Source organism: Onychostoma macrolepis, chromosome 05 (genome assembly GCF_012432095.1).
Source record: "Onychostoma macrolepis isolate SWU-2019 chromosome 05, ASM1243209v1, whole genome shotgun sequence".
In the NCBI taxonomy this organism is placed as follows: Eukaryota; Metazoa; Chordata; class Actinopteri; order Cypriniformes; family Cyprinidae; genus Onychostoma; species Onychostoma macrolepis.
In genome coordinates this window covers 22,241,410-22,717,240 of record NC_081159.1, presented here as the reverse complement: position 1 = coordinate 22,717,240, position 475,831 = coordinate 22,241,410, and the positions used below count along the sequence as shown (strand labels likewise).

Here is a 475,831-nt window from a genome sequence, read left to right as displayed (position 1 = left end):
ATTTCTTCAAACAAAACTTTCCTTGTTTGCTTGGTAAATTATGTATCTTAGATGAGAACTATAACTTGAACTGGAGATCAGCAGCGCACATGGCCCTTGGCTGGAAAAAAATGAACTTTTTGTTAGTTAAGGTTGGGCACGAGAACAAGGAACTGATCTAAGACCAGCAGAAAGTGACTAGATGTCCAATGAAGAGCAATAAATAGACTACCAGATGGACTGTGTCCAAGCACAGTAAAATAGATAAGAGGCTTTGGTGTCTTTACGTAATGATCCTCCAGTTGCAAATCGTCAACAACACACAAGTGCAAAGCTAATGCAAGATACAAGCTTAAACAAAGAAAAGTTGGTGTTAAATGGACTTTGTTTTTAATATATCTCATGCATCATCCATTTATTTCAATGTGCGTTATCTTATAACCTTGGAAATCATTCAAAACTCAAACACACACAAAAATAAATTATGAACGAGTTTCCATTTTTCTATTTTTATTTTGTATTAGTATAAAATGTTAAAATAGTGAGATGCATTGCATTCTTCTAAACACAAGCTCTGCGTTAACAAAAACATGAGTCTAGCACCAAATGACAATAGCGTGATTTATGACAGATTTGCCATAGAGGCAGCTAAGATTCAAAATGCAAAAGATGAAAAATGCAATGCAAAAAAATGCAACAAAGTAAAACCACAAGTGAATCAGATATTTCAGATGTTTGATGAGCAACTTTTAATGCTGAATAAACATAGTAAGTGTGATCCTCTTTAACAAAAAAAAAAAATTAGGTAAATTCCATAGTCCTGCCAATGATGTGGTTTTCCAAAAATTCATGTAAGAACTTGTACGTTATACGTGCATTTCACATTTACACAGGTGACTATTAAAATATTCCTCCAGCCCCTGTGAATATATTCACTTTTTTTTTTTTTTTTTTTTTAATTTCAAGCTGCAGTTAATAAGTATTTTTGTTCAGTTCTCTGTGGCTCTTGAGACTCTGCCAGCACTGGGGCCCTCTCCGGAGAGTTGGGAATTTTGCAGGCCTTATAGAGTATGACAAAGAGAATGAGAATAAGCACAGCTACTACTGAGTTACACACAATGGCCACTATGGCAGCTGGGGACAGTCCAGCTCTTAGTTCTGTCTCCATGGTGAGTTGACCTCCAGAATCTGATGTTCAAGTTTAGGGAAGACACATGAAATCACAGTTCATCACAATAGGTTACCATGCTTCAATTTCTGCTGCTATTTTTCATGATTCTTGACAGAGCCAGCAACACCATCTGGTCCTTCAGTGAGTAAGAGTGATCTACTGATCAAAGGTTTGCATCTCTACAAAGGCTGACTGTCTTGTTTATGTAGCCAGATCCAAAAGGAAACGTCCTCAGCCTCTGAATGATTCCTAAAAAAACAAAGACAACTATATTTTCTTAATGCAACAATGTATATTTAGATTTAAATGTCATTAGTTTACTCACTTTTAAAGAAAACATATACATACAGTGGGATCCAAAGATCATGAGACCACTAGTGAAAATGTTTTGCATTTTTTTCTAAATGAATACAACATATTTATTACAAATTATATTGTCAGCATTTCAGTTTGAATGAAAACTTGTCATAGTATTTAGTTTCTCTCTTTTGCTTTAATGATAGCAATGTGACAAAACATTGACATTTTGCAGTGCTGCAAAATACATTTTTAAATAAAAATGTGATGAATGATGTGCAACTCAAACCCATTTCCTCTCATAGACACATTTTTCGGGAAAATATATAAGTTTGGCAGTGATTTACCAATTTTGAGAGTTTGTCCTCTACCTAAAGTTCATGTATCTACAGCAAGACTAGTTTCTAACCTCATCTCCAGTTGTTTTCTCGACCAGTTCAGGTCAGTTCTCTTTTCAGAGCTCAGACTACTGTTGGAGTGTCAATCCAGAGCAATTCCACTCTCATCACCCTCAAATTAAGAGCCCCGGCAGACAGCGGTTATTACTGAGCTTGAAGTGAGACAACACATTTGTAAGATTGATGAGCAACAACCTCTCTCTCTCTCTCTCTCTTCTTGCTCTTTCACTGCCACAGTAGGGAGCTCAGGCTTCAAGTTATGAGAAAAACAAATGAACCGAAGAATAAAGATTTCACAGAAAATTTGAAGACAAATGATGCCTCTTGTTCACTCTTTGTGAAATTCTTTCAATTTCTTTGGCTGAGAAAGAAAGATTCTACTCAACATTAGAACGCAAGTTTAGGCCAATGTTACTCTACTAAACTAAATGGAGAATTTAACCCAATCTTATTGCACTTTAAATGGAGTGAACACCATGTTCCTCATACAGTCTTCAAGGGTTCGGAGTAACGAGGGCACTTAGGGAACGATATCATTTTACTAGCAATATGCTTTGAGTGTCTCTCCAGAAACAAACACCCTCCCTGCATCGGTCCTCTTATCACAGCTCCATGTGCTGTTGAATAATGCAGACCTGATAATGCTTCTATAAAAACTCTTTGCAAATCAGAGGACATAATGTAAGATCTCTGCTCTCATCAAGGCTCCAACTGGTGTTATATATAGGTCTGAAAATGTAAACTGCACTTTGACTTACATACTGTAGTTAAGCCAAGCTAGTCACAATCAGTGACTTTCTAATCAATAATGAGCTGAGTGGAAATCGATGAGCCACAGTCCAACATGAACATTAGGCATCTGATAAAAGCTGTGGAATTTTACTTTGTTTTAATACAGAGCTATAAATAAAGAATAACAAAGTAAAATGCTTATTTTCCCTGCAACCCAACATAGAAAAGGCTGTTTGGAGAATAGATAGATGCTAAGTTTTATTGATTGTTTTATTGATGATAGTTATGAGAGGTGAAAAGTTAACATAAACAGCTAAATTAAAACCACCCACAAATACAAAAGGTTTTGTCAGTTAGCTTTGAAAGATACATAGAATACATTTTATTGTGGGCAGTATTTATATATGCCTGTGCTTCTGTTCCAGATGAAACAACATTCATATGTTCACAAGGCCAAGATATCTTTGAGCATCTGATCTACAGCTATTTGGAGGGAAAATGCAAAGTTGTTGCCAAGTGTTCAAAGCGTTACAGTAATCATGAGAAAACAAAATAGCTGCTTAGTGACAAGAAGTTGTAACAATGTTGTAACAAATACATCTATTAGGTCTACTCAAATTGTGCTAGAATACGGTCATTAAAGTAAATAGTTTCCATTATTGTTGTTTTCTTCTCAGAAATAGGACAAAACAACTAGTTGAAGTCGTCTACTAGTACTAGTTTAACTGAGAAAAACAGCTCTACCCCCCTAAATGAGGGGAACAATGAAACACTTGTCTGTCCCACAGTACTGTGGCAGCACCACCGCTGACTGCTGCTGAATACTAAATACAGCAGATAAGACTACATTCAACTGATTGAGAAAATGGTTATCTAAGACTTTACATCATATTTAAGTAATAAACGCTACGAAACGACGAACTTGCCTGTTTATAAAATGTGAAGATGGTGCTCTCCATTCAAAACAACACGATGCGAGCCGCCTCGCGTCAAGCTGCAGTCTTTCATTTCATCCCGAGCGTAAAATCTGCTGTTATGGCGATGCTGCTTTTGAAAAGTGAACTTACCCGCATCTTTTACATATTTCCAAGCACTTCTGATGCCGACCGATCATATGAATCAAGTTAAGGTAGGATGTGCAGTCGGATCAAAAAGTTTTCGCCAGAGACGTAGATACAGACGGGTCCGTGTCTGCGCGTGTTCAGCATCCAATGAATCGGGTTGATTTGAAGCGTCAGCTACTGAGAGATCTCACTAGTGACATTTGCTTACGCAATATTTACTTTTCAAGTGTAACTAATATGCAGATGTTGTGGCGTTATTCTGAACCTAGAGCTCAGTCTCCCTGCAGTCAGTGCCTGTAGGCGTGGTTGTCATTGTGTTGTCCTGAGAACGAAAACAAACGTTAAACTCTGTAAACCAATAGCAACACGAGCGTCCCAGACGACGTGAATGTCCCCGCGCGCACTGTCTGGAAGGCAGGCGCAGACTGTGCCACAGTATGTCTGGGAGACGACTGCTTCGTGTTTAAATATAATTCTTTTCAGCTTTACAAATGTGCATATTTAGAGATGCAACCAACTATTCAGTTTTGGGAGAGGTTAAACCAATCTATTCAAAGTCCCTACAGACAGGCTATTAGCTACCTTTCCTTATAGCTACTAGGTTTGTTGATTCAAATAATTATGCATGGTTAATGAAGAAAGTAAAAAATGCATTGATGCAGTAATTGTTTTAAAAGAAAGAAAACAACCAAAATAAATACAAAAAAAGCTGTTTTCTTGATGTCATAAGAGTTGTTCCATATGAGTTAATGTAATAAAGTTGAAGATTGTTTAGCTAAAATTAATTAACATTTTAATTAATAAAATGAATTAATCAATGGCCCAAATGGAAAGTTTATTTAGGTCTTGTAGTGGGCCCGGATCTGAATTTTTAGGAATATGTACATTTATAGTCCTGTGTGTATGTAATAAGCTATTGTTGAAGATTTTATACAAGCACATATATTTTATTTATTATGACATGAACAAGAACCATAAATATGTTTGTGTGCTCCTTTAAAGATACAATACAGTATTAAAGGCATTTGTGCTGAAGAATGCAGTTTAGAGCAGCTATTAAATGTTTTCTTTATGGTTTACCACTAACAAGTCAGGAGCCATCAGGAGTCCCCATGGAGCCATTAGGAGTACAGAAAGCAGCAGAGAGAGAGATGCTTCACCCTCAGAATGTCAGGCTCTTTGAGAAGCAAAGAGTTTCCTGTAATTTGCCTCGTAGAAAAATCAGGGATGAGAAATAACTGTAAAGATTCATTTCACATCCCACGTCCCAAAACAATCCTTGTTGCACTCCAATCTTGCACACATAAACACTTTTTGAATTTCAGAATTTACCATTTCCCAAGTCTCATGTGGAGCAAAACGAGGTACAGAAGCATTCATGCAAAGATTTTTGAACCACATTAATGAATCAAAAGCTCTAATCTGATTAGTTTCCCTCAATATCTGTGGTTCTAAATTTTACCGCTGACAGTCACTTAACATTATCTTTAAATTATGTTTGAGAATTTGGCAATGATAAACACACATCTTCACTTAAAACCACAGATCCCTCATCATCCATGTGCTGTTTTCACATGATATTGTTGCATGTCAGCAGGTCATGATTATCATCCCTTCCTCCTACACTTGAGTGGGAAGTGATCATAGATAGCCTCACCTCCTTTGGCCAAATGATCTATTGTTTTCTGAGGTACAGCAATCTTTTAAATACCATATCTGACCATATGCATCATGTTTGACATAGGTGCAACATAGAAACTCTCAGGTACTTAACCGGGAGATGCTTACATTCAGTTAATTGACGTTCAGATTAATATTCTGGCAAACATTTGGCAGTTTGTATTGCAACAGTGTGGGAGAGTGTGAAAGGAAAAAAATGATGGAAGTAGTTGATTCCTTGTTGAGCCAGTATGTATTTATTTACTTTTTCCTTGGTTCATCTTAATTGTTCATCATGACCTTAAATAGACAAAGAGGAAAAGGAATGAAAAATCTATTCTGCATATGTAATTAATTATTCATATGTATAATTCATCACACACTCTTAAAAATAAAGGTGCTTCAAAAGGTTCTTCAAGCGATGCAATAGAAGAACCATTTTTGGTTCCACAAAGAACTATTCAGTCAAAGGTTCTTTAAAGAACCATCTCTTCCTTATCTTTTTATAATCTGAGATGTTAAAGGTTCTTTATGGAACCATTTAGACAAAAAGGTTCTTCTATGGCATCGTGAAGCACCTTTATTTTTAAGAGTGCATGCCAGTCTCTCTAATATTCTTTATGTCATTTCCAAAGCTCAGGGATTTGTTAAACAGAATAGCCTTAGAAATTAAAGAACTGTATTAGTATCTAAACTCTATGCATTAAATCCTACACAGTGTTGTGAATACATTGCTTCTGTTAAAGCATCATGGTGTACCTTGTCGATCCAGTCATTGAAAGCGGACACACGGGTGAAAACAGTAGGCTTCTTCACAGTGTTACAGCCCATACCCGAAACGAAGCTGGCAATACCGTGCACCTCCCAGACACCGGCAGAGTTCTTGCAGTTCAGGGGACCGCCAGAGTCACCCTGAGGGACGTTAACAAAAAAATTACTTATATGTAGTCGACACACACAAAAGTGTGTACAAATATTTTTATCATACAAAAATTTGTTTTAGTATTTGAATTTGACTTGATTTGTGCACGGCGTTCCAAGAGCATTTTTAGTGACGCTTTCTGCAGTTTAAATGGTTTAGCCAATAGGCAAGTGATTATATTTTATACGAGTGAGTCATTGTCAGCTGATTCGTTCAAAAACACAGATTCATTCAGGAGCAAAACAATATGTAGATGATTTCTTTTATGGTTTGGTTTGGAACGATATTCAGAAAGGTTACTGGCAACATTGTGTCTAAAATGTAAGTTGCACAATATCAACTGTTCATTTATTGTGCTGGCACTGTTATATGAAATCAATTACACTCACAATCGCCTGAAAATTTGGAACAAAAACACTCTTGCTTGAGTGATAATGCTCTGTAAAAAGTTACTCTGTAAATATAAGCTAACAGATGTTTAAAAAATGATGTGGCACAAGATAATTTATAAATGAACACAGACAGAATAAATTTACTCACATTGCAGCCAGCAACAACGCCGTCTCCACCAGCGCAGACCATGGTTTCTTTGACACTGGAACCCCACCAGTCAAACCTGGAGCAGGTGGCGTGATCCACAGCGGGCATCAGTGCTTGCTGCAGTTTGTCAGGAAGAGGGCCTCCAGCTGGGACACAACCACAGTATGTTTTTTGATGCTCTGTACAGATTACCTCACAAACACTAAAGCATGGCAAAATTTCAGCTTTGTTTTATACACGAAGAATATTCCAAATAGTTTTACACTCATTTATGTCAGGACTTGTGTGCACAAGCACTTACTGGAGAGTCTCCCCCAGCCTGTAATATAGCAGGGGTAGTTGTTTTCGAGGACGGAGCCAGCAGGAGGAACGCAGCCCAGCTGAACAGTATCACTCAGTGTCACAGGCTCGGACAACTTGATCAGGGCAATGTCGTTTCTGAATGAGCACAAGAATCACAAGTGAGAGCTGTTGTTTACACTTACTGTGTCACACAATAAACCTGACAGGGCGATAATCACAGACTGACTGTACAATATATATAAAGTAAAACTGATTTGAGTTTTTATATAATCACATTTTTTTTTAAATCTACCTTATTTTTCAAGCTATTTCCCGTTGAGTGAGACTTAAAATCCATTATTACTACAGGAATGGAACTAGAAGAAAAATAAAGTGTAGTGAATGATAATATTATTTGCTCAACAAACCATTGTGTTTCTTATTATTATAATAAATCAAAATATAAAAACAACCAACAGTTTGCAATGTCAAGCAGCACAATGGACTGTTTTTGTCCAGCTACAGTAACTGGAAGCAAACGACACTGTGAAAGCTTTGCACATTCAAGTTAAAAATGGCTGTGCCAACATTTATGTTAAAAATATGGTGTAAAAAAATTATTTTATTATGGAAATGAGTTGCCTATCAACAGTCAGTTTTACAGCAATTTTACAGTATAGTGGTCTTCATACAAAAATACTTGACCACGGAATGCCATAATAACCTAATTAATAAGTTCCAAAAATTTTAAATATGTGAGCCTTAACCACAAAAGTCAATTTTTAAAAATTGAGATTTATACGTCATCTAAAAGCTGAATAAATAAGCTTTCAATTGATTTACAGTTTGTTAGTTTTTATATATTTAAGGTAGGAAATTTACAAAATATCTCAAAGAAAAATCGATAATTTTGATCCATAAAATGTATTTTTGGCTATTTCTACAAATATACCTGTGCTACTTGTGACTGGTTTTATGGTCCAGGGCCACATATATGAATTTAACTAATGTATATCGACGCAACATGTTTACCTTCCTATTCACTATTAGTTAGGCCTAAAATGAAATATGACATAATGTAAAGTTCTCCAAAGTATAATACTTACCCAAGAGACACAAACAAGGAGTTCCATTTCTCGTGCACAATGATCTTCTGTGCACTGATGGCCTTTGCGCCGTCCTCGTTTGCTGACAGGTCATGCTTACCAACATACACCCTGTAGTTGCGCTCAGAACTACAGGAGAGAAAATGCATGATGGTTAAAGATTAAAATTCAGTTGAAAGCTATATTAATGTCCTCAAGTTCACAACTTTGAACACAATTAAAAAATGAGTTCATGTTGTTAGTGCTGTTTAATTGAACTCTGTTCCAACCAAAGATTAAAATATTAGATGAACAATGGATTGGACACCTGATGCAGTGAGCAGCAGTCATCACCCAGTTTTCAGCAATGATAGATCCTCCACAAGTGTGACGCCATGAGCTATCGCTCTGATACTGCAGAGAGATCTAATCATGGGACACATAAAACGCTCATTAAACATACAGATGCATGCTGAATTTGATTGCTCAAACAGTAGAGCGTTGCACTAGCAACACCAAGATCATGAATTTGATCATGGGTTTGATTGCCATGGAACATCATCATGGGTTTGAGTCCCATGGAATGCATTAACCTATGAAATATAAACCTTGAATGATGCATAAATGTAATGAAGAGAGGGAAAGGGTGTAACGGCAAAGTGTGGAAAGCAAAACTGTGGCAGAAGGGGTGGCTATTTTTGAGACCAGAGGTAGTAATGGGAGGGAATGAGAAATAAAGACAGACAAAATGGTGCGAGAGTACATACCTGCCAGGGCCAGCTGTGGGACCTGGCTTCCTCTCCATTGACCACACGAGAGCTGAGAGGTTCAATGGGAGGTTTTCCACACCCAAAGGCTGCAGTAGAAATTCAGAATAAAACCTTTATGCCAGGTACATATATAATAGAACAATATCTGTAATCGTTATTTTGCAGACTACTAAGTCTAAGTCTCCTGAGCACTTCTGTTCAGGTGTTCAGACTTCTTACCGCTAGCAATGAGCACTGATGCTAGGATGAGGGCGAACATGTTGACTCGGGTGAGCTGCCGAACACTTGTCCGCTTTTAAACCTTTTCTGTTAGTGATGTCACATTGGCCACACAAAAGTATGAAATACATGCTGCGCGAAGTGTTCCACCTGTTTTGCCTGGAAAAAAATTATCGGCTTTTGAACAGCTGCTTTCTCTGAATCCATTCACACGCCTGTCCTTAACAATTCAGTTAAAAGAAAGATCTTCCTTTGGAGGGAAATAGGTTTTCAGTTTATATTTGTTATGATATTTGAACAACTTCACTTCAAGTGAGTGGGTCTGAGTCTCCTGCCATTGGGCCAAGTAGTCAAAGTGACTGCTTTTTCTTCTGGGAAATAATGTTTGAAATTGTTAATAAATATATATATTTTTAAATTAAATAAATAACAGCTTGCTAGCAGCATATACAAAATTTTTAAATGTTTTTGAAGTAAGCCTTTTATGCTCACCCAGGCTGCATTTATTTGATCATAAATAAAGTGAAAACAGTAATTTTGTTACAATTATTACAATTTAAAATAATTCTTTTAATTTTTAGTGTATTTTAAAATGTCATTTGTTCTTGTGGTGGAATTACTCCAGTTTTCTGTATCACACGATCCTTCAGAAATCATTCTAATATGCTGATTAGGTGCTCAAGAAGCATTTCTTGTTATCAATGCTGAAAACAGTGGGCTGCTTAATATTTTTGTGGAAACCATTAGATATTTTGTAGGATTCTTTGATAAACAGAAAGGTCAAAAAGCAGTAATTCATGTAAATGTTTTGTAACATTATAAAAAAAAATTACGGTCACTTTTTATCAATCGAATGTGTCCTTGCTGAATAAAAGTATTAATGTCTTTATAAAATCTTACTGACCCCAAACTTTTGATTAGTAGCATAAATGAATCACGCACACACATACATGTTAAAACATATTGTTAGTGATTTTTTGTTCTCTTGGTTGCTGTGAACAATGTTTCATTTAAATGTACTGTAAGTAAAACCTGTGGTCAAGTTTGAATGAGGTCAGCAGATGGTAAGGTCTCAGGGAAATGAGTTTAACTTCAGGATTGACATACTGTATGTCCGCATTTACTTTTGCTTTTTTGGGTCAGAAAATTAGGCAAAAGGATATTGCACTACTGTATCCACTGATCACACCTTAGATTTCATATGCGGTATTTATATACTTTTTATGACATAAAAGTAGTATAGTTTGATGGTTTGTCATTCATTAGCAGACTGAAAGTCATGATATCATAAAAAAAAGCATTTTGGCCCCAGCTTGCATTTTATGACAACTCTCTACTGAAGAATAGAACATTTTAATGTAAAAATGCATTAAAGCAAAGCATTTTCGTCTTTAAACACATTACCATTGTCAACAGGTTTGTTTTAAAATTAGATGTAGTACGCAGCTGACTACAGCTGAACATTTAATGTGAACAAAGACACCTGAATAAACACATACACAAACACTGAGTTTATCTGTTGTCCCCTGTTGTCCAAATACAAAGCAGTTACAGCAGTTTGGTCATGTATAGTTTGCACTTGACATGAGGATTAAAAAAGTGGACACAAGTGTGTTTACTTATAAACATTCAGGATTCAACCTCATAGAACCTTTAAAGCTTTAATCTCATCTAAATAACAAGGTATCCTGAAGTCTGTCAAACAGAGGATACGATTGTCATGTCACCCTGCTGCTGATGAGTTAAGGCTTTAGTTATCTTGTGTAAAATATCTTGTAAAAATGACTAAAAAGTAAATCTGTAACTTTATGTTATGTTCATGATGTTGTCATTTTCATCTAAATTATATTCTCTATAGCTACACTGCCATTCAAAAGTTTGGGATCAGTAAGATTTTTAATGTTTTTTTTTGTTTGTTTGTTTGTTTGTTTGTTTGTTTTAATGGAGACTTTTATGCTCATCAACACTGATAAAAATGATTTTGTGGTGAAGTAAATACTACAGAAAAACAAATGTAGTTTTAAATAATTTAGTTCAGGCAAGAATTTAAATAAAAGAGTAAATTCAATATTAGTATTCAATTTAAGCTTGTAGGATTTAAAGTTTGAACTTATAAGTATATTTTACTTGGAATTGTTTGTTATTTTTACAAATATTGTTTAACCTTTTCAGTGGTGAGTTTAAAATATTCCAGTAGCCCCTCACTGCAGAACAAAAGATCCAGGGGGCGGAGTTGGATCCACATCCAGGGGGTGGAGACTGGTAGGTTTAGGGGTGGGGATGGGTGGGTTTATGGATCAGGGGGTGGAGACGGGTAGGTTTAGGTCTATGTAAGGTGGGAGGAGTTGGATCTAGATCCAACTCCACCCCCTGGATCTTGTGTTCTGCAGTGAGGACCATCTCAAATATTCCAGCAGTCCCCCCAGAGTGAGTTTTTTTTAGGCGACCGTTATTTTAGAACGTTTCCCCTTAATGTTTCCATGGCGACGCGTCATGATTGTCACGTGACACACAGCGGCCACAATAACACTGTATGACAGATGTATCGCTTTTATTTCGTTTTTCCTTTTTTATTCAAAATATTCATAAACTTGCTTACCATATAATCAACTATCTGATATTCCGATTCACAAATATGTGCAAATGAGTATGTTTTATCGTTTAAAAACAGTTCTAAATTATCTTGATCGTGATCTGTAATGTGATATGGGCGCCGCCATGTTTGTTCGCGCTGCAGTTCAGAGAGTCCTGTCAGTCCGATTTACATCACGTAAATTCATCAATTTCTCGCAAAATACATGCAAGTAAGTGGCGGGTGAGATGGGAGAAGAATAGAGTGAACTTTATAGTTACTTACACTATGTGTATTTGATCTTAATAAAACACGTCTGAAAATTATATTTGAATGGATTGTTATTGCTGCTTCCATAAACATCTGAGTGTATTTTACGAACTCTATTATGTATTGTTTTACTAGTACTTATGTGTATTTAAATGTCTAAAGCATAAAATAAACATTATGTGGTTAAAAACACTGCATAGATGCGATTATATGACAATTGCTTTTGTTGTTAGGTTAAGTAACTTGCTGTTTTGTGACATCTGGAGTTCATTTTTTACTCAAAATGATCCATTCATACTCAAACACTATTCACTGATTGGCACCGTCATTGTGTATCATGTGCCAAGTATTCAGGTCTCTGTGTTCATTCAGTTAATAACTGTATTGAGTCAACATATTACCTTAAAATGAATAACAAGCAGTCTACTTTTTCACATATGTGCTTGTACAACCTGATCTCACAGAATTCAGTGTAATGTTCACGGACTTAATTAACCCTGAATCTGTGGTGGCATCACGGAATCGCCGAAAATGCCGTGCTGGGCTCACAGAAGGCATCAGCCGTGGTCCATGCACGGATTCACTGATTCAACACCAGCGCTGCATCGGACCACGTAAAAAGAGTGACTCCGATGCAGTTATACTTTCACTGGAGTACCTGACCCCACCCCTACCCTAAACCTACCCAGTTCTGAACAATAATGATGACGATAAATTATCGCGTCGGCATATTGAAAGTGTTGAACCAGTGGATCCGTGCGTGGAGCACGGCTGATGCCTGTCACGGACTTACATTGGTATCACTTCTGTGAGCCCATCACGGAGTTTTCGGCGATTCCGTGATGTCACCACAGATTCGGAGGTTAATTAAATCCGTGAACATTACACGGAATTCTGTGAGATCAGGTTGGCTTGTAACTTAACCACATGCTTTATAGGCGTTTTTTTTTTTTTTTCAGTGGTATGTGTTTTTTTTTCCCAGTGCTATGTACAAACCGTGACTGAGTGTAATGTACTTGAGTATTGTTGGGTAAACTTAAAATAATTAAGTAGAAAGTACACATCAAACTCTACCTGGCCACCTTAAATGTACTTATTTGCTTTACTAATTTTAGATAACTTAGTTAAGTAGATTTTACTTAATTCCGTATTTAAATTTTAATAAAAAAATATTCGTGCAAAAACTTGCAAAATAAAAATTAAGTAAATTTAACTTCTTATTTTTTTCAGTGAAGGCTGTATTCATTTGATCAAAAATACAGAAAAATGATTGCAATTTCTAATATTGGTTTCCTATTTTAATATACTTTAAAATATTATTTATTTCTGTGACGCTGCGCTTAATTTTTATTCATTATTACTCCAGTCTTCTATGTCACATGATCCTTCAGAAATCATTCTAATATGCTGATTTATAATCAGTGTTGAAACTGTTGTGCTGCCTAATATTTTTTGGAACCTGTGATACTTTTTTCTTGATTTTTTTTATTTTTTTTATTTTATTTTTTTGATGAATAACATTAAAAAGAACAGCATTTATTCAAAATAGAAATCCTTTCTAACAATATAAGTATTATTATCACTTTTTATATATTTAACACATCCATGCTGGATAAAAGTATTAATTTCTTTTAAAAAAGAAAGAAAAAATTTACTGACATCACACTTTTGAATAGTACTGTATATTGTAACACAAAATTTATATTTTGAATAAACACTGTTCTTTTTAGCTTTTCATTTATCAAAGAATCCTGAAAAAAACTATCACAGGTCCCCAAAAAATTAAGCAGCACAACTTTTTCCAAGATTGGTTATAAATAAGCATATCAGAATGATTTCTGAAGGATCATGTGACACTAAAGACTGGAGTAATGAGAACTGAAAATTCAGCTTTGCTTCACAAGAATAAATTATATTTTAAAGTTTATTAAAATCAAAAACTGTTACTTTTGAATTGCAATAATATTTCACAAAATGACAGTTTTTTTCTGTATTTTTGATCAAATAAATGCATCCTTGATGAGCTGAAGAAACATCTTTAAAAACATTAAAAATCTTACTGATCCCAACCATTTGAACAGCACTGTATTTATATCTGTATTTTATTTGTCTTTCTATTCCAGTGTTTAAATATTTGTTGATGTTTTATACATTTTTACAAGGACTAAATTAATATTCTACATAGGTATGTATGACTATATAAGACTCTCTTTAGATGACAGAAAAGAATTAAAGAATGTCATTACAGTCACTTTTAACAGTGATATTCTTAAAATGAAACAATCTTTCAGCTTACTTCATCAAGAGGCATGAAAAGCTTGACTTTAGAGATCAACAACCTACCTAACTAAATAATGAAGCAGTTAAACATTTAATGTGTTCACTATGAAGAGTGGCACACTATATTACTTTGACTCTGTACAAGGTCCATTTTGCCCATCCCACCCTGTCATGTGTTTATGGAACGGTGTTATATTGCCAGTATCTTACTTTTATTCTTCTTCTGTTCTACCTTTTTCAAGAATCTTAACAGCCAAAGTCATGTCTAAACCTACACAGGATTCAATGTATAAAGTGTCAGGTAAGCATTTCTATGCTCTATTACTATAGCCTTATCTCAGTGTTATGTAGTCATCTCTTAGGTCTTCATGTTTCGCCACATAGATGATCATAGTATTTTGTCAAACCATAACTTCTGTTGTTACACATTACACTAAGATATGCAAAATTTACACCATTTGTTGTCTGATCTACTGTATGATTAGATATCAGTGAAAATCAATAATCAGTTTTAGATTTTTTTTTTTAGCTCAGTCAAATGCATTGCCTGTAGGCTAAGCTAGCTTAGGCTCTTCTTGTTCCAGTTGCCATTTAGTCAAAAGGAACTGGTGCATTAATGAATTGACTGTGTTAAACATGAACAGCATTCATATAAAATACTTTGGCTCTAAAACTTAACTATTCTTTCAAGTCTATGAGAAGCTATACTTTAAAAGCTAGTAAGGTCGTAAATTATGTATAATATCATCGGAGTGTCTATTTACACTAAGTGCAAATAGCCCGCCTTGTTGGCAGAGGCTATTTAACTCTGCCCACCAACGTGTGTTTGGGATAGTCAACACTGAAGAAAGACACTCATATCAGTTTCAGTGGTGTAAATGGTAGACCGGAGTTCGAACCCGCCTTTTGCCGAATTTTTTTTCTCCCTTTTCAAATCTCATATCGCATCGGAAAGGCATTCATTTTCAATAAAAATTAACGAAATAATCAAAAAGTTGAAAATAAACTATCGGGTAGTGTTAGGGTAGGTAGGGAGGGCTTTATTTACCCAATAAGGTGGCATCCATTTAATAATTTGAATTAAAACTATAATTTTACACTCAATACATGATTATTGCGTACTGTTTTATAATGTGCTACAATGCTGAGGTGCAGATAATTGCCACTATTTGCAGTAGTATAAATAGCAGAAAATCTTGCTATTTTAACATAGTGTAAATAGAATCTAACGTTATCGCTATTTGCACTTAGTATAAATAGTTACTATTTACACTTAGTGTAAATAGCATCTATTGCTATTTGCACTTAGTGTAATAAATAGTATCTCTCGCTAAGAAAATATGCTAGTTGCACTTAGTGTAAATTGAATAATTGCAAACTTAGTGCAAATAGCTGCTGCCATATGCATCATGGTTTGTTGGTGTTCAGGGTTAGGCAACATTTAAGGCAACACACACAGAAGAGATAATAAAACACAAGTGCAACACTTGAGGTTGCCGATATTTCTTTACATCCTCTGTATTAACGCACTCAGTTCATGAATAAAGTAAGATATCATTTCAGTTCCTCATTAACTCTGATGTCCTGCAGAACACTGTACAGTCTAATCATCCGTCACATTGTCTGTGTCACACCTCACACCATGATTTGATTTGTTATGGTGTGATTTCTTCTCAGCTAACAAAAAACGGCCATCTGCCAGTGGTCTGGAGTTCATTGGTCCTCTTGTGAGCTCTGTGGAGGAGACCCCAGACCCCATCAGTACAGTTATTAAAGGTGAAATTCCCTCCTGGATCACTGGCAGCTTCCTAAGAAATGGACCTGGAAGATTTGAGTTTGGTGAAAGCAAGTAAGAGGGCAAAATATTGCTATAATCACAGTTCATTTTTATCTGGTTGTTTTCTTTGCTCATTTGGCATCATCTGCTCCTCCCCAGATTCAACCACTGGTTTGACGGCATGGCCTTGATGCATCGTTTCCACATTAAAGATGGTCAGGTGACCTACAGCAGCTGTTTTTTGCGCAGTGACTCTTATGTGCAAAATGCAGAGAAGAATCGAATTGTAGTTTCTGAATTTGGCACCCTGGCAACACCTGACCCATGCAAGAACATCTTTGCCCGTTTCTTTTCACATTTTCAGATTCCAGGTAATCATCTGTTGAAGGTGACAATGGCATGTTATCATAAATTCAGATCGTTCAGACAATTCTCTGACTGCAGGCCTATAATCTATAAAGATTAGATCAGAATCGACAAGTATAATACTTGTCAAAGTTAATGCAATTACTACAAAACCTTCATCTGAACCTATTCTAATCCTCAGTTGTGTTTGATTTAACAGTTGCGACCGATAATGCAGGTGTGAGCTTTGTTAAGTACAAGGGAGATTTCTACGTAAGCACAGAGACCAACTTCATGCGCAGAATCGACCCTGTGAGCCTGGAAACCAAAGAAAAGGTAAATATGGCTGTTTCACAGATACAGTAACAAAAATATATAACATATAGTCATTTCCTAAAATGAACAGTTATCTCTATATGATTTTGTTTTTCAAAGGTGGATTGGTCAAAATATATTGCAATTAATGCAGCAACAGCTCATCCACATTATGACCGTGACGGAGCAACTTACAACTTGGGAAACTCATATGGCCGAAAAGGTGGGATGCTTCGCTTATTCTTTTTATAACACAGCTAAACTCCAATGCTTTCTTTTTGTTAATCAAACCAAACATGACTGCAAAAATAATGACTCTTTCAAAACCAAACCAACCTACTTATCTGCAATTGGTCAAACCAGCCTCCAAACACAGGAACCAATGTGTTTGAATGGCTTACCTTTTTTTTTTTTTTACATTATTCTGGGATGTAAGAAAATATTTTAACAACAACAACAATGAAAAACACTTAACCTATTCTGTTTCTCAAAGGCTTCTTCTACCATATCCTCCGAGTACCACCAGGTGACGGAAAGAATGATGTTGCTGATCTCTCAGGCGCAGAGATTCTTTGCTCTATTCCTGCTTCTGACCCCAGGAAACCATCATACTACCACAGTTTTGGTGAATTTGCCTGCCATATTTGCATTTTTAGAATTTTTTTCTGCTTCTTTATCGATCTGTAATATTATAAGAAATATTTTGCATCTAGAATTTCACATGGTTGGAAATGTGGGCCACACGTTTGTTCATGTCCAATATATTATAATCTTCACTTATAATCTTTTTATACCGTATGTTTGCAGTCATGTCAGAGAATTACATAGTCTTCATTGAGCAGCCGATCAAACTAGACCTGCTGAAATTCATGCTGTACAGAGTTGCTGGAAAGAGCTTTCATAAAGTCATGTCCTGGTACCCGGAACTGGAAACCATCTTCCATGTGGCAGACAGACACACTGGCCAGGCATGGCAGAATCACATCATACTGACTTCTAATTGTGGGCACTGTGTATTTCTCTCACTTCACGTCTAACATCCATGTTTTCATCCATGCAGCTCATCAAGACAAAATACTACAGCAGTGCTATGTTCACACTGCACCAGATTAATGCATATGAGGAGAATGGATGTTTGATTATGGACATGTGCTGTGGAGATGATGGCAATGTGATTGGTGACTTCACAATGGAGAACCTTCAGGCATCTGGAGAAGAACTTGACAAGGTAACAATCCAAAACATGTCAAATGTCAATAATGCTGACCTCTCTTCCAGTTTCATAAAAGTGTAACTTTAATGCAGTGTTTAACTGTTGGCTTTTCCAGTTCTTCAATTCATTGTGTACAAACTTACCACGGAGATATGTACTGCCTCTGGACGTAAAGGAAGATGAGCCTAATGACCACAACCTCATCAATTTGCCATACACCACTGCCACTGCTGTGAAGACTATAACTGGGGTATGGGAGCAAGTGAGAGGGGCACTGAGAACAATAATATTTACGAATATCAAAAAACGTCATTTCTTTTTGGTAATAGGTGTTCCTGAGCCATGAAGATCTCTACAGTGATGACCTGTTGCAGTATGGTGGTCTTGAGTTCCCACAGATTAACTACACGTATTACAATGCTCGTCCTTATCGGTACTTCTACGCCTGTGGCTTTGGACACGTATTTGGTGACTCTTTGCTAAAGATGGATCTAGAAGGAAAGAAGCTAAAGGTACCGTCTTAAATTAAAATTGAATTTTATGAGATGAGTTTGAGAGTTCAGTTCAGTTGAGAATATAATGTTTGATCTGTCATGTTGTCTGTAGGTGTGGCACCACGCTGGTTTGTTCCCATCAGAACCAGTGTTTGTTCCGGCACCTGATGCTAAGGATGAGGATGATGGTGTGGTCATGTCTGTGGTCATTACACCAAGAGAGGTGAAGTTCATTGTTTCATCATAGCTCCATTGGTTTGATTTTATGACATACGAACATATTATAGAAGTAATACATAATCTTAATTTGGTCAAAGTTCAATCTAAGAATTCAGTCTTGACAGGTGTGATAATGTTGTGTAACTTTGTTTAGAAAAAGAGCAGTTTCCTCCTTGTCCTTGATGCCAAGACTTTCACAGAGCTTGGGCGAGCAGAAGTTCCAGTGGACATCCCGTACGGCACTCATGGACTCTTCAATGAGTTGAGCTAAATAAACAAAAAATCAACTCATAAAAGTAAAACCAGCTATGTAATCTTTAGAATGAGCTTTATTTTGTTTGTATTATATGTTAAACATTTTCTTTTTACCCTACATATTTTGTATATGGCTAGGTGACATTAAATGTTTTGGAAAAACTGGCATGCTTGTTTTTTGATGACATATATTTGCTGTATTTTATCATTAACCGAGAAATGAAATGGAATATTTGTACTTAATGCTGCAGGACCATCCAGTTACAACGAGTTATTTTGTATGTGTAGCCTATAAACAGACATCGGCAGAATATCTAGAGGGAGAGGAAAAAAACATAATAATATCGAAACAACACTGAATAGAAAATAAATACGGTGTCCAAGCATGATCCAAATAGCTTGCTTATCTCCTACTTTTGTGTGTTTCATCAATCCAATAGTCACCAGTGCAACATAAGTCATCTCCAAATCACTAGGTGGAGCTCGTGCTATACAGAAGTGCTAGTTTACACGTATGCTGGGTACACACTAAAAGATTTTTTAAATCTTAGAAGATCTTCAAAATGTGAGAGATCACAAACATGAGGGGGGAAAAAATCCTAGATTTTGCTCCTATAGTGTGTGGTGTCTTCTGGGACTGAAAATAAGGTACGTTAATGACTTTGCAAAGAAGCACAAAACTGATCTTCAAACTGTAAGACCTTTTTTTTTTTAGTAAATTTAATTTAAAATGTACTATTTACATTTAGTAAACTTGCTGTTTTAATTACTTAGTGTGTATTTTGTTCAATTATGTATTTTCAAATAGGTTTTTGCCTATAATTATTATAATTATTAAACTAGAATCTGTACAGGTGAGGTGTGGCTCCAGAGGGCAGTTCTCCTTTTTGTAATGATAAACGCATTTATTGTCTTTATCTCTGTCAGTAACTGTCAGGGTGAAATATGCCCTTATTCCAGCAACTCCAGCACACACCGGAGAGGGTATGTCAGAGGAAAAAAAATGGAAGAATGAATGGACTGAGGACGAACCATTCACACTGATTGGCGTTTGTCTGTGGGCAAAAGATTATGCCCAAAAATACATGTACCAGTATTTTTTCAGATACGTCATGGGTCCTTTCAGCTCATTACTTGAGTACTGCAACATAATTGTACATTTGTGACTTGTACATGTGTAGATATGCGTTTATTAAAATATTTATGTTTCTCTTTCAGCTGGTGAGTTGTTGGGAGAGCTGTTGTGCATCCTGTCCTCTCTCAGTGTTTTAATTTTTAGGTAAGCTTTAGTAAATAAAATACTGTTGTTACACATCTTTTGAATTGGTTGAACACACAATTTATCACAATCATTGTGCAGTGGAAGCCTTCTTTAATTGTTTAATTATGTGCAAGAAAGATAAAGAAAATATATAATTCAGTAAAATAACATTAAAATTTGAATGCTAAACAATCAGAATATTTTTCAGCTTTAATGTTAGATTAAATGTGACAAAACAGATAATAATATATATGAAAAAAAGATGATAAATATATGAAAGTAATGAATGATAGATGAATTAGAGAACGATTAGTCCTTGAACTTCTTTCAAAAACATAAAGTTGCATTTATTTGATTTGAAAATACAGTAAAACAGTAATATTGTGAAATGTTACAGTTTAAAACTTTACTCCAGCCTTCAGTGTCACATGGTCATTCAGAAATATGCTGATTTGGTGCTCAAAAAACGGTGATGCATTTTTCCAGGATTCTTTGATGAAGAGAAAGTTCAAAATGACAGCATTTATTTGAAGTAGAATTTTTTGTAACAATATAAAGTCTTTACTGTCATGTTCGATCAAGGCCAGAGTGTTTATTTCTAAATCTCCAGCTCATGCTTTGATATATTGATTCAATAATATAAGAGGTGATTTTTTCTTGTGCCCTGTGTGTTTTGTATTTTTTAGCAGCTATAATTTGTAACATGTTTACAGTTATATAAATCCAATGACTATTCAAATAACTATTCACAAATGTATAAAATAAAACATCTTATAAAAACATATTAAGGAAAAATGGTAGAGGGAAGAATATTAGCTGAGGAGGAATATTTTATGATTGCACAGATCTTTAATTAAAAGCTTTGTCTTGGAGTCCATTGGTAAATAACAACATTAAGCACATTTCCCCCATGAGCGCAAAACCCACACACACTACTATAGAAAAACAGAGTTATTGAATTGATTAAAATCCGTTTCCACAGATGGTCAGGTGACCTGCAGCAGCTCTTTTTGCACAGTGACTAGCCCCTGACATCTTTGCCCGGTTCTATAAATAACAATAACACCAATAAACTTATTAAACCCCTAAAATAAGTTACAAAGGTAATACACTGAATTAATTCAAATTTAAATTTGAATCCTATTGACAGAAAAAAATGTATGCATTAACTACCCCTTATTTATATACAGTTTAATTTTCCCATATAGCCTATTACCAGGGGTTAAATTGGGATTTGTTATGGGGGGGGGCTCTATGGTATCGAGATTATATACAGGCGAGTTTGCTGGCCAATCAAGCACAGTAACACTATGGTCATTGAACCAGCTTTTGGTACCTTTGGCAGTGTGGGCAGGTGCCAAGTCCTGCTGGAAAATGAAATCAGCATCTCCATAAAGCTTGTCAACAGAAGGAAGCATGAAGTGCTCTAAAACGTCCTGGTAGATGGCTGTGTTGACTGTGGACTTCAGAAAACACAGTGGACCAACACCAGCAGATGACATGGCAGCCCAAATCATCACTGACTGTGGAAACTTCACACTGGACTTCAAGCAACATGGATTCTGTGCCTCTCCACTCTTCCTTCAGACTCTGGGACCTTGATTTCCAAATGAAATGTAAAATTTACTTTCATCTGAAAAGAGGACTTTGGACCACTGAGCAACAGTCCAGTTCTTTTTCTCCACAGCCCAGGTAAGATGCTGCTGACGTTGTCTCTGGTTCAGAAGTGGCTTGGCAGCCCTTTTCCTGAAGACGTCTGAGCGTGGTGACTCTTGATGCACTGACTCCAGCTTCAGTTCACTCCTTGTGAAGCTCTCCCAAGTGTTTGAATCGGCTTTGCTTGACTGTATTCTCAAGCTTGCGGTCATCTCTGTTGCTTGTGCACCTTTTCCTACCCAAATTCTTCCTTCCAGTCAACTTTGCATTTAATATGCTTTGATACAGCACTCTGTAAACAGCCACACCTTCAGTAATGACCTTCTGTGACTTACCCTCTTTGTGGAGGGTGTCAATGTTCGTCTTCTGGATCATTGCCAAGTCAGCAGTCTTCCCCATTATTGCGGTTTCAAAGAACAAGAGATACCCAGAATTTATACTGTAGGGATGGTCATTTATTCAAACTCAAATGTAAATATTCTAATATTTTGAGATACTGATTTTTGACTTTCATGAGCTGTAAGCTCTAATCATCAAAATTAAAAGAAATAAACATTTGAAATATATCAGTCTGTGTGTAATGAATGAATATAATATACAAATTTCACTTTTTGAATGGAATTAGTGAAATAAATCAACTTTTTGATGATATTCTAATTATATGACCAGCACCTGTATATATAGGGGAAATAATAAACTTTATTTCTACTTTTGTGTATTTCATTAAACGACTAGTGCAACACAAGTGATCTCCAAATCACTAGGTGGCGTTCATGCTATTCGGAAGCGCTAGTTTACTCTACAAACGGAGGGAAGACAAATAGAAACTATACTTTCTGCTAATAACCCTGAAGTCTCATACAAAACTGCTGAATCTGACAAACCTGTAAAAATACACGCTGTTGCTGGAGCGAGGGAAGTGTTTGGTGTCGCGTTGCACTAGTTCATCTGTAAGTGACATTGCATATATTCAGTGATTTCTCTTTGTTCCAGCCTCAGTAATATATTTATGAATCGATCAAACGTATGGACTTGTGTTTAGACTGAAAATAAGGTAATGTCTTTACAAAGAAGCACAAAACGGATCTTCAAACTGTTGTTAAGACCTGTTTTTAGTAACTATTAGTTACTTTTGTATAACACTGATATTTTCAGTTAAGACCTGACATAGAGTTCACTTGCTGTTAACTATTTACTCAGTCTGTATTTTGGTCAATAATGTATTTTTAAATAGGTTTTCTCCTACATTTATAAGTATTACACTATTTTAAAAATAACTATACATTGAGCACAGCTCTGTACATGTGAGGTGTGGCTCAATAAGACCATTCTGCTTTATTTCATGATAAATTCATTTATTGTCTTCATCTGTCAGTAACTGTCAGGGTGAAATATGCCCTTGTTCCGGCGGCAATTTGAGAGGGAAGGTCAGAGGAAGAAAAAACAGAAGAATGAATGGACTGAGGATGAGGATGGACCATCCACACTGATTGGCCTTTGTCTTCAAAGCCTAGCTGAGAACATGAAAGAGATGTGGGCAAAAGATTATACCCAAAAATACATGGACCAGTATTTCTTCAGATACGTCATGGGTCCCTTCAGCTCATTACGTGAGAACTGCAAATAAACAACTTGAGTACATGTGTGGCTTGTACATGTGTAGTTAAGTGAGTGTTATCTGTGTGTTTCTCTTTTAGCTGGTGAGTTGTTGGAAGAGCTGTTGTGCATCCTGTCCTCACGTAATTTGTTGACACGTGCTGCCCTGCATCTCCTTCTCCTCCCGCAGCTGAGCTGTTTGTCCCTCACATCAGTCTGCAGCCTTGTCAATGCCAACCTCTGCTCCCTTATCCAGATACGCTGTCAGGTTAAACACACACACACACACACACACCTTTCTAACTTTAGTATATTTCGTATTTGCCCACCGTTTGTTTAAACATACAGATGTGCTTGTAAGGCTTCAGTGAACTAAATTTAAAGTTACCCATATCAGACCGCAAATACCAGATACGGCAATTACTTCCAAATTTCCATCAGTTTAGCAGTGCCTACAAAGCAGCATAATAATAGAATTAAACATTTTTTTAGGTAAGCCATGGTAAATAAAATACTGTTGTCACACATCTTGTTTTCAGTCAGTAGCAATGAAAATTTTTAGTTATTGTGCAGTGGAAGCCATAATGTTTTACTTTTAATGTGACAAAACTACAAAAAGAATACTTTTAATACAATAAAAATAATCATGAAATAATAATAATAAAATTATTAGTAAATAGTCAAATATAATATACTATTAATATAATAAAAATGTATACATATTGTTTAAAAGTTTGGGTTGGTTTTTATGTTTTTGAAAGAAGTCTCTTATGCTCACCAAAGTTGCATTTATTTATCAAAAAAATAAAAAAATATTACTCTAGTCTTCAGTCACATTATATTTTAATATGCTGATTTGGTGCTCAAGAAACATTTCTGACTATTGTTATTAATACTGAAAACAGGTGTGATGCTTAATATTTTAACCAGAATGTTTGCGGAATGTCAGTAAAATGCTGCCTTGCAAACATTTTAATAATATGCATGTGAATGTTGTTAGTCTTGCCTGTTGTCAGTACACACAAAGCTCTCACTATAGTTATGTTCACTCTTTTGTCTCTTTCTTGCACAGAATCTTCAGTCTCTGGATCTTAGTGGCGCACAGAATATATCTGCATCAGTGCTGTGTGAGCTCCCGGGCAGCCAAAGTCATCTTCGTTCCCTCTCCCTGGCTGGAACCCTGTGTGATCAGAGAGTGATATCAGTGGTCTGCCGACAGTGCCCCAAACTGAAACACTTGGACGTGTCCCGTTGCCTTCACCTCACCCCTGCAGGCCTGCTCCCTCTGGCCTACCATGAACCCATCAAACATCAACCCACAAACATCAGCAGCCTGCTAGCTCTGGATATCGGTTTAGCAGAAAATGAGAGAGATGCAGTAGCTGCAGTTGCGTTTCTCCTGCTCAGCTTACCTGGTCTTCAGAGGTTGGCAATGGAGGGATTGGGACAGGCTTGTGCTCTCATACAGAACAAGCAGTTTGAGGTGACTGAGGAGTTTACTAGACGAGAAGGTGTGCCGCTTCTCAAAGACATGTGGGCGAAGCGAACACAGGAAGACCACTTAAAAGACAGCATTTTACTGTGTGCAGATAGAGAGGAAAGTTTTACTTTGGAAGGAAAAATAGATGAATGTTTATCATTAGAGGAGAGTCAGACAGATGCTAGTGATAGTACTGATATAAATGAATGGACAAGGAATTCAGGAGAAGGTTGTGAAAAAGATAGATGTAGAAGTAGAGCTTGTAATGGAAGGGATAGTGTGACAACATCCCTCAGGGATGTACAAGGACCGTCTCTGGATACTTTAGAGGCGGTAGGGAAGGTCTGCCCTGAACTGCGTGTCCTGTCTTTGGACTGTCTCCAGAGCAATGTGGATGATAATGTTGACAGCTTTGAACAGGCAGCAGTTTTAGCCAGAGGACTTGGTAGGTTTTCTGGACAGCTGTGCTGTCTTTCTCTACAGTTTGCTGGTCTTCTGTCTGAACTGGTTCCAGCACTTAAAGCCGCAGGCTCACATCTGCTTTCACTCACCTTGGAAGGCATCAAAGCTGATGGACATATTCCTCTTCTGGAGCTCATTCGTACCTGTCCCAGACTCACTTCTCTCACTGTTTATTTAGACCCACCCAGGAATAATTTGAATGGAGATGAGGAGGAGGAGGGTGAAGACGAAGGCCTTCTTTCTAATCTGCCATGCATTCCACACCTCCGCTCTTTAACACTAAAGCAAGTCAAATTAAGTCATTCTTGCTAAACTTTATGCTGATGCACTTTCCCATTACAATCAAATGTGCTGTTTGTTTACTGTTTTCTGAAATGTGTCCCAACAGTTTTTCCCTGGATGAACGACAAATGAAGCCTGCATTGTGTTGGAGGTCTCTGAAGGGAGTGCTGTGGGCACTACTTAGAGGAGCTTCACTCCTGCAGAAGCTCTCACTAATCGCTGTTCCTTGTCAACTGGACCCTGTGTTCAAACTTGTCCTGAATCATCCGGCCAAACCCCTCGGAGCCCTAGACAGTCCCCCACTGCACTGCCTCAGATCTGCTAGCCTGAACCGCTCAGATATCTCTATGGAGACAGTAATACATATTGTAAACACATGTAGGCGCTTGTCTCATTTGGATTTGAGTGGCTGCTGGGCATTGACTTTGAGCAATATCACAAAGTTACAATGCAAAGCCAAAAGGAGGCGCCATACGCTACAAATTACATGGACTTGAGCTGGGGAAAGAAAAGGCCATGCTGAGATTGAAAATGATTTGTATGTCACTATGTGATTTTGTTGATTTATATTTTTGGCTTTCACTGGCATCTATAATTTTACTGTTTTATACAGGTATTACAAAAAAAGATAAATGTAATGTAATTACATATTCTATGAAACTGGAAAATATATTTGTTGCTGATACAAAGATAAAACTAATATGATTAACCAAAATTACAATGCACTGCTCCTAATCAGATTTGTAAATTTCCATTGTAATTTTCTATCCATATATCCACATGGCCTGAGATTTAGAATTATGTTTACCACAACAGTCTGTATTTCTGAACCCATAAAGTTTTGTTTTTAAAAAGATTTTTTTTTTTTTTTTAGAAAAAAAGTGCCATGCACTTTCTTATATTAAAATAACTGCTGTTTCTATGCAAAAGTAAATGCACTTTTTAATTTTTTATTTTATCACAACCTTTAAACCATCTGCTGTTTTAATATTGCTGGTAAAAGTGTTGGTGCAATAGAATATTATTTAGCAAACAATAATAATAACACGCATATCAATAAAATCTTGTACTCTCTACAATTGTGTTGAGTTTATATATTTGTCTATCCACTACTGATTTTATACTTTACATACATTGAAATTTGATCTATATGCTGCTTTCTGTTTGTGTACTGCACTCTTTCTTCATTGGCTCCTTTCACATTGGCGCGAAGATTTCACAATAATAATATATGCTCATTGGCCAGTTACTAGCGCGAATTTACAGCAAATCAGTTCATCAGCGTCCTATAACGTAATTCATATTCATGAGCCAAGCGTTTGACGTACTTATTCGTAAATTCGCTGGCGGGAGGAAGACAGTGGCGCGTGCTAGACAAAGTGTAATTTGTTTATTACATTCAGGGCAGTTATGTCTCGAATACTCAACTGTATTGTAGCTGTTTGTCCAGACATGGGAATAGGGAAAAATGGAAATCTGCCTTGGCATCCAGTAAGACTAAGGTGAGCTCGAATTTGTTGCTAAATCTCCAGCTAATGCTCTGATACATTGATTCAATAATATAAGAGGTGTTAGTAGTTTATAGTGCCCTGTGTCATGAGTTTTGTATTTCGCAACAGCTATAAGTTGTAACGTTTGCAGTTGTGCAAATCGAATGATTATTCACAAGTGAATAAAGTAAAAGCATCTTACTAAACATGAAGAAAGAATGGTATAAGGAAGAATATTAGCTGAGGTTGTAATGATAAGTTACCTAAGATCGAGTATTTTTTTATGATAGCACGGTTTGACCTTTATCCTGGTGTCCGTTGGTAAATAACAATATTCAGCACATTTCCACCGTGACAACAAAACCCACCCACACTACTATAAAAAAATCTCTGACATATTCCTAAACTTTTTAATGTATCCCAACCAGTCGCTTTGACTCTTTCTTATCTTTTTAGTAATGAATTCAAGCACTTTCAGAAGATGACCATGACCCCGTTAGTTGAGGGTAATGCTGTGCTTACATTGTCTTATTTTTGTCATATTTTATGTGTTTGCTCAGAATTTATTAAATTTTTAAACCAAATCATACAGTCTTTGTGTCATTTGACAGGTAAAAAGAATGTGGTCCTGATGGGCAGAAAGACTTGGTTCTCTATTCCTGCTGCAAACAGACCACTAAAGAACAGGATCAACATTGTTCTCAGCAGAGAGCTCAAGTAATCCTCTTTTAATGTTTACAATTTTGTCATCTTGTATTAAATCACTATCCTGTATAAAAGTCAAGTGCCTGTTTCTATCACTCACAACACAGGACAGCCCCAGAGGGAGCTCACTACCTTGCTTCAGACTTCAGTTCAGCTCTCCATCTGTTAGACAGCAGCGAGCTCGAAAAACAAGTGGACCAGGTTTGGATAATTGGTGGAAGCGCTCTGTACAAGGTTGGTAAAATTAAGAAAGCCTGTCATATATATTGAGAAATTCAGAGAAATGTTATGGAAGTATAAACATATGCTGAATATGCATTAAATCTCTTATAACAGTCATTGATACACATACATACATAGACAACCCGAATTCCGGAAATGTTGGGACGTTTTTTTAAATTTAAATAAAATGAAAACTAAAAGAATTTCAAATCACATGATCTAATATTTTATTCAAAATAGAACATAGATCACATAAATGTTTAAACTGAGAAATTTTACAATTTTATGCACAAAATGAGCTAATGAGCTGGGATGGGGGCATGTTTACCATGGTGTAGTATCTCCTCTTCTTTTCAAAACAGTTTGAAGACGTCTGGGCATCAAGGTTATGAGTTTCTGGAGTTTTGGTTTTGGAATTTGGTCCCATTCTTGCCTGATATAGGTTTCCATCTGCTGAAGAGTTCGTGGTCGTCTTTGACGTATTTGTCGTTTAATGATGCGCCAAATGTTCTCTATAGGTGAAAGATCTGGGGCCCGTGTCAGAAAGGAGATTAAGTGAAAACTCGGAGTATGTTAACCCTGAAATGAGGGAAACTCTGGGTTTTCCGTTTCAAAATGGGAGGTTTGTCAAACCAAAGAAAGCAGGGTAAGTCAAGCCGTTTCTGAAAGAGAGGTAACTTACTCTGTGAACCTAACCTGGGGTGCGTTTCCCAAAAGCATCGTTAGCCAACTATGGTCGCAAGTTCCGTCGTTACCAGCATAGTTCAATGATTTGGTGTTTCCCGAAACCATAGTTCAAACGAACGTTCTCATTCAGCGTCACAAACTTACGTGGTTGGAACTGCAGCTCTCGACCTGTGGTTAGAAGCATAGTTTCTTGTTAATAAGATATATGGGCTTAAATAAATATGCTCTTGGGCACAACAAGCAAGCTAACCTGCAGTACTATCTGTATCTTCCATTCTATCTAAATATAAAATGCATTTTAATTATATATTTTTGCGCGTCCTTTGTAATCACCATTTTGGTAATCACCAAAAGTGCGCATGTACAAATACCTAAGGAATCCCCGGAGTATGACGTATGAGGGAACCTGCGATTAATCAAACATCAAATAAAGCACAATGACAGGGAACAAAAAAATAGTAAATTAGTCAGTAGGTGCAATACAGTAGCATCTTAGAGATCTCTAATCAGTTAAATAGCATAAGTTATTCCTCCATCACATGCGTGTGACGTCATTAACAATGGTCCCATGTTGCTGAACCAATGTGGTTCAAATGACGGACATGCGACCGTTTTCGGGAAACAGTCGTGACTAACTAGTTCGTTTCCAAAACAATGTATCGTCCTATGGTGGTTAATCAGCGAGTTACAAGGTTGTTCGGGAAACGCACCCCTGGTCGGGAGCAGGTTTTCTTCAGTAAACCCGGAGTTTCTTTCCGTCTCCTCCCCCTTTTTATAGTGTTAGCGAAGTTTAATACCTTATTCATTCATTCACGCTGCAAAATTGTTTTCTTACTGAGTATTTTTGTCTTATTTCAAGTGCAAATATCTAAAAATTCTTTATGCATTTTATATATGAAAAATGGTCCATATTTAGTCTTGTTTCCTGGGGGATTTTCCTTTTAAGTGCATATTACATAAAACAAGTAAAATTGTCCGCCATAGGGTAAGAAAAATAATCTTAATGCAAACGGAAACAAGAATATTTTTAATTTCTTACCCCATTGGAAGATAATTTGCAAAATAAGAAAAATACACTTTAAGACAGAGATACAGAGCACATTATAAGTCCGCTGTATGCAGATTTTGAGGAAAGTGCATCCCTCTCACACTCATTCTGAGAATTTTTTCCTGGGCACAAATCCATCAAAGAGAGGTTTCACAGGACTGTAAGTCAGTGGTGTAAAAATCGGTTTAAATTAGGCTAATCTGATAAATGACGTTCACTTGATAACATCTTTCTGTGACGTCTGGAAGTAACCCAATAATCAGAATTTCCTTCAGGATTTTCAGTGTGGTTGGATGCATTGATGACAAGCATATCCCCACCATCTCACCTTCTGAAAATGAAACTGATTACTGTATGGAATGGAAGGATGCCAGATGGAGGGGTAGTACGAGCCGTAACCATCACAGCTGTTAAACAAACAAATTATTCAAAAATTTTTGGTCCTCTTTATTTCCTAATACAAAAGCAAAAGTTATTCTTTTTACTTTTGGATTTTAGAAATCTTCCAATACTTGACCGTCTCCTCTTCATCTGTCAGTGGTTCTGGTGCAGGTTCTCCCTCTGCCTTCTTGCTGTAGACAAGTCAGCAGTTAATTTTATTAATTAAGAAATGTAACGGGTTGTATTAGAGAATATTTAATTATGTGAAAAGAGTGTTAGACTATGTGGAAAAAGCTGCAGCGCATTGAAATGGACAGCGAATGATATTTAATGTCAAATGTTTGTAAATTAATTTAGCCCACACCCATGAACCTTTCATGCTTAAAGCTTTACCTTGAATGAATTGTGTTTTTATACTTCATTTTTAGCTGCTGCCACGTTCTTGTTTCTTTTTTCTGTCTTGTTGAAAACTAATTTACAGTTTTCACCTCTGATATTATAACAGTTATTAAGTTATTGACAGTTATTAAGAATTAAAGTTACACATTGACGGAAGTACGCGCGCTGACGTCTTTTTGGCGGGAGCTGTTGCCATGGTGAATTGTAATTTCGGCGCTCCGCTGATCATGACTTTTCATAGTCATGGTGCACGCGCTTAACTCATTGTCAGCCTACTTAGAGTTGAGTAAACTAACTCAGTTCAGCTGTTCTGTAACCGAAAACTCAAGAGTTTCCCATCTCAGAGTAAGTCAACTCTTGAGTTCAGGTTTAAACTCAGAGTTGGTTGAACCTCCTTATTAAAACGGGCCCCTGGACTGCAGGCAGGCCAATTCAGCACCTGGACTCTTCTGCTATGAAGCCATGCTGTTTTAATGGCTGCAGTATGTGCTTTTGCATTGTCCTGAAATACACAAGGCCTTCCCTCAAATAGACGTCGTCTGGAGGAGAGCATATGTTGCTCTAAAACCTTTATATACCTTTCAGCATTCATATTGCCTACCAAAACATGCAAGCTGCCCATACCGTATGCACTTATGCACCCCCATACCATCAGAGATGCTGGCTTTTGAACTGAACACTGATGACACGCTGGAAGGTCTCCCTCCTCTTTAGCCGGAGGACACGGCATCCATGATTTCCAACAAGAATGTCAAATTTGGACTCGTCTGACTATAGAACACTTTTTCCACTTTGAAACAGTCCATTTTAAATGAGCCTTGACCCACAGGACACAACGGCACTTCTGGACCATGTTCTCACATGGCTTCCTTTTTGCGTGATGGAGCTTTAGTTGGCATCTGCAGATGGCACAGCAGATTGTGTTTACCGACAGTGGTTTCTGGAAGTATTCCTGGGCCCATTTAGTAATGTCAATGACAGAATGATGCCAATTAGTGATGCAGTGTCATCTGAGGGCCCGAAGACCACGGGCATCCAGCAAAGGTCTTTGGCCTTGTCGCTTCCGCACAGAGATTTCTCCAGTTTCTCAGAATCTTTTGATGATGTTATGCACGGTAAAGCCTTTGCAATTTGCCAAAAAGTATTCCACAATCTTTTTACGCGCACTTTCAGTTTGGAGAGCCTCTGCCCATCTTTACTTCTGAGAGACTCTGCCTCTCTAAAGCCCGATTCGGACGGTTATTGTTTCTCATAAGGACATCTGTAAAAATAAATTTACATTCCAAATAACGTTCCAACATTTCCGGGAATTCGGATTGTGTACACACACACACACACACACAAAATTGTATGGCTTTTGATCAGTTCCATGTCTATTTATTTCTTCCTATCTGAATACATTAAAATATTTTTTTTGCAACTTAGTTTTTAAAATTTAAGACCCATCATACAAATGATTTATGAAATTAATTATTGTTTTTGTAATGTGGTTTGATAGTTCCTAATTTGAGGGTAAAATGGGCTCTTTCACCAGTTATATGCATGCAACAATATAAATTATACACCCACCTATACATCAGTTGTATCTCAGTTATAGCGCAGTTTAGTTGGATCTTTGTATAATCAGTTGTTATGGAAACTGCCTCAAGGCAAAATGTACAAAAGACTCCCTCCATACTCCTTCCTCCTCATTCTGTTAATATCTTGTACACTGTAATCACTTTGTGAATGTTGTGCTGTTCTTCAGGAGGTGATGGTGAGTTCTGGTCCCAGGCGTCTTTTTGTAACACGGGTCCTCAAGCAGTTTGACTGTGACACATTCATACCTGACATTAACATGGACAACTACAAGCTCTTGCCCGAGTGAGTGCACATACAGTTGTTTGTATGCTTACATCACATACGTCTATGTAAAGAGAGTTTAGCATTGCAGTTCTTGAAGGCAGCTGCTCAGCTGCATTAAAGTGACAGTGAAAACATTAATAATGTTACAGATGATTTCTCTCAAATAAATGCTGTGGTTTTGAACTTTCTGCACAAGAACACATGAGTAATGCAATATTAGCACTCTAGTAACTACTAGTAACTAACAAGCAACTCTGATTAATGAATTAGTAAGTAATAGTGCTTAGTCCAATGTGGTAGTTCACTATTAGCTAATCAGTAACTATTATTTTTTTCATACCTCCCCAAGAACTACTGTATACAGGTTGATAATTAATATGTATAATTCATTCTAAAGTAAAGGTCATGGTAACCCACTAGTAATGACTCAAGTATTACCAAATCCTTCTAAATGAACTACTAATTACTTGGATCAGTATTCTAAAGTGAAGATCGTGATAACTCCCTAGTAATTACTGAAGTCATTGTAAACTTTTGAGGTTTTTGTAAGGTCCTGGTTAGTGTAACGGGGCTGACGAGACGTGAGACATGCGGATCCAAATGCAAGCTTTTATTTACAGGCATGGTCATCAATACAGGCAGGGTCAAGCAATGGCAAACAGGTATGGCAGGGACAAGACAAAGAGTAATCCTAAAGCAGGCAAAGGTTGGTCGACAGCGAACAGTATCCAAAGGGGCTAGACAGAGAGATAATCCAGGTACATGAGCTATAATCCAGGCAAGGGAAATGATCAGAGTCCGAACAGGGAGACAGGGGTAAACACTAGGAACACAGACTAGAAAACAACAAATGTTCCGTATCGCAGCTAACACTAGGGGAGTGAAAAACTCAGAACAATACAGGAACTGAAAAGAAACACGGAATGGCACAGAAAGGGTTAATCCAGGAAAACACGGGTTAGAAATAAACAGGAGAACAGGTAATGCCAGACTAGGAATACTAACAATGGCTCTGTAGAGTAGCTACGGCTAGGGGAGCGGTAAACGCATACAATACTCGACAATGAGGGAAACGAAGTCCAGGGTTTATATAAGGTGTGTGATCAGTGTGTGCGTGGGATCAGGTGTGCGTGTGATTAGTGCAATGAGTGATTGGTGACAGCTGCGATCAGTGTTGGATGATGGGAATTGGAGTCCATTGTGACGTGTGGTGTGAAAGTCCATGTGGTGAGCGAGTGACCTCTGGTGGCGAATGAACGGAAGTGCAGACCAGATTCGTGACAGTTAGTAATTAATTTAGCTAGATTTGGTAACACTTAAATCATTACTTGTGGGTTACCGTGATCTTCACTTTAGAATACTGATCCAAATAATTAGTTTCTTCAGAAGGATATAGTAACACTTGAGTCATTACTATCCAAAACCTTACATATATCTCAAAAGCTCACAATGACATCAGTCAATATTAGGAAGTTATGATGATCTTCACTTTAGAATACTGATCCAAGTAATTAGTAGTTCATTTAGAAGGATTTGGTATTACTTGAGTCATTACTAGTGGGTTACCATGATCTTAATTTTAGAATTAATTATTCATTATGCATAATTCACAACAATATGAACCTGAATAAAGTAGTTCTTAGGAGTTCTCAGGATATATGAAAAAAATAGTAGTTATTGGTTAGCTAATAGTGAACTACCAGATTCAACTTAGCGCTATTACTTAATAAATCGTTAATCAGAGTTTCTTGTTAGTTAATAGTAGTTACTGCAATGTTAATAGTGCATTAGCCATTTGTTCTTGTGTAGTTATTCATTAACGATGGAACAGTATTCTAAAGTGTTACCGATGTTAATTTTTCACTTTAGTGTTAAACTTCAAAAGGCCATTTGCCAAAGCTAAAACTCTTCAGTTTTGAAATACATTTTTTTTAGGTACAACCTTTTTTGTACGTACAGTATCTCACAGAATTGAGTACACCCCTCACATTTTTGTAAATATTTTATTATATCTTTTCATGTGACAACACTGAAGAAATGACACTTTGCTACAATGTAAAGTAGTGAGTGTACAGCTTGTATAACAGTGTAAATTTGCTGTCCCCTCAAAATAACTGAACACGCAGCCACTAATGTCTAAACCGCTGGCCACAAAAGTGAGTACACCCCTAAGTGAAAATGTCCAAATTGGGCCCAAAGTGTCAATATTTTGTGTGGCCACCAAGGATATTATAGTTTTGAGTTTTTAAATTAGTTTTTATTTTAATATCGTTTTCAAATTTCCTATCATTTCAGTTTAGTTTTAGTTAGTTTCATTAATGGTTTTGTTAGTTTTAGTTTAGTTTTTATTTTGTGAACACATTTCTATTTAGTTTTTATATATTTTAGTTTCAGTTTTAGTAATTATAGTTTAACAGAGTTAATGGAACACTTCCAGTGTAGACCAAACCAAGACATTTAATTTTAGCAAAGTTGAATGTTTTCAGTTTACAGTTAACTCTTGTGCAAACCTCTTAATAATGAAAATAAAAAAATAAAAAATGCAACTTATGTGTATACAATTTATTAATTCCTCGTGTTCATATTCATTCATATTAAAGATGTAATCTTGTTTAATATGCCAATACTTTACAAACAACAAGCTAATCAAGGTTTTCAGAGTTACTAGACATCATCAGGCAGTTGAGTATTTATCAGGGTTGGAGCTAAATTCTGCAGGACAATGGCCCTCCAGTGCTGGATTTGAGGAAACATGCCCTGCATCACAATGTGCATACTATCCACCCTATCTGCCCTAAATAGTATTAAAAATGACTAATATCACATAGAATTTAGCATGGACAGTGTGCACATTGGGATGCAGGCATGTTCTTTGCAATCGTCATTGACACTCTGTAAACTTTTGCCCATCTGTGTTTTCAATGCATTCATTTGTTGGATTTTTTGCACATATGAGCCACCGGTGCACACTACTGTATGTCCTGTCTCCCTCTATGAACGTATACAATAAGAATAAACAATCTAAAATGGTTTGAAACCTCATACTACTCAAAAATAAATGCGATTATGGCGATTTAAATGATGTTTGCACTTTACTTTGACGAGCCGTTCCAGCGCACATGTGCTTCAGATGAGCAACGGAGTCAATCCCAGTTCTAAAGCCCCTTTTACACAACACAGCAAGCAGTGAAAACACAGCGTGGCTATCGCTTTCTCTCATTTTGGATGCGTTTTATACAGTCAAGGCGGTGCTTGTGTCATGGACTCAAGGCGGACGTTACCATAGTAATCGCAAAGCGTGACAAAATGACTATTCACTATAGTCAGCTCATCCAAAACTTTTAATTCAGTGTCTGTTAACTCACTCTCATGTTGTTCTCGCACGTCAAGCACGCTTTTAAACCAATAGTTTTAGTCTTAGTTTCAGTTTCCGTTTACCAAATAACCTTGGTGGCCACCATTATTTTCCAGCACTGCCTTAACCCTCTTGGGCATGGAGTTCACCAGAGCTTCACAGGTTGCCACTGGAGTCCTCTATAACTCCTCCATGACGACATCACGGAGCTGGTGGATGTTAGAGACCTTGCACTCCTCCACCTTCCGTTTGAGGATGTCCCACAGATGCTCAATAGGGTTTAGGTCTGGAGACATGCTTGGCCAGTCCATTACCTTTACTCTCGGCTTCTTTAGCAAGGCAGTGGTCATCTTAGAGGTGTGTTTGGGGTCGTTATCATGTTGGAATAGAAGGGAGGGGCTCATGCTCTGCTTCAGTATGTCACAGTACATGTTGGCATTCATTTACATTTACATTTACATTTATGCGTTTAGCAGACGCTTTTATCCAAAGCGACTTACATTGCATTCAAGTTACAGTTTTTACATTTTATCAGCTCTTGCTTTCCCTGGGAATCGAACCCATGATCTTGGCATTGCTAGCGCCATGCTCTACTATTTGAGCTACAGGAAAGCTTTCATGGTTCCCTCAATGAATTGTAGCTCCCCAGTGCCGGCTGCACTCATGCAGCCCCAGACCATGACACTCCCACCACCATGCTTGACTGTAGGCAAGGCACACTTGTCTTTGTACTCCTCACCTGGTTGCCGCCACACACGCTTGACACCATCTGAGCCAAATAAGTTTATCTTGGTCTCATCAGACCACAGGACATGGGTCCAGTAATCCATGTCCTTAGTCTGCTTGTCTTCAGCGAACTGTTTGCGGGCTTTCTTGTGCATCATCTTTAGAAGAGGCTTCCTTCTGGGACGACAGCCATGCAGACCAATTTGATGTAGTGTACGGCGTATGGTCTGAGCACTGACAGGCTGACCCCCCACCCCTTCAACCTCTGCAGCAATGCTGGCAGCACTCATACGTCTATTTCCCAAACACAACCTCTGGATATGACACTGAGCACGTGCACTCAACTTCTTTGGTCGACCATGGCGAGGCCTGCTCTGAGTGGAACCTGTCTTGTTAAACCGCTGTATGGTTTTGGCCACCGTGCTGCAGCTCAGTTTCAGGGTCTTGGCAATCTTCTTATAGCCTACGCCATCTTTATGTAGAGCAACAATTCTTTTTTTCAGATCCTCAGAGTTCTTTGCCATGAGGTGCCATGTTGAACTTCCAGTGACCAGTATGAGAGAGTGAGAGCGATAACACCAAGTTTAACACACCTGTTCCTCATTCACACCTGAGACCTTGTAACACTGAGTCACATGACACCGGGGAGAGAAAATGGCTAATTGGGTCCAATTTGGACATTTTTACCTAGGGGTGTACTCACTTTTGTGATCAGCGGTTTAGACATTAATGGCTGCGTGTTCAGTTATTTTGAGGGGACAGCAAATTTACACTGTTATACAAGCTGTACACTCACAACTTTACATTGTAGCAAAGTGTCATTTCTTCAGTGTTGTCACATGAAAAGATATAATAAAATATTTACAAAAATGTGAGGGGTGTACTCACTTCTGTGAGATACTGTATGTTTAGGAATATTTGTCTGGTCATGTCCTTGAATAAAGTGGGATTAATGGATTTACTGGCACTGGAACAGATATATTCTGTATTGTGTATCCAGAGAGAATAGTGAAGAGAGTTACATTAATGAGGAGAAAAAGCTCTCTTGTTATGTAAAAATGGCATCTAGCATCAAAGGTGGGCCGCACCAAATGTCACATCTCTCAGGCACACAATAAACATTTAAAGAGAAGTTAAATGCACACAGAATGTTGACACAGGTTCATCACTGCCACTTCATCTGACAAAGAGCAAAATGGATCTTTTGTTATTCGCGTTCTCGGATTCATTTGATTGGTTTCAACAGTTAATTGGCACAATGAACAAGAGTCTATACCAGTCTAAAGTGGATAAAAGTTTATGAAAGTACAAGCATGTAATTGTGTATGTGTCTGCATTATGTTTTGTACTGTAGGTGATCTTTTCTTGTGTTCTTAGTTGAAATGTGTGCTTGTAAAATCAGTCCATAGAAATGTGTGGGTAATGTCTTATTGTTCCTTCTATTTCTCTCTCGTTTCCTTCCGGTCAGATTCCCAGGTGTAGCTACCGGCTTGCAGGAGGAGAATGGTCTTCAGTATGTATTTGAAGTATATGAGAGCACCGACCACTAAGAAGATCCTTTAAGTATGATGCTAAGGTCGGAGAAGTGGCCTGGCCGGGTACTGCGAGTGCTCTGACATGTTTGCGTGGCAGTTTTTAATGGGAGACTGGTTTTTAAATCAGAGTTTTGTAATTGCCTGACCACCATTACCCCTTTTTCTCCCTATCATTTGTTTGCCACTTTTCCTTAGTAATAAAAATGATTCTAGGACAGTTTAAATGTTATTTAATGGTTTTATTCTAAAGTTTTATGTGTGGCCTTTGCAACTTTATATACAAGGTGGAAAGTAGAAAATCATGAGAAGACAGAGGGTGGGTAAAAGGGTGAAATTGATAGGATCCAATCTCCCATGAGCACAACAGCTCAACATGTTGCAAGAGTGCTGACCATTAGGTTTCTGCTTATTTGTGGCCTTTTCTCAGTGATTTTTTTTTAAATAATCAAAAACGGTTGTTTTCCCAATTTCACTGCCATAATCTTATTTTATTAGTATCAGGTTTAGTTCCTTGATTATCATTTCAAATATTCAGAAAACAATGTACCTAATTTTGATAATAAATTTTCTTTTCCACATCTGCTATCCACTTAATTATTCTTCATCTTGCCAACTGCAAAAGACAACCTGCTCATCTCCATATCCAATAGCAACTGAAGTGTCTGCTCTTAAGCCAGCCTGAAGATCTGACTGCTCTCATGAATATGCATGTTGTGTTTGGTCTTCAGACTGGCTGATTGACAAAGGTTGTCATACAGTTTAGAGAAGGGTCACAATGCTAGCACTTTCTCTCTCACCCACACAGACTCCTTCATGACCCCTATTTTAAAAAGCCAAATGCCGCAATCAGGCAAAACCTTTTTAAGCTGATATGTCAGCCTAATGTACTACGAATGTTTACGACTAGCCTGAAATAAACCTGACTGGAATTCCAATTACCTAGCACATGCACCTTGTACGCACCTTAAGTAGCACTTGTATTTCTTTTCAGGGTACAAACAGTATCTAGAGACTTGAGAAGCGTTTGCATTTTAATTATTTTATGCAAGCGAGTTGCCATTTCAGATCAAAAGGTAAAGGAGGGCAGTGGACTTGTTTATTCATTTATTTTAAGTTAGCATCTTTTTGTCCATTATTATTCCATTAGGAGCCTTATTATTGTCCTTTTCTTTAGTGCCATCGTTACAGGCTTATATATAGTGACTGCATCACTCAAATGGATCAATACACACCCTGCACGTCCCTCAGGAGCTGAACTGCTGCCTCAAAGGCGAGACAGATGTGTCATAATGATGTAACTGCACCATAGGAGTCACGATCATGTGAGCGTGTTGACATCAGAGTTAGAAACAAATGAATATCTACGCACAATCTCAGCATATGAGTTCAATAACCCTCTTTCGCAATGTGAGAATAATAGAGCAATCGCTTACTGACGCTGGATGTGTAGGGACTGGCGTCACCTTGCTCTATTAAGCTTGACTGTCCTGATACACAGGGACTTGGTCTGTGTTGAGGTTGGTAGCTTGTTTCCAGACATGAGAGCACAGGCACTTGTTCTCTCCGTCTCTCTCTATCTGTGCCACTCTTTCATTCATCCTCAGTGAATGCACATCTGCACACGTTCATCTCCCACTTCAAGCTCCAGCTTTAGTCTCATCCCTGGATTACTCATCTATTACAAAGATAACATGCCACAGGAACAAGCTATTGGAAAACTAGAGCTGCAACTGGTTTAAAAGAGGTAAGGATCTAATCTTATCTCCTTATGTATGAATATTTTTTTTTTAAAATGAAATAAGCAACTTTACATTTTTCTGCATTTTGCATTTTTTGTGTTATTTAAGATTTCTTGCATTTTTTTTATTTATTTTTTTAGTTTTGTGAAGCTGCTGGTCTTGGTTTTTGACACAAATCTGTGCAAGACTTTATGATGTGAGTGAATAGAGGTTTTTTTTTTCATTAGAGTTGACCTTGGCTCTATTCGTCTGTAAAAAAAAAAAAAAAAAAAAATTATAAATAGTTCACACCAAATAGCATTTCACATCAAAGATGATGTGAGATTTTTTTTTTTTTTAAACGTACTTTTACAACTACAGTATATATGTGTATATATCTACATGTAATATGAATTTAAGTAAAGTTAATTTAAGTTTAATTAAAATATTTCTTTAAAATAAAATGACAAAGTATAAAAAATACACACACGTTATGTAAAATTATAATATCAAGTCTCTAAATGATTTGAGTATAAAATTGTTTAAAATTATCAACTTTAAATACTTAGTCCTCCATGCAAATAATCATTTTCCAAATGAATTGAAAAAGACATGCAAAGTAAAGGAACTTTTGTTTGCTGCTTTCATTTAGCATATAAACGTATTGTATGGACATGGAAATGTATCTTCGTATCAGCTGAGGAGGCTTATAATTTATTCTCCCGATCCTGGCAAACCTCGAAAGCACAGCGAGGAAGCTTTCATTACCCTCATTAATCAAGACATACAAAAAACTATTCTTATTCAGTTATCAGTTGATGTCACAGAGAGTGGGTTTTCATTTTCCCTGCAGGTGTTTTGAGAGGGACAAAATCAGCCCACTATTTGCGAGGAGAATTAAGTATTGCGTGATCTGGCATGAATCACAGATGCATACAGGTGCGTCAAGTGGTCTGTTTGGTGCTCCACTTCAGCGCTGTCACTGCAACAATCACCACCCTCGTCTGTTTTGGGTCTCATTTGCTCCATGCTTTTTAGCACGAGGCAGCGACAGAGAGAGAGAGGCCTGTCATTAAAAATTCTCTCTGTTCCCAAGGGCGATTGAAGACTACGGGTATGGCACACAAAGCTGTGCTTTTAAATGCCAGCCCAGGGAGCTCTAGGAATTAGCAGCTTGAACCGAAATGTCCTGCAGGCATCAGGCAGTGTGCTTGTACCAGACCAATCAGGACTTCAGCATGTCTGCACAACTTGATTTAAAAAGCAAAAACTGTCACAACAAAGTGCTTTATTAGCATACAAATCATAACACGTGGAGAAAGAAAGATGAGGATGTCCTTGTTCAGGAAAGGCAGACATAATTAAGGCTAATATTAAAGTTAGGAACATAAAGGTATTATAATCCACTCATTTTCCTTTGAATTTTTAACCAAGGTGCTGACGCAGTCTCTCATTTAGCATTGTCACATGCTGCCTCCACTTCCAAGAAAAGCTGCAGTTAAAGCATCAGCTCAGATTTTCATCCTTTTTATTGTTATTGGAGGACACAAAAAGATTAATTCTCTTACTCATCTTACCTCAACTCCAGTAAATTCACATTTATGAACCTGACTGAGACAGTCTCGCGCCTGCTCTTTGTTAAATAAAGAGTGCACTGCGACTGCGCTCTAAGTTGAGAGAACAAGGCCACATACACAATAGACTGCATAAAGGAATGCCATCGTTCAATGAGGCAAATACAGACTGCCTCAAGCTATTGAATTTCATCCTACTGAAAAACTATTGCTCTTATAAGAATAGACTGTGCATGTCTGGTGCAGGCCAACATGTTAAATACAGCACTTATACTGCAGTACAGTAGAAGTTAAGATTGTGTCAGCATCATAAATGTGTCTCTGTCCTTTTTCTGTTAAAAAAGCAAACACCAAGGTTACAGCAATGCACTCAAAATGCAAACAATGGGGATTTTTTTTTTTTATTATTAAACCAAACTGGTTTTAGCTGTTTGGTCACCTGGTCTCCCAGCCTGATCAGTTAAAGAAGTGGTTAAAAACCCCTCTAAAACCAGCCTGCTGACCAGCTATGACCAGGCTACATGACCAGCTAAAACCAGCCAACCAGCCTAGGCTAGTTTTAGCTGTTTTTTCAGCAAGGTTAATGTTAAAAAAAAAAAAAAAAAAAAAAAGACAGGTTGAAATTTGAATTTTATGCCCAAAGTGCTGTTGATTTAGCTTAACTTTGTATTAAACCCAGAATACTGGTTTACACATGTTGCCTAATTGCATGTTGGGAACAGAAATATTCAGTAAAAATTAAAAGAATATAAAAGGGGAGTAATTAATCTTATGTAAAGGGGATTAGATAACTAATTCAGTTTTCTTGTGTCTTCTTGTGAAGTGCCACCTAGACGTGCCACCTACATAGTCATCATAACAAACATCTTTATATTAGTGTCTACCTGGTAAATGGCGAGAGACTCTAGATTAGAGCAGGAAGCCTCTCATATTATTCTGAGGCAAAGAGGGAGAGAACATTTCAATGTCAAAGAGTTATCAAGTTTGCTTTGATGCGAATGAATTAGATAAAAGGCAGACACTTAAGTAAAAACCTTGAGAAACTGTGGTTCTGATGCAGTGTGCTCACTTTCTCTTGCCTGACAGAAGTCAAAGAAGAAATCAGCTCCTATGATCCACTGAGCCGATGCAACATTAGCCTCTCAACGGTCTCACCACTTCAACATGGAGGACTCGACAGAGGTGCGGACAGATGGAAACTCTTTGCTTAAAGCAGTATATCTGTGCCGCCTGAGGTTGACGCGTCTGCTGCTGGAAGGAGGGGCTTACATTAATGAGAGTAATGAGAGAGGAGAAACTCCACTGATGGTGGCCTGCAAAAGCCACCATGCTGATGCTCAGAGTGTGCCAAAACCCAAGATCATCAGGTGGGTCTACTGTAATTTAATTACACCAGCTGAATGTGCCATCAAACGTGGATATTAGTTTATAATTAAGTACATTAAAAATGCTATTCATACACCAGTACAGTGACTCTTGTGTAATGAGCGTGTTTTAATTTCTGAAATGAAATTCATTTGATGTTTTTGGAGGAAGCATTAAGTGCAAAAAAGAAATAAAAAATCTGGGTGGAGATGTGTGTCCTAAAATAAAATAATTAAGAAAAAAAAGTTAAAGTATTTTGTAGTTTGGCATAAACTTTTATTTTTATTTCTTAGAAAATATATATTTAAAAAAATTGCTTCACTACAGACCTGCATAAATGTGTGTCAAGGCAAAAAAAAAAAAAAAAAATCTTAAACTACAAATAATTTTAAAAAGGTTTTGCCATTAAATGTACATTACTGGTAAGATTATTATATATATATTTTACATTTATAAAATAAAACATTACTTAATACATTTATACTTATTCATTCCATTGCTAAAAAATGATAGTAAAGACATTTGTAATGCTACAAAAGATTTCAGATAAATGCTGTTCATTTGAACTTTGTATTCATCAAAGAATCCTGAAAAAATGCATTAGGGTTTCCACAAGAATAAGCAACACAACTGTTTTCAACATTCATAGCAAAAAATGTTGAAAATGCTCACCAAGCAATTTCCTGAGCACCAAATCAGCATATCAGCATGATTTCTGAAGAATTATTTGACACTGAAGACTGGAGTAATGGCTTGCCATCACATTTTAAAAGATGTTAAAGTAGAAAAGTATTCTTTTTAATTGTAATAACATTTTACAATATCACTGTTTTACTGTATTTTTGAACAAATAAATGCATGAGACTCCAAACTTTAGAAATGTAGTGTAATGTAAATTTTTTTGTGTGAGTGTGTTTACACTCTTCTTCAAGGGGTGAAGAAAATCTAGAAATTTTGTCTTGCATTGCTTAATGCTAACAACTGAATACATTCTTAAAATTGGCATAAAGGTTTATAAATATCATTTGAAACAAACATGAATACCAAAAGTATATTTCTTGGCACACCACATTTTTTTTCTATTTTTCTTTATCATGGATACTCTGATATGCCATTGATCTATTCCTTTATGAGCTCACTCTGACGAATCAATCTTCTCAACAGGTATCTTCTTGAAAATGGTGCGGACCCCAACATTCAGGACAAGTCTGGTAAGACCGCCCTAATGCATGCCTGCATAGAGCGGGCAGGAGATGAGGTGTTGTCACTTCTGCTCTCCAGTGGAGCTGACCCTAGTTTGGAGGACCACACTGGTTCCTCCGCTCTGGTCTATGCAGTTAACGCTGGAGACAAGGATGCACTGAGAGTACTACTAGATGCCTGCAAGGCCAAGGGCAAAGAAGTTATCATCATTACAACAGACAAACTACCATCCGGAAGACAAATGACCAAGCAGTATCTGAACGTACCACCTCCTCCAAATCTTGAGGACCGGTTGCACTGTGCCCCTGCGTCATGTATGTGCCCTTCTGAAATTAAACTCTCTACCCCTCTTATCTCACCACCCACCAGTAACCAATCTGAGACCCTGGGATCCACACCAACACTGCCTACATCCAAGCCAGGATCACCGACTCAAGATTCAAGCCCTTTGCAAGCAGCTAGTGTGGCGAAGCTGTTGCATCTACAGAGGCTTCACTCTGAGCCCTGGCTGAAGATCCCTCCATCTCTGCTCCTACAGCAAAGCAAGTCCTCATCCTTGACCGAGGAGCTTCTAGATATCACTTCCGAAGAGGAGCTCTCCTTTGGGTACAATGGTTGCAGACCTCCACTGAGAGCGACTGTAGCTCGGCACCAAAGCTTCGACGTCAAGGACTCTACTGGTCTGCTTAGAGCCTTTGAGACAACATCTGATGCTGAAAGAGAACTAACAAAAGAACAGAAATGGCTCAGTAGAAAAATGTCCTATGATGGGGAGTTGCTACCACACTCTTCCTCACATCAGAACCTCAAACAGGCATCCATCTCAGATGCTGCCCCTGTGGCCCGGGACCCAGACTGTCTTCCCAACCTGGCCGTTTCAAGCCTACGCAACGTGTTTCGCCGGCGCAACATCGGAATGGACCACTACAGTTCTGACTCTCAGTTGCCTCAATTTGGGAGCCAACCCTCTGAAGACCTCGGGAAGACTGGAGGAGGAACCGGGGGGACGGAGAAACGCAAGCTTGTTACCAGCCGCTCCTCCACTCTCTCTGGATCCAGAGAATCTCTGGAGAGTCTCGTTCAGAGGAGGAGCCCGGCCATGCTGGAGCGGAGGGGATCCGGAGCCCTGCTCCTAGATCATATCTCACAGACCCGGCCTGGTTACCTGCCACCTCTCAATCCGCATGCACCCATTCCAGATATTAAAGTCAATACCAGTGTTGGAGTGAATAGTGGAAGCAAGCCTGTGGCAGGAACTACACCCATTGTTTCTGGATCGAGGCATTTTGTGCCCTGTGCCCCGATCCATCCCAGAGATCACAAAAATAAGAAGAGTCTGCTAAGACGACACTCCATGCAAACCGAGCAGATCAAGCAGCTGGTCAATTTTGAAGAGATCTTTGGGCAGTAAACACCCCAAAGGTAGGTTGGGGTAAATATAGAGATTTAATGTCATGTCAGTCTACACTAAGTCTGAAATCTGAAGCGAATAAATGTTAGATTGAAATACGATTCATAATAAACATCTCAACCACCTCCTTTATGCACTTTCCAGACTGGACAATGGGAGTATATGTTTGTTTTGATCATAAACTTTACTGCACTTTACTTCTGTTCTTTGTGCTCTCACTCATTAGTGTACTGAATCAGAAAATTGACACTTTGTTGCTGTTTAAGGCACTGCTTTCTCTTTGAACCTGATTCATATCTGCAGTGTCTTAATATTTACAAAACAAGAAAATATTGTGACCTTGTATTCACCCATTGACTAAATAAATTCAGTATAAAACATTGCTTTCATTTTCTTGCATATATAAGTGTTGTATGGACTTAATTCTGCATGCAATTACACGTCGAGAACATTTTCTGCAAAAATAAAACATTCATTTAACAAATAACACTTTCACTTTTCTTGTGAATATAGATAGATATCTGTTATTCTAATCTTTTTATTTATCAAATACACCTGAAAAGAAAAAAATCATGATTTACCAAATATATAGCACAACTGTTTGCACTTGTGATAATAAATGGTACTTGAGCACCAGATGAATAGATTAGAATGCTTTCAGACGGATCATGTGACACTGAAGACTGGAGTAATGATGGCTGAAAATTCAGCTTTGCCGTTACCGGAATAAATGACAATTTTCTGTTTAAGACAGAAAACGGTTATTTTAAACTGTAATAATATTTCACAACATTACTGTTTGAGCTGTATTTTGAGCATACTTCTTACAAAAACATCAAAAATCTTACCGACCCCAAAATTTAGAACTGCGGTGAATGTTAGAGGCATAAACATTTTTTTCCATAAATTTATTATGCATGTGTGATTGACAAAATTCAAATATACAAAATTGAAACGTAAATTACAAAAATATAACATTTCTCTGAGAGTTGTATTTGTGTCTCTTTGTACTTTAGTGGGTAATTAAGCATGACAACCAATGAAATGCATGTTTAAACCTTACTGTATAACTCAAATACAGAGTACATGTTTATAGATGAATCCCAGTTCAACTGGAATTTTTTTTTTTTCATGTGTTTTGTTATATTACTTATATATTGTGTTTTATTGCTGTTTTACATCTCAAAGACAACATCAGTAAGTGTATTTGTTTTTTTTAGGTGTAGCCAGTTAGTCCTTTAAACTGTTTGATCTGAGATTCTAACAGATCATAGTAGATCCTGGTTTTGCTGAAGTTTTGCCTGTAAAGCAACAGGTCCTCCACTGTAAGAACATCATGTTTGCCTGTCCATACAGTCATGCTGTACCTGAGAGAGAAGATGAGATGTTAAACAGAATCTCATTTACAAGGCTGACATTAAGGCAGAAAACAATCAACTTCACCAGTGAATAGAAATGTATGAACGGTCCTTTAAATTTGGCATCTTAATGTCAAATAATCCAAAGCACAAATAACATTGTCATTAAAGAATTCCTTCTATTGATGCTTTTTCATGGTACAAATAAAGACCATACTTCCCATTCACTTGTCTGAGTAGTTGAAAAAATGTACTTGCACAATCGCCTTTAAAACAGCTGTTGAAGAGCAGCAGAATCTCTGTAGAGGAGGCTTAATACCTCAGAACTGACCTCCAGTAAAGCAATGAGTTGCTATTCCAGTCACAAACAAGTGTAATGGACAAGACAGAACCAAATTATCCAGCAAGAAATTACTGAGCATTAGAATGAACCTGATTGTGTCCTTGCTTATATAACACAAATCAGTCACCGAGGTAATAAAAAGGCTCCGTCACACAGATGTGTGGCTTAATAGCCTCTATAATAGTAAATATGGACATACATTTAAATAGACTGATTAATGGAGAATTTCTCACCGGTCTGACTGCTTCAAGAGCCACTGGAACTGTGGGAAGGACACAGGAAGGAGAGCTGCTCGGACTGGAAATGTGACTGGTTGCTTTAGAGATCTGCATAATTCTTCCATCTGATGAACCATCTCCCAGCTATAACCTTTTTCCCAAACAACACAAACAACAAATAATAATCAAAGTCTGAATAACAATAATAATCGATTATTAAGACTGGAATACACCAAGGGAAGTCGAAACAAAAAGCTGGGGGCAAAAAATTAAAGTACTTTTATTTTCATACAAGGACAGACCAAATAGAAGCTCAGCTGCTTTTCATTGTGATTTTGATTTGATTTAAATGCTAAATAATCTGTGTGTGTATATATACTGCCATTCAGAAGAGATTTTTCAATGTTTTTGAAAAATGTTTTTTTCCTCACAAAGATTGCATTTTTAAAAATAAAAATACAGTAAAAACAGTAATTTTATCAAATATTATTACAACGTTTAAATTTTCTAAAACTGTTCTCCGTTTAAATATTTATTTTAAAATCATATTTTATACCTGCTATGGCAAAGCTGAATTTTCAGCAACCATTAATTCAGCATTAAAGATACTTTAGAAATCATACTAATATGCTGATTTGATGCTCAAGAAACATTTCTTACTGTAATGTTGAATACAGGTGGGCTGCTTAATATTTTTGTGTAAAATGTGAGCATTTTTCAGGATTCTTTGATGAATAGAAAGTTAAAATAACAGCATTTATTTTATATAGAAATGACTTGTAACGTTAGAAATGCCTTTACAGTCACTTTTGATCAACTTAATGCATCCTTTCTGAATAAACATCTCACTTTCTTTACATAAAAGAAAAATCTTACCGACCCCAGTCTTATATATAGCTCACTTCTGATTGTCAATAAATACAAAACTTTAGTCAACTTAGTGTAGTAACATTCTTACCGGGATTGTCTGCATCTACATCCCATCCAGTGGTCCAACCCAAAGAGAGAACATCATTTTCTGATTTTTGCGCAACTTCCTGTAGAAACACATGAGGGTCCAGAGGGGTGGCTGTGCCTCTAGGGCCAGGGACAATATCAGCATTGATCCACACGGGTCCCTGCAGCTGATCTCGGACATCTTCCAGTAGAGTCATGGATGGGGATACAGCTGCGAGACTGTGAATCAAAATCCACTCATTCATCAGCAGCAAAGACAGTGTGGGAGAAATCAAACTAAACAAGCATGACTAGTGTCAACATGAGCATTATTAAAATTTAAGAATATAGAGCTGTGCTGTGTTAAAAAAAAAAAGAAAAAATCAGCCACCTTTTGAAATCCAATTTTATTCCTTTGCCTGATTTCACAACTTCTTTAAGCCAGTCCTGCAGAGTTATATCACTGTCATTGTCAGGTGGGTGGGCCATAATAGGCACTTTTGGATCTTGACCCCTGAGAAATACATCTGCTTCAATCATCTGTGCAGAACCTCAATGAAGAATCAAATCATGTAACACATTATTTCTTAAACTCGATTATGATATATGGTCGTAAGAAAAACGTAAGAGTACTGTAGGAGCAAAGCAAATGCTGCTTCATATTTGTACTCACCTTGTAGAGCCTCTGTGAGTTTGCTTTTACTGTTTGCTGCATGATACCACTCAATATCAGCAGCATCTTTTCTTTGTATCGTCCCCTTGTTGAGGAAATATTCCAGTGTATGTTCGCTCATTGGTCCTACGAATATGCAACATACGAATTTACACTGATTCTTTTTCATCTGAACCAATGCAATGATAGTATCTGATTGGACAGCTAGCAAGCTAGCTTTCTTACCCTTGGAGTTTGACAGTGAGTGTAATTTGAGGTAGCAAACGACCAAAGATGCGATGACTGTTGTACATAAGACAAAACGATACCATTTATGTTTAACTAACCCCATATATTGTTATAAGTAATATACTTTTTCGACCATAACATTTACGTTACGACTGCTAACTTCCTAAACCGGTAGCATGAAGCATTGTGGGATATGTAGTTATTCAGTCCTCTGTCTCTTTCACTTCACCAAAAGTACAGTGCCAGTCAAAGGTTTGGTTATTATGAATAGTAATTAATTATAACGTCATTAATAACGATGAAAATACGTTTTAAAGCACAAAAAAAGTATTTATTCCCATTCCCTGTGTGAACCATGATATTTAAATTTTTCATTTTGTAAAGATATTTATTCATGCGCACTTGTAATTTCTAAAAAAAAACTCATTTGGAAGTATAAACTGTTGGAAAAGGCAGGCTATATAATGTTTGTCCAAATATTTGACTACAAAATTTTCAATATCTATTTAACATTATATAACTGTTGTGAAGCTGTAGAGATAAAAATGAAACGGAGATTGGTGACACATCGTTTTCGTTAGCACTGTCATTCAGTTAAGACTTTTTTATTTGTTGGCTTTTGATGCATAGATGAGGGAGGATTTAATTTTATAATCCATTTAGCTGTGCATTATGCATATTAGATCCTATCAACTGTTTAGAATTTTTGGTTATTTTAAGTTCTGTTATTCTAGGTTATTCAGGGTTACCTGATGTTCTGGTTCATCCTATGTAATGGCACAAAATATATGAAAACATTGCAGGTATTTGTCTTATGAAATAATACAACATGAAACTTCATTCTTTTCTCATTCTTTTAAACATCTTTATTGTCAGTTTCTTTCATTTCAGTGGAGGGTTGATTTGGCTTAGAGGACTGCTCATCTTGAGCTGCAGAGCTGTCAGGAAAAAAGAGATGCTGTGATCCACAGCCGTCTGCAGAGCATCTACAGTCTCTTCCTCTGCTCCATTCACTCTCCTCAGAAGCCTCTGTTTTTGTTTTACGGTCTTTGTGTGAGAGGCCCAGTTCCTCTAGCTGCACCTGGAGACGTTTTTCCAGATCTTCGGTGTTTCGCGCCAACATGTAGCTCACCTTCCTCTGATGTGCCAAAGCCTCCTCTTTGTCATTTAACTGGAGAGGGAAGACAGCCAAAAAGTAGTAAACTCAAAATGTATAGTGAAAGTATATAGAAAAGTATATCAAAATTTTGAACATAGGTCATAATTAAAAGTTCACTGACCAGATCAAGCAGCATATGTAGAGTTTCATTTGAATCGGCTGTTATCTTTCCTTCGCTTGTTGTGGGCAGACATTTCTTTAGCCTTTCACCTACACTGAGAGACCCTTGCTTCCCTTTAAAAAATAAATAAATAAATACTAGAAATAAAGAGAGTGGCATTGTAACTGTGCCACATGAAACTGCAGTAATGGTGTCTAGCAGAGAGAGTACAAGGAAAAGACGGACCAGTTGTAGAAATGAGCCAGTGGTCTTCTTATTGGTTAGAGCAGTTTTCCGTTTTTGGTCCAGAATATGCATTCACATTTTATTATTTTTATTTTATCCTATTTGATTTTATTTGATTTCATCCTATTTGATTTTATCCGATTTGATTGCATGAGCCAGGTCTATCATCATAAACTAGACCTATTTGAAAATTTTTATTAAATGTAAATAAAGCTTAGGATATTACATAAATATTAGATGAAAAACTTAAACAGTTTGAAGCAGTACAATTGCTGGAATTAAATAAAAACTAATACTTGAACTATAACTAAAACAGAAAATAAAAATGAAATCTGATAATGTCATATATATATATACACACACACACACAATTGTATATAAACAATATTGAAAAATCTAGATGTTAATAAAAACTTTAATTAATGATTTATGTGACCCAAGACCACAAAACCAGACATAAGGGTAAATATTTTGAAATTGAGATTTATAAATCAGCTTTCCATTGATGTATGGTTAGGATAGGACAATATTTGGCCGAGATATTTGAAAATCTGGAATCTGAGGGTGCAAAAAAAAACAATAACAAAAAAAAAACGCCTTTAAAATTGTCCAAATGAAGTCCTTAGCCATGCATATTACTAATCAAAAATTATGTTTTGATATATTTATGGTAGGAAATTTACAAAATATCTTCATGGAACATGATCTTTACTTAATATCCTAATGATTCTTAGCATAAAAGAAAAATCAATAATTTTGACCCAAACAATGTATTTTTGGTTAATATACCCGTGCTTACCTATGACTGGTTTTGTGGTCCAGGGTCACATATGTAAATGATACTAAAATTACACAAGGCCCTAACTTGAGCCAATAAAAAGCACAATTTACGATATCATTTTTGTCAGATTTTATTGCTGATTTTACATTCTTTTTAAACTAAATAGTACTCTAGTTTTGGAGATTTCTGTGGACAGTTTTAATGAAAGTGACATATGTTACACTGCATGATTTTTCTCAGTTTTAGCTATACAGGTGAGCAGCACTTTACCTCTCTCATGTCTTTGGTAATTTGGCTGGTGTCTGTCCGTCTCAGCCTGCCGGAGCACGTTCTCACCAACTCTCCTTAACTGCTGCTCAAAGGCGATGCGGAAAGCATCCATCATGACGTAAGCCTCCTCCTTCCTCTTCTGCTGCTCCTCCAGCTAATGCAGACAAATGCATTGTGTTACAAGACCCTCAAAGACAAATGAGCAAAGCCAACGCTGTAATGGATTTAATACATGTATTGGCTGAATAGGAGGGTTAATTTGCAAGGTAATGGAACAGAAGAATTGACAAATACAAGACGAGCACCTCTTGCTTGAGCTGGAGAACCTGTTTGCGACTTGCAACAGCACTTCTAGCACAAGAGCACGGCTCACCCCCATTAGAGTTACACTGACATGCCCCATACACTGCCAGCTGAGAGATAAGAGGACAGAGAGCTGTTTAGTCCAGAACAAAGCTGTTTAACACAGACTACAATTCATCAACATTACCTCTAGTGCCGAACCGTCTGTTCTCAGGCTGCATGGAGGCTGAGTCCTCTGGTAGTCCCTTCTTTCCTTAGCACTGAGCATGGACAGGAGCTCCAGACATTTCTGGCTCAGAGCTAAGACACAGAACTCATAATTATGCACTGGAAACAAACCAGCAGTTGGGTCCTGAAATAAATGCAAGAAATATGATGTGACTTACAAGCATTCTCTGTCCTTTGCTCCTGATGCTCTCTCATTTTCTCCTCGAGTGCTTTCTTTAGGGCTTCGTTTTCTGCCAACACCCTGAAGTGGTACAGACATGAACCAGTGGGATGTGGGCATTTTTAAAGTGACATGAATTTAGAATGTCGACAGAGTGAAGATGCCAACTTTAAAGGCGTCTTTTTGCATGGGTATACCTCTCATACTTTAAAATCCATGAGTTTTCCACATTCTTGAACTGCACCTGGTTGAAAGTGATCTCCCATTGCAGTGCATTAACCTCCTGTGTGGAAAAGAATTCAAAGAAATGAGATCATATTTGTTAGGAAAATGCTTGAATTAAAAATGATTAAAAGCGATTTAGTTATTGTTTGAGCAGGACACCTTTTCTAGGGCCTTGTTCCTCTCTTCACTCTTCTGAAGCAGTATTTTAGTATGACAAGTTGCTTTGTCCAAGATTGCCTTAAGGGACAAAATGTAGCACAGGGCTTTAAATCACTTCATAAATGACCTAATAAGTAAATTAATAATCAAAATATTTTGAAATACCTGTCCTTGCAAGATCCTAAGAGCCTCATGTTTTCCCTCCAGGTGGCGATGAGTGACCTCCAGTTCTGTGCGTAACAGCTCCACTTCCTGATACAGAGCGAAGATTTGCATACACCTGAAGCATGTTCATATGTGAAGATGTATATCTTTTCTTTACTCCGTTCAAAAACTCACAGGGGTGCTACTTTTCTTCAGCTTGTCCTCTATTGTGTAAGACATGGAAAATATTTTGTTGGAAAATCTCATTAGTAAGTTTACCTCTGTGACCTCCTGTAGTCTTCTCTGCAGCTCTTCACTTGTGTCCTCAGAAGAGCTTTCTACAACAGAACGCAGTTAGATGTAAAAACCAGAAAAAAAACCCACTTGTTTTTTGCAGGTCAGCACATGATTTCCTAGGTTTGCCAACACATCATATCCTGGTAGTAGTGTGGTTCTCAAATGACTATTGTTGAATATTTGTTTAAGTACAGAATTGCTCAAGGGAGTATACAAAGTTCCCTCCCTGATAAGAAACAGCAGGTGTTGACTTCACCAAATAGGCTGCAAATCAACAGAACATGCACATCAAAAACCCCTGGTCAGACATTACCAGGAAGTTATCAATAGCTTTTAAACATGAAAAATAAACTCTATACAGTATAGCGTAGTCTGCTCAGTGTCCAAGAAAGAATCTAAGAGGTCTGAAGGGGTTTAAATGACTTTAGATACCAGTCCAGAAGACTAACCCGACTGTCTTTTCTCCCACTGTGCAGCTCGTTCAGCTTCCAATTCTTCCCTAAAAACAGCATACATGGCTCTGCATGATGTCCAAGAGAAGGGTCCATTGCTTCTTTCGCTGCCCCCTTTGATTGGTCGTGACTGAGACAGGAAGCCCAGAAACTTTCCCTTACTCTTCATTTGTGGGAGATGGTCATGATGTCCTCTGGATCTGGCCCCCATGCCATCACCTAGATCCCCCTCTCTCATGTCATCTTCTGTGGGGCACTGAGGGCATAAACCCTCACCTTGCATCACAATAAACTAAAAAAAAAAATAAAAAAAAAGTCTGAGAGACGAAAAAGTATAGGCTATCAGTTATGTTTAGTACTACGCCTAATTAAAGACATTAAAACTGAAGTATATGTAAATATCATGTTTGACAGTCAAAACAGAAGACATGGAGATGTTAAATCGAGCTTGATACTTTCTGTGTAGCTTACTGGTGGTCAACTCGAAACGATAGCCTACTTTTATCGTTCCTCGAAAGTAGAAGTTAGAATAACAAGGTTAGACAATAAAAATATAACCATTACAAACCTTTAAGAAAACCTCGGGGGGCGAAAATTCCACCTCAAGACTTTCCGCTGACTTCGTGACGATGTTAAACTAGTAAAGGGGCGTGTCTGAACCAACAGGTGCTTTATTACAAAAGTACACACTATAGATCGTGAAATATGTCGCTCTAAAGCGGAGTTTTCAAGTGTTTCAGTTCCAGGTACCCCCAATAAGATAGCAGCAAAAATAACCTTCATTAAAATCATTTATAAAAGCTACTAGTATTTTCCTTTCCCATTTTGAGTTTCCACATGAACGACTGTCTTAACCAATAAATAAAATAGAACAAGGACAGATAAACTGTATAAAAACAAAAAATAAAAAGATTGTTTCTTTTAACCATCATATATAAAACTGAATCTATTTTTTATTTTGCTATACATTATATACAAATGTAACCACATTTATACACCTAAAATATACAGAGCATCTATTTTAAAACATATACAACAACAAATACCTGACACATACCTTTCCACTGACTCCCTGCTGTATCTTCAGCCCCTCAGCAACAGTAACAAATATGGATTCAGAGATTTAATAAATAAATAACAAAACAGCCATCAAAGTTGCAAACATTGATTTATTGCAGTCACTTACTTGACTGAAGTGTAGATTGTCTACTTCTCAGTCCCAGAGCATTGTTGCACCGTGACAACATAAAACATTAATTATGGCTGTAAACTGTCATACTATGTTCTGTTTTAGAGATACTTTCACTAATATCCTCTGGGAAAAAAAAAAAAAAAAAAAAAAGTTGAAACTATACAGAACACGTACATTTCAACAAGTAGAATATATGAACATTTCTCTACAGCAACATACTGTGTTGAGGCACATAAATATCTACAAATAATTAGCAAGTTAAAACATTAAACAAACAAAAGCAAAAACCTATGACCTAAAGGTACAACATCTGCATCAGGGCAAGTGATAGTAAATATGTCCATGGCATGTGATTAGTCAATCACTGTCATATTCCTCGATTAAGAGGTCTTCCTTATCCAAAAGGGCTTCTGTGCTTGTGGGCTGGGGCTGGCTGGCAGAAAGTTCCCCTGGAGGATCCTGGCTGTTTGGCAATGTGGGCTCAGTTGTGGCATTTCCTGCTGTGGATTCTGGGTCAAGGGACTGAGCAGCAGCAGAATCTTCATTTTCACTGTCAGCATCCAAAATGCCAGGGTCTTTGTCATTAAGTGCTTCAAGTCTCAGCCTGAAAATAAAGACATGTATTAAACCATTTGAGAAATCTTTCAAATGCAATAACACTTCAAAGTTTTGTTTATCTCACCTTCCAGGAAACCTCTTTTGAGAAAGATGGCCAACATTCTGGATGAAGGCTATTTGAGCTGAAAGATGAAAAATATTAAATGGAATAAAAAGACAAAGCTGAATTATGTATGAGGAGAAATGCACCATTCATTTTTGACCAGAGTCATGCATACTTGTGTAGGAGGCAGGAAAATAATAAATATTGAACTTGAAAGATTATGCAGTTTGATTCCATTTTTTAAAATAAATTTAATTGTGTATTTGTGTACTTTGTGAATGCTAAGGTCACATGTTCACCTTGATTTCTCATTGGGTTGGTGAGCTTTGCAAGGTAAGGCACCAGTTCTGTCAGGAGGCTCACAGGAGTAAGGCAGAAATTTAAGAAGAGCGACTGTGCGGTCAGGTAATTCTCTCGATACTATCACAAAAACAGGGTTAAAATATATCAATATGATACATTTAACAATTGCTTAAAATTCTGAATAATACAAAAGTACAACAGATAGATAAAGTAAAATTTAAATATACCATCTTGTTTATGTGTAGCCAATGCGGTTTATGAAGAGGCCTGAATCCAGCATTGGACTGGCAGCTGGCTTGTGCTCGAGAAGAGTTTGAGTGCATAAGTCCTCTAGTGGCCACTGATGAGCCATATTCCAACATAGTCGACCTTGACTGAAAAGATGAACACCATTTCAACAAATTTGTTGCTAAGATACTACATAATGGTAGTCCTCAGAAATCAAATGTTACATTTGCAGTACAATCAGAGCAACCCTGCATATCCCTGTGTGTGTTATTATGGAAATCCAATAGCATTTGCACTCACGCTCCATTCTGCTGTCAGGAAGTCTGCATCAGAGAGGTACTCGCTGGCTCGTGCTATATCCTCCACATCCGAAAAGAAGTCAGGGTAGTTTTGATGCAGGTAGAGGTTGAAGAATTCCCCAGACATATGGGAACGTTCAATGACAATCTGAGGAAAATATCACAATCAAAAGATTGTTAGAACATTAAAGCAGATGAAACTTTTTATATAGTGAAATTTACAACATAAATTAATATTTACTTCAGGATCAACAAGTAGTTTGTCCCTCTGATGATCTGTTAAATGTGGAGGCAGCTTGGGTGCTTGAGAGCTTTCATAGCTTTCACCTAAAAATCACATGCCATCCATTGGAATAAATATGAGTGAATTTCATAGTAATTGGAGAAAAACAATTTGGAAAGAAAGATTTAAAAATGGGAGTTGAAAACGACTAACGTTTGCAGTAGAGGATTTTCCCTAAAGCTCTGAAAAGGAAAAGTGAAGCATCTTTGCCTCCAATAGCTGGGCTTTCATCCTGCATGTCTGTTGATTTTGAAGACTTGCTCCTGCCCTTTGTCCTCGCGACAGGTTTTGCTATGGATTTGCCCTTCTTGGAAGCCCAGAGTCTTTTCTCCAGGCAATTGTCTGAGAATTGAAAAGAATGAATGCATAATTACAGCTACATACTTATTTTAAAGAACAACAGAATAAATTACTTGTTATATACTAAATAAACAGGTCCAGTAACTATTTTCTCACCAGTAAATGAAGAAAACTGCAAGCTGTTGATGGCACTGCGAATATCTCCTGAACTTCCTGAGCAAAGAAGATCTAGAGCACCTTTATCAGGAACAGAGATCCTGCCAGAACTCTGCAAAGACCATTTAAAGATATAGATATGCTGAGTGAAGTATTATGGATATCAGGGTTAAAACTATCTACTCAGAAGGCATAGAAAAACAAACCACACAACCCACCTTTCCTGCCTCAATGGTTACAATGCGACTTAGGACCTTCATCGTCATGGTGGGGGCCACAGGGTTAAAACTGAAAAAAAGAGATGTTTTACCTATGACAACCTTGGGTTCGAATATTTTTAACTAAAGATTTATGAAAAATGAAATTGTTGTATTTGTACCTTATGTTGTGAATTTCAAGTTCATGCAGAACATCCTTAAAGAGAAGTCTGGAGTTCTTGTCCCCGCTGAGACTATCAGACACAATCAGCACCAGTGGGCACCGGCCAGTCTTAATAAATTTCCTAAATGAACAAGCAACAAAAATAAGGGCAATGATATACAAGATACCAGTGATAACTAATTATTAACAATACTTCAAAATATAGTACTGGTGCTCACCTGAGTATATCGTGCAAGCACCCTGGTTGCCTATAGAACTGGTTTGGAAATTCCTGAGATAAAACAAAAAAAATAATGGGAAAGTGTCACTCAGCTTCTCAATTTTAATTTAATATTATTTACGTTCAGTTTCTCATCATCTTTTTCATCAATTGCTTTTTACTTGCCCAGCTCTTTCTCTTTTGTATAATGCGTTTCAGATTTATGCAACAAAAAACAAAACATCAACATCAGTGATATCTTTGAAGAGTTCTGTGCAGCACCTCTATAAGAATTATTTTCCTGTCTTCAGTCACTTTCTCTCCGCTCATTTGTAGACGGTTGTATTTGTTGGCTCTTAGCAGGAACTCTTGGAATAACCCTGTCTGTGAGCTGCCATGGAAACTGTTAAACCTTGAATCTGTTAGAATAAAAAGGTCAGAGGAATAAGCTAACAAAAACATTTCATAATATACAGAGAGACTGAGATTACTTCATCCATATATGATTCTGATATGTGATAAAAATAGGGGTGCTAAATAATTATCACTGACTAGATATTAAGCATGTTGTAACAACATGAACATCAGTCACGACTAGTAAGAAGAAGATTCCTGACCTGGATCAAAACTTTGTGTGAACAAATCCTCAGTTTTGTACTGAGTGGTGGTGGAGGGATTTGACCACTCTTGGATCTGAAAACCCAAATCCTTGGCAAGGACTCGAACAGTTGCTGTCTTCCCACATCCTGCAGGGCCTGTGAGCAACAGAATGGCGCCACCCTGTGGAGCCATAACCACAAATACAACACAGGAGTATGAAACAATTCCCAAATGATTCAATAAACATACATCACCCAAAATACATGTCATACTTGTCAGACCTTTTTTGATTTGTCCAAAGCAACTCTCAACCAGCTTTCAACTTCTTCAATTTTCTTTTTGTGGACTGCCAATTCGGCCTGGCAGAGAGAGAGAGAAAAAAAAAGCATTTAAGCAACAATGCTTGTAGACTGAGATAAAAGCGATATGAAAATGTAAAGTAACAGACAAATGTGTTCTTAGGGGCACAATCCATCTCAGAGTAAAATAGTTTGTATGACCTAGACTAGAGTACTCAGCCCTACTCTGTGAAATCTAATTTACTGCAGTTTTTAGATCAAACGCATCAAAACACTCTTGAAATAGTCATAAGTCAGCTTTACTTCAATCAAACACCTAAAAGTGTTAGAGAGGCATTGGAACAAAACTGCAGGAAGGTGAATTTTCCAAGAATTATAACAAGCACCTCTGAGCCTCACACAATTTGTGTACCTGTGATTGGGGAGCATACATATCCACCCAAGGCTCATCCTGGTCTGCTTTATATGCTTCATTTGACACACTGATCTGGTTGCTGGACAAATGAGGATCTACTTTCCTCTTCCTGGATTTTTTCTCTGCTTGGTTCCCAGTAGATGGCCAGCGGGTAGTTTTGCTTTCCTCTGAGAGAGGCCCCTTTTTCAGGGACCTGTTCACTCCTCCCAAAAGTTCACCAAATGATGGTTCCACCCAGCTGTTTATCTTAACAGGAAATACAAGCAGAACACATATAATACATCAGTATCAGGAAATTAAGAGCATCCACATCCAGTGCGCAGAGGATCTTTTTGGATACGAAAAAAGAAATAATGATTAAAAGTACTTTCAAGGATGTTACATACTTTTCCAGAGGACTGCTTTCCTCCCAGAGACAGCTTTGACATTATCAATTCTGACGTCCCATTCAGTTACTCCATGCAAAACTGTGCTGGGATGAAAACCAAATAATTTGCGTAATTTATAAAATTATGGGATAAAAGATAGGATTCACCTTTGCGAGCTTACGAGAGGAGGACAGCAGTAAATGTTAGTATAATTACTTGTATAAATCACAAGTGGAGCAAACATAAAGTAATATTCTGCTGCGTGCTACCAGAGCAAACCTTACTACAAAACATGTTTTAGAAAAATTTTGGCCAAGTTTATTAATCAAAGTTCTGCAAGTTCGCTCCTGACCGTTAGCTCGACATAACGAAAGCTAGCAGTCATTGTCAAGTTATCAGGCCAAATAAACAAAACCGTGGCTAGTACACTGTTTAGGCAATACAGTATTAACTTACCCTGGTCATTTCTGCAGATGGTCTTTGTAGAACAACAATGCCGACTATTTTTGGTTGAAAGTAACAAGTAACATTGTGCTAACTATCCCTTTAAAGCTGTGGCGAACCGCCCCTCTGCTGGCGCACATTGATGACGTCATCACGAACACGACACGATTTTGAACACGTTTTTATGTTGATCTATTCTGTGACAAGCACATAAGAAGATATGACCAACGGGTTATTTACATATCTTATGTTTTTGTGTGCTTATTGATACTGAGTATACATCTGAGATTTGTGGAAAAAGAGCTGTGTTATTAATTGCATTATTTCCACGTGCGATACCTTGCAATGAAAATCATGAAGAGACCAAACATTCTTCTTACAGGTAACGTTAGTCTACATTTTATTAGGTTGTTCCTAGTAATAAATGTAGTTTGAATGTATTAAGTAGGTACAGCAATGATCAAAATAGTAGTAGTAGTAGTAATAATAATAAAATTGTGTTTTGTCATGATTGCTAAACATTGATATGCTTCCTCATGAACGGGCAGGAACCCCTGGTGTAGGAAAGACCACTCTAGGCAAAGAGCTTGCTCAGAGGACAGGACTAACCTATGTGAATGTTGGTGATTTGGCACAGGAGGGTAAGTTATTGTTCTTTAAAATAAAAGTTTGTTATTTTTAAGAATTGGTTTTAAAAATATATATTTTTCTCTTTAGGTCAGTTGTACGAAGGATTTGATGAAGAATACCAGTGCCCTATATTGGATGAGGACAGGGTATGCACTATTGTAATGGATCTAAATGGATCTAATTGTTCCTCCTTTAATTGGATGATGTAGTCACATAATTTTTACAGTGTAATCTTGAACAAAATACATTTTATAGTGTTTTATTAGATAGGGGTAGGGTATTCAGCAGGTAATTGAAACCGCACTGATCACCAGTCAAAAGCAAATCCAACAGGCTGCATATAATAAAACAAAATGTTAATGACAATTTCATTGTTTTAGGTTGTGGATGAGCTGGAGGACAAAATGGGAGATGGAGGCATCATTATTGATTACCATGGCTGTGATTTCTTTCCTGAACGCTGGTTTGACATTGTTTTTGTCCTCCGCACAGACAACACCAATCTCTACAATCGTCTTGAAAGCAGGTTTGTGTTTATAACGGTTAACACTAATGGTCATTACATATGTGATATTTTAGTTTTGACCTTTTTGACTATTTGAAATCTTTAAAACAGATCTGGGATGAGCAACACAGTAAACATTTGAGGAGAAAAAATCATTTTAAATCATCCTAGGGCAGAGAAAAGTTTCCCTTATTGGCAAATCATCCATATAGCATATTCAGACAGTCTTCTGTGATTAAGGGCCTAATGTACTGTTCAGCAGTCATTTACGTACTGTGTGGCTGTATGCTTCCTGTTGCAGTGATTTAATTATATCTTTCATATTCAGAGGATACACAGGAAAGAAGCTTCAGGACAATGTGCAGTGTGAGATTTTCCAGACTATCTATGAGGAAGCCATGGAAGCCTACAAGGAGGAGATAGTCCACCAGCTCCCTAGTAACACTCCTGAGGACCTGGAGAGGAATCTGGAGCAAATTGTTCAGTGGATTGACCAATGGATGAAAGACAACAATTGACATGGGACATTATATTATATGTCAAAGTAGACAGACATCATATTTCATAGTTATTGTTTGCCCAGGCAGTGTTGTTTTTTTCACTGTCATTGAGCTAAGGACTTAAAATGCGTGGGGCTGTTAAAAATTACTCTATTTGAAATGTTAAACTTGCTTCCAAAATGAATGGAAGAAATAAATATTTTTGTACAGTATTTAAAAGAGCCTCTTTCTGTTGACTAGTTTTATTTTTTTTAATAATTAAATAATTAAATTATCAAAGAAATTAATTCTTTGATAAATGATTTTTTAGCTGCCACCAAATACCAGAAACATTTTACCTCTATTAGTAAGTGGAATTGAGGATCAAATCTAATTCACAAAAATAATGGTAAATTACATGGGCGTTTCTCCTCAAAAGATGGATCACAAGTACATAATTAGTTTATACTTAATTAGATTAATTTGGCAACTCTTAAACCAGTGGTCTCAAACTCAATTCCTGGAGGGCCACAGCTCTGCAGAGTTTAGCTCCAACTCACACCTGCTTGGAAGTTTCTAGTGATCCTGAAGACCTTGATTAGCTGGATCAGGTGTGTTTGATTAGGGTTGGAGCTAAGCTGCAAAACTGTGGACCTCCAGGGATTGAGTTTGAGACCACTGCCTTAAATGTAGCTACACAAAGCCTGCGTCCCAATGTGCATACTATCCATCCTAAATTCTATGTGATATTAGTAATTTTCAATACTATTTAGGGCAGATAGGGTGGATAGTGTGCACATTGGGACGCAGGGTAAGTCTTATTTCTAGTAGGGAAAAAGTCACTCATGATGGAGAGTCAGTTTTATTCACGTTTCATCAGTCATTTAAAATTGCTGTTTCTATTTTTGCTTTATAATTTTATTTTCTCTCTTATTCTCTCCGTTAAATCAAACCATCATATCTACAGGTGCTGGTCATATAATTAGAATATCATCAAAAAGTTGATTTATTTCACTAATTCCATTCAAAAAGTGAAACTTGTATATTATATTCATTCATTACACACAGACTGATAAATTTCAAATGTTCATTTCTTTTAATTTTGATGATTATAACTGACAACTAAGGAAAATCCCAAATTCAGTATTTCAGAAAATTAGAATATTGTGAAAAGGTTCAATATTGAAGACACCTGGTGCCACACTCTAATCAGCTAATTAACTCAAAACACCTGCAAAGGCATTTAAATGGTCTCTCAGTCTAGTTCTGTAGGCTACACAATCATGGGGAAGACTGCTGACTTGACAGTTGTCCAAAAGACGACCATTGACACGTTGCACAAGGAGGGCAAGACACAAAAGGTCATTGCAAAAGAGGCTGGCTGTTCACAGAGCTCTGTGTCCAAGCACATTAATAGAGAGGCGAAGGGAAGGAAAATATGTGGTAGAAAAAAGTGTACAAGCAATAGGGATAACCGCACCCTGGAGAGGATTGTGAAACAAAAGCCATTCAAAAATGTGGGGGAGATTCACAAAGAGTGGACTGCAGCTGGAGTCAGTGCTTCAAGAACCACTACGCACAGACGTATGCAAGACATGGGTTTCAGCTGTCGCATTCCTTGTGTCAAGCCACTCTTGAACAACAGACAGCGTCAGAAGCGTCTCGCCTGGGCTAAAGACAAAAAGGACTGGACTGCTGCTGAGTGGTCCAAAGTTATGTTCTCTGATGAAAGTAAATTTCGCATTTCCTTTGGAAATCAGGGTCCCGGAGTCTGGAGGAAGAGAGGAGAGGCACACAATCCACGTTGCTTGAAGTCCAGTGTAAAGTTTCCACAGTCAGTGATGGTTTGGGGTGCCATGTCATCTGCTGGTGTTGGTCCACTGTTTTCTGAGGTCCAAGGTCAACGCAGCCATATACCAGGAAGTTTTAGCGCACTTCATGCTTCCTGCTGCTGACCAACTTTATGGAGATGCAGATTTCATTTTCCAACAGGACTTGGCACCTGCACACAGTGCCAAAGCAACCAGTATCTGGTTTAAGGACCATGGTATCCCTGTTCTTAATTGGCCAGCAAACTCGCCTGACCTTAACCCCATAGAAAATCTATGGGGTATTGTGAAGAGGAAGATGCGATTATGCCAGACCCAACAATGCAGAAGAGCTGAAGGCCACTATCAGAGCAATCTGGGCTCTCATAACACCGAAGCAGTGCCACAGACTGATCGACTCCATGCCACGCCGCATTGCTGCAGTAATTCAGGCAAAAGGAGCCCCAACTAAGTATTGAGTGTTGTACATGCTCATACTTTTCCATTGGCCAAGATTTCTAAAAATCCTTTCTTTGTATTGGTCTTAAGTAATATTCTAATTTTCTGAGATACTGATTTTGGGATTTTCCTTAGTTGTCAGTTATAATCATCAAAATTAAAAGAAATAAACATTTGAAATGTATCAGTCTGTGTGTAATGAATGAATATAATATACAAGTTTCACTTATTGAATGGAATTAGTGAAATAAATCAACTTTTTGATGATATTCTAATTATATGACCGGCACCTGTACTGTCCCTCTGCCATATCAAGTGCAAGGATAAAAATAAAACCGAATGATGAAAGAAACTAAGATTTTTGGTGCTGTGCAATAAATGGCTTGTTTTTTTTTTTGCAAATTCGAAAAGACTGCAAAACATCTAATTCAAATAGACTGATCCCTTGTATTTGGAATAAGGTGGCCACATTAACAATATTGAGTGAGTGATTAACATTAAGAAATGTCAAATTCTCAAATCATGTTAGGCTGCTGTGTTTTGCCTAATCCACTTCATTACTACATGTTTAGTAATCCAGATGAACAATTATAAGATTTTCTGAATTCTTAAACGAGCAGTAAATAACCGTTTATGCTGTCATTAATGACATTCTGTATACACACACAGTACAAACAGTGCCATTCTCTAAAACCCACACAATTTGTGTTGATAGATCAACGGATTTTCCCTAATCAAGTGTTTAATCTAGTGTTTCATCGTTTTCCTGTCAAACTGGTTTGTATCGTGACATCACACACTGGGGCAGGACAAGTCACGTGATCGATTCCCCTTCACCTGCAGCACCAGAGGCGGAAGACAGGTGTAAGTATCGGTACCAGGTAAGAAAGCGATGGTTTTTAATAATACATACATACATATATATATATATATATATATATTAGGTAAAAATATGTAGTCAACACTCCCACATATTGAGTGTAGATAATAAATACGCTCTTGCAGTGCAAAATTAGTTTGCGTCTATTCATTTTGGATGACTTCAGATCTTGTATGCATAGTTCCGTTTATTTCTTACTTGTTCTTTGTTGACAAGCTGGTTTAAAACCGCGTTAAGATCGTGTCATGCAACGCAGACTTTTTGCCGTCGTTTATAAAGTCACATTTTTGCTAGTTTTTAACTCGATTTTTAAGCTTGTTTGACCAGTGTGTAACTCGCTTGTTTATTTTTATTTCAGGTTGCTTTGTAAGGGGAAAAACACGGTTTTAAATTCACCCTGTAAGGCAATGTAACTACCGTACCCAGGTAAGACAGTTACTGACTTCAGAGTTTTGTAGTAGCCTATAAGGTTTGCAATTTTTTATGTAGAGATGCACGATATAACCTAATCGTGTTTGCACATATCAGGATTTGAATTGTGCATTTTTCAAAACGTAGATCATAACGTTGTAATTCCTACATTGACCAAAATATTTAAAACAATCGATTTGAATTGTTAAATGTAGTATAAATAATATTCATCATGTTGGTTATAATAGGCCATGGCATAACAGTAATTATTGGCTTATTGATATTAGGTAGAATTTAAATATCAATTAATCCTTTTATGTTGGTAAAAGATGTGCAAAGGACATGATGTCTGTATGACACAAGACTCTATAATAATGTAGATAACTTTTCTGATCCTCAGTTCACTCAGGCTGCTAGAAGAACCATCCCCATGTCTTTTGGAAACGGGTCAGCGTCCCACTTTGATTGGGTCCGCGATATGCCTCACTACGATCAGGTGCCCATCGGTTCACTGCCGTGGGGTCAGCAGGCCCCTTACCCACTTGGCGGTGAAGTGGCAGCATCCAGCTATGACAGTTTACCACCACCGCCTCTCCCCGAAAACCCTCCTGTTGGCCCAGATTTCTACCCGAGTGATGTTGAAGACCAGGTAGATGATGCCATGGACATCAAACCCGTCCGACGCTTCATTCCTGACTCTGTGAAGAACTTCTTCAGAGCCAGTGGCAACCAAGGCAGCAAGAAATGGACCTTTCCACCACCACCACCTGATGTCAACACCACCACCGAAGGCGTCCTGTGCTCTCCTCCACACTCACGTGCACCCTCACCTACAGCCCCCAGCTCTTACCTAGACCCTTATGGAGGGTCTGGAGGCAGCTACAATTCAAGGAAGGAGCAGGCAACATTATTAGGGGAGCCGCTGGAATCGGTTTCTGGACGCTCTTTGCAGACGGCTATGACTTACAGCGAGAAGGTGGAGGAATACAATCAGCGCTATGCGTATATGAAGTCCTGGGCTGGACTTTTGCGCATTTTGGGATGCGCAGAGTTGCTTTTGGGGGCTGCTGTTTTTGCATGCGTCTGTGCGTACGTGCACAAAGATAATGAGTGGTTTAATATGTTTGGTTACTCCATGCATTCGGTGTATGGGGGTATGTATGGGGGAACATCAATGGGTGGGATGTATGGAGGAACTGGAATGTCCTACTCGGGACCCTTGACTCCTTTTGTTATTGTGGTGGCTGGAATGGCCTGGATAGTGACCGTCATTCTAGTAGTGTTAGGCATGACCATGTATTATCGTACCATTCTACTAGACTCCAGCTGGTGGCCAATCACAGAGAGTGTGATAAACTTGGCGTTAGCGTTGCTCTACTTGTCAGCTGCAATTGTGTATGTGCGAGACACAGTCCGTGGAGGTCTCTGCTATTATCCACATTTCAATGCTGGTCCCAATGCAGGGTTTTGCCGAACAGAGGCTGGGCAGAATGCTGCCATCATCTTCCTTTTTCTCAACATGCTGTTGTATCTCGTGGGAGCAGGCGTGTGTCTGAAGCTGTGGAGACATGAAGCTGCAAGGATGCGCCGAGAGAGAATGGGTCAAGATGTAAAGTTCAAACCATTTGTTCTTTGATGCTGATGAACATAAAGTGAAATATAAAGCTCAGATGATTCAGTAATAGCGGTAAATCTAATTTGTTTGTTTTTCTGTTCTCATTCATATTTAGATGAAATCAGAAGGACTTCCACTCAATATGGTAAGCCATTGAATTTTAATAGTAAGAAGAACATGTTCAGATTTTAAAATCATTGTTGTAATGTACTATTTGTAATCTCAGATTGGTGCCGGCTCAAGTGTCTCTGTGCCCATCCAAACCGCTCCAGTAATGGCCAGTTCAGAATCTTATGATGGCAAACCTGTCAACCCAGTTATGATGGAACCAGAGATCTTAAGGGGGCATATTCCTGCTGGCCACATCCCCAAACCTGTGGTCATTGCAGACTATGTGGCGTGAGTTTCAAAGAATAGTTATGTTAAATATATTAACTCGATTTGAATTAAGTTCAGACACTAGCACGCATATATAGGACTGGTTATTGTTACCTCATGCTTTTTAATCTCTTATCGCTTTTCTATCTGAATGTTCGGTCTAATCTTTCTCCTCACAGGAAATATCCCACAATCCAGTCTGATGAGGAGAGAGAGCGATACAAGGCTGTGTTTAATGATCAATATGCAGAATATAAAGAGTTGCATGCTGAGGTTCAGGTCTTAACGCAGAAGTTTGAGGAGATGGATAATCTGATGAGGAATCTACCACAACAGCCTTCTAGCAAAATAGTAATTGTTTTAAATGGCAAATTCTTTCATAATTATTTTACTTGCGGGTTTTATGACCTTATATTATTTGAGAAACTGCATGGAATATTTGTAATTGAAAATTCATTTGTCACATCACCATTAAAATTAATTAGTTAAGACTCAAAGATGATTAAAACAGTGAAGAGCTGGTGACCAACCACAGTACAGTTCCTTTATACATTTATCTAAATATATTTCTCTAAAATCTTTTTATTAAAACAGAAATATTTTAGATATTAATCTTGGTTTTCCTCCCACAGGAGCAAGAGAGAATCAATAGCATTATTCAAGATTATAACAGAAAAAAGGCTGTAAGTACTGTTTAATATTGTTATCTATTCTACTTCTAGGAGTTTTAAAGTAATATACAGAATACACGTTAGGTATTTTACTTTTCCCAGAAAAGGTAAGCCATAACCTATGTCCTACAAGTTTCTTTGACCCATTTTAAAACCTTCATCTGCCTGTTGCCTTTCTACATTCTTTAGTCATTGCAAAAGACTGCGTTTGAGTTCCACAAACAGTAGAAACTGAAAAACTGGAAATGTTAGGGGGACATAAATGGAACTATTGACATGTCTACATACTTCCTGTCTGTGTGCGAGTGCACGCCAAAGATTACTTTACCTGTTTCTGGTTGTAGGACCCGACATACCAGGAGAAGAGGGAGAGATGTGAATATCTGAAGAGCAAACTTGCACACATAAAGCAGAAAATTCAGGAGTATGACAAAGTCATGGACTGGAATGATGGTTACAGCTAAACAGAACTCCTTTATACTTTATTCACAGAGGTTCCCAGAAAAGAAGCAACTGGCCGAAAGAAAATTGTCCATGGCTATACATTCAGGAATTAATGGAGTTTTTGGTTTGGTCTTGGTTGGTATTGAAATAATTTCATATTGAATTCAATAGAGCAGAAAAGTACAATGAAGTACCACTTCAAACCCAGCACTGAAAATGTTACCTTCTTTATTACTGATATATCATGTGGAGCAACATCAGCAATGTTTTAATCATATACTGTGTATTATATATGATATATATTTCTATATATACACTTTTTATTTTAGAAGTAGGTAATTTGAAGGAAATCACTGGAGTCTTTGAGCTTCCTGTAGTTAAGTGGAGATAAATAGCTCTCAAAATGGTATTTGTTTAAATAGCAGTATCTCTATAATGATCCTATTTTGCTTGGTATATTTATAGTTTTCCTAGTTTCATTTTCACTTTTTGTGTATTTTATACTGTACAGTCATGTGTGAGTCATATGTACATTATTTTTTTGTATTGCCATGTCCATCTACCTTCGATTTCATTATTTTTTTCATTGATACTGGAAGTGGATAAAATAAACAGGCCTGCCTCTACATTGTACTGGCAAGCATTTCCTTTTTGACAAAATAATTAACAAAATAATATAATACATGGCTCAGAGCATTATAGGTCTGCTGTTATAGTTGAACTGTAGTAAAGTAATGTACACTTTTACTGGCTTGACAGCTCTGAAGGTATCAGGTTACAAGCTGCAATGCACTCCAGTAAGAAAAGGTGCTCATATACCTTATGCCTCATGAATATTGAATACGGTGTGTAATAATCTAGAACAATCCTGCATTAATCATTGTTATCATTTGTATGGCAATTTATGGTAATTGAAACCATAATTACAGGTCTGAGCCATGTTGCACTAAGGAGATTCTGTCAATTAGCAAAGCTCTTACGAACAGCTTGCTTTTCATTTCTAATTAAATGATGACTGGGATGGATTTTAAAGATACTTCCCAGATTACAAGTGTGTGATTTGAGCAATCAGAAATTCCATTGGTCTTATACATACCTTGCAATTTATGCGTATGTTTTCGAATTATTACAGGCGTCTTAAGATAAATTTTTCCTTTGGTGTAGGGTAGAGATGGAGCAACGACTCCCATAAAATTTTGCAAAGCATTTAATTACTGTATATTTTCTGTTTTATTATATATATATATATAATTTTTTTTAAATGGCATTAGAGACAGAAATAACAGAAATTGTCTAAACTTCTAGTATAAATTATCTAACATAAAATTAACACAGTCTGAAAAGTAGCTAGTTTTAAACATAAAATGCGTCAAGACAATATTTTTGTAAAGCTATAGACGATATGTATTGTGAAAGTAGCTATGCAAATGAACCTGGCTCGTGACTCCGAGCCGCGCGCGCACAAGTTCAGGGCGGGGCTGCACCTGTGCAGGTGAGGATGGGGGGTGGCTGGATACACTGATGTGTTGTGATAGAAACGGCAGATCTATGAAACTCTCGGTATTCAGCGGGCGTTTCCTGGAGGCTGAGCGTCTTGCAGGTCCGTGAAATACTCTTGTAAGGAGCGAGGAAGGGTTACATCGCAGCCTGGCTGCGTCAAAATACGTTTTGACATTTACCAGATTTGACTGCTTTGGTAAGAGAGAGGGTGAGTTTCCGCGTTACGATTAATTTATTTTCTATTTTGTAATTTGTTTTTAAATATTCCCAGCTGCAATACCATAGCCCATTGTAGCCGATGTTGTTGTGTTTACTAATACGCAGCAGAACTTTAGGAAATTTAAATAATTGTACGCTAAGCGTCTTCTTTGTGTTTTTTGACAAACATGTTTTTCTGCAGACCTTCGTAATGTGGTTATTCATGTAAAGGCGTCAGGTGTCCTAATTCTGAGAATATTATGACGTATTTTTAATTTTTTTTTCGAATGTACACAAACTGAAGTAGCCTACCTACTGTAGGCCTACTGCTTTTTTTCACTTGACCTCAGCGTCGTTATAATATTCTCATATTTATTTGCTACAAATGAAAGTATGTTAGAAATCTGCAACTTATCCATACACAAAATAAATAAATTAAAAGTACAGTGATATTAAGTTGTTTTGCTACAACCTACTACAGCCAGGCTGCCATGTAACTCTAATTGTAAGCAACTGGACACATTTAAATTTAAACCAGAAAAAATTATTCATAGAAAATTCATAATACAGACTGAAAACTCTAAAAACGTTTTTAATCTCACAATAATATATTGAAAAGCATTACAATGGTCAGCCATATTTTTAATTAAAATTAAATATTATTATTATTTGTTTTTAATCCTAAACATTATTTTAGTGGTCATGATAGTGATTTTATATATCTTACTAGCTATACTGATGGTATTACAGGACAGCACTTGGTCCCTTTTTACAATTATGTAAAAAACAAATCACATTCTGATTACAGAGCCATTAATAACTAATGTAAAAGCCACTTTGTATCTGAAGTTGTATCACCATCTCTGTAGGCTATCTATATTAGATCAAGGCTTTTTGTTTTTATTTCCTCAACAGTGCATTATTATATCACATTGATTCATCAATAATGTTTTTTTCATTCTTACATTAGATTTCACCCGGATAACCCTGTGAAGTTTGTCCAGAAAGCTAACATCATGCCGAAAAAATCAAGTCGCCCTCCTGCATATGGCGGCAGACAGTAAGTTGCATATTAGAGAAAGCATGTAATCATCCATTATCAGTACAGACAAGTTTTCTTTATTGACCCTTTACTGCCTCACTGTAATGGTGTTATGACCTAAGCAGTGTTGTTTTAGTATCATTGATGTTTTATTATAGTTTTTGTTAATATTTTGAATTAGGTGAAGTTAGGTAGGTAAGTTAATTATTTTATTTCAAGTAAAGTGTTTTTATGGTTTTAGATTTAGTTTGAGTTAACTATAATAACCCTGGATCTGAATAAAGTTTTAAAACATAATTAGTTAATAGTTTTCCTTTTACTCATCCATATTATCTCACTTTGTCATTTAAGTCACCACCGATCCTCCCATCGCACACCTTCTTACCATCCTGATGAAATGCTTCACTTTTACCGCTGGACGTCACCCCCAGGTGTCATGAAGATTTTGTGCATCATCATCATCATTTTGTGTGTGGCTATGTTTGCCTGTGTAGCCTCCACACTGGCATGGGACTATGACGCCAGCGCCATGGGCCTCGGGGGTCTAGGGATGGGCAGTGGAGGCAGCTATGGCGGTGGAGCGTACGGTGGTGGAGCGTACGGCGGTGGGCTTGGTGGATATGGAGGAAGTTACGGTGGGGGTTATGGAGGTGGCACATACATGGACCCAAAATCAGGCAAGGGTTTCATCATAGCAATTGCGGCAATCACCTTTATCGCTGTGCTCATCATCTTCATCCTGGCGGTGTCGAGACAGAACGCTGCACAGTCTCCCTCATTCTATCTGGCCTCCATTATTATTTGTGCCATTCTGGCTGCACTCATGCTCATCGCCACCATCGTGTACCTGGTCGCTGTTAACCCCACCTCTCAGACGTCTGGATCCATGATGTATAATCAGATCTTGCAGCTGTGTGCACAATACCAGAACCAAGATCAGGCCTCTGGCATCTTCATCAATCAATATTTATACCACTACTGTGTAGTTGAGCCTGAAGAGGTGAGCATGTTCTCCTGAGCGGAAACCATTTTTATAATAATATTTGTTCAGTTCAGGTTGGCTATTATCAGACGCAACTTTTAATACCTTTTAATATCTTCCTTCTAGCTGTGATTCATACAAACACAGAAGCCAATCTGTTGTTGTTTATTTACAGTGCTATTTAAAGTGTTCTTTCTTTCTTTCTTTCTCTCTCTTCAAGGCCATTGCCGTTGTTCTTGGGTTTCTGGTTGTGGTCGGATTGATCATCTTACTTGTGTTCGCGGTGAAGACGCGAGGGCAGATCAGGAGATACGGCAGGGAGCGCGTTCTGTGGTATGACGTGAAGACCATCACCGACGGCCTCACGTCTCAAGGCATTGGGGAATGGGTAAGAATTTTCACTAGTAAATACCACAAAAGATATTTTTCATTTCCTGTTTCTGTTAGTTTTGTGTTTTGGATTTTTGATATCATGAAATTTAATACTGTTTGTAGCACTTAGGTTGTACTACTACTACTACTACTATATAATTACCAAGAATGCTTCTTGTTTTATTTTCAAGAGTTGCTATGTGGCGCCTGTAATTTCTCCACTGTTTTTAGGAGTATCGTTGGTCTAGAGCATAGCTATTAAGACTCTTCCATGAAGAGAAGTTTCAGAGCTAGATTTCCATGAAGCGGTGTTTTTATGTCTAGTTTCTGGGTGTGTCCTCTTATGCACTTTCACTTGATGGAAAGCATGATTATGACCAAAAATTCCATGATGAAACACGTGGAACAATTAATAGTGACTTAAACGTTTATAAACTGGTAGGTGGGAATTGTTAGACCAAAAACATTAGTTATTAGGTCACTTTGGCTTTGTTCTTACACAAATCACCATGTAAGCAGTGGTAGTTTTGTCCTTTGTGTCACGATGGTATTTGTGGAAGTGGTGGAACCGGTTTCGCCTGGCTTTAATGTTTGTCCAGACTATTTACCATACAAAAAGACGGCTGAGTGCGTTGGGGAAAAAGAGAAGCTCAAGTAAAAGAGGCCTACAGGACCACTTACAGGAGTTACAGACTACCAAATGATGAGTGAAAATGTTTTGAGACTACAAATGTTGTCATGCTGACTGTATGGAGCGGTGGGGTATTAAAAAAACACTTTGGAAAAACACCTTTTGATGCAATGTTAAGATTGCTACAAACAGGACTTGTAACAGTCAGTTTTTTTTGTTTTTTTTTAATTGTTAAATGCACATGATATTTCCAAACCATAAAAATGAAATATGAAACAGTTGAAGGATGAACTAAATATTTTTTTATATGGAATTGCCTGCATTAAAGTTATTTATTTATACAAAATGTCTAGATATAAACTCAGACTTGTTTTTCTTCAGGTTAACAATGTGTCTGGAGATCCAGAGGCTTTTGTCAATGACCGCAATGACCAAATCGGGGTTACACATCCAATGGTTCACAGCCAGAAACCAATTTATCTTCCAAGGTAGGTAATCTCAGTGCTTTTAAAGATTTTATTGCCAAAACAACAATACTTTTCATCCTTCTGTAGACTTTGTTCAGTGATTTTTGCCTTGATTGGGCTTGAATAAGTTTGATTAAATTTAGATATGAAATACATTTGTAGTGGCTGACTATAAAGATGATATCTGACTGTATGCAATTTCATAATCATGAATAAAATTGTAAGCAGAATGACCACATCTGTTAATCAGCTGACTCAAAATGATTGGTCTGCTCAATATTAGTCTGTCACTAGACTAGGTGCCACAGAGTGAAGGAATCCAGGAAATCTTGTCCCTGTATGAATAGGGCCTGGTGTATTTTGTTTTGTCATGAACGCGAATAACCAGTTTCACAAACAAACTATTGTGATCAGAAAGCTATTCTCACTCTGTCAGTTACAATCAAAATTGTAATAATATCACACCCAAGTTATTAACAGAATTTCTGTTGGTGTTATTGTTTTTTTAATTTAAATCAAAAGTGGTTCTGACGTGACCAGCTCTTTAAGTGGACTGAAGAGTAAACTAAGAGACTATGACACTGGAGAGTCTGGAGATGAGCTGGACAATAACTATCAAAGGTGAGGAAAATCTTTGAGTTATAGTTGGTAGTACTGGAGCACTTTAAAAAATACTCAGCATTTGTGAATTTTTGTAATCAGTAACACTCTTGTCATATTTCCCCCTTTACCTCTATTTTGTGCTGCCATGCTCTCAGTGAGTATCCTCCCATCATTAATGAGCAGGAGAGGCTCGAGTACAAGAGAGAGTTTGACAGAGACCACATGGAGTACAAGCATCTTCAGGCTGAGCTGGATGATATTAATCAGGGCTTGGCAGAAGCGGATCGAGAGCTGGATGGCTTACAGGAAGGCAGCCCACAGTTCATGGTATGTAATCTATAAAGTGAAACAAAAATTCACATGCTTAAGGTTATTGGTGGCATGTCTTGCAGTATAAAGTCACTTAATCTGGTTTTCACAGCATCTCTTTCACCTTTAAATAAAAATAAACTTCTTTAACAATATTAAGTATTAATTTAATAATATGTCTCCTGTTTTGATAAAATCATTGTTATTCAAATATGTTACATTCATATATATATATTACTCTTGTTTTTTCCCCTAAAAAGGATGCCATGGATGTATACAACAGGCTCAAAAGTTTGAAGAAGGTAAACTCTTTCAGATTAGAATATTGTGAATTGCATAATTTGTCACAGCTGTTAAAAAGAACTAATGTTTATAGTACATGATGATTATGACTTAAGTGTATTGGTGCAAATGTAAATGCTGACCCGTTTCCTTTCTCACAGTCTGCAGACTATCAGATGAAAAAGAAAAGGTGTAAACAGCTGAAGACAAAACTGTCCTTGATCAAAAGAAGGGTCAGCGACTATGACCACAGACAATAAATCGTGGCATTGGAAACTCAGGAGAGTATGTTATGTCACATGATATTTTTGGGACTTTACTGTATCTGTATTTCTGTATTAAAAATCTGTATCACTGTATTACTATCAAGAACTGTATGGCTGCTGGATGGCAGGTTTGATCCACTAAGCTTGATCAAAATATTGTGGTATCAATGAAGTATTTTGTTTTAATTTTTTTAAAGCTAGATGAAGTCTCCTTTTAACCTTTTATCTTTTGCCGCAGTCAAGTCAAAGTTAGTGTATCTTATATATGAGCAAGACTGTGACCACTGTTTGTTGTAGTTTTAGGGATCTTCAACCAAAGACATTCCAATGTTGATTGTTGTAATAACTTAGTGGATTTTCTTTTTTTTTAACTTTCATTTTTAAATTAATCTGTCACAAGAATAGCAATCTAGTTTTTTTTTTTTTTTTTTTTATGTACACACTTATAGAATAGGTGTGAATTCAATTTCAGTTATATCATTTGGTTCTTTAAGTCAATTCAGTCAAATTTATAGAGAATTCAACAATTTTATTATGGTGAATGTACAGTACATTTTTTGCTTGTTATTTGTGTACATAGTAAAATAAAGCCATTCAATTTCCAAATGTCGTCTTTTGTATTCATTTCAGCTTCTGAAATTAATTAAAGTGGGCAACTAAAAGCTAATCATAAACTGGTTTTATGGATCCATATGTGGAACATGTAGGCCCTCCCATAACTCGGAACTATTTCTCAGTTTTTGTACCGGAGGACATAACAAATCGACGGACAAGGGTTGCCCGAAAGTAAATACCGGGTGAATTGGATGGCTTTTATAGTCCACTGAGCAAGTTACATATTAAAATGTAATTAATTCAAAAATACAGTTTATAGACATTTTCCTGTATTTGCTGTTATAAGTTTAAAGTACGAAAATCTATACAACGTATAAGGGAGTCTCTGTGCGGAGATCAAATGCTGTTGAAACTGAGAGTACAAACGTTTCCGAATAACTCTACAACATTCCCCTAAAGAAAGCTTACTTTGTCTGTTGAAATTATAAACATGGATGAAGAACCAGAGAGAGCAAAACGCTGGGAAGGAGGATACGAACGAACATGGTGAGAAGTTGAGCTTTATGCTTACTTTAACTTGTGTGCGTTTTCAATTGAAATGCATTATTTATCTCAAATTGCCACCAAAAAGTGGTCATGGTTAATAAAATATATTTCCTAAATTATTATTTATACCGTCAATAATTGTATAAAACAGAAAGGTTCAGAAACTATGGCTAGTATGTTTGTAAGCGGCATCACAAGACGGGACATTCTAAAACGCTTAACGTGAAAAATGCTTAACGTGACTTTAACAACGACCGGGGAAAACCAAATTTCTGTCAAATTTTACTTATAATAAACACTTTCTGCTGTCAAAAAGAGCTCTTATTCCGCGTATAAAGTGAATAACTTCATGTTAAGCGTTCTCCACCCCTGCTGCATAGAAGTCTATTATAAGGAAACAGCTTAACGTAACGTACCTTAACAATGACCGGGGAAAACAAACTTCTGTCAAATTGTACTTATAATAAACACTTTCTGCTGTCAAAAAAGAGCTCTTATTCATCGTATAAAGTGAATAATATCACGTTAAGCTGTTTCCTTATAATGGACTTCTATGGGAGAGAAAACACTTAACGTGAAATTATTCACTTTATCTGTGGAATAAGGGCTCGCTTTTGACAGTAGTTAGTGTTTATTACAAGTAAGGTTTGACAGAAATTTGGGTTTCCCTGGTCGATGTTAAGCCACGTTAAGCGTTTTAGAATGTCCCCACAAGACCGTCAGACACTGACATTTATTAAAGCACATGAGAAATGAGAACAAAACACGTTACAGTGTTGCCAACCTAGCAATTTTGTTGCTAAATTGAGCAACTTTCCAGACTACCCTAGCAACTTTTTCTTCCAAAAGCACCTAGCAACAAATTTAGCTATTTTAAAAATTTATTTGGCAACTTTTAGCAACTTTTGATAAGTGACTCAGACAATAAAAAGGCACACATTTTCCATCCAAATTACACAAAAAGAGGAAACTAAAGATGCCTAGCAGTACACACCTCACATGAATTGACTTAGCTGCTATTTGCAATCCTTAAATTTTACAATAATAACAGTTGAATAATTGAATAATTGTTCATTCATGATGGACTTTGATAGACTTTGTTAGTAGCTTGTACCTGCGAAATTAATATTACACTGTAAGAAAGATAGAAAAGATACTAGTAATTTTCCAGGACATTATTCATTGTAAACCTGTTACCCGAAAACACAATATGTAATTTAAAATGCAGGTAAAAAACCAATACCATAATTCTTTCATATTGACATAGTAGATTGTGCACTATTTTTACAGACGTTTCTTAGAGTGTAGCATACTAACTAACTACTAATACACTGCTTAAAGCCCAAATCCTTGAAAGAGACTTTGTTAAAGCATAATTGTTGAGAATGTGTAGTATTTGTAGTTTACTAGCTATTAAAAAAAACTTAAATTGTAATCATTCAAAAATGTGTAAGTGTTCAATAATTCAATGTATTAAAAATACAGTTATTTATATTTTAATATTATACTATGCATATTATTTAAATAATATGCTAAAATAAACAAATCAAAATGAACATATTTAAAATATATTTTTTGCTGAGATTTGATGTTGTGACACAATTTTGCGTCATGATTACGCAATGACCATTTAGCAACTTTTAGCAACAAATCGACTTTCCTTTAGCAACTTTCTCTGAAAATTAGTTGGCAACACTGCACTGTAATGAGCAGTTGACATGTGTCTCTCTAGGGAGGTGCTGAAGGAGGATGAATCTGGATCTCTCAGAGCTACTGTGGAGGACATTCTTTTCCAGGCAAAGAGGAAAAGGTACAGCACTCAAATGCAAAATATAAATACCAGTTTGAGCTGATTGCATATTGCTTTGATATTCACTTGCAGTCTCTGTCACATTACAGAGTGTTTGAGAGTCATGGACAAGTTCGACTTGGGATGGTAAGATGCATTTTACTGTCCTCCATAGTTCTATCATTATTTTTTGTTGTCGGAGACGACTTATAATCATGCATATAATTTCCACCAAACCAGATGCGGCACCTCTTTGTGATCATTGATTCATCTAGATCAATGGAAGATCAAGACCTGAAGCCCAATAGGCTGACCTCAACCTTGAAGGTTAGTAGCACTGCATCCAAAGTGGCGTATGGAAGCTTGACATTATATGAAATGTGTCCGAACTGATTTCATTTTGCATTCTTCAGCTGATGGAGTATTTTGTAGAGGAATACTTTGACCAGAATCCAATCAGTCAGGTAATGCACTTGTATCTGTATCGGTCGGTGAGTGTTTACAGCGTGTGCAGCTTCTGTTAACTGTACCATATTGTCACAGGTAGGAATCATTACCACCAAGAATAAGAGGGCGGAGAAGCTCACTGATCTTGCAGGTTGATGCATTAGTATTATTTTTGTATGGTTTGAGAAGTTTTCTTTATTGTTATCTTCACTTGACATTATTTTACTCTTACCAGGGAACCCTAAGAAGCATATAGCAGCTCTGAAGAAAACCGTGGACTCCACATGTGTTGGCGAACCGTCTCTCTACAACTCTTTGAACTTGGCTATGCAGACTCTGAAGTAAGGCACATGTTCAGTGCGCAACACTTCCATCTGGAACTGAAATGTAACAGTGTTGCATACAGTGCTTCATAATCTACATATCCCTTTACCGCAGTGACCATATTTCTATTTTCATGCAGACACATGCCTGCTCATACAAGCAAAGAGATCCTGGTTGTTTTCAGCAGTCTTACCACCTGTGACCCAGCCAACATCTATGAGCTTATCAAAGTGAGATTGAATGATGTTAATGGCTGCATACCGCAATGGTTAGAATGTTTTGATGAACGCTGATTTCTTTGTGGTCTTGTGTTTTATTAAATCAACAGACTCTGAATGGTTTGAAGATCAGAGTGTCTGTGATCGGTCTGTCAGCAGAAGTTCGGGTGTGCACCATTCTCACAAGAGAAACTGGAGGTTGGTAGTCTTACTTTAACATGATTTTTCACTTGTATAATGTTTTCTAAATTCTGTTTGGCCCAATAGGATCCTACAATGTGATTCTGGATGAGAGTCATTTTAAAGAGTTGCTGATGCTGCATGTGAAGCCGCCTCCAGCCAGCTCCTCCTCAGAGTGCTCCCTCATTCGCATGGGTAATCACACAGTCATTGTCACCACATTTAAACAATTTAAATGGAGTAAAATGTTGAAAGTACAAGACCTACTACTGGTAGCTAAAAGCTTAGTCAAAAATTAGCCAACATGTTTAAGAAATGTGTAGAACTGGGAATATTCTGCTGTTTGTCATTTTATTTTGTATATATTTTTTTTATGTCTTCACTGCACTGTAAATGTAAAGCAGTCCAGGATTATTTTGTATTAGTATAAGCTACAATATATAATATGTATTCTTCCACAACATCTTTAATGTGCATAATAATTTGCTTAGGTTTCCCCCAGCATGTCATAGCCTCCATGTCTGATCAGGATGCCAAACCCTCGTTTAGCATGTCGTGAGTACAGTTTAAATCTTATGTTCTTACGCTCATCAATGCTGCATTTATTTAATCAAAAATACAGCAAAACGTAATCTTATTTAAAATAACTGTTTTAATATAATGTAATACAATATAATGGTAAAGCTGACCCTTCAGAAATCATTCTAATACGCTGATTGGGTGCTCAAGAAAGAATTCTTGTTATCATTAAAAACCGTTGTTCTGCTTTATATTTCTGTGGAAACCATGATATATATTTTTTTTCAGAATTTTATTGTTGAAAAGAATTTCCAAAAAATTAATTATCTTTACTGTCACTGTATCATTAATGTATAATTATATTATTTATAATTTGAAATATTTAGTATAGTTCATTTTCTAAAATATTTTAGGCACCTAGACAGCGCTGGTGAACCAGGACTCACTCTTGGCGGCTACTACTGCCCACAGTGCAGAGCCAAATACACTGAGCTGCCAGTGGAGTGTAAAGTGTGTGGTATGTTCTCAGCATGTTCCTGTTCTTCAGTCTGTACACTAATCTTCAGTGTGTTCAGTTCTCACAGTCTGTGTCTTCTCTCTGGTACAGGTCTGACTTTAGTTTCCGCTCCTCACCTGGCCCGTTCCTTCCATCACCTCTTCCCCCTTGAGGCCTTCCAGGAGACCCCACTGGAGGAGTATGAGGGCGAGAGGTGAGTTACACACTCACTCTGTCTCATTACAGCGTATATCATAGCATTAATCTATGTCTTTTCAGGTTCTGTGAAGCTTGCCAAGGAGAGTTGAAAGACAAAAGTGTAGGTTTTCCCATCTAAAATCTTTTGCATGGGAACATTAATGGTTTCTTGTTTAAATGACATTTAGCCTCCATGTTTTCTCCTCTCTGCAGGTGTTTACTTGTCTAGCATGTAAAAAAGTGTTCTGTGTGGAGTGTGATCTCTTCATTCACGACATACTGCACTGCTGTTCTGGCTGCATGCAGACTGACAGGACGTCCTGATGTATGATGGCCTCACTACAAGACATCTGTGAACTTCAGTACAAGTAGAAAATGAGAGATGCAGAAGAAAAAGAGGCCACAGATTCAGATTCTCAATGATTATTGAGGGTTAGCGTAACGAAAGCCAATGCTTGTCAGATCTTTGGCATCATATAGTTGTGCTCAAGCTGTAACTGTATGAAAGGGCGCCCCCTATGGGGAAAAGTGTCTCACTGGACCAAATGAAACCAGCATCAGAGAAAAACATTTTGTGCTGTTTTTTTCAGTGTCCTGTTTCTATTGAAGCCACGTGGTTGTAATAGATTTAACATGACAACTGTTTCTATATTTTGTTTCCTACATACCATGTTAATATACTTGCCTGTGCTCAATGACGCAATTCAGTTTTTTCCTTTTAAAACCGTACTGACTTTGCATGACTTGTTTTTGCAAACTAAATAATTATATATATATTGTATAAATGATTGCCGGTATATAAGTTTAAGGTGCTGTAGCAAAATGTCTTGATTTCTAGAGTTTAAAGAGTTGATTGCAAGGACAAAACAGTGTATGACAAAAATAAAAGATATTACAAAAGTAATCCAATTGACAAGAATTTCATTTCTATATGAAAGGTTGGAGACAGATGAGACTCTTAAATATGACCTTTACAAACAATGGTACAGCTATTCAAAAATATTCACCCCATATTCACAAATTCAGAATCACTTATTTCACACACTTTTAGCATATCAAAGTTCTTCTCAAAACTCTTACATATTAAACTGCGTAATAAAATGTATACGCCTATGACTTTGACATTCACAGTATAAGTGCTTCACAGTTCTGTATTTTTGTGCTGGTCATAGCGTCTGTGCAGCCAGGCCTTCAGTAGTGGGAGGTTCTTGTCCATCCAGCGAATGTTCTCTTCAATGTTCTCCAGGGCTTGCTGAATACATCTCAGTTCTGCTCCTGTCTCAGTCCGCAAGGAACTGAAGAAACTACGAATCTGATGAAGCGGAGAAACACATCGTGTAATGAAGGATCAGATTTGTTTTAGGTCAAGACCAACTGATGAAAGCTCCTAATTATTTGTTGTCCTTATTATTTGTATAAAAACCCCAATACCTACCTCAGCTAGCATTTCTCTGGTGGAATACTGGTTGGTCACTCCCACTACCATGTGCGCTATAGAGTGTGAGCCAAGATCAAACCTATAAACAAATATCTGTAGTCATTAAAAGGCTCAGAATATAACACTTATGTGTGTCTAATTAAATCAGTATCTTACTTCTTAATCAGGGAGTCCCAGTTAGCTTTTAAAAAGTCCCATGCGTGTTTATAGGCCTTAGGATTTTTACTGACTGAAGTCACAACATATGGCAGATCCTGAGCCTTCATCACCTCTCCCACCAGACTCTGCTCCATCATCCTGACGCAAATGAAGGTCGACATGAGTAACTATTCTTATTTTCCTAAACTGATGTATATCTGAATGTCTCACCATTTCAGCTTGTGATCAAGAGGGCTGGTCGTGAGGGCCATCTTTATCCTACTCTTCATCGAGACGTACATGGACTCCTTGTACTTCTCAAACAAGAAATCCCAGCCATCCTCAGTCCGGGCACCAACAGAAAACACAGCCATAGTAACATCATTAGGAAGACTAGAGGCAAAAAATTCATTAATTAAGTGAGGAAAAAAGAAAACATGCTATTACTTTTCCAGAGTTTTCAATGGTAACAGTGTAGACCAAAGTTTTCATTGTTTCCGAAAGGAAAGAAAATGATGACCTCTCACCTCATATTCCCATCCGAATCCCTCCACTGGTTGAAGAGCTGTGTAGCGGTGCTGACACAGTGAGGATGACCCCGCACACAGCCGAACAGGAGCAGGTAGCTGCGCAGCATCCTCTGAGACACAGAGCCATCATCAGTCCACGACTGCTGGTCTATGAGCTTCCTGAACAGCTGCAGTATGTAGCCCTGGACCACAGCGAGAGAACCAGCATTAGTTACACATCTACAGCAGGGAACAAGGCATGGGGAGTTTATTTATACAACTCCTTTCATGCAAAATGGTAATTTAATATGCTTTACATAATCACAATAAAGAGTTGATAAACTTTTGAAAAACAAACAAACAAAAATAACTAACAAGGGCTTTCACACTTTTTAAACAACACATTTCCATGACTTTTCCAGTGGTCAGGATTATTTAAGAATCACATAACAAAGAGAACTTTTCTAGCCAGTTAAATACTTTAGAAATTAGCATAACTAGAAAACTCTATATTAATTACAGAAATTGTCCATGACATTTTAAAAATGTATTTAACTTCCAGGATGATCTGGAATTCTCTAGGCCAGAAATCACAATTGATGACAATTTTTCCATACCAAATTTCATAATGTATACTACTGTTCAAAAGTTTGGCATCAGTAAGATATTTTGAAAAAGTAATTAATACTTATAATGCACTGGATTGATTAAAAGTGACAGTATAACATTTACACATTATCTATTCCAAATAAATTCTGTTTCCACAAAAATATTAAGGAGCACTATTGTTTTCAACATTGATAATAATAAGAAATGTTTCTTAAGCACTAAATCAGCATATTAGAGTGATTTCTGAAAGATCACTTGACACTGAAGACTGAATGGCTGCTGAAAATTCAGCTTTACAATCACAGGAATGAATTATTCTATATTAAAACAAACAAACAGAAAGGTTATTTTAAATTGTAATAATATTTCACAATATTACTGTTTTTACTGCACTATTGAATTATTTTTACAGAGTGTCTATTTACACTAAATGCAAATAGCCCGCCTTGTTGGCAGAGACCATTTACACTAACTTCGCCCACCAATGTGTGATTGGGCTAGTCAAGATTACAAAAGACAGTCAGCAGTCATTAGCTCTAGTGGCGGAGATGGTAAAACATGTGTTGTGCTCATTTTGTCGCGATCGACCCAGGTTTGAATCTATAAATCTATTTATTTTCAATAAAATAAAAGGAAATAATCAAAAAGTTGAAAATAAAGTAACGGGTAGGGTTAGGAGGGCTTTATTGTCCCAATAAGGTGGCATGCATTTAATAATTTGAATTAAAATGAAAATTTACATTAAAACTTATTGCATAATGTTTTATAATGTACCACAATACTGAGGTGCAGATAATTTGCCACTATTTGCAATAAGTAGTATAAATAGCAGAAAATCCTGCTACTTTAACATAGTGTAAATAGAATCTATAGCTATTTGCACTTAGTGCAAATAGCCGCTGCCTTTTTTTATTGAATTATCTATTATTAAATGTCAAGATACGTTTCAGTTTTATTCTCTGAATTGCACAGACTGAAAAGAAGCTGATTTCAAATCTGAATCCTGAATGAATTAATCCACAAGCTAGGATGATCACCGTGTTCACTGACTGACCTTCATCTGGTTCTCCAGCTCCACCATGTCTCTCTTCTCCATCAGTTTGTACAGAGGTACAAGCTCACTGAAGCCCTGTGTCACTGGCATAATCTCAGTTTCCTTGCTTAGGTACAGGGTCAGGTCTAAAGCCTTATCCAGCGGAAGCTTACCAACACTGTCCAGAACACATGGAGGGAGGATGATTTTAAATCATTTTTATTGTATGATCTGCAGTACTTCAAATTTACTTGTTTGACTCCTGAGTCTTGATACATTTTCATCCCGCTGACCAATAAGAGCACATACTGTACGCAGATGAATGAGGACTGACCTGACCAGCTGGAAGGCGTTGTTGATGAGGCTGGCCCGGTCATTGCTGCTGAGCGCTGTGTGATTGTGTTTGAGCAGCGTGATGAGGTCATCCCAGCCAGAACCCTCATAGTGCACAATGTAATATCCACTCATGTCCACATTAAACTTGATCCAGTCCACCTCCTCCGGCAGATACAGAACATCTATGACGACATACACACAGAAATCTACAGTGCTACAGTGTTCTATGGATGATCTTTCAGTCTTTGTGTTGATTAGAGATGTGTAAACACTGACATTAAAAACTTTAAAACAAATGAATGTAAATTATTATCAAAACAATATATTATAAAATATGATTTAATAATATTAGCACAAAATGTGTAATATTATTCAATAGTTCTATTAAAACAAATACCTGTTTTGGTCTTAAGCAGGAAGCGGTGTACTGTGGTTGAGTCGCTGGTAATGTAAGTCAACGGAACGTGCCACAGAAAGCTGTAAGATCAAGAATTTACAACCAAGTGTATAAAAAAAAAAAAAGAGTCTGAAAATAAATCAATAAATCTTTATAAAGCCTTGTACACAAAGAGGGCCTTGCTGTGACAAAGCAAATGGAAATTTATTCATTTTCAGCAAGAGTTCACGATCACTGGCAATGTGTCTCCTGTGAGATACTGTTGTTGAATATCTGCATGGCAGAGACATTTGTTATTGTGAGTGATTTTACTTGGTAAATTATTTATATCTGTACACACACACGGATATAATCATAAAAAAATGATGTGTGGAAAACCATGTCAAAAATTGAGTGACTTGGATTCATACATCGATAATAATTCATCTTGTTCACGATATGTATGATTCACTGCTGCCCCACCGTTTTAGCTGCAAGAAAACTCACATCTTATTTTGACTGCAATACATGTCAATTGTGACAGCATTTTTAACCTCTGGTGTTGCTGGTGGTCAAAAATGACTGTTTTTTTGTACTATATTTCAACTTAAATTGTGGTAAATCTCGAATGCTTTGGACGCAGACTTAAGTTTGGTCTCTTTTTAAATTAGACGCCTGACCAATTAGTGCTGAAATGAGAAATGTTTAAAAAGTGAAAAGTGAAAAATGTACAGAAATACTATTTTAAAATGTTATATCAAATATATATTTTCCAAAACATGTTTTACTCTGAAACTGCTAGAGTTGTGTTCCAAATTTGAGGTTGATATCACCAAAAAAGAAAAATTTGCGGTCATTTTTACCACAAACAAATACATGTGTGACTATTTTTTTCAGGACCATTTAAACTTTTCAAATCATGGCCATGATTTTTTTTTTTTTTTTTTTTGGTGTGTGTAAATGACTGTACAGCACCAGAGGGCTAAAAGTATAAACCCTGAATAAATCATATAAAAAATAAAATCACTATCAGTATCAGTATCACAGGCATAGAAATTAAGAAACGGTCAAAAACCTGGATGTTTGTGAGGGGTCATCACTCTTGAGGTAACGCTCTTGACTTAGTCTGACTTCGCGACCTTTGACCTCCACCGTAATGAGTGGAAAGCCCTCCTGCAATGTCCATGTCTCCATCATAGCCTTAACATCCAGCTCATCCTCAGAGTGCCATTTCTAAACGATAAAATATCACAGAAGTACATGACGACACCACTTAAAAACAGGGTAAAGAGAGTTCAGATTAATGATTAACAAAGTAACCCACAGAAGCTCCAGAGTGTGAGACTGAGCGCTGGCAGGACTCATCACCCTTCAGTCTGCCTTCATCCAGACCATCAGAGTCACACACCTAGAACAGAGAGAGACACTCACTACTATATCATGAGACAGTTTGATCCTGTACTCCTAAAAACTTGGTGAAATTTTGTGAGCAAAAAAGGTCCATTGTCAGTACTAGTGTAGCAAGAAGCACAGCTCACAAAGAAGTCTTTTTTTAAATGAGCAGCTTTCTTTTGGATAATGTGGCAAATTTGCTTAACTAACTATGGTTGCATGGAATGATGACTGATGACTGGATTTCACCTGGGAAACTTAACAGGTAAATGTTAAGCATCTGCATCACACATGTCATTTGTACTCACATTAGTCAGACTTTCCCACAGGTTACTATTGACCGTATTCTGGTAACTGTAGCGTTTTAGGTATTTCACAATGCCCAATTTAAACGCATCCGGGGTCAGAAACTCTCTCAGCATGTTCAGAATACAAGCCCCCTGAAATGACATTAACAATTGTAAAATGGTTTTAAAAGCTTTTGAAAGAGTATAACATCTTGCAGAGGAAAACTCTCCAAAGTTTGATTATGCACCTTGTCATAGGAAACATCATCAAACATTTCCTGTATCTGAGCAGGGTTCTCCACCGGTGTGGACACTGGGTGAGAGGAGCTCAAGGAGTCTACCTCCATGGCCTCAAAACACTTGCCTAAGAAATAATCTTCCTGTGGCACAAGGAAAATTGGGCTTTATATTAGCAAAGATCTTCATCCAGCTCATGCTAAGTGCTTTTAAAATTATGATCATGAAAATAAAAAGCTTTTTACAAAAACGTACAACTTGCAGTTCAGGATTGGTGATGTTGACAGACACAAACTCCATGAACTTGGCAAAACCTTCATTCAGCCACAGATCATTCCACCACTGCATGGTCACCAGGTTTCCAAACCACTGACAAGAACAAGACAAAGAATTAACAATTCGTTCATTAACCACAGCAACATAATAATAATAACTAGAATACATCCCATAATAGTTAACTGATGTCATAAGTTCACCTGATGGGCCAGTTCATGGGCAATAATCATCGTGATGCCCAGCTTGTCAGAAGCAGAAGACTTGTGGGGGTCAAAAAGAAGGCCTGATTCCCGGTAGGTGGTCAGACCCCAATTCTCCATCGCTCCAGACTGGAAGTCTGGGATAGCAGCAAGATCTACAGAGCAGATTATATAAATGGTGAACTCAGAAACATGCCTTTTGCATTTTAAGTAGTAGACGAAATGCCCATGTGGAGCTAACCCTGTTTAGGTAGAGGGTATGGAATGTCAAAGTAGTCGTCATAGAAGTCAAGCAGTTTCACTGCAGCATCCAGAGCAAACTCTGCCTGGTCAATCTTCTCTGGCACAGCATACACTGAAATCTGAATTCGCATCAAATAAATACATTTATAGAGTATCACAAAAAGTGATAATTGGTGGAGGTGGGATATTATAGTACATAAGGGCTTGGTTTGGTTTAATGAGATAAGACGGATCATCTTCTAACCTGGACTCCATGCTGACTCGTCTTGCTGATAGATAGAAAGTCAGAGACAATGAAGGCCACCAGGTATGTGCTCATCTTAACACTCACATCAAACTGGTCCTCAAACAGGCCGCCTGGCAGCTCTAATGTTCTAAGCTGGAGTAAAGAAAAAAATAAAAATAAGAGTAGGCTCAAAAGAAGAATCTGAGTCTCCAATAGCAGATTAATAGTTCATGCACTTTATGATTTATTCAGGTTTTAGTCAGAAAACAGCAGGATTGATCAATGGAGGTTCTATGGATATTATAACAACACCTTAGGCATGTTTGAGAGGGCAATATGCTTTGCTTCTCTGCGAATCCGCACGGAAAAGTTGGCTTTGAAGGCAGGTTCGTCAAAACAGGGAAAAGCTGCCCGGGCACTAGTCGGCTCAAACTGTGTGGAAGCCACAACCCTGGGAATGTGAATGGCACAACATCAGATTATTACTTCTAAAACAAAAAAAAAAGATAAATCACTTTCAGAGCCACTCAGAGAGATATTGGCTATGCTTACATAAGGGTTCTCACCTGAGGTCTCCCTTACTGGTGCGATATGTGCTTTTGTAAAATCCATGAAAGCTCTCAGAGAGGTTGGCGGCAAACTCCAGTTGAATTGAATATACATGGCCTCTCTTCAGCAGTGCATGCTCAGATATAAGTGCAATCTGTTGGAAGTATGGGTACTCTAGCACCTTTAGGGCCTGTAGCTGACCTATGTCTGATGCTAGCAACCTTGCATTGGAGATATGAAGATCCTTGCTGTGCAGTATGATAGTCTTGGTGTTTTCGAGAACCTCAATTTGGATCTGCACCATTCCAGTAAAGTCTAAACTTGTGAGGTTGGGGTGGATAAGGAGATGGTAATGAAGGGGAGATACTGTGTCTGGAAGCCTCATTTTGTTCCATGGGAATGGTTCTCCATTGGTTGATGTGGGGAATGAAGTGGACTTTTGAGTGACTGCAGCCCAGAGATGAATGGGCAAAACAATGAGATTCACAAGCAGAGCAAAGCGAATCATGACTGCCCAATACTACACTGTAGGGGAAAAGGGAGAAAAAATGTATTATAAGCCCTGATAATACAACACAAGCTCATAAGCTCAACATGGGCTTGATTACTTTGGACAAGTTCCGTTTTCGTCATTGTTTAAAAATAATTTAGTGAGAAAGTGTATAATGCACTTATACACTGCATATCCCCTCTTGTAGAAATCTAATTTCTCCGAATCGGTTCTTTCGAACAATTCGTTTAGTCATATTCTGTTTAAACCATCCAACTAAAGCCATATGTTGCACTTTTACTGATTATGTAATTAATAAGAGTGTCTATTGTAATTTCACATGTCCAATGTCTGTTAGTTGCGCATATGATTCTGATAAAAAAAAAAAAAAAACATCATTTACAGAAAAAACGCTTTTTAATATTATTTGTTAAAACCAACGCCGTTTCGCACGTGTTAAGAATGTCATGCAGCAAAATGCTCTACTTAGCTAACCGGTTTCCAACTCATTAGGCTACTACATGTTAAGAGAGCGACAGTTCAGACATTGTTGACCTGTTTTGTGAACCATTTCAACAGAAATTAAAAAGATCCGACTCAAAAGAAAGGACAAGGCGAATGCGTCAGACATTTGTCTAACAGCATTTGTAGTTGGAAATAATCTTTTGATCAAATTCGCGGTAAATTTAATGAAAATTCTACATTCGGTCATGCACTACGCCAACGTCTTGTACTGTGATGTAAACCGAAACAGCACTGCGCGTGCAATGAGATTAACCAAAAGTCAGCTGTACGGTATTGTCACGCCAGAATTAACGTTCAAGTTTATTTTCATATCACAGAATACTTACGACTACGAACTACGCTTTTCAGTTAAAATCCTCGATGTGTTCAAAATGAATCCAGGTTTGGTTTAGCTGAGCATTCAAATCAATGAATGTGAAAGTGAAAATACAATTCTTCAACATTTGCATCATGGGAAGTTGTTTTTTAAATTAAAGGCGCTGCTCTAACCGATTAGCTGCAAGACAATTTAAATGTAAATTTAAGGTAACACTATAAAACAAATATAATCAGTGTATAAAGTTGCATTTCGAGTAACCATGTAGACGCATGTTGCCAGATCCTCCCCCACAGTTCCCCAGTCTTCAACCTGAACCTTCAAATGCCATCAGGAAGACTGTACTGTATACTGTGATATTGTAATTGAATATATGAATGAATAATTTATTTTGTTTTAAAATAATTTATATATATATATATATATATATAATTATATATCTATATTAGGGGTGTCAACGTTAATGCATGCGATTAATCTAAAATTATTAATGCGTTAATATTTTTTTTAACGCAAATTAATCATTTGATAAGGTTAGACCCCAACTTCTTCCCGTCATCGCAGCGCTGAAGGTTATCTATTATTGTGTGATGAGGGTACAGCGAGCCAGTGTTGCCAAGGTAACGGCACAAGTGGGCTATTTTGAAAATACAGTCGCGGGAGAAATTACAGAGCCGTGGGTTGCGGTTTTTTGGGCTACTTTAATAATGTACCACGACCGCCCAAGGTGTATGTAGACAAATAAAAATTAAAATAGATCCTTTTACTAATGTGTATTATACTTGGAATGTATCCCTGGCAACCCAAGAATGGAGAGGCGGTTGTAAACATCATAAACAATGTGAGTTTCAGCAGAGCAGCAGATAAACATGGCAACAGCCACTAGATTATATAAGATAATAAACACGCAATTACGATAGGATATTTGTATGTGATTTTCTTGGTATTAATGTGTTCATCTGAAATGCTAATTTGTGCAGCCATATAAAAGGCTGTAAATAGCATATTTTAATAACAGTAAACGACCAAATTCCACATGTGATCATAAAAGGATGTTATTACAAACACTCGATGGTGGTTTGAAGTGAGTTCTGAGTAAAAGCTGAGTGCTGAGCCTGGTCAGTACCTGGATGGGAGACCTCCTGGGAAAACTAGGTTGCTGTTGGAAGAGGTGTTAGTGAGGCCAGCAGGGGGTGCTCACCCTGCAGTCTGTGTGGGTCCTAACGCCCCAGTATAGTGACGGGGACACTATACTGTAAAATAGCACCGTCTTTCGGATGAGACGTTAAACCGAGGTCCTGACTCTCTGTGGTCATTAAAAATCCCATGACACTCATCGTAAAGAGTAGGGGTGTAACCCTGGTGTTCTGGCCAAATTCCCTCCACTGGCCCTTGTCTATCATGGCTTCCCAATAATCCCCATCCACTTGATTGGCTCTATGACACTCTCTCCTCTCCACCTGTAGCTGGTGTGTGGTGAGCGCACTGGCGCCGTTGTCCTGTGGCTGCTGTCGCATCATCCAAGTGGATGCTGCACACTGGTGGTGGTTGAGGAGAGACCCCCCACATGATTGTAAAGTGCTTTGGGTGTATTGCAATACACTTTAAAGCGCTATATAAATGCCTCATTCATTCATTCATAAAAGTGCACTATTAATCTCATAAATGGTTTTATGAAGCATGATGCTAATGTTAGCTCTAATGCACCTGCAGAACAGGTCCAATTCTTCTTCATAATGCATTTTGTCATAATACTTCACGCAAGGTCGCAAGAAAATGTTTTGTTGTATTTATTTAGAAATACTTTTGATAATAGTTGGGTAAATGTATACTGGGATTGAAGCCATGTGGCTTGGTAAACGTTTTATTGCCAGTATAAAGACTGATAATGGCTGAATAAAAACAAAAGAATAATGATAAAAGAATAATAAGGATTATCTCATACCTGGCGGAAGTGTGAAAGATTCTGTTTCCTTAAACTAGTTTGTCATGCATTTCTTTATTTCTAGACATTTACAGGTAAATCCTAGTATTTTAGATTTGACTGTGATTAACGCGATTAAATTTTTGAATCGATTGACAGCACTAATATATATATATATATATATATATGTGTGTGTGTGTGTGTGTGTATGTATATGTATGTGTGTATATGTATATGTACATGTATGTATAGGGTGAATTCGGGTAATCTGGGACACCTAAACTCCAGTGTGTTTATTTCCTGTTCTAATCAAATTTAGTCAACAGGACTTTTACTATAATTTTAGCATGGATGTCATGTGACAAAAATCACATTACTTCATGGGGGTGATTCCACAGAAAGGGGCGGGGCACTTGTCAATCAAGAAGCTCCCCTGGGAATTGCATGACAAGGTCAATGACACAGGATTCTGACTAGATTAATGTTAAGGACATAAAGCTGTCATAAATAAGACAATGTTCCTAATCGTCGTCATATTATGCTTGTGATCTATTCAAGCAACAAAATATGTATTAAAGTGTTGAAAATGTGTTTTAGATTTTTTTCTTTCAAACATTTTTTTGTTGTCCCACATTATCAAATATGATTGAGAATGTGGGACAGCATGCGTTGGGTAATCTGGGACAGTGTTCAAATGGGGGAAATATGCATTTAGGGACTTTATAAATCTAATGACAAGGGTTAATATATGCCATAATGAGAAATGGGTGTTAATTCTGGAGGTTATAACATTAGCACAAGTTCACAGTATGGTAGCAGCTAGCTAATGCAGCTAGCTAGAGAGATGCTCCAGAGACGGAATCTGGGAAACGTATTCCAATAGCAAGCAAAGGTATCAGGATGAAGTAAACCGTTAATTTCATTTTCCAAATTCCCAGTTAGTTTAGTATATACAACGGTTCAAATCACTGAGCAGGAGGGGGATCTGTGTCCAGGCCAGTTCACAATGTTCTGTTCACAAACGCACGCACGCCCCCCTACCCCCGATTGATTGAGTCAGTGTGGAAGAACTTGACTGGTCTGCAGAAAGCCAAGTCCTAATCCAAGCTGAACACCTCTGGTGTGACTTTAAATGCAGATCTTGAGCCAAAAACTCTTTACCAAACACCAATGACTTGTACATATGGGTACAGTCGTTTTAGACACTTCCAAAACTGTTGCAACAGAGATGGGAATACAATTTTTAAATACATGAATCGTTTCCATCTTTGTTGCCACAGTTCTGGAAGTGCCTTTTTCTGTTCTAGAGAAGGGGGTGTCCCAATACGTTTGTCCATATAGTGTATGTACAAGTCATTGGTGTTTGGTAAAGAGTTTTTGGCTCAAGATCTGCATTTAAAGTCACACCAGAGGTGTTCAGCTTGGATTAGGACTTGGCTTTCTGCAGACCAGTCAAGTTCTTCCATGCTGACTAAATCAATCATTTCTTTTTGAACCTTGTCTTATACACAGAGGCATTGTCATATTAGAATAGAAAAGGGTCCTGTCCAAACTGTTTCTTTAAAATTAGAAGCACACAATTCCCTAGAATATCATTATATGCTTAAACATTAATAATTATACTCATGGAAATTACTAAAGTAGTCAAACCTGTTCATTAGAAGGGGGTGACCCAATACTTTTGGCAATATAGTGTATATATGTTGGTAGTTGTCATCAGTTGTGCATAGTCCTTATACAGTTTTGGACACATTAATTGCAAACATGAAAAATTGCAGCATGGGACAAAGTCTTTAATCATAACGTGTGACAGTCAATGTAGATGCATTCATGTAGATGTATGACTAGAACATGTTTTATAGTCAACCCGGAGATAAAGTCCAACATAACATATCACTGAAATCATTAATGAGTAAACTTTATGGTTTAGTTGAATCTCTCTTATCAGGAATAGGAATTTTGGTGAGCAGAACAATGACCTTCATCCATATGATCTTGACACTTAAGATTTTTTTCACACCCTCCCACCTACCACTCATCACAGGCTATATTAGAGGAGGACAGGGCTGGTTGAATGCATTCAGGAGGTGCACTGAGGCCTTCGACAAACTAACATTATGCTTAAGGAGGTGTTGTTGGGTCTCCTCACAGGAGCAGTGGCTTTGACTGTTGGGATTCTGCTGGGACACTTTGCTATTGACAAGGGCAGTTCGGTGCCAGACTGGGTCCGGGATGCATCTCGTGATGTGGACGAAAGTATCATTGAGAAATTCCTTGCAGAACTGGATACCAATCAACTTAAAGAGAACCTCAGGTGAAGTATTTATATGTATGAGTACACTAGTAAGAGATTCAAAGACAATTAAATGGCCAGCCTTGTAGAACAGCTTTGTTTGTTCCAGCTAAATTGAGAATTTACTTGGTCTCCTTCATCCAAAGAGAGCTGACTAAGGTTCCCCACATGGCCACCACCCCTGGAGATGAAGCAACCGTAGATTTTATGCTGAAGAGATGGCAGGACCCCAACACAGGCTTGGACAGTGCATGGAGGGAAAACTACAAGGTGTATCTGTCATTCCCAAACAAAACAAGCCCCAACAAAGTCTCTGTTGGTAAGACAGCATAGGATATCTAGTCAATTGGTTTCAAAACAGCTTTGTGACATTTTGCTTATTTGCTTTTAGCACACTGAATGCATTCAAAATCATATATTATCCAAAAATATCTCAATGTATAAGAAAATTAAGAAAGAAAAACTGTTTTATTTAGTTGATCCAACAAACACAGTCCGGTTTGTGGCAAGAGAGCGAGAGAAGGCATACAAACCAGAACAGGAGGATCCAGAGGTGGTCCAGCCATTTGCGGCATATTCCCCTGCAGGAAACGTCAAGGTGTCCTTTACAACCTCAATATACTTCACAGTTCATGCATGCTTATATATTATTCGTCAAAGAAACATTGTTTTTAGACTTTTTCATTTCAAGATTTCAATGTTGCTCTTTTGAACTTTCTAATCGTGAAGAAATGTACCATGTTTTCCACAAAAATATTAAACAACAACTGTTTTCAAGATCGATAATAATATGAATAATAATGAGAATAATAATTCTGAAGGATAACGTGACACTAGAAGACTCAAATAATGGCTGCTGAAAATTCAGCTTTGCCATCAGAGAATAAATGACATTTTAAAATATATTAAAATAGAAAAGAGTTATACATTGTAATAATATTACACAACATTAAATTTTACTATATTTGAATCAAATAAACATAGCTTTGGTGAGAATAAGACTTCTTTCAAAAGCATTAGAAATCTTACTGACACCACACTTTTGAACAGTAGTGTACATTCAGTAAATTAAATGAATTCTTATGTTAAATATTTTAATTTTATATTACATGAATAATTGCCTTTTCTCATCTGTAATCATCTGTAATCACCTCTGGTGGAGGTGTTACCATGACAGAAAATCTATTATCTTAAAACATATTGTAATGACACAAGTGTAACTTCTGACATAACTTAGCAAGAGATGAAAACGAATGTCTTTATTGCACTTGATTGTTCTATCTAGACAGAAAACAGAGGGTGTGGTGACCTTTGGGGCTATCAGACCATATGACACCGTAGTAAACTCATCTACTGATAGCTATTTGTTTTTTCTTTCACTGATGTTCTACGATTGACTTCATAAACAAGGGTTCATTGTTAGCATATCTTGCTATCACTAACTTTATCAAAGGCTGATAAAATTGTCATTATTAATAAATAAATGATATTTATGCCTGAATCAACTGATACAGTCCAATAAAGTGACTCATATGTTTTATATGCAGGGAAAACTTGTCTATGCAAACCAAGGTAAAATGAGTGACTATGAGCTGTTAAACAGAACGCTGGATCTGAGAGGAACCATCGCCATCACCAGATATGGAGGAGAAGGGAGGTCTAAAAAAGTGAGAACACACAAGTTCAATCTCTCAAAACCTTTATCAAGATATATCTCTGACAAGATCTATAGTATAGTTTTATTGGCTTGAATGCATAAAAACGTTTTTACTCTTCTGTGGCATGAATATAACAGGCTATAAATGCAGCCAAGTTTGGAATCGTTGGGGTGCTGGTCTATACTGAGCCATATGACATGAACGATGGCCTGGTGTCAGAAAGTGAAACCTACCCTCACTCCTGGTATCTCCCACCTTCTGGCGTCGAGCGAGGCTCATACAGCATTGACTTTGGAGACTTGTTAACACCTTACTTAGCTGCAAAGGGTAACTGGATCTTTTTGATATTGAAACACATAAGGTATACAACATTTGGCACATAGACAACATACTGTATGTAAATGTTTTCCTTTGTAGATGATACCTACAGAATACCAAAAGAAGACATAACAGGCATTCCACCAATTCCAGCACAGCCAATAGGGTTTGAGGATGCTGAAAGATTAATCTGGTAAGTGTAACTGTTTAAATACACCTTTACTCACTCACTTTTTAGAAAGTTTCCTTCTAATACTTGATTGAACTATGTGTGACAGTGAGCTTGATGGGGACAATGCCCCTGATAATTGGCAAGGCTCATTTAACTGCTCATACAAACTTGGTGGACCAGGGTTCAAAACCACATCTACCTTCAACAACAGGTAAATGCTGCATATTTGTGCCCAATCTTGTAATGTCTGAACAATTGGTTGTGTGTTGAAAGGTTATAATGTTGGTCAGAATTAAAAGAATGTTTTGTCTGTCAGCAATGTGCACTTGGACATTTATAACACTGAGAGGCTGGAATATTCAGCAAATGTTATGGGAATAATCCGAGGCAGTGTGGAGCCAGGTAAGTTGGATTTGTCATATCATTAACAGGCAAAAATACATGTTGTCCCATTATACACAGTTCCCAAAAAGTATTTATACACTTAAGTTACACTTGAAATGTCTAAAACGTTTCTTGAACACCAGATGTGCATATTATAATGATTTCTTGAGGATCACGTGACACTGAAGACTGGAGTAATGAGAAATAAATCACATTTTAAACTATATTAGAATAGAAAAGTTATTTTAAACTGTAACAAAATTTCACAATGTAACTGTTTTTACTGTATTTTTGACCTAATAAATGCAGCCTTAGTGAAGCAGTTGTTATAGTTACATTTTGTTAGATATTACCAAATACATCTTAAGGAACTTAAATAACAAATTGCATTTGCAAACTGTATTTTTGTATGTGTGTTGTTCAGACAGGTACGTGATTTATGGGAACCACAGGGACAGCTGGGTGCACGGAGCCATTGACCCCAGCAGCGGCACAGCAGTGATGCTGGAGATCACCAGAGTGCTGGGGAAGATGGTGAAGGAAGGTCAGACCAAATGACATCCACACAAAAACTGCTTTTGCCATTAGATGTGACTGTAGGGCTGGTTGTAATGACCCAAATGAAGTAATCTGCTATGGCACTAGGAGTGTTATGGAAGTAACACTGTTCTTAAAACTATATGAGTGCTGGGTAGCAATAAAAAAAAAAAAAATAATGCATCAAATTCTAGTGTCAGTTACAAGCTGAAAGAATAACAAAAATCAAATCTTTTCCGAAAGGGAAATGGCGACCTCGGAGGTCCATTATCTTTGGCAGTTGGGGAGCTGAAGAATTTGGCCTTATTGGATCTGCAGAATACACAGAGGTTTGTTGATGAAGACACCAGTAGCATTACTATAAAACTGTAATTAGATCATAAAGGTGTTAAAAGAAATGTTCATTCTCAGGAGTACTTCAGTAAGCTGAGCGAACGCGCTGTGGCGTACATCAACGTGGACATCTCAGTATTTGGTACCACTTCCTCTTTTCATCAGAATATGATTTTCATCCTGTTTTCTACTTGCTGAAATGTTGTCTGTCCACCACAGCTAATGCGACTCTCAGGGCTTCTGCTTCTCCAGCAGCACAGAGTGTGATATTCACAGCCTCCAAACAGGTGAGGAACAAGTCCTCTATCTGTTACCTTATCTGAGATGTGACTTTCATAATGCTTTAAAGAGTCATGTGCTTTCAGGTAAACGCACCTGGAACAACCACAACAGTCTATGAGAACTGGAAGCAATATTCCAACAGAACCAGTCCGAATTATGGGATTATACCAAAGTACGCTCGCAATATACCTCATGGTTTGACGTTATATTTTAATACAAGGTGATTATTCTCAATACTGTTCATTGTATTTTCAGTGTGGGCTTCTTGACAGGAGCAGGAAGTGATTATGCTGGTTTTATGCACTACCTTGGAATAACGTCTATGGACATTTCCTATTATTATGACCGGGTATGTGGTCAGCAGCGCTGATGCAATCAAGCACACGGCATCATAAAAAGTTGGTTAATATTAAGAACACATTCTCCATCCCTTTGCAGAGCAAAACAAGAGCACGAATCTACCCAGCCTACCACACGTCCTATGACACGTTTGACTACGCATCTACATACATTGATCCAGGTTGAACTGAACACTGAGCTTCTCAAATGATCCAATACTATAATCTCTCTTTTAATATTTCTCTGCCAGTTCCTGTCTGTTCTATTTGAGATTCAAATGACTTTCCATTATGCAGGTTTCACAAGTCACCAGGCAGTAGCCAGGACAGCAGGGAACGTGCTGCTGCGATTGGCTGACAGTCTTCTGCTGCCTTTCAACTGCAGTGACTATGCAGAAAGTCTAGAGCAGTACCTCAGTCAGGCGGTAACAGCCTTTGAGGAAAAACTTGCGGCTAAAGGAATCTCAATGGGTGAGCTAACAAGATTTTCTAGACTGCCCTGGATGAGGGAAATGTTAATCATAAGTGAATTTTGCCAAGCTAAATGTTTGTACAAGGTGCGAGAGATGGAAGTACATAAGTGTCAAAGTGGCAATGAGAATGAACACTTTTTCATATCCCAGAATCCTTGAGGAAAGCTGTGCAGCTATTCCGTGACACAGCCACCAAACTGGACCGTTTGATCAGGGATTCAGATCTTGCAAAAGAAACGTAAGTTATTACTATAGAGCCTGACATATGAAAATAATTGTCAGATTGTGACAAATAATTGTGTGCGTTTTTTTTTTAATGAAACAGCTAATTGAACCTTTAGAAAAATATAAAAGAGCTTTTATGGCTTACATAATATTACAGAGGAGAACATGGAGCGTGTGGAAATACCTCTGAGCAAACTTGGTGCTGATATTTATATGGTCAAAAAGTAAGATGAAATTCTGATAGCTTGTAATTCAACAACTTTTTAACACTATAAAAATATGTCAGTTGCCTCTCAATTGTGTCTTAGTAAGATTATTTTGAAATGCTTAGTTTTTAGTTGTGTGCAAAACACTGCGATATAATGATGATATACAAACATTCTTCAAAATCCTCACTTTTTAACATGATTTTTCTAAAAAATACTAAAAGGCCTTTTACTTGCTAAAAAGTAAAAACTATCAAAACAGATGAAAGAAGGCATGTAGAATAGTGTGTACAAAAGGTCTTTTAGCAGAGTTTGCTAAAAGATATGTGATATGTGTGTATCAAATATGATATAGTAGGTTTTAGTGACGTAAAAACCACCTGGTGTGGTGATATAATGGAATAAACAAAACTTCTGTCTTCACAACAGGCCCCTGAAGGCTCGCCAAATTAATGACCAGCTCATGCTGCTGGACAGAGCTTTCCTTGACCCGTTAGCATTCCCAGAACAATATGGTTTCAGGTATGAAGCAGCATCATTAAAACGTCCTGCTACTAATGACCAGTCCCTTATGAAAATTAATCAGCATTCCCCTTACCACTGTCCATTTGCTCATACGATGTCACACCTGTTTGCAATCACTTGTAACGCTGTCTGGCACCACACAGGCATGTGATATGGGCGTCGAGGTCATCAAGCGTGCCCACCTTCCCCGGCCTAGCAGATGCAGTAGAGAAGGCTGAGAGCACCGGGCTGAAGGAAGACTGGGATCAGGCTCACAAACACATATCCATCGTCACACAGGCCATCGCAGGAGCTGCACACACACTGGATGATGTGATTTAATGCACAAAGGAAGAAATATTTGACTGTTTTTGCCAAATAAAATTCTTGAAATGAATATTCAGCCAGAGGGAGTATCAAAGTTTAAATCATGTACAAATGTAAAAAATGGAGAGATTTCTGGAGGAACTAAATTATTATGACTACCATTCCCAGCAGATTCCTAGCGCACTATGAAACAAAAACCTGAAAAATCATTTGACAAGAGGTTTATAGTAAATATATCATATGTCTGAAATGAAGATAGAAAGTGCCTTGTGTATTAAAAGGATGGTTCACCCATAAATGGAAATTTTGTCATCATTTACTCACCCTTAGGTCATCTGTATGGTTTTCTTTCTTCTGTGTAACGCGAAAGAACATTTTGAATTTAACAAAAAAAAGAACAACAACTGTTTTTATCCATACACTGAAAGTCAATGGGATCCAAAACAACAAACAAATTCTAAATAAATATACTAAAATGTATTTCATGCTAAGTACAGTATACTACAAATACATTTACACATTTATGTGCTTAATAAAAATACGTTTAGTATACTAAACTGGTATACCTAAAGTCTGCAAGCAATTTTGTGCTTAATACCCTTTACTTGTATGGAAGTAGTGATGAAGTCCAACTAAAATAAATGAAATAAATGTATTTTAATGTTCACTAGTCAACATTTGAAGCGGATCAAATGCTTTCATCAAAGTCGTTCTTGTCTTAGGACAACTTTGATTCATTTTTTGATCCACTTCAAATATTTTAAATATATTACTTTTTACTAGGGAAGTTTGGGGGAAGGGAAAAGAAACAGACAGAATATGCTCTTTTCAGGCATGATTTATTGAAAACACACCAAAGTGATACTCTACAAACCTGCATTTATCTTTAACAAGAGCAATTCTCTCTTCTGGGTATTAGTAAAATTAACAATACATTCGGTCACTGTGGCATTGTTCTTGAGTGCTAGGAAAGCATTAACAACTATATAATCAAACCCTTTTAATGTGTCTATCTTTTAAAAGTTTATAATACAATGTAATACAAGGCAAAACCCACCACCAGTCTAGACTACATTGAGAACACAGAGTGAGTGAAAGTGGGAGGAGCCAGAGAGAGAAGGAGTGTGTGTGTCCGAGACAGAGAGAGAGAAAGAGCGGTTAGGGAGCAATAAAACATATAAAACACACTTATTTTCATCTAACATGGAAAAAGGTTAAGGCACATGATAGTTACAAACACATTTGCTACCAAGTTGTACACATACTGAGTTTTGATGCTTTGAATTAGTGATATCTACAAATGTAGGTTTCTCTTGAATCCAGTTCAACAACCATTATTTTTCTATAAATATACAATCTGATGCAAATTCACACTCTGGGAACCTCTTGTACTACACGGTACCAAAATCCTTTGGTTGTTTTCTGCAAAAAGGCAGTCAGGAACAGACAGTCAAATATTAATAATGAACCTACACAAGGCTAAAGATCTCGATGTGAACGTACACAACATTTCCTCTTTAAAAATGAAATCATTACACTGTTATTTTGTTATTAGGAGTCTCTGTTAAAACACTATGGAAAAAACCTTGCTATAGAGAGTTAGATATAGAGTCACATGACAGAAATCAGATGATAAAACAGGTGTGTGCTGCATATTTCACATTATGTATGGTATAAAAACTAAAATTTGTTGGTCTACTTGGTGGTGTGTCAGTGTTTACCCATTTTTGTATAAAGTATGTATATGTATAACAGGATTTCTTTACACTGACAGTGGCAAAAATTTGAGTGTCCACAACGTAAGATCCAAATTGCAATTACGTAAAACTAAACGAATGAAAACAGCATTACAAATTTGTCATGCTTTTTGTTGACGTGAAAGTATTTTGGCTTACATGAAAGGAAGTATCTATCCTTGCTTCCTCTTCTGAAATTAAAGTCAGATCATTTTGAACATGTTTTCCAATTGAAAAAGGAACACTGAAAATAAATGCTTCCATTTAACACAAGATGTAAAAAATAGAAAATATAAATAGACAATGACTCTACAGCCTTTGACGCACATTTAACTAAAGCAATGATCTGTTTATTATATTATTAATCATTTTTATACAAACATGGCCATGCTTTATGTACGGAATACTGAATGTGCTCTGAACAAACTGTTATGGATTCACATCTATCAATGTTATAAAGACGATTGTGACCTTTTTGCCCTCTTTTTTCAATATTTCAAACCTAATATACATTTATAAAACAACAAAAATATAAAATGCTTTTAAAATCTACTTTTATGACAACAGGAGCAAGTGAATCCTCCAACTATCCCTCATACCGCAATCTACATATTAACAAATATATTTTTTTCCCTCATTACCCCTTATTAAATAAACCAAAGCAATAGCTGGTAAGTGCCAGTGTTACCCAGCATGCCTCTGCAGCTCAACATGTCAAAGGGAATACGGGATCAGCAGACCAAATCCGGCTGAAGGCGTAGCAGCTCTCCTTCTTTCAGCTCCGCTATGAGCAGATGTCATTGTGCAGGGTAAATCCCTGCTTTTGAACAACAGTTCTCAGTGAGAAGAAACAAACACAGTGATAATATGTCTTTAAAGTTGCTTTATAAAGCCAGCACACAGAAATTGCGAAAGCGTGCAGTTCAATATAGACCCCCCAGACTTTGTATGTGCCCCCACACCGTTGTAATGAACATCAACAACAACAAAAAAAAAACTTTTTTCTTCCTTTCACAAGTGTCCTTAACTCCTTTAGAAAAGCCAAACTTTCATTAAAATGCTACAAAATAAAAAAAAAAATAATAAAAAAAAAAAAATAATAATTCACAATTCACTGCACTTCTGGGGAAAACAAATCCACAAAACAAACAGTAATCAGGCAGAAACATACAACAAAAATAATATAGGCAAAAATTATATATTTTTTTTGTTTTGACATAAAAATAGTTTTTTCTTATTTCCTTTTACCCCTCAATCCAATTCTTTCCAATACACGTCCACGTCCATGACAGCACTTCCTGTACACTCAAATCAATCCATCATTCCTGCTCCATGACAGCAAATCCTCAGTTCTGGGTACACTACGTCCAGTGGGAATGCACATATGAGAAGTGTTTTTTTTTTTTGTTTTGTTTTTTCACTTGTTGAGAAATCTCAAAACATTGGCTGTTGAATGAAAGTTTGCATTTTTCTCTCGCTCTTTTAGGCAAAAGTCTTCAGATGAGTCCACATCACGGTGAGCTCTGCGGTTAATGGCAGTGGTGACTTGTGATATCCTTGTGTGGTAAGATGTGGCGCTGTTGCTAGCTAAGCCTGCGCGGAGAGGGCAGGAAAGCCACAGACATCAGATGACATTAATTAATATGTGTTCTAATGAGAGATATTTCAATTATGTTCACAAACAAAGACATGATTACATTTCTAAACATGTACAAGATGATGTCTGCCAAATGAAAGTGAGCATGTTAATTGAATGATGGATGATTTTTAGGATGTCGAAACAAATGACACGTTTTTTTCTATATAACTTACCAGATTTAAACAACACTTAAAAGAAAATATGATATTACATCAAAATAAAACTTTAGTCTTCATGAATGACAAACTAATAAAATCCATTGGACATGACCTAATTCTATAAGTTTCTGCATGACTCGAATTCAACTGATGATGCTTTTCTGCCAGACAGATACAGTATGGGATGAAGAAAGCAGGGATGATGAGCAGATATTTGGCAAGCATGAGAATGAAAATAAACACGATGGCGATGCAAACCCAGAGAAGTCAACACTGCCTATGAGAACATGTATGACACAAAGTGTCAGTAAAGAAATTTCAAACGCTGCAAAAATGTATCATGGTTTCCACAAACATATTAAGCAGAAAACTGTTTTCAACATTGATAACAATAATAACTGTTTCTTGAGCACCAAATCAGCATATTAGAATGATTTCGGAAGGATCATGTGACACTGAAGACTGAAGTAATGATGCTGAAAATGTAGCTTTGGCCATCACAAATTCGCTTTTAAACTATATTTAAAAAGATTTTAAATTGTAATAATATTTAAAAATACTACTGTTGATTCTTTAAAAAAACTCACCAAACTTTTGAACAGTTGTGTACATGCACTTAATCATGTTCCACTTTTCAAGAAATCTATTCTGACTCACAATCCACTCATCAGATTAGAGTCTGATTCAGACAACACACTTCTCTGGGTTAGACAGAGCAAATGATAACAAAGGGTGGGTGTTATTTCATAAACAGGATGGGTGAGAGCAAATCCACTACTATAAAACATCCAGATCAAACATGTAAAACCTACCATGCATGCATTTAGACCCAGGAGTCAACAGGCTGAGGTTTAACATCACAAGCATCCACCAGACTGACAGTTGGCCTGTTGCTCCTGATATAGTGTTTCCTATTTGTGTCATTCTGCAGCAACGGGAGAGGGGTTCAAATCAGCAAACCAACAGTTTAAACACACAGAGAAAGGCCAGAGTTAGTCTTTGCAACAGGGGAAGCTCAAGGGGAAAATAAACAGTTTGAAATGATAGAAGAGAGAGGTCATTGAAGTCAATGCATGCAAGATCCATTCCGAAAACAACAAAACTTTGTTTGGCAAGACATTTAAGAACAAAAGCATGTTGTGCCAACAAGGACCCCTAGAGGGAGCAACTTCATCGTATTAGACGGAAAATAACCCCTTAATGTCTGCCAAATATTGTGGCAATAGAAAAGAATGAATCTGTTTGTTCGCTTGACGTTCTGACAGTCGCAGCGACAGAAATCTGAATTTGTCATGACATCTATTAAAGCGTCTGGAAAGCCTAACAAAGAAATACGGCAGGCAGCTGTTGAGATACAAAGCCCTGTCACAATGCTGAGATGGACTACAGATGGTACAGAAATGTAGTCGTCAATAATGCAGCGCTCATCTATGAGCACAGTGTGGCCTCTCTTGAATGCAGACGCAGAAAAGTGAATCACTCTCACGCTGGGCTCTGATAACACTCATAATATGAGATGACTCCCTATAAAGTCAAGAGGGAGTAAGAGAACTCAATCTACTGCTGCAGAGGCACTTGATATGCAAGTCGACCTCTCCTGTAGATGCCAGTCAGAGCGGGAAAACAGCAGCACCAGGCAGATCCTTAATCATCTCTACATTAATGACTTTAAAAATCACAAAGCTGATGTTTAATTATCTATTTAAGCACTACATGGGGCTAACAACAGAACTGTATGAGGGGAAGCCAAGTTTAAATATACTTAATATGGACAGATATGAGTATATCTTACACATACAGATATAGACTGTAATCTGAAAGTCTGCTATAGTAACTGATTACATGTAATCTGGATTACGTAATCAGATTCCAAAAATTAAGTAGTTGTAATTAGATTAAATTACATGATTACATATTATTCACACAATAGCAATACATTATTCATAATTCTTCTTTTTCATCTTTTAAGTTTTTAAAAATTTGTGTCATTTCTTATTTACATGTAATGCAGGAATTTTTTTTTGCAAACTTTTTTGGGAATATATATATCTATATATATATATCTATATATATATATATCTATATCTATATATCATATTTAATTAAAGTACCCTAAGATTTTAAAATAAATATTTTAATAATTAGGTATCACATTTGCATGTTCATGGTTTTCTGACGTTGGTTAATGGTCACATGACATGCAGGTAAACAAATAAAATATTTAATAAGTGTTTTATTTTGATTGATGTTATTTTAATTTTACATTTTTATGATTTAATTAATTTGAATTTGCTTTTCATTAAACTCTCAAACACTCGGTTCCCTTTTGAACTAATGAGTTTGGAAAGCCGTGAGAATGTAATGTAATGTTTAATACACTTCATGTTCAATAACAACGAATGGAATATATTTTCATTTTCTTTGCATTTTATATCGGTATGGTAGATTAGGATGATTATCCTATTTAAATCAATGTGATAAACGAGTTAGGTCAAAAGTAATCTAAAAGTAATCAAAAAGTAGCCTGATTATATTACCTAAAATGTGTAATGTGTGTATGTATATATATATATATATATATATATATATATATATATATATATATATATATATATATATATATATATATATAGTTTTGCATGACAAATTATATTATCAACGAAATCATTTGAATGGAAAGTTTAATTTAAAATGTACTTTTTTGCATTTATTAATAAATCAAATTCTTTTTTTATTTATATAGATATAACATTGTATTGATACTCTTCAGTACTGAATAAAAAGAAGATTTTTCTTGACTATGTCTGCCATCTTGGATGAAATTTTATTTCTTGCATTTTACAAGGCAGGAGCATAATAGTTCTACAGTACCTGCTGTTTTTAACTGCCATCATACTGGGGTCATCTATGATGCCATAAAATCAGTATTGCCGTGTCCACTTATTATAAGCGACTTTAGGATCTTTTTTTATTAGGGCAGTCATAGGTCACATTTCCAATGCATGAAAAGCACTTTGGTTTGTTTAGGTGAACCAAATCGCTAATTTTGGCTCAGATTGCTTATTGTTCTACAGATCTGACAACACTGTTTAGCAGCCTTCCACTAATTAGACAACTCACCACTTCACCGTGGCTCCAACACAAATTCACTGTTAATATATCATTTCTCTTTCTGCTGCAAAACTGCAGTGTTGGTGCCTGAAGCAGCTAATGAGACGGAGAGGATATTACCCCACTACCACAGACAGCACTGTCACGCAGTGTGCCTTCTCAGATTAAACAGATGTAGAAACGTGTCTCGCTTCTGACACTTCTGCTCTGACCTTTAACGGCTCCCGCTCCTGCAGATCCGACGAACCGTCGCTGCTCTTGTACTTGGAGTCTTTGTCTCTCTGGTCAATCGTCGAATAGCCATCTAATGAGAGGGAAAGAAAGCAGAAAAGCTCTGTTATCACGATCAGTGTGTCAGCACCCTCAGCATGGCTCTTCAAACAAGCAGCGACAGATCCCTCAACCTTCAGCTGGGAGCATCCCGTACGTGCTGCGTTCACAGATGTTCTTGTGCTTGCAGCTGAGCGCGTGATGTGTGTGATTGCTGTGCGGGTTTTGTGTTTGTGTGCACGCGGGCCGTGTGTATAAGCCTTCCCCCATAGGCACCGCATTTCATCACTTCCTTTTACCCACTCAAGCAGCACCCCATCCTCAGCCTCTGTCCAATTATTGTCAGTCAGGCTTGGAGAGGATGCTGCTTCAATGGAGAAGATCAGAGAGACGGCACCATAATGAAGAGGTGGTACTCTGTAGAGAACAAGCAATAGTGCTTCTGTTCAAATTTTCATTGGCCCAAAACACACCAAACACAACAACACTACAAACATCTTATTAAAAGAGGGGTATTGCAGACAGCGTTGGAATGAAACTCTTCAGGGAAAAAGAAATGCAGTTAGAATTAAATTACTTTTAAAACTAAACAACGTTGCTCAGGAGGAATTTTAGGGGGAATGGAATTAGAGGGATTATGGTTTTGTATTCTCACAAAACCACATTAGTCTGTAGGTTTTTTTTTTTTGAGGGCATGCCGACATTGTCTTACCTGGACCGAGTTCGTCCATAGGTATCATATCCCCAGCGCTACACCCTCTGTTGCCTGCAAAGCATTTTACAGGCTGGATTTTTCACACCACTAATACTCACGATCACTTTTAGAACGTCAATTTAAGTATAAAATCTCGAAATATTGAAAAAGTAACTTAAATACATAATTCTCTGTGAAATCCTAGACTATCCAGAATTGTGAAGCGAAAGACACCAATCAGAGAAGACACAGGAAGTGAGAACAGTGGCAATCTGACTCAAATAACCACCCACTGCCATAAAGCACTAGAATGAAATTCAAATCAGTCATATTACACGCTCAGTCAATGTTTATATTACCTTACACTATCGTTCAAAAGTATGGGTCCAGTATGACTTTTTTTAATGAAATTTCACAGAAAACTTTAAGCAGCATAACCGCTTTCAAATATGATAAGAAGAAATTTTTTTTGAGCACCAAATCAGCATATCAGAATGATTTCTGAAGGAACATGCAACACTGAAGACTGGAGGAATGGCTACTGCAAATTCAGCTTTTTAAAATATATTAAATCAGAAAACAGCTATTTTACATTGTAATAATATTCTTTTTTTTTTTTTACTATATTTACATGTAATATTGACTTTTACTGTATTTCAGATTAAATAAATGCAGTCTAGATAAGCATAGAGAGTATTTCAAAAATATTACCGTCCATTAATTTTTGAATGGTAATGCATACGTATTTGAATATTTAAGAATACACTTAGAACATAATACAATGATTTTATTGTTGTGCTGATTCAGTAAAATCCTTCACAATCGTTCACGGATGAGTAGTTTATAGTGGTTAATTTGGTTCAAGACCTTTTTATAGATTTTTAATGCAGCTATAGAGAAAATGAGTGAGAAAAATGCTTCTGAAAAGGTGGGCGGTCACTCTTGTGCTCTATTCTCCACAGTAAGGCAAGCAGGGAATGGCATGGGACTGATGGAAGTGATCAAATGTATCACTGTCATGAGCATCCATGCTAACAGCAGTAATAAAACCAGAAAAAAAAGCCAAAGCTGTCATGCTAACTCCTCTCTCAATGAGATGTGCCCTGGGTGGACGGATGGTGCTTTTTATTGCAGCACTGCAGTAATTTACCATCATTTTACTTGAGAGTGAATGAATAATGAGCTCCTACACCGAGGCCCATTAATCTGCTGTCTGATCCTCATAAATCATTCTGTATCATATGAACCGCTCAAATGACCGATTAAAGCACAAGAGATGCGGCAGCCGCACACACCAGCTGAGCAGCAGGGGTGAGAGATCAAGCATTGTGCCACGTGTTAAAACACAGAAAGTAGTAGAGTTCACAAGATATGCTCGCTCAGGTGCACCTGAACCTCCGGAACTCCCCTGAGCACCCAGATTTGCTGCTATCAGGGTGTGTAAAGTCTCTGTTTGGGGTCTTACGCTAACCTTGGTTCTTCTCCATCAAGGGGAGTGTAGTATCGTCGTAGCCAGGCTTGCAGCTCTTGGATCCTTTGGGAGTTCCAGCTGCTATCGGCTGAGAAGGATCAAGAAGGGAATGTTTCAGAAACACAGGCCAGAATGACAAACCTTCACAAAAAAACAGTTACAACAGAACTTTCTGAGTGAATCTCACAGAAACCGTCAAGAAATGAATTGGAATAATATTTCAATCTCTTAGGAAAACTGTATTGTGCATCAAGGAAATGAGATCTATTGTTTCAACCATTATGATTTTTTTTGCATTCTGAAATAATTTGACTGGCAACTAGGTACAATAAATAAACTTAAAAACATTTGATCTCATTCAACAACAAAAACAAAACAAAAAATACTGTGAAGTGAAAAATATGTGAAACATTTTCATAATAGAATTAATGTACATTTTTAAAATACAGCAAATATGAAGTATACATCAGGGCAGTATTTGTTTCCTTGAATATATTTTTAATAATTATTTTGATGACCTGTAATATAATTTTATATCATATTTGTTTTATATTTTAAAATGCAAACAAAATCATTGTGTCCAGACAGGAATGTATTACATTAATGAGAAAGATATTTTTTTTTAAATAAGAGCTTTGGGTGGATAATTCTGCTAGATTTTCACGAAAATAACACTCGTTATGCAAATATTTTCTTATTAATTTCTTTACATTTTGAAGTGAAGTGTGACCCGGACATTTCTTTACAAGATTAACCCTTCTCCACTTTACAATTTGGTATAACTGATAAATCAGAGTGTTCGTGTGTGTTTATGCTTGGCTCTACCTGGAAGTGTGTTTTATTCCAGCCATCCTTGGTCAGGGCGTTTCTCAGCTCCTTGTAGCTCCAAACCGTCTGTAGTACATGGGAAGCAGCTTTGGTCTCCCTTGCTGACTGGCTGCAATACATAAACATGGAGGGAAAGAGAGTTATGAGGAATCTAGAGCCCAGTGGAATAACTCTTAAATTCAAAGTCATCTATTCCCCTCCCAGCATCGCAGAGTCACTATGGCTCCAATCTCCAACCCCTGTGGCCACAGATTTCTCTCTTTTCACTTCATTAGCTTTTCCTGTGATCCTCACTTAATTACCAGGAGCCTACAACTTCAAAGCCGCATCTCCAGAGTCAGAGAGGGATAGAGAGAGGTTGTGTAGCCACTCTCCAGTCTAGCATGTACTCTTTAAAAAGTTAATCTCTCACAATCAATATTTAGTTTTGGGTAAAACCATGCTAAAACTGTATAAATGATGTGAAGATTTAAACGAGGTCACATGTGGAAAGGATGGAGGAGGTTTGTTTAAAATATGGCTTACTCTCCGGAGGTCTCTGCTGCTTTTGATATCTACAGCACTACACCATTTAATATTCAGTTTTTCACACGCATATATTAACGATGACATGTGTGGTGATAAAAATAAGACACTTCAAAGAGTAGCAACTCCTGTTACTGTTTTTCTCTGCGAGTTGAGGAGGACCCAAACTAACATAAGATGTTTACACAGATCAAAAACACGTTGTTGGTATACAAACAGAACTAAGCGAGCCTTAAGAAAGGTAGCAAGAACATCAGTAAAACAGTCCATAAAATAGCATCGTGGTACTCTCCTGAAAGCATGGTGAAGACTGACAAGCAAGAGAAGAATCGATGAAATGAAGTCCTTGTTTTTGTTTTCTTTGCACTCAAAAAGTATTCTTGTAGCTTCATAAAATTACAGTTGAACCACTGATGTCACATGGACTATTTTAACAATGTCCTTACTACCTTTCCGTGCCTTGAACGTGGTAGTTGCGTTGCTGTCTATGTAGGGTCAGAAAGCTCTCGGATTTCATCAAAAATATCTTAATTTGTGTTCGGAAAATGAACAAAGGTCTTACAGGTTTGGAACGACATGAGGGTGAGTAATTAATGGCACAATTTTCATTTTTGGGCCTTTAAAATGTTAAAGCTTTTTTGATTTAATATTCTAGTTTCTTAAAACATCTGATTTGAGCAGAAATCAGAAACTTGCAATGTGAATATAGCTAACTCTGATCAATGGGAGACCATATATTGTGCCACTAGTATAATCTTGGTCCGTTCTCTGGTCCCTTCTTACCTGGTCCTGTTGATGGCAACTAGCTTGTCGATTGCTTGAGCAGTAACGAGAGAGCGGGCGTTCTCAGAGCTGTCAGTGATGATTTCATGGATGGTGTTGAGGATGGCCACCACTGTGTCTTCCTCCAGGTTTTTGGCTGGCCGCTGCTGTCCACTGGGCAAGTTGCTGACCAAGTCCCTCATGGCGTAACTCCCTGAGGATGATAATATAAAAGAATGAAAGATTCAGCTCTGAAAGAACGTTAAGCAAGTTGCAATCACCCTGCCAAACCACAAATATAGATTTATATTCAAAATTAATTTACATGTTAAATGAATAGTTCGCCAAAAAATGAACATTTAGATTTTTCTGATTCTGAATTACTCAACCTAATGTCATTCCAAACCCGTTAGACCTTTGTTCATCTTCCGAACACAAATTAAGGTATTTTTAATGTATGTTCAAGGCCCAGAAAGGTAGTGAGGACATTGCTAAAGTAGTCCATGTGACATCAGCGTTTCAATCTTCATTTTATGAAGCTACAAGAATAATTTGTGTGTGCAAAGAGAGCAAAAGATGATCCGAAGATGAACAGAATCACAGAATTTTCATTTTTGGGTGAACTATTCCTTTAAGTTTATTAACATTTAATGTGTGTAAAAATCAAATACCAAAAAAAAAAAAAGAACACCAAGTAAAAAAAAAAAAAAAAATGTATAATGTCCAATGTACTGTTTTAAAGTGTACTGAAATGGAAAACAATTATTATAAGTTGATAAAATATTTCCTAATAATACTGATTTTACTGTATGTTTAATAATACAAATAAAATAAAAGCCGCCTTTCAAAAATATCACAAAATCTTACTGACCCCAGATTTTTGTGCAAAACTTAAGTATTATGGAAATATGTGTTTAACATTATGGGTTCTAATGATCCATAAATACTGCTCTTGCCTATCAGGTCTTTGTTGCGGCGGTCGATAGACAGATTCCTCAGAGCGATGGCCACAGCTCGCACCACCTTGTCAGAGTCCGAGCGCAAGAGCTCGACGAGGATAGGCAGCCCTTTCTCCTTACGCACTGTCGCCCGGATATAGTTCGACCACTGTAGAAATGAGAGGAACAGACTGTACTAAGCCAGTGATTCTGACATTTTTCCACTGCATTCATTTCATTAAGTCAAGTCAACTTATGCTCAGCCAGATATGCAGCTCTGAAATTTTCCAGAATAGCAATATGCCTGTCTGAGTATTTGCGTGAGAAAAAGCTCCTCTATTCTGGGAAACTGCAATCCAGTAAATAGCCATTTGTCCCTGTTAGACTTGTGTGCATTTGTCGCTCCAACCCCATGAATCACAAAACCTTTATGTGACACAAGACATCTCTATTCCCCAGCCAGTGCCCCTGAGACAGTAATTAAGTTATTGCAATGTCACACTATGGCCACTAGGAGATGATAGTGAGCCTAGAAACACATTTGCAAAAAAAGTTGGAAAAAGAATAAATTAATAAATAAAATCTCTCAAATCCTCTTATAGACCACAGACGTGACATGCCCATCTCCCTACAGCAGGGGTTTGTGATGTGCTAGGGACTCTGGATTCACAAGCACGCGTGCGTCACCAGGCATAGAGATGAGGCAGGTCTGAAATGGTGTAACCACACAGAGAAGCTGTGAGCTTATGCATGACTGCACTTCAGGTAAGACATGGAGAAAGAAGCAGGGTCAAGGCAGTGCAGTTTAATGGGATTTACTCTTGCAATAGGTGTATAGGGAGATGTGTTTATTAGGGGCATTTCCTCTTGACTCAAGAGAGAAGAGAGCCCCACATGACACTGTGGAACAGACGTGTCAAACTCGTAATTAAGTATTGACTAGGAATGTGTTCAAGGAGCACTGCAAGCAGACAAAAACAAAACATTACAAAGTAAGCTTTATGGATTTGCATAATGTATTCTTGCAGGCCAATCAGAGTTCTGCGGCCGTCTTTGTTTGAAACAGCCATTAAAGTGATGAAACTGGTAGTTTCAACTTCATATATATAGCTTTGAACTCATTCTTTAGTCATTTTGAGAGAATGAATAGCCAATGCTTGGAGAGCAGTTGTTATTGCTTAATCTACCCTTACAGGACTGTTGTCAACAGAGATTTTTTGTTTTGTTTTTAGATTTCAGCAGGACAGTAATAAATCAGATATAAATTGAAATAAATTCTTTAAAAATATATTTGAAACATTCATTTCATGTACAATACCATGAAAAATATTTGGGCCAGTAAGATAAGAAATAGAAAAAAAAGAAAGAAATTAATACTTTTATTCAGCAAGAATGGATTAAATTGATGAAAAGTGAAGTGAAGACTTTCACATTGTTTCAAGTTTCCACAAAAATAATATAAAATGTGAAAATCAAAAATAGGAAAAGATTCTTGAGCACTAAATCAGCATATTAGAATGATTTCTGAAGGATCATGTGTAAATTACATTTACAGTTATTTAAAAAAAATAATTCAAAATATTACTGCAGCCATGGTGAGCATAACATGTGTTTCTTGTTTAAACACACACACACACAAATCTTACAGGCCCAAACTGGTAGTGTATACCACAAAAAGTCATATTAAAATCACAATAAATAAACTATTTGCTTATAAATTCTCAAAAGATTCACATGGACAGCTGACAGAAAATAAGATGAGTGATGCCATCTTGACAACGCCTCTAATTACTGTATGTTTTATTTCTATATTTTGATGTCCATTGACATAAGCCCAAGAACAGAATACACTATTCTGAATCTCAAATGGAACCAAATAATCATGAATATAATTCTGATCAGGGATTGTTTTTAAAAAAAAAACGGATCTAAATAAGAATCAGTTTCCAATTCCTGGTGCTTCCAAATTTATGTGCAGGAATGTTCTGAGAAGACACTTACTGTCCACTGTCCAGCGCTGAGGTTCTGTAGAGCCCCGGCCGCTGCTTCTAGCGTGTTATAGTTCTGGCTTTCTGTAAGCAGGGACAGGTAGAGTCGGACCACCTCCGGCTGATACAGTAACTCAAAACCTGCACACGTATATGACAGATAGACAACAGAATTACACATAAAACACTGGTGAACAAAGTAGACACACGTACAGATTAGTTATGGGGCGGTAAAAATTGATTGCATCTCCTTCTTTCAGTGTTGTTATGCACCTGGCGAAATGAAAAGTGGACAAAATAACAGGGTAGGACAAATGCATGATTATCACAACAGAGAAATAGAGACAGAAAGTCAAAGACACTCCACTTTCACAGATACATTGAGCAGTTCAATAGACAAACTGCCTTAAAAAGCCAATAGCCTGATGGACGCTTGGGTTCTTGACAACAGCAGCCCAATCTCAGGCAGTGCAATCAGGGAGTCTTTCATTAAACATGACTCGAGGTCAGAAACCCAAAAGAAGAAGCTCCTACTTGCTGATTCAGGGTCAGATCCTTCAACACAAAATACAAAGACATTTTGAGAATACCCAGTTAGGTTGGAGACATTTGCAGTGATAGTGGGGAGTGAATAATTAGCTTCCTCCTGCCTAAATGCTAAACGATGCCGGCGGACATATGAATCACTGTATGCTACTCCAGGGATGTGACTTTTTGTGTGTGTGTTCCACATTTTCATACATAATCTGAGACTCTAAGAATTGCAAGATCCACTGATCTAACAAACACAAACAGAGAAAGTTCTCTTGTGTATTCCAGTGGTTCTCAATTGGTTTTGCTTCAGGAACAGATTTTACAGGAAATTATACACCAAGTGGTGACTCAAAACAGTACCACATTTGTTTATTGCACAAAATAAACAAAAATATTCATATAAAAAGATATTACAACATTTTAATTATCTATTTATTTTGAAGATGAGGTCATCAAACAACCTGTCCATGTCCGCACTGACCTAATTTGACACTTCTACCAAGTACAAAAATGTGTATTTTTGTTCTAAAATACATTGTGTTCTATTCTATTCTATTCATCTTAAAATGATCTCAAACTAATTTGTACATTTGCATTGCGATAAAGAAAATAATCTGGGCTATTTTTAAGAAATTTAAATTAAAAAATGAAAATTCTGTCATTCTGTCAAATTCTGTCTTTTCTGTTCCGATTAATAGAGTTTTGGAATGACATGATGTTGACAATTTTCATTTTGGCGTGAACTATCCCTTTAAAATCAATTAATATGCACTGAAAGTTTCAAGTTTTGTGAGTTCCTGTCTGGGTATGAGGGTAACCATTTAGTTCAAGTCTTCTACAGTGCAACCACCGCACATCCATCATGTTCACTTGAACTCTCTTCACGACTTGGCCTGGGCAAGCATTTAGCCAAGACTGAGCATGACGGATGTGTGGTGGTTCAACAGGCCGCCTTCTTTTTCACTGCCACGTCAAGATCGAGGAGTCTGGAGAAGTTCAAAGGAACCTGAGCAATGATATTCGTACAAAAGCAGCAAAACTGCAACAAGGTGTAATTCGGTAACATGTCTGAAATGAGTTTGCACTGTGGTGGAGAGCAGAAAAAGATGGAGGAGCTGCCACACTAATGCTTGTTTGCTGGTGTGTGACTGCATTAGAAAAGCTCAGCCACTGCCTGGCCCATCTGCACTTTCCAAATGTGCACCTAACACCTATAATTTAGAGAGGGAAGAGTGGCCTTCAGGATGTGGGCTGCTCACTACACATTTTTATTTCTGTCTGACTGATGGTTTGAGCGAAAGAACTGTCTTCGACTTTTTAAAATTTTTAGCAGTTTCCACACATTCATGACATCAATTACCATTTAAGGATATTTTAAGTCTTTCTCCTCCTCACTGCTTTAAAATTCTTCTTGAATGTGTTACTATGATAAAAGAAATCAGAGCAGCCTTAGAGAGCGGGTGTATGTACAGATTACCTAATGCATGTGGTCACTTCAGTATTATGCTTTTTCACACAGAGCTAAGTGGAAAGTCATAAGTCATAGTCGTTCAGATACAGAGCTATATTCTTTCTTTGACAATAATAGCACACCATAATCAAAAATTGAGTCAACGTCGAAAAACAAAATGATTTATATTGTGGAAAGATGATTGCCTGCTAAACCAGTCAATACACACCAAATCAGCTAATAAAATCAGTTTTTGTCTTGTGGAGAAACGGCAAATGGAGGTTGTTCTCTGTATACGACTGACGTTGGTGTTAAACCCTACTGCAAAATTCCTGTCGTATTCATGACAGCACTTTGATATCCGGGAGTCTGTAAGTCCACATTCCCCTCCTTGTGCAATTCTTGGAGGCCGGATTTGCCCCTGAGCAGTAGTTACGAAACAGCACATTTTAAGCTGTGATTAGGAATTAGTTACCAAAACGTTCATCTTTCAGAGAGAGATCAAAACATCTCAGCTCTGCAAATATCACTGATTCCTGCCGGGATCCAAAGGCCACTTCTTTAAACAAAGCAAGAACCGTGCTGTATTGTTAAATACACTAAATGAGCGGTCACACACACAAATGTCAAAGCCACTGTAGAAACATCCACATGTCACCCCTGGTGCCTTATTATATGAATGTAATTTGCAATTCCAAGTGAAAAAGGGGAGGAATCATGAGAAGGATTCAGAGAGACATGCTCTTGCTTTTGTAGTGCTACTCTCTTTTGGTAGGTCAATTAAAATTAGTAAGTGACACTAAAACAAACAATGCGACCCAGCTAAAAGGGAACATTTCTTTTAAAGTTACAAAGGAACAACCTGCAGTACCATTAGTAGACTTCTGATTATCAAAGGAAAACATTCTCAAAACATTTAAAACTTTTAGAAATAATATCTGGAGAAACATTCTTTAAACAAAATTCTTATGCAAAAACTCCTAAATTACCACATACTTGGCTCAAATCAGCGTTGTTGTTGTTAAATACAACTATACAATTTTTCTTTTGATAATTGAAATAAAAATAAATATTAGATTACAAACTTAAACTTATTTCAGTTAGTATTTCATTTTGATAACACTTTAGTGTAGTGACCAATTCTCACTATTAACGAGTCACTTATCAACATTAATAACAAATTGGCTGTTTATTAGTACTTATAAAGGATGACCATATTGTACATCCCCAATACCTAAACTTAACAACTACCTTACTAATTAAAAATAAGCAAATTAGTAGTTTATTAAGGGAAAAGGCATAGTAAACGGTTTGTTAATAGTGAGAATTGAACCTTGAAATAAAGTGTGACCCTAATTTTTAAGTGCTAAAGTGACTTAAACAGTGAAAGCTAAAAATTAAAGCTAAATAGAAATATAAAAACAAACAGATAACAAAAAAGGCAACAGCACATATAAAATAATAAAACTAAAATTAGAATGAAAACTGATAATAAATAAAAAGCTACAAATCCTAAAAGTTATAAAATAAAATTATTGTTGCTGGAGACACAAAATTGGTGGTCTCGGTTATAATGTACCGGAAATATAATTTAAGGCTTCTCAGTTTACAATAAAAAGTATGAGAAAGAAAGAATGGATTCTCCCCTGAAGCGTCTCCAGAAGGAAAATGAGCCATGTCCATTGAACTCCAAGCAGGCCTGAATGACGGTCTACCTTTGGAACAGACTCTTTATGTGATGCCTTGTGAGTTGAATCCACAAAGTGGCAGGAACTTCAAATGCCAACAGACAGCACCAAAAGGAAGGTGGTAATGGCTTACAGTCAACATCACAGCATCCGTGCTCGTATGGGCTACCCGCAGAGACAGGAAGTAGGGTAGTCTGCAGGGAATAGGATGCACCAACAAAGCACCTTTCTTTTCTTTCTCATTCTGCACCCCTTGTCCCTCCACAGGCCACTGAAACAGCATGGACAAGCCTGTCGAATATTTGATTTTCTCTGGAAATGCTTCTTTATAGATTGAGAGCCTCTGGCCGGCTCTTCAAATGCTCTGGTTCTTCCTAAAAGTGGCATCTCCCTCTCTCCCCTGTGCTCTGGCTGGCCAAGTCCCACTGTGACATTCCATAGCAGATCCTGGCTGCTCAGACCAGCTTGTCACCGCTCACCCAAGGAGGTCTTTTTGATTTCTACTTACCCTCAATGGCTCGTATTATGTGGAACGTCAGACTTCAAACCGACCTTCCTAACAAGAGATTTTGCCTCTCTATTCATCCACTCGCTTCACCCCATCCTTCAACTGACAAAACTTTTCGGTTTAATTACTTTTCTATGTGAATAATATTGAGCCTGTAGTACTGAACTAGAATCACTAGAATTATTCCTCCAGGTTTGTGTGGGTCTTAAACATGATGGGTCTCTGGGTGAAGGAGATGTTTATTTGAGGCACAAAGCTTGCCAAGAATGGATTTTCTGAAGTTTAAAATCATTGGTGTACCCGTAAGCCAATCACATAACTTTTGGTTATGACGTATGTTATTCGCCGGCTCAGCCGCCTCGAACTTCCGCTGTAAACACAGGTATGTGGCGAAAACATTGAGCGAAATACCGGAGTGAAGATGGCTGTGAACGACTTTTGCAGATTATGTGAAGTAAATCTACACATCCACAATTATCGACTTGCCGGACTTTGGCCACCCCAGTTTCTCGCTGACGATCGGTAACAGTTGATAAATTAAACTTTTCCTAAAACCTGTCGGGAGTAGGGCCACAACATCACCTCCATTCAAAATGTGAACCAAACATTCTTCTTGTTCGGGCTTCGGTTGGCAAATGCCGGGAATATTCTCCACAACAGAGCGAATAGCATCCCGTGTCCATGTCCGCTGTCGTTTTAGATTTCCCTCACCTAAACTTAAATTTAGGCGCTTAGTGTCTAAGTCACGGCTCTCAGCCCACCCTCTGTTCATTGTTTGGACGGCTGCTGTGGAGCCGGAGATAAACTGGGAGCTGGTCTTCTATATCAGACTGAGTACAGAAGCGAACTGAAATTGAGCGGGAGTATGAAGTCTGACGTAGTCAGGCTAGCTAAACTCGTTCCAAGAGATGCATTGAGATATCAGTGCGAGAGAGAGGGAATTTAATTGCATTATTGAATTACTAAAGATCTAGAGGTCAGATAAAGTCCAGAATTAACCCTGCATCTTTTTTTTTAAAGAATACTACTAGTTGAATAGCCCAGGGTTGAGGTGTGTGATTGAAGAGGTAGGAGGAGATGAAGCAGGCAGAGGAGGAGATGATCATAGACCAGCACTTCAAAACAGCCATCGCTTCAATCACCCAGGCAACCAACCGTCCAACCACACTAGCAAATCTATTCATTAATAGATTTTTAAGAAAGAGAGAGAGAGAGCGAGAGAAAGAATAGAGACAAACATCTCTAGGTGACAAAAGACTATAAAATACTATATAAATGCTTCATTTAGCTCTGATCCAAACCTACTATGCTGCCTACCTAGAAAGCATTTTAAGCCATCAGAGGTGCACTTTTCAAAAATGCCTACTATATACACTAGTGTTCAAACGTTTTTTTAAGCTTTTTGTAAGTCTTATATGCTCACCAAGGCTGCATTTACTTGACTCAACAGTAATACTGTGAAATATCATTACAATTTAAAATAACTGTTTTATATTTTAATATATTTTACAATGTAATTTACTCCTGTGATGGCAAAGCTGAATTTTCAGCAGCCATTATTCCAGTGTCACATGATCCTTCAGAATAGAATCAAAAGCATTTATTTGAAATATATTTTGTAACTTTGTAAACGTCTTTACTGTCACTTTTGATCAATTTAAGGCATCCTTGGTGAAAAAAAATATTCATATAAAAGAAAAAAGTCTTGCTGAAGTAAAAAATAGGCTGAAGATGGCAAGGCAGCTCTCTAGGTTTTTGTTTCTGTCTAGCTAAAAGCATGAAGGCTGTTCCATAGCATCCTGGGGAAAAAAACTCTTATGGAAAATAAAACCTAATTTGGTGTTGTACAGGCTACATCTTTGAGCCATCTTCCACTAAAACAGTTTTTGGATTCACCTTTAGCTCTGGCTCATTTAACTTTCACACAGACACAAGGGGCGGCTCGTGCGATGCATTGAGAATGAAGGGAGCAAGAGATGGCATGCAGAACACACAGCAAAAGCACTTAACACGAGCTGCGTTGTGAGGTGCGCTGCAATCTCACAGCACAGGTGTTATGATCTCACTATATGATAATGACACTTTTAATTCAAATGGTTAGCAACGCAAAAGTACAAATTGCCCAGTGAATACCAAGTGAATAAATCTAACAGATTAAATAGGACAGAGGCATTAAACATACTGATATCAAGAAGTAAAAGAGAGATGCCTACAGGCTAAATGCACACGGCTGATGTAGATTGTGTTTTTATGAAAATACACAGTTTTTTTCAGAATTTTATCCACTGAGAATTTTTTATTGTCTATCTTGTCTGACAGCCATTTCACCCAGGACAGAAATAAATATTGAGTTTCAGTGGTACAAGACAAAAACCAACCATGTTGTTTGAACAATCTGTTCTGAATTCTGGGGACAGCATCTGTCAGTTTTTGATGCTGTGAATGACTACACACACACACACACACACACACACACACTTAAACTTTCTTCCAAAACCTAGTGGGCTGCCTTGCCACCTACTACCTAACACAGGGAGCTGTCTAAGACGGCATCCTAACTGTCATCAAAGTCTCACGAGTGACCAAAGTGGAACGTGCTACATGTGAAACTCCAGATGCAACAAAAATGGCGCTCCACACAGGAGACTTGCAACTGATTTCAATGCAGTTTGGCATTAGCATGTTGCTAAAAGACTTAATAGGACTTAATCGACTGTATTGTGTAAAATATATCATATAACTACACTGACTATTTTGGTTGCATTTTATTTTAAGGTTCAGTTAGGTCCATGCGGCCTTACAATTTTTTTTTCAATTCAATTTTATTTATATAGCACATTTAAAAAACAACCATGGTTGACCAAAGTGCTTCACAATGTCTGGAAAAGCTCACACACACAAACAAAATAAATACAGTAAAAACATCACAATGTCTCAACTCAACTCAAAAGAAAAGCCAAGGAATACAGGTGTGTCTTAAGAAATGACTTAAAAATTCCAACACTGAGCAGTTCTTATGTGTACAGGTAAACTATTCCACAAATTAGGTGCCACCACTGAAAAAGCTCGGTCACCTTTATTTTTTAATCTGGCTCTAATTTGGCCAAAACAAGCTGTTGTTTACCTTTTGAAACAGCATTGGGTGTGTGCCAATGATGCCTTAAAATGCTGACTCTGTAGGCAGCTTACTTAACAGTTTAAATTGTGTGTATTCACAACAGCGGCAGTCTTACAAATTCCTCTCACTTTCTATTTCTTGTATGCAGTCCTCCTCCTCTAACCTTCATCTGTTTTCTCCCTCAGACTCTCTGGCTGACACTCTCTCTCTTCTAGCTGCATAGTGTCTTTGTTAGGCTTGTTTGAGTCATTGCTGGGACGCCGGTAGCGGATGATATGTCTGATCTGCTTTGCCTGGAGAAGGATGTCCTTTTGCAGGCTTGATGTCATATCCCATTCTTCACGACCCACCTTCCTGCCATCCCATGCTCGAGCACATGATAAATAATCACAAGCTCTCCGTTTCTCTCTCTCACACGCTCCACATCTTTTCTTTTCTCCCTGGCTCTTCATCTCGCAAACACAAGTCCTCCGACGCCTCATTCTTCACTGGCACAAAAAAACCTGGCTGGTGTGTGCCACAAATTATAATCTCAGGAACGGAGCCCAGTCTTCAGACAGGCTGTCTACATCTCCTCACTCCTGCATTTTGCAAATGACAGTTTTCACTTTAAAAAGTTCATTTATAAAATGGCATGTTTGCAAAACAGGAAACAATAAACGCTGGCAGCTCTTTGTGTAGATGCCACTGACGGCTTGCCTAGTAATCTGTGCCTAATTGCATTCAAGTATGTGTGTGTGTGTGACTAAAGCATCTCTCTGAGAAACAGAAACATCCTCTTCTGGCTGAAAAGCAGCACACAAAGGCCCCGATGGGAGGGTAAATCTCACTCTATTCCCTCCCGGTAGTTTAATTCAGCCCTGTAATTATTGCCTAAGCCATTAGGCCAGTGAAGAATGGTTTGCTGCATCACGTACAGATGCTGGGTAATATTATGAAAAAGCCCTCGTCTACTCAGCCAGTACAATAATAGAACAGCAAAAGTAATAAACAGAACTATTATTAATAGGTTTTAGTAATAGACATTGAAAAGCAAGTCCAAACAAATGATTTACTGATGAGGTTTTATAGTGGACAATGGCTGCTTCGGCTGGCTCATTTTCACATGCGTTGTACCTGCACCAATCACATACCCATTAGACGCTGCCTAACAAACAATAACACATGCGCAATGATGCATATCATCCATTACATCCATCATTAAGCTTTCATGGCTTTCTGGCATCAAGTGCTACTTGCAAGCTCTTTCCAAAGACCCTTATGGAAACTAGCATTTTAGACTGATCTGGGATCAGATCATTGCCCAAGTCCTAAATCGGAGAGCCATGACAGAGGATCCGCCCTCATTCAAACGATAATGGACTCTGCACGCCAAACACTGACCATTGTCCATTGTCCAGTGGCCCAAAAGTGGGGCGTGAAAATGTAACACTGCTGAAAGAGCTTGATCAGATTCACATGAGTAGTAATGCTAGTATGCTGTTCTGAATTCAGCCAAGTTATTTTTCTTCTCTCCTTAGCGAAGACTGCTATTTCCTGTATTACTGCGCAAAAGTACTTTTTAAAAAAAAATAAAGTAATAATTTTATTCAGCAAATAAAGTGAAGACATATATATATCTCAGAGTCCTGAGAGAGAAAAAAATTCAGCAGCAACCAATTCAGCCTATCAGATTGATCACTGAAGGATCATGTGACACTAAAGATTAACGGATTAATGGCTGCTGAAAATTCAGCTTTGCCATTTTACATTTTTAAAAATATAAAAAAGTAAACAGTAAAATGATTTTAAATTGTAATAATATTTCACAATGTTAGTTTTCACTGTAATTTTGATCAAGTAAATGCAGCCTTGGTGAGCATAAGATACGTCTTTAAAACACATTAAAACATTACTGATCCTAAATGTCTGAATGATATAGTGTTCAACATTGACCAGGGCTGTGTTCAAAAGCTTTGGTCAATGACTTAACAGACATTTTTATAGTAAGGAAACTGACTTCAAAGACACTGTAAGACATGCATAAGGATCTAGAACAAATTCAAGTGAGTTTGAGATATTCCCAATAACATATTTCATGAATAAAGTGCCTATTTCTTGGTAGAAACTGCTCATATTTTTCATAACTGTCCAAATTATAAGTTGAAAAAATTACATTTATGAATTCACATTTTTATTTCCAACAGTTTCATCAGACTGGATATTTGTAATATTATTAATATAATATTTAATATCCCACAAAGTGGGATGTGTCACAAGTAATGAAAGCCTTCAAAAATAACCCAAACATTTTGAGTTGGATGCGACGTGGTCACTCTCTATACTGCCTGTTTTACAAATTATTTTTCAGGTTTTGGACAAAACCCTGGTGTTCTAAAGGCCTAGGTATGGTATGATATTACCTGGTCATCACTAGGACAATAAATTTTATCAAAAAGGGTCATAGGTCCCTTCCAAATATTACCTTTTGTGTATGCTTCCCTTCTCATAATTGTAATAAATATGATGCAAACTTGTATAAACACAACTTCATATTCAAATACACAGACCAGCTAAGAAAGACTAAGAACATGTTGATCTTCATCCTTCTCATGACTCTATACTCTCTCCAGGCTTGCACTGCCTCTCAGCACCATGCCACATAAAAGCTGCTGGTCTTTTGTTGATCATGAGCTGTGGTACAATAGAATCAATATTGTCAGCAGCAGGTGGGATAATGACTGGCAAGCGACAGGATGGCACCGCCAGTTTTCTTTCACAGACTGGCACCTCCCTGGGTGGTACACCCAGAAAATTCTGATTTTATCAGTACCCCAAACTCAGAACATGAAAGACGAGCTGCCAGGAACATTCTACAGGTGCATCTCAATAAATTAGAATGTCGTGGAAATTTATTTCAGTAATTCAACTCAAATTGTGAAACTCGTGTATTATATAAATTCAATGTACACCGACTTTAAGTAGTTTAAGTCTTTGGTTCTTTTAATTGTGATGATTTTGGCTCACATTTAAAAAAACCCCACCAATTCACTATCTCAACAAATTAGAATACTTCATAAGACCAATAAAAAAAACATTTTTAGTGAATTGTTGGCCTTCTGGAAAGTGTGTTCATGTACTGTATATGTACTCAATACTTGGTAGGGGCTCCTTTTGCTTTAATTACTGCCTCAATTTAGCGTGGCATGGAGGTGATCAGTTTGTGGCACTGCTGAGGTGGTATGGAAGCCCACGTTTCTTTGACAGTGGCCTTCAGCTCATCTGCATTTTTTGGTCTCTTGTTTCTCATTTTCCTCTTGACAATACCCCGTAGATGCTTTATGGGGTTCAGGTCTGGTGAGTTGCTGGCCAGTCAAGCACACCAACACCATGGTCATTTAACCAACTTTTGGTGCTTTTGGCAGTGTGGGCAGGTGCCAAATCCTGCTGGAAAATTAAATCAGCATCTTTAAAAAGCTGGTCAGCAGCAGGAAGCATGAAGTGCTCCAAAATTTCTTGGTAAACGGGTGCAGTGACTTTGGTTTTCAAAAAACACAATGGACCAACACCAGCAGATGACACTGCACCCCAAATCATCACAGACTGTGGAAACTTAACTCTGGACTTCAAGCAACTTGGGCTATGAGCTTCTCCACCCTTCCTCCAGACTCTAGGACCTTGGTTTCCAAATGAAATACAAAACTTGCTCTCATCTGAAAAGAGGACTTTGGACCACTGGGCAACAGTCCAGTTCTTCTTCTCCTTAGCCCAGGTAAGACGCCTCTGATGTTGTCTGTGGTTCAGGAGAGGACAACTGTAGCCAAATTCCTTGACACGTCTGTGTGTGGTGGCTCTTGATGCCTTGACCCCAGCCTCAGTCCATTCCTTGTGAAGTTTACTCAAATTCTTGAATCGATTTTGCTTGACAATCCTCATAAGGCTGCGGTTCTCTCGGTTGGTTGTGCATCTTTTTCTTCCACGCTTTTTCCTTCCACACTCATGAATGTTTGTGGCTTACCCTCCTTGTGAAGGGTGTCAATGATTGTCTTCTGGACAACTGTCAGATCAGCAGTCTTCCTCATGATTGTGTAGCCTAGTGAACCAAACTGAGAGACCATTTTGAAGACTCAGGAAACCTTTGCAGGTGTTTTGAGTTGATTGGCATGTCACCATATTCTAATTTGTTGAGATAGTGAATTGGTGGGTTTTTGTCAAATGTGAGCCAAAATCATCACAATTTAAAAAGAACCAAAGACTTAAACTACTTCAGTCTGTGTGCATTGAATTTATTTAATACACGAGTTTCACAATTTGAGTTGAATTACTGAAATAAATGAACTTTTCCACAACATTCTAATTTATTGAGATGCACCTGTATGTGTATATTTTATCTTTGAGAAGAGCTGGGTAGCTGTTAAACTATATCAAGGCCACCTGATGAGCACAAAAGTAAGCCATTCCGGTGTGTCTCCAACCAAACTATGATGATGAGCAGCAGCAGTCATCTTCTGGAAATTTAGTTTTTACTTACAGTCCACTATCAAGAGCATGTGATTTCTAACACTGTGCCGTTTGAGACATTATCTGGGTGCTACATTCCATGTGGGCGAATGAAGATGCTGCAATAGGATGGAAGCTCGACACCAGGTGGGATGGGATTGTTCCTGCATGATGAGTCGCTCATTCTGTCTTTTTTTTCATATTTTTCCATGAAGCAAAACTGCATAAAGATATTTTGTTTTGTTTTATGCATTAAACCAAATTTAAAATTATGCTTAAAACAAGAAAAATAAAATAAAAAAAAAACAACTTGCAAATGGGGTAAAAATAATGAATAAATAAAAATATTAAAATATAAATAAATGACTACATTCTATTTCTATATTATACATTCTCTGAAAATAAATCTTATCATCTGAAGACAAATCAACAAAGGATGTTTAGATATTTTTACTGGAAAACAAGACTGAAATACTCATATAAAATGCATTTTTTTCAGTGCAAAGTCAGGAAAAATATTTTATTTCAAAGTTACAGAGGCGTCTCCCAGCATGTGGGAGAAAGACATTGTTGACAGAACGAGAGCCAGATGAGGCATGTCAGCATAAATGTGAAATGTACAGCTCTGATAAACAGGGACGTCGGTAGAGAACTTGAGTTCATTAACAAAACATCAGTGAAAAATATGGCAGCTTCGGTTTTAGAGCAGAATACCTAATCCCAGCAGAGACAGTTTCCTAATAGAGGACTCGAATGGATAACAAATGGATTTCTCATGTGTAGATTGCTGTAAAACATCCCAATTAAGAATGTTGTTCCTGTTGTTAAGAAGCTCTCTAAATTCAATGGAGGGTTCAACAACACAGCCACCAGGCACGGATGGGAAGATGCTGTTCATAAGTGAGCCGTCTGTACCGCTCCGCTCTGTTTGGAGAACACGTACATCTCCATACAGAGCGAACTGTCAACAGGCAACAGAGACAAATTAAATGAGATATGGAGCAATGCAATGAAAGGCACACACAGGAGAAGACTAAGAAAGCATATTATCTGTACCTGCTGCATAACCTTGGGAAAACTTGTTTAATGTACAAACAAGCGCTTGTATTTTTGTGACGACAATTCTACAAAGAAAAAAGATTAATCTCTATAATTAAAACTCCTAGAACTGGGAGCTTCAAAAGGTATTACCACAGTCTAATCAACAGGCAAATACACAATTATTAGAAACTGCCGAGTTGGAACTGAGCAAATTCACTAAAGAGTCACTAACATTTCAGGTGCTAAAAGCATTGAAAAAAGTATATTGGGAGTTTATCACGTCTGTAGTCTTAAGGGAAGCAGGCAGGAAATTTTTGAACATGATTATGCTGCCTTCTGAGAGCTCAATTTAGGCAAATTGTCTTTTAAAAAATAAAGACTGTTTTCCTCAATTTTTGTGTGCACTATGCATTTATGCTAATTATAGTGTAGAGTCATTATCTTAACTTGCTAACCTCAAATTCTATTGCAAACAGTTGCGAGTCACCTCGCCTGTGCACTTCGTGTAAGCTCCTCCCTATTCGGTCACTTAAAATGTTCCTTTTCAATTAGGATATTGTCTTTATATCTACCAATGTAAAAGGTAGACAACAATTCGGCTCACTAGGCTTTGGAATAGAGCTTAGGCTTTCATTTGAAAGGTTTCACAAGTTGGAGTCTGCGTAAAATGTGCTGCTCAGGGACAGGAGGAACCACAGCAGAACGAAGTAAACATGATTCATCATCATTTCCTCCACCTGATGTCATTATGTTACGGGAATCAGAGGGCTAAAAAAGGAATAAGCCAGAGAGAGAGGGGAAAAATGACTTAATTCATAGTGTCTTCATCTCTCTGGACACCGTTTTTTATGAAACACAACAATGGCTTCACTGCATTGTTTGGAATGAGGGCTAAGAAACACAATAGGCGCACTAATAGCTTCTCTACATGAACTCCACATTCTGTGACCTCTAGCACAGCAAATGCCATTTCAGTTAACACCAAAGAACATGCACTCATTAGCTCTGCTCCAAAACCTAGTGAGCTGCTTTTAAGGCATCACAGGCACCCTCACGAATCTAGAGGTCACATTAAGGTCCACTGTCTATTGTCAACAGTGTAGCCATGTATGAAGCACTGCTCACACAAACCAAGCTGTTATTTTATTTTCATTTAAACGTTAGTTAGTTACTCACTCAAACTTTTGAATGGTAGCGTATCGCCGTTTCCACAAAAAGATTAAGCAGCACAACTGTTTTCAATATTGGTAATAATACAAAATGTTTTGTCGGCACCAAATCGGAATATTAAAATGATTTCTGAAGGACCATGTAAAATTAAGAAAAATTCAGATTTACCATCATAGAAATAAATTACATTTTACAATATTTTAGTTCCTTTGCATTTTAATATTATTTCAAAATATGACTAAAATATTTTACTTTTGTCATTGAATACATGCAGTCTTGTTGACCATATTTAAAAATCATAATTATTATTAAGTATTTATTACTCAGACGGCCCACAGACCCACAGTCCCCTCACTGTCAATCTCATCTCCATCAGAATCCCTAATTAATTCTCTCCTGTCTCTTGCAGCGAGGAAGCCTTCACATCTTTCATGGCTTGTAGTTTTAAAACAGAAATTCTCTGAAACCAAATGCTTGAGGCATAAAATGCAACAAAGATGCTTGGTGAATAAACAATGTCTGTGTGTCTCAGGTTCAGCTAAGCGACCAAAATCCCTCAATACTCTAAGCTGTCACAGCGGCCTCTCAAGCACATGTTGATGTATGGATATACTGTATCACTTAGAGAGGAATCAGGATAGAAGCAGTCCCATTGCACACTAACCTCTGTTACCCTGATCTTTTTATTGCATATTAATCCCCCGGTGCCAATCCCATCTGAAATCAGACCAGACTTACTATTCATCTGATCTCTCGGACAAATGTGAATCCTTTTCTAGCAAAAAGTCAGGAGAGGTTATTTTTCCTGTTCCAATAAGTGCAGGTTTGTCTAAAACAAAGCTCAGTGCTTTCAGAGGCCTATAAATAAATACCCTTTTGTCTCCATCAGATCCATTTTTTATACAATATAATGGGTTAGAAATACAGTTAAGAGTCAATTGGAGTTAAGATACAGTTAAGAGTCAAACTTCCTGTTTAAAAAAATATTTTTTTTTTATTTGTGATAGTTAAAGCGGATCAGGAGTCTTTTTAAAAAAAAATGTTTATTTGTTGCCTCGAACCATCCTGTAAATATAACATAGCACAAGACAAAAAAAAAAATAAAAAAAATACACTTTTTTTTTTTTAAATGTAAAAAATATAGTTTTGTATAAAATGTATTATTCAGGTCAATATCATCCCCATTCTGCATGTTAACAAGAAAGAGGCTAATTAAAGAGAGACATGAAATGCTATTGACTTTGAACAGCTGCCATTAGAACTTTATGAAACTGCTCCCTGAAGCTCCTGACCAGCATCCATTATTTACTCAAGAACAAGGCCTTTTGAAACTTTTAAGTAATATGTGGCTGTTGTTCGTATCTGGAAGGTCAACTTGTCTCAAAGCTGTGTGAGCAAAGTGAAAATACACACCAGTAGACACACACACAAAAAACAAACATGGCTTTGTTGAGTTCTGCGATAGTCAGCACATTCTCACACGGATGCATCAACATTCTCACACACACTCTGTGTCCACAGAGAACTCTGCAGATTTCCGCAGGATTGCAACACCTATAGAGTCAAGATGTACTAAAGTGTTTTAAATCTAAATACTGCAGAAACGTATACTGCTGTTCAAAGGTTTGATGTTGGTAAGATGTTTTAATGTTTTTGAAAGACACTTTCCAACGCTGCATGGATTTGATATCCATTTTATATGTTTTTGTGAAAAAAGTGAGAACCATTATTTTCAGGATTCTCCGATGAACAGAAAGTTAAAAAGAGCTGCATTTATTAGAAGGGTTTGACTGTCACTTTTGATTTAATTCAATTTAATGCATTCTTACTAAATAAATGTATGACTAGTTTACCATTTTTATTTTTATTTTCTATTTCTCGGTTTCAAATCCTATATGCGACTAAATATATGAATTAGTTTGATAACTAAGCTAATCTCTAAGCTGCTCACTGAATTCCATAGATTTCCCCCCAAATCGAAATGTGGCAAACTCTGCATATTCCTTGTGGGTTTGTCCATGAGCTACTATTTTTACTCTGCCAAGCAAAACATTCCACCAGCAAACACATGTGGACCACTCTACTACAGCCTTATGACTACATTTGATTTCACATTATTCCTATTTATTCATTCACCTTCATTTTTCTCTTTTAAAACCCGACAACACACAAATGATGGTCGTCTCATGAGTGGAGATCAGTAAACAGTATTTATCTTCTTTAATAGGATGTCCTCACAAGCCTCACAGATTTGTAGAAAAAACAGGTCATCTAAAAATGATATATTTTTCTCTCTCTTTGTGGCTCATCTATAGTAATACATAAAAAATGAGCCTCAATAAAACATCTTCCTCTCTCGCTAAGTGGAGCTCTGAGGTAAAATGATCTTAGATCAGTCAGTTAGAAGGGAAAAGGTATCGAGTCGCTCCCTGATGACTGTTCAGTGGGTGTAAATAGAGACCATTGCCACATGGACTGATGCTTTTCAGCATGTCTAGTCTCAAGACCCCCGTTCTGTTTCACTGCATTAAAACATGTCTTGTCTGAATTCTCCCTATGCCTGCATCCCTTATGATTAATTTGCAGACAATTACAAGCTAAAGGTCTGAGCATCTCTCACACACAGATGGTTTAACCCAGCACAGGTCTCAATCTGGCCTGTTTCTGAGAGTAAATCAACCTCATTCTATTGGAATAAGCTTGGTCAGGGATATCAATCGCACTAAAACACATCGTGTATTTAGCACTCTGCTGCTGAGGATTATGGCTGTGTTTGTCATAATGATAAAAGGCCTAGGCAGAAGAGTACTGTTACCTGATACCTGGGATTCCCAGAGGATCTCCGTATGCTGATGTGCACTCAGTGCACTCTGTGCAAACAGAAGCTCTGCTCCAAAACCTAGTGAGCTTGCTGCCTACTGCCTCCTAAGGCAACACCCTAACAATCATGGAACCTTATAAATGACTTGTCTGGAATCAGCAGCACCTCTAATGCAATAGTTATTTAAAAAAAAAAAAAAAAAGGACTAATAAAAACGTTGTTTTTTACATTTATTTTTATTTACTTTATGCAATCTCAGTACTAAAGGTGCTAATATTGTTTTTTATTTTTTATTTTAGCATATTTAAATTTTTTCTCCAGTCCTCAGTGTGACGTGTTGATTTAATGTTCAAGGAACATTTCTTCTTAATGTTGAATATTTTAGTAAAAACTGTGATGCAATTATTTATTTTTTTGTAGGATTTTTTTATGAGCGGAAAGTTGAAAAGAACAAGCATTTATATGACAAAAATCTTTTGTAACATTATAAATGTCTTTACTGTCAATTTGAAATGGTAGTGCATTTCTTCCATCTCGTCACCATCTTTATTTTATCACTGAGCTTGTCACAATGCACTCTGGGATGGCCTTTACAGTAAATTTGTCAGTATTGCCTTAGCACACTGCCTCAGTAGGCAGCTCACTAGGTTTTGGAACAAAGCTACACTTCCCATAAATCTGTGCACTACAACCCTCAGTAGTCTAACAGTTTGTTGGCCATACAGTATGTGCTATTTTTAGACTGCATCTTAATGGATTTGACTTCCTTAAAGCAATGCACCTGCCTTTCATAACTAGATTTTTTCTTTTTGAGAGATACCAAAGAGTTGGGTCTTTTCCTGTCCTTTTTTCAAAAGAGTGACAGCTTAAAGATGTAATAATTCTGCGGTGTCAAAAGAAGACATACCTTTAGTGGGTTCTGTGCGCTTGGGTAGGTCCAATGTGTCATAGTTTTTGTCATGCTCTCCGTTTTTCCTCCCTAAGTGAAGAAGGGGAAGACAGAGTGAGAGGGAGCGTGAGGGAACAAGACAGAAAGAGCAGCTGTAAGTGTCATTCTATGAGAGACGGAATTTACTGGTATGAAAATGTCAAGTAGACCCAAGTCTCAGACACACACACACACACACACACACACACACACACACACACACACACACACACACAGTCACAGACGTGCTACACATAAATCTAGCTACTACACAGATATGCAGAGACAAACTCTTGACACCAGCTCCCAAGAGTGGGAACCCCCATTAAAAATGCAGAGCCTTTGTCATGGTGGACAACTCTCTATAACAGAGTGAAGTAATGAAGACCACTATCACACATAGAGAACATGTCATCTACAAATGAACATTCTGCCATTATTTACTCACCTTCATATTGTTCCAAACATATTTGACATGCTCCAAAAACAACAAAAAACAACTTAGAAGTAGTCCATATGACTCACATGCTGTATTTCAAGTGTTCTGAAGCCATAATATTACTTCAGAAAAACACCAAAGCCATTTTTTCTTATCTTATTTGTGCAAATGACATATGCACATATTCAAATTTGGTGAATTGCTAAAAATGGCAAATGTCATAGTGTCATAGTGTAACTCAATCACAATGCACCAAATGTTAATATGCTAACCTCTGCAGTGGAGAGGAAGATTTTGAATGAAAATTAAATATCCAAATGAATTAATTAAGTAGATTAAACCAGGATGCATTTACTTGAGAGGGAACACTGTTTGAGATATTGGCATGATACTGGCAGATTTTTAACTTGTTTAAAAGCAAAAATCTTTTTTCAAAATTTGCCAGTGAATTAATGACAACCAGTCTTAATATCTTACGCAGTGTTGCTTCTGATGTAAATTTATCTTATTTAAAGATGATAATTAATAAACAAGACAAAAATCCAAATTTTGTTTTTGCAAACAAAGCTATTGCATGCTTTCAGAACAAAGTGAACACTTTTTATGGATTGTACTATGTTACGTTTTGTCATTTTTAGCCCTGGGTCAACAATCACTTTTGTTATGAAAAAGGACAATGTGAACATTCTGCCTGACATCCCCTTTTTGTGCTTTCTAAAAGAAAAAAAAAAAATCATACAGGTTTGGATCAACATGAGAGTGAGTAAATGATGACATTTTTCGGAGAACTATCCCTTTACAGAAATGAGCAAAAGGACAGAAAGCAAAAGCCAGGCCTCGTTAACAGATAACAGCAGACACACAGACATCTATGCCAGCTGAAAGGGGCTTTCAACACCAGCTAAATTGGCACAGGTTTGACATTTCCTTGAGGAGAGGAACACTGGCTAGTCGTTAAAGAATGGAAGGCGAAAGAGTGAAAGAGAGGCAGCGATGAAACGTTTATTCTGATGAAGATAGAGGGATGCATTTTATGTGAGTGTGTGCCGAGAGAAACAGACAGACAGAGGAAAAGCAAGAAGAGACACTCACCTTGATTAAACCATTCCTCTACAGTTAGCCAACGCAGGAACAGCAGCAAGACCAATGAGGGAAAAAAAGCAGGCAGGGAAGAAGAAAGGAGATTCAGAGAGTGTGTGTATTAAAGGAGACAGAACTTATTTGTGAACCACTTAAAAGTGAAAGGAGATAGAGATTAAAAAAATGAAGCAAGTACAAAGTAGTGGAGAGAGTCAGTTCCATTAATTCCCTCAAGTGAAGATTCCAGAAAGAGTTTGCACAGCTTTTTCAACAAATTCACTAAATGGTGACAAGAATCTTAGTATATTCACAGACTTCATGCATCATTGTGTTCTGCAATGCTGTCAGTACAATTCATAATGTAATACTATATTCTCAGCGTGGCTGCAGGGCTGCTATACTGGACATTAGCATAATCAGTCTTCCACGGTCAGTTTTAAGGCCATCTACTGTGATGGTAGAAGAGAATCGGGCTGAGCAATTTGCTTAGTGATCTAAACCATCAAAAGGCATGCTATTCGGATAGCCACCTGAAAAACAACACATTTGGTTTAATAGCACAGATATTTGAAAGTCTATCGCCCCTTTGAGTGCAGAGCATCGCTACTGTTAAGTGGAAACAAAGAAAGGGAAATATTTAATATGTTATGTTTTTGGCTTCAGATATGTACACTACCATTCAAAGTTTTGGGGTAAGAAATGTTTGTTAAAAAGCTCTCTTATGCTCAGCAAAGTAAAATTGATTTAGAATGAATGAAAACAATTGTTTTCTATTTTAATATATTTGAAAATGTAAATTATTCTTTTGATGCAAAGCTAAATTTGCAGAAGCCATTAGTGTCACATGATCCTTCAGAATTCTTTCTAATATTCTGTTTTGCTGCTCAAGAAACATTTCTTATTATTTTAAATGCTGGAAACAGTTGTGTTGCTTAAAATTTTTGTGGAGACCGTGATTTACTGATTTTGATCGAATTAATGTGTCCTTACTAAATAGGAATAATTTTTTTTTAAAACGGAGAATATCTTCCTGACCCCACCCTTTTGAATGGTAGTGTCATTTAAATGACAGTAATTAACGTATTCTAATAATTAAGAATAAATACAGCATAAACCAATTTCCAATCATGTCTAAAATAGTAGCAAAATAATAGAAATGATACAGAAAAATTATAGAAATGACACATTTTCTGCTTTAGTTTGTAGCAAACCAACACGGCAACCTAAACTTTTATGTGTTTATAGTGAGAGTGTCAAGAGTTTCATGTGCAAAACTAAATTATGCCTTTTAAATCAGGTAAGTGTCCAAACAGCTCGCTGGGAAAGCATCCCTTAATGCTTGTTAGGGGCATTTTCTGGTATAAATATAGGTCACTTGCATCTTCAAAGTACATCTCCAGGGCTGCTGACAGATAAACAAACCTCATTAAAAAAGGTCCATGAGGCACAGCATGACATCAATGCTGTCATATTTGCTATTTACCCACATTCTTGCTTTTGCTCCATTGCCTTGTTTATTGAGTTCACTTAAAGGTCTGTTCGAGAATCAATTCACTAACTGAAGTCATCAATGTATTCAAGAGCTCTCACATCAGTTCATATAAGAGAGAACAAAAAATAACTAGTTCAAGAAAATGATAAAAAAAATAAAAATAAACTTTAATCAGCTCTTTTGGCATTATGTAAAGAATGAATACCCGAACAACACTCAGCAGTTAAAAAGCAAAGTGTTTCGAAGACCTGATTCAACTCATACATATAACAACATAGACCGTGAACCTACACCCACTTCCATTTAAAAATGAATATTGATTCAACATTGATACTCCAGACACATACTCTAGTTATGAATCATGAGCCACAGGCCACATAAATAGAGACTCAAGCATCATTTAGCTTCCTAAAACAGTGTAAAACAGTGATGTTGTGTAAATGCTAGGATCATACTGCTCTCTGTGAAGAGCATCAGGCTGCTGATGATCAAGGCTCAGTGTTATAAATGTACTCAGTACTGTTTTAGAAGTATAAAGCACATAGATGAGATGAAGAAGAATTCAATAATGACCTTTGGCCTTCTTTCCTCCGAAGCAGCCTGCGTCATCTTTCTTCTTCCTCTGAGTGCCAGCAGAGCCGGGGCCCTGAAGAGCTGAGGGGTCCTGGAACTTCTCAGCCCCTGGAACCTCCTTGTGCACGTGGTAAGACAGGTTCCTCATGATGCAAACACAATTCTCCACAGACTAAGAGACAGCAAGAGAGAAAAACAGAAAGAATGAAATATTTTTATACAATAATAATGGCATTGTATGGTCAAATATTTTTGTATAATGACCATTAAACTTTATAGCTGACCGTTGTGCCAGGCAAGTGATTACTTATGTAGCTGCACTGGTTTTATGTCTCATAATACAACTATTTACAAGCAAATCAATATTTTTTGTCAATTCAAATATTTATATCAGAAGTATATCAGAAGTAATATGTGGGATAATGTACAGCCAGGCAGTCATTATTGCAAAAATAAAACCTTTAAGATGACAAGACCCCTCTGCTTTACATTACAGTCCTGATCAATTGCCTGTGTTTGTTTTGTGATATTGACAAGCTGACACCCATTTATCCCTTCCATATTTATTGCAGTGCTCTCTGAAGTCTGTTTTTTTTTTTTCTGTGTGTGTGTGACCTACCAAATGTAAATGAAACTCAGAATACAATGATAGATACAGGCTCCAGCTGCTCTCTCGGCTGAAGACACTCACTTTGTTGTCCATGTCCTTCTTTCCAACAGCCGACTGCAGCGCATGCAGCAAAGCATCAACCAGCCCCTCACACTCTCTCAACCGTCGGCGCGCCTCTGCACCGTCTGAGCTCACATTCCTACGGCAAACAGCAAAAGCATGAGTAAGCACAAGTAATTTGAACTAATTATACAACATAAGCTGATACATTAAAATATTTTGTTGATGAAGCTACTTTGAAACTGTAATTTGCCAAGCTACAAACTAATCATAATTGAATTAGTTAAACTTTAGCCAAACTGCTCTTGTAGAAGTAGTTAGATACAAGATACCAGCTACTGGCATCAAGAAGGTAAGAAACTGTACCAATATCTTTGAAATATGCAAAAATAGATATTATATTATTATAATAATACACAATTCACAAACATTATTATTATAATTATTTATAATATATATGTAATATATAAATTTAAACAAAAATCACTTAATTTTTTTTTTTTAAATAGCCAATTTACTGTTTTTATGAATGGATTCACTTGAATGAGCCTGGTAAAAGCTTGACAATAAGGGAAAATCATACAGACACAGACATTGCGTTTATTATTTTTTATTTTTTACAAGCAATGTTATTACTTTATTGTGGTAATTCACAGATTTTGGTTGGAATGTGTATGATAAACAATATACAGTAACCCAATCCAATTAAACCCACATTCAAGCCTCAGACCTGTTAAAATGACCAATTTAAAAAATGAATGGACGACAGATTAAATTATAATGTTACACAGTTAGCATTACAGAAGAAAAAAGAAAAGAACGTCAGATGTGTCCACAGCCCGAAAAGGCACCAGGAGCCATCTGGGTTCTTCATCCTTTACCCTGAAATTTCTTTCCTACCAGCTGTTCAAGCTTTAGTTTTTTATAACTAGATTGCCGAGTTAAAATCCTATCCATAAAAAAAAAGTCTCACTCCAGAGTCATCACTATCAAACAACAACTGCAGAAAACATAAATTAAACTAGCACCCTGCCAAACAAATGGGTCCCTTTCTAGCAGAAGAAATTTAAACCCATTTGCAGTATAACACCCATATGGAATGTAACATTTTCCAGCTGTACATCTGTTGTGGCGGCAGTCCAGATATAAGAGAGATGGATTGCGTTTTTACTGCTACCTGTCTTTTTCCTCCTTAATGCCTGAAGGACAGTCAGCACAATATTGAATGCTGCCTGCAATACCTGAAACCAGTTTGAGAATCCAAGATATCATTTTGTAGCAAAATCTAATAGACAAATAATTGTAATATATAATCTGGTGGCACTTCAAGCTTTAATTACACAGATGCCAGGCATATCATTATAAATGAATGTGCAGGTCTTTTTTAAATAAATTATCTTAATTAAAAATCATAAAATATTAGGAATGTATGATTCTTTGACTGACACAAGAGATTATATCCTTGAAATATTGGAAGATAAATTGAATCTGTCACTGAAAACTCTTCATCGCTTAGCTCTGCTCTAGTTATTCCAAAATAAAACTTTACTTGCTTTAAAATTTACACACCCTCAGGCCATCCAAGATGTACAGTAGATGAGTTCATTTCTTCATCAGAACAGATTTGGAGACATTTAGCATTACATCACTTGCTCACAGTGAATGGGTGCCGTCAGAATGAGAGTCCAAATCTGAGTAACTTTACAGCAATTTTCATTTTTGGGTAAAACATTCCTTTAAACCTTTTAAGACATAAAACCTTCAAAAATCTCAAAAACAATCAGGACACGGATGCAGTACTTAATCAGGAATTACAAATGTGCACATTTGTCCCAGTGAGCAAAGAAATAAATAAAGGGTGCTTTCCCTCTGTCAAAGAGAGACAGGAAACAAAACTCTGCCTCCGAGCAGCTTACTAGGCAACAGATGTCACTGGATACAGTTTCCATGGATACAGGCTGAGCTGAGGCTAAAAAGACAGGATGAGGATGGAGTGGCGTTGTGTACAACCGCATGTCTGCGATGACCTGCTGAGAGGTGGCAGCGCATGGAAACACATGATGTCATGATGGCTGTACTGCCACCTTTCCCTGATACATGATTTAGACCCGCTGTGGCACTGGTTAACCTGATCACACTGATTGACCTGTCACAGGGAAATAACCAGTAAGAGCCTTGGCAAAGGAGAAGGAGCTAAAGAGAGATAAGGAGGTTGAGAAAAGTAAAAGAGTGCAGAGAAAGTAAGAAAAGGGACATTGTTTTAGGAAATGTTCACATATCCACAATGTTCCTCTTTACAATGAAGAGAAAGAGGACAACCAGTACTGGAATTGGCTTGCTTTGCGTTGCATTAAAAAAAACAACAACAACAAAAAAAACAACAAACACATTACTGATTAATTCATTGATTGCAAAAAAAAATAAAAAAATGCTTTGATTAAACAATCCCAATTAATGTCTCACGGTTTCCACAAAAATATTAAGCAGCACAAATGTTTTCAGTAATAACAATAATGACTGGTAAAAATTCAGCTTTGCATCACAAGAATAAATTACAGTAACTTTAAAATAGAAACTAATTGTTTTAACATTTCACAATAATACTTTTACTATATTTCTGATCAGTTTTTTTGAAGTCAGCATAAACTCAATCAGTAATAGATGCAATGCAATAGTGCCCATGCTTCTTTATTTTGCAGATATCAGAGATCCAGTAGGTCTATCTCCAAAAAAAGAGTGTTTTATAAAATGGTATACTTGAAATGAAAGGGAACAGAGGGAGAGACTGAGAAGAGTGGATGAAGGCAGGGAGGTAGAGGCACATACACAGAAGCAAGCAGAAGCTGGACTTGGCCCAGCGGGTTGCAGCACAACCAGCAGCAGCAGCTGGAGATTAGAGGCCTGGCTGCTAAAGAGGAAACAGAGGGTGGAAACACAGCCCCGTCCCTCCGGAGCTTCAGCGCTGAGATCACACACAATACAGGACAGAGCTCAAAAAGAGAAGAGAGGGAGGAATTAAATGCAATACCACATACAATTTCTGAAGTGAATTCTTGTAGCATCCAAATCCTGCTTCTGAAAGACCACTGATCTAATCAACAGTGCATTATAATGTAGCATGATACACCAAATGTATCATAATTGCAAATTTATGACAACCAACACAACACTGTGTTCGAAGTACCTACTCATGCAATCACAAGATAAAGGACTAAAGAGAGCACTTGAGGTCAGCAAACTGAACTACTCTGACCTGCTTCTGCCGCTAGCAAGCTGATTTAGACAATCAGACCTGTGTGCCGAGGCTTATCCACAACAGCCACAGAAGTCTAGGTAGGTCAAACAAGGATAGTCACAGCCAAACAAGGCAAGAATAAACTGGTTTAATGCCACAGTGTCAAGAGTGCAACAACAATATGTGAATCTTGAAAAGGATGGGTCGCTGTAGGCACCATCATGGCATTATAACACATTGTTTAAACAGAGGATCAATGGGGATTGTTTTGACAGGTCAGTGATGGTCAAGGCATAACAGTTTATGCTAGAGATTTAAAACATATTTATTAGTATACATGGATACAATATCCATTTACAATTGCTGAGACAGGCAAAGATCACACTGAAAAAAAGAAAGACCGCCAAAGAACAGAATCACCCTGGACCCCTCTTACACAGCAATTTTCTCAGGAGTGGGTGCAAGGGGAAACGTACTCCATTTATTGTGGCAGGATGCATGGTAACCATGGAGATATAAAGCCCTTTAGTGACTGGATATCTTAATCAAAAGCTGAGCTGCTAGAATGACCCCCAGAGGAGAGGATCAGTGTCTGCAGAGAGGCTCGGAACATAATACCGAAAATGGTTAAATATAGAACAGACAGAGGCTATTGACTTTTGCCTTTAATTATAATGTGAAGATGTTTTTTGTCAGAAGACAAATAAGTTCAATCTATACAAAATCATCTGTTCCTGGTTTTGTTTTCCATAGAGATCGGTTATCGGTCGCCTCTCTATATAGCAAAAGCTCATTTTAACAGTTGTTTCCCCCATAGACAGAAATGATGATCTCAAACCTAAACAATAAAATCTGTTATTTTTTTTTACAGATACTCAGTGAAAATTTTACTCAATTAAAAGTACAAGTATCTGGCCAAAATCATACTTGAGTAAAAGTAAAACAGTACAAATTTAAATTGTACTCAAGTATTAAAGAAGTATATATAGATGTGCATTTTGTTTCGTTTTCTCCCTTTAACAAAACGTCTGTATAGGTCAAACACATACATCTAGTGCAACAACAACATTTAAAATGCAGCACAGTGGAAGTATATATATTACTTTCATTTATCAGATGAACACAAACTAAGAGTTTTAGAAAAAAATAAAATAAAATAAAATCATCTCTCTTTGAATAATGCAAGTGTATGGGACAGTCCAAAAATGAATATGACAGCAACAAATACAACCCTTGTTAATGAATCAGTGTCTTCTTAAGTGAAACGATAAATACAAAAATCAATATTTTAAACTTGACCGTCGTGTTCACTTTGTGTGGTTTCCGAAGTGGTCCTGTCCCCTTGCATTATACAGACTAAAAATATTTTCTTGTGTTCATCTGAAGAAAGAAAGTAATAAACATCTGGGATGACATGAGGGTGAGTAAATGATGAGGGAATTTTCATTTTTGGGTGAACTATTCCTTTGAATAGCAAGATCTAATGCAGAGGCTAAAACATATTCCAGACAGAATACAACAATGTGTTGAATTAATATGAAGAGTAATAGAATTAAAACATACAACATTAACGTTTTTGTATGTAATTATTAAGATTAAAAAATATTAATTGAAAGTCCTAATTGGTACTCAATGTGTCATATGATGACATTATAAATACAACTTATCTACTACCTGGAAAGAACATTACTAAACATAACTTAAAATTTATTTCACATACAATGTCCATTTAAACACTTTTTTGGAGATTTGTATCATTTAATAATAACAATAATAATAATAATAATAATAATAATAAAAAATCATTCCCACAAAAATATTAATTGTATTTAAATTCTCATCACTGATTTATTTGCACTCAATCTTGTGCATTCAGCCAATATATTACACAGCTAATGGCTCTAGCAAAACAGAAAGAATAATGAATAAACTTTTTTGGGGGGGAAACGCAACTTTGCTACCTCAATATGCTTCCAAAGATCTGATGGTGTACTTTTGAAGCCTGACATTTATCTGATGAATGTCACAACTGAAGTAGAAATGTGTGTGCTTGATGCGTGAAAACAATGATCATTGGTTCTCACGTCAAGCATGCACATTTGAACTTCCGTTTACCATATTCATTGTGCATAAGATAAAATAAAAATGTAATGTACTTTTTAAGATGAAATTAAATTGTAAGGAGTAAAAAGTACTTTTTTTTTTTCTCCAGAAATGTAATCAAGTAGAAGTACAAGTAACCAGTTTAAATTGTACTTGAATGAAGTACAAATCCTCCAAAATAATACTTAAGTAAAGTAATCAAGTAAAATTACTCAAGTATTTTACACCTCTGGCTATTAAAATTCAAGTTTTATTAATTGAAATGAAGCTGAAATAAACAATAAAGAATACTAAAACAACATTGCAAAAGACAGACCATCTTACCGGATTAGCTCACTGCCAGAACATTCCAGGATTTTTCTCTATATATTGAATTTCAATGGGAAAGGTCCAAACTGCAGTTTCAGTGCTGCTTCAAAGGGCTCTACACGATCCCAGTCGAGGAATAAGGGTTTTATCTAGTGAAACGATTAGTAAGTTTCTAGAAAAATAATAAAAAATTATATACTTTTTAACCACAAAGGACCACAAACCACTAGCTTGACCTCATGCATTACAAAATCATGCTGGTAAGGTCACAGGGGTGATGTAGGTGGAAGTACCGACCCAATGTTTACAAAGAGAACATGCAAAGAAAGTCAACCGCTCTTTACAAAAAAAAAAAAAAAAAGGTAAAACGATGTCGGACGATTTTGGAAGTTGGAGGATAAAATGAGATGACCCTACCCTTTTGAACCGAAGAACACAGAAGAAGAACTAACCACGCGTGACCTTTCCAATGTGATAACGTAATGCGTGAAGTCGCGAATGCGCATCGAAGAGCTAGTGCAAGCCGAGCATTTGTGGTTAAAAAGTATAGAAATTGTTTTTTTAGAAAATGACAGATCGTTTCACTAGACCCTTATTCCTCGGCTGGGATCGTGTCGAGCCCTTTTAAGCTGCACTGAAACTGCAATTTGGAACTTCAACCTGTTGGGTCCCATTGAAGTCCACTATATGGAGAAAAATCCTGAAATGTTTTCCTCAAAAACCTTAATTTCTTTTCGACTGATCTTGGATGACAGGGGGGTGAGTAAATTATCAGGAAATTTTTATTCTGGAAGTGAACTAATCCTTTAATATACGCAAATGAACTTCTTTCATTCATCTGAAACCTTTTAGCAAATCCAATTAAAATAGAATAAACACGTAAAAGGCATTTGCAGAAACCCAATAAGACTTGCAAAAACCGAAAGACCATTAAAAGGTTTCATTGTCATTAGACTATAGGTCAGCTGACAAGGATGTGGAGGATGCTGTCAATCAGACCAGTGTACCTTAGACATCCTGATGTGTTCTTGAAGACGGTGGTCCACTCTGCATCCCGTGGCTTTGAGTCCTCGTTTGGCTCATGTTCCCAGCCCGAATGAGGGATAATGACCTCGTTAGTCATCGTCTGAAGCCCGTGGTTAATTATCACCATCTTCAGCGGCTCATAGGAGGACAAGTTCCAAAGTGTTCCTAACAGGTGGAATAAGACAGAGAGAGAAAATAAACAGGAAAAGAAAAAAGGACCTGTTACACTTCTTAACATGACACGAGAGCTACAAACAAAAAGTGTCAGCGCTGTTAGGTCTGTTGACATACCACGCATTACAAAAGCATTGATTCTGAGTTTTCAGACAGGAACCTCCATTACAGACCACGACTAAGAAGGATTGGACAGGAAAAAAGGAAAGGAAAAGCAAAGTTTGAGAAAAACTGCTCCAAGTAAATAGAACGTAAAGGGGCCAGGCTGTTATTTTCTAGACAATAAAACAGAGAAGCTTGTTCTATAAGCCAGCAGACGTATATACGCCTACACAGCTAAGACTGGCCTTTGTTTTATTAACGTGGCAAGCCCCATACAGCTACTGCTACCCTTGGAAATGTACAGTGAATAAATAAACAGCCTTTTCTTGGGTTAGTAAAAAAATTCTCGCTAAAAACAGAAATAGCATAGCGGACTACAAACTCAAACAAAAGTACATCCTTAAACAACTCTGAATTGTTTTTTTCTGCCCTTCATACACATCATCACTCCATGTTCTTCTCGCTCAGCAATTACTTCCAGATTCATTTCTGCTCACAAAAACTCCCAACAAGAGACAAGAGGTCTATAAACACATCGTAGCTCTGTGTAAAATGGGCTCGGGTTCTTTTAACTACCAAAATAAATCTATTTACCCTCGGATAATAACCAAATTTGTACTTCCATCTGCGAGGAGGCTCCATCGCCATCACCTCTTAGGCGCTGAATAGCCATTAGACCCCGGTTAAAGTCCTGATAACAGACGCCGTACACATGGCCCTTGCTGAATGTGGGAATGTCTATTTGGTAAAGTGGAACATTAAGGAGCATGGATCATTACCGGCCAGCTCATGCACTCGTGCATGTGTTATTGTGTCAGATGGGCTTGTAGTCAGAGGAGATGTAGAGGTCTATACATAGCACATGCTGATTAACTTCACTTTACTGGCTTTAATAGGAGGCAGAAAACTGGAGCAGGTTGAAGCAGTCAAAGGCTATTACAACTGTTGATTACAACTCGTGTGTGTGTGTGTGTGTGTGTGTGTGCATGTGCGTGCGTGTGTGTGTATGTATGTATGTGTATGTATATATGATGAAATACTGAAACTTTTGAATGATGTTTATATATATATATATATATATATATATATATATAAAAACACCATTAAAAAGTTTCAGTAAATAAATTTGTAATATTTGTAATATTTATAATGATCATGTGACCCTGAACAGCATTAATTAAGATTTAAAATATATTTCACAATATTGCTGTTTTACTGCATTTTTGGTCAAATAAAGACCAAACAGTAATAGCTACTTTTGCCAGATGTATTACCAGTTGAGCTAAAGTAGTATAAATATTTATATGAAATATTAATATATTAATATTAATTGTACAAAACAGACACTATACTGTGTTATTTCAGAGAGCTCTAGTGTCGTAACTGCTCATCAATCTAATACAGAAGGAGCCAATGAAACCCACATGAGAGAAGCTGAACCTTGCAAGAGGTGCAGCCTGATTGAGTTTACTCCTTCCTGCTTGTCATTGGAGCCTTCCAGCTAATTCAATTTCCTGGGAGCAGCAGACATGCTGTTCTAACAGGCCATTCACTTAGGGCTATTACAGTCCCATCCTGCCCCCTGCCATTCATCATACACTGATTGGACAGCTGAGTCAGAGAGAAAGAAACAGGAAAGAAGGGTAAACGAGGTAATCATCTCAAATGCAACCGTACTCTGGACTTCTGGAATTTCTGAACAAATGTCATTTTGTTTGCTATGTTTCGTGTCCTTTTTCTAATTTCATTACATTTGTTTTTTTTCATATATCATCAGGTGATTTGAGTACGCAATAAGGTGCATAAGTACGCAAACAGTAATCGACACAAGAACAAGGAATCATTCAGACTGTGAGATTCAACAAAGGAGGAGACAAATGGAGACAAAGTCAAACACTGACATTTCGTAATTATATTTCTAAATGGCTCTATGTAAAGTAAATTGATAAAATAGTGCCAGTTACTTTATCTTTTTTGCTCCGCCAGTGAAAAAGAGTTCCAAATATGCAATGTCTGGAATGTGCCAAAAACACGGAGAGTCATAGAGTACGGATTATGGAAATAGGAAGTACGCCTTAAATCTGTTTCTTCTAAAAACTTGCTTGATCAGAGCAAAACAGACAGAGAATAAAGAGAAAGAGAGAATGAGGGTGAGATGGAGAGTTGAGGCAGATACAAAGATACAGAATGCAGACATGAAAGCAGAGGTTCATGGCTAGTGGTATAAACACACTGCTGTAGCTGGTTGGTTGTAATTAAATGATAAATTTGTTCAAAAGACTTTTAACATTTAAGCTGGAGAGCTCTGAAAAGGAAATTATGATGCTTTGAAGTTGTATCAATCTTGACCACCTTCATTTAAAAATATTAATACGCACTGCTAAATATTCACAGCATGTGAAGAACATTTGACACAGGGTCAACAAATTAAACCAGACAGTTTAATTAAAAATAATGCTGAAAAGTGGAAAAGGTAATGAAAATTTCTAAGACGACACTTCTAAGTAGAAAAAAAAAAAAAAAAGAACAGAAAGAAAAAGTAGCAATAGCCACACAATAAGTTTCTTGGTTGAGGTGCAAATAAGTGCTGCTGACAAGTATGGTGTTCAAGAGCACATGGTGAACCTATTTTTAAAACCCTGCAATTATTTTTAATTGTAGACAAAACATTCCCAGTTTTCCAGGCTGCTGAAAGACTACTGTAAGGGGAGTGTTTTTATAGGGGCCTTGCAGATAAACCATAAGGCTGTCCAGGGCTCGGTTCCATCCTGTAGAAAATACCTATTTTTAACTGAGATTGAAAGCAACAGTGTGCTGTAAAGTTAATCATTGAGTCAGGCTGCAGAGCTGTTATACGTCACTATTTCACACTCCAGGATTCACTTAGGTATTTCACACACCACAAACTTTTTGTCATGATCTGTGTAAAAAACTGAATGCCAGGTCGGAGAACCATCAGAAAAAAATCATTATCTTTCAGTAGTTTCACCAAACCCTAGTAATGGAAAGAGCTGCACTCAATATTGTTTAATACTTTAGTTCAGCAGGCATGCATTAATCTGATCAAAGTGACATTAAAGAAACCCCCAAAAAAATCTATTTCAAATAAATGTTGTTCTTTTTGAATGAATGAATGAATGAATGAATGAATATTTTTAAAAATAGAAAACAATTATTTGAAATGGTATATTTCACAATATAATCATGACAAATCTTGCTGACCCCAAAATGGGAGTGTTTATAATTATTTCATACACAAATGTTTTCTTAAGATTTTGTAAATCCTTTATTGTCTGTCAGTGACACAAATCCCCTGTTCCAGTAATAAAATGTCTTGTGAATGCATGCAAAAATGTGTCTTTGGTCTTTGTGCATTAAGTGTCCGGTCAGATTCCGGACCTCTTTAGCATTCTCCACATTCTAGTAAATGTGTGTCAGGTCATGGAGACCAGGCCGAAGGATTAAGGTCCCAGGAGGAGACACATAAAGCCCAGCAGGTCAAGACCCTGCTTAGCGGTCCCCCATTGACCTGGATTCAGTCAATATCAGTCCGGACTCATCTAGTAATTGAATGGACAAAACATGAAGAGAGGCCTATGGCTTGTATTAGTAGGATGCTTGCCAAGCATGACTAGATGAAATGAGAAAAATACAAATGAATGAATCATAGAAGATTTAGGACAAACAAGATAAGAAAGATGGAAGGTTATTGTTGTCATTGGACTGAAAATTACTTATATTGGTCAGGCTGTCACACAGAAGAAAGCCTAATGAATCTGGAATTGAATTTCGAGCAGTTGCCGTAACCACCATAAACAAATTTCAGATTAGCATTCTTAAAATTTTGACTATTTATACTGTTCAAAATTCGATTAAAAAAAAGAAAGAAAAGTTTTTGTAGTAGGTCTCTTGCTAAAACACCAAATGATAAAATATAGTAATATTGTGAAATATTACATTAAAAACAACTGTTTTCTATTTTATTACATTTTAAAATATAATTTATTGCTGTGATGGCAAAGTTGAATTTTCTGCAGTCACTACTCCAGGCTTCAATGTCACATGATCATAAATATTACAAAATGATAAATGTCTTAACAGATGGTTTAAAGTGCCATTGCTGAATTAAAGAAAAATAAAATATCCTTTGAACGGTACTGACATGTTCTACAATTCTTAACTTTTTTTTGTTTTGTCATGTACATTCTTTGGTATCAAAAGATCAAGAAAAGGAAAAAAGAGCCCAAAATAGCCTAATAAATTAGGTGGGTGAAACCTCTCATACAACCCACTTTACAAAGTTTGTAGTATGGGGTAGAGCAGCTGGATATAGATTTCATCTCATACCTGTGATAAGTTCCCGAACTTCCATGTCATTGGTTTTCCTCAGCAGACGGATGAGAGCAGGAATCCCATCACAGCTCTTGATGGCCACTTTGTTATCGTGGTCCTTGCCGTAGGAGATGTTTCTCAAAGCTCCGCAGGCCTTGCGATGGACTTCAGGTTTAGGGTGGTCCAGCAAGCCCACCAGCACGGGGATCCCCTTCAGCTGCCTGACATCCTTCTTTATCTTGTCATTTTCATAGCAGAGATGCTGCAGGTAGGCAGCTGCATTGGATTTGACCGGATCGATGGGGTGACCTAGCATGGCGATGACCTCAGGCAGGTCGGGGTCCCTCCACCGTGGGTCTTTGCGGATGCTGTCAATCGAGGGTGAGCGACGGCCGCCCATGCGATCTAGACTGGCCAAGCTGCCTCTCTCGGGTTGGGCAAGAGGTGCTGGGTACATGCCATGGATGTAGGGGTGTCTTTCATCAATTAATTCAGCCTCGATGGGGTCCTCGTAGCCTCTGTAACAAGTGAAGAAAAAGAGAGAGATTTATCAGTTATCCAACGGTATTAGCACCACACAAAGAGCAGGAAAGAGTGAAAATCTTTATATTTCAGATATGGTTTAGAATTCTTCAAAAAAGAAAGTTGGCTATAGTCATGCACAGTATGATTTCTTTATATGATATTAATTTCTTTGTTTTTCTATAAGCAGGCCTAGTTGTTGGTTATATTCACAATAGCCAACGATACTCATCTCAAAAGAAAAGAAAAAAAAGAGGAGATCAAAATACGTAAGACGGAGTAAGTACGACAGAGACAAAGAAAAAGGTGATTGCTTTAGTTATTAACCAAATCCACAGCACGTCAATAATAAAAACTGCTGCCATTTCCCTATTAATTGTGTCTGTCAGGACACAGTGATGTTCTCTCTTTCTTTAATTAATGATGGATGGGATACAGCATGAGGGAAAACAGAGAGCCCGCATGGCCCAGAGCAAATATAGAACAGAGTGGAAACAAAGAGAGAGAGAGAAAGAGAGACAGATGGATAGGGAGCGATGGATGGCTTCCCTACTATGAGTAATCTGAATAGTACAGCATCACTCCCACTGGGAGAATCCCAGCTCTGGACTTTCCTGAGAGCTCCCTGTCACAAGCAAGCAATCAATATGTTGGGATAGGAAATGAAATAATCAATGTGCATTTCTGAAATATTCATTGTAAACTGACACTGATGATTTGAAAATTTACAGTAGAAATAAATAAATAAAAATGTCATACATTTTTACTATTGGTAGCACACAACTGTTTATGTTGCTACTGCGCTGTCTTAGAAACTGTAAATTAACCTTTTCATGGTATACTTCTCCACATTTGCAGAGAAAAGGCATAAACTTTTCTCTGCAAAAGCAGACGAAAAAAAGACTTAATGCAACAGAGTAACCATTAAGCCAACAAAAGAACCCTATAGACTGAAAACACAGTTTGCAAACAAATGCTTAGTGTGGACATTTACTGGTACTTAAGACACCTTGGAAATTAGCTGTTGTATCACTTCATTAAAACCAAAAAGTGCTGTTTGTGGTGTTCAAAACTGACCCTTTGCTCCACAGGCAGTAGCAAGAGTTTTGCCTTTCTCTGAGGCATCACACAAACCCTGAAGTGGCAATGGCTGATTTTAACTTCTAAAGAGAAACAGTGGTTTAAAAAAAATAGATATGTACTACCATGCAGAAGTTTGGGGTCAGTTTTTTATTCGGCAATACACAGCTTTATACATTTGAGACTGTGTATTCAATAACCCAAAATACTTCCAGCAAATTCAAAGAATGAATGAAGTAGAAACTGATTTTGTTTGTTATTCAAAAAGAATCTACACGTCATCATCGCTGTATGCCATATGGGTTATTTATGATCATTTATATTAACATGAACATTCTTATTCTGCGGGGGTGACTGTAGGCGGCTGGAGGCTCTCATGAGCCCATATAATATTTTACTCCAACATTTCTTGTTCAATACAGTGTAGAAGTTGGAAATAACATGTCTGGGGCTGTGCTGTACACATCAGGGAGGTTACATCAATCTCAGATAGGAGTCTCAGCATGCTTCATTATCAGTGTGAACAAAACAGAGATGTCCCTGTGGTGGTACTCCTAAATTGGCATAGAAATATTAAACCCCTGTGCCACTTACTCACCATCACTCTTTCTTTCCATTTCCAGCTCATTTTCTGTCCTCATCTCACTCTAGCTGGGAAAAAACAAGGTGTACCAGAAATTCAGAGCACTAGGGACCAAATGCGCAAATATAAAGCCACCACAATAATCTGACAGCATTCATGAATCCACAGAGGAAATGTTTTTGAGATCTTAATCTTTTGCTTGTAGTCTGAACAGCAAGAAAAAAAATTCTTATATATATATATATATATATATATATATATATATATATATATATATATATATATATATATATATATATATGATAAAATTTCATAACGTCAAAAATGATAGGGAAAAAGACTTAAGAAAAGACTGCTAAAGACCAGATTTGAAAAACAAATCGGATTTACTCACTGTGTGAACAAAGTCTTTGATGTGTGACTTGACAAAATGGGCCACAGCTGAGAATGTTGGCGGTTGTGGAGGGATGCACTTTTAATGAGAGTTTTATGTTAATTATGTACTGCAACTTTGGAGGTGATTTGAGGGCACATTACAGAGGGAAGAAATCTCAGCAAGCTGTTACATGGCAGCGCTTTAAATGAGCAGTTCATACATCTGACATCTTAAAGAGATGATATGGCCATGAAATGGGGCATTAACTCTATGATGGAACATGAGGAACACACCATCTGATTGGTCCCAGAGGAAAAAGCGTTTAAGCACACTAAAGGAACGTACTGAGAATGACAGAGCATGTTGTCAGGTGAGACGTCTCCTCTTGTAGCATTTGCAACTTTTTTGGATTTTTTAAAAATAATTTTATTCAAGGACATTCAATTTAAACCATATTAAAATATAAAAGTTATTATGATCAAATAAATGCAGCCTTGGTGAACATAAAAGACTTTCAAAGTTTGCTTACTTTAAAATCAATTCTTATTAAATAAAGATGAAAAATATGTTTTTCTCACTTTCATTTCATCTTGGGTATAATGAAGCTATTTAAGTTAAGTTTGCACAACACGACTAAAATAGCAAATCTATTCAAATAAATTGTTGGTTGTTCAACAGGCTTAAATGTAATTGTTTGGAAAAGTTTTCCTCAATTTAATTATCCTTGTTAGTTATTTTCAGAGTTCATAGCTATGTTTTTCTAAAATTTTTGCTCTAGCAGCAATTAGTCCTTTAGTAAATTAAAATATGACCAATTATGCCAATCATGGTTTAGTCAAATGTAATCAGAGACAGTCAAAGTTGTAAAAAAGTGAATGGGAGAAACTGAAACGCTAAGTGTGGTACATATCTCCTAGGTGGCCACTGAGTCAAATGACTTTTGACATAACGATAAACTACTACTCTCTACTTCTCAATTCTAGTGTTGGTTTGCAGTTCATAGAACACTGCTGCAAAGCCCAGCTCTGGTCACCATTCATTACAATCATCATTTGCTTTATTATTGTAACATGCCAACAGATTTCATGCAAATTAAGAGAGTGGTTACTGACCACATGGTAAATTTGGAAGCATTTTATTGCTTTGGAAATGCCATCCAAGTGCTATTCAGTGTCAGAATGATGAAATAATCATTAACTGACGTAATGTCTGAATGGCAACCGGTGCCAGACCTGTTGGGAGCAAACCAACATTAACACGGCTGGCACTCAGGATACATTATTTCTACTTGAGTTAAACAGTTCAATACTCTTCCCACCAAGACTCATGCTGATGCAAATAATTAACCAGAGCAGCTAATATAGAAAGGGCAGACAGGCTTAGGCAGCATGACTCATGTTTGATGGTGTGTATGACCAAGTATAATAGGATTTACAGAGTGACTTGCTGTTTCTTTCATCCACTAGTCAAGCTAAGCACTGGATAACTAAAAATAACTCTAGAGCAGCATCTTATTTTAAGGTCTTTTCACCCAAAACTAAGCTTGAAATTGAAAAGATTGGGTCAGCTTAAACAAAACGGTATTCCTCAATTTATACAAATCAGAATGAAAGATCAGACGGTGTTCAACTTGATTCAAACATCTGTTTACTATTATTTCGGAATTAACAGCTAGCTGGAGAGAAAGATTATTTTGTGAATAATAACCTTGGATAAATTTTGCTCACACAAAGGTATTATTCTATTAGCTTTTGGCTATCACGCCTGCTTTTATCATGCTTTCTAACAGCCATGGCCAATGTAATTGCATAGACAGTACCAGACAAAAGTATTAAAATAACCATATTTTTGTACCACAAAAGAATATGGGTTTGGAACCGTATTATTTACGAGAGTAAATAATGAATTTCAGCCAAAAAAAAATTTTGTGCCAAAAAGCTTCTGCCAGAACTCATCAGAAAGATGGCACAATGGTGTCAGGTGCAGACTGAAAAGATCACTTTGAGACACTTTGAGAGGGCTCAAAACGATTGTTCATAACACTGCTATTGTACAGATAGTTTCATATCTTTCCTTCTCTCTCTCTCTCTCTCACTCTCTCCCTCACACACAAACAAACACACACACACAGAGGGCTTTGCAAATTGAAATTATTTAAACAGTTCAGATGCATGCTAAACCCTGTGGACTGAGCGATGGGAATGTCAAGATTTGCATTTAAATTGCCGCCATTGTATATACGAGTGTATTCATAACACATGAAAGCACTTCGACTACACATGATGCTCTTCCACTAGATGTGGTGCTCTTATTACAACAGATTCTATGCCTCGATAATGAGCCAAATGTTCTTCCTTTTCCAGAAATATGCGTGTCTGTTTTTGTTCGCTGCCAGCAAAAACCACATAGTTATGTGCCCATTACTACATCCGTTTTGTTCTCCCATCATTTCCTTTCTCTGAATTATTTATTTCCAGATTTTTTGGATAAATGCCTTTGCCTCCAAACAGAAAGAGTTTCATATTATTCCAAGAGTCTCACGGTATCTCACAGTAGATATCACTCATTTGAATAATCATTCGCTCCACTCTTATAATGAGCAATTACTTGTTACTTGCAATTACTTTCACTTCATTTGACAAATCTACACATGATGAAATATTTTATAAATAAATCACAATAAACAGTAATTAAAAATCACAGGTGCTTTTGCACTTATACTCTATGGTACTTTATAGAAATGCCCCAAAATGGTACCATGACAAAAAAAAAAACACACTATAGTGTATTAAGCAATTACTGTACTGTATATTTTTGAAAATACTGGGTGTAAAACTAAACTTCAAACACTGTTTAACAGTTCTATTAGTGATTCATCCAGTACTTTTAGGAAATAAGTGCTTGTAAAAAAAGGAAAATTCCATTTTCATTACAGGCATTTCTACTTGAAACGAACTACTGTGGTTGTGCTATCAGTCTTTGATTGTCTAAAATGAACCAGTTCATAAGCATCATTCTTTCGAGAACCGAACTACACTGTTGATTAACTAGAAAGAACCAATTCATTCAAATAATTTGTTCGGGAATCAGTCGAATAGCACGGTAAATGTTTGAATCACTAAAAACAACCAACTCACTGCAATGATTCGTTTGAGAATCAGACTACACTGGTAGTGCTGCAAGTTAGTAATTCACTTAAGAAAAGTCTCACAAGATTAATTTGTTCGGAAATCAGACTACACTGATTGCTATGTGTGCTTTGTGCTGTATTTTAGCATGATATTCCGCTTCACAAGAGGAAGAATGCATGTGTGAAAACAATGAACTCAGCATTATTTGAAAACAAAACTGGTACTACCAGTAAATAAGAACTTGATTCTGCTCTACATAACTATATAATACTTTTCACCAATTCAGTTTTTCAGTCTTTAGTCCCATGCCCATACTTCCATATAAAGGATGGAATATTTTTCTCTTTCTGCCTACACTATATAACTGTTGTCAGTTCAGCATGAGCGCATAGGAAGTGGTCCCTGGTGGTCTCTAGGGAGATTTCTGCATGACGACCTTATGGCTGCTCTGCTGTGGCACTGGTGGCAGGTGCGGGGAGGATCAGCCAAGGAGAGATGAACCATTAGAGATATGGCTGGAGACGAGACGCCCCCTTTGTCTGGCAGTGTTCACCAGAGACTATTAATCACTCTGACAACAACAGCTCCACTGAGATAGAGAAAGAGAGATAAAGAAGAGACCTAGAGTCGGCTTAACAAATTAAATGCACAGTAACCATGCAAACAAAGCACTGGCAACCATTTCTTTGCTAAATGTCGCAATTTTGGCTGTTTTATAATTGCGGGTTTCCAAACTGAAAAGCAATAAGCTCTAATTAACATATTCATTTTACATTCATTAGCGAGATTTTTGTCAGCATCTGTTATTATGGGAATGCTAATGATGGATGCAAAACGCAAGACTTTGACATTCGGAGTAAGAGGGGTGACATCACTGCTAATTACACTATAATTTTGGCACGGATGTACACAAATACATTATGGGCTGAAAAAGAGGAAGTGGTCAAAAAGTTGTGTATGTGTTGCTGTATATGTGTGCGCATCCTAATTAAAAAGAAACTGTGTTCCCGCAACACACAGGACTGTCAAAACTGCTACAGATCCTCATAATGAAGAATGTGCTGATATTGACTAGAGGAGTATGACAAGGAAAACATGTTTCATGATAACGACATCTCGCCTTTCCTCCCTGTTCTGTCTTAGAAGATAAAAATACTGTAAAAATGTTCTATCTTCATCTGCCATATAGAAAGAAATCACTGATCAAAAAGAAGAGCTCTTCTTTACATATACGCAGCCATCTGCTTTATGTCAGCTGTCATTTGCCTTGCATTTTCTAATCTCTGGAAAGAGTAAACTGGGGTCAGAACAACAGAAAAATGTGTCCTTTTTAAGGAGGAAAATAGTTTTCCACTGTCTTTGGTTGTGAAAGCAAAGGTCGCTCAGCTCAAGAGGGAGAACATTTAGGGGTGGAGAGAAAACCGAGCCCTCACTTAACTAGCACAAACACATTAGCAAAACAATAAAAAAAAGTGCAATCTCTAGTTTCAACATCCATTCAATATCAGACTGTTAGTTAATTTTGTCTCATGCCACCTATCATGCCATTTAACAATAATATTAAATAATAATAATAATACATATCTTTCTGGTTCTCGAATCTGACTGGCTAAGAGCCTTTTCAAGAGGTGTGAAAAGTTAGAGCAGAACTCCAACTGTTTCACTGTTTGTATAACTGTTTGTATCGCAGCCAACAAATGCGCTGTCATTGGAAAATTCTCTCTCACAATAATCAACATAATACAGTGAGTTTTAATACAGTAATACAAACTCAGATTTGAATCTTTGGCAGAAGGAATGAGCAGGGGCGGCGTTTCCGTATGACAGAGTATGGAAGTCGCTATACCCTAGCCCAGTCAGGTGTGCCGTGGAAAATTATCTAATATTAACTTCACATCTCTATAATATTTCGTTAATATCAGTGCTATTAGTCTTCCTTATGTCTGTTTCAGGGCTTTACAAATATTTAACCAATGAAAAGCAATTAAAAGAGCTTGTCAGTAAAACTTCATAATGCCATTGGATCCTCAAACTATCAACGAAACCTCGTAACTTCATATGCCTCCATTCAGAATGAAGCGCCGTGCACAGCCTGGAGGAGACAGATCGCCGCTTGTTCGCAATGCAAGGGTAAATAAATAAATTATGTTTGAATAAGAACAGCGTTTTCTTTACGTAAACACTATGTCTGGCGAATTAAAGGCAAATTTTTTGTGTGTTTGAAGAGTGGAGAAGAGTTACATTTGCCGTCTAATTGTAGCCAATATACATTTGTACGTTTTAAATATCCTGTGCATATAGCGCTTCATATCAGAGATTTTGTCTGAGTGTATTAAACAACAAGAAAAGCTAAGCGCCCATACAATAAACGTTATAACCTGTAATGTTAAGTTGATGAAAGCATAATGTGATGCACTCAGATACAGCCGTTCTAAAGACAGACAAAACACAGATCTCCGTCTTTCGCTGGTCAGAAACCTTAACTCCATTTGAGCTTTATTTTCATATAATGTTAAGTGCAAGTGTCTGATAAAACCACAATACCAACTCTGACGACGCAGTGTTTATTACTGTTTTGAGCTCAAGTTCACAGAGACCAAGACGGCAGAAAGTGCATCATATTTGCTTTCATTATTTTACAAAAGTGCGGCATTGTGAGTGCACACAAGTAAACGTAGAGTCTACACAGATTTGAAAGATGTATTACTCTTATCTGTACGAGCAAAAATAACAGGGTATTTTAAGAGCAAGTGAGCACACCGGTGCCTCCATCTGTCCTGCAGTGAGCGCGCTACAGTTCAGCTCCACACTCCGCACAGACACTTGAACAGCACACATTTCTCTAGATTAACATTAGATTGAGCGGCCATGTAAAGCTGCTAATACTTACATTTTTCAGATGATAAGCCATATTTGAGGTCGTTGAATGATGTATTGTATTTCCCGATGTATTGTATTGCCATAGACTAGCTGTTAATGATCTGTCTGTCACAGACTGTGTGACCTCGCCTGTGGATTTTTTTTTTTTCTGCGACTATGTGACTAATAAAATTTTGGTCGACCAAGCCTCTTCTGGTCAACTAAAGATTCAGAAAGCTAGGCAATAACCTTCCATTATGTGAAAGAAAAACTTGCATCTATGTGCTTCTCAGGAGCTGGACCATTGAATCTCTCCAATAGGCAATCACATCAAAGCTGCTTACAACCATGTACAAAAGACAGAGCTAACCCACAGTGGCACAAGCAAACAAACCAATTCAACTGTACGATTCTTACCTCACGCGGGGTCCGTTGCGCAATGGCTCTCGAATGGTACGTCCAGGCAGTGTGCGGCGGTTAGCCGTGGAATAATCAGGCTCTAGGTCATACGGCTCTTCGTCATCTGGGCCTAGACTGCGGCGGTCGTCTTCCAGGCCGTAGGGTTCAGCTTGAAAACGCTCCGGCTGAGAACGATTGAGATCCACAGTGCTACTTCCCATTGGGACTTGAGGCTGGGCCACATGGCCATAGTCGTCCTTGCGGATAGGGAGAGTGTAGCTGTTCTCCGGCCGGTATCCACCGGTGGGCATGTAGGGCCGATAGGGCCTGTAATTGACTCCGCGGGACAGACTTCCGTAGTTGTCGGCTACGTCTCCGTATCCATCGTGAAGGGCGTAATGGCGAAACTGACTGTCTGGAGTGTCATTGTAGGAGTCGCTGTAATTGTTGTACGAGCGTGTGAGGGTGGAAGTGGCTTGGGGTGTGATGAAGCGCTCGCCGTTTTTCATGTAGCGCCGATCAATGGAGTCAGTGTAGCTTCCCAGTGGAGATGAGCCCTCTGGAAGAGGAAGGCCATCGGGACCCAGCGGCAACTGTCGAACTGTCCGTGTTGTCACTGTCTTGACCATCTTAGTGACCTAAGATGACGGAAATAGCAACACAGTTAGCAGAATTTCAAGTCGTAATTATTGAAGTGAAAGTTTGTTTTTTATGCAGAACTAGAGTGAGCCATTTCCCGTATTTTATGCCTTGTGCATGGCCTATATGTGATATGAGGGCCATTCAAAATGCAGCTGTTATGTCAGATTGCTCAAATCATAGCAGCCAAAACAACCACAGGCATTTATGAGTGAAATGCAGCACACTGACTCAGTGGTCTAACATCAGCAGGGAAGTGGATGTCACACTGTGAGCTGGCTGAGTAGCAGTGAAATGACTGAAGATCTTTTCCAGTGTTTTAAAAGGCTTTGTGTTCATCAGTAACTATATAGCTACAACTGAAAATATAAGGATTGTGGGTTCTTGGTTGTAGTTGTTAAAGTTTCTCACCATAAAAACAACAAACTTACTTCACAACTTAAACTAAGGGACTAATGTTATATTTAGCTATAGAAACTTTTTACATGCTATATTATTTTTACAGGACTTGTCAGCATTTGTCAACATTAAATGCTGTCCAGTTGTCATTTTGGAATTTTTTTTTAAAATAAATTATTTTTTATTCATTAAGGATTTAAGCATTAAATTCATCAAATTAATTCAATCTATCTGACAGTAAAAACTTTTATAATGCTACAAAAAAAATCATTTTAAATAAATGCTGCTCTTTTAAACTTTCCATCCAAAGTATCCTGAAAAAATGAGAATGAAATTGAAATGAAAGTGAAATACAATCAACATTTTTGAAGTATGTCAATGTTACATTTCATTTTATTACTAGTTTGTGTAAAAATATATTAACTTTTTCGAATGTGATCAAAAAATAAAATGTGTTTACAAACTCAAAATAATTTGCCATTTCAAACATTAGTTCTTATTTTAACTTTCTTGACTGACGGGGTAGCATTTCATTGTCAACAAGAACTGCTGCATTGTTGCACATATGATAGCTATTGATTTGACTTTTTTACTAAATGAGGGACTAACTTTCATTACACCCTTTAGAGGAATCTTCAAGTAAACCATTACCACATACTAAGAGAGAACAGTGTACATGACAACAGTAAATCAATCAACATAAGAACTGCCACGAGACTACATGGACCTGAGTGATGTTCTACTTCTCTGTGTCTATCACAGGGCACTGGCGTCTTTATGACTCAACTTAAATAAATCACTATTCCCCTCTGAGTGCTAATCCAGTCCCTTATTCTACAAAATGTCTGCCTGTCAAGAGGATGGAGTGCTGCTGCTCCTGAAGGTTCAATGCTGATACAGAAACCAATTTGCTGCTCAGTGAATTCTGCAAAGCAATTAATTGGCTATTTTGTCCATGGCTGTAAATTCATCTTGGAAATTAATGAGCTTGATAAAAATTAATCGTCATTGGAGATGAACCATGACTGCTTGAATTTGAGTGTGAACCCTTACAAGCCACATGGCCAGTTGTCAGTGCGTAATATCACAAGGGATGTGTCCATGTCTAAAGGGGGAAAATATCTGTAACCACAGTCACAGCTATTTCACCTTTACAGACCCCAGTATGGGTTTAACCAATGGAGTGCGCAGCTTTTTTGGGGAACTGCAGTTACTTTCAACAAACATTATTAAGATAAAAGCAGCAATCTCACTGATGGCAATTTAACTGGGGGAGGTCGACAAAGTGCTATACGGTTGTTTGCAGGTAGGCATTTACACTCGATTGCAGTATCCAACTGTATTCATGAGGCGAATTACTTGTGCAGCTGTTAGGTGAACTATATGCAACCCTACTGGTTGTTGCGAGTGTTACTACTTTATTGCATCGCCAACTGTCTCTGTTGCTCATGCTGTCTCAAACCGGCAACTTATAATAAATGACTAAGCTGCTCCGTTTCTACAAGTCGCTGTCAGTGTGAACACCCCTTTACACCCACACATGAAGTTAACATGTTAAAACAGACACCAATGTGAGATGAAGAAGAGATGCAGAAATCATGCTTCAAAAAGAAAAGGGGTTGTTATTATATTCTTTTCATGATTTTTCTTGATGGAAATGATAAAATATCATAGTTGTGTTCATTTAGTGAAATACTGTTTCAAACATAAATATGCCTTTTTACTGGGAACTTGGATTAAAAAACTAAAAGTTAATCTAAATATGTGTGTTCGTAAACATACACACACACACCTATATTACATTATACTTTATAATGGGTTGCGATGAGCATTTCATGTTGACTTTAAAAGGATTACTGAAATTGTGTGTGAAACATAGGTGAGTTTAAAGATCTAAAAAAGATAGAAGGACACTGAAGCTTATATTTAGACTGAGCTTATATTTAGACTGACCACAAAGGCTACTGTTGCCTCTAATGAAAGGCGTCTATCTACTGCGATGGCTGCGTTTACTAATGTTCGCCTGTTTAAGGTGCATGCAGGCGTCATGGCCAGATTTTACAGTTCTATATATGTTTTATGATCTCCCTGGTATTTAGTTTTACAGACCGCTGCCACACCAGCTGTGAGTTACAGACACACTTAGTGAGATGAAAGACGGGAGGCAGAGACACGCCAACCAGAAGCACTCTTTACTGGTTTTGTTTCAGATGGTGTTGGTGTAGATGGAGGTATGAGAGTAGATGGTTTGAACTCTGTCAGGATCACTGGCTGGAAGGTTCGGCGTGTGATGGTTTTAACCACCTTGGTCACCTACAGCGAAAGCATGTTAATTCAGGAGGCATGAGTTAGAAAAGTATACAGCGATATAGAAACGTCAAGTCTTATAACAGAAATGAAAGGGAAACAGTTAAATGAAAGTAGGACTATTCCCATGAAGCCTTGTTAATAGTCCAGAACAGTCCAAAACACAAATTGGGCCAGAGAATTAATATTTGATGTGAATTATCTAGCAAAACAAGAAAACATAAGAATGCCTTTGAGACAAAATATTTTTATTGTCTCATTTTGTCCCTCACAAAAGAGTAATTCCAGCATTTAATAGAAAATTCCTCTAGCAGGAGGAAGCTGGACGGTTTCCAAGAGGAGAAAACACAGAAGCAGAGAAAGAAACACATCTGAGGCTTCTACACAGAAGCTGTTTAACTTTTCAACTAAAGGAATGCTCAAAAATTAATATTTATTTGGCTACTAAATTTATTAGACACAATTTTACATAACCTTTGAGCATTACATTAGTACACAAGTCAGTCTGATGTTTCTAGTCTCTAATCTACCGATTTAAATCATTATATGTTGCTAACTAACCATTCACACACAATTACAGATATCTTAACATTATGTATAAAGCAATTTCGCTACACTAAAATGTTTTTTTTATACCAATAAAATCTGCAAAATGATGCCTTCATAAGCAGTATACTGCATATCTACAGTATAGGCACAGCTGTATTCAATGTTTGAACATCCCGTGCCTTCGGTTTTAAAATAAAAATGCCTTCTGATGAAGTGACTGAATTAAGTAAATTAATTCATCAATATCCATTTTTTTTTTTTTAAATTTTTTATATAATTCCATTTCTATCAATAAATAAGCAGTGTAGCTCTAATATTTTCTTGGTTATCTCTACAGCTCAAATGAATTTGATCAAGATCATTAGATGTAATGAAATGGTGCCGTTTCTTTAGGAAGTAAATTGATGCTGACTGTGAATGTAAAGGTACTTCCTTTGGTTTCAAATACATCCAGAGTGTAACAGAATGCATACACACCCAGAGCTCTGTGGCTGGAGTCGATGTATTTACGTGTATTCTTGTCTCCGCAACTCCAATATCAGCCCAAAGACAACAACATGTGACAGAAGGACCCACACATCTGTACATACATGCACCTCACGCTCTGTGATGTTATTCCTTAAGTGTGTTTCATAGGTTTGGCAGTGTGTGAGTGGTGTGATGGTGAGAAACAGTGCAGCAGTAAGACCATACTTTACCCTTCACTTCCTCCCACTATGCATCAACTGTCAGTTGCGTTACACTGTAGGACACTGTAGGAGCTGTTTCTATGTGCACATTGGTTAATGCTTGTGCATGCCTACAGCTGCTTGTTTTCGTGTGCACACTGATATGTATTGTACACTTTACATAATCCCTTTCTCATAAGTTTACATGCCCTTTGCAGAATGTATAAGATGTTTTGAATAGATAGAGATCACACGTTTTCATTTGCACGCAGCATAACAGCTATTTAAAGTTGTAATGTAATCAAAGTAGTGAGAGATCGTTTCTTCTAAATTGTGACATACATTGGTGAAAAAAACAATAGGGTGCAGAGTTGGTTTTATCTATCAGTTATTGATTAGATGGAGGTAGATTTAAATACAAACTTGCAGTCATTTGTAAGAAAGGGAAGGGAGGGTAAATGATTGGGGAAATCTGGCAAACATAATCAAAGAAAAGTCTGTTGTTTCACCAAAGGTCAAGTTGTGATATTCTGTGATTCAAATTTTGTGAGCTAAAAAAAAAAAACCATGAATAGATAAACCATTCACAACAAAATCAATAAGATGCATTTAGAAAACTGTGTGAAGTTCCATTTAATGCTAGTTTTAAATTTATTTTATTACAAAAGACAAAATAACGATGAAAATGACAAATCTTGTTCAAAAGTTTTCATACTCTCAGTTCTTAATATCATGTAGGTGTCCTTCAATTGTTCTTAGTGACAATTAGATCTTAACATCGAGTCACCTGCTACAGTATGTTTATATACTGTATGTTTTTCCTCGATTCAAATTCAAAAATGCAATCCAAATGTAGTGTACCTTCAACTCTGCAATCAAATAGCGTATGTGTTCCAAACAAAGGTTTTGCGTTCACACAATACAATATTTAGTTTCAATGTTTCCATAGCAACGAGAAGCTGTCAGCACTCCTGTCTAAAAAAACCAACAACCTAATCAGTAATTGGCATGTTTAAATTTCGACATACTGCACCTAACAATATTGCAAAACAGCTGTCTGCTCATTTTAGCATCATCATCACTATCAGAGCAGTATTTTATTTTTAAATGCAATTTGTATGATCTCTCAGATTTTATTTTATTTTTTAGAAATGATAAACATTTAGCAGAATCTGCAAGGGGTATGTAAACTCAAGAGCAGGACTGTAGCAGTAAAGGGCGTTAAGAGGTGACCGCTCTGCCAAATGAAGCTTTATGCAGTGATTTCACACCAGCGCTGAGATGCTGTGCATTGCTGAGCTTCAATGGGCACAAATAATGGTGACTGACAAGAGGCGTGTGTGAGAAAGCGTATGTGAGGGAGAGATTTTAACTCACCTTCATATTAGTCACATTGTCCTTTTACAAACAACAAAACAAAAGCAAAAGCAAATCAAGACCATGTGGCTTACAAAACTACAACATAAATGAATAGATCTAAACAGAGCTATTACTATTACTGAGAATGTTTCTCTTTAGGATCATTTTTATATCCTGAAAGCCCTCTACTTTTGCCTTTTAAAGTATTTTGTTATGTGTTTTTGCAAACTCTCAGGTTCAATACAGCTGAGTTGTGTTACTGGTAAAGAGGCACTAGTCTGCCATGTTGATCCCCCTGTCTGATCACTAAAGAGCTGACTGGGTAAAATTGAACACCAGCTTGTTCTAGAACCCTCTGACTACTGTAAACCACCTCCCACTAATCTGGACAAAAGGTTTATACCAGTGTTGTTGTTTATAAATAAAACTGCTAAAAAAATTTAAAAATTAATATTTTATATATATATATATATATATATATATATATATATATATATATATATATATATATATATATATATATATATACAATTTTATATATATAAAATTTTAAAATTTAGATGAAAATTTGAATTGACAAAAACTGTCAGCTAACTAAAATAAGTTTGAAGTTGAAGTAATAGAAAAGAAAAATCAAAAACAAAATAAGAAAAAATAAAAATGACAAAAGTACATATGTATACAATTTTAATTCAAATTTAAAAGTAAAATAAAAAAAATACAAATATGAGCTACTTCAAAATATTAATAAACACTACGATAGCATACTAATAATACTAAAATAACACTGATTTATACAAATAGAGATTTTATTTTCCATTTAAAAATGTCAACAAGAAGAATATTAATATATTTCTTCTTGATATATTTCAAAATTTTATGCAATGCATGAATATATTCAGTAACTTCTGATATTAAATTAGCCTATTTCTTATATAAAACAGCTCATCTCTTAGGAGTTTTCCATTGAATCTCTTTATAGTACCTCACTAAAGAACATCACTATGAGATGCTGCGAGCATGAATGAGCACTTGTGTGCATTTGCATATCTAATAATGTCATAATAAGTACAAACAAAAGACATTTGAAAATGTGGCAGATGTAAGCAGGAGTACCTTAGTCTCAGTACGGCGTGTAGTCCCATCATCTGAGGTAACCACAGAAACATGAGAGGTGGGTGTGCCGGGGTCTTCCTCTATGGTTACAGTCTCCTCCACAACCTCCTGGGGCTCCTGCATCATGGCCAGTGAAGTCTGGTTACTGGGGCTCTGCTCCTGTGGGACAAAGCAGAGGGTGGTGGTTCAAGGTCAGAGGTCACTGCTGTGGGATAAGCTGAGTGTTCAGGAAAACCTTTTTACAGCTTTGAATAATAGATGAGGGAATATTTTAATATTGCTAATCCTTTCTACTCATAAGAGAGCATATAGCAAAGGAATGACTCGAGCAGGTACTCAATGCAAGGACTTGTCTGATTCAGTTTAGTGAATATAGTCAGAAGCAGTCTTTTTTTAATGAATCATTGAAGAAGACTCATGAATTTGTGAGTTAATGATGAATCAGTCTGACAGTAGCAACATCTGTTCCTGAATCAACTCACTGAACCAAATCAATGTGACACATTTCAGTGATGTCCATCTCGAAATGAAAGCAAAGTTTATGTAATTAGGTTACGAGAAACTTAAATGAGTATCATTACTGATTGGTTGTTCATACAATAGCATTATATATATATAGAAATAAAAAACACACACACTACATATATATACACATATACATATATATGTTTTTTACAATAAGTCATAAACTACATTTATTTGTATTTTATGTGTGTGTATATACAATAATGAATTAATGAAATGCACAAATACACGCGTATAATATATTGTACTGCATATATATTCTACTGCAAAAAAAACAGAACTATATTTAAAACTCTGGAGTGTTGAATCTTCAGGGTACAATAATATAAGCGGGCTCAACATGTCTGCTTAAGAGAGAGAAAAAAGAAGGCTCTTGAGACCTCATATCATCAGGCAAGATGGTAAAAAACAACAAACAAACAATCAAAAATAAAATGCTTCCTGAAGCTATAGCACTTGTAAATGAAAATATGAAGCAAAGTTGGTTGAGGCAACTGTAAAAACCCTACAAATGACACGCAAAAGAAACAACAGCAAATACTACAATCAGTCTGGGGAGAACTGTGTGTGTGTGTGTGTGTGTGTGTTGGCAGAGGCCCCAGGAGGGCGATGAGGGATGATGCCAGAGGTAGCCATTTATTTTCCATCCATCTTTGAATGCATTAACGAGCAGGCAGTTTTTCATTGATTAGCATAGCGGAAGGCTTCAAAGTCTGCGCCAGGCCTAAATTGATCCGTAGCCCGTCTCGCTAATCATTGACTTCTAGCCTTTCATGTGTCAGTATCATTTCTCTGCGCTGGCAGTTCGAGCCGCTGCCTGTCCAACCTCAGAACTATATTCTTCTAAGAGAAACTGAAGTCAAAAGAAACTTTTCCTTCCTTCTGGAGTGATTACGTTTTAATTGTTCCATTAATTGGCCTAAGACAGGAGTGTCAGCACATGAATTGATTGAAACCGAAGATTGATGAGGATAAAAACATCTCAACTGAAGTGGCTCACTCCTAATAGCTGAGTGCCACATGGATTATGCAGGCGTACCGCACAGAAACAAAGCTTTGATTAACTTTCTGACAGCCCAGAAGCAGACTTGAGCAGAATTCAATATGAGAAAGTAATGAGAGAGTTTTAAAGAGCCTATTAGCACCCCTGTGAAAGTACAGATAAATATGCCTCTTTTCAGCATGGATTTTTATATGGGAATCATGGCATAACATGACAAATGAACAATGAACGTATCTGTTTCTAATGACATTATGTTAATGAGAATCATATGCTGGTTGCACTTCATGGTCATTTATTGTCAGCCTGAAGGAGCAAAATATAGTGCTAATCTTTTTTTTTTTTTTTTTTTTTTATGCAATTACAAACACTGAAATTTAGTTCTCAGTGATATTTTTGAAACTCATGAATTCTTACTAACATTCTTGTAATTGTCCGCTATCTGTAAATCATTAATATTAACATTAAGGGATCCTTTTTTTTTTTTTTTTTTTCAGAAAAAGCTGCGAGAACTAAAACAAATTCCAAAATTGTTGAAGATAAACATTTAAAAAGTAAAGAAAAGTGCAAAGAAAATATCTATGATGTCTCTGGGGACATTATTGGTTGAATTATCATCAAACGGAGGCTACATCAAACCACCAGGCACTGTCTAGAAAAGGTCGTCCCACAAAACTGTCTGCTCGAAGGAGGAGGATACTCTAGGGAGCAGCTTCAGAGAGGCCAACGATCACTTTGAGGGAGCTACAGAGTTCAGAAGCACGGAATAACAGAGTTTAAGGCAAATAAGAGTGAAAAGATGTTTGAGGGAAGTAAATTACTTCTCTATTGCAAAATAGCTCCGGATATTGTGCATCACTGTTCATTGAATATATATCTCCATCTATAGCTATCTATCTATCTATCTATATATATATATATATATATATATACACACACTGATACACAATCTATTCTATATATATCAATGGCAGATATTTTTTTACAGGTTTTAAGGTACATTTGATTCTTATAGAAGCTGGAAATAAATTTTTTCACAGCATTTTTAATGTATTTTAACTCACAATTTTTCCAAAATTTAAGATTGTAAAAACAAGTGAAAAAAGAAATCTGCCGATGAAAAATGCTTTGCAATACTTCAAGATATATTCTCTGAAATTAAGTCTTGGTCTCTCATGCGGTCTTGCTTCTAAAGTAAAACGACCTTGTTTTAAGGACGTTCAGATATTCTTGCTGAAAAACAAGATCCACATACTGATTATTTATTTTTTACCATTGACTGGCAATCTTTAGGAATCCTTTAAAGCACTGATTTTCTGTACTACTATAAAAGTTCCTTACATTTGAACCTTATGATTAGCACAGTACTGCCACTCACCCAAGCAGGAACCCTTATAGAAATATACAAAAGCAAAATGAGATCTGTGGGAGACCTGGAGCCAGATCTAGTTTATTTACAGTATAAAAATAAACACCTGACCATTACATCAATACCTTTCAGGATGTAAAAGTTTAATGTTCACCAGCCATCCATGATGTTTGCTTTTCCAGCGAAAATTCCCCTTAAATGATAGGGCAAAAGCCCTTAAAAAAAGTCTCCTCAGTCAGCGGACAGAGATATAGGCCAAAAAGGCAGGCTGAGGATTTTGAAACCAACCCGAGCATCATTCAGTAGCGTCTTTATCACGGATGATCCGCACCACATGGAGGAAATCTGCTGCCACAGATAGCAGCTTTGCCTCCATGACAACTACACAGGTGAACTCCTGAACCCACCGTTGCATTTGTATGTTTTTGCGCTTGTGCTCGCATAACATATCTTGCATAACTGAGAGACGAGTTTCTGGGCAACCCAACGGGCTTTAGAAAATGAGCCTCTTTTAATGAATTCTATTTTTAGAGAGAAAGGAACACCTATAATTCCTTTCTTCTGGAGAAAGACAGTAGACTGACAATAATTATAAACATCTGGGGCATGTCTAATAATACATTAATCACAGGTTTCTTTACACGTCCTTCTTACGGTAGTTATGCATGTAGTAAACCCCTCAACGTGAGAGTCTCTGAGCACTGAGAACAGATTCAAAGCTGTGGGAGAATTGGGTGTTCCTTAGCAACGTGCCAAAGAACGATTGTTCACAAGGACTTTGTTAAGGAAACAAGCTAGAGAAAAACCAAGACCTCAGTTCACTTTGGGTTTCTGCACGAGAAATGCAGAGGCCATTTTCATGAGCGTTATATCATGTTTCAAAACCTCTTGTGTCGAATCTGCACATAATTGAGGGTTTTGTAATTGCACAGCATGGTTTCTTACGCAAAAGAAATACCAGGTGGGTTTTTATTTAATCTTTTTTTTAGCTAGGATTGACGCAGAGGTGTGTGAGATAAACATCAGTCTTCCACAATGGCAAATTGAGACAGAGCTGGAGAAGATAATATGAGCTGGAGCAAAGAGAGCAGATAGGCAAATGAGAAAAACGATTGGCAATTAAAAAGCTTCTGAATAGCGGAGTCAGTCTGCTATCAGGCCTGTGCCTGATCGACACTGGATAAAAAGACCACCTGTCTGCAACATTTGAGCTCTCCACACTACACACCTCAAACACAACCACCAACCAATGCCTTTCTAATTTCTTTAAGGGTGTCATTTTTTTTCTTTTTCTTTTTACCTTTGATGCATAATCTAGAAATATAATGTGTGGAAATTAGGATTGAAGATTAGAATGTCATACTACTCTTAATACTGCTGCAGTATTTGGTATGGAAAAGGAAAGGACATGACGTGTGGCCAAGTATTGTAACCCATACTCGGAATTTGTGCATTTAATCCACGCACGCACACACACACACACACACACACACACACAAGATATGAGGGGGGAGAGAACCCACGACCTTTGGGTTACAAATCCGACTCTCTATCCATGACTGCCCCTGCATGTTGAGTACACTATGAAATTTTTCTATATGCACATAATAAGAGAATTTTTTTTTAACAAAAACTGTACTTTTAGCTGGTCACTGGGGCAAAACACCTGTGTTTTAGTACCTGACACACAACCTTTAGGTCTGCGGTGTCCAAACCTGTTCCTGGAGGGTCATGGTCCTGCAGAGTTTAGCTTGAACCCTGATTAAACACACCTGAACCATCTATTCAAGGTCTTCAGACTCACTAGAAACTTCTAAGGCAAATGTCAGTGCATTCCAAATGGGACATATCGCCCTCCGAAGGGCACTTCGGAGTGAAAACAATCATGGCTGCCATATTGAAGGGTCGTTCCAAACCGAAGTGCTCAAAACTAGTCACTTCAAAGGGCCCTTCGGAATGAAGGATTTCGAAGGGTACAACTGATGGACACTTCGGGCTCCCATGATCCTTTGCGCAGATTCTTTGCATGATGACGGCGCCTCCGCGTGGGCACGGGATGATGCCGCAGAAGGGCACTTCAAGAAACAGTTGTTTGGTCTACATCGCTGCCTGTTTAGCCCTGCCCACCGATTCGCATGTGTAGTGAAAACGAGAGATGCAAATGCAGGTCTAATCAAAACCCAAGCTTTAAATATGGCTCCGAAGATAAAAAACACTCTGCTGTGCCAAGTTGTGGAAAAACACAGTTTTTGCATTGCCTTCCTTCTGATCCCAATGTCAGGAAAGAGTGGATGAACTTTATTTTTAATGAAGATCCAGACCTCGTCAGTAAGAACTTGGTCTTTTGTTCACTTCATTTTACCACAGATTTGTTTACAAACAAGGCACAATTCGATGTGGGATTTTCAGAAAGATCATAACTAAACAATGATGATGTGCCGACTATATTGGATCTGACAGTAATGTCGCAACACACAAATGTGTATTGCTTTATCTGTTATTACAGATCATTTGATATGTAGTGAGTATTTATGCATTTTCAACATAAATCACAGCAGCGTCCATCTATAAAGGATGTAGGCTGTCAAACACACACAACTGTTTGCCAATCATAGCCAATTACTTCTAAATTATGATGGCTTTTGATGTAAAAATCTTGATAAGATTTTAAGTGGACCTCAGAGAACAGTACAAAATAATAAAAAAGGAAGTCCATGACCCCTTTAAAACACTAGGCATCACACACCAGATTTTCATGTAATTCTGAGCACAACAAAACTCACAGAGGACCATACACCTTGTTGCTAGGAGACACATGATAAATTAATACAATTTGTGTTTTAAAATCAACTCCAAATATCAAACATGTTTCATATCCTCTAACTGGAAGAAATCATGCCTTGTGCCCATAATACACTACACAATTTAATGCAAAATATGAGCAGACTTGCTCTGACCGATCAGGGAAAAGTTGTGAAGTGTATTATAGCCTTTAGATTCATTTGTCTCCAATGAATCTTTCCTGTTTCATTAACCTCTTAACTGTCACCGTCCTCTCTGTGGGACGCCTACGTTTACTTCACTATTTTACAATTAAATCCTAATCTAATCATGACAAACTATATATTGTTGGAAAGGTCTAAGACTCCTAAATAGGTATTTTACCACTTTTTTTGTAAAAAAATTATGTAGGAACAGTAATAGATTAATTTATGACAAGAGTGCACCTGAAAAATCTACATCATAACAGGAGTTCTGACCTTTGTCACAGAAAGTCTTCTTATTTGCCTTTTTCTCTATCACGCTTTAGAAATCATAAGAAATTATATATCAGTTGAAAACTTAAAATCTCAAAATTCATCCTTTGAAACCCATTTTAAAATCAGACATTGCATTACCATGGAAATGGTACATCAAAATCACATTGGAAAATGTTTTCATCCATGAATTATAAAAAATAAGTTTGGATAGTGCACTATGATGTCTGTGTTCAAACTGTGAGTGACAGTTAAGGGGTTAATGTTTAACCAACTATTAAAAAAAAACAGTATCTATTAAAAAAAAAAAAAAACAGTATACACAGTGTACCCTGCACAGTATCCATTGAGTAGTAAGCTAGCATTCCATTGAATGAAAAACGTCTCAAATTTTCTTTCGATTCATTTGTGTCCGATTAATAGATTCATAACCATTAGCACAGTGTGAGACACCATCAACTAACTTAATATCCCTCCGGGAGAAGGTCAGAAAGATACAGAGAAGATTAGTTTTCTCACCTCCACTTTGTTCATTATAGTTGCCATGCATCACCTGGGCCGCGGCCTCACCGTCAGTAATGCATTGCGTTCTGGCTAACAGGATTTCAGTCAGACCTCATGACTGCAATCATCTGTAAGATCTTACACAATTAATCCCTCTGCCAAGAGCGTTTGTATAACCTTGGGTCAAACCAGTTTCCCATCAACTTTTCCGCATCCATCTTCATGACCGTGAGTCACACCCGCCAGGCCAGGATGCGACAGCGAGCAGGAACTGGCTTTCATTTCACTGCGCTGCACTTGTGGAAAATTGAGCAAATAAATCAGACAATTTAAAAAACAAATAACTGAAAAGAAGGCACACAGATCTCCTCCAGATGACTGAGCGGAAGTAAAATGGAGGAGGGCAATTGGTCGGAGGGGACACAATGAGTGACGAGAAAGCAGCTGAAGCTTCTGAGTGCGGCTCGCTCAGGAGCAGCTCTGCTTCAGCCAGGCTTGAGCCAACGGTTAGATGTGACCCAATCGGGCGGAAAGATGCAGGAAGAGGGGAGGAGGGGTCGGCTGTGGCATTCCACAGAGAGCCACAAGTAACGGATGGTCAAAAGCGCTTAGAGACGACGGCTGGCAGATAAGCTTGACTAAAAAAGGGATGGAAGAACGAGGGATGAAAGAGAAAAGGCGAGGTAGAGAAGCTAGCAGGCTGTAATGGCTCTGCTAATCTCTTTGTCCTCCCGAGTGATCCAGTGCCAAATCTCCATCCTCTCATCGTCCCCGAACACGGGGGCCTCATTTTAGACATTCCTCACACTTTGGCCGCAGCCGCTTCTCTAACAACAGCTTTGGGATGGCGTTCTCTCTCTCTCCCTTGGCCACCCCTTTTGTTCTTTTGTTCCAGATTCCCAGGTCTGGACCAAAAAAACAAAAATGGTGAAGAATCTCAAAGGAGACCCTCTTTGAAAAAAAAATAGTATTTACTCAGCGAAGCACAACTTTTTGTCTGGCACAGGTTTTCAAGCTTTGTTTGCATAATGAATAAAAATACATGATCTACGTGATTTCCATTAACCCCCCACCAGACTTGTTAGATGCAAAATATTTTTGCGATGGTAATTTTGAACATCTGGAAAGAATTAGTCTCGTATCCAAGTTACACCCTTCTGAAAGATTTCTGGCACAGCGTGGCTTTACAGCGGGGCTTGAAAAAGCACACAGTCGCCCGCACTCTCACACTTTCACTCATATAATTCAGCTTATGGTCAAGCGCTCCCTTTCTGGAATGCAACCCTGACAACACAGCCAGAGCATATATCACTTCTGTTTGCCTATAAAACTTGGTAAACAGAGTAAGAAGAAAGCAGTGGGCTAAAAAAAAAAAAAAAAAGAAAGAAAGAAAAGAAAATCCGCAATTTTGTTTGCTATAAGTAAAATCTGTTAAAAACAAAATATAATGCAAAATATTCAAAACAGATAATCAAAACATTACACAACAATTACAGGTTAAAAGTAAAATAAAGTAAAGTAAAATAATAAAATAAAATAAAAATCTATAGTAATTTATATTTATAAACCAACTATTTAACTAACTAACTAACCAATCAAAACATTACACTATGATCATATGCTAAAATAAAATGTAAAAAAAATAAAATATAATTTATATTTATATTTATAATCCAACCAATTAACTGATTAACTGTAATAGATAATCAAAACCTTACACTACAATCGCAGACTAAAATAAAATAAAATATACTAAAATTAAAAAATTAAAAATATAATAATTAGTGCTATCAAACGATTAAATCGCATCAAAATAAAAGTTTTTGTTTACATAATATATGTGTGTACTGTGTATATATATTATGTATATATAAATACACACATACAGTATATATTTTGAAAATATTTACATGTATATATTTATATTACAGATACATATATTTAATATATAAACATAACATATTTTTCTTAAATATATACATGTATGTGTGTCTATTTATATAGACATAGTAAATATACACAGTACACACATATGTATTATGTAAACAAAAACTTTTATTTTGGATGTGATTAATCGTTTGACAGCACTAATATAATCTATATTTATAAACCAACCAACTAATTACTTAACTAAAACAGATAATCAAAGCAGATTTTCAAATTAGCAGGCTAATCAGTTAACGTATGCTACCACAACAGGATAATCACTTGGTATGCTAATCTAAATCAAAAGGACAAATGTATAATGTACAGTCCTTTTAACTGACAAACGCACTTTGCAATCCAAGAGGGATAAAATTTTGCATGACATCAGACTACAGGAGGAGCAACGGCCTAGTAGGAGCTTGTTTGTTTGATTAGAGGATGTGAAAATGAGGGAGTAACTCACAGTGCCCCTGCATGAAATGGGTCAAGCAACTTCAGGCTATTACTATCCAGGGCGAGAGCCCATATAGACGTACATCAACAACAGCACGCACCTCAAACACTGTTTTTGTATGATACTTCTGGCTGCCAGTCAGCAATGTGGTCTCTCCAGGGAGAGCCGCTGGGAGCCTTTGCCAAGAGATCAGTTCACGCGGGGTCTTCGGGCTGTGGCCATGTGCAGGGCAGGAAAGACATGTGTTTGACTTCCTCCTGTCACTGAACTTGCTCCCGCTGTCCTGTTTGCTGCTTCTACCACCGAAGGTCCAGCTGTTAACAGCTCAAATATCAGGCCTGGGGACCAGCCAGCCTCTGAAACACAGAGGGCTGGAAAGCGGCGGTGGACCGTCATGGACACTTTAACAGCCTGGTATGAGGGATTGCTCAGTTCACATGTTCTGTCTGTCACATCCTTATCTCGTCCTAATGTGCAGCCACTCAGAAGTGATTAAATCAGCGATAGACTTTATGATAGCATGTGTGTGTGTGCGAGCGAGTGAGCGGCCACATAAAGTCACACCAGTGAGCGAGCTGCCTCTCTAACACATGCTTCATCAAAAGGAAGGACATGCTGTCATGGAAACCCTTGATTTACAGCATGGCTTGTACTGTGCAGTCAGATAAAGGCTGTGTAATATATCCAGTGACTTGAGAGATGCATACACATAGAGCTCTGGGCTCAATGCAATCTATCCTGCTCTGCCTTGACCTGTTTAAGGTGGTTATATTCGTCACAATTCTAAATTTATGAAGCCTTATGCATCACATACATAAATTTATACTGAATAGCCATGTGAACTGGTCTTATAGTCATCCATCTCGCAGCGAAAACATTACTTACCCATATCAAGGGCCTCTCAGCACCTGAACTATACTTCACAATTGCTAAAAGCGACTGGCATTTCATGGCCCATTGACTAATGCGTTGCAGTGCTGTTCAGTGTATGCATGCAGTGCACGGCTGGAGCGTTCAGGAAAGACGTCTGGGAGCTTGATCAACCATCTGCACGTTACGGCGTCACGGAGACGGTGCTGTGAAATCGAGGAGCGGCCGGACGATCCATTAGAAACCCACCCGGTCCTGTCTGTGCCGCCGAGATGTGGCTATTCATACCTCAAGTGAAAGGCCCATCTGTAAGCAATATTCTCTCAGGATCCATATGAGCCCTAAAAGCACAAGCTACATGAAGAAACTGGATCTGATCCTCGGGGCTTTGGAAGCAGCAGAGGAGAAAAGCTCCACGGCATCAGCTATTGTTACTTGTATATTATGATACAAGATCATAATATACAAGTAACCAATACAAGTAACTTTCAGCAAACCAATGTGTGTTTATTAAACAATGATTATTTGGAATAAATTGATAAATGTAAATGTTTCAAAAACTGTAATGAATAAATATAGTAATATATATTGATTAAAAAGTATTACATTTAATACAGTATAATAATATTGTGAAATATTACAACTGTTTTCTATTTTAATAATATATTACAACATTTTTAAAAGGTAATTTATTTCAGAATTTTCAGCACTCTTCAGTGTCATATGATCCTTCAGAAATCACTCTAACATGCTGATTTGGTGCTTAAGAAACATTTCTTGTTATTATCAATGTTGAAAACAGTTACAGTGCTTATTATTTTTATGGAAAGAGTTATACATTTTTTCATGATTCTTAGTTGAATGGAAAGTTTAAAAAACGACATTTATACTTTTGATAAATTTAATGCATCCTTGCTGAATAAAAGTATTAATTTCATTTCAATAAATAAACTAGTCTTACCATTTTCTATTTTTGACCAAAAAACAAGAACCACCCCATCCACTTCCCGCCTGTGAACTGCGCATATTTTAAAGGTAACAGACTTCTAAATTCTCTCTGTGTTTGTCCATAAACTCATGCACAAGTAGCAAACAGAATGGGTTATGTAGTGTCCAGAGACTAGACAGTGAAGAGACAGGCTGAAAGCAATGAGGCAAGATATAAAGAGATACACACAAAGAGAAAAAGAGAATAAAAAAGACAGAGAGTTATACTTGGGCATCATTAGTTGTAATGTATTCCAGCCCACTGCCATTCAATTTCAGCGGCCCACTACGAAGGTGTGTTTGATTAGTGGCAGATTGGATTTTGATTTCTGGAATATTGCCTCCTAATTGCCTGTTTAGATTTCTAATCATAGATTAATGGCACACAACAAGAGAGCTTGTGGATAATAAACCAATAGCTGAAGCGTAGCTAATTCATTCCCCCTACTCTGCTATGGAGAAAGAGTGCTCTTTCATTACGCAAAAACAAAGGGCATTATTGTGCGTGACTTGCTTTTATAACAATCAACGAGTCTCTGTCGAGTGTTGCACAAACCGTGACCTGTAAAACATAGTCTTTATGAAAGTATCACTGAATCTGGTTTCATAAAATATGATCGTTTTAAACGCAGCTCACAGAAGTTAAAGAACGACAACCAAATATTTCTGTAACAAGCCTGAGATGTGCCAGAGAGACTCAGTCTACACTGAGGCATCAATCACTTTTGTAAAAACAAAACCAAATCTATAAATGCAGCTGAGGTGAGAACGACCAGTTATACTGGTATTTGTTGTGCATTCTCTTAATATCTCATGAAGAATTATCAATAAATAAACCTACAGAAAATGTTTTATTAAATAATAAATGTAATTGATTGAATTACTAATTTATATTTTTTATATACATTTTATAATTTAATTAGTATTGTTAATTAGGACATAATATTCTACACACGTCTGCACGAAAAAATAAGTATCTTTGATAAACTCGCTGTGCAAGCAACTGATTTGAATTATTTTCAGGGTCAGAACATTCATTATCTGATGTTCCAATAAGTAGATCTCCGAGAGATATCACAGCTGCCCACAGCCGGCCTGATATCAAACCCTCATTAGTCCAGGAAGGAAGTGGCAGTGCTGAGAAAGATGGCTTGTTTGTGTGATTGTATCTGTGCATACATCCACGTTTGTGTCATGTCCAGAGATATCCAGCATGCTTCATCTAATCACAGCTGGAATCCTGGAAGTGTGACCAACAGTTCAACCTTACAGCTGCCAAAACCATTTAGTTTCATTTCAACACCTCTACATTCATCAGCCAAGTCACAATAAAACATCCAACATCTGATTTTCTTTTGAATAAATTGCCAAATCTGAGCTTTCAAAGCAGTGGCACTAAAAAAATAAAAAAATAAAAAAAAAAAATAAAAAAAATCAATCACTACTGCAATAAAATGCCACACACTCAACCAAAATAGTCTAAGCTGAAATAATATGCTTACACTATTAAGTTTGAGATCAATTCAATCTTTTTTTTAATGAAATTTATATTTTTATTCAGCAAGAATACATTGCTCACAGTAAATGCAAAGTGACAGAAAAGACTTTATATTGTTACAGAATATTTGTATTTCAAATAAATGTTGTACTTTTGAACACAAAGAATTCAGGGGGGGAAAAAAAAAATATATATATATCACAGTTCTTACAAAAATATTAAGCAGAACTGTTATCAACATTGATAATAAGCATTGTAAGCATTGGAGTATTGTATCAGTCCAGGAAGGAAATGCTAAGGAGCTCTCAAAGCTTTCCTGTCCTAACTGCCTGGAATTTAGTTCCACCCCTGCTGAAGAGGAAGTCAGTTAATCTCATTGTAATGAGAGTGTAAATTATAAACAAAATGACTCACTATAGAAGAGTCACAACAAACATTTGAACAGCTTTGATGAGATACGGCTAGATTAGTATGTCTATGTTCATTCTGAAATGTGATGACTAATTCAGGAAGGTGGTTAGAGAGTTTAGTCATAAGTAATGCATCCGTCTGACATGTCGTTTTTAAATAGTGAATGAGGTAAGAGCAGGCTGGTGGATCTGCAACACATTTCAGCAGAATTAAAGGGCTGCTACATCACTGTTCCACACTGACCCAAAAGTAAAACTGTGGTACTAAATGCAGTAAATACAAATACAGGCATACGTATTATAATATGCACTAGTTCTGAAAAAAGTTGCATGCAGAAACTGCAATATTGTAAAATATTACAATTTAAAATAATTATTCATTATTCCAGTCTTCAGTGTCACATGATCCTTCAGAAATCATTCTAATATACTGATCTGGTGCTCAAAAACATTTCTTATTATTATCAATGTCGAAAAATGTAATATCAATGAAAGTAATATTTTTGTGGAAACTGTGATACATTTTTTCTGGATTCTTAGAGAAGCAAAAGCATAGCATTTTTAAACAATTTTTGCAAATGCCTTTTACTGACACTTTTGATCACTTTAATGCATTCTTTCTGAGTAAAATTTAAATTAATTGAATTTACAAAAATATTTCTGATTCCTATCTTTTGAACAGTAGCGTATCAATTAAGTAAATCAAGAGCTTTCAACTTTTTGATGCCAAGGACCCATAAATATGATCTTGTTGCAAGGGATCCCTTCTTAAAATAAAAAGACAGCCATTTTTTTTTTCATGTATGAACACCCATTAATGCTAAAACACTAAGTGTGATATCATAAAGACATGCTTTTTAAAATGAAATACCTGTGTATATTTTATATATAGGCATCGTATTAAAATTCGAAATAAGATTAAAGATCATACAGCTTTGAAATAACCTGCGGATGTGTAAATGATTACAGACTTTTTCATTTTTGGCTGAACTATTGCTTTAACCTGAATGGGCTGGAGTCCAAATTAAAGCCGCCAATCCAATCTATGTGCAAATCAGCTCTGAGGTTCTCTCTAATTTTCTTTGAAATGTACAGCCTACACAATTCTGACCTTTCTGAAATTCTGATTCTGAAACTTCCATCCAACATCATACACTGAACAGAATGCAGAAAGGATTATATAAATGAGAGACTGAAGAGGTCAAAGTCAAGAAGGTTCCTATAACTTGTACGCTAGTGTGAGACACACAGCACATCAAACCATTCAGTGGTTCTTACCATGTCTTATAGTAAAAGCAGCCCCAAAAAATAAAAACTCGACAACAGGGAAACGTGCAAAGAGTTCCTCTTTGATCATACAAGCTTATTTCCTGTTGTATTATTTTTCTCACGCTCTTATTTTCACTTCAGGGCAGTGAATGTGAAGTCACAAATGGAAAATCTATATGTCAGCAGCACAGACGTGACAGGCCCAAGTGTGAAGTAAAAGAGAAGAGCCACAACATGTGGGGCCACGTTAGGTAGTTAAAGGGATAGTTCACCCAAAAATGAAAATGTTGTCATCATTTACTCACCCTCATGTCGTTCCAAACCTGTATGAGTTTCTTTTTGTTTTGAAGATTATACTATGGAAGTCAATGGGGACCATCAACTGTTTGATTACCAGCATTCTTCAAAATATCTGCTTTTGTGTTCAACATAAGAAAGAAACTCATACAGGTTTGGAACAACATGTCAATGATGACATTTTCATTTTTTGGGAGAACTATCCCTTTAAATCACATGAGATACATCAGCAGTGTTTATATGTGCACCATATGTGTGGGGACTGTGGGTGGGGAACTCCGCAAAACTAATTTGATTTCTCATAAAGGTCCACCTGCTCTGAGACAGACAGGAGGCAGACAGCGACATGTGGGTTGCGTCCTGTCCGTCCCCTCTCATTGCACTGACACTGACATGATTATGTTGATGTTACATCTTGAGTGGCACAGTGAGCCAGACCGTGTCTTAATCTGCGCCAGCATTCTCCAAACATCTGTCCTTTTGTACACCTTAGACACTTTTAAACACAAGACTCTCACACAGCCCAGCAGCCATTTCAAGACACCTCTCTGTATAGTAACAGAACCATAGCAACACAGGAGCTGTGAAGTGTACGGGTAACACAGGTTAAGGTTGGTCTGGCAGATCTGAGTAGCACTTATTAAAGGTGAAGTATGTCATTTCTGTGCCACTAAAAGCACTAAACTAAATTACAAAAATAACTTGATTTGTACCTTTTCTTTTTCCAAGAAAATGTGTGGTGTTTTGTTTACAGGTTTAAGTAAAGTGAGTTGACCACCAAGTGTCAGGTCCCTCCTTCAATGCAAGTCCACAAAACTTCACACAATCATTCACCAAGCAAAAAGTCATAGTGTTATGAAAAGTAACAACACAAAATCTGCATATAAGAACCACATCAGCCTCTCACAACTAAAATTGTTGAGAAAAATTGCTAAATTATTATTACAGCATTACATTATTTTTCATCAAATAAATATATATATATACAGCGCACACACACACACATTATAATATATATATATTTATGAAGAGATGCAAAAGCCTCTAAGTGCCATCTGAAATTTTCATCTAAAATTTGCATTTTTATGAGGCTCCTATGTCTAGGTTCAGTAATTTTACTCTAATGGCAATGTATAGGTTTATTACTATGCAATTAAAGTGAAAAAACTAAACATAAATATAGGAGCCTGATAAAAATGCTAATTTTAGAAGAAAATTTCAGATTTTCAGAGTAATATTTTGTATTATACAAAATTTCAGAGGCTTTTGCATCTGAACTCTTCATATATACACACACACATATATAAAAAATTAATTATATATATATATATATATATATATATATATATATATATATATATATATATTAGTGCTGTCAATCGATTAAAAATGTAATTGCGTTAATCACAGTCGTGGACTGTGATTAATCATGATTAATCACAAATTTAAAATACTAGGATTTACCTGTAAATGTGTTGAAAAAGAAATGCATGACAAACTAGTTTAAGGAAACAGAATCTTTCACACTACCGCCAGGTATGATTTTATCATTATTCTTTTGTTTTTATTCAGCCATTATCAGTCTTTATACTGGCAATAAAATGTTTACCAAGCCACATCGCTTCAATCCCAGTATACATTTACCCAACTATTATCAAAAGTATTTCTAAATAAATACATCAAAACATTTCTTGCGACCTTACATGAAGTATTATGACAAAATGCATTATGAGGAAGAATTGGACCTGTTCTGCAGCTGCATTAGAGCTAATATTAGCATCATGCTACATAAGACAATTTATGAGATTAATAGTACACTTTTACTCAGAACTCACTTCAAACCACCATCGAGTGTTTGCAATAACTTCCTTTTATGATCACATGTGGAATTTGGTCGTTTACTGTTGTTAAAATATGCTATTTATAGCCTTTTATATTGCTGCACAAATTAGCATTTCAGACGTACACATTCATTTAAAAAAAAGAAATCACATACAGACCATAACGTAATCGTGTGTTTATTATCTTATATAATCTATAGTGGCTGTTATCAAGTTTATTTCTGCTGTGTAAAAGCCTTAACATGTTTGCTCTGGCTGAAACTCAGGTTGTTTGTGATGTTTACAACCGCCTCTCTGTTCTTAAGTTGCCAGGTATACATTTCAAGTATAATACACATTAGTAAAAGGATCTATTTTAATTTTTATTTGTCTATATACACTTTGGGCAGCCACAGTACATTATAAAAGTAGCCCAAAAAACCGCAAACCACGGCTCTGTAATTTTTCCCGCGACTGTATTTTTCCCGTGACTGTATTTTCAAAATAGCCCACTTGTGCCGCTATCATTACCCTGGCAACACTGGTTCACTGTACCCTCATCACACAATGATAGATAACCTTCCGCGCTGCGATGACGGGAAGTTGGGGTCAAACCTTATCAAACAATTAATCTGCGTAAAAATTATTAACGTGTTAAAATTTTTGATTAATCGCATACGTTAACTTTGACACCTAATATATATATATATATATATATATATATATATATATATATATATATATATATATATATATATATATATATATATATATGTGTGTGTGTTTTATGACTATATGAATGCTTATTTACAACTGTTTTTGGGAATTAAAAAAATTCTAGAGTAAAAATTATTTTAAAAGTTATTTAATAAAATGAATGAATTAAATAAAATTATATATATTTTTTTCACAAAACTCTTTGTATGTAAAACTTAAACATAACTTAAAAATACTAGTGTAAAAGTTATTAAAATGATAAAAAAATGTATATTAATATTTCCCTTTTTCAATTATTTTTTAAAAATGACACTGGGCCAGATGCATAAACTGCTTAGACTAGTCTTAAAAGTTAGTCATCTAATGAGTTTTCTTAAAGACTGGTCATAACTTCTTAAAGTCTGTTACAAAAAGATACATTGACCTATTTTGAGTCAGAAAAGAAAGACTGATTACCTCTTGGCTAACTGCTAGTTGGCCAAACTATTTCTTAAGACGCAGTCTCAACAGAGTGGCTGTGTTTATGCAACTGGCCCACAGTGTCTTTAAAAAGTAAAAACTTTAAATTCTAAAGTTTAAAGTATGCGGATTGTGTGCAGCTAGCTGGCTGGCAAGCATACACCAGCCAATACAGCTAAATGAGATAGGACAAGTCTGCATTTGTTTTTCTAGCCTCTCAGACACTGATATGTTTATCGGTCTGAGAATCTACCAAATTCTCAGTAGATCTGCAGCTTACCTGAACTTTTCCACCATGACGAACATTTCATATAGTGTACAGCAAATTATTGGCTGGGACACTGAGGAAACAGCTCAAGCCAGAGGTTGAAGTATATCAATCTTCATGGCTCTAAAATGAGACACTCAAAATATGTTTGTCCAACCACAGCGGCTGCATTTAAGAGTGACGGGAGTGTAAATGTTTACCGAAAGAGCCTTAATCGTTGGAATGTTCCCAAAAGCTTGAGGCGACTCAGTGGGATGGTCACGGACATGAAGCGCTGCCAAAATCCGATGGCATAAAATTTCGGACTCACTTAGATCATGGACTGAAATTATATAGACCAAAGAAAACAGTCCTTTGTTGTGATATAGATGGATCACGGAACTTTCATAACCCTTGGCCATCTGCAGTCGACAGGCATAGGAGATGTGCCAACGAGATCTGCCAAAGTTTGTTCTAGCAGAACAAAAAACAATATCCGTGAGCTTTGTAAGATGAAACTAGAACTACACGGTGCAATAAAGACTGAAAGACTTCATATTGGTATCATATTGAATAAATCCAATATTCTGTCAAGGTTCTCTCAGAGGTTCTCTTAAATGGGAGGGGGGGCTGGAACAGGACGATGACTGACCGAGCATGCAATAATACAAGATCCTGAAAGCAATACTGTTTAAGAATCACTAAGAGCGCCGTGATAAAAGGCAGCTAAAAAATAATCGAAGAATTGCGTTGGAGAACACAAGCACAACAACAGCAACCCTGGAATGTAACTGTATTGACAGCAAGGCATTATGCGCTGAATGAGCTGTCACAACATAAATAATGTTGGCAAACCCTATAAACAAGCCAGGAAAATGCTATTAGGCCTGGAAAGGTCTGTTTAGCCAAGGATAAAGGCGGCTTTGAACTATTGGCAGCGCTCAAATCACTTCTGAAAAGGCAACTCAATACAGTAGCTGGTCTTAATCCCGCTCAAATTCAAGGGAGGAATATCTATACGCGCTCATCTCATTGGTTAAGGACAGCCAGAACCAATTTTTCCACTCTCTTCCCTTTCCCTTGCCTCCATTTACTGAAGAAGCGCAGCATCAACAGCTATGCAGAAAGCCACACTGGACTCCTATTTTGTGTCTGAAAACAAGGCCCTCAAATTCAATCCATGTTGAGAAGATTAAGAGGCTCTTCAGTGGCGTTCCTGCTCCATATGGCTACAAGGTGCTTGCCTCTCTCCGGTCTGAAAGGGCTTGAAATGCCAAGCCAAGGGACTGGAGTACCTGCCTCTAGGAGATAAAGGAAATGCTGTCTATTTTCAGTTAAACATACATCAGTGGCACAGAAATGGATTAAACTATGAAATAGGTAGTTGCCTTGTGCTCTAGGACTGATTCGTTTGCATAAAGGTTTGTAAAGTGCATTGAAATAACACATGGGAACAAATAGGAACGAAGATCTATTCTGAGCCATTCTGGTACAGGAATATCACTGGTTCCTCTGTCAGTTCCTATATTAAAATGATTCAGGTCTTTAAACAGGGTAACTTCCTAAATCTTTCTTTAGCTTCATTATTCAGAAAATAAAATAAAATAAAATAAAATAAATGCCTATTCTTAATACCACCTACTAGCAATAGAAAGTAGCAAATCATTGTTTTGCTGAATAAGGATAAGCCCTTTGATATGCAGGGGGATCTATTTTGAAGCATTCTGGAACAAGGATATCATTAGTTCCTTTGTTAGCTCCTATATTAAAATGACTCTGGTCTCAGGGTTAACTTCCTTAATATTTCTTTAGCTACATTATTCAGAACCTCAGTTACAACCTATAATAAAGCTTCAATGGGTGCCACAACAACAACTAATGTCACAGATTCGCAGATTATCATAGTGGAGGCTTAAATAAAAGCTTAAATGAAATATAGTTCTTTTATATCCCAGCTTTTTGTTTCAATAAGAAATCAACAAAGAAAAGTGGGTTCATCAAACCAAAATCTGAAGTAGTTGTAGAGTCTGGGTTCACCTTCAAGGCTCAGAAAGCATGAAAGGGATCTGTCCTTTCGCTGGAGCACTATCTGACCCGTGTGATCTGTTTGAGGGATGCTGCTGGAAGAGCCTTGCATCAGTGTGCCCGTCTTCATCATTTCAACACTCCAGGTTTGACACCGATGCTGAAATCAAATGCAACTCCTTATCTTAGCCATAAGCTCTGACAGACAAGTGGAGAAGAGGACGACGAGCAGCCATTATCTGTTTTTCAGATGGCTGAATTTTAATCGACTGAAATGTAAGACTAGCACAACATACACAGTGGAAAACACCCCACAGGATTTCACTATAAATAGCTGCCATCACTCTACTTCAGAAACGGGATTCTTCATTCATGACTCCACCACAGGCGCTTCCACACTCCTGCATATAGTATAACACAGCGCACGCAGGAAAATCAATTCAAACCTCATTTTACGTCTCTTCGCATTGCACAGTCTGACATTCGACATCCTGTTAGCAAAATGGGTATTTTCCAAATCATTAATGTGCAATAATAAAAAGCAGCTCAGGTGGAAAAGTGTTTCATATTGCTTCCACAGCATTCTGCATTTGCCAAGAAAAATATTTGTTAATCACTGAATAATCAACCCCTCACACTTCAAGCCATATCAGCAATGTCTCTGCTGGCTTCTGTACACTTTATCTCCATGAAACATGACAAGAAACTAAAAAACGGGATTCTCTGAAAGCTTATATCATCCCCAGCTTAAATATGCGCACCATACCAGATGCTAAAAATAGTCTTACGCTAGAACCTTAGCAGGGGAGATTGTGTGTTATCCTATACTCAGACTAGAGGAGGATCAGTGAGAATAACTGAACAGGGGCTGCTGACCCAATTCAGGCCAAAAACAGGCAGAAAGCAACGCTGTGGTGGGTCCAGTGTAAAAGCGCATAATGCCTCCATATTTATACATCCCCAACACACAAACTGAGGCAGAGATATGAAGGTTTAGCATTGCATAACACCCATCTGCAAAGTATGAGTTGTATGGAGGACCAAACCTGCAGAAATTAAAAATAAATACATAAATATACAGATAAATAAATAAATGTAGTAATAGGATTTTTTTATTTTATTTTTTACTTTAATTTAATTATTCTTTCATCTATTTTAAAATTAATTTTATATTTATTTTTTTATACGTTCATTTACTTATTTATATATATTTAAATTGATATATTTTGTGATTTACACTACTGATAGACCTTGTAACTATAATTATCATGCTAGAAAAAAAATCTGAACTATAATGGCATGGGCCTAACAGATTGATGCATTTGTTAGCCAAAGATTGTACATCAGGTGGGTCAGTATAATTATAATAGAAAATAACTATTAACCTCAGATTAAAACGTAATGCAAATCTCCCAAGCGCCAAGTAAGGTGCACCAATCAGAAGACTCTTTCTGACAGCGGTAATCATTTAGCACAGACCTCCAGTGGGAAGCATAAGCCTGCTGGGACTGTCTGTACCGCGGTAGAGGTGTACTCACATTACTCTGCCCTCTTCAACTGCATCCATTATTCATTCTCATTAGCTTTACATTTATTCTAGCTGCTCCAAAGAGGTTCCCCTCTCTTTAGCCGAATCAAAGGAATGATATGTCCTTTATGTATCATTGATGATTACCCATGAATACTGTATGTTAATATGTATTTCCAAACAAGATACTTCAAAATAGGGCTGCACAATATTTTGCATGCGACGAGATGCGCATGACTATCGCATGCAAAATATCGTGCAGCCTTACTTCAAAATGGATTTCTACTTTCAATCGATATATAGCATGTACTTGAACAGTGTGCTCTTTTATCACAGAAGTGGAGACCAAAAGCATGATGATGAAAAGGCTCTCAAAAAGCCATACGGGAACAGACAATATTCAAGGGAAGTTCTGTTTCCTACTTTGATTACAGCAGAGCCAAACATAATTCACTACATTTTTTTTTTTTTTTAAAGAAATGAATACCTTTATTCAGTAAGGACACTTAATGATCTATATTCATATTAAATAGTTCAAAAGACACTTCTAGATTCATATTAAATAGTTCAAAAGACACTAATAAGATTTCAATTTCATTAATTAACATTTTTATTTCAAAGTGAACACCGTTTTAGAACTTCAAAGAATCCTGAAAAAGGATTATATATATATATATATATATATATATATATATATATATATATATATATATATATATATATTATCGTTCTTGGTGTGAATGGCCATGGGGCTTACCTATTTTCAACACTGATAATAATAAGAAATGTTTTTGAATCATTAGAATGATTTCGGAAGGATTAAATATTTAAATTTATATATACTGTATATATACTGTATATATAGATGGAAAGATATGTATCCTAAAATTTTTTTTTTTTTACCTAATATATACACACACACACACACACACACACACACACACATACATATATATATATATACACATACACGTACACATACATATACACATACAGTGCCCTCCAAAAGTATTGGAACAGTAAAGGCAAAATTTCTCTGTTGGCTGTGGAGTCAAGACATTTACAAATATGATTAAAAGATGAATATGAGACAAAACTACAGAATGTCACATTTTATTATTGGGTGATTCAACACAGATGTTTTACCAGCTAAGAAGTTCAGCACTTTTAGAGTTTCATCCCTCTATCTGACGTGAGCATAAGTATTGGAACAGTTGCCTCACAGGTCTTTCTGAGTGATCAGCTGTGTCCTGTTGCATTAATTCTTCGTATATTAAAAGCAGGGAATGTGTCGTATCAGTTATATCCATTACTTCTGCATTCTGAATCTTGCATTTGATGATGACACACACAAACCAGGATGAAGATGAGGGAGCTGACTTTGAGCAAGCAATTTGGATGCTAAAAGAAAAGAGGAAGTTAATTAGAGCTATAGCAAAAACAAAGGGCATGTAGAAATCAAGAGTTTGGAAACCACTAGCGACACCAGCAACCAACCATGACCTGATCGGCTGAGAAAACAAAAGTAGTTGATGACAGACAAATCATAAAAGCTGTGAAAATGAATCCTAAAAGATGTGTCTGTAAGATCACCAACAACTTCCAGAAAGCTGGGGTGATGCTCTGACAATCTACTGTCCTCAGGAGACTTTGACACAGAATTACAGATGCTACACAGCAAGATACAAACCTCTGACCAGCATCAAAAATAGAAAGGCAAGATTAGAGTTTGCAAAAAAGCACAAAGGTGAGCCAGAAGAGTTTTGGAACTGTGTTTATGGACCGATGAGACAAAGATGAACCTTTATCTAAGTGATGGGAAAGCAAAAATGTGGAGAAAAAAAGGGAACTGCAATGATCCCAAGCATACAGCCTGACCTGTAAAGCATGGTGGAGGTGGTGTCATGGCATGGGCATGCATGGCTGCCTCTGGAACAGACCCTCTCAACTTTACTGATGACTTAATGCATGATGACAGTAGCAGAATGAATTTGGAAGGGTACAAAACCATCTTGCCTACTAATATACAAGAAAATGCCACCAAATTCATTGGTAAGTGCATCATAGTGCATCAGGACAATGACCCAAAACACCCTGTCAGAATTTATAAGGGCAAAGAAATGGAAAGTCTTAGATTGCCCAAGTCAATCTCCAGATTTAAATCCGATTGAACATGAATTTCACCAGCTGAAGAGGAGAGTAAAGGCAGAAACATTAAAGGCTGGGAAAAGTATTTCAAAGGATGAGACCAAGAGTCTGGTGATGTCTATGGGTCACAGACTCACTGCTGTGGTTGTGCACAAGGGATCTGCAACTAAATAATAGCTTTTAATCTTTTACATCTGCCTTATATTCAACTGTACCAATACTTTTGCTCACATCAATGAGTGGGATGAACTCTAAAAGTGCTGTTCTTTTTATTTGGTAAAACATATATGTGTTGAAACGTCTAATAATAAAATGTGACATTCTGTAGTTTTGTCTCATATTAATCTTTTAATCATATTTGCAAATGTCTTGACTCCACAGCCATATATATTATATATTATATATATATATATATATATATATATATATATATATATATATATATATATATATATATATATATATATATATAAAACATGATGTTTTTTCTTGGAACTACATTTGAAAAACGCAGATGTCTTGTATTCAGGGTCAAAAATTTGAAATGTCAATAATACACCCACAGGTGGTGCCAAATACACATAAAACAAGTGTGCCATGAAATAACTTAATATAATGTGTGTTGTAATAATGTTAGAAGATGGCGAGTGAAAACAAAAGAAAAAGAAAAGCTTACAGCGGCATGAGTCGTGACTGTCATGTTAGCCTGATGGGAACAAACTTCCTCTGTAAGTGATTTTAAAATGTAAGACAGTAGCCTACCCAGATTTGAAGGCTACAATAAGATTTCACTTGTACTGATAATGAAATTTTGTTAGGCTACTATGAGATGGATAGACTAAGGGTGAATCCCATTTCTCTGTCTTACCCCTTCCGCTTAGTTTTGCGCGTTCACGTGAGAGTAAGGGCTATCCCAATTCTCGTTTTGATCGAGGGTAGGGCTAAGGGAAGGGTAGATAGCCCTTAAAACCAAGCATTTTCGCGAGCTTACTTGAAACCGAGGGTACCCAGAACACACTGCGCAACCGGCAACAATCAAGTATTTTCGGCTTAAATAATTTATTTAAAAATTACGACAGTCTTGTTTTGTGCTCTAGACAGTCCTGTACATATATATTTGCAACCATGTTCTTAATTGAAACGTTTTTTAAAAAATCGCTAGTTTGCGACGCTAACGTTACATTGCTGATTTGCACAACAGTCCCGCAGACTAGCCTTGAATGGACTCCATGCATGTCTACAGTTTTAACAAGTTTGTAAAACGATCCAAAGTTTGTGATCAACACTTGTCGGCTCTGATAACGTAGCAGCCAGCTAGCGACGGTGTATGATGACGTAACCGTAACCAAGTGGTGTCTCATTTCATAGGGTATGTTTTCACCCCTAGCGCTACCACTCGGTTTCGAGGGACAAGGGCTAGGGTAAGACGAGGGAAGGGTAAGACAGAGAAATGGGATTCACCCTAACTGTTATATAATTCAGATGGGCAATCTGTTATTTTTATGGTATATCAAAAAGTGTATATTTTAAATGTGATTGTTGGTACATTTTACCAATATTTACCATACATTCAAAACAAAAATTAAAATAGGAAAAAAAAAATTGCAATATGAAAATAAGAAAAAAAAATTTTCTTAATAAAACATTTGGTTTTTAAAAAGCCTTTTCCAAAAGGTACGTCTTGAAAAAGGGGGGTCGTCTTATAATCAGGGTTGTCTTATATTCGGGGTGAATATGGTATATACAGTATATATATGGGTGATTCTTAGACTATGGGCACTTTTATGTTCTTTGGTCATATTTTTAAAAATACATATAATTTTGGACAAATTCCTCTTTCTTTGTCAAACTAACAATAAAACCACCTTAAAAACTTTTTACTACCTTTCCATTATGATTTTTTCATACTTTTCAACCTCCTTATAGGTGTCAAAATCACTGTTTTCTCCTTGTCGCACACCCAGACTTTTAAACTTCAACAATGAAAATACAGTTTAAAAATATGACTTGTCTGGTAACTATTAATGTTCCTGAATAATTAAAGCACATTATAGTATTTAATGTGAGACCACTATCAATATTACTTTTTATACAAAATATAGCTGTTGCACAGTATTGGTGTCATTTCCACCACAACACTGTAATGTCCCTTTAAAAAGTTTGTGTGAAAGATTGTTTAGGTGGTTTCTATGGAAATGTTCAGTGACATCAGAGCACATGTTGGACATGGAAGGAATTTAAATTTTCATCAACAACAAATAGAAGAAAAATCGAGGTAAATATTGCTTGATCAGTTAATATATTTATTCTACATCATTTCCAAACATGCTGTACCTTCAAGCGTGTTTTTAAAAAGCTAAAAATTTTAAGTTAAATAAGAGTACATGAAATGCTAAGTATTACTTCAAAGCTAATCAGTGAAGCTATCTTTCACTTTTTCACAAAAAACTACAGAAATGTCATTTCCACCACATTGCCTCTGTGGTGGAAATGACATTTATGGTTACAAAGTACAATTGATATGTTTAATGACTTTGTGAATTGAGTTTAATGATTGTGATGAGTTTAAGACTTTTTCTAATAAATATATCTGCTGTTTCTCTACATTCACGTTAATTCATTGTCATTTCCACAACACCCTGTCATTTCCATCACCACACATTTTTAAAAATATTTAAAAAGTTCTCATCACACATTAAAACTGTATACACAATTTATGAGATCATGCTCTACTTAATATAAAAATTCAAGTTCTTACCCAAACCAATATTAAATTTCAGAGTGTGACAGGTGTACAGTTCAGCATTTGGTCCTTAGAGCAGTTAATTTATCTCATTGACAAATGTATAATTATTGTACATTGTGGAAAAACTGGGAAAAACTAGTTACAAAAATGATCTTAGACAATTCTTGAGTGGCATATGTTATTCTAGATTTAAATAACAGCTGTATATTGAGATGTGGCGGAAATGACATTTGTTCATAGCAGGTCGGAAAAATGTAAAATATTAACAATTTCTCTTATAATCTAAGTTTGTCCTCTTACAGACCTTAAAACTAGACAAATTATTTAAACTTATGAGACTGTGTTACGTGACTTTTGAACAAGTTTTTTTAAATTCAACTTCACAAGGCTAAAAGTGCCCCTAGTTGAAGAAACGCCCATATATAGCCTACTGTGTGTTTGACTGAAGAAAGAACATGAAGAAAGAGATGAACACCTCTTGTGACTCATGAATCTAAGCCAAGCGAGACTAATGCAGGGCACGACGTGCACAAGAGGTCATTTACACTGTCCCTCTGCACTGCCATTACCAGAGTTTATGGCATAAATTAGCTCCAAATGGCCTCCAACAGAATAGTAGGTTTAATATGGGGCACTGTTGAGGCAGGAGGTGTAGGTGTAGGAGAAGAATGGGTTATACTCTTAAAGACTTTGGTAATGCAAACCAATATGGCTCACCTAGGTCTCTCTCACTCTCTCTTCAAAAGCAGGAAGAGCAGATGTAGGAGCCGTGTCTGAGTGGTCTTACTGGATTAAATCGTTCTGTGCTACAGCATGATACAGAGAAAGTGAAGGCCTGTGAACTGTACTTTTTTAAACTCTGAGAACTTCAGCATGGCCTCGATCTTGCTCACGCTGCATTTTGAAGAAAAATATTGCTGTTTGCTTCTTGAACTCTGTGCTTGACAAATCCACACTAAATCCTTACTCAAGCCCTTCTCCATCCCCACATAAACTCCAGACACACACACAAGGCACATTCTCAACCTTTAATTTTGGACAGCCAAGCGAGTGGATTGGATTGGCTTGCCTTGCTGCGGGGTACCACAAACAATAGTCCAAGAGAAAAACAAAACATACCTCTCTGTGATCAAAAGGGCTATAATGTCATTAGAAGGTCCTAAACAATCAAGTGGAGAAACTTGAACCTCATATGGTGAGGTCGAAGGGTCTCTTTGTCCTGGTGGGAGAATGCTTGTTATACATGGCAATGATTTTCTTTCATCTTAAGGTTTTCCCTCAGTGTCATCTCTATGTGTGATACTTCATCCATAGCTGGAAGCAGAGATGAAAGCTTTCGTGCCCCTTACAAACAAGAGCAAAACATGATGTTGCACCTCATTAACACAAGAAATGCAGAAGGGATGAGACAAAACAAAAGAATGAAATAATACTAGATTTATGATGCTTGTCCATGTTAAAGTCGCCACCATGATGCCAAGGGATTCTCACTAGAGCCTTCTGGGTGGCCCCAAGTCAAAAGATCCCACCCCCAAGTCTTTATATGGCTATGTCTATTATTATTTTTGCCCATTTTATCATCTGCTAGGTTAAATAATTGTACACAACTCAACAAGCCCCGTATGAGGTAACATTACATTCACAGCAACAACCCGTGCTGAAGTTTAATATTTAGTCTAAGTATGAACAACAGTAACGAAAAGGCTAATGAAAAAGCCTGCTGAATGAACAAATAAGAGAGCGGCAGTTATCCTGGCAGCATCAGTCAGAGGTGCATATCTAGGCAAGGTTCATTAAAAAACCTTGCGTCAACGCTGTGCTTTGCACTATTGTTCCTTCTGAACCCCAGTGTGAACAAACGGCTCATACATCTACAGCAGAAATGGATGACATGAGTAACAATACTGAGCAAATGCAGCTAACAGCATATGACAGCTTCCCCCCTGCAGATCTGAACTGCACTATTGTTAAACCCGTTTGCTCTATTGTTTCTGTGACTTATGGAAAAACTTCTCCGAAACTCTTCGGAGTGAGCTGAGTAAGACTGTTTAACAATGTTAAATTGGAGATGTTGTTCACTCATAAGTTTGCTGCATTCATCACTCACTTGTATGTATGTATGTATGTATGTATGTATGTATACACACACACACACACACACACACACATACATATATAGGCTATATATACACATATATATTATATTATATTATATGTACAAATTTGATCAGTCTTTCTAATTACTACATGATCATTAACAAATTCACTTTCAAATCCCCAAGAATACATAAAAATTAATAATATAATAAAATATAATACTATACAACATAATATAACGTGGATTCCTGGGGTTCATGTAAAAGTATATTTATTATCTTAAAATTTAAATTTACTAAACTTAAATAAATTAATAACTACCAAATGTACATTTCATTCTCTGAATAAGTTACTTGCGTGTTTTTACTAACCAAGTTCCATCGTTACCAATAGAGATCAATAGAACTAACAACCTTAGTTAGCTAACGATGCTTTTGGGAAACGCAACCCAGAATGTAAATGCATTCTGAATTCATCTGAGTATGTTTGCATTAACATCAAAACATTGACAAATTGCTGTAGTGCATGAGACTCCCAAAAACAGAAAAAGCATCCAGGAAATTGCCACCCCTCCCCAAACTGTTAGCACTAATCTGGCATGCCTGTATGTGGTGACTAGCACACGCTAAAGAGCTGTCAGAAGACATCATTAATCCCTCAGGACCATCAAAGACAGATGGCATGATGAAGAACCAGCAAGCTACTTATTCACTGAACAGAGACCATCTTTGCCATTTCTTTTCTCATTAAAAGGAACAAAACTGAACAAAGCTTGAACAGGTCCTGGAACAGTAAAGACCTTTACCAAGAGCTCAAAATCAATACTCAACCCCCAAACCCAACCTTCCCATTGGAAAACATGATTAGATAAACCTCCTAAAGAAAACTGCAAATGTAACAGACCAGAAAATGGCACAAATCGCCATGTGGTCCACTTTGGTACAGAACAATATTGCAGATGCAGGGGCGGGATTTAAGGGACATGACCTCCCTCTCAGGGGCTCTTACCTTATCAGTGGGGCACAAAACAGTCTATACATTACCGTCAATGTAGCCTGAAGACTTTAACAAGGACAAGTGTGAACTGAAGGAAGTAATGGGAACGTAAGGGGGGAGAGAGGGAGCACTGAACTTGCATTGAAGCTCTTAATCGATCCTTGCAGCCAATGGTGGGATAATGTCTCCTAAAGAACGCAGAGACAATTAGTCTATCAATTTGAGGCAGTTACAACAGCTTCAGTGTGTATGAGAGGATTTCTCAGTCAAAGCTGTTTACATACAGCATATCGTCTCTCAACAGCAGCCCTGTTGTAAAAATATTTCTACGCAGCTGAAAACACAAAAATCTATTCCGTTATCGAAGTCACTATTCCTTTCCCCAATGGCTAATTCTTCATTCAAGCTGGGCTGGACTGTGTTATGTGTGTGGGTATTTCAGTTGACGGGCCGAAAAAACTGCCATTTTCTCAGTGAACTAATGAAACAAAAGCAAACACACAGTGGTACAATGATGTCCGCCAGCATCCAGCAGGCCAATGTCATTAATCATGAGATCCAGGGGCAGAGGGCTCTTCATCCAGAGCTGTTGCCATGGCAGACCCTGCAAAAGTGTCACATATGCACCTTTCCCTCTTTCCTATGGCCTCGCTGGCTGGCCGCCAGCCAATTACAGCCGTTATTCTTAAAAAAGGGGAAAAGCATACACAAATACTGCTTTGCACATGCATTTTTACTCTTTCACCTTGCCTACTCATCGTTGCCTACAACAGTCGTTCGGACAGTGCTGAGAGAGGAAGAGATTCGCCAGAGCTAGATATAGGAGAACCCAAGCAATCTGAGATAGCAGTCTGGGGCTATTCCCACTAATCCGGTGTCGTCACCTGTTATCCTCCAGAGCGTCACCCTTCTGCCCTCTATGTTTACTGACAGGATTGTTGTGGTGCTATCATTCTAATCTAAACTATTTCGTTTTTTTGGAAGCGTCCATACAAACAGAGAACTACAGGAGGATGGTCCACCTAACAAGCTAGAGGAAAAGAAACATTACCAAACAAACAAGACACTGGGGCTGAGTAAACAGGCACAGGAAAGGCATGATGGTGCTACTGTGTGTGACAGAGAGAGAGGCCTGGGTTCCCATGCAATGGTTTAGCCGAAAATAAGCAAGCGGCAACACATTTAGAACTTACTGTGGGGATCTGATTTGGTGGTTAATGATACAGGCTAGCTTAACATTTTAACTTAGAATTTTTTGGTACGAACCTGAGAAACATCAAACCGTAAATTACTTGAAGCCCATAAATAAACACAAACTTTACCAGCCAGTCAGACTTTTTACCAGATAGTTTACTAAAGAATAATATGTTAAATGTATCATTGCAATGTAGACATTGTGTGCCAAAAAATTCATAGGTTACTACTAAATTTTTATAAACAAAATATTAAGTAATATTATAAATATTTAATATTTATGTAATTAATTATTACTATTTTTTTTTTTTTAACAACACATACACACATACACACACACACATATATATATATATATACATATATATATATATACATATATATATATATATATATATATATATATATATATATATCAGTGGTGAATGGTGATTTTTTAACGGGTATGCTGAGTGCTAAGATTAAGGACTGAAATTCATCTCCAATCCAGATCCAATCCATAGTCATTCGAATGCTAGAAAACAGCTGATTTTCCAAGTAAAAACCGCCAAATAACGTTTACACGTAGTTACGTTATGGTACGTAATATTCAGAGCGTGGGGAGATGGGGGATTTCCCCGGTCTACGTCTCTGCATCAACTGAATGAATCTTTTTTTTTTTTCCATTTATTTTTTATTCCCAGTGAATAGGAGTTAAAACTCCCACCCGGATGACAATAATAGACCATGCAAAATACAAAAAAATAAAAATAAAATAATAATAATAATAATATATTTAAAATATTGCCAAGTAACGTTGCAAACAACAATAAAATCACAGAAGGACTTTAACTGTAAGCGACATGTATACGGAAAACAAAGGTATTGTTTCCTATTTTTTCCTGATGTTTGTTGTTATTTCAAATTTTGTATACATTTTTATAAACTTTTTTTTATTTATTTACTACTTAGGCATGTTGACAATAAATAAATTTTCGGCAATCGAGATCTGGCAGCAAAAGCGCATTTTTCCACCTGGGCGAGCGCTTCGCGGACAGCTTACCCCGCTCATGAAATCACGTGCATAGCAGCTAAACACTGAGAACACGCTACAATCCTGACGAGTCACAGCCACAGAGCGGAGGCGCCAAAGCTGCGGAGAATCCGCTTACCCGGAAGCTTCCGTCACTGTCTCACTGACGTACATTTACAGAAAATGACCATTGTTTTCAAATAAATAATTTTACATACTTATTCCCAACACTTTATTAAGCTTTAAGTCACATCTCAAATGACAAGAGATCAACTTATAATCATGTTTATATTCATTAGTGAACTCATTCTCTCAGACGGCCTGGGTATGCGGCGCATTCGCAGCTTATATGGACAGAACGCCACTGATATATATATATATTTAATGTTTAATAGTGGATGGATGGATGGATGGATGGCTGGGCGAACGGACGGAATTAATGAATTAATAAGTTAATGAAAGAATGAATATATAATGATATTAAAGGCCCGTCGAGGGTTATAGAGGCTAAATGCTTCATGCTAACAAATATTCAGCTCATTAACACACAATCTTCTCGATTAGCACATTTGGAAACAGCTTACTGAGTGTGAGAGCAGACATCCATCTGAAAGGGTGTCTGACTGAATAAGATTGAGTGAGCAGCCAAGAAGCAGAGGCAGTTTGACAGGGGTGTTATGGAAGGGTCAGCTGGTGCTGCTCTGCATTGCATGAGAAGATGCAGGCAAGTAAGGCAGGTCTATATCGGGCACATAGTCAGCATGCCAACTGGGTTACTGGACAGCACAATGTGATGGACGTTCTGATAGCATGCCAATCTTTCACGGCATGTCCAGTGTGACACAGGTACCCGTGAGCCAGCACAAGCGTGGTTTGGGCTGCTAATCCAAAATCAGCTGCAACTTGGCATCTAAAGGGCACCATACTTAGCGGAGATGAGTGGTTAGGAGGCTCAGCTATTATCTTAAAGCCATCACCTCATCCAAAACTCTGGCACCCACTTGAGAGGTGGAGCAGATCTTTGTTCTGTCATGCCAGCGATTCTGAAATGCCCTGATTTGGGCAGCACAGCTGCAGTGGGACATCTGGAGCCTCCTACTCCATCCCAGCCCAATAAACCTGATGGCCTGGATGAGCCCCAGCACAATTACTCAGAGATCTTTTGGGTCATTGACATTTACAGCACCATTCACAGTCACAATCAGCCTCTTCTGCTCTATATGTCTTCAAATACTGATCCATGCCCTGGTACAGTGAATGGCCAAGGCTTTATAAAAGCGAGGCCTGACAGGAAGGTGAATCAAGAGGAATAGACAGAACCACTGAACTAATGGAGGTTAAAACAGTTCACTGAAGTTTGCACACTCAATTTTCCCCATAAAATAGGCAAATAATTTCTGGAAATACCAGCAAAACTTAAAATAAGCACTCTGGGGATAAGCAAACACCGTACAATTGCTGTGGATGTCAATAGTCTCAGTCTAAATGAAATGTAAATGTTTTTTTGAAGGAGAAATTATTTTTCTGTCTAGAGATGGCGGGTTCAGTTTTGATCTCTTTTGCAGTAATGGCACTGCCTCCCTCCGCTAAAGTATCAGACATTTATATTTAACTCCGACTCGGGCAGGCTGATTCACCCCATGGTAATTGAGGGCTGAGGACGGTAAGCTCAGCTGGATTGGGAGTCACTGTAACACGGCCGCAGTGCATGTTGGTTAGGAAAAGACATTGTGGGCATTTACTTTTGGTCTCATGTGTGTAACACGTGTGAACATGAATGTGTTTCATTTATAGAGATGTCTAACTTCACACTCAAGATGCACTGCAGAGTGCCAAAGAAAAAGCGCATCCAGAAGCGATCAGTTGTAAAGCAGTCAGTATATAATACATAAAAAACGTGACAGGCCACAAATAAAAATAAATTAAAAAAGCAAGGAAAGAAAATATTTTTTAAAGAACACCATTGAAACGGACTTTCATTGTATGCACAAAAATAAAATGAAATAAAATACAATTTCAATATTAAATATAAAATAATTTAAATTAAAAAAATATATTTTGCATTCCATAGTAGAAAAAAAAAGTTCAAATAAAATTATGACAGAATTGTTATTTTTAGGTGAACTTGAAAAGTTAGAAAAAAAGAATTTGCTTCAAGAAAAAAAAAAATCAGATTTCACCTACAGTGAAGAAAAAGCATTAAGCTTTGAGACTTTCTGAGATGTTTTGAGACATTAAGCATGTTCTTTAGGAATCACAACAAACAGGATGTCACACTCTGCTTCTAATAAAAAAAAGTGGCGCAACTGTTTAGTGAACTTATGTCTTCACACTCAGTGGCTTTATCTAACAACCAAGATGACAGACAACAACATCAACTGTGTCAGACACTCCATCCAAAAGCAGAGCCTCTTGATCTCCAAGCCCTTGTGTGACACGTCTGACCTCACCGAAGCAGGTGCAAGTCTTAAGGAATGCTCTGAGGTTAGCCGAGGTTAGATAGAGCATGCGGTGAACCCCAAAGAATGGCAGGAATGTCCGTCCTGTGGAGGTAGGGGTTCACGGATGGAGACGCTACAAATTCGGCGTCTTCAGACTTTGTTATGCTTAGCGTATCGAAAAATACAGCTGCCTCTCCTGTGCCAGTTATGTAGCAGCAATCATCCGTGAGACAGCCGTGAACAGATTAACGCAGCCAAAGGGATGGTTGTAAGAATGTCTTTCGAAAAATTCATTAGCTCAGAACCCATTTCAGTACAAGGACTGCTTGTTTGTTTCAAAGCCTGTCCCTCTTCGTCATTCACATGTCCTAACTGTCCGACCTGGCACATTTTTACGGTATGGAATGACATAGCACTCTTTCGGGAATGAGTCTTTAGAAAATCCCTGCATGCTGATTAAAAAGAACATTCCTTTGACCTCTTTGCAGCTTTGCCAGGCAATGTGGTAGCTCCAAAACAAAGAAAACAAATAGTTGACCACTGATGAGTCCAGTGCTGGGGAGGAAGGGAGGGAGAAGAGGAAGCAAAGCAGTAAATCTTCAATCCCGGCTTCTTTTCATCAACTTTACGGACTATTTTGTCTCTTTCAAATCCTGTAGGACTCCTCATGTCTACCTCAGATTAATTGTTAGATGCGTCCACATGCTGCGTTACATTATGGGAATGTTACTGACAGCTGAGCACAACTGAATCTGAATCACCTCTGGAAAGATGTATACTGAATGTTGACAGTACGCAGCATGTGACCAAAACAGTACTCAAGATACGACATGTTGATATTCTACATCAAATTGTAAGATTAGAAACGCAGGAATTTTAAGGGACAACTTAACATCCAACACAACCAAAACCCAACCACAAAAGAGCAGGAAAACTGAGAGATAATTTAAAAACAATACACTCAAGCAATTAAAAGCAAACAGAAGAGAAAGAAGGATGAGAGCGAGTGAATCCCCAAACTGACCTGCTTCACTTCAGCCGGCATCACGGAAATCCTGTTTGGTTAAGCCTCTGGGAGAAATGCAAGGAGAACAATATTCTCTTGTGAGTGGAGTTTGTCTGTCTGTCAGTCAGTCTTTCGTTCCTTATTATGTGAGTACGTCCTGTGAGAGCCGAGGCAGCTCAGAGCCACACAGCCATCCTCTCCCGACGGTCACATGCACGAATATACTCCGTCTCTCTCGTCTTCTTACGTCTTCTGTCTCTCTCTCTCTCTCTCTCCTTCACACACACACGCTCTTTCTAACACATGCTCGTAATCCTCTCAGGGACAGAAGAAACCCGCCTCCACCGTCGCCGAGCGAGGATGCTGCAAACGTTGGGGTGAATAATGATTTCAAAATGAGGAGAGATGCTCTAGACAGTCCAATGAATCCTTCAATAAATTCAGGAATCCGGCTGAAGAGAACCAAAACAAAACAGCTCACACACAGAGAAGTGGAGGGGAAAAAAAGTTGCCCGATGCTGGAACAAAACCCTCTGGGTAGACTAAGTGAGAGGGGGGCGGACGGGGGTAGAAGACGGGGAAAGGGGGGTCTGTGTGCGCGTTTGAGTGAATAGAATCTTCCCAGAAGGCAGTTGCCCTGTTCACAGCGTAGAGTTTTGTACTCTCGTTCTCTCCCTCTCCTCACCGAGCATCTACGCAGACAAGGGTCAGACAGATTGGAGGGGGAGGGGGCTGACAGACAGACGCAGCTGGAGTGGAAAGAGAGAGAGAGAGAGAGAGAGAGGAGGCTCCACCCAGCCAACATGCCAAAAGAGCATGAGCCCTGAGAGGGGGGCAACTCTCCACAAAACTTTGTTATTTTCAGGGTTTTTTTTAACCCATACGCTCTCTCTCAGCCCATTCTTTTCTCTCTCAGCTTTTGTCCTTTTGTCCTTCCGGCATGCTAAATATAAGAAGGAAAAGGAAAGAGGTTGCAGAATGATTTCAGACAGCATTCAGTGACTGATAATGTGAAAGAATTTTAATCCAAATCTATGAATGGCTTTAACACAAAGCCGGACGGAGGGAGAGTTCAGGGATGGCCACTTTACACCCTAGGTGTGAAACTCCTTTTAGGTTGTGGGCCGGATACAGGAGTGCTATTTTTATTTGTTGGACATTGTCGTGCTTGTGGAGATAATAAAGTTTAGAATCAACTGCCTGCTTAATTAACCTATACTGGGGTTAAATTAAAGGGTGCATGTTAAGTTTCTTAATTTCATACACCAGACCTTTTGAACGGTAGTGTAATAAATAATATGCCAGTATTCAGAGGAAATAAGTATAAATGTTAACACTTTAGTATATAGGAAACAATTCTCACTATGAACTAGTTGCTTATTAGCTTGCCTATTTTTAACATATTGCCTGTTTATTAGTACTTATAAAGCACGTATTCTGCATGACCATATTCTACATCCTTAATCCTAAATCATCATAAAGTTTATTGAGGCAAAATTTGTAGTTTAAAGGCTTTTTAAAAGCGAGAATTGGACCTTAAATAAAAATAAATGAATAAACTTCAGAAGTCTACTAATTATCATCAGTTAATTTAAACAATCTTTGTGAACACCTACCCTAACACAAAGTTAGGTTTCAAAAAAATAAACCATAGGCCTACAACTAATTTGTAATTACAAGCCTGTGTCTTAGTCAAACGTAACTTTATGAACTTATTTGACCAAGAAACTCCAGATATGAGTGCAAACTCTGAGAAGAAATGCTTCAATAAACTGTCAAAGCTGAAAATATTCCACATCGGAGCTCGCACACTCTTTTACTTAAAAACCAAATCCTTCTCAAACTTCGAACAACAGTCAGCGCAAACACACCCCCGTACTGAAGAGCATCATGTCTTATCTAGCAGTAACAGCCTGAATCTGTTTGCAGTCGGCCTGAATGAATTTGCTTCTTTTTCTGACACCAAACAGACTGCAGAACGCCCTGTGGTCGCTAAACAGTATAAACATGTCAACAGAAAAAGTGTTGATAAATAAATAAACTGAAAGTAATCAGAACGTTTTAGTGGATTCAGGCCCGAGGAGGTACTGCAATGGAACAGACGCCGGGAAAGGTTAACGTGGACTACTGCAGAGAGAAAGACAAAAAGAGAAAACAACAGATAATAAAACATACAAGAAAGGATAAGAAAGATACGCAACGTACATGCGACTGTTTTAGTCTCATAAATATATTTATGAGCGCTGAATATTTGAGAAGGCTTTTGCTCAAGAGGATGTGATGTTTGCTTAGGGTTGCAGCACTCCCAGATTTGGAATGGAATGAATTTCATCATTAGAAGTTTTCAAAGGTGGCGACTCAGCAAAGATCACATTTTAAACGCATCATCACCTCTGTAAACGAGCACTGATTATATTTAATACAAAAAAAAAATGTGGGACTGCAGACTGGGAAATAAACATACAATATAGTTTCTCTTGATATGCATGATCAAACACAAAAATGTCAGTCTTGGTTCTTAACAAGAACACAGATCTGGTAAATGAGATCCTGAGAGAGAATATGAAGAATCAAAACTAAAAAATGGAAAATGCGGAGCATAAACTTTAGCATTAAAGGAATAGTTTCACCAAAAATATAAATTCAATCAATATTTACATAAAAGGTGAATTCCTGAAGAATATCCAGGCCATTCTTTTCAATATAATGAAAGTGAATGAAGATGTTGTTAAGCTCCAAGATGCAACAATCACCATAAAAATAACATAAAACTAGTCCACATGACTTTATATTCCAAGTTTCCTAAAGTCAAACCAAAATACTCACTGAAAATTTCATTTGCTCTCCGTGGTGTGTTCATATTACAATCAGCAATGCCAGATCCATGAAGAATCACTCTGTTGAGTTGGATCTTTTCGATTAATCCATTGATCCAGTTCACAAAACAGGTATGAATGATTTGTTCATGATTTTTTCGTCTTATTCAGGTCTTGAGTTCAACCCACTGTTTCAATTATTCAGCTTCAACCCACTGGAGGGGAAGATTACCAGGGAATAACGTCATAAATGTAAATTTGCTTTGTTCCTCACACAAAGCTATCACATGACTTGAGAATACTTAGAATATACTTCACAACTCATGGTACCTTTGATACTTTTTTGTCATTTTGGAGCTTGAGAATGCTATACAGGTAAAGGTGAGTAAATACTGACAAAAACTATTTGTTTAACTAGTAACACTTTACAATAAGGTTTATTAGTTAACATGAACTAAGAATGAACAATACTTCTACAACATTTATTAATATTAGTTAATGTTCATTTCAGCATTTACTAATGCATTATTAAAATCACAAGTTGTGTTTGTTAACATTAGTTAATGCACTGTGAACTAACATGAATAAACAATGAACAACTGTATTTTCATTAACTAACATTAACAAAGATGACTAAATAGTGCATTGTTTATTGTTTGTTCGTGTTAGTTAATACATTAACTAATGTTAACAAATGACACCTTATTGTAAAGTGTTACCGTTCAACTACACATCTCACTATCATGATAACCACCTCCTTCAAAACTACCATTAAATATCATCTCCGCACCACTGCTTTCAGTCTGAGCTGTCCTACTGTGTCATACCGACATTCTCACACAGTAGCTGCTCTCCAAACACTCACTTACTCAAAGCTCATTATCCAGTCCTCTGCTCGAATCAAGTCTTGTTATGACACAACATGTGTAAATAGACCAGGGCCCTGGTAATAAGGTAAACGACTGACAGCCTGGACACACACACCAATCTCTAGATAAATATAAAGAGAAGAAACGAGTCTTTCCATGCACACACAAAGTCAATAAAGCCACCAGAGACCAGACAGAAATATTACACATTTCATATCAGTGGGAAAACAACAGGAGAATAAAACAAAGTAATTTAGCTGATCCTATAATGTGCTACCTGCCATACAGAGTGATGACTATTTAAATCCTTTAGGAGAAAGTCAAATAAAAATATCAATACTTTTTGCTTTCATTGTTTAAATGTCATTTTAAACAACATTTCTAACTCTATATATTGGAATAAGTTGTTAAAACAACCCATTTCTGTAGAAACATACAGGTAATCATCAGCTATATCTTCGATCGTTATCCATCAACAAGTTTGCAGCACACAAATGATTCAACTGTGGTGCTAAACCACTTTAAGACAACCACTATATTAAAAGTCAGTGTTGAAGCCTCCGAACGACTCTTTCAAGTAAACAGTGCATTTTAAACGCTTCAGGTGGTTTCAATTTAGGCTCCCAATAAGAAGGTCAATCACACATACTTGTTTTGTTATATATGAACATGCCAAGTAAAGGGGTCACATTCCTGGAGTGACTCGGGGGGTCTCATAAAGCAAGAGATTCTTATTTTAAACACATGAGTTCAGAATCCACTGAGTGAACAGCAGTTGGTCTTTTAAGTGGTTCCAAAGTCACTCCTGCTGGTACGGTTAAGAATACGGCATAATCAGGAGACCTTCAACCTCATTCAGTAGCTGATGAGTTAGTTATATAGTTCAATATTATAGACCGCTAGACTACCAACAGTGTCCCGGATTGATAAGGGCTGGGCGATATACTGAACGTTCACAATATAATGTATAAACACAAAGATTTTGCTAATACAACATTGTGATTATCACTGTTTGCCAATGGCTGTTTGATGATTATTTAAAATATATTAAAAATATATTAAGAATACAGTTGTGCAGCTTAATATTTTTGTGGACACCATGACATGTTATTTTTCAGGATTCTTTGACAAGCACTTTATATCAATTTAATCTTTGCTGAATAAAAATATTTATAAATTTCTTTAAAATGACAACAACAAAAAACTTTTTTGAATGATTAAAAGTAACTTTCCCCAAAACTACAATGCTACCTGGGCCAGGCTTGCTCTTTTGTTTTGTTTTTTTAATAATAAAAACCCAAAAGTAACATTTTGGGCATTTTTGACATTTTAGGCTGAAGGAAGTGCCTCTGCACCTCACTCACAATTTCTCTCAACACGGGTACAGAAGAGGTGTCAGTGAATAAATGGGAAAACAAAATAACTTGTGTGACTTATTTAAAAAAGTAGCTCAGACATTTCATTGTAAACTTAAAAGTAATGTTTACTAATTCCTTAAAAAAAGTAATCTGATTACATAACTTGCGTTGCTTCTAATGCTTTAACCCCAACACTAATTATATAAAACCACTGTCAACAAAGTACAAATCTAGCTGTTCTACCATGTTTTTCGGTAAAGGTAATTATAATACATTATTATTATTATTATTATTATTATAAAAAATACTTTTAAGCTATTAGATGAACTGGTTACACTTTAAAATAAAGTTTCATTTTTTAATATTACATAAATTATTCAAAAAAATAAATGGAAAATTATTGTATTCTTTTCACTAACATTAACAAAAATGTATTGCTCATTGTTAGTCAATGTTAGTTAATGCATTAATGTTAACTGATGGGCCTTATAAAACTATTAAAGTTGCAGTAGGAGATCTTGGAAAATGCTAACTTTAGCTTGATAGCACAGAAAGCGAACGTCCTACCCTCCCTGCAAATCGCCGTCAAAAGCCACGCCCCCTAAACGCATATACGCACGCAGACCAGATGACCAAAGACAACATTACTACAATACATCATGTGTCATTCACCAGTGAGAAAACTTTATAGTAGAGTTAGTAACAATACTACAATACCCGGAAGGAAGATCAGGTTGTTTGCCTGCCATTCTCGCTCTGTCTGCATAGCGTACCTGATGACGTATCCTGGCTGCACGAACAGGGTGCACAGAGATATGCATACAGGTGCATCTCAATAAATTAGAATGTTGTAGAAAAGTTCATTTATTTCAGTAATTCAACTCAAATTGTGAAACTTGTGTATTAAATAAATTCAATGCACACAGACTGAAGTAGTTTAAGTCTTTGGTTCTTTTAATTGTGATGATTTAGGCTCACATTTAACAAAAATCTCAACAAATTAGAATACTTCTTAAGACCAATAAAAAAAAACATTTTTAGTGAATTGTTGGCCTTCTGGAAAGTATGTTCATTTACTGTATATCTACTCAATACTTGGTAGGGGCTCCTTTTGCTTTAATTACTGCCTCAATTCGGCGTGGCATGGAGGTGATCAGTTTGTGGCACTGCTGAGGTGGTATGGAAGCCAAGGTTTCTTTGATAGCAGCCTTTAGGGCATCTGCATTGTTAGGTCTGGTGTCTCTCATCTTCCTCTTGACAATACCCCATAGATACTCTATGGGGTTCAAGTCAGGCGAGTTTGCTGGCCAGTCAAGCACACCAACACCAAGGTCATTGAACCAGCTTTTCGTACCTTTGGCAGTGTGGGCAGGTGCCAAGTCCTGCTGGACAATGAAATCAGCATCTCCATAAAGCTTGTCAGCAGAAGGAAGCATGAAGTGCTCTAAAATTTCCTGGTAGATGGCTGTGTTGACTGTGGACTTCAGAAAACACAGTGGACCAACACCAGCAGATGACATGGCAGCCCAAATCATCACTGGCTGGACACTTCACACTGGACTTCAAGCAACATGGATTCTGTGCCTCTCCACTCTTCCTCCAGACTCTGGGACCTTGATTTCCAAATGAAATGCAAAATTTACTTTCATCTGAAAAGAGGAATTTGGACCACTGAGCAACAGTCCAGTTCTTTTTCTCCACAGCCCAGGTAAGACGCTTCTGACGATGTTTCTGGTTCAGAAGTGGCTTGGTAGCCCTTTTCCTGAAGACGTCTGAGCGTGGTGACTCTTGATGCACTGACTCCAGCTTCAGTTCACTCCTTGTGAAGCTCTCACAAGTGTTTGAATCAGCTTTGCTTGACAGTATTCTCAAGCTTGCAGTCATCCCTGTTGCTTGTGCACCTTTTCCTACCCAAATTCTTCCTTCCAGTCAACTTTGCATTTAATATGCTTTGATACAGCACTCTGTAAACAGCCACACCTTTCAGTAATGACCCTCTGTGAGGGCGTCAATGTTCGTCTTCTGGATCATTGCCAAGTCAGCAGTCTTCTCCATTATTGTGGTTTCAAAGAACAAGAGATACCCGGAATTTATACTGCAGGGATGGTCATTAATTGAAACTCAAATGTAAATGTTCTAATTTTTTGAGATACTGATTTTTGACTTTCATGAGCTGTAAGCATCAAAATTAAAACAAAAAAAACTTTTGAAATGTTTTACCTTACATGCAATGAATCTAAAATATATGAAAGTTTCACTTTTTGAAATAACTTACAAGAAAAAATGAACTTTTTCACAACATTCTAATTTATTGAGATGCACCTGTATATGCTACAAACTTCTTCAACGCCTTCAACAGAATATATAAGTACATTTAGACCACTTAAATTAATGATTGCTATGGGGATGTGAAGAGACTTTCAACCAGCATAACAAAAAATGTTCCTGAAGACAATAACCTATTGCACCTTTAAGACAGACATTAAATATATTACCCAGCACTCAGATTACAACACAGGAAATGCTGGACACAACCTTATTTATTATACTCAGAGAGTGAGAAAAAAGATTAAGCAACATTGTGAAAAGAAAAAAAAGCAAGAAAACTCTGTTCTTCGTGTATTTTAGGGCTTTTAGAGGATTAATCATTTGATGGATTGTGGAATGGGGATGAGAGCGGTCCGAGCAGCCCTCTGTAGAATATGAATAGCTGTGGGCACCTGCAGCTGCTCTGAATACAAAGAATGCAGCTATTCCCACTCCTCAGTGAGAGCGCCTGTCCTTCAGTGTGCCAGCATTATGAAACACGCGAGCAGATTCACCTTTCTAACACCTGCAGACATATCAAAAATAGGGATTACTCACAGGATTACAATTTTGAATGTATTATGAAAGAAATATAGCCATATCCCTGGAAGTGGTTCCTGAAATGACATATACTATATGGGCTTTACAGGTAACTACCTGAAGCTTCACGCTCCACTTCTCATCACTCATCCACAGCAGTTTTACTCTCCATTCTGTCTGCACTTCTTACTGAAAATAAAGTATGACCTAACAACAGGTAACTTCTTCCAAGCAGCTTTGTGAGGCACATGCCCATGACGATCACATGCCCAGTGACTCTCTCACATGATAAAACCATTACCATTCATGTAGCTTTCAAGACACACAACTGAAAAATACTCAAATGCAAACTTCAACATTTTCTAAAATGTGCAGTTTTACTCATGACATTTTGATGGTATAAAGATATTAAAAGACATTTAGGCAAAAAAATTAATAATAATATTTGCGCAAAAAATATTTGTAGTCATAAGTGCATACACAAACGTTCCACATTCTTGTGGCACATTCTCTGATTGCCCCATATTTTTAGTCACATTTGTAATTTTCAAAGGAAAACTTCTGAAATCTAAAAGGAGAAAAAAAAGCTCCGTAGAAAAAACTGCAGAAAAAAGCAAAATGAGAGGTGAGAGAGAGAAAATAAGCAATGCAGGCAGTTTCACTGCTGCTTTAATTATAGTTTTACAAGAGCTTTGACTTTTCCTAATGCCACTGAAAGCGAGGTGGCATGGGAGATTGTTTATGTGTGTGAGAGGAGGGTGAGAAAGTCATTGTTAAGCAGGTGATTTACAAGACTGTGGGCCTCCCAGGCACTGACAGGCTTTGCGGCTAACCCTATGTGTCCACAGGCATTGAGGAAATGCACCCAAAACACTCCAGTAAGGACAAGCTTTACAGGGTATGTCTGAAAAATTTACATCCAGTATGTATAGTCTATGACTGCTTTCAGTGCACAATTAATAAACGACCATTTGAAGATTTGGGTCAGTAACATTTTATAATCTTTTTGAAAAAAGCACTCTTAAGCTTATCAAGGCTGCATTTATTTCTTTAAATATTCTTCAAATATCTTAAAAATACAGCTTAAACAGTAATATTGTGAAATATTTGTTAATTTTTCAGGATTCTTGATAAACGGTTTTTACAAAACAATGGATTGCAATTTAATACAAACCAATTCAGTGCATCCTTGCTGAATATTAATTTTTTTCAAGAAAATAAAGAACCCAAACTTCGGAACTGTAGTGTACTGTATATACATGTGGGAAAAATAAGGCCATATAAAAACATATGAATGAACTGATTAGATCATCAATAATAACAACAAATTGAAATAATGACATATACACATTTGTTCGTAAATGTTATTTGTAACATAAAAGTAAAACATATTCTATTACAATGAAGCCTGGAATTTTTCACTTCTCTTTTCTCAATGTTTACAGAACAAACTGAAAATGTCAGCTGAGCTCCTCACACCTGTGGACCTGTACAGTAAACTGAGGAACCTGAGCAGTGGTGTATCATACCATCTCTGTGTGTCTTATCACAGACAGCACTGATCAAAGCAGCAACTTTTCTTCCAAAGCTCTCCACAGGCCTTTCAGACTCAAAACATTTAGACAGAGCTAGCAAAGTTCAGCCACAGGAACCAAGCTTCAGTCCTCCAGGCACGCTTCCTGAATTTTAAATAGTGTTCTAGATTCCAGGAAGAAATACTGTAGCTGTGATGTTCCTCGTACTGCCTCAGGTCACGACCTCTGAACATTACTTACACGTGGGACAGTTGAGGTTACTTTAAAGAAAAGCTGTCTATGGTGTCAGAGTTGCTGTGAAAGGGTCTGCCATTGATGGAGTCCTATTGTGTGTCTCTGTCACTGTTTGACCTTTTAGGCCTTGTGAAGAATAATAAAGGCTCAAAAACAAAATAAATCAATGTCTCCACTCAGTCAACAGGCCGAAGATAAAACCGTGAATGAGGTGAGTCCTTTCATTCTTTGGGAGTCAGATCTATTAACACTTGATCCACCTCCCAATACAGTATTAATGAGTACAAGACATAAGATGAAGGAGGCACACATGCAGAACAATAACATCCGCAACAGTGCCAACTATTCATACAACAGTCCAAGAAACTGCATGGATATGGACAGTTTTCAAATCACAAAAATATTGTTATAGTGTCATGAGCGTGTTTTAACTATAGGGGGGAAAAAAAAAAAAAAATTGCAGAAGGTTAGCAAACATGCTAACCCAGGATACACTTGTTCACATTAGCTAACACCACCAGCAACATCACCTCCGGTAAGAACATCAGCTAAACCCACCAGCTTTTGATCCCAATCACTGTGCGGTTTGTTATCTTTAAGCATAACTCTCATTGAGAAAGGAAGTGACACAGGATATAAACAGAAATCTAGACAGAAGATACCAGTCAGTTTCGGCAAACTGTTTCTGTGACATGCAAGGCCTTCTGACAGTAACCAACATGTAAAAGGGCAAGCTAATTTTCAAGCTGTCATGTTAGGCAGAGAGGAGTAAAACACACAAGCTTTATGGGCAGGTGAGGGCAGCACACAGGCTAAAGGCTTAATGGAAGAGACAGATAATCAGAGTCTAAGCAGTGACAAGGGACCTGGCTTTTTTCTTTGAGAATTACACTTTTCTTTGACTGGTTGTACAAAAGAGAAAAGTTCAAGAGTAATGTAGAGTAAAAATATTTCACCTTTTGACAATGACAATGAAGGAACTCTACATATGCACCTCCAGAGTCAGTCAGAAATAAATGATATGGTGTCGCCATAAAACAGACATGTAGCGTATGAATCCACTACCCCTGGAATTATCCACTACTGATTGCTAACATGGAATGCATTTTATCAGCCTTATTTCCCACCAGCAACCCACAGAAACTTAATTGAATTATGCTTAGGGAATAGAATAGAATAGAATAGAATAGAATAGAATAGAATAGAATAGAATAGAATAGAATAGAATAGAATAGAATGAATCAAATGAATCAAATGAATCAATCAATCAATCAATCAATCAAATCAATCTTGTCTGTTGTTGATCTGGATACAATCCAGTGGAGAACTATTATTGTTTACATATATTTCGCAATCCAGTGGCATTTGAATTGGTTGATGAAAGGATCTTGCAAATGTAACTCAGTTAACAACAACATTACAAGTTTTCTCAGTCGCTTTGGTGCATTTCTCAGATCAGAAATTACATTTTCAAAACTACTTGTTCAACCTCCACATCATCTAGTCACATCATAATAGCAGTTTCTCATTCTTTTGAACAAGTTGCGATTGCTTTGGCACATTCATGCAACTGATTATGTACATTTCTCTGCACTGTAAAAAATCCAATTAACAAAATGTTGGAAGGGCAAAAATATTTAAGTTGAGCTACTTTTATTGCTTGGCCTTAGCTGAGAGGACATATTATATTAAGTCTACACAAATATATTTGAAAAACACTGAATGAACGGTTATTTTCAAATCCAGTCAACAATTAGCTATGCTAATGTTGGCTAAACTAATAAAAACTAATCCAGCCAACACTGGGATCATTCCGCACGCGCCTGGCCTGAGTGACTTCGCGGGAGAAACAGCACCGCCATCTTGTCACGTTCACACGTCAGGTAAGTGCCACTGAATTAATGAAATTATTTAGACTAAATTTATTGACAAAAACATACAGCATTTCCAATGTTTCATGTGTTCGAAGAAACATTAATATTTAGGCTATGTTAAGTCAAGTGTATGTCAAGTTAATGCGTCAGAATTTGTACTTAGACTGAATTTTTCAATTTGTATATTAAAAAAAAGGTGTAAACGTATTATTTAAAACGTATATATTTATACACAAACGTACAACATATATAAAAACATCGAATAAGCCTTGTATGAATGTCTGAGGGAAATGAACTGTTTAAAGTGAAGGGAATGTGGTCTTCTTGTTTAATACATAAAATACGTAATGTCAAAAGCTGTGTTACTAGAATGAATTTTTGGTCTAATTTTGGCGTGTTTTATGATATTTTTGTGTTTCTGTGAAGTGAAAAGATGGCATGAAGAGCTCACGGTCTTTCTCTTTCTTAATATGAATACTTAATTCTTTCTCATGCTTAATACGACGAAACGTGTAATGTTAATGTAAGCCACAGTAATACGCTTATTTGAAGTTAACATGGGCGTGTTGAATGAGTTTTTGCATATGTAAACTTTTGCAATTGTCCCATGAAGTTAAAAGACGACATTAAACGTGATGAACAACCAGCCACGCTGAAATCTCGCTTTTTCAAACGGGGCTAATTCCAAAAGGCGTTTCTGTTCTCATGAATGAAGGGGAGTTCATCGTTCCGAACGAGAATAAACAACTGAATCCTTTCACAAGCCGTCATTCAAAGCAGGGAACGTCTCAGTCAGTTCCCTAGGTAGTGAATCACTAAATCGTGCACACGAGTAGCTGCACTGGTAAAGAGACCATGGCTTAGTAAACATTGGGACAATTGATCAATCAATTTGTAACACGTCATCACTGGTATTTATCAACAGACAGGACCGTTATATTTTGATATTATTTTTATGTTGTTTAAGGTAGACTTACAGTGGGGCAAAAAAGTATTTAGTCAGCCACCAATTGTGCAAGTTCTCCCACTTAAAAAGATGAGAGAGGCCTGTAATTTTCATCATAGGTATACCTCAACTATGAGAGACAAAATGAGGAAAAAAAATCCAGAAAATCACATTGTAGGATTTTTAAAGAATTTATTTGCAAATTATGGTGGAAAATAAGTATATGGTCAATAACAAAATTTTATCTCAATACTTTGTTATATACCCTTTGTTGGCAATGACAGAGGTCAAACGTTTTCTGTAAGTCTTCACACACTGCTGCTGGTATTTTGGCCCATTCCTCCATGCAGATCTCCTCTAGAGCAGTAATGTTTTGGGGCTGTCACTGGGCAACACGGACTTTCAACTCCTCCAAAGATTTTCGATGGGGTTGAGATCTGAGACTGGCTAGGCCACTCCAGGACCTTGAAATGCTTCACGAAGCCACTCCTTCGTTCGGGCGGTGTGTTTGGGATCATTGTCATGCTGAAAGACCCAGCCACGCTTTCATCTTCAATGCCCTTGCTGATGGAAGGAGGTTTTCACCAAAATCTCACGATACATGGCCCCATTCATTCTTTCGCTTACACGGATCAGTCGTCCTGGTCCCTTTGCAGAAAACAGCCCCAAAGCATGATGTTTCCACCCCCATGCTTCACAGTAGGTATGGTGTTCTTTGGATGCAACTCAGCATTCTTTGAGTTTTTACCAAAAAGTTCTATTTTGGTTTCATCTGACCATATGACATTCTCCCAATCCTCTTCTGGATCATCCAAATGCTCTCTAGCAAACTTCAGACGGGCCGGACATGTACTGGCTTAAGCAGGGGACACGCCTGGCACTGCAGGATTTGAGTCCCTGGCGGCGCAGTGTGTTACTGATGGTAGCCTTTGTTACTTTGGTCCCAGCTCTCTGCAGGTCATTCACTAGGTCCCCCGTGTGGTTCTGGGATTTTTGCTCACAGTTCTTGTGATCATTTTGACCCCACGGGGTGAGATCTTGCGTGGAGCCCCAGATCGAGGGAGATTATCAGTGGTCTTGTATGTCTTCCATTTTCTAATAATTGCTCCCACAGTTGATTTCTTCACACCAAGCTGCTTACCTATTGCAGATTCAGTCTTCCCAGCCTGGTGCAGGTCTACAATTTTGTTTCTGGTGTCCTTTGACAGCTCTTTGGTCTTGGCCATGGTGGAGTTTGGAGTTGGACTGTTTGAGGTTGTGGACAGGTGTCTTTTATACTGATAACGAGTTCAAACAGATGCCATTAATACAGGTAACGAGTGGAGGACAGAGGAGCCTCTTAAAGAAGAAGTTACAGGTCTGTGAGAGCCAGAAATCTTGCTTGTTTGTAGGTGACCAAATACTTATTTTACCGAGGAATTTACCAATTAATTCTTTAAAAATCCTACAATGTGATTTTCTGGATTTTTTTTCCTCATTTTGTTTTTTTTGCACACAAAAGGTATTCTCATAGCTTCGTAAAATTATGGTTGAACCCCTGATGTCACACGTAATAATTTACCGATGTCCTTGCTACGTTTCTGTGCATTGATTGTGGTAATATCCTTGCTTGCAGAATTTTCATTTTTGGGTGAACTAACCCCTTAAGCAACCTTCAAACAAGGGGTGCAGCTACAGGTGGACAATGTCCGACCAAAAATAATTTACTACAATGATTGAAGTTCTTAGCCTTTTACATTTTTCTTTCTGTAACTTTTGGATTGCAATCCAATTTTCTCCACCAAAAGAATAAATAAATGTACAAAATAAAATTAATGCTGGGAATCTAGAAGCTTGTTTCTAGACCTACAATTAGTTATTTTGTAATTCCCTACTACTACAACTCTAGAGAATAATTTTGCACTGTGAAGGTATTGTAAAACTGCAATAGTATTAATTTTATTTCCTCTCATATCGACTTTGGTTATCCATCCCAGAAAGGCATCCTCATAACTCACTGCCTCAGAGACACATTTGACTCCCATAAGGGACCCAAAGCAAATGGTATGGTCTGTGACATACTACGAAAAAGCACATGGTGCAGAGACATGGGAAGATAAAAGAGAGTAAAGATGACTGATCCTGGGCACAGATGATGAGTCACTGCAGAACAACACCCAGAGCAATAGCTCAGCACAGCCAAACACAGCTCAAGCTAAATGAGATACAGACAGACTGATTTCATGAAAACAAGGGAAATGATGCAGCATCAGCATGAGGCGAGGTACGGGGCTGCTTTGTTCAATCACACAGACTGACGCATGACTGGCCAAGCTGGAATGGTTTACCTGCATGACCATCTGTTGCCAGGCCAGAGGTTGGTTGCTCCCGCCTGTGGTGCCGCCCACCAGTCGATCAGAGGGCAGACTGCCGCGTTCCAGCTGCAAGGAGACATTGCGGCGTTCCTCTTCAAGGGCCCTGGTCAGACGCTCGAAGCGCGCCTCCTGCTCTTTGACTGATGCCAGGATACTGGCGGCTGATGGCACGTCATATTCTTCCATGGCAGCACCCAAAATTATATGCTGATTACAGGGCAGGGTAAATGGGGGAGAGAGAAGGATCCAGGACAAAAGAAATAGCCATTTAAAGGGACAGTTCAGCCAAAAATCTTTAACTTTACACACTATCTTTACCTTTTTCTCTTCTGTGGAACACAAAATATCTCAGCTTTATACAAGTCAAAAGATTACTTTTAAAATACAGTCCTAATAAATAAATAAAATAAATAAATGAGACAAGAAAAACATAAACAGGGTTTGTCCCTTTAGGCTTTCCATAGTCCAGTCAGCGTTTATTGTAGAAAGTGTTTGTGTTCATAAGACGGTTTCAATGAGTTTTATGAAAAATATTCTAAGCTTCAATTTGGAAGCCCACCCTTAGCCCATGTTCCCCACACAAATAAGCTATCAAATGACCACAGACCACTAGTAAAAATAGAACAAGTCATATGGACTTGGACTTGAAGTTGTATGCGTTTTTGATGGCCTCTGGTCCCCATCCACTTTCACATTCTCTTTTTGTGTTCCACATAAGACAAAGTCATACTTACTTGGAATGACATGAGGATGAGCAATTTCTGGCTTAACTATTCCTTTAATACTGACTATGTAACCCTCAAACCTAACATTGCATCAGTATCCATGCACCAAATGCTGCAGAGTCACACTGCACTTGCACTATGAGCAGCAATTCCTTTACTTACTGCATATAACAACCATAAATAGCCAAAACATGCATATGCCACAAAATAAACTCATTATGGTTCCAGACTAAATTCACCACACGTTGACACAATACAGGCCATCACCATGATAACATCATTCATGCTATGCAGGTGACAAAATGTAGATAATGAAAGCTTCACATAGAGCATAAACAGTTCACCTGCATACACACCTAGCAGTTAGTGGAGAGAGGCAGTTAGAGGACAGACATCCCCCTATAAGGACAGACGGGAGGAGATGTGCCCAGCGGGAGGCAAAGAGAGAGAGCGAGAGAGCGAGAGCTGGCTGCAGAGGAAAAGAAAGACAGAAGAAATCACAGGTTAGATAACACCCTGACATTATAAACATAATAGACAGAATTCTACTGTTTCCTGGGGACTTAAAGAGGATGAAGATAAAGAAATGAATGAGAAGATGCTAGAGAATGATAAATGACTATTGAAACCTCACTCGCTGACTTTGAGCAAAGTAGATTGGATTGGGCTGTCAGGGGACAGGTGTGCAGAGACGAAGGGGGCCAGATTGAGTATGGGATGGAAAAGGGGGCTGGCGCAGATTAATATTTACTAAGAACGTTATACAGTTGTTGTTTTTCATTCTCCATTAAACCAAAACCACAAATGGACACACACACAGTAACACAAACACACTATTCTCTGCAGAACAGTCGGTGTGAAGGTCCCATTCCCTTTGAAGCGCAGCACAGTACACACACAGGCTTTGATGTTTGTTTCTGGCTGATCATTTATTTATCTTAAGCGCCGTTCTGACACAGCTCTAACGGCAAGGCATTGTACTGCAGTCTTGTTCTGGGTATAAAGAGCAACTGCACAAGGCCTAGCAAAGGGAGCCTATCTGCCTCTACTGTTGCTCCTGCCTCTGGAAAATAACTCAAGATTAAATTTATCTGCTAGATAAGACACGTTTACAAAAATGTGATAGCTTATCATGGAAAATTTAAGTCAATAAAAATGTGGCAACAATGTGAAAATGGATAAACTTCCATTATCTGAGATGTAAACGGTTAGATGTGATTAACAGATAACTTTTAGCCTTTCATGAAAAATGAACTGTTCTCCCGGCTGGGTCTACAAAATGTTATGTATTAAATATAGTTGAATATATAAGAACATATCGGCCTGGCATCTTATCTATCCAACCAATTTTATCTTGACAAACTTTGCATTTCTAGTTAAAAATTCTACTTTCAAATTCTAATTACAGTTCTGCATCCTGCAACCTCAATTCAAATTCAGGAACTAATGGATCTATCCTTCAGTGCAAGTGTAAAAGATTTTAGACTTTTTTTATTGTCGACTTTTTTTATTATCTGTCAATAGCTCACTCCTCCTAAAAAAGCAGAATGATGTATCATTCACATCTGTACCACAAAAGATCCAGGATGATTTACATGCCAAAGGGGTTTGGTCAAATCCCTAACTCCAAGGCTACGTCTACATTAATGTGGATACATTTGAAAACAGTCAGTACGTTTACATGGACATCAATACTCCGATTTTAATACGATTAAGGCAATACTCTGATTACGAGTCTACCATGTAAACAGAGATTTTTGATTGCCTTAATCCGGCTAAAGTCATAATCGAAGTAAACACAAATCGAATTAAGACATGTGGAGTATTCCTATTTTAGTCGCATTATTGAAGGGCAGTACAGACATGTAAACACCTTAATCACACTATTACCGTTGTGTAGGACTTTTCGCCGCATTTTGCGACAGAATACACACACGGCAGCGGTCAACCGGCAAATAAAAGAGCTTCAACACCGCCATCGTCTGTATGCACGTACAAATAATTAACTGCACTTGAAGCGTTCATAAAATTAAAAATGAAACACCCAAAACTGTATATGGCATCATAACGAAGACGAACTATATGTTTATATGTGAAATTCTGGAGGAGACGTCAGATGTCGTTGCGTGGTGACGTAATGACGCATGCCATTAATCGATCTATGAACATAACATGTAAAACGGTGTTGTGCCCATTTTCGACTCCCTGCCAAATTATTACCCCCCTCATTGAAATCGCTACCTGATTGCCTAATCCTAACCCCACCCCTAATCCTAACCCCTCCCCCACACCTAAACCTACCAATATTAGGGGGGTAATAATCTGGCGGGGGTCAGAATTCGGCACAACAACGGGAACATGAAAGGATTATTCTAAAAGCAACTCATGTAAACACCTTAATCATAATATTGTCTTATTCAGAATAAGGTAAATAATTAGATTACTGATGTCCATGTAAACGTAGTCAGTGTTTTCATTTTAAAACGCTCTCCGTCTACACTAGCAAACAAGAGTTTGTCATCCACACTGAAACGTCAGAAAAGGTTAAATTTGCTTTACTGTGCATGTGTAAAGCTTCAAAAAATCTAACTGTGACGATATAGACATCACAGACGTGATACTTTTTCATGCAAGTTTTCTGGCAGGATCATTTTATTTAGGAAAATATCTCACCATTCACTGATGCGTTCAGGTCACTCTCACTCAGGATTGTGTGTCAGATCTAAAACTCAACTGCCCACATGTTTTGCCGCAAACAGCAAATCGTGAGTAAATTTTCTGTCATCTTTGCAGGACTGTGATATGAAGAGTGTACAAAGTAACACATCTGTAGCAATAGTGTGAAAGCGAATAGCAAATAACAGGCACAATACCAATATAAACACATATCTATTGGTAAAATGTATGTCACGACTAAACATGCATCATCATTTTCAATAGCTTCCGTTTTCACAGTAAACACTACAGCGCGAAAACAGCGTTTTCAAATTTATCCACTTTGCGGAGAGTTTTCAAAAAGCTCTGTGAGGGCAAAACGAAGCAATAGTAATGGTGACTTTCCTTAGCAAACACTCCACCCCAAAATGAAAATTTTGTCATTAATCACTTAACCCCATGTCGTTCCAAACCCGTAAAAGCTTTGTTCGTCTTCAGAACACAATTTAAGATATTCTGGATGAAAACCGGGAGGCTTGTGACTGTCCCATTGACTGCCAAGTAAAGTAAAGGCCCAGAAAAGTATGAAAGACATCGCCAAAATATTCCATCTGCCATCAGTGGTTCAACCGTAACGTAATGAAGCTACGAGAATACTTTTTGTACGGAAAGAAAACAAAAATAACAATTTTATGCAATAATTCGTCTCCCCCGCGTCAGCATAGCGCCATTTTAGAGAGTATCCGCTGGACACAAACTGCGTACGCTGTTCTGTGTCAGCCGAACCACACTGATACATCTTCTACATTTATTTACACTTTGATTTGAATGAAAACAGCATATCCGTGTGGTGCAGGTAAGTGATTAATGACAAAATTTTCATTTTGGGGTGGAGTAACCGTTTAATTTCAACAACTAACACACCTTTTAAAAGTTTTACTACTCAAGATTTATATCTGAATTGCTGTAGTGCTATAGTATTAGTACTATTCAAAATTACACACAGAAATAAAATAACATGTTAAGAGGTTGCCCAAACCCTCATTTAAGAGCAGCTATCAAAATCTTTACAGCATCAGGGCACAGTGCTCTCATCATGGGATTAACTGAGCTATGATGATGAGACAGTTATGATGATGAACCCCTGCTTTAGGATTACAGAAGCTATCTGTCCCATACTCCCTATTTCAGGGAGTTCAAGGGCTGATGGGAAACCAGTCCCTGCCTCTCTAAGTATCAGCAGGAGAATGACAAGCATGTCAGACATGCCCACTGCACTTATGACCAGAGTCCATCGGACTTTGCTTAAAATAGTCCAAAGTAGTGAAGCATTCCAGTCCTGGTTTGGACCGTTCATTGTCAATTTACTGTTCCGGCAGGAACATCCCATGTGTACCCTGCATTAACCTTACAAAGGGATTTACTGGACTGATGGCAATATCTGATCTAATGATTGTACTATAGACTAACAAAGATGAATGAGCCATTTTGCCAACAAGGCAGGTACATTTAAAGGGATAGTTCCACTATTAACATTCAATTGTTTACACACCCTACTAATATTCACAACCTGTATGACTTCCTATCCTCTGACGAACACAAAAGATATGTGGGTCCAAATGATATTGGGATCCAAACAATATTTATTTTCATGGCATAGAAGAAAGAAAATTACGGAGGATTAAAACAGCATAGGGATGAGTAAATAATAATCCATTTAGCAGAATGAACTTTTGGCTAATAGAACCTGCTAATTGAGAAATCTGTAATAGGTTATGCAAACAAAGTCAATAAAACAAAACAAAAAGGACACAATACATAGGGTTTCATAACAATTACTAATGGGCAGAACTGGCTTTACATCACATGAACTGTGCTCATGCTGGCACAGTATTTTTCCTCAGGGATAAATACGTTGCAGCATAAACCCTGGTGCTAAAAATAGCTGTGTAATAAATTTACAAACGCAGTTGGAGCCTTCTGCGTGGTTCCAGAGATGAGATGCAGCAGCAGAGGCACATTTAAAAGCCTTGACTTGAAAAAAACCTCAACAACAAATCCATCAGGGGTTGGGGAACACCTACGGTATATATCCAAACACAGGAAACATCAACTTTACTTCTGTTCAGGTGAGAAAACATTGAGACAATTGTGTTTACAGTGCAAAACAATTGTTACATATCAACCCAAGAAACCTGGAACAATACAAGCTTATGAAACACTGAGAAAGGCGGTTATATAAGGCAGCATAGGAAGTATAAACTACAGTTTTACCATCCAAAACTCACCTACACAACGTTGAAGTTGGCCTGGCAATTTCTGAGCAACCATCATAGGCCCAATCACTAAGAAGCTGCACTGTTTATCATGTTTTCATTGATGTCTGTAGTGAAAATGACTTATCAAAGGGATGAGTAATATTACCATAGCAAAGCAATACTAATGCAGGATTTCTGCAGATGGATGAGGAGTGGCCAACTAGACGGAAAACTGGTTGGAAAAGAAACGCCCCCCAATTAGAGAATGGTCTCATTTCATTAACCCCAGCCAATCCCTTCTTCAAAAAGATAAACCCTCTAATTTCTCCTCTGGGGGCTAGAGGTCAAACATAAATAAATCACCAGTCCAGCTCCACCTGAGGCCCATCTGTGTGTGCAGGGTCTGTAGAGTAATGAGAATTGGCCATTTGGTGCTGTTCAGAGATCAGTTTTGTGGGTTCAGAGCATGACAGAGAATTGGGTAGAGGGAGGTTAATTCTGGACCAGGAGCTCCTGCTAAAAGTAAAGAAGACCAAAGAAACAGCCCTCAGTAGCACCTGATCCCATTTTTACACTCATCTGCACCTCTCCACCTGAGTTCAAATACCAAATTAAGGATGCATTAAGTTCAATCATACAGATTTAAACAAAGGGACGTTAACAAAAAAGGTTGAGGGCCCAGAGGCACTTATGAGGAATGATGGGCCGGTGCTTTTAGGTAATCTAATATATTTTGTTTCAAGCACAAAGAGTGTCAAAAGGTGAACCCTGAGAAGGAATGGAAAATCGCTTGAATCAAAAGACTGTATGTTAGAGAAGTTCTCCAAGTGTCACTGTGGAGTATCTGCGCAGGAGATTTACTTCAAATGACACTCATTTAAAATGTGTGAATGATTGCAGATACTTATATAACACAGCTAAAAACATGTAAGTACTAGCTCAATCATTCATATGGATTTCTTATTCCTTCTCTTATTCTTTCTTATATCTGTATTCGTCTTTCAAAGATGAACAAACATCTTGTGTAGGGCTGCAGCTAATGATTATTTTTATTGTCGACTAATCTCTCGATTATTTTATTTTAATTTATTTATTTATTTTTTCAATTAGTCGACTAATCTATCGATTATTTTTCAGTTAATCTATTTATTATTTTCTTATCTTTGATTAATTCTTTAGTTAAACTATTAATAAATAATAACAGTAACTTCTGCTATATCTTTTAATATTTGATTCAAACATTTTCTCATAATACTTTACAAAAAATAAATAATAAAGAAAGAAAGAAAAAGAAAACAACAATAAATAAAAAAACAACAAGAAAAGAGAGAAAAAGAAAGAAATAATAATAACAATAAATAACTAATAAAAAAATACAAATGAAAGAAAGAAGTCTTAAGTAGGGATAACTGCAGGCCAGTGTTGCCAACTAATTTTTAGAGAAAGTTGCTAAAGGAAGGTCGATTTGTTGCTAAAAGTTGCTAAATGACGTCATTGCGTAATCATGATGTAAAAATTTGTCACCTCAAATCTCAGCAAAAATATATTTTATATGTTAATTTAGATCTGCTTGTAAAATATGCATAATATAAATAACTATTTTTAATACATTGAATTATTGAACACTTACACATTTTTGAATGATTACAATAATTTATTTTTTTTAATTATTTTTTTTTTTTTATAGCTAGTAAACTAGAAATACTACACATTTTCAACAATTATGCTTTAAAGTCCCTTTCAAGGATTTCTATAGTCTTTGGCTTTAAGCAGTGTATTAGTAGTTAGTGTGCTACACTCTAAGAAACATCTGTAAAAAAACAGGGCACAATCTACTGTTAATATGAAATAATTTTCTACCTGCATTTTAAATTAAGCATTGTGTTTTCAGGTTGCAATACAGGATGATAATGGATAATGTCCTGGAAAATTACTAGTATCTTTTCCATTTTTCTTACAGTGCACTAACTGATCAACAATCACAGGTACAAGCTACTAACAAAGTGTGTCATAAATAAACAATGTTTCAATTATTTAATTATTATTGTTAAATTGAACAATTGCAAACAGTAGCTAACTAGTTCACGTGATGTGTGTACTGCTAGACATCTTTGGTTTCCTCTTTTTGTGTAATTTGTATGGAAAATGTCACTTATCAAAAGTTGCCAAATAAATTTGAAAAATTTGTTGCTAGGTGCTTTTGGAAGAAAAAGTTGCTAGGGTAGTCTGAAAAGTTGCTAAATTTAGCAACAAAATTGCTAGGTTGGCAACACTGCTGCAGATTCGCGCAATGGGCGTGGCTAAAAAGTGTGATGCATCGACGCATCCCATGCTAATTGACGTATTTTTATAATCGACGTAATCGATGACGTCGACGAATTGCTGCAGCTCTAATCTTGTGGGTTTGGAACAAAATGAGGGTTAGTTATAACTTTCATTTCTGTGTGAATTTTCTGTTTAATAAAGTGATAAGACAGACCTCGAGTCTGTGTATGCCTGCTATATAGTATGCCAAATGCATTATGTCAAATGAGTATTGTGTCCAAATACACAGTACTTATGAATCTACATATGAATCTACAGCTGAGCAATTAACAAACAGTAACTCAGTAGGACAAAGTAGCCAATAAAATCACCTATATGTATTCAGGACAAAACTAGTGCATTCAGACTAAAACCATCAGACTCGTTTTTCATTATTATTAATAAAGTGTATTTTAAATTAATTATGCAGGACTGGCTTTGAAAACTGCTTTATCATTTTGCTGAGAAAAACTATATTGTCATAGTCAATATTGCCTCAAATTTGGATTTCAAAGCAGTTTCCACCATGAAACGCATAAGAGAGATAAGTTTGTTTTCTAGGAGTAGGAAAGAACGGGGAAATAAAGCCATTGTTTACCCCTTATTTTTTCCCTCGTCTTTGTTCTTTGAAGTGACGCTGGATGTGAGGAGCCTTTCTGAATGAACCAGCAGTGAGAGAGTCAGAAGAATATCCTCAGTTGCACTCAGGTTCCAAGTCCTTAAATAACGCAGTGTGTTATGGGTACAGTGAAACAAATCAAAGGAATGCCATGCTGTGACGCCTCTCAAAGAGGATGCTCCCTCATTGTATTTATTTACATACAGAGTTTGCACATTTCACACAGAATTATACATCATCTTCACCAACTGATTATCCTGAGAGAAAAAAAGATACATCATGCTACGTGTGCACTGGACCAGGAGATCTTAATAAAATTTACATTAAAATACTTATCTGGCATGCCATTTTCATTGTGTAGTGTTAGTTAAAAACTTTAATGTAGTGTTGTAGTTTTGTAGATACTACTTTCATTATCAGTGTATATAAAAATTGGTTCTTCAGCGGTTCTTTGTGGTAGTTGAGGTACTATATAGTACCGCTAAGTGGTTCTTTGGCTCGTAATCATAGGGGAACCAATTTAAGTGCTGTATAGCACCTATAAAGAAGCTGTAATGGTTCTTCAGTGGTTCAGGTGCTATATAGCACCATCTTTAAAGATATAGATGCTATGTAGCACTTAAAGTGGTTCCCCTATGATTACGAGCCAAAGAACCACTTTTAGTGCTATTTAGTACCATTTTTTTAAAGAGTGTACTGGCTACAGTACATTGAAAGCAAACATCATAACTTGTAGAAAATCCAAAATAATTCCAAATCACCAATGGTGGAACCCCCAGGTCATGTTTCATGGCACAGCCATTTCCATGTGGCTGTGTCACTACACATACACAACCAATTCAAAGTTTGGGGTTATTTACCATCAGCAGATTGTAAAACTATGACAGACGTCACTGCCTTTTCCTCAGTGATTGATTGCTATTTGTCATTTTTGCCTCTCATTTGCATCGAATTGAGCATTTCAAACTTTATGACACTTCGCTGTTATTCCCACAATCCCTTGTGTGATCCTGCCACTCATCTCCCAAATAAAATTAATTGAAAACGGCCGCTCATATCCGCTCGCTCAACACATGCTCAATACACATATGGTCAAAGAAACGAATAAATTGTTTCTGAAACACAAATAAATACACAGCATCATTTTAACGCCTGACGTCCTCACCTACATACCTTAAAATATAGTATAATCAAACTAATTTATAAATATATGGATTCATTCAGCTGCATTATGAGTAATCTGCGATCAGTGTTACAAAAGGAAAACATCCATGACTTAACAGTATATTTTCATAGGATGATGACGAAGGAACAGATAAAGTGGTGAAATGACGTGCAGTAATGAAGGGGAGAAAGGGAAGGCAGACAGACGGGTTGAGTGTGTACCTTTGATGTCAGCCGGGCAGTCGGTATGCGTGTAGACGTGAGGGTTAAGGCTGTTAGAGAGGGCTGACTGGAACTGGAACTGGAGCTCTCCTCCCAAGAAACTCGGCTTGATACAGCAGCTGCAAGAGAGAGACGACAACACACACGAATCAAACACATGCGATGGGGCCAATCCACGCTGCATCATTAGCAGGTTTATTTACATATTACAACTGTGAGTCGGTGCAACCACACACTCCCCAGGGTTCAAGCTGAGAATATGAAGAGCGGCTCTGGATTGTTTACTTCAGAGTTATAAATAGTTTCTCGTTTCCTCATTACAGAGTAATGCCACGGCATTGTATTTACTCATAAGCATTTCACAAATTAGGGTGCATAATGCCGTACCTCTATTCAAGAAGGAGTTTGGTCGGAGTTGTGGCCCGTTGGGACACGTGCAGAGATGCTCATGCAGGTGACTCCCTATCATTTTGTCTCAGTTACTGCTTATAAACTGGTAAGAAGGCCAAAAATAAACAACCAAGGTGCACTGATTTTGGTTTTTCTTCAGCTATGAATCTTCAGTTTAGCAGTATGTTCAGTTCATGCAGGGAAAGCACAGGCATCAAAAACTGGATTTCTAAGTCAAAACCATCTGAACATTAACATCAGAATCTTAAAAGGCAGACTGACCCAGGCGAACCCATTTAAAACTTGAAAATTTGGGGTAATATTTTCATTTCTCTATCGTATTTTCTTTATTTCTCTATGATCTTTGAGCGGCACTGCAGAGACTCAGGGGTAATTTCTGAAACTCTTTCAACAAAACAATTCTTCAACACACTTATTCTTATTCTGCTAAGGATTACAATATCTTTCCCACAAGGGACTCTTCTCTGCTTCGACTTCAAGGACAGGCATGCTCAAAGCACCTTGGATTTGTGGGACTGACATCAAAGGTGAGCTAAGTCGGAATACATTTGTTATCAGGTCCCTCTTTCTCTCTGTCTGAACTGAGCTTACTGCGTTCTGTGCAATTGTGTGTTGTGTTAAATCCATGTCAGCGTGTAGCTAAAATGTCTGCAGTTACTTCATGTTGAAGAACATAAACAAAGAAGATGTGCGTGTCACGAAGCTTTAACTCTCATGCTCTAAAACAGATTTATTTTTTTACAGTACATAGGACTCCTGAAGCATAAATGTTTTAGTCCTAAAAACAATAAGAAAAAGTTCCATGGAATTATTTTGTCTTTTTGGATATTAAGATGTAGGTGCCATGATATTTTTCAAGTATCCAGGAGAACCATGTACTGTATGCACCATGTTAAATGAACATAGTATTTATTCAGGACAATGGTATGAACTACAGTACCTCTCACTCTACCATAAAAAGTGAAACTAGCTGCCAAACCATAAGTAATGAGCAAAAAATCTAATCAAAGGAAGAAAATGTTTTGTTTCAACTAATAGCAGCTGTGGAATACAGTCCTCTCTCATTAGAACAACCAAATAGATGATGTCACGCAATTTATTTTCTGGGCTGGATGACTTAAGGCAAGAAACACATTGCCAAAGTAAAGAAGAAACCAAAGAAAATTTAATTAAAGGAATAGTTTCACCAAAAAATGAAAATTCTGTCATTATTCACCCTCATGAAGTTCCAAACCAGCATGCTATTATTTTATTTTATTTTATTTTCCCCCGTGGAACAGAAAAGTAGAAATGTTTGAGGAAACTTAATGCAGTCCATTGTAACCACATCTGTAAAGTTTCCAAAAAATAAAAGTCAGACTGCTGAATCCCCAGTGCTAAAAATGATTTTGTGACACTATAGCTAGTTGTTTTCAGTGAATAAAAAATGGAATAGGAGCAATTAAATGAATTGTGTTACCAAATTAATGTTACTGTGCTCAAAGCTTGTATGATCAACTGACCTTTTCTCTATTAACAAACCATTAACTACAGCTTTTGCCTCAATAAACTCCTTATTTGCTGCTTATTATTATTAATAGTTAATAAGGTACGGAATATGTGCTTTATAAATATGAATAAACAGCAAATATGTTAATAATAGGCATGCTAATAAGCAACTAGTTAATAGTGAAAATTGGTCCCTGTAGTAAAATGCTACCAAATATTTTTCCTCCTCCTTATTTGATTAATATTTTTATTGAATGTATAGGTAAAAGACAATTGACTGTATCTAATCCACTTCATTAAAAACTTTCGAAAGAATCTGATCCCAACATTTGACAATAAAACTGCATTTTTTTCTGCATTTACCCCTTAAAATAATTAATAATTAAATTAAAATGTTAATGGTTCTAGCCAAAACTGCATGTCTTGCAGAAAAACATTCGCTCTGTTTATGTATATGATGAGTCACACAGGTACTGGGCTACTCTGCAGTGGTCTAAAATAGTCAAAATATAAACATTTATTATAGGCATACCATAGCGATTCAGGACAAGACAAAAACGTGTTTCAGAAGATGGATTCATTATGTACTGGCTTGTATAAATTTTTTTTTTTTTTTTTAAACAAAAAAAAGTTACATAGTGTACCTTTAAAAATAACACCAAATAGGTTTGGAATGACATGAGAGTGAGTAATGACAGATTTTTCACTTTATATTCCTCATGTGGGGCAAGTGAATATCTAGAACCATCGTTATTCAACATATCGAGTCCACATCAGAAGAAATAAAAATGTAATCACGTAACCGATCTAATAGTTTCGTAGAATTCTTGCTAGGAAAAATCTAATTGATTGCGGTGTCTTCAAAGAGATTGGCTCAGGAATGGATTTTTCTCCTCGAGACATAACCTGTGTGAACAGCAGACAATGTAGCTTCCCTCTCTGAGGAGTGAGGGGAGGGAAGAGCGCTTATGCACAGTAATGCAGGCAGCATGCCCACAGGAGCATCTTAATTAGAGGAGGGAGAGAAAGAGAGAGACTGTATGCTATGGAGAGTCTGAATCACTACTGCAAAGGTACAACTCTTCTAGTTTGTGGTGGCAAGGTCAGGCCGACCTGAAACATCTGTACAAAGTGTACACAGAAAAATAAGGGTTTAAAATTGTACCTTTTTGGGTACAACAGCTTGTCCCTGGAGCAGTACCTTTAAAAGGACATATTTGTACCTTTTTTACCCCTAATAGGTACATATTAGACTAATATATTTGTACCTTTTTTACCCCTAATAGGTACATATTAGACTAATATACTTGTACCTTTTTTACCCCTAATAGGTACATATTAGTCTAATATGTACCTATTAGGGGTAAAAAAAGGTACAAATATATTAGTCTAATATGTACAGTGAGGAAAATAAGTATTTGAACACCCTGCTATTTTGCAAGTTCTCCCACTTAGAAATCATGGAGGGGTCTGAAATTGTCATCGTAGGTGCATGTCCACTGTGAGAGACATAATCTAAAAAAAAAAAATCCAGAAATCACAATGTATGATTTTTTAACTATTTATTTGTATGATACAGCTGCAAATAAGTATTTGAACACCTGAGAAAATCAATGTTAATATTTGGTACAGTAGCCTTTGTTTGCAATTACAGAGGTCAAACGTTTCCTGTAGTTTTTCACCAGGTTTGCACACACTGCAGGAGGGATTTTGGCCCACCTCCACACAGATCTTCTCTAGATCAGTCAGGTTTCTGGCCTGTCGCTGAGAAACACGGAGTTTGAGCTCCTCCAAAGATTCTCTATTGGGTTTAGGTCTGAGACTGGCTAGGCCACGCCAGAACCTTGATATGCTTCTTACAGAGCCACTCCTTGGTTATCCTGGCTGTGTGCTTCGGGTCATTGTCATGTTGGAAGACCCAGCCTCGACCCATCTTCAATGCTCTAACTGAGGGAAGGAGGTTGTTCCCCAAAATCTCGCAATACATGGCCCCGGTCATCCTCTCCTTAATACAGTGCAGTCGCCCTGTCCCATGTGCAGAAAAACACCCCAAAGATGATGCTACCACCCCATGCTTCACAGTAGGGATGGTGTTCTTGGGATGGTACTCATCATTCTTCTTCCTCCAAACACGTTTAGTGGAATTATGACCAAAAGTTCTATTTTGGTCTCATCTGACCACATGACTTTCTCCCATGACTCCTCTGGATCATCCAAATGGTCATTGGCAAACTTAAGTCGGCCTGGACATGTGCTGGTTTAAGCAGGGGAACCTTCCGTGCCATGCATGATTTCAAACCATGACGTCTTAGTGTATTACCAACAGTAACCTTGGAAGCGGTGGTCCCAGCTCTTTTCAGGTCATTGACCAGCTCCTCCCGTGTAGTTCTGGGCTGATTTCTCACCTTTCTTAGGATCATTGAGACCCCACGAGGTGAGATCTTGCATGGAGCCCCAGTCCGAGGGAGATTGACAGTCATGTTTAGCTTCTTCCATTTTCTAATGATTGCTCCAACAGTGGACCTTTTTCACCAAGCTGCTTGGCAATTTCCCGTAGCCCTTTCCAGCCTTGTGGAGGTGTACAATTTTGTCTCTAGTGTCTTTGGACAGCTCTTTGGTCTTGGCCATGTTAGTAGTTGGATTCTTACTGATTGTATGGGGTGGACAGGTGTCTTTATGCAGCTAACGACCTCAAACAGGTGCATCTAATTTAGGATAATAAATGGAGTGGGGGTGGACATTTTAAAGGCAGACTAACAGGTCTTTGAGGGTCAGAATTCTAGCTGATAGACAGGTGTTCAAATACTTATTTGCAGCTGTATCATACAAATAAATAGTTAAAAAAATCATACATTGTGATTTCTGGATTTTTTTTTTTAGATTATGTCTCTCACAGTGGACATGCACCTACGATGACAATTTCAGACCCCTCCATGATTTCTAAGTGGGAGAACTTGCAAAATAGCAGGGTGTTCAAATACTTATTTTCCTCACTGTACCTATTAGGGGTAAAAAAGGTAACAAATATGTCCTTTTAAGGGTACTGCTCCAGGGACAAGCTGTTGTACCCAAAAAGGTAAAATTTTAAACCCTTATTTTTCTGTGTGTGTCTTAACAAGCTCAGCTGAAGAAGTTGTGTGGGTGAAGGAACAGACTTAAAATGCGAATACTTATGTCACTTAATGTGGGCTGCCTTGTTAAATACAGTCAAGGCGGTCTCTGCTAGAAAAGTCATGTTGGAGCTGTGGCATAGGGGTCGATGTTGAGCTATGGTGAGGTGAGCTTCACATAGGAGATGTAGGCTTGTTGGTACCATTCCTGTCCTCAAAGCAAAGCAAAAAAGTAAAGCTTTGAAAGGGTAAAAACCTCAAAATATAAATTTTTAATGCGCTTTTACTCACAGCTTCAAGTCATCAGATCTAATTCTCATCCACTGCCAAAGTCAATTGCTCTCTAATGATGATAACAAACCCTCACTAGCAGTTGGTAACCTTCACACACCCTTCAAAAGCTGTCTTTTATGTTGCTTTGACTTTTTGCAGTTCAACACTTGGCGAGACACTTCAAATATCCAATTGTCAACTTCAAGCAGCCGTGTAGGGTAAACCTATTAAGCTCACCAAAATCTACATTGAGATATTTTTAGTGCACAAGATATTGGTTTCAGTACAAATAGTTATGTTAAAATAAAATACTAATCTCTCACACAAAAATATTTCATTTTATTTTAAATGACAAAAGCATTTCAATTAAGATATACATCGTTAATGTAACGGGGCGAACGAGACGCGAGACGTGGCTTTTATTCAGAGACGAGGTCATAAACATGGGCAGGGTCAAAACATCAGCAAACAGGTATAACACAGACAAGGCAAAGAGTAATCCTAGGGCAAGCGTAGGTCTTTGATCGGCGAACAATTTCCAGAGGGCTTGAGAAAAGGGTAGTCCAGTAACATGAGCAATAGTCCAAACGAGGTACAAACAGAGTCTGAACAGCGAGACAAGGGTTAATCCAAGATACACAGGCAGGAATAAGGAAACAAGGCAAATAAACTAGATAAAATAGACTTAGACTTAGAAAACACGGAAGGGCTCCGTAATGGGAGAGCGATATATGCTAGACAATACTGGAACTAAACAGAACCACAGAATGGCTCGGTAAGGCAGCTAACACTTGGAGAGCGCTACACGCAGAACAATACTCAGCGACTTGAGCAGGATCTGAGTGCATTTTAAATAGAGTGTATAATAGCTCTCAGGTGAGCGTGTGATTAATGACAGCTGTGTGATCAGTGCAATGGATGATGGGAAATGCAGTCCAGTGTAACGTGCAACAGTCTGTGTGTCTGAAAGCCACACTGTTTGAGAGGGGTCTCCTTTCACTATTGCATTGTGGTGAGGACAGCTGTGTGTGTTACTAAGCGTGAAAGTTCTGAAGCTGTAGAACGTGATGACACAGAAGAACTCATCCACAATATCCACCGCCCGATGCCATCAGCTCCCACGTCTCACACACAGGAGCGCGACTTTAGCACTATATTTAGCAACTTTCAGACCCTTTTAGCGGCTTTTTTCCATAGAATATACAAACTGACAAACCTAGTGACATTTTGGATAAACCTTTGGATAAAAAAAAGATGTCGCCAGTGCTGCCCCGCGAGCGCAAGATCTGACACTCTCTGCATCTGTTCTGTGCAGTGAGTGGCAGAGAAGCAGTGCATTCAGTTGACCATACTGCAGCAGATTCGTCAATAAATGAGTACAAAACAGCACTTCCAAGTAGGGCTGCACGATATTGGAAAAAACTCACATTGCGATATTTTGTATTTCTGCGATATATATTGCGATATGAAAAAAAAAAAAAAAAAACTCCAGATGACTTGAAAAGCTCTATTTGGAAAATAAATATTGTAGATGAGTAAATCAGCATAGAAAAATGAACAAATTACAAACATAGATAAATATAATAGAACAAAGATATAAAATAAATAAATAGTGCTTTATATTTTTTCCAGTAAGTCTAAAAGTATTCGGGTATACTGGTTGAATAATCAAATGTAAAATAACACTGTATAAATTAAATCTAATAAATCTGTTAAAGCTACAAAAGTGATTTTTCTCTGTGTGATTTTTCTTTGCTGTTTGATTAACATTCATGACACTGAAAGCCTTAGGAACATTAAACTGCTCTGAGCCTATACTATCCATTTTCTTTATCAATTTTTTACCTTCACCTAAGCCATAAGCAACTGTGTTTACAAGGTTACTTGCAGAGACATGCATTTTGACAGTTTCACGCGTATGTGTCATTTCAGGCACAAATAGACACGGAACTGAATGGAATTCAGTGTTCACATATATCTGAGTGACTCTCACCGTGTCTACAAAGGGCGCTGACAAAATACAATAGAACCCATTATAATCAGTGATGCCGTCTACACTGGATGCGGCGCGACACGGCAAATCCTTGCGAGGAAATCCCTCATTCTTTTTATGACGTACTGACACAAAGTTCAAAGGATTTGCAACGGTCGCTTTTTCGCGTCCAGTGAAGACAGTGCGTCGCAGGGTGGCGTGATGCGATAGCTGTCGCGAAAAAGATCAGTATAAATATAACGGTCAGTATACTAAAAATCGCACATCCTGCGATGTGACTATCGCGGATGTGCATATCGCGATATCGATGCTGAAACGATATATCGTGCAGCCCTACTTCCAAGCACTTGCTGCTAACTGACTGTTTGGGATCATAAATATGAGCATAGTTCGTCTGTTAATATTATGCACTTTTTTTTTGTTTATTTTTTAGTTTGTTACTCGGACACAGGCAGTGCGCTGATATGGGACAAAAAAGTAATATAGCCAAAACCACCGCATAGCCGCTCTTTAGTATAACGTTAGATGCATGTTGATTTTATCAGACGATGTCGCGATTATAAATGAGAGTGACTCCTGGTTAACATGTATTAATGAGTCGTGTTTAGTAACTATTTAGTGTGGAATTTTTCTACAATATTCGCTCATCATGCTCATCATCTACTGCAATTTTTCCTCCCTCGGTCAGTAGAAAATGCAGTTAACACCCGGTCATGCATGAAAAAAATAAATACCGTCATATACCATGAAACCGGTATAATTTTGAAAAATACCGTGATATAAATTTTTGGTCATACCGCCCAGCACTATGAAATAGCGATCTCTGGTGACTACCAGATTGAAGTCCAAGAACCAGATTCATGACAATTAAATTCAAAAAGTCTGTCTGTACTTAATGGGTACATTTTTGTACCCTTTAAGCACACCCCTGTTCCCATTAAGCTCACATCATGTTTTATTAAAAATTCTTGTTTATTTTAAGGAAAATTTTTAAAGAATAATTGTACAAATATTTTTTGAAGGTTTTTTAAAAAAAAAACAGAACACTAAAATCAAGCAATAAGGCATTCAATTTGATCAGTTATATATTCATAGTGAAGTGTCATTTAAGCACATTGCAACATCTAAATTTCATGTAATATTTATTCAAATGAAAGGATTTTGCTAAATAAATTGTCTAGGTCATGTATTAAGATCATACATATTTTAATATGACCAACTATTATTAAAAAAATTTCTATGAAATTATACTTTTCTTATTGATGTCACACTGATGCTGTGTGGTTTTCTTAGAAGTGTACCCTTTAAGCTCACCTTAAAATAATATGAAATCTTTAAAAATTACAGCACTGTAAAACCACAGACCAGCAATAAACTGTCAATTTATAATATTATAGATGTAAAAGAACAAGTCAGTAATGCCTGTGAAGCAGAGGCATCATGCCCATTCAAAGTGAGGAGGCACGTGCCCAGTTTCACAAAACCATAGGGTATGGCGGCGGCGGCGGGGGGGTTTATGGGAGGGAGAGAAAAAAGGGCAAAAAATTCAATAATTAAACAACACTGCATCGTTAGCGTTGGTATTGTATCAGACACTTGCACTTAAGTTAACAATGTTTTGACCAGAGAATGACGGAGATGGAGTGTTTTGTCTGTCATTAGAACAGCTGTAACTGTTATCTGAAGCAGCAAGTGCATTGCATTATATGCTTTCATCAACTTTTACAGGTTATATAACTTTGATTGTAGCTATATGGGCGCTTAGTTTTTTCTTGTTGTTTAATACACTTGGCCAAAATCTCAAATTAAGCGCTTATGCACAGGATATTTAAAATGTAGCCTACACAATAGACTGCAAATAACATTCTTCTCCACTCTTCAAAAACACAAACACATTATCCTTTACAGACATAGTGTTTGAGTAAAGAAAACGCTGTACTATTCAAACATCAATTATTTATTTACCCTTGCATTACGAAAAAGCAGAGATCTGTCTCCTCCAGGCTGTGCGCGGTGAGTCAATCTGAATGGAGGCGGGGGGTGAAGTTACGAGGTCTCGCTGAGAGCTCGATGATCCAATGGCGTTACGAAGTTTTACTGACAAGTTATTTTAGTGCTTATCATTGGTTTACTATTTTTAAAACTCTCCGATTTAAAATAATAAAAACGAATTATAATCGACTCAAGTTTGGATTAGGGCTGGGCGATATATCGAACACGATATTCATGCGCATATTGTCAGTAAAGCCGGGTCCGTGATTAGCGCTAAATCTCCATCACCTGTTTTCAAATAGAGCGCCATTTAATACTATACTGTATATATATATTTAATATATATACTGTTATGTTTCTTAAAAAAGACGGTTGCTAACAAGTTGATAAATGGGACTAGAGGCACTGTCGGAGACATTAAACGTCATCACGCCGGACAGTTTATCAATTTAGTATTTTGCAGTTGTAGTATAATTTGTAATACAATTAATTTTAGAATAACCAATGAATAGTTTACCACATTTTATATTGTTGTTCGACAATGTTTTTTTTTTTGCTTTGCCCTGAAATGCGACACACGTCTTCGGCTGGAAGAAGCTCGTTTTATCGCTTTCCTCCTGATACAGAGACTCTGGGTTCGTACTAGAAGGTAAACTCATATTACGATTATTACATGTAAACGCCACATTTACCGGCTTTCTGTGGTGAAAGTGAAACTTTAATGATGCATAGTGCTTAAAGCCACGTTAAAATTAAATGTTTAAGGCAACATGAAGCTGTTAGAAAGCATATAGATTGAGGATTTCCTAGAAGCAAGGATAAAATTACATTTTGTGTATCCACCCTAACAAAATGATAGCTGAAATGTGGTACTTTGTTCACTAAAATAAGTTTAATCTTACCATATCCAAAAACTCACTCACTCAGCTGCTATTTAAAAGATTAAATACGCGGGGATACGTTTTAAATTAAAATATTCATATTAATCAAGGATTTATTCGCTTTTAATGCACCTTATTTCGAAATGTACAGAAATACGTGCTTTAAATGTCCTTTAGTTAAGATTATTTCATTTATTCACTATACTTATTACTAATGTCTAATTTCAGTTCCAATTCTCAAGAACGCAAGTACAGAGGACGCATGAAAGTTCCCAGATGTGTTCTTGATATCGGGAACTACTATAATAGTATGAAATGTGTTAATAAGTTATGACATTTGTTTGTAATGTTATGTTATATTTATTGTTCATTGGCCGCTGCTTATGCTGAGACTATGCGGTCAGTTAAGCAAGAGCGCAGCACATCTCAATTCTCACAAGGATGCTGTTCTGTGTTCTCGCGTCCTTTCGAGTTCGCTCTTCCAAGGAAGCCTTGCAAGACTGGTCTCCACCAGAACACAAGTCTGTTCTCTGCGTTCTTGGAATTGAGAAACAGCCTTTGAATTGGAACAGTACTTGGGCGACGACTGATGACGTTTCACAAGTCCACAAGAACACAAGTACAGACAAGAACGCATATTGAGAAACGGCCCCGGTGTTTTCTTCACTCGCTCGCTGACTGAATACCTCTTTCTGGCGAATTCTCTCGTCAGAAACAACAAAATGCAAATGTGTGTACAAATCTTTAAGTAAGATATTAATTTCACAGTGTAAACAGCTTCAGTGATTTTAATGGGAGTTTTTGAGAGCGCTTGAACTCTAGACTGTCAGTAAAAATGTTCTTTGATAATGTAAATGTTCTTTGCTCTCTTTCTGTACAATGAAGTGTTATGATTAGTAGCCTAACTGACAATGTTTTTATTCACATTAACTTTCAATGTTAAATTCACATTAAATATAAAGTCAGTCGTATTAAAATATGTTATGGCTTGACACCCATATCTGTTAATTAAGTAAACAGACAGGTTTTTATGCATAGTTAATAGATTACATTATTAGGTTACTTTGACCATCAACTAACAATCTATAAAGATGAGAATCAAGATATTTCATGATATAGTTAATATACGCTTGGGAATGTTTCGAATAAAAAGGAAAAAGTAATTAAAACACAAATGCTGTTGTGGCTGCTAAGTGTCACAACCCCCCTTTTTATAATCTGATCTCAAAAATGGAAGTGTGCTTAATGGGTACGTGAGCTTAATAGGTACATTTACCCTATCTCTCACACTCCACCATACTAAATGTTAAAGAAACTTATTAGGCTACTTGGCATTGAACACAGCGGTTTTTTAACCAATTTTTCTGTCAAGGTCTTCACTGTCTTAGAGATTATTCAAGGTAAATTATGTTTATTAAACAATTATTACTTGTTAGCATTATTGCTTTGCCTTTTTCATTTCTGGAAAAATATACACATATGGTGGAATGTTGTGACCTCATATACTGCTTCATACCATCAGGGTCTGAAATCACATGTAATGAAACTGATGTGGAACAAGCAGAGAAGCGGTTTTTCTGCCAGAGTAATCCAGTCATCTCGCTGCTTTAATTGGAGGCAAAGCCAGAGACACATTGTGTTAAAATGCCCTTTCATTCTCTGCTGCCCACAGCAGGGCCAGGATACTAATTGAGAAAAGCTACTGAAAATGACTACCTATCATTCTTAGACCTCTCAATGTAGTGATCATCTTCAGAAGTGGTTCAATTTGCAAGCCGCAAGTACTCAAGACCAGCCTGACCTTTATAATGCCATTTTTTCAGCGAAAAAAAAACAAAACACTTCAGAACTTTACATAACTAATCCTTCAAGACTCAGCATCCTTCCATGGAATGATGAAATACATTAGTTGGAAAGCTTCAGGAACAAGGTTTTAATGTGCAAATCAACAGCACAGATCTGCAGCCAAAAATATCCCATCTAATGACCTGTTTAATAAAAGATAATTTGGCCATGGCTTGCATGATCCTCTGACTTTTGATTTTTAATACCATAAATGACAACATATCAGCAGACATCAAGTCATCTGAGTCCTAAGACCCAACTGAGTCACAGTTGCATCCAATGAAAATGAAATTGCACAGGCACATAAATATCGCCCAAAGGCATCCCTTACAATGCTGAAAATGTCACCATCCCCCTTGTGGAGTGAACGTGCACATCCATGGGCAATGTCAACCTTTTACTGACAGACAGAATGATAGATAAATAAATAGAACTATAGATAGATTGAATGATGGATGGGGAGATGGGATGATAGAACGATAGATAGAATGAAAGAACAACGAAAGAGAGAGAGAGAGAGACTTAAACAGCAAAAACTAATTGTGCATTCAAGTCTAATAGTCATACATGGTCTGGATAAGTAAGATCTACCTCACTGATGGAACTTTTCAGTTTTCATGGGCCGCCGGGCTGAATAAAAGATAAGAGGATCAGAAAATGACCAGCGCCATAAACCATGTACTGATCAATTATGTAAAACCTTTAGAAGAAAGATAGGAATGATGCTCCTCTGTCCTCTCTAATCAAAAACCTACAATTGAACACAATTCAGAACCTGATTAAAGTGAAAATAAAGGACAGAGAGTGAGAGAGAAAGAGAGGAGGGGAACAAATGTGTTAAGAAGAAACAAACAGGCAAAGAGATTTGAAAAGCAGCTTGAGGGGTTTTTGTCATGGTGCTAATGGGAATTAACCACTGGAGGTTATTACTCGCCTACTTAAACATTACAGGTGCACTTGTATTAACATTAAAAATCAGGGAGGTCTAATAGCAACTGCAGTTTCATTTCAGTTTAATTCAGCAAAAGAACATGAGCTGTAGTACACACTACACTCTGTGGATGAGCTCACAGAGACTGTAACTTCATACATCAGTTACTGTGAGGATATATGCATTCCCACCAAGACTTATGTAATATTCAACAATGATAAGCTATGGTTTACAGCAAAACTCAAGACACCGTCGTCAGGCCAAAGAAGATGCTTACAGGAATGGGAACAGAGTCTTGTAAAATCAGGCCAGGAACACACCGAATAAGGAGATTAGAGTGGCTAAAAGGACCTACGCTAAAAAGCTGGAAGATCAGTTCACTTCCAATGATTCCGCTTCAGTGTGGAAAGGCCTGAAAGCCATCACCAAGTACAGGACACCATCCCAAGCACCAAGGTGAATCAACAACTTGCTGAGGACCTGAATGAGTTTTACTATAGATTTGAAACCCCCTACACCTGTCCTAACCAACTCTCTACACAACCGTTAACACCTCCAGCAACCCCCCTCTCCCCCACTCCTGTACTTCAGATCAGTGAAGAAGATGTGCGCCAGGTCTAGGGCTGTGACGGTGGCAGATTTTTACCACCCTGGTGGTAATGGACCAACTACCGCCGGTGGTGCGGTGTTGTGTATGTTGTGTATATATATATATAATTCTGAATTGCAAAAATAAATAAATTAGGCTCAATCATCTATTAACAAACGTGCGTGTTTACTTTAGTACTTCCGTCAGTGAACACTCAGCCTGAAAAACACTAAAATAAATATCAAAGAAATAATACAGTTAAATAGGAAAGTAGCCTTAAATAAGAAAATTAAATACACCCTGTCTACCTCACGCGAGTGGCGTGGCGAGAACCCATTATAATCAGTGATGTCTACACTAGATGCGGCGCGATACGACACGACAAATCCCTCACAGTAAACTGCCTCGTCCTATTTATGATGTACTGACACAAAGTTCAAATATCCTGTAGACAGACTCAACCTGTTGTGCTGCGACGCGGCGTCCGGTTTAGACACGGTTCCACCACCAAGCAAGTGGGTGCGTTAACTCCTAGTCTGCACGCGCTCTCTGTGGAATAGGAATCGCGGCGTATGTTGCCACATTTCGTATTAGCATCTTCCATTTACCGCTGTCTCGTTCGTATTTGACCAGTTTGGAGAAAGCCTCACCAATACAAACCTGACCAGCCGGGCGTTTGCGATCACGTGAACTTGAAGACGCATGTACAAACGCAGATGGGTGACATGAATGGAAATGATTCCAGATCTCCCAAAAAGGTCCATCGCTCATCACGAAATAAATTTGCTAAATGCAGAATAAACTGTATTTTCCTGCGCTCAAACCTGCCAATCTAAAGGAAATTCCGTGCATGGCGTTTGAGGTAATTAGTGAATTAGCATAGATTTATAGTCTAAATAAAACAATCTGCAACTGTATATTATTACACTTGTATAGAAAACTTTGTATTATGCTTGTTATAGAGTGTGTGACGTCACGTGCACTACCGGGGTGACAACCGACCATCGCGGTGATACGGTTGTCACGGCGACCGTCACAGCCCTAGCCAGGTCTTCAGGAAGAACAAGAGAAGGAAGGCACCAGGCCCAGACGGTGTGACACCAGCCTGTCTGAAAACCTGTGCTGACCAGCTGGCCCCCATCTTCACACAGATCTTCAATAGATCTCTGGAGTTGTGTGAAGTCCCTTCCTGCTTCAAACGCTCCACCATCATCTCTGTTCCAAAGAAACCCAAGATAACAGGACTTAATGACTACAGACCTGTGGCTCTAACGTCTATCATCATGAAGTCATTTGAAAAACTGGTTCTGGCTTATCTGAAGGACATCACTGGACCCTTACAGCTAGTGAGACTGGGGAAATTCATGTCAAACAGCCGCTCCACCAACACTGGTGCCCCTCAGGGATGTGTTCTCTCCCCACTGCTCTTTTCCCTGTACACCAACGACTGCACCTCTAAAGACCCCTCTGTCAAGCTCCGGAAGTTTGCAGATGACACCACACTCATCGGCCTCATCCAGGACGGTGACGAGTCTGCCTACAGACAGGAGGTTAAAGAGCTGGCTGTCTGGTGCAGTCTAAACAACCTGGAGCTCAACACGCTCAAAACTGTGGAGATGATCATGGACTTCAGGAGAAACCCCCCTGCACTCCCCCTACTCACCATCATGAACAGCACTGTGACTGCAGTGGAGACATTTAAGTTCCTGGGATCCATCATCTCTCAGGACCTGAATTGGGACACTCACATCAACTTCTTTGTAAAAAAAAAGCCCAACAAAGGTTGTACTTCCTTCGCCAGTTGAGGAAGTTTAACCTGCCACAGGAGCTGCTGAAACAGTTCTACTCAGCTGCCATTGAGTCTGTCCTGTAGACATACATAGATTCTCTATGGGGTTCAGGTCTGGTGAGTTGCTGGCCAGTCAAGCACACCAACACCATGGTCATTTAACCAACTTTTGGTGCTTTTGGCAGTGTGGGCAGGCGCCAAATCCTGCTGGAAAATGAAATCAGCATCTTTAAAAAGCTGGTCAGCAGAAGGAAGCACGAAGTGCTCCAAAATTTCTTGGTAAACGGGTGCAGTGACTTTGGTTTTCAAAAAAACACAATGGACCAACACCAGCAGATGACACTGCACCCCAAATCATCACAGACTGTGGAAACTTAACACTAGACTTCAAGCAACTTGGGCTATGAGCTTCTCCACCCTTCCTCCAGACTCTAGGACCTTGGTTTCCAAATGAAATACAAAACTTGCTCTCATCTGAAAAGAGGACTTTGAACCACTGGGCAACAGTCCAGTTCTTCTCCTTAGCCCAGGTAAGACGCCTCTGACGTTATCTGTGGTTCAGGAGTGGCTTAACAAGAGGAATACGACAACTGTAGCCAAATTCCTTGACACGTCTGTGTGTGGTGGCTCTTGATGCCTTGACCCCAGCCTCAGTCCATTCCTTGTGAAGTTCACCCAAATTCTTGAATTGATTTTGCTTGACAATCCTCATAAGGCTGCGATTCTCTCGGTTGGTTGTGCATCTTTTTCTTCCACACTTTTTCCTTCCACTCAACTTTCTGTTAACATGTTTGGATACAGCACTCTGTGAACAGCCAGCTTCTTTGGCAATGAATGTTTGTGGCTTACCCTCCTTGTGAAGGGTGTTAATGATTGTCTTCTGGACAACTGTCAGATCAGCAGTCTTCCCCATTATTGTGAAGCCTAGTGAACCAAACTGAGAGACCATTTTGAAGGCTCAGGAAACCTTTGCAGGTGTTTTGAGTTGATTAGCTGATTGGCATGTCACCATATTCTAATTTGTTGAGATAGTGAATTTTGTTAAATGTGAGCCAAAATCATCACAATTAAAAGAACCAAAGACTTAAACTACTTCAGTCTGTGTGCATTGAATTTATTTAATACACGAGTTTCACAATTTGAGTTGAATTACTGAAATAAATTAACTTTTCCATGACATTCTAATTTATTGAGATGCACCTGTATGTTCAATATCATGAAGTACTGTAGAAAACATACGTTCGCTCATGTATTTAATGAAGTCCTACTCACTTGATGGTGATACTCACTATTCGTCCTGACTCACTTGCCACTGTGATTTTGGCAGGTTGAAGAAATCTTCTTGAAGCCATTATATTACATCTACACTAAAGACAGAACTGTTTCCCAAATAATTGAGTACCTGTTTTTCTGGTTTAAAAGGGGATAATTACAGACAGTCTGGCAGTTTTGAGCTGTGTAATTTATTGGCTTCTGCATGACATAGGAATAAACATGCTGAGGCCACTTTTTCTCCTTTCTTCGCGTTAACACCTCCTTTATTAAAAATCCTCTTCATGGGAGGCTCAGATGCAATTCAAGGGATACTTTCACATTCAATTATTTGGGCTCTGCCTTCCAATTCTGAGAGATGCTGAAGAGCGGAGTGCAATAATGAAATTCCTCTTTCCAAAAAAATGTTCAAAAGAAAAGGTGTCTTTAATAAAACCCATTTTTCCTTATCTGCAGATAGCTGCGACACAATTACTTCATGCTGCACCATATCATAGGTCTATCTTTTGAGAAATGGGTCTAGAAATGTTGGAAGCAGCTGGCAAACATTGTGACTTCACTAAAATACTTACAGAACCTATAAGAACAATACTAAAACCATACTGATCTGAATTAAGCTGCTATAACAAAACTACAGAGCATTACATATGCTTTATCAGAGACCATTATATCAAATTATGCTAGTGCGGGTCCACTCCACCTTCAAAGCCATGAAATAGGCAGATAAAGTATTAATGTTTGGTGCCTGGCCCTGGATTTCTATCAGGAGTTTCAAACTGTATTTCCCCACCAACTCTGTGCGACTGTGATGAGGGACAACGGCCTTTGAAGCCAAAAGCTCAGAAAAAAAAGAAAGTTGAAAGAGAATGAAGGTAAGAAACATTAATATTGCATCAGGATTATTTCATGCAGTGGCTTTCCATCTCAGATGGTGGAAGGTCGTTGGGATCTTTATGGGGAAAAGACACAGTGATAATACACTTCATTATGTGTCTGACTCATCAGATACTCAAGGACAAGTCAGATTTCATCAGCCAATGGCTGAGTGGGCACACAGTATATATATCAGGGGTGACCCCAATTGCTTCGATAGGAGGAGCCTCATTCAACTACCAATCTTACAGTCGAATATTCGCTGGGGTGTTATGATCATTCCATTTTGGCTATATGGGGGTGCTCAAATGTCTGATTACACATAGAACTACCGTTTTTCTCCCAATAAGTTATAAACAGCCTATTAAGATAATGCTGTAAATAAGAATCTGAAAAGAAAGAAGCTTTAAATAAATATTTTAACGTGTGTGAATAAATCCAACCACCCCTATAGATTTAAGTTTCACTTTCCATAATCCATAACCAACAGAGGAGCGTTTTGGCGGCAGGGATTTAAAACTTTAACAAGGCTCAAACTGACACAGGCAGAGTGAAAGACTGGATTTTTTTGATCAGGTAGGGTACAAGTGATTTCAAAACATTTCAGCCGATTTATATAGATCGTGTATACATTAGGCTATTTATCTCGTAAAGGATGCATTTGGTTGAGTTGCGCTGCAGTAATTAAAGTGCTTTATTGTAGTACTACGGTGATTATCTCTTCAGCGCGCAGCGCAGGCAGGGGCCTACAAACAACAATGCAGAATATTAATAACCATGACTGGGACTGTCATATACATAAAATTATAATGAGAACACTATTATAATAAAATGCTGTAAATTTTTAGAGTTTAGTTGAATGTTGTTGGGTGATGAACGCGTCCACAAAAGGAGTTCATTCAGAGCCACGTTCAGAACAATTCAGACACGTTATGTTCATTCGGGGCATTTTGTGCAGATAGCCTATAAGTCGTAATATTAACGTTATGTTGTATAAATAACAAAGCATATTCTATAGGAGTTAAATTATGAGTTAAATCCCATTGATTAAAAACCTGCTATCAAATGCTTCATTCTACTGGTCATCTTCAGCGTGCGCAGCTCAAAACAGAAATGCAGAACATTAATAACTACTGTCATATACATAACGTTATAATGAGAGCACTATTGTAAAAATGTTGTGAATTCTTAGGGTTTCGCTGACGTTTTGATCCTTTAATCAAAACATATAACTTTATTTTTGCATCTACGAGGCATCCGTTACACATTTTCCCTGTATGTTAACGTCAGTAATTATGACTGTCGAATGTCTGACTTGACTCTTTTTGCCCCCGCCCCAAACATATGATTCGACTATCAGTCGACTATCAGCAAGCTTCGATAATTCTGATTGAAAATACTTAGTCGTGGACACACCTAATATGTGTGTGTGTGTACTTGTTTTTCTGTTCAGGTGGGGACTTAAACCTGAATACACACAGACTCATGGGGACTTGTGTCACGGTGGAGACCTAAATTGAGGTCCCCATGGGCAAACAAGCTAATAAATCACACAGAATTAAGTTTTTTGAAAATCTAAAAATGTAGAAAGTCTCCTGTAAGGGGTAGGTTTAGGTGTAGGATTGGTGTAGGGCAATAGCACATACAGTAAGTACTGTATAAAAACCATTACGCCTATGAATGTCCCCACAAAGATAGTGAAACAAGTGTGTGTGTGTGTGTATGTACAGGTGCTGGTCATATAATTAGAATATCATCAAAAAGTTGATTTATTTCACTAATTCCATTCAAAAAGTGAAACTTGTATACAGTGTTGGGTGTAATGCGTTACTAAGTAACGCGTTACTGTAATTAAATTACTTATCCACTGAAAAAGTAAAGTAAGGGATTACTGTTCATTTTTAGGTAATTTAATTAGTTACTTATAAAGTACTTGCGTTACATACACTAAATAATTTCAACAGTTCTAAAATCAATATTGAATTTGAAATATAAATTTACCATCTAAAGATAAAATTGAATGCAGCGGCGTTAACCCTCCACGCGCCGGTTCGTTCACTTTCAGATTTCCCTGATTCACAGAGAAACCTTAAATACTCAAATACATAGGGTTGCCAACCGTCCCGTATTAGCCGAGACCGTGCTGCCACGACTGAGAGCGGCTCGACGGTGTTTAGTGTCCCGCAGCAGCAGCAGCGAGAGCAAGTGCCTTCAGCGCAGCTGAAGAGTTCTGCGTTCAAATGCACGCAATAGGCTAAAGCTTGCTGCAAAGCCCCAGCAAACATGACCATGAATGTGTCCGCGGGAAATAGTAAGGACACATTTGAATTATTTAATAAACTATGTTTTCTGAGTCAGTGTCGCAAGGATGAAGTTGCTGACCCTGACTCGCCGTCTCCTCATTAGACGCGCCTTTAGAGAGAAATGCATCTTTATTGATTATGATTAAGATTATAATAAAACTTTGTTTTCGATTTTTTGTTTCGTTACGTGATAATTTAAAGCTTTCTATAGATATATTTATCATGTCTGTGAGGCATGTATTCGCTCAGCTTCGGTTCGTTTTTGTGAAGCGCTCCTGTTCAAGACGAGACGGCAGAAAACGCATCATGTTTGTTTTCTTTGTTTAATAAAAGCAAAACCTTTTGTTGATATTGTGAGTGCACACAAATAAAAGTAGACCCTTTACAGTTCCGAATGATGTATTACTCTTACCTTTATCAGAAAAAAAAATAAATAAATCAATAAATTACGGCGTAGGTTATTTTAAGTTGTTTCCACTGAAAAAATGCAAGTGATTTCCCTGGTGCCTCCATGTCCTGCAGAGCGCGCTTTAGCTTCCACTCTCCGCACAAACTTGGATATAGGCTAGCACACATTCTTATTATAGTGCAGGTTTAACGTTTAAACATTATTATATGCTTGAACTGTTTTAGTATATCTATAGATTTTATTTTAGGCAAGTTGAGATGATTTGAGAAGGCTAAATTGATCAAACATAGGCTATGATCAGCTCACTGTATGCTGCTGGCCGCTTGATCGTTATACATTATATAAAACTTCTATTTTACGAACAAAAATACTCCAAACGTTTTTCTAAATTAACTTAATGAAAAAAAAGAATTTATTTTTACATAAACCTGTATAGATTTTACTAGTTGGGCTTTTCATGAACATCTTACCAAACTGAAATGTATTGTTTAACTTTTAAGCTTTTTTGTTATTCAGATATTTTGCAGAGTATTTATATTTGTTAACCAAAGAAGGTTAACATTTTTTATAAAAATGTTTAAGTATTAAAGTTGTGTTAAATCTAAAAGGCTAAACTATTCTATGTTTGACTCAAATTGAAAGAATAAACAGTTTAATTTCTATTAAGGTTTATAGGGATTTTAAGATGTAGCCTAATTAGCGATTTGAATAATTAAGTTACTTATTGAGTAACTAAGTTACTTTTCAGACAGAGTAATCAGTAAAGTAATTTAAATACAATATTGATGATGTAATTAGTAATTGTAATTAATTACTTTTTGAAAGTAACTTACCCAACACTGCTTGTATATTATATTCATTCATTACACACAGACTGATATATTTCAAATGTTTATTTCTTTTAATTTTGATGATTAGAGCTTACAGCTCATGAAAGTCAAAAATCAGTATCTCAAAATATTAGAATATTTACATTTAAGTTTCAATTAATGACCATCCCTACAGTATAAATTCCGGGTATCTCTTGTTCTTTGAAACCACAATAATGGAGAAGACTGCTGACTTGGCAATGATCCAGAAGACGAACATTGACGCCCTACACAAAGAGGGTAAGTCACAGAGGGTCATTACTGAAAGGTGTGGCTGTTTACAGAGTGCTGTATCAAAGCATATTAAATGCAAAGTTGACTGGAAGGAAGAATTTGGGTAGGAAAAGTTGCACAAGTAACAGGGATGACTGCAAGCTTGAGAATACTGTCAAGCAAAGCTGATTCAAACACTTGTGAGAGCTTCACAAGGAGTGGACTGAAGCTGGAGTCAGTGCATCAAGAGTCACCATGCTCAGACGTCTTCAGGAAAAGGACTACCAAGCCACTTCTGAACCAGAAACATCGTCAGAAGCATCTTACCTGGGCTGTGGAGAAAAAGAACTGGACTGTTGCTCAGTGGTCCAAAGTTCTCTTTTCAGATGAAAGTAAATTTTGCATTTCATTTGGAAATCAAGGTCCCAGAGTCTGGAGGAAGAGTGGAGAGGCACAGAATCCATGTTGCTTGAAGTCCAGTGTGAAGTTTCCACAGTCAGTGATGATTTGGGCTGCCATGTCATCTGCTGGTGTTGGTCCACCGTGTTTTCTGAAGTCCACAGTCAACACAGCCATCTACCAGGAAATTTTAGAGCACTTCATGCTTCCTTCTGCCGACAAGCTTTATGGAGATGCTGATTTCATTTTCCAGCAGGACTTGGCACCTGCCCACACTGCCAAAGATACCAAAAGTTGGTTAAATGACCATGGTGTTGGTGTGCTTGACTGGCCAGCAACTCACCAGACCTGAACCCCATAGAGAATATATGGGTATTGTTAAGAGGAAAATGAGAAACAAGAGACCAAAAAATGCAGATGAGCTGAAGGCCACTGTCAAAGAAACCTTGGCTTCCATACCACCTCAGCAGTGCCACAAACTGATCACCTCCATGCCACGCCGAATTGAGGCAGTAATTAAAGCAAAAGGAGCCCCTACCAAGTATTGAGTACATATACAGTAAATGAACATACTTTCCAGAAGGCCAACAATTCACTAAAAATGTTTTTTATTGGTCTTATGAAGTATTATAATTTGTTGAGATAGTGAATTGGTGGGTTTTTGTTAAATGTGAGTTTAAATCATCACAATTAAAAGAACCAAAGAATTAAACTACTTCAGTCTGTGTCTATTGAACTTATTTAATACACGAGTTTCACAATTTGAGTTGAATTACTGAAATAAATGAACTTTTCCACGACATTCTAATTCATTGAGATGCACCTGTATATATATATATACACAGGTGCTGGTCATATAATTAGAATATCATCAAAAAGTTGATTTATTTCACTAATTCCATTCAAAAAGTGAAACTTGTATATTATATTCATTCATTACACACAGACTGATATATTTCAAATGTTTATTTCTTTTAATTTTGATGATTAGAGCTTACAGCTCATGAAAGTCAAAAATCAGTATCTCAAAATATTAGAATATTTACATTTGAGTTTGAATAAATGACCATCCCTACAGTATAAATTCTGGGTATCTCTTGTTCTTTGAAACCACAATAATGGGGAAGACTGCTGACTTGGCAATGATCCAGAAGACGAACATTGACACCCTCCACAAAGAGGGTAAGTCACAGAAGGTCATTACTGAAAGGTGTGGCTGTTTACAGAGTGCTGTATCAAAGCATATTAAATGCAAAGTTGACTGGAAGGAAGAATTTGGGTAAGAAAAGGTGCACAAGCAACAGGGATGACTGCAATTTTGAGAATACAGTCAAGCAAAGCCGATTCAAACACTTGGGAGAGCTTCACAAGGAGAGAACTGAAGCTGGAGTCAGTGCATCAAGAGTCACCACGCTCAGACGTCTTCAGGAAAAGGGCTACCAAGCCACTTCTGAACCAGAGACAACGTCAGAAGCATCTTAACTGGGCTGTGGAGAAAAAGAACTGGACTGTTGCTCAGTGGTCCAAAGTCCTCTTTTCAGATGAAAGTAAATTTTACATTTCATTTGGAAATCAAGGTTCCAGAGTCTGAAGGAAGGGTGGAGAGGCACAGAATCCATGTTGCTTGAAGTCCAGTGTGAAGTTTCCACAATCAGTGATGATTTGGGCTGCCATGTCATCTGCTGGTGTTGGTCCACTGTGTTTTCTGATGTCCACAGTCAAGCAGCCATCTACCAGGAAATTTTAGAGCACTTCATGCTTCCTTCTGTTGACAAGCTTTATGGAGATGCTGATTTCATTTTCCAGCAGGACTTGGAACCTGCCTACACTGCCAAAGGTACCAAAAGCTGGTTCAATGACCATAGTGTTACTGTGCTTGATTGGCCAGCAAACTCGCCTGACCTGAACCCCATAGAGAATCTATGGGGTATTGTCAAGAGGAAGATGAGAGACACCAGACCCAACAATGCAGATGAGCTGAAGGCCACTATCAGAGCAACCTGGGCTCTCATAACACCTGAGCAGTGCCACAGACTGATCGACTCCATGCCACGCCGCATTGCTGCAGTAATTCAGGCAAAAGGAGCCCCAACTAAGTATTGAGTGCTGTACATGCTCATACTTTTCATTTTCATACTTTTCAGTTGGCCAAGATTTATAAAAATCCTTTCTTTGTATTGGTCTTAAGTAATATTCTAATATTTTGAGATACTGATTTTTGACTTTCATGAGCTGTAAGCTCTAATCGTCAAAATTAAAAGAAATAAACATTTTAAATATATCAGTCTGTGTGTAATGAATGAATATAATATACAAGTTTCACTTTTTGAATGGAATTAGTGAAATAAATCAACTTTTGATGATATTCTAATTATATGACCAGCACCTGTATATATATATATATATATATATATATATATATATATATATATATATATATATATATATATATATATATATATATATATATATATATATATATATATATATATACACACACACATACACACACACACACACACACAGTATATATGCATTTTTTCAGTATATATATATATATATATATATATATATATATATATATATATATATATATATATATATATATATTCAATAGTAATATTAATCTATATTAAATATATAATATTACAGTGTAAAAATGTCTTTCCTGTCACTTTTAACACAATTCTGATCAATTTAACATGGCCTTGCTGAATAATTATTAATTTATTTTTAAAGAATACAACTTTGCCATCATAGAAATACATTACAGTTTAAAATATATTAAAACAGAATCATTTATTTTAAATTGTAATAATATATCACAATTTTACTGCACTGTATTTAATATCAAATAAATGCAGCCTTAGTGAGCATACAAAACTTCTTTCAAAAACTTTTAAAATTTTCATTATTTCAAACTTTTGACCAGAGTCAGCTAACATGAACTAACATTTAGAGAAAAATTCAAAGCATAAATTAATCTTAATGTTAATAAAAAAAACATAACTGTTCATTGTATACACACACACAAGTTAAAAATATCCAAAGTTAAATTAATTCCTTTGTGATAATAGCAGGGGAACTGAACCAACAGCCATTAATATTTTAGCCTTGATGCACCAGTAGCTCTCTATCTCTCTCATTAATCTATTCATCCAGCTATGCTTCTCATATCGAAATAGAAATTAAGTACCTCAATCAATCATGAATACCATTACAGTTCAAGCAATGTACATTTCCATTACATATTATTATACCTAGAGCTCATTTCTCACTATTGGCATGAAGTTTTCAATTGCTAATTTACAGGACATTCTTTCCTTCAGTGCTCCCCATGAAGTTATGTGTATTATTAAAGACTCCATTAGACAGTATCAGAACATACCATCTGAACTTTTATCCCCACTGGCCTCAACAATGTGTTTGTCATACAGGCTGGTACACTGACCCAGCTGCTCTGGGGGCATGGAGAGTATCACTCACACTCCAGTGGAGGACGCGGTTATCTGGGTCAGTGCATACCACATTCAAAGCACACTTGTTTTGCTGTTTGGGGGGTTACGCTCATAAGGCCTGGGGGATGGGTGGCTACAGCACAATGAAACGGAATAAACACACTATAAACATTACTCCATATGTAGTTGAGGCCTGGTACAATGTCAACATCAAACTAAAGGAATCCAGTTGTGGTCAAAAGTTTACATACTCCTTGCAGAATCTGCAAAATATTTATAATTATAGAGGAGTAACAACCACTAGAAAAAAAAAATTTCTCAACCAGTTTCCTATTACTTTTGTTTACCAGATATCATTTTTAATTCATAAAAATCATAATGATTGAGATGATTACTCAGGTGGTGCCTTAAGCTAATGAAGTTGTCAAAGATGGAAGTGAGGTGGATAGAATTAAATTAGTATGTTTCCAAACAAAAAGATGAAATTTAAATATATTTGAGAAGTATATGCAAAAACAACCTTTGCAAATATTTTTTTAATTCTTGTTAAATGTTTTGTAGAGGTTATTCTGGAGCATCATAATGTTTTTTACATATTAATTGAGGACATTTTGCCAGCTATCTGAGCAGAAAAAAAAGAATCAAACACAATGAATCATACATTACACAAAGTAAAATAAGAGACTACAAATTACATGCCATTATACTGTTTAATGATTCTTAGATTAATTTAGAAATTAGATAAAACTGAGCATCACTCATTATAATGTTTCAATGGGACTAATTGGTCTTAATCTTTTTAGTTTTGTTTTTATTTGCATCTACAATGATCATGCAAATGGTCAGCAAATTTTCCTCCTCATATCTACTTATAATCAGTCAAGGTTTTTTGTTTTTTTTTCCAGGAGAAGCTGTTTTCCATGGTTGTTTTCCACCACTTCTCTGACTATTAAACAGGCTTTTTCTGACACTAAGTCTTATGATTGGCTAACTTCTATACATGAAAGGAATTCTGTTCAATATCTTTTTGTGAAAGTGACAGTGACCATGAAAGTGAAAGTGACGTGACGTGGCCACGCATGGTGACCCATACCCATACCCCTTTTCAGAAGATATTTTACATAATAACAATTTACATTGATCGGCTGCTTCAAAAGTTCACATCCTTTTGGTTCTTCATACAGTGTACTGCTTTCTTAAGCATCAATGAATGTTTCCACAATAAATTAATGAATGTTAAATCAGGGTCATTCTAATTCATAAAAAATGCAATCACATGCTCTATGCAGGTCCTAACAATCAAAAAGGCCTCTTTGGTCTAATGTAAACACACAGACAAAGCCAGCCGGTAGTGCACACATTTACCTGCACAGTATGTGGGAATGAGAGGAATTTGCATTTGTTAATTATGGAAGTGTCTTGCTCTGGTTTACAGCACTGCATGTTTATGTCTGTAAGTGTGTATACAATAACAATTGCAAATCCCCTGTGGAGACACTGCCATAATTAAATCCCACCGTGATGATATTTCTATTTGAGTTTGGAACAAACCTGCTGGCTAAATCGAACATTACAAAAACTGTGTTAATTATCCCTTATGAAATTACATGTGATGAAAAACTGTTACCTGAGATATTAAACTCGAGGGCCATTTCTGAAAACAATATATAATAACCCTGATTGCTATATACTGTCATTGTTTCCTGGAGTTCTTGACAGCTATAATACAATAACTGAGCACAGACACATAATACATTATCACAACTGAGTAAACACATCACAGTAATTCTAAAAATAGAGAGAATACTCATGTGGTCCCCCATCTGTTTACACACCCTGAGCAAGTGTGAATACGAACATGCTGATGGAAGTAAGTCATCTTTGCAAATTTGTTGTTAAATTATTGCAATATTTACTCAGGGGGTTCAAGGGAATATTTTAGGTCAAAGGTGTTCAGCTAACCAAAACAAAAGTTTGAAAATCTCTGCCACAGTGGCAATATTAAATATTTTAATATAATCCTATTAATAGTCACTGCCTCGTGTTCCCACTCATTTGCATAAAGTTAAACTTTGATGCATCGCCAGGGGCCACCATGAAAATGAACACCCCTGTTTTCTTTCTCTAAACTTTGGAAATTTATTGATTTCTGGTTAGAGATGATGACATTGTTGCTTCAAAACAAAACAAAAAAGGTCACACTTTATATTAGGTGGCCTTAACTACTATGTACTTACATCAAAAAATAAGTACAATGTACTTATTGTGTTCATACTGTATTGCAAAACACTTTTGCTGCTTTTGAGGTGGGATGTGGGTAAGGTTAGGGACAGGTTTGGTGGTATGGGCAGGTTTAAGGGTGGGTCAACAGTGTAATTATAAATGTAATTACAGAAATTAATTACAGATGAAATTACATATAGGTATTTTAAAAAAATATAAGTACAATGTAAAAACTTGTATGTACACAATAAGTGCATTGTACCAAATTATTAATTTAAATGCAAGTACATATTAGTTAAGGCCACCTAATATAAGGTGGGACCAAAAAAACAAAAAACAAAAAAAGAACAAGACATGACCAAGAAAGTCATTCCATTCCCTAGTTTGACACAGTGAAAAGTACTCAAGAAAACAAATTTGGGCACCAGCAAGAACCATCATACTCAAGACAACAATAAAAATGGCAGAGTCTTAAAAATGGCTGACTCTCTGGACATGTTTTTAATCTTGAAACCTGCTCTTTTCACATAACCAAGTGTGTCATTTTCCTCTCTGTGCCCTACAGCTCAAGAACTTGAGAATAATCACCCGACTATTTGCCATGTTCACCATTTCACACAACACACTTCACAGAGAAGGTGCTGAAGGTGGCAGATCAATCAGGTGGAGTTCCTGAAAGGGGAGGACAGAAAGAAGGAGGGATCGAAAGAGAGGAGAGCTACCAGAAAATGAATCCTGCAGAGTCAAGGTCAGAACACAAGAGGCACAGCCGAGAATGAATTGTCAAGGATGAGTGCGTGGTGAGCTACGGGTCCCAGACACGTTTCTTCCTGCAGGATGGGTGGTCCTCCATGGGGTCTAGATGGCATTACGGCCCCAGAAACAACCCAGTGAACAGGGAAATTACTCTCTGTACAGACACCATTCACAAAAAGATTGAAGGGGGAAAGTGATCTGAATGTGACCTGTCTCTAGCATGAGAATGCCTGATCCTTTAAAAAACGTTATGAGCGAGGCCCAACTATTCACTTCCACAATGGGGCGATATTGAAATTACTGTACCATAACAAAGCACCCACAGTGTGCCGACTAATTTGGTTTAAACTGATCTTTTCCCAAAGCTGAGGCTATAATGCAGAGATCTTGCTCAAAGCTGGTTTTCAACACTAGCTAGCCTTTTATGCCCCCCAATAAGAAAATAATATTTCCACCTTTTTGAACATTCTGACAATTACAATGATTGGAAATGACGCACAATAAAAAGTGAGTGTACCTTGATTTTTCGGTTTTTGTTACACATTACATCATGTCTAAATATTTCATCTCAGGCATGTTTGTCCCTCACAAAGTACACTAAATTTTTGGAGGAAGAAAAAATGTTTGGCAGAAATTGTTGCTTGGTCAGAGTTATTTTCAAATTTAAATACTGATTATTAAAATCATTACTATGTTTTAAGAATTAAAATTAAAAACTAAATAATAAATGCAATCTTCATGGAAAAAAATTTCAACCCGACACCGCATGGTGATCATAGATGTAGAAACAGTTATAACTTAGAGAGAATAAGTAATGGCATAAAAAATGAGCCACACAGCCATGAGCTTTGTGTATATTTCATTCTGATGATTCAACATCATCTACAAGGCCTTCAAACACCGGAAATGTCTCTGAAACCACTCACACGTGACTGTTTAGAGCAAGATTATGCTGACTTTTTCCAAACAGATGATAAGAGCCAGATTGTGAGGTGTGACGCTGATGTGTCATCATTTTGTAACAATTTTAGTTATGTGCTCTTTCATACTGGTCTCTTTTAAGAATGTAATGGAGGGGTTTCTTTTTATGGAGGTTGTGTCATTGAGACTCATCATGTATAAAAAGCCACCTGTGGTTTTTGGCTGCTTTATCTACAAAGCAGCCTTGTCATAGCAATTAACATTCTCAAACACTTTCATAGTTCCAAAATAAGAACAGGAGACTCTCTCCTCTACACACACTACACACACACACACACACACGCACAGAGTCTCAGACCGACTGCAGTATGCAAAAATAGTCTTTGTATAAGACATACAATATTGCTATATAAGAAGAATAAGATTTGTGCAAATTCCTGAAATGTATTCAGCCCTAAAATATTTCTCTAGTGATCTCACTGTTGGCTTGCTTCACCTTCAGTGGGGGCAGAAAAATATACAGAAAAACAGATGTCCTGATGGTGAAGCTGCCAGGTAAACTGAAATGAATAATAACTGCAGAAAATTTCAATAGTGTTTCTCTGTGAAATACTTGTTGCAGCGATGCCATGGTGTTGTGAGCATTTTATAAGTTGCTAGGTGTTTTGGGAGGTTGCTTACCAGCCAAACAAACACATAATTAAATACATTTACCCCCAATGAATATTCTTTTTCCTAGCTGCTGTATTTAATAAAAACCTAAGACTTTTTGCCCATTTTATCATCTGCAGGTAAAATCACAGATCTAATAATTTTGTAAAATATAGTTTATTTTTGGTATGAAACAGCTTTCAAATTTTGTCATTTTTCAAGAATTTCAAACAAAAGAATCCCGTTTTGTGGCTCTTTAATGTGCTGTGACAGATCGCTGTAGTATCTCAGTTTAAGTGGCACGATCATCTCACCCTCTTTACTAGTTATAGCACAAAATAAACATGAATGAACATCAGAAGGTATTCAACTGCACAAAGATGTCAAAACACCATTTTTCAAGTTCAAGTCTTTTGCAAATCTGATGTTGTAAATCTTCATTTTTGGTTACTAACATTTTAATTAAGATATGAAACTATAAATATATTTTAAAAAGTTTAGGACTTATTGGTGAAATAAGAACCTGCAGAAATTTGCTGAGGCCCTGGTTAAAAAAAAAAAAACACTGCTTTTTGCAACTGTAAAAAAAGCAATGCCAAGGACAGCTCCTCCAACTAAAAACACATATTATGAAGTAATCAGCAATTTTTCTGCAGAAATATTTTCAAATTGCAATGTATTTACAGAGCAATCCTATTTCGTCTCACCCTGCCAATTAGAATATTAGCATATCAATACCAAAATGAAACATACCGGAACAAAACCCATTTGGGACTCTCTCTGAGAAGGCAACAGGAATTTCTCCAAACCTGTTAATCGGAAACAAAGCAAAGCTGCTTTACCCTGACACGCTAATAAATCCACATTTCCCTGCTTTTACACTAATGAAGCCGTGCCATTGTGCAGCACTTTCACAAAAGGACATTATTAACATTAAAGAGTTTTAATGATTGAAGAAAATGACTATTAGAAAGGTCATTTCTGCGTCCTCCTTCAGAACATTAGCTGATAAATCAGAGTCACTGTCCGGAGCTCATAAGCCACAATGGCTAATCGTAAAACTATAACAGATTGAAAGTACATACAAAAGACACTTTGAAAGTCATAAAACTGTTACAACAGCCATTAAGATGCACCGACGTACGGACCGTGCACATTTTACTGCATAATTCTGCTGTTGTTTGGCTTGGCATAAGAACTGATGCCTCTCTGGATTTCTGAATATTTCATCTGTGTGCATTGGACGTGTTTTGACTGATAAAACAGCTTGGGAAACCAGCACAAAGGATATTAAATTAAATACACCTTCAAGTCTTTTTATTTTTCAACTAATATTTATTAATTATAGTACATAAACTTGAATAAAAAAAAAAACCCTTTGTTCATCAGGTTGCAAATTAAAGTCTCCATGCTGTCAGTTTCAAATATTGAAAGTGGTTCATGTTGCACATGGTTAGTAAAGGACAATAGAGGCAGATAATTTCCTAGACAGGGACACGGAGGAGACCAAGCAGAGCAGTAAAATGAGGAACAGAAATTGATAAGCAATGCTAAATCAGTGTAGACATGAAAATTGAATTTACCATGCACCAAACATTTTGAAAGTGCTCCCACATCTTGAACACAACAGGATTTTCTTATTGAGTTCAAATGGACTAATCACCTATATCATACAGCCTAGCAATGTTTACTTTGGAATTGGTTTAATTTTACTGCCAACTACGTGCCTTTTTCATTGACATGTTTCTCCAAAACAGCCCAGCAAGCTGGGAGGACGCTAGGCATGTAGTCTCATCAGCCAGGCGTGAAGGACAGCCCAAGCCAGTCAGCCACACACTTCACAGGAGATCCCAGAATTAGTCACGCTGCTCTAACCCTCAGCTCGCCCTGCATTCCAACACATTCATATTCACAACAGCATGGGCAGCACTGAAACCACACAGCTTAATAGTTTCATAAGTGCAGTATACAGCACATAAGTCTCAGCTATGTGCCTCTGAGACAGCTAAGAACAGTGCTTTTTAGAAAATAAATGAGTGCGCCAAAGTAAATAAGTCCACATACCGCTGAGAGTTAGCTGTAGCCCTTTACCGCAGCATACTAACAGGCGAAGGAGTTTCCAGTCAACAAGAACTCAGAAAAAAAAAAAGAGCTATTCTCTCATAACAACAACAAAGTCAAAGCTATAGCGTTCATACCTTTTAAATACATACTTGGAAATACAGCAGCATTTACAACTCTGTGTGTGTATGTGTGTGTGTGTGTGTGTACAAATATATTTAAATAAATGGCAACACTGAACAATAAAGGTTAACTTTTTTGCCATTGCTTAATGCAACAAGTATCATGAACGAATTATAACTAATCATTTGCAGCACTTATTAAAATTCATGTTTTTATCATTTTTATTTATAGTTTTTATAAATGTTCTTTGGTTCTATAATTTTCTGTTACTGTTAATTCATGTTCATTTACAGTACATAAAAGTTAATTAATACAGCTTTAAATGTTAAACATATGCAGAAATTATCACAATTATTCACGTTAGATAACTGCATTAACTGATGTTAACAAATTTAACTTCATTGTAAAGCGTACTGATAAAAAAAATTATACTATTACTACTAATGATAATAATATATGAGAATATCACAGATAAAAAAAAAGACAAAGCAGAGAAAAAGATCAGGGGAATATAACTTTAAAAAGAAGGGTTACAAGACTGGAGAGACTTTTAAGGGGTTGCTTTATTTCTTCTTGATTTCTTCTTGGCATTATTAATGTTTTTTTCTTTTGGTTCCCCTTTTAATGATTGGTATAAGCCCTTAATCGTTGCCTGTGTTGTATAGAGTGTACATGAATGTGGGTGCGGAGGAATCAAAATAGTGGTGGTGTGTTCCTTTCGGGTAGGAGCATGTTTGTTTTGGTGATTTCAAATATCAACAACGTTTCCTAGAAATCACTTACTGCACCTTTAATGAAAATTAATACTTTAATAGGGAATATCCAATCCTAGACCAAATGCTTTTTGAAAGGTTCATACATTATACAGATTTCATAAAGAAACTTGCATGTAGAAATAATTTGGCACTTAAGAGTGCACCATACAATTCTTGGCGAGTCTTTGCATGAAACAGCAAACCACAGTTTACATAGCTATTTGCAACACAACTTTGGAACTGCATTTCTAATTTAATTCCAGAACTACTCCATCAAATCACAGTAATGAGATTAACTGTAAATCGACAGTTAAACACATTTGGATCGGACATAAATGTCAGAATCATGACTCCAGTGTTAATAAATCACTGAAGAAACAAAAAAAAATCAACACATCAACAAGGACCAGATGTAATGCCTCAAATTAGAAGTGCGGTGACAACAACATTTTTTACTGGGCTGAGCTTAACAGGATATTATTTCCAAAATGCAAAGCCAAAATAATTAAAACAAGCATCTTGTGAAGCAGAGTAATTTATCATTGTTTATCAAAATGGAAAGCTAAAGTATATTTCTTAGAATATTTGAATAAACTGTCACAGAAACACAGTCATGAATGGAGCCCTTGCATACTCGGAGATTTTTCTAGTTTTCACTGAATTTTAGTCTAACATACTCCTAAACAAAAGTTACTTAATTTTTTATAACTGTTCCAAAATGACCTTCATTAATTCTCTTAGATAACCTGCTTTGCTGCAGTCTTTTTGTGGGAGTCTCCCTCTTGCCTTTACTTTTTTAACACTTTGTTAAAGTTACTTCTCTCCCAGTGTATTTGAGAAGAGCATTTAAGTTTAATGATGCATAGTGCCCCTTTTTTAATTGTTTTAGAGTATATTGCAATTAACAAATTTGAGCCAAAAAGTTCAAATAAAGAGGTATTTATGTTGGGATTTCATGATGCAACTAAAGTTCCTATTCTGATGTGAGGTTAATTAGACCCAGAAAACAAGAATAGTTTCTCAAAAATAGACAACCAAAGTACATTCTAGCACTGCATTTAATAAGGACGTTACACAACAGCTGAAGCTCATAACTGAACTGAGGTTGATTTCTATCCATCCATCCATCCATCCATCTATAAACCTATCTAAAAACTTGTAATTCTGCACTAAGTTTCCCAAAGGACAAGGTCCATATTACCAAGCATGTTGCTTATATTCAGTACCAATCAGAAACATCCCAATTCATTTTATTTTTACACCAAAGCACGAAACTTAAGCAGTGCCCAAAAAACATTCTGTCTACATTAAAGCTTTTCGCACTCTTTTCATTCTCTCACCCAACCTCATAAGCTGCACCTCTGATGCTTTTAAACAACAGTTTTCTAATGGAATAAGAAACTAATTCAAACTTTTGACTGGTAATACAAGTCAGCATTCTTAAATCACAGGACATACCCTTTAAATGTGGAAAAAGACCCATATAAAATGTCCCACATCACCCACAGTGGGTCTTTATTTACTTTATACACTGTTACACCTGAAACACACAAAACAGAAGACAAACTGATTTAGACAGATTTACTCTCTGGGTATTCACAAAACCATTCCAGCATAATTAATATCCCCATGTCTCTGGATTTAATTTTCCTTGCATTACTTGAGCAGACCATCTATTTGTTTTGGACTAATGGTGTATGTGAGATACAGAATACGATAATGTCTTGATGTTGCTCCAGTGGATAATTTACTGCCTCATTAGGAAGGATGTTTGAAGACCAGCACACAGCTGCAGCCACACTATCCAGACAGGTAAAACACATTAATATTTTCTGGAATACTAAATTCTGATTAGACTGTAGCATGCTGCAGTCAAAATCGTTGTATAATGAGTGCTAAACTATATAAATGAGCACAGTCCTTAGCAACCAATATCCTATTTCATGTCTCTCACTCTGCAATTTATTTTTCACACATAATAAAATAATTTCAAGTCAATAATTCATCTCCATTTATTTATTTATTTATTTGCTAAGAACCCATGTAATAAGCAGGACATTTTAGAGTCATTCATTTTATCCCTTACATAGTATTGGTTTATGAGAGTCCCCATTAAAGAGAGTACTTGGGAAACCCAGACAAGTATCTCACAAATCTAATTTATTAATATGAAATTCTTGTGTTTGTTCCCAAGAAACATGCATTTAAAAATGTCAAGTGGGGAGAGCCAGAAAGGACAGACAATATGCAGTTATATTCCTGCAGACAGGAAAATTATTATTATTATTTTTTATATATATTTTTAATATTTCTACCAGGAAAAAAAAAAAAAAAAAACACAAATACCATTAGAAAAATTGGATAATTAGATTTTTCTAAGTAAAAAATAAAATATATTTATTAAATACTAATTCAAAATTTCTGATATTTTGGGACTCAGTTGCACACGTAGAGATCAAATGGCTTCAGTGAGTTATAATTTCTGAAGACCCTTTTATTGAGCATTTCTGTACTTCATTTAGTATCAGCTAAAGATTCTAGACTGTGAGCCAGAATGAGACAGACAGTAATTAACAGACACTCAATACGATCTATTCTGACAAATGCTTGATACTAAAAACACTCCAGGGACATACCACTGATTCACAAACACACATGCAATGCGAGAATGAAGTTTGCATTGCATATCGGAAGGTCAGGCAGTGTATAACACGTCAACTGCTCCCGCTACAGTATGTATGTCAATAGGACAGATATTCTTCCGTGCTGCTAGCTTCAAACAAGCTTATCGGGTCAACGGATCATTAGACACACACGTAAAGTGGAGGACGGTCCGTACACATCTGTCAATCTCAAACACTGTTTGCAGCGGTTCAACTGCAGATTACAGATTAAAAGAGAAACAGTGTTTTAGAGTGGCACCAAGTCATTTCATTCCTGCTTTTCCATCTCTCCCAATGCCAAATGGAAGAGAAATGAGAGTCTCGTATTTCAGGAGCAACACGGACAGAAAAATATTGCTTTTGGGGTTAAAGATAAAAATGCCACCTTAGTTTAAATGTGATGACATTTACAATGCCAGCGAGAATTATAAAGGATATGAGTCAACGGCAGAGCCCTTGTCCACAGATGCCCCATGCACAATATATTCACAATACCATCTCAAATGCCAAAAATTGCTACTATTTGAAACATTTAGAGTGAAACTTTGATAACAGAGCTATTGAATTTTATTCAATGCAATCAATACTTCTTTCAGAGCTCTAAAATGAGAAAAAAGCCCAAGCCAGGACAGACCATTTTAGCCAAAATGCAGAGAAAAAGCCAAAAAAGCATTTATTTTCTATTTCAAATCTTTTGGTTTTAGTGCTATATGTAGTTATTTGCATTATTCAAAGATCGAATGAGAGGTTTCGTAAGCCAAGAGAGAGAAATATGAGGCTCAGTCCAGGGAGGAAGCTTAAGTTTCAAGCACCGTACACACAGAGCAGCATTCTTCTGCTAGTCTGTGGTCTCTCATGTTATTTTTGGGCAACAAGACTACAAGCCTTCATGAAAATTCAGACGTGAAGAATTCTTCTCCACTGGGATGCATTGATGCACACACACATTAACTCACACACACGTATTCTTCAGCTCAAAGGTTAAGCCTGAGGAGAGCCGAGACTTCCTCCACACTTCCTTACATGGGGCTGTGCACAGAAAAGTTGTGGAGGGTGAAAAGGAGGTTGAGAAATATGGGCAGTTGAGTGGAACTGATTCAGGAAATGGGGGAGGGCACAACATTTATGAGGCATCAATCAATTAAAGTCAGTTGCTCTAAGGGTCCGACCAAGTATTGTTAAAATGACAGCCCACTAACAGAGACGGAGCAGAGAGGGGTCAGAAGCCCTGGCAAACATTGTTACAGTCTGGTAGGCACCTGGGAACTCCTCAAGCGTGTAGACCAGACACCAGCAGACAGACAAAAACCTCATTGGCCCACATGTGAAATGAACCCCTCCAACTGAGGCGAGTGGAGGGATTCTCACAAAACCTGTCAAGAACATGGTCAAGACATATTTCACCCCCAAAATAAAAAAGGCAAAATAACAATATTTAACAAATTAAAATATATACCCCATTGGGACAAACTATACATACTATATTGAAAACATTGTGCTTTTTAAAAAGTTTATTTTTCTTTTTTTTTTTTTTCATTGTAACATTATTTTCAGAACATTTAAAGGGATAGTTCACCCAATTTAAAATATTTTTGAAGAGGTATTTTTCAAATCAAGATATTTTTTATGAAATCCGAGAGCTCTTTGACCCTCCATAGACAGCTTTTTAACGTTTAACCACGTTTAAAATACAGAAACATATTAAGGATGTTGTTAAAATGGTCCATGTGACGTCAGTGGTTCAACCGTAATTTTACGAAGCTACGAGAATACATTTTGTGGGCAAAGAAAACAGTCCTTCTCCATTATTAACGCATGCGGTTGAACCACTAATGTCACATAGACCATTTTAAGAACGTCTTTACTACGTTTCTATGCCTTGAGCGTGGTAGGACCCTTGCTGTCTATGGAGAGTCTCGGATTTCATAAAAAATATCTTAATTTGTGTTCCGAAGATGAACAAAGGTCTTACGGGTTTGGAACGACATGAGGGTGAGTAATTAATGACACAATTTTCATTTTTGGGTGAACTAACCCTTTAAGCTTTTATTATTACTGCAAATCTCTTTCAGTAATGCTAAAATAATACTAATAATAAAAGTAATACCTTATTTAAACTAAAAAGTATGGTCAGTGTTATTTTGAAATAAATCTATCAAAAAGAGTTTTCATTAATTTAAATAAATCTGAAATAAAATATAAATATTAGATGAAAAACCTTGTCAACTAAATAAAATAATTACTAAAACCAAAGTAAAGCCAAATAGAATGTTAAACTAAAACTAATAAAAATGACAAAGTAGCCTACTTATAAAGTAATTATATACAAACTAAAATGAAAAACTAAAAATATATAAAAGTTAATAAAAGAAATGCATATAAATAATATATAAATAAATTGGTGCTGTCAAAATTAGCGCGTTAACGCAGGCAATTAATTTTTTCAGTTTAACGCCTTAAAATTATTTAATGCCATTAACACAGGGGCGGAGCCTAGACTTGGCCACCCCACTCATAACTGCTGTTTCTGTCAGTTTTTTCCTTGACAAAAAGTGCACTTATTCAGTCGTAGACCGTCTTTACGATCACATCAATCCGGAGACATTTCAGACGCGCGCTCCTCCAGCTTCACTTCAGTGGCAGGCGCGAGTCAAACAAGCACAGAAAACAGCGCGTGCTGTAGCCTGTATCAATTCATATCAAAGCGTGAAATACACTACGTGCATGCAATGTCGTGGTCAGTAAAGGCATGAAGTTACCACAGGGTTTCTGCAGGATTTTTAAGCTCAAATTTAAGACTTTTTAAGACCTTTTTTAAGACCTGCACAAATAAAATTAATACCATATGAGCAGGGTAGGGCAATGTCTATGGTAAACTATTAAACTGTAAAATGACTGTAAAAAGCATGATTTACAGTTCAGATACAAGTTTTCAGGAAAACAAAAAGTTTTATAAAATGATACACTTCACATTTCAGCCTTTAAACCATTTTTTTAAAATGTCAAAAATATTAATTACATTAATTTAAACAATTATTAATCAATAAATTATTATATTAATTAAATAACATACAAACACATTTTACTGTTTAGATTTTTATAATGAATTATCTTCTTATTGACCCACCAGTTCACATTTACAGCTCTGTGTGTTTGCAAGGTAAAAACATGGGTTGATTTTCATATTGGTCTGAACAAAAAACCTAATGTTCCTGCAATACCGGAGGCTGCAGTTCTAGGACCCTATTTTTTGGGACAGCGCTATCTACTCCAACAGAGGAGACCTGATTCAAACATTAAACAAACAGATGCAAAGACTAGATCCATGGAAACTATTCATTTTTTATCTTTCCATCTTTCCATTATTTTTAATGTAAGAGCTAGTGTGAACCGTTTGAGGGGGGAGTCAGCAATCTCCATTTAGCCTTTTTAGCTGTGCAAAACAGTTCATTGTGATGCTGGATGTTGTAAATTAGTATTTGTATTCAAATTATTTTACATTTATTAAAGTACTAATAATCACACCAATTTGTACCGCAAGTGTTTTACCATTTACTGCACTTTAAGTTTGTCACACATCAAACGTGAAGCGCTGCGGCTAATGAACTGAAGTCTCTCACAGACACAAGTCTTTCTTTCCAAGAAAACTGAATTTAAAACCAGAATATATAGAATATATTGAAATAAATTAGGTTAAATATTTCAAGAGGGTTACCAACGTGTATGTTTAGGGTTAGGAGTTGGTTAGGACAATAATTAAGTGTATACAATTAAACAACTACATAATTCCTTAAAAAAATAATAATATACAGAATTGAATAGCAAGTGCTATAAAATAGTATGAGCCACTAATATTTGGTCATTTAGCAGATGCTTTTATCCAAAGCGACTTACAAATGAGGACAATGGAAGCAATCAAAATCAACAAAAGAGTAATGGTATGCAAGTGTTATAACAAGTTTCAGTTAGCTTAAAGCAGTACACGTAGCAAGGTTTTTTTTTAAAATTATATATTAAATAAAAAGAAAACAGATAGAATAGAAAAAGAATAGAGTAAGCTAGTGTTAGAGGCTTTTTGCTTTTGTTAATTGTATAATAAATGAAAAGAAAAGGAACAGACCGAATAGGAAAATATATATATATTTTTTTAAGCAGTTAGTAAATGAATAGAGTGCAAGTCTAAAAGTGGCATTTTTTTTTAATGAATAGAATTAGAATAGAGAGTGCTAGAGTTAGAGGGTCAAATAAAGATGGAAGAGATGTGTTTTTAGCCGATTCTTGAAGATGGTTAAGGACTCGGCTGCTGGGATTGAGTTGGGCAGGTCATTCCACCAGGAGGGAACAGTTAATGTAAAAGTCTGTGAAAGTGATTTTGTGCCTCTTTGGGATGAACAATAAAGCGACGTTCACTTGCAGAACGTAAGCTTCTAGAGGCACATAAGTCTGAAGTAATTGATTTAGGTAAAGGGGTGCAGAGCCAGTGGTCGTAGCTATTGGTAGCCAGTGCAAATTGATAAACAGAGATGTGATGTTCTTCATTCTTTCTTACATTATTTTTGGCTCATTAAAAATTAATCTTGCTGCAAGTTCTGGATTAATTGTAAAGGTTTGATAGAACTGGCTGGAAGACCTGACATAATACATACATACAAAAAATAAATAAATAAAATAATAATAAAAAAAACCATTAAAAAAATTAAAAAACTATAGGGTCCTAGAAATCCGGTTCTGAAACTACAGCCTCCGGTATTGCATGAATACACTAACAACAACAGCCTTATTGAACATGCACATTGATTCTCTGCCAGCAGGAGGCGCTTTCGAACGGTTTCCGCGGTAACAACAGAACACAAAGCAGCACTGGACTTTGAAACGTGCAGCGCTCATATTTATTTATAGCTTTTTGAAGTTTAATCGTCACATTAAGCACATTTAAGACCTCTTGAAATCATAATTAAGACTTTCTTGTACAATTTAAGACGTTTTAAGACTTTTTAAGGACCCGCGGAAACCCTGTACCAAAAAGGCGATTAAAGCTGCCTTAAAACTGTGCGTGCATGTAATATGTTATATATGAGTTTGGTAATACTTTATTTTAGGGTCATTAACTATTTGCTTATTAGCATGCATATTACTACAATATTAGCCATTTATTAGAACTAACATATTAATGCCTTGTTCTACATGACCTTCTACATCCCTAATCCTACCCAATAACTAAACTTAACAACTACCTTACTAGCTATTAATAAGCAGCCAAATAGGAATTTATTGAGGGAAAAGTCATAGTTAATAGTGAATAAGTGTTCCCTATTCTAAAGTGTTACCATGAGTTTCATTAAGAACATGTCTCTGAAATGGTTTTCAAAACTGTCCTGGAGCATCCCAGCACTGTCTCCCTTATCTAAAACACCCGATTCAACTCGTCAGCTCATTATTAGAGACTGAAATGGGTCAGAAAAGGTGATGAGAGTTAAGAGAAAATACGATGCGCGTCAGATCAGCGTTACGTTCAGTAGCGGCAGCTCTTAAAGAAATAGCAGCCAAAACAACCTAATAACCAGCTGCTGTGATGTCTGTTCATCAAGAAGAAAAGAAAAAAAGAGGAAATCAATAACTTTCATATAGCTGTAAGTATTTCATTTAGAATTTAGTGTTTGATAACTTTATTCAGTTTCTGTGTATTTCTGCTGAGGGGCACAGGTAGCCTAGCTAAATATAACATTTATTGATGAAGATTGTTTTAAGTTATTTTTAAAGTCTAATAAATGTTAAAATTGATGGCTCTTAATTATAATGTAATCTTTAATGGCTATAGTCAATGGTTAAATATTAAGGGAATTTTTGTTTATAGGGAAATCAGTACTACTTGGTATCAGTGATACTGGCCTTCAGTCATAAAAAAGATGCCATTAAACAAATATAAAAAATATGTTGTTTGTACATTAATTTGAAGATTGAATGTGAAATTATTGCAAGATAAAAGTATATTTACAAACTTTAATGTTAGGTGGAATTAATCGCGATTAATTTCAGAAGAAAATTGCGTTCGATTAATTAGTTAATATTTTTTAATCAATTGACAAAATAAATAAAGAAGAGAAAATAACACTAATAATGGTGTATGTGAGAATGTATCCATATGGCTGTATGTGCTTGACTGAAATAAACAAAAACACGTTCACAACACGTTTGAACACGTTCCTGTTCAAAGTTTTTAGAACGGTTTCTGTGCTGAGAGGGAAAGTGTGGGACCATTGAGGGCAGAGTTAAAGGGTTTAAATAAAGCTCAGGGCTGATGGCAAGGGTGAGGTGGGTTAATCTTGACTGACTGCTGTGGTGATACAGAGTGAAACCGCACTGGTCACTGTGAGAGGGCAAGAACTGCAGCTTTGTGCTTTGTCACAGAAGAGTGTTGAACTCTTCAAACACACACAGATGGGCTTATGGAAAGCATTTCAATGGGTCCCTCTACACGCAGGACCGACTGAATAGATGCCAGTTATGTGCAAAGGGGGAAGCAGATTTATCCCCGTCCCATGAGCCCACTGGACCAACTGCTATTATCATTTACAGAAGCGTTTCAGTCTGGCAGGGAGCTGAGATTAGTTTCACTGGTTAATTATATTACCTTTCAACATTACAAAAACAAATTATAACGTTAATTGTTTAATACTGGCAGTGATCCACATCGAACGCGCTCTATCCTTCTGTTTTCCCTCTCCATCTTCCACTTTCTTAAACAGCTTGCATTCGTTATCCACTGACGAGAACTGGGAGAGACGACTTTCAAACGGTAACGCTCAAATTCAGCTCATAATCAAATTTGGCATGTTCCTTCTCAGAAGTCCAGCGTTCTGGTTGAAGGAGGATGAAATAAGGATTCCAACAGAGCACAAGTTTTTCACAAGATGCCAGACTTTTGCATGTGTGTGTGTGTGTGTGTGTGTGTGTGTGTTGGGTAGATGTCAGTTTCTCGCATCTGCAGAGACCAGCTGATGCATGACCGAAGACACAAGCGCTGAATTCAACACTGTCAGATATGCCTAATGAGCTCCGGAATGAGGCTCAGCCACGGTCCTTTACCTCACATGAACTCGCGCCCAGCCCTCTACAACAGTGCAATTCTTCATTCCACATTCATACTAAACGAAGGAGTCTGCACAAATCAAATAGAACTACAATACTGAATGTAACAAATTATGATAAATTACAATATTGTTTTATGTCACGCAGACATGAAAACTGCAGTTTGTTCATTTTGCAGTTCATAAACACCAGCCTTTTTCTACACACACAGACCAGTGCACAAATCATACATATTTCATACATTTTTTAAAAAGTAATTCTTATGTTATGGTCCATTTTGCATATCCCAAATTGTGTTTTGCTGCCACTATCACAGTTGTCACCAAACGGTGACTTAAAATATATTAAAAAAAACAGAATAAAACAAAACAATAGCGCTTTTAGTTTTGCGATAAACATAAAAAGTGCTAAATAATGAACTTAGGTACTAATATGTTCTTGATGCATCGTGCCGCAAACTGATTCTAATCAATAGGTTATCATTACTATGGATACATTCTTGTGCATAATACTTTCATTTCCCATTTTAATTTTCTCAGTTGGCATTTTAAAAAAGATTTGATTCCAAAGTATTTGAAAATCTGGGAAAAAGGTATTATGAGGGAATGAATTCATCACATGAAGCACCATGAAAGACAATCAAATTAAAAGACACTACAATAAAATCTAAATTGTTTAACTAAAAGTCAATGACCATAAGTTTGAGGTTTATTGCAAGTATTCAAATATGTACAAATGCACAAAGAGGCTGATTAGATGACATCATTTTCCATGGAAATAGCAACTTCTCTGATCGTAGATCTTGCTTTATTATAAGGTTATTATGGTAGGACTGTTGTTTATGCATTATTATTAAAAATCAGTTTCTTTATGGAAAAAAAAAATTAAGGGGAAATTATGATTTTAAATGATTCTGAAAATAGTCTCTTGTGCTCACCAAGGCTGTGTTTATTTGATAAAAAATAGTAAAAATAGTAATATTGTGAAAAATATTTGCAATTTTTATGTTGTTATGACTAAGCAGAATTTTCGGCAGATTCAGTGACACATGATCTTTCAGAAATCATTCTAATATGCTGATCAAGAAGCATTTCTTATTATCATTTATGTTAAAAACACTTGTGCAGTTATCAGCAAGTTTAAAAGAACAACATTCATTTTAAATAATATTTTTTTTTTTGTGATAATGTAAAAGTCTTTACTGTCACATTTGATCAGTTTAATGCAGGGGTCACCAAACTTGAACCTGGAGGGCCAGTGTCCTGTAGAGTTTAGCTCCAACTAGCCTCATCACACCTGCCAGGAAGTTTCAAGTATACCTAATAAGACCTTGATTAGCTAGTTCAGGTGTGTTTAATTAGGGTTGGAGCTAAACTCTGCAGGATACTGGCCCTCCAGGACCGAGTCTGGTGACCCCAAGTTTAATGCATCCTTGCTGAATAAAAATGTTCAAACTCTTTTGAACAGTGATGTATTTCCGCAACCTTATCACTGATATCAAGTAAAAATACTTTGTTTTAAAATCCTGTTGACAAATATATGTAATACATATAGAATTAAAAACGGAATATCAAACAACCCTATACCCATCTGCACCTTGTTCTCATCCCCTAAAAACAATCCATTGCAGCCGAACCCACACACACACACACTTTCAGAAAAAGCGATCCAAACCTGAACTGATCCATTGATGCAATGCACCCAAACAGCTTCATTTGGACAGTGGCAATGATGTCTGCTAACTCAATGTAAACAATGCACCGTGTCAAATCTGCATTTGTTGAGGTTTGAGACAGCGTCTCACAAAGTAATAAGAGTCGAGCAAGGAAGGAAATGCTAATGAGTGCTGCTTTTATTCAGCAGTGACAGATACAGTCTGAAAAAACTGGTAGCTAATGACAAAGAGAGAGAAAGATGGGAAAACAGACAGTGGAAATGCAACGGTGCTTTGGTAAAAGCGGTTCACGAGCAAAACGAATAGGAACCCTCATTGTTTCTGATTCTATCCTTTTAACTTCAATTCAAAACACTTGGCACACTGGAACTCTGATTAGCGGAAGAGCATCTGTATGAACATCATTCCTTAACGTCCCTTCTTCACTTCCAGCAACATGAGAGAATGAGAGGAAGCAGCAACAGCCCAGGAAGTTGAAGAGTTTCTTTCCTCTTCCTCTCCTGCCGTTGGAGAGAGCAGCCTCATAGATCTCTCTTTGCTCAATGCCTCAGTGATGAGTATGCCTTAATGGCGCTGTCGATTGGCCCACTTTGCATTTATCCAGTTCGCTGTGCATAATTAATCTGCAGTGCAGTATAACTCTCTAAGTTAAAGGCCATTGAATATCTGGATTGGCCTGCAGAAATCTCCTCCTGCCTGCTTTCATACAACTGGCAAATGTGCATTAATTTGTGATATTGTAGCAATTAGCAGTTGACAAGTCAGATTTGCTGGAGCAGCAGATAACTCAATAATTATCTTATGGAGATTTTGAAAGAGGCCAGTGAATGGGAGTACATGCAGAGCGACAGGCCAGCACAGCAATTGGAGTCATTACTGGAGGACGTTGGGCAATAATGTGACACTGTTGTTTTATTATGAGCTCGAGTACGTGAGCCCAGTGTGTGGTAATTACAGCCAATCTGACTCACAGACACTCTCTGACAGACAAGAATGACAGTCATTCATGCAATCAATCACTCGCTTACAAACACACAAACAAGGTTTGTAATAGCTATGATTTTTTTCATAGTTTTGTAAAAAGTCTTTTATGTTCATCATGGCTGCATTCATTTGATCAAATCAGTAATATTGTGAAATACTACAATTTAAAATAACTCTTTTCTATTGCATTTCATTTTAAAGTGTAATTTATTCCAGTGGTGGAAAAGGTTTCAGCAGTTATTACTCTGGTCTTTAGTGTCACGATCCTTCAGAAATCATTAATATGCTAATGGAATGCTTTTTTTTTTTTTTATTATCAATGTTGAAAAAGTTTCAATGTTGGAAACCATAATACACTACCATTAAAAGTTTGGAGTTACGGAAAAAATATAAATACTTTTAATACTTTTATTCCGCAAGGATGCATTAAATTGATCATTTGTAACACTAAAACTTTATAAATTTTACAGGTTTCTATTAAAAATCTATGATTTTTTCCCCCTGAAAAAAATCTCTGTTTTCCTAAAAGCATTAACTGTTTTCAACACCGATACTACTACTACAACTACTACTAATAATAATAGATCACTAAAACAGAATATCAGAATGATTTCTTAAGGATCACAACTAGAGTAAGCCATAACAGGATGGAATTTAAATCAAATAAAAAGATTTGAATTTTTTTGAATATTTCAAAATATTACTGTTTTTACCGTATTTAAAACAAATAAATGCAGTCTTGGTGAGCATAACATTTTAAAAATCGAAATTATTCTAAACTTTTGACTGGTAGTGGATATATAAAACATCTACGACACTTCTGATCATGACCATTCTCTCTGGTTTAAATGGAAAAATGAAATCACACAGAGAGAGAGAGAGAGAGAGAGAGAGAAACTAAAGAGTATAAATGGCTGCAGTATCTTCTCCATTAGCTCCAGCTCATGTTAAACATCATTAGGGTCCTGCCATCTATCTTTCCACAATACAGCAGAAGCAAGAAGGAAACACAGTGATTTATTTGGGGATCGGCACCATGGCACTGCTGAAAGAAACAGACCACTGACCAGAGTACTGTCAGCCCATTCAGCATTCTTGATAGAGAAAGAGAAAATCAGTTACAGAGAGTGAAACTGCCCCCTATGGGTGAAAAAATGAACGTTAATGCAGAGAAGAAATAAATCTCTCTCCCAATTCTGAGGTTTTGCTGCACACTAAAAGAAAAAACAAAACAAAACAGCAATTCATTGTAGTATCTTCTTATCTTGCCTCTGCAAAACAAATATACATACATACATAAAGAAAAAGAACAAAAAAATCGATTACACTTTCTTGCTGTCATCAGGTTTTAACAGCTCTTGCTGAGTTACCATTACCCGTGCACGCTTCACCACATTCATTTTAACCACTCTCTACAAATTAATGAAGCCAATCTTAATGTAAAGTATCATGAACAATGTGCTTACAATAACAACCTTATGTGAGTGTGTTCATCCCAAATCTACAAGCAGCAGCACTATTTGCTTTGCTTTTTCAGCTCTTTGTGAGATCCACATTCCTTCGACATTCAGCAGTGAAAAAAGATGAAGAAAGAGACAGACAGGGTGAGAAATAAATAGAAATGCCTTCTGTTATAGATTGACAGAGCTTAACAGTACACTGCGCGCTTTCAAAAATGAGTCTGGAACTGCAATTTAGCAGCGTTCCACAAGTAAATAAAAAGGCTTTTGCTGTGGTTCAGTTGGGATGATGTAGGACAAGCTCTGAGTGGCTTTCATTGAAAATCCAGGCTAAGCTGAAGCATTTTTTATGATGCTAAAATATGTTATTGTCTCTCAGTTTAATATGCAAAGTTAATTATAACTCCAGCATGCCACAACAATTTCAATTTTATTTTTATTTATTTACTTATTTTAAAGTAAGAGGCCCAAGGAGCCCATAACCCCTATGCTTATCCAAGGGTTGATCCGTTTGGACAAATATGGGAAATGGGGAAATTGGGGAAAAAGTCTCTCCACATCCGAATATACCTACTTCCCTAGTATTATACTAGTAGTATATACTGTGTGAAAAAAAGTAGCATACAGTACGTCAAAAAAGTAGTTTGTTCAAAAATGCATTATCCACAAAACACAGATGACCTTCTACTTCTCAAGTGTGCATAGACACTGTACTAACTCATGAGACCATGAAAAAGTTGATATGTTCAGAAATGACTGGGAGCAGTGACACGACTGACATCGTCACATGGTAATGCCAATATGACAAATGTAGCAAATTTGGATTTTACTCTTCCTACATTATTTATTGTCTATTTTCTTTATTATTAGTGTTTTTATTGTTGTTTATTATGTTTACACTTTCTGTATTGGAAGCTCCTAACACCAAGACAAGTTCCTTGTGTGTGTAAATACACTTGGCAATAAAGCTCTTTCTGATTCTGATACAAACATTTGGGGTTGGAAAGATTCTTTAATGTTTTTGAAAGAAATCTCTTCTGTTCACCAAGGCCACATTTATTTGAAATATGTCATAAATGACAAGTTAATTTAAAATATTACAATTTAAAGTAGGCTAACTGTTTCTATTTGGATATAACTGTTTCTATTTCACATGATCCTTCAGAAATATTTCAAACTGTTGTCAAAAGTACCAGTAATTTGGTCCCAATCAATACTTACATTTTAAATACTGGCCGTTATTTGTGAGTGTCTGTGAAGAGCATCAAAGGTCTCAATTTACAATGTGTTTTTGCAGCACTGAGCATTGTAGCCAATGGCCAAACAGAGGTGTCAGAATCACCAGAGTTCATTCAACTTGAGCCAACAAAGTATAACCAACAAAGTACGACATAAGAGATTCATTGTACAGTATAGACAGATTATTTTGATTATAACAGGAGTTTTCACTCAGTCAGTGTGAGCCTGTGCTGCGGCTGGTTTTATTTATTATTTGAAGGCCAAGTGCCACTAATGTTGTGTTTTTGTAATGTTAAAGGGTTTAAATAAAAGAGTTATTGTTTAAGCATCATTGTTCTTTTTTTGACATCAACTTGTGTATCGAATATTGTGTAAGCCTACTTTTGGTGGTATCAGTACTGACTACTATTTTTGTTCTCATGACATCATTAATTCAAATATGATAATTTGGTGCTCAAGAAACATTTTGGACACAGAAATCACACATTATCTTTAGCAGTGTATCAACCAAACTTCTTAATAACCACCAACAAGCTCATTAAAAGCGCCAGTCTTTTGATTTCAAAACATGTCAATAAACAAAAGACACGCAGCTGAGATGCTCTCAAATAGTGTTTATTTGTCGAGCATTATACTTTCAAAATACAGAGCGAATCCTCAATCACTTTTACAATCGGACGTGAAGCGAGCATCGTTATTCAGCAGCATGTATGCAGTGCCAATGATTAAACAGATGAGTGGCCAGAGCTGTCAGCTGCGCTCCTCTCTTTGGAGAGGGGAAGAGAGAAAGGAAGAGAGCGAGGAAAATAGAGCACAAATTGGCAGAAGCCCAGACTCATTTGCATACCAAGATGTGGTAGGGCTCTGTAAATTCCCCTCGTGGTGTGAGGGCAAAGTAAAATCCCACATTAGAGTACAGGCTACACACAGATTATTTATTAACGCTACAGCTGGAAAACTAAAGGGATTCCTACTGTACCTGGATACCTTTCTTAGAGCAATGTATGCATCCTCTATGAAAGAAAGATGAAGGGGGAACGTCTGTAATAAAAAATAGATTGATTTGCAGACGTGCACACTTACTAGACCGTCTTATTCTAGTGTTTAATGCTGAGCAGGACTTTAGCCTTGAAGCCTCAGAAGGATTGAAGTAGGAAGGATGCATCCTAGGATGTAGGCATCAAACACTTGTTAACTTTGTAGGTGGTTACAGAAAAAACTGGGCATCAGTGACACACATAAACACACCTTGCTGCTAGGAGAGGTATAACACATGAAAACAATGTGTGTTCTAAAAATCAGCAATATCAAACATGTTTGATATCCTCTGCAAACATGTCCACCATCCTGGAACAGTCAACATTTCAGACCCATGAGGTTTCCAACATACCACAACACCGTACAGCCTCTATTGGTAAAGAAACTGGAGATTGAAATTCCTGAAGAAACAGACTTACTTTTCACAGGTGAGCATGTTTCTCAGTTCACTACTTTCATTAGAAGCTAAGAGCAATTTGGCTGAAGGGTTCTCTGAGGAGCAGTAATATTTCTTTTTAACAAATGCAGAATTATCTAGCATTAGTGATAAATGAAAGCTTATCAAAATTGTCTGCTTAAGTCTACTGCAGATATAGATAATCATACATGTGAATAACTATAGTTACAGACAGTCAACTTGCTCAAAAGTGCTCAGGGGCCGACTTTGACTGCTCGATTATGAAGGATGGCTTGCGTGTAAACAATCAGATTCTGTGTCCATCATTAACAGCATTGCATCCGAATGAGCAATAATCAAACGTTATATAATCAATAATCAAAAGACTGATCAATTTTAGTGACTCAACCATTCTGGTGAATATTAACCATTCCAAAAGAATCAGTTAATGTAACTGAACCAGTTCAGAGAATTGAGTATCCGCACTGTTCTTTAACAACTTAAACTAATTCATGAATAGCTTGTAGCTTGGCAAGTCATTAGGAAATTTTTTTCTTTTTTTATTAATATGCAAACATCTCATAAACTTCTTTAAAGAATGAAATATTCATGTCATAATCATTGGGGGGGAGGAAATGTTGTAAAATCTGTATACAAAAAAAAAAAAGTGTACGCGCAATCATATCCGACAGGATGACCGTGCTTGACCAAATGTCTGGCTGGGGTCAACACACAGTGTGCAATGATGGGATGGAGCTGACACCACAGGAATGCGGTCGAAAGCCCTTGAAAGACAGGCTCTTAATGACATTTATACACTGCTCCTCTGACCGCTGCAGGAGCTCGGTCACAGACCCATGGAAGCAACGTGAACTCACTAGCAGCCTTTATCGCACTAGTACTCCTGCCACACTAATGCTCGTCACCTTGACAGGAGCCATTTGGCAGCTCAGACCTAGAGCCTTAAGGGTGACTGTTTGTGAGTGAGTGAGTGAGTGAGTGCGTGTGCGCGTGTGTGCAAGTGAGTGTGAGTGCATATATGTCAAAGGCTCCATGAAACTGCTTTCTGACATACAGACATACAGAATTTAAAATACATATATTTTGCAAAGGTAAACTTGCATCACATTACCCAATAAATATGGATTAAAAGCCACAAAACTTGCATTCTGATTTCACAAGGTCTATAATTGGATGAACAATGATGGGAGACAGACCAAGGAAGTGAGAGGGCTAAAACGGGAGCACCATGGGAGACTTCTGACTTTTTAGTTTGTTAGTGTGTGCTGAAGTTGCGAGTCGTATTTCTGCATGTGTCCGAGTCAAAAAAGTCCATTGCTGTATGCATGTCAGATGTGTTACATGCCAGCCCTGGTTGGTCAGGCTGGAGGTTGTCAGGAGGACTTTAAAAATAAACATCTCTGAAGTGCCTGTAAAGAAAAGAGACACCAGCATGCTTCTCACAACAAGAGTCACCCCTGCTGCTGGCCATACCGCAGGAGTTGCGGTCCTGTCTGCCTGGGATCAGGTCGATAGCTATGAACGCATATCAGCTCACTTACAAGCCTTTTGCCAATGAAATCACTCAGCTCCTTAAAAGCTTCTCTTCACTCCCAACCACTTCTCTTTGAAGGGCAGAAGCAGAACTGTAGGGCAGAAACCAAAGGCCTCAAAGCAGGACATGGGGTCTGGCAAGAAAGCAAGAGGAAATGGCTATATGAAGGTGTTTCAAAGAAATAAAAAAACAATATAACTAAATAGTACTGATGCTACCTTACTAAAGGAAATAAAATAAATATTGTTATACAATGATTACAAAATGTAATTTAATAAAAGCCAGATAATTGTTTCAGATGTTTTAGAACATCAGTTAAGGGTCATTCCGTGTCAAAATAATCCAAATTTCTGAAACTTCCCCGGCCCAAATTTGTACATTTACATTGTTTTGATCGAGGCTAACAAGCTACAATTTTATCTTCAACATTATTTATTCTTCAGACATTGTTTTTTTAAATAAAATAAGTATCAGCTGTATACAAAGTGACCAACATTTGGTTTTTAACCACTGAATATGGGTAATATTCAACAATCTGAATATGGTGCAGCATTGAGATTCCCATATCTCTGGGGCTGAATAATATAGGACCTTGAAAGATGAATGATGATGTAATAAAGATTACAAAAGAAAAGTTTATTAAGAACTAGAATCTAATATTAAATTGAGATATCTTGACTACTTCTTGAGTTACGGGCATGCAAACTTTTGAAAAAGAATATTTATGGCACTTTGTTCAATGCAGTTGTTTTGACCAAAAGAAAACAAGATACATTTCTAGTTTCAGCATTATTATTTATCAGACATTCCTCTTTAAAAGAAAAGTATCATATGTATGCAAAGTGACCCGCATTTGGTTTTTGACCAGTGTGTACAATTTAGGGCTGCAACAAACAATTATTTTGACAATCGATTAATCTAAGGGTTATTAGAACGATTAATCGACTAATCGTCGATTATTTCACTGATTAATCAGTAGACATTGACTGATTATTCAGCTTTTGCAATTAGTTAAACTGTTGAGGTATGCATATTCTAACAAATATATAACGGTAATCACTTCAGCTTTTGAAAGTCATATTATGTAATTACAATTATTATACAATAATTTATGCAAACATATATATTTGGCACACAAAATAGATGACCGACAGAGAAACTCTCTCATTCACCATGTAATTAGCTATATGAAAAAGTAACTGAATGACACATCATTCTGCCTAACATCTCCTTTTGTAAGTCATATGAATAAGAAACCAAATAAAGGTAAATAAGAAGACGTTTTATTTTTGGATAAACTATTTTATTCACAAAATAATCTCTCTTAAAATACCTTATAGGGTTATGATAATCAAAACAGTCCTGAGCTAGATCAAGCTTTGATCTTTGCAAACCAAACTATCACTTTAATGAAATAATATTTTTTTCCCACTAATAAAAATATTTTATCACTAGCTAGCTCCACACTGGAGAGATGCTTTATAACAGAAAATCAAGCTGTAATTCTAACTGAAATCGACACTGACTCTGGTTTTTCATGTTTAATACTGTAAAGCTGCTTGATTTAAGGCTATCTATTGCATAAAGTACTATATAAATAAACGTGACATCACGTGACTTTACTGCAGAGCTCGTGCAAACATCAATTTTTAACTGCTGCGTTCACACTGCTGTCAGTTTTTGTTGTGTTTATTTCGTTACTGAGAGGAAAGTGCACAGCATATATTTACATATTCATCCAAACGCCGCTCAACAGCTTCAGGTTCGTTCGGCTGCATTTGCTATGAAGCGTTGTGTCTTTTTCTCTTGAATTGCATACAGGAGAGCTGAATTACAGTCTTGTGCTACAGCGCCACACTGGTCAAACCGCACTATTGCAGGCTCTTACATTAGGTCATATGAGATCATACGACTACACGACAACAAAAATATTTGTCGACGTTGTCGATAATGTTGACTAATCGTTGCAGCCCTAGTACAATTTACCGATTTTCTCCTGGAGCCATTAAAATTCCAATATTTCTGGAACTGAACCATTTAGGGCCTTAAAAATGAAGATGCCAAAAGGAAAGTTTGTTAAGACCCAATATCAAAAAGAGCATCAAGATATGTTTAATACTTCTTAAGTTACAGGTCAGCAAACTTTAGAGAAAAAAACTTGAAAAATGCTTTTCCCCCCATTTTTGAATGGTCACCATTGACACATTATGCAACAAAGACTGCTAAAGTCAACAGGTTTTACTAATAGACCTACCAATTTCTGAAAAAAATAAATAAATAACAACGATGCTGCCATCTTTCTGGATTTGGCTCTGAATCTCAGGTGAAAATTGTCATTTTGACACTCCTCTACAAAACAGCGGATTACTCAATAAATATGACATTTAATATTTGGGGTATCTTCTTCATTTATGTATTTCTTTCATTATAACAAACTCTGGACCTCTGGTTGAGTTGACACATGTAGCCGTTCCATTCACTCTAGATTAACGCATATACGGCACTTTTCATGACGTAGGCTCAACTTTTCTTTTTGAACCGGAAGAACGAAATTGCTAAAAAAATAAAATAAAATAAAAAATAACCACTTTTTCCTTAATAACAGACATAATGAGTGCTATTGTTGTTTTCACTGATGTGCAACCTGTTCATATATGTTAACATCTCAAAAAATGTGTTTTAGGGTTTCATGACCCTTTAAGATTATATAAGACCATTTAAATAAAAAATATAGATTTATTGCACTTATGAATAAAGCCCCGTTCACACCAAGAACTTTAACTATAAAGGTAACTATAAAGATAACGATATTAGCATCCACACCAGCGGACGATATCGTCTGTTTATGCTGCAGCTTTAACTTCTCGAGCTCGTTATAGTAGGATTGATTCTGATTGGGTGTCAATGTTTTTATCGTTCATTAGCTGGAAAAAAATCGTTCTGAAAGTGATTCCAACAATATCGTTTCTCTGTGCCTTTATGGTTATAGCTGTGGTGTGATCTCTGCTATTCTTTAATATTGAGAACGGTTTTTAGAACTATATCTTTATCGTCCTTGGTGTGAACGGGCCTTAACATCTGCCTTCCATGTCCTGACAAATCCAAAACTCTTGCTCAAAGCGCTCCAGTTGAAATGCTGAAGTGATATTTTGCAAAATTATATTGATTCTCACTGCAGTTGTGGGAATGCCTTCCTAGTATAGAAAGTATAGAACAGGTGCTGAGAATGGATGGGAAGACACACAGTTGCTGGCACAGGGACTGAGTGATGGATGGTCCTGTGGAAGCTCCCAGCGCTTGGAGGGAAGTCAAATGAGGCCTCTCATCCTCTATCTCTCTTTTTCTCTCTCTAAATCTGTTGACTGGAGAGCACCTCCTGTCACAGACAGACTCTGAGAGGACACAAAGGTGAGAAAATCACTAACAAACATACAGGAGGCCAACGGCATGCAGACAGGTCTGAAAACACCACGCTGAGAGAACGCCGTTCAGCCAGGCACCAAAGTAAACAGACAAAAAGAGAGAAATCACACTTAGATCACCCAAAAATTTTAATTATGTCATTCCATATGCTGTTAATTTTTTTTCCAATGAACACAAAAGGAATTTCTAATTCACAATAATATTTATACAGGCATGCAATGTCATGAGAGTGAGTAAATGATGATAGTTCTTGTATTTTTATGGTACAATACACATTTGTAACCTTCCCTCTTGAAACTCTCGTGAAGGTTTAATGGCCATTCAGTCTTTCTTATTCTTTATTCACTACCCTCAGCAGAATGTCTCCTCAAAAAAATAGCACTCATTCTCAAGTACACACAAAGCAGCACGCTCACAATTCGGAATCTCAAAAATATTCTGGAATAGTAACTAATACAGGAAGCCAATTTGCCCTTCTAAAAAGGTTTCTTAGGATAGTACTACCATTTGTTTAGAATTGCTTTGGTCATCTTTTGGAGAGCTAGGCAGACATGAAAGCTGGTAACATCCTAATGTGGGCTATTTGAGATGGATGTTTCTCATTCACTGATGACAAGCATTTTACTATTTGCTGCTCTTTCTAATGAGATCTTCTCAATTTGTAAACTGATCAAAAGTGACAGAAACATTTATAAAGTTACAAAAATCTTTTTCAAATAAATATTGCTCTTTTAAAAATTTCTATTCATCAAAGAATCACGAAAAAAGTATCACGGTTTCCACAAAAATATTAAGCAGCACAACTGTTTTTAAATGTGTTAATAATAATAAGAAGAAGTGTTTCTTGAGCACCAAAAGAGCATATTCGAATGATTTGTGAAGGATCATGTGACACTGAAGACTGGAGTGATGATGATGAAAATTAAGCTTTGCCATCACTGGAATGAATTTTAAAATGTATTAAAAGAGTAAACAGTCATTTTAAACTAGCCTATTAATTATTTTGATCAAATATAATCAGCCCTGTTTTGCATTTGACAGCTACCGAAAATCTTACACCAACCTCTGCTAATTATCTGCTAATCGTTACAGAATGTAATAATGTTTGCTAAAGTTGTAAATTAAAGTTAAAATTCTAAAGTGTTAATGATGAAGATCATACATACAATGGTCTGTATCAGTTGACAAAAGCCTACTTCTCAAGATCATGTGATGAAAAAGAAGAATTTCCCTGCAAAAACATCGAGACAGAAATAGCTCCACATATCTGTTTTGTAAAGAGAATGGTTGTACCTAACCTCACCAGGTCTGTGTGCTTTCTGCGTTTCGCACGGAAACATTAAAGCTCCGTGAATAATTGTGTGGGATATTATAGTACCGTGAAAATGCCTCCACTGCAGGGCCAAATGCTTAATCCAAATGAACTCCAGCGAGCCACTCCTCCACCTGTCCGCATGGTCAAGGCTGGTGTTCCAGTCTGCCTGCCAGCTCTCTTCAAAACACAGCTTCAAAAGAATGGCGCCTGTGTTTGTCTGAACTTTGGAACACTGTCTAAAACAGGAGTTAGGAGAACACTTCAAAAACCTCCACACTCAGCAGATTTAGCCCACAAAATAAGCATAGAAAGACTTATGAGGATGAAAAGGCCACAGAAGTGTTGACATTTAAGAGGATCAGGTGGACATTAAATCCAGCTCTGACTGACAATAATGCTTTTTAAAACACTCGGTTATTACATGGAGTACATTTCAGAAACACTGAGCTGGCCAGAACATACTAGGAAATGTGAAGGTGATTTAGTGGGAATCTCAAAGAGAGGTGAGTGAAACAAAGATCATCCAAACACAGAACCACATACAACCCACTGAAATCCATTAATCGATGAATGTTGAGCAACCAGTTTCTTATAACACATACACATTCATATTCACTTGTACATATCCACTCATGTTCATATATATATATATCTTAGCTTATGTTGTACAATATGTGCTTCTACCTATGTTTTTGCAACTGCAAAAAATGTACAATACATACAATTTACTACAGTTTCCAGCTGAGATGAACACTAGAGGTAGTAAAACACCAACAACTTTTAATCCTTTTTTGCACAAATTATGCTGCGCGATCCGTACTACAAAAAATAAAACACTGCCGGATTCATGTTCATCTGTTTCATATTAAAACCGAACATATTTTTAGCAACACTTACTGAACATTTCGCTTGAAAGTGCCGAGAAAAGGCTGTAAAATACCATTTTGCGGAAATTGATGAGAATTAATCACACTTGCGCAATATAAACTTTCAATTATGAGAAACAAATTTGAAGTGGCTCAATTTCCCCAAGAGTATTAAAAAATAAAATCCATTTAATCCTATCTGATCCTGTCCTATCCTATCCACCCAGACATCAGAGTATTCAAATTTGCTTAATTACAGAAAAGTAACTTAAATTTTGCTTGAGATACTTGGACAGCATTGTAGGAAATGAAGACAGGGCCGGAGTCATCACTGTCCAGCATTCTACTGATGTATTAAACTCTTGGCCTTTCCTCTGATGTGTTCCATAATCCAAATATAAATGCCAGACAAGGCCTAGGAAGTTCTATAAGACCAAATCAGACCCCTGAAAAACAGTCATCAGTTCATATTTAGCCGCTTTATTTGATGATTAACACGCTTGCTGTGAACAACTAACGGCTTGTGGATGGGCATTTAACAAGCGTCCAGTGCTCTTTGAAAAGCAGGATCTCAATTCATGAGAAGTATTAATTTGTGGCCTTTAGAGTGATGATAAACTGAGAGCCTGCTGCGTATTACAACCGAGCAGGAAGCGTAGAGATGGAAACCACAGTCTCTCAAAAGCCGGAACAGCGCGCATGACATTAACATATATAGAGCCATACTATTTATGCTCTCGTTAAATTGAGCCACGATTCTCTTAAAATCTCAGCTGTTTAAATAACTGTCCAGAAGTCGGTTGCAAAGGCTGAGAGGGTGAGAGTGGAGTGATAACGTTAAACGTAAGCTGATTACAATGTTATGTAAAAGGCTACAAGCTTGAGCAGAGGCTATAAAGTCAAAATGTGGACATAAGGAGATTTTTATTAGATGAACTTGCCATGTGGGTTTTTCTAAGACCTTATTCGTTGCTCTAACTGTAGCAATTGATACGCTCCCTAAAACATTAAATATACTGTAGCTGGAGCCATGGCTTAGTGGTATGAGAACAATCTTCAGACATGAACAAGCAGTTTTAAATCCACCATGTCCTGATCCTATTTCTCTTTCTTTACCCAATAATTCCCAGTCCTGTCTCTAACATCGACATCAATAAAAAGTTGCAAAATGAGCAAAAACAAACCTCCAAATCCTGAAATTCTTCAAACAACTGACAACTGCCCCCAAAACTGACAAATTCATAAATGTCCATATGGCTATGGATAAGGTGGGAAAATAATTTACTGTCAGGGATGATTTTGAATAAAATACTTTTTATAGATGTTGTTTTCCACACAATAAACTCATCTGAAATAACTAGCCATGAAATGCTGAAGAATTGTTTTCATACTTTGTATGTCGTACTTGATTTCAGAGAATATAAACTTTTTTATTTCAATTATTTTTCTAAGCATAAACCTTAATGAATGTTTAGCTGAAGATATACTCTCGAAAAATAATTGGCTTTTTACCCTAAATTAAATATATCCTAATTTAAAGATGTTTATACATTTAAATAAACAATTAAGAAACAATTAAAAAACAGTGCGCTGTGTTGTAATGTGGATGTGCTCCAGACATGACCTTCATGTGGGTGATGCAGATTTGAAAGACATTTGAAGACTAGTCCTCGGGCTGCCAGAATATTGGCTATTTATTAAAATCAACAGCACTATGCAGTATGCCAGCCACAGCACAATGAGAGATTTCAATCATGCTCAACGTAGTAATTAGTCATACATTTTTGGGAAAATATCAACAATATAGACACTTTAAAGAAAAAAAAAATCTGTATAGGGAGAAGGAATTATACAATGTTTTTTTTTTTACTAGCAATTCTATATTGGCTGAATTTTATTTGGTCTGTGTTTATATGGGGAGTGCTGACCTTTATGTCATGGTAATGTTCTTAAAACTACAGGATCAAAAAATAATTAAAACAAAAACATGTTTACATGCAGGAAGTCAACAGGCCAGTAGGGCCATGGGAAAAGAGAAAAATCAATGGGGACTTTGCAATGATCTCAATGTGGGGCATTTACACATACTGAGTGCAGAAAAAAGAGCTTTTGTGAGGCACAGTGCAATAACCGCTTTGAAAAAATAAAATAAAATAAAAAACATTGTAAATCAGACTAAGCTGGTTTGCTGGTCTTAGCCAGTTCAATCTGGTCTTCCAGCCTGAACAGCAAACAAATGCCAAAAAGCTCTATAAAATAAAGCAACAGGAGAGCCAACAAGACCAGCCAATGCACTGGACAGAGTTGAACCAAATAATGCCGTCTCCTGCAATAATTACTTTTCTCAGTCACAAGAAAAAATGTAAATATTAAAAGCAGCACGCAAAATGATAAATATTTTTTAACTTTTTTTTCTCTGTTTTGACTCGAGTGTGCAGATAATTTCATAACAAGCATTAATTTATTGAATGAATCTGTTCCTAACATGATTTTATTATATTATTCATTCATTTTTTTGTGACCAAATCAAATATTCTTGCACAGTCTCTGAGGTGCTCGTCTCTTTGGTGAATTGTTGGTTTATTATAGGGCTGGGACGATAAATCGATTCGTGCATGGATCGATTCTCAGATTTTCCGAATGCATCGTGATTCCTCTGGAATCGATTCTGAGTTTAGATTTTAACAGCAGATGGCACTGCATGCTTTAGAAACAGCCGTAATCTGCTTGTTTCCAAATCCTTACACACACACTTGAACCTAAAATAATCATTCATAAAATTCAAAAAAGGTTGAAGCGAATTACAAGGGTGTTCACAGTGGGCTGTGTTTATGTTAATCTTGCGTCATAAAAGCATTCTGAGCTGAGGTGAAATTGCATGACTCGGCCGAACACACAAGCACTCTTCTTCATGAGCATTTAAGTTTGCAGATAAATATACTACAGTATACTAGTGTAGAGCACCATCTGCTGTTAAAATCTAAGCTCAGAATCGATTCCAGAGGAATCGCGATGCATTCGGAAAATCTCTGAATCGATCCATGAATCGATTTCTGCATCGATTTATCATCCCAGCCCTATTAATACATAATTTCTCCCTGTCACACACACAGTTTACAGGTTCACAGGTTTGTTTAACTGTGGCCAGATAAGAACACACACATGCACCTTGTTCCACCTTGTCTCTCATCCAAGAAACAAACAGACCAAATGGAACATAAATCAATGCAAGCGTAAACGATAACTGCATACTTGCATTTATGTGCACTCAGATGTGCAAAACTGAAACTCAGTTGCTATAAAACTTTGGAAATCTGCATCAGAGCAGCCAAACTGCTATAGGAGATTTTGTCATGGGGGAGAAAGAGATAAAGATGAAAAGAGCAATGTCCACCCATCTTTTCCCAGGGCTGTTACGGCCCCCAAGTCCAAAAAGAACAAAGGGTCAACTTTTCTGTAATCACCTCTTTTCTCCTCCAGATTGCATGACCTCTGAAGCTTGCGCGAAATCTGAGCAAAACCTGAAAATACCCGAGGTAAAAGAGGCAGAGATCTTAATAGGAAATAACCTTGGACTCAGAGGTAATTGGGTGCCCTTTAAATTCTCTTATCTGGAAGGAGTATGTGTGTGTGGACACTCAGATAATGTGGTAAACGGACTAATGACTGCTCCGGCAATCTGGGATATTTCAGTGGCTGAATGTAGTCCACTGAGCAGGCCTTTCCAGTTCATACTCTATAGGGACTTAGGAGATTGTGGGATCGACATTGGATCAGAGCAAGTGGTGAAACAATGTAAACGAGAGCTGAAAAACGGCTAGTCCTGTCAAACTGTTACAAGATAAAGGCAAAAGTCTGTGACATCTGTTCCATTTCCAATCAATTTATGCTTGAGTCACAATGTCACATATGTATACTTTGATAACTCAGAAATAAACTCTGTATTTTAACCAACTGTAATCATGTGCATGTATCAAGGGTCCTCAGCAGGGGGTCTGTAACTCATAGGGGGTCCGTGGTGGCACCGTGGGGTGTCTGGCAATTATCCTTTGATCCCAAACTAATTTTTGTGAAGAAATAAAAATGTGTTAAATAAAAAAATAATAATAGTAACTCTAACCAAAGCTTAAGAAGCTGAAGAATCATTTCTCACATTTTTTTTTTTTTTACATAATATTAAAACTCTGTATATCAATAGCACTGATTATTTTAATGGATTCAGTGTAGGTTGCAAGAATCAAAGGATGTGAATACAACAAAACTGCAATCTTAAAATCTTACAGAGCGTGCTTAAAAATTAGCCCTGCCCTAAAAAAGGTTGAAGACCCCTGATATATAAGAGATTTTATTGAACGTATATTGAAGTAGTCAACAGTCATACTAAAGACAACCACATTTTTGGTACGGTTTACAGACACAAAAGCCCTCTGGTATTCTGGGTGGCATTGAGTGGATTTCTTCCGCACCAGCAGACACATAGTTAGAAAAGAAGAGAGGAAAATGAAAGATTTTCCTGCAGTCAATGAGGACAGCACAAAATATAAAAGACATCCATTTGCCAGAAACAGGCAAATAAAACCTCAACTTACTCCAAGCCTGTGAGCTGCTGGTCAGCTGAAAGGCTAAAATAATTCATAATCTTTATAACAGTCTATAATTAAGTTAATAACAAATCCTCTCATCCGCTGTAAAAAAAACAACCCTACAACTCTATTCATGCATTCCAATTGATTTGCCTCTTCCCAGAATTAAATAAAAAGGAGAAACAGGTAGTTTACCCATCACCATGTAATTACCGTATGCTGAGCCGCTAGTAGAGGTGAGCTAATTTACCCGCAATAAACACCCATGAATCCCTGCACTCACAATAACACGGGCTGAGAGGGATCAGGCTGCAGAATGTGTGTGTGTGTGTGTGTGTGTGTGTGTGTGGCTACAGGGGGTGCAATGGACACACAGAGAAATTTAATAGGTTTAGCAAAAGAAATGGAAAGCAACCTAGGGTCAGGTGCTCAGTCACCTTTCAAACCCTTGTGAAGAGCAACAGAACGTGTAAATAGAGCACAGCGAGGCTGCTATCGCCACCAGGGCTTTCTTTCCAACATAGCTTAAACACACACTCGTACACATACATCCACACACTCCATAGTATGGCAACAATATAGTGCCCTATGAATGATTTATTTCTTTTTTCAGAAATCTTGTGTTATTTGTTTTAATTTTTCCAGATTCTGTGTTTTATAATCTCTACAAATTAATACAAAGGTGGTAATTAAATGAATGCAAACTTAAAACCTTAGCAATTTAATTAATCTTTTAAAATGTAATTCAAGTGAAATTTGAACAATTTCTTTCTTTTTTAGCAAACAAAGTACTGCACAACAAAATAACGTTTTTAAAATAACTTTTTATATAGGCTAAAATACATTTTTATTATTACTGCAAATACTTGAAGTTTGAAAAATTGTACTGTACAATTGTACAGAATTTGTCAAATTCATCAAGTGAAAGCACACTTTTTGCAGGATGTAGAAAAGACCTTGTTTCTATGCATATCTAAGAAAATACCAAGAGTGTCATGTGTATTGAGTATGTGTAGTAGACAAAACATCATCCTTTTGATTTATTCATCCAAATGTTGACAAATTCCATGATATTTTGAACCAATAGAGATGAGATGACACACCTGAGCAATTACTTGTAACCTACATAATTATAGAAAATTCTGTAACATTAAAACATATTTGCAACTAAAATGTAATTTTCTCAAAGTTTCAAGTAAGTTTCTAGTAATTCTATTAAGTATTCTGCATATCACCTTTATACACACACACAAATGCCATTTCTAAAACGTTTCTAAAAAACTGAACTATGAAGTTATCTAACGGCAACCTAATGTTTTGACTTGCTTGGTTCTCCCACATTGTTTTATTCGATTTCTACCATTTACACATTAGAAATGCTCTTTCAAATGATTTTCGCACAGCCTGATGCCAGCCTCAACAACACATGCATTTTGTGGCTGTCAACGTCTTGCCAGTCATCTGTGTCTCAGGAGAACTAAGAAGATTGAAATATTCAGCATTTTAGGGAGCGGTTATATCTGACTATAAATCCATCACATCTATTCACAGGAGGAGGAGAAGGTCACACATTCAGGGTTCTATCCCCTCAGTACATCAACCCACTGCAAACCCAATGAATAGAGACCTATTAGCATATGCATACTGTATTACTGCCGGGACTGCAGCGAGATGGAGGCCAAATAATGCATGAGGTGCTGCTGTCTCCATGATAAAATACATCACTGAATTATATAAAACAGCAAATTTAAGCAGTCAAATGTATTTAGAATGTGATATGAGACAGGAGAATTATGCAGTCGACACTGTTCCACCAAGACAAGCTCTGATCTAAAGTTATTCTGGTGATCAGCCCTGCATAGACGCATTCATTTATGTGCTTATAATCCACCTACAGAGCGCATACAGCAAATACCCATGAATTTACATTGCTTCAACTCTTTGTAAAAGATTGCCTATTACTAACACCATTTCTAAATGGAATTTCCATTTAACACATTCTGATGCCATTAAAACTCAGAGGGAAAAATATGTCAGGTAATTAAAAGGCAAGACGGCCTCTCTTAATGAAATGCAGCGGATGGACCATCAAACCTTTACATTTGACTTGAGATAATTGAGGCTGATGCTATAATTTTTTTAATGGACTTTTCAAAAGAGTTCAGATCTGGTGAGCGGAGGGCTGAAATTACATGGTACAGATGCACATCATCAGTCTGGAGGTGCATAAGAGCAAACACAAAAGACCCATAATGCAACAGAAGAAAAATCACTTAAGGACTTTCTGAAGCAACTTCACCGATAACTTTACTGCAAGCATTAATATATCAATATGGATTTTCCCTGTGAATTAACAAGCATTAACAGATTCTTTTTTGTTTAATTTGGATTTAACATTCCCTTAAAAAACACAAAATCCCTTTTTAATAATAAACCAATCACTGAATAATTTGCACACTGCACTATATTAATCGAGAAAACAATGGTCTTTCTGTTCCCACAGTATAATACCTAGAGTCTACGTTAAAACCGTTAAGGCAGCTGAAGCGAATAAAAGGGAGAGGAAGAGAGAGCATGAGAGAGAGGGTAAATGAGAGATTTCACTAACAGGTCCATGTTTCCCCCCTGTCATAAAGGCTAATTCACAGAAGGTCCACAGACTCTCCTCCACTTTGAAGCATGAAATTCAGGGCCATCCATGCTATAAATTGCAGGGCTCTAATGAGAGCAAAAAGAGGCTCCCCAGACACCAGCCATCACAGAACAGCCATTTCACATGGCACTCTAATACCAAGACTGAATAGAGGCCATGCTGGTCCGCTACCCGGTCGGAAATAATGTGCGGATAGATAATATAACTTGGGGGGAAAAAAAGCCATGCAGACCTCCTCTGAGTGGGTAAAACTCAAATGTTAGCTTCACTGGTCTCTATCAAAGCCAGTTTTTGAGGTAAAATCAAGATTTGACTGTGGTGCTGATACTATGATGGCAAATGTAAGATAAGCTGGGAATCCTTTGATACTGCTCTTTCCCCGAACTGAAACAATGGATACCAATTTAATGTTACAATTCATTCAATTCAAACTTAATCTTGCCATTTATATGTAAAACTTATAAGTCACAATTGTAGACAAACCCAATCTGACAAAACTAATGACAATTTTTTGGTATGTTACAGAATTTTATTGAAGACACTAATCATTGACAGGCGAGCTTGGAAAAAGTATGTGAAACTCTGTTACTACTTCTCCAAAAGCTAACTGGAGTCAATTAAGGAAATGAGAATGAAAGTGTGGGTCACACAGGTGCCCTGCGCTTTAAATAAAAGCACACAAAGCTTAGTTACTGACAATTCAGGTTTTCTTAGGAGATGCTGAATAGTCTAAACCATGTCTCAAACCTAAAAACACATTACAGAGATGCACAAAGCAGAAAAAGGCTAAACACTGACCCTGTCTACAAATGTGGAAAATTCTGGACTGTTGCTACTCTCCCTAAGAGCAGGCATCCCGTAAAGATCATTTGAAGAACACAACAGGAAACCCTGTAAGAAGTAAGAAAGAACCCAAGGATAACAAACAACCGCCAGAAAACTCTACACACTCAGAAGTCCACTATCACCATAATGGTTTTGGGAAAACGTTATGTGGACAGCTGAAAATTGAAATTGACAAAACCGCACAATGTTTTGCTTAGAGAAAAAAGGGCACTGCACACTATAGGAGAATATCAGGACAGAAGTTCAAGATTTCAAGCTTTAGAGAGGCTGGGTGATGCAACGAGACTATGACCCAAATCATACAACCAACACCAACTAAATAATGGCTGGAAAAGGAAAAAGAAAAGTGTGTTTTCCTGAGTCCTGTAGCACAACCTAAAAGGAATGTGACGTGTGTGTGTATATATGTAGGGCTGCAACTAACGATTATTTTAATAATCGATTAATCTGTCGATTATTTTTTCGATTAATCGATGAATCGGATTTTAAAAAAGAAAAAGAAAAGCATTCATTTCCAACCCTTTATTCAAAAACAGAACTAAAATCTTTAGAAAGTGCACAACATGTTGCTCCTTGAACATCCCTGAGCTGTTATAATAATAATAAAATAAAATAAAATGGACTAACACAAAAACATACACATGTATGCTTTACATCTGCCAAATATATAGACTTTTTGGGGTGCAAAAATTAAATAATTTAACAACACTGCGTCGTTAGCGTTGGTATTGTATCAGACACTTGCACTTAACATTATATGAAAATCAAGCTCAAATGGAGTTAACAATGTTTTTGACCAGAGAATGACGGAGATGGAGTGTTTTGTCTGTCATTAGAACGGCTGTAACTGTTATGCAGTGCATAAGTGCATTAAGTGCATTATGCTTTCATCAACTTTTACAGGTTATATAACTTTGATTGTAGCTATATGGGCGCTTAGTTTTTCTTGTTGTTTAATACACTTGGCCAAAATCTCAAATTAAGCGCTTATGCACATAATGCACAGGATATGTAAAACTTATAAGTCACAATTGTAGACAAACCCAATCTGACAAAACTAATGACAATTTTTGGTATGTTACAGAATTTTATTGAAGACACTAATCATTGACAGGCGAGCTTGGAAAAAGTATGTGAAACTCTGTTACTACTTCTCCAAAAGCTAACTGGAGTCAATTAAGGAAATGAGAATGAAAGTGTGGGTCACACAGGTGCCCTGCGCTTTAAATAAAAGCACACAAAGCTTAGTTACTGACAATTCAGGTTTTCTTAGGAGATGCTGAATAGTCTAAACCATGTCTCAAACCTAAAAACACATTACAGAGATGCACAAAGCAGAAAAAGGCTAAACACTGACCCGGTCTACAAATGTGGAAAATTCTGGACTGTTGCTACTCTCCCTAAGAGCAGGCATCCCGTAAAGATCATTTGAAGAACACAACAGGAAACCCTGTAAGAAGTAAGAAAGAACCCAAGGATAACAGGATAACAAACAACCGCCAGAAAACTCTACACACTCAGAAGTCCACTATCACCATAATGGTTTTGGGAAAACGTTATGTGGACAGCTGAAAATTGAAATTGACAAAACCGCACAATGTTTTGCTTAGAGAAAAAAAGGGCACTGCACACTATAGGAGAATATCAGGACAGAAGTTCAAGATTTCAAGCTTTAGAGAGGCTGGGTGATGCAACGAGACTATGACCCAAATCATACAACCAACACCAACTAAATAATGGCTGGAAAAGGAAAAAAGAAAAGTGTGTTTTCCTGAGTCCTGTAGCACAACCTAAAAAGGAATGTGACGTGTGTGTATATATGTAGGGCTGCAACTAACGATTATTTTAATAATCGATTAATCTGTCGATTATTTTTTCGATTAATCGATGAATCGGATTTTTAAAAAAAGAAAAAAGAAAAGCATTCATTTCCAACCCTTTATTCAAAAACAGAACTAAAATCTTTAGAAAGTGCACCAACATGTTGCTCCTTGAACATCCCTGAGCTGTTATAATAATAATAAAATAAAATAAAATGGACTAACACAAAAACATACACATGTATGCTTTACATCTGCCAAATATATAGACTTTTTGGGGTGCAAAAATTAAATAATTTAACAACACTGCGTCGTTAGCGTTGGTATTGTATCAGACACTTGCACTTAACATTATATGAAAATCAAGCTCAAATGGAGTTAACAATGTTTTTGACCAGAGAATGACGGAGATGGAGTGTTTTGTCTGTCATTAGAACGGCTGTAACTGTTATGCAGTGCATAAGTGCATTAAGTGCATTATGCTTTCATCAACTTTTACAGGTTATATAACTTTGATTGTAGCTATATGGGCGCTTAGTTTTTCTTGTTGTTTAATACACTTGGCCAAAATCTCAAATTAAGCGCTTATGCACATAATGCACAGGATATTTAAAACGTATATAGACAGCAAATAACTAATTCTTCTCCACTCTTCAAACACACAAAACATTATCCTTTACTGACATAGTGTTTGAGTAAAGAAAACGATGTACTATTCAAACACCAATTATTTATTCACCCTTGCATTGCGAAAAAGCAGAGATCTCATCTTCTCCAGGCTGTGCGCGGCGCGTCAATCTGAACGGAGGCGGGTGAAGTTACGAGGTCTCGCTGAGAGCTCGATGATCCAATGGCGTTACGAAGTTTTACTGACAAGTTATTTTAATGCTTATCATTGGTTTACTATTTTTAAAACTCTCTGATTTAAAATAATAAAACGAATTATAAGCGACTCAAGTTTGGATAATTTTTCACAGCACCTGACTGGGCTAGGGTATGGCAACTGCCATACTCTGCCATACGCAAACGCCGCCCTGCTCCCACACCTTGGATGACTTGGGTCGCACGGATTTCTCTGCCTCCGCCATGTATCTTTCCTCTACCTCCGCTCGTTTTTTTGTTTTTTACTTTTTTTTTTTTATGAGGCGCCAAACTCTGCTACCATCCGTGCGCGAGAGACCGAGTGTGTTCACTCCGCTCCACGCTCAACTAAAGTTTTTTTTTTTTTAATAATCAAACGTCTCCGCGTCGCGCGACACAACGAATCGATTATGAAATTCGTTGCCAACGCTTTTAGTAATCGATTTTTATCGATTTAATCGATTCGTTGTTGCAGCCCTATATATATGTATATGTATATGTATATATATATGTATATATATATGTATATATATATGTATATATATATATATATGTGTATATATATATATATATATATATATATATATATATATATATATATATATATATATATATATATATATATATATATATATATATATATATATATATATATATATATATATATATATATACACATATACACACACACACATACGTATACACACACGCACGCACACAATTGTGTTATGGATTGACAGCTTTCAAGGGCAGCCAAGGCAGGCGGCAGCAAAAGCAAGACAAAACAAAAAACACCAATGTGCACTGAACAACAGATGATACCTGCCTCTCCAGTGAGATATGAATGCGTGCAGGCATCAATCTCTACCCATCTGAGAGCAGAATTCCAAATATGCCACAAAAACGTGAAGGATCAAAGAACTCTAGGAGAGGAAGTACAAGAGAAACCCCCTTTTAATCTCTCGGCTTCTCCCTCTCTTCACCATCTGCTGGAGCTGGAGCGCTCACTGCGAAAGCCAGAGGCATCTATGTAAGCTCAGCTTAGAAGTCAGAAGAAGTGTGGCTGGTGCAGAGGAAGTAGAGGAAAAGGACAGCCATTTGAAGACTGAAAAGTGGTTTCTGATATCGTTGTTAAACATCAAAAACTAAGCACAACACAATACAACGTCAGTTTATTGCATATCCTTCCACTTTTAAAAAAAAGCTAATTCGAATTAAAATTCTGTCATTTACCCCATATGAGCCATTCCTTCTTGCGTGGTACAAACACAAGGATATATTTATAACAGAATGTCCAAGCTGCTCTTTTTCAGGGTGCTGTTTTGTCCTTTTTAGAACCTGATAGCCACTGGTCAACATCACTTTGTACTCGAAAGAGTTAAACTTTTGAAACTTTGTGCTCCAGCTAAGAAAGAAATACAGGTTTAGAGCGTCAAGAGGGTGGGCACAGGATTTTCATTCTTGGATGAATTATTCCTTTAATCTGACATTTTGACAGAAGCTAGATTTCTCTTGACATATCACTGGTCAAAATTCAAAGTTGGATTGGTTACGTCAGCTTCACCCTGCTTTCAGCGAGGACAAGTAAAAGAAATAACCTGGCACTCAAAACGTGATGCATCCCACATAGTTAGGGCAAGTTAGTAAGTTGTAGCGAAACCAACAGCCCTGAGATGTGCACACGAAAGCATTACACATATCTCAGTAACAGTAACAAGCGGTGTCATGTCATCCTAATCATGTCAAGACCGAGAAATCAAGTGTCACAGATCTAAAACAACCCGACTGACAGATACTTGTTCGCTTCGGTTTGACGCCTCTAGTTTCTTCCACCATTTTGACAGGAGAAAGAATTAAAACAGGAAAGCCCCAAGATGTTTCTTCACCCGCACTCCCACACACCCTTAAAATGTTCATTCCTCAAACCGAAAGCTCAGTTGTTCTCTCTCTTCATCTTGCCCATGTTGTCACGACCACAACGGTACGAGATAATTGGGGTCGCATCACTTGTCGCAGAGTTTAATTATTTTCTGATCCACTTCCTGAATATTAAAAAGCAGCAATAAGAGAACATCTGGACCAGAGGCCGGGGAGTCGAGCGTTAAAGACTGCAGGGAGAATTGTTTGTAGTGGAAGCTGCGAGGGATTTGCAGCATATGGGAGCGGATTATTAGCGCAGCAGTGGGAGACTGTTGAATTAATGCCACCCTACAAGGTCAAACAAGAGTGTATTCATATGAAAATCATGCCAGACAGTTTTTATTCAACTCTTTTCTCGGAGGCTTTCAAAGGTCAAAGTTGGAGATTTCAGGAAAGATAATTGAGGAAATAAAAAATACGAGAACATTGACGAAATTCTGAATTTTTCTTCTGAAAGTTTCTTTGAAAACAGCTTAGGAGAAAGAGAATCTTGGAATAATCGGAGGCCTGGAACTGGCTGAAAACCATTTAAGTTAAAAAGCGCTGTGTCTCAAGTCATCTGTGAGACTGAACTCCGTTACAATTGAGGGGACATTTAAAAGCCATTTAGAAGGACATGACAAACAGCTTTGACATAGAAAATACATTAAGCTTGTAGCTTAAAATCCATAATTCACTGTAAAATAGAGTTTATTCCACAGTTTTCCATTCCAAGTTATTTACCTCTATTTGGCCACAGATATGAAGTGCAGTCTCTGTAATAGCTGAAGAGAAAACAGACCGAGCGCTCAAAAATTTTTTTAAATAAATTTTTTTCGCTCCAACCCTTCACAAAACTTCCCATCAACCTTTCCCTCTCATTTGATACATCTGTGAAAAACTGTATCTCAGAAGACTGTGTGGTGAACGTGACCACGAGGAGGTCAGACTTTCCATATTTCCACAGATCTTCTGCATTGCAGACACCCCGCAAGTGTGGGAGGAAATGGCAGTAGTTTGATCAGAGCTTCACTACAATGCACCTGGCTTACAGTACGCCACACAGCTGGCCTTAATGGGCCCCGTAACATTACTCACAGGTATGTCATGGGTTATGCTCATAAATGCCTCAGGCTTGCTGACTTGTAATGCTTTCCGCTACCGCAGACAGCCTTGGAGAGTTCAGTTACAGTCCCATCCTATCTGACGGTTCCTCTGAGCTTTCGATGCATATTTGTTCAAAGGGCTGTGCTCTTGCCCTGTTTATGAAGCATGGTTTATTTAAACGATGACACCGTCTCCGATGGGGTGACAGGGGTAGAATGTAGGACTGAAAGAAAAAAAAACATAGCTGCAGTCTAGGAATTAACCATGAACCATGGAAAGAAGGGCTCAACATATAACACACAAAACATCTGGTGACAGACATGATTTGTCAAAAAACAACAATCATGACCGGGAAAAAAATATGTCCATATAGACTACCATAGACTTGTAATGATTATCTTCGGATGAGATCTGTGTAAATGATCCTTAGGAAAGCTGTGTCAGATTTTATCCACACACGTTGGAGCTAATAAGAACATCGACTCATCGTGGCAGATAAAAGAAAGGCACTCTTTTATCATGTATACAATAAATTAGAAGACAGATGGAATATTCCATTCAGCAGATGGATATAAAATGTGGATATACATAAAATATCTCTCAATGCATCTCAATCAGAGATCAATCTCAATCTATTAAATGGATAGCTCACCCAAAAATGAAAATTCTGTTTATGAACGATATATAATTTATGATAATTACTAAAAGATTTGATAGAGAAAAAGGACAGCAACAAAAAAGAGCGCCAAGCGTCCCACAGGTGGGACGGTGACAGTTAAATGTGCAATTTCTTTAGATGTTTAAGCCTTTATTTTGGGTAAATTTCACTACTTGTTGTAAAATTAAGAGATTAATGTTCAGACTTTTGCATATTATAACCTGGAACTTGGATGTGGGAAATAATTACATTAGATCCAAAAGATAGTTTTAGCAACATAGCGCAGATGCTACAGAACACAGTTAGCTGACTAGCTTGTGTGCTACGCTAACATATTACTTCACATGCATTACTGGCTTGTTCTTTTACATCCATAATATTATAAATTGAGTTTATTGCTGGTCTGTGGTTTTACAGTGCTGTAATTTTTAAAGATTTCATATTATTGTAAGGTGAGCTTAAAGGGTACACTACTATGAAAATCACACAGCTTCAGTGTGACATCAATAAGAAAAAGTATAATTTCATAGATATTGTTAATAATAGTTGTTCATATTAAAATATGTACAAACTTGTTACATGACCTAGACTATTTATTTAGCGAAATCCTGTCATTTTAATAAATATTACATGAAATTTATAAAAAATTGTTGCTGCTCCAATTAAGCTCAGAGTGCTCTCTTTAAGCTCTTCCACATTGAATGTCTATGTAAAAACTTCATAAACAAACTTTAAATATTAACTGAAGGTTGTCACTTTAAGTTAAGTTGATCAATTTTCTATGGATTCTGTCAACTCAAATCTGCAGACTGGCTCTGATCTTTGGCAACTAGCATCAACTTTTCCAGACTGTAAATCTGTGGAAAATCGGGGGGCAAAAATCATGTAGTGCAGGGGTTCCCAAACACGTTCCTGGAGCCTCCCCAACACTGCATCCTTTGTCTGACACATTTCAGGTCTTGGAGTTGCTACTAATGAGCTGAAGAGTTGAATCAGGTGTGATTGATAAAGGAGACATGCAAAATGTGCAGTGTTGGGGAGTGTATTTGGGAACCCCTGGTGTAGTGTATTCCATCCATAAGAGACTATAGATAAGTTGACATCCATTTAAAAATCGGTTTCATAATGAGGCTAGTGTCTGTATTCATCCCCATGAATGAAATGTTTTATTGGTTTGTTTTATTTGATTTTTGAATGTGTTACTTAGCTGAACGTGGACTAGATGTTGCAATGTGCTTAGATGACACTTTGAATATTATTTATGACATTATGAATATATAACTGACCGACTTGAATGCCTTTGTTGCTTGCTTTTAGTGTTCTGTTTTTTGTGATTGACTTTGTACCTTCAAAAATATATATTTTTACAATTATTCTTTAAAAATTTTCCTTAAAATAAACAAGAATTTTTAATAAAACATGTTTATGATGTGAGCTTAATGGGAACAGGGGTGTGCTTAAAGGGTACAAAAGTGTACCCATTAAGCACAGACAGACTTTTTAAATTTAATGATGTATATCTTAATTGAAATGCTTTAGTCATTTAAAAAAATTAAATATTTTTGTGTGAGAGATTAACATTTTATTTTAAACATAACTTTCTGTACTGAAACCAATATCTTGTGCACTAAAATGTCTCAATGTAGATTTTGGTGAGCTTAATAGGTACGTTTACCCTACGTGCAGGGGTATGATGCTGAGTTTTCTAACTTCTTTAAATCAGCTGACTCAGTGGCCTTTTCTGTTATGGTTTACCGTTATGGTAACATTGACAATAAGTGGTCAGTGCCTATTTTCGGTGACTGAACATGTTAAATCTGCACTTTTCAGGTCTGACCATTTCTGAGAAGTGGCATACTGTAATCTCTTGATTGTCAGTATTAGTCTATGTCTGTCAGTGCAGTGTGAACTGGCCTTTAATATGCACACTATTATTCCTTTCTCTATTATCATAAACCTTATAATAAATCTATCTTTCAGCCTCATCGCTCATCTTTTGTCATTTCTCTTCCAATGCTTATAGTATTCTGTTCACTGCTCCTCTATCTCTGCCTACCCTCCCCTCTCCAACTCTCTTCTCAGCTTTGTGAGTTTGAGTTCGAAAGCTTCTGATCGGGAAGCTTTCTCAAACAATCCTTCAACCGTACTGGGAGTAAACTAAGCTATGTTGCCCTAAGACTTGTGAATTGGCTAATGGCCTTCGGAACACACGGAGAAAGAAAGGTGAAGATATTAGCCTCGCCGTAAAACAATATTTCTCTCAATAATGCCAGTAGAATGAGCCCACAGGGCTGACTTTTACATAATGCAAAAGCTAGGAGCTACAGCCAGGATTCACAGGCTGCAATCAATGGTGCCTCATCATTACATTGCTTTATTTATTTATTTATTTTTCAAAAGAACTCAAACGATAAGATAACTGCTTTCCAAAGGACAAAAAAATATACAAATGACTTGAGTAAATAACGACAAACTATGCTCATCCTTAAGATACGAGTTCATATTTGTTCCTACATATTAACTGACACACTTGCAAGATCATAAAATAGGTCCTAGATGTGTCCTGTATATGGTTCTTCTGTGCACCAATAAGGCAGCCAACAGACTATATTATGATTCATGATCTGAATCTGCATACACATGCGCATATTCCCATTCCTCCATTCTAATTTACCATGCCTCAAAAGCTACAATGCATTTCATCAGTGTTTTGAAGTAACACACTCTCAGTTGGTTTGGCTGTAAAGGAGAGAAATGGTATGCAGATGACCTGGAGAGGATTTGGCTAAATATCCGACATTGGGAACACGGTCATCTTGACAGAAGCTTAAATAGTCTCGCAACCCCAGAAAGCAAGAGTCATTTCCTGTGGCAACATGAAAGATGAGGTCTCTAAACCGCTCTCAGTATCTTCACTTTTCGACATGCATGTCTGTCTTTAAGTGAAGGGTGATACTACTAACTTTCTTTCGATCTGATATAAAGCACCATCAAGGCCAATATTAAACTATCAATTGCCAGTTTTAAATAGTTTTTTTTTTTTTTTTTTTAAATGGGTAATTATGTCCACTGAACATTAAAAATCCATTGCCATTAAATAGACCTAAAACTGCAAATTATCCTTTTTGGTTTTTCATTCCTTACTAACATTTATAGCAGCGTTTGGGAACCTACACTGTTAGACATTTCAAAGGGTTGTTGCCAGTAAGTTACTGTAATTAAGATTTACAGTAGCAAACTGTACTGTTTTACAGTAAATTACTGTAAAAAAAATCCAATTCCTCAGTATACTACTGTAATTCATTCATTTTATCAATCTAATTTAATTAGATTTGATTATTTTTATATAGAATTCATTTTACTATTACTCTACATAGGTACTGCTGGCATTCAGTTAAAACAGCCACAATAATTACAAAATATCAAATTCTTTATTTAAAACATTGCATGTATAACTCTTAAAAATATAGTCTTCCAATGCTGGAACAGTGCACCTTCACCATTTCTCCTGTCTTAGGACATTTTGCAGTGCATTATGTTGTGTCCTTCGGATTTATCCTCACAAAGAATCTTTAGGCAACAGAAACATAATGGGGAAAAAAGACAAACAGCCAAAGACAAACATCTGCAAAACCCTGCTGCTGCTCCAAAACGTGGCCACCACCTTTGCTCACCATCCACTTTGTTAGCGACAGAAATGTCTTCTCTGAAAAACAAGTAGAAGAAATGGCACACTTTTAAAAGGCAAATTCCATATAGAATAGACAAACCTCTCAAAACCAAAGTTGTTCTCTTACCGTGAATTATCAGTCTCAGGGTGGCTGGCGCTGCTCCACATGTCTTTCTTGATGCTTCATTGCAGTTGCCTTTAAAACACAAATATAAAAAAATGCAGTAAATCTTAAATTCCATTAAAAACTATAACAAACTAATTCTAAAACTAGAAAAGGCAGCTAGCCATAAAACTTGTTTAACTTAGCTGACATACGATTTAATTTTCTCAATAGGCAACCGGCCAACATTAACTAGCCTACCAACACCTGAACAAAATGTCACATTAGTTAACCTAATGTTAATATAAGATAAGCGTTGCTCGTTAAAATTTATTTTAATTCGGGAACTTAATTCAATAAGCTGACAAACGTTGTTTGAAACGACAGCGCAGTTTACCATAGTAAGTTTGTTACCGCCATGTTGACGGGGAAATGTTACTAACGTTAGGTAAACTGGTGTGCAAAAATCTGACAAACGTACATATATTTTTACCTTGCTTGCAGGTCTCGTAAGGTGAATCGACACACGGCGCAGATGTTCTCCGGAGCTCTCCCACTCTCGCGACTCGATAAAAAACAATATACAGTAGAACCCATTATATATATATATATATATATATATATACACACACACTATCTACAGTGGAAGCGGACAGTAAAGTGATGCCCCGGTATATTTCTGACGTACAGATGCACTCCAAGCGCTAGCGCTGTTTCTGACACTAAGTACAAACGGATTTTCCAATCATTACAAGCCACGTAAAACATCCAGTGTAGTGAGTCCCAAGCTGTTGTGGCGTTGTAGAAATGGTGCAGGGCAAATAGTGTCAATTCAAATGTAAGAAATGCGGAAAATAAAACAACCTCAATAGAATGGCGCCAAAGAGGCATTACAGCAAATACAGTAGTATACAGCAATTTTTAAAAATACAGTAAGTCTCTGTATGTGGGGTCTGACGTCACAGAAAATTCCCATGATGCAAAGGTTATTACAGTCATTTACTGTAAAGGGGAACATACAGTGATATACAGTAAATAACTGCAGAAATTACAGAAATGTCTAACAGTGTATGGCTAGCCAGATCTCTCACCCTACCAACAAATGATCTATTACAAAAATTAGACATCAATAGATATCAGAAATTCCTTTGTTGTAGAGCCTACATAAGCTGATAAAAGGCTTAAAATAATAATATTTTTTCGTACCGGCAACAGTGCGCGTTCAGTACTCTTCGCGAGAGTCACGAGTCAAACCACTGACGCAGAGCTCCTGCACTTATGCTGCGTTCACGCCATATCGTAATTACGAGATGACAACACGTGATGTTCAACTCGGGGCTGTTCACGTCCTCCAACTGGGGATATCTGTTTCTATAGCGACAGTCAACAAAATGAGCCCGCGAAAGAATGTTGAGAACAACAACAAAATAACAGTACGAACACGGTATGTTTTTTTATAGTACATTATAGTATCTATATACATGCATCTATTTTCCGCTTTTTTTAGAGCAGTAATATAGCTTTCTTTGAAAGCGCCGGCATTTTTCTCTGGTTCAGCGTTAGGTGTAGCGGTCACGTGGTACAAGCCGTAGCTTTCAGAAAGCTCCCAGTTCACAAGTTGTAATTACGAGTTCTGCGAGGACGTGAACGCTTTTTACAAGTTGGTATCTCGTAATTACGGTTATTACGATATGGCGTGAACGCAGCATTAGATTCGTAACTTGTTTGTGGTAATAGCGAAAATAAAGATTTTTTGAACAGCAGAAAAAGTATAAAAGTATGTAAAAAAGTGACAGGACTGAAACATATACTTTGTTTTATTTATTTTGTACTTTGATTTGAAACATTTCGCCGGTTACTTTCGCTTTTTCCGTGCAGCTTTCAGCGGGTGGGACTGTTAGCGTTATTAATAAAGGAACATGAATAAATGAGACAGTAAAGAGCGAGACATTCAAAACGGAACTCATTCCACTTCTGACGGGATGTTTTCTGCACGTGAGGTCCGAGTGGAACACTACAAGCAGAGTAGCCTAATCTTCGGTGGCGTGCCTAAAACGGTCAAAACACGGAGTGTCAAAATGCCTGCACTGGTGAGTATTCACATAAATACGGTCGACATAAGCACCGTGCATTATTTTTCACTCACTCGGTCTCTTACACACACACACACACACACACACACACACACACACATAACTCTGAAGAGAATTCATCCTCCTCAGGTTGTAAATCAACCTCACAGTAAAAGCCCTGCACAATTTCTGACTGATTGCTGCATATTTGTGTAAAAAAAAAAAAAAAAAAATTAAACCCACACACATATACAGTCATGGCCAAAAATATCGGCACCCTTGGTAAATATGATCAAAGGCGGCGGTGAAAATTAATCTGCATTGTTAATCCTTTTGATCTTTTATAAAAAAAAAAAATTCACAAAAATCTAACCTTTCATTGGATAATAAGAATTTCAAATGGGGGAAATATCATTATGAAATAAATGTTTTTCTCAAATACATGTTGGACACAATTATTGGCACCCCTAGAAATTCTTGTGAGTAAAATATCTCTGAAGTATATTATTCCCATTCATATTCACAATTTTGAGCACTCCAGGGCGATTATGAACATGAAGTTATCCAGCCATGGCTTCCTGTTTCACAGAAATATAAATAGGAGGGAAAACAAAGCCCAAATTCCCTTAATCATCCATCACAATGAGAAAAACCAAAGAATATATTTCTGATGTGCAGCAAAAGATAATTGAGCTTCACAAATTAGTGAAGTGGCTTTAAGAAAAGAGCTAGAGCAGTGAAAATTCCCATTTCCACCATCAGGGCAATAATTAAGAATTTCCAATCAACATAAAATGTTATGAAACTGCCTGGAAGAGGACGTGTGTCTATATCGTCTTAATGCACAGTGAGAAGGAGAGTTTGAGTGGCTAAAGACTCTCCAAGGACCACAGCTGGAGAATTGCAGAAAATAGTTGAGCCTCAGGGTCAGAAAACCTTTAAACAAAAAAATTGTTGTTTGGGAAGGTTTCAAGAAAAATTCTCCTCGCTCATCCAAAAACAAACTCCAGCATATTCAGTTATCAGACACGACTGGAACTTCAAATGGGACTGGCTTCTATGGTCAGATGAAACTAAAAAATGAGCTTTTTAGCAGCAAACACTCAAGATGGGTTTGGTGAACACAGGGATAAAAAGTACCCCATGTGTACAATGAAATATACTGCTGTATTGATGTTGTGGGCCTATATTTCTGCTGGAGGTCCTGGACGTCTTGTTTAGACACATGGCATCATGGATTCTATCAAATACCAACAGATAAAAAAATCAATAAGTGACTGACTCTGTTAGAAATCTTATAATAGGCCATGTTTGGATCTTCCAACCGTACAATTATCCAAACACAAACCTCAAAAACAACACAAAAATGGGTCACTGAGCACAAAGCCAAGCTTCTGCTGGCCATTCCAGTCCTCTGACCTGAACCCAATAGAAAATGAGTGGAGTGAACTGAAGAGAAGCAGCACCAACATGGAGCTGTGAATTTAAAGGGTCTGGAGTGATTCTGGATGAAGGAATGGTCTCTGATCTTGTCAGGTGTTCTCTAACCTCATCAGGCATTATAGGAGAAAATTTAGAGCTGTTAAACTGGAAAACGGAGGTTTCAAAAAGTATTGAATAAAAGGGTGCCGTTAATTGTGGCCAATGTGTATTAGAGAAAAACATTTATTTCATAATGATATTTCCCCCCATTTTAAATTCTTGATTTATAGAATATGTGCAGTAATTTAACATCTTCTAAAGTTTAAACTTAAATCAAACATCACAGAAGCCTATTAGCCTATGATAAATGTCACATTTCTTCCACAATTCAGACAGATCTTCCACTTTCTATTTCCACTAACCAAAAGTCAAAGAAACAGTCGGGTTCTGCAGAAACAAGACAATGACTCTAAAAAGGACTAATCATTTCAGCAATGTCATTTCTTGAACACCAAATCAGCATATCAGAATGATTTCCAAAGGATCATGTGACACTAAATAGTATAGCAATGGCCACTGAAAACGGAGCATTGCCATCACAGGAAAAGTTATTTTAAATATTAGTAACATTTCACAATGTTTTCACTGTATTTTTGATCAAATAAAAGCAGCCTTAGTGAGCATAAGCGACTTCTTTCAAAAACAAAAAGGTCTTACTGGCCTCAAACCTTTGAATAGTACTGTATATTGCGAATTTTCAGCATTTTATCTGATGTACTGTATTTTCTGTGTTAATTTAATCCTTGTATATCCAAGCAGAAAAATAAACTTCAACATTTATCTAGGTTGCTATTTAGCAGAGTCAGATGATGCTTCTTTTCTCCGTCATGACCTCTGGCAGACACCACTCTCTCCGTTTCAGTGAGTTCTGTGACGGCTTGTGCTTTTCAGCATTTCTGTTTGTGTTCAAATGAGCGGAAGGAGAAATAGTTGCTCAGCCATTTAAACTTATTTTTTCACCTCAAAGATTGTAATAAGTTGTCATGCAGCATGAAAACTAAACCATTTATCTTTTAAAAAATAAACACTTGGGATCAGTGTTTTCATGTGTGAAAGCTCTTAATGAAACATCACTATTTTAAGTACCAATATACCTCAAGATTGATCGCCCATCTCTACTCCCAGACTGTCCCAGCCTTGCCAGGTTTACACTTTCAGCACACACTGTTCTGGGGTGGACGTCTCACCATCACAGATGCGACACCTCTACATCCAGTCATCCACTAGAATTCAAGTCCAGCTGGTCCAGCGTCCTTCATTTCCCCCTCTCCTCGGCACACACTGGACCAGGCTTCAGAGTTGGCTGAGGAGCCTGGTACATGCATAAAGACACAGTGATAGAAACGCTGGCAGTTCATCCTGCCACATCCAGGCTCTGACAGAGGCTTCCTTTTATTTCCTGCCCAGTCTTAAGCATTAGCAGAAAAACATTTATCTGACAGCTCCTTTATTAGACCATTCAGGCAAACCTGCATGTAGCTCAGCAATCCTGTCTCTTGCTAAAGACTTCAATGGCCATCAAGAGCTCTTCATGTCCCTGAAATACAGTGGGAAGCCACAGATCCAACAGGGGAGCGATACGGTAAACTTTTAATTTCCTTTCATTAAAAAAATTACTTTCCTCAAATATAGATTTAATGTGAGGCAGACAGTGTTCAGGCCTTCACTAGATGCATTTTAAAAGAAAGAAGCTACAATAAGGTGTCACACTTAAAACTATGCTTTTCAAACTTTTTCTTACACTTTTTGAACTTCAATGCAAAGAAAACAATAGTATATCATTGGGTTTGCATGCAGTGCATGTGATGGAACGGTGTCAAAACAGAAACAGAAATGGGGGAGACGGAACAAGAACTACTATTTGAGATCGCAGCAACCCGAGGTGGTCAAGAGACAGTGTTGCTGGACAGACATAATGAAAACATTGGACAAAGATTAAACTTTTAGTGTGCATGTGTTGACTGCCTGTGTTCATGAACAATATCGAATTTCTGAAAGAAATGAAAACGAGGCTTTGATGGATGAAAGTACAGTGCATTCGGATGACAAAACATCTTTTTTTGAAAATAACTTTGAGTAGACAAGAACACCAGAAAGCGATTTTGAAAATTGTGAAAATTATGTGGTTTTTAGAGATGCACCGAAATGAAAATTCTTGGCCGAAACCGAAAAAGAGGAAACCAAGGCTGAAAACCGAAAAAAATTATGCCAATTATTAGTACCATTGCATTTATGGCTATGACTGTGTACTAACTTTACTAAAATCAAGGCATTGCAATTGCATAAATTAATATTAAAGTTTCAAAGAATAAATCAATTACAAATTATGCAAATATTTATTTAGCACATTGCAACAATGCACAGTATAAAATAAAATTCAAACTAAAATGTTTAACTTGACCCCACTCATGTGTACATTAAATAATAAATGTACAGGCCTACTGGCCTGCTGAAAGGTTGTAAAATTAAATGTTCTCTCATAAAAACAAAGTGCATTTTAAATTTTTCCATTGTGCGGTTAGACTGAGCATACTGGTAATGCTGACGTCTGAGCTCCATATGTCTGCCGTGAAACTGATCGCTGAAATATCTGCAGCAATATGCTCATGACCGTGAGTTGCAACAACATTAAACAGCTCAGGTAAACACACCTCTGAGAAATGTCGTCTGCTCGGCGTGACATAACAGGGCTCAATGTGCTCGATCAGCCTACGATATCCCACATCTTCTACGACTTCCACGGCTGATCATCTAAGGCAATGAATTCCATAATCTTTTGTGTAATGCCCTTTGCCTTGACACCATCACTGGGAAACTTCCTTGCCTTTTCAAAAACGTCCGCCACAGACGGAGTGGGCGTGCTCGGAGGCATTTTCCTTTTCTGTGCCGCGTTCCTCTCATATTCAGCGTAGCGATCGGAATGTTTGGATTTCAGGTGATAAATTAAACCCGACGTGGAGAAAGTCTGCAGATCTCTTGAAATTTCGGCATTACATGTTTTGCAAATCACAGTCCATGGGTCTTTCTCAGATATACTGAAATACGTCCACACCGCAGACATGTTGCTTCAGACAAGCACGTGCAGGTCGCGGTTTCTGTTTGCGTCATCACAACATTTAGGCCGCATTGTTTCGGTGATAAAAGTCTTTGCAGTGGCCGAATATTCGGTGCATCCCTAGTGGTCTTGGACCTTTATAATAGTGCATACCATTGTAAGTCTGTACGTCTATCCCTCACAGCCTCGTTTTCATCTGCGTAAAATGCAATATGGCGTCTAACCTGACTAATGTCTATGGATGACACTTTGAAAGGCTACACATTTGGCTGTTAGCAAACGCTTAGCATTCACATCAAAACCAAAGTATTAAGCTGCAAAAACAACTTGCAATGGACCTCTTTAAATTTCTGAGTCTAGCTCCAATATAAGACTGTCCAAAATTCATACTCATGTCAATAGTCTACTCAGTGTTTACAACCTTGGACCACCTATTCACTAGGAAACAAGAAAGTAGTAGGATAGAAAAAATAAGATGAGAATGTCTGCAAATACTGTTCTGTTCCTAGCTGCCAATCTGCATATCCTTATGAAAGATCCCGACGAGGAAAAAGCACCTGCAGTCTTTATATTTAAACAAGGCCCCTGATCATTTCAAACTTATTAGGTTCATTTTAGAGTGGATAATTTCATTAACCTGTTACAGGCTTTGCACAGCGGCTGCTATTGAAAGATGGGCCAACGGCAGCTATATTTGACCCAACTGCAAACCTGCAGACCATGAGTAGGCACAGCAAAACACTGTATTTCATTTCACAGGTGAAGACGTCTGGAAGGCACAGCAGCAAAAAAAAGCCTGTTTAATTTAAAGTGTCAGAGAGAGGGAGGAAAAACTAAATTACGACTATATTTGGTGCAAAAAAGGACTTAATAAATAAATATATTAGGAAATGACCTCTTTAGGAAAGCTAGTTTTTGAAATGTATTCAAAATGCAGTCTTAGCTAATCCACAGCAATTCTGGCACAGCCACGGTGAGTTGGAGAGAGCGTGGCTTTGCAGTGTTGAGCAGAGTGTTTTTCAGGGCACTGCTAATTAAACAAACCTTTCCAAAAAGTCATTTCTCACATCATAATTGCATTCGGTACTCAAGGAGGAGACACCAGCTATAAATAACGATACAACTTGAAAACGTGAAAGTAAGATTTGACTAATTATTGGGCAGATACAAATGGCACACCACTGGGAGTAGGGAAAGCGCTCATCTCAGCTCTGAGTGAAGATCCGTTTCAGGGAGGGCTGAGATCAGGCGAACCACACTGGGGCTCTGGGTCATGATCCAACAAAGCAGAGCGGATCATTAGGACATTCTTTTCCCACAGCTCTTCTTTCAACAGACACTGCATACAAACACAGAAATCGCAAAAAAAACAAGAATTCCAAAGAAACAAAACAGGGGCAATCAATCTAAACTCAGAGACGGATGGCATGTCAAACTTTGTCAAAAATTGGCTCTTGAAATTATACTTTAAATTTAAACTTGTAAATATTTCATTACATTGTATTTTATCCATTAAATGGATAGTGCAAACAGTTGCTGGCAGCTAGCCACATTCCTCAAAATATCTTCTCGAGTGTTCAACAGAAGAAAGAAACTCAGGTTTGGAATAACTTGAGGGTGAGTAAAGGATGACAGAATACTTGTTTTTGCATGAACTATCCCTAAAAGACCATTCAGACGTCACCTTTCCTGAAATATCAGCATTTGCCACCCTCCAGGTGCCTTCTCTGGCATAGCCAGGTCAACTAGAATCAGCTATTTAGCTCCTGTCCTGAGGCACACACTGCAGTGTTTAACCTCCCTGGATGTTCCAGTGATTACAATTAAGCAGCTCTTATCCCTGGACATAATCAAGCCCGGGTTAATCCACACACACCATGACAACCACCACAGGACAAGTCCCACCAGCCTGCTTGGACGGTGTCATTGTTGGAACAGGGTCAAGTATGACAGGAAGTGTCTCCTCAGCCAACTAGGATGTGGAGCGAGTGACGGAAGAAAGGGTTGGGAAATGAGAAGGGCATTGGGAAATGGCTGGAAATTTCCACCAGATCACATTTTCATAAATCAAGCCCTTGTCCCGGCACAGTGCGGAGCAGAAGGGATTGGGAAAAGAGGATTAGTTGGGTGCAGCCCAAACACAGGAGTTACAATGTTATCCAATATCATTCATACGAGAACGTGAGGACAGACGAACGATGACTTTGCTGTGCAAGAGCAGAACTGTGAAGCTGGGGAAGTCTAAAATGAAGAATTAAAGAATTTCTCTGTATTAGCTTATAGCCTAACATGAAGACACCACTGAAAGGCAATGAATTACATAGATTGAATGTCAAATATATCCACCATCATATCTAGTTCAGGAGAGGCAGATTTCGTGCTACCCATCTCTCAACAGTTCACAACAATTTATTTGTATTTGTTCAGAATGAGTGAACTTCTTAACCTCCAGCAAATGTCACTGCACAGATTAAAGCCGAAGTGTGTATTTTTCAATATTTTCTCCTGTCTCAGCTTACCATCCACAAACAACTAAGTCATTTGTATGTTGATTTCACCAAAAAAGAAAAACAGTATTCTATTTGCATAATTATCCTGATCAGCGGCACACACCAACATAGGTCAACCAATGCTGCGTGCTTGGGGCAGAGCTACATGTTTGCCTGACCAATTGAAGACAGGACAGTAGGGAAAACTAATTTTTGAAGATGACAGTCACACGAAAATTAAACACTTTAACTTTAAACATTCATCTCAGAATATTGTAAATAACTGCATCCCTGCTCTACACACTATATAGAAAACAGTACATTTAGTTCATAAAATTATTGTGTAAGGTGAATCCTCAAAGCCTAAAATGTCCATTTTTTATGTTTAAACTAATGAGAATGTGATATCTAATGTTCATTAGCATCTTCTTTTTCCATCACACACTGTTTACAAAAATTTACTGTAGAAAAAAGAATTATTGTGAGCAATATGTTCATATAGTAAAGTCAACAATATGGGACAGTCTTCAAACCTGCTTTGGCAGAGCACTGTGGAAATTGAATTAGCATGGAGTACAAAGTCACTTAGCAAAGGTCACAAAAAAAAAAAATCACTGAAAAAAAATAAATAAATAAAAACATAGAAGGACATGGGAAACAAAGCAGCAAACTTTATACTCGCACCATTCTTCAACCTAAAGTGGGCCTGACATTTCTCAGACATTCTCAATCAAACAACCAGTCCCACAGAAGCACAAACAAAAGGAACGTGTGCTCTTCATACTAATTTCCTGCATCCTGGAAATATATACAAACACTTTTACATGATTTATAAGTTGATAAACCCAGATTAATGATATTTAGGACAATGAAACATCAAGTCTCTGCCCTGAAATGCCACCAAAAAAGGCTATTTAGCAGGAAGGATTATTCAGAGCAGGTGCCACAAACTGTGCCAAGGCGAGTCAGTATCGGCCAGTCGTGGATTTTTGCAGCATACCAAATGGCCTGGGAGAGACGGGGCAAGCAGAGCTATCAAGCAGGTGTGTGGCCATAAAGAGTCATTCACCCTCACACGGAAACCTCTCACTGTCCTTTCTTTTCATCCTATGGCCATTTCATTCAAAGGTGTCAAACAAACCGACAAAACTATTCACTGTTATCATGCCGGATCATGATATATGTATAACAATGAGGTCATTGTTTGGTACGACTATTGCCACAGATACGATTTGCTTACATTTTGGTACACTTTCCACAGCTGTTTGGATACATTTCCAACTACAAACCCTGAACAGTTTAATATGACTGCAAACCAACACTTTTAATTGGCTTTGTTCAGAAAGGCAGCCAATTTTAAAAAAAATTTCTTCTACTTCATTTATTTATCTTATGAAATCCAATTAAAACCTTTTTTTGTAACACATCAAAGCCTAAACGGCCAAATCAGATTTCAAGCTTTTTTTTGTTTGTTTTTTTTTTTTTTTTTAAATATCATTTAAAATATATGCAATATCGTCCAGGGGTGCCCGAATACACTCATTTTTTTGCTCACCATGTAGTGAATAGTGAATGAGTGAACGAGTCAGCGGTTTTAAACAAAATAAACACATGAGTGCGCAAAATGCCTCTTATGTTCTCTCAAGCGACTCGTGAGTTCAGCACTGTGGCGAGATGTCATGATAGACATGAGCAGTTTTCTGTCATCGCTTTGCATGTTGACAGCTACTCTCTTGGCATCACACTGATGCTTACATCATTACTATAGCAACCAATGCAGACACACCGGATATTAACTACAATGTCTGAACAAACGGATCAGATCACATGCAAAATGAAAATGCGGACCATCAGACCTAAAGATTGGATTTGAAAACCAAATTGAGTTTGTGTATGGAGTGAACAAATCCTTCGTGTATAAGTGTACAAAACAGAAGCAGGCCTGAAATGAGATTCAGTAAGAGAAAAGCTTACATAATGAAGACACTTCATTAACATATGAAATGAGTTCCAGGCAGGAGGGACTGCAGAACTCACATTCCACATGTTCCAAAGAACTGAAGGAAAAAAAAAAAAAATACTATAGGGGACTGATAGTCAAGGCCAAGACAAAGATGGAAAGAGAGGCGAGAGAAAAAGAGAAGCTTTAGAGACTACCCATCAAAGCAGAGCTCAAACTCTAAAACTTTCACAAAGATTTCCATATTCTAAAAGTGAGATATGAAAAGTTTATCAAAAAGCCACTTTATGAAGAGTTCCTTCACACAGTTCCTCTTATTAGGCACCTCAAAAGGCAACGGACCACCCAGGCAAAATAAAAAGTACAGTTGTGGTCAAAAATTTACATACACTTTGCAGTATCTGCAAAATGTTAATTATTTTACCAAAATAAGAGGGATCATACAAAATGCATGTTATTTTTCCTGAATAAGATATTTCACATAAAAGACATTTACATATAGCCCACAAGAGAAAATAATGGTTGAATTTATAAAAACGACCCCATTCAAAAGTTTGCATACGCTCGATTCTTAATACGGTGTTGTTAACTGGATGATCCACTGCTGTTTTTTTGTTTGTTTGTTTTGTGATAGTTTTTCATGAATCCCTTGTTTGTCCTGAACAATTAAACTTCTTCAAGTAAATGCAGGTCTACAGAAACCAAACGATAAATATGGCTCTGAAGACAGCAAGATGCTGTACAGTGCCAAGCTGTGGAAAGACACAGTCTTTGCATTGCCTTCCTTCTGATCCCAACATTAGGAAAGAAAGGATTAATCTTGTTTTTAATGAAGTTTCGGACTGCATCAGTAAGAACTTGGTCCTTTGTTCACTTCATTTTACCGCGGATTTGTTTTACAAACAAGTCACAATTCAACACAGGATTTTCAGAAAAACTGAAACTAAAAGACGATGCTCTATTGGATCCAACCGTAATGTCGCAACACACAAGTGCGAGTAACTGTTTTTATTATGTGGTCACAATTGCTTTGTCTGTTATTACAGATCTTTTGATATTTGGAATGTGTATTTATGCATTTTTAATCTAAATGACAGCAGCATCCATAGAGGATGTTAAACATACACAACTGTTAGCCAATCATAGCAGTGGGCGTTTACTTCCGAGTCTAAAATCCGCCTCGCCTATTCAAACACAGCGGTCCAATCAGGGGGGTTAAATAGGACAGAAAATAGCCAATCACTCTAAATTATTATATTTTGGCAACATAATGACATAGCACATCTTGACAACATTTTAAGTGGACCTCAGAGAACAGAACTAAATAGTAAAAAGGGTAGTTCATGACCCCTTTAACATTTTGCAGATACCGCAAAGTGTATGTAAAATTTTGACCCAAACTTTAGATGCTACAATTAATTTGTTTAACAGAAAAGTGTTAAACCAACACAGAACAGCAAAGGCATACTACACATTAAGCAAAGGATATCAGCACAAGTTCCCTTAACAAAATTAATATTAAAAAACTAAATAATAATAAATGTATTATTTGTAGATATAAACATCATACTTTGATATATCAAAAAATTACTATCCATAAGAAAACCTGAAAAAAATGTATCACTGTTTCCATAAATATATTAAACCAGCACAACCTTTTCAACTGTGACAATAAACTTTTTCAGTAAACAATTTTCACCAATACAAAACTGCTTAGAAACCAAAACTGAAGTCACCATGGTGCAGATGAAGCTGATTAAACATACCAGACTCTCGACTCTTTATCACTGAGTTTATTTTAGACAAATTTTGTGTCTTTAGGAGGTCTGAAATTACTGATACCTAAAAATAAAAATTTTCAATACCCACTTCCAACAAGCCTATAATGTATTGTGTGCTTGATCTCCAAGCACTTTACGCTGCCCTTCGGACTGTGAATATACATGTACAATCCCTATAATTTGACATCTCATTTAAGATGGACAAACACCCTGATAAGTCTACTTCGCAGGGAGCTACCAGCCAAAAGGAAACATACCCCAAGGCTCATCCTGTCTCCTCTGTACGAGAGCTCTTTTTGCAAACCCAAGCTCAGCTCTGTCAGCTCTCATCCATCTGACTAAAGCAACATCACAATGTGATGAACTGCAAAATGCTGAAGAGCAATAAAAACACAAGCATACAGTATGCTCCCACTGGCCTGCTTTGCAACTCTGTTTGTTGTTTTATGAATCTATATAAATGCACCAAAGTCTCCTCCTGATGAAAGAGGCAGCAGAAAAGACTTTGACAGCATCCATCCTTGAATCACATTAAAACAAAGTTTTCAAAAACATGTACAACTTATTTAAATTATAAAACAGAACAAAGGGTAGCTCTTTGCATAAAAGCTAAAATTCTCCTGACAAGCAAAGCTGCTCAATGTGCCATGAATGACAGCGCTGCCTAATTTAACAAGCTCCTCATCTCAGCTGGGGTAAGAGTTTTAAAAAACAGAAACTTTAATATTTCAGGGAATTATGTTAACATGTCATCAATACGACAATGGGCCTTGCCAATGAAAAATTACACGTAGTAAATATGATTTGCATGCAATTTCAAGTAAAGATGAGTATTAATTAATCAACATGCAAAAGAGGGTTGTGCAGTTATACATCACATCAGGCCTAACTAAAAGGTGAAGGGTTAAAGAACATGGTGCATGCTCATCTCACCTGTCTGATTTGTATATTGCTTATTAAGTGAAAGTATATCAGAAACGTATCCCAAAAGTATAACCTTATAATTCATAAAGATACTGCAAATGCACATCACACTACAAAAAAAATCTCACGCCAGCTGTTTTCATTCTGTAATTTGGCTTTCACACTGCACTTAACCCCTTTAAAAAGGAACGATATCTTTGGAATCGCTCCCAACACTTTATTTTTAGCAGATGACTTTAAAGCGCAGTTATGTTCACAGGATTCGCTATTATTGTAAACAAGGTGGCAAACAACAAGGTCGTTGGTGTGAACGCTTATTTTTACAGTTACCGTATGGTTAAAATGGTTTAAAAAACTAGATTATGAATCGAATACCACGAGTATGGTTCTGCAGAGAATTGAAGTGCCAAGAGTAACTTAACGTTACAGTGTGAACACCGGGTTACAGTCTAGCAACGTCCACCCAATCATAAACTAAACAGCGCTTACCTTATTAAACATTTATGTGTTTTGTACAGTCGCAGAAACTTTCAAGTGCCGTTTAGAATCAGCGTCTAGATTTCACATTTTTCCTAAACACGCGTTACCAAAATAGGTCACGTGCATGTCAACTTCGCACACTTTGTTGTCCAATCAGCTTTACTGACTCATGAATATGCAAAAAGGGAAGGTTCATCCGCTGTTTACAAACGTACAGTAGCCTATAAATTTACCCATGATTTGTTAATAAGGCAGTCTGAAATGTGAACAGTGTAAAAAAAATTAATAAATAAATAAAAAACATCATTACGTTTATTGGGTTTTGAGTGACACTTTAACAAGTGACATAAAAACGAAAAAAGAAAGAAAACACATTAATATTTGATGGACGCAGCTGCAACACATATTTTAAATCGCTACAGTAATGTAGACATGTTGGGATTCAGTCAGTAGATGTGCCAAAACGTGCAATTTCAATCAAACACGATGATCCCCAAAGAAAACACTTGCCCTGACAAGTCCCAATAAGCAATGAAATAAAAAGCAGACATTTAAGATCGTGACTACTTGATGTATAAAATATAACAAGACCAACTCTGCCAGTAAGCACTGTATCTTTGCTACAACTTAAATTGTATCATATGCACTGACACCAGGATCACCCTTTCTTTTCTGACGGATGCCGAAGCCTCTGGTCGTATTTTAAATTGTCAATTCAGTCCTCGTGAGTAACCAAATCAGAAACACTTTATTCAGATTTGTGCGCATTATTCCAAATAATCCCTTTAATTTGCTGCTCTGGGTGTGAGAACACTGATAAACGCTTCCTTCTGCATCATAATCATAATCAAAACGACCACGGTCAAATTAAAGGGCTGCATTTCACTAGCAGCTCATTGTGCGCGCGTGTTACTATCAAGCATGACGCGCTGCCTCAAAACAACGCAGATACATATCAATTGTAGACAAGTGATGCGTCTTCAAATGCTTGAAAGTAAACGCTCATGATGAGATATCTACAAACGCACTAAAGCAAAATGTATATGTAACTACGACCAAGCAACTGCTCTCAGTTGATAGACGGTAAATACGCGATTCGCTCGATCAGATGAGATACGCGTGAACGCGAATGCAGTAGTAGGCTACACATGTAGCCTTTTGGGGTTGCAAAGGAACTTTCTAAATGTCGAGTTTAAATGATCATAGATAAAGGATACAACGGCGAAGAAGAATGAGTAATCTTACCTGTCTGCTCTCTGTGAGTGAGTTGTAGGGAAAGCAGCAACAACAGCAGCAGCAGCAGCACACTCGTTCAACTTGTCAACAGTATCAGCGGATGATTCCACGATTAGCTTCATGCATCTCCGCGAAAAAAATCACTGCTTACTTTTTTCGAATCAGTCGTGTTATCATTAAAAAGAAATGCCTCAGCTTAAATGTAAAAAAGGGACTTGTAAAATGCTACGATGCTTTCCAATGTAGACAGCAAACCCTCTCAGTGTTATTGGATTCTTCCAAGGCTGGCTTTGTACACTACTACAAGTGTGCTGATCACAGCGCATCTCTCTGGTACAGACTTTACAGAGATATTGCAACGTTTTTAAATAGACAAATCCATGTATACTGAACAAGCAAAACTGCCAAAAAAATAAAATAAAATCACTATCAACAAATATCTCTTCCATCATAATCATATTCAGTAACATTATGATTAATGCTAAACAGTGAACACCAGCACAGTGAATTCCAACATTGCAATTCAAATCGATTACAAAAATTGTAAAACTTAGTTCATTCTTGCGCCAATATAAAAACTGATTATATTATTATTAATATATTTTTTCCTCACTTTATTTCGATTTTCTCCACCTCAGCAGGTTACACCCATTGATCTATAATAGGGTCATTGACATAAGGATTTTCGACAGGCAAATTTTATAATACAAAAAAAAAATAATAATATCTTTTGTAGTTGTTCAAACATTAAGAAGGTTGTGTACACATAAATTCATATTAAAATTTTAAATTAAGTGATTTTAGTGTTTTTTCATCTAGATGAAACAGCTGTAGCCTTAAAAAATGTCATGTGGTGCGACCATGATTTATATTAAAATTAATTCACTTCCTTAACATGCTTAATGCTTTTTTTTTTTCGATCTTCTCAGTAATTGAAGCGTTTAGAAACAAAATGATCTCATATTTTTGCTCTATAATTTCAGATTATTGTAGTTAGCAGACTTATTTTTTCTGTAAATTGCATAAAACTGATAAAAATATTTAAAAAATATCATTCACTTAAGCATACTATAGCAGTGATTAATATAATTAGATAATTTATTTTTAATTTAATACAGTTATTGCTATTATTGGTCGTACCACATGATGAGTGGTCACTCCAAATGACACAAAGACTTTACATCATTAAAAATCTATTTAAAGAAACGTGTGAAAAGTTCACATTAATATGGCATTAACTGCAGTAATTTTTTTTTTTGGACCCAGTTATTTCTAAACTTTGCCCAACCTTGGCTGCTCAATTGACCCTTCGCCGGGAGTTTGATTAACAGGCAATCTGAGCAATCACAATGCCAAATCTTCCATTTTTGTCCGACAAACAAGCCAGACAGGAGAGTAGATTAACGTTGGTGGACTTGAATTTGAAAAATAGTGTTTATTGACATCTTTTCACAGTTGAAACAAGATACCTTCTGATGTTCATACATGTTTATTTTGTGCTATAACTAGTAAGAGATGATCGGTCACATACCGCTTGAACTGAGGTGCTACAGCAATCTGTCATGACACATTAAAGAGCCACAAAACAGTATTTGTTGTTTCAATTTCTTAAAAAAAAATTAGACTTCAGATGATATTTTCAAATTCAGTCAAAATTTACAAGCACAGAATTAGCCACCTAAACAAAACAAGCTAGCTTCCCATGAAAGGTCACTATGCAATTTATAATAAAAATAAATGCTTGTAGAAATAACTTAATATTCATTGTTTTTTTTGTTTTGTTTTTTGAGGTCATACCACATGATATCCAAATGTGGTGCCAGCCATTAAAAAGGTTATTTTTTTCCAAATTTGAAAGATGAAACCTGAATTGATGCTTCTATGGGTCCTTGGCAAATTGTTATGATGTAACGTCCTATCTTTGAATGGATTTCAACATAAAAGTACCAAAATGGTAGTTTCTTTATGAAACTAGAAGAATATATTTTATGTTTACCTGCACGCCATATGACCATTAACCAATGTCAGAGAACTGTGAACATGCAAATGTGATACTTAATTATTAAAATATTTATTTTAAAATCTCAGGGGTACTTAAAAGGGTAATTGATTATGATTTCACTTTTTTAACTTTAGTTAGTGCGATTGAGCACAAACAACATAGTTACGATGCTCAAAGTTCAATGCAAAGGGAGATATTGTCTTTTACAGAATTGCTGATTGACCACCCCTTTAAAGTAAATATATTAGGTGAAAGAGGTTCAGATGACTAAAAGTTTGAGAATGTCTGCAAATAAGAAAAAAACGAGAATTTGTGCATTTTAATGAGTTTGAAAGACAAAAGCCTTTCAATAATACATATTAATTAGTGCTGAAATTAATCGCGATTAATCCCCCCTAACATTAAAGTTTGTAAATATACTATTATTGCAATAATAGTATATATAAAAAAATATTGCAATAATTTCACATTCAATCTTCAAATGAATGTGAAAACAACATAAAGACAGTATATTTTTAAATATTTGTTTAATGGCATCTTTTTTCATGACTGAAGGCCAGTATCACTGATACCAATACTGATTTCGCTATAAAAAGAAATATAGAGAAGTTGCCTCATATAAAATATATTAGGGTACGTGCACGCAGCCACGCACAGTTTTAAGGCAGCTTTAATCGACTTTTTGGTAACATCATGACTTAACTGACCACAACATTGCATGCTGGTAGTTTATTTAGCGCTTTGATATGAAACGATACAGGGCACACTACAGTGCGCGCCAGCACCTTTGTGCGTGCAATGGAAGAGCACGCGCCGCGAGCACAGTACCGTTCCCGCACTCGTTTGACTCGCGCTAGTGATGGGAAGTTCGGATCATTTTACTGACTCGGACCTTTGAGTCTCGTTCAGCAAAATGAACGAATATTTTTTCCGAGTCATTTCGTTCATTTTAGCAAAATATAATTAAAATGTTACGTGCTACACATCTACTACTTATGCAAACGTTGATCACACTACAAACAAAACAAAACTAATGCTATAAGAAACAGAAAAGATTAATTCATTGTTTACCTGGGTCTTGATTAGCTCACCTCACCTCTTATCTGACAAGTCTTCGTGTTTGAGTCGTTCGTTCATCACGTGACAGCCTCATAAACTAAACCTATGCAGTCAGAGCCGGAAAGAGAATTGATTAGTTCATCTCGAGTCTTTCGAGTCGTTCGTTCTTTTGTCACGTGATGACAGCATTGGACAGAGAAATTAGTTCATTTACAAGCTTCCTTACAAACGGGTGCATAGTTGTTGTTGTTGTTATTGTTATTATTATTATTATTTACTGTTACAGTTACCGGATGCGTTTCTGGTCTCAAATTGTAGCTTTTAATTACAGTTTATAAATGTGAATTTCTGTCATGATGGTTCTTTTCCATAACACTGAATGTGGTAACAAAGGTAATAAACTAAAGAGTTGGTTATTATTATTATTAGTAGTAGTAGTAGTAGTAGTAAGTCTTTTTTCCTCAGCCTGAATAGGTTTAACTTATGAGGCTGTCACGTGATGAACGAACGACTCAAACCCGAAGACTCGGGAGACGAACTAATCAATTCTCTTTCTGGCTCTGACTGCATAGGTTTCGCGTATGGGGCTGTCACGTGATGAACGAACGACTCAAACCCTGTTTTTATACAGTCTATGCTCAAACCCGAAGACTCGAAACAGGTAAACTAATTCAGTGCAGAACCTATAGGATGTTGCGCATGCGCGACTGAACGAATCACTCTCTGAGACGACTCGTTCTTCCCGAGTCACATTAAAGATTCGTTCAAAAAGAACGAATCGTTCAAGAACGACCCATCACTAGTATCTAACTGTTCAAAGTAACCCTGAGATGTGCTGAAACTCGCGCCTGGCGCTGAAGTGAAGTGGAGCGCGCGTCTGAAACTTCTCCGGTTTGATGTGGTCGTAAAGACGCTCTGAGACTAAATAAATCCACACAGAGAAAAAGTGACAGAAACAGCAGTTGTGAGGAGTACTTGTGGTTGTGAGAGGGGTGGCGAACCCTAGCTCCGCCCCTGCGTTAATTGTGTTAAATATTTTTAACGCCTTAAACTGAAAAAAATTAATCGCCTATGTTAACGCGCTAATTTTGACACCACTAATATTAATACATAGGCATAGTTAAATAACCTACTAATTCAAATAAAAATGAATGTGTTCATCAGTTGATGCAATGTTCAAACACTTAAACCTGAAATGATTTTTGTAAATCCATTGGTCAAATCCTCTGTTGCCACCGGAATAATGACTGATCTCTGTATGAAAGTCCACAAAACTGGACTTTCTGAGTGTATATAAGCGGTAAACTATTTTAGAAAGGAACTTTTAAAAGATAAAAAAGAGGAATTAGAGAGAATCAATAAATTATAAATAATTTATTGCTATTGTGTGAATAATATGTAATCATGTAATCAATAAAAAGTAACTGTAGTCTGATTACGAGTATTTTAAAATGTAATTTACTCTAATTACAAGTACTTAATTTTTGGAATCTGATTACATAATCCAGATTACATGTAATCAGTTACTACCCAACTCTGCAAATAACTAATGTTTTTTGAAAAATTTAATTGGTACATATGTGGGAGAGGTACTATATGGCATCTTTTTTATGCATTTAAACCAATTTTTAACTGAAAAAAACAAACAAACAATTGCAATCAGATATAAAATCAGACCTATTGACCCAATAGGGAATTATTATAGATCAGTGGTTACACCATAATGTTACACGGAACAATGATTTATTATTAATATCAGTCTATATCTGATATTAAAATATCGGTTAAAATGAACATCTCTACCCCAGATATATCAACCAAAAATAACAAAATAACTAAAATATAATAAAATACCAAACTACATAATACTACTATTGTTAGAAATTGCAACAAAATTAAAATAGAAATATAAACTTTTGAACTGCGGGTTTCGTCTGGTCAGAGGAGAACTGGCCCCCCGACTGAGCCTGGTTTCTCCCAAGGTTTTTTTTTCTCCATTCTGTCACAGAGGGAGTTTTGGTTCCTTGCCGCTGTCGCCTTTGGCTTGCTCAGTTGGGGACACTTAATTTCTAGCGATTATCGCCGATTTTATTGCACAGATACTATTTAAACTAAACTGAGCTAGACAATGACATCTCTGAATTCAATAATGAAATGCCTTTAACTGAAAATTGAAAATTGAGTGTTTAATCTTATCATTATACATTACTGACACTCTATCCTCCAATTTGATACTGTTAAGTGATTTGACACAATCTGTATTGTAAAAGCGCTATATAAATAAAGGTGACTTGACTTGACTTGACTATATCTGAAGAGTTCAGATGCAAAAGCCTCTAAGTGCCATCTGAAATTTTCTTCCAAAATAAGCATTTTTCTCAGGCTTTCATGTGTGGGTTCAGTTATTTCAATTTAATGGCAATTAATAGGTTCTGTTCATTGTCATTACAGTTTTTTTCAACTGCTTACACACGTTTTCAAAACAATGTCACCTTTTTTCAAAACTCTACACACAATTCCCAAAACTGCACACACAAAATGCAAAATCAGAATCATATGTAAATCAAAAGAATATTCTGTAGAATACAGTAAAGAATACAATTGTGTGTGTGGGGTCCCGGGGGGGCAGTCCAGGAATTGGCGGGGGGGAGGGGGGGGGGGGGGGGATCAGTCACCAGTGCCAAGCTACGCTTCATCTCTTCTCCGGGCTGGGTCTGCCACAATACTTCGTCCACATCACAAGATACGTTTTCTCTTGCCAAAAATCGAGGGGAGTATCTCCTAGCATGGCGTATCCAACCTTGGACAGAGGCAACCTCTATGTCCCCACATGTGTCCTCCATTGCCTGGAGAAACGCCATGCAGGCATAGGTTTGGCGATCATACACTTTCCAGCGCCAGGCTGAGAAGAATTCCTCTATGGGATTTAGAAAAGGTGAATATGGGGGTAGGTACAAAACTACAAATTGTGGATGGGTGGCAAACCAGTTTTAGACCAGAACAGCCTGGTGAAAACTAACAATTTACAAAAAAATGTAGTACAGCATGATAACCAACCTCATTCATTCAATGCAGTGCAGTAAATGGATGGCTTAGAGTTACAAATGTTTATGCAATACTATGCAGTCATACGTATTTTACTGTACATTACTGTGATGCTAAAATAGTCATTAGATAGTTGCATAGCTGTTCTCATTTCTGAAGGTTCGAATTATGGACGCCACTGTAAATCGACTCAAGTTTGATGCTGGACTCTCAGTGGTTGATCAACAAGTGTTGCCCTAATCTCATCAGAGATGGCAGTAAAGCAGTGATTGGTTAGTGATCAGTTAAGCAATTGGTGTTTGCACATGTGAGGAGTGTGTGTGTGTGTGACCTGGTGAGACAGTGTAGCATTTTGATTGGTTGTGTTTGGAAAAGGAAAGCAAGTCACTTCCTATTAGATTTTTGTGTTTTAGGTAGAGAATTGTGTAGTGTTTTGAAAAAAGTGTTTTATGCAATTGAAAACTAAGTCAAAGGCTGAGAAATAGCTTATGGTTTTGGAGATTTGGTGTGTAGTTTTGCACTTTGAGTGAGAGGTTTCAGAAATCGTGTGACATGAAAAGATTTTGTGTGTACAGTTGGAAAAAACTGTAAAGTGAAATAACTGAACATAAATATAGGAGCCTGAGAAAAAAAATTCTCATTTTAGAAGAAAATTTCCGATGGCACTTAGAGGCTTTTGCATCTGAACTCTTAATCTGTCTTTTATAATGGAATATTGAATCTATGTATTAATTTAATAATATTGAATATTATTTGCATATTTAATAAACAATAATTAGAATATAAACGTACTCATTTTTTGATAACAGTTGATAGGTGACAGCAAGCGAGCGTGACTTGATCCGGGTTCAGTTTCTTTTAACTTCTAAATGTGATTATAGTTTGAAAGAAGAAAATAAACTGTTTTGTGAACAGTTGCAATGCTGTGGGCGGTCCTGTCCTTGTTTTCAGGTCCAGTTTCAGCCAATCAGCGCCGGACCTTCTCTGCACACGTCAATGCGAGGTTGGTTTAGCCCTTTGTACAGTGTATTAGCCTGTGCTCTAAGTTGCCTCTTAAAGTAGCGGCACAATGAATTGTGATCATTGACAACACATGGATCCGTAAGTAATATATAACATGACCTGTTAGAAACTAAAGAGAAAACAAGGTTGATTTTTTTGTTCGTTTTTGTTCGCTGTCTTCAAGTTATTCGACCAGTTAGCAAGCTTGTTAGGCTACTGCTAGCCTGCTGTCAGACTGCATCTCAGTTGACATAAGCCTGACTTTAAACCTACTGGATCATTCTCTATGAATGAAGCACACTGAGGAACAAAGACATCAGTTTAAAGTTAATCTATGCCTTATAGCATACATTTATACACATACTGTTATCTTTAAAATGCTTATTGTTACCGATTGGCTTTGTATCTGAACACTACCTGTCAGATTATGCCAAAAAGTGGAAGATATGATTTGTTACGTGACTGTGTATGACTGTTTTCATGTCTGTGTTCATAAGCTAAGATGTTTTCAGTGTAAAGTGGCTGGATTCTACAATGTTCTTCAATATCGATTACTTCCACATCAAAACAAATGTGTATTTCATGTCTTCATTGCTGCTCAGCACAAAACTATGTTTTGTAAGACAAATAGGAGCCCATGATTATATTGTTACCATGTGGTAATAATGTGTGAAATAATAATACGGTTTCTCTATTCGATTACTGTTTCATTTTATCCTCAGACTGAGTTTTTGTTAAAGTTAGAAGTCTTGCTGGAATAGTTTGATTGATCCCCTTCAAGGTCGTCCTCTTCTGTGCTTACAGCGTACAGCGCAGCTTTTGTCTCCTCTTATCCAAAATTCATTGTCTCATTCTCTCTTTCATCTCTTCGTCTAGCACTTTGCACGTCCCAGCTCTGACCTCTGACCTCACTGTGATTGAAAACTCCTGCCATCAGTAACCTCCTCATGTGCATCATCTTCTTGAAGTTTGACCCTCGGCCTGCATCCAAAAATGCCTACAGGTAGTGCACCTGCTCCCAGGAGCTTTACTGTCTATGTGTTCAATGCAAACAGTTTTGCATAAATGCTGAAAAAGTATGAAGTGTTGGCATGTAAAGCAAAATCTTTTGGCCCGTATTTCACCTTTTGAAGGTGCACTCATTTATTGTTGCGCTGGCTAATGCGGTGGTATTTGACTTGTTTTGACATTGTCCAGTGGACGCTGAATCATGGAAAGCAAACGTTTTCAGTTACCGATGACATTGTATAAATGCTCACAGTGAGCCATGATTAATTTATTCCTCAGATGGAAGTGTCCAGGAAAAGAGGGGTATTATTCAGCTGTTCATGTGATCTCAAAATGTTGGTACCCTTGAGGCGACCTGTTCCATATGTAATAAAACGGCTTTTATTGGGCTGCTGATAAGACGTGTTTTTTTATCACAAGATTTTAATCATTTTTCATAAATAATGGTAAATTTAATGTAATAATATATCTTAATATAATACATTTCTTATAAATCCAGTCTCTTTACGTTTAGAAGAATCAATCTAATAATATACAAATTAACTAATACATACATACACACTACTGGTAAAAAGTTTGAAATAATTCAAATTTCTTAAAAGTAGTTTAAAGCTGAATTTACTAAAAATACAGTAAAAAGAATAATATTACATTTTATATTACATTAATATTTAAAATTTAAAAACTGATTTTTTTTTTTTTTGTTGTTTTTTTTCAGGATTCTTTGATAAATAGAAAGTTAAAAAATGATTTGAAATAGATCTTTTGTAATAGTTTTTACTGTAATTTTTTAAAATAAATGTAATAAATCCTTGCTAAATAAAAGTAAAATCTTACTGACTCCAAACTTTTGAACGGTGTCGTTTTTGTTTCAGGAAAATGTTTTGTTTTATTTTATTTACATTAATGTTACATTTAAATCCCAGGTGGCTTCATTTCATAATTTCATTTAGGCTAACCTGTAATTTAGTTTAAGCTGTGGTGTGCACTTACTGTGAAAGGCCATAAAAGCAATGACTGTGCAGCAGTACAATAGTGTTGTGGAGTACCAAGCTGACAAACTAGACCCAGGTGACCTCTACCACAATTTTAAACTCTCAGTCCCTAAAGGATATGTCTCTAGGTCAGGGTTTGCCAAATGTCTCTAAAGAGCTGAGAGAGCCAAGTCCGTATTTTTTTTTTTTTTGTCAATAGCTGTTGCCTGGTGACCTGCGAATCGTGTTTATGTAATCAATTTGCATGTGCTAGTGTTCTCTGTCTTCTTTCCCCTTCACTGCAGAGAGGTTACCTTTGTTAATACTGTCAGATTGTAACATGCTACGCTAATCAGGATTATTGCCCAGCAAGCTGTAATTTGATTATCTAATATTGAGTCAGTCACAGTGGTTCAGAGTCACAGATGACTCAACCCAGGATGTAAAATCTAATCAATGACACTGAGTCTTGAAGGTTGTCTTGTGGTGCATCGGTTCCTCTGATTTAGGGTAGCATCAACTTGTTTACAAAACAGCGCCAAAATGTACTGTACTTTAAGTACTATAATCAGGTAAATGTGTTAATAATATTACAGAATACAGAGTGTATTTCTGTTTATATTGCATCCTGTAATTTAGCAACATTGCAATTTGTTTGGATCCACCTAGACCAGTGGTTCCCAACAAAGGACCGAGTACACAGAGTGGGGTGCTTGAGTAGACCTAAGGGGTATTTCAAAATATTTTCATTTTGTGTATTGATAAACCTGTAGAACATAAATGTGATTTATAATATTAGGGCTATGTAGAACGTGATGACACAGAAGAACTCATCCACAATATCCACCGCGCCGCCACCAGCTCCGCGTCTCACACACACAGGCGTGACTTTAGCACTATATTTAGCAACTTTCAGACCCTTTTAGCGGCTTTTTTCCATAGAATATACAAACTGACAAACCTAGCGAATGTTTTGGATAAACCTTAGCTATGGTTCAGTTGGAAGATGTCGCCAGTGCTGCCCCGAGCGCGAGATCTGACTCCCAGCGCAGCGTCGCGTCTCTCTGCGTCTGTTCTGTGCAGCGAGCGGCAGAGAAGCACCGCATTCATTTGGCCGTACCGCGACTGTTTGGAATTATAAATATGAGCATAGTTCGTCTGTTAATATTATGCACTTTTTTTAGTTTACTCAGGCGCGGGCAGTGCGCTGCATGAGACAAAAAAGTAATATAGCCAAAACCACCGCATAGCCGCTCTTTAGTATAACGTTAGATGCATGTTGATTTTATCAGACGATGTCGCGATTATAAATGAGAATGACTCCTGGTTAACATGTATTAATGGGTCGTGTTTAGTCACTATTTAGTGTGGAATTTTTCTACAATATTCGCTCATCATGACAGTAAAATAGGGCATTCTAAGTCAATCTACTGCAGTTTTTCTTCTCTCAATCAGTAGAAAATGTGGTTAACACCCGATCATGCATGAAAAAAATAAATACCGTCATATACCGTGAAACCGGTATAATTTTGAAAAATACCGTGATATACATTTTTGGTCATACCGCCCAGCACTATTGCAATGTTACAATTTACCAATTGAATGCATCCTTTTGGAATAAAACTTAATTTTGTAACTGAAAACAAAAACTTACTGACCCCACATTTTTGAACGGTACTGTATATTATATTTTTAATACTTTCAGCAACAGTGCTGTTTTGCTGTTTAGTAAAATAGTTGTACTTTTAAATTCATTCTCTGGTGCATCTATGTGTATTCAGCCGTACATCTTTGTACATTCTGCCAGCATTTGTAAGATGGCATGTCAAGGTATATATAGTCCATCTTAATTGGCCAAATTGCATCTTGAGTCTTCTGTCCAATCTGTTTTTGAACTCAAGAATGCATCTTGTGTAAAGACCCTTGTAAGGGAAACAGGTTAATTTAGCTCAAAAGGAAATAATTATGATATTTATGGGGAATTTTGACAGAATCACTGTTCAGGTGAAGCAAAACATCCTAATTATACAAGGTTTTCATGACCATGTCATCTGATTTTAAAAATATGTAGTTTTACATGTCCCTTATTTCAAGTTTGGTGTTTATGATGGTACGTACTGATGGGAGTATGTGGGTACTTGAGATAAAAAGGTTGGTAAAGCACTGACATAGGCTTCAACTAATGTCATCATTAGCACTGACCTCTTGAGCATATTTTGCTGACAGAAGCTACAGTTTGGCATCAACCCCCCCATGCACTATGATTCACCTCATTCAGGTCAGTGGCATTAATCCATCTTAAAAACAGAAATGCCTTTGAGATTAATGAGGATTTCTGTCTCAATACCCAGAAGAAGTGTACAATTATTGCAAAGTTCTTTACAGTTCAAAACCAACATCGGATGTGGTTAGTGGAAATAAACGCCTCTTTTTGAAACATTTAATCTTCATCATGTTAACCTCTGACCTCACATTCCCAGCCAGCAGCTCTAAAATCCCTTTTAGAGGAAAAAGGCTGGAGGTCTGGGTTAGTTTACTTATATATATGGTCATGATGACTTTGATGTCACTAAAATGGATCGACTTAGCGGTAATATTTTATCTTCGGAACAGATGGAGCCTGTCAGAGAGGCTAAAAGATTCTGAAATACAACATAGTCTAGAATTTTAGCTAGAGATCTTTTGGATAAAATAAATTTTGTTTCTGCTAGTGTACAGCTGTTTGAGACATAGAGCTGATATTCATGTCTAAAACTTCTGCTCTTAACATATCTAAGCATTGCTATGGTGCTCATTTCTCTTTCCTTGATGACGTGGAGGTTAAAAATATGACATTTTTTCAGTCGCATGATCATCATGATGCTTTGCTGCCATGATACTAACACGAACATAAGATATGGAACAGACACTGAACTTTAGAAGCACTCGCTGTGTGTATTAAGAAAGTAAACGGTGAAATTCCTGTTCATATCGGAGTCATAAAAATATTACTTTGAAATGCAACATACGGAAGTATGCTTGGCATTTAAGTCTATTTCTGAAGTATCTAAATTCAAAGAAACCTTTAAAGGTGAGTTGTGCCATTTCCTTTGTCTTCTTAAAGTCAGCATGAATTGCTGTTTGTATCCAATTTTACTTCCATAATGTGACGTATATCTTAACGTTTCAAAACGGGGTCAGAAAACCTTTGCATTTGGGCTGTGCAATTAATCGCATGCGATTGTCGTGCACATCTCATCAGTAAAGCCGGTTCCATGATTAGTTGTAAATTTCCATTATGTGCTTTCAGATGGAGCGGCATTTACTACATAGAGCCGTAGATCACTGACAAGCTACGCAATATCGCGTTCATTATCGCAGATGAATCGCCGGTTTTACTGACGAGATGCACATGACAATCGCATTCGATTAATTGCACAGCCCTACTTTGCATTTATACTGTTTATATTGTTCCAAAGATAAATGTTGTGTTTTTGAACTTTCTGTTCATTAAAAATCATTTAAAATGTATTATGGTTTCCACAATATTAAGCACTGATAATAAAAAAAATCATGTGACACTCATAACTGGAGTAATGACTGCTAAACATTCAACTTAATTATATTAATATAATGTGAATTACATTTTACAATATATATAAAAATATAAAAGTGAATTAAATTGTAATATTATTTCACAGTGTTACTGTTTTACTGAATTTGTGATCAAATAAATACAGGCTTGATGATCATAATAGACTTCTTTCAAGATCATTTTAAAAGATCTTACTGACCACAGTTTTTTTGGTCTGTCTACATCTCTCAGGGACTCCCTTCTGCTCTCCCATAACTGCCTCTTCATCTGCCCTTGACTTCTTTTCAGGTCTTGCTGTGTCCAGTCATCTTTTTGCCATTTTTCTGTTTCAGTGAGAAAGAATATCTCTCCATTTAGGCTGACAAAGAGGGTGATAACCTTGCCCAAGGTCTGGCATAATTGACATTGTCAAGCCAGTAAGTTGTTTTCAGATGAAGAGAAGTTTTTCTGCTTTGCAAGCTGTCTCCAGTACAGAACACCTATTCCTGGGGTGCATCAACCACTGCAGATCAATCTGCGAAGCCTCCAGGATATTTCATCACTCTTTGTCTCTCCAATTTCTTTCTTCTCTGTCATCCCATCAGGTTTCACAGGCTGGAAATACAGTGGACATTTGACTGCTGTTGCTAAGCAGTTAGTGCAAGTCTTGCCTTTTCTATAAGCATGGCCAGGAAGGCAGAATGATAAACCTGTGCCCCTGAAAAATGAGCTGCGTGTTGACTTCAAGGCTTAACGCACAGAACTTTTGACTTATGTTTTTCTTTGTCCTGACAGTTCACATTTACAACCAACTATGTTTACATTAATGACCCACCAAGGTGCATAAGTTGACAGTCTGCTTAATCTAGAGTTTTATGAAACTTTAAAGGATGGCCCACTGGCCCGGAGCCAGTGTTGAGAGAGTTTTGGGCCATTTTACATTAGTTGTTGTACTTCCATTGTTATGCCTTGCAAGCCTAAATGTGTGGTAACTGTAATGTGCTCTGCATTGTTGTTTTATCACCAAGAGAATGTTATGCCATCGTTTTTCTTTAAAAGTTTATTGTGAATTTATGGAGTTACATTACATTTAAAGTGAATCTATGGAGTTACATTATAGCTGCAGAAGTAATGTTGCAGTGTAGCAGTACTGATGATAGCTGTGCTATTTAAAAAAACAAAAAAAACAAAATGAACTCTTGATATCATGTTAAAGGGATACTCCATATTATCCACTTGGCAGCTACAGTATGTCATATTTGTGCAATCGTGTTTATTTTCAGCAAGTGATTTAATTTAGCAAATATTATGTAAAATGAATATAAATTTAATTTACATTTCATACTTCATTTATATAACACATTATGTACTATCTTTAAATTAAATATTGTGTTATCACATATAAAGGCCACCCTGATCTCTAAAATATTGACATCAGTCATCAATATTGAAATCAGTATGGATCGAGCACTACACTTTCCTGTGGATTTATAATTCTTAAATTCGTTTAAAGTTTGTTTTAAAAAGGTATCCTTGCAGAATGTATGGTTGACATTTCCCAGCTGCGTGACATAAACCCCAAATTACTTAGTTCAACATGAAAAGATATAAATGAATATTCCATTACACTGGATTTTAATGGCAGAGAGGCATCTACAGAGCATCAGGCCTGAGCAGAGACAATAAAGCCACACACAGCAGCTTTCAGCATCACAGCTGAGCCTTCTCTGGGCCTTAGGTGTGGAGCTGGCAAAGCATCCATTGCTCTCCTGGGATCAGCCTGAGATAAACACATTTAGGTGCACATGTGACCTATGAGCCCATTCAACAGTGCCAGCCTCCATCTCTCCCCCTCCCACAGGAAGTCTGACTGAAAATCAGACCTTTATTGGTTAACACCAAGTCCATTACACACAGCACAGCATTGCAGTTTTTTTATTTTTATTTATGATGCTATAAGGAAGGATGATTCTAAAGGTGGTCTGTTATAGTGATGTATGCTATTACAGAAATGATATGTTATCAGTATGATTGTATAGGTAGAATACTGTGTGAGAGATTGTGTGATTGTTTTTTTTCCTGCAGGCTTATTCTGGCTGCTAACAGAGATGAGGTCTACAGCAGACCGTCCAAAGCTGCAGACTTCTGGGGCAGCAACAACGAGATCCTCAGCGGTAAAGATCAATCTTATTTTTTCAGTTATTAGACAAATATTTAATATCCAAAGTCCAGTTTTTATCTCACCTACATTTTGAGAATCATTGGCTTCGTTGTGTCACTAAGGAATTCAGATGTTGATTTTTATATCAGCAGAGTTAGTCTGAACTGCATATAGCTGAGTTCCTACAGTTAGGATAAACAAGAGTTTCTTCAAGAGTCTTTTTATTGTGTCGCACAGAGCCAGACATTTGACTATGAGCATGATGTCTAGGATTCTGGTCAAGAACAGCCCACTTAAGGTCTTTGCACTCTGAATCCAAAATTTTCGTATGCGTTTTTTTTCGTATTCGTCATCCTAAAAATTCGTCATGCACAGAAACCTTGAACACTGAGTCCGATGCGTATTAGTTAATCCGTTGTGAAAAAATTTGCAAAACAATACAAAATGGAGTCTTCAAGCAGTGAGGATGATTTTGTTGTCCTCTCTCTTCTTAAAAAGAGAAAAAGAAAGAGGAAATATTGGGTCCATCTAATGCTGAGATTGCGTAGAAATGAAGGAGAGTTCTACCTCATCAAGGGTTTGAATCCATCCTGAAGGATTCAAAGTTTACTACAGGATTTTGATGCTTTGGTAGCAATACTCGAGCGAGTCGAGCCAACAGTCATGGCCAAAAATATCGGCACCCTTGGTAAATATGTTCAAAGAAGGCTGTGAAAATTAATCTGCATTGTTAATCCTTTTGATATTTTATTTTAAAAATCTAACCTTTCATTGGATAATAATTTAAAATGGGGGGAAATATTATGACATAAATGTTTTTCTCTATTCACATTGGCCACAATTAACGGCACCCTTTTATTCAATACTTTTTGAAACCTCCATTTTCCATTTTAACAGCTCTAAATTTTCTCCTATAATGCCTGATGAGGTTAGAGAACACCTGACAAGAGATCAGAGACCATTCCTTCATCCAGAATCACTCCAGACCCTTTAGATTCCCAGCTCCATGTTGGTGCTGCTTCTCTTCAGTTCATCCCACTCATTTTCTATTGGGTTCAGGTCAGAGGACTGGAATGGCCAGCAGAAGCTTGGATTTGTGCTCAGTGATGCATTTTTGTGGTGTTTTTGAGGTTTGTGTTTGGATTATTGTACGGTTGGAAGATCCAAACATGGCCCATTATAAGATTTCTAACAGAGTCAGTCACTTATTGATTTTTTTTTATCTGTTGGTATTTGATAGAATCCATGATGCCATGTGTCTAAACAAGATGTCCAGGACCTCCAGCAGAAATATAGACCCACAACATCAATACAGCAGTATATTTCATTGTACACATGGGGTACTTTTTATCCCTGTGTTCACCAAACCCATCTCGAGTGTTTGCTGCTAAAAAGCTCATTTTTTAGTTTCATCTGACCATAGAAGCCAGTCCCATTTGAAGTTCCAGTCGTGTCTGATAACTGAATATGCTGGAGATTGTTTTTGGATGAGCGAGGAGAATTTTTCTTGAAACCCTCCCAAACAACATGTGGTGATGTAGGTGCTGTTTGACAATTTTTTATTGTAAGGTTTTCTGACCCCGAGACTCAACTATTTTCTGCAATTCTCCAGCTGTGGTCCTTGGAGAGTCTTTAGCCACTCAAACTCTCCTCCTCACTGTGCATTAAGACGATATAGACACACGTCCTCTTCCAGGCAGTTTCGTAACATTTTATATTTAATTGGAAATTCTTAATTATTGCCCTGATGGTGGAAATGGGAATTTTCACTGCTCTAGCTCTTTTCCTAAAGCCACTTCACTAATTTGTGAAGTTCAATTATCGTTTGCTGCACATCAGAAATATATTCTTTGGTTTTTCTCATTGTGATGGATGATTAAGGGTATTTGGCAGCTGGAGTGCCCTGGAGTTCTCCAAATTGTGAATATGAATGGGAATATACTTGAATGGGAAGATATTTTACTCATAAGAATTTCTTGGGGTGCCAATAATTGTGTCCAACGTGTATTTGAGGAAAAACATTTATTTCATAATGACATTTCCGCCCATTTTAAATTCTTATTATCCAATGAAAGATTAGATTTTTGTGATTTTTTTTTTTTTTAAATAAAAGATCAAAAGGATTAACAATGCAGAATAATTTTCACAGCCGCCTTTGATCATATTTACCAAGGGTGCCGATATTTTTGGCCATGACTGTATTTAAATGAAGACCTCCAATTTCTGTGAAACAATTGTTCCTGAACAGAGACTGGCTGCAGTATGTCTAAGGTATGGACACACACGCACCAAACTTTGGCATCGGAAAGGTGCGTGCCAGGCATTGAAACCAGCATACAATTTTGGCTTTCACTTCTATGGTGGCTCTGAGTTGTCAAAACACCTCTGAAAATGCTTGCTACGGATGCGAAAAATGCAGAAAATCGAACCCTATCTGAATTTTTTTCTGACGGACAAAAGTTTCGGATGCAGTGTGTAAACGTGATTGACACAACGTGAGTTCGTATTTATTTTTTAACATGCGAAAATTCTGGACAAAAATTTCGGACTCGATATGCAGTGACCTTTAGACAGAACAGAGTGTTTCATTTTTGCCAATTATTTTGCTACTAACCAGCTAATAAAGTAGTGTGGTTGTCTAGTTTATCAAATTTTTTTGGATCAATATTTTTACTATTTATCCAACTAGCTATTCGAAAAGTGTAGCTGGCTAGTGTATATAGTTTTTTTTTCTCGTAATATTTGTTTAGGTTTAATATTTTGACTGTTTGTCCACTACCTAACTAGTCAAATGGTGTGGTAGGCTAGCTTGTCTACAATTCTTTCCCTAATTTTTATTTTAGCTGTACTATTTTAACTATTTTTCCACTAACCAACTAGCCGATTGGTATAGTTTTGCTAGGTTTTGTATTTTTATTTTTTTTCCAAATTTTTGTGTTAGCTTTGATATTTTTAGTACCTTTGCACTCAAGAGGTAGATCTTGTGCTATTTAATCTATTATTTAATTCAGAAAATATAAGAAAATTGTGGATATCTAGATTACTTGCTACTATGTGTTTTACATTTCAAAGATTTGATGCCACTGAAAAATGGCAAAATCCAATTCCTCAAACTACTTCATACTGGTTTAAACTGCATCATCTTATGAGTCAGTGATTTATTATTTGTCAGAACATTCAGTTTGGAGAGAACTATTGAAGATTATTTTTTCCTGAGGAAACACCGAATCATTTAGAAGATAAGCTGGTTGCATCTACTGCTTGAGGGGTTAGAATTACATTTACGTCTCTTGCATCACGCCTCAGTAGTGGGAATTCAGTCATAATCAATCTGACATTAGCAGAGGAAAAGGTAATCATCGACGTTTGATTAAGTGTCCATTGTCAGGATTCAGCTGACCACCCTCAAGGAGTAAGAAGTCTTCAATTGACTGATGACCCACAGTCTGCTAAACAATACATCTCAGAACAGAAATCAGTCATTCCCCTGGCTCCACAAGATCACGGGGCTTTTGTTTTGTTTTGTTTTTTCTGTTCACGTTTTGCCGTTCAGTCAGGCAGAATTGAATGGTTGATGGGTGTTTTTATGTGTAGCTGTAGAAATAAATTCTGCTGCTAACGAAGAAGCCCTTATCTGTCTGGAGGAGTGAAGTGTAGGGTATGGATGAGAAATGTTGAAGTCTTTAGGCGAAGATGAGAAGGCCAGGTATTTTTAAGGATACTAAGCTAAATGTTACCATTATTAATGGGGTGTTACTAAATATGAATCACTCTGTGGTTTTGCTGTGTAGTTTTGCATGAAACCACCTAGCACTGTTGTTTTTGGTAGAATTGAGTTATTCAGTTGTTCAGAATTTCTCCTCTTTTCAAAGCACTAGACTGATCAGTGTGCTTAGGCCTATAAATTACTTTGTTTTCTTTTCAGTATCAAGATGAAAAATATTATTCTTCACTTTGTTCAGGTCATTCTCAGTGAACATTCCTGAGCTGTTCGGTACATCTAAATCTGATCTCCTGCTGGTTTTATTATTATAGCCAGCAGACAGGATTTAATGTCACTCTGACATTAAATCACAATGTGACTTTTTGTTTTCTGTCATTAGGTCTGGACCTGGAAGAGGGGAAGGAAGGCGGATCCTGGCTGGGAATTAGCAAACGAGGGAAACTGGCGGCACTGACCAATTACCTGGAAGCACGGCAAAATCCAGACGCTCAGGGGAGAGGTAGTGCAGATCTTTCACCCATTTGTATTAATGTACTCTACTATTACTGAGCAGTTGACTTGACACACTTAATCAATGTATTACCCTGACAAATTACTCTTAATAGTAGAATAATTCACCTTTGAAAAGCCTTCATCGTCCATGCACTTTCTGTTTCTGTTCTGAGATTATTTTCCTGCATTTTTTATATATATATATATATATATATATATATATATATATATATATATATATATATATATATATATATATATATATATATAGCTTGAGCAGATCGAGTCTCTCATCAAAATTGCTATATGTTTCAAATCAGCAAAAGAAATAACAAAAACTAGATTTTTACATTTTTCTCAAGAAAATGTGAGTGGTGTTTGCCTATGCAAAACTCACACATGATGATAGAAATGGCCACATTTTTTACAAGTTCCTATAATAGTTCTGTAATATTCTAGATATGGCTGGGGACTGTACTAGAAATTTTTGTCCATCTTATCAAGATGTTGCTATATGGTTGTTAATGCCTTCTTACCGTTTTTTAGCATATTGCTATTTTTAGGGTAATGTGGGTGGTGGTTAGGGCATTGCTAGGTGGTTTCTAGGATATTGGGTGGTTTTTAAACCATTTTAATCGCAAGAGCCCATGACTCTGGAAGTGTCTGGTCCCTGGATTTTCCCTCCATCCATGTTGATGGAGATTTTCATGCTCAATAAAATGGCATTTTTAAAATGGTTGTTTTGAGTGACATACACAAAGTAATGACTCATAGCTCCAAAACTAGCAATGAGAGTCAAATGTTAGGCATAGTTGCATCTGCTGTGTATAGAGGTAGGCATTGCTAGAACTGACTCAAATATACAATTGGTAGAGTTTCCAAAATATTTACAATGATGTTGAAAAAAACAAGCATGGACGGTTTGCATGATTGCATCCCGGAAAGATGAGAGACATGTCTTTAGCCATGTACACTCTCAGAAATAAAGGTGCAAAAGCTGTCACTGGGGCGGTACCTTTTCAAAAGGTACATGTTTGTACATAAAGAGTCCATTTTGGTACCTTAAAGGTACATATTAGTACTTAAAGTGTACATATTTGAACCTAATAGGTACAAAAGTGTACCTTTTGAAAAGGTACCACCCCAGTGACAGCTTGTGTACCTTTATTTCTGAGAGTGTAGCATGTTACATCACTCCGTGAGGTATATCTCATGATTGATGCAATGGATTATGTTAATTTTAGGCTCATTTCAATCAGGAGCATTCACTGTAAGCAGTGGTTGTTTTTAATGCCATTTTCGATCTGTGTGTGTTTGATGAAGTTCTAAGCGGAAAAGCCACACGAATGCTACATTTGTATATACTTGGCCACATGCGTGTCTGTGGGGTTTTATGTGTTATGACTCCATGAGGAATCAGATCTTTCTGAGTGTTGGATTATGGTGAGTTTGTCGTCTTTATAATTAGGACAGTCTGCTTAAAATAATGTCTCATATTCAGGTTTAAAGGGTTAATAGATGTTTCTTTAGATCAGTTGAGATTAAAATGGCACCTGTTTTAACACATTGCAATTTTTTTTACATTTTCAAATTTCAGTGCTCCAATAGAAACCTTATTCTAGTGATGTAGTTTTAGTCTGTTTACATTGTTAACATTCTTCCTCTAAGGACTTTACTCATAACCCACAATGCTGAATATTAAGTGGGGTTGCCTTAATTGTGTTCTTCTTAATGATTGCTGACATGTTCACATAAACGCACGCATATGGGTTGTGAGGCCGGAGACGAGAACAGCTGTTCACTGCAGATCTCCACTCAAATGAACTAGACTACTCACTGTCATCACTCCAATGTCTGTTTAGGTTCTTCAAGGCCTCTTTATAGGCTGACACCTCACTAGCACTTACCATCAAAAGCATGTCGAACACACCCCACCCCTCTGTTCCTAAGCCATGCCACTAAATATAATGCAAACAACCCAGCTGTTATTTGGATGGCTGTACTCAACAGCTGCGTGCAAGAGCTGGAGAAATATGTCTCAGTACATGTTGTTCAACAAATTGCATTAATTTGAGCAATTAGTTCTCTAAATCTGCCTAAATTACATATTTGAGAGTGGACAAAATGAAATGACCTTCGCCAAGCATTTCACAACCCATTCCTCCTCTTTCACAATCCATGGTTGCTGTAATAAATTGGATTATTGATACATGCCTGTCTTCATTTATCATTTTTACTCAGGTTTCCTGGTGTCCAACTATTTGACAGATAACTTGGACAGTTTCGCGTACCTCCGTAAAGTGTCTTCAGAAGCTCATTTATATAATGGCTTCAATCTCCTTACTGCTGACTTCAGGTGAGTGGTGGAAGGCAAATCTTGTTTGGTTCTTTCTAAATATATATATAACCTTGCTTAAATGGTGAATGCCTTGAATAAATCAAATGGTTTACTGTTAGTGATTTCCCTCACTTTGAGAAAGCAAGCTCATTCAAACTTAATAGGTTCAAATAATACCTAGATGGTGTTTTGATCGTTTTCAGAGGTGAAGTTGTTGTATTTGTGAAGGTTTTTGGTGGCAACTATGCTCATAATTTAGTTTTCAAACAGCTACATCAAACTAATTATTTATATATAGATATTTCATGATACAGTTTTGTTAAAATCATCTTATTAATTAAAATGTTGTCAAATAATAAAACCTGAAATGCCTTTGGTATACCGTTTCACAGGGAAAAAAAACAAAACAAAAAAACAATGATAATGTGATGCATTCTTACAGAATCTTTCATTTAAATCCAATTAAATCATGTACATCTCAGCTGTCAGTTCACTAATTAAAACCACTTGGTGCCACTGTATATCAAGCCTATATAAAGAGACTCAAAGTTTTGAGAAGTAGCTCCAAAATTACTACAAGTGAAGTGCCAGTCTTTCATGATCTCGCTTTCTTTATCATTTGTTATGAGGATGACATGACAGTGATGATACTGTCTAAGCTCTGGAGTCCTTAAGAGGGACAGCAGGCACTGGTGCCACCACCTGCTCTCCATATATCGAAGCTCAAGAAGTCTATTTAGGATATAGTCTGAACAGATGGCGTGTTTCCAGCAGCGTGACTTTCTCAGAACATAGTAATTTGAGGCAATTTAAGAAGATGGGTTTCATGATTCCACATATTAAAGGTCAAAAATAACGACGTTTATTGAAATAATTCATGTTTTTTGTGTGTATAATACCATAATATTGGTGTGTAGTGTTTTGCGATTCAATTGACGCTGCAGTGTATTTAGCTAGATATTAGGATATCCTTAAAAATAGTCATCATCACCTTATCTATACTTTAGCTTGCTGAAAGGCTGTCTGCTAATGTAGTGATGTATTACTTAAGTCCATGCTGTCATCTGAGGGACTTGGAGGGATAACATTTGTCCATTCGTCTCTGTCTCTTCAAGCGAATATTTACAAACAGAAAATACATTGGAAGGCCACTCAGACTCCCAAACCCAGTAATGAAACAGAAAGCCATAGCCGTGGGGAGTGTTATTCATTTGTTTACCCTTTTAATAAACAAAATCATTATTGAGCTTATCGGACTCTCGCTTTCTTTCCGCGGCCACAAAGGACAAAATGATACATGTCCAGATAAACTCTGAGGAATTACAATGGTCATTTTGTGCTGAAATCAATACAGCTGTCTTCTGTAAATGGAGATGGCCTTTCTAAAAGAAAAAAGAGGTTTTGTTTGTTCCTCTACAGAGATGTGACTGACAACAATGATAGCAGCCTTATGTTTTATGCGATATTTCAGCCCAATGAAAAGATTTCTGCTTATTTAGATCAGGTTTGGTATTAAAATTCCTCTCTGAGTGTGCTGCTCACAGTTTTTGCATAATAGACTATATAGATTCTTTTAAGGGCTCATTTCATGAGGAATCAAATTTTCCTTGATCTTTGGAGATGAAAGTGTTCTTACTATACTTCTGCAACTTTTGTTTGGGGTCAGCAAGAATTGTTTTTAAATGTTTTTATTTTAATTTTTTTTATGCTCACCAAAAAATGATTAAATTATTTGAAGTTGTAAAAAATTAAAATAGTTTTCTTTTTTAATGTATTTTAAAATTTAGTTTAATTCTCTGTTGTTAACTGAATTTTCAGCAGCCATTTCTTCAGTCTTGAAATTATTCTAATATGCCGATTTGCTGCATAAACTTTTCAATGCTGAAAACAGTTATGCCACTTAATGTTTTTGTGGAAATGATTAATATAATGTTAAAAAAAAAAAACCTTAAAGTCTTTTTAATCAATGTAATGCGTCCTTGCTGAATAAAATTTCTTTGAAAAAATCTTACTGAAGATTTTCGAACAGTAAACCCATATTAATCCAACTTCAATCAAACTTTCCTTGACCTTTGGAGGTTAAAGTGTTCATTTTATAAATGTCAGAACTTCATCCCCAGTGAGAAAAGACCATTCACTAAAACGGAGCTGCAAAAATGACTGGTTCTGATGTCAGGCAGTCAAATTTATTTGAACACTTGCACTTGTCCACCACCGTTTGCATGTCAGTGATGCCTATTCAGTCAAGGTAGAGTAATGTAGAGGAAGTAAAATAGGTACTATATGTGACACATTTCAGCATGTGTTGTTTTGATCCTGTCAGAATGTAATGCATGTTTTGCACAGAGGTGTTAAATGTGTTAAAAACTTGATTGGAACAGACAGCAAGCCTGCAGTTCACAAATAAATGTTTCTCATTTCATGTGCAAGTACTGAATTTACACTGAAGGCACAGCAGTAACTACTTAAACGAAATATACAAAAATACACAAAACTTTATAAAAATTCTAACAACCAGACATTATGAAGATAATAAACAACAAAAATAAGTAGACATAAAAATGAATAGTAAAAAAAATCATGACTATAATAAAACTGATTTTTAACCATTAAGTTTTTTTCTGTATATTATAATTATTAAATTATATATTGTGTATGGCATTCATGGGTGTAGCTGGATAGTGTTACTGTTATGGGTGTAGTTAAAATTAGATCCCTGAAAGTTGGTATGATAGATGAATGTGAAAGATGGGTGTGTAACCCTAAAATTTTTGTCTGTTGACTGGCTGTTTTAGCTGAGTAAAGCTTGGTCTTTCTGATCCAAATCTCAAAATGCAATAACCTTGGCATAATGCTTAAAACTTTTAACTGAAAAGTTTGCTATTTGAGTTTATTTTGTGAAAATAATATCAGTGAAAGCATGTCTCCAGTATAAAATTCATTTGTAACTTGAGCTGATTGTTGGTTTTCTAGCAATTAATGTACTGCATTAATACATCATTAGAAGGCTATTTGGCTCTCATGCTGCAGTCTTTCAGTGCAATTAATGCATTAGTGGAGATAGATAAGGCCATGATTAGAAGGTATTTTGTTTGTGCCAATGTAGTTTGCGCAAATTAAGTACTTTTTATAGACTCAGCTGGTGTAATTGGGAGTTATGTATATTTAAACAAGAAGATACAAGATATAAACAGTAGCTACAGGTGTTTTTTGTCATGGCTTTTACTATTTTATGTTTTTTTTTAGCATGTCTGGAATGTTACATTGACCAGTCATCATCCCGGACCAGAACTAATCAATTTTGACTAAATAATATAAACAATATGTTGCACATGTAGATGAATGAAACCGAATATAGAGGGGGAAAAAAATGTAATTACATCAGCTCAGTGAACTTAATCCTCCTCCTCCAAAAAAAAAAAGTAGAGTAGTGTAGTTCAGCAAAACGCCATTAATAAACATTCATTTGAAGATTCCTGAAACAGATGTGGTTTTACTGAAAGTCAGCATTCTGCATAATTATTATGCATACTTATTTTATCCCTAGTACATATACAACAGGGTCTAGTCTCCAGAGTTCTGAAGTCCTTTCATTGCTGTCTGTCTTTCTCTTCTTCACGGTTTGCCATCACTGCCAAACTGTTCCACCAGCATTATTGATGTCTCTCTCAAAGTGCTTTCAAAAACCCTAAATTGGCCATTTCTCCTTTCATAGCCATCCTCCTTTGTCTCCTGGGCCAATAAAATGCCCTCTGGAACACACAGCTTTATCACCATAGTTCCATCAGGAGTAATGAGCTTCACTGAGGATCCATCCACAAGATTCATATGTATGAAAACAGGAACATGTCTAATCAGATAAATTAATGATACACTGACTGAGCTCATATATACAAACTGAAAGGGGATTCACTCTCCTCCTTAATTACGGCTGATTTAGGAAGATTTCTTTATGAGCCGATGAAGGACAGAGACTGTCTGTCTATATCTGTCTATATATCTAAAGGGGTCACCCCCTTCTAATGAACAGGTTTGACTATTTTAGTAATTTCCATGAGTACAAAGCTTAATGTTTAAGCATATAATGATATTCTAGGGAATTGTGTGCTTCTAATTTTAAAGCAACAGTTTGGACAGGACCCTTTTCTATTCTAATATGACAATGCATCTGTGTATAAGACAAGGTTCAAAAAGAAATGATTGATTTAGTCAGCATGGAAGAACTTGACTGGTCTGCAGAAAGCCAAGTCCTAATGCAAGCTGAACACCTCTGGTGTGACTTTAAATGCAGATCTTGAGCCAAAAACTCTTTACCGAACACCAATGACTTGTACATACACTATATGGACAAACGGGGGAAATATCATTATGAAATAAATGTTTTTCTCTAATACACATTGGCCACACTTAACAGTGTTTGCTGCTAAAAAGCTAATTTTTTAGTTTCATCTGACCATAGAAGCCAGTCCCATTTGAAGTTCTAATCGTGTCTGATAACTGAATATGCTGGAGATTGTTTTTGGATGAGCGAGGAGAATTTGTCTTGAAACCCTCCCAAACAACATGTGGTGATGTAGGTGCTGTTTGACAATTTTTTTTAAAGGGGTCATATAATGGTACATGCACTTTTACAAGTTGATTGTACTGAAATGTGTGTTAGCAGTGCCTGTACACAACCATCATAAAATGATAAAAATCCATCCAGTGTTTTTTTTTTAATCTCCTTATTTGTCTTACCCTGTCTCAAATCAAGCCGTTCGACCGTGTGGCGCCACACGGTCGGACGCCCCTCCCACGATGGTTGATTGACAGCAGTGTTTCAACACAGACCCGCCCTTGCTCGTGAGCGAGCTGTCAATCATAGTCCGCAATCATGTCAATCATAGTCATTGTTGATATACGCTGGAGCTGTCTATGAGCAGAATGGCGTCTAAGCGATTGTGGTGTTCTGTTCTCGGGTGCAATAATGAACACAGCAGTCATTTTGATGTTCCTAAGTCTGAACCGCTGAAGACACAGTGGCTGAGTTTCGCTTTTGAAGGGAATATTCCCCACGAGCAACGTCAATGTTTTCATGTTTGCGCGAATCATTTTTCACCAGACTGCTTTATAAATGAAGGTCAGTATAAAGCTGGTTTTGCTAAGAAGCTGCTCCTGAAAAAGAATCGGTACCAACTATTCGTGTTCCTGCTGAACCTCCAGAAGAAGTGAGTGTAACGTTTAATTAACCTTTATATTAACCTTTATATTAATCTTTGCAAATCGCTAGCAAGCTTCACGATGTATGTGGCTAATGTTTACATTCAGGGTACATGCATGTTTTCTATTCTGACGTTCTCAATATAATTAATAATCCCACGTTTATAATGAACAAAAGCGTTATGGTTATTGTGTTATTACAAACTGTATGCAGGTATTAAAGTTAACATGATAACACTACACTAAGCTTACTTTTGTAGATGGTTTATAACGGTGTCTGTTAAGTAATGTAAAAATTTAAATAAATAAAAACAGTTATAACTGCATGAAAATTAATGGTTTCCGCCCTGAGAGTTGTACCTAACACTGCATAGATAACGTTACGCATCACTGACAAGCCTACATTTACCGAATTTATTTTTTATGACCATTAGCTGTAACATCAATCTGTCAATGAACTAACGTATCAGTAAACACATAGCGTTCGTATCTCACTACTCTACCTGACAGTACACACAAAAATAGATAAAAGTGACATTACGTTAACCAACCATTCAGTAACGTCCCGTTCGAGCCTTAATTGTTGAACTTCTTCGGGGCCGTCATCCTGTTCCGGATCCGACTCCGGTTCGAATTGATAAGGTTGCACAGTATCCTCAGAGACTCCCGCTGCCATTCTTCAAAATATACCCTCAACTGTTGTCAAGGCAACACTCCACGTGTGTTGTGTCAAAAACGCCCCACAGAACAGAGGGGCGGGGCGAGCAAAGCTCATTAGCATTTAAAAACACACGCACTAAAACGGTGTGCTGAAAACAGAGCTGTTTTTGAGCAGGTAAAATGAGTGTTTTCTTACAATACTAATGAGAATTTTTAATTAAAGTATATTACAAACTTTCAATTTAGACCCTAAAGTATCATATTAGCTTGTACAAAAATGGCATTATATGACCCCTTTAAAGGTTTTCTGACCCCGAGACTCAACTATTTTCTGCAATTCTCCAGCTGTGGTCCTTGGAGAGTCTTTAGCCACTCAAACTCTCCTTCTCACTGTGCATTAAGACGATATAGACACACGTCCTCTTCCAGGCAGTTTCGTAACATTTTATGTTGATTGGAAATTCTTAATTACTGCCCTGATGGTGGAAATGGGAATTTTCACTGTTCTAGCTCTTTTCTTAAAGCCACTTCACTAATTTGTGAAGCTCAATTATCTTTTGCGGCACATCAGAAATATATTCTTTGGTTTTTCTCATTGTGATGGATGATTAAAGGGATAGTTCACCCAAAAATGAAAATTTGATGTTTATCTGCTTACCCCCAGGGCATCCAAGATGTAGGTGACTTTGTTTCTTCAGTAGAACACAAACGAAGATTTTTAACTCAAACCGTTGCAGTCTGTCAGTCCTATAATTCAAGTCAATGGGCAAACAATCTTTGAGAGTAAAAAAAAACATGCACAGACAAATCCAAATTAACCCCTGCGGCTCATGACGATACATTGATGTCCTAAGACACGAAACGATCAGTTTGTGTGAGAAACTGAACAGTATTTTTATCATTTTTTACCTCTAATACACCACTATGTCCAACTGCCCTTATCGCGTGCACGGCATCCGGTGCGTGACGTCTGTATGTGCTCTGGCGTAGTTTACGCAAGCAAAAAATTCCACGTTGTCTGATGATACATCAAAATCGTCTTCTATTGTGATGACCTGTACTTCTAAATATCTTTAGATCTTCACAGTGGGAGGGAACACTTCCACAATCTCTGTGCACTGTGTAAACAATGAGTGACGCATACGTGCAACAGATCGCTTCCGGCGCTTGTGTAAACTACGCCAGAGCACATACAGACATCACGCACCGGACGCCGTGCATGCGATCAGGATAGTTGGACATAGTGGCGTATTAGAGGTAAAAAATGATAAAAATACTGTTCAGTTTCTCGCATAAACCGATCGTTTCGTGTCTTAGGACATCAGTGTATCATCACGAGCCGCAGGGTTTAATTTGGATTTGTCTGTGCATGTTTTTTTTACTCTCAAAGACTGTTTGCCCATTGACTTGCATTATAGGACTGACAGACTGCAACGGTTTGAGTTAAAAATCTTCGTTTGTGTTCTACTGAAGAAACAAAGTCACCTACATCTTGGATGCCCTGGGGGTAAGCAGAAAAACATCAACTTTTCATTTTTGGGTGAACTATCCCTTTAAGGGAATTTGGGCTTTGTTTTCCGTCCTATTTATATTTCTGTGGAACAGGAAACCATGGCTGGATAATTTCATGTTCATAATCACCCTGGAGTGCTCAAAATTGTGAATATGAATGGGAATATACTTCAGAGATACTTTACTCATAAGAATTTCCAGGGGTGTATTTGTGTCCAACGTGTATTTGAGAAAAACATTTATTTCATAATGATATTTCCCCCCATTTTAAATTCTTATCCAATGAAAGGTTAGATTTTTGTGAATATTTTTAAATAAAAGATCAAAAGGATTAACAATGCAGATTAATTTTCACAGCCGCCTTTGAGTATATTTACTAAGGGTACCAGTATTTTTGGCCATGACTGTGTGTGTGTGTGTGTATATAATATCTGTCTTTCTATATATCTGTCTGTATATCTATATATCTGTGTGTCTGTCTGTCTATCAGTCTAACGTTCTTTTTTATCTGTCTATAACAAAGCATGTGGAAAATGTGTATACATTTAAATATGTATGTGTATATGTAAAATATGACTTGTGTTTGTGAGTTTTGTTTTTGTGAGTGTTTTTAGGATGTGTTGATTTGCGTTGACTTCCTCTACAGTTCTATATGTATGCATTACATAACAATGGAAATTGTTTCTGTGTTTACAATGACAAATGATGCAAAAATAGCTGTAAATGTGTTTAATTGTGTTTTAGCAACTTGTGTTAACTCGTTTTATTTATTTTTTTCTCGCTGTGTTGTTTTATGCAGGGCCAATGAAGACACATTGTGTTACTATGGAAACAAGGGCAGTTCAGAGCCCATTCATCTCAAAGCAGGTTTGTTCAATCCCTCAGTTAGCGCTCTGTGTTCAGACGCCAGTGGTCTTGCATAAAGCACTGCTGTGTGCAGTGTTACACCTGCCGTCTGCAATACAGACCACTTTCACTCATTCAGCACCAGATTGGTGGGTGTGTCTCACTCAGAGCTCACAGGAAGTGATGGATGATTGTGTTTGTTTCAGCAGGAATCTATGGGTTGAGTAACTCTCTTTTGGAAACTCCATGGAGAAAACTGCAGCACGGCAAACAGCTGTTTACCAGTGTAGTGAACAAAACACTGCCCCCTGATGGCTTAGTGCAAGAACTGCTCCATATCCTCAATAACAAGGAGCTGTAAGTGTGCACACTCCTTCATTATGGAAATTAGTATACTCTTGCTTTTTTTCTTCTGTTTCTCTTTATCTTCCATCTACCTTTATCTTTCTTAAACAATCAAACCAGCATCCATCCTTTTTGATCCTCAAGGAGCACTTGAGACACAAAGCAAATGGATTTTTAGTCTTGAAGCACAAGCAGCTTGATTTTTGAAGTCTAATTTCTTCAGGTTTTACAAGGTGAATGCAGGCAGCATATCATAATGAATTTAGATATTAAAAAGCAGCTCTTCAGAGTCATACACTGAATGAGTCCAAACTTTACTTCCATGTTAAAAGGGTCATCGGATGCAAAATTCTCTTTTACATGTTGTTTGCACCGAAAAGTGTGTTGGCAGTGTGTGTACACAACCATCCTATAATGATAAAAATCCACCCAGTGTTTTTTTTAAATCCCGATAAATGATAACCCCTTTCTTAAATCAAGCCGTTCTCAGATTCCTGGATGTGTGACGTCACACAGACCCAGGCCGCTCCCATGATTGTTGATTGACACTGGCGTTTCAGCATTGACCTGCCTTGAGTGAGCTGTAAACAGTCATCATTTACTCCCGACATCTGAGCTGCTGAAGTGGATTACGTTTGTTTTTGAAGGGAATGCGCCCCCAGATCTACCTAAATGTGTCTGTTCGCACAAATTATTCGTGATCCAGCTTCACCTACAGAAGAAGTGAGTATAAGTTTTTTTTTCTTTTAATGAAACTTTGCAAATCGCCTTTCCTAATAATGTGCAAGTTAGCAAGTTTCACGATGAATGCGGCTAAAGTTTACAGTCTCTCAGAGAACAGCTTGTCACCCCATGGAAGAGAGGGGCGAGGTGAGCAGAGCTTATTAGCATTTAAAGGGACATGCACCGAAACGAGTCGCTGTGAACAGAGCTGTTTTTGGCAAGGTAAAAAGGGTGTTGTTTCACACTACCATTGAGAAATTTTAACCAAAGTATGTTATAGTCTTTTCATTAAGACCCTGAAGAATCATCAACTTGTGGAAAATGGGCATCCGATGACCCCTTTAAGCTTCATTGCAACACATGCTGAGCTTCTTCCCTTGTAATGACTAAACATTTTGTCCAACAACAAAAAAGAACATTATAACATTCTTTTACTGCACAACATCAGACAAATGTTTAAAATAATTTGCTTCTTGATCTGATGTGGCTTCTTATCACAGAATGACGCAGAAATATATTCTACACTGGAATAACAGCTAAATCAGTGGATTATAAATATAACGTTAATTATTAAAATACTTGAGGTGGTTTTAAGAACACAGATAAACATTGTCGCAGTACAGTGTTTATTATCTTAATGTTCTTTTGAATGTCATCATTCAAAGCGTTTCTGTCTTCTTTCATTCGGTTACAGTGATATCTGGATGCTTTTGTTCATATTTTCCTGGAGCCTCCTGAATTCTATCTATCAGATGTGTGGATTTTCTGCGCGAGGGCGCCCTCAGGCGTCCAGTGTGAATAAAACACACATTACATGTGTTCATAGCACTAAATAATGGCCAATCCATAAAAATAATACTTCTAAAAATATATATTTTTAAATAGCATTTAAAAATAGCAAAAAAGAACTAAACCAAAAACTGTGGTTAAAAAAAAACAAAAAAAACCTGGTTAAAAAAAAAATAAACATAACTGAGGTATTTATTGAACCGTGGGCTAACTGTTTTGTTGCATCCCTACTGTTTACTCTAAAATACTGTATAACAGGAATATCACAAACTGAGTGCAGACCCTGAGTATTAACCTATAAAAAATATTTAACATTAAATCTTGCACCCCCCCGGTCACACTGATGGTACTAAAAAAAAATGTCCAAGGTTGGCAGGTCTTGAAGTGAGAGCGATGGGTGAGACACAAGCACACTCAGCTTTTGTGTAGCGATTGTCTGCAAGCTGTGACATCGACATTAACGATTCCCTTAACATTGAATTCTTTGGGAAGCTAAACAAGGTTATCTTTCCCTCGCAACCAAAAACAGACTTCTTTGGTGACATTATTGATTTTGTAGTCAAAAACAAATAGTAAAATCCTTCTCGAGCAAGTCCTGTGCAGCGCTGCCGATGACTTGCGTAACCCGAATGAAGCACGTTGATTGGCATGCTCTTGCTTTTGCTCTGGTTGATTTGTGCATGTGCTTTTCCTGGTGAAGTGCCCATACAAGGAATTCCATCCTTTATGACATCATACAGAGCCATACTCAAACAAAAAACTTTCCAAAACTTTACTTATACAAACCCTGAACCAGTGTATTTGGCACAGAAATACTCTGTTGTATGTTTTGAGACTTGAAACTCATTTTTTGAGACTTTGGTCATGTTTAGCATGAGAACTGATGGGGGGGCAGTCATGGCCTAATGGTTAGAGAGTCGGACTTGTAACCCAAAGGTTGACCAACACTCTCTTCCACCTTCAATACCACGACTGAGGTGAGACCCTTGAGCAAGGCACCAAACCCCCAACTGCTGCCTGGGCGCCACAGCAAAAATGGCTGCCCACTGCTCCGTGTGTGTGTTCACGCTGTGTGTATTTGTATTCACTACTGTGTATGCACTTGGGTGGGTGAAATGCAGAGCACAAATTCTGAGTATGGGACACCATGCTTGGCCACACGTCACGTCCTTTCCTTTCCTTTTTCGTTTCAACTCTTTAGCAGTGTAAATAAGTCAGAATGCATGAAATGGCATTAGACCTCACCTTTTAGAAAATCACCAGCATGATTTGTCACACTACTAGAGTCATAAGAATCTCACCTCTGTTCTTTTCAGAAACACCCCCGACCCCGCGCAGGAGAGTCAAGGTGTGGGCTTCAGTAAGGCCATACTCCAAGCCCTGTCTGGAGTGTGTGTGCGCTCACCAGGATACGGCACAAGGTCCCATCATGCTATTCCAACTTTTACTTTTTTCTCTCTCCATAGAGCAGGGTCACACTCAACCAATTTGTGCTGCACTTTCTATTTTACCTCCAATTTTGAAGTGTCATATTTTTGTCTGTCTATCCCAGGACCAATACAGTCATCCTCATCGACCGAGAGGGAAACGTGAGCTTTACGGAGCGTACCATGATAAACTGTGACATCACCCAGTGGAGCACAAATAGCTTCCACTTCAAACTGCAAGAATGAGAGCCAGATGCCAGGCCAAGGGTAGAAGACTTTCACGCTGTGCCTTTATCCAGCCACTGTCTGCTCGAGCCATGCAGCACCACTGTTTCTACCAATATGAATATCAAGACTTAGTTCGGACTTTCCAGTTGAAATAGGAAAGCGGTTGATTTTTGCTACTGCTCTGTTCTGAGAGGAAGCTTGTTTGCACGTTCTTGTTTTCTTGGTAATTCTTCTTTCTCATAACCAATGGCTCATGACAAGGCTCACATTGAATCTGTGGCTACAAACACCAGATTTCCATAGTTTCTTGTATTGAAATCCATCCACAGAATTCTTTCAGATCAGTTCAGAAAGGTGAGCGGATTCCATCTGAATCTACTCATGAGGTGTTATTTTTGAGTGCATGTCATTCAATCTGATAAGTAAGAAGAATGTAAAATCCCATATCATCTACTGAATCCCATTTTATCACAAACTGTCATTGGCATGAAATGCTGTTGGACAGTCGTTTCAGGTGCAAGATGTCTACTGCCAAAGAATATTTGTGTCAGTCACAATCATTATGAGAACACAAGAAAATAAAACATGTTCATAATCTTGCACAATGTAAACTTTACTTGCTATTCAGTGCATTTGTTATCCACTGTAATGCCTTTCACTCAGGAATATGCTGAGAGCTACTGCCAAAACAATGAAGGAGAAAGTTTTCTTCTTTCTTTTTAACATTAAACAGCTTCTTAAATTGAAAGGACTTTTTTTTTTTTTGTCATATTAAATGAAACCATTTTGATTTCACTTTGAAAGTGTTCAGAGTCTGCAGTTTGTATGGTTTGATATTTCCATTGCTGCTTTTTTAATGTTATCTGAATTCTAATAGCAATGCATCTATGCATTTTGTCAGCCGCCAGTTATCCGATACCGACTTGTCATTTGATGTCAGGTCTTTAGTTGTGCCTGAAATGTAGAATTTGGCTTTTAAATGACAGTTTTCCACATACCTTCCCATATGTACAGTAGCCTACTTGGTTCTTACAGTATAAAGTGTGTGTGTGTGCATGATTATGTGGTTTATTAGGACACAAATTTGTATAATGACGGGTATGACATAAGTATAACAACATGAAGGTGATTTATGAGGACACTTCGGTGTCAAATCAAATTAGGCTTACAAATCATACAGAATGAGTTTTATTTTGAAAATCTAAAACTGCACAAAGTTTCCTGTGAGGGGTAGGAATAGGTGTAGAAAATACTGTTTGTATTGTACAGTATAAAAACCATTACGTCTATGGAGAGTCCCCGTAAACCATAAAAACCAACGTGTTTGTGTGTGTTTCTTGGACAGTGAAGGACGTACACATTTTAGCGGACCCAGTTAGCTTTTACAAGCTGACAGCAACATTTTACTCCAAAGGTAACGGAAATCAAAAGTGCGAGCTCAGGCATTCTGTTGAGTGCAGTGACCTGTGTTCTCTTGTCTACATGTGCGTCAAGAATAAAGCATTTACAATGCTCATTAATAAAGATTGCCTCAACATAAAACTGTCATGTTTGTTTAAGCTATTTCAGCTGTTATTTAATATTGAGATGTAACTGATTGTGGTGTGCTGCCATCTAGTGACGAGTAACATTTTTAAATCCCACATGGAGAAGCTGGTGCTAAATTAAACTATTTATTTGTGAAAATTGTCTTGAATTATTTAGACAAAGACAATCATCACATAAAATCGAACGTGAAACATATAAAAAGGAAACCAATAGTCTAATAAACCACTTTTAATTAAAAATCCCAAACACTTAAGAAATGGTTTCAGAATTAGAATTACATTTCCCTCATCCTGTGCATTCTTACTATTCAAATTTCATAAAAGTTAGTCAGTTCATTCATGACCATGATAATAGTTGGATTTAATGTTCTCAATGTCTCTATCCATTCTGCATTTTCAAAGAGTGTAAATTTAGAGAACATTTTAAAAAGCAGTTCTTCTGACCCATTTATGATTAGGTGTCCTAAACTCAATTACACAATGCAATGGAAGAACAAGTCCTCCATATTCATTTTCTTTTGGCTGTATTGATGATATCTTAATGCATATATAAAAAAGTAATTTGCTGCATTTAGGCAGACACAACAAACACCGAATCAGTAAATATGCTTCATGAAAATACCTTATTAAAAACACATAACACAAAGATGCAAGCAGTCTGAAAAGAATTATTTTTTTCAATCATAACTTCCAATATGGACAGGCATGTTATTACATTTATATTCTTTTTATACCATGGTTATAACAAGGAAAATCATTGTTCTGGCCAGCAAATATTGGATACATGACATCTCAAGTCATTTTTTTTTCTTGCAATTACGCTGTTTGCCTTTGAACGTCGCTGTATTACCAAGCTTGACGATTTCTTTCGAACCCCTCGGCTGCCGTACATTGGCATTGTGGATGAAGTAGTCCAGCGAATGTTGCGACACCTTGCAACACATTCTTTTTAAATAGACAAAGAACTACAATTACAGTGAGGCGCGAGGAGCAGCTTTAGCATCAGTGCCTTATCTTAAAGCAACAACCAAGGTTGAGTGAGGTTGGAAGCAGGGAGTAGCAGGACTTAAGGTATGTAAATATGAACGCCTTTTTTGCTTGTTAAACACATAATCTCCACAAATATTTCAGGTAGAACTGTGAACTCGCTTACAAGGAATAAAAATGTGCTTTTTCGGAGGCAGCAGTCGTTTCAAGATTTCGGTGGACTGTGTGACTGTATCAGAACCGAGTGAGCTGTCTACCTAGACAGCATTTTGGGACATCTCAGCTGCGTTTGAATGTTTTCCGAAATGCTGTCTATGAAGGCAGCGTACCAGGTTTCGAAACACAAACCAGTGTTAGCTTTATTGCTAGTGAACGCGGAATTGCTGCCTAAGAATTGAGACAGTCAGCCAGTACATTTAGAAACGAACCGGAAGATTTGCCAACTCGTTTTGGTAAACGTTATACAAAATATTCAGTGAGATCGACGAAGGCCACCTGTATGACACTTTAGTTTTAACTAATGCAAATGAGTGACACAGCAGCACATACACCTGCCTGGCTAGTTGATGTGAACATCAGTGGCAGCCTTTTATGTGCTGATGCATGAAGTGTACTGTGCTTGAAAACCTAGTGGGCTGCCTGTCTAGACAGCATTGTAGTCATCGTACCACTGCTCATTAGTGGTCAACCACTTATCAGTATTGCTTTCCAGGTTTTCAAACAGCATCATGTGGCAGTCATGTGTTTCAGAATTCCAGTAAAGCTTATGTTTTTACAACAAAGTTCACTGCAGCACACACACTCAAACTGCAGGATTGACTTTGGACTAGAAGTGCTTTTAGTTACTTAATCAATGGGTCAAAAGGGCAAATTGCAAGTGGAATCAAGCACTTAAAAACACTGAGACTGACAACTAATACTTGTGCATGAACATTTGCTTGGCTGCACTAGTTGACGTCAAAATCTCTCTCTTCTTAAAGTTGCCATGAAATTAAAAATTTTTGAATCTATTTTCTGTTTTCTGATCTTATGCATTTGTTTCTTTTTATTATTATTATTTATTTATTATTTTGACTTAATAATTTTAAACCAGAAAATAACTGGATAAACTGGACCTTCCAGTGAAGCGACAGACTTCTTTCTGGTGACGTATGCTGGACTTCTTCAATCATGTAGTCCTTTTAAACCCCATCTTTTTCTTACAAGTGACAATCCAATCAACAACCAGATAGAACCAAGACCCCATTTTTGACTTTTTGATAACCTGTCGCACTTTGGATGTTCGTCATAACATGAAAGAAAAGATCTCTCGCTAAAACATGAAAGAAAAGATAGTCTCTTTGTGACTTTAATGCACGTTCATGGTCTTAATTTTTGGAATGATTTATCAGTGCACATTATTCCATTAAAAAGTAATTTAGTAATATTTCATCAAATTGTAATAACTGGCCCCACCCCGAAAGCACTTTTTTATGGCCAATGTCACCAATCCCTCATCTTTTGACCTTTTCTTTCCACTCACTTTTTTGTCTTATTGAACATTCCGTCTCGCTCTGCAAAATGTCACGTTATGGAAGTAAAACGGATTGCAAATTCTGTTCCATGCCTTTAAAGTGGACTGTTAAAGAGGTTATTTCAATTGAAGAATTTCTAATATGGTTTGTCTAATTCTCTCTCCCCCGTTCACCTCCTTTGTTTCCTGAAAACACTGATTAGGCCTGGATTTGGCGGCCGGAAGGAAGGAGCAGCGTGGCATCCCTCTCCTCCTCTCATGTCCCCTCCCTGTGTGTCCTTGCATGTCAGTGCCCCCTCGTCATCCCCCCTGTGTCTCCCCCTGCCAGCCCTCTGTGTTCCTCCCCCTCATGCTTGGGACAGACTGGCCTCACTGTCAGACCAATGACTGCCTGGATCATACTGCCTGTCAGCCTGGCTGCCTTTTCTATCACTGGGATATGGATAGTGTGAGTTTTAATAAGCTGCCACCCATGATTCAAATCCATCTTAAAATGCATTAATTATAAAGTGTTACATCCGATAGTTTTTAAAAGTTGAAATCAGAGCTTTTTTTCCCACATTTACAAATTCAAATATATAAAATTGCAAGCACGTGCAATACAGTGTTGTTTTGCTGTGTCCTCAGATATGCCATGGCTGTAATGAACCACCATGTTTGTCCTGTCGAGAACTGGTAAGTTGGGCTTGTTTCACTCAGTCTGTTTAAAGCATGTGATGTTTATGTAATTTGATAGTCAATGCTGTTTTTAAAGGTCATACAATGTAACATGCACAGAGGAAACGGCCAAACCGGGCTTCCCAAAAACATGCTGCACCATTCAAGACATCCCCCTCATCAGGTAGTCATGTGCGCTTTATTTTGAGCTCTTCCTCTTTATTTCGAGTCTGTGTTTATTTCCAGTGTGATCTGACAGTGTCTTTGTCTTCACTTTGATTCAGTAAATGTGGATCTTACCCTCCCGAGAGCTGTCTGTTCAGTCTCATTGGTAATGTGGGAGCTTTCATGGGTAAGACTGCTCGTTCTCATATTTCCACATGTTCTACACGGGCAGTGACGTATCAAATAACATAGAAGAAAAGCGTGAATGGAAGCATTCAGGATTCAGAGCAGCAGAGGTGTCGCAAAAACAGATACCTGCATTAGACTTGCAGACATGCTCCTTATTGCGTCATCTCTAATGGATGTTTTCCTGTGTCACTTCATTATGTGTTGTGTTATGAGTGAGCTGATATGTTGCGATTATGTGATTAGGGGTTTGATTGTCCTTGTCTTGTTGAAGGTTGGATGTCATCTGTGTCATGACATGAAATCAGGGGTGTTATTAACTTTTATACACCACACTATAACTTGAATAATAAATCTTATAAATAGAAATAAAAACCATAAGATTTGTGAAGGCAAGTACAGCTAAAATCTAATTTTAAAAAAAGCATTTGGACACTGAAGACATGTATATGTAGCTCACACTTCAGGTTTCTAACATAAATGTCTGTTTTGCTTTTTGTTTCTGTTCATGAACAAAAAGGAACTTTGTAACCACAAGTTGTATATGTGTAAAATGGCCTAACTTATTGTTTCTGTTCTCTTTTTATGTGTAGTGGTGTTGGTGTGTCTGCTACGGTATGCTCAGATCATCGAGCACAGGAACCACTGCTGGCTCAACACCAGCGGACTTGTCTCTGGATGCACCAACGCTGTGGGACTGGTCATGGTGGGCAACTTCCAGGTCAGTCACACGATTCTGCCTACACACGGTTCCATGTATGATTATCATCTGATAAACACATCTCATAGTAGCTCATAGTAGACTGCCGCACTCACCATTCACAACAAAAGTGGTTACAAGCATTTGGGTGTCTGTTAGTGCTGTATGAGAGGATATTAAGGGGTGATGCTTCACCCGTAGTCTTTCCACCGGCCATAAATTCAGTGCATCAGACTGATGCGTTGATCAGCATCAGAGTGTTTCTCTCAGACTGATGTTCTCAAAGTGATTAGTATTGATCCATGCGTGCAGCCATCTCATTCTTCAGAATGGATTTTAGAAGGCATTTTACTCCCTAATCCTTAATAACACTTCCATCCGTATGCTGAGTGTGCAATAGGCAAGTTTCTTGTTTCAGTCCACTTTTTCTAGGTTAGATGTCACACAAGTGTGTCTGTCATCAAGTTTCGAAGTCCTGGTCTTTTATTTTCAATGCTTCGGTTTATTATAACTTGAGTAATACTCTACTGCTTTTTGACTAGGTGGACCACGCTAAAACACTTCACTATGTAGGTGCGGGCGCCGCCTTCCCAGCAGGCATTCTGTTCGTGTGTTTGCAGTGTTTGCTGACCTACCGGGTGGCTGTTACAGCTCTGGACTACTGGATGGCTCACATGCGTGTGGCACTGGCTTCTGGTGCTCTCATCGCACTGGTTCTCAGTATCCTTCCTTGTTGAATGAGTATGACTGGAATAATTATTATGAATAAGTGTGTGTTTATAATTGTTCTTGACATGGATTGCTTATTTGTCTTGTTTATTTAGACAATATCAACTGTGTGCAATATAAAGGTAATGTTCACCCACACTTTATCCTCATGTCATTCCAAACTGATGGACATTCTTTCTTCTGAGGAATTGCACTGGTTGCTCTATTCTCCCTTTAGGCTTTCAAAAGGGATAGATCACCAGAAATCATCACGAAGTCTGATAATCCATCACACTTGCATCACAATGCAGAAACCAAATTTGAGCTATCATATGGCTCTAGAAGACTTGCAGTACATGCACAGTTTGTATGAACTGGTTTTATGATATTCTTAGTGTATTTGCAGACTACTTATGCATCATAATTGCATGGAAAAGAACAACATTATTTAATAATATACCTTTTTATGTTCCTCACGTAAGTTCTACAGGTTTTTAACAACACGAGGATAAGTAAACGATGACAGAATTGCCATTTTTGGAGAACTATCCCATTTAGCACCAGCTGTTAATAATAAACCACCACAAAATCGAGGCAAGGAAAGGTGTAGTCCTGAGCTTTTATCTGTTTCTCTTCCTGCTGAGGCCCTGGTCACGATCAAGAAGCCCCTGACTCATATAATAGTGGACGTATAATCTAATTGCTTTGGTGTAAATGTCGCTGAGGAGACGGATGAGCCCAGCTGGAGTCTCCCGGCCTTCCTGCTTTATCGCTGCTGTGTTCATCAATGATTTATGAATAGTTTTTTCCCCAACCGGAGGAAAAGGGAGTGACTAAAGAGTTACTGGGTGATATAACTATGAGAGCAGCTAATTAACCAGTATCTCCATAAATAATCCTTGGCTTTAAGTAAGTTAAAGGGATAGTTCGCCCAAAAATGAAAATCCTGTCAATAACTCACCCTCAAGTTGTTCCATAACTTGGTAACCAAACACTTTTTGGTCCTTATTAGGGGCTTTTGCACAGAAGAACGTTTCATAGTTCCTACAACTATTGGTGGAAGTACCCGCTTCTTGTCATGTTCGCACCCGGGACCTGAGAATGATTGTAGTTAGAGGAACGACATTTGGGGCTCCTACTTCAGACAAACCCAGGATAATAGGAGCTACCATGTAGCGTAAATGTACACTGATTGGCTGAATGCATGCCATTTCGAAAGAGCTGTTAACACAAAGTTTACTTATATTTGCTCCACAAACGTGAAAAACGGTGATAGATCGACTATGAAGTCCAGGCACTTCTCTGTCACCCATTCTCTAGTTGTTGAATTTTGCAACCAGGAAAATTGCACTAGGGGAAGTTCTCAGCACTGGTGGCTAGTTTCTATAACTTCCTGGTGTGAAAGCCTCTGTTGATTTCAATAGCCTTTTTCTGTTTTGACAACAGCATTTAGATTTTTGAGTGAACTACCTCTTTAATTCCATAGTGGGCCGCTGTGCCTTTCATTCTGGAAAACGTTTGAATCCTTGATGGTTCCTCAGGTGGGATATTCTTCATCCACGAGAGCTTTGTCTTACAACACGCAGCGGCCATCTGTGAGTGGGTCTTCACTGTGGTCATCCTCGTGTTCTACGGGACTTTCACCTATGAGTTCGGCACTGTCACCACCGAGACCATGTTGGCCGGCCTCCAGCGGAACCTCTCGCACGGGCCCGGCATCATGATCGGAGACGATGTCCAAGCAGACACCCTGGGAAGCGCCAGCACAAAGGGTTTGAAATCTCCAGGAGGAAGCAGCACCTCCACACATCTGAACTGCACTCCTGAGAACATCGCAATGCTTTAAACACATCAGCACACACGGTCACATACTGCCAGGTGGGAAGCCTCACGATGGTGCACCCTGCGTTTAAGACCACACTTGGGCTGAGATTAAAGTGATTTAGAGGAACCGTCCAGTCTGAGTCGAGGCAGGTTAATCGGGTTGGTTAATCGAGTTTACAAGTGTGACTGTTGTATACTACCATTTCATATTTTACGTTTCGTCTGATAAATTTGTCTTTATTTTTAGTCCTGTTATGTCTTGCGAGAAGCTTCTGTTGGGTTGTTTGTGGGTGAGAAGGACAGAATGAGCATTTTTTTTTTTTTAAAGAAAGGGGATTTTAGCTCCACTTTAAGGTTGTTGTTAGCCTGAAGTGTTGCACTGGGCGATGGGGTCAATTTTTACTGTCACGTTTGCACATGTTTCAGGGGTATCTCTTTTAGAGCTTGCTACTGTTTGCCCACTTATTGTTGCAAATTGATGATTTGCACGTAACACATCGAATGAACTTTGAAGATTTAAGTTCGTTTCACTTTTATTTGGAATTGCAGACTATCAGGATCCGAGTATTCTCATTTTTGGAACGTGAATGTCTAAGATATGGATTGAACTATATAGCCTTTGAGCACCTAAGAAAATACTTTTTAATTGAAATCTAACTTATAAAATTAAGTCTCATTCACCCATTTTTTTTGTAATGGTGGCCTTTTTAAAGATGCAGTGGGTAAATGTTTCGTCATGCTGGCTTTCTTCTGTCCTGTTTCATGCTTGTTTTTAGTCCCTGACGAGGTGGGTTTTGTAAATTTCGAGCAGGAGGAAGTGATGTAAGGTGACACCAGCTCTATCCTTGCCTTCCTGGTCAGTTGATTAGTTGTGGAATAAGTATATTCACATTGACTGTACATGTACTTTTTTATATATATTTTTAAATCAAATTTGAGCTTTTTTTCTTCTGTCAAGGGCCATATAACCACTCCAAAAATGCCACATCTATTCAGCGTTTTACATTGTAGTTTTACTTACATATCTTTGCTGATTGTTTTGTGAATCACGGTGACATAACCAATCCAACTGGTGTGAAAAGTGATTATTTTATTTTTATTTTTTTTACACATAAGCAGTGCATCAGTTTTTGTTTTTCTCTGTTGCCAAAGGATGCATTTAAAAATATGTACTGTATGCCTTTGATTCATTAACTTTGATTCATTGTTTTTTGTGTGTGTAGCAGGACACATAGCCACTGAGAGACAGTACTGCAATTTAAAAAAAATTGAAACGATTAAATGAATGAAACTGATTGGTCTCCAGGCTGGAACCTAGGAAACCGCGTTTAAACTTCCTGAGGGTTGAGTGGTTATGGTGGCCTTAATGTTGCTGTAGTATTTGTGTGATGTTTATAATTCAGGCTGTCAATCAAAGGGGCTGTATTGCTTTTAAAGTGACTCCAGATTTATTGTGCTTTAACATTTATATTTTACACAGAAATGTGCCAGTTATGGTCTGTTTGTTTGTTGCCCTTCAATGGGACAGGTTTTCATGCCAATGATTAGGTCTCTAGGCATCATACATGTTTATCTCTGTTGACTCCACTATTATTGGAGAGCTATTTGAAATATTGTTTCTTCTTTTCATGCAAGGGAATATTCACAGGGCTGCACTGTACAACAGCAACCATTCGTTACATATAATTTTGAATGTTTTTTTGTATTGCTACATCCACATTTTATTAGTTGCTCATTACAAAATACATTCAGCTCAAACCAAACTGCACATAGAGGTAGAGTAACATAACGGGTCAAGCTTAAACAAACACAAAAGGGCATAAAATCTTGGGTAATATAAAGCATGTGCAACAGTTGGTATAAATTACATGCAATATTTGTCAGTGAATATAATGCATATTATATTATCAGAATAATAGATCAGTCATTTATAGGTCACCTGAGAGCAAAAGGTTGAGCAAGGATTGTTTATTGATTATTTGTTATGTTACAATTTGAACTGATTTATTTTGAACACTTGGTCTTAGGCTTGGTCAAAGACTCTACATTTTGTTGTCATCTTTTGCAATGCATCTGTGCTTGTGAGAGAATGTTGTAAGAGCCTACACACATTGAGTCCTAACAGGATTGAGGATCCCCCACAAGGACTATCTGAATCTCCTCACATGAAAATGGTTCAAATATAATGTGTTTTTGGTTGATGATGTTACATGACTTTCAGCTGTTGTCTGGATAGAAGTTATTTTTCTGATGCCTTTAAATGATGTAATCAAAGTATTTTTATTAACACATTGCGTCTGTTAAGAACACAACAAAGATGTGAGGTTCACACTCCAAAATCGAAATAAAAACAATGCAGAGAATATTTTTATTTTATAAATTACTTATGTAAATAAGTAAGATTTATGTATAATTTCAATGATTTTCTTTGACAGAGGTTTATATTGAATTACCAAAACATTCGATGGAAAATAAACAAGTGTATCTGTACGTCTGTGTAATCATTCAAAGACAAATTCAACACACTTGAAATAATAATACACACTACGTTAGAGAAGTTCACTTTTTATTTCAAAAATATGGAAATGACAGCTTAACATTTTATGAATTTTTGCTCCATCATTAGTAAATAATAGTCAGTATAAGTCTGTCTCAGCATGTTGAATCTTTACAATAATTTACGCACCTAAAAATCACACATTTTTCATGAGGTAGAGGTCTACCGTATTACATAAGGAGGGTTTCATTTCCCAACTGGGAAAGTGTGTAATGTAGAGTCCACTGATAAAGTCATGCCTACAGTGAATTATTGTATAAACTATGGCGTTCATTGCTTATCAGCACAATAATGTTTTTCAGCACTTAAAGGTAAAAAATCTCTTCAGGAAATAAAACAAATGAATATGAAATCATGGAGTGAACAAATACAATTTCACACTAAAACAAAAAAAGCAACTGCTTTATTTAAAACATTTAATGAAATCGGAAATGTCTATAAGGCTACATTACAGTTCCATACAAACAGTTCTCAGTGCATAGCCATACAAAGCAGTCTTAAAAGTGATAACATTAAAAACTTTGCTGTTTTGTTTGTTTGTTTTCAAGTACGCACAAATGCAATGATTTCAAAGCCTGGTCCCTGCGCATTAAACTCTCACTTCCAACAAACTGAAAGTTGAATACATATTCAAGTCTTGAAGGTGCTGAGGTCATGTGTACATGGCTCCATGTAGATCCTCTAGTCTGTGTTCTCTTTGCTTTCTCCGTTCCTGTAAAAACAAACAAACACACTAAATGCTCTGGTATATTCTTAAGGTGTCTCAAACGAATACAATGAATGAGTTACAGAAACAATAACGGTGCATGACATTAAAAAGAAAACAGATATTGCACTCTTACCTTGTCTTTTTTGAACTCCTCATAGTCTGGATTGTCAGTGGGTAGCTCAAGTCGACACAAGGGACATGAGTTGGTCTGTAATGTTATGTAGAAACACTTATGATTATGATCAGCATACCTAAGTTTGGGGTTGGTAAGATTCTTTCATGTTTCTGAAAGAAGTCTCTTATGCTCACCAAGGCTGCATTTATTTAATAAAAATACAGTACTACTGTGAAATATTATTATAATTTAAAGTAAGTGTTTTCTGTTTTAACATATTTCAAAATGGTCTCTATTCTAGCTCTATTCAAAGCTGAATATTCAGCATCATTACTCCAGTCTTCAGTGTCACATGATTCTTCAGAAAGCATTCTAATATAGTGATCTGCTGCTTAAAAAAACACTCAGAATTGTTGAAAACAGTTGTGCTGCTCGATAATTTTTGTGGAAACTGTGATAGGTTTTATTCAGGATTTGATTGATATAGCGAGTTTGATTAATACAGTTTACAATCCAATCCAAATTAATCTCTGTTATTGTCCCTTGTAATAAACTGAATGCATTTTTGCTTACTGGAGGATCATAGAGAAGACAAAATCACTAAACATACCTTACTAAGCCATGGCATGATGCATCCCGTGTGGAACAGATGTTTACAGGGCATCTCTCTCACAGTCTCTTGCTCCTCGAACTCCAGTAAACACACCGGACACTTCAGTGCTTTATCTGTCAAATGAAAAAAAAGAGCTTGAGGATAGCTCAAGAAGAATGATAGTCATGGACACCAAGGATTCAAGACCGTCTAATTCAATCAAACTTGCTGCCAATGCCAAACACAATAAAACATCTAAATTATTACCAATTACCCAGTTGCTAATGTTCCTTCGTGCAACAATGTCTTCTATGAATGTGTTTGCAGATGATTTTGAAATGAGCAGTCTGTCACCTGCTTGTTCTGGGGAGATGATGACCACAGGAAGACTCTGAACCACAGCTTTGGCTGCAGGAGGCGGGAGACGCTGGTCCCAATCCGACAAATCAAATGAACCCGAGTCTATGTCAAGGCCCTGCATCAGAGACCTATAGCCGCATAATTGTTAAAAATGGTTAGCAATATCATTACGTTCTCATCCACATAGCTGACAAAAACTATAAAAAGGTTGGTTTTAATACAAATACTAATCAACTACTATTATGCTAATGCTGTTATTTAACAGAACATAATTAAGCAAATCAACAGTAACATTCAAAAGTTTGGGGTTGGTAATTGGTATTTTTTATTTAATGTTTTTGAAAATCTCTTTACTCACCAAGGCTTGTTTGATCAAATACAGTAAAAATTTTGAAATATTATTACAACTTAAAATAACTGTTTTCTGTTTTAATATATTTTAAAATGGAATTTATTTCTGTGATGGCAAAGCTTCAGAGTCACATGATCCGTCACAAATATGCTGAATGAAACAACATTAAGTGCTGCTGCTTAGTATTTTCGTAGAAACCGTAATTTCATTTTTTCAATCCTTTGTAATATTATAAATGCCTTTACTGTCACTTTTGATTATTTTCAATCCTTGCTGAATACAATAATTTTTTTTTTTTTTTAAATCTTACTGACCACAGACTTATGAATGGTAATGTATATGTACACACACACTGAAAAGAAAGAAACTGTGTAGACACTGATTAAAGAAATGAGTTTGAGTTGGTCTAGAGAACACTGTCCTGCTAGTTACCTGGCAAGCTCCAGCAGGGCGTTCTGTCGGTACTGTTCTTCTGGATTTGTGGGCTCACAGTCATGCTCATCAAAATATGAGGCCATTTTCTACTTCACCTGATAAACACATAGGCCATCTGAATGACATTCAACGGAGCGGTTGTGGAAACCTGAAGGTTCAGGATCTGTTCTAACAATGAAGTTGCTAATTCACTCTCATATAACAATAGTTGAGAGTTTAAGCAACTATTTTTATAGCGAATGTTTATATTTTCGAAACCAGTGTTACACTGATGCAAATAAGTAACATTTAAACTGGTTACTATCCAAAAACAACCATGGTAAATTGTCAGGTAACGTTAGTCTTTCTCTTCTCAGACTTACTGACAGGCAAAGAGACAAAATATGAGGTGGACATAAAGTACCGTTTGAGATCCAATAGCTTTTAAAAGATACAGGCTGCTAACATCTCTATCTAAAAACAATAATAACGTTAACGTACCCCTGCTAGCTGGCTAGCATAATAATTCAAAGTTCTAATTTACCAAACATAAATGAATCCCAAAAAGTACGTAACGTACTAACCTTATTCTTCTAAACGTCTAAAAAAAAAAATCGTAAACGAAATTCGACCAACTGTAAATTCACCCACAGTTATGAAATTGCTAATCATCAGGATGGAAACTTGTTTCACTGCACTGTCAGCGCGGACACAACAACTCTATCGCGATATTTGCGAGAGGGCTGGGGTTGCCAGAGTGTGGTTAAACAAATCCACCAGCATTGTCATTGCAATTATTAAATGTGTACAGCGGGTGTTTGAGACTGTTAATTATATATATTTTTTTCTTTTTCATTTGAAAACTTAACAACAAATATTGATTTGATAAAAAAAAAAAAATGCTTTGCATTATGCACAAACAAAAATAAATCTCATCAAGTTTCTAGTCCTGCAGGCAGTTAGTGGGTGTGTGTGGTTGCCATGACACTGATGGCCATGGATGCGTACATGTCAACCAATTTCTGCTGTTCAGACCATAGACTGTAAAAAAGACCCGTGTCTAGAGAAAACTTCGAGTGGAAACAGATTGACGTAAGTGTAAAAACCTATTTTAAAAACTCGGCCAAATCATGCGTAAAGTTATGTTTGAGAGTTCCGAAACAAAGCAAAAAAAAAAAAAAAGTTTTAATTACTGTTAATTCATTGAGAGCTACAAACCATGCTGCACTATGTGTGTAGTTTTTCTTCAGAGCAAGAGAGAAAAAGTATTTGTAAATTTTTCTGTTAAAATACAACTGCAAATGTACCTAGCTATTAATTAGCATAAATACACATATGTGAGATATGCAGCGTTGCATTATCCTTGTTTGAAATCTGTGAAGTGTTGTTTTTTATTAGACTTTATGAGGTTCTTTTTGTATGGTCCCTAGTGTTTGTTGAGGACCCTTTCTGCTGCGTTTCCTAGGCAACCATATAACCAACAACTCCCCTCTTAAAACTCTCTGCTTCCATTCTAACTCAAATTCTCTGAATTCCAAAGAGGTATGTTAGTTTTGTATCTCATTCTCATGCAGAAATGAACTTTCTCATTTTTAGAACAATCATGGAAAATGAAAGATCTGGAGAAAACACTGATGAGCTGCTCTCTGCGGGTCAGAAACCATCGAAATTTTCCTTTCATGCTTATCCTGTATCTGCTGCAGTACGCACTGCTGTATATCTCTTTTCTTCTCAGATGTGGACGAGGGGGTTGATGTTTATGGGCTTATACCTCTGGCATTGTCCCATGATCACTGTGATGTACTGCTGGATGCCATAGACACACAACTGAGTCATCTACAGGTCAAGCACTTACAGTCTGATGAAATATTTATAAGCATGGTGTATTATTTTTGTCATTGCAAGAGTAGAATTTTGTCCTTACTTTGTGTTCCACCAATAGATCCACAGCCAAAGCCGAATGCATGGAGGAAACTCCAAGAGATATGAATTTCCTTTCTTGGGCAAGCATGAACCATTTTTCTTCAATAACAGTCATATCGAATTTTTAGTAGATTTTTTTAATGTCATATTTATTTATTCTTATTTGATTTGATTTATTTGTTATTTGTAAATGCAGTTGTTTTCCTAATGTTCTACATATTCCAGGCTATCTTGATCGGAGTCAGTCTCTAAGTAAAGACACAGGCTTGGGAAGCACTGTTCCAACCAATGATAAAACACCATCCAACCTTGACGGGACTCAGTCAGGTAGTCCATGCAATTGCTTCCCATATGTAATAGAACATAGAACCAAATCATTGTCCAAAGTAGAACAGATATGAATATTAGGCATAGGTGTAGCTTGACATTTGAGCTCGAACCAAGCCAGTCGATCTGGACAGTCAAACTCATTTTAGCTTTTCTATAGTACACCTACAAATTTATACTTCATGTACCATTTACGTGATTTTACTATGATTACACTGATCAGCAGAAAGCATGTGAAGATTGTCACTGCAACCAGATAAACTGTATGGAAATAACTTAACAATTATAAACACATTGAAAATAATGCACTATGAACATGTTTGTCAACATGATGTCAAAGTAGACCTTTATTAAGCAAATCAAGGAGAAAATAACCTACCCACTGCTTTAAAACAGACATCTGATTCAAGTCCGCCTAAATGGCAGGCACACAAACCCTTTTATATAAATATCTTTATATTTGTTACAGAATTCCAAAAGAAATGCACAAGATAAGTGTTAATTACTTCATGTAATCTTATGTTAGGCCTATTATATATTTTATTCCATACCCCTACTTTAATTCATGTAATCATATTTTTTTAATCTATCACCCCTCTAGTTTAGTTAGTTATTTTATGACTTATTCTCTCTCTACTTTTTGTTAATCTAGTGTTATTATATTTCTTACACTGGCACCCCTCTACTTTAGTTAATGTTATTGTATAGCATAATAGAATTTAAACTTTACAGTTTCTTACAGTCTGCTTATTGGTGTTCTTTTTGGTGGTCTTCTTAAAATCCACCATCATTTCCTCTTCAAAATATCAAAAGGCAAAGATGACAAAACAGAGCATCAGACAATGGAGATGATAAAGTTTGGCGTCGCAGCTACAGATGTGTGGCATCCTGAGGGAAGTGGCAGCTTGAGCTCTGTGTCCAAGGTAGAGCAGTGTTGTTGGAGACTGGAGAGGCTTCTTGGGAGAAATGCTGAGGTGGCAGGGATGGGAAACGAGGAGGACGACGTCACGATGGACAGCGTCTGCACTGAGGACTTCTCAACACGCTTTACAGAGGAAATGTTGGTCCTGCCAGCCTCAGGTACACAAACTTAGCAAGGAGAAGTAAGCAGTTACCTCTAGTCTATTATCTGATCTTGTGTGATAGGTCAGAATGAGGAAAATGATAAAAACCACTGATAAATAGCACCAAAATAATCAGAAATGTGGCAGCACAGCACTGTAGAAGGTCTGCTATTGGATTTTCCCATTCATATTTGTGACCCTGGACCACAAAGCCAGTCATAATGGTCAATTAGAAAAGCTACATGAATAAGCTTTCCATTGATGTATGGTTTGTTAGGATCGGACAATATTTGGCCGAGATACAACTATTTGAATATCTGGAATGCGAGGGTGCAAAAAAATCAAAATATTGAGAAAATCGCCTTTAAAGTTGTCCAAATGAAGTTCTTAGCAATGCAAATTACTAATCAAAAATTAAGTTTTGATATATTTAAGGTAGGAAATTACAAAATATCTTCATGGAACATGATCTTTACTTAATATCCTAATGATTTTTGGCATAAAAGCAAAATCGATAATTTTGACCTATACATTGTATTGTTGGCTATTGCTACAAATATACCCGTGCTACTTATGGCTGGTTTTGTGGTCCAGGGTCACAAATAGAAACATGAAGAAAGTTACTAATAAATGGGAAATAAATGTAATATTCACTTTCTACTTTCATGTACATTTCTTTATTCCAAAAGGCGTTTTTGTTTCAGCGATGCCATAGAAGAAACATTCTGTTTCCCAAAGAACTTTTAGGTGAACGGTTCTAAAAATAACTATTTTTTTCATAGTGTGAAGAACATTTTAATAATCTCAATAACCTTTTAACACTATAAAGAACCTTTTGTGCAATGCAAAGGTTCTATAGATGTTAAAGGTTCTTCATAGAACCATCAATGCCAGTATAGAACCTTTATTTTTAAGAGTATACTTCATTGATGTGTAGTCAGTGTATTATAGCATACACAGTAGATGTGTAAGAGGAATTTCATGTTTTTAAAGCATGCTTGCCAAATCTTCTAAAAGTCACCTCAGAGCTCACTGAGCCCCACAGGAGCCCTTACCATGAAAGATCTATGAATGATCCAGAACATCCATGCAGAACACCTTTGAGGCACCTCACAGGTACAGCAGCAGTGTTTAAGCTGTTATGGTTATATCTCCTTTGTGAATCACTGAAGCAAGACTAAGAAGTGCAACAGAAAACATGCTCAAATAAAACCTTGTCCTCTGATAGGAATCCCCATGCAGAGTTTTGATTCAGTCACCATAGACACTGATCTGGACACAGTGTGCTCAGAACAGGTTCAACAGCACCTGAAATCTGCAATCAGCAACAGGACAAGTACAGGTGTGGGCAACATATTAATTAATGTATGTCAAATGTCATGTGTTCTATTTGTGTGCTGAATGCATGTGTGAATTTATTGATGCTATAATCCTTTTTTATTTTGCATGCATGCCACAGGCACACGCTTCGCAAAATATGCAGATAGAGTAAACTCTGACTAGGAATATAATGGCAAATATGGTGTTATCTTTCTTTGCATTCCTTGTAAACTACAGCGAAGGGGGTTTATTTGAATTCCCTCTTATACATATATTACACAGTGAAATCGCATTGTTGTGATGTGTAATGATGCAACTAAATTACGCTACTCTTTGAGTTTGGTAAAAATAATAATAATAATTATATTTTTGAAAGAAGTCTTTTATGGTCACTAAGGCTGCATTTATTTGATCAAACATACAGTAAAAACAGTAATATTCTGAAATAGTACTACAGTTTAAAATAGCTATTTTCTACTTTTAAATATACTGTAAAATGTTATTTATTTATGTCAGTGTCACATGATCCTTCAGAAATCATTCTAATATGCTGATTTGGTGCTCAAGAAACATTTATTATTATTATTATCAAAGAACTACTGTGATATTATTATCACAGTAGTGTATATGTCACAGTAATGTTAAAAAATAATAATTTTTTTAGATATTTAAACTGCAATTGGTGCATAATATATTAACTTATCTTGATTTAAAAAAAAAAAAACATTTGTCTGTTCTTATGTGTGCCACTATAGCCTTTCATCTGAGCAGAGGAAATGGATACTGTACAGGACAAACCAGCCCAATTCAAAACAATCTTCAATCCTTCAGGTATTTCTCAAAAATTTAACTGGAGAACAATTTAAGACTGGAGACAATCTTAGGAAGAGCTTATGACAGCTTGGATAATGTGTCCTGTGGTGGTGTTTATTCCATGCTGCTGACTTTAGCTGCCTGTGGGCAAAAACCCTCATTACTGCCATGTTTGCGTAGTTTCATTGGAAGTTTTTATGAAGAGATATGTTGTGCCCTCCGATTACTAAAGTTGCATAATCTTTATAAGAAACAATATATATGTTCATGAGAAACATTATGCGAATATTTCTAATTAAAACCATTCCTCGCTATTACTCTGTATGTGTTGTAGCTCTGATGATGAGAGAACTGTTGAGGAGACGAGTAGTGAAGGTGCTGTGTCAAAGCTTGACTGCAGAAGAAGGAGACATTCATCTGGCAGGAAGGGGAAGAGGAGACGTTTATACCGAAGCAAACGGAATGATTCCCGCATTGTAAGAGACCTCAATGCATTCTCTAAACAATTACTGTATTAATCAGTGTCAGTAGAGTTAATGGAGATTAATGATATATCATGTGCAATTATGTTTTTAACTGTTTTCAGAGCACAAAGAGAGATTGGGACCAGAGCAGAGTAGATGGAGATCAACACAATGAGCTGAGCATGTCACTTATTGAGCTTCAACGGCAAAAAACAGTATGAAAATCATATGATCAGTCTGTAATTTATGGAGCGAATTTTGTGCCGATATTCATCAAACAAATCCAGCGTTTTGCAAATAAACACAATCTGCTTTGCAAAGAAAAACTCGACTTTCAAACAAACGCAAACTGATTTGCAAATACAAAACTCTATTTGAGAGAAAATGCAGAGGTATGGACAAATATGTATTGTGTGTTACAACTGTGAGACTCATTTGCCTTTTTATGATGAAATGCGACTTGATTTTCTCACAAATGCGTGCAGGCAGATTTTCTCACATGTATGCAAACAGATTTTCTCACAAATGCAATCCAAAAACAGCAGATGGAGCTGTTGGTCAATTTACGCTAGTCTCTCGAGACCCGAAACACCTCTTTACCTTTTTAGGGACTACAGCAGACCAACATGAGTGGGGAACGGGTGAGTTTCTGTCTTACTATATCTATAATTAACCATTTAGCCTAGGTGTTTTCACAAGCGTCCCCACTACAATGTTAGTGAAATTCACAATAAGTGCTGTAAAGTTGTTAACATGATCAATGATGTTGTTTCTGGTTCAGAAGTGGCTTGGTAGCCCTTTTCCTGAAGATGTCTGAGCGTGGTGACTCTTGATGCACTGACTCCAGCTTCAGTTCTCTCCTTGTGAAGCTCTCCCAAGTGTTTGAATCAGCTTTGCTTGACAGTATTCTCAAGCTTGCAGTCATGCCTGTTGCTTGTGCACCTTTTCCTACCCAAATTCTTCCTTCCAGTCAACTTAGCATTTAATATGCTTTGATACAGCACTCTGTAAACAGCCACACCTTTCAGTAATGACCTTCTGTGACCCTCTTTGTGGAGGGCGTCAATGTTCGTCTTCTGGATCATTGCCAAGTCAGCAGTCTTCTCCATTATTGTGGTTTCAAAGAACAAGAGATACCCAGAATTTATACTGTAGGGATGGTCATTAATTGAAACTCAAATGTAAATATTCTAATATTTTGAGATACTGATTTTTGACTTTCATGAGCTGTAAGCTCTAATCATCAAAATTAAAACAAAAAACTTTTGAAATGTTTTACTTTACATGCAATGAATCTAAAATATATGAAAGTTTCACTTTTTGAAATAAGTTACAAGAAAAAATAAACTTTTTCACGACATTCTAATTTATTGAGATGCACCTGTATTTGTCCATACCTCTGCATTTTCTCTCAAATAGAGTTTTGTATTGATTTTTGGCATAAAAGAAAAATGGATCATTTTGACCCATACAGTTTATTTTTGGCTATTGCTACAAATGTACCCCTGCGACTTAAGACTGGTTTTGTGGTCCAGGGTCACATATGCACTATTTTCTAAATCAGTCAGCTGAATGTAAATAAATGTATTATAAAGATGCTGCTTGACATTCAGTGTGATTTGATGATTTTGTTTATTGTCAGTGTGTAAGCCACAGTGTATCTGTGCTGGAGAGGGAGGAGATGGACAGACTGCTGGATAATGCCAAATCTGAACTGTTCTCAGAACAGAGACGTTTCAGACACATACTGGACTCTATGCAGGAGGTAGATCACTTATACATACTGCACTATTAGATGTGGAACTTTAGTTTATTGAATTAAATACATAGCCAAAGTCAATATTGTAGAACAGTTCTACACTATACCTTGAAAATATATTCAGACTAATTGTCCTGTTTTACTGAATTATAATTTATATTTGAATCTAGTCTTTTAATTGGCCATTTTTGTGTTAGAACATTTGGGAAAAGGAGAGATGAACAGGCACGAAAGTAGTTCTTAATGCCCAAATAAAAAGTGCATTAATATGTTGCATAATAATGAAAAACATAGATTAATCTCTTTGTCATTGTCTCACTCAGACGCTGGATGAGGTGAATCAGGAGCTGGAGCAGTCGGAGGAGGACTGCAGGGCTCTCCGACAGAAATGCACTGAGCTGGAGGAGCAGCTGGCTAATACGATCAAAGAAAAAGATCAAATAAAGGAGGTTCTCACTTTTGTTACTTCTTCTAAATCTACAATAACAATGTTTTCAGTATCTGATACAGTTTGCAGATCAGTTTCAGAAACTGTACAACATGTGTGCAGTCTTTACAAAAAGATCTAGAGCAACAAGTGAAGCGTTTTGGAGTGCTGGAGCGAATCGTTGCCCAGAAGGAGCTGCTTTTGCAGGGGACCGAAGAAACAAAGGAAGCCCTTCTTCAGGAGCTCTGTTCACTGAGAGAGGAGCACAGCTTTAAACTGAGAGAAATACAGAGCAAGACAGTAATATATATTTTTTAAAGAGATTAATATTTATTTAGCAAGGATGCATTAAATTGATCAAAAGTGTCTTTACTCTCTATTCATCCTAGAATCCTAAAGAAAGTATCACTGTTTTCACAAAAATATTAAGCAGCACAACTGGTTTCAACATTGCTAATAATAAGAAATGTTTCTTCAGCAACGAATCAGCATATTAGATCGATTTCTAAATGATCATGTGACACTGAAGACTGGAGTGATGATGTGTGATGCCAGTACAGAAATAAATCACATTTTACAATATATTCTGAAAGATTATGTTGATGAAAAACATTGATATGCTGGTTCACCAGCTAGACCAGCATCAAATTATCACTAGTCACCTTAAACCAGTCTGAACAATGTGTGCTGGTCTTTTCAGCTGGGCATAGTGTTGTTTATTACATGTGATTATCAATCCCTTTTCAGGTGCAAGAAATTGAGCAACTAACATTACAGTTAACCAAAAGCCACAAACAGGAGCTTCAAAAGGTAATATGGTTTATTTACTGAGAGATTTATCACAGATTATTCATATACATAATGCCAATCTCTGAATCTGTTTGGTTTGAATGTGTGAATCCAGATGCATCAGCAGGCGGATGAGTTGAGGTCAGCTGCTCTCAGTGAACAAGCTCAGACCCACAAACATAGTCTGGACTCCTTACACAACTGCATCCAGGTCAGCTGTCACACCGTGTGCTCTGACAAGACTGCAGTTCAGTCTTATATACACATTCATTTCTTTCTCTTTCAGATGAAAGATGAGGAGCTGAAGAGACTCAGAGAGGCTCTAGAGCAGCATGAGGAGAAGATGAGGAGGCAAGCAGAGGAACTCAAAAGAGAAACTCAGGAAAAGGTTCCCTCCCTGTTTATCTGTTTTACAACAACTCTGAAGTGCTAATGACAGATTTATCAAGGATGTATGCTCTCCCATGTTTAAATTCTTGTTCACTCTAAAGAGCCAGTGCATCTCTTGTCATCTGATCTAACAGATTCGAAAGGCTGTGAAACGAGAGGAAAGGAAGTGGGAGGAACTGAGAGAGAAGGCTCTTAAAGAGCAGCGTGGGACTCTGGAGCAGCAAATAGAGGAGGCACTGAGGAGAGGGAAAACACAAGTGGAGAAGGAGAGAAGGAATGCACTGGCCTTACAGAGCAAAGTGACCGAGCTTCAGAAAGTAAGTGGTATCAGAAGCTGTCTTTTTATTCTTTGCATTTACACTTTTATGGTTACATTGAATACATTTATATTAATAAATATTTAATAATAGACAATAAATAGGTGAATGTCACAGAATGACTCAAGAACATGTCAGGGTCATATATTGTTTTAATTGTATAGTACATTTATGCATTAGCAGACTCTTTTGTCTTCTTTGCAAAGAGTTTTTTTTTTTTTTGTATTTCTATCTATACATCATGGTAGTATTTGATATATTGCTTCTAGGGACGTAACGATTCACTTAACTCACGGTGCGATACGTTTCACAATACGATTTTTTTTTATACAAATTGAGATTTAATACAAATCTAAGACAATGTCAGAATTAAAAAATGTGGTTCTAAACATAGGCTTCATTTATCCATGCAAAATATCATTTGTTTCTGGTTAATTTCTGGTTTCTTGTTACAGGAGTCAGAGAAGGAGGTGGTGCGCCTGAAGCAAACTTTGCAGCGGGCTGAAAAAGAGCTTCAGGAGCTGAGGACAGCCCTCTCTGAGAAAGACCAAAAACACAAGAGAAGAACAGCCAGACTTGAGCAGCAGAGCAAACTCTGGGCGCAGGACATACACAGCGAGTGTGTTTGCTTGCAGGAGTTACTTAAACACAATGGCCTAGCTGTTGAAAGCAAGAACTCATCAGACAGGTGTGCTCACTTACTTGTAGTACATACAGTATGTTCATGTAAAATAGACTTCTACCCAAGACATTGTGCACTGGTCCTACTGTAGGGAAATGCAAGTTCAAATCCAGCCTATGTCATACTCTGATTCTGCTCTCTTTCCAAATAATCTACTATCTCTGTCAATTTACATTGCATTTACACACATTTGTATTAAGCTTCTGTCCAAAGCAACTTACAAATAAGGGACGTAAGACTATTTTGCAAATAAGTCTAAAAAAATAAAATAAAATAAAAATACTAAAATAAAAAAAATTAGGTATTTTTAAATTCGGTATGCCGTTCCGAATCTAACGAGACTGATCTGAACTACTCATGTGCCCTCAGATAATGTTTGTTATAATACATAACAACTTTGTTCCAAATCCACTAAAGTGTTGCGAAGATATAGCCTCATGTCCATTTTTGCGCAAATTTAATCAAATTTGTTAACACGCTTTACGAAAACGCAATTTTGGTGAAAACTGAACAATACATCTAGGACTAGTTCAAAAAGTAGATTTTTCGGATAATTCAAAATTGTGAAAAATCTTGAACCATAGACATTTAAATTTTGGTATACATTTGACTCTGTATGAGCCATGGAATCAGGAAAAAATTATTTTGCTTTTAGACCTTATGTTTCAAAAGTTAGGAAGTCATAAAAGAACCCAGAACAACATCTAAAGAACTGCAGGCCTCACTTGCCTCAATTAAGGTCAGTGTTCATGATTCAACAATAAGAAAGAGACTGGACAAAAACAGCATCCATGGGAGAGTTCCAAGGCAAAAGCCATTGATGACCAAAAAGAACACAAAGGCTCGTCTCACATTTGCCAAAAAATATCCTGATTATCCCCAAGACTTTTGGGCAAATATTCTTTGGACTGATGTGACTAAAGTTGAACTTTTTGGAAGGTGTGTGTCCCGTTACATCTGGCATAAAACCAACACAGCATTTCATAAAAAGAACATCATACCAACAGTCAAACATGGTGGTGGTAGTGTGATGGTCTGAGGCTGCTTTGCAGCTTCAGAACCTGGATGACTTGCCAAAATTGATGGAACCATGAATTCTGCACTCTATCAGAAAATCCTGAAGGAGAATGTCCAGCCATCAGTTTGTGACCTCAAGCTCAAGTGCACTTGGGTTCTGCAGCAGGACAATGATTCCAAACACAGCAGCAAATCCACCTCTGAATGTCTCAAGAAAAACAAAATTAAGGTTTTGGAGTGGCCAAATCAAAGTCTGGACTTAAATCCGACTGAAATGCTGTGGCATAACCTTAAACAGTCCTTTCATGCTCGAAAACCCTCCAATGTGTCTCAATTAAAACAATTCTGCAAAGAAGAGTGGGCCAAAATTCCTTCACAGCGATGTGAGAGACTCATTGCCAGTTATCGCAAACACTTGATTGCAGTTGTTGCTGCAAAGGGTGGCACAACCAGTTAATAGATTTAGGGGGCAGTTGCTTTTTCAAGTAGTGCCAGGCAGGTTTGGACAGCTTTTTTTCCTTAATAAATGAAATCATTATTTCAAATCTACATTTGTATTGACGTGGGTTATCTTTGTGTAATATTACAATTTTTTTGATGATCTGAATCATTCAAGTGTGACAAATATGCAAATATTTTCACACCACTGTATACTGTTAGTGACACTGTATTTTGCTTTATAACCAGGTATATTTAAATATTTTCTGGTTCAGTCCTACAGTGAGTGAAACTCTTCAGACCCTGCAGTCCTTCACAAAGGCCCTACAGCAACATATTAATGATTTAAAAAATGAGATCAATTCACAGAGACGTGCTGTACTGCAGCTCAGCCGAGAAAAGGTACAAAGTTTTAAACAAAATACACATAATCACAGCAACACAGCACTTATGAGGAGATGCTGCTCATGTGTTTCAGGAGCAAGAGCTACATCTGCAGAAAAAGCAGCTGTTGGAGGAAAAGCAACAAGCACTGGCTGCTCTAAAAGATAAACTCATACAGGTATACTACCATTTGCACATAGAATATATACTATTTATTTATAATTGTAAAGCAACTAACACTGTGAACTAAATTCCTTAGAATGTATTAATATCTTGATTTATGTCTCTGTTTTGTTTACTGCTGTGTGTGTAAACCTAAGGAGCACATTGAGGAAATGAGCAGCATATCTCGAGCACAGCTGTGCATGAACAATGATGATACAGACAAACCGTGTGTCCATCTGCACAGGCAGCTGCGGTCTAAAGATAATGAGCTCAGACAGGTGCAGAACAACAAGGCACAGTGGAAAGACAAAACCACTGCAAGACTTGCACACAAATTTGAGCTGGAGCTTAGTGCAGAGCTGGACAGGTGCGTCATACGCTGTTTCTTGAATCTTAAAAGCTTATTTTTATTTAACTTTCACAAGTTGAATGATTAGGTCAGTATTCAAAAAAGCACCACTTTCATGTAGAACAACACTACATTATTAAAACATGTCTTTTTTTTCTTAAGTCATGCCTCATTTCACCTATGGCACCAAGTGAACTGCTCAATAAATAAATGAACGAACTGGCTACCATGGCTCATGATTTTAAATTGTACAAAATAACATTCAAATCTTGTTGGAACATCCACCATAACCTTTACTGTATTAAACAGGAGGGTCCCAAAGCCCAGAGCAGAGCAGCAGAAGAGACTGGAGAGACTGGAGAATGAGATGAGACATCTGACTGGGGTATATGCCAGTGTTTATTTTTGTATTCATTATTGCAAAATTATTATTTATTATATTTATTTACTATTATAGTTTTTTTATATACTTTGAAGTAGCTTTTATTTTCATGTTTTTAGTTTCATTTTAATTTTAAATGTGAACTTTTTTTAGTTTTTTTTTTTTTTAATACTATTTAGCTTTAATTTTCATACCTGAGCTTAAACTTGTTTTATTTCACTTAGTTGCCAAGGCAACATTTCATTTCATCCAACATTTTATATTTTATTTCAATTTCAAATTACAGCTCTTATTAATAATTTTAATAAAAGAAAATGTATACTGCTGTCATGCTGCTGGTATGAATTTTACCATAATTACTTCTATTCAGAACAACAGCACTTGTATCATATAGCTTAAATACAAACTGAAAACGTACTTGAAGCAACATTTGCATGCTTACTCTCTCTGTAATTCTTCATGATTGTAGTAGAACACATAGTAAGTTCATCTCCCTGATTCTCTGTTTTATCTGCAGCAATGCCGTGACTACAACGAATCCCATTCGGCACCCACAGCTCTTCAGGGTGACACAGACTTCCAAAACTCTCGAGTCACCCAAGACCTGACCTCTTATAAACTTCTGCGGCACCTCCAGAGTCGAATTTTTCAGCTTCAAGCAGAGAGCCAAACCCGCTGCCCCAGCCCGGTGAAGTGGGACAGGGATCCCACAGACCTGGGTGGGTCTTATTTGGACACGGTACATCAAGTTTTTAGATTATTAACACAGTTCAAAATATTTTACAGTTTTGTTTCAGTATTATTATTATTTTTTAATTAATATTTAAATTGGCTTTTATTTTTTAGCTTTTTATTTTTCAGTTTTCATTTTCATTTTTTGGTTTAATAGTTAACCAAAAGTTATTGACTTTTGCTTTTTAAATATTCTAACATTTATGTTTTAGTTTTTTGCTTTATTTCAATTAATCAAAATATTTTTTAATAGTTTGTTTAATTGTAGTTAACAATAACAACACTTGTATGCTGATGATACTTTTTATTTAAAAATAAATTTAAGTGTATGATTTTTTTATTTTTTTTATTTTACACAACACTTTTCAAGGATGTGAAACTAGGTTTCAAAGCTTCTCTTTTTTTTCCAGCAGATTGCTCCAGCCCAGGACAGCTATAGGACAGAAGATCACTTACCAGCAAAGACCATCTCCAGTTAACATTTACTTTCAGCACTAGAATTTGTTTATAAATTGTTGATTTTATAGGAAAACCATGTACAAGTAAAAAATAATTATTAATGGGATAGTTCACCCAAAAATGAAAATTGTGTCATTAATTACTCACCCTCATGCTGTTCCAAACCCATAAGACCTTTGTTCATCTTCAGAACACAAACAAAGATATTTTTGATGAAATCCGAGAGCTTTCTTACCCTCCATAGCCGGCGAGGGTACTACCACGTTCAAGGTTCAGAAACATACATTATTAAAATAGACATTATATAAACAGACATTATTAAAATAGTCCATGTGACATCAGTGGTTCAACCATAATTTTATGAAGCTACAAGAATACTTTTTGTGCACAAAGAAAACATAACGTCTTTCTTCAGCAATTCTCTGCCGCATGTTCACAGGAGTTACCACAATGCATGTAAAGTCATGTAAAGGGTTTGGAACATGAGGGTGAGTAATTAATGAAAGAATTTTCATTTTTGGGTGAACTATCCCTTTAATACTACCTCTGCGGAGCTCATGAGAGCTGTTCGTGGTCTGGACAGACAGACAGAGTCCTTCGCTGTAGGTGAACGTTTCAAATAGGCCTGTTAAAGACCAAAAGATGAACTTTGATATAAAATGAATAATTCTTGATCTTAGAATTGTGTTTGAGTTTGAACGGATGCAGTGTGTAGCTAACAGTATTTACAACTGGTCATTTAACTGTTAATTGTTTTTTAATGTGATTTTTATGAATTATTATTATTGTATTTGAACAACATTCCTTAAATCAGACAATTCATGACTGTATGAATGTTTTTTTCTGCATAAATAAAATGTCACAAGCAGAGAAATATATTGCCAAACTGATTTTATTTAAAAAAACAAGTCTGTCATAGTGTGATATAGTCAATATTTACAAATTTTATATTTTGACATTTGGCAAAATGTATAAATTGCAAAAAGGTGAAACAAAACGTTTAAACAATTTAGGTCAATGTTTGCAGCTTATTTTACTGTTGTTTAATAATTACAGCCAGACTTAGAAGTGCTATTTGTTCTTCAGCTAGAAAAACAGAACCAGGTAATTTGAACAACTGAAATCAATAGATTTGTATGCCCATGCATCTCCTCCAACAATCATATTTCTGTTGTGTAGATATTTAAACCGGTTACAAAGATTAGTGCTGCTATCTCTGTCTGTCCAGTTCAAGAGCACATGGTGACCCTTCCTACATCAAGCTCCCATTCATTTCATCAATCGTGGCTTTCCATAACTACAACATCTTTAAAAAAAAATAAAATAAAATATGGACACCATGAAGAAGAAAATAAAAGGAGTCTCAGGTTTTGACCAGTTGAATCTCTGCAAAAAAAGCAAATATCACGTGTAAATAATATGGCAGATTGTAACAAATCAAGCGCACTGAATTTGTATACAGTATACGACTACACTGAAATAATAGTAACTGCATGAAGAAAAACCTAAAATATTTTGCATTGTCAATCAGTAACGTGTTTTAATTTTCACAGCTATCAACAGCAAACAGAGTGAATATGAATCATTCAACCAATGTACCACTGACCACGTTCACATAGGATACTTCCCATTTAGTCTAGTGCAAATATGGTCCCACCTACAAAAGCAGCTCAGGTTGAAACAAAGAATACATGGCACAAGAGAAATCTCATGTGAGCATTTGTGAAGTGCTCATTATGCTCTCCCCTTATGGCAATTCCTTGTTTGCACTGATAAAGTTCAAAGCTTTTTTCCACACACAGGATTTGGTAAAGATTTCCCTCTATAACTCCATGTCTTCCTCTCCAGAGTTGAGGAGCGCAGGGCTGCTGAACAGCGGGCTGAAAGTCTGCTCACTGGGTGCTGTGAACTGGGGTTGGGGTGGGGGGCTGCTGATAGGCGGTACAGGGGTGGGAGTCTGTCTGCTCACTGCCAACTGCTTGCGCTGCTGTTTCTGTAAAGAGTCCTTCAGCCTCTGGGTGAGAGGGTCCTCTGGGGGGCGCCACAACACCAATTCCATACAGGAGCAGCTCCTGCAGAGGTGAGTGAAGAAGAGCGTGCTAAGCTGGATTTCTTTCCAATGAGGTCAGTGCTGTTAGTAGAAGCTGATGTTCTGCTGCTGGTTTGGGAACGTTTCTGTTTGTTTTCATACAATGATGAAAACAATAAGAATCCATACAATTTCATATAATCTGCTTTGACTTGCTTCAGTCGATCAGAATTGGTCATTTAAAACCACAAGAAATCAATTCTATTTACTCTCTTAATAAATGTGCCTTGTCTTATTTAGGCATTTTAAAAGTTCTTTATCAGAATCAGTTCTTTATCAATACACCAAAAATAAATACTTTTTTCATGTTTTGTTTTAACATTATTGTTCAAAAGTTTGGGGTCGATAAAATTTTTGAAAGTCTCATATAGGCTGCATTTGTATGATCAAAAATACAGTAAAACAGTCATGTGAAATTAGGGGCCAAGCACCGAAGGTGCGTAGGCACCTATAGTAACCGTTGGCGTTCTTATTATTCTTCTTCTTCCTCCGCTGTGGAAGACTATGGCAGCCCATAGAACCGCTTGCGGGAAATTTGTGAAATTTGGCGCACTGATAGAGGAGAGTCTCAGCATTAACCATAGAAAATTTGATGTCTCTAACTCAAACTCTCTAGCGCCACGACTTGTGCAAAGTTTCACTCATGTTTATGCTAATAACTTTTGAACCGTAAGCCACAAAATTAAAATTATTTTCCCTCTGATTCCTTGGCTGATTCAGAGTCAAATAGACACCAAAATTAGGTTTAGTTTTTCGCTATTTTTAATTGTTCGTAAAACCTACTTTTTCGAACTTGTCCTAGACGGTTCGTCCAATTTTCACCAAATTTGTCTAGGATCATCCGAGTTATAACATGCATGACCTGAGGCTACCTGCAGTGTTTCGGGCGCTGTGCCACCTAGTGGTCAGGAGATATGAAAAATGCATATTTTTGCTTATAACTTGTGAATGGTTTGGCCAAAAATCACTTTAGATAGGTCTCTTTAGATTCGGTGCATCATGCCGAGTCGAACCATATCCAATTTTCCCATGTCAGCCATTTTGAATTTTGTCGGAAAATGCTATATTTTATGAACACATTGACATATCGTTACGAAACTTGGTATGCTTCTTCGGCACCATGCCCTGATTTTACTCAAAACGTTTCGGGACAGCGCCACCTGGTGGTTAAAAGTTATAATGTAATTTCTTACATTAGCATATAGTAATCAAACTCATGTTGCTAGATTCCTTGGTTCATGCCGAGAACATTAATACCAATTTTGCCCTAATTGGCTGAACTTCCTGTCCACCATTTTGATTCATGATGAAAACCTACTTTTTCGAACTCCTCCTAGACCGTTAGTCCACCAAATTTGACTCGGATCATCTTCAGACCATGCTGGCAAAAAGTTATGGATCTTGCGTCGATATATGAAACGGTTTTCGTTCGGTGCATCAACTAATTTGCTGGAAAGATGCCAAACTGCATCTGAGGCTGTATCTCAGCAAAACTTTGACATACAGGTGCATCTCAATAAATTAGAATGTCGTGGAAAAGTTCATTTCAGTAATTCAACTCAAATTGTGAAACTCGTGTATTAAATAAATTAAATGCACACAGACTGAAGTAGTTTAAGTCTTTGGTTCTTTTAATACTTCATAAGACCAATAAAAACATTTTTAGTGAATTGTTGGCCTTCTGGAAAGTATGTTCATGTACTGTATATGTACTCAATACTTGGTAGGGGCTCCTTTTGCTTTAATTACTGCCTCAATTCGGCGTGGCATGGAGGTGATCAGTTTGTGGCACTGCTGAGGTGGTATGGAAGCCAAGGTTTCTTTGACAGTGGCCTTCAGCTCATCTGCATCTTATGGTCTCTTGTTTCTCATTTTCCTCTTGACAATACTCCATAGATTCTCTATGGGGTTCAGGTCTAGTGAGTTGCTGGCCAGTCAAGCACACCAACACTATGGTCATTTAACCAACTTTTGGTGCTTTTGGCAGTGTGGGCAGGTGCCAAATCCTGCTGGAAAATGAAATCAGCATCTTTAAAAAGCTGGTCGGCAGAAGGAAGCATGAAGTGCTCCAAAATTTCTTGGTAAATGGGTGCAGTGACTTTGGTTTTCAAAAAACACAATGGACCAACACCAGCAGATGACACTGCACCCCAAATCATCACAGACTGTGGAAACTTAACACTAGACTTCAAGCAACTTGGGCTATGAGCTTCTCCAACCTTCCTCCAGACTCTAGGACCTTGGTTTCCAAATGAAATACAAAACTTGCTCTCATCTGAAAAGAGGACTTTGGACCACTGGGCAACAGTCCAGTTCTTCTTCTCCTTAGCCCAGGTAAGACGCCTCTGACCTTTTCTGTGGTTCAGGAGTGGCTTAACAAGAGGAATACGACAACTGTAGCCAAATTCCTTGACACGTCTGTGTGTGGTGGCTCTTGATGCCTTGACCCCAGCCTCAGTCCATTCCTTGTGAAGTTCACCCAAATTCTTGAATCGATTTTGCTTGACAATCCTCATAAGGCTGCGGTTCTCTCGGTTGGTTGTGCATCTTTTTCTTCCACACTTTTTCCTTCCACCCAACTTTCTGTTAACATGCTTGGATACAGCACTCTGTGAACAGCCAGCTTCTTTGGCAATGAATGTTTGTGGCTTACCCTCCTTGTGAAGGGTGTCAATGATTGTCTTCTGGACAACTGTCAGATCAGCAGTCTTCCCCATGATTGTGTAGCCTAGTGAACCAAACTGAGAGACCATTTTGAAGGCTCAGGAAACCTTTGCAGGTGTTTTGTGTTGATTAGCTGATTGGCATGTCACCATATTCTAATTTGTTGAGATAGTGAATTGGTGGGTTTTTGTTAAATGTGAGCCAAAATCATCACAATTAAAAGAACCAAAGACTTAAACTACTTCAGTCTGTGTGCATTGAATTTATTTAATACACGAGTTTCACAATTTGAGTTGAATTACTGAAATAAATTAACTTTTCCACGACATTCTAATTTATTGACATGCACCTGTATTCACACCAAATTTTGTATGTGACATTGTCACCTCACACGGACCACGCCACGTCAGTTTGGTAACAGTGCCACCTATTGGTCAAGAGTAATAAACCATTCATCAATTATCAATTATGAAATTTCCAAAAATGCTAATAACTTTTGATTGCATTAGCCTATTGTAATGAAACTGGCCTCAAATTATTCCTTGGGTCATGCCGGCAACATACATACCAATTGTGTCACAGAAAGCCAAACTTCCTGTCCACCATTTTGATTTGTGTTGAAAACCTACTTTTTCGAACTCCTTCTCAACCGTTTGTCCAATTTTCACCAAAATCGAATCATATCATCTTCAGACCATGCTTAGAAAAAAAAGTTTTGCATACCACAGCAACGAATTTGAGGCATGATGCCAAAATGACACTTGAGGCTGTATCTTTGCAATGCTTTGGCATATTGACACCAAACGTTGTGTGTGCCATTGTCACCTCACACAGAACACACCACATCGATTTGATAACAGTGCCACCTAATGATAGTTTTCACGTGACGTCACACCCTTATAGGAACGCCCACCTGGCGGGCAAAACGAAGCTTTGCTCCACTGACCGCCAGTTACTTTTACGCAGATTGCATCAAGTAATAATGTAGTAAAACGCAGATATTAAAAGGCGAGATTCAGTGGACACCTTATTGATGATGTATATTTTGTACAGGCAAGAAGATGAAGCCAGAATATAAACGTAATGTGCAAAGTTTCACATTAAATGGCTTCCCATAGAAAACCATTCGAAGGAAAACACTGAACCGTTAAGCGGACTGCGTTCATATTCCGGCCTCATCTGCTTGCCTGTGTAAACTATGCATCATTAATGTGGTGATTACTGAATTTGATCTTTTAATATTACTGTTTTAAATATATTAAGGCACTTTAAGTGTTTTTACAACGTTTTGTTGCACTGTTTATGATTGAAATATTGCCACGGGTGCTTAATATGGATTGCAAATGGCCAAAACTTGCATTTTGTTCAGAAATAACTTTGTTTTATTCTTTTGAGAGGTGATCTAAATATTTGCAGCTGGGAAACAGATGAAAAATTGACACGCTTGTGTAGCAGTTCTATGGATGTTTTGCCCTTCAAGTCTTCGAGCCGGTCACGTGACTGAAAACTATCAATTAGTCAAAAGTGAAAAGTCATTCAATCATATTACTAGTAGTTTTAAATGATTTTTCAGCCATTTGTACTACAATAATCTTAAAATGGCTTCAATTACTCATTGCTGCAGTAGGTCTGATGCTTGCTTCTGTAGTGCTTGGCCCGTAATTGCTGCTTGCAGCTATATACAGGTGCTGGTCATATAATTAGAATATCATCAAAAAGTTGATTTATTTCCATTCAAAAAGTGAAACTTTTGATGATTAGAGCTTACAGCTCATGAAAGTCAAAAATCAGTATCTCAAAATATTAGAATATTACTTAAGACCAATACAAAGAAAGGATTTTTAGAAATCTTGGCCAACTGAAAAGTATGAAAATGAAAAGTATGAGCATGTACAGCACTCAATACTTAGTTGGGGCTCCTTTTGCCTTAATTACTGCAGCAATACGGCGTGGCAAGGAGTCGATCAGTCTGTGGCACTGTTCAGGTGTTATGACAGAAGTTATCACAGAAGGTCATTACTGAAAGGTGTGGCTGTTTACAGAGTGCTGCATCAAAGCATATTAAATGCAAAGTTGACTGGAAGGAAGAATTTGGGTAGGAAAAGGTGCACAAGCAACAGGGATGACCGCAAGCTTGAGAATACAGTCAAGCAAAGCCGATTCAAACACTTGTGAGAGCTTCACAAGGAGTGAACTGAAGCTGGAGTCAGTGCATCAAGAGTCACCATGCTCAGACGTCTTCAGGAAAAGGACTACCAAGCCACTTCTGAACCAGAGACAACGTCAGAAGCATCTTACCTGGGCTGTGGAGAAAAAGAACTGGACTGTTGCTCAGTGGTCCAAAGTCCTCTTTTTTGTATGTAAATGTAAATTTTACATTTCATTTGGAAATCAAGGTCCCAGAGTCTGAAGGAAGAGTGGAGAGGCACAGAATCCATGTTGCTTGAAGTCCAGTGTGAAGTTTCCACAGTCAGTGATGATTTGGGCTGCCATGTCATCTGCTGGTGTTGGTCCACTGTGTTTTCTGAAGTCCACCGTCAACGCAGCCATCTACCAGGACGTTTTAGAGCACTTCATGCTTCCTTCTGCTGACAAGCTTTATGGAGATGCTGATTTCATTTTCCAGCAGGACTGGGCACCTGCCCACACTGCCAAAGATACCAAAAGCTGGTTCAATGACCATAGTGTTACTGTGCTTGATTGGCCAGCAAACTCGCCTGACCTGAACCCCATAGAGAATCTATGAGGTATTGTCAAGAGGAAGATGAGAGACACCAGACCCAACAATGCAGATGAGCTGAAGGCCACTATCAGAGCAACCTGGGCTCTCATAACACCTGAACAGTGCCACAGACTGATCGACTTTAAATCTGATCGACGAAAATACAATACTTTTTATTACAATACAAAAGTTATTTTAGGATGCCTTGATGAATAGGAAGTTTTTTTCTATTTGAAATATAAATATAATCTAAAATATAGATAATGAAATATAATTTTTTTTAAACATTATAAATGTAATTTCTGTTAATTTTGATAAATTTAATGCATCCTTGCTGAATAAAAGTATTAATTTCTTTTAAATATTTCCAACACCAATGGTAGAACAGGCTTATTCTTTAACACTTGAAATGAAGCTTATTTATGAATTTCTTTATTAACTAAAATTTAAATGAATGCGTTGAATTAAAGAGCCAGCAAGTGTCAAGCATATATGGAAACCTGAAAATAAGATACGCACACTGACTGCGCTACTGTTTGGGGTAGAATGTCACCAATCCCCCGCTGTAGCCCCTCTCTTAAGCTGTCGGACATCACCAGCACTGGTCTGCGCTGAGCCGGTTCCACATCAAGCTCTTCTTCATCACTATCATCCTCCAAAGTTATCCTGTACCAAACATACACAATATATCAGGAAGACTGCCTATAAGAATCTACAATTTCTAAAGGTAGCATAACATCAGTTTGAACTTTCATGCATATCATGTCTGAACAATGACTCTATAAACACAAGCAGAGATACAATCAGTTTGAAATCAAACTAATAATGTGTTCATTTCTGTCTCACCTGTCTTCTATCTCCTGCAGTCTCCTCTGAGTGGCCTCCACCTCCATGCTTGAGCCTTCTGTGGGAACTCTGGGTAATGGAGACGGAGTGGATGTAAAGGGCAGACCCATCTCCTCTGTCCTGGGTTCAGTCTGCAGTTGAACCGGGCTGGCCTCAGAAGGGGAAGTGGTGATAGACTCCACAGACCATCTTTGGCTTACTTTAGGACTTGGATACTCATCTGCTCCTTCCTCTCCCATCACCTTTCGCCGTTTAGGACTGCAGCTTCTGTAGGGGAAAAAGGTCATGAAAAACCCACTGCAGCATAGAGCAAATCTCATGAGTGGAAACTGTTTACTCACTCATCATCTGTCCTTCTCCTCTGTTTCCTCATGCATCTTCTATCCCAGCTTTTAAGATGAAACGCACAGACAAATAAGATGAGCAGTCTTCACTTTATTGCATAAATGAGGACTGTATAAAAGCACAAGACCATAATACTTACGTATTCGGCATAGATCCACCTGTCAGATGACGCAAGTCTCTGGTTGGCCCGCTGAATGTGGCCAAATCAGGGTTACTAAAAGGAGCAAGGGGGGGAAATGTGATGAACTCCAGCTCGATGCTTCCTGACCTGGTGCTCTGCATCATCCTCCAGACGAAGATGTGCTGAAAACATTAGAATCAAATAGCAACTGCAGTCACGCAGTGTGAATGGAAGTATCTGGAAAACAGAAAAATGAATAAATCAATGGTTCAACCTTCAGAACAGGTCATGCAGAGGTTCAGTACAACATGACCGGAGTTATACTAAGGCACACTCAAAGATTTTATCTTTACCTTCAAAAAACATATATACACAAATGATATATACCTAAATAATGAATGGCTATTGTTTTAAGTAGGACAAACTGTCATTTGCAGGTGTGAGTTATAGATGTAATAAGCTAACTGGTCGCTAACTCGTCACTAACTTGGTAAATTCATATTTTCCTTCACAGTAGGCCATGATATTGGTAATGCTCTGAAAAAGTAAATGTTGTGTTTTTTTTAGTTTTACTTGTAATGATCTTCAATACTTCACCATTAAGAAATATTTTGGTTCTCTGGATAAGAATGACTTGAATTAATCGCTGGCTGCAGCTTCAAATATCCTCCAGTCATACGCCCCACAACATGCAAAACAAAACACAGTCAGTTCTTGCATTAGGAACACAAACACTTACCTTTCACACGCCCCCCAAAAGCGGAAAGCCAGCTGTGGAAATGTGGAAAAGTGTCTAAAGACAACTAGCACGAGAAGTTGTAAGAGCCTGAATTTTAAGACGCGTTTCTAGAATAGTGTGAAAATGAACTGGACTTCACGGGATTTGTAGTTCGTTGGTTTTGTAGTTCTTTAACCGGAAGTGCGCTATAATAACAGTAAACAAACTCACGTTTGGGAAGGAAGAGGAGACGTTTTCTTGCTGTTAAACATTAGAAAATAACCGAGTGAAGAAAAGAAAATAATTTGAGACGAAAATTGAAGAAAACAGATAATCTAGAGCACAGGTCAACAATAAGTTGCAAAACTACAAACTCTGTAGATGAGTAACTAACTCCGCCTCTGCTCACTGCCATGATGTGTTAGTGTCAGTTATTCATTTTTAACTGGATTTAACAGGATACCTAACTTGGCCTTAAAATGGTAAGAACCACTACAGCTTTGACTAAGCACATTGATCGACTTTGCGTTAGTGTGATACAGAATGTTCAAGCTTAATTAGTTTACTGCTAGCAAAATAATAAAATGTTAATATTTTGTTTTAATAAGAGATTTCACCATTTGTCTGTATTGTTGTCACTGACAGATTACTTTAGCCATCGTGAGTGCGCTGCTGGCGCTGGCTGCTGGAAAACCTTGTGGTAAGATTTAGTACATCGTTTTTTTTTTCTTTCTGTTTTTCCCCCTTTTTATTTCTTTATTTTTGTGATTTTGATTTGTAGTCATCATTTGGTCATGTGGTGGGGAAATGACATAAATCCCGTCATTGCGCAATATGCTTGTCCTATTTCTACAGCAATACCTTTACAAAAAGTACTGTACCAGTACCATAGTACAAATGATGGACGTAGATGGTATATACAAATATACTGAATCATTACCATATTTATATATTATTCAGGTATTTTAAGTTAAAGATTGCTACAGAATTACAATATGTTTAAAAGAATAGTAGTCTATAACTTTTTGGTGTTTTTTTTCTCTCGCTATTGTAGGTTTAGATGTTTTTCCAGAATGTTTTTATTGATTTTTTTGTTTTGTTTTTATCATCCTGTTGTATGGATTTGTTATCCTGTATAGTCAGCAATTATAAAGTCTATAAATAAATTATTCTGCGTGTATCATAATGCTGTAACCAATTCATGTTACCAATAATGTACTATTCTTTAACCCAATTCATAACATTCATCATATTCTTACTGTCATTTCTGTTTGTCCAGAAGTTCTGCTCAGAATACTTGGAATCATTTCACTCTGTTCTTTGCCCTCTCTTTTGTGACTGTGACAATTCTAAGACAAAGTGTATTTTATGGGTTGAATGAATGGTGAAAAAAAGGCCGCTGTGACCTGTATTGCTGAGACAGCAGTGGACATAAATCAACTATACAGTGGCACTTAAAATAAGCAAAAGTGATCAACGAGAACAGTGATGCAAAGTTTATGATAGTCTGCATTTAATTTCATGCTCTCTGTTTTCTTGGTATCATCTTTCAGCATCAGATCACGAGGCTCTTCTCCTGTCCTTCAATAAGCAGCTGCTGCAGTCAGTGGACACGCGAGATACCCTACCCAATCCCAGTGTGCACATCGCCCTGCGGCTCTCAACACACCATAATCTAGCTAAAGAGAGCGAACATCTCATCCGTCTCAAGGCAGAGTTTCATGATGATATTGAGAAGTATGGAACACATTTCACATCTTTCTCATTAAACTTTAAAACAACTGTAAATGACTTCAGAAACGATTGTCACTGTAGTGGAAATAAATTCTCTATTCTAGAATATTGTTCTATTTCAACTGATTTTGGTTCTGCTTGTATTATTACTATTTTATATATCTGCTTGCAGATCTCTCAGAAATAATGAGTTGGTGGTTGGCCGTCTAGCTCTGTACATCTTGGCTCTAAAGTCTTCCTGTCATGATCTGGAGAGTGTACATCTCACTCATAATGAGATGAAGGAGTCTCTCCTCATTCACCTAAAGAAAGAGATGGAGGAAGAAAAACAGAACATTGCATGTAAGGGGCAATTTTTTTGTAATAGGATTCGGAAGATGCTTACCAAGGCTGCATTTATTTGATTAAAAATACAGTAAAAACAGTAATATTGTAAAATATTATTGCAATTTAAAGTAAATGTTTTCTATTTGAATACATTTTAAAATTCAGAAATCATTCTAATATGCTAAATGGCTGCTCAGATAACATTTAATCTTGTTATTAATGTTGAAAACAGTTGTGCTGCTTAATATTTTTGTGGGAAACGGTAGATTTTTACACAGAAAGTTCAAAACAACAGCATTTATTTGAAATAGAAATCTTTTGTCAAAGCAATTTTAATGTGTCCTTGCTGAATAAAAGTATTATTTAATATTTATATTAAATATTTTATTGTACTGTAATTCTAATTTTAATATTATTTTCTGCAGTCGGTCACCGTCCAAAGACCAGCTATTACCAGTACTCTCTGGGCATTCTGGCTCTATGTGTGAGCGGTGTTAGAGTCAGCACACATGTCAGCCAAAAACTCATCCATGCTGTGGAACATAGACAGATAAAACATGGAGAGTCCTTATGTGTCGGTGAGTTTAAATCAACTCTTTTTTTTGTTTTTTGTTTTAAAGAAATGGTTCACTGTAAACCCAAACCCATATGACTTACTTTCTTCTGTGTTACACAACACATTTTACAAGCAATTACAATGAATGAAAACTGAAGCCTTCACACTTCAAAAAGGGTGCAAAATACCATCAAAGTATCCCATATTTCAGATTTGAAGATTCTGAAGCCATACAGCTTTGTGTGGGAAACAGACAAAATTAAAGTGTAATGTCCAGCACAGCCAAAATTTCTTCTTTTGTGTCCTCCTTTTGTATTAAATTTAAGGAAATATGTTAATTTGGCCTGAGGTCACTAACCAATATGACTTCCTCCTTCACCCTTCAGACTCGCATGCAATGGCAGGCATGGCCCTGCAGTGTCTAAAAGACGAGGGAATTGCTGTTAAAGATGCTGCAGAGCTAGACAGGGCTCTTGCCACCATTAAGCAGAGGCTTCTCGACTCTAAGAGAGCTGATGGTCACATGGGCAATGAGTTCAGCACAGGACTGGCGGTGCAGGTAAGAATGAAGATATTAAATATTTGGTTAAATGAAAAAGCCTTATTTGAGTGACAGGTTCTCATGGTTCTCTGTCTTACAGGCCTTGATGGCTATGGGCAGTCAGATGGAGGAATGTGGCTCTGCTATTGAAGCTTTAAGGGCAGATGTTAAGAAAGGAACATACCATAACCCTATGGCCATCTCTCAGGTCCTGCCAGTGCTACACCAACGCACTTACCTTCATCTGAAGAGCCAAGAATGCCGCAATGAGGATGGTATGTACAACAGACATGCAAGCTCAATCAGCAGAATTGTATTTGCAGTCCTAAAGTTTGTTTTTCCAAAGAAAAATAAAATAGGCTGCATTTTTATTTCTGTAAAATAACTTTCATATTTAATGTTTAGCAGTTTTAGTAAGATATTTTAATCTCAAAATAATTTTTTCCTAATAACTTTTGTGTTTTCCATGTGCTCCATGATGTCCCTGCTTTAGACACTTTGACCACTGATGTGGATTCCCCTTCAGAAGTCCTCCCAAGTCACGGGCAAGTGTCACTACAGGTGAAGGTTATTAAATCAAACGGTGCATCGTCTGTGTTTTCCATTCATATACCCAGGGGCTCCTCGCTATTTGAAGCCCTCAACCTGCTCCAAGACAAACAAACTGGTTTCACGTGAGTTTGGATTTCTCAAGATGCTTTATTTGAACTATATTGTCAAAATATTTTTTTTTTACTGTATTAATTACAACTCTTTTTTTTTTTGAATGAATGAATTTTGAGTATGAACAACCCTTTTGCTCCATGTATCACAGCTTTAGCACAGAGGACAGCTTGTGGGGACCCTTCCTCAGTGTGGTCAATGAAGAACAAGCACGTCAGACTGATCGTAGATACTGGCATATCTCCTCAGACGGCAACTCTCTGACACAGGGTGAGAGAATTCTACGCTAAATAGGTGTAACAATGCACTTGTCTATAAAAATGTATTGCATGGTGTCTATCGGACTGTTTTATAGTCTCTATCTATCTTATATTAATTACTTAAATGTTCAATGGTGTGCTTTTCTCCTCAGGTATCAAAGACTATAAGATTGATGCCGCTCAAAAACTCACCATTAAGAACACTGGATATTGATTCCTCTACTGGATGCAAGAGAAGAGACGAATGGGATGAAACCTTAATGTTTATGAATCTATGGATATAATTATTTGATTTGATTTTCTTGTCATAAACAACATTGAAGGTTGCCTCACTGATTGTTGCCTCTTCACACTGCCTGAATGTTTAAAGGTTCATAAAAACAAGAATCAGAACATATTAACATTGTTTGTATTTTAGAGATTTAATACATATATCTTTTGAAATCTAACATATATTTTTGTGTCATTCTGCAGCTGCTACGAATCTAGATGAACAAATATAAAATAAATATTACCAATATTTAAAAAATGTGTGGCTTTATTAAAACCATATCTCACATCATGGTGATAAAGTGTTCAATGTAGCATGTAGTTGCACTACATTCATGAAGAAATAATGACAATATTGTTACGGAAAACGTCTTAAAAAGCACCAAACATATTTCCCCTAACATGATTTTTCATGTAGAACCAAAACCAGCAGAACACAGCACTTTGGTACATGCTATACATTGTTATGGCCAGTAGATGGCTACACCGTACTCCGTATCGTAATGCTTCGAGTAATGAACCCTTTTGTACAATATTATCTGTCTGCAATACCGGACCTTCAGGACCGCAGTTGTAGGACCGCACTTCTAGGACCCTAGTTTTAAAAATGTTGAGTAATTATTGGGTCTAAGTAGCATAATATAATAACTCAAGTAAAATATACAAGGAATCATGGTATAGTCTTTTCAGTCACTAGATCAACCACATTTTCAAGTACAGAGGGAAGACACAAGGATGACTCTGGGGGTAGATTTAAGATTGTGTATATTTTATAAAATAATATATTACAACAGTTGAACTTGAACACACACAAAAACAAATTTGTTCATGACATGAACCACATAGAAAGAACTTCATGGACAACGTCTTCACTGACTCCTAAGAGACAGAAAGAGAGAAGTGAATGAAATAAGGAACATTTAGTTGAACATGTTCTACTCTCTAATTTTAAATTTCATATTTCTTCATGCCAATTAATGTTCATAATACTATTATTGCATAGCTACTGTTCAAAGATTTGGAAAAAATTTATTTTGATGTTGTGGGAACAAAGGTTCTTGAAACATTCATGTCAACAAAGCCCATCTGAACTGAGAAAAAAATAATAGAGAGAGATGCAAGAAATCTGAATAGAAATAACATATTATTGACATGACTTTAAATATTTAAAGCACACATTGTGATGTATGCAGCAGCACTACCTACCACCTGGATGCTCTCCCCTCTTTTCTCAGTTGTTTCTCTATAACCCTATTAAATTCTTCCACTTCACTGAAATAGTTAATGGAGAACATAATCACTGCTACGTTAACAGAAATACTGTTAACGCTTAAAAAAAGGATACATTGGACATTGTGTAAAAACAATTCCAATACTTGACCAATTTATTTATTTATCTGAGAGAGAGCAGGCGCAAATCCTGGCAGCGGCAGGTCGCAGCGCCACTTCCGGTGGCATCCCCAGATGCCACGGCAGCTGCCAGAGTTCGTGGCAGCTGCCACGGTTTTTCTCGCTGTTTTTGCTGTTTGCTCGATAAAAACTACACTATTCTCAGTGGCGTGCGATGGTGTTTTTTTTTTTAAAATGATGCAAAGTTCCCACAATTGTATTACTATTATTATACATTTTTATGTATCAGCTGTCAGATTTTGTGCCAGGAGTCACGATCGTTTGTCGCCGTTTCTGCTGTAAATTACAGTTTTATTTCTAACTAAAATATTTGATGATGCATATTATATACCAGCAAGCAGATGCGATCAGAATATGAACCCAATAAGCTAAATTGCATAAGTATTATCCCATAAAGAACATACACACAGATAAAGAGTGCCCATTGCCGCTAGCCAATACTGTATACGCACACACGCGCGGGCATACACAAACATTTTTTTTAATGTAACACTTTAGTTATTAACTAGTTGCTTGCATATTACTATATTAGCTGTTTATTAGTACTCATAAAGCACATACTATGCCTTATTATGCGTGATTCTACATCTTACCCTACCTGAACAGTAAGGAGTTTATTGAGGCAAAAGTCAATAGTATGGTAACAGTGAGAACTGTACCCAAAACTAAAGTGTACACACACACACACACACACACACACACACACACACACACACACACACACACATACACACATATATATATATATACAGTGAGGAAAATAAGTATTTGAACACCCTGCTATTTTGCAAGTTCTCCCACTTAGAAATCATGGAGGGGTCTGAAATTGTCATCGTAGGTGCATGTCCACTGTGAGAGACATAATCAAAAAAAAAAAATCCAGAAATCACAATGTATGATTTTTTAACTATTTATTTGTATGATACAGCTGCAAATAAGTATTTGAACACCTGTCTATCAGCTAGAATTCTGACCCTCAAAGACCTGTTAGTCTGCCTTTAAAATGTCCACCTCCACTCCATTTATTATCCTAAATTAGATGCAACAGTTTGAGGTCGTTAGCTGCATAAAGACACCTGTCCACCCCATACAATCAGTAAGAATCCAACTACTAACATGGCCAAGACCAAAGAGCTGTCCAAAGACACTAGAGACAAAATTGTACACCTCCACAAGGCTGGAAAGGGCTACGGGAAATTGCCAAGCAGCTTGGTGAAAAAGGTCCACTGTTGGAGCAATCATTAGAAAATGGAAGAAGCTAAACATGACTGTCAATCTCCCTCGGACTGGGGCTCCATGCAAGATCTCACCTCGTGGGGTCTCAATGATCCTAAGAAAGGTGAGAAATCAGCCCAGAACTACACGGGAGGAGCTGGTCAATGACCTGAAAAGAGCTGGGACCACCGTTTCCAAGGTTACTGTTGGTAATACACTAAGACGTCATGGTTTGAAATCATGCATGGCACGGAAGGTTCCCCTGCTTAAACCAGCACATGTCCAGGCCCGACTTAAGTTTGCCAATGACCATTTGGATGATCCAGAGGAGTCATGGGAGAAAGTCATGTGGTCAGATGAGACCAAAATAGAACTTTTGGTCATAATTCCACTAAACGTGTTTGGAGGAAGAAGAATGATGAGTACCATCCCAAGAACACCATCCCTACTGTGAAGCATGGGGTGGTAGCATCATGCTTTGGGGTGCTTTTCTGCACATGGGACAGGGCGACTGCACTGTATTAAGGAGAGGATGACCGGGGCCATGTATTGCAAGATTTTGGGGAACAACCTCCTTCCTCAGTTAGAGCATTGAAGATGGGTCGAGGCTGGGTCTTCCAACATGACAATGACCCAAAGCACACAGCCAGGATAACCAAGGAGTGGCTCTGTAAGAAGCATATCAAGGTTCTGGCGTGGCCGAGCCAGTCTCCAGACCTAAACCCAATAGAGAATCTTTGGAGGAGCTCAAACTCCGTGTTTCTCAGCGACAGGCCAGAAACCTGACTGATCTAGAGAAGATCTGTGTGGAGGTGGGCCAAAATCCCTCCTGCAGTGTGTGCAAACCTGGTGAAAAACTACAGGAAAGCGTTTGACCTCTGTAATTGCAAACAAAGGCTACTGTACCAAATATTAACATTGATTTTCTCAGGTGTTCAAATACTTATTTGCAGCTGTATCATACAAATAAATAGTTAAAAAATCATACATTGTGATTTCTGGATTTTTTTTTTTTTGATTATGTCTCTCACAGTGGACATGCACCTACGATGACAATTTCAGACCCCTCCATGATTTCTAAGTGGGAGAACTTGCAAAATAGCAGGGTGTTCAAATACTTATTTTCCTCACTGTATATATATATATATATATATATATATATATATATATTAAAATAATCATGAGACCATTTTAATTGAGACACTTAAGTTTTTATTGATTTTATGTATTTTTATCATTAACTGATTTTATATTTATGATCCTGAAGGATCTTTATTCACTCTTTATTAATCCTTTCCTTTGAACTGTATACAGTGAACTGTTGGATCCTGAAAGATGAAAAATTCTTAATCAAATATGGCGACAGTAGCCCACTTGTTTTTATCCACAAGTTCTGTCCAGAAGAAGAAGAAAGTATGGTCAAAATATTTGGTGTATATAATAATGTTACAATTAATGCCTCAGACTTGTAGGCCTAGAGCATACAGTACATGACATAAATGCTATTTTCTAACAATGAATGCTTTCTATTAATATTATAAATGTATTATTACTGTTTTTCATTATAAAATAACAGTAAAAATTGTTTGCAACAAAACTTACAAAAATTACACATAGTTTTGCAACGCATAAAAAAGGTATTACAGTTAAAACATTTTGCTACACTCACCATAGTTTAAGCATGCTATTTGTAGTAAAACCGTGGCTATACAAATTGTAATAAATAAAAAAAACATTTCATTTCTCGGTGATCCCACATTTGCCCATTTTCATTTTTGTAGCTATTACAAAAATGCTATACTTAATTGAACTGCCCAATTTTCATTCATCACTTTATTAATTTGCATGCATGATATGAATGTAAAATAACCTGCCAAAATTTACATAACCTCAAAGCCGCAAGGATAAGATTACTGAATTTCTGATGTTAGTGTGTTGTACGGCTTTGCCTGCCATCAGTCAAGGCAAGGGAGGCAGAGTCTCATTAGAGAAAAGAAAAATAGATGCGAAAATTATCGATATTACAAAAATAAATCAACGCAAGTATTACAAAATATGACATTAAAAAGTGTAAAAGTTACTACTTTTTATAAAGTAATTCTGTCCAACAGCGACACCCACTGGTAAAGTTAAAAAGAACAGCTGAACATCAGTTGACATATAAAATATGTTTGTATTGTTACTGCCTTTTGCTATTATTTTGGAATAAATGTAAAAATACGTAAAAACACTTAACTTGATGAGATTTATTGGTTTTGATGAACAGAATATTACACAGTGTAAAAATACAAAATATAATTGTATTTACTTTTTAATGTAATGTTTATTTAACCAGGGAAGGTAAAGTTTTATATATTTATAAGTCATACACGAAGCCGGACGGTGCAGAAAGTGCAAGACGGACTCATATAGAAGTAATAACTTACAACTTACCAGGAAATCCCTAATATGGACAAAAGCGTCCAGCTATCACTGTGTTTTCTGAAGACATTAAACACACGATTGCCACAATATATGGTTTATTTGTGCTTTTTTCAGTCATCTCCAGGTAATAAATAAAGTATATGAACAATTCAGTGCTACTTGACATAGCATTTATTACAGTACAGAAACTATTCTGCCTTATATGTGATAAAAATGAAAAAAAAAAGTGTTTGTAGTACATTAACAAATCATTTATTGTTTATTGTCCAACAGTGTATCTGATTTCTAAGCCAATTAAAAGAAAGAAATAAGAGAAAAAAATAAAGTTTCCTATATTCCTAGTATGTATATATACACTGTATATATGAAATGGTATGAATACTTTCGCAAGGCACTGTGTGTGTGTGTATATATATATATATATATATATATATATATATAAAACATTTATGTCCCCCTCACTTCTGAAATGATGGGTATGCACCTGTATATAGTATACACGTGCTTATATACTGTCTATACAGCTAAGCACTTCTTATGTGTATGTTCTTTATGGGAAAATGCTTATGCAATTTAGCTTATTGGGTTCATATTCTGGTCGCAGCAGAAACGGCGACAAACGATCGTGACTCCTGGCACGAACTTTGGCACCTGATACATAAAAATATACAATAATAATAACAATAATAATAAATAACACACCTGTGGGAACTTTGCCTTAATATTTTAAATCACCACCGCACGCCACTGAGAACAGTGTAGTTTTTACCGAGCAAACAGCAGAAACGGCGAGAAAAACCGTGGCAGCTGCCAGAGCCGTGGCACCTGGGGATGCCACCGGAAGTGGCGCTGCGACCTGCCACTGTCAGGGAGAGCGCCAGCTCCTGCAGGTTTATCTTTTGTCATACTATTGCCTGCCCTGAGCTGTGTCCTTGAAAACACTTCATATAGAGTACAGTACACAGTAAATGTCACAATCTAACACGTGGTATTTTAACAGTCAATTATTATGATGGCCTCTCTTATGTCTGACTATTAAAATGTTATATTTCTCAACCAACATTATAAAACCATGTCAAAATGAAGAGACGTACTCATAACATGTATTGTGGGGTAACGTTAAACAGGCTGACTGTGAGCAGTTAAAACATTAAGATTATTTTAACTTAATTAAAATGGAAAAACAATGAGTAATTAACAAGCTTTCACAACGAACGTGCTACAGTTTATTGTGCTGTCAATAATTCATTACAGGCTTATTATGCTAACAATTCATTTTACAGCATTAGAGGCTAATATATGATGGCTATGAATTCAAGACTATTTAGCAAATCACGATCACTTCGGCTACGTTAACTTTCCAATGAAATGCATCACAATTGTTTTTAATGTTAAACAAATAAAAATGTATTCACATTTGATACTCACACTCTGACTGTCATCCATCTTCGCTGGTCCTCTAATTCGGTAGGTGGCGTTGTCACTAAAAACCTAGTGTCCTAGAAATGCGGTCCTAGGACTGCGTTCCTGAAAATGCAGCCTCCGGTTTTGCAGGCAGATGCTACTCCCCTTTTGCGATACAGTTGAGAGGAATGCGTCGCAAAGTTCGTTTATTTTATGTTCAGCTGTGATATTGCTCTGCTATTTCAACCTTCAGACTCTGGTCTCACTGCAGATTCAAATGAGCTTTTTTAGGTAACTCTGACGCAACACCTGTGTAGTGCATGATTTCTAATGAAAATAAATTAAATAAACTTTCAACACTGTATAGAGTTTCTGTTTTACTGTCCAACATCTGTATGTGATATATGTGTCATATTGACAATCTCTCAATTTTCAGTGAGCTTTCGTTTTTCAGCCGAACTGGTATCGAGACTTTTATTTTGAAATGTAATCTTCGTGAGTGTAGCTAACCTTACCACTACGTACTTCACGAATACACAGAGAAACATTTTAAAGATTTCATTATTCATAGGCTGTAGATGTTTCAGGATGAGCACATTGCACAGCAAGTCCCAAATTTAAGATGTGGAGCTTCGGATCCAAGCACTCAGTTGGTCTAGTATAGACGACAATACCACTGTAAGTACAAGAGCATCACAAATCTGAGAGAAATACAGTTAGTCAGTTCCGCGTTAGCTGGCTAGTATGTACAAGCAGCTGTCAAAAATCTGACTTGACAGCAACCCACAATAGTACGTTAGTTTATGTACAATTTGCGTTTTTAAAACGATATTTTGAAGATATGTTCTGCTTTTTGCATACACTATTTTCTATTAAATAAACACCACGGTCCTTTCTATTATGGTACCAGTATCAGTTTGTGTCTCAAACTTAGCGAGCTGCTTACCTAGACAGCATATGTGGACGTCATTTTCCACGCGCTTATGATGTGCTAAAGTGTTGTCTAGGTAGGCAGCTTACTAGGTTTTGAGACACAACCTTAGGCATCGCTGCAAATTGGAGTTACTGCAGTGCTCTGCAGCATATCAATCCATGAAAGAGGGTTGTTATGTGTGTCTTCATATAATGCATTTCAGCTTCATTCAGTTCAGTTGTTTTTTCTTGTATGTTGTAGTAGCAGAAGCTGATCAGCACTTGAATGAGGGTCTTGTAATGCTGGACTGCAGTGGCTGTGTCATTCTTTGGAAGAGGATCCAGAGATGAATATATTCTGAGATATTATGCTGTGCCAAAGCAGGACTCATTCACCTCTCAAACTAGTGTAGAAATGCTTCATGAGCATTGCAAGAAAACTGTCCACTCACAGACAGACAACCTGGGGACATCATAGAAGCCTATTTGAGACGAGAATATTCAATATCTATAATATACATCTAGAGGCATATCATTTGGTCAAGATGTTTTCTGCTCTGAAGAAACTCGTTGGCTCTGAGCCGACTGGTCAGGTAAAGGACAAGAACATCCCTGCTGGCCTGCAGTCAATGAACCAGAGTCTGCAGAGAAAATTTGCTAAAGGGGTTCAATACAACAGTAAGTCAAATGCCTGATGAGTTAAAACCCTCAGGGGAAATGTATTATTAATGATAAATAATTAGAACGTGCAAGTTTTTTTTAGATTGGTTATAGTTTATTTAATTGTTTTGATGTTTCTTTCCTTTGCCTCAAATTCTTACCAAGATTTAATCCATAAAAGGCCTACATATTGGACTAAATCATAACACACACAACATGTCACAACAAATCAAGTCTTGTGTTGCTGGAGCCCATGGGCACTGTGTTCTAGAGATAAGACTATTAACGCAAGCTCTAACATGTTATGTGTGGTCTTTCAGTGAAGATAGTTATTCGAGGAGATAGAAACACTGGAAAAAGCACCCTGTGGCATCGGCTGCAGGGTAAGAAGTTCCAGGAAGAGTACATTCCCACTCAGGAGATCCAGGTCACTAGTATTCACTGGAGTTACAAAAGTAAGCTTTTTTTTTTTTAATAATTTTAACAGGCTTTTGTACTAAAGAAGTGAGTTTTATTTTTATCTAATTAATTATTTCTTTCCATTTATGCATCTTAAATATGTCAAAATAGATTTACATCAAGGTAAATATGCAGTCTGTCAGGTAGAGGATAAGTAGATTAGTTGTACGGCTTTAAATGGCCTGTATCAAACGTTAGAGGCCTAGTAATTGATCTAGAGTTTGCTTTCCATCTGTAACCTGTTGGCTGTAATTTACTCTGAGGCATCCTGCTTTTGATAGTGGGCATGACTGTACTTGTATCCAATATGTTACTTGTGCTCATTGCAAAGCACTTCTGGCAAAGTAAAAATGAAAGGAATATTCCTCCCAAAAAATGAAAATCCAAGATTTTGTTTCTTTATCAGAACAGAATTTTTTTATCAGCAATTTGAACCCTGATTCTGATGGCAGTGGCACACATTCACTGCAGAAGATCCAGTGGTTAGCAAGTGATGTAACGCTAAATTTATCCAAATATGTTCTAACAAAGAAAATGGATGGTCTGGGGGTACATTTTTATTCCTTTAAGAAAAAAGTAAAAATCAACCAGTAAAATTCTGAGGCTGTGGAAATTTGTATTTGTACTGCCGTTACTTGGAATCACTGCAAAAGAAATGCATTGAAAGCAATGTAAGGAAGCGACCTCAGTTTTCCAGACCTGCTCAAATTCTTGTCATTTCTCTTCAGCTACTGATGATGTGGTGAAGGTAGAGGTCTGGGATGTGGTGGATAAAGGTGAGTTTCCTCCAGTCTGTTTCAAATAAGTTCTCAGCATTCAGATCAGGTGACTTTGTAGATGTTATTTTCATATTTATCATAAGGCTGGAACACACTACAAATGTTTTGCATGGTTTTGCAGTCTGGAGGAGTCAGTGCTAATTGTCAGATTTTAGGCAGTCAAAGTTGACATTTATTTTTTGCTTCATCGTGGAGGACACTTTAAACATGTTTTATATTATAAGCAAATTTTAAAACAATGTTTTCATTTGTCTCATGCGTCTTCTAGCAACAAGGCACATGTTTGTGTGTGAGCTTTGGAATGACTTGAACGTCTGCTAGTGTGTGACACTCAGCTGTTTATTGTGTGATGTGTGTAAGTCTGGAAGTGTAGTTTTCAAAAATCTGTTTTAAAATTCATGTAGTGTATTCTAGCCTTTATGCAAGTTTAGTGTACAGGTACTGCATGTCATTGTTTAATAATTCACGTACTCCATCTCATTCTGACGGTCATACATGAAGCCATTTCATCCAGCCCCCCTTCATCCCCAGTCATATATATATTAATGGTATTTTTCTTACTTGCTGTCCAACCAGGCCAAAAAATCCCCCTTCCAGAAGGTGTAGGTGAGAAACTTCAGAGATTGTAGACTTTAGGCTGTGACTTGCCTGTGCTTGATCCGTTTGTTCTGTTATCTGAGTGCCAACATTTTGTGTTGACTGACTTTTCGCTCGCTGCATTCTGGCAGACTAAAAATGTAACTAGTCTAACATGTTTGCTGATCTAAAAAACGGAAAGTGAAGATGTGCACTGGTGATACCCAGATACCACAGAACACCAACTCTTGCTAAAGCCACTAATGTCGCTTCCTTTATGAAAAGGAAGAAGCCACAAAAACAACTGTTTTTGATGCTGTTTTTGAAGTTAGTGAAAGTTGTCAAATTTGATGTATTCTTACAATATTTTGGCTTTGACATTCTCTAGGAAAGGGGAAAAAGAGAGGTGAAACCTTGAAGTTGGAGAATGAGCCTCAAGAGGTAAATCTATAGTGATAATCTATCAATATCTATCAGGTTTTTACAGTTTCACTACTATTTTCAAGACTAATAATAATGCAAAATATACCCTGAGCACCAAATAAGCATATTTGAATTATTTCTGAAGGATCATGTGACACCGAAGACTGGAGTAATAACTGCTAAAAATGCAGCTTTGCTGCCACAATGAATAAAAAACTTTTTCAAATATATTAAAATAGTAAGCAGTTATTTTAAAGTATAAAAATATTATAAGCATACGAGAAAAAAAAAAAATAAATAAATAAAATAAGCATAAGCATTGTCTCTGTGCCTTTAGCAGACGGAGAGTGAACTGGCCTTAGATGCTGAGTTTTTGGACGTGTATAAGAACTGCAATGGTGTGATCTTGATGTTTGACATCACCAAGCAGTGGTAAGTGAACAAAGACAATCAGCATCTCTAATTCTGCTTCTCCATCATGCAGAACTCACAACAAGCACTTTGTTTTTCAAATCTATGCTTTTCATGATCCAATAGGACTTATAATTACATTCTGCGGGAGTTGCCTAAGGTACCCACTCATGTGCCTGTGTGTGTACTTGGAAATTACCGGGACATGGGAGAACACAGAGTCGTTTTGCCTGATGAAATCCGTGACTTCATTGTTGGCCTTAACAGGTAAGATCATTGCGGTCAACAAAAATGAATAAATTGACCCTTTCTACTGTCTTATACATTTCTGATCTTTTTGAAAACAAGTGATCAGTTTATCCATTATTACAAAGAGAAAAATATCAAATGTCTTCATAGACTTTCTTTAAAATAGTATTTGACATTTGCCGCTTTGTTTTTAACCACTTAGTTTCACGATCCATTCATATACGTTGTTTATATTTTGTAATGTTGAATTTAAGGTTAGAAAATGGACTTGTATTATTCTCAGTGGGCTTTATTAATTTTTGATGTCTCTGATTTTGTAGACCCCTTGGCTCCTCTTACATCCATTATGCAGAATCTTCCATGAAGAACGGTTTTGGTTTAAAATATTTGCACCGATTTTTCAACATTCCATTCTTGCAGCTTCAGGTAAGCAGGTCAATTTTCTAGCCTAGAATGTCTCTTCAAGGCTAAAGGTTTATTCAAATCAAACCTCAACCAGCTACCAGACAAAGTTAGTGGTCATTTGTAATTGTTAATATCATCTAAGCTCAATAATATGTCATGTGCCCAGCACAAATGAAATCAGTAATCACAGAAATCTTTCTCTGCATGTTTGCCTGTATCTCTGTTCTCATTATCCTAGTCGTTACAGCTTTCATTGAAAGGATAGTGAATGAAACTTTAATTTTAAGTTCTACTGCCAACTTCCACAGAGAGAGACCCTGTTACGACAGCTAGAGACCAATCAGTTGGACATTGATGCCACGCTGGAGGAGCTAACGGTTCAGCAGGAGACAGAAGACCAGAATTATGAGATGTAAGAACTAAAGAACACCCCACATAAACTTCCTGTGGTTTAATTCCATCTGCTGGACAGTCAAAATATTATTCTAAATCAAATATCAGCAACAATCCATGCAAATACAGCTATGCAACTGTTCAAAACTTTGGAGTCACTGAGTTTTTTTAAATTAGTACTTTACACTTATACACTCATTTTAAGAAATGTTATAATTAGTTTAATTAATAACTGCATAAACCAAAAGCAGCTGTAAAGACATTTTTATATTCTATATTAAAAATTCTTTCTTTTTTTTTAAATAAAATGTTCTATTTATTGGAGGAAAAAAGGTTTGTCACGGTTTCTAGAAAAATATTAAGCAGCACAACTGGTTTTAACATTGATAATAGTAAATTTTTTTGAGCACAAAAACCTTTGCCATCACGGTAAGAAATTACATTTTAGAATATATTAAAATGGAAAACATTTTTTATTGTAAGTGTTTTTCACACTATCTTTTGATCAAATAAATGCAGACTTGATGAGCATAAGAGACTTCTTTCGAAAACATTCAAAAAATCTTACCAACCCCAAACATTTGAACAGTAGCATACATTCCTTCACCAAAAATTACTTTGTTGGGCTGTTTATGAGAATTATGAGAACATCCACAACTGCCTATTTTTAGGTTTCTGAACTGCAGCCAGTGGCGTCTGACTTTTATGATACAGTAGATGTCTGTTATAACTTTCAGTTTCCTGGAAATGAAAGACTGTCGTAGTAAAGGCTACAGCTCTCCCGGCCCTGCTAACGGACAGAGCCCCTCCTCAGGCTCGCAGTCTCCCATCATTCCTCAGAGTGGATGCTCCACCAGCAGCTCCAGCCCCTGTAGCCCCCAGCAGCCTCCCATTCCCTCCCAGCCTCTGAAGTCTCCATCCCCCTCTCCGTCCCCTCCACCTCCCCCTCTCTCCTCAACCCAGGCGGCTGTGACCTCTCCCTCCCCTTCCCCTGCTCACCCCGGCCCAACGGTCTCTGCTCCAGCTCAGGCTTCTGCCTCTGCTCCTCAAACCCAGAAACGCAGCTTCATCTCCCGGCTCTTTGGCTCCACTCCTGCCCAGGATCCACCAGCAGTCGCCCAGGGTGAGTTTTAGCACGGTGCTTCTACCTGCAGTGATTGTAAGCTCTTCAACCAACAGCATTTTTGACATTCTCAAATTTTTCTTGGATATTGTGCCATAAGACAGCTGTATTAAATTTTCAGTGTGCTTGTCGTATTAGAAAACACTCAAAACAGAAGCATCGAACTTTTATATGGGACTAAAAACAGCTTTTATGTATTTCCTCTTCAAATGTTCAGTGTCTCAGTGACTCATTGTTAAAGGACTGCTCTAATGCTATGAACTGCAGAAGAGATTTGAAGGCTAACAGGAATTCACACACACACACTCAGAGAGATTTTCCCTCAAGCGAGACCCACAAAGCCGTGAAAAATGGGGAGGATTAGGACTCGTGCACATCATAAGGATGTGTTGTGGATCAATAGAAAATCACAAGACCTTGTGCATTCCTGAGTTATGGAGAGGGTTTTATTAGCTCTTGCACACCACCTAAAGGAGCTAACAGTATCCATTTCGAAAAAATAAGATTTTATTATATCAATTTTTTTTTCGTGCATTACCGTTCCTCTTGATTGGACCTTATTGTAATTGCCGCTGTTCATATATTTTTAATGTAAGATGTTTTTGCCCCAGATCATGTGACCTCTTCTTGGATTTCCACAGAGCCAGATCCAGTATCTGCAGCGGCTCCGCCTACAGTACAGAGCGTGGATGATTTTGTGCCAGACGAAGGACTAGACAAAAGCTTCTTGGAGGACAGTCTCCCTTCTAACCCAAAACCAGCTATGAACACCCAGCCTTCTGCTGCGGGCCCTGCAGATAGTGACAGGTACATCAAGGGTATACTAAAAAAAGGCATTCTTTGTAAACTTTTATTATGTGATATGCTATTTACAGTATGCACTATTCAAAAGTACACTATACCATTCAAAAGTTTGGGATCAGTAAGGTTTTTAAAATGTTTTTGAAATGATTATCTTATGCTCACCAAAACTGCATTTGTTTGAGTAAAAAGAGTAGTATTGTGAAATTGAAAATAACAGTTCTAATATATTGTACAATGTAATTTATTGCCGTGATGAAAAAAGAACAGCATATATTTAAAGTAAAATTTTTTGGTAACATTATAAATCACTTTACTGTCACGTTTTTGATCATTTGCTGAATAAAGGGTTTTATGAATTCTTTAAAAAATTAATAAAATAAAATATTCTCTCCCCAAACTTTTAACTGTTGTGTACTGTTGCATGTAAATTAACTCTTACATGTAATGGTTTCTTTGTGATTTTGTCTGAGACAATGTAGCTGATCAGTACAAAAAAAGTTGAATTTGTGAACATGTTTATTTTAGTGATGGGGAAGGAAAGGACGGGAACCCCATGGTCGCTGAGTTCCAGGATGATTTGGACCCTGATGATGCAGAACTTGAACCCAGAGCTTCTATCCCGACTAAAGACTTGGACATCACTCTCTCCAGTGATGAGGAGGGTCCAAACCCTTCTGTAGCTCAGGATGAAGATCTGAACCCTGAACCTCACCTGTAAGCGTAGAATCCTGGCTTTCATTATTGATAAAATGAAACCATATTAATGAGTGAGATCTTAATGAACTTGTAAATAGTCGCTGAAGCAAGTTTAGAATTTTGTTTGTGTTGTGGGCAACATTTATTTTGTTTCCTGAACAGAGTCTGGTTTTCATGGTGATTGTTTATAATATTTGTTTATTCAGGGTGGCTATGGATTCATTATCACTGGAGGACAAACCAAAACCTATCCACAAAGAGCCATTGATCCAGGCCCAGGAGAGTGTCAGCAGTCAGAACGTAGAGGCTTCCATTCTTAGTCCCACTCCGGTACACAATATACAGACACAGCAGACAGCGTCAGAAGCAGGAGCCCTGTCAGATCCCCAAGCACAGGTTGTAAAACAGAAAGAAAAATCGGCTCAGGTGGAGTCCTCTGACACAGACCCTGACGAGCTTGTGGCCAAACAGATGCTTTCATTTGTCATGGATGACCCTGACTTTGAAAGTGAGGAGGAAGTCATGCAGAAAGTGAATAAGGTAATGAGTTGATGATGATGAGCTTTGTAGTTCATGTTTTTGGTGACTTGTCTGGATGGATTATTTATAAACGACCTTTGCTTTTTTTGTTTTGTCCAGGAATCTTTCCCAGTCAGAGATGATATTCCTGATCTATCCGATGATGACATCACCGCAGATAAAATTCCTGAGCCCGTGAAACCTACTGTACTCTCCTTTAAAAGCAAGAATGACAGTGACCTCTTTGGTCTAGGAATCGAGGAAAAGTCCATCAAAAGCAAAGACAGCAGCGAGGAACAAGATGGCAAGTCATTGGAATAAACCAGTTTTTTGTATGGAGAATATTAGCGATAGACGATATAACAGTCAATATCAGTTTTTCTAGTGATTTTTGAATGAATATATTCAAAATATTTTATGAATAATAGATCATTAAAATTACATTATATGTAAATATTATGTTAACACATGATTAAATATGTTAAATATACACACACATATTTGGAGTCATTAAGATTTTTTTTTTTTTTTTTTTCAATCAGTAAGGATGCATTAAATTGAAGAAAAAAGTGAGAGTCATTTATCATGTTACAAAATATTGTAACATTATATTCTATTTCAAATAAATGCTGTTCTTTTGAACATTCTATACATCAAAGAATCCTGGAAAAAAAACGTTTTCACTTTTTCCACACACACATTAAGCTGCACTGCTGTTTTCAACTGTGGTAAGAAGCAAAGTTTCTTGAGCACCGAATGATGATTTAACAATGATTTCTGAATGATCATGTGACACTGAAGACTGGAGTAATGGCTGTTGAACATTTAGCTTTGCCATCACACAAATAAATTACATTTTAAAATATATTAAAACACAAAACTATACATTGAAATTGTAATAATATTTCACAAAATTACAGTTTTTACTGTATTTGGATTAAATAAATGCAGCCTTGGTCAGAATAAGAGACAATCTAAGAGAAAATTTAATGTAGTGTATATTTGCATCAATAAACGCTTTCTACTTTTCTTCTCGTAGAAAACGAAAGCAAACATTCCAAGGAAAAGAAGAAAAAGAAAAAGAGGATTAAAGAGGTGAAATATATTCGATTACAATCATTCAAAGATGAAATTGCAGACTCTTGTTTTATAACTACTTTGTATTTCATCTCAGGATGATGACAAAAGCAGCAAGAAGAAACACAAACACAAGAAAAAGGAAAGAGATGAGGCAGGTGTGACCGCAGATGAAAAGGAAAAGAGAAAAAGGAAGTCGCGAAGCAAGAAAACTGATGATCTTGAAGCTTTTCTGGCTGGAGAAGGCGGCTCAGCGAAAAGAGAGGAGGGTGACTATGAGGAACTGTGACACTCTGTCTCTGCTAAAGAAATGCATTCGTACCACAAGCTTGAAAATGTTCTCGTCAAAAACCACAAAAACTCATGCTTTCTTTAGCAGCCCAACACGTGACGATGACTGACAGGTTACAAATCGTTTCATACTGGTTTTCCATGTGCTACAAACACTTGCCAATCCACCTTCCATTCCTGAAGAGTTTGGAATGGCCGGCGTAGTTCACGCTCTTTGGGCTCAAACTGCAATAAGTGAAAAAGCCATGCAAAATTGTTACTTGCATGTAATTTGACCTTTTACGTTTTTTGGATTGAAATGGACCACTTTCTGTCATAACATTGTGTTTTCTGAATGTTTACATGCTCGCTTTTATATGGTTGCAATATTTTTGTCATCACATATGTGAACCACTACCACTCTGATACAATGTTTTTCATTGATTTTATTGCATTATTAGTTGCCTTGTATATGTGGATGAATTGGTATTTATGCTCAATAGATGTTCTGAGAGCTTGGCTTTGTGTAGTTTTGCCGCGTGTTTAGTGTTTGAAATAAATATACTGTATTTCATGGTAGGATTATTTGTTTTTCCAAAATATATCAAGAAAAATATTTTAGAAATATAAAGAATTTTGGTCAATACATGCACTCATGATGGGGGAGTAGTTGCAACTTTAGCAGACTTGACTATTTTTTCGCAATCTTTAAATCAGGAAATGCCTTAAAGGAAACTATGGTGAAAATGCAAGACTTTAAAGAGCTCAAATAGACTAGTTAAAAGTGTGCTTGTATAAAACAATGACATCTATCTACTGTGTAATTATGCAAAATTGTGTTTTAGTTTTTTTATTAGTTTTTTTTGTCTGTAATTATGCCATTTTGAATTTTTGCACTCCATCATTTTTGTCTACCTTATTGTTTTATGATGGTAAATTACAAGAAAATATATATAATGCATTGTCTCATCTGAGTTTTTATTTTTTGGCCTAGTTTTTGATGAAATCACTGTTGATTAAAACTGTGCAGTTGCTTGAAAATTGAAATCAATACAAAAATACTAGAATATTTTTTTGCAATGTTGCTGGGTTGTTTTTTTCTCTTTTTTTCAGTGAGGCTATATTGCATTTTCGAAGTTTGTTTATTTTTTATTTTTTCTCTTGTACCAGTAATGAAAGAAAGTTAGCAAAGACGGCAGACAATGTTCAACTTCATTTTAGCTTCAAGTCTGATACAGTGTGTGCAGTGATTAAAACAATGAAATGGTTGTTATATATGCATCCTTACATCAAAATTGTGTTGAATTGTGTTCATTGATGCTTTGTTACATTGACATTTGTTGTTTTTTATATAAATAAAATTTGATCAGTTCAGGCATATTATTTAAAGGAAGAAAACATACACGTGTGTGTGTGTGTGTATATATATATATATATATATATATGTATCCCTATAAGATAAACATTGAATGACACATGCAATAACAATAAGGTTATTTATAAACACCAAATTGTAAATTTATTTACATAACAAATGAAACATTATATTGTCATGCTGCTATTGTCACTGTGAACCTTTTTGTATTTAAAAGAAAAAAACAATTATAAGGAATTACAACAACAGAAACTACATTTACACTCAATGGAGGCTTAAGTTAAACAATATTTTGTTTATTCTTCAGTAAAGGTGACGGCCTCATTCTTCCACTGCTTTTCTTTGGCATGTGACATCATGTAATGTGTTATGTTGTCTGCAAATTGGATAATTTCAGTTAAAAAACACATTTTGATGTTATTAGCGGAGACTAAATGAGATAAAAATGAACCCGTGCGCACTTACCTTTGTATCTCCATGTTTTCCTATGGTCAGCAAAACAGAGTGATGTAATCAAATAAAAACAAACAATTACAGAGGTTAAAGATTTTTTAGTATTGAGGTTTTTAGTTTTGAGGTGGTTTGTGAGGACTTACGGTTTGAATAAATGCGAGTTGAAATGATCGTCAAAAGGAGCAAAATAAATAAAATCCAGCGGAGGATGGACCAAACAAAGTTAAATTGAGCTGTAATTGAAATGATCATAGATTAATAAATTGTAAAAAATGATCTTACTTTTAGTAAAAGACAATTAAAATGCTGTGGTGAAAATCTGTTAATTAGTTAACGTTACAGTGAAAAACAGTAAGAAATCTAACGGGGCATTTCATGTACTTAAACAGTAAAATACCCTTAAATTTACAGTTGTTGGATGTGAAAAAAGTTGTCTGAAATTCTCAAAATGTGCTGTGTGACACTTCACATTTGATATCTTTGAGGAACAAAACAGAAGTCCATCTGGAAGATGTAATATTAACATTAGCTTATATGGATTGATGAAATATAGCCTATGATTTTTACTACTTAAATCCTTAAAACCTTAAATGTTGCTACCGTAGAGTTTCAGTTACCGCAATTGCTTTTTTTTCTGTACCGTAAATTCCAGAGATATTAAAAAAAAAAAAAAAGCAATTTTAGAAATTTAAAATTAAAAACATGCTGAAAGTATTTTTTAACATGGTGCTCTCTTACACTCAGTAAACCATCTAAAGAGAAACGGAGAAGTAGTATTTCGTCTTACTGTTGGTAAAGTAATCCTCGGCCAGTTTAACGATGAAGTTGCCTTCAGTCATGAACCCACACCAGTAGACTCCATCCCCTTGGGTGAGTGTCTTTACTGAGACGGTGAAGGACTTTCCATCATCCTCCACAGCTATGTTGCCTTGGTCCAAAGCGTTGACACCTGGATGGAAAGAGAAGCCCGTACAGCAGTTTTCATCCTTAGCATCTCTTTTGCACCACACCCTGGGCCTGTTAAGAGATATATTCTTGTTCTCATAGGAGCAGATGAGTTTCTGCATATATTCAGATGTGCTATGTCCTGTGGAGAAAGATAAAGTTGACCCTCTGTGAGATTTTTATCGGGTATAAAATCTGAACAAATGTTGGACAAAAGCTGTCCTTAGAGCCTTTGGATTGTTTATGTGTGTTTTGACCTTACCTGTTAGAATCATTAGCAGAAATGCGGTTATTAGATTCATGATGACCGATGGACGACAGTGCTGTGAGTCTGCAAGGAGGTACTGGTCTTAAATGTTGTAGAAGAGGAAACACATACAGGAAATAACTCACCACAAACACATTTAGAAGGAACATGCCACCAGTTCTCTATTTTCATTACGCAGCCAGCAGAAATCACTCTAATGGTCATTTGTATCATTTCATGGACAATTTCATAAATTGACATCTTGAATTGTTTGTTTAATTTTTGTTTTTCTTTAGTTTTTAACGCTTAAAGATTTTTAGGTCTCTTATACTTCTAATGCTCACAAGCTGCTTTTATTTGGAGACAAAAACTGTAATATCAGTAGGCCTAATAGGTCTATTGTGAAATATTATTACAATTTAAACAGTTTTATGTGGTGGCAAAACATTTCTAGCAGCCATTTCACAGTCTTCAGTGTCACATGATTCTTCTTAATCTTAAATAATTTGAATATGCTGATTTGGTCCTCAAGAAACATTTTTTATCAGTCTTTCAAACAGTATTTTAGTATTAGTATTATAGTAAATATTTAATTATATTACAATTTTGGTGAAACCGTCTTACCTTTCAGTGTTTATTAATTGATTGATTGATTGATAAATTGAAATGAACAGAAAAAAACTGCATTTACTTGAAATCAGAAAACCGTTTCTGCTATTGCTCCTCTCCAAAGACTTAAAATATAGGCCTACTGGGACTGTCTCGTCGCGTATAGCCATAGTTGAGGCTTGTTATGACCAGAGCCGCTCTGGTTATGACAAAAACTCTGGTAAACAAGGAAAAGCGTATAGGACACAGTGTTAGTGTCACTACTGATCAATTTAATGGATTCTTGCTGTAGTTTCTATCTATTATTGGTGATTTAAAAAAAAAAAAAAATCTTTCATACTAGCAATTACTAGCTGTTCCCAGAAATGAAAGACCCCAAGTTTGCCGCTTTCTGACACGCACCCACGGGGCAAGTTAAGAACTTTTATTTTGAAAGGTCGTGACACATTTGTTCGTTGTCAGTGATTGGATGAGCGGATTGACCAACAGGAAGTCGTGATAATAGACTGTAAGGCTGAATTGTCACGTGTAGTTGTTCAAAATGGTAAGTACAACATAACGCGTTTAAATTATCCTGATAAAGTCAAATTTGTTAGACGTATTTTTGTTTTGCTTGTAATTCTTTTAACGTGGTTTAATGTTAATTCTCTCGCGCTACATAGAGCAGTAGTTTATCAAGCCAGTCATTGCTTTCATGTTTGTGTTGTAGTGCTCCATAAAGTGTGATGGATAGATGAACACACAATAACAGTGTTATTTGTTATAAAAAATGTCAACCAACTTTTTAAAACTAATTGCCTAATAAACCTAAATATTCTTTGGCCATAGCCACATTGTGACTGTCTGGTTCGGTGGGAATATAGTACCATTTGCCATGTCTTGGTAGCTAAGTTACGTTGCTAACTATTATTTATCTTTCGCAGTTTAATGTTAGGGCATAAATGTAGGTTTGGTCATTTTTATTTTTTTAATGGAAATTATTTTTTATTTAACAAGGATGCAATTTATCACAAGTGACTATTCATTTGTGTTTTTATGGGTACGTACGTGTGTGTGTGTGTGTGTGTGTGTGTGTGTATATGTGTATAAGAGCATTTATGTTGAAAGTTTTTGTTACTTTTTGTTATGTAGAGTTAAAAGCAATAAATGTCAAGCTTTTCACAAGTGTATTAATCAGCTGCTTTCAAGATTTATAATAATGTTTCTTGAGCACCTAAACATCATATTAGTATGATTTATGAAGGATTAATTGATACTGAAGCCTGGAGTAATGACTGCTGAAATTTGGCTTTGCTGTCACAGGACTAAATTACATTTAAAAATAATACAAACCCGATTCCAAAAAAGTTGGGACACTGTACAAATTGTGAATAAAAACAGAATGCAATGATGTGGAAGTTTCAAGTTTCAATATTTTATTCAGAATACAACATAGATGACATATCAAATGTTTAAACTGAGAAAATGTATCATTTTAAGGAAAAATAAGTTGATTTTAAATTTCATGGCATCAACACATCTCAAAAAAGTTGGGACAAGGCCATGTTTACCACTGTGTGGCATCCCCTCTTCTTTTTATAACAGTCTGCAAACGTCTGGGGACTGAGGAGACAAGTTGCCCAAGTTTAGGAATAGGAATGTTGTCCCATTCTTGTCTAATACAGGCTTCTAGATGCTCAACTGTCTTAGGTCTTTGTCGCATCTTCCTCTTTATGATGCGCCAAATGTTTTCTATGGGTGAAAGATCTGGACTGCAGGCTGGCCATTTCAGTACCCAGATCCTTCTTCTACGCAGCCATGATGTTGTAATTGATGCAGTATGTGGTCTGGCATTGTCATGTTGGAAAATGCAAGGTCTTCCCTGAAAGAGACGATGTCTGGATGGAAGCATATGTTGTTCTAGAACTTGGCTATACCTTTCAGCATTGATGGTGCCTTTCCAGATGTGTAAGCTGCCCATGCCACACGCACTCATGCAACCCCATACCATCAGAGATGCAGGCTTCTGAACTGAGCGCTGATAACAACTTGGGTTGTCCTTGTCCTCTTTAGTCCGGATGACATGGCGTCCCAGTTTTCCAAAAAGAACTTCAAATTTTGATTCGTCTGACCACAGAACAGTTTTCCACTTTGCCACAGTCCATTTTAAATGAGCCTTGGCCCAGAGAAAACGCCTGCGCTTCTGGATCATGTTTAGATATGGCTTCTTTTTTGACCTATAGAGTTTTAGCTTTAGTTTTTATACCCAATCATGTTGCCAATAAGTTGCAAATTGGTCCTCCAGCTGTTGCTTATATGTACATTTAACTTTTCCGGCCTCTTATTGCTACCTGTCCCAACTTTTTTGGAATGTGTAGCTCTCATGAAATCCAAAATGAGCCAATATTTGGCATGACATTTCAAAATGTCTCACTTTCAACATTTTATATGTTATCTATATTCTATTGTGAATAGAATATAAGTTTATGAGATTTGTAAATTATTGCATTCCTTTTTTATTCACAATTTGTACAGTGTCCCAACTTTTTTGGAATCGTGTTTGTAGAAAACAGTGTTAATTTGTAATAATATTTCACAATATGACTGCTTTTTTGGACTGTAATCTGTAAATCTATTTTCTGGACAGCTCGATGAGCATAAAGACTCCTTTTAAAAACAGAAAATCTTGCTGACAGTAAGAACAGTAGTGTATTTCCTACAATTCATATCGTTTCTGAACTATATTTTGTGCTGTAGCTGCGGCGAGAGGTGAGACTGAGAAAGGAATACCTGTACAGGAAAGCACAGGAGGACAGACTGTACACTATTGAAGAGAAAAAACAGAAGCTCAAATCAGCTTTAGATGGTGAGACTCCAGCCATATCTTAATCACCTTATCAAACTCACCTATCCTATCTGATATATATTGCGCTTGACTGCTTCTCATTTTACGCTGTTCATATCTTTTGCAGAAAATCGTCTTTTACCCACCGAAGTTCGGAAGGAGGCTTTAGACTTACAGAAACTGGTGGAGTTTGATGATGAGGGTGGAGAAGGTGACAATTTTTTTCTGTCACTTATATTGGAATCCAGTTTAATCTGCAACCATATGTAAACACATTTTGTGACATTATATAGGTGTTAGTTCTCATATGGATGATGAGTACAAATGGGCCGGAGTGGAAGACCCCAAAGTTATGGTCACAACATCCAGAGACCCCAGCTCTAGACTCAAGATGTTTGCCAAAGTATGTTAAATCTTATTATTCATATTCGACAGTAAGGATAAAGTGTTTCTTTGTGTGAATGCATGTAGTTTTACGTCGTTAACTCTAATCTGATGTTTTGTATGTTCATGTTACCATAATGATGCAAGGGAAACCGTCGACTATCAGTGGTTGTGGTTTATTTAGGTGGCATTCTTTTCTTTTTTTTTTTTTGCAGGAAATGAAGCTGATGTTTCCAGGGGCCCAACGTATGAACAGAGGAAACCATGAAGTTAAAACATTAGTACATGCGTGCAAAGCTAATAATGTCAGTGATCTTGTCATAGTTCATGAGACCAGAGGCCAACCAGGTATGGACTGTTATAGTTTTCATCTGTTTCCTGTTTTAGTGCACAGTGTATCAATACCTGGTAAACATTTGGTATATTATGAAAGTTTTTTTGAAATAGCTTTAATTGCATATCCAGTTTAATGTGCAGTACATTACATCTTTTATTTCATTACATTACATCTTTCTTCTGTAGATGGTTTGGTGGTGTGTCACCTTCCTTTTGGACCGACAGCCTACTTCACATTGTATAATGTGGTAATGAGACATGATGTTCCAGACATTGGCACCATGTCCGAGGCCTTCCCTCACCTCATCTTCCACAACTTCACGTCACGTCTTGGCCGAAGGGTGAGTTATACAGGAAATAATTTCTGGTATTCTTGGAAACAATAATAAAGTTAGTTTCTCATCCACACTACCATTCAAAAGGGTCAGTAATATTTTTTTAAAAAATGTAATGCTTTTATTCTTTTATGTAAAAATGCATCAAATTGATTGAAGGGCCAGTAAAGACATTTATAATATTACAAAATAATTCTATTTCAAATAAATGCAGCTGTACTTTTACATTTTCAATTTATTAAAGAATCCTTAAAAATGTAGCTCAGATTCCACAAAAATATTGAGTAGCACAATTGCTTAACATTGAAATGTTTCTTGAGGACAGAATGATTTCTGAAGAATCATGTGACACTGAAGACTGAAAATTTAGCGTTTCCATCAGAGAAATAAATTACATTTTATATTAAAAGAGTTATTTTAAGTTGTAATATTTCACAGTATTGCTTTTTTTACCGTTTGATCTAATAAATGCTGACTTGGTTCGTGTAAATGACTTCTTTGAACAGTAGTGTAGAGTGTTTAATATTCAGTTTCCTGTTTTAAAAAAATAAACAATTATTGTCTTACCATATGTGATAGAGAGAACGAGACTAGGCTTTACTGATTTTTTTTTTTTTTTTTTTTTAATTTCCGTGTGACTTTCTAAAAGCTTCTGAAAAGCTTCTTGGTTTAGTAATGGAATTTATGTGTTAAGATGAAAGCAAAATATTTTTTTCCTCTCTAGGTCTCTAACATCCTAAAGTATCTGTTTCCTGTACCCAAAGAGGATAGCAGACGTGTTATTACATTTGCAAATACAGATGATTTCATCTCTTTCAGGTGAGTGATGGTCTGTTAGAACTGTTGTTCTAAAGGTTTTGAGTCTAATTAAGAAGATTGGTTTTAATGACTTTGAAATGACTTTGTATATTGCAGACACCATACCTACAAGAAAACCGATCACAAGAACGTTGAGTTGACAGAGGTTGGACCCAGATTTGAGATGAAATGTAAGCAGCTCTGTTTTTTGGTTTGGCGAAGAGGCACTAATGTTCTCTGCTCATTATTCATTTGTGTTTAATCTTCCTTTTTCAGTGTACATGATCAAGCTCGGCACACTGGAGAACGAGACTACTGCAGATGTTGAATGGCGACTCCATTCTTACACACGCACTGCCAAAAAGAGAAAATTTTTAAGTGTGGAATAGCCCAATGTACTCATGAGAAACCTGCGTTGTTCTGTCAAAATGGACATTTTCAATGTAATTCCACCGATAAAGCGGTCTTTTTTCAATTTAGTTGTGACATTTAAAAAGATGGATGAATTTCTTTCAGTATTATGTTGTCACTTCCGCAAATTAAATGTTTTGTACAGAGTCACCTGAACATTAAAAAACGTTCTTTACATTTGTATGTTTTGTTTTATGCTTTTATTGTTTATCATTATTCCTTATGAATAGGCTTGTATTGAATATTTAAACGGAGTTTTTGCTTTGAACTGTTTTGTTTGATTCTAACAAACATATAAACATTTTGAACAATATATTTAGAATGTTATAGCAGCTTTGTAGGTTTCTTTAATGCTTGGAAAAACTTCACATTCGTTACCCGCAGCACACACCCCTTTCTCATTCCCTTGCTACAAAGTACCACAATAGTTGACCAATCAATGGCTCGTTTCACAGATCTCGACCAATCAGAGCGCGAGCTTTCGCTGTTCCGCTTTCCCTGAAATTCTTTGCTGATCCGACTTGAGACTGAGAGAATTCAAGATGGCTGTCTCAGGTGAGTATTTACTCTGAAGCGAAAAATGCTAAGTGAGTCTCACGAACGGGCTGCGTAGTTTGCAGAAATATTACTCGCAGGTGTAAATCGCCTTAATTCATACCGCCGCGGCTACAAAATTCAGATTGACTAATTTTTCAACTTTTAGACAGCATTAGCAACACTACGTTAGCTAGCTAGCAGCTAGTCGTCTAATCCCTTTCCGCCTTATGAAAACAGGATTCCCTCCTTCAGCACGAAAAAGGCACCTGACAGGACTTAAGGATCCATATTTAGCTAATATGCTTTTATTCTTCAGTCATAATACTGAGTAATGTCTTGGTAAATTGAACAAGCTAGGAGTGCATGGCCTGTGATATAGTAAAAGCAGATCAAATGATCAGGCACATCACTCTTAGCTAAACCCAGCCAGCTCATCTTCATTGCAGGCTGCTGCACATTTCTGTGGTTACACTCTATACTGCAGATGTGACATGAAGTGATGGGGTGTTACTTTGCCTTTCTAAGCGCTTTTGAACAAGGATTGATCACAGAGGACTGGTTTAGACATGGGATTTTTTGCAGCTATAATTTCTATATATTTCTATATATAAATAAATAAGGTCGTGAATGATTCTAAAAGTGTGTGTATATATACATATATTTGTAATTATATTGGGGGATGTAAGTGTAAGATCTGTATTTGGTTATTACATGCTCTTTTGGTGCTGTAATATATCTGTTCCACACCAGTGAAGGTTTGCACGATGGTGCAACTGCAGTGGTTTCCAGTATGCACAATACTTGTGGTTTAAGGTTGCGAAGACTGTATACTGCATTAAAAATCATAAAACGTTCAATCTGAAGTACTTGTTCCTACGTGTCTGGATTAAATGGCTTCATTTCAGAGTTTGATAGCCTTAAGACTTAAATTATAATCTATAATTATAGACTAAAATGTTGAAAGGAGTTTGAACGACGTCGGATATCTTTATTTGGGGCATTTCCTTCTACATCTGTTTCATATAGTTTTTATCACACTAAATGACCTGTGTAAAAACTAGTATTTCTTTACGCACTTACAAGCTCCACTGACACATGATTCAGAGTTATCAGTTTGGTTTTTCTCAATACAGTGTAATTTCAAATGACCACGCCTGCAGTGTTTTTGTGCTGAATTTTGAATTGGAAATTCAACTGGCAACCAATTTAGAGTGTATTATTACCAGGTTGTTAAATACTTTCAGCTTTGAAAAAACATTTGAATGAATTCTGAAATTGAATAAATGTTTGAAAAAATTTGAAATTTGAAAATGTCAAATATTCAGCAACAATCACATGTAGGTGTGAGGGAGGTTTATATATATATATATATATATATATATATATATACACACACATACATACACACTGTTTTCCATCCCAGGCTCCAGATGAGGGCTTCTTCCTGCTTTGCCCTGGTGTGTAACTCTTTCTTGCGGCCGACTGAGTGTCAGTGCTGCCAGTCCCTCACTGCCCCTTTGGAGACACCATGTCCAACACCTCCTCCTGTTCCTCTTCGGGGGAAACCAGCCCGGATGACACACCCCGAGGTGGGGGCACCATTCGTGTCTACCTCCCCAACAAGCAGCGGACGGTGGTGAGGGTTCATTTACTGGAGTCTGATTTGTTTAAAATGCCTTTTATTGTTGTTAATGAAGATTTGGAATAGCTAATATAACCTGTGTATGTATATATTGGTAATTAGAGGTTGTGTGTTTGTGATCACACATTGATAGCACTATGTGACCATGTGTTCAGGTAAATGTTCGGCCTGGACAAACTGTCTATGATAGTCTAGATAAAGCCCTGAAAGTCAGAGGCCTAAGCCAGGATTGCTGTGCTGTCTTTCGCCTTCTTGAAGGGTAGGTATGCCTAAGAATTTGGCTCTTAAAATGAAAAAATTAGTAAGTTTGTTGTAAACTTAGTAAGTTAGTAAGTTGTTTTGACTTTGTTCTTTTTTTGGCCAGCCGGAAGAGACTTACAGAATGGGACACTGACATCACACCCCTCGTAGGGGAAGAGCTTCTGGTAGAAGTGCTGGATGATGTTCCTCTTACCATGCACAACTTCGTAAGTGTACTTGCACAACAGACTCAGAGTCAGCGAAGCTAGGTTCTCATTTTTAGGCCCTCATAGTTTTTTTTTGGGGGGGGGTACTGTTGATGTACTGGAAAATATTTGCAGCAAATAATCTGGAAAGTGTATGTGGGATGATTATGACGAGCAAGTACAGATTATTTAAACACGGATCATGCTCTGCTACTTACAAAAAGTTTAAATTTGTAACATTAGAAAATTCATTTGTTATGATGAACTAAAAATGAACAACATTCCAAAGCAATTATTAATCTTGGTTAATATTAATACATTGTATGCTTATTTTTTTATATATTTTATTTTGCACCACAGCTCTAACATTCTAATAGATTTAATTTTTAGCTAATTTTAGGTTAATTTCAAGTTTGAGGTTAACATTAATTATGCTCAGTTGTTGCATTTAAAAATAAATAAATAAAAGGCAGAATTTATTTGATTTAAAAAATAGTACCATTCTGAAATATTATTATGATTTTAAAATGACTATTTTCTAATTTTAAAATGTAATTTACTCCAGTGATGGCAAAGCTGAATTTACTTCAGTCTTCAGTATCCCATGAGCCTTCAGAAATCATTCTAATATGCTGAGGAAGATTTATCAATGTTGAAAACAGTTCTGCTGTTTGATATTTTTGTGGACACCTTGTTACATATTTTTTTCAGAATTCTTTGATGAATAGAAACTGAAAGAGTAGCATATATTTCTTTACTGACACTTTCGATCAGTTTAATTAAACCCCTTTGAGTAAATGTATTATTTAAAAAACCATACTGACCTCAGACTTTTGAATGGACATGAACATGAACATATCAACATGAATTTGCGAGTCACCAAATCAGCATCACACTTAAATGGCACAATCTTGTTTTCACAGGTACGTAAAACATTCTTTAAATTAGCTTACTGTGACTTCTGCCACAAGTTCTTGTTCAACGGCTTCAGGTGTCAGACGTGTGGGTATAAATTTCACCAGCACTGCAGCAGTAAAGTCCCTACAGTATGTGTGGATATGGACACCGTGACAAAACGGTATGTTCCGAATGAAATTTTCTGTTTATGTGTGCTTGTCATCATTTTTGTAACTCAACTGGCAGTGGTGGATAAAGTACCTGAAAGCCATACTCAAGTAAAAGTACAGATATCTTAGCAGAAAATGACTTTGGTAGAAGTTGAAGTCACCGTTTAGAATATTACTTGAGTAAAAGTCTTAAAGTATGTGATATTTATGGTACTTAAGTATGAAAAGCATTTTTTTAATGTTAAACATACTTAAGTATTGAAAGTAAAAGTAAGAGTAAATGCAAAATGGAAAAGGAGCGCATATATATTACACATACATACATACAGTCATGGCCAAAAATATCGCCACCCTTGGTAAATATGATCAAAGAAGGCTGTGAAAATTAATCTGCATTGTTAATCCTTTTGATCTTTTATTTTAAAAATTCACAAAAACCTAACCTTTCATTGGATAATAAGAATTTAAAATGGGGGGAATTATCGTTATGAAATAAATGTTTTTCTCAAATACACGTTGGACACAATTATTGGCACCCCTAGAAATTCTTATGAGTAAAATATCTCTAAAGTATATTCCCATTCATATTCACAATTTTGAGCACTCCAGGGTGATTATGAACATGAAATTATCCAGCCATGGCTTCCTGTTTCACAGAAATATAAATAGGAGGGAAACAAAGCCCAAATTCCCTTAATCATCCATCACAATGAGAAAAACCAAAGAATATATTTCTGATGTGCAGCAAAAGACAATTGAGCTTCACAAATTAGTGAAGTGGCTTTAAGAAAAGAGCTAGAGCAGTGAAAATTCCCATTTCCACCATCAGGGCAATAATTAAGAATTTCCAATCAACATAAAATGTTACAATACTGCCTGGAAGAGGACGTGTGTCTGTATCATCCTAATGCTTGGTGGGGAAGAGAGTTTTAGTGGCTAAAGACTCTCTAAGGACCACAGCTGGAGAATTGCAGAAAATAGTTGAGTCTCGGAGTCAGAAAATTGTCAAACAGCACCTACATCACCACATGTTGTTTGGGAGGGTTTCAAGTAAAATTCTCCTAGCTCATCCAAAAACAAACTCCAGCATATTCAGTTATCAGACACGACTGGAACTTCAAATGGGACTGGCTTCTATGGTCAGATGAAACTAAAAAAAAAAAAGAGCTTTTTAGCAGCAAACACTCAAGATTGGTTTGGTGAACACAGGGATAAAATGTACCCCATGTGTACAATGAAATGTACTGCTGTATTGATGTTGTGGGCCTATATTTCTGCTGGAGGTCCTGGACGTCTTGTTTAGACGCATGGCATCATGGATTCTATCAAATACCAACAGATAAAAAATCAATAAGTGACTGACTCTGTTAGAAATCTTATAATGGGCCATGTTTGGAGCTTCCAACCATGCAATAATCCAAACACAAATCTCAAAAACAACACAAAAATGGGTTACTGGGCACAAAACCAAGCTTCTTCTGGCCATTCCAGTCCTCTGACCTGAACCCTATAGAAAATGAGTGGGATGAACTGAAGAGAAGAAGCACCAACATGGAGCTGGGAATCTAAAGGGTCTGGAGTGATTCTGGATGAAGGAATGGTCTCTGATCTCTTGTCAGGTGTTCTCTAACCTCATCAGGCATTATAGGAGAAAATTTAGAGCTGTTAAACTTGCAAATGGAGGTTTCAAAAAGTATTGAATAAAAGGGTGCCGTTAATTGTGGCCAATGTGTATTAGAGAAAAACATTTATTTCATAATGATATTTCCCCCCATTTTAAATTTGTATTATCCAATGAAGGGTTAAATTTTTGTGAATAAAAAAAAAAAAAAAAGATCAAAAGGATTAACGATGCAGATTAATTTTCACAGCCGCCTTTGATCATATTTACTAAGTGTGCTGATATTTTTGGCCATGACTGTATGTATGTAATGTGTGTGTGTGTGTGTGTGTGTGTGTGTGTGTATATATACAGTATCTCACAGAAGTGAGTACACCCCTCACATTTTTGTAAATATTTTATTATATCTTTTCATGTGACAACACTGAAGAAATGACATTTTTCTACAATGTAAAGTAGTGAGTGTACAGCTTGTATAAAAGTGTAAATTTTCTGTCCCCTCAAAATAACTCAACACACAGCCATTAATGTCTAAACCGCTGGCCACAAAAGTGAGTACACCCCTAAGTGAAAATGTTCAAATTGGGCCCAATTAGCCATTTTCTGTCCCGGTGTCATGTGACTCGTTAATGTTACAAGGTCTCAGGTGTGAATGGGGAGCAGGTGTGTTAAATTTGGTGTTATCGCTCTCACTCTCTCATACTGGTCACTGGAAGTTCAACATGGCACCTCATGGCAAAGAACTCTCTGAGGATCTGAAAAAAAGAATTGTTGCTCTACATAAAGATGGCGTAGGCTATAAGAAGATTGCCAAGACCCTGAAACTGAGCTGCAGTACAACGTCATATCCAGAGGTTGTGTTTGGGAAATAGACGTATGAGTGCTGCCAGCATTGCTGCAGAGGTTGAAGGGGTGGGGGGTTAGCCTGTCAGTGCTCAGACCATACGCCACACACTGCATCAAATTGGTCTGCATGGCTGTTGTCCCAGAAGGAAGCCTCTTCTAAAGATGATGCACAAGAAAGCCCGCAAACAGTTTGCTGAAGACAAGCAGACTAAGGTCATGGATTACGGGAACCATGTGCTGTGATCTGATGAGACTAAGATAAACTTATTTGGTTCAGATGATGTCAAGCGTGTGTGGTGGCAACCAGGTTAGGAGTACAAAGACAAGTGTGTCTTGCCTACAGCCAAGCATGGTGGTGGGAGTGTCATGGGGCTGCATGAGTGCTGCCGGCACTGGGGAGCTACAGTTCATTGAGGGAACCATGAATGCCAACATGTACTGTGACATACTGAAGCAGAGCATGATCCCCTCCCTTCTATTCCAAGAAGATAACAACCCCAAACACACCTCAAAGACAACCACTGCCTTGCTAAAGAAGCTGAGCATAAAGGTGATGGACTGGACAAGCATGTCTCCAGACCTAAACCCTATTGAGCATCTGTGGGGCATCCTCAAATGGAAGGTGGAGGAGTGCAAGGTCTCTAACATCCACCAGCTCCGTGATGTCGTCATGGAGGAGTGGAAGAGGACTCCAGTGGCAACCTGTGAAGCTCTGGTGAACTCCATGCCCAAGAGGGTTAAGGCAGTGCTGGAAAATAATGGTGGCCACACAAAATATTGACATTTTGGGCCCAATTTGGACATTTTCACTTAGGGGTGTACTCACTTTTGTGATCAGCGGTTTAGACATTAATGGCTGTGTGTTGAGTTATTTTGAGGGGACAGCAAATTTACACTGTTATACAAGCTGTACACTCACTACTTTACATTGTAGCAAAGTGTCATTTCTTCAGTGTTGTCACATGAAAAGATATAATAAAATATTTACAAAAATGTGAGGAGTGTACTCACTTCTGTGAGATACTGTGTGTGTGTGTGTATATATTTATGTGTATATGTATATATGTGTGTTCATACACAGCTTGAGTAGCAAGATTGAGTTCTGTTTTAACTCTTTCTATCTTTGGGTAACAATAAGAAGTACATCATCTGGTACTTAGTGTCAAAACATTTCTGGAATCTGCATCTGAAATGGCATTTACAGTTTAATGTATCTCAGAGGGGACATGGATGCATTTAATGTGCAGTTACAGATGCATAAATAATGCTTTATTTTAAACATAAAATGTTGAATACTGATCATTTGAAATGATTTAAAACATGAAAAAAAAGTCGAAATGTGAAATTAAAACTGCCAGTAGGTGGCAGCAAGTGACTGTTAATGAATGAGTCATTGAGATTCAACCAATTCATTCAAAAGATCGATTCAATCAGGAACAAAGCATTTGACTGTGTTAAAGGAATAGTTCACCCAAAAATTCTGTTAATTACTCACCCTCATGTTGTTCCAAACCCGTAAGACCTCCGTTCATCTTCGGAACACAAACTAAGATATTTTTGATGGAATCTGAGAGCTCTCTGACCCTCCCATAGACAGTAAGGATCCTTACACGATCAAGGTCCAGAAACATAGCAAGGAGAGTGGTAAAATAATCCATGTGACACAAGGGGTACAACCGTAATTTTACAAAGCTACGAGAATACTTTTTGTGCACAAAAGAAGAAAAAAAAATAACTTTATTCAACAATTTCGTCTCCTCTGCGTCACCTTGCTGCCATTTTTTTTTCTTTTGCGCACAAAAAGTACTCTCGTAGCTTCGTAAAATTACATTTGAACCCCTGATGTCACATGGATTGTTTTACCGATGTCCTTGCTACGTTTCTGGACCTTTATCGGACACTTGCTGTCTATGGGAGGGTCAGAGAGCTCACTGGATGCATCAAAAATATCTTAATTTGTGTTCTGAAGATGAACGGAAGTCTTACGGGTTTGGAACGACATGAGGGTGAGTAATTAATGACATAATTTTCATTTTGGAGTGAACTAACCCTTTAATGAGTGAATCACTCAATCGTTTATTCAACCGATTCGTTCAAAAGCTGATTCATTCAATAAGTAAACACGGTCAATATTGTGTATAAAATGTAAGTCATTTAATGCTAACTTTATTAAACTTGTATAAAATGATTAAATTTGTTATGCTGATATCTGAAGAAAAAACGGCACTCTTTGTGTGTTAACAATTAAGTTAACTATATTTAAATTATATAAATATAAAAAGCATACAGAAGCATTTTTGTACAATTTAGAATGCCTTAAATTTTAATAGATGTACAATTAATCACGTGCGTGCACTCTGTGTGTGATTTGGTGATATACTCGATAACGTCAGATCGCTCATCATTACAACAACACTTACCATATTATCGCAGACGATATACTGTATATCTCACAACACACCCCAGCCTCGACTTGAGTGGAAATAAATCATCCGCAGTTGTATGCTCACTTGTTTGCACGTGAGCAAAGGTGTTTTTAGGAGTCTAACTTGCAAGCACCAGACCACTGATTCATCAAACCTGCTTGCTTGCAGTCTTCCCGACGTTATTTTGTAGTAAGTAACCAAGATGCTTTGGGGAAATGTATCGGAGTAAAAGTGAAAGTTGGCAGAAATATAAAAACTCAAGTAAAGTACAGATACTCCCAAAAAATACTTAAGTACTGTAACGAAGTATTAATACTTCGTTACATTACACCACTGTCAACTGGTGCTCTGTTGCTCTCAGGTGTGTTCCTAATACAGAAGACTGCCCTTCGATATTGATATATCCGGCCACCAATTCCATTTCACAGAGCGACATTCCCTTAACTTCAGATTCTCCTGGGTACTCTTTAACTTCACCTATAAATACATTTACTTGTTGATCCCCTAGGGGAAATGTAGCACTAGCCGACATGAATGTTTTTTTTGTTTTACCCCTTTTAGAGAGGAACTGCTGTCTACCCCATCAAGCTTCCGTTTGATCATGCGAGGAGAGGACAGTCAGTCTCTCCAGAGGCATCGCTCCACCTCAACCCCCAACGTCCACATGGTCAGCACGCTGGAGCCTGGCGCTGCTGGCCTCATGGAGGTTAGAGATCAGACTAAAGGATCATCAAGTCCACGTGTTTTCTCATTTTTTGTTCCCAAGAACAGTTCACCCACAAATGAAAGTCAACCTTTTTCCCTCCAAAATTTTCTTTCTTCTGTTGAACCCAAAAGGTGATATTAGACAAAGTTTTCACATTGCTATTTTCCATACAATGAAAGTGGCTGTCAGTATCTGAAACCAGAAAACCAGCATTTAAAAGGTTTACATAGAAAAGAGCAGTGTCAACATTCTGCTACACTTCTGTTTTTGTGTTCCATGGAAGAAAGGAAGTCATGCAGATTTGAAATTAAAAGAGGGTGAGGAAATGCATTTTTGGGTGAACTGTCCCTGTAATAGTGTATTAGCCTGGCTAGATATCAAATGTCAAGATATGTTACTTCACAGAATATGACAGTGGAGGTTCTGCATGCCTCCTTGATCATCTGTCCTCCATCGCATGTATTTATTCATTCTTTTTCCCCCCACTCTCATTCAGGAGTCATTCAAAATCAGCACAATGGGTGAGTGGTGTTTTTTTTTCTTTTTGTATTTTTTTTCGCCCCTCTCATTTTTTCCACTTTGACTACACGTCTCTCACAAGAGCACACATTCATTTTTTTTATGCACCCACATTACACTACATGCATTTTTGTTTCTTATCCATCTCTGATTACAATGACACAAATAACTACACATCTCCATGTGTGTAAACTGGCCCTCATATTCTAGTGTTGTTCACAGGGCAAGAGTCCTCTCCCAAGCCTTCCACTAGCCCACCACACCTAGGGTCACCAGGAAGAAGACCCCCCAAATCCCCTTCTGAGCCCAAGGAACGAAAGCAATCTTCATCTGATGATAAAAAGAAAGTGGTGAGTGTGTGTCTTATTTGATAGGAAGCCCAGATGACGTAGCTACAATCAGTTTTATTTATTTTTTTGAAAAAACAATTTTTGTTTTTGTTTTTTAGCACCGGGGAGGTTACAGAGACTCCAGTTACTACTGGGAGGTGCACTCACGGGAGGTGTCCATGTTAAAGAGGATTGGAGCAGGTTCTTTTGGGACCGTCTATAAAGGCAAGTGGCATGGAGACGTGGCTATCAAGATTCTTAAAGTGACAGAGCCCACACCGGAGCAGCTCCAGGCCTTTAAAAATGAGATGCAGGTTTTACGGTGAGTCGTCATCTGCGCGATCCTAGCATCAAAGACTGCCGATGATAACAGTGTAACAGTAGCTCTCATTACTAATGCAGTAAAGCAACATTAATGTAATCTGCTGCTACCAGCTAATCTCCAGCTCAAATCTTCTATTCAGTATGACTAATTTGAGATCTTTGCTCCTCAGAAAAACACGCCATGTCAACATTCTGCTGTTCATGGGCTTCATGACGAAGCCTAATTTTGCCATTATCACGCAGTGGTGTGAAGGCAGCAGCCTCTACCGCCACTTGCATGTTACTGAGACCAAGTTTGACACCATGCGCCGTATTGATGTTGCTCGCCAGACTGCACAGGGCATGGAGTAAGTTTATTTATTTATTTATTTTTATTCATATGCTACGTGCTGTGCCAATTATATGATGTTAATATAACAAAACTCTATAAAATGTTAATGTACACTACTGTTAAAAAGTTTGGCATAAGAAAACAATCATTTTAATCAGCAAGGATGCATTAAATTGATCAAAAGTGACAGTGAAGACATTTGTAACAGGATTTCTTTTTCAGATAAATACTGTTCTTTTGAACTTTCTATTAATTAAAGAATCCTGAAAAACAATCATGGTTTCCACAAAAATATTAAGCAGCACCACTGTTTACAAACAGGGGTTCGCAATTCTGGCCCTCGAGAATATGATCAGTACTCCACCCAATTACAATTGTAATTGTAATAGTGGAACACTGTTTATAATTTGGACTTGTGGTAACAAAGAATACCTGTAACCTCATAAAAAAAACATCTTAAGGAGTTGCTCACACCAGAAGACAGTGCACTTAATGGCACTCTTTGTTCAACTCAGAGTCACAAGGGTACACTCCTATGGGAAATGAGCACATCATCTTAAATCCACCAATGTTATATGATTGTACTGCCTATTAGTAATGCTTGGGTTTATAGAGTGTAGATGAAGTGTAGAAAATCAAAATTTTGTACATAATTTGCTACTTATCTTTCCCCAACAGTTATCTTCATGCCAAGAATATCATTCATCGGGACTTGAAATCTAATAGTATCCTTTCTATAATGTATTAGCAGTGCTCTTGTCTGTATTGTGAGAGATATCTGTTGCAGGATAGATCAGATTTAACTAATTTGCTGCCAAGCTGCTTTCGGTCTTAATGCTTGTAAATAAAGAATTGTCTGATTTACCTAAATTACTGGCATGAAGATGGGAGTCTAAGGTTGATGATTTACTGGAATAATAGTGCTAATGCCTTCTCTCTAGTGATGTTGTAGTCATTCTGAGTTCTGCATGATACTCCTGAGCTCATGTGTCAGATATCTTCCTGCACGAAGGCTGGACGGTAAAGATCGGTGACTTTGGGCTGGCCACAGTAAAGTCTCGCTGGAGTGGCTCTCAGCAGGTCGAACAGCCCAGTGGCTCCATCCTGTGGATGGTGAGTAATCATCACCCAGCTCAGTACCTCATTCATCAATGAATCTAATAGTAACTAACAGTAGCTTACCACTTATGTGATGTAGTTTAATCCGGAGTTTATTATTGAGAAGTATATTTGTACTCTGTTGTTTTTCAGGCCCCTGAGGTGATCAGAATGCAAGACACTAACCCATACACCTTCCAGTCAGATGTATATGGATATGGAGTGGTGCTCTATGAACTGATGTCTGGGACTTTGCCTTATTCGAATATCAACAACCGCGATCAGGTCAGCCATACGCCACCACTCTGATAGATTGTCCTTTTCTGTTCAAGCTTTAAATAGTTGAACTTTGTTCAGCCCAAAATAACAATTCTGTCATCATTTACTCACCCTGATGTTGACGGTATGACTTTCTTCCTTGGAGCACAGAAGGAGAAGTAAACTATGATTTTTGGTTGTTCTCTTCCTGTAGATTATTTTCATGGTGGGTCGTGGCTACTTGTCTCCAGACCTCAGTAAATTATACAGTAACTGCCCTAAATCAATGAAGAGGCTCATCATCGACTGTCTAAAATTCACACGCGATGAACGGCCTCTCTTCCCACAGGTAAGAATAACCAGAGCCCTTCTCTGTTTTCCAGCACTGTTATGTCAGATTAAGTAATAGCCTCATGTTTCATCCCTGCTGTTCTTCAGATCTTGGTGGGCATCGAGCAGGTCCAGGATCTGTTGCCAAAAATTGAGCGGAGTGCCTCTGAGCCCTCTTTACACCGTGCTGTACACGCTGAGGACCTGAACCCGCTTCTCCTTCACACCACACGCCTCATGCCTCTGTGAGACTGCCGGAGACGATCCGCTCCTCTCGCAGATGCCGTGCAGCATCATTCCCAGCATGGAGTTCCTCAGAGTTCCACACATTCCTGAGAGCACCCTAATTACTTCATCGGTCACACATATAGTCAAACACATTACATTTACCTACTCGTTCATGCTCCCTTCCTCCTCTTTTCCATTCCAGCTGCTCCTCCGTAAAGCTGCCTTTAGAGAATGTCAGATTTCTAAAACAGAAGCAGCTTTTGAATAAACCGTGCTCTCTTACTACACTTAATGGATTTTGAAATCCAAGCATCATATCAGCAATGTATCGGCACAATCTTAATGACCTCCTTTTTTGAGGTATATTTCAAAATGTGTTATGGTTGCTTACACGTTACCTTTTTTACTTTAAGATGAAAGTAGTGTTTTACTTTAGAACAGGCAAACTAGCTTGGAGATTTTCTTTTTTCCTCTCTCTGTTCTCTTTGCTTGAACTTCATTGGCCAACAATAGCACAGTGTTGATGATTATTAATCTACATCAGTCACAGAGACTCTGCTCGCAGATTGGTTCGCAGTCAGTTCATGGTCATAAACATGATCATACGCCCATTGCAGTTTTGGCATCTTTTTAATTCCGTTATTTTTCAAATGGAAAACATTGGTCTCAGAGTTGGTTGGATATACATGTGACTTGTGCCCTTAATAATTGTGCTGTGCATTTGTGATATTTAAAAAAAAAAAAAAAAACGCCTCTGATTTGGCTCTACCTTTGTGCTTTCTCTATACGTCGGTGAGCTTTAAATTGTGTAGCTTAATGAAATTCCAAGAAAATGGCACAAAGAAGTGGTGCACTTCCTGAAGTGATGGGGAAGGAAAATGATACACTCTCTTTTTTTTTTGTTGTTGCTTTGAAATGAGTACATTTGCTTTCTGGATTATAACGCGAATGATTGTTTGTTTTAAAACGGAGTAAAAATTTCACAAACTAAACTAAAATGGCACATGATGACCATAAGCAAGACAGGTATACTAGTACTGACACTTCATCCCAGTCTGACTTGTAAACTAATGCATTGTGTTTGCATGTAGTGGTGTTAAGCGGTCGCCTTTGCGGCCCATGCTGTTGAACGTTTGTACTGTAGCTCACACTTGGAGATACTGAAGTGCAGAGGTTCTTAATCTTGGTCCAGGGTTCATAGAGCTCCCTCCTAATCAGCTCCTGAATCTGGTGTGTTAAATAATGGTGACCTCCAAAATGCACAAAGCAGGGGATCAGCAGGACAAGAATTAAGAACCAATGCTGAGTGATTTTGTTAACAGCTCTACATTCAGATAGTGTTGAGCGATAGTTTGGTGGGTGTTGATTGGTTTTGCTTCTTGAAACATTTTTGAGTGTCTGAGAACAATGTCCATAAATGGTCTTTATTTCCCAATCACACAGCAGCTTTAAGGAGGAGTTCCGGTTGAAGCCCTTGAGCAGGTTTCAAAGAAAATACACTTCTTAAATAAGGCTGCTAAGTTTAGAACAGCTGCTGACCCCACTTAATCGACTAGTTTTAGTTTTGAGTGAGATGATCAAACTTAAGAGATGGTCTTACCCTTCTGCAGCGCCCAGAAACTTTGTAACATTTCCTTCAGATCAAATTTGTGGCAGCATGGGGTGAGTGAGTGCTTCTGGATGCTGTATTCTTCTTTCAGTTAGTTTAGTTTATGCCATACACTCAAAAGTATGTCTTTGCAAAACAGTCGTGCTGTTTAATAGCAATATTAAAGTTCCTTTTCCTCCCATTCATCTGGTTTCAATAGGACTGAATGAAACCTACAATGATGGGGCCTTATGTGATCTACATTTTCCATCTGTCCTTTTAATGGAGTCTTAATATATGTAACTTATTGATTCATAACTGACACTTGTACTAAAGGCAGAGCTTTGGTTCTTATCTAGCAATATTCGAATGGGGCTGGGTCCCCCATTGAGCTGTACTCATTCCAAATACGATGCCTATGGAAGATTCACTAGGCGATTGATTATGTGTCTCTTGTTCATGAAAGATGGTTTCACATCCCCTCAGTGACTAATGGAAATGAATATGTTGTAGTTTCAGACAAACCTGGCTATCTCTATATATTTCTGCTTGATTATGCACTTCCTCTGTGATTAACAGAGCTGAAGTGCTTCTGGACTCTTGTAGAATGATGATGTGGTACTCCAAGTGTAGGATTTTCTTAAGAAACCAGTGGTAATAATATTACTCAGTACAAAAGGAGGTAATTGCGTTATCAAGCATTTGTAGATGGCACTATATGCTCTTCTCTGTTCGTAACGGTTGAGAAAGCAAGACTATCGGTTTATTTTTGTACAGATTTGGATGCACAGCAAGTCCTATTGAGATGTATGATACAATTAAAGCTATAAATGAATTATGTGGCTTTAAAACAACAGCCGAGAAACCTCTATAGAATTAGACACTGGTTTAGGAACTGTTTTCCCCACCAAATTCCAGCCTTATTTGTTGTATGAGAAACCATAACTGGTCCTAGATCATTAGAACAGTTACTACTTCTGCCAACTTTGGATATTTGCAGCATTGCCTTAATGGCTTTAACGTCCCTCTGGATACATGTGGGACAAATACTTCTCCCACCCCCTTGTATCTTTGCAAGCACCTCATTTGTTCACACTTTTATAGTTTCCATTAAGCCCAAAATAAGATAATCAGTATATGAGATTCAGTTTCTGCTTTTGCACAAGGGCACTAATGCAAAAGGGTGAAACTTTAGATTGGTATACAAGCCACCGTTTTAAAGAACAGAAAATATAACGAAAGATCAATTTTGTTTAAAAAGATTAGTTTTGCATATTTTAGGTGAACTGCAATAATGTGTGTGTATAGTTGAAGAGGTCTAAGGGGTGTTTGCGAAAAATGGTGTATTCTGCCGTGTACAGTTACTTTTTTTTTTTTTTTTTTTTTTTTAAGAAAAGATTACTTTAAATTGTATTTGTTTCTATTTTTTGTGTGATGTTCAAAAAGAACAAAATTATTTTAAAACATGTAAAGGAAATCTTAGTATTTTTTAGTTTTTTTGGGTCTTAAATATTGTGGAGACAGGATTTTGTTCTAAAATAAAACTGTTGAATTCTGATGCTTGGTTTCATTAATTTTTTTTTTTCAATGCTGTTGACCACCTACATTTCAACTTCCGTGAACTTTAAATGCAATTTCATAACCGAAAGCATTGTTGCAAGCCACCCATCATGACCATAACACTAGAGGAAGTGTTGATTTGCTATTGGGTGGTGCTTCCTCTATCCACCATAAGCATAATTCTGGTATTTGCCTTAATGTTTCAAAAAGGAGATAAAACATTTTCATTCTGTTTTAGTTTAATTTACATTGGTTTGCAGAGAAAAGAAAAGGGAAAAAAACAATATGCATTACAAATGGTGTACATGGTTTTAAATAAGCATACGTGGTTTCCACCGTGTGCATATTCTGGGAAATCACATGGTTTAGTCACTGCTACAGCTACTCAGAAAAGGAAGTGATCAGAAATAAATGCTTTGCATTGTTCTTCTATAGTCTACATAAGTCAATTATAGTTATATAACGAGTCAATTACAGGAACATACTTGGTCAAAAATAATTATGATCTGAAATAGAATCGGTACTTATATACAGTGTAATATGCCATTATATTTTTGTGTAAAGATGATTCATCATAGAAAATCTACCTTACCCTCTTTATAACTTGACATGCAGATGAAAGTGGGTGAATTCAGCGTCTAAAACCCCCTAAACCCCCTTTTAAGCTGTGATGGCAAAATAGTACTGCTGAGAGTTTTTCCTGATTTAACTGCTCTAATAACTGTAATTCATACATGCAAAATAATAATAATAATAACAATAATGCAGTTACAGTCATTTTGGATTTGTACCACTGTTTTTTAGAGGAGGACACATACCGTATACATATTATAGAACCAAGCATCCATGTAAGAACTGTTGGCCATCTTGTCTTTTACTGGCTGTCTTTGGGTATTTGTGAGACAACAGTTATCAAAAACACAAACTGTGAAATATGGAAACATTGTGTTTGATCATTTGTATCCTAACCCACTTCGACTTATGTGGCAGAACAGGGTCATTGAGAAACACATACCCAAGACCTAAAAGAGGAGAGATTATGTTTAGTCAAGGTTATAAAAATACCTTTAATTATCATATTACACTAGTTTAGTGCTGATCTGCATTAAGTGTAAAACAATAGCTGCTAAACAAAACATGTGTTATGTCCTATAAATGATAATCATTTAATAATTTTTAATCTGTTATGTGGGGTCTCGTACAAGTTATTTCAATTAGCTAAGACAAGACATAAAGCCTCATATGGAAACTCATACCTCAATAACGCAGACAACAATGACGCCAATCCCTGTATTCAAGAGGTTTTTTTCAAATGTGTCCTTCAGTTTTGTGAAACAACCCTAAATGCAACAATCAAGACAATACATATAAGATTGAATCAGCAGCACAGATGTGTATATTTGATGTGCATCTCCATATATCTGTGTTTCATTAATATTGTTTTGCTACATAGCTCATATAGAGATGGATATAAGTTCAGTATTACCTGCGGCCAATAATGCGTTTCATTTGTATTGTTGATGCATGACTTCGGTACATGTGTCCCCCATTCTGTATAGTTATTGATTCCACAGCAAAGAAACTGTTGATTTATAAGAAAAACTGTAATTGTTTTTTTTTTTTTTAAGAACAAATGTGTGTTTGTAAAAAAGAAAAAAAGAAAAAAAAAAACAGCATAATATTCTGATGCTCTTACAGTCATTTGCACTTTGTCCCAGTCATCTGCAACAGTTGTTCCATTTTCTCTGCTCTTTTTGGATGTGTCTAAACCTTCCTTAAGATCTTTATCAATGAATTTCTCAATCTGTGAGTAAAAAAGCACAGTCTGATGAACTTTTCCTCACATGTACTCTGCTTCCATATACAAATCCTGTTTCTTACCTGTGTCTCGTACATCAGCAAAAGGCAGGCAGCAGCCAGCTCAGCCAACATTAGAATGAACAACAGTACGAAGAACTAAACCAACCAAACAAAGAGAGATACTGAGTTTTTTTTTTTTTTTAAAGAACCCAGAAAGTTAAACTTAGGCTGATGATACACGGGGCAGCTTTTTTAGCAATTTTGCCAGTCAACTTTTTGTCAGCAATGTTTCCTGGGCACTTTCCCACTGAGAATGGGTAACAAATTTCTATCTGGATACTTTAAATCGGTCATAGGCCATGTGTCTCACCTGGTTGCCTGTTGATTGCAACATTAACAAAAGTTGCTCAGCAACATTGCTCAAAAAGTTGTGCAGTGTATCGTCAGACTTAGTGGACAACAGAGAATATGCAAGTGTAAGTGATGGATGCTAACAATGTTCTGCTTGAGACTCACAGATATAAGCAGGCAACGATTTTCCTTCAGGGCTCCAAGAAAGCCCAAGAAGGAGACACAGGTGATAATGATGCCAGTGATGAAAAGTGTGTTTGCGATGTTCATATCCTGAAGACTGGGGAGTAGAGAAGAGAACCTGGAGAATGTCATCAAATAGATGCCCAGTCCAAAGACGGTAGCCCCACAAACCTGTAATGGTAATTTCAACCAAACAAGAGAGCGTCAAGACGTGTGTTTCTTATATTTTCAGTATGCCTCGTGAGAACAGACAGAAAGGTCTTTGTGCTTTATTCTTTTCCAGTGTAATAGTGTTGTGGTGTAAATAGCTACTGGACTCTTCCCTCTGCTCTAATTCCAATTAAAACAAAGTGTCACAGTTGTGATTTTAAAAGAGGGTTAGCACAGTCACAGGTTATTTGACTCTACTTCGAATAAGTTAGCAAGTGTCAAACGTAGTATAGCCTACCTTGGCAAACAACCAATCATAAACTGAACAGCGCTTACCTCACCTCATTAAATATTTATACAGTTTTTACGACAACGGAAACGTACACGGCTCACGCTGGTCTGAGGGGAAAATTAACAAGTCAAACTTATAAAACTGCTTTATTCCTAATGTTTGACCCAAAAATTGTCCATTTGTCTAACTTATTCAGGGAAAACTGGTGTACAGACTGCAAGAAGCCCAACTGATGTCCATTATTTCAACAGGTCTTTTGCTGTGAATTCGTCCAGTAATATTTTGATTATAGGTAAGTTTTATTTACAAAATGTATATTTGTTTAATTGATTGTAGGTTTAAATTTTTTTTTACATTTAATTTTAATCCTCAAAGCATCCGGAAAACAAAACAAAAAACAATTAGCCTAATATTTAATCTTTATTAGACAGAAGATCTCTCCTTAAGTTTAATTTGTGTTTATATATTTAGGTTATTATTATTTAGTTTATATATGAGACTTTCCCTTTTTTTTTTTTTTTTTGCTTTTGCTTTTGAGGTAAGAGGTTTCATGAAGGTCAACCCCGCCTCTACCAGTAAGTGAAAATATGCAAATAGGAACAATAAAATGGGATTTACCAAAGAGAAACCTTGAAAAACCTTGTAAAGTCTGAACATTTTAAACATTTCAAATATAGGCCAAACCCGGAGTTTAGAATGGTCTGAGATGAACAATTCTAAGTGTGAAAAGCCATATATTATAATGAAGAGACAATCTGAAAATGGATACATACAAAAAAGATGAAGTTCACCACACACATGGTGTACTTCAGGCACTTCAGGCACGACATCTTCCACTGCGTTCTGCAAAGTTATCAAACACACGGAGCTTAGGTTAAACTGTTATCTCACATTAAGACCTTGTGTTCTTTCCCAAACTGCTTGCATCCACAACATAAAGATCACTGACTCAGTGAAGTCAGAAAAAAAGCTTTCCTGTTCTTCCCCCAAAACTGAAGGTGGAGCTGACATAGTGGAATAATATCTAACACATGAAACTGTTAAATGGAGCCCCGTGTTTGATGGGCTGTCATGCATTTCCTGTGTAACTTCCTTCACCAGAACAAACAATAGTTTACTTATTTCCAACACTACTTGGTGAAAACAGACACAGATTAAGATGCACAGGGACAAGACTGAAAAAAAGTGAAATTATGCCTCTTTCAAATACTTTTTTTTTTTTTGTACTTTTATCAGGTAAACAAGGATTCAAAAAAATTATTAGACTACCCAATATATGGGCATACATATACATAAAATGACGTAACATAAACTGGACATTTCATGAAAACATGTCTATGTTATAAAAGGCATTTTTACAAAGACCCTATTTTTAATAAGCAACAATGCGAGTACAATAACAAAAGTATCACTTACTCAAATTAGAATGAACATAAAAGTCAAGAAAATTTCATAGTCTTACTTTTAATTTACTCTGTAAAGATGCTCCAAAGAATAATCCTCAATTAAGACAGTTGGACTCGCCCTTTGTGACCGTGTTGTTCATAAAATCTGTCACTGGCAATGGGAGTGCATCAGGTCTTACTTCCTCTGTGAATGACGCAGTGTCTAACTGACAGTGCAGGGGTGTTTAAGAAGGCCAATGGCAAAAAGAAAGAAAGAGGCGCTATGAAAAAAGTGTGATTCACCGTCATTATACCACATGGTTCATATGCATGTGCCTAAAATATACATCTGTTAAAGAGAAGCATGGGAAACAACTCAACTTGTACTGGTTTGGTGCACACATAGATGTTGCGATGCTTCATACTGAAACCACATAGGATCACTTTACACTTTACCTTCACTAATAAAACGGAACAAATAAAATGTGCACCAGAAATAAATGTAACATTTTACTAGCAATTTCTAAACATTACTAGATATCTGTTGCACAAATAGTAAAGGTGCAATTGTAAATTCAATATAATGGGCCAGCACATATGTGTTTGTTTTTACACTTTTTAGGGACTTTTTGTTACATTCAAATCGGAAGCCCCCCATGCTGTGTTACATTGTTTCGTTAAAAATGTGTCAACAGTCACCCACATTTCTTGGTAAACAGTGTTCTCATTAAAAACACAGCATGAAGGCTAAAACAAGTGAACAGACAACAAATGAAGTTCTTAGCAATGCTAAGCAAAGTTTTTATACATTTACGGTAAGAAATTTACAAAATATTTACTTACTTAATATCCTAATGATTTTTGGCATAAAAGAAAAATCGATAATTTTGACCCATACAATGTATTTTTGGCTATTGCTACAAATATACCCCTGTGGTTTTGTGGTCCAGGGTCACATTTTGTCTCTTGATCAGTGTTGGGGAGTAACTAGTTACATGTAACGGAATTACGTAATTTAATTACAAAATAAATGTAACTAATCAGTTACAGTTAGTGAGAAAAAAAAAGTGTAATTAAATTTTCTTATGAAAATGTTAACAATTACAAAAGGGGTTACATGTGAATTTTTATCACACACACACACACATACACATCGTATAGATTAAATTGATTTCTTTCATAAATTGCAGTGACTGCTCTAAAGTATGAGACGCCGTTTCAGGAGTTTCACACACAGAATAGGACACATGCTTATCTGATAACTGTTTTATTTCCTATTTGGGTTTATGAATGCTCTATTTTTTTTTTTTTCAAGCCATTGTTAGATTCCAGTGTTTCCTGTCATAGCTATGCAAAGATTTGATTTCAAAAACAGTATCATAGCTATTAAACAATTCCTTGTTATGATTTTAAATATGCATTTAACCTCAGAACAATCTCAAAGTAAAAATAGGTGCTAAAGTATTTTTTGGTGGCTGTTCTTTAAAATTAAATTATTATAATCGTAATTCAAGTGATGAAGGATTTTAAAATTCTGACAGTAATTACAACCCCAATTCCAAAAACGTTGGGACGTTTTGTGAAATGCCATAATATCAAGAATATGTTATTTGTTCATTTTCTTTAACCTCTTGTTTAATTGACTAAAGTACAAAGAAAAAAATTCCAGTGTTTTCACTGGCCAACTTAATTTTATTTTGTAAATATAAACAAATTTTGATTTTGATGGCTACAACACCCTCAAAAAAAGTTGGGACAGAAGCATGTTTACCACTGTGTCACATCAACTTTCCTTTTAATTACAATGTTTAATTGGAATACTAATTGTTCAAGTTTTGCGAGCACAATTTTTGTCCAGACACAATAAATGCATAGAAACTGAAGAAAGGGAAATGAAACACAAGCCTGATGAGAAAAAATTCATATTTTGGCCCAGTAGTCTGAAATAGTCTGACAACCCTGAGAATTGTGAAACGATTATCAAGAACCAAACACAGGGTATTAAAAGCGAGAAATACTGATGTAAAAACACTGCAAAAATGATCTACACACCATAATCAAGTTATAGGGTTATATTGTAGATTACAGTGTACTTAACCAAATATGCTGGAGAAAGGTTGTTATGTCTTATTCAGTTAAGTCATATCGTTTTAGATCTTCGTATGTGAAAACACTGACCAGGGATCATCATCCTAAAATAAAGAAGCTTGGGTTGCAATTTAATCACACCTCGCTTGACTTGAAGGTGATGCACTATAACATTGTTTCCCATTAATAAAATAAATAAATAGTGGTGTGATGGATGGAGATAACACAGGAGAAAAATATATCTGGAAATGAGTCTCAGCTCTCCTCCCCCTCTCAGCTCATTATCTTGCTTACATTAGCACATTGGTACTTGTCCTCAGTTTTGGTTCCTCAGACTGAAATGAGCCATGAACTTCTCCCTCATAGGGCAAATAAAAACAACACAGGGAAGAAAACTGACTCAAGCCATTTCATGGACTCCTTTAGAATGTATGAACTAAAAAAGTACAGGGGACCTAGTAGTAGCATAACTGAAATAAATTGTGATATATTGATTTATTTCAAATTTAAGTTGCAAACATTAAATGACCTTGTAATTTAACCTCTTAACTGTCACCGTCCACCCTGTGGGACGCCTACGTTTACTTCACTATTTTACAATTAAATCCTAATCTAATCATGACAAACTATATATCGTTGGAAAGGTCTAAGACTCCTAAATAGGTATTTTACCACTTTTTCTGTTAAAAAATTATGTAGGAAAAGTAATAGATTAATTTATGACAAGAGTGCACCTGAAATAAATCTACATCATAACAGGAGTTCTGACCTTTGTCACAGAAAGTCTTCTTAGTTGCCTTTTTCTCTATCACGAATTAGAAATCAGAAGAAATTATTTATCAGTAGAAAACTTAAAATCTCAAAATTCATCCTTTGAAACCCATTTTAAAATCAGACATTGCATTACTATGGAAATGGTACATTAAAATCATGTTACAAAATATTTTCATTCATGAATTATAAAAATGTAAGTTTGGATAGTGCACTATAATGTCTCTGTTCAAAACTGTGAGTGACAGTTAAGGGGTTAAGCTATCAAGCAAGAATTGTGTGCTCAAAAAAGAAAAAACAATGAATTATCAGGTGCGTAGAACAAAAAAAGAGGAAGTTTAGTTTACCAGGTGGCTGAAATTGTCCGCACACTGGAAAAATACAGTCAGACCAAAAAAGGTCTATCAAAAAATATATTTTATTTTCCATATGCAAAAGTGAGAAAAGTGCAGTGTCTTAAAAACAGACCAAGGAGCAGACATTTCAGCCTATGCTTTCTTTAGTGCTCCATCATATGGAAATATGAAAAATAAAAGCTACCTGGTTGACTAAACGTGTAATTTAAGCTAAAACGTCTGTGTTCATTTTCTTTAAATGAAAATTCCTAGTGCATTAATGAACTTGTCTTGCTAATTTCTGCTTCCCAGCAGGCTTTGCATATAGGATAGTTTAAGGAAAATAAATGTTGACATTAGACTGATGTTCTTAATAATGATCTGTTAAGTGTTAAAAGCGGTTATGTTTGACATTTAAAAGAGTTTCTGTTATGTTCCAAGTTTTTATGGTTAGTCACCATTGTGCTGAAGAGTAGAGCTTGTGGTTAGGTTGTGAATGGCTACATCAAGTTATGTACAACACTGACTAGATAAACTATTACTGCACTAATGTTGATGAAAAGTAATTCATTACTTGTTTATAAAAGTATAAATGGCAGATAAGCTGTTAATTTAAACTGGAATAGATCAATTTAGTTTGTTTCAGGGCCATCTCTCAATTATTTTCAAATTAGTTAAAAATATATATATTTTTTTGGAGTGATCAGCTTAAAATTTGGAACTTAAAGTTCCTATAACTCGCTGTAGTTTTAGTTTAGGCTATTTTCAGTTGTCATAACTCAAAAAGATTGATACAAATTGCATTTTTTGTTTTTTTAAAGCAATATGTTTCTAGAGTGTATACAGATAATTATGGGTTGTAAAAGCTATGAAAAAAGCTAATTGTAAAACATTTTATCTTCAATCGTACTAAAAACTTGAGACGAGTTTTGAGTTGTCAATACAAAACATCCAGTTACAAGATAAACTTTGAATGTTTAATTTAGACTTTTCAACATTCAATATGGTGACAACCATGAAAATATCAGTTTGTTACAGCAGCTTGCTCAATCACTGAGCTGAAACAAATTATTGTATAAAACAATTGACAAATGTTGCACAACAGTAGAGAGCAGCGACTAGAAGTGATAGGAAAGACTGGAACACGGACAAAAGCAAAACCCCTTGCATATCTTTGCAATAGTGCAATTATTGGAAAAATCAGGAACTGTCAAACTGCTGCACCAGCTTTCCATCTCTGCCTCTTTCCGGGAAGATTTTAAGATACAGGAATAGACACGTCATCATCATTTCTATATTTATCAGCACATTAAGATTATTAAACATAGTATTCAAATAAGGCCATGAAGACATGAAATATAAAAGGTTTAACACAAAGTAGTTAAATCGTGACAAACCAAAGCAACTCCAGATAAGCTACATATATTCAAGCAGTTCAGTGCAGCTTTTGATACATAAAACAGGATCACATATAACAAAAGACAACATAAGTACCTATATGTATTACAAAACACAAATTTTGGGGAAAAAAATTCTTCACATTCACATTGATGGTTGTTACTGTCTGTTTATAACAGTACAGTTGGGCAGCATTGCTTATATAAGGATAAATCAAATTTAATCAATTTTACATAAGTTAAAACATGACTGCTGATGAGATGATCGTGTGAGATGGAGGTCAAGGTCAGGGTGATGCTCGTATTTTCCTTTGATTAATTTCTGTTCAATTGAAAGAAGAACACAAGGGCTTTTGGGATTTCTGCAGTGGCATTACAGTAGACAACCTGAGAATACAACAGTTTGTTAAACTATTGTGTCTCTGTACATGCTGTTACACATAGTTCTCTGTGCTGCCTCTGGGTGAAAGGCCAAGGTCAGTGTAACTGGTACAAAAATACAGCAAACGCACACAAAATCCAGAGAGACCTTCAAAAACGGATGCGCACTCTTTCAAACACACTTGAACAGTTTTTTGAGATCATAATCATGATTGAGGTGGTTGCTTTCCACTTGGAGAGGTCAGGTATGGCTTTTAGTTCAGCGTTGGCCTTCAGGTCCTTCCTGTTGGTGGCAGAGGTGAGGACCAGAAGTGGCCCATTGCAAAAATGCCAGTCACACTCATGTTGGATCTCTCGTCCCATTTCCTTCCTGTCACTTGCTCTTCAATTTGCTTAGTAGAAACGTTTGCGGCGGTTCTCTTTATAGTGATTAAATAGAAAGAGAATAACCACAACCACTACAACCAGCACAACGACCGAAACAATGAAGAGAAAGAAGGTGGTGATGATGCTCCTTCCTTCATCCTCCACAAGAACTGTGTAAAGAAAACATAAGATGTTGTAAGATACAAACATTTGTACTCATCTGTAAAATATCTTATACCAAAATGAAAAGAAGGTGTAATTTTATTGTTACTATTACCATTAGGGTCCACTCGGTAGTCTACACTAGGCAACGTGATCTCCTGCTGGTCCTCTTCCTCTTCAGGACTCCGTTCCACTGTAAGCTCATATAGCTTGAAGGAGATCAGGTCATGGTTATCTAGAAACAAAACATGCAAAAAAATAAAAAATAAAATAATTAAAAAAATTAATAAATAAAATGCTAGTAATAAAATAAAATAAATAAATAGCGTCAGTTATAAAATAACATTACATCTAAAGAACGCAAACCACTATGTTTCCATTTCCAGGAAACAACAACATTATTTTACATTTATTTTATATTATTTAACCAAGTTATAGTAGCATGTGATGGGTTTACTGGCCCTTGTTTTAATCATTTCCATCAAGTAATTTTCAACATTAGAGATGTGGAGCCCTTGAACTTGTAAATATAAACATCGTGTTTTTAATGTAAAATGCATAAGAGCAAAAAGCCTCTCCAGACACTCTTTTTTTGTGAATGCAGACAGATATTATATTGCTCTTAAAATTGATTATAATGACTGATGATTAAAAAATATTGGGTGAACTTACTGAAATCTTGTTTAATAATACAAACTGATATTATAGATTAGTTTATGTTTTTTAATTAGTGTAACATTCTGGAAATTTTAGGATTGGCCCGAAATGAGTATGATACATAAAGCCGTTTGCATAGGATCTGAATATCTGCTGGACTAAAATAGAGTGACACTGGTCCAAACCTGATAAATCTCCAGTGGCCGATGAAGCACCGAAGTAGTAACCTTGTGGCAGCCTCACTCCAGGGATATCCAGGCAGTCCTTCCACTCTTGCTTCCCCTCGATATCCGTCATCACCTGAAAGGCAGAACAGGAAATGAAGGTGCATACAGACCTCTAGGCTGCTTTCCAACATTCTTCTAAACAATAGGCTACTTCCTTAATCTCTATTATCAGAAGATTAAGCAAATTTAACCTCTGCCCTTGTTATGAGCATCAGCTTAGCAGTATGAAAGACTGGTGTAGCAGTGTATGCATGCATTTGTCTTTGGCTGAACAAAGAAACACAGAATGTAAAGATGTTTCTTACTGTGAGTCTGTTCTTCATGTATCTGATCAGGAGGAATGTGTCATATTCAACATTGCGAACATGAGCAGCGCAGCCACCGAGATCAGTAGACCGTCCGTCAAGGTCATGATCATATGCAACACTCCCGTTCCCGACCATTGCAGAGATAAAAGGAAAGGTTCTCTGAATGAGAGACAGAAATTAAACAGGTTAGATTATTGTTGTTTTTAACAGGTGAAAAAATATATAAATAAAAGTGGTGATATACCTCATGCTGCTTGTCATCATTGGGATAAGTGTCTACAAAAACACCCAGACCTGTAAAAAAGTTTGTGTTTCCAAACACTTGACCTAGAGGGAAAAAACAAAGAATAAAAAAAAAAAAAAAAAAGTAGTCATATAACGGAGAATCAATATTTTGAAGATTTGCAATAATGATGATCTCTCACCATTTTGCATTCGCTCTTTGGTCAGCCATATTGCAAGGCCGTCCCCATTCAGGTTCTTCTTGCCCTCACCGTGGATCTTAAATTGTACTCTGAGCTCCCAGTCCCTGAGGTAACAGGGCTGCACACACAAACACACAGATGAACAAGCCTGACTATTACCCATTATCTCAAGAACCTCTTTGTCTAAAAGGGTGCTGATAAACAGCTTTGTCTAATAGGTGGTGATTCAGGTTCTCTTGTCATTCAGACTCACAATACGACTCCATACAGCTCCTTGTCTGCTCTGCAAGTCTGGTGTCAGCCGTATGTGTTCAGGCATGATCATGGTGTTTCCCATGAACTCCCAGTGTGAGGAGCTGGAGGAGCCCAGACCTGTGTACATGCATCAACATTTCACACAAAATGAATATGCATACTTATATATATATATATATATATAGCAAACATTTATGTATTTCTCTCCCTCAATCTGTACGTTACTAGTAAACGCAATGGATAGTTCCAAGATAAAAGTTGCTATAAATAAAACTGGATATACACTTCTGTTCCGTCAACATTTGACTGCATCCCATAAAAATGCTTTCTCTTTCCTTAATCCTTGTCTATTTTGTACTAATCTGAACTTGAACTTTGTACAACGAGCACTTCCTGTGTTTATTTGCCTCTCTATGATGAATCGCTTGTTGTAAGTCGCTTTGGATAAAAGCGTCTGCTAAATGAATAACTATAAATGTTAATGTAATAAATACACAGAGTTCATATCGTTTAATAAAGCATATGAACCGGAATATCTATAACTGTCCTGTACTTCCGCCCTGTGGATTTGTGACTAAATCACTGCAGTTGTGAAATAAAACTGCCACTGTTACGAGAGCAAGAAAAGGGCAACAAACAATACCAAAAGAAATAAAGGACGTAGTGATCCTCCAAACTATAAACCTGTGGTCTCACTTAGATATTTTCTTCCTAACTAGTTGACTTAAAAACAGGTGTGACTTTTGGCAGGGCACCGGTTTAACGTCACTGAGGGAACAGGAATGGACGCTTACCTTGGTATGGCTTACTCAGCGAATATTCTCGCTTGAGAAATTCGTAAGTAGTATCTTCATATGTGTTTTCGCCTAAGCTACTACTCGTAAAAGCGAGTATTAATACTAATAACGCAGATAATCTAATTTTGTTTGCCAGACTGCACGGTAAATTCATTACTGTTGTGTACATAGTCCCGTTGAACTTCATCACGATGGTCGCCATTTTTCCTCGCTCACTTCAAAATGCCCGCCCCTTGCCGCTATTCGTCTATTTTCATTCGTGCGCTGCAATAAGTGGTTTAAAATGTTGTCAATCATATTTTCGACCAATCACCGTTTTCCATACATTACGTTTGGCGAGTATGTGTGCCAATAAAGCAAGTGAATCCTGAGAAAATATAATGCTAAAACAAAGGTTATTTAAAATGCTATTTTAAATCTGAATTCTAAATCTAAACTTAGATCCAGATGCTTATATTTAATTTATCTATCTATACTATTATGCAAATTGTCATATCCCTAGGCTTGTTTGTTTAGCAGATAAGCAAATGTTTGTTATTCAAATAAGCTGAAAAGATATTGCACAAATGTGATGATATTTGCGAAATTAAGAGTGTTTTGACCTATAGTTATTTTAAATCAGCATACAAAATCTTTAAAAAAATAAATGTGAAAATAATCCACATTTTAAACATTAACATAGCCTAAATTGATTTCTGTACATATACTTCTGGTGATCAGATGTAACATAAGTCGCTTCTTAAATTGTATAGGATTGGTTGGTTAAGGAGAACTCGATACGTACAAGACAGAAATGTAAAGTTCTTGTGGCAGAATTTCAGTTGTGAACAGTCCATGTCCATTTAATGTAGTTAATAAAATAAGTGCCACAAGTCTCGATAAGCAATTGATTAAACGTGCTCTTCTTGCTACGGAAGTAAACTAGCACACTCACTGCTGCAGTCAGACACAATGATGAATTATCCTAATGTTATATGGTTTTTGATTATTGTGAAATAAATGCAATCCATCTTGTAGAGAGGCGTTTGACATTTCAAACTGTCTGCGGTTTAATTTACTCTCCACTAGAGGGCACTAGAGGACTGGAATTGCTCACACCTCTTGTATTTTGAGTTACAGAATTTTTATTTCACCTTCGATTATTAGTTATACACACTGCACACAAATCCTCTCTACTTGTGGATTTCTTAAACGCAAATCCTTCCTGTGTCACAAATCTACACAGATTTAAAACAGCACAGCGTATTTTAAAGGAGGGAATGCCTTTGTGAGGAGGTACAGCTGAAGTTAATAGAACTGCATTTTAGACCAGCAGTTCCCCTCAGTTCCTTCAGCTGTTTCAGAATATGATGTCGGGCCCATTTTGGTGGGTGTTCATGAAGTTATTAGGTTTCCTTGTTGAGTCCAGCCTGTAATTGTATACAGTGGCAGGTCGCACTGACTGTGTTAGCAGACAGCATGCTGAACTAAAGTGTGGCTTGGAGTTTGATGGGCTCTTTAGACTGTAATCAGAAGGAAACATGTTCACGCCTAAGCTGTCATACCTAATCAGGCAAGGCAGAAAATACCATTTATACCAGCTCAGGTTACTTCACTGAGTCGCCCCCTCTGCCCTTCCCACACACTCTGTTTTCCTCTATCAGGCTTATGAAGGCTTGATTACCAGCACTGTAATGAGTACAACCCAGTTATGCAAGTAAAACTAAAATAAGTCAGTAAAAATAAAATAAAACAATAAAATGAAATAAAAAAGAAATAAAACAAAACTAAGAAATTACAGTAAATGAACAGTATTATTTAAAAGGAGATCATATCATATCTATTTTACTTTTATATTTTGTTTTACAACAATAATGCATAATTTATAATAAAAAATAAATAAATAACTTGGAGATTGTATTAGAAAGTTCTGCTTTGCATGTAGCTTGATTGCATTTCTTCCTTATCAATTGACCTTTACAGTTTTTTCTCAAATCAAAGTTTATAAGAAAAATGTTGCAGAATAATTTAAATGCAATATTCTGACCTTAAGGAGGGTAACAAAGTGTAGAAAATATTTGAATTAGTCAGAATTTCTCTATATATCACAGAGATAAAATCAAAAGTAGTGGAATATATCACTACTGTATGTGCATCAAAGAAAACGTAATATCATAAAAGGGTTTGAAGCCAAACCTTTCTTTTAAATCTTTGAATCATGAATCTTTGCTTTTTTGATCCTTGCGTGTCTCTTTCTCTGTTAACCGATCCATTATTAACATGTCTTGTCTTTGCCAGACCTTTTCATTCATCAGGATACAAGATAAGAAGCTGTAAAACTAGTCATGGATTATGGTACCAGAAAATTCATAATGACCAGTTTCTGAGCAAAGGTATCCCAAATCAAAATATGTTTCTCATTCTCGATTACTGTACCACGGACGGATCTGCTACAGAGACACAGCATGTCTTTGGAATCAACAAATTCAGTCTTTCTTGTTTGTACATACAGTTTTGACACATTTATGTGATGTTTACCTAGAAGAGAAGTGAAACAATTAATGCAGATATGGGCTGAGCAATGTTTACCAGTAAGTAAATGTTCACACACAAAAGTTTAACCCTTAAAATTCAGTAAGTAGCAGCTGCTTCACTGGCCCTCATTCAGTGTAATCCATATTTGTGAGGTCAATATCACCTGCTGTTTTTATACTCCATCACCAATTACTCAGGCTCCATAATCCTGAATTTGAAACAGATCATTTCACATCAGGCTGCACCTGTTCATATAGCACTGAGTTCGCTGAACACGTTATAACGAAGCGGAGTGTTTTAAAGGACGTCTACATTATATAAATGGTAAGTCTTTGGGATATATTTATTTTAAAGTAGGCTACACTGAGATATGGTCCACCTGTGAATAATTTGATCATAAATAAGCCTTAATTCTCCCTCTATAGCGGGTGTCACAGGAATATCTGCAGTTTGTATATCTCAGCGCAGACAGCAGACATTAAGAACACCTTCAGACATAAATTTTGACACTGTTTGAATCAGAAGCCGTAATTAGAGGCAGGAAAGGGATCTGCTTGAGGAATGGTGGGCCTCTTTGTGCTGAAGTGTCCTCAAGTGCGCCTCTTCTTCCATTGAGATGTTTGTGCTGACAAAAGAAAACGGAAGAGAAAGAGTACATTTCCTTAATTAAATAGCACCGCTCCAAACCCACCCTCATCAGAATGTCTCTCTCAATCAATAATTCACACCAATGGTGATTCCTTAAGTGTCTGTTAGACTGTGAAAGTGCATGTTATTATTTATTTAATTTAGCCATTTTAACGGTATATAAATAGTTCATTGTTATAGCTGTTATTTTATTCTATGTAAATAATATAAAAGTAATTCTAAAATAATATTTTATTAAAATGAATGTTTTCATACAATTGCATCTTATTAAATATATATAATTTAAATAGTTTATCATTTAAAATATATATAAAACTCTGGTTAATTGGTTAACCTGCTGTTCAGCTAAGGAATATTAGTATAATATCTCATCACTGTGGTTAACACTTATTTCCTGAATCATCAGGCCCTTGTTCACTCCAGATCTGACGTCTTCTCCCAGAGAAAGCCTCCACTCACCCATTATCTGTCTGCAGATTTTTTATTGTTGACTTTGATCAATATGCCTCATTAACATTAAAGCAAGCCTGTCGTCTGCTCATTTTATTTATTTATTCTATCACACCGATGAATGTTGTGCTGACTGTCCTTTGGCTGTCTGGCTCTTTGACTTTTTTCAGGGTAGAAACTTGTTTAAAATAAGACTTTTTAATGTTTTTGAAAGATGTCTTATGCTCACCAAAGTTTCATTTATTGGATAAAGAATATAGAAATACAGTAAACAATAATAATATTAAAAAACATTATTATATTTTAAAATAACACCATCGTATTTTAATATATTTAAAAATGTAGTATTTTCAGCAGTCATAACTCCAATCTTCAGGGTAACACGATCCTTCAGAAATTATTCTCATCTGCTGATTTGGTGCTCAAGACAAAAAAACAAAAAAACATTAATATTTTTGTGGAAACGTGATACATTTTTTTTTTTTCTGGATTCTTTGATCAATGGAAAGTTTAAAAGTGCAGCATTTATTTGAATTAGAAATATTTCGTATTATTAATGTCACTTTTGATGCAGTCACGCTTCCAAGAATGCAACTGTTTTTAACACAAATAATATTTTCAGTGATCCATCACGTGTACGTTCATTTTAGAGCCTTACAAATAGTTTCCACAAATTTTTATGGAGAGCCACTTCAAAGAGAAGACAGTTTCCCTCTCAGAGTCTAGTGAAGAAAAGCCACTGCTGTGCAGTGACTGAAACTAGAATAAACGGGATGTCGGGAGACAATTGTAGGTTTGATGACAGATTCACAGGCAGACATGACAAATTCCAAACATTTCTCAAGCTCTTAGATCCTACTGTGGTCTGAGTTAGACATGAAAACCTTCGTGCGTGTGGTTCTGCACAACACAGTACAGAAGATACACAAACACACTCATGCATGCAATGATCATGCTCACAGATGTCTTCAGCACAAGCCAAAAATATGTTTTTGTTTTTTTATTTATCAATAGTTATATGCATCATTAAATTCAGAGTTAAAAGGTTTTTTTTTTTTCACAGTTTAGGTTCCATGTCTGACCTTAAAGAATGCAGACCAAAACAAATTAAAGGTATAACAGTAATTATTGCTTTTCGACCAATGTGTCCAGCTGAAGAGCTGGACACACCTATGTGCTAGTCGACTGGACCTTCACAGAATATTAAGCAAATTTGTTTTTATTCTTTTTATTTATTTATTTTTAATTAAAAAATATATATATTTTTACAATATCATTCAGATTCAGCACATAAAACATTTGTAAAACAACTACATTAGACATAGTTAAACAGGTACCTTTTTAAAACTGAACAAATCGGACGTTTTTTTTTTTTATGTAAATGTTTTAATAAAACTACACTGTACTGAAATCCATGATAGTTAAGCTTATGCCTTTCTGCCTTTCAATTCTCCTTTCACAGTGCACTTTGTCCTGACCCATACACTTTGGCAAATAAACACACCAAAGCCCTTGCAAAGCTTAAATAAACATACTTTTATTGGCTTTATTGCATTGCAAAATCAATCCAGGCATTTTAATATAAAGGGAGTAAATCACTTGTCTAAAGCAAACAGAAATAGAAAAAAAAATAATAATAAATTACAAGAGGCAAAGAGAAGGGAATCAATTTTCACACATTAGTACTATTATCTTATTAAATTTGTCATATTTCATATTTCCGATCTCCGTATTCTCCTCTGAAAAAAAGAGGCATAGATTGCATGAAATGAGTGCTATATATATCCATAATCTTAAAGCATGTCTTAAAACGCATTCAGTCTTAACAGTACAATCAACTTGTTGAAATATTGGGTATATGAAATCTGAAATAAAATATTTACATAAAATATATCTGAAAATATTTATTTCAAATATAATATAAGCAAATATTATTTAAAAAAATATATAAAACAATATATATAAAAATGTATCTCATATGTACATTTGCTTGGAAATACAGAGATTTTCCTTGCAGGAAGGATTTTGTAAGTATCTTGCAACAGATACAGAAGGGATATGTATCAGTAATGCTGATTTATATGTAACGCACCTGATGAAAGAGCCTTTACAAAGAGATTTAATTCAAGGACATATCCAATAATAAAGTAAAAGTGTGCTATATATAGTTGTTTAGCTGCATTTCAGATGCTGTGCTAGCACCTGTCTTCAGATTGTCCATCCGAGAACTAAAATCACAAAGACTTTACTTTCAGTATACTGTAAAAAACAAAAACAAAAACAAAAACTTACTGTATAGTAATCTTCAGGACACAGTACATACTTTTTGACCTGATGTACAGAGATATTCTGAGATTTCAAGAAAACTACATTTAATTAAAATCAAAAGATTATTCTTTGTAATCTAGAAGCATACATTCAAATTCCTGAATATCAGATACCGAATGACCCCCAAAGTAAACAAATGTTTACATCTAATTTAATTTACCGAAAAGCTTCCTTTATTTACCCCTTCCCTCTGTGTTCATTACCCAGATTCATGTTTAATACTCTAAGGACTACTACAGCTTTTAATCACAGGTTTACTGAGCCTGGCAGACCTTTCCTAATCTACCAGAGTAGGTTTTCACTGCTCAGAAACATCAATACTGTCTTTTTGGCGCGGGTGTTCATGGGATTAGTTGCGTTTCAATGAGCCGGATCCCATGAGCCTCACACAACGGCCCCCAAAGAGCAGATTCAAAGCCAGTTTTCCCCAAAGAACGTGCAAACTTTTACATTTTTTAAAACATACTTCAACAATGATCCATAAAATACAGAGTAACTCCCATTAAATCTTTTTGATTTCTTTTCAGTTTTATTTAGTCGTTACACACAGTGTAAAAGCCATCTCGGGATGGATAGTCAGCAAAGAGCTTAATTTGCATACATCAAATAAATAAACAAAAACGCATACAAAAGATTTCAGCATTATATATTTGCGCTTAATATGAGGCAGATTATGGCTGCCGTATCTAAGCAAAACCAGTATTAGAATATAGTCTCAATAGCTCTTGAGGACCAACCTTCATCTGAATGAAGGTACATTCAACGCCGCCAGTTATCATTGACCTCCTTACATCGATCAATGTTTGTTCAGGAAAAGTTGTATTTGATTTCCAAAGAGCAGATGTGGCAATGAAATTGATTTCTTTCTTTATCAAGTACAAACACATAGGATGTTTTTTTTCATTGCCTCGTACAATGAACCAAACAATTGAAGCATTTCTCAAAAAAAAATAAATTCACAGAAATAACCTTCAGAACAGTATTTGTTGTCGTGAGTCTTTTTTGTTGTTTGAAAATATGGATCACAAAATAATAATAAAATAAAAAATTAAATAATAATAAAAAAAAAATTCACCTGGGCTCTGCTCTATATATAATATAATAAATAAGTAGAAGGACAAATGTTTAGCTTTTTCAAATTCAAGTATTCTTTAAAAAGATTAGCAATTAACCTGAGTGTGCTGAGAACATCAAATATGTGACCCTGGACCACAAAACCAGCCATAAGTAGCACGGGCAGATTTGTAGCAATAGCCACAAATACATTGTATGGGTTAAAATTATCGATTTTTCTTTTATGCCAAAAATCATAGGATATTAATTAAAGATCATGTTTCATGAAGATATTTTGTAAATTTCTTACCATAAATATATCAAAAATTCATGCATAGCTAAGAACTTCATTTGGACAACTTTAAAGGCGATTTTTTGGCACCATTTTTTAGATTCCAGATTTTCAAATAGTTGTATCTCGGCCAAATATTGTTTTATCCTAACAAACCATACATCAATGGAAACTTTATTTATTCAGGTGATGTTTTGAAAAATGGACACTTATGACTGTTTTTGTGGTCCAGGGTCACATATATGTTCTCATAGACTGTACTCTCTGATCTCCTACTAAATATTTATTTTTCTATTGTTGTATATTATAAAATAATTCCAGTCATGGAAAAGCTGAATTTTCATCAGCTATTACTCCAGTCTTCAATGTCAAATATATTATTCTAATATGCTGATTAGCTGTTCAATAAACATTTTTATTGTTTTCACCGTTGAAAAAAATGGTGCTGTTTAATCTATTTTCTGTGGAATCATGATATAATTTTTCATCAGGACTCTTTAATAAATAGAATGTTCAAAGGAGCAGCATTTATAAATATATCTATTATGAAACAAAGTGTTCTTCATAAGGATGTAAACTGAATCACACTAATGACTGCAGACTCGCTGGAAAATCAGTCATTTACTTTCATTTCCCTCAGTGCTCATTCATCTGCTGCTGGATCTGCTCCCAGAAAACCTGTCTGGAGCGATGTGCTGATTTCTACGGTTTACTTAATCTTGAATGTGCATCATTTAAACATATGGGGTGGAGGGAATCCTGCCTGTCCTGTTTTTGTTTCTGAGCAGTACCATCTATTGGACAGCATGACGTGCTCCGTTTCAACTTCTCTCTCTCCTCACACCTTCTTAGTGCCACTATTTAACTACATTCCTCCCACCTCCACAGTCCAAACATGTCCAGTCACACCAGTCTGTTAGCGGCCGACTATTCATCACAGCCCCTCTAAATAAACAGCTGAGGTGTTTGAGAGATGGCCACATTGAGGCCACTCATTGCTCGTTCACTGGAGGAAAGTAACCCCAATTACTCAAACCCGAATCCCTTCACCTTCACATCTGCAAATTGTTCAGCTCAAGTTCAAAATGAATTGCTTCATTTTACTGCTATAATGCTTTATTGAAATCTTTCTATCCAAGGTTGTCTTTTCAGCAACAGATTTGTGAGCTGAATGTTATCCTACAAACAAGGTGGAAAAAAGTGCATGAATGAAACAGACTGCTCATGGTGCCAAACTTTTTTTTTTTTAATTATTATTTTAAAAGATAGCACAAAGCTTATTCAATGGTAAAATGTAGATGAAACTATAACACTACAAACAAAAAAAATGTAGCATTAAAACTTCACCGCTTCCCAACCAGCCACACCTCAATGGTCAGTACCGGCTGGTGGAGCAGTTTAAAGCAACTATTTATCCTCGGTGTTAAGTTACACACAATGCCTGTTAGTGTTCTCACAAATATCAGACTGGCATCAGCGCTCTCTCCCTCCCACCGCTCTCTGCCCGCTCGCTCTTTGAAGTGGGGATGATTGACAGCCAGGGTTGCTCCTTGCCCAATAAAGATTGGGTCATCAGTAGTGGATAGCCGCAGATGGCATATCTCTTGTAATCCGGTGTGTGGATGTTTCTCTGTACTCTCAGCCACTGTGGCAGCGCAGCTGAACACAGGACATAAAGCTGTCATAGAAAAGCATCATCATAAATTCACAGATTTACCCATTACAGGAGCAGGGCGTGAAATAATTTAAATGCTTCAGAATGTAGGCAAAGTTCGAAAATAAAGCTGTATCTCTGTGAGCAGAGTTTTCACCACCCTTATATTGATATAGATCAAGTGTTTAAATGAAATTGATCAAAAGTGACAGTAAGTGACATATTTTAAGTTGTAATTATATTTCAAAATATGGCTGTTTTTAATGTATTTTTCCTCTAATAAATGCAGTGCGCACAAAAGACTTCTTTCAAAAACATTAATAAAGTAAACTTTTGATGGTAGTGTATACTAGGCTAATTTTTATGATACAATATAGAAAAATAAAAAGCGTACAAATAGTAAACTACATGGAATAATAAAACTCGGAAAAAATTGCATCAGACAACCTGCATTTAAATGAACATTTTAGGCAGGACATGTAACCCAGCATTGATACTAAAGCAATGTGCTGTCAGGCATTTTACACTATACTATACACTAACACAAAAAACTGTGCTAAAGTGCTGATGCCTTGAGCAGAAAAAGAAATAGAACCTCATTAAAAACCTTGAAATGGAGTGTCTGATGGAGCTTGCCCATTCCATTGACTGTCAAATCTGTGCTGTGAAATTTTGGCCACATCCTTCAAAAAACATGTAAGCTTGATATCTATAGACTAGTAGGAGTGGTTTAGCTTTGAATATGTGATTGTAGACATCAAGAAAAGGAAAATGGTTTGTGTTGATTACAGAGTTACACAACTGATGGTTTCAAGAGGCTTGTGTCCTGCTGGTCTCACTCAGTCCACTGTGGCGTTTTTGAGCCTTCGTGGAATGTGAAGCCAAAACTCTTCTGCAATAAAAACGTGTAACTGAATACACTCACTAATCCAGCCAAGACAATCAAAAGCATGCATCAGCTGAACCCTCAGCCACTTCCCACTCATGTCACAGCATGATATTACGGGATGGAGTCTGGGAGCAAGAAAAGATGGGACTTAAAATTGTGTGTATGAGAATTATGTAAAATATGTGAGGAAAGTGTTTCCCATGTTGGACTGTATTTTGTGGTTGTGCTGTTTGGTGCTTTTGTGTCAAGCATCTAGATTAGAGATGTAAGATTGATTACGGCTGGTCGTGTGGGAGGTGAGTGGGAGGGGTAATTTAATGTGACAGTCCTAAAGAGAGCATCAGTTAGGCCAATATATATATTTTAGTATGTCCCACTGTTTGTTCTACACTGCCATTAGAACATGACTACTTTTTAATGTATAAAGTAACATCAGAATAACATCAGTAAATATTTCTCAAGGCGTGTTTATTTCCAAATTTCTGTGTTGCATGGGGTAAGCTGTCACAATGGAACCTGCCAATTAACAAACTTTCTGAATTTTCAGAAAAATGTAAACACTGAAATAATTATGAAACAGAATGACAAATCATGAAACAAAACAGCAAAAATGTAAATAAAATACAAAAATACATTTATACTGTAATGAAATAAATTGAAGTTAATAAATTGTGTACATTTTGACTAAATCCTGAATATGTTATTTTATTTATTTTTTTCGTTCAGATGTCAGAATTCACTAAAAATGTTTTGAATACACAAAATGAATCTGTGTAATTGGACTTTTGATTCACAACAACCTTGCAGTTAGTGTGACAACTAGCCCTGATCTTCTCTATTTTCTTTATTCACAAGCATGAGCAGCACTAAAATCTAGACAGCTGATGGTCCATTTGTATCAAATCACTTTGTTGCAGTTGATTCTTTATAAAATCGATTTACCACGCCCTTACGAAGCACAATTGGCTTGGATGTGTCCACGGAGCCAATCAGAAACCCCTGACTGACCCGACCCGACAACAAACCACCATGCTGTCCTGAGATCCGGCATAAGGTCCCCAGGGTTCATCATCTGTACGCGCGAGACCTCATAAAACAACCTTTACGGTCTCTGCAGTTGGGTTCTTCACTCAACAGGACAAAGCCATGAAAGCATGAAAATGGATGAAAAAGGCGAGATGTCTGCAACTTCTGACATAGCCTACTGAAACTAGCATGATTCCACATAAGCTGAAGGCTTCAGAGAGGAGTTATTAGCTATCTTCACTGTGAGGATGAAGTGATTATTGATGACGTTATGAAATAACCCCACAAACAGCGCAAGTTGAGAGAATGGCGTATCAGCACTTTATACCGGCCAGTCCTATTGACCTCACTATTAGTTCGATGCTCGGACAGCAGTCCCAGTTTTTTCCTGTTGGATACGGGAAACAGCAGTATGCGAACGTGCTCCATAATTCGGTTCGTCTGGCGCTCAAAGACTCCGCGTCTCCCGCGCACCTCTCTGTGGAGACGAGAGACCCTGGACTGGCACCTGAGGATGACCCCGTGGTTCACCTGGAAGGCAAGGAACTGTGGGGGCAGTTTCACAGAAGCGGCACGGAGATGGTCATAACAAAGTCTGGAAGGTAAGAAGGTGATTTAACACGACCGGTCTTCGCGTGGAGTTTTTAAAAAACAGTTTTTTGAAAATTTGCATGGACGACAATGAGCTATACTGTTCATGCTGTTTATTTCTCTTAAGTGTTACTATGTATTTTGACTTGAACACTTTGTAAACAAGTGAAACGTCTTTTGCTTCTCTGAGGCGAATGTTTCCAGCATTCAAAGTGCGCTGCAGCGGCTTGGACAGGAAGGCGAGGTACATCCTGCTGATGGATATAGTCGCGGCTGATGACTACAGATATAAGTTTCACAACTCTCGCTGGATGGTGGCTGGAAAGGCCGATCCAGAAATGCCCAAACGAATGTACATCCACCCGGACAGTCCTGCTACCGGGGAACAATGGATGTCTAAAGCTGTGACATTTCATAAGCTCAAACTGACGAACAATATATCTGACAAACATGGATTTGTGAGTATTTCACATCGTAGATGCGATTCACAATTAATTGACGACTTTTAGTGTAAATTTCTTCTCAAAATATTCCATTAGCCTAAATTCTATTTTTTTTTTTTTCAAATCTATTTTCTATATATTCTATTTCTGGGTAATGTTCTCTTTGTCACCAAGCAAGTACAGCCTGAAGTTAACAAGCGCTACAACATTCAACAAGTTGCTTGTTGCGAGCAGCTCATTAAAGTTATTTTTTAACTAAGTCATATAACGTATTTTTTCTAATTATGTGCAAAAAGGAAATTTTGTGGAATTTGAACAGAAATGTTTCTTTTTAATTATTGTTTGAAAAAATAAATAAATAATGAAATGAGTATGCAAAATGATGATTTTGTTTTGCAGACCATATTAAACTCCATGCACAAATATCAGCCAAGGTTTCATATCGTTCGAGCCAACGACATCCTCAAACTTCCTTACAGCACATTCAAAACCTATTTGTTTCCTGAGACAGAATTTATCGCTGTGACAGCATACCAAAACGAAAAGGTGACAGATTCAAATGTTTCGTTGGTGACAAACCACATATTAGCCTAATAAAGTTGTAAACAATTTTCACAACACTTAAGAAATGTGGCATCTTCATTAATATGTTAACATTTACAGATAACTCAGCTGAAGATCGATAATAACCCATTTGCGAAAGGATTCCGAGATACTGGAAATGGGAGACGAGAGAAAAGGTATTTTTTCCTTTCAGATTTATGCCTATACAGTCATTATTAAATGTCCACTTCTAAAATGCATCTATTTTCCTTTTAAATTTATTTTTCCAGAACAAATTATATTATACCGAAGTGAAAAGTTGAACTGAACAATATTCATTTCAGAGTCCATCCCCTTTTGCTTTAAAGACAGCAGTACTGGAGCTACAAGAACACAAACTTGTGATCATATTCTCCAGCATGATTCAAACAGCACATTGTACTGAGCAAATTTGACCTTTGGTACAAAAATTTGCTCACATGATCAATATTCCAAATTGACTCAATATTTGATTAGAGCAAAATCTTTCTTATTTACGTCATGTTTCTTTGTCTTCTTATTTATATCATGCTTTATTGTTTAATAAATTTTCTTTATTTCCAGGTTTAAATTAGATTTTAAAACCTCATTTTTTCAATGTGATCTTTTGAGCAGCACTGTTTGAAAATAATCATTTTAAAATCCACTGACATATGTATTTTTCAATAATTAGGAAACAGATGTTGCGTCAGAGGTGTGATGTGGCACCAAAAAAAGCCAATGTGTTCACAGACGACTCATCTTTTGACCAAAGTTCATCAAATCCTTTAATTCAAGAAACAAATGTCGTTACATCAACTTCAACAGGTTTTCAGTTGGGATTTATACTAAATCTATATTTATACTTTATAATAAATGTCAAACTGTTTATTATTGTAAGCAATTTTATACTTATACATTTTTATACTTATGATATTAATATTATTAATTTGTTTTATTATTGATATTATTCTTGTTATTCCTAACACACATTTATGATGTATTCTGCAGATACGAATGAGAATGACATTGATGGATATGGAGATGAGAAGGAAAGCAATGAAGATGGAAAACATTCAATTTCTCAAGATGAGCAAAATTCGGCAGAAATCTCAACAACGGTGCAAGAGTCCAAGGACAATTCAAAAGAGGAGATACAAGGAGAAAGGAACATAAGGGTCAACAGCAAAGAAAAGCATTGTAAAGAGGATATTGAAAATGTAACCTTGGATAGAAAACATGCTGAACAACACAAGTTTGCAGATGATGTGACTGACGTTTCTCAGAAGGGTTCGCTCACTCGGCACTATTACATCCCCACTCCTGGCCTAATGAATTCTCTGTGTGTGCCGCCACATCTCTTGTCAAATTTATGCCAGTTTAATTATGTTGGAACACTTCCGTTTTTGGCATCTGAAGCAACTGGTCCTTGGTTATGTAGAAGGTCAAATGAAGGGGAGGGTCAAGATTACACCACTTCAGTCTCATCCTCAAAACAAAGACCTATTGTAATGCCTGATTTTCAGCAGCACAGAACAACCTCTCAGGTAGGTTGACAATTCATGATGCTAGCCTGCTTGGTTGAATAGCACTAAAAAGAAATAAAAATACAAATGTTTATTGTAAAATAAAAAAAAATTAAAAGTTTAAAAATAAAAAAAATACATGAAACACACTAAACAAAATGTGTTGTTTTAGTGACTTTAACTTGCATGTAAAAATTTTAACAGCAACGATACTTAATAAAATATTGATTTGATCTGACTTTTTCAGGGTGTGACTGTCTCAGCGCATGGAAATGTCTTATCTTACCCACAGAGTTACATGACCACATCTGCTGCCACGTCATCTGCTGTATCATACCAGGTTCAAGGCTCCCCCTTTTTCAACGCTAGCTACCGATCGCGATGCAGACCCTACCCTTTGCCAATGTGGGTGCATGGCCGAAAAATGCCACAAACCTCAGTATTTGTACCATATGGTGAAACTGATACAAATGAGCATGCTGGTATTACAACTCCTGGATCAAAACCTAATGAGGATCAAAACACATCGTGTCGGGATCTCTAGAGATGCCTCTACAGGAGCAACAACAAATTCAGCTGTAATGATGTGCATTATGGAATGGTTAGAGTCTATTGTATGTATCAACTGAAGATCAGAAGATCTGGATTAAAAATTAATATATACTATTTATTCTTTAGTCTTTATCTGCTGTGTAAAAGTGTGAAAAATGTGTAAAATACATGAAGTTGCAGAGCAACCATTAAATAAATTTCATACAGTTTTTCTCCTTGTTTTTCTTAACCATATGACTAGTATACAACTCACTTAAGCATATTTTAAGCTATAGACAATATATAACAGTCCTAGAAATATTGTTTCAGTCTACCTATAATTAAATTCTTCTTATTTTCTTTTTCCTGAAGATCAATTAAAGGTTAAGCCACTTTTTTTATAGCCTACCTAAAATTAGGTTTATATATTTAAGATTAAGTACTTTTATTTAACATATACATACAACAAACTACCCCAATCCTTTTATTTTCTTGCGGCCAAAATCTGCTCCTCTATGATGGTCATCATTTCACCACAAGAGGTCACCCATGACCGTATGATGGAGCCAGATCTGCTGGGGTACTGAATAAAAAGGTTCACTCAAGGCAAGAGGCTTAAAAAGTATTTAAAATTTCATATTTAAAAAGTTCAAATGATGTAAATTAAGATATTACATTTCTAAATAAATCTCATAACACATAGGCTAGTAATGTAATATATTACATTTCTAAATAAAGCTCTAAATAAAATGTACCACCCCAAATGTATGCCTAAGTGTGCCCTATAATCCATAAAATATATTGGAAAATACAAAACTACTAACGTTAGTAATGTAATGTTAGTCTATTAAAAACTCTGGTAAACTAATCTCAGGAATTAGAGCTACATTTCCAACACAATTTACGACGAACTTTAATCCCACAAATGTTTAATAACTATGAAAGCAAAATACTGTTTATTTATAGTATATTTACGTATTTCTTGATATGAATAACATTGAAAATAATTATGAAATGACGTAACGCGACACAAAATAGCGTCATCACAATGCGCCGCCTGTGTTGTCTATTGTATCTCAGTTCTAGCTTGTGTTTACGGGTAGCAGAATAATATGGTACATAAGTCGCATATTATGAAATAAACCGCCAGTAATATGTCGACTGGCATTTTCAGATGCAACTGGCAAAATCACCGCGTAGCTGCTGTCGCGTTCATTAGCCGGAAGATTATTTAGCCGTTCAGCTTAACTTGCTGTTCAGAAATCATGCCGCAGATTTCAGTTAACTATATTTTATTATGCGGACAGTTCTTGCTGCTCTTCACAGTGCTGCTTTTACAGTGTCTGGAAGGGATTCACTCGCAAAACTCAACCGAGCCACCCGGAAACAGAGTAACGACCAGCAAAACAGTTCTGATCAGCGAACCGCCAGAAGAAAACGTGATGGAGAGTGTTATACCTACAGAAACATCCAATCACACGGAGCAGTATGAGTACAGCCCTCCATCACCTGTCGTCCTCTGTCGATACCTGTGAGTAAACATCTCATCTTTACGCAGCACGCGGCCTTTTTCGTGTAAACAACACTTAGTTACAGTTCACTCGTCACTGATGCAGTTATGTGATGATATCTCGTGCTCTTGTATCTTTTATAGACCAGAGGAATTCATATTCTGTCAAGATCCAGTCGATCACGGAGGAAATGTCTCTGCCTTTCAGGAACTGGGCTATGGATGTGTAAAGGCGAGTAAATTTTTATTGAAAATAGGCCTATATGTTGCACTAAGAATTTGAGTGCTGAACGATGTTTATAGCCAAACTAAAAACTTAAAACGTATATTTTCTTGTAGTTTGGCGGTCAAGTGTACAAAGATGTGAACCATACCCAGGTGTTGTGCACGGCACTGGATGGCATAGAGTGCGCTGGACCACGGGAGTTTCTCAGAGGCAATGAGCCATGCATCAAGTAAGTGAAAGGGTTCCCGCAACTGGAAATATAATATAAATTAATGTCATTTTTTTGGTAGAGGCTATTTGCATGTTAAATTCTTTACACAAGTGGAAGAAAAAGGTTTCTTTTCACTAAGTGCTATAGTGATTTAAAAAAAAAAAAAAAATTAATAATGCTATTAATATTTTATTGCAAATAGTGGTAGATATTAGTTGCAGCTCAGTGTGTTGTAGGGCAATATAACACAGCAGGATTAGGGTTTATTTTAAGTTTGACCTGTGACCTGCTGATCAATAGAGGTGTCCTTGAAGGTCCAGGTCTGCGGTCAGTGTGCCCCATCAATGAGAGGACATCAAATCCAGTTTCAATTATAGGCCTATTAAATATCCATTCGGCACTTTTCAGTTATTTTTATTATTTATAATCAACTCTGAGCTGATATGTCATTTGAGATTTTGAGATGTGTCAGAAGATAAATTCACTATCATTACTCTCTGAATGTGTTATTTTGTAACTTTGTCTGGCTCAACCAGATCAATGGTGGGCAGAGATAGTGTATATGGCTTTTGCCAACAAAATGGGCTATTTGCATTTAGTGTTAGTAAAAATTATATTTTTTTAGTCATGGAATTGTCTATAATAAATATGCATCTTTCTAGTTATGGTCAGCTCTTGTGTAAAGTAAAACTTGATTGCTAGCCATAGATATGTTCACGAAATGGTCTGAACTGGTCTTTAAAATCTTTATTCGGTAATTATAATTTACTAGAAAGGTCATGGAAAATTAAATTGTCAAGAATGTTGGAACCCTGCTAATAGGTTTGTTTGTTTAAAAAAAACAAAAACATCACTAACATGAGATGGAAGCCAGTTATACAAAGTGTTTCCTGTTGTTTGAACTGCTCTTGAACCACAAGAGAGCGTTACATAATTTTTAATTTCTACACCACAAGAGGGCAGTGAAGTACTGTGGATCTCAAATTCGCTGAGAGTCTATCTGTACTGTACTCTATGCTGTGTAAATCTCAAGACTGGCCTTCAGTAAATAGAGCTGCATCAATACACAGGCTTTACACTAAACACAAACTTTAAAACTATTACCTTTGTTAATTGTTTTCCTTTGTGATTTATTAAGATACACAGGACACTACTTCATCACCACCCTTCTGTACTCATTTTTCCTGGGGTGTTTCGGCGTCGATCGGTTCTGTCTTGGGCACACTGGGACTGCGGTGGGAAAGCTGCTTACCCTGGGAGGTCTTGGCATCTGGTGGTTTGTGGACCTCATTCTCCTGATAACAGGAGGCCTGACTCCCAGCGACAGCAGCAACTGGTGCACTTTCTACTGATTCAAAGAGGCTGTGTCTGATTCACCTTTCTCACGCTCACAAGTTATATTTAAAACACTGTATGCATGTGGGCTTACATGGGCCTTGTCTGCCATTTATTATTTGTAAAATACTGTTTTCTTGTTTCTTTTGTAAAGTGTTTATGCGAAGCAGTGTTGTAAATAAAGATTATCTTCAAAGAGTAAAACTCTTAATTGATACATTAATATTTATGATGATCTGACAGTGATTTTATTAAACAAACAACAAAGTCATCTAGGAAATTAGTCAGATATTTTCCAAATGGACTACACTTGTCTTTGTCCTTTATTGTTATGTGGTCTTTCTGAACATTCTCCCCATTATGAAATGATGTCTAAAATCAAATCAAATTATGTTTTCAGGGCTGGATTGCAGACTGTGCATAAACAGCTGCAGAGATGTTACAGATCTTGTTTTAGACTGAATACCTACAAAGAGCTGTCAAAGGACAGATGTTATGAAACAGCTTGCAATTAAAAATACATATAATAATAGACATGCATTAATATTAAACATGCATCCTTTGGCAGAATTCCCATGGCTTTTTTCACACACCATTCAAAACACAATTTGGTGAGAAACTGTTAAAAAGTTTTCTTTCATGTTCCATGGCTTGTGTGTTTCTTGTACATTATGTATTATTTACTTATTGACTGATGGTATGCTGAAAAAAGTAGGCACTTGGGGATATGTTGCAACACATCCAAGTGCATTGCTTTAAAACAACATGTGCTTATATTTCAATAACCAATTTTTGGCTTGGATAAAATCATATGGGTACAAAGAATTGTTTGACTGGTGAAAATGACTCTATATTTGAAACCAATTGAAAGCAGCAGGTAGTAAGTGAATGCGATGTGTATGTTGACCGTGTGATGGATTACAGCCTGACAATGTTCACATGCACTACAAGATAATGCTGTCAATCAAAACAATACTTGTTAAGCATAAGACACTAGAACAGTAGTTTATATCAGGAACTTATGATATTCTGCAAAATAAAACTGACATTACAGACAATCCGAATAATATATACAGAAGAACAATACAATCTTAACAATAAGACTTGTGTATTTATATCAAAAAGTACATTGTTTGGAGGTATGTAGATGAAAACTAGCACCAGAAATATTTATCAGTCCACTTCGTCAGGAACCACTGTTATTGTGATTTCTTCATTAGCACGTCGCACCACCAAAGAAAGAACTTTGTTTGACTGCACAGCCTGACTCACGTTCTCTGTAGAATGCACTGGTTGTCCGTTAATGCTGATTATCACATCTTGGTTGAGCAAGCCAGCGCTACAAAACAAATTGCAATATGTGAAATGTTGTGATACCCTTCGTTATTATTCTTGTATTGTGAGTGTTAATTGCAACAGTTAACTGATCAGGCTTTGGATCTAAAATAAGAAAGCAATAGAAAGTCCAGGGTGTTTGTCTTTAATTATCTGTAGCTTGTTATACATTATGTGGTACATTATATTAATATAATTAAAAATATGTTTATTAAACAGAGTTTTTCTTACAAACTCATGTGATTTGATAAAATACATGACGAAATTTAATCACATATGGGTAACGGAAAAATTACTTCAAGCTACACGTGACAATTAATGAGAATAATACAACACTTCTACTTGAATGTCACTATCAATCACTACTGAGTGTTTGTAATAACTTCTGACTGCGATCCAATGTGGATTTTTGGCAAATGATGAGGCAGAAATATGTTGTTAGTAACATTCTAGAAGACTTTTATCTGGAAGATACACAGTTATAACTTCTGTGGGGCATGAAGAAAAAGTAAAAAGTAAAAAGTAGTGTAACTAATTAATGTTGCCAGAAAGTAATAAGTAAAGAAACAACATTACTTTAGAAAGGAGTAACTAGTAATGAGTAATATATTGCATTCTTTGAGTAACTAGCCCAACACTGGTCCTTTTATTATTGCTTGGACAAAATGCTGCACGTTTCTTTGTGAAATTGAAATATAACACTATAATTATATATTAATATAGCACTTGCATATTATTGCTCTTTTGTTGGTTTTAATTACTTCTATTGTCCTCATTTGTATGTTGCTTTGGATAAAAGTGTCTGCTAATAACAAAATGTAAATATAATGTAAATGTAAATAACAAAACTAAATTTAAATTTTAAAACAAACCCCAAATCAAATATATAAGTAACACAAATAAAAGAAATCTCTTCATATACATGAAACAAGGCTTTGTCTGTGCTCTTTCCATTTAAAATTAGAGGCAACCACTGCATTTTAATCATGATCCAAACAAAGATGCTGCATACATGCAACATGAGCAGTTTTTAATCTAAATTAGATTGTATAATTTCGAAATTTGAAGCAAAAACAGAATAGTCTGACTTCAGTTTTGTGAAACTATACATAAAAAAATATCTGCATAAAACAGAAACAGCAGATGAGCTGAATGAGACGCAGATTCAGTCTCTGCCAGCAGGTGGCGCTTAAAGCGTTTCCTTGGTTTTCGCTGTAAACAAAGCAGCGCTGCACTTATGAACTTTAATATGCATTATACAGAAGCAAGATGAAAAGAAAAAATACCATCGGAACTTTTCTAAAGACAGTAAGTTCCCCTCAGACATACATTCATATAAACTCCTACCCCTAATTGAATCGCGATTTGTTTAGCATTTGAATCGATTTTCAATCGGCTCGCGGTTAATCGTTACATCATCCCTATTTGGTTACCAACATTCTATTATGTTTCACAGAAGAAATTACCGTAAGTCATATAGGTTTGGAATGATATGAGGGTGGGAAAATGACCATTTTCATATTTAGGTGAACTACCTCTTAAAGTTTCTAATGGCAGATATACAAAAAACAAACAAAAACAAAATACCACAGGAGGAATGTCATTATAGGACAGAGGTGCTACAGGAAAAATATATCCATTGGGCAAATATGTAACGTTAAAGGTCTTTATGGCATACGAAGAGGATATAAATCTTGATCTGACTGAAGGTTATGATAGTACGAAAGGAGCCTCTGGGCCTAGATGAGTGAAGAAAGAGGTGTGGTTGGGGTTAATCGGGAGGTGTAAGAGGAGGTGCAGGCAAATCCCTTTACCTGAAGGCAGCTGTCCCTTGAATAACCTCATACACGTACACCCCTGCACTCACGTCTGGGAAGTTTCTCTCCTTCTCTCTGAGCTCCCTAATCAAACTGATGAAAGAAACATGATAATTAAAAAAAAAAAAAAACAATATAAATGTATCTTTATATCTTAATAAAAGCATATTTGAAAAGAAGAAAAAAATCAAACTTACGCAGCTGAAAGTTGAAGCATTCGCACTCCCATATATCTCTTTTTAGTCAGCATTCTTCCTGAAATGTAAGAAAACAGCTACTTAAATCAATCAAGATTAAAACAAATAAACAGTTCAAAAGAAGTTTGCAAACCTTTTCTTTGTCTGTCATAAGAGTCCGCAAGGAACTGGCGTATGCGGTCCGAGGGAATGGCAAAAGATATTCCTGGTGTAACCTTCAACGTGTTTATGCCAATGACATCCCCGTCCTTGAAACCGCAAACAGGGAGCATAATATTGAAATGCACTGCAATGAATGAACAGCTACCTTGAGACACACAAGGGATGGTGATCACTGGGTGTACTGGGTTTAATTTAATAATTAAGAGTAATAGGGAATATTGAGGTCATTATTTAAACAAATACAATGTAAGATGTTTGTATGTACATAGTTATACATACATACCATTAATAAAGCCATATCAAATTGAAATACAGCTTTTTTGCTTATACTATTGCATTGTTTAATTCCAGTTTTATGGTGCGTCTGTGCAATGCTTTTTACATATTTTCAAGTATCTATTGTGCACTTTAAATGGAAATAATTTTTATTGCACAGCCAGATGCATGCTTGAGCCTGAGGCTCCTTCAACACATGTTGTGTTTTCCTTTACAAAGATCAATAGAATAATATAAACCACTGCAGGTAATTTGCCCAGGGTATACTAAATTTCCAGATGGAAGCAGACATAGAAACAGTAGACACTTCACAGTAAGGAACCATGAATACCAAAATTGAATGTTGCACAAATAAAAACAAGAGTTATAACCTTGGGGGAAGTTTTCTGGAAACAAATAGGGATAAACAAATCAGTAGCAGCTGAGACAGAGAGAATTATATTCAAAATATACTTAATGTCAAATATGAGACAGGAGAATAAAATGTTCTTACCAAGTTTACAAGAGGTCCTCCAGAGTTTCCATACTGTGAAAGAAAACATTAACATTCTATTCATATTCATGGACACACAGCTAAACTATCTATATTGATAGTGTCTATATGTAGAACGGTTACATTTATAATGGCATCTGTTTGAATATACTCCATATCAGAGTTCTGCAGGCCAAGTTCATGACCTCCTCGGTGGGTAGTGCTGATGATACCAGTGGTTACTGTGTTTTGAAGAGAAAACGGGCTTCCCACAGCCACTACAAACTCTCCTGGTCTCAGTTCTGATGAACGACCAAGTAAAAGCACTGGCAGGGGAGTCTGTTTAAAACAAAGAGACATTGTGTATTTCATTCATTCCTGCAATATTTTACCAACTTCCTGGTTTTTAAGTTGTTTTGACCAACAAAACAGTTTTATGCACAATTAAAAATAGGCTATTTATATAATTAATGTTTCTACTCCAAACACATGTCCAGATATAACAGTTTAAATGATGGCTGTCATAAAATATTTTGAGGAAGCACCCCAAACAATCTGTTAACTTTTCTGTTAATCTTTTAACAGAATAATAATAATAAAAAAGCATTATTTCAGCCAGTTACTGTTAACTAAAAACGATAAAAATAAAATATTAAAATGAAATGAAAAACATGAAAATTAGAAATGTGGCTTTGGAAACTAACTGAAAAAAAAAAAAAGTTGAAGTAGTCTACTAAAAATACTAAAAGTTAAATAGAAATGTTAGTTACAAAAAAGAATTAAAAAATCCAAATGAAAACTGAAAATATAAAAATAAAAACTAATTCAAAATATTAATATAACTCTCTGTCTCTATATATATATTTCAATTCAATTCAGTTCAATTCAATTAAGCTTTATTAGCATGACTGTGTAACACAATGTTGCCAAAGCATTAACATATATATATAACAACAACAACATAAATAACAACATAAATAATAATAAATAAAATCTAAATAAATGAAAAGATAAAGTAAGTCAGTTTCGAGTTAATCATGTTTAACATCTAACATTGTGAATGGTTAATACATATTTTGCAGCTAGTGCAGCTGTGTTATATCTGTATTTACTAATACTGTATATATATTATAGAGAGAGAGAGAGATTATGCTGATTCAAGCATACATCAAATAGACATTTGTAATGTACTATTTATGATTTTAGCTATATATTTTAGCTATAACATCTCAATCAAATAATTAATTACTTTCCTGAAGTGAATGTAACGTCTGGTGACATGTTGTTCATAAGCTGTGTGACATATCTGACCCTGGACCACAAAACCAGTCTTAAGTGTCAATTTTTCAAGAATAAATAAGCTTTCCATTGATGTATGGTGTGTTAGGATCGGACAATATTTGGCCGAGATACAACTATTTGAAAATCTGGAATCTGAGGGTGCAAAAAAATCCAAATACTGAGAAAATCGCCTTTAAAGTTGTCCATTTAACTTAATTAAAAGTTAAGTTCTTAGCAATGCATATTACTAATCAAAAATGAAGTTTTGATATATTTACGGTAATAAATTTACAAAATATCTTCATGGAACATAATCTTTACTTAATATCCTAATGATTTTTGGCATAAAAGAAAAATCGATCATTTTGACCCATACAATGTATTTTTGGCTATTGCTAGAAATGTACCCCAGCGACTTAAGACTGGTTTTGTGGTCCAGGGTCACATATTTCCACGGTTGAATCTCTGACAGTATTGGAAATACAGTTCAGCATGTTGGTAAGTTGAACTGTATCTTTTAACATTTAATATATCTTCTGACCTTCATCACTTTTCGTGCTGTAAATAGGTAGTTGCAAAGTGGAAAGTCTGTTGGTTTGTGAGCGCTCTGTGACAGCGTTTGAAATTGGCAACTACAGCGATAACATTTACTAACAGTTTGTTAGTGAGCAACTTTTTAATCGGAAATAACCCTTTTAATACTCGCCTTTTTCCACAAACAACTCATCGTGATCTCCAACTCAAAATCACCAGGCCACTAGTCTTTTTCAGAGAAAAACAACTTGACTATCTTCTGTGCTGTCACCTTTTTTGAACAGTCTAATAAGTTTCCTTGAAATGTTTGAAACCAGCAGCCAGTCTGTGCCTGAGCTTGCCTCTGCCTGCCTGTGCTCTGTAGGGTGCATTTTTATGACTTCAGGCTGATGCACCAGGCTTGATTACCGGGGCTTCTGGAGCAGGACGCCTTTACACTCTGTCCCAACCTTGACTCTGCAGGCTACTGCTGGGGGGCTGAGCACTGCAAAATAACAGATTGCCATCTGCCTCCCCAGCACTTCTTCTCCACTTTTCTCCTCCTTTTTGAAACCACAGGCAGCCATACACAGTCTGGGACTGAATTAAAGTGATTACCAATCATTGTGCTACATGCTGTTGCTATGGTCTGGGTTATGGCGAGACGTTATTGTTGTTGGCAGAGGATGCTCTATGCTGCTGATCAAACCTTGTCTTTACAGATGGTCTCAGGAGTTAGGTGGTTCTAAATCAGTCTGAAAGGACTTTTTTTTTTACTCTTAGGGGTGTTTTGTATTTCTGCCAGGAGATATTTCAGGGCCTTGTGCTGGTACTGTTTACAAAGGCAGACTGTCAGTGGCAAATAGACATGTTATCTTGCATGGTCACAAGTGCACAGCGAAAATAGGTGGAAAGTTGGAATTTGTAAGACCTCTCCTGAGAAAATCAGAAAACAAATTAACCATGTCAAGAAGCAGAATCAAATTTTTGGTGGCACAAGCCCTTGCTGACTCCAGAAACATCTGCTGGACTGCCTCCCCAAGATTAATTTACTTCCAGCAGCTGTGAAGCTAGTCGCTGATGATAAACCAGTGTATCTGAGCAGTAAAATGCAAAGACAACATTTTTACCATGCAACAAAAGGTATTTTGAATATGCACTTAAGACCTCTGGAGGCTAGTTTTTGTCATTGGTTAAGTCATTTCTCCATGTCCTCTGACCAGGTTTTGGACATCTTGGCATACTTACCTCTGAGTCGATCTTAATGAGAGCAATGTCTAATTTTTGATCCACATCTTTGATTGTGGCATCGTAGAGCATGCCATTTTTCAGCTCCACTTTGATATGTTGCTTATTGGTCAGTACATGTGCATTGGTGACAATCCACCCGTCCTCTGACACTATAAACCCTGAACCACTGGAAACAGGGACGTCTTGGTTGGAAAATGGTAGTCTGGAAGGAAACATTGGGGAAATAGTTCCTTGGTGTATGAGTTCATAAAAAATGAGTTTGTTGAGAGATTTCTAGGTTTTGAAGCACAACATTTTTACAGGCAAATTCCAACTTCTTGTCTGCACTTTTAAACATTCTGTTCATCAAAGAATCCTAAACAATGTATCACGGTATCTATTTTTAACATAATAACAATAAAAAATGTTTCTTGAGCACCAAATCAGCATATTAGAATCATAGAAGGACCATGTGACACTCAATACTGGAGTATCAGTTGAAAATTTAGCTATATGCCATTACAGGAATAAATTACAATAAATTAAAATCTATTAAAATTGAAAACAGTTGCTTTAATAATTTTTTACAATCTTACTGTTTCAAATAAATGCAGTCTTGGTGAGCACAAGATTGTGTATAACATCCTTTTTTAAACTGTGCTATGAAATGTAACATTGTAAATGTTTAGTGATGATGACACTGTGCATATTTTGTCACATAATTATATACTAGAGTTTAATTTATGCACAATGCAATAACAGTTATCTTGTAACACACAGAAATTCCAATCCAAACAGCAGTGTTTACATACTTATTCTACTCTCATTTTTGAACCTCAGTCTAAACAAGCAAGCAAAAACTATTATGTTGTCATAATTTAATCACATATTGAGAGTTCATTCTGTGCCAGCTAAGAATACCAAGCATTATAACCAGCATGTCACTCTGTGCTCAGCATCTAAACAACCAACACCATCTGTCCTTACCTACTAAACAGTTCTAGATGGACCACTGCAGGGGCAATCTTATCCACCACATCTGCTATGAAGTTAAATTTATAGCGCATGCTGCTTGGATTTCGAGAGCCTATCAGAACAAAGAGATCAGATAAAAACAACACAAATTACTTTAGAAAGTATTGCCTGTATTTAAATAGAGACCAAGCCAAAAAACATGTGCACAAAACCATGGGTTGACAACTTTGCTTGATCAATGTCACAATGTTGCTCTTCAACATGTTGCACATCAACAATAGTAACGTGTGGGCACAAGCTATGAGTAAAGCAAACAGCCCTGTGGAGCTCTTTTCTTCACCCTGCTACCTGAAGGCACTGGGGGAGAACTTGTCACACAGTCTCTGCATAAATTGATGTTACATGCTTATCTCCAAGTCTGTGGCAGCTGACAGCAGCCTTGCTCCTCTGAGAGAAAGTCAGGGTCCCGACATTGCATGTGCAGGTTTCCCTGGGGTGAACCACAACAGGTAAACACAAAAGATATTTCTATAATGAGAAATGAGAAATCATGACAGTAAACCAGATGCAGCGCCATAAAAACTTAATAAATCTTAATAAATTAAGATGGATCCATAGCCTCCTGAAAATAGTGACTTGTGAATGTACAACAGCGCGAATTAATGGGGCCAAGCCCTCTACTATTGATGCTTGGAAGTGTTTTTTTCTTTAACATACTTGATTATATAAAGGAATGACTTGTTTTGTTTTTTCTTTTTTCCCCTCCCTCTCTCTCTCCCTTTTGACTGGACTCTTAAAGTATTGATTATATGCCTGTTTTTTTTTTTTTTTGAATGGATGATGTGTGTAAAAAACAATAAAAAGGTGAGAACAAAAAATTAAGACGTCATTGTTTAAATCATATTCTCTCTTACTTTTCTGTCAAAGAAATCTGATGCTACATATATGCAAATATGTGATGGATGTGGATAAAGGTTATGTAATCCACATGTTACCACTTGACGAAATCATTGTTCCCTTGAGTATTTTTTGCATACTGAGTTCACTTGACATTTGTGTTTTCCAGCCCTTTTGGGACCCCTGACTTTGGAAAGGCATAGCTGACAGAACATGCCACATGGTTTTTATAGATAGATCATATATCCCAAGGCATAACTGTCAAAACGAAATAAATTTGAACCTCTTGGCCAGAAGCCAGGGAACATTTGTGTGCATACAGCATATATATATATATATATATATATGTGTATGTATGTATATAAAAATATGTTAATGCTTGTATAAATATGCAAATAAAAATATATGGAGTTGAATATATATTTATGTGTGTGTCATTTTTAATATAAGTGTATTTCTTGTTGCAAATTTTTCAAACATTTACATATTTTTCAATCAATAGTTCAGAGTTGCATTACATATGTTTTTTTTTTTTTTTAAATAATGTACTAATGTCTTTTGAAAACTCATATTATTTTCTTTCTTCTGTGTAAGATAAAAGTCAAAGTTGTTCTTTTCCATACAATGAAAATTAAAAGCCTCCCGGTTTTTATCCAAAATATCTTAAAATGTGTTCCGAAAACGAACGAAGCTTTTACGCGTTCGGGACGACATGGGGGTAAGCGATTAATGACAAAATTTAAATTTTGGGGTGGAGTAACCCTTTAATACTAACTTATTAATTTACATATACTTCTTGCCTTCTCTAAAATAACTGTTCTCATATCAGCTGGAATGATTCTGGTATCAGTGGATTGTGTAGATCTTAAACATTGATCATTGCCACTAGCACCACCTTCATTTATAGAAAACAATAAAAATGTTTTCTCAGTGCAGGACTATTTGTACTAACACTGTAAGGGGACCATTTGATACATGCATCTGTGTGTCAAATCATCAAGCTGTGAGAATGAGAAAAAAACGCAATATGATGACTTACATTATTGTTATAAATGAAGAAGCGTTGGAAATCACCCCATAGGTACTATGGCACGATAAAAAAGAAGGAATTTAAAAATATCAATAATAATCTCTTGTCCTGATAACATTTTTGGTAGCTATAGCAATATCATTCTAAGGTTTCAGTTCATTTACACAATCAATATGCTATGACGATACTGATGCTCAAAATGTGCTCCATGATTTAGCTTATAACAAGTGACAAAGAAGTAGTTGACATTAACAACTCTGCTTTCGCAATATGCAAAACTGCTGAATGCCAGCACTGACATGTGCTGAAATGAATGTTATCAAAGTTCCCTTGACATTGAAACAGATTTGAAATGCTGCACCTCTTTTACTGCAGAGGTTTGTGGCTTAAGTCATAAATCTATTATCACATAAATGCCTCCTCGTACTTTTTTATGAGGGGATTCGGTTGAATTTTGCATGAAGCTGTAAAGTTAAGCTGTACTCAATCATATCAGATATGATATGCCCCTTCAATGACTTTTTGATTTGCACCTCAGTATTGCTAAACTAAGTGTAGTATTTCAGTGATATCTGTGCTAGACATGGCATATGTGAAATATGATAAATATGCAAAAATCTGGTTTTAAGTGTGTAACTCCTGTAAAGCAGCAACTTAAAATAAAATAATAACATTCCTGTGTTGTGAAGATTTGTGAGTTACAGCTTAAAAACTCTCCATCAGGATAGAAAGAACTGGCTTTTGTTAAATAAAAGGAATTTGATCCTAATGGAAATTAGGAGGACAGTAAATTCATGAGAAATCAATAATTTGTTTTGATATAATTTTTTTGACTAGGGAAAGGAAAAAACATGATGATTAAGACATAGGCTGGGAGACCAGCTAAAGCCAGCTACTTCCAGCTTAAACCAGCTAAGACCAGGCAACCATCTTAGGCTGGTTTTAGCTGGTGTTTGCTGTTTTTTTTTTTTTTTTTCAGCAGGGTTTGCAAAACGTTATGGGCTGTTTTAGGACACTTTCTGTCAGTTCGTCAAATTACATTTGATACATTACTTTTAATTTAAATTGTTGCCTCTGCTGCAAGGAAAAAAATAAATAAAAAACAGCTACACCGTTTAGATTGTTATTAACTTCTGTCAAGTTGGCCAGATGTTATGAACACCAAAACAAACAGTTTTTCTTCCCTCACCGGTCTCGCAGGGGCCTCTCTGGATGAAAATGACAGCAGGTATGCCGCTCATCTCAGCCCGTCTGTTCTCCGCTTTCAGTCGACAGACACTGGGATATGTTCTCCCATCGCTGCCGCACACTGGCTCATGGGAGTCACACACGCACGCACCGCGCGCACTGCTGCGATATTCACAGGTCATTCCCTGACCGCAAACCGCATGTCCGCGATCCCCACAATACTCCCCCTCTCCCGCCGCACACACCGTGCAGCAGTCACATCTGTCCTTCACCACGCCGAAATAACAAGACTCTAGAGCAGATGAGCAGCGGGACAGGTCGCACACATTTGGGCACGTAGTTTGTCTCTTCCGCAGGTCACGCGCCTGCAACCAAGAGGCCATGAGAACACAGGTCAGCAGTCTCCACATGATGAACAATAATCTCACCAATCGATGTAAGGACCGATGGAATTTCAGTTTAAAGTAAACTTCCCTTTAACAAAATCAACAGATGTCCCCTTGCTTATCCCTACAGTGAAAATGTTCAAGTTTAAAAACACCAGTTGCATATTGCTGAAATGTCATAATGATGCTCAAGATGTGGCTCGTTGTACAGACACCTCTTTATGAATGGACAGCATGCTGGAACGCAGCTCTTCTGAGTTTGGATATAGTTTGAGGTCTTCACGAGAGGAATTAAGGGAGGAGCTCAAAGTTTACATGTCTCTGTGCAACCTGATCTCACAGAATTCAGTGTAATGTTCACGGACTTAATTAACCCTGAATCTGTGGTGGCATCACGGAATCGCCGAAAATGCCGTGCTGGGCTCACAGAAGGCATCAGCCGTGGTCCATGCACGGATTCACTGGTTCAACACCAGCGCTGCATCGGACCACGTAAAAAGAGTGACTCCGATGCAGTTATACTTTCACTGGAGTACCTGACCCCACCCCTACCCTAAACCTACCCAGTTATGAACAATAATGATGACGATAAATTATCGCGTCGGCATATTGAAAGTGTTGAACCAGTGGATCCGTGCGTGGAGCACGGCTGATGCCTGTCACGGACTTACATTGGTATCACTTCTGTGAGCCCATCACGGAGTTTTCGGCGATTCCGTGATGTCACCACAGATTCAGGGTTAATTAAGTCCGTGGTCATTACACGGAATTCTGTGAGATCATGTTGCTCTGTGTCTGTTAGTCCAACAACTCAGGTCATTACAATGAAGCGGTAATGATAAATGCAGTATAACGGAGCAGAACTTGCATTTAATACAGGCTATATATTGTGAAAAATAAGTGCTATATTGTGCTATGATGTTGCTGATTTATTTCATTGCGTGGATTATGCTTTGGAAGGGCTTCATTATGTTGTCTTTTATGATGTTGTAATTATGGCATCTTTTTCTTTAACAACTATATGTATTGTTACGGTCTAAAATGGGAAGACCGCAACAGAACTAAAAATGGTTGGTGGTGAGGCACTGTGCGACGGCAGAGAAAACGTCTCCAAACCCAGAAGAGGTACAATAACCCACACAGCCACGATAGTTCAGCAAAAAGAGAAGTTTTTATTTACCATCTAAACAGGAGTAACATTAAAGAGGGTATTAACTTCAGAAGGGGGTAAGGCCAAAATAACAAACATAAAAGAGCTAACTGTATAAACCAACTGACTAAACTTCAAAGAAAAGAAACCAAAATACAGCAGATTTAAACTAACTCCCTAAACTAACATAAACAGGAGAAAATAAGTAATACAAAACAAAATGGCACCCACCTTCCTACTAAACCCAAAACAAAAGACAAATTAAAGCTTAAAATTTATAATGGGCTACTGAAGTTAACACTCACTCCTCTGTAGATTAAGGATCAGTCTTAGCTGTAATCAACGACAGAAACTCTACTTCAACAATCTCAACACAATTGAGATAAAGGTACACCAAAGCACCAATTAGGGCTTCACAATAAAGTCTAAAGAGGAGTTCTCAGCCGTCGCACACCATCCAGCCACCACCAACTGCTGGTCTGAGTAGCAGCTGTAGTTTAAATACTCGCTCTCCTCTCCCATTCCCCAATCACTGCAGAGCTCTTAATTAGCCTCAGGTGGGAGATACAGGTTCTGCAGGGAGAGAGAGAGAGAGAGAAACAAGACATAGAGTTCACACAACAGAACCTTATGGCTCTGGACGTAACAGTATGCACACAAGCTGCATTTATTCAAAGTCAGTACAGTAAAAATAGTACTATTTCAAGTATTATTACAGTTTAACACATGCACACATACACACACACACATGCTGTATTTAATGATATATATAATGTATAATGTTATATATTGTCACGAATCCGGTTCGTGGCCTTCTGTCCGACTGCCACAAGAGGTCGCCTCTCCATCATATTGACTCTCACACCACACAGACTGTTACATGTCACTCCGGACTACAGTTCCCATCATCCATTGCACTGATTACACATACACAGCTGAATCCAATCAGACATGTTTTATAAGCCTTGGACTTCCTCTTTCAGATCGCTGAGTATTGTCTAGCGTTTATCACTCTCCCAGTGACAGCTACATTACGGTGCTCTTCCTTTCTGAGTCTAAATCTAGTTTATCGCCTGAGTCATTCGTATCTTTATCCTAGCCTGTGTATCTCGTTTCTTGTCTGATCTCTGCTTGCCCTGAAGTTTATAGCCTACCTTGGATCTCTCTTTAGTCTTGTCATTTTGTACTCTGTTTGCTCCTGCCTAGACTACTGCTCACGTTATCGGATTACTCCTCTTGTCAAGCCCTCTGGATATTGTTCGCCGATCGAAAATCAACTCTTGCCCTAGGATTACTCTTGTGTCTTGCCCGTGCCATACCCGTTTGCTGTTGTTTGACCCTGCCTGTGTTTTGACTATGTTTACTAATAAAAGCTTGCACTTGGATCCACTCACCTCATGTCTCGTCGGCTACGTAATATATATAATGTATAAAAGCATTTATTTATTATATACAATGTTTGTTTTTTAAAGGGGTCATCGGATTCCCATTTTCCACAAGTTGATATGATTCTTTAGGGTCTTAATTAAAAGTCTATAACATACTTTGGTTAAAATTTCTCAATGGTAGTGTAAAACAACACCCTTTTTACCCTGTCAAAATCAGCTCTGTTTTCAGCAAACAGTTTTAGTCCATGTTCCTTTAAATGCTAATGAGCTCTGTTCACCCCGCCCCTCTCGTGGGGTGATGGGCCGTTCTCATGAGACTGTTTACTTGCTAACTAGCACGTTAATAGGAAAGGTGATTTGCAAAGATTCATTAAAGAACCTTTTACTCATTTCTTCTGTAGGTGAGGCTGGATCACGAATGATTCGTGTGAACATAAACGCATTTAGCTAGATCGGGGGCGCATTCCCTTCAAAAACAAAGGTAAACCATTGTGTCTTCAGAGGCTCAGATGTTGGGAGTAAATGACGACTGCTATGTTCATTATTACATCCAACAACAAAACACCTCAATCGCTATAGGAGCCATTCTTGTCTACTCCTGCTCTGGCATAGAAACAATGGCGGAATGATGACAGCTCACTCAGGGCATGTCTACGGTAAAACGCTAGTGTCAATCAACAATCGTGGGAGGGGCCTGGGTCTGTGTGAGGTCACACAGACAGGCATCTGAGAATGGCTTTAAATGAGAAAGGGGAAACAATTTAACGAGAAAAAAAAACAAAAAACGCTGGATGGATCTTTATCATTACAGGCTGGTTGTGTACACACACTGCCAACACACATTTCAGTTCAAACAACTTGTAAAAGTGCATGTCGCATCCGATGACCCCTTTAACATTAAAAATGTCTTTGTATATTCAGTGTGTTCTTGCTATATACACATGCAAAAAACTATACATTGTGCAGTCTTCTTTTTGAGAAGAAAGCAAGAAGAATCTAACTTGAAAATTGATTGCATAACATCGCTGCATACATATGATTCAGACATATTGCTGTGCTTGTTTCATCCTTCTGTGCTACCTGACAGTTTATTCTTCATGAACACTCTTTGGCAGTGTTCCTGAAGAAAAGTTTGGCGTGTTCGTTTAACTCCTGCTGACATCTAAACAACTGCACTGTAAATGAGCGCAGAGAGATGTGTCCTACAGCAGCAACAAACTCCTGCCTCTGATCTTGTGTTTACAGCAGCATTTCACTTTGCCTCTCTCTTGCTCTGCCGACAGGGTGTGTGAATTGTGCTGACTCCAGATTTGATGTGGATGTTTTGTACTTCAAAAGAATTTTACACATGAATACTGCCAGTCTCCAGAGAAAACTCACCAGTAACCTGTCCATTAATCCCTGAGAGAAACAGGTAAAATCTTACACTATAAAAAATGCATTATCTCATAGCCTAAAACGTTCTTTCTGGGCAACATCTAAACTACCTGATTTTAAGATGTGAATGTAATTTAATATGAATAAATCAGCCTGACTGCATTAGGCACATTTGAGTTATATGTGATTTGCTTTCAGTGTCAGTAATAATGATGGACTGACTTCAGACACGTTACTTAATCATAAATCTTGCAGTCAGCCTTTTTTTCGTTCTTCAACCTATTTCATTCTGTCTTGTAGAAATCCACAGCGTTTTAAATGGAATACTCATAATTCATAAGCCTGTTAGAAAGACTGTGAATAAGCCTTGGGTCAATTTTCTAACTAGAAGTGTGCCAGTTTTAGAAGTCACAAACTGACTGAAAAAAAGTTTTTTTCTGGTTCAGGTTTCTTCACGGCTTTGGTGTAGTTTTCTTAGAGCTATTAATGTGCCAGGATTGGCCTGTGAACTGGATAAGTTAGCAGGGTGTCTATGTGTATACTGATGACATGTTAAAGGGGTCATGAACTGAGAAACCAAAATTCCCTTGATCTTTTGACATATAAGAGGTCACTGTACTATAAAAACATCCTGTAAGTTTCAGAACTCAACACTTTCTCGTTAATCTAAAAAGCTTAAAAGTTTATATTGAAGCCAGTCTGCCAAAACAACAGCTTGTGGAATGCACCACTATATGACGTAATAGTGTGGCTAAACACCGCCTCCGCAGAAGAAGATCAACGACTGCTTCTACAGCACTGTCAGGTTAGCCCCGCCCCGCCCACTGATTCGCGCATAGTGTTTACGAGAGAATCGAACGCACAGATCTACACAGAAACCAAACAATAAAGATGGCTCCGAATACAAAAAGACAGTGTGCAGTGCCAAGTTGTGGAAAAACAGTCTTTGCATTGCCTTCCTTCTGATTCCAACATTAGGAAAGAGTGGATGAACTATATTTTTAGTGAAGATCCAGACCGCATCAGTAAGAACTCGGTCCTTTGTTCACTTCATTTTACACCGGATTCTTTTATAAACAAGGCACAATTCGACACAGGATTTTCAGAAAGATTGAAACTGAAAGACGATGCTGTGTTGACTATATTGGATTTGACAGTAATGTCGCAACACACAAGTGTGAGTAAATGTTTTCATTACGTAGTCACTATTGCTTTGTCGGTTAAACAGATTGTTTGATATGAGTATTTATGTGTTTTTAAAATAAATCACTGCAACGACCATCTGTGAAGGACATAGGCTGTCAAACTATTAGCCAATCATAGCTCATAGCAGTGGGCGTTTACTTCTGAGTCTTCAATCCACTACACCAGGGCACCTCAAATCTGGACCTCGAGATCCACTTTTCTGCAGAGTTTAGCTGTAACCCTAATCAAACACACCTGAACATGCTAATCAGTGTCTTCAGGATCATTAGAAAATCACAGACAGGTGAGTTTGATTAGGGTTGGAGCTAAACTCTGCAGTGGATTGGACCTCCAGGGTAAGATTTGAGGAACCCTGCACTACACCTATTCAAACAGAGCATTCTGGTCAGGGGGGTTAAAAACAGGACAGAAAATAGCCTATTACTTCTAAATTATGTTTTTTGATGTAAAAATCTTGATAACATTATAAGTGGACCTCACAGAACAGTACAAAATAAAAAACAAAGGTAGTTCATGACACCTTTAAAGAACTATTGCAGATTTTCAGTGAAAAATCGCCATGTTTTTTATTTTATTTATTTATTTATTTTATCAATAACATTAGCAGAATAAAGTAAAATCAAGAATATCCTGCTGGGGGTATATTCTGTGATCATTTACTCTCCCTCATGTATGCACAGAGCTGGGTAGATTACTTACAAATTGTAATCCGTTACTGATTCCAGATTACATGACAAAAATTGTAGTCAGTAACATAATTCGTTACATTACACATTTTAGGTAATATAATCAATTACTTTTAGATTACTTTTGATTTAACTCGTTTATCACATTGATTTAAATAGCATTATCTTGTACCATAATGATGTAAAAAAAATGCAGAGTAAGAAAACTTGTTTCATTCATTGTAATTTACAACATGAAGTGCATTAAACATTATATTACATCAAGGTTTCCCAAACTAGGGTTCGTAAAGGAACTGCGGGGGGGTTGTGAGTTTAATGAAAAGCTGACAATTATTTAAATCATAAAAAGTTAAAATGAAAATAAATAATTTTAAAACAAACTCCCTTTCGAGGAAAGTTTCTTCACTCAGCGGCCATATTTGCAATGCCTCCGGGCAGCTCATACAAGACCTATCTCAATGAATGAGGGAATACTGAAATCTCAAAAACTGCTCGCTGAACTCACAATTAAATTCCATATGTCACATCAGCAACAAAAATCTGAAATTAATTGCCCCATGAATGTTGTTTCTTATGCTCAAATAGCGTTTAAAAAGCTTATTTTTCAAGCTAGACCAGCCAATGTGCATGCGGAGTCATAATGTGCGTATGACTGCGCATGTGCATTGACTGGTCTAGTCAGGGCTGCGTTTAGCCCCGACAAAACATTGCAAAACATTTTTTAAACGGAAACGGTGGTGCGTTGAACACCCTGTTCTGATGACTCAAGAGTTGCAACTATGGCAGCTGAGAAGGCCATTCTTTGTGTTCTTTTTGAAGAATTTTCGGAACCTGATGAAATCGGTATAAATACATGTTTAATACTGCAAAATACGCTC

General features: G+C 37.0%; 30 protein-coding genes across 72 annotated transcripts; 18 read left to right on the top strand and 12 right to left on the bottom strand.

The window, feature by feature from the left end:
* Positions 1–5,534: 5,534 nt before the first annotated feature.
* Positions 5,535–12,543, bottom strand: ela3l (elastase 3 like). Its single transcript, XM_058777444.1, has 9 exons — positions 12,362–12,543; positions 9,119–9,277; positions 8,897–8,985; positions 8,458–8,555; positions 8,151–8,279; positions 7,064–7,200; positions 6,763–6,908; positions 6,060–6,212; positions 5,535–5,600 (listed from the first exon to the last, which is right to left on the bottom strand). Exons 2-9 carry the CDS (start codon positions 9,156–9,158, stop codon positions 5,583–5,585), a joined length of 810 nt encoding a protein of 269 aa, XP_058633427.1. The 5' UTR covers positions 9,159–9,277; positions 12,362–12,543; the 3' UTR covers positions 5,535–5,582.
* On the top strand, positions 11,494–19,021 carry bco2l (beta-carotene 15, 15-dioxygenase 2, like). Of its 3 annotated transcripts, none has more exons than XM_058777443.1 (13): positions 11,494–11,545; positions 14,483–14,541; positions 15,918–16,089; positions 16,177–16,388; positions 16,583–16,698; positions 16,798–16,900; positions 17,171–17,302; positions 17,485–17,645; positions 17,738–17,905; positions 18,006–18,140; positions 18,220–18,402; positions 18,497–18,607; positions 18,758–19,021. In XM_058777443.1, the coding sequence occupies exons 2-13, from the start codon at positions 14,502–14,504 to the stop codon at positions 18,872–18,874; spliced, it is 1,650 nt and encodes a 549-aa protein (XP_058633426.1). In that variant the 5' UTR covers positions 11,494–11,545; positions 14,483–14,501; the 3' UTR covers positions 18,875–19,021. The 3 variants fall into 3 exon arrangements, with proteins under 3 accessions (XP_058633426.1, XP_058633424.1, XP_058633425.1); XM_058777441.1 differs by lacking the exon at positions 11,494–11,545 and adding an exon at positions 11,810–11,922; XM_058777442.1 differs by lacking the exon at positions 11,494–11,545 and adding an exon at positions 12,659–12,822.
* A 356-nt stretch (positions 19,022–19,377) lies between these two features.
* On the top strand, positions 19,378–26,663 carry si:ch211-214j8.12 (uncharacterized protein LOC100000539 homolog). Of its 3 annotated transcripts, XM_058776041.1 has the most exons (7): positions 19,402–19,506; positions 19,786–19,945; positions 20,077–20,137; positions 23,151–23,385; positions 23,473–23,639; positions 24,444–25,597; positions 25,702–26,663. In XM_058776041.1, exons 4-7 carry the CDS (start codon positions 23,169–23,171, stop codon positions 26,090–26,092), a joined length of 1,929 nt encoding a protein of 642 aa, XP_058632024.1. In that variant the 5' UTR covers positions 19,402–19,506; positions 19,786–19,945; positions 20,077–20,137; positions 23,151–23,168; the 3' UTR covers positions 26,093–26,663. The 3 variants fall into 3 exon arrangements, with proteins under 3 accessions (XP_058632025.1, XP_058632024.1, XP_058632023.1); XM_058776042.1 differs by lacking the exon at positions 19,786–19,945 and having other exon boundaries at positions 19,378–19,506; XM_058776040.1 differs by lacking the exons at positions 19,402–19,506; positions 19,786–19,945; positions 20,077–20,137 and adding an exon at positions 22,543–22,725.
* Positions 26,664–26,908: 245 nt separating this feature from the next.
* On the top strand, positions 26,909–38,582 carry dhfr (dihydrofolate reductase). 2 transcript variants are annotated; one of them, XM_058777693.1, is made up of 6 exons: positions 26,909–27,097; positions 27,542–27,591; positions 27,697–27,802; positions 27,898–28,024; positions 32,275–32,390; positions 37,922–38,582. In XM_058777693.1, the coding sequence occupies exons 1-6, from the start codon at positions 27,006–27,008 to the stop codon at positions 38,001–38,003; spliced, it is 573 nt and encodes a 190-aa protein (XP_058633676.1). In that variant the 5' UTR covers positions 26,909–27,005; the 3' UTR covers positions 38,004–38,582. The 2 variants fall into 2 exon arrangements, with proteins under 2 accessions (XP_058633676.1, XP_058633677.1); XM_058777694.1 differs by lacking the exon at positions 27,542–27,591 and having other exon boundaries at positions 26,946–27,097.
* Positions 38,583–42,048: 3,466 nt separating this feature from the next.
* On the top strand, positions 42,049–45,604 carry ankrd34bb (ankyrin repeat domain 34Bb). Its single transcript, XM_058776141.1, has 2 exons — positions 42,049–42,647; positions 43,810–45,604. The coding sequence occupies exons 1-2, from the start codon at positions 42,445–42,447 to the stop codon at positions 45,257–45,259; spliced, it is 1,653 nt and encodes a 550-aa protein (XP_058632124.1). The 5' UTR covers positions 42,049–42,444; the 3' UTR covers positions 45,260–45,604.
* A 542-nt stretch (positions 45,605–46,146) lies between these two features.
* fam151b (family with sequence similarity 151 member B) lies at positions 46,147–49,218 on the bottom strand. Its single transcript, XM_058776142.1, has 6 exons — positions 49,013–49,218; positions 48,788–48,913; positions 48,506–48,665; positions 48,137–48,354; positions 47,194–47,329; positions 46,147–46,626 (listed from the first exon to the last, which is right to left on the bottom strand). Exons 1-6 carry the CDS (start codon positions 49,116–49,118, stop codon positions 46,476–46,478), a joined length of 897 nt encoding a protein of 298 aa, XP_058632125.1. The 5' UTR covers positions 49,119–49,218; the 3' UTR covers positions 46,147–46,475.
* A 637-nt stretch (positions 49,219–49,855) lies between these two features.
* On the bottom strand, positions 49,856–54,447 carry ccdc125 (coiled-coil domain containing 125). Of its 2 annotated transcripts, XM_058777299.1 has the most exons (12): positions 54,108–54,447; positions 53,537–53,831; positions 53,070–53,128; positions 52,812–52,898; positions 52,647–52,724; positions 52,460–52,545; positions 52,261–52,343; positions 52,062–52,174; positions 51,877–51,984; positions 51,572–51,725; positions 50,296–50,408; positions 49,856–50,186 (listed from the first exon to the last, which is right to left on the bottom strand). In XM_058777299.1, exons 2-12 carry the CDS (start codon positions 53,820–53,822, stop codon positions 49,872–49,874), a joined length of 1,482 nt encoding a protein of 493 aa, XP_058633282.1. In that variant the 5' UTR covers positions 53,823–53,831; positions 54,108–54,447; the 3' UTR covers positions 49,856–49,871. The 2 variants fall into 2 exon arrangements, with proteins under 2 accessions (XP_058633282.1, XP_058633283.1); XM_058777300.1 differs by lacking the exon at positions 54,108–54,447 and having other exon boundaries at positions 53,537–53,852.
* A 243-nt stretch (positions 54,448–54,690) lies between these two features.
* On the bottom strand, positions 54,691–59,815 carry rad17 (RAD17 checkpoint clamp loader component). 2 transcript variants are annotated; one of them, XM_058777297.1, is made up of 17 exons: positions 59,680–59,815; positions 59,242–59,327; positions 58,853–59,101; positions 58,423–58,500; positions 58,159–58,321; positions 57,824–57,960; positions 57,561–57,613; positions 57,341–57,463; positions 57,180–57,249; positions 56,962–57,073; positions 56,659–56,847; positions 56,464–56,549; positions 56,224–56,370; positions 55,923–56,069; positions 55,692–55,812; positions 55,414–55,471; positions 54,691–55,335 (listed from the first exon to the last, which is right to left on the bottom strand). In XM_058777297.1, exons 2-17 carry the CDS (start codon positions 59,281–59,283, stop codon positions 55,089–55,091), a joined length of 2,022 nt encoding a protein of 673 aa, XP_058633280.1. In that variant the 5' UTR covers positions 59,284–59,327; positions 59,680–59,815; the 3' UTR covers positions 54,691–55,088. The 2 variants fall into 2 exon arrangements, with proteins under 2 accessions (XP_058633280.1, XP_058633281.1); XM_058777298.1 differs by having other exon boundaries at positions 59,242–59,322.
* A 94-nt stretch (positions 59,816–59,909) lies between these two features.
* Positions 59,910–61,497, top strand: ak6 (adenylate kinase 6). Its single transcript, XM_058777301.1, has 5 exons — positions 59,910–60,049; positions 60,216–60,308; positions 60,385–60,443; positions 60,678–60,823; positions 61,131–61,497. The coding sequence occupies exons 1-5, from the start codon at positions 60,013–60,015 to the stop codon at positions 61,318–61,320; spliced, it is 525 nt and encodes a 174-aa protein (XP_058633284.1). The 5' UTR covers positions 59,910–60,012; the 3' UTR covers positions 61,321–61,497.
* Positions 61,498–64,304: 2,807 nt separating this feature from the next.
* marveld2b (MARVEL domain containing 2b) lies at positions 64,305–68,573 on the top strand. Of its 2 annotated transcripts, none has more exons than XM_058777313.1 (8): positions 64,305–64,429; positions 64,787–64,854; positions 65,240–66,448; positions 66,570–66,599; positions 66,681–66,853; positions 67,012–67,183; positions 67,465–67,515; positions 67,848–68,573. In XM_058777313.1, the coding sequence occupies exons 3-8, from the start codon at positions 65,270–65,272 to the stop codon at positions 67,965–67,967; spliced, it is 1,725 nt and encodes a 574-aa protein (XP_058633296.1). In that variant the 5' UTR covers positions 64,305–64,429; positions 64,787–64,854; positions 65,240–65,269; the 3' UTR covers positions 67,968–68,573. The 2 variants fall into 2 exon arrangements, with proteins under 2 accessions (XP_058633296.1, XP_058633297.1); XM_058777314.1 differs by lacking the exon at positions 64,305–64,429 and adding an exon at positions 64,514–64,599.
* An 856-nt stretch (positions 68,574–69,429) lies between these two features.
* On the top strand, positions 69,430–75,199 carry oclnb (occludin b). 2 transcript variants are annotated; one of them, XM_058777316.1, is made up of 9 exons: positions 69,430–69,643; positions 70,616–70,705; positions 71,039–71,687; positions 71,890–72,057; positions 73,054–73,160; positions 73,662–73,760; positions 73,898–74,069; positions 74,312–74,353; positions 74,495–75,199. In XM_058777316.1, the coding sequence occupies exons 2-9, from the start codon at positions 70,662–70,664 to the stop codon at positions 74,591–74,593; spliced, it is 1,380 nt and encodes a 459-aa protein (XP_058633299.1). In that variant the 5' UTR covers positions 69,430–69,643; positions 70,616–70,661; the 3' UTR covers positions 74,594–75,199. The 2 variants fall into 2 exon arrangements, with proteins under 2 accessions (XP_058633299.1, XP_058633298.1); XM_058777315.1 differs by having other exon boundaries at positions 69,431–69,655.
* Positions 75,200–75,327: 128 nt separating this feature from the next.
* Positions 75,328–80,734, top strand: gtf2h2 (general transcription factor IIH, polypeptide 2). 2 transcript variants are annotated; one of them, XM_058777089.1, is made up of 15 exons: positions 75,328–75,700; positions 77,433–77,510; positions 77,600–77,636; positions 77,730–77,816; positions 77,903–77,953; positions 78,033–78,087; positions 78,172–78,277; positions 78,400–78,490; positions 78,589–78,676; positions 78,746–78,853; positions 79,150–79,213; positions 79,591–79,694; positions 79,785–79,887; positions 79,932–79,992; positions 80,085–80,734. In XM_058777089.1, exons 1-15 carry the CDS (start codon positions 75,645–75,647, stop codon positions 80,193–80,195), a joined length of 1,200 nt encoding a protein of 399 aa, XP_058633072.1. In that variant the 5' UTR covers positions 75,328–75,644; the 3' UTR covers positions 80,196–80,734. The 2 variants fall into 2 exon arrangements, with proteins under 2 accessions (XP_058633072.1, XP_058633073.1); XM_058777090.1 differs by having other exon boundaries at positions 75,329–75,700; positions 79,953–79,992; positions 80,085–80,731.
* Positions 80,735–80,775: 41 nt separating this feature from the next.
* erap1b (endoplasmic reticulum aminopeptidase 1b) lies at positions 80,776–89,246 on the bottom strand. Its single transcript, XM_058777087.1, has 19 exons — positions 89,062–89,246; positions 87,738–88,245; positions 87,484–87,622; positions 87,190–87,324; positions 86,944–87,064; positions 86,703–86,857; positions 86,482–86,595; positions 86,238–86,369; positions 86,011–86,142; positions 85,635–85,718; positions 85,386–85,543; positions 84,332–84,411; positions 83,933–84,116; positions 83,620–83,776; positions 81,975–82,159; positions 81,679–81,840; positions 81,466–81,606; positions 81,307–81,388; positions 80,776–81,183 (listed from the first exon to the last, which is right to left on the bottom strand). The coding sequence occupies exons 2-19, from the start codon at positions 88,226–88,228 to the stop codon at positions 81,013–81,015; spliced, it is 2,823 nt and encodes a 940-aa protein (XP_058633070.1). The 5' UTR covers positions 88,229–88,245; positions 89,062–89,246; the 3' UTR covers positions 80,776–81,012.
* Positions 89,247–89,728: 482 nt separating this feature from the next.
* naaladl1 (N-acetylated alpha-linked acidic dipeptidase like 1) lies at positions 89,729–99,577 on the top strand. Of its 2 annotated transcripts, XM_058776973.1 has the most exons (20): positions 89,729–89,892; positions 93,127–93,289; positions 93,415–93,587; positions 93,745–93,866; positions 94,816–94,935; positions 95,064–95,253; positions 95,344–95,437; positions 95,523–95,627; positions 95,733–95,818; positions 96,225–96,344; positions 96,581–96,666; positions 96,749–96,812; positions 96,890–96,957; positions 97,036–97,124; positions 97,208–97,301; positions 97,391–97,472; positions 97,588–97,761; positions 97,914–98,001; positions 98,624–98,716; positions 98,863–99,577. In XM_058776973.1, the coding sequence occupies exons 3-20, from the start codon at positions 93,437–93,439 to the stop codon at positions 99,038–99,040; spliced, it is 2,004 nt and encodes a 667-aa protein (XP_058632956.1). In that variant the 5' UTR covers positions 89,729–89,892; positions 93,127–93,289; positions 93,415–93,436; the 3' UTR covers positions 99,041–99,577. The 2 variants fall into 2 exon arrangements, with proteins under 2 accessions (XP_058632956.1, XP_058632955.1); XM_058776972.1 differs by lacking the exon at positions 89,729–89,892 and having other exon boundaries at positions 93,093–93,289.
* A 270-nt stretch (positions 99,578–99,847) lies between these two features.
* arvcfb (ARVCF delta catenin family member b) lies at positions 99,848–315,077 on the bottom strand. Of its 14 annotated transcripts, none has more exons than XM_058775727.1 (23): positions 311,967–312,250; positions 221,987–222,105; positions 213,121–213,233; positions 212,013–212,246; positions 162,405–162,563; positions 161,307–161,327; positions 158,602–158,718; positions 155,386–156,005; positions 146,433–146,935; positions 141,791–141,974; positions 135,158–135,275; positions 134,467–134,638; positions 132,414–132,431; positions 130,862–130,933; positions 113,159–113,286; positions 111,176–111,326; positions 110,241–110,433; positions 108,930–109,041; positions 108,105–108,192; positions 106,652–106,705; positions 105,882–105,973; positions 103,371–103,483; positions 99,848–102,354 (listed from the first exon to the last, which is right to left on the bottom strand). In XM_058775727.1, exons 4-22 carry the CDS (start codon positions 212,223–212,225, stop codon positions 103,382–103,384), a joined length of 3,117 nt encoding a protein of 1,038 aa, XP_058631710.1. In that variant the 5' UTR covers positions 212,226–212,246; positions 213,121–213,233; positions 221,987–222,105; positions 311,967–312,250; the 3' UTR covers positions 99,848–102,354; positions 103,371–103,381. The 14 variants fall into 14 exon arrangements, with proteins under 14 accessions (XP_058631710.1, XP_058631711.1, XP_058631712.1 ...); XM_058775728.1 differs by lacking the exon at positions 311,967–312,250 and adding an exon at positions 310,731–310,935; XM_058775729.1 differs by lacking the exon at positions 132,414–132,431 and having other exon boundaries at positions 311,967–312,249.
* Positions 315,078–318,964: 3,887 nt separating this feature from the next.
* Positions 318,965–346,560, top strand: tango2 (transport and golgi organization 2 homolog (Drosophila)). 3 transcript variants are annotated; one of them, XM_058775744.1, is made up of 9 exons: positions 318,965–319,066; positions 319,942–320,068; positions 326,686–326,774; positions 330,865–330,984; positions 333,219–333,333; positions 341,486–341,553; positions 341,739–341,889; positions 344,706–344,810; positions 344,942–346,560. In XM_058775744.1, the coding sequence occupies exons 2-9, from the start codon at positions 320,013–320,015 to the stop codon at positions 345,060–345,062; spliced, it is 825 nt and encodes a 274-aa protein (XP_058631727.1). In that variant the 5' UTR covers positions 318,965–319,066; positions 319,942–320,012; the 3' UTR covers positions 345,063–346,560. The 3 variants fall into 3 exon arrangements, with proteins under 3 accessions (XP_058631727.1, XP_058631728.1, XP_058631726.1); XM_058775745.1 differs by having other exon boundaries at positions 319,021–319,164; positions 341,742–341,889; XM_058775743.1 differs by having other exon boundaries at positions 319,021–319,164.
* Positions 346,561–347,494: 934 nt separating this feature from the next.
* Positions 347,495–355,821, top strand: tmem150aa (transmembrane protein 150Aa). The gene is made up of 8 exons (XM_058776811.1): positions 347,495–347,662; positions 349,295–349,539; positions 349,719–349,766; positions 349,846–349,932; positions 350,033–350,100; positions 350,693–350,820; positions 351,342–351,519; positions 353,049–355,821. The coding sequence occupies exons 2-8, from the start codon at positions 349,475–349,477 to the stop codon at positions 353,351–353,353; spliced, it is 879 nt and encodes a 292-aa protein (XP_058632794.1). The 5' UTR covers positions 347,495–347,662; positions 349,295–349,474; the 3' UTR covers positions 353,354–355,821.
* Positions 355,822–355,880: 59 nt separating this feature from the next.
* On the bottom strand, positions 355,881–359,204 carry rnf181 (ring finger protein 181). Of its 2 annotated transcripts, none has more exons than XM_058776813.1 (6): positions 359,082–359,204; positions 358,449–358,546; positions 357,659–357,792; positions 357,323–357,438; positions 356,731–356,805; positions 355,881–356,600 (listed from the first exon to the last, which is right to left on the bottom strand). In XM_058776813.1, exons 2-6 carry the CDS (start codon positions 358,532–358,534, stop codon positions 356,541–356,543), a joined length of 471 nt encoding a protein of 156 aa, XP_058632796.1. In that variant the 5' UTR covers positions 358,535–358,546; positions 359,082–359,204; the 3' UTR covers positions 355,881–356,540. The 2 variants fall into 2 exon arrangements, with proteins under 2 accessions (XP_058632796.1, XP_058632795.1); XM_058776812.1 differs by having other exon boundaries at positions 359,015–359,171.
* Positions 359,205–359,402: 198 nt separating this feature from the next.
* si:ch211-102c2.8 (trichohyalin) lies at positions 359,403–373,382 on the top strand. 7 transcript variants are annotated; one of them, XM_058776306.1, is made up of 25 exons: positions 359,403–359,522; positions 360,027–360,082; positions 360,166–360,272; positions 360,373–360,433; positions 360,579–360,680; positions 361,494–361,760; positions 362,762–362,860; positions 362,973–363,086; positions 363,820–363,895; positions 364,212–364,353; positions 364,464–364,556; positions 365,984–366,106; positions 366,424–366,549; positions 366,651–366,827; positions 367,275–367,337; positions 367,432–367,527; positions 367,603–367,704; positions 367,841–368,023; positions 368,479–368,711; positions 370,436–370,562; positions 370,639–370,722; positions 370,865–371,076; positions 371,368–371,443; positions 371,958–372,179; positions 372,583–373,382. In XM_058776306.1, exons 1-25 carry the CDS (start codon positions 359,431–359,433, stop codon positions 372,649–372,651), a joined length of 3,102 nt encoding a protein of 1,033 aa, XP_058632289.1. In that variant the 5' UTR covers positions 359,403–359,430; the 3' UTR covers positions 372,652–373,382. The 7 variants fall into 7 exon arrangements, with proteins under 7 accessions (XP_058632289.1, XP_058632292.1, XP_058632291.1 ...); XM_058776309.1 differs by having other exon boundaries at positions 362,738–362,860; positions 371,958–372,159; positions 372,586–373,382; XM_058776308.1 differs by having other exon boundaries at positions 362,738–362,860; positions 371,958–372,159.
* Positions 373,383–373,505: 123 nt separating this feature from the next.
* Positions 373,506–382,310, bottom strand: ccdc117 (coiled-coil domain containing 117). Of its 2 annotated transcripts, none has more exons than XM_058776314.1 (6): positions 382,158–382,310; positions 381,437–381,655; positions 381,294–381,341; positions 380,953–381,219; positions 380,626–380,772; positions 373,506–374,017 (listed from the first exon to the last, which is right to left on the bottom strand). In XM_058776314.1, exons 2-6 carry the CDS (start codon positions 381,580–381,582, stop codon positions 373,909–373,911), a joined length of 717 nt encoding a protein of 238 aa, XP_058632297.1. In that variant the 5' UTR covers positions 381,583–381,655; positions 382,158–382,310; the 3' UTR covers positions 373,506–373,908. The 2 variants fall into 2 exon arrangements, with proteins under 2 accessions (XP_058632297.1, XP_058632296.1); XM_058776313.1 differs by having other exon boundaries at positions 373,506–374,703; positions 382,158–382,309.
* Positions 382,311–382,443: 133 nt separating this feature from the next.
* Positions 382,444–386,776, top strand: tcn2 (transcobalamin II). Its single transcript, XM_058776312.1, has 10 exons — positions 382,444–382,618; positions 382,782–382,836; positions 383,690–383,873; positions 384,043–384,212; positions 384,623–384,775; positions 385,140–385,312; positions 385,395–385,569; positions 385,788–385,968; positions 386,109–386,227; positions 386,370–386,776. The coding sequence occupies exons 1-10, from the start codon at positions 382,616–382,618 to the stop codon at positions 386,429–386,431; spliced, it is 1,275 nt and encodes a 424-aa protein (XP_058632295.1). The 5' UTR covers positions 382,444–382,615; the 3' UTR covers positions 386,432–386,776.
* Positions 386,777–393,074: 6,298 nt separating this feature from the next.
* On the top strand, positions 393,075–404,074 carry rabl6b (RAB, member RAS oncogene family-like 6b). 5 transcript variants are annotated; one of them, XM_058777562.1, is made up of 17 exons: positions 393,075–393,231; positions 394,115–394,530; positions 394,833–394,967; positions 395,700–395,747; positions 396,327–396,356; positions 396,715–396,767; positions 397,087–397,181; positions 397,287–397,427; positions 397,730–397,835; positions 398,123–398,226; positions 398,945–399,330; positions 399,972–400,137; positions 400,660–400,848; positions 401,037–401,370; positions 401,470–401,653; positions 402,389–402,444; positions 402,524–404,074. In XM_058777562.1, exons 2-17 carry the CDS (start codon positions 394,275–394,277, stop codon positions 402,713–402,715), a joined length of 2,475 nt encoding a protein of 824 aa, XP_058633545.1. In that variant the 5' UTR covers positions 393,075–393,231; positions 394,115–394,274; the 3' UTR covers positions 402,716–404,074. The 5 variants fall into 5 exon arrangements, with proteins under 5 accessions (XP_058633545.1, XP_058633546.1, XP_058633544.1 ...); XM_058777563.1 differs by lacking the exon at positions 393,075–393,231 and adding an exon at positions 393,428–393,618 and having other exon boundaries at positions 397,090–397,181; XM_058777561.1 differs by lacking the exon at positions 393,075–393,231 and adding an exon at positions 393,428–393,618.
* si:ch211-102c2.4 (uncharacterized protein LOC568178 homolog) lies at positions 403,891–406,529 on the bottom strand. 3 transcript variants are annotated; one of them, XM_058777572.1, is made up of 6 exons: positions 406,408–406,529; positions 405,732–405,800; positions 405,312–405,611; positions 404,668–404,757; positions 404,537–404,556; positions 403,891–404,447 (listed from the first exon to the last, which is right to left on the bottom strand). In XM_058777572.1, exons 1-6 carry the CDS (start codon positions 406,493–406,495, stop codon positions 404,439–404,441), a joined length of 576 nt encoding a protein of 191 aa, XP_058633555.1. In that variant the 5' UTR covers positions 406,496–406,529; the 3' UTR covers positions 403,891–404,438. The 3 variants fall into 3 exon arrangements, with proteins under 3 accessions (XP_058633555.1, XP_058633556.1, XP_058633557.1); XM_058777573.1 differs by having other exon boundaries at positions 405,732–405,818; positions 406,341–406,481; XM_058777574.1 differs by having other exon boundaries at positions 406,341–406,480.
* A 198-nt stretch (positions 406,530–406,727) lies between these two features.
* On the top strand, positions 406,728–411,596 carry imp4 (IMP U3 small nucleolar ribonucleoprotein 4). Its single transcript, XM_058777569.1, has 9 exons — positions 406,728–406,869; positions 409,062–409,170; positions 409,277–409,360; positions 409,443–409,552; positions 409,749–409,881; positions 410,056–410,210; positions 410,929–411,023; positions 411,120–411,193; positions 411,279–411,596. Exons 1-9 carry the CDS (start codon positions 406,867–406,869, stop codon positions 411,389–411,391), a joined length of 876 nt encoding a protein of 291 aa, XP_058633552.1. The 5' UTR covers positions 406,728–406,866; the 3' UTR covers positions 411,392–411,596.
* Positions 411,597–411,896: 300 nt separating this feature from the next.
* araf (A-Raf proto-oncogene, serine/threonine kinase) lies at positions 411,897–427,097 on the top strand. Of its 2 annotated transcripts, XM_058777567.1 has the most exons (16): positions 411,897–411,968; positions 413,374–413,586; positions 413,748–413,851; positions 413,957–414,059; positions 414,962–415,116; positions 420,360–420,458; positions 420,560–420,704; positions 421,201–421,225; positions 421,446–421,573; positions 421,672–421,874; positions 422,047–422,223; positions 422,886–422,932; positions 423,202–423,320; positions 423,459–423,590; positions 423,778–423,912; positions 424,002–427,097. In XM_058777567.1, the coding sequence occupies exons 2-16, from the start codon at positions 413,479–413,481 to the stop codon at positions 424,140–424,142; spliced, it is 1,821 nt and encodes a 606-aa protein (XP_058633550.1). In that variant the 5' UTR covers positions 411,897–411,968; positions 413,374–413,478; the 3' UTR covers positions 424,143–427,097. The 2 variants fall into 2 exon arrangements, with proteins under 2 accessions (XP_058633550.1, XP_058633551.1); XM_058777568.1 differs by lacking the exon at positions 420,360–420,458.
* Positions 424,851–431,658, bottom strand: zgc:64051 (leukocyte surface antigen CD53). Of its 2 annotated transcripts, XM_058777570.1 has the most exons (8): positions 431,508–431,658; positions 430,819–430,888; positions 429,586–429,774; positions 429,151–429,225; positions 428,966–429,073; positions 428,756–428,851; positions 428,526–428,609; positions 424,851–428,291 (listed from the first exon to the last, which is right to left on the bottom strand). In XM_058777570.1, exons 2-8 carry the CDS (start codon positions 430,873–430,875, stop codon positions 428,223–428,225), a joined length of 678 nt encoding a protein of 225 aa, XP_058633553.1. In that variant the 5' UTR covers positions 430,876–430,888; positions 431,508–431,658; the 3' UTR covers positions 424,851–428,222. The 2 variants fall into 2 exon arrangements, with proteins under 2 accessions (XP_058633553.1, XP_058633554.1); XM_058777571.1 differs by lacking the exons at positions 430,819–430,888; positions 431,508–431,658 and adding an exon at positions 430,052–430,776.
* A 3,929-nt stretch (positions 431,659–435,587) lies between these two features.
* On the bottom strand, positions 435,588–439,857 carry lman2lb (lectin, mannose-binding 2-like b). Its single transcript, XM_058777679.1, has 8 exons — positions 439,597–439,857; positions 438,801–438,919; positions 438,548–438,665; positions 438,367–438,449; positions 438,120–438,281; positions 437,773–437,887; positions 437,046–437,165; positions 435,588–436,938 (listed from the first exon to the last, which is right to left on the bottom strand). Exons 1-8 carry the CDS (start codon positions 439,799–439,801, stop codon positions 436,796–436,798), a joined length of 1,065 nt encoding a protein of 354 aa, XP_058633662.1. The 5' UTR covers positions 439,802–439,857; the 3' UTR covers positions 435,588–436,795.
* Positions 439,858–450,408: 10,551 nt separating this feature from the next.
* Positions 450,409–454,981, top strand: tbx3b (T-box transcription factor 3b). The gene is made up of 7 exons (XM_058777053.1): positions 450,409–451,055; positions 451,235–451,502; positions 451,887–452,033; positions 452,151–452,227; positions 452,743–452,876; positions 453,060–453,595; positions 453,822–454,981. Exons 1-7 carry the CDS (start codon positions 450,760–450,762, stop codon positions 454,116–454,118), a joined length of 1,755 nt encoding a protein of 584 aa, XP_058633036.1. The 5' UTR covers positions 450,409–450,759; the 3' UTR covers positions 454,119–454,981.
* A 175-nt stretch (positions 454,982–455,156) lies between these two features.
* tm2d2 (TM2 domain containing 2) lies at positions 455,157–457,591 on the top strand. Its single transcript, XM_058777055.1, has 4 exons — positions 455,157–455,636; positions 455,760–455,847; positions 455,955–456,070; positions 457,191–457,591. The coding sequence occupies exons 1-4, from the start codon at positions 455,371–455,373 to the stop codon at positions 457,402–457,404; spliced, it is 684 nt and encodes a 227-aa protein (XP_058633038.1). The 5' UTR covers positions 455,157–455,370; the 3' UTR covers positions 457,405–457,591.
* A 375-nt stretch (positions 457,592–457,966) lies between these two features.
* Positions 457,967–469,400, bottom strand: htra4 (HtrA serine peptidase 4). The gene is made up of 9 exons (XM_058777054.1): positions 468,762–469,400; positions 465,658–465,757; positions 464,689–464,893; positions 461,791–461,985; positions 461,668–461,700; positions 460,870–460,984; positions 460,737–460,794; positions 460,537–460,632; positions 457,967–458,726 (listed from the first exon to the last, which is right to left on the bottom strand). Exons 1-9 carry the CDS (start codon positions 469,168–469,170, stop codon positions 458,561–458,563), a joined length of 1,377 nt encoding a protein of 458 aa, XP_058633037.1. The 5' UTR covers positions 469,171–469,400; the 3' UTR covers positions 457,967–458,560.
* Positions 469,401–475,831: the final 6,431 nt, after the last annotated feature.

What these genes read in the sequence shown, in the direction of transcription:
- araf (XM_058777567.1), top strand. Translation starts at nt 413,479, where the DNA reads ATGTCCAACACCTCCTCCTGTTCCTCTTCGGGGGAAACCAGCCCGGAT. An exon ending in CTGATGATAAAAAGAAAGTG is followed by an intron (nt 421,574 to 421,671) that starts GTGAGTGTGTGT and finishes TTTGTTTTTTAG; the next exon opens with CACCGGGGAGGTTACAGAGA. An exon ending in ATATCAACAACCGCGATCAG is followed by an intron (nt 423,591 to 423,777) that starts GTCAGCCATACG and finishes CTCTTCCTGTAG; the next exon opens with ATTATTTTCATGGTGGGTCG.
- bco2l (XM_058777441.1), top strand. Translation starts at nt 11,825, where the DNA reads ATGGGCGCCGCCATGTTTGTTCGCGCTGCAGTTCAGAGAGTCCTGTCA. An exon ending in GCCTGGAAACCAAAGAAAAG is followed by an intron (nt 16,699 to 16,797) that starts GTAAATATGGCT and finishes TGTTTTTCAAAG; the next exon opens with GTGGATTGGTCAAAATATAT. An exon ending in TGGTCATTACACCAAGAGAG is followed by an intron (nt 18,608 to 18,757) that starts GTGAAGTTCATT and finishes AACTTTGTTTAG; the next exon opens with AAAAAGAGCAGTTTCCTCCT.
- arvcfb (XM_058775727.1), bottom strand. Translation starts at nt 212,225, where the DNA reads ATGGAAGAATATGACGTGCCATCAGCCGCCAGTATCCTGGCATCAGTC. An exon ending in GCGCACAGAACCCACTAAAG is followed by an intron (nt 113,287 to 130,861) that starts GTATGTCTTCTT and finishes ATACGTGTGCAG; the next exon opens with GTTTTGAGTTACTGTATCAG. An exon ending in TATGGACGAACTCGGTCCAG is followed by an intron (nt 105,974 to 106,651) that starts GTAAGACAATGT and finishes CCCTCTCATTAG; the next exon opens with ATGGCTATTCGACGATTGAC.
- rabl6b (XM_058777562.1), top strand. Translation starts at nt 394,275, where the DNA reads ATGAGCATTGCAAGAAAACTGTCCACTCACAGACAGACAACCTGGGGA. An exon ending in TTCCATTCTTGCAGCTTCAG is followed by an intron (nt 397,836 to 398,122) that starts GTAAGCAGGTCA and finishes CAACTTCCACAG; the next exon opens with AGAGAGACCCTGTTACGACA. An exon ending in TCCACCAGCAGTCGCCCAGG is followed by an intron (nt 399,331 to 399,971) that starts GTGAGTTTTAGC and finishes GGATTTCCACAG; the next exon opens with AGCCAGATCCAGTATCTGCA.
- imp4 (XM_058777569.1), top strand. An exon ending in GCTCAAATCAGCTTTAGATG is followed by an intron (nt 409,171 to 409,276) that starts GTGAGACTCCAG and finishes TATCTTTTGCAG; the next exon opens with AAAATCGTCTTTTACCCACC. An exon ending in GATGATTTCATCTCTTTCAG is followed by an intron (nt 411,024 to 411,119) that starts GTGAGTGATGGT and finishes TGTATATTGCAG; the next exon opens with ACACCATACCTACAAGAAAA.
- rnf181 (XM_058776813.1), bottom strand. Translation starts at nt 358,534, where the DNA reads ATGGCCTCATATTTTGATGAGCATGACTGTGAGCCCACAAATCCAGAA. An exon ending in TCATGCCATGGCTTAGTAAG is followed by an intron (nt 356,806 to 357,322) that starts GTATGTTTAGTG and finishes ATAACATTACAG; the next exon opens with ACCAACTCATGTCCCTTGTG. An exon ending in AGGAGTTCAAAAAAGACAAG is followed by an intron (nt 356,601 to 356,730) that starts GTAAGAGTGCAA and finishes TTGTTTTTACAG; the next exon opens with GAACGGAGAAAGCAAAGAGA.
- htra4 (XM_058777054.1), bottom strand. Translation starts at nt 469,170, where the DNA reads ATGTGGAGACTGCTGACCTGTGTTCTCATGGCCTCTTGGTTGCAGGCG. An exon ending in GAGAGGCCCCTGCGAGACCG is followed by an intron (nt 465,758 to 468,761) that starts GTGAGGGAAGAA and finishes TTGTTCTGATAG; the next exon opens with GCTCTCGAAATCCAAGCAGC. An exon ending in ATGCTTCAACTTTCAGCTGC is followed by an intron (nt 460,633 to 460,736) that starts GTAAGTTTGATT and finishes TTCTTTCATCAG; the next exon opens with TTTGATTAGGGAGCTCAGAG.
- gtf2h2 (XM_058777089.1), top strand. Translation starts at nt 75,645, where the DNA reads ATGGATGAAGAACCAGAGAGAGCAAAACGCTGGGAAGGAGGATACGAA. An exon ending in TTCCAGGCAAAGAGGAAAAG is followed by an intron (nt 77,511 to 77,599) that starts GTACAGCACTCA and finishes GTCACATTACAG; the next exon opens with AGTGTTTGAGAGTCATGGAC. An exon ending in ACATCTATGAGCTTATCAAA is followed by an intron (nt 78,491 to 78,588) that starts GTGAGATTGAAT and finishes TTAAATCAACAG; the next exon opens with ACTCTGAATGGTTTGAAGAT.
- tbx3b (XM_058777053.1), top strand. Translation starts at nt 450,760, where the DNA reads ATGGCGTATCAGCACTTTATACCGGCCAGTCCTATTGACCTCACTATT. An exon ending in TATCTGACAAACATGGATTT is followed by an intron (nt 451,503 to 451,886) that starts GTGAGTATTTCA and finishes TTTGTTTTGCAG; the next exon opens with ACCATATTAAACTCCATGCA. An exon ending in AATGGGAGACGAGAGAAAAG is followed by an intron (nt 452,228 to 452,742) that starts GTATTTTTTCCT and finishes TTCAATAATTAG; the next exon opens with GAAACAGATGTTGCGTCAGA.
- tm2d2 (XM_058777055.1), top strand. Translation starts at nt 455,371, where the DNA reads ATGCCGCAGATTTCAGTTAACTATATTTTATTATGCGGACAGTTCTTG. An exon ending in GTCGTCCTCTGTCGATACCT is followed by an intron (nt 455,637 to 455,759) that starts GTGAGTAAACAT and finishes TATCTTTTATAG; the next exon opens with ACCAGAGGAATTCATATTCT. An exon ending in TGGGCTATGGATGTGTAAAG is followed by an intron (nt 455,848 to 455,954) that starts GCGAGTAAATTT and finishes ATTTTCTTGTAG; the next exon opens with TTTGGCGGTCAAGTGTACAA.
- zgc:64051 (XM_058777570.1), bottom strand. Translation starts at nt 430,875, where the DNA reads ATGTCGTGCCTGAAGTGCCTGAAGTACACCATGTGTGTGGTGAACTTC. An exon ending in TGGTGAACTTCATCTTTTTT is followed by an intron (nt 429,775 to 430,818) that starts GTATGTATCCAT and finishes TTACCATTACAG; the next exon opens with GTTTGTGGGGCTACCGTCTT. An exon ending in GGGACAAAGTGCAAATGACT is followed by an intron (nt 428,852 to 428,965) that starts GTAAGAGCATCA and finishes ATAAATCAACAG; the next exon opens with TTTCTTTGCTGTGGAATCAA.
- si:ch211-102c2.8 (XM_058776304.1), top strand. Translation starts at nt 359,431, where the DNA reads ATGCGTACATGTCAACCAATTTCTGCTGTTCAGACCATAGACTGTAAA. An exon ending in AAAAAGATCAAATAAAGGAG is followed by an intron (nt 366,550 to 366,650) that starts GTTCTCACTTTT and finishes ACATGTGTGCAG; the next exon opens with TCTTTACAAAAAGATCTAGA. An exon ending in CTTAGTGCAGAGCTGGACAG is followed by an intron (nt 371,077 to 371,367) that starts GTGCGTCATACG and finishes TGTATTAAACAG; the next exon opens with GAGGGTCCCAAAGCCCAGAG.
- ccdc117 (XM_058776313.1), bottom strand. Translation starts at nt 381,582, where the DNA reads ATGATGCAGAGCACCAGGTCAGGAAGCATCGAGCTGGAGTTCATCACA. An exon ending in GGTGGATCTATGCCGAATAC is followed by an intron (nt 381,342 to 381,436) that starts GTAAGTATTATG and finishes TCATCTTAAAAG; the next exon opens with CTGGGATAGAAGATGCATGA. An exon ending in CAAACAGTAGCGCAGTCAGT is followed by an intron (nt 374,704 to 380,625) that starts GTGCGTATCTTA and finishes TCACCTCTGCAG; the next exon opens with GAGCTGCTCCTGTATGGAAT.
- tcn2 (XM_058776312.1), top strand. An exon ending in GACAAACAAACTGGTTTCAC is followed by an intron (nt 385,969 to 386,108) that starts GTGAGTTTGGAT and finishes CATGTATCACAG; the next exon opens with CTTTAGCACAGAGGACAGCT. An exon ending in CGGCAACTCTCTGACACAGG is followed by an intron (nt 386,228 to 386,369) that starts GTGAGAGAATTC and finishes TTTTCTCCTCAG; the next exon opens with GTATCAAAGACTATAAGATT.
- rad17 (XM_058777297.1), bottom strand. Translation starts at nt 59,283, where the DNA reads ATGTCAAAGCTGTCTCTGGGAGGAAAGCAGTCCTCTGGAAAA. An exon ending in AACTACTTGTTGATCCTGAA is followed by an intron (nt 56,371 to 56,463) that starts GTAAATATTAAT and finishes TATTTTCCTCAG; the next exon opens with ATTGTCATTGAACGTTCCCA. An exon ending in CAACCCAATGAGAAATCAAG is followed by an intron (nt 55,472 to 55,691) that starts GTGAACATGTGA and finishes TTCATCTTTCAG; the next exon opens with CTCAAATAGCCTTCATCCAG.
- ela3l (XM_058777444.1), bottom strand. Translation starts at nt 9,158, where the DNA reads ATGTTCGCCCTCATCCTAGCATCAGTGCTCATTGCTAGCG. An exon ending in ATCAGTGCTCATTGCTAGCG is followed by an intron (nt 8,986 to 9,118) that starts GTAAGAAGTCTG and finishes TTTCTACTGCAG; the next exon opens with CCTTTGGGTGTGGAAAACCT. An exon ending in GCGTTGTTGCTGGCTGCAAT is followed by an intron (nt 6,213 to 6,762) that starts GTGAGTAAATTT and finishes AACGTCCCTCAG; the next exon opens with GGTGACTCTGGCGGTCCCCT.
- ccdc125 (XM_058777299.1), bottom strand. Translation starts at nt 53,822, where the DNA reads ATGCAAGGTGAGGGTTTATGCCCTCAGTGCCCCACAGAAGATGACATG. An exon ending in GGAACAAGGCCCTAGAAAAG is followed by an intron (nt 52,546 to 52,646) that starts GTGTCCTGCTCA and finishes TTTTCCACACAG; the next exon opens with GAGGTTAATGCACTGCAATG. An exon ending in TTACCAAAGACATGAGAGAG is followed by an intron (nt 50,409 to 51,571) that starts GTAAAGTGCTGC and finishes TATTTTTTAAAG; the next exon opens with GGAAGCAAGGGTCTCTCAGT.
- marveld2b (XM_058777313.1), top strand. Translation starts at nt 65,270, where the DNA reads ATGTCTTTTGGAAACGGGTCAGCGTCCCACTTTGATTGGGTCCGCGAT. An exon ending in AAGGACTTCCACTCAATATG is followed by an intron (nt 66,600 to 66,680) that starts GTAAGCCATTGA and finishes TTGTAATCTCAG; the next exon opens with ATTGGTGCCGGCTCAAGTGT. An exon ending in GTCATTGCAGACTATGTGGC is followed by an intron (nt 66,854 to 67,011) that starts GTGAGTTTCAAA and finishes TTCTCCTCACAG; the next exon opens with GAAATATCCCACAATCCAGT.
- fam151b (XM_058776142.1), bottom strand. Translation starts at nt 49,118, where the DNA reads ATGGGGTTAGTTAAACATAAATGGTATCGTTTTGTCTTATGTACAACA. An exon ending in ACTCACAGAGGCTCTACAAG is followed by an intron (nt 48,666 to 48,787) that starts GTGAGTACAAAT and finishes TTCTTCATTGAG; the next exon opens with GTTCTGCACAGATGATTGAA. An exon ending in CTCTTGAAGCAGTCAGACCG is followed by an intron (nt 46,627 to 47,193) that starts GTGAGAAATTCT and finishes CTTCTCTCTCAG; the next exon opens with GTACAGCATGACTGTATGGA.
- ak6 (XM_058777301.1), top strand. Translation starts at nt 60,013, where the DNA reads ATGAAAATCATGAAGAGACCAAACATTCTTCTTACAG. An exon ending in CTATATTGGATGAGGACAGG is followed by an intron (nt 60,444 to 60,677) that starts GTATGCACTATT and finishes TCATTGTTTTAG; the next exon opens with GTTGTGGATGAGCTGGAGGA. An exon ending in TACAATCGTCTTGAAAGCAG is followed by an intron (nt 60,824 to 61,130) that starts GTTTGTGTTTAT and finishes TTTCATATTCAG; the next exon opens with AGGATACACAGGAAAGAAGC.
- dhfr (XM_058777693.1), top strand. Translation starts at nt 27,006, where the DNA reads ATGTCTCGAATACTCAACTGTATTGTAGCTGTTTGTCCAGACATGGGA. An exon ending in CATGACCCCGTTAGTTGAGG is followed by an intron (nt 27,592 to 27,696) that starts GTAATGCTGTGC and finishes GTCATTTGACAG; the next exon opens with GTAAAAAGAATGTGGTCCTG. An exon ending in GTTCTCAGCAGAGAGCTCAA is followed by an intron (nt 27,803 to 27,897) that starts GTAATCCTCTTT and finishes CTCACAACACAG; the next exon opens with GACAGCCCCAGAGGGAGCTC.
- si:ch211-102c2.4 (XM_058777572.1), bottom strand. Translation starts at nt 406,495, where the DNA reads ATGGCTATACGCGACGAGACAGTCCCAGTAGGCCTATATTTTAAGTCT. An exon ending in TCTGCTAATGATTCTAACAG is followed by an intron (nt 405,612 to 405,731) that starts GTAAGGTCAAAA and finishes CTTTCTCCACAG; the next exon opens with GACATAGCACATCTGAATAT. An exon ending in CGAGGATTACTTTACCAACA is followed by an intron (nt 404,758 to 405,311) that starts GTAAGACGAAAT and finishes TTTCAATTACAG; the next exon opens with CTCAATTTAACTTTGTTTGG.
- oclnb (XM_058777316.1), top strand. Translation starts at nt 70,662, where the DNA reads ATGCCGAAAAAATCAAGTCGCCCTCCTGCATATGGCGGCAGACA. An exon ending in CCTGCATATGGCGGCAGACA is followed by an intron (nt 70,706 to 71,038) that starts GTAAGTTGCATA and finishes TTGTCATTTAAG; the next exon opens with TCACCACCGATCCTCCCATC. An exon ending in GTGTAGTTGAGCCTGAAGAG is followed by an intron (nt 71,688 to 71,889) that starts GTGAGCATGTTC and finishes TCTCTCTTCAAG; the next exon opens with GCCATTGCCGTTGTTCTTGG.
- lman2lb (XM_058777679.1), bottom strand. Translation starts at nt 439,801, where the DNA reads ATGGCGACCATCGTGATGAAGTTCAACGGGACTATGTACACAACAGTA. An exon ending in CAAAGAGCGAATGCAAAATG is followed by an intron (nt 438,450 to 438,547) that starts GTGAGAGATCAT and finishes TTTTCCCTCTAG; the next exon opens with GTCAAGTGTTTGGAAACACA. An exon ending in ACATGAAGAACAGACTCACA is followed by an intron (nt 437,888 to 438,119) that starts GTAAGAAACATC and finishes TCTGCCTTTCAG; the next exon opens with GTGATGACGGATATCGAGGG.
- tmem150aa (XM_058776811.1), top strand. Translation starts at nt 349,475, where the DNA reads ATGACTGCCTGGATCATACTGCCTGTCAGCCTGGCTGCCTTTTCTATC. An exon ending in ATCACTGGGATATGGATAGT is followed by an intron (nt 349,540 to 349,718) that starts GTGAGTTTTAAT and finishes CTGTGTCCTCAG; the next exon opens with ATATGCCATGGCTGTAATGA. An exon ending in TCATGGTGGGCAACTTCCAG is followed by an intron (nt 350,821 to 351,341) that starts GTCAGTCACACG and finishes CTTTTTGACTAG; the next exon opens with GTGGACCACGCTAAAACACT.
- si:ch211-214j8.12 (XM_058776042.1), top strand. Translation starts at nt 23,169, where the DNA reads ATGCCCTTGTTCCGGCGGCAATTTGAGAGGGAAGGTCAGAGGAAGAAA. An exon ending in GGGTCCCTTCAGCTCATTAC is followed by an intron (nt 23,386 to 23,472) that starts GTGAGAACTGCA and finishes TTTCTCTTTTAG; the next exon opens with CTGGTGAGTTGTTGGAAGAG. An exon ending in CTCCGCTCTTTAACACTAAA is followed by an intron (nt 25,598 to 25,701) that starts GCAAGTCAAATT and finishes GTGTCCCAACAG; the next exon opens with TTTTTCCCTGGATGAACGAC.
- tango2 (XM_058775744.1), top strand. Translation starts at nt 320,013, where the DNA reads ATGTGCATCATCTTCTTGAAGTTTGACCCTCGGCCTGCATCCAAAAAT. An exon ending in GCATCCAAAAATGCCTACAG is followed by an intron (nt 320,069 to 326,685) that starts GTAGTGCACCTG and finishes TTTTTCCTGCAG; the next exon opens with GCTTATTCTGGCTGCTAACA. An exon ending in TCACCAGGATACGGCACAAG is followed by an intron (nt 344,811 to 344,941) that starts GTCCCATCATGC and finishes TGTCTATCCCAG; the next exon opens with GACCAATACAGTCATCCTCA.
- erap1b (XM_058777087.1), bottom strand. Translation starts at nt 88,228, where the DNA reads ATGATTCGCTTTGCTCTGCTTGTGAATCTCATTGTTTTGCCCATTCAT. An exon ending in ATACCCTCTACCTAAACAGG is followed by an intron (nt 86,858 to 86,943) that starts GTTAGCTCCACA and finishes TCTGCTCTGTAG; the next exon opens with ATCTTGCTGCTATCCCAGAC. An exon ending in CCAGAGAAATGCTAGCTGAG is followed by an intron (nt 81,184 to 81,306) that starts GTAGGTATTGGG and finishes CCGCTTCATCAG; the next exon opens with ATTCGTAGTTTCTTCAGTTC.
- ankrd34bb (XM_058776141.1), top strand. Translation starts at nt 42,445, where the DNA reads ATGGAGGACTCGACAGAGGTGCGGACAGATGGAAACTCTTTGCTTAAA. An exon ending in CCAAAACCCAAGATCATCAG is followed by an intron (nt 42,648 to 43,809) that starts GTGGGTCTACTG and finishes TCTTCTCAACAG; the next exon opens with GTATCTTCTTGAAAATGGTG.
- naaladl1 (XM_058776972.1), top strand. Translation starts at nt 93,093, where the DNA reads ATGCTTAAGGAGGTGTTGTTGGGTCTCCTCACAGGAGCAGTGGCTTTG. An exon ending in CCCCTGCAGGAAACGTCAAG is followed by an intron (nt 93,867 to 94,815) that starts GTGTCCTTTACA and finishes TTTTATATGCAG; the next exon opens with GGAAAACTTGTCTATGCAAA. An exon ending in GGCTAAAGGAATCTCAATGG is followed by an intron (nt 97,762 to 97,913) that starts GTGAGCTAACAA and finishes TTCATATCCCAG; the next exon opens with AATCCTTGAGGAAAGCTGTG.